The sequence below is a fragment of the Lutra lutra genome, chromosome 8 (assembly GCF_902655055.1).
Source record: "Lutra lutra chromosome 8, mLutLut1.2, whole genome shotgun sequence".
Lineage (NCBI taxonomy): Eukaryota > Metazoa > Chordata > Mammalia > Carnivora > Mustelidae > Lutra > Lutra lutra.
Genome location: NC_062285.1, coordinates 85,692,099 through 86,239,783, shown reverse-complemented (window position 1 = coordinate 86,239,783; position 547,685 = coordinate 85,692,099). Strand labels below are relative to the sequence as shown.

General features: G+C 38.4%; 2 protein-coding genes across 8 annotated transcripts; one reads left to right on the top strand and one right to left on the bottom strand.

Moving 5' to 3' along the window:
• Window positions 1-87,286: 87,286 nt before the first annotated feature.
• PTPRO (protein tyrosine phosphatase receptor type O) lies at window positions 87,287-332,971 on the top strand. 2 transcript variants are annotated; one of them, XM_047742813.1, is made up of 27 exons: window positions 87,287-87,742; window positions 217,332-217,605; window positions 228,216-228,374; window positions 230,189-230,341; window positions 232,545-232,988; window positions 234,482-234,643; window positions 245,790-245,986; window positions 258,982-259,102; window positions 259,448-259,641; window positions 260,745-260,856; window positions 265,331-265,482; window positions 267,454-267,574; window positions 283,445-283,584; window positions 286,657-286,789; window positions 288,712-288,832; window positions 293,784-293,852; window positions 296,215-296,298; window positions 302,816-302,851; window positions 307,734-307,815; window positions 316,125-316,215; window positions 317,290-317,366; window positions 317,961-318,095; window positions 318,325-318,447; window positions 322,053-322,207; window positions 323,262-323,397; window positions 330,549-330,669; window positions 331,654-332,971. In XM_047742813.1, the coding sequence occupies exons 1-26, from the start codon at window positions 87,668-87,670 to the stop codon at window positions 330,651-330,653; spliced, it is 3,651 nt and encodes a 1,216-aa protein (XP_047598769.1). In that variant the 5' UTR covers window positions 87,287-87,667; the 3' UTR covers window positions 330,654-330,669; window positions 331,654-332,971. The 2 variants fall into 2 exon arrangements, with proteins under 2 accessions (XP_047598769.1, XP_047598770.1); XM_047742814.1 differs by lacking the exon at window positions 296,215-296,298.
• Window positions 332,972-346,358: 13,387 nt separating this feature from the next.
• On the bottom strand, window positions 346,359-527,161 carry EPS8 (epidermal growth factor receptor pathway substrate 8). 6 transcript variants are annotated; one of them, XM_047741052.1, is made up of 22 exons: window positions 526,890-527,161; window positions 467,254-467,324; window positions 412,080-412,159; window positions 409,518-409,594; window positions 399,291-399,358; window positions 398,127-398,288; window positions 395,407-395,556; window positions 392,693-392,775; window positions 391,969-392,105; window positions 388,942-389,015; window positions 386,740-386,866; window positions 384,735-384,823; window positions 384,063-384,137; window positions 378,858-379,006; window positions 376,247-376,430; window positions 371,272-371,402; window positions 367,955-368,063; window positions 366,935-367,078; window positions 357,659-357,881; window positions 350,653-350,833; window positions 349,383-349,512; window positions 346,359-347,618 (listed from the first exon to the last, which is right to left on the bottom strand). In XM_047741052.1, exons 3-22 carry the CDS (start codon window positions 412,136-412,138, stop codon window positions 347,505-347,507), a joined length of 2,466 nt encoding a protein of 821 aa, XP_047597008.1. In that variant the 5' UTR covers window positions 412,139-412,159; window positions 467,254-467,324; window positions 526,890-527,161; the 3' UTR covers window positions 346,359-347,504. The 6 variants fall into 6 exon arrangements, with proteins under 6 accessions (XP_047597008.1, XP_047597007.1, XP_047597011.1 ...); XM_047741051.1 differs by lacking the exons at window positions 467,254-467,324; window positions 526,890-527,161 and adding exons at window positions 437,611-437,741; window positions 446,816-446,944; XM_047741055.1 differs by lacking the exons at window positions 467,254-467,324; window positions 526,890-527,161 and adding exons at window positions 414,619-414,621; window positions 417,180-417,188.
• Window positions 527,162-547,685: the final 20,524 nt, after the last annotated feature.

Genomic DNA, 547,685 nt, shown 5'->3' with positions numbered 1-547,685 from the left:
CCTGGGATCGAGCCCCACATTGGGCTCTCTGCTGGGCGGGAAGCCTGCTTCCTCCTCTCTCTGCCCGCCTCTCTGCTTGCTTGTGATCTCTGCCTGTCAAATAAATGAATAAAATCTTTAAAAAAAATCAAACATCATATTGGTTGTGATACATAATAAATGAATTCTAATTCTGTACCTACCTTATCGGAGACCTGTTTATTTTCTCTACAGAGCAATGGTTTGAGGGCTGAGTGTTCTACTTCATCTACCATCCTGAGATGGGAACATAAAGCCAAGAGGAGAGGTCATCTGAGTTTCTGTGCGGTTTCTGTTAAAGTTTACACACTCTGCTTTACTTCTGAGGTTTTACTGAAGACCCCATACCAAGATTCAGTGCAGGCTGTCAGAATCAGATATCATTCCACAGAAAAGATTTCCTCAGGCTTCAAAGAGCTCACCCCCTTCATTCTTAGAGCCCCCTCCTCTCTCTCTCTTAAGCCATTTCAATGACAACTGCTCACTCTCTCCCCTCCTCTTGTCAGAAAAGGAAAGGATAGTTGCTTAGTTCATCTCACTCCAAATTTAGAGGTGTTCATTCTTGGTGAAAAAGAATACCCAGGATTTGATGACTCACTAATACTGCTTCTGGAGAGAGGGCAGTCTACAACCATTATCTTTTATTTCCTGAGAGGATTTATTTTGAAGTTTTATGGAAAGAAATCATAACCTTCTTCTTGCTTTTTTTTTTTTTTTTTTTTTTTTGCTGCTAATGTTTTTGTTGTTGTTGTTGTTTTGTTTTGTTTTTTACTTAAAGGGTTATTTTATTATTGTTATTGTTTATTTAGCTTGATGTTAGGCAAGGGCAAGTCTGACTGTGGCCACAACTAGACTTCCCCTCTGACTGAGAATGCTGAAGGCTAACCAAAATGTACAAAATAGCTGTTTAGAGGCATTGGAAAACAACCAAGGCTGAGTGCCAATCCCTGACAGGAGGGAATACACTTGGGTTTAGCCCCACAGTCATCCAAGTTTTCTCCTTGGGGGTATTTGAAGGGCCGTGGTCCATGAAATTGGAGTCCAGACAACAATTGGAGCAGGGTTCAGGGCTACTAATGCCACTGGATTCAGAGGGTTAAAGTGCCACAGAGGATAGCCACAGAAGCCCCTGGGACCTTGGCCATTTCCTGGGCTGTGCATTGTCTGGCGAGTCTCTCAGAGACCTAGTAAAAGAACAGCCGCCTAGGGTCTGAAAGCTAGGTGGAGATTTCAGAGACCTCCAAGTCCTCAGAAGACATGAAAGTTGAGGCTAGCGAGAGTTTAGAGTACTTTCTGACATTCAACTACGGACTCAGAAAGATTATAAGACCACGCTTTAGAAATGAGGGCAATAGCCTAAGAGTAATGGCAAATCTGACCCTCCCCTGAACAGAAATTAAAATGAAGCCTGGACAGGGACAAGCTAACCCACCAGTAAATGCACTGCCTGCCAAAGCAAAAAGCAACACTGTTAAGAAAGATAACATAATCCAGAGCCTCTAGAACTATCATCTATAATGTCAAGTGCTCTATATTAGTCTGCTTAGGCTACCATAACAAAATACCATAGGCTGGATAGCTTAAACAACAGAAATTTATTTATTACAGTTCTGGAAGCTGGGAAATCCAAGATCAAGGTCCTGGCAAAATAAATTTCATTCTGAGGTCTTTCCTCTTGGCTTGTAGGCAATAGTCATTTTACTGTGTACTCACATGAGTACATTTGCACAGGTATAAGCATAGGTATAAGCATACCTTTGCACCTGAGGAAAGGTAATAAGAACACTCTGGTATCTCTTCTTATAAAGACACTAATCCTATCAGATTAGGGCCCCATCCTTATGACCTCATTTAACCTAAATTACTTCTGTAAAGGCCCTGTCTCCAAATACAGTCACATTGAGTGTTAGGGTTTCAACCTATCCGTTTTGGAGGGACAGAAACATTCAGCCCATAATACCTCCAATAACAATTACAAGGTAGGCAAGAAAAAAATTACCAATAATAAAGAGATAAAAGTCAATAGCAAAACAACACTAGATGACCTAAAGTGAATAGACAAGAATTTTAAAATTTCTAAGATTACTGTGCTAAAGCCTATAGAGGGAATTATGGACAAAAGTAGATGAAAACATAAAGTATTTTCATCCATTTGTGTGTTTCAACAAAAAACAAAAACTATAAAAATGATTAAAAAAAACTTTCAGAACTATGCAATTTAATACTTGGAATTAAGAACTCATTCAATGTGTTCAACAGTAGATGGAAAGATCAGAAGACAGGACTAATGAATTCAAAGATACATCATTAGAAAACATTCAAAAGGAGCCACAGAGAGAAAAATAAATGGGAAGACCATGACAGAACTTGAGAAATGTAGAACATGGTAAAAAGGTTCTAACACACATGTAATTAGAGTTCTACAAAGAGAGGAAAAAATGAGATGCAAACAATCGTAAAGAAATAATGCCTGAAAATTTTGCAAATCTGATGAAAAACAGTAATCCTCCAATTCAAGAGCTCCATGAACCCTAATCAAAATAAAAACAAAACTAGACATAACCACACCACGGCAACTTACTGAAAACCAGGTTACAGAGAAAATATTAAGAATAGCCAGGAAGACAAAAAAGACATAATTTTAAAGGAAAAAAACAGGTGCACTTGGGTGGCCCAGTCAGTTCAGCTTCTGCCTTTGGCTCAGGTCATGATCTCAGGGTCCTGGGATCCAGCCCTGCATTGGGCTGCCTGCTCAGCCGGAGTCTCTGCTTTACCCTCTGTCCCTCCCCACTGTTAGTGCACATTATTTCTCTCTCTCCTCTCTCTCTCTCTCAAATAGATAAAATATTTTTTAAAAAACAAAGGAAAAAGCAAGAATGAGCAGTAACCTCGACATAAAGAAACAAAGACATGAAAAGATAGAATGACATCTTTAAGGTGCCAAACTAGAATCCTATATTTTCTGAAATAAACAATTTTCAGACAAACAAAATTTGAAAAAGTTATTGCTAGCAAAACAATGGGAAAATAAAGATTCCAGATGGAAGTATAAAAATCAAGTAGTAATCACCAACTTCAGATAGGGTATATATAGAGATGAAAATAAATGAATATTGGCCATTAAAAGCTACAAGCATTAAGATGTCTTATGAGGATAAAATAATATCTAGAAGAAAAGTCTATGACAATAGATGGGAGAGTATAAATGAAGTTAGGCTGCTATAAAGTTCTTCCATAGTTTGAGATATGGCAAAATTACTAATTTAAGATAGACTACTAATTTAAGAATGCATTTTGCAATTCCTAGGAAAACACTAAAAGATTCCAAAAGTATTATAATAGAATAAAATACAATTAAAATACTGTAGTAAAGAAGGCAGGAAAAAAGGAATAAAGGAACACATAGATGGTACAAATTGATAGCAAATAATTAGTTGTAGAGTTAAATCCAGCTATCTCGTGATTATATTAAATGTAAGTGTATTATATACTCTAATTAAACGATAATATTGTCAGATTGAGTTAAAATGATGTGATCTTAAGTTTTTTACAGAAAAAATACATCTTAAAGACATAGGAGTACTGAGAGTTTAAAAAAAAAAAAGAAAAAAGAAAAAAAGAAAAGGAGTGCCATGAGAATACTAATCAGGGGGAAAGGGCAATTTTGCAACTGAGCTTCATTTTATACCATTACTTACATGAATGTCAACCAAAGCCCCTGTTCTTAAGCATTATGTTTTACCACTTTTTAATACTGCTGGGCTCATCTCTGTATGTAAGATTTCTCTGCCTTGGTCAAGATGGATTCCCTCCATTCTACTTTCCCACTCTTGGTTCTCCAGCGGTGCTAAGCTGAGCATGATGACAGTATTTGAAATGAACATGTTTAGAGAAATATAAGCTATGGCTAATATCCTGTATCTCTTTTGCACAGGAGTCTCACCGTAAATCCCCCCTCCCTGTCCTGGTGGACCAGGGTGTTATAACTACATACCCTTTTATTAGGAAAGAGAGCAGACTGTGAATGCCCATATGAGGCTACAAAAGCAAGTTTCTAATTCTGCAGAGTTTTGAACCATAACCCCTGAACTAAATTTAGCTTTCAGGAGTCCATCTCTGTTAACTATTTTTCCAGATCACTGGAGATTAAATTGTCTAGCAGAATTGGAATTCTTATTGCTTTTGCTTTTACTGATATCTCACTGGACAGTAGTGTGAGAGAAAGAGAGAGAGAGAGAGAAAGGTGTGTGGGGGGGGGGGATAGGTAAGGGGGAGACTATCCATTCATAGCAATTCATAATGCAATTCAATCATAATAATAATCATAATTCATAATGCAATTTAATCACCACTACAGGTATATAAGCTGGACTCAAAGAATTTGATACATTCAGATGGAATAGTAAAAGATTTTACTGGAAGTTAATACTGCTCAGATGATATCAGATGATCTCTACTTCATAAACTGGCAGGAAATTAGAAACATATTCATGGAGTTCTGACAATTTGTGGGACCTGAACTGACATATTAATAATAAAAATCGGCCAACTACAGAGTTAATATGAGATGTTAAACTTATTTACCTAGGTAAGTCCACGTGATTTTTCACTAACTTTGTTTGATGATACATGAAAACAATTCTGAGCTGGAATATTTTTTTAAACCTCACTAACTAGGATGGAATAATCAGACATATGATCTGTGATTAAAAATAATGTTAAAAAACCCATATGCACCAGAGGCATTTCCCTAGCTGCTCTGCCTCCTATACAAGACAAGACACTATACTTAAATGAAATGGTAATTTTATGAATCCAGTTGATAAGGCGGTTGTGAATGGGAATGGGAAAATAGCAAAATAAGAAAGTGCATGAATAGGGCTTGAAGACCTAAGAATATTTCACCAGCTACTAAAAATTCTGAAGTTTGAGAACAGTCACCAACAGATTCAGATAAGCAGCAAACGCAGAGAAAACTTTAGAAGGTGAGAAAAATAGTAAAATTTTTTCCCACCATTTCTCCATGGCTATTCGCATAGTTCCTGGCACAGATAAAATTCAACTCATTTTTGTTATTGTTGAACAAAATAGATGGAATAAAAGAGAGTATATAGTCTGCAAATAATTAAGCTTAAAATAAATGCATAGTAATTTCTGGTTTAATATTTCATCTGGGTATTTGTCCCTGGCTAAATAGCTCTGAAAGTTTAACTAAAATATGCAACATAAGAATTAAGGAGGATGAAAACTCCCACCAACACCAAAACCTAAAGCAACACTTAAATAAAACCAACCACTTTAACAGTTTAAGACATATTCTTCCACCTTATCAGACAGAAACACAGACACCCCAAAACATATATTTTTAAAAAATAAATTTACATTTTGGACTGTAATTTATAAATTATTCTTTTTCTCACTATATTTTAGAGATCTTTTCTTGTCACCGCCCATGTACATGCCTCATTGATTTTAACCGTGTCATGGTATTAAGGTACTATTGTACGGAATATAACTTATGTATTTAACCACCAAAAGAATACATTTTAAAATAAGAAATATTATCTTAAAAATGCAATACATCTGTATATATTGATACAGAGATATTTCCAACAAAAAAAAAGGTGTAATATATAAAATGTGATATCATTTACATAGAAAAGCCAACTGATATAATTTCTATGTGGACACACACATATACACATGACTTTGTAGTAAATGTATGAAGGATGCAAAGCAAACAGATGAAAGTGGGTAAGGGACAGGCGGGCCAAGAGTGGGAGAGATAAGTAGGGGACTGTGGGATCAGGCTCATAAAAAATCCCATAAATGTGGAGGTGTAAAGAAATCAGAGATAAGGGAACCCAGACCATCCTGTCCTAGGTGTCAGCAGTGGGTCCTTGTTATAACAGGTACTTGTGGGCAAGAAAGAATTATTGGACTCTAAAAAGGAAGTAAGCCATTGAAGGAATTATCACTAGTCCCTACTCAATGCTGCCATTACTAGAGATATTAATAGGATTTAAGTTCCTTGGGTAACCTTCAATAAAAGACCAACCCTAAAGGCCTTCAATAGCCACCCTGTGGGACCCCTCTCACTCCTGAGAGCTTTTTCTGGATCCTCACTGAATAAAACTCAATCACTTTACTCACCCTCTTTTGTCCTCAAAATTGATTCTTCAACGACTGCCTGAGACAAGAACCTAGCTCTCCCACTTCAAAAGCGGGTAACCTCTGGGAGGCATCTAGGATTGCTATAGGTAAAGGTGGTAGGCTTGCCTATAAGGTTTTAATTTGTTTTATTTAGTTTATCTTTTTTTTTTAATTTTAAATTCAATTAGCCAACATTTTGTACATTAGTTCTTGATGCAGTTTTCAACAATTCATTCTTTAGTTAACTTTATAATGAAGATATAATGTTGTATCAGTTAGAAAATGAAAAAACTCTATTTTTGCTTAAAAAAATAAAGAAAATATTAACTAAAATTTCATACCTGAATTCTGGACATTGTTGGAAAAGCCTGTCAAGGAAAATTGGTTCATCTACAGTGAAATCCTCAATGCAAACATGAATAAACAGGTTTATTCTGTAGAGCTCTATCTCTCACAAGAGTGTTGCCAAGATTCCTCAGACACTTTTCTCCAGGGATTGTGAATAATATTTTAGCCAGCTTGCTCATGAATGGTGATAATGGGAAAGCATTAAAGTCAACTGGAAGATGCCGCCATTCATGTTAAATGCTAGTCTGCAGGCAAGCTATGCTGCTGTTGGTCCAGCCAGGCTGGGGTAGGAGTGTCAAGGCCACCGCAGGGCTGACGTCGTGCACAAAGGGCTCACTTTTATCAAAGTCTGCTTCTAGCGAAGTCACCTTTAGGTTGCCTCACTAATGGCATCCTCTTGTAACTGTCACACATAGTTAGCCTTTACTCTTTTTTTCCCCTTTAGTTAGATGGTAACATTGGGAGATAATAATGCTGGAGCTTATTGAAAAGCAAACACCAAAATTCACAACTGACACTTTGATAGACACAGAGCTCAGAATATAAAACACACAACTCAAAATCTATTTCTAGGTGTTTGCAAAACGTTAGAAGAAAGCAATTTCCTTTACATTTTAGTAACTTTAAAGATTGGTAATTAAACTGGGCTTTTAACTAATACAAGAACTGAGAATTCTTTCATTCTGATACAAAGAAGCGATTGTCCCAGCTTTGAATGGGACAAGAATAACCTAAGATTGGCAGAAGAGCATCAATAGAGTCTGGGTTACGTAATGAAACAAATCTGGAACCACCGAGCAGGGAGCTTGTCCTCCCAGCTGCCACCAAGGCTTTTCCTGGTTCTCTGACAGGGACATATTGTAATGCCAAAAGAGTATTGTGTAGTATGTACAAATGTATGTAGTTATTCCTGAGTTCACAACACAAAACAATCATTCTCAGATTATATATTCTTGTCCTTCTCATAAAGTCTTAAGTTAAAGTTAACCTCCTCAGGTTAGATTGGGTAGACCCCACCTAGCCATTTCATCAAGACTCTGCAAATCGAGGGGTGTCTGGGGGGCTCAGTCAGTTAAGCATCTGCCTTTGGCTCAGGTCACGATCCCAGGGCTAGAACGAGCCCCCCATGGGGCTCCCTGTTCAGCAGAGGAGTCTGCTTCTCCCTCTGTCTGCTACTCCCCCTGCTTGTGTTCTCTTTCTCTCTTCTCTCTCTTTTTAACACTTAAAAAAAAGATTCTGCAAATCGAGTAAGCAGACTTCTTATCAAAACTATGTTATTTATTTTATTTAAAAAATCGTTGTATTTTGTGTCATACAGTCCGAGAACTGCCCAGCAAGAGAGGACAAATTGGGTATTTCGAGGCTTTCAAGTGTGCTGATCCTGGCTGGTACAAGAGGAGAGAACAACTATCGGAAAGAAGTTCTTCCATTAGAGTGTGAATCCGTTCTTATAGGATCCTGCAAAAAGCTCCAGAAACGTCCGCCTAACATCAACTGACGTGCCACCGCAGCCAAAGGACCGTGGCAAGGGTTGGGGTTCCAAAGAGCTGGTGGCACAAGCCTGGGTGGAAACATGCGAATGTTAAAGCCTCGGGAGTTGTCATATGAAAGTGACATAGAGAGGCCAGTTTCATTCAAGTCAAAACACAGAAGCAAGAATCTGGGGTCGGGAGAGAACCAGAACCAAAAGCTGGTAGGAAGTAAATAAGTAATAAATACATCTGTTTTGATAACTGGTTAGTTAGGCATTCCATCCTGTTTCCCATCATCTCCCAGATGCCTGAGCCCCCCATGTCCCCCATGCTCTCCCCCGCCATGATGCCCTGAGCCTGCTGCCTTCTCCAAGTGGAAAACAGGCATCGCTCAGCTCCATCTGTCCTCCTTCCCTCACTGTCTATACCTCCACCAAGGGTACTGGCCCCTGTTCCTTTCTCTTAGGTTCTGTCAGGGTGACAGAAGCAGTTTGGGAAATTAATTCCCGCTAAGTGTTCACTGGCGGCAATAGCACCATGGAAAAGATCAGGAGCAGCAGAGGCTGGAATGTACGCTTTGCCACTTGCTAATTAATCGCTGTGTGCCTGGGCGGTAGGTGGTTATGCCTGGAACACGAGGATAAGAATGCTTGCTTTATAAGGTTCTTGCGAGGACTGCATCAGATCCGTGATGACACGGGGTTCTAGATGGTGACAGTATTCAGTCACTTTTTGGAGGAGTAGAAACCAGAGCTCACACTTAAGGTTGTTAACAGTTTTCTGTTTCTGGAGGCGGAGAATCCAGTGGGGGCAGTTCCTTCTGTTCTAGGACGAACTGACATTAGATCCTTTTGGATTATGTAGACTGAAGGCAAGGCATTGTTGCGGGGAAAGAATATAAGGAGGGGAGTTCCTTTATTTGCTGTGAGTTTGTTTTTGCTAATCAAGAGCCTGGGGTTTAGCTACTGTCCTCAGGGAACATAAAGAATCATCCCCCTACAGGTCTATTTGCCTCCATGGATTTAAAATACAGGCAAATGGGCCCTTTAGAGAAGAATGGCAAAAGGAACTAGACCTCATTCTCTTTGAAGTTGAAAGTTATTGACTGATGGATTGGAGTGACTTCACAGAGGTTATCAGCTCCCAAAGCAAATATCAGGCTTCTTTTTTTTTTAGAGAGACAGACAGACAGACAGACAGATAGTGACAGAGATAGCCAGAGAGAGCACAAGCAGGGAGGAGAGGGAGAAGCAGGCTCCCGCTGAACAGGGAGCCTGACACGGGGCTTGATCTCAGGACCCCAGGATCATGACCTGAGCCAAAAGTATATGCTTAATCAGCCTGAGCCACCCAGGTGTCCCAAATATCAGGCTTTTCAGGAAAAACATCATATAGAATGAGAAAGTCTGGACTAACTCCCTGAATTCAAAACCAGCTTCTCACTTAAGAGATGGGGCAGCTGCCTCAAGATACAGCATATGCTGATGCTAATAGACTGGAAACTGAGAAGTAAAATCTCAAATGAAGAGATCAGGGTTCCCAACTTGGGAAAGCTGTTAAGAGGTGGGCGAGATGGTGGAATTTGGCAGGGATTGTCAGAGGTGGCTTTACATTATCCAATATTCCACGCAGATTTTGAATATACAGTGGAAGCCATTTCTCGGTCATTTACTTCTTAATGGGCCTAGGGAAATTGGGAATATTTCCCAAACCAGGCTTCTCTAGGAGAAGAATCGAGCAGGGGTCTCAGTTCAGTTTGGTGATTTATATATGACTTTGAATATTTGTGTCAGCTAGTCGGTGCCAGTAATAGAAACTGATCAACACTCGTTGTGTTTATAAAGGTAAAAGCGGGGCAGTGAAGTTGAGGTGTTATCAAAAGAACTCTAGTTATCGGCTTAGGAAGAGGCTTTTTGATTTATAATAAACCATGGTTCAGCTTTCGGATATTGGTTCTCAGAACTGACTGAGCCCATCTGACTTGAGTTCCTTAAACTTAATAAGAGATTAAAGTGTATACATCAGGTGGCTAAATTTTAACAACATACATCAATTTCTTGTGACTGGAAAGTCTGTGTTCCCTCTTTCTTGGTCACCCTCTTTCTTGAATATCAAGAAAGCATAATAATATTCACTAGGGCTCAAAATAATACAAAATGGGCACAGAAGAACATGTCATCTGGTGTAGACTGTGGCAAATTGTATTCATTCTTTCTAATTTATAGTCATTTTTAATATATTTTATTATTAAGTTGCAAAATAGGTACCAGTGATGTATATGCAAATGGGAGGAATTTCTCTGCATATCGGAAATACACTATATACCAAGAAAAAAAGGACCTGTCCTCTCTTTTTTTTCTCCTTGCCTCTTTTGTTCTCTTTTCCTGGAGAGGATGAAATTACTTTGATTAGGTAGTTTGGTACTAAATTATAATCCAATTCCACACCCAGTTTGAAGTTGAAATACTTTTAAAAATCTCTCCATCATCCAGTTATAGAAAATCTGTTGGTTTCTTCTATTAGTCATTAATTTACAAATACAGATTTCACTAGTTTAACTCCTGGAGGGCAAAACTATTTCCCTTATTCCTAAATGTTCCAGGACACCTTGGTGGTGCTTGCATACATAGGAGGCTTTTTGTGATCACTCCATGATGTAAAGGCTGGATACCAACTTTAGAATTGCCCCTTTTCTATGGCATATTTCACTAAGCATCCCTTTATTATGGGGAGGCACTATTAACTCAAGATTAATGACTTTTTAAAGAAAATTCCTGCACATATTGAATAATCACTGAATCTATAGATGGTATATAGTTGTTTATTCTACAAATAAGCTCAGAATTAGAATGGCCATCCTTCTCCTCTGTGTTAAAGTCAGGGATGCTGGTGCCCCTGGCCTCCATCCAGAGCCCAGCTTGCTGCTTTCAGCTATCACATAACTATGTTTCTGGATCTTCAGCATTCAAGAAACACTTCGAGAATGTGCCTTTCATCATTCTCCATTACCTAGAAGCATTCCCTATGGAATGACTTCTAGTCTTAGGTGACTAGGGTGTTCCTTTTCTACGAAGTTTTCATCTGTTCTGGGGAGGGAGGCTGTCCCTTCTGCTGTCCCTTCCACAGCTATGGTGAAGAGAGGCTTTCACTGATGTGAAATTCCCTAGCAACCTTGGGGAGATAAGAAGAGTTGAATTTGGGTGCCTCCCAGAAGATATGGTCCATTACTTATCCAAGCCTTCACTTGATAGTGAAATGACCTTCACTTTGGAGTTACTTATTAAGTTATGGAAGACTCCTCAAGCCCATCCTGTATAGAAAAAAACTATCCTTTGGTGCTTTGCAAGATTTTGCTTTTAATGTTTTATGACAATGTATTTATGTTACCTTTGGTTCAGAGAATAGTTTGTGAGTTAATTGCAAGGATTTGTTAACAGCAAGAACGGAATATGGAACTCTTTAAATTTGAATTTTCATCCCTGCATTAAATAAACATCACAAAGTTTTTAACAGTTGTTTGCTTCTACATTTTGATGTTTAACAGCAGGCTTAAAATCTGAAATACTGTTAACAATTGGATTAAAATAACAGTTTCTTTAAACCATGGATACTTGCTTACTCCATGAGCAAGAAATATCTTAGGATAGATCAACTGATACACAGTAAATTAGAAACCTTTAAATTAATACATGCAACCCAATGAAGAGGCAGATATGCATTGTTCTCATTTTTAAGATAAAGGAAAAAAATAACTGATTTGTCTCTCATGCCCAAAAAGTCAGGGCAGCAAGCCAGGAGATGAGCTCCTATAAAGTCACTGAGACACATTACTTTTATTATAATGCAATAGGTTTCCAGGTGGTTAATATTCTCAGACGATAACAACTAGATTATCAACTTCATATTACCCATATGAGTAAAAACAATAACCTCTAACATTCAGATAGCACTTCTATGACATTTTCAGTTCTTTCATACTATAAATAGCTTCATTGTAGAGATAAATTGGGTAAGACCCCAAGAGTACCTTGTCTAACTATACTAAGTTAGCGATTATTAGACACTACTTAGTGTCATATATATATTAGAATATGAATTTTGTCTTATAAAATATGTGACTGATATTTGACTATTTAATCTCTCACTTCTAGGTTATCTGTATCATTTCTTCACATTAACAAACATTATTGAGTCCCTAATATCCCCAAGTTATGATGTTGTATTCTGAGGATATTTTAGGGAATAATACAGACCTGGTTCATTTCCTACAGATTTACATAATCTGTAGAATTTATGTTGGGGGTAGGCAGTTATTAAATAAGTTTTTATTTTTATGGAATACTTTTGAGGAGTTTTATTCACACTTGCACCCTCATTCTGGTATATGGTACCATATGATATGGTATACATCTCTCCACTTGCCTGTTGTGCTCTATAAGGTACTGGCAGACCCAGATATGCTGGGAACTGATTGGGTGGTAACTTCTCTGGAAAAAAAAAAAAAAAAAAAAACAACCCAGACTCATGAATTACATAGCAAATGTGGGGACAGTTCTGTAATTTATCTTCAATAGAAGGGGGTCAGGGAGGGGTGGCCAAGACAGACTCAGAAGTAAAGATCATAATGAATCTCCAAAGGATAGTTGTGGCCCAGAAGGTGAGCTGCCTGGCAGATACTACCTTCACTGAGGTACCTCAAGGCTTCCCTAGAACTCTCTGAGACAACCTACACCAGTCCAAGAGAGAAGAGTATTCCTTAATAGTGTCCATCTCCCGAATGCAACTAGGCACCAAATGAGAAATTCTTTTATAATTTCAACACAATTAGGAGATTGAGGCAAATCTTATTTTTCCTGACAGAAAAATCCTCTCCTAGGTAAATATCCATTTTTGTTGAGAAAATATCTCACTAATATGATTGGAGAAAAGCCAAGACTCTCAAAAGACAAACTTGGTAACACTGGATTGTTGATAAATTGCCTTTTATGGAGAATTTTATGGGAGAGAGGGTATGAGAAAAATGGGTGAAAGTGGTCAAAGGATGTAAAATTTCAGTTATAAAATAAGTCCTGGGGATGTAATACATGGCATGGTGACTATATTTAATAATACATGCATTGTATATTTGAAATTGCTAGGAAAGTAGATCTTGAAAGTTCTCGTCACAAGAAATGCGATGGTGATGAGTGTTAACTTATCTTGGTGGTCATTTTACAATATATACAAAGATCAAATCATCATGTTGTATGCCTGAAACTAATATGATGTTATGTGTCAATTATATTTCAATTCAAAAAAAGGAGGATGGGTCCATTTACTCTGAGTAGTTCTTTAAGTGAGGTCATTTAAGTTTGGTGTTAAATCTGAATATGTTAGGACAGTAGAAAATAATTTAGAAATGTACAGAGAAAACATCAAAAAGGAAAGACACCTATTGGCTAAAGAATCACTCTTAGAGAAAAAAGAAATCTAATGGTGATTATTAAGAAGTTTGCTATGAGGTATGGAAGTAAATTCACTCTTTTATTTCCCTCAATTAAAATTTTGATTGCTCCTAGTGCTTCTCTAAAGTGCATTTGACTTTGGAGCACATGACCGAGTACTGAGTCTTTATTAGAGTTGGTACAGAAAAAGCTATGGGTTTTTCCTCTGGAAAACCATATATGGGTGACAATATTAATAATGATAGATGCTACTTAGATACTACTATGCCTTAATCCTTTATGTTATATTACCTTACTGAATTTAATCTTGACCCTGACTATATGATTTAGTGTGTAGTTATGCTTTTAATTGCCTTGGCCTTTAATTGACACTTATTACTACCTCTCATCTTCCATTAGCGAAACAAAGTTCCAGGGTAACACCAGATGTACAGGGAGCTGGGAAATGCAGGCCCCGCCTACACAGCCTCTTCCCAGCAATAGCCCTGTGGTTTGAAAGAGCACACGTTTGATTGGCGGCCAGCCACATGGGCCATATCAACACGTAGATGACCTCACGTAGCAGAGACGGTTGAGAGATTTCCTCAATGCCACACAAATAGAAGTGGAAGATCCCACTCTATGTCAAATATTTTTGTAGATGCTTAATGCATCTGTTTTCCAGTTAAATTTAAGGCAAAGTTTCTGTAAGTGAAATGAGTTAGATGAAGTAAAGTTAAGCAGGCTGCCCAACTACCAGAATTAAAAGACAACAGAAAACCTTTAAAAGGAAATAACCTTTTTATGTATCAACAAGCAATGAACTCCAGGACACATTATTACATGAAAAAGAAACAGCAAATGAATTTGATCCAATTTGTATTTTTACAAAACAATTGTCGTTATACACATGCATGAGTTCTCATACATACATAGTCTACCCCTAGAAGGAGGATACTGGTACAGTGGTTTCCTCTGGCGAAGGGAACTGAAGGCTTGGAGAAATATTTACCTTTCCCTATGTACCCATTTATATCTTGAATATTTTATAATGCCCAAATAATTACCTGTAAAAATTTTAAATTTAAGTAAAACCACAAAAAATATCAGGAGATAACATAGCCTTTTGAGAACTGCTGCTCTTTTGCCAGATGGGAGAAAACTCAGAGCTGACCTTCTGCCCACACTCTTGGCAGCCATTAGTAGCCTTCCTGACTCCCTTCGACTTGGAACTGTAGTGACTCCTGGCAACCTTAAGGAACATTGCCCCCGGGGCCCATTGCCAATAAACGACTCTTTGACATGGTTCTGCTTTCCCATTTCCTGGAAATTGAGCCATCCAGACTGACTAAGACCAACCAAGCCCACCCCCCTCCCACGCCCCCACCTCAAATTTACCACTTGTGCCTGGATCTACTCTCCCAAGACTGAAAGTCTAGCCAGCCTTTCTGGATGACTGGTTCCAGTGCAGCACACATGTAGGAAATCAGCAGAAGTAAGCCATGATGTATGGTTGGCAAATGAGAGAGTTGAGAACAAATCATGAAATTCCAAGTGTGAATTTCTATGGTTGAGGATTTTAAAGGAAACAGGAATCACTTTTTTTCCAATTCATGTTTATTAAGCAAATTACTAGTGATTTTTATGCCAGCTTATGTAGTTAGGTCACACTTTCCCAGGGCTAGAATTGATTTTCACAAGCTTGAAAGCAGGTGCAAACAACTTAAAAATAACCTTGAATGGTAATGATCACTGCTTTATATGATCAAGGAGGCCTATCTTTGTGCCAGAAAGCCCCTTTCCTACTTGGTGAAGTCCTAATTATCACTGCTCACACAAAGAGTTGATGCATTAGTTGAATTTTCTAGATTTCAATGTTTAAAGTTGTTCACTAAAGTTTAGAAAATGCTAAAAATTATCTTTCAGAACAAGATGGTTTCACAGACAGTAAGTGTTGTTCCAGTGATACATAAAATATTGTTCAAATCCTTTTGCCTTACATTTGAGTCTCTTTCTCTCTCTCTTGTTTTAGGGAGAGAAAGCAACTAAACAAATTAGAAATTCATCCTTAATCCTAATGGCTAAACCTCCCTTTAAAATTATATAAGCAAGTGTTGTCTCCACTAGAAGTTAAAATAGTTTGAACTACAAAGGAAAAACAAAACTTGTAAGTGAAAAAACTTTAAAGCATAGGCTATATTAGGAAAAGTTATACCACATTCCTCAACTAGAACATGATGCCTTGCTTGAAACACAAATGGAGAACATATTATTTGGACTTTCTGTACATTCTCAAATTTTTCATACTGCTTGTATGGTGCGTATTACATACATTCTTTAATCCCATTATATATTCACTCATGTCAGACAAAAAGTTTTAAGACTATTGATTTTAAATGTATTTGGACAGTTAAAAAAATGTCAGTATATAATGTTTATTCTTCAGTCTAAAAGTGGGTATTTAAAAATGGATATCTCAGGTCAAAGACCAACTTTTTAAATCAAATAAAAGAGCCAGCAATTATGTTCTTGCATTTAGATATGAGTGTGAAGATGAATTCTAGCTGCTTTCCTAATAGTTTTTTGGTTGGTTAGTTGGTTGATTGTTTTTTTGTTTTGTTTTGTTTTGTTTTTGTTTTCATTTTTTTGTTTTTTTATTTAAAATCATTCTCTTCCATGCCCCACAAACCTTTAAAACTGAAATGTGCTCCCTGGTGCTTTCCATTTACTAGATTCTGCTACTGATCAAACAAACTGAGAACAATTTACTTCTATTGAAAAGGTCATTTCATGATATTTTGGTTCACCAATGCTTTTAATCTTATTATAAATTGCAGTACATCCCAACATTAGCTAATGGATTTATGTCTGTCAAAGAACCACAGCAAAAGCAAATTTCATCTCTGGTAGAGAAGGATCCACGTGGTAACATTTTGCCTTTAACTCTTCAAAATCCTGTCATAACAGCATCTATTTTCCCCCTCATCTCTGTCTTCATCCCTCCTTAAATTTCTTTGCAAGTTCCTTCTCTATCTTACCTCTGAATAGTGGAGCTCCTTGGAGTCATGAGGTGGACCCCTCTCTCTTTTCTCTTTCTTCCTAAATTTTCTCAGGCAGTCCTACAGTTTAAATGCTATCTGTGTGCAGATGATGCCTACATTTACAGAGCTCTCTAGTAACTGTAACTGTGAACTTTCTCATATCTGGGCAGAGACCCAAAGACTGAGAGCAGTGCAAGGACCTCCACATCCCAGAGAAGAGGCTGACCTCATATTGGGAGGCCATGCTGACTGGGAAACCAGCACCAGCAGCATTAGCCTGCTGCCTGCCTTCAGAATTTAAAGGGAAGGCAGCAGATCCACTAGAAGGTTGCAGAAGTCAATAGCACAGATTTCCTGACAGGAAATTGTCAATGTACTGTGCATGCCCCCCATGTTCTCCACCCAGCCTTGAAGGAGGGGAAAACACACCTCTCATCTTCCCCCCGCCCCCAATAAGTTTAGTTAACATCCATCATCTCATATAAACAGGAAGGTAGGAAGGAAGGGAAGTAGGAGACTGGTATGTATGTTGTAGAATGTTTTGTGCAGTTTAGGCCTCTACCCACAACATGATAGTTGCATCATTTCTCCTCCTTCCCTCTAATTGTGCCATTCAAACGTGTCTCCGGCCATTGGCCAATGTCCCTAGGGTCAAAATGTCCCCCACTTGAGACCCTGCCATACTTTATTTATATCAGTTATTCTGTCCTGTCTTCCAAGTCCTGCAGAGATTCAGAACAATCATAAGCCTCTAGAAACGTTGAGGGCACATACCACTGTGATCCTCAGAGAACAACTATAGGACAGCTTGGGGGAGAACAGAGATTTTAAATTGGATGAGTACCTGAAACTTTAATAGTTTGGGAGTCATACTAGATTTTTGGTTTTCTGATACTGAGATGAAAAAACATGAGTTTTCCTCATTCGAGGGGAAAGAAAGAACAAGTCAGCAGAAAGGAGTTAAAAAGACAGGCTAGGGAGAGTAAACAAAGCTGCTTTCTGCTTTCAACTTATTGGCTTCAGATTCTTCCAGTTTTATATTACATCCAGAGGTGAAAGCCTCCAAGGATTAAATACCTAGAATTAAATACCCAGCTGAACACATGACATCTGTATTTAGATGCTTTCTAAGCATCTATAATTTAGCAGATCCAAAACTTGATTGAAGCCCCTCGGAAGTGGAATTGGACTCTTCCTCCAGCATTTTCCATCTCTTTACAAGCCTTATCACCCATCCACTCGGCCAACCCAGAAAACCAGGAGGGATCCCCTTCCTTCTGCTAGATCATCTAAATTTTTGCAAGTCCTGTTGATTCTATCAGCAATTGCATAACAAATCCATTCTCATTGACCCATAGCTCTTGTTATAACTCTTGTCCATGGCATAGTCATCCTTCCCTGGACCACACAAAGATAACCCTCTATCCGATCTCCCCAGATCTATGGCGGTCCTCTCTCAGTCTATCAACGTAGGATTCACAGTGATTAACTTTGTAGCCATTTTATTAAAGTGCCTCAACTCCCATGGTATAAACCTAAAGCAGGCTTTTCTTTTTCTTTTTCTTTACTGGTTCCCTCTAGGTAGTGTCTTCCTGGGCAAGGTCTTACCCCAATTCCCTAACTTTCCACTCATTTGTTATCAGTTGGCCATTCAGTTTCTAAGACTCAGACCTGTTTACCTGAACACTTTATTTTTTTTAATTTTATTTTTTTAAAGATTTTATTTATTGATTTGACAGAGAGAGAATGAGAGAGCACTAGCAGGGGAACACCAGGTAACACAGAGCAGAGAGCCTGATGTGGGGCTCGATCCCAGTTCCCCGGGATCATGACCTGAGCCCAAGGCAGATGCTTAACCAACTGAGCCACTCAGGCATCCTACCTGAACACTTTAATCCCATACCCAGTTCAGCTGTTTTCCCCATACCAGCAGTCTGCACTCCCCTTGAAGTTCAATGGCTCCAAGTGGGGAAGCTGGGCTTTTCTCAGTTCTTTACCTCTCTGGATCTGGGGTAAGAAGTCACCACACTGACAGAGTGCTCTCCTTGTAACTACCTTTCAAAGTCATGGCCATCTTGTTGCTCGCTGGTAACTACTATTCCAGCTCATTGTTCGTGACCTGAGGTGGTCCCCAGACATTGACAGTCCCTCTTAGTGTGCCACCGTGTCTTCTGCCCGTCATCCTGCCCCAGGAGCCCCACATGCAATTTTTATGGCACTCACACCTCTTGTTCCACCTGAAAGCCCTGACAAGCCTACAATTCCATCCTTTCTCCAAAACCTCCATCAACTCCACAGGGAGATGTGGGATCTAAGTTCTTCCCATCTCAGAAATTGGGAACCTCGAATGGGTCAGGAGCTTGTTTAGGAAGGATGAGGGAAAGAAAATGGGGCTAGTCAATAACTACATTTCCAGGTTCCTAAAGGATCGGAAATAAGTTCTAACTCTTCTTCCTAGAACAAAGTTCCTGTATTAGTTTTTGTAAACAAATGCATTTCCGACTGAAGCCAATTTCGTTCAGTTTCTATCGATTACGAATCAGAACATGTTGAAGACTACACATTAGAGAGCACGGGGATTTATATATATGCAAACAAAGCCAAGGGCTAAGTGTTAGACCAGACTCAGCAGGAGAACTTTCTATTCTCATAGGTGGCTTTCCGTGTTGCGGGTTATTGTTTGCTTGTCTTGTTTTGTTTTGTTGCAATTTATGTGTGAATAGCACAGTGCTACAAAAAACATGTTGATGACAGAATAAATACAGAAATTGAGAGTAAGCACTTAGAATTGGGAGCAATTCGACTTCCAGACATGTGATCAGTGAACTCATCTTGCTGAAAAGGAAGAGGTCAGTTTGGATTTTTTTTTTTTTTATATTTCATTTTCCTAATGATTCAATCTTATGTTTTTCTTAAAAGTATCAATCTGTGATGGAGTGAAAAAGAAAGAAAGAGGAAAGTGAGCAAACGAGAGAGGAGGGAAAGGAGGAAGAGAACAGAGGGAGAAGGAAAGAAGGAAGAGAGAAATAGAGAGAGAAAGCTGGATCTTTAGCACAAGTAGTTTAAGAATTACGGCACCAGGGGCACCTGGATGGCTCAGTCAGTTAAGTGTTCCAAATCATGGGTTCAGCTCAGGTCATGATCTCAGGATTGTGAAATTGAGCCCCAAGTCAGGCTCTGCACTGGGGGAGGAGCCTGTTTGAGATTCTCTCTCTCTCCTTCTCCCTCTGCAACCCCCCCCCCAAAAAAACCAAAAACAACAAAATAAAACACCCAAATCCAAAAAACTAAAAATAATCCAAATGTCTAATGATAGTAAAATAAGTAATTGAATCAGGGTCTAGTCATAAAAAAATTAAAATATTTGAAAAAAATAAAAAAATTACTGCACCAGTGTGTATTATATGTTCTTGGAAAACTGCCTAAAATTCCTTACATAAAGGATAAGGATGGAGGATAAAATAAATACATATATAATCACTTAACTCCACAAGTTTGATTCTCTTCACTGATAATTCACCCTCCCTCCCACTGATGTTCTCTTTCCCACCCCAACCAACTCTATGCACCTACTCTCCTCCCCACCTACCTGGCCAATTTCCTCATCACCATACTGCCAAGCATCACAACTTTCTTCAATTATTTTCCTTGAGATGCTGTTTCAACTAAAATGAATATACATTATAGTTCCTAAGTGAAAATGCTCTCATGTCCCGTAATGGATCATGATCCTCAAGACATTTTTTTTTAAATATTTTATTTATTTATTAGACAGAGAGATCACAAGCAGGCAGAGAGGCAGGCAGAGAGAGAGGAGGAAGCAGGCTCCCCGCTGAGCAGAGAGCCCGATGCGGGGCTCGATCCCAGGACTCTGAGATCATGACCTGAGCCGAAGGCAGCGGCTTAACCCACTGAGACACCCAGGCGCCCCCTCAAGACATTTTTTATGCCCTATTGACTTGTGCCTAAATTTCCTTCCAGTTTATGGAACCGCATTCCCACCTTTTCATTTGGAACATTTCACAGGTTATGTAAGACCTCTTTCTTTAAAAAATTGTTTATCATGATTAGTGAATCAGTTTGCATTAGAAACCCAAGCACCGAGACACAAGGAGTAAGATGTTTACGCAGTAGAGCCGTTACACATTTTTCTGCATGCAATCTTTTGGAAACCCTCCTAATCAAGCAATAAAGATAAGCAGATTAAAATCAGCCAGGTTTATCTCAGTTTGATTATAACGGCTCAATATACACCAACAGGAAAATACTTCGTTAAGGATCCACTAAAGAGTTGACTTTTCTCCATCACATTTGGCTTTCCACCGATGTTAGTTTAGGGCTAGTTTTCTCTCCACCTGGAGAAAATAGGCCAGTTTATTTGTTTACAAGATAATAAAACAAAATCTAGAAATATATCGGTCCTTATATTTGGGTTTCCCATCCACTTGGTTAAAGATTTGGTTAAAACAAAAGCATAGAAAATAGAAAATGTGTTTGGAATTCTATAACTTAATTAAAAAAAATAGTTTAACGTTCAGAAATACATTACAGTGAAATTATGAGTACTTAATACACATGGAAGGTTCTAGAAATCAGAGAAGATACAGGCAAAAAGGAGTACAACAGGGAAGATAAGAGCAAAGAGAGATTGTGTGGGCCCCTGGGTGGCTCAGTTGGATAAGCAACTGCCTTTGGCTCAGGTCATGATCTCAGAGTCCTGGGATTGAGTCTGGCATCAGGATCCCAGCTCTATGGAGAGTCTGCTTTTCTATCTGACCTCTTCCCTTCTCATGCTCTCTCTCACTCTCTCTCTCTCTCTCTCTCAAATAAATGAATAAAATCTTTAAAAAATAATTTTAAAAAGAGAGATTAGGGATGCCTGAGTGGCTCAGTTGGTTGGGCCTTTGGCTCGGGTCATGATCCTGGGGTCCTGGGATCAAATCCCATATCGGGCTTCCCCTGCTTTACAGAGAGCCTGCTTCTCCCTCTCCCTCTGCCTCTCCCCCTGCTTGTGCCCTCTCTCTTTCTCTCTGTCAAGCAAATAAATACAATCTTTTAAAAAAGAGAGAGCGAGAGAGATCGTATGTGTGTATGTGTGCAGGAGGAGGAAGAGAAGAGAGGAGAAATCTAGAAGCGGGGGGAGGAGGAGGAAGGCTACAGAGAGACAGCTCACAGAAAGTTTCTTTCAAAAGATTTAAAGAGATTAAAACATTTATCATTTCCTCATCTTCCAATTTTGAAATATTTTTAATTTTCTCCACTCCCCCTTGCTCCTTAACATTTATCTCCTGAAAAGGCATTGTTAAAGGAAATGAAAGCAAGCTGTTCAGTCTCACTGTTCTAATAGCAACATTCTGGATTTCACTAGCAAATAACTGAATATATAAACTTTCTGAACCTTTCCATCCCCTCTGCTATGCTCACTTTCTATCTTCTTGGAATCCTTCCTCTCCTTCTCCTCCCCATGCCCTATAACCCCGGAAGAAAAGGAAGGAAGACAACCAAATTTGCAGTGTGAATTCCTACTGAATGTGCTTTCCCTAATATTTGTTTTGCTCTAAACCTCAGGACCTCTGCATAATCTTGGGGGACTGTTCAGAGTTTAGGAGGAGAGATTGGTGGCATAGGAGTTTAAAGTTGAATTTATTTAAATTAATTTCAGGAAAATAAATGTGACATTTCTTGTATGTGAAACTCATGCCTATTTTACAAGTATTATGGATATAAAGAGATTCACGTAATAAAAGAAATACATATTCATAAATAAGTATATGTTTATATAACAATCATAAACATTCCATGTGGATTGCGTGTGGAAATTAGGAACCCTTTCAAAGAAATGTCTGTCTTCCCTCTAAGTGTCATGAGAATCACTCATGTTTAGGAATTCTTCCTGAACTAGTATGCTTGCAGAATTCTTTTTTTTTTTTTTAAGATTTTATTTATTTATTTGACAGACTGAGATCACAAGTAGGCAGAGAGGCAGGCAGAGAGAGGAGGAAGCAGGCTCCCTGCTGAGCCAAAAGCCAGATGCAGGGCTCAATCCCAGGACCCTGGGATCATGACCTGAGCCGAAGGCAGAGGCTTTAACCCACTGAGCCACCCAGGCGCCCCTGTTTGCAGAATTCTAATACTTGTGCTCTTAATTGTCCACATAATTAGAAACTGAGAAAAATTCTTCGCTTTAAGCTCTCTGACCTGACACGTCATGCAATTCCATCTGAAATATTTGCTACCTTGATTCTCAGAGGTACACTACAAGCCTGTACCACATTGCAAGATCCAAGTTACTCGCATCCCAGCAACTGTGAACTTACAGGGTCACAGCTAGATTTCAACATGTGTTTTCTCAAATTCTTTATTCCCCTTATTTAGTAATGTGTGTGTGTGTGTGTGTGTGTGTGTGTGTGTGTGTGAAAGAGAGAGAGAGAGAGAGATTGAGGGATAATTCTATTTGTTTTTCTATAACATCATCATTTATCATTTTTAAACACTCTTTCCTGTGTTACTGACCCCTCCATTTCAGGAATGTATTGCTTCTCCTGTCCATGCTGGAGTAGAGCAATCCAGAAATTTAGCCAGCAGTTCACTTGGTAGTCTGATAGACTCTCATAAATGCCTTGTTTATAGCATAAGAATATAAACATGTATTTACATACATCTCTGGAAAAATATCCTTCCCAAATCTGATGGCTATTATTTTGGCCTTAACTCATAGTTATCTATAAAAATAAATTGTATGAGGCCAAGAAAGAATTTTATGTGTTTGAATCATTTCCTCTGCTGCTGTAAACATTAGATTAAATTTATATGCTAATTATGACAATAATGGCCCTATGGATGATTCTATATTACAAACATCAACTGAAATGAGGTCCCCAGTTGTCACTGAGAAAATCAAAAGGATCTTAGTTTGAGGAGTAAATATGTGATTATAGTGATTATGTGTGAATTGTGATTATATTCTTCAATAAAGAAAACATGCTGAGATTTACAGCTTTCCTCTGAGAATCAATCAATGAATTAACACATATTGAACACCCACAGGGTTCCTGGAGCTAAACAAACAAATTACTTCATCAACCTGCCAAACCTCAGCTTGTGGACTGAGCCACAATGAACCAGCTGAGCATGGCCCCAAGCAGAACCATTAGGCAGACAGCATTTATTTTCATCATGGATAGTATCTGCATTGTGCATTCTAGAGAAGTTTGAGCTAGAAGTATATGAAACGCATTCTGTTCCCAGCTCCAACACCTGCTAGTTCCATAATATCCAAGATGCTTTACTTCTCTGAGTTTTCATTTCCTAATTATAAATGGAAAATCACTGCCCTGTCTTAAGGAGAGTTTCAAGGAAACAAGAAGTGGGAAATTACTTTGAAAATTATTAAACGCTCACCAACCTTAAAATATTATTTCTCTACTACATTTTTTTTCTCAAGACTTCCCCAAGGGGTTGTTTTTTTATCATGATGTCTAATTCCTCTCTTCCTTTTTCTTCTAAATCCTCTCTCTAATGACCTCTATATTGCTAAATTGAAACAATGGCCAATTCTCAGTTTTCATCTTACTTAAGCTATCAACAGTATTTGAAACAACTCATAGATTAGTCAATCTTCCTAGAAACATTCTCTTCATTTGGCCCATTTGGCATCCAGGACATACATTCTTGCTTTTCTTCCTGAATCACTGGCTGTATTTTCTCTGGTGTTCTTCCTCTTCTCCCTAACTTTTATTCTTAGACTACTTAAAGGCTTAAGTTCTTAGACCTTTTTTCTTCTCTATCCTCTTTTTTTCTCTGCTTTCTACAATCATCTAGTACCATTCCTTGAAAATATCATCTCTATTCTGACAATTCCCATGGTAGTCCTGACCTCTGTCGCAAATTCTGGAGTTTTATATTCTACTTCTAGCTCCACTGGGATATCTCATTAAAAAAAAAATTTTTTTTTTTTTGATAGGGAGAGAGAGAGTCCAAGTGAAAGGAGGGGGTGCAAAGGAAGACAGAGAGAAAGAATCCTAAACAGACTCCGAACTCAGGACTGAGCCCTATGTGGGGCTGGGTCTCAGGTCCCTGAGATCATGACCTGAGCTGAAATCAAGAGTCAGATGCTTAGCAGACTGAGCCACCCAGGTGCCCTCTCATAAAATTTTTAATAAAAATGAGCTCAATGACTAACTGGCATATCTCCTTCCCCAAATCTATTCCACCCACAGTCTTTGCTATTTCAGTTAATGACAACTCCAACTTTCTATTTGCATTAAGGAAGATTCTAGCCTTGAATTCTCTTTTTCTTATGCTCCATCACCTATTACCCTGTTCTATACCCATAGCAAATCCTGTTGGTACTTACAATCTATCCACTGATCGTGTCCATTTTTTCTTTCTTTCTCTTTCTTTCTTTCTCTCTTTCTTTCCTTCAAGATTTTATTTCCTTATTTAGAGAGAGGGAGAGGAAGGGGGGCTGCTGAGGCAGAGACTGAATCCCAAGTAGAGATCATGACCTGAGCCGAAATTAAGTCCCTTAACCCACTCAGCCAGACCTTTAACCCACTCAGTCACCCAGACGCACCTCATCACCTCCATTTTCTGTTTAATCCCCATCACTCTGGTCTACACCACTGCCATCTCTCACCATAGATTATTGCCCTAGCCTCCTAAGCGTTCTCCTGGCCCACTGCAATTTGTTCTCAATAAAGCAGTCAAAGCAACTTGCTTAGAACTTACCTCGGATCATGTCACTCCTTTGTCAACACTCTCTAATGGTTCCTCATCTAATGAGGGTAAAATCCAAGACCCTTACAATGAACTACCAGGTCTTACAGAATCTTTTACACACACATACACACACACACACACACACACATACACCACCCTTGGGATACAGCAATACCCAAACATATAAACACCTCTTTCTTAAAGGAACAAACATTCTCAAGGAAAAGATAGGCAATAAAAAATTAGTAATTACTCAAGATATTAAGTGATTGGCAATATTGTTAAAAAAAAAAACATGGAAGAAGAAAAGGGAATCAGGAGTAGGGTAGTTGGCAGTTACAAAGAGCTAAGGACTATCTCAGTGAGAAAGTGAAATTTGAGTAAAAGACTTGAAATAGCTAAAGAAGCAAGCCATGTCCATATTGGAAATAGGATCCCAAGCAATGAGAGCAGTGCCTGATGCAAAAGAGGTAGAGAATGAATTTTTTTTTAGATTATTTATTTATTTATTTGACACTAGAGAGAGAAAGATCACAAGTAGGCAGAGAGTCAGGCAGAGAGGGAGTGGGGGGAGAAGGCTCTCTGCTGAGCAGAGAGCCTGATGAGGGCTCAATCCCAGGACCCTGAGATCAGGACCTGGGTTGAAGGCAGAGGCTTAACCTCCTGAGCCACCCAGGTGCCCAGAGAATGAATTTTTAAATAAATTTTAAATGAATGCATTTTTAAATAAATGAATAAATAAATGAGTATTGTTATTACTGAACCTGTATATAAAATCAGGACTAATAATTTCTCATTCTAGGAAAAAGACATTTTAAAAGAGGAGAACAAATTTTTTTATCATAGATGATTTTACCCTAATTGGAAAGTAGGTTTTGATTATTGGTGCCTCGATTTATTTATTATGCTGAATGCAGCTAGCATATCAATTTGGAACAACCTGAGGACTCAAACAAAACATAAATTTATACACACTTGCTAGCTCTTTTCCATGGCCCTCTACTAGTGCTCATGACAAAAGTTGGGGGAAGAGAAGAAACTGAAGAACCTCCCTGCTGCCCTCACTGCCCGCCCTCGTTCTCTCCCTCTTCCCTTAATGGTACAGTTACACAGGAAGTAAATGGTTGCTTCTGGGATCAATCACAGATCACCCGCTTCCCTGGAATCTTCTCTCCTATGAAAAAAAAGAGCTAAGTCTCTGGGGCAGGTAGAAAACTGTTTCATGCCTGACACAGGAAGATCCTTGCATTCTTATGTAATGGCTTTAATATTGTTATGTTTAAATAAAGAAAAAGTCATGTTTCTAGAAAGCTTACATGCTAATATCCTTTTCATAAAAATTACTTTGCTCTTTTGAAATGTATGGATTTTTTTTTTTTTTTGGTCTTTTCAAAGTAGCAAGATGTCAGACGATTTTGTTTCAACACTTCAGCAACTGCATCCAGACATTATCATGATGGCCACTTTTGAATATTGAGAGAGAGATGGAAGCTCTAAGCAAGAATCAGATAAAACTGCTAGAATCTTTTTAAAAAATAATAATGTCAGACGTGAAGAATTCCTTTTGTGTAACCAATCAATAGGGCTCAGTTTGTTAAGTGACCAACTCTTGTTTCAGGCTCAGACCATGATCTCAGGTTCTGAAGTGGAAAACTGCATGGGGCCCCACGTCCAGCTTAGATTCTCTCTCGCCCACTCCCTCTATCCCTCCCCCTTCTAAAATTAATTCATTAATTAACTAATTAATTAAAACTAAAACACAAAGAGAAAATAGAGTGAAAGGGAAGAAAACAACAGAAAGGAGATGCAAGAACTGTGAGGCAACATCAAAGAGTCAACATGTATAAAATGGGAGTTCTAGAATGAGAAGAGAGATAGGACAGAGAAGAAAAAAAGGTGAAGAGATAATTGCTTAGAATCTACCAAAAATTATGAAAGAGAACAGACTATAGACTCAAGCTCAGAAAATGTCAGTAATAATAATTTTTTTAAGCACACACACAGATACAAACTAGAATAAAGTATATAGCCAAACTGCTGAAAACCAGATTAAACAGGTTAATTCTAAACATAGCCAGAGAAGGGTAAAAATCACTTATAAGAACAAAGATAAAAATTACAGCAGGTCTCAGGGCTCCTGAGTGGCACAGTTGGTTAAGTGTCCAACTCTTTATTTTAGCAGAGGTCCTGATCTCAGTGTGATGAGATAGAGCCCGGCAACAGGCTCTGCACTTAGCATAAAGTCTGCTTGAGAGTCCCTCTCCCTCTCCCTTTGCTGTACCTGCTCATGCTCTCTCTCTTTCTAAAATAAATTAATTAATTTAAAAAAGAATTATAGCATGACTCTCACAAGAAGCTATCTTATAATATTAAAACTACACGATTCTATACTGTACTCATACTATACTATACGAAGAACACAGAGAAAGGACATATTTAAATATTGTCAACTCAGAAATCTATATCCAGCTAAAATATAAAATAAAATAAAATAAGACAAATGTCAAAAGGTGACATGAACATGTTCTTAGAAAAAGAAACCTGAGAAAATTCATTGCCAGAAGAACTGTGTTCAAAACAAAACAAAACAAAACAAAACAAAACAAAATGCTTATAGTAGATCTTTAAGGCATAAAGACTATGAGACCAGACCAAAACTTAAATCTACACAAAGAAATGAAGAATGCAGGAAATGGTAAACATGAGGACCACCAAAATAGATATTTTAATTGCTTTTTCAATTATCTTACTAAGTAACTGAATGTATAAAATAAAAACATGAACAATGTACTATGGGATTTAAAATGCATGTAAAAGGGGCGCCTGAGTGGCTCAGTGGATTAAAGCCTCTGCCTTCAGCTCAGGTCATGATCTCAGGGTCCTGGGATCGAGCCCCCACATCGGGCTCTCTGCTCAGCAAGGAGTCTACTTCCCCCTCTCTCTCTACCTGCCTCTCTGCCTACTTGTGATCTCTGTCAAATAAATAAATAAAATCTTAAAAAAAATAAAATAAAATAAAATAAAATGCATGTAAAACTAAATTGTTCAGCCAGTTATTCTGTTCACTGTAATTGGATGGACAGCAATAGCACAAAGGATGTAGGAAGAAACTGGAAGTACACTGCTATGCACTTCTTACACCATTTAAATGAAATGGTATAATATTATTTCAAGGTATATCATAGTAATTTAATGGTACCTTTTTAAATGTATAGATCAGACACACACACACACACACACACACACACACACACACACACACAATAAGCCAATAGTGAGGATAAAAATGAAACCAGTTTAAAAAGCATTCAGTTAATCCAAAAGAGAGCAAAAAAGAAGAAAAATGGAAAAGAACAGATGGTTCAAATAAAACGTAACTTGTAAGATTGTAAATATAAACACAATATATTAAAAAGCACATCAAATGCAAATGGTCTTAAAAAAAAACCCAAGTCAAATGACTATGATGGATAGATTAGTTAGAAGATTCCAACTGCTGGCTATCTATAAGAAATTTAACTTAATTATAAAGACATTCAGAGATGAGAAGGTAAAAAGGTAGGAAAGGATATAGTATGGAAATATTAATCAAAGAAAGCTGGAGTCCTTATCTTGTATCAGATGAAGTAGATTTCCAAACACAGAATAGTGCCAGAGTGAAAGAGGATATTATATAATAATAAAATAGTTAGTTCAACAGTTAGACTGAACAATTCTGTGTATATGAGTTAAACCATACAGTTTCAAAATGCATGAAGCAAAACCTGATAGAATTACAAAGAGAAATTGAAAAATTCATAACTGAAAATGTCAACACTCCTGTTTTAGTAACATTCTATATGAATAAGCAGACAATAATTCAGTAAGGACATAAAAACCAGAATAACACCCTCAACAACTTGACCTAATTAATATTTATAGACCACTCTACCCAACATCACCTCAATACATATTCTTTGCAAATACACATAAAACTCTTACCAAGAACAACCATGTTCTGAGGCATACAATAAACATGAACACAGTTAAGATAATTAAATGAGACTATTTTACCTGCCATATGTTATCTGACTAAATAGAATTAACATAGAAATCAGTAACAGAAAGAAACCTGAAAAAGCCCAAATATGTGGAACTAAATAATACACTTCTAACCAACCCACTGGTCAAAGAGAAAGAAGCAATGGAATTTTAAGAATATTTTTCAGTGAATGAAAATGAAAACACAATTTATGAGACTCTCCTAGAGCAGTGCTTAAGCGGAAATTTATATAATATTAAATGCCTATTTTTGAAAGAACAGTGTAACCTTTTAAGAGACAAGAAAGAAAGAAGAGAATATTAAACCCAAAGCAAAAAGACAGAAGGGTATAATAAAAATAAGAGTGAAACTCAATGGCATTTTTAAAAAAGATTTTATTTATTTATTTGACAGAGAGAAATCACAAGTAGGCAGAGAGGCAGGCAGAGAGAGGGAGGAGGAAACAGGCTCCCTGCCAAGCAGAGAGCCCAATGCGGGACTCGATCCCAGGACCCTGGGATCATGACCCAAGCCGAAGGCAGAGGCTTAACCCACTGAGCCACCCAGGCACCCTCAATGGCATTTTAAAAAGAAAAATAATAGAACTAAAACTTGGTTCTTGGAAGAAAAACAATTAAAAGTATATCAAGGTTTCCCAAGACCACCACCAGGTAGTAATAGTGAGTGGTACCACCCCCTACTACCTGTTGATTCCTGGACCCATGAATCCCAGCTATTTGAGAAGTAACACTATCTATGGAATGTTGATTTCAGAGCACAGACAACCCACAGCAGAGCTGTATCCCAGACCTACAAGGTATTGTCACATAGCTGACATAATAAATGAGTCTTCAAAAGATCATTCCACATTCTATCAAGATGGCTGCTTCAGGATGGTGAGGAATATGGTAAGACCAGTGAATTCTGTAAGCATGGGCCCATGGTAGCACTTCTTTCTCTCTGAAGTGAGTTACTGAGTCAGAAGCAATGCTGTGTGGAATACTATGATCATGAAGAAGGCATTCACTAAGTCCATGAATGGTAGTTTTGGTAAAAGCATCATGTGCAGGGAAGGCAAATACACATCTAGGGTAAATGACTATTCCAGTAAGAAAGGAATGCCATCCCTTCCATGATGGAAGCAGTCTAATGTAAGTAACCTGCCACCAGTAGCTGGCTTGCCACCCTGAGGAACTGTGTCATATTGGCAGTTGTGTTGGGCTCTGCCATGCAGACTGGGCACTCAGTGGTAGCTATGGCCAGGACTCACCCATGCATAGACTCTATCCCTGCTACTTTGTTCAAAAGCCCACTGGGTGATGGGGTGTAGGGTGGTGTTGGGAAAAGAAGCTGACTGGTATTCACAAAACAGATCAATCTGTCCCTTTCATTATTAAAATCCTTCTCCACCGAGGTCACCTTTTGGTGAACATTCACATGGAACACAAGTATCTTCACATTTCTTGCCCATTCAGAGAGGTCTAGCCACAAACCTCTTCTTCAAATTCCTTTGTTACCAGTTTTTCAGTCATATTGCTTCCAAGTCCCTCACCATCCAGCCAACTTATTGGCCACAACTTATAAATTAGCATATAACTGCGCATCTGGCCATTTTTCCTTCCAAGCAAAGTGAATAAGCAGGTGCACTGCTTAAAAATCTGCCCACTGGAGAGATTTCTCTTTGCTACTGTCTTTTGGGGATGTCCCAGAGAGGAAATTTAGAGCTGGCATGTCATGCAGGACCACCTGTAAGCCAGACTGAAGTCTTGTCTTCCTCTGTCATCTGGTAGTAAGGACTGCCCTGTGGAGCTGCAAGTGCAGGCTGGGAGAGAAAAGGCAGCATGGCAAGAGTAGTGACCATAGGCATTTGAGCTACTTCTCCATGTGACTTATGTGTGCCTTTAGAGCCTACTCAGCCCCAATCACATATTCACCACTTTCCTTTGATGATGGAGCGTAACTCTGCAGCCAACTTTATGGCTTGGTGGGTCAAATACTACCCAGTTCATGAAGGACAGTTCAGGTTACACTATAACTTGGTGGATCATAGTCAAGTGTGACTTGTTTGCTGAAAATTTAAAAAAATATATATGGATGGGAGAAGTTAGTGATCTACTCAAATAGAGAGGTATAAGGTGTTCAAGGAGTCAAGGACTCCATGCTGTTAATATGTTTATTCCTATGTTATAGGAATTCAGCGCAATCAAACCCAAATCAAAGCAGATTCAAAAATCTATTTGGGAAAGCAAAGAACTTAGAACACTTTAAATAACATTTGAAATGGAATGTATTTGAAGAACCTCTGCTAATTAATTTCAAGGCTTAATATAAAAATCTGTAGTAATCAAGACAAAATGGATTGTTCAAAGGACAGATGTATGGAAAAATGGATCAGAATTAGAAAGCCCAGAATATACCCACACATATGTGTTCAATTGATTTTCAGCAAGTGTCAAGATAATTGAACAAATGTCACTGAATCACCTGAAAATACAATGCAAAAAATCAACTATGATCCTCATATTGAATATAAAAACAATTTTGAAAAGGATCATGGATTGAAATGTAGAACTTGAAAATATAAAATTTCTAGAAATAAATACAGGAGAAAATGTTTATAACTGGGCTTTAAGCAATGTTTTCTTAGAACATGAAAGACCAAACCATTTAAAAATTTCATCAAAGCAAGAACTCCTCTGTGATAGACACTGCTAATACAATGAAAATACAAGCCACACCATGGGAGAAAGTATTTTCAAACACCTATCTGAAAGAGGACTTAAAGTTCAGTAATAAACAATCTCTCTGCCACCCCCATCCAAACAGGTAAAAGATTTGAACAAATCCTTCATCAAAAAATAGATATATCAAATGAGATGTGAAAAGATGGTCATTAGTCATTAGGAAAATAAAAGTTAAAACCTTGTGAGACATTTTTCATCGCCACAGGAAATGCTAAAATTAAATAATAGATAATACCATGTGTTAACAAAATTATGGAGCAACTGAAACTCTTATACATTCTGATGTTGAGTGCACATCTGCACAACCATGCCGGTAAACTCTTCAGTTTTTACTACTAACGCTAAGGTCACATGTATCTCCTGACACAACAATGGTATTCTTGGCTTACATACCTGAAAACAATAAATGGTTATATTGACCAAAACCATGAACAGAAATGTTCAGAGCAATATTTATTCGTAAAAGCCAAACTAGAATTATAAAGCATTAAATTAGGGATTTCCAGGGCAAGATGGTAGAGGAGTCAGGTCCCAGGAATTCAGCTAGATAGTTAACATACTATTCTGAACACCTAAAAACTCAACAGGATATTGAAGAGAAGAAGAGCAGCAATTGTAGGAACAGAAAAGCAACCACTTTCTGGAAGGTAGGATGTGTGGAAAAGTGAATCCAAGGTAATATATGGGAAGATAGACCACTGGGAGAGGGTTTGGCTCCTGGAAAGTGGTAAAGCAGTGGAGCACAAAATCAGAACTTTTAGAAATCTGCTCCACTGAGGGGTGTTGCTCCAGAGGCTAAGCAGGGGGATGGAGCCCTCATGGGGACAGTGTGGCTTCAGGACCCTCAGGGTTATAGAAAGACCAGGGGTGTGTGAGTGCAGCAGAGCTCCCAGATATTGGAGGGAGAAGCCAGCTGCAGAGACAGAGTCAAGGAGTGAGCTCTCAGCTTGGGGTTACCATAAACTGTGATCCAAGGCACAGTTAGACCACTGCCATTCCATCAGGGACCCTCAAGTGGCAGATCCAGGGAGACTCACCTTATTCTGGGAGGAGTGGCACAGGAGTGGTACAGGAATCTGCTGGGTTTGGAGACTCCAAACAGGGCCTTGTGCCAAAGATAGAAACCTCAGTCACAGGTCTGGTGAGCTCAGAGCATAGCTGGAGACCAGGGAGACAGGAGGGATTGACTGCTTTTCTCTGAGGGTGCACTGAGGAGTGCAGGCCCGAGCTCTCGGTTGCTATGGGCTGGAGATTGGGAGGCCACCATCTTTATTCTCTGCCTTCAAAGTGGTAAGGAAAACATTCAGGGAACAAAAGCTCCCGAGAGTGAACCAAAGCAGATTACTTAGCCTAGCCCCTGGCAAGGGCAGTGAAATTCTGCCTGGAGCAAAGATGTTTGAGAATCACTGCAATGGGCCCCTCCTGGAGAAGATCAGCAAGAACATCCAGCCAAGATCAAGCTTACAAACCAATGAGAACTGTGGAACTCCAGAGCTAGGGGAAAGCAACACACGGAGTTCATGGCATTTTCCCCATGATTCTTTAGTCTTTCAAAGTTAAATTATTTTTATTTTATTTTCGTCTTATTCTTTTTTAAAAAATTTTTCCTCTTTCCTGTTTTAACCATTTTTAACTCTTTTATCTTATCAATACATTTTTTAAAAAAATCTTTTTAAATTTTCATTGTCATAGTCATATTCTATCCCTTCATTGTATTTAACCTTATTTTTTGTGTACATATAGGTTTTTCTTTCTTTAAAATTTTGGAATACAGTTTCTTCTACCAGATCAAAATAAACCCTAAGTCTAGTGCATGGCTTTGTTTTAATCTCCAGCCTGATCACATTCTTTCCTTTTTTTTCTCTCTCTCTTTAAACCACCTTCTTATCATCAATTCCTTCTTTAGAATCTTTTAAAATTTTCATCTTTACAGCCATATTCCGTCCCTTCATTGTGTTTACCCTTATTTTTCTATATATATATAAGTTTTTCTTTCTTTAAAATTTTGGGAGGCATATTCTTCTAATAGACCGAAATACACCCAAAATCAAGTGTGTGGCTCTGTTCTGTTCACCAGTCTAATCGTTTTTTTCCCTGCTTTCTTCTCCTCCCAATTTCGGGTCTCTTCCGATTTGGTTAGTGTATGATTTTTCTGGGTCATTGCTACCCTTTTAGTATTTTGTTCTCTCACTCATCTATTCTTATTTGGATAAAATGACAAGGCAGAAAACTCACCTCAAAAAAAAAAAAAAAAAAGAACAAGAAGCAGTTGTTAGGTCCCTGACCGCTAGGGACCTAATCAATACTGACATTAGTAAGATGTCAGAACTAGAGTTCAGAAGGATGATTATCAAGGTGCTAGCTGGGCTCAAAAAAATCATGGAAGATACTAGAGTATCCCTTTTCTGAGAAATAAAAGAACTAAAATCTAACTAAATTGAAATTTAAAAAGCTATTAATGAAGTGCAATAAAAAATGGAGGCTCTTACTCCTAGGATAAATGAGGCAGAAGAGAGAATTAGTGATATAGATGACCAAATGATGGAGAATAAAGAAGCTGAGAAAAAGAAACATGAACTACTGGACCATGAGGGCTGAATTCGAGAGATAAGTGATACCATAAGATGAAACAATATTAGAATAACTGGGATCCCAAAAGAAGAACAAAGAGAGAGAAGGGCAAAAGGCATATTGAAGCAAATTATAGCAGAGAATTTCCCTAATTTGGGGAAGTAAACAAGCATCAAAATCCAAGAGGTACAGAGAACCCCCACTCAAAATCAATAAAAATGGGTCCACACCCCGTCATCTAATAGTAAAACTTACAAGTCTTAGTTACAAAGAGAAACTCCTGAAAACAGCTCAAGGCAAGAAGTCTGTAACATACAATGGTAGAAATATTAGATTGGCAGCAGACTTATCCACAGAGACCTGGCAGGCCAGAAAGAACAGACATGATATATTCAGAGCACTGAGAAAAATATGCAGCCAAGAATACTATATCCAGCTAGACTATCATTGAAAATAGAGGAAACATAAAAAGCTTCCAGGACAAACAAAAATTAAAAGAATTTGCAAACACCAAACCAGCCCTACAGGAAATATTGAAAGGGGTCCTCTAAGCAAAGAGAGAGCCTAAAAGTAGTAGACCAGAAAGGAACAGAGACAACATACAGTTAATAGTCACCTTACAGGAAATATAATGGCACTAAATTCATATCTTTCAATAATTACCCTGAATGCAAGTGAGCTAAATGCCCTAATCCAAAGACACAGGATATCAGAATGAATAAAAAAACAGGATCCATTGATATGCCTTCTACAAGAAACCACTTTAGACCCAAAGACACCTCCAGATTTAAAGTGAGGGGGTGTAAAACAATTTACCAGGCTAATGGACATCAAAAGAAAGCAGGGGTGGAAATCCTTATATTATAAAAATTAGATTTTTAGACAAAGACTATAATACGAGATGAGGAAGGACACTATATCACACTTAAAAGGTCTGTCCAGTAAGATCTAACAATTTTAAATATCTATGCCCCTAAGATGGGAGCAGCCAACTATATAAGCCAAAAGTATATAAACCAAAAGCAAAGAAACACATTGACAATAATACAATAATAATAGGGAAATTTAACACCCCCCCACCCCCCCACTGAAATGGACTGAAATAGATCATCTAAGCAAAAGATTAACAAAGAAACAAAGGCTTTAAATGACACACTGACCAGATGGACATCACAAATATATTCAGAACATTCCACCCCAAAACAACAGAATACACGTTCTTCTATAGTACACATGGAACATTCTCCAGAATAGATCACATCCTGGGTCACAAATCAGGTCTCAACTGGTGCCAAAAGATTGGGATCATTCCCTGCATATTTTCAGACCACAAAGCTTTGAAACTAGACCTCAACCATAAGAAGAAAGTTGGAAAGAACTCAAATACATGGCTGCTAAAGACCATCCTACTAAAGAATGAATGGGTCAACCAGGAAATTAAAGAAGAATTTTAAAAATTCATGGAAACAAATGAAAATGAAAACACAACTGTTCAAAATCTTTGAGACACAGCAAAGGTGTTCCTAATAAGAAAGTATATAGCAATACAAGCCTTTCTCAAGAATCAAGAAAGATCTCAAGTATATAACCTAACCTTACACCTAAAGGAGCTGGAGAAAGAACAACAAAGAATGCCTCAATGCAGGAGAAGAGAAATAATAAAGATGAGAGCAGAAATCAATGAAAAAGAAGCCAAAAGAACAGTAGAACAGATCAACGAAACTAGGAGCTGGTTCTTTGAAAGAATTAATAAGATTGATAAACCCCCGGCCAGACTTACCAAAAGAAAAGAGAAAAGACCCAAATTAATAAAATCGCAAGGGAAAGAGGAGAGATCACAACCAACACCAAAGAAATACAAACAATTTTAGGAACATATTATGAGCAACTATACACCAGCAAATTTGACAATCTGGAAGAAGTGTATGCATTTCTAGAGACATAAAAATTACCAAAACTGAGCCAGGAAGAAATAGGAAACCTTAACAGACCCATAACCAGTAAGGAGATTGAAGCAGTCATCCAAAATCTTCAAATCAACCAAGAACCCATGGCCAGACAGCTTCCCAGGGGGAATTCTACCAAACATTTAAAGAAGAATTAATACCTACTCTCCTGAAACTGTTCCAAAAAAATAGAAATTGAAGGAAAATTTCCAAACTCATTTTATGAGGCCAGCATTACCTTGATCCCAAAATCAAATAACCCATCAAAAAGGAGAATTACAGACCAATATCCCTGATGAACATTGATGCAAAAATTCTCACCAAAATACTAGCCAATAGGATCAAACAGTACATTAAAAGGATTATTCAACACAACCTAGTGGGATTTATTCTTGGGCTGCAAGGTTGATTCAACATCTGCAAGTCAATCAGTGTGATACAATACCTTAATGAAAGAAAGAACAAGAAATATATGATACTCTCAATAGAGAGTATTATATGCTGAAAAAGCATTTGACAAAGTACAGCATCTTTTCTTGATCAAAACTCTTCAGAGTTTAGGGTAGAGGGCACATACCTCAGTATCATCAAAGCATCTATGAAAGACCCACAGTGAATATGATTTTTAATGGGGAAAAACAGAGTTTTTCCCCAAGGTCAGGAACACAGCATGGCTGTCCACTATCACCACTGCTATTCAACATAGTACTAGAAGTCCTAGCCTCAGCAATCAGACAACAAAAAGAAATAAAAGGCATCTGAATCAGCAAAGAAGTCAAACTTTCACTCTTTATAGATGACATGACACTTTATGTGGAAAACCCAAAAGATTCCACTCCAAAACTGCTAGAACTCACACAGGAATTCAGTAAAGTGTCAGGATATAAAATCAATGCACTTAAATCAGTTGCATTTCTATACACCAACAACAAGACAGAAGAAAGAGAAATTAAGGAGTCAATCCCATTTACAATTGCACCCAAAACCATAAGATACCTAGGAATAAGCCTAACCAAAGAGTCAAAGAATCTGTACTCAGAAAACTATAAAGTACTCATGAAAGAAATTGAGGAAGACACAAAGAAATGGAAAAAAGTTCCATGCTCATGGATTAGAAGAACAAATATTGTGAAAATGTCTATGCTATCTAAAGCAATCTACACATTTAATGCCATTCCTATCAAAATACCATCAACTTTTTCAAATAACTAGAACAGATAATCCTAAAATTTATATGGAACCAGAAAAGACCCCGAATAGCCAATGTTAATAAAGAAAACCAAAGTCGGCAACATCACAATTCCAGACTTCAAGCTCTATTACAAAGCCATAATCATCAAGATAGTATAGTGCTGACACAAAAACAGACACACATATCAATGGAACAGAGGAGAAAGTCCAAAAATGGACCCTGAACTCTATAGTCAACTAATCTTCGACAAAGCAGGAAAGAATGTCCAATGGAAAAAAAAACAGTCTCTTCAATAAATGGTGCTGGGAAAATTGGACAGTCACATGCAGAAGAATGAAACTGGACCATTTTCTTACACCACATACAAAAATAGACTCAAAATGAATGAAAAAACTCAATGTGAGACAGGAATCCATCAAAATCCTTGAGAAGAACACAGGCAGCAACCCCTTCAACCTCAGGCACAGCAAATTCTTCCTAGAAACATCACCAAAGGCAAGGGAAGCAAGGGCAAAAATGAACTATTGGGACTTCATCAAGATAAAAAACTTTTGCACAGCAAAGGAAACAGTTAACAAAACCAAAAGACATCTGACAGAATGGGAGAAGATATTCTCAAATGACATATCAGATAAAGGGCTAGTATCCAAACTCTATAAAGAACTTATCAAACTCAACACCCAAAGAATAAATAATCCAATCAAGAAATGGGCAGAAGACATAAACAGACATTTCTGCAAAGAAGACCTCCAGATGGCCAAGAGACACATGAAAAAGTGCTCAGTCACTTGGCATCAGGAAATACAAATCAAAACCACAGTGAGATGCCACCTCACACCAGTCAGAATGGCTAAAATTAATAAATCAGGAAATGACAGATGTTGGGGAGGATGCAGAGAAAGGGGAACCCTCCTACACTGTTGGTGGGAATGCAAGCTGGTGCAGCCACTCTGGAAAACAGCATGGAGATTCCTCAAAAAGTTGAAAATAAAGCTATCCTATGACCCAGCAATCACACTACTAGGTATTTACCCTGAAGATATAAATGTAATCCTAAGGGGCACATGCACCCAAATGTTTATAGCAGCAATGTCCGCAATAGCCAAACTATGGTAAGAACCTAGATGTCCATCAACAGATGAATGGATAAAGAAATGTGGTATATATATATAGATCTATCTATCTATATATATATATATATATAGATATATATATATATGAAATGTGGTGTGTGTGTGTGTGTGTGTGTGTGTGTGTGTGTGTGTGTGTATGTATAATGCAGCCATCAAAATGAAGTCTTGCCATTTGCAATGATGGGGATGGAGCTAGGAGGTATTATGCTAAGAAAAATAAGTCAATAAGAGAATCAGAGAAAGACAATTATCATATGATCTCTCCGATATAAGGAATTTGAGAGACAGGGTGGAGGGTCGTGGGGGGAAGGGAGGGAAAAAAATGAAACAAGATAGGACCTGGGAGGGAAACAAACCATAAGAGACTCTTAGTCTCAGGAAACAAACTGAGGGTTGCTAGGGGTTTGTCGGGGGAAGGACAGAGTGGCTGGGTTATGGATGTTGGAGAGGGTACATGCTATGGTGAGTGCTGTGAATTGTGGAAGACTGATGATTCTCAGACCTGTACCCCTGAAGCAAATAATACATTATATTTAATAAAATAATAAAAAAGGGAATTATAAGAGCATTAAATTATATCAAACTCTTAGGAATAAATAAAAGATGTACAAAATCTCTATGGAGGAAATTATACTTTTACTGAGGGATATTTTGAAAGACCAAAATGAAAAGAGAGATATGCTAGATTTGTGGAGACAATATTTTACAGACATCAATTTTATCAAAATTGATCTATATATTCCTTATAATTCTATTCTTAAATCTGTATAAAAATATGAAGAACCCAGAATAGGCAAGACAGTCTGAAAAAAAGAAAATTACTAAGCAAGAAAAATCCTCTGTCAGAAACCATGATTTATTTGAAGCAATAGTAATTAATACCATGTTCCTTTAGCACAGAGACAAAAAACATAGACCCTTAAGAGATCAGGAGTTCAAAAACGGGCCCACACACATATGGATGTAATCCATGATGGGGATGGTATAGTATGTCAGTGCGGAATTGGTACATTTTCAACAAATGGAATGAGAACAAGTAGCTGGCCACATAATTTATTTTTAAAGGCATTTCTAGGTGGATAAAGAACCTAAAGGTAAAAGGAAAACCTATAAGTTTTTAGGAGATAATGTAAGAAAATATCTTCATTAAGTCAGGATAGGGAAATATTTCTTAAGCAATATACAATAGTTACTGAATGTAAACGAAAGATTTGTAAGTTCAACCACATTCAAATGAAACATATCTCATCCATTAAAATTTCTAGAGTTAAAGGATAGTCTACAGAAAAGGAAATCATGTGCCCAATACATTTTGAACAAAGCTCTTCTATATTCGCACAAATCCCACAAATTATTAATAAATATAAGGCCACCCGAAAGAAAAATGAGCAAAAGAGACTTAAACAGTTCTTTACAAAAGAGGAGATCCAAGTGGCTTCTTATGTGTTGAATCATGTCTCCCCCAAATTCATATGTTGAAAAGTAAACCTAGCTTACCTCAGAATGTGACTTTATTTGAAAATAAGGTTGTTGCATATGTAATCAGTGGAGAGGAGGTCCTACTGGAGCAGGGTGAGAAATTTGGAGACAGAGACACATAAGGAGAAAGCCATGTGAACATCGAGGCAGGTGGTTTGTGATTCATACTCACACTAAGGAATGCCAAAGATTCGCTAGCAAACCACCAGAAGAAGAGAGAGTCATGGAACAGATTATTCTTCACAACTGTCAGAAAGAACCACCCTGCTGGTCCTTGATCTCAGACTTCTAGCCTCTAGAACCATGAGACAAACAATTTCTCCTTAAGCCATTATGTTTGTGGAACTTTATTCGAGTAACCCTAGAAAACAACATGTGCTCAAAAAACCTAGACACTGGCAATTAAGAAAATTAAAATAATGCTGATCTATTTCTATGAACCAGCTAGATTGACAATCATATAACAGCACCAAATGATGGTGAGAATATAGAACAGTAAGACTATCATACAATACTGCCAACAACAACTTTCAAAACAGTTTGAGACAATGACTTGTTATTGTCAAATAAAGTTAAATGTACATAATTCCTTAACCTGGCAATTCTGCTGTCAGGTATATGCCAGAGTGGTTAATCAGTGCACATAGTGATTTCCATGTACCAGGATACATACCTAAAAATGAGAAATAAGCAAAATGAGAAACTAGATGTTGACAGAAACAGCAAAGATAAAGAAAACGATCAGAGTATATTCACCCCACAGAACAACCTGCGACAATGAAAAGAAACGAACTACATTTCTTTCCGCTATGTACAAGAACATGGATGACTATCCCAGATAAAATTCTAAAAATCAGATAGATATGGTCATTCCAGATGTCTGTTTCGTAATTATTTATTAAACTGAATTACATATAATGTGTTTTTTCTAATTACATCTCACATTTTAAAAATCTGGGGTTTTGTTCCACTTTGGGGAGAGTTCCACTGAATAGCTTCAGTATTTAGGTAGGAATGAGTCACTTGGCCACCCCTAATTGCGCAGCCTGAGAAGGCAAAAATGCAATGACAGCAACAGTGAGATTCTGCGTGAGGAGAAAGAAGAAAACTGGTATTTGGTAAGGAGTTTAAAGTGTCTGCTGCACATGTGCTCTTCATCATTTGAAATATTTGAGTGCAATTATAGTTTTAAAGGTATGTAATTTTTTGGTAAGACAATATGCAGAAAGAAGGCCTACTATTCTATGTGTGTGGGGGGCGGGGCGTCGGTGTGTCCATCAAAAAAAAAGGCGATCTATCCCAAAACTTGAAGTAGACATTTGCTGCCTTGAAGTTGCTGAGAATCAATGTGTCAGTCATTAATTCATTTCTAAAGGGTTTTCAAAAGAAAGTTTTCATAGCTTAGAACTAAACCCGATGTGAGATAGATGTAGACTGTCCTGCTTTATGGAGATAGCACTTCGCCCAAATTGGCCTACTGCTCTGAAGGATGGCAGCCCTGAAGTCTTTCCTGGCTCTGCCAAAATCCTGAGGATAGAAACATGCTTATATTTTTCAAGATTTGTTGTTGGATTTCCATCCCTTGCCACTCTTTCTCTAAATTACAGTGGTTTTTGGTAGTTCACTTTCAGCGGGTTGTCTGAGATGATACCGAGCCACACTCCTCTTCTCCCTAATATCATTCTGTTTAAGGATGGTCTCCTGTGAGTGGAGAGAGACACACATGCAAGTCTGCTGGATGGGGATCCTTCAGCGGGACCCTCTCCTTCTATGGAGGGTAGAAGATGCCGGCAGGTGTATCCTTCCTCTCTGAAGCATCAAGCATGAGGGCAAACACACACATACTACAGACTGCTACATTAGCCTGGGACCATCAACCTCTGGGCCCCTGACATGACACACTTGTCAATTGCACAGGCTGAATCCCTAAGATTAAGGATTTCCAGAAGTATTAGGACCACCAAATGATCTCTCTCTGCCTACAGGGAGATGAACACTAACCATTGTTGTAGGGTTCTATCTAGAACCCTATGTTCTGTAACTCACTGAGCAACAATCATTTGAAATTAGAGTTAAAATCAGGAATATACCTAGATAAAGGCAATTTTGAAATAAATTCTTAGTGAACTCTTAAATCCTAGTAAGTCAGACCTTTTTTAAAAAGTGGGTCAAAACTAAACCTAGACAAATGCTGGCAATGAAGAGTCCTTCCAGTACCAGAGAAGTAACAGTGGTTTGGGAACAGGCGTTTCTAAAATTCATTCATGATTTTTTAAATTTAACTCTGAAGACGTTACTTAACATCTTAGTCTTGCTGCCTCGTCTGTTATATTAGTTAATAATACCTTCCCTACAAGAGTGTTGTTATACATGAAAAAACAGCAATTCCAGTCCTCATACATTATACTTGTTCAATAAATAGCAGCTTTCACTGAAGTCTATGAAATAGTCATTTTCTAAGGTCACGAGTTTTGTGATCTTGGGGTCATCAATTCTTCTTCTATAAAGTGGATTGAACAAAATGACTCCATCTATTCTACAACTCATAAGATAAAGGTTACCCCTATCGTAAACCCACATCATGTACAGTAGGGAAAGAGGAAGATTCTTGGGTTCTCCTCTCAGCTCTGCCCTTGTCCAACTACTTGACCTTGGGCAAGTCAACCTCAGAAACTATGGAGCTGAGTGAATATGATCTCCAACAGTACCTGGTACTTTTGGTATCGGCTAAAATTCTCTGACACTTCTAGTTACAGTGGACCAACAGACAACTTCAAATTGAAAGAAGTGAGTTGTAACTTAAAGGAATCTATTTGGCTCTCACCATATTCCATGATCAACTATTGAGACTTGATGTCTGGCGCAAGTTTGACCAAAGGCTCAAGCTTACATATTTTGACTCCAGTGTCTAGGGTTGGGAACGCTACTAGAGATGGAGGTGTTTTATTTTGTCTTGGAGAAAGAGAGGCACCAGACTGGTGTCAATGGAAAGTGGGAAACTGAGGCACATAAATTATGAAAGCAAGAGGGATATAATCCCAGCCTAAGGAAGAGGTTCTCATTCCATCAGCACACACTAGACCTCCATGAGGATATCACATTATAATTACAGAAAAGGCTTGTAAATGTGAGGACGTGAAAATCCCATTTCAATTTAAGGGACCAGTTACTTAGGGCAAAGGCAAGGGGGGTGAGGGCGAGTCATATAATATTAAGTAACTAATTATTTTGGGAGGAAAAAAGAATTTTAGAAAGCTCCTGCTCACATGAAAGTCAGAACTGTGACCATGCAAAGGAGCCCATAGCAACATTACTTGGCTTAGTCCAGTTAGGAGGGAATCATTATGATGCTATATGTGTGGTCTGGGTCTCAAGCTGTTTGACATGCTTAGAATTTGATCTACGATGTTTGTAAGTCTGATTTATTTGATTTACAAGTTCTGTGATTAGCAAGATGTTGCTTAATCTGTATTTGGGTATTTAAAAGAAAATCTGTTTGTGTCTTAGAAGATTAAATATTTGAGCTAATCCAGATATAATCGTCATTGTAGTTTACCATGCCCAAGGCAATTTGATTAAATATGTAATGATGTTAGATGTTTAAAAAAGAATTGTATCAGATATGTCAATTCAAAAAAACATTTTCCCAAACTTCTGTATGTCAGAAAATAAAAGAAACCTATAAGGCAAACTTAAAGTCTTTTTTTTTTTTTTTTTTTTTTTTGAGAGACAGAGATACACAAGTAGGCAGAGAGGCAGGCAGAGAGAGAGGGGAAAGCAGGCTCCCCGCTGAGGAGAGAGCCCGATGCGGGGCTTGATCCCAGGACCCTGGGATCATGACCTGAGCCGAAGGCAGAGGCTTTAACCCACTGAGCCACCCAGGCGCCCCAAGGCAAACTTAAAGTCTTAAGAAAATTTAATTTTCAATGCTAACTTGGACCAAAGAAATATTGATTAAAACCCATGTATTAGTTAGAACTTATGTTCTTGCACAAATCCCCATCTGTGTTACTTCCTTCAGTATTTTTCTTCCTCTAGTTCAGGTTAACTGCGACAAAGTCCCACAGAAGAGACAAATTAACCCCATTCCAAGTGGGTAGGCACAATCTGTGAAATGTGTGCCAATACTTGCATTTGCAGTGCCACCTCGTGTTAAAGATGGGTAATAACATTTTGAGAAGTGAAGCGTGGGTGGAGGCTCCATTTAATGACGCTATTACCTATCTTAAGCGTTAAGGTGAGAAACATGGAAATCGTGGCGTCTAAAGCTTCCCTTTTTTCTACCCTTAAATTTTATGGAACTTTGTGTTCCTTTTGTATATTCCCATAGTACATTCTTTTCATATTACTGAGCATATTTCTTGGCTTTGGAGTTAGAAACTTCTGCCTTAACAGATCTTGTATTCTAGTGGAATTCTTTATTTCTTTCATAGCATTTATCACAGGTTGTTCATTTCAAAATGATTTATGTCTGTCCACCTCACGTCCTACCGGGGAGCTTTGTTTCCTCCAATGTGCTTTTTTCCTAAAAGACTTTGCATAGAATCAGAATTCAAATTGCTTGTAGAATTAAATAGATGTGCAAAAACAGAACGTTGAGCATAATTTACAAATCAACTAATTTCATAGTTTTAATTAGATTGTTTTCTCCTTGGATCTTTGATCAACAATGATTCTTTTTTTTTTAAGATTTTATTTATTTATTTGACAGAGATATCACAGGTAGGCAGAGAGAGAGAGGAAGAAGCAGGCTCCCTGCGGAGCAGAGAGCCAGATGCAGGGCTCCATCCCAGGACCCTGGGATCATGACCTGAGCCAAAGGCAGAGGCTTTAACCCACTGAGCCACCCAGACACCCCTCAACAATGATTCTTGTTTGGTTATGCTATGCTGGAAGTCAGCCTGCTGTATACTCTTTGACTAGAATAAGAGATAAGATCATGGAAGTTCTCTTCTTTTGCATGAGAATAATTATATACTTATAAAAATGAATTTTTAAAGTCTATGATTTTTTTTAATTGTTACTTAGTCAGCTTTCCTATTTTGTCCTATTCCTTAACTTGTCAAATGTTATATGTCGGATGAGAAAAAGTATTCAGGCACTATGGTTTTCAAACATCATCTTCCATGAACATTATATGTTGTTTTTTTTAGAGATGTCATTTAAGAATCTTGATCTTGGGTACAATTAACTAAAATAAATTAAAATTTTAAAGGATAATTAATATTGGATGAGCTGGGGTACAAATAGAGAAGCAGAAGAATCTTTTACTCGATTCCCCAGAGTCCAGATGCCATCGCTGCCATTTTAAGAAAATCTCACCTACTAATCTTAAAAATACCAAAACAAAAAACAACCCCCCCAAAAAAAAAACTCAACGAGATTCACATTGAAGAAGTTAGTCTGTATCATTTTCCTATATTTGAAGCTCATGCAAATATAAAATGTAAAAATACCTTATGGTGTTTTGGTCTCCAGAATAATGTCTGCATCCTACCCCTGAAATCTGTGAATATGGCATATTATGTGGCAAAGAGGAATTAAGGTGGCTCATCAACTGAACTTAAAATAGAGAGATTGTCCTGGATTATCCAGGTGGACCCAATGTAATCACAAGTGTCCTTAAAGATGGAAGAGAAAATTAGAAGAGAAAACCAGAAAGACGTTAGCATGAACCAGATTCAGACTGGCTTTGCCAGCTTTGAAGATGGAGGAAGAAAACAAGGAGTCCAGGAGCTTCTAAATACTGGAAAAGGCAAGAAAACAGATTCTCCCCCAAGAGGCCTCAGAAAGGAACACAGCCCTGCCAACACCTTGATTTTAGTCCAGTGAGACCTCTGTCAGCCTTCTAATCTAGAGAACTGCAAGATAATCAGTCTTACTGTTTTATGCCAGTGAGTTTGTGGTAATTTGTTACAGCAGCAATACAAAACTAATGTAGTTAATTCTAGCAAGAATGATACAATGTTATAAGAACATTCCATTAGGTGTCAATTTCATGTCTGCTTGTATTAGAATTAGACTTTAATAGTGGAGTAAGGAGTAAATAGTCCAGATATATATGTATATTCACTTTCCTACTACTACATGTATTGTTTCCCTCAAAGTGCCTCATTACTAGAAGGCTTTTCATGGAGTCAGTTTTCAAAAATTGTACATGGTTTTAATGATGATATGTTATAATAATGGCTATATTATATTGTAAATATATTAATGATATATATAGTGATGTTTTGAAAAAATAGTCTGTTCCCGATAAGTCAGAAACAAGTAAAAATATAAGGAGGCAGAGAGAAGATCTCAGTTACTCACTGATTTGACTTTTTTTTCCCCTCTGCTTTCTGAGGGATACTGAGTTTTCTTCAGTTTTCCTATGCTGTCTTCAGCTGGTCTGTGTTGTGATGCCATTTTCTTGTATCAGAACCTTTGTCACAATTTGTCAAAGGCTCTCAGTACATAAAGTGGGGAAAGCCAAGTTAAGTCCTTCAGTATAATGTTGGGTCAGGAGCACAGCTCTAACATCTGTTTCCATGTGACTTAGAACTCTTCAGTGTTACCCCAAGTGTTCAGGGTCTTATACCTTGATATATAAAACCTTTTCCTCTACTTCACAGTTGAAAGACTCTTCTAGGCTATGGTTCACAAATAAGAGTAGTTACATCCATCAGTATTACTGTGTGTGTTGGGGCTGATGAAGGAGGGGTTTTCAGACTTGTCAATAACCTTGTGCTTTCAGAGAAGAAGGATATTAGCCTCTTCATGCTGTTCACCAACTCATGAGTAAGAAAAGATATCGAGATCTGGATATCTTTTAGGAGGTCTCACTTCACTGGCAGGAAGAAGAATACTGATAGTCATAATGGTCTATGTCCCTTTAAAATTGTCCCATAGGCTTGCTTTAACTGAGCTTAATATAAATAACCACCCCACCTCTACATCTTTATTATCTTTTGGATAGCAGGCAGGTCCTTTGCTTTAGAAAAGTGACCCTAAAAGTAATAATTTTGAAAGAGTAGAGCATTTTGGTGTTACTCAAATCAGTATTTTAGATGTAAACATTTTTATTTAATATATGTTGAATTCCCAACGAGTAGAAAACACTACACGGGCTACTGGGAAATACAAAGATGAATTAGATTAGATTCTTGATGGGTTGCCAGTCTCTTAAGGGGAAAAACATGTACCTAGATAAAATTCCAATAAATTCAGTCAGTGCTACCATGGAAGTATGTGTTAGCCAGAAGTAATGTTACTGGGAAATATAAGGGAGTTTAGCTACTACATGGATGGAACCAAGTACTAATAAGATATTGTCAAGAGTTTCTTCATCTCTTATGCTTTTTCATCTCTTATGCTTTTTGTCTGTATTAATCTTATTTTCAGATCAACTTTCTCTTCACGGTAGCAGGATGACGACCAATAGAGTATATCAGGCAAAACCCCGCGATTCGTTCTGGTGGCCCTGGTTTAGGGTAGTTCATTATCCCTAAGCCAATCACTGTTCCAGGGAATATGAGCCCCTTACTGATTAGCCTGGTTCACATCTCCCTGGGGTGTTGAAGGGGTAGAGGGGTCAGGGGTAGAGTCAGCTCCGTCACAAATGCCACATGGACTTGGAGAAAAATCACTGCAATGATAAGCTGAGTGAGTGTTGTCGTTACTTCCCTATGAGAAGAGGATAGGGTCCCCCCCACCCCACACACACCATCACAAGTCAATGAGGAGAACTACTGCAGAGAGGTGGGGTGGGGTGATTAAAACAAGTCTCCAGCTGCAAAAAGTTCAGGTTTGTTTCTTTTTGACACCAGAGTGGACCTTAGTGAGAGAGCTCTTGGGATAAATTGGCATGTGGCCCCTCAATTATGGGTGAACAAAGAGCAGTGCCTGCATCTTGCTTAGAGAAGTCTGAAGGCAGGAGGCCAATGGACACTTTGTGGTGACGGGAAAGGTCTCTGCACTTCAATCATCAGTCAAGACAAGGAGGTCATATTTTCCCATGGACCAGTGAGATCTCTTGGAGGATAAAGAGAGGGCGTCCTGCTTTAAGGAGACAATAGTAGAGAGAGGCCGAGGGTGTCCTGCTGCAGGCGAGGGATCTACAGAGTGTGCATCACTTCAGTCAGAATCCTCAGAGACTAGTGCACTTGGAATTGTGCCTGAGGGGCCCAGAGTCTTCCAAATAGTCATCAAAGCACCATACCAAAAAGCAATATTTAGATGGCTGAGACACAGACGGCATCATCTGTTGAATACACTAGTTGTGTTTTTCTGCAAACACACCATCCACTTTCCCTTCTACTCCAGGGAGCCAGAAGCAAAAGAGAAAACCAAGGAGGCATGAAAGAGCCAGGATAAATAATGAGGAAAAAAAATGCATCAACACTACCTTATTCAACTTCATGGTCCACTATTGCGGATCCAATAGTGGCTGCAATCCAGCCAACACTCCTCTTAACCTACCTTGAGTGGGAGCTGCCTCAGCTTAAAAATTCACCCGATGGTACCTTTTGTGCTAGGCGTGGCCTCCATCACATCTGTTCCCCACTGCAGGTGTCCACACTGTGAGTCGGGGCTGAGTTGGGAGAAGGAAACCAGCTTTGGACTGAAGGTGAGATTAAAGGTTTTATTTAGACTTGCATGGGCATTTCATCCCTGAAAATAATAATATATACTTTTGAAGATTTTATTCATTTATTTGAGAGTTGGGGAGGGGCAGAGGGTGAGGAGAGCAAGAACCTTAAGCAAACTCCACACTGACCGGGGAGGCTGACACAGCCTTGACATGGGGCTGGATCACAAGACCCCGGAATCATGACCCTGAGATCACGACCTGAGCCGAAACCAAGGGTTAGACCCTTACCTGACTGAGTTGTTCAGGTGCCCCTGAAAATAATAATATTTTTATAATACCCAAAAGTGACTAGAAAACTGTGGAATCACCCATGATAGCATGAAGGGACAGCAAAGAAGAATAAGATGGGGCAAATCAGAAACCAGTGTTTGGAATAAAATGTGAATCTACATTGAAGGTGTGTTTTACAGTTCAGCTCATTCGTTAAGTGGGTTACCTGTAGGCATTACTCTCTTTCCACCGTTGCTGGGTATACAAATTTGTATAAATAATATATTCATCATTAGATACCCACCTGGGGGAAAAAGCTTCATTTCTCTGAAAAACTAAAGAAGAAGAAGGAGGAGGAGGAGGAGGAGGAGAAGGGGAAGAAAAGAGGTCCAAGAAGCTAGCTAATAATTATGGCTGTATACTAGGGATTGGGCAAATATCTTCTGTGTTCTTTTTAATGCTCACAGTAATCCCAAGGCATGTCATTGTTTGACAGTTGAGAAAACAGAAGTTTCAAGATGGCGAGCCAGTTGGCCCAAGTCTCAGCATTGCTAAGGGCAAAAGGATTCAAATGTAATCCGATTTTGACAACAAGGTCCTTTTGTTTCTATCCTCCACCCTGTGGAAGTCAGAGCAGTTGTAAGACAAGCCCCACCTAAATCTGAATAGACAGTTAGCTCTTAGGTTGGAGCTCACATGTTGGTTCTTCAAACCTTAGTCTGCCTGGAATCACCACACAGCCTTGACCTGGGTCAAAATAAACTAAAACTCAAAGGCGCGTTGTGTAGTCTGGTTTCTAATCCAAACAGTTGAAGAGCAGGGAATGTGCTTGCTTATGGAGCCATAAATCAATGAACTTCATAACAGTGACCCTTTAATGTGGAAGCAGTGAATTTCTATCATATTTGGTGGGAGGACCTTTCTTTTTTAAGTTAAATTAATGCATTCAAATTCCTTCCACATTTCTGGGGAATTTGTCATTTCACCCATATATACATTTTCCTCTTCTCTTTGACCCATTGGAACAGCTCTTTTCGGATATTTTAAAAAATGACTCCACCATCCTCTTTTATTTCCTTCCTGACAGTCAAGTACTATTTTCTAGGAGATTGGAATTACATTTCACCTTGTGTTCCAAACATGCTAATGTCCTCTGATCATTAGCCACTATAATATTTTTCTTAATTTCTAAAATAAATGATTTTTGGCTTTTACTTCAACTAGTTTAATTTTTTTCTTTTTTGGCTTATTTTCATCAAGTATTTATGCCACTCTTAGAATTAAAGAACATGGGAGCAGGAGGAGGGAAAGAGCTTAGAAATTTTCTAGACTTTCTCATTGGATAGATGAGAAAACAGGAATATTAATTGCTATGTCCCATATTATGCTGGCAATTGGTGATATTGTTGGGAATGTTGTGTTAAGAATCATTCTCAATAATCATGACTTATTAAAATATCTGCTATGGGTGGGGTATAGGGTGTGATGAATAGTTACCATATCCTCACTACACCATGCTGTTTTCTAAAGCAATGCTTACCAAACTTTAATGTGCATACAGATGATAAAATGTATAGTCCAATTCAGTGAGCCTCAGATGGGTCACGAGCATCTGCCAGAAGTGGACACGAGTGGTCAGCAAACTCCAGCCTACGGGCTAAATCCAGCCCACCCCTGTTATCGTAAATAACGTTTTACTGGGACACAGTCCACACTCATTTGTTTACATATGACCGATGACTGCTTTCAAGCTGCCACAGCAGAATGGAACAACTACAGCAGACGCCTTATGGCCTGCAAAGCCGAAAATACTTACTATCTGGCAGGAAATTGCCAATCTCTGTCCTGGAACGTGGATTGTCTATCTTGGTCGCATGTTACAATCATTGGGGAACTTTTAAAAATCGGGGTGCCCATGCCAGAATGCAGGCCAATTTTAATTCAGAATCTTCGGGGGTAGGACCAGGCATTATTAAAACAATAAATAAACTGTGTGTGTGTGTGTGTGTGTGTGTGTGTGTGTGTGTGTAATCTCTAAAAAGTTGAGATCTACTGTGTGTGTGTGTGTGTGATCTCTAAAAAGTTGAGATCTACTGTTCTAGAGTCTAGGTTCCCAAATTGTGGTGAGCAAAAGAATCACCTGACCTGATTGTAAAAAAAATGCAGAGTCCAGGGCCACATCCCCAAAATCTGGTCTCAGAGGGCTGGCACATGGGGCCCAAGAATCTATCGACACAAGCACCAGTCATCTTGACACAGGGGCCCTAGGGCCCCACTTCAGCAGTAAGGAAGTATACTCTTTTTTTTTTTAAGAGAAAAGAGAAAATGAGCGAGGGAAGGGGAAAGGGGAGATGGAAAAACTCCCGATGCAGGGCTCGATCCTGGGACTCCAGGATCGCAACCCGAGTCAAAGGCAAACACTTAACCCACTGAGCCATCCAGGTGCCCTGAAAGTATATTCTTTCTAATGTATGCTATAAACACTTACTTTCTTGAAACTCTTACTTTCTTTCTAATCAACTCAGGTGTTTACAGAATTATGATTCACAAGAGTGAGTCATTATTACAAAGTACATCCAGTACCAGCAATTAGAGTTCTTACCAAGAACAATGATCCTGCCCACAAAATATGTTTCACTGGGGTTCTGGTTTTGCCTAACCTCCGAATGTTTTTACTGCTATAAATTACAGAAGAAGAAGACAACAATTTCCCTCCAAACAAGTCACAATCTCTCTCATTGCATTTAAGAATTTGCTTTTAGGAGACAGCTGAGATATTGCTACTGGAGAACTTGAAATACCTAGAAAGATTTTGATTCTTCTGACCAAGTTTAAGGTTGTTTTAAAAATTAGCGGGATAGGGGCGCCTGGGTGGCTCAGTGGGTTAAGCCGCTGCCTTCGGCTCAGGTCATGATCCCAGGTCCTGGGTTCGAGCCCCACATCGGGCTTTCTGCTCAGCAGGGAGCCTGCTTCCTCCTCTCTCTCTGTCTGCCTCTCTGCCTACTTGTGATTTCTCTCTGTCAAATAAATAAATAAAATCTTAAAAAAAAAATTAGCGAGATAAACAGTTCACTTTTATTCCACTGTAATATTTAAAAAGTATTAATAACCCAATTTCTAGGGCACCCGTGCAAGTGACCCAAATCTCTAATTAGAGGATGATAAATGTATGCCAGTCCCACTGCTTTTGCCACCCTGCCTCCTGGCTGCCACGTTCAATCAGCAGGTCCCTCTTCACTTTCTCCGTTTGCAAGGTCTGTGTACTGCAGTGGCTTGCAGGGAAATTTCCCCCTATTTGGGGGCAGAACTAAAGCAAAGGAGATGAGAGCAGCAGGAAGATTCCCACTAAGCCTGGCTTTCCCACCTGCTGAGATCCAGGAGCTCATCCCATCTGGCTCTCTGCAACTCACCATCTCACCATTTAATCTTTTGTTTACCTTCAAGTCTGCTAGAGGTTGGTTAGGATCCTGCCTCATCTTTGTGTGTTTGGAAATACGTTCAACCAGAGTGCAGCCAGGCCCAGGGGAGGAAGAGTGAAGGAAAACACATGTGAGATAGTGATTGCCTGCTTTTGTTTCCTAAGAGTCAGAGAAACCAAATATCTCATGTGTTTCTGGGGTGGGGTGGGGGGAGCCTATCATGTACCTTCTGGCCACAAAATTCATCTGGGTACTCGCATTGAGGGTCTCGCCTTCCATGGGACAGATATGTATTTGGAAAGAGTAAAATCCAGAAGAGATGCTGAACATCAAAGGATAGAGCTGGAAGAAAACAGGCCAATTCACCCTGCGTGGTGGTGAAGAAGATTCCAAAGCCAACGTGTGGCCCCTTGCTGCTCCACAGTGCAGAGTTTTAGTTTAGAACAAATGAGGTGTCTCAGTTGGCCACAAGATGGCAGGATTTCAGCACATTCCTGCAGCCAGCCTGCATCCCCTCCCTAGCAGGGTTAATGGATGCTGGTAATTTTGGCTTGACTCTCTCCTCCCAAGAGATTTCACACTCTTATAAATGAAATGTACAAATACGGTTCAACGACTTATGTTTTATAGCTTTAAAATGTCAAGAGTCAGCTATTCACGTAATATAGTTGGCATCCACAAATGGAAAGCTAGGGAAAGGCTCTAATTTTACTTATTAATGGTCTCTCAACTCTCTCGTTGGCTGAGGTTTGGGAAGGACCTGGTTGGTGTTCTCCTTTGCTAAGTCTTCTCGGGAGTAAGCAATGTTGCCTTGCCGACACCCAGTGTTTGCAGCTCCCAGGGGATAACACAGGGAGAACGGGAGGGAGGCAAGCTTTGATGGTAGGAACAAAGGTTGTGAGAGAGGGGAGTGTTTGCCCTTGCAGTGTGGACAAAGAAGTGGATCCGGCTGAGCAGAAAAACATGAACCCACCAGAGATCTGCCGTATGAATCCATTCATTCACCTGTCCAATCCTATTTCAAAACATTTGATTATAAGACAGTATGAAGTTACCTAGGAATGGAGAGATTAACAAAGCACGGCACCAGCTTCAGAAAGCTAGTCTGTTGGACTCTGTCTAGAGATACCGAGAAAAGGAAAACCTCCCCATGGCAACTGGGCTCAAACAAAAAGAAAACGAGCTACAGAATAATCGGGAAAGAAGTAGGCCAAACTGTAAACAGGCAAAGAATAAGGAGGACACGGGCAGGGATTAACAAGAAGAAAAGGGGTCTAGGAGATAGACTAGGGGGCTAGAAAGCGAGTCATGCTGGAGGTGTTGGGGATTTAGTGTGCATAAGCTGACCGGGGTCCCAATGGAAGGAGAAGGACCCTGGGGCTGGCGCAAGAAATAGACAACATGACAAGAGTAACAACACAACACTTGGGTTTTCACAGTGGCCCAGGGCTGGCTGGTTGTGTGATCTTTAGCAATTAGTCAAATCCTTCTGGGCACCCTGTCCTCATCTGTGAAATGGAGCCTGCAATGACTAACATAGGAAGTAGGTAGGACCACCAAAGGTGAATTGTGAGTGTGCCTGGCAGAGAAGAGTGGATTTCAGGAAATCAGAGGCTTTCCTTCTCGGTCAGATCTTTTACAAAAGTCGGTAGGAGATATCAGGAAGGCGAGGGACGCCCATGATAGGCATCCAAAGCAGACGCACGCTGACCCCAAGCCCCCTGCTCCTGCTCAGCCCTCGTAACTGCGATGAGGGGGATGGTGATGTCCAGAGAGCCTGAGAAAGGCAGAGCATTTCACTAAGGGGACCTGGGAACAAACTGTGTACTTGTCTCGCTAACATCAACATGAATGCAGGCTCCTTGTGAAATATGGGCATGAAGAGAGGCAGAGAGGGTTGACTGTTAACCCTCCTTCCTCCACAATCTCATGGCCCTCTTCCAAGAGTAGCCACATGGAGGCTTGGGCTGTGTCCTTCCAACTGTGGGGATCTCATTTGGTGCATAAATCTCCTCATGCCTCTGAACCTGCAACCCAGATGCTGGGCGTCTCCAAGCAAAGACCCCACACTTCCCTCCTTTCTGAACTGGAAGCTGAACGTAGTTTTTGGCCATAGTGTAGACAAAGGAAATTCACTTCTAGGAGGCACTGGGGATTTACGGATGGTTTCTTCTCCAGGGGGCATTTAAAATTTCTTTCCACCACCACACAACCACCAGTTGGGGGTTTGCTTCTTTTTGGCTTTCGTCCACATGCACTGGGCCCAGAACCTGCCCACTTTCCTGTCTCTACTGCTTGGCTTCTCGCCTCCCGTCCCCATGAACTCTGACCCCCCAGGCTGACACACTTTCTTAAAGGTTCGGAGTCCTCTCAAAACTTCTTTTCACCAAAGATGGTCTCTTCCTATAAAATGATTCCTGTGCCAATAATTATAAAGATTAATCATTTTCACCATATTACAGTGTTTATATGAATGTAATCACGTACATAATTTTATATATATGAATGTTTTCCTTTTTTTCTTAAGATTTTATTTATTTATTTGACACAGACAGAGAGAGAGATCACAAGTAGGCAGAAAGGGAGGCAAACAGAGAGGCAGAAGCAGGCTCCCTGCTGAGCAGAGAACCCGATGTAGGCCTTGATCCCAGGACCCTGAGATCATGACGTGGGCCGGAGACAGAGGCTTAACCCACTGAGCCACCCAGGCATCCCTGAATGTGTTTTTCTAATATAAAGTGGGATCATAGAGTTATATATACTGCTTTGCGACTTCCACTTACTCCTTAATTTTGTCTTGTTTATCTTTCCAAATCATTAGAAATGAATCAGCCTCATTCTTAATTGCTGCATAAAATTAATACTTTCATTAGAAATAAATCAAACTCATTCTTTCTCATTGCTTCATTAAATTAATACTTCAGTATGAGATGAGGTAGATTTCTTTGTGTTCTACTTTCGTTAATGACAAGATACAACATAATTCAGGGTTATGGTGAAAATCCGTCAGCCAAGCTCTTGGAGGCCTCGGGGTGCTTAGAACAGCAAAGCTATGCAAACAGTATAAATTATATTAGCAATGTAAATAATGTTAATAGCAAAAATTGCTAATACTTTATCAGCATGCTTCTAGGTACCGGGAACTATTGCGAGCCATGTGTAGGCATAGTAGGAGTAATCTACCACCAAGCAGCTTATTCCCATTGCGTAGATGATCATTCTGAGGCATGGGAGAAAGTAAATACACTGTTCGAGGTAGCACAGCCCATAAATGACATTGTCAAAATGCCCCTGAGTCTGTCTCTAGCATCTGTGTTGTTAGTCACTAACCCATAGATCATTATGTCCAACAGGAAATACATTGCACAGGCTCATTGGCCGGGGACCCAAAGTGGCTGCCATTGACCCCATTCACTAAACATTCCCGCTCCGCATGAGCTCCAGCTGATCTGGGTACGGAGCTTTCTCTCCTGCTCTCAATTAGGCATCCAGCCCCAAGGAAGAGTGGCATCCAAGAACAGAGAGGGGCAAGGTGTGCCCCGCAAGGCATGGCGTGGAGGGTAAAGGCAGGAAGAAAAGAAGAAGCTAAGTGGAAAAGAATGAAAGAATGCCGTGGAATCCGGCCAGGCACCTGGCCTCAGCCAAGAGCGCCTCTTGGGGGGCACGTGCCAAACTTCAGCAGCTCCAAGCCCCGAGCCCAGAATAGCTACAGGGAGGCCCGCTGCCAGGGAGCCACTGATTCCAGCCAGAGCTGGGAGCACTTAGTCAGATGCATCCGGTTTATGTTCATGGGATATTAGGTGGAAATCTACGGTCAACTGCGAATGAATTGGCATGCCCCGAAGTGGGCCAGCCATCGCCGGAAGGCAGGCCTCTTGCAAGTTGAAACCTCATTTTTCTCTCCTCTGAGAGCCTGCCACACATCTAATTGATTCTGCACATTTTATCCCTATATAATAGACTCTCTAACAAAGAGGAGCTATTTCTTTCTTGTGATAACTGAACAGAAATTCCGAGGAGAAGCTCGCAGGACCACGTGCATGGAACATGCTAGCTGGGTACCCGTCAGCCAAGGCCAGTCCCCAACGGATGGCAGTTACAGCACTGCTAATGGCTTCCATGGCCATTGGGCCGAAGGGGGCTGGGATACAAAACAGGATGCCAGTATGGAGAAGGTCACAATGACTCTGAGAATTGATGAGCTTCCTTTTCTGTGAGAACTTCCCACAAATGATGTATAATCATCCTTTCCAGGTACTTCAAGATCTCCCCAGATGGTCATCAGTGAGCGATCTCAGTGTACTTCAGGTGTTTATTATTGTTTCGAGTCTTTTTTCTTTCCTCCTGAGATTTTGAGGCTGACGCTCTTGGTGTCCCCTCCAGATTCCCCTCACCAGGTCAGAGCACCTGTCCTTCAGTTTCTATGACTACCACTTTCTTCTCCAGAAGATTGCTATTGCTACCTTGCCAGCTGATGCCTTGGAAATTGTACTGTTCCCCCAAACTGAAATACGGTTATAACAGCTCAATCTCCTTGCTTCTGTGAAGGGCAACTCTTCCGTTGCATTTATACATCAAAATACCCCCGGTGGTCAGACTGAGGCTCAGATTCTCCTAAAAAGGCAACTGGCAAAAAAAAAAAAAAAAAAAAAAAAGGCAACTGGCCTAGCTTCCCCTCCTGCCCTATCCTGTTTGCTTTCCTCCCACACAGGTTTTTCCTGAAAGCATCCCCCTCAGTAAATCACCTGTATAAAAATCCTTGCTTCAGGCTCTGCTTGGAGGAACACAGGCTAAAACAGCATGGAAGATCTTTCATCAACAAAAACCCTATGGTTATGCCCTATAAGCAACACGATGCAATGTTTCTCAAACCCTCAGGGTTTCACATATGGCAGGGACTATTTTACCATATTTGCATATTATTTATGCAATTATTTACCTAATGGTTGTTTTTAAATAGTTTTCAAACCTACTCCTAAAAAAAAGAAAAACTAACCTTATCCTTAAAAATAATATTTCTGAAACCCTGAGTTTGAAGTGCTAATTAAATTTTTTTAAAGATTTATTTATTTATTTAGAGCACAAGCCTAAGAGGAGGGGCAGAGGGAGAAGCAGACTTCCCACTGAGCAGGGAACCCAACTTGGAACTCCATCCCAGGACCCTGGGATCATGACCTGAGCCAAAGGCAGACACTTAACCAACTAAGCCATGCAGGCATCCCCTATTTAAATTTTTAATTCATGGAAAAATACATACATTTATCTAAATCTCGTTTCATCAGTCACTATGTAAATGGATTTGTATCATTTGTAAATGGACCACATCTTTAAAAACACGATAAAATGAAAAGTGTTTCTCTTTGATTTGTAACTGTTACTTGTCTATAGTGCTACTGCACAGCTGTGCTTATATTGGCTATGGAATAATTTATTGCTGATTTTTAAAAATTCAATAAATACTTTTTAATCTCCTCCTAACCCCCGATGTTACCAGTCATCCTAAGAGAGATGTTCATGATGTGGAACAAAAGAAAGAAAAAGTATCCCTTTTTAAGAAACAGAAGTAATTTAAAAATCCTTTGGTTTCACTTACTTGTGGAGCATAAGGAATAACACAGAGGACATTGGGTGGAGGAGAGGAGAAGTGAGTTGGGGGAAATCGGAGGGGTAGACAAACCATGAGAGACTGTGGACTCTGAGAAACAAACTGAGGGTTTTAGAGGGGAGAGGGGTTGGGGGTTGGGAGGGCCTGGTGGTGGATATTAAGGAGGGCACATATTGCATGGAGCACTGGTGTGGAGAATAGACAATGAGTCTTGGAACACTGAAAAAATCAAATAAAATTTTAAAAAATCCTTTGGTGTCTGCATTCTATCAACAGTGTTGGAATTTTTCTGTGATCGTCTGACATGTTAGTCACATAGAAACATCTCACTTAATGATGGAATTGAAGCTGACTTACAAGGAAAGGAGAGCTTCCGGAAACTGGGAACACTTGTTGCTAGGAAGATAATATGACATCATGAAGCTCAGATGCTTTTCTCGGAGGAGGAAGTGGTATCTACAACCACCTGCTCATGTTGCTGGTGGCAGAGCACATGCCTCTTGACATCATATGCCTTTTTCTCTGAGCAGCAGCGATGCCATGAGAATGAGCACTCAGAGCCATGCTCCTTGAAATGGAAACTGATGTCAAGGATACCATCTTCAGAGACATGCGGTATGGACACTTTTACCACAGGTGTGGGTAAATGAAGGCATGCAGATAACATAGGGCCTCAGATGATGGCTTTTCCTCCTGACTTCTCCCATCTTGACTGTATTGACTTTGGGTTCGTGAATGGCTCCTCTGAGAAAGAGAGTATTTCAATATGGAAGGTGATAAACCAATGATTAACAAACTACCTTGGTGGTCAGGATTTTGCCTCTCATCTCCAGCCTAATGGTCTTTCTCCACTACGCATTATTCACACATCCCTTCTGGAATGATCTAGTACTGAGGGGATAGAAGCCAGAGGTCTGCAACATCTTGAAAACAAGCTCTGCACACTTGCAAGGATTACCAAAATCATACACATTGAACCTGATGGGATAAATTAAAAATTACAGCCTGAGAAAAAGTAGCACCTATAGACCAGGGGAACGATTACAGGCTGGATAAAAGAGTTCCTACTCCATGGAATCTTAAAATTCTTTCTAAAATAAAAACCTATCTTAAAAAAAAAAAAGTAGTGTTTGATGTTTTTATCCATCAGTGCAGGCCCCATTGAATGACAAGTTCCCCTGACAGGTGAACTTCAGCTCCATTGATCTATCTATTTTTGGCTATGGGTTTTCCTGGTGCAAGAAAACATATAATCTCGGTTTTATCCTGATTTTTAATCTTGAAGTGGCAAGGAGTTTTCTTTTACAAAGGATCTGTTTTTTACTTTCCAGTGGGCACATAAGCTTAATTTTTTTTAGTATGATCCCTGTGTATCTGATCACTCCCAGAAATGCCCTCAGTATTAAGACTTCAACCCTGGGTAGATTTTTGTCTTTCCTGCAGCCTTTTAATTGTGGCAATAGTTGTCTTGAGTGTTTTCTTTGCTCCCATCACTCAATAGTTATGGCCTTCCCTGGAGCTTTCTAATTTAGCTGAGTAAGCACCATTCCCTAAAGACAACCCACTCCTCCCTGGGCTGAGGGATGTAAATTAAAATATCAGAACTTTTAGGTATATATTTTAAATTAAAACAATAAGAAATTAAGCTTTACTAACATGTCATATATGGGTAGATATGGGTGCCCTAATTCAGTCTGTAGGTAAGATAGGCCTGTGTCACATTGGTAACTGAGGTAAACTGGGGAAAGGGTATTAGGTCTAACTGCAGAGGAAGTAATAGTGATGGTTTCATGCCAGAGGCATGGGCCATCTTGTTAAAAAACAGAAACAAAAACAAAAAAACCAACTTGGTCTAAACCTAATACCAATAATTCATAAGCAAACAACAAAAATTGGCAGTCATTTCTATTCCTAATTTGAGCTTTTTATCAAGCACATCAAGGGGTAAAAACAATGAAGGTGTAATCAGATATGACAAGAGGGAAGCCAAAAATAATTCAAAATTATCCAGGCCATTTGAGTCTCACATGAGGTGTGTTCTTTGCCTTGAGATGTTAGCTAATGAGAATGTGGAACCATCAGCATTGGTAGGATATCTACAATCTAAGTATCCAGGAAATGCAGATACACCTTTCCATTTTTTCCCACTGATGTTTCAAGTGACATGAAAACCAATTTCGTGACCTTTTCAGGGAGAACAAGTGACTATTAGTAATAGGTTACGCAGAAGATGTGTTGCCCTAAATAAACAGATCTCATCTGTTCCTTTCTAGGTAAAGGTGAGATATTAACAGAGTGAAAACCTACCTGTGAGGCAGCCGGGCTAGGTCCGAGGGCTAGGTCCGAGGACCCGGTGTGTGCGTTGGGGAGGCGGGTGGGGGGGCTCTCCATGGGACCAGCCAAGAGGGTCCTTGGCTTCACGCAGGATGAAAATCAAAGGCAAGCCAGCAGGAGGTGAAAACCAAGTTTACTGAAGATGTATATAGAGGGAGATAGGGGGAGAATCCAGAGATTTGGAAAGGAAAGGAGAGAATCTCATCTTTGTTCAGGGTCTGGGAGTTTTTAACTGAGTAGGGTGGTCTGGTGGACGCGTTCCCTCAGGCTTTAGGAACCGGGCTTTGGGATTGAGCAGTCTAGCGCTGGTGGTCTGATACATGGTCTGATACACAGAGGATGGCTTCTTCAGGTCATTCTTACCTGGTCCTTCCTCAAATGTTATTTATGCTAGAGAAATCACTAACTCCTTGCTCCTTACAAGGAGGATGTATACTATTTGCATTACAAGGCAAGTGCAACATGGGGCCGGGGTGCAGGTTCCTGCAAGAACAGAAGCAGGAAAAGGAACAAAAAGCAGATTTTTACAGAGTCCTTCAGTTTCCCTACCTCATCTGCTCACAAAAAGAGCTCCTGGTCATACAGGGCACTTGACAACTGCTATCTGCTAATGCTGGCATCGCTATGTGATTTTGTTGCTGAAAATGATGTGCGTGTGTCATCCATGAAATCACTCATATCTGCGCACTTAAGAATATGATCAGGGATTTATTTAAGCTCTTCCAAAATATTTTCAAATAAATAGGGCTGATGGATTTTGAGCCATTTTTTAAAAATATAAAAATGCAACGTATTTCCACTTATTTTCAAGACCAGTATTTGGGTTGATGGAAATAAAATAGCTGCATTTTAACAAAAAACTTCTGTGTAATTGATGGATGAAATGGAAGAAGCCGTATCATGATACAATAAATGCAGACAACCTTGTTACTTCATCTGTTGGGATCTATATATATTTGAAGGTGTGTTTTTCTGAGGTGACAGCCATTCAAATCAAACTTTAAAATAAACAGAATTTAAGAATTTCCACTCCTGCCAAAAATTGAGTAATAGTAAATAGATTTACCTTCCAGTCTAATTTTTTTTAAATAGACATAATAAATTAAACAACGGTTTTTATAACACTGGAATTCAGACATAAAGAACAGCGTTCTTTGAGGTACCTGGTGGCTCAGTCAGTTAAACGTCTGCTTTCAGCTCAGATCATGATCCCCTGAGCTCAGGATGGAGCCCCATGTTGTGCTCCCTGCTCTACAGGGAGTCTGCCTCTCCATTTTCCTCTGCCTCTCCCTGCTGCTTGTGCACTAGCTCTCTCAAATAAATAAAATCTTTTTTTAAAAAGTGGGGAGCACGTGGGTGGCTCAGTCGTTGGGCATCTGCCTTCTGCTCTGGTCATGATCCCAGGGTCCTGGGATCAAGCCCTGTATCAGGCTCCCTGCTTGGTGGGAAGCCTGCTTCTCCCTCTCCCATTCCCCATGCTTGTGTTACCTCTCTCACTGTGTCTTTCTCTGTCAAATAAATAAGTAAAATCTTAAAAAAAAAAAAAAAGAAGAGTGATTCATGACAAATGGGAAACAGAAAGATAATCTTGTGGTTGTCTCAGCTTGCTGCCTTAAGAGAGTTTCCTGGCAGCAACTCAAGAAGGGGAAACCTAAGTGGGACCAAGTGAACTCACTGATTGGAGGAAGAGAGCAGAGGCTGGATGACCCAAGTGGCTAGTTTGCTGGACTGAGTACCAGAGAAGAGAGAGCTGCAGAGCGAGAGAGTCCCAGAGATCTGGAAAGATACATACTTAAGCGATCAGAACACTTATCAGAGCATGTGTGTGAGGTCACTGCCTACTGCCAGGAAAGAACCACTGAAAATATTAAAAGGAACAAGAGTTAATGCTCACAGGGTTGGAGAGAGTACACAATGTTCCTAAAACCCTTGTTTATTCCTAAGTGCTAAGAGCACCAGGAGCATCTGTGTTCTAACATAGCTTCTAGGGGGCAGTAATTCTAATTGTTTAAATTGTTTGTCTGGCTAGTGTAGAAGACAGATTCTGGGAGAATGACAGTGAATTATAGCACACTTAATCAGGAAGTGATGCCAATCACAGCTGTGCTTAGAATGGGCTATCTTTATTAGAGACTTTGGCTCCTGGAATGTAGTTGTTCTGGATATGGAAATGCCTTTCCTGTCTGCAGGCTTCTACCCAATACCCATTTGCAGACTTAAAGAAACTGTTATTCACTGCTCTGATACTATTCACTGCTCTGACATCCTATCCAATATCACATCCAACCAGGATACCTTTATTGCCTAAGAAATGCACCAATGGACCGTAATTCACTGATATTTTGTGTATCTCATCACCCAGAACCAAGCAGCTAAGGACTCATTATGGCACCAGCTGGCATACAGCTCCTTAGTTGTTGGGATATTGTCCTATTGGAATATGGTCTATGTCTTCAACCAACCAATGAACAATACAAGGAACTCTTTTTATAATACCCATCAGGGATGCAACATATGTATGGCCCGAACAACCCCGCAGTCCCTTCACCAAGGCTGACTTCGCTCCTGCCCCACTGCTGAGCACCCAGCCTGCCCACCATGTGAGCTCAGCACTCAGTCACATGGCACCATTATCCACACTTTGAACTTGCCACCTGGTGGCAAGTTGATGGCTCCTAACGTGAGAGTCAGCCTCCATACCTTGTCCTCTAGGACTGGTTTCTTTTCCTCTGATCCAAATGTCCTCAGTCATATATGTATATATATGTGGGGAAATTATATATATATATATATATATATATATATACACACACACACACACACACACACACACACACACACACATATATTTATATATATATATACTTTTTCTCTTTATATCATTGTCAACATATTCTCTATTCTCTGCAGGTTGAGACTTTTCTATTAGGCTAAGGTAAAGCAGAAATACCGTTCATTTTCTCTGGTGGAAAGGGTGACCTCTTCATTGGAGAGCTAGCTAAAAATGGATGGTGTGTGGTTTCATGTCTTGTCTTGTGCATTCACCTTATCCAGCTTTCTAATAGCCATATCTCAGGCTTTCTTTGACTTCACATTCATTACACGGTAGCCATAAAAGAGTAGCAGGCAGAAATATTTTAAGAAAAAAATAATGTATAAAAATCTAAAGTTAAGACTACTCCTGGCATTGATTAAAGTTGTAGTGATCATTATTATTCAGCTTAATTAAGGAATGCCCTCACTACGGCTCAGTGCCACTCAGCCTTTCCTTGCAATAAATAACCATTTGCAGTGTATTCACAGAACAGGTTATGAGAATATAAGCAACATACAAGCACACGTAGGAGGAGACGATTGGTTGCAGTAGTGAAGGTGATGTGCTCTGTGTAGCTCTGATGAATGCCATCTAGATTTTTAAATGATGGTTGGGAACAGTCCTGGAGAAAAAAAAAATCACCTATGATCCTGCCCCCATTGTGCCCTTGCTTGCAAACCACTCCTAACCCTACCAACATTTCTTCTAGAAAACTGAAGTGGGGAGGGTCTATAGACAAAGAGTACCTTAGGGGGCTAGAGGAAGGCTTTGCTGTAGGTTGGCAGCCTGCTCCCATCCATGGGGAAGGAAGGGAAGGTCCTGGGCTGACCACAGGCATGGCGTCTCTGGCAGAGACTACAGAGCTAAGGAAGCTTGAGATCCAAGGCCACTTCCAAAACTCTGGGATGGGCCCTGGTGACCTGTTATGCTCACATGTTTTCATAAAATTTGTAAAAGTAAGATTTTAAAACATGTTTACTTATAACATCTGTCTCTTCATGCTCTGGTTCCCTGTGACACTCCTTCCATCATACATATTGGCTCCCTCTGGGAAGGCTGGAAGCCTCAGGCATTTTTGAGATCCGGCTAAAGGAGAAGTTGAGGTGGAAAGATGTTTCGTTTGGGTTTAGAAACATCTTCACGTAGGTCAAAGTCGCTTCCGTGAAATATAAAGTTATTGTCATTGGCCTCCAGGAATACCCCTTAATGTCCACTGTCCTGACAATCTGGCATCATGACACAAAGACACGGCACCAGAAAGAAATATTACACATAGTGGTCGGTACTCGATACATGAGCACATGTGGAATCTGGAAAGTTCTTTCAATCATCAGACATTAAAATTGCAAGGAGAGGATTTTATCTTCAATGTCTTGTTAATATGGATGCTCTCTCCTGTCAGAGATATTCTTAAAATATAGCGGGTACAATTGTAAGGATCATAGCTTTTTCCCTTTTGACAGGACTTAAGCAAATTGGAATCAGGATTTCTGTGTTTTTAGGATCCAAATAAAACCACACACACACATAAAGTGAATATGTGGGGAATAAAAGTTTTATGCATGCCAAATAATAATAAAATCTAAATTTTGATCAACCATGTTCGAGGGAAAGCTGAACTGGATTTCTACTCTTTTGTCAAAAACAGCATCGCAATAGTATTTTCAGACAAGGAGACAACTGGAATAAGCACCAAAACCACAGGAAAAATTATAATAAAGATACGGCTGATGAAAGTATAGGTTAGTGTTCTGGATTTTGATGATGTTTGTGACAATTATTAGCTTGAAATTTTGTCATTTGTTGGTTTCTTCCCATCCTAAGTATTTATTTTAATACCGAATTTTGTATTTTCAGTTTTTTTTTCTTTTTCCTTAAAAAGACTCCTCAAATTGTTTCAACTTGGAAGCCATGGCTCTACTCTTGGACTCTGACATTGCTTCATGTCTGATGTCATTTCTTATACACACACACACACACACACTGCTGGCCTGTCACAGAGAAAAGGCCAACTATGGCAATTCTACTGAATTCTATTTTTAAGGTCACTTGGGAGTTTGACTGTAGTTACTTCTAGAAAACCAGAAATGTCATTGTTCAGCTCCAAGCTTCCAGGACCCACGCTATAAACTGGGCACTGGCGTATGAGACTTCATCTGCTAGGAAAACGGAGTCAGCTTCAGCATCGTGACTCACACAGCACATAAGAATTTTTAAAAATTTATTTCTCTTTAAAGATATACTTGTCTCCATGTCACTTGTTACCACACAGGCTTTCAGTCTTTGACACTGATTTCTCAGAACCTTTTATTAATTATTTAGAAACATTTCACATAAAATATGGAGATACCAAAGTGCTTTGAATTCTCTCTGATATAATTTGAGAGTACATATAAATGAATACCTTTTTCTCTTTGTGACGGAATAAATTATCATGTTCTGAGATTTAGAATATCAGAAAGGATAAGTGACAAAAAAAAAAATGCCCTGGAGTAAAAATTTGTGCTTGCTTGAGTCAGAAATATAAAAGATGTTTTATTCCTTTATATTTTGGAATCAAATCATGTAAAAGATTTGAATGTGTGTGTGTGTGTGTGTGTGTGAAGGGAAGTGACCAAGATAGATTTCTTGTTTTCCTATCATCCTTATCTCTGCAACTAAGGTAGGATAATGGAGACATCTTCTGGCTCCAGTATTTCGATACAGATATCACTAACTCCTCTCCAATATATTTTAATTGCTGTTAGTTTCTAATGAAATTCATAATCCTGAGGGAAAGTTAAACCCATTGAAGGATCTTCCCGTCTCACTGCAGAATACTAAGCAGCACAAATGTCTGATATTGACAGAATTAATAATATTGTATGGAAAGAAATTTATTCTGAAGGGCTGGTGAGGCATTAAATGTATTAGATGCTATGTAGAATAACACATATTCTCTGACCTCTCACCACTCCAGTGTAATATGCTACAGTAATATTGATTTTGTTTTCAAAACATGGACTGAGAATAGCTTATTTGTAACTTAAAAATTTGGTCATTGTTACACTTGCACTTTGTCCTAGTTGCTGAACTGGAATTTGGCCAGTGAATTTCATGGGTTTGAGGGACTTTTTTCGACAGACATTTATTCTGATAAAATAGTATATGATTACTCCCGCTACTTCTGTTTCAAATACAATCATTGTGTTCCCACTTATAGCCCGGGTATTTCCTATCCTTAGTTATTCGTTGATCCATTTTTAAGTTAATCTGTTTTGGTCCACATCTTTCTTTTAATTGGTGGCCTTTCTGTGTATTATGATTTTGTGTAAATTTTTCATGTACTATGAAGTCAATGGCTCATCAAACATAGACTCAATGTAAAAGTTTTCAGAATTATTAAGCCATGTAGAATAAAATTTCATTTCTGTATCTACCTGTACACAGAACTGCCCTCTTCAGAAATCAATACCTCTGGCAGGCTTTCCTACCCACTTATACATATTTTTGTTGATGAGTAGGTTCACATCATATATATTGTCCTCCAAATAGCATCTTATCCTTAACATTATCTTGGATATCTTTACGTTTCAGAACATTTAAGAGCACCTGGTCCTTTTCAAGAGATGATCATAGTATGTCATATAATGTGAGCTATTCCCCTAAGTATTTGATCATTTCCCTAAGGCAGAAGTTGAGCTGCTTTCCCTAATTTACTCTTACAGGCAACACTGCTGGGATCATTCCTTTCTATCCTTCTTGTGTACATGTAAAGGATCTTGAAGATAGATTCATAGATATGGATTAACTGAGGTAGAGTACGGACACTTCACATTTTGATTCATTCTTCCAAATTTATACTACAACCAATATTTTATGACATTTTTACACCCTTAGAAACACTGTATAATATTTATATCTCTAAGATATATACTGCATACCCAACACACACATTATAATTAACATTTTCCCTAGGTCAAATTTCTTATCATTTTCCACTCCTTTTATGAGTTTCCTGTGTATATCCATTCTTATTTTTTCTTATTTGATTGCCTGTTCTCTTATTTTATTTGAAAAACTATGTATTTTCATAATGTAATGTGCCGTTAAATCTATTGCAAATATATTCTCTCAGATTGCAGTTTTCTCTTAAATATTTCTAAGTGTGGGTGAGAAATAGATAATAACAATACATAAAAAATCCACATATATGACCCAACATTTTAATATTATTATTACCTCTGAAATCCCTCGTATGCCCCTCTTCAATGTCAATCACCTGCTCCTTTCCCAGGGAAAGACTATTCTGAATGTATGTCTACCACTCCCTTGATTATGTTTATCATTTTACCAAATATATTCATATTTTTACATAATATTTTTAGTTTTGCTTATTTTAACTTCATATGAGATCATACTAATGTACTTTTCAGCCACATGCATTTTTTATTTAACATTTTCTTGCTGAGATTCAGTAATGTTGCTATCATTCATTCATTTTCACCACAGCACAACAGAATTAACTTTTGGCATGTATGTACATAATTATATCATAACTTATTTACCTATGATGTTGTTGGTGGACATTTGGTTTGTTGACAGTTTTTTAACTGTTACAATAGGGGTGTGATGAGCGTTTTTGTGCAATGACATTTATATGGATATTTTCCTAGGATAGTGGTTCTCAAACTTTTTGATCTCAGGACTTCTTAATATTCTGAAAATAATTGGAGAACTCAAAGAATTTTGGTTTCTGTGGGTAATATCCTTCAGCATTTATCAAATTAGAAACTTAAACAGAGGGAAATTTAAAATATTCATTTGTTAATTTATTTAAATGTAGCAAATATATTACATGTTAGTGTCAATAACATGTTTAGAGAAAAATAACTGAATTTTTCAAAACAAAGAAGTTAGTGAGAAGTGTGGTATTATTTTATATTTTTGTATATCTTTTTAATGTTTGGCTTAACAGAAATCACCTGAATTAATCATTAGTCTTTCTGCATTTGCTTTTTTGAAATAAGTTGTTTTGGTTAAAATATGTGAAAAAAATCCAGTCCCATACAGATGTATACTTAGAAAAGGGAGGGATATTTAATACAATTTTCAGGTAATTGTAAAATCTTTCTTTGCTTCTATACCAAAACTTGACAAGTCTCTTTTTTTTTTTTAATTTTAAAAGTTAGTTGTGAATAGATGTGCAGTCGGTTAAGCATCCAACTCCTGGTTTCTTAGCTTAGGTCATGATCTGAGGGTCTTGAGATCAGACCCTATACCCAGCTCCAAGTTTAGCAGGAACTTGCTGAGGTTCATCTCTTCCTCTCCTTCTGCCCCTCCCTATACCCTCTCTAAAATAAATGAATAAATACATTTTTTAAAAACGTTAGCTGTAATATGGAACATGAAGCTATAACTGTACTTTCATACTCTACTACACTAAAATATATTGGTCCCTCATGTGTTTTTTCATCAATCCTGATCCAGGTATGATTTTGTATCATTGCTCTTGATCATTTAGAACCTACTGGCTAATCGAGAGATATAGATCTTCCAGATATTGAATATATATTTATATAACATCAAAAGATTAATACTTAATATCGTCACTGATCTTACCAAAGACCTTTAAGTATTGAAAAGCTCTTTAGCTCACAGTGGCAAAAGTAAATTTCCACTATTTTGGGTAGGGGTAGGACCTGAAAAGCTTATTCTAGTATACCCTTATTTATATTTGTAATGGCTATAGGATCTATAGTGACACCCCTGGTTCATTCCTAATATTGGTGATTTGTGTCTTCCAAGTACCCATTTTTATGAGAGCCTGATTCTTGGCTCTCTATTATGTTCCACTAGTCTATTTGTCTATACCTCTTTCAATAACATATTTTCTTAATTCTTATAGCTTCACATTTTATAATATCTAATAAGAATTTTTCTTCTTTTTCTTCTTCCTCTCTTTTCTCTTACTTTTCTACTCCTTTGCCTCCTTTCTTTATTCTTCTTCTTCTCCCTCCTCTTCTTTTTCTTTTTCCTCCTCTTCCTCCTCTTCTTCTCCCCCTCTCTTCCCCCTCCTCCTCCTCCTTCTTCTTTTTCTTTTTCTTCTTCTTCATCTTCGTCTTCATCCTCATCTTCATCGTCTTCTTCCTTTCCTCCTCCTCCTCTTCCTCCTTTTTCTTCTCCTTCCTCCTTTCTTAATCTTAAGTATTTTGTCTATTCTCAGTCCTATAATTCTCCATAAAAACGTAGAACAAACTTTTCAAGTTCTACAACAAAAACAACCAAATAAAAGGCAAGAGCAGAGAAGGCCCAAGAGAAATGAATATTCACGTCCACAAAAAGATTTGTACAAGAATATTCAAACCGTTTTTTCATAAATTGTCAAAGCAACCAAAAGTTCATTGACAAGAAAATGAATAAACAAACCAAGATTCATTCATAAAATGGAATTTACTACTAACCACTGTAAAAGGATGAACTACTGATGCACAAACGAAATAGGTGAAACTCAAAAAATTATTTGGAACAAAATTAGTCCGATACAAAAGCCATATACTTGATAATCCATTTATATTTTGGCAGAAAGCAAAACAGTGGTTGTCACTAGGAGAAAGGTGAGATATTAAACTGCAAAGGAGGATAGAAGAAATTAGTGGGGTGTTGGAGATGCTTTGTATAATGAACAGAATAGTGGTTCATGAGTGTCAAAACTTATTACATCATATCCTTAAAATCTGAGCATTTTGTTTGTAAATTACTCAGTAATCAAAAACACAGTCCTCCTCTACATAAATTTATGAGTCCAAATATCATAATGAAAACTGCAAATTATTTTGAACTTAGTGATAATACCATAACTTGTGAGGCACATTTAAATTATAGGGAAAGTCATGACATAGAAAAATATACTAGAAAATTAAAAGGCATATAACTGACAAACAGGTTATTTCTTCATAATATCCCTTTCTAAAACAAACTTTGGGCATCAAGAACCATGCTTCATTTTTTATTTTCAATACTTCCACCTTTATTTACTTTAGCCATAGTCCAATTTACAAAAGGTTGGGTCTTTTATTAGTCCTCTCAAAAAAAAAAAAAAAACCAAATTAACTTGCATCTTGTTAAGCTGTGTTGTTTTTGTATGGGTTTTATACATCATTTGAATAACCTTTTAGTTTGTATTTGCTTGTTTATCTGTTACAGTCTTGTTAAACTTTCTTTGGTATCATTTTATTTTACGTTTGCTAACTTTTAAAGCTGCACATGTTACCCGTTGAGGTTTATTTTTTAATTTAATTTCTTTTTTTTCGGTGTTCTAAAATTCATTGTTTTAATATTTGTATAACACTAAAATTCAGAGCAGCAAATTTTAAGACATTTGTTACTTTCTACAGTTCAGTGAATAGATGCAATTTTCATGAATGTTTCGGGGAAAGTCTGGCATTTAGTTATTGATCTCTTGGCATTTCTAAATATGTCTTTTTCATTGAGTGCAAGTAATGACATTTAGAATTTTTTTTTCTGGGTTGATTTGTATTCTCTGTAGCAGAAATTTCCTATATTAGGGCTTTCTAAACTCCATTGCCTAGAAGCATGAGGCTTCTGACTATATTCTTCACAGTTTGGGGGCTTTCTCAGGGCCTGGCATGTGCTGAAGATTTTCTTTGCACATCTGTAAGGAGACACCTGTTCTTCACGGTCACACGGCTATTCACCTTTATTTTATGTTCCAGGACCATTTCGTGACTCAGTAACAGGGGGTAATTTCATGCTTTATGAAGAACTTTGAGTGGTTTGGGATCATCATTTTTAAGAAATGGAAATGTAGGTTGTTTAGTCACTGCTCCTGCAGGTATTTTGTAAGACAGTAATCCAATATCAATCCAGTTCTGCTACCATTTTAAAGTTCAAAGGGACATGTTACCAGTGTGAATGAGTCACTTTTCACTGAATATGTTCATGGAATTTGTGAGACCCTGGAAGTCTAGAAATTATCTGGAATATAATTGTAAAATCTAGAATTTATCTAGAATAAATCTTTTGCAGCTTTTTTTTAAAGTTGACCTTACCTTACAGTTATCACACACACAAAAAAAACCCAAAACTATAAAGAACATTGAGGTTTTTATTAAAATAAATGAAAATGACCAGGATTCTTGACATCAAGAAGAGGCTGGCTTGCTTATTTATTTATTTAACAGAAAGCATAGAAGGAGGGGCCAAGGAGTAGGGGAAGAGAGAGAGAGAGAGAGAAGCAGACTCCCCGCTGAGCTCAGAGACCCATGCGGAGCTCAGTCCCAGGACCCTGAGATCATGACCTGAGCCAAAATCAAGAACCACCCTGGTGCCCCAAAGAGAGGCCTATATATTTAGTTTAGGACCAGGAGCCCAACAGTAGTTGATACGGGTCAGTGGAGACCTACAAGAAGGAGTAGGCAGTGAGTTTCCCAGGACATTTTTCAGTTCTTCAAGGTCATTGCCAAAGGACCCATGACTGCAATATTTAACTGGCTTCTCCAACTCAAAGCAATTTTATGCAGTAGACTTTATAAAATCTTTGAATGTACCAGTAGTGGGATTTTTCTACATCGTTTTTTATAACAGTTTCTGAACATGAAATTCTGCTGATATTGCTGTGATTGTAAAACAGAGGGGATGCATATATATTCGATTTTTGCATATCTATTTTCAACTCCCTAAAAATAACAATATTCACACTTGCTTTCTGCTAGAAAATCCAAATGCGAGTTTTTCAAAATGTAAGGAGTAGAAAAATAATTAAAAGTAACAATGTTTATAGTCACGACATCTAGCCAAAACTACTTCATACATAGCAGACCCTTAGTAAATACCTATTGAATAAAAGAATAGATGAGTGAAGTATTTTGTTTAATTAAGAATTAGGTATTCAAGGGGCGCCTGGGTGGCTCAGTGGGTTAAAGCCTCTGCCTTTGGCTCAGGTCATGATCCCAGGGTCCTGGGATCGAGCCCCGCATCGGGCTCTCTGCTCAGTGCAGAGCCTGCTTCTCTCTCTCTCTCTCTCTCTCTCTCTCTGCCTGCCTCTCTGCCTACTTGCGTTCTCTGTCAAATAAATAAATAAAATCTTTAAAAAAAAAAAGAATTAGGTATTCAAAGAAGAATGAAAACAATATTGAAAAATGTTTAATAAAACATATACGCACTTAAAAATTTTTATTTTGGTGCTTATCTCTATGTATATGTTCAGATTGCTCCCCATTAAGTTAGATTATGATATTTCCTTTATCAACTGCTTATACTGTCACATAGCTATTGAAGAGAAGCTCTCCACAGACGTATGCACTTGAGGACCATTTGTCCTCATCTTGATGGAGGGGGAGAAGGAAGACTTCCTCTTCATCTGTTTCTAAGACAGATACTGCTGCATCCTGCCAAACAGAAGACAAAAACCCAACATTCTCAGTCCTTAGATTTCTTCTCTTCTGTATATGCCCTCTTCCTTGGTGATCTCAGTTGCTTTCAGAGTTTTAAATACCATTTTATATAGAGAAGAGGCTTAAATGTGTTACTGCAGTCCAGACCTAACCCTTCACTTGTGGAATGATTTGTTTAATTCTTATTCAAGATCTCTAATTAGATATCTAATAACTATTCAAAGTTAGCAAGTCTAAAACTGAACTCCTAATCTTCCCTCAAAACCCACACCACTTCAGTCTTCTTTCTTCCAAACATTGGCAAAGTATGTTTTTTTCCTGTACCAGCCAAAAACCTGGGTGTCATCCTAGATTCCTCTCTCTTTCTCCTTCTATTTAATTCATACCTAATTCCTGAGCACCTCCAACTATCCCTGCTTACAGTAACCTATGTACCCTCAGATTTCTTAGCATCTTTACTATACATTATTCCTTACCAGCATTCTAATAAGCCTTCCAACTGGTCTTCTAATCCTGCTTCCATGAGCATATTTTCAACACAAAGACTAAGTGTGCATGGAAGTTAGATAACACCACTCCTCTGCACAAGCCTCTGAACTGTTTTCCTATCTCTCAGGTTAAAAGCTGAAGTCCTTAGAATGATCTTTGCAGTACTATGCAATCTTCTTCCAACATCCCCACACTCCTCTACCACCAATGTTACCCCACACGCTCCACGTCAAGCACCCCGGCCTCCTTGCTACTCCTTGAGCACATCAAAAATTACACTACTTCAGGGCCTTTCTAACTTTTGTTCCTATTCTGAGCACTAAACCAGAGCTTGACACATAGTAAGTGCACAATAAATATTTGTCAAATAATTTAATGAATTATAATTAAAGACCCATGTTAATTCTTTGTTTTATCAAAAGGACATATTTTTTAAATGCTCGTATAGTACAGAAAGTAAGAATGTGCTCAAAGATCAGTGGGTCTTTAAAATGACCCAGAAAGGGCACCTGGGTGGCTCAGTTGGTTGAGCGACTGCCTTCAGCTCAGGTCATGATCCTGGAGTCCTGGGATCGAGTCCCGCAGCAGGCTCCCAGCTCCGCGGGGAGTCTGCTTCTCCCTCTCCTTCCCTCCCTCTCCTCTCCCGACCTTCTCCTCGCTCATGCTTTCTCTCACTGTCTCTCTCTCTCTCAAATAAATAAATAAAATTTTAAAAAAATTAAAAAAAAATAAAAAATAAAAGGACCCAGAAATAATGTTGAAAGGGGTCAGATAATTTAAATTACAACAATTGGAACTTTAAAAAAAGTAACTATCATAATTAATAATAACATATTAAGTGGAATAATCTAAAAGATCTTTAGATGATGAGATTTAGATATAACACGAAAACCACGGCCCATGAAAGAAAAAAAAAAACTTACCAGTTAGACTTTCTTAAAATTAAAAACTGCTCTGTGAGACACACTATTAAGAGAAAGAAAAGACAAGCCACAGACCAGGAGAGAGTAATTGCAAAACACATGTTTTATGAAGGACTTGTTTCCAAAATATACAAAGAATTCTTAAAACTCAACTGTAAGAAGGCAAATAACCCAGTTAAAAAGGGGGCCAAAGAGTTTAACAGATACTTCACTAAAGATATACAGATGGCAAATAAGCATATGGAAGGATGATCAACAATATTAGAAAATTGTAAATTAAAACAACAATAATACCACTACACACCTATTACAAAGGTCAAAATCCAAAACACTGATGACACCAAATGCTGGCAAGGATATGGAGCAACAGGAATGCTCATTCATTGCTGGTGGGAAAGTAAAACATACAATCCAGCTATCATGCTCAGAGGTATTTATCCAATTAGGCTGGAAACTCATGTCTACACAAAGCCCTTCACATGAACGTTTAGAGCAGCTTTATTTGTAATTGATAAAGTCTAGAATCAACCAAGATGTTTTTCAATAGTGAATGGGTAAATAAACTGTGGTGCATCTACAGAATGGAATATTGTTCAGTGATGAAAAGAAAAGAGTTATCAAACCACAGAATGACATGGAGGAAATTTAGATGCATGTTACTCAGTGAAAGAAGCCCATCTGAAAGGGCACATGCAGTATGATTCCAACTATATTCCATTCTGGAAAGGGCAAAACTAGGGGATTGGGTAAAATGGAGGCAATGAAGAGGTGAAGTACGGGGGAATTTTAGGACAGTGAAACTATTCTGTATAATTCTATACTAGTGGATACATGATGCACATTTGTGAAAACCCATAGAACTTTACAGCACCAACAGTGAATCTTCATGAAAGCTATAGATTTTAGTTAATAAGGGTGTATTGGTGTTGGTTTATTAATTGTAACAAATGTACTACACAAACGCTAGATGTTAACAATAGGGGAGAAGGGATGGGTAAGGTATCTGGGATCTTTCTGCATCACCTGCTCAAGTTTTCTGGCAATCTAAAACTGATCTTAAAAAATAAGTCTGTTGATTAAAAATAGTCATTTGCCCATATGATATGACTGAGGAAACCTCAAGAGACTATCAGGTGTTGACCAAGAACTCATGGTTGGTTAGTGAGAAACCTGGACCTAAGAACTTGATATTTTGGTTTTACAGCCAAACATCCTGGCAACAATACCCATGTTAGTTGGGAAGGCATATTTATCTATTTGTTTGTTTGTTTATTGATTGATTGATTGATTGATTGCCTATCTGCCAGCCAATTCCCTATCCCTACCTTTCCTTCTTCACTCTTGTTAAATTTTGTTCAGGAGTTCAGGGAGAGGGTATGGGATTGGACTGTGGGCATCAAGTTCAAGGTGACATGAACTATGCATAGAAGTGAAGTAGCAAAGGAGAGAGAGGAAGTGGACAAACAAAATGAGGGATGGTGTGAAGGTAATGGGCAGATATAAGACAACTTGAAACCTTAACAAGCAAGTGGTTTCTAGAGCGGTGAGGTGGAAACTGGGAAGTTTCTCTTTGTGCCAACAGGTGGCCAGAGCATTGTCTATGGCACAGCTTTATGTGAGTAGCAAGGTAAGAGTTCAGAGAAATTTTGAGCTTGTCCTATCTTCACATTCTCTTTTTTTTCCTGTATTTGCTTGTGTCCTTTTTCACTTTAGATTTCAACAACTACCACTTTAATCATACTTTTCCTAGAATATTTATTCCCTTGATCTCCTTCTCCCAATCCACCTCACTAAAAACTGTAGTCAGACCAGTTTTCCTAAAGGATCCACTTCTGATCATGTCACTCCTCCATTCAAACACTTCAATAGACCCAGATTCCTTCACCTGACCTGTGATGATCTCCTGGCCTAAATATACCTTTCCAGTTTTTAGATCATGGTCCAGGGTGGAATTTTATCACAATCCTACTATCCTAGAAGTATTTGGAAATTGGTGTTCTCACTCTCATTCTCTCTCTCTCTTTGCAGATGCCCAGGGATCAAGACTCCTTCCATCTTAGGTTCCTCTATTGTTTGGGTCCTTAGGCTACTCTGAGGATGAGAAAAAGAGAGTGGAGTTTGTACATGAAGGTTTTTACAGACCAGGCCTGAAGGTATACATGCTTGTGCCACATTTCATGGGTCATAACTCAGACTTAGCTCAACCCTTAACCATAAGTGAAACTGGGAAATGGAGTGTAGCCCTGTGTTCCCAGGAATAAAAGAAAGATGTTGGAACAGGTGAGCAAAGGACTTGCTGCCTGCCAATCTTAACACCTCATTTCCTTTAACTGTGCTCATATTTCAGGGCACACCCTGGGCTCTCCAGCTTCCTGGATTGTTACCTATGTAAATTATCTCTCCCTTCCTTAAGTGCTTTTGGCATTTGTCTCTATCTTTGCTTCTACTTAATACATTTGATCTTTTTACAAAAAATATCTTGTTTATTTATTTGTCAGAGAAAGGGAGAGCACAAGCAGGGAGAGTGGCAGGCAGCAAAGAACCCAATGTGGGACTCGATCTGGGATCATGATCTGAGCCAAAGGCAGATGTTTAACTGACTGAGCCCCCCAGGTGTCCCTATCTACTAAATTTATCTTCTTTATCTTGTTTGTGGTTCTTTTAGAGAACCGCCTTTCCTACCAGGTTGCAAGCTCCCAGAAGCCAAGAGCTGTGCCCAAAATGGGAGGAGCTGAAAACTATATATTTGCTGAATGATTTAATGAATAATCCGTTTAAACCTCTCAGCTGAAAGGAGATAAAAGGGAGAAGAATTAAGTAACTTAAAAAACTTGATTCTGAGAATTTATCATGAGATAATTGGGGAAAGCCAATCACACAATCACATAATCGCCAAACAGAATTACTGTTATTGTTAAACACTTGGAACTGCTCTTAAAAATGTTGCTGCTTACATATACAAACACAAAGCAATATTGTCTCTTAAAAAACTATTTTGTGTGGAACAGAATGCCTTGATAATACTTAATTCTTGCCTGGAATATTTTTTATTTGCTTTATTAAAATAAAAAGATACAGTAAAATTTGTCCTTTTTAGGGTACATTTTAAGGGTTTTGACAAATGCCTAAGTCATGTGACTGCCAATAAGATCAAGTTTTAGAACATTTTCATCCCTTCAAAGTTCCTTTGTGTCCCTTGTCAGTCAACCCTACCATCCCCTCTGGCTCTTGGAAACCATTAATCATTTTTCCCCCTATACTCGTGCCACTCCTAAAATGACAAATAAAGGACAGCATACAGTGTGTGGTTTTTTGAGGCTTTCTTTTCACTTAGCATAATGCATTTGTGATTCATTCATGTTGCTGTACCTATCAATAGTTCATCCGTTTCTATTCCTGAGTAATACTTTATTGGGTATATAATGCCTTGTTTCTCCAGTCAGACATTGAGGGATTGCCTGAATTTTGAGTACAATTCTTATCCTAATGAAAATTATTTTCTCTTTTATGTTTCTCTCTTTGATAACTCACCAATCACAGGTACTGCACAAGGTTCTCCAGGGAAATTCATGTGCAAATAATGTCATTACCTTGCTGTCCCCTATTTGTCATTTCTTTAAAGAAGCGGGAGTGATCTGGAATAGAGTTTCCCATCTTGAACAATGAAACCAAAATGGTAACATAAATATTTCATGTTTTTTGATAGTCTAATTATCATTGGCAATTATGCTACTTTATTCATTCAACCAATAGTTCCTGATAACCTACTTTATTCCTGGAACTGACTTCAGTACTCTGGAGAGAATGGCAAGAAAATACTTGACATAATTCCTGGGCTCACAGAGTTTGCAGTCTAATGAAAGAGATGCTCATTAAGTATAGGGTGATAAAAATTAAAATAGAATATCAACAATAAAAAATACTAGATGGGCTATGACACATTAAACAATGGGATTAGTCTGAGGAAGTGAAGTTTGAGCAGAGATCAGATTAAAGAGAGGAGAACATTCCAGAAACAGAGAATAGACACATGTTTCCATGTCAGGAGGGAACACGCTATGTGTGAATTTTAGAAGTTTGGAGAGCAAAGAAATGAAGGTATGACAAGAGATGAGATGCTGATAAGGGATAGATGGTTTTATGGGCCAGACTGAGGAATTTATCACTATCCTAGAAGTCTTTGGAAGTCACTGGTTGGATTTATGTAAGGAAGTCAGAGTGATCAGTTTTATGTTTCAAAAACTGGTTCCAACTGGCTATGGATAGACGTATTTTTCTTTTTTCTTTTTTTTTTTTTTTGCTTCCCTTACTTCTTTATTTTTAATTTTTTTTTTCTTTTTAATTTTTTTTTATTTTTTTCAGCATAACAGTATTCATTATTTTTGCACCACACCCAGTGCTCCATGCAATCCGTGCCCCTCTACAATACCCACCACCTGGTGCCCCCAACCTCCCACCCCCCACCCCTTCAAAATTCTCAGAAATTTTCAGAGTCCATAGTCTCTCATGGTTCACCTCCCCTTCCAATTTCCCTCAACTCCCTTCTCCTCTCCATCTCCCCTTGTCCTCCATGCTATTTGTTATGCTCCACAAATAAGTGAAACCATATGATAATTGACTCTCTCTGCTTGACTTATTTCACTCAGCATAATCTCTTCCAGTCCCGTCCATGTTGCTACAAAACTTGGGTATTCATCCTTTCTTTTTTCTGTTTCTTTTTTTTTTTACAGCTTTATAAACATATATTTTTATCCCCAGGGGTACAGGTCTGCGAATCGCCAGGTTTACACACTTCACAGCACTCACCATAGCACATACCCTCCCCAATATCCATAACCCCGCCCCCCTCTCCCAACCCTCTCCCCCCATCAACCCTCAGTTTGTTTTGTGAGATTAAGAGTCACTTATGGTTTGTCTCCCTCCCAATCCCATCTTGTTTTATTTACTCTTCTCCTACCCCCTCAACCCCCCATGTTGCATCTCCTCTCCCTCATCATCAAGACAGCATGGTACTGGCACAAAAACAGACACATAGATCAATGGAACAGAATTGAGAGCCCAGAAATGGACCCTCAACTCTATGGTCAACTCATCTTCGACAAAGCAGGAAAGAGTGTCTAATGGAAAAAAGACAGCCTCTTCAATAAATGGTGTTGGGAAAATTGGACAGCCACATGCAGAAAAATGAAATTGGATCATTTCCTTACACCACATACGAAAATAGACTCAAAATGGATGAAGGATCTCAATGTGAGAAAGGAATCCATCAAATCCTCGAGGAGAACACAGGCAGCAACCTCTTCGACCTCAGCCGCAGCAACATCTTCCTAGGAACATCACCAAAGGCAAGGGAAGCAAGGGCAAAAATGAACTTTTGGGATTTTATCAAGATCAAAAGCTTTTGCACAGCAAAGGAAACAGTGAACAAAACCAAAAGACAACTGACAGAATGGGAGAAGATATTTGCAAATGACATATCAGATAAAGGGCTAGTGTCCAAAATCTATAAAGAACTTAGCAAACTCAACACCCAAAGAACAAATAATCCAATCAAGAAATGGGCAGAGGACATGAACAGACATTTCTGCAAAGAAGACATCCAGATGGCCAACAGACACATGAAAAAGTGCTCCATATCACTCGGCATCAGGGAAATACAAATCAAAACCACCATGAGATATCACCTCACACCAGTCAGAATGGCTAAAATTAACAAGTCAGGAAATGACAGATGCTGGCGAGGATGCGGAGAAAGGGGAACCCTCCTACACTGTTGGTGGGAATGCAAGCTGGTGCAACCACTCTGAAAAACAGCATGGAGGTTCCTCAAAATGTTGAAAATAGAACTACCCTATGACCCTGCAATTGCACTGCTGGGTATTTACCCTAAAGATACAAACGTAGTGATCCGAAGGGGCACATGCACCCGAATGTTTATAGCAGCAATGTCTACAATAGCCAAACTATGGAAAGAACCTAGATGTCCATCTACAGACGAATGGATAAAGAAGATGTGGTATATATACACAATGGAATACTATGCAGCCATCAAAAGAAATGAAATCTTGCCATTTGCGACGACGTGGATGGAACTAGAGGGTATCATGCTTAGCGAAATAAGTCAATCGGAGAAAGACAACTATCATATGATAGACGTATTTTTCTATTAGGTTTCAAAGTAAAGTAGAAGGAGCTAGAGAGGTGGAAGGTGGACTCTTGCAATTAACAAAATATTGCAATAATTCAGACAAGAAATAATAGCAGTTTGAATTAGGATGAAGATGGATGGACAGAGAGAAGTGAACTGACATGAGAAATATTTCTGAAATAGAATGATAAGACACTGAATCAAACTGGATATGGTGCTTTTGGAGAAGGGAGGGAAACATCAAGGGTGACTCCTTGGTCTCTGGCCCTTGTGGATGGTTTGGTGTGGATATCATCTATGGAAATAGAAAATTCTGAGGTAATTTTGTGAGTTCGGTTTCAGACTTTTAAAGTTTGGGGTGTTTTAAACATTCAAAAGGAGTTTGAAATATGAAGTGAGCCTTATGTGTCTGCATGGGTCAAAAGAGGTTCTACATGACCTCATGGCTCATCCACATGGGTGAGGATTGAAAACATAACCATAGATTTGATTAGGAAGCACAAGAACAGAGGAAACTAGAAGAGTTTAGGAGTAAGCTTTGAAAATTGCAATGTTAAAGGACAAGCGGAGAATGATCCAGAAAGGGAGATTTCAAAAGAACACCCATTGATATTGAGAAAAACCCAGGGTTATGCAGGGTTATGGAAAGTCAGAGTTGAGAATGTTTCAGGAAGTGAAGAGAAACCAACAGAACATATGTTCCCAAGAGATTCCTAGTGACCTTGGTGAGACCAGTGCTGGTGAAATGATGGGAGCAGAAGCTGGACCAAAGTGGTTTAAGATACATAGGTATTGAAAATAAGTGGAGGCAGAAAACATGCACGGCACTTGTTAAGATATTCTTGTGAAGGGGCAGTGGTGGGAGGTGAAAAGTGAGGAGAAAGAAAAGGTAGCAACTGACAGCACGAATATTTTGGTGAAGGTTTTCTTTCCTTCAATTGTAAAGATGTGAACATCGTTAAAAAGCCAAGGAATAGCGTTGGTGGTATAGTGGTGAGCATAGCTGCCTTCCAAAGCCAAGGAATAGAATATATTAACAGAAAGAGGTTAAAAATAGAGGCAAGGAAGACTGGAAGAAATGGGCTCTAGAAAATAGGTAGTAGAATGATCCTTAAATGGTTGCTGAGAGACAGAGAGAGCTCCTTGTTTTTAACAAGAAAGCTCTGGGATTCTGTTTACTGTTAGAGAAAACAAAAAAGTGGTCATCTGAAGGCCAGTATTTCCTCTGTACAGCAGAAGGTGATGTCAAAGCACTGAAAGGGTCTGTAGCGCAGAGGGTGCGATAACTGAGCTGAGTAGAAAAGGTTGGAAATTATTATTGCTTAAGACAGTGAGTTAACAGAGAACCACCATAGGCTTGACATATACTGATCCCTGTTTGGATTTCATTAAAATCATCCTTTGTCCTTCTCTATATGTTCAATGCTTACCCTTATAATTTCTCAACATTATTAGATTGCCAAACAAAACAGCTGGAATTTGTACATTCAACTCCCTTTCCCAAATTGCTCCTCTTGTAGTACTCAAGCAGGCTTACCTAGAAATACACAGCTTCACAATTATACCTTTTCTTCCTGTCCCTTTATGAGGAGGATATCCTTCCCTTGGATACTGGAATTTTCCCCGCAACATTTAGGCCTTCCTCAGAATTTTTCTTCTAGATCCTTCTGCCAAGACAGATAATGACACTGATCCATCAGTGGCATCCCCTACTCTTCTTTGAATGACAGTCACCTTTACCCCTTCTCTCACAGTTAGATTTGACAATATTATTAAAGTTGTGTAAAGACTGATTTGGTGTGATTGATTTAAAGTAAAATTGTCAAGGCAATATTATTGTGCCTTTTGGTAAAATCCTTAGCAGTTAAGGCAGCACCTTTTCAAAATGTGTGATTAATGTTCTCATAGTCTCTACACAGCACCTGAAGTCATTATGACCAAATGACCAAATAATAATATATTTGCAGCCACTTTTCAAATGACACATACGTACACATTATGTATGAGGCATACATACCTGTAGACTACAACACAGTAAATGTTGCATTGCATCTTTAATTTGAAGGGAAGCAAAGAATGAAAGGAAGCAAAGATCAGCAGATACCACTGTCACTTAACAAATAATGCGTCTTGCTTTATCTGTAAAGTAGATTCAAGTTTAAGCCCTGCTTTTCTGCCAAGCTAAAGTGAATCCTCCCATGTAGGATCTTAATGCTTTAAATTATAACTAGTTGAGAAATGCACTAATGAAAGAGAATTAAGTGAATAGATAATAACAATGTCTGGGGAAGCTCAGAAAACAAATATTATAAAAGCTTATTAGCTAATGCATCACCTGTAAACTAAATACAGGATAAAACTGCATAACTTAAGGCTGTTTAGTATCTTCTATTTTTTTTTCTAATTTCCAGGCAACTAAGGAAATGTTAACAACACACAGTAATCCTAGAATATAATTGAAAGAAGGGAGGGTTTCTAAAAGTGACAACCTTCTTCATTTAGGACGCTTCATTCTATAGCCTGCAGTTTGTGTCCAATGTTAAATATCTGCTCTTGTTTCTCTGTAAGTTTTCTTTTCTTTTTTTCTCTGTAAGTTTTCTTAATTCCTTGGAGCAGCTGATCTTGTGTCATAAAACCTGTACCTTGTAATACACTATTCTGATTTGTTTTTTCTTAAAAACATGCAAGAGTCAAGTAAAAGAAAAAGCCCCGAGTAGGAACTACTTAAGAAGGAAAAAAGGCCATGGGGAAAAAATTCTCCATGGAGAAGCAAAAATGACCTTCCATGGTGAGTTTCACTGTTTTTCCAGTGTGGCAAGAGTAATACGTCTCAGCAGTTGGAACACGCTATCCACATGAGGGCTGTCAATCATTCTCACTTTGAAAGACAGAATTTATGAGTTGTCAACATGTCTTGGAGGTGAGAAACTAGTGTTCGTGAAGAGAAAAACTAAAAGAAATGCTCAAACAAATTGAAAAGCAGAATGTTGCTTGGCCACCGGATCTTAAGCACATATTACACATAGGCTCCAGTTTGCATGTTATAACAATTGTCATATGTGTGATACGGATGACAAACTGCATGGTTAGGACTGTGCTTTTCAATGTCGATGTCTTGAGTTTTGTTTTGTTTTGTTTTGTTTTGTTTAGTTTTTGTTTTTTTGTCTTGAGATCAATGTCTTCAGGTTTTTGTTTTTTTTCTGCATTCTATCTAAAGTAAACTATTTGTCATTGAGCGACTCCCATAAATACGACTTTAATACCAAAACTGATGACAACCTTATAGGCGATTTCAGTCGTGGAAGCCAGGGCTGAACACACTGAACTGCATTAGAGTTGGTCCCTGGAGAACAGAATTGAACTTCATTGGCAAGAGCACTGTAAGGGTTCCATTTGACTCCTCATTAAACCTCTCCGAGGGATTACAGCTCTTTCTCTGTGGCGGCTACCGCTACTCTTTCCATAGACGAGAGAGATGTGAACGCACAGGCATTGGCACATTTTCACATGTTTGGGAAAAGATGGATTTGCTTAACAAAAACAAAGCCTCTTACAGATTTTTAGAGAGATCTTCCAGTCTCTTGTTCATTAGCAACGTTATTATTACTTGCGAAGGCTGTAGAGACCTTTATTTCAATTTGTGCAAATTCATTTTTTAAACACCTGCCTGAGAGCACATAACAGATTGTTTTGTCCATATATCTTTTCTCCAAGAAAAGCGGCCATAGGGATAAAATAGTTGGTGATAATGATCTGTGTCTTCTTTACCCAATAAGTATTGTCGGGATGATGAAATCAGAACAAACATTTTGAAAGGATCGGTGAAACACACATTACTGCTTGTACTATACGCGCCCATGACAGTTCCCGCCGCTTTGGAGCCTGAAAACTAGCATAAGATTTACCATACTTTGGAAGTATTCCACTGGAAAACTAGTTGATAGTTAAAAGAGGCACAGAGCGTGCCCTATAGATTGAAAACCCCAAACTGCTGATGATCTAGTTTTCACATTCTTCTTGGGAGCTCCTTCTAGGAAGATTCCCAAGACTGTTACTGTTTTAAGTGCAATAAAAACAAATGAAACTCTTTTTTTTTCCTTTATCATCAGCAACTAAGTAAAACACTCTTCTCTGGAGAGAAAATCTTCTGTGATTATGAAATGATACTGTCAGTCTTCAGGCCATCTAATCATGGTGGTACTTAATGGAATATTAATAATGCTAATTATAAATACTTTAATGGGGAAAGTTTTGCTGGTTACCATTTACTGTTATTGTTCCCCAGAAGTGGTCCATATGTACCCATGTATGAGGGCATTAAAGGCTAAACAAATTGTGGTGTAAGTGAGGAAGAAAAAATAGAAAGACAACATAGCAAGTATGATTCTGTAAAAATATACATCACTATGAAATTTCTTTTTGCATTTACAGGATGATTGTATGATCAATAGAATTGCTTTCTACTGCCCTATATATATCAGCTAAGCCTATACCTGTGTATCTACACACATACACTCACATACATGTACACACACATATAAAGATTATATATATATATATATATATATATATATATATATGCAAACCATAACACTTTAAAATCAAACTCGATTCAAAGGAGGAATTATTCACAACTTCTGAGTAAGCTTTTGCCACTGGTCTAAACATATCTTTAGTTCTAGACATTAAATCACTTTAGTGCCACTTTTGAGAGAGTGTGGGAATAGAATGTTGCTTTCAGGAGCTTAAAACTAAAAGGAAAACATATCAAAACAAAGCCTCTATAGCTCCAGTCCCAAGAACAAAATTTTCAGGTAGCCCATGAGTCTGATCCAGAGGGAGGGAAAAGCAGCTAATCTTTTCCCAAGAGAAAGAAAAGGTCCAGGCCAACAAAGAGAGGGTATAAAGGCACTAAAAGTGAGCATATGAGGGGGAAGAACATGACAACAAAAGATGCTTTTAAAGGAAGACACAAAAGGCAGTATTTTCACATAAATTCAGACCATTATTCTTTACGTCTTTGAGCATTTAGTACACATACATACACATGTAAATATATTCAATCTAAATCTTTCTTAGGCACACATATACGTACCAACCAAGTGATTTGTGTTTGGTCATTAAGTTATCTAGCAAAAGTTGAGTAAACATAGCCCCGGGTCATTTTTCATGCCACTACTCCCTAACTGTGGGTCTGAGGCAAACTCCTACATTCATCACCAAGGTCACCTTGTCTGTCTCCTGGTGCTGAAGCATGTCTCAAAGACAAATAGGAAGTTCCATTATTGGCAAGGCACAGCAAAGGTCATTTACATGACAATAAAGAGTGATAAATATATATACATATTTTTTGAAGATTTTATTTATTTATTTGACAGAGGAGAGAGAGAGAGCACAAGTAGAGGGAGCTGTAGGCAGAGGGAGAGGAAGAAGCAGGCTCCCCACTGAGCAGAGTCCCATGTGGGGATCAATCCCACCACCTTGGGATCATGACCTGAGCAGAAGGCAGATGCTTGACTCCCCACTGAGTCATCTAGCACCCCGGAGTGATTTGTATTTGAATAGAGTACACGCAGTTTATTTTAACAGACATCTTCCAAAAACTACACATAACAGCTAGGAAGTAGTTGCCTGAGCTTCTAAAAAGTCACAGATCAGTTATTCAGGAGTAATTCACACTTGTTAAAAAATATATGGGTGAAGGGGGTCAAAAGTTCGAAGTTTTCAGTTACAAACTAAATAAGTCAAGGGGATGTAATTTACAGGATGGTAACGGTAGTTAATATTGTATATTTGAATGTTGCTGAAAAAGTAGATCTTAGTTCCCATCACAAGATAAAACACTGTAACTATGTGTGATGACCATGTTAACTAGACTTGTTTTGGTGATCATTTCACAATACATACAAACATTGAATCATTATGTTGTACACCTAAAACTAATATAATGCTATATGTCAATTATATCTCAATAAAAAGATAGTTCAGGACTGTCCTATTTATCCTTCACCTAGCTTTCTCCAAAGGTAACATTTTATTTAACTACAGTATGTATCAAAACCAGGAAACACATTGGTACAGTTCACAGATCTTATTCAAATTTCATCAATTTTTTTTAGATGTCATTTATTGATTTGAGTTAGAGAGAGTGGGAGCCAGAGAGCATGAGTGGGAGAAGAGGTAGCACCAGCGGGAGAAGCAGGCTCCCCACTGAGCCTGACTAGGGGCTCCATCCCAGACCCCAGGAACATGTCCGGAGCGCAAAGCAGGCACTTAGCTGACTGAGTCACCCAGGCGCCCCCAAATTTCACCAGTTTTACAGACATTTGTATGTGTGTGCTCTGGGCCACATGAAGTTTCTATGCATTTGATCATCTAGGCAGATTTGTGTAGCCACCACCACAATCAAGATCCTGGAACTGTATCATCACCACAAAGATTCCTCGTATTACCTCTCTTTAACTACCAACCTCGTCCCCGCCCCACAACTGTTGCTAGTGAGAATGTAGAATAGTATACCACTCTGGAAAGGCTCAACAGTTTCTTTAATAATTACACATTTTTCAAGTATATGTTTATAAATATATGCAGTATATTGTGATCCCCCCCTCCTTGGCTTTTACATTCCACTTCAGGCAACCTGACCGATTTTGGTATCAAAAGACAGCCCCTGAAATTTGTAAGAGCTGATTTCAAATGGAAAGAGTATGTAATTATACTCTTTCCTCCCGGGTTAGGAGTGGGTTGGAGAGAATGGAATCCCCCCATCAAACACACAAGCGGGCACCACGCACTCCATCACTCCCATCCCAACCACCAGCTCCCTCCAAGTGTTTCTGTACTTATGTACAGCAACTGAGAGCCAATGCAGGAAGATTGAGAGGAGACTGGGATCGGGTCCCCAAGTTGCTCAAGAGGAGTCAGGGAAACCCCGCACTACTCCTCAGTCCCCAAGACTGTGGAAAGGGCTGGGGCGGAGCCTACAGAGGGGGCTGTCCAGCGATAAGAGGCAGCAGGCGGACCCCTGTGGGGGGCTGGGAGGCTGCTGTCACTTTACGAGTCCGAGGCGCAGAGTGAGAGTATCCGGCTGCCAGACCACGGGTTGGGTGCAGGGCACCCGCCTCTCGCTCGCCACGCGGACCCGCGTCTCCACCCGCAGCCTTGGTGGCGGCGGCTGCAGAGCCTCGCCCACTCCGATCCCCACCCTCTCCATCCTTAGCTGTTAAAGAACGGCAGCGCCTGGCACCTTCCGGGAGGACCCCCGGCGCAGAAGAGGAAAGGGAGCAGGCGCAAGGGGACTGGAACGGCAGCATGCGCCAGCCGGGAGCAGCCTCGGCGCCCACGGTCTGAGGCGGCAGCCTCAGTTCGCCATTGTGAGCTGCCGCCGGGGAGCTCGCACGCGCCGCGGTCTCCCCGGGTCCCCTTCGGCACCGTGATGGGGCACCTGCCCACGAGACCGCGCGGCGGCCGCAGCCTCCTGTCTCTGCTGTGGCTCTTTGTGCTGCTCAAGGTAGGGGAGCATACCCCCGGCCCCCGACTCGTGCCCGGGCGGTCCTGTCCGCGCTTGGACGCCCGGGCTCTGCCGCGGGGGAGCGGCGCGCCCCGGGGTGCGATGATGGCCCCGCCGCGGGCAGCGCCGGCTGTACAGCCTGGACGCAAGCTTTGTTGTTCTTCCGTGTGCCTGCTCCCGGCGGTTTTGAGGGCTGGGAGCGGGGAAGAACCGGGAAGTTTGCTCTCTCCAGCTTTCACCCTTTGTGCTCTTTTACCACCGCTGGTATCCACATCAAACGTGGGCTTGTTAATTAGTGTTTCGCGGGGCAAAATGAGGTCACTTTTCCCTCTGGTCACTACCGCACCCCGATGCTGTTTAAGCTTACCGCTCTTTCCCCAATGGTATGTGCGGTGCTTTGTCTTAATTTACTTTCTCCTGGAATTATACACCTGGGGCTGAGCTGCCTGTCCTCAAAAAGACTGCCGGGGTGGGTCGTGAGCATGGTTTTCTTTGAATAAGGAGTGTCAGTTTGAGCCTGGAGAAGACTCTTCTCCCCCGAGTCTTCATCTTCAACCTGATAATTCCCTTTACAAAATCTTTACACTCCCCACTTCCCCACCTTATTTACAAAAGCTGGCACCTCTCAATTTAAAAGACAGAAAAATCTGTAAAATTCACTTTTTTGAGTTTTCTTTGGATTGTGCTGCTTTAGGCTGTTATTTTGAGAAAAGTGAAAGGGAGGGGTCTGCTTTTTTTTGTTTTAATCCTAGTTTGACAGCTATACTGCACATAAAATCTTTAAAACAAATTTCAGCTTGATGTTTGCTTGGAAAGTAGTGTGAAGTTGTGAGGTAATTGTCTACCACTTGTGTCCTCAGTGTGTCTACTTTAGTTTTGTCAAGGTCCTTCCTTTCCTTTCCTGGCAAAGTAGTGTGTCCACAGGTGACCCGGAGCTGTCCTTTCAGCACCACCGTGATACTTACCTTAGAGATGGACGGAACACTAATGGATGCAAATGTTTCCTTACCAAAGAGTCACTTTTTGCTTACATGCACCATTAATTATGAATGCTTGACAAGGAGATAGTGGAACAGGACCAGTGGATTGAAAACAGCCATCAATCTGAAATATTCTATGTTTTTATTTATCTTAATGAAAAACAGGAAAAATAGTTTCAAGGAGAATGAGCACCAGAGTGAATAAATAAAATTCGCAATTATATTTAATATGTTTTTACATTTTTCTTAAGTTGGTAATAATAATTTTATTTAAAATCTGGTAAACAACAAGCCTGGTCATGTGTTTTCACTATAGGAGGTTGTTCTTTTAGCACATACCACTAATTATATTAGACTTACTTAAGTTTCCTGTTAATTTTTCTATTAGCTAAATTCTGTCATCATGATTACGTCTATGCAACACTTGTGATGAATCCAAAGTGGGAAATTGGATCATCACACATTTTTCTAAGTAACAACTAAGACTTACATGTATGACATCCGATCCAAACCTAACCTTTGACACAACTGCAGGGTTTTATTTGAATTCTTCATAAGGAGGGAGAATTTCAGAAATGCTCAAATAATGGATTTGAGAGTGGGGGTAGAGTGCTGCAATTAAAATGTAAAAACTGTGGCAAAACTTCTAATGAAAACTTGATATAGATGTGAGAAAATGCAGTCAATGTTGGTATAATGGTATTCTCAGTGACTGTAAGAGAGTTTCACCATGTGCCTCACAACAGGTGTATTTTTGTACGTTTGCAGATTGGTGTCAATTATGGTTAACTGCATCACATAATAAATACATTGACAAGGCTTGACATGGGGCGCCTGGGTGGCTCAGTGGGTTAAGCCTCTGCCTTTGGCTCGGGTCATGATCCCAGGGTCCTGGGATCGAGCCCCGCGTTGGGCTCTCTGCTCCACAGGGAGCCTGCTTCCTCCTCTCTCTCTCTCTGCCTGCCTCTCTGCCTACTTGTGATATCTCTCTCTCTGTCAAAAAAAAAAATTTTTTAAATAAACATTGTAATGGGACAACTAATTTTGTAGAACCAGTCATTACCCTTCATTTTATGTAAGTACAGTGTTTGTGTGACCAGGATATAAAATGTATCAGATGAAAAAAGTATATATGTATATATACTGAATATCTACCATGTGATAGTCTGTCTTCCAGATATTTCCCATATGCTATTTCATTAATCTTATTTTGTTACAGTTGACAAGTAATATCCAAAGTGTTAAACTGGGCACAAAGGATAATGTATTTACATTTGGGAATAGTATATTGCATGATAAATTTGGTACATCATATAATCTCTCCATAATTTAGAAATATATTTGCCTGTACATTTGCATTTCCTGAATAAGTGTCGGTAAAGTAGACCTGAAAACGATTCCATTATTAAATAGCACATTGTTGGTTGAATCTCAGTGATAAGATCTATGTGCTGAGTCAGAAACAAACCATTTATCCAACCTCCCAAAAACTCTGTGGCTCTCATTATGTCAACAAATCTTTCACTACTCCATATGAAATACCTTCTATATAAGAATGAAAATTCCTAAGAGCCATAAAGTTAGAGAAACCAAAATGGGAGGCTTGATTTATAGTTTTATCTCTTCCAGTAATTAGGAGTTAGCAGCTAGGTATAAGTGATGGGAAAGTCCGAAAATTTGAATCTGTGTGATTCGTTTTAAGCAGTTTCATTGAGATAGCCTAAATGTGCCTGGCCATGGAAGTCTTTGTGCATCATTCCTTATCCATTACTAAGTGACAGAAGCATTTAATCAAGCATCTCAGATTGTCTAAATCATCCACTGTATGTTATGAGGCTAATATCTGCGTATGCACAATGTTCACTATGAAATTTTAAAATTTCCTATCAACATTGATGGTACATATAAAAATAGAAAATAAAAGTGGAACTCTATTATCAGGTATATTGGGAGCCTACCAATCGGGAAATCTTCTACCCACATATGAATGTAAATGGAGTATTTATCTGATGAGTCTCCCTCTTGTGCATCTTCCCAGCATTCCCAGTGAAAAAAATGTAATTTCTTTCACCTATCCTATCTTTACTAAACCTCTTCCTGAAAATTGCTTCCTGTATCAGTTCACTCGGTATCAGTATTTTGTCAACTAAGAAGCAAATTGTAGAATATGACATCATAGGAATTTTAATTCTTCCTTCCCTGAAATGGTGCTCATTAGTAGTCAAGTGGAATATTTCCCTAAACTCATAGTCTTGGCATGAATCCTTCTTTCTTTCCATCACCTCCTCTATATTTTCTTCTTGGTCTGCTCTTACCTGATATGTAATCAAAGAACATTAAATTTGAAAGAGGCCCTAATTATATTACCTGAAAAGAGGTTTAGGTTTAATTTTATAAAGCATGAGTGTTATGATGTAGGCCATGGTACTTCTATTCAAGAGAAATATCCACTCACCAAGGTCTGTCTGCCTTTCTGCACTTCACTATCTCTCCCTCTCTCCTCTCCCACCCTTCTTTCACATGTGTGCACGCACACACACACACACACACACACACACACACAGAAGTTTCACTTCCACCTGGGAGTGTCATTCACATTCTGTATTCTACAATATTGGCCAATGAGCCATAATCTTTTCATCTTTCTGTAGCAGCCTAACCCATCCTCCTCACAATGAAGTTTGCATTATTAACTCCTCTGTCAACTGATTCCTTTGATAAATGTTGTTTCCAACCTTTTATTTTTATCATATCTTATTTGGTTTTTTTTTTGTTGTTGTTGCTAACCTTTTAAAGAAACCCTTCCACATAGGATATCCCCAGTAAGCTGAAGAGTGTTCACTGGGCTGGGCTTCTACTGGGGATTGAGAAATAATCCTCCATTACTGCGTATTTACCCTTGTTCTTTGTTGTGTGAAAGATTATTGTTATAGTAAAGAATAAAAAATTCACACCTTACCTCTGCCACATTTTGGTCCATGAGAAAATACACATCTATATGGATAAGTAATTAAAAATGACATAAGAGTTGTACTTTGTTTTTAAATGTAGCACTATTTCTAACATCTGAATAACTAGCTTAAAGGTATTTAAACTTATAAGCACTTTGACTCCTGAACTTTATCAATATAATTCCACCTGGGGTCCTGTGAGTTTGCAAAGTCCATTTGAGGTTAGATACAGTTGGTGCGCTCACTTAGACCATTGTGATAGGTAGCAGTGTGGCACACTAAAGGGCTAAGAGGAATGACTACAGATATTTATTTCTCATTTTCTTCCTAATTTAATACTTTCAGGTGCACAGTTCCAGTGCTGTTACATTCCCACAAGTATAGCCCCCCTGCAATGATGAGCTTTACTAGAAAGCACCTATATGCTCATTTTATTACTCCAAATACATTTATTTCTGAAATAAAGGAAAGTATATTGTAATTTTTTGGTCTTCCACTGTGCTTAGGATCTGGAATTAGGCAAAGAATAGAAGCTTCATAAACAGAATTAAAATTTGCAACATTATACAGTTTCTGCCTCAGAAGTGTTAAATACCATAATACTAACTTGTGAACACACCTTAAAGGAAAACATGAGAAAATTATCATTATCATTATTATCATTATTAAATTATTATAATTTCAATGCAATCATTACACTAAAAAATAATAAAATGTTACCAGTTCTCCATATTAAGAACTTATTAAAAATTATAAATCAAAATACCAATGTGTTATTTTTCCATAAATATAGCACTCTTGGTTGCTCATTTATGCACCAGTGTTGTCTCAGCTGCTATGTGCTATCATCAGTGAAAAAACAGAGTTGAAATAATAGGGGAAATACCTTTCATTACCTCTATATGTGACCTGTAGCTTCAGCCAACGCCCAGCAATGCAGGTCATGTTCTTGCTTCCTCTTCCATATCATCATTGTTCTGTGACCACTACCAACTACAACTGACAAAGATTTCTGCATGCTTCCAACAGAAATCTCTCTAATTTTTGCCATAACTTGGCCCTTGAGAGATGAAGCCTTTTCTACACCCTAGTCTTGGTTCTGTCTATGGTAGTGTTTAATCCAAGAGTGCAACTCAAAGCCTTAAAGAACTCTTCTATGATGGCCTCAAAGGCCCATTGGTATCAGCTCTTTCTGCTTAAATAAATATGTGAGAGACTGCTTTGTGCACTTTGCCCTTAATCTGAAGAGCCAAAACAAAGTTAATATGGCACAGGTAGAATGAGCAAGAGGGTGAATGGTGTGGGATGAAGCGAAAGGCGGAATACATAGCCTCTCATCCTCTTTTCTCCTGGTGTTATTGGCTCCAACAGGTTCCATATTGTTTCTACCAGTTATTCAGAACAATATGTAAATAACCTTATTAAGCACCTCTCATGTAATCTACAACCACTAATTACTCCTAATTAGTAAGTTTTTCCTTTCACAAGCTTGTCCTGGATCTCCAAAGTACTGATCCTTAGTTGTTGGCTTTTTTTTTTCCAATCTCCACATGGCACTTTCAATTTATTTCTGTAAGTATGACCATATCTTAATCCTGTGTCAGAAAATCATTCTCAACTCTTTCATTTAGAATCTCATTCTCCAGTAAAAGATGTCTGCTTTCTTAGACATTCCAGTTACCTAAAAGGCCAACTCCATTTATTTCTGAAAATATTAAAACCACCAAACAAACAGAATGTTTGAAGCAAGGTTGTAGTGGTTTCTTGATAAGAAAGGTTTGTCCTTTTCTTTTTGCCAGGAAATTGAGATGAAAGAAGGGAAAATGATAAAAGCTTGGGAAAATGCTTCAGAAACCAGAATTAGAACTAGGACTCTGGTTTGAGAATTGAATTACAAATTATAAATATGCATAATAATTCTGTAAGAAAATGAACATAGGGAAAACTGCAGTCCAATTCCATTCAGTTAATCAAACATTGATTGGATATTTATTATGTGCCAGGAATTGTACCAAATGTTGTAGGTACAGGAATGGATAACCTTCAGTTGAATCCTCACAAATGACATAGTGGAAATAGACATAGAAAAGGTCATTAAGGGGCACCTGGGTGGCTCAGTGGGTTAAGCCTCTGCCTTCGGCTCAGGTCATGATCTCAGGCTCTCTGCTCAGCGGGGAGCCTGCTTCTCTCCCTCTAGCTGCCTACTTGTGATCTCTCTCTCTCTCTGTCAAATAAATAAATAAAATCTTTTTTTAAAAAAAAGTCATTAAAATGTAGTATGAAGTGACGTTTTGTGTTTGTTTGTTTAGAGGAAACCATGGTAAAATGCTAGAGGAAACTATATCTCATGGGTTAGGAGATGATTTCTTAAAAGATAACTGAGCTTGGCCTGAGTTAGGTTAAGAAATATGGACACAGGGGTGCCTGGGTGGCTCAGTGGGTTGAGCCTCTGCCTTCGGCTCAGGTCATGATCTCAGGGTCCTGGGATCGAGCCCCGCATTGGGCTCTCTGCTCGGCGGGGAGCCTGCTTCCTCCTCTCTCTCTGCCTGTCTCTCTGCCTACTTGTGATCTCTGTCAAGTAAATAAATAAAATCTTTAAAAAAAAAAAAAGAAAGAAATATGGACACAAAGAGAAAACTGCATGAGCAAAGGCCCAATGTTGTAAAAAGCAGGGCAGTGTTTAGGAAAATACAAGTGTGTACAAAAGGAAAGGGAATGGTACATGCCAGATCAGGAGACTCCTATATGCTGTACCAAAAAGTAGGGTCTTTATTTTCTAGGTGAAGAGGATCATTGAAGGGTTAGCCAAGGCTTAGCAGGGTAAGATTTGCATTTCAAAGAGAGCTTTTGGCTGTAAGTAAAAGGTTATCCAGGAGGTGGAGCAGACCTGGAGGCAGGTCAACTGCTAGGAGCATATCATAGATATCATAATGGTCCAATTAAGAGACAGCAAATGTTGACCCTAGGGTGTTGGGGAAAGACACTAAAAGAAGATAGACAATGTTAAAAATAGCAAAACTGACAAGATTGGTTTGGGACTGGGGAGAAGGTAATATTCATGCTAATTTCTAGGTAACTGACACCTTTGCCTGAAATGTTGCAGTTTTTTTTTTTTTTCAGTGTTCCAAGATTCATTGTTCATGCACCACACTCAGTGCTCCATGCAATACATGCCCTCCTTAATACCCACCACCAGGCTCATCCATGCCCCCACCCAAAATGTTGCAATTTTAATGATGTGTCTTGGACAGTGTCCATTTTCCTCCAGCTCAGCTACCCCCTTTGCCCTCATGCTTGGTACTATTGTTCCTGCTCCACACTTTATTAACAGTCCCTTGATTAAACTAGCTAGGATTTCCCCTGAGTATTCTACTGGGACCTTGACTGATAAAGGACATGATGAATTTAGCAGAAAACATCTTGAGTTTGAAGCCCCAAAAGCCACACAAGTACTTTTTCAATATAAGTCTGATGTCCAGGGGTGATGGTAGACCGGGAGATGCGAATGGGGATGTCCCAGCAGAGAGCAAGGTGGAGAAGGGCAGTGGGCCACAATGGGCCTTGAGGAGCACTAACATTTAATAAGGAACCAGGACAAGAGGAAAGCAGAATCAAGGAAATCCCAGGTCTAGGAAATTCCAAGTTGGAAGGATTGGCCAACAGCGTCAAATGCAAGAGGAAGATCCTATAAGCTTGTAAGGGCCTATTTAGCCAGAGGGGCCCCACCTCGGTTGAACAGCCATTTTGTTGTTTATGCAAGTAAAACTTAAATTGACCCTGCCCCACCCAGGGGAACTTACTTAAAAGCAAGTCTGGGAAACCAGTCCCAGGTAACAAAGCCCAAATACAAGGGTGGGTCAGGTCAGGTGGAAATAACAGCCCGAATGCAGGGCTGAGTCGGGTCAGGTGGAGACATCCAATCAGTAGAGCGCGCATACTGTCTCCCTAGCTACCAAGGAGTGTAGGCCCCGCCTTTTGGGCACCAATTCTGACCAAGGTAATAGGCTAGTTCCAATGTCTACTATAGGGTAAATTGTAATTCAGTTGGCCACCCGTGTGTGACCTAGCATGACTGTGCAGCTTTCTCTGTGTGTTGCAATCTCATTCGCCACCTGTGTGTGGCCAGGCCCAACCACATGGCCTTTGCTCTATAAAAGTTAGTCTGTGAGGCAGGGAGGGGTCGCCCTCTCTGTAAGGGGTGGCCCTGACTGGTCTGTTTGACGGTTGGTTTGATTCTTGATGCTTGGCGTGAAATAAAGCTTTGCTTGACCTTTGCTTTGTATCAGTCTCGCTCCTTTGACCATGGACCCATTATTGGGGGACCCAACATTGGGGACCCAACAAGCTAATATCTGGAAAACATCTTTGGATGGGAAAATCAGAAGGCTATTGGTCTCTGTGGAGCTTGGGAGATGCTGAGGAGTAGAGGACCAGCCACTGATTTGTCAAGCACATAGGCGTCAGATCAGAGAGACCAGATTTCAGTCTTACCAACAAGCAGGATGTGGAGAAAGTTCTTTCACTTGTGTGGGGGCCCCTTCTGCAATCTGTTGTATTTACCTCAGAGGATAATTGAAAGGACTCTAAACAGTGCCTAGAATACAGTAAACACTCAGTAAGTGTTATGTAGAAAAAAAAAAAGAAAGAAAGAAAGCAAGAAATAGGATGGTGAAAATAGCTAAAGCAAAGGCAGAGAGGTAGAACAATAAAAATGTGTCTAGAGCAGCATCTTCCAAAATGTGTTCCATGGGACATGAGAGACTCTTAGTGTCAACAAATGTTATTCTGTGATAGCATGAATTTGGGAAATAATCTAACTTTATTTAAAGTACTCTTAATTCAATGATTATTATTTTTTTTTTGTATCAGAACTTCTCAGAACCCCTATTATGTTAATATGCTTCATGTTTTCCAGAAGGGAGAGCTAGCATGTAGCATTTCTCAAGTTTGACTGTAGAAATCATTTTCTAATGAATTTCCTTCATGCAGAGGAATTTGCATGAAGGAAAGCAACGATTCCCAACTTTTTTATCAGGGCTGATATTTAGGAAACTGTTAGAAGAAAAAAAATGTGCATATTCTTCTTATTTTATGATTATGCTAACTCTAGTTTTGGTAACTTTACGTACAAAAGGATTCTTTGGCTTTTGGCTATTAAAAATGGAAAATTCATTTTAACCTTATTCTTCAGTGTAATTATCTTAAATTACAACTTGAGAGAACAATATGTTTCGTTCAGTATTATTTGTCTTTAGTATTACTGCCAGTTGGGTATAAATGGTGAAATCACTATCAGCTGAGAGGCGGCTGTTCCACTTTTAGACATCCGTTTCGTCGTTTGGTTGGTTTGGCTTTGAGATGAACTATTTCTGGTTGTAGCTTTCACACATTACTACTATCTCTGTTTCACGTTAGTAGAGCACTATGTTGTGACTGCTCCTGCTTTCTTGCTTGTTCTGAATAACTACTTGCCAACAGACCTGACAGGTGATAAAGATAAAATGTGAGAAACTTGTCATCTCTCTGTCCTGTCCTCAGCTGTCCATCATACCACGTTAAGCGGCTTATAGCAGTCCACATTTTCTGCCTGTTACACTGTCTTCTTTTTCGTGGCTTCAATAGCCATTTGGGTGGAAGGAACTCTCATTCTTCCCAGTAGAATCTCATGAAGAACCATGATAAGGGTTTGAGAGTGCTCATGTAAGAAAAATGCGTGGTCCATAATAAGCATTTTATAAATGCAGATTTTTATTTTATTCCAATTTCCTTTCAAAAGAAATTTCCTCAACATGGCTTTCATGAACGACCAATCCAGGACCTCCTCATCAGGGGTCCCTGAGTGGCTCAGTTGGTTAAGCGTCAGACTCTTGATCTCAGGGTCATAAGTTCAAGCCCTGTGTTGGGCTCCATGCTTGATATGGAGCCTACTTTAAAAAAAAAAAAAAGTCTCCTGAAAATTTTACCACTTTTACCCAGGTTTATTTTCTTCAGAGAATGTATCCCTCACCACGTGATGTTGTACTAGATCTTTATTATGACTTACTCCTCCATTGGAAGGCTTGTAGCTTTCATGATGTAGCAAGGACTTGATCCACTGTGTTCATGCTGTACCCCCAGCTGCTAGAAGAGATCCTGGACCACAGTAGATGTGCAATAAATACTTGTTGAATAAATGAATGAATGTCAAAGAGTAAATGGGTGAGGAAGGTCAAGAAGAAGTTATGGGACAGACTCAAGAGGAAGAGCAGTGTGCAAGCTTGCCCGGGCAGAAGGTAGCTGTTGGACAGCAAGATGAAGTCAGAGGGAGGGTCTGTCAGGCAGTAGTGCTGAGTGGGCTTTGGGAGGGAGGGGAATCAGAATGAAAAATGGTTTGAAAATGTTGCTTTGTTTATCTTGTGGAGGAAGCAAAGGCTTTGTAATAAGTGAAAATGAACTCTTTTAGACACCCAAATAAGGTTCCTCAGGTATTTTTTTTCTGGGATTTTATTAGGTGAGAATAAACCACCAAGGACAAAGGATGTGTATGGCTAAGCAACAGACAGGTTCCCTGGTGTGATGAATTCTCATCTGTAGTAAAGTAAAAACTTGAATTTTTTTGACCACTTATTTCTATCTTATTCAGTATGTGTATAATTTACTTTAACTTCTAAAACAAGTAGCTTCTGAGTTCTTAAAATATGAAAGTATGTTCTCTTTTGGCTTTAAAAATGGAAAACATAGAACTGAAAATAATTTTATAAACAATGTTTTTCCTCATTTTCCTCTCGCCATGCATGAATAAATATTTCATTATCTGGGGGACCTAGGTGGCTCAGTTGGTTAAGCATCTGACTTAGGCTCAGATCATGATCTCAGTATGCTGAGGTTGAGCCTGCTGCCCTGGCTTCACACTCATTTGTGAGTCTGCTTCTCCCTCTCCTGCCCCTACCCCCACTCATGCTCCCACTCTCTCTCTCCCTCAAATAAATAATAAATAAGTAAATAAAATCTTTAATAAAAATAAATAAATAAATAAATATTTCATTATCCAAATATGGACAGTTAAATGGGTTGATCAAATTAGTGTTGCATTCATTAAAAAAAAAAAAATATATATATATATATATATATTTATATATATATATACCAAAGCCTGAACTGTCATGTTTTCAAATGACAAAAATACAAAAGTATGATTAAAACAAATGCTCTTAGTTATGTAAATCAGTATTTCACTAGAGAACCAAAAGCTATTACATCAGTTTGTTATATACCAATCTATATCTATAGCCTATTACTGTGCTGGTAAAGTGTGGAAGTTTGGGTTAGTTGTAATTTTTTTCTATTAATTCAATTTTGGTTTTGTTTGTCAATTAATTAATATTCTTTATAACTGAAAATAGGAGAAAATTGTGATCACACATTGATATACTCTCATACATGGCTATTAATTACAATTCTGTGATTAATAAATTATTTTCCTTAAATGTAATACTCTGCTTTTTTTTGAAATATCAAACCAAGGTTTCTGGAAATCTTCAAGAACACATTTATAGGAGTCTCTTTCTGTCTCTGAGTGGCTGCATCAGAATTAGACTAATTAGACTACATCATCCTCTCCCTCAGATAAACCAGAAATTTCTTATTTAAGTCAAGTTGATGGCCGGTAAAATAGACATCCTAGGGATACTGCGGTGGCATTTCTATTTACTTTGACATTGTGTTGAAAACTAAAGTGTAGCCATAAAAGGGGAGTGTTCTTGCCAAATACCGCAAAGTAAAAGCATCATATTTACAATAAGTGCCAATGCCATTACCATAAGAAATGCCTTATTACTTGGATGTACTTAAAATTCCTAGATTTTATCTAGGAAGAGAAATTGGCTTCTTAAGTTTCTGAATAAGTTGATTAATAAGGTGAATAATAAAAAGCCAAGGGAATTGCATATTGTCTGGAATGTATTATTAAACATGAGTCATGTGATCCTCCCTTAAAGGATTATAGAAAAATCCTTTATATACACATGAAATGTATCAGTACAATAGGGTTATTTACATATAGATACAGTGATGGGATGTAGCCAGGTTCATTTTTTTCATCATCACTGAGAAATTCCTCTACAGTCTTCCCTAGCTAATTCATACTTTTTAATTAGTCTCTCGGAAATGACTAAAGGCCTCACTCAAAGTGGTCGGATACTTGGGATTTATAATATGGAAATTCTGGTGTTGTCAAAACTGTGTTAAAATGATTGCAAGGGCTTAGAATGAAGTATTATGGACTTAATCCTAAAAACAGCTTATCAGTTGCTTCTTTTTAATTAGCTGAAACTGTTAAATCTGCTAAAAATCAGCCGTTCTTCAGAGGTGCTCCACATTGCTTCCTTGAGTTCATTTTTTGCATTTTTGCAACTAACAAAAGACAACTGTGTCTTCGAGTCCTTTTTCATCTGATTGATGCACCATCTTCTTATTTATTTATTTTTTGAAGGCTAATTGGGAACCTAATGAGACTCCTTCTATTGAAATTCTTGTTTCTGTGCCGAGGCCTTCAATTAGCCTTTTACTCCATGCCTTCTGGAGGCTCTAAAGAAGGGAGTTCTTAATTTGGAATCTCTAAGTCAGTATGAATCAGGTGTGCATCACCATACACAAGAATTTTATAATAATGGATTAAGATTTTGAAAACGAATACGTGTTCACTGAGGAAACTGTGTCAAATACAGCATGCAGAAAAAGAGGAAAGCAGTCATTCCTACACACCCTATTCCAAAATAACCACCATCTGGGGCTATAGCATTCCAAATTTTTTCTAATGTCTGTGTATCTGAGTTTGTAAAAAGAAAAAAGTATCAAACTATCCTATTTTTAACATACTCTTTTTACTTAAATGTACTATGATAATTTTTTTTTTCAAGCATTTTCAGTCCTCTGCAATTTAGGACCTTGGGCTGTAGGCCTTTGGGTCAATTGTACTCAACTCCCAATTGTATTTGCAACAGTTAAGGATGTGGATGATTATACATATCGATTATGACCACAAAATGTTGAGGATCATTCCTTATATGTATGTTTCTCGATAGTGTGACTACTTCAGAATTAATCACATAGAGGGGTGCCAGGGTGGTGCAGTCCATTAAGGGTCTTGACTCTCGGTTTCAGCTCAGGTCATGATCTCGGGGTCTTGAGATCAGTCCTGCCATGGGGCTCCATGCTCAGCGCAGAGTCGGCTTGAGAGTCTCTCTTGCCCTCTTCTCTGCCCCTCCCCACTACTCTCTCTCTCTCTCTCTCAAATAAATAAATAAATCTTATAACAAATTAATTACGTAGAAAAATGTCAGATGCTGTATTTGTTACCCATTTCTCCATAGCTAAATACTATGTATAAAAAATTTAAGAATACAGGCTTTCTAGTTAAAAAGATGTAGAATTTCTGATCTTTTCGCAGAAGACACACATTACAGTGGTTGTCTGGATCACCATTCCTTCCGTGGCCACGTCTGCCATCTTCCCCCCGACCTGTCCTCCTCAAAGGAAACCTCGTTCTGATTCGAGTATTCTGAAAGGTGATACCATCATCCTACTTGGCCCCTGGACAGAGTGATCAGTTAAGGGGGTGAACACCTGACCCCAGGCCCATCTGGGGATTGTGCCTCACTGATCGTCACCTTTGAGACTGGCATTCATCTAAGCCAAACCTATCAGAAGCTATCCCTGCAAGTATTTTCAAACTGGGAATGGTGGGGAAGAGTCCTCTCCTCTTGGTTATAGAGTTATGACAGGAGCTAAGACATACAGAGCTAAGACAGGAGCTTGGAAACTGTCCCCAATCATAAAACTGACTCACAAAAAGACCCCCCCCCCCCTTTTTTTTTAACAGTGTAGTTTCTTCTTAAGTTTTTATTTAAATTGCAATTAACGGGGCCCCTGGGTGGCTCAGTGGGTTGAAGCCTCTGCCTTCGGCTCAGGTTATGATCCCAGGGTCCTGAGATCAAGCCCCACTTTGGGCTCTCTCTCTGCTCAGCAGGGAGCCTGCTTCCTCCTCTCTCTCTGCCAGCCTCCCTGCATACTTGTGATCTCTGTCTGTCAAATAAATACATAAAAATAAAAAAATCTTTTAAACTGCAATTAGCATACACTGCACGGTCAGTTTTCAGGTGCACAGTATAGTGATTGAGCACTTCCATACATCATCCTGTGCTCATCACAAATGCCTTTCTTAATCCCCTTCACCTATCTCACTCACCCCCGCAACCATCAGTTTGTTCTCTATAATTATCTGATTCTTGCTCTGTCTCTCTCTCTCTTATTTTTCCCCCTTTGCTTGTTTCTTTTTTTCTTTTTTAAATGTCTTTTGAGATTTTATTTGTTTATTTGGGAGAGAGAGAGCACGAGAGGAGGAGAGAGGGAGAGGGAGAAGCAGACTCCCCGATGAGCAGGGATCCCAGGACCTGGGAATCATGACCTGAGCCAAAGGCATATGCTTAACCATCTGAGCCACCAGGCGCCCCTGTTTGTTTCGTTTCTTAAATTCCACATATAAGTGATTTTTTTTTTTGACTGAAAAGGAGAGAGGAATAGTAGAGACTTCAGCAAGACTATCTTTCTTTCTTTTTTTTTAAATTTTATTTTGTTAATTAATTAATTAATTAATTTGACAGAAATCACAAATAGGCAAAGAGACAGGCAGAGAGAGAGGAGGAAGCAGGCTCCCTGCTAAGCAGAGAGCCTGACGAGGGGCTCAATCCCAGGACCCTGGGATCACGACCCGAGCTGAAGTCAGAGGCCCTAACACACTGTGCCACCCAAACGCCCCAAGACTATCTTTCTTTGGGACACCTGGGTGACTCAGTCAGTTAAGCATCTGCCTTTGGCTCAGGTCATGATACCAGGGTCGTGGGATTGAGACCGGCATCAGGATCCTTGCTCAGCAAGGCGTCTACTTCTCCCTCTGCCTGCTGCTCCCCCTGCTAATGCTGTCTCCTTCTCTCTGTCTCTCAGACAAGTAAATAAATAAAAAATCTTAAAAAAAAAAAGACTATCTGTCTTTGCAAGACTACCTCATCTCTGAGACTCTAGTCACTCCACACATACTCAGAAAGATTACAAAACAGCAGTCTACTACAGTGCAATACCATTGTAGCCAAGCAGGCATAATGACAATGCTTGGAATCTTTAAGTAATCTGAAACAGAGTGATTATACAATTTATCATACTAACCGGGGCACTTGCGAGAGTGAAGGGATCATTATGCCAGGATAGCAGATATAAGTCGGCCTGTTCTAGGAAAATCAGGACAGGTGGTTACTCCTTCCTGAACATACTAACAAAAATGTCTGATGCAGAATGTACTCACCAGCTCCTCACCTGTCTCACCCATTTCTGAAAAACCAATGGTCGACCTGACCACATTGAATTAGCTGTATACAAGGAACTAGAATCATCTTCATCAAAACCTACTGTGTGTGCAGGAATGTTTATAGCAGCTTTGTTTGTACTGGCCTAACACTGAAAATGACCACAATGGCTTTCAGTAAGTGCATAGTTAAACGAACAGTGATGTATCGATACCAGGCAATACTCTTTAGCAACTACCCACACGCACATTTCTTGAATGAACCCCAAGAAAATGATGCTGAGTGAAAAAAGCCAATCTCCAAAGGTTGCACACCGTAAGATTTCACTTATAGGATATCCTTGAAATAATAAAATTATAGAGATGAGAACACCCTCACGGTTGCCAAAGGTCAAAGATTAGGTGACGAGGGGAGAGGTAAAAGGAGCCCTGTGACAGTGGAGGAGCTGTTTCTCTTGATCCTGATGGTAGTTACATAAAGTTTTCCCTATGATAAAGGTGTATAGGTCCATTCAGATTCATCCACATCTGAATAAATTCTATGGATTGTACCAATGTCAATTTCATAGTTTGGATATTTTATTCTTTGGGTATACAAGATGTCCACTTTGGAGGAGGCAGGGTGAAGGGTACATGAGAATTTCCTGTACATTTTTTTTTTGCCACATTCTATAAATCTATAATTTTCTCAAAGAAAAAGTTTAAAAAACATTATTAAGTCCTTCTTTCCTTCCTTCCCTCCTTCCCTCTTTCCTCCTTCCCTCCCTCCCTCCCTTTGTTCCTTCTTTCCTTTCCTTTCTTCTTTTGTGCCTGGCACTCTGTTAAATATTTTAACGGGCTAGTTGACAGAACCTCTTTCTTATGAGGACTGTTTCAGAAAGACAATAGCTATATTTGTAGGGAATGTAAAGATATCTAAGCAAATGTGAAAAATATCAGGAAAATACACAAGGACTTCAGTAAAGCACCATTAGCGCAGACTGAAATGCATTATGAGGAAGGTTGGGTATTGAACAACAATCTTTTTTTTTTTTTTTAAGATTTTATTTATTTATTTGACAGACAGAGATCACATGTAGGCAGAGAGGCAGGCAGAGAGAGGAGAAAGCAAGATCCCCGCTGAGCAGAGAGCCTGATGTGGGGCTCAATCCCAAGACCCTGGGATCACGACCTGAGCTGAAGGCAGAGGCTTTAACCCACTGAGCCACTTAGGTGCCCCTTGAACTACATTCTTACAAGATTTATCTACTGAGTTCTGGAAAGGACCATAAGTTATTGGTCCTTTATAATTCCCATAACACCAACGTGAGAGACAACATTTTAATGACTCTTCACAAAATAGTTAAAGACGGAGTGATAGAAATTACATTGTGAGGAGGACAAAAGACTGTATTGATTAAGTTATAGCATTCTTCCTTTCTTTTAGCAGTTATTAAGTAACATATCTGGGAATAAGATAAATAAATTAAGATGAAATAGAAAGTGTAAAACAAGCTTAGGAGGTTTGAGTAAAACAGGGAAGGTGAATGGAGGATATATGAAGGTGAATAGGTTTTTCACCATTTCAACCAATCAATCGTCAAGTGTATATTAAACATCTAAGAGAGGTGCTGTGCTCATCATTTTTAAGAGTCTAAGACACTATTATGCCCCCCCAAAATCCGTAATATAAGGGGAAATAATATAAACATGTAGCAAGTTAAAAAGCAGTATGTGACTTACTACTCTAAGAGACTCCTGAAATTATAATACATTTATTTGCAAATGAATGCGACAGAGGACTGTAGGCAGCAAAGTGCCCTTGCCTTCAGATAAGGGACAAAGCACTTAGGCTTGAAGGAGCAATATGTTCATGAAGGAAGACGGAGTTTAATCTGAATCTGGTTCAATACTGCCCAATAGATAGATGAGATTAAGGAAAGCATCCCAGGTTGGAGAAACAGAGGAACAAAAGTAGGAATGTGAGAAAATGTAGGCTCTGTTTAGGAGGCTTGAGTAAAACAGGGTGGATGGGGATTCAGGTCCTAAGGAGGCTGAGTGGCTGGAAGCTAGGTGGGAAAGGGGTTCTGCCCAGCTGTGAGCTTCTTATTCACAACCTTCTGTACAATAGTGCTACAAAGGCAAATATTAAAATGAGCTTTAGCTCAGCAGTGGTGTGCAGGAAAAAAAATTATCATACCTCATTTTAGCTTTAATTGCTTTTATAATTCTGAATTTGCTGGTAAATGAAAATGCTTAATTCTAAATACGTGCGCTCTGTCTTAATTAGATAAAATAATCCTCTGTTGGTTGGGTAGTTCAGTAAATTAGTCCCTAGACTTAAACTCCCCTGGATCATGTTGTTTATGCATTAATCTGTATGCACTCTTAGAGATAAATAGAAAATAAGTGGATTTTTTCAGAGGCAAGTTGTAACTGTCAGCATACTTTTGTTAACCTTAAAAATAAAATAGCTGGTTAGTTTACCCAAAAAACAAGTTTATTCAGGAATAGCAGAGGAATTGCAATTTGGGATATGCAAACTCTACCAAACCACAGGCAAGAACAGAGAACAGAGAAGTATTCTTTTATAGAGGAAAAAAGAAATTTGGGAAAGGCTATTTGTCTACAGGAGGTGAGTGAGAGTTTGGGGTTGTGGCAACTTCTCATTGGCTGAATTGTGGTGGTTCTCATTGGCTGGGTTGTTGCTGGGCCAGGAGAAAATCTGCCCTCCTCCTGCTGGGGTAGTGAAGTAAGCTACTTCTTATCAAGTTATGTAAAGTAAGCTGCAAGGAGTGGTACATGCATCAGAGCTCCCCCTTCAGGACCTCTTTTTTATTTTTATTTTTTAGATTTTATTTATTTATTTGAGAAAGAAAGAGCAAGAAAGAGAGAGGGCGTGCATGAGCAGGGAGGAGGGGCAGAGGGAAAGGAAGAAGCAGATGCAGGGGAGGGAGGCCGATGTGGGGCTCGATCCCAGGACCGTAGGATCATGACCCGAGCCGCCACTTACCCACCTGAGCCACCCAGGCAGCCCAAGACCTCCATTTTGAATGAGATTTTCTTTTACTTAGTTTCATACTTTCAAATTTATATCCTCTGCATGTGACTAAAAATTGCCATGTTTATTATAAAAATTATAATTAACATACATATTCTGTCATACTTGTAGAATTTCTCCTACAGTTTTAAAACTACAAGTAAAAATTACATTCTGCCAGACAAAACTGAATAGAGGATCTAAATCTCTCTGTTATATATATAAACATCCTTCCAATGCAGCAATCAAGGTCCTACCCATAGTGCCACATTTATTTATAAGGTATATACAAAAGGAAGCAACCAGTACAAGTATCTCTGGCAGAAATGAGAGATACGTTCTTGTAAAACTCATTGGCTTACTAGAAAGGATGGTGGTCGCTTATTGAGGGGCTGCTGGTTATTGGGGACTGCCTCAGGGACTTTCTGTACATGACCTCACTCTATCGTTCTATAATCCTGTAATCATCATCACCATTTTAATAATGAGTCAGCTGAGTTTCAGGGAGGTATTGAAGGCATCAGGAGTGAAACCATAGAACTTGCACACTCCATCATAACCATTCATGCGAAAGCTCAGACGTGGCTTCTGTTTTCTCATTCACTAACTTCTATTTTCTGTCTCTTCCTCTTAAGAGAGAAATATCCTGCGACACAGGAGAACTGAATCAGTTTTTAAGTCATTGGTAAGGACCGCCATTTGGAAAGAAGTGGGGTATGGGTTACTGCTGGGGACAGTTGGTTCCTGCTCACCCAAAAATCTTTCTTGCGATTCTCCTTGCTATCGATCAGTCTGTCAGTCCCCTGTTCCACCTTCAATTTAATGAATCGGGGACTTCTTCCCTTGGCTAGATAATTGCACAGAGCTGAATATAACCCGGGAGTTGATGAGAAAAGCTCATACTTTAATTTTTGTACAGAGCATTTAGAATCGATGATATAAGCACCCAGGAAGATTGATGCCCTGGCTTTGGAAGCCTACCCAAGCTTCTGTGCCTTGCTGTCTTTGTGTACCGTTTACACCTTAGACAGGCCTTTCCCTCCATGAAAGATACCACCTGGACAAAAACAATTTTAACACTAATGTCTTCCTTTTGATTGCATTAGATTTGCAAATTAAACAGATTAATGGTAGTGTTCTGTATTCCTCTCAGCTCTTCTGTTTAATACTCTTATCTGACAAAGTGTAAATAGAAGACATAATTAATTACTCATGACTTGCATGTCAAGTCGCATAAAAAATTACATCCCCAAGACACTCATTATTACATATCTGACTGTTCTGTGAAATTGCTTTTGGAAAGAAAAAGCCTACCTGAAGATAAGAGTTTTGTTTGTCTTTTCTCTTTTTATTTAATTTACTAGAGTATTTGAAAAAGGATGTGGGAGAAAAACATTAACTGCTAACATGATTTTAAGGAGCTTTCTTCATTTGCCCAAGGATGTGTTATTTTTGCTTTTTTACATTTTTCTGTCTGGTTATGAGATGCTAAGCTCTGTATATGAAAGTTTAAAAAAAGATGATGCTTAGGGTGCCCGTGTGACTCATTTGGTTAAGTATCTGCCTTCAGTTCAGATCAGGATCCCAGCGTCCTGGGATGGAGCCCTAGGTATTGGTCTTTGTGCTCACCAGGGAGCCTGCTTTTCTGTTTCCCTCTGCTCCTCCCCCACCCCATCATGCTCACTCTCTCTCAAATAAATAAATAAAATCTTTTAAAAAATGATGATGCTTGCAGAGAGGGAAGGTCCCAGAACATGGCTATTAACACTTTGGAATGGGGCCCGCCAAGAAATTATTAGCCAAGCACACTGTGCCATACTACCCGCTCCCTGAATTACTGGAACCTTGAGCTGGGAAGTGTACTACCAGGGCTGAAAATAAAATAGAATAACTGTTCAGCCATTTCTTCTGTCTCATCTGTTTGAGTTGATCTGAATGAAATGAGGTCTGTGCTTTAACTGGAGAGCTCAGCATTTCATATTTAGCTCTCAATCTGTTTTATGATAATTTTTGAGGGAACAGACTGCTCATGACAAAATGTGCTGTACTATTATTAAAGGTGTCCTGCCTTTATAGATTTCTATCAAGTTGAAGCAAAATGATGGGAAGATTTTTGAATGAGCACTTTTTCTAAGTTTTTAATATTTAATACGATGTAATACGGTTTTCAAGTTGAAGAAAACCAAATATCTGATGAAAAAGAAAAAAGTTAGGGTTTATCAATGGAACAAGGCAGCCTAAAGGAAAGATTACTTGCCCACAATCACTTACTCACTTCACCCCTCTGTAAAAATGAAAATTGTAATCACTTATACCTCATGGGATTACGGTGCAACATAAATGAGATAATCTCTGAAAGGACTTCATAAATTGTAAGACACAATTTAAATATATGATATTATATTATTAAAAACAATTGTATCCCATTTCATTTGCTCTGACACACACAGGTTTTCTTTTTTCATTTATGTGTATCCATCCATGTGTGGAGTGCGTGTCTTGCTGGGCTATACTTAATACTATAGTACATGCTTTTGCTTTTTAAAAAATAAAGTTTAACCCTACCCAAGTTAATTTTGGTTTGCCAATAATCACAGCTTGATTATATGACTGGTAAGATTGAATATACAAAATTGATTACATATACATGTCTCATAGCAAAATATTTTCATGTCAGCTTTACCTCTCATCTACAGATCAGATCATTGAAGAAAGAAGAATTTTTAACCAGACTTTGTACATGTAATACTGTCAAGTATTCTATTCGTATAGCATTTATGTATATAATCATTACTCATCTTTCATATGGCACATTGAACCTTCATTTGTTCATTCTTTCCATGAACATTCATTGAGCAGCAATTATATGCCAGATCCCATGCTAATCATTCAGTTTCTTCAGTTCTCACTCATCTGTGGGTATAAATTGATACATATTTACAGTAACTCCTAGTATAAAGCAGTTGGCCCCATCAGTACACATGAGGCCACAGTCTTCTTCCTATAAAGGGCCCACTTGGGTATTTCTCAGACTATCCAGTGGGATATTTGCTATGGAACCGTAGTTCCTCTTGGTACCCCCTCCACCCTTACAGGCCCTACATTTGCCTATTAGACGTCTCCCTGAGTCCACTGGGTACCTCTTACTCCCACAATCCCAACACCTTCACTGCCTCACTCAGCATTTTCTACCCCCTTGATAACTGAGGATTTCTTACTTGGTCAAGCTTGTGTTTGGCTTTTGTTTTTCCTCTCAGAGCCTGTCAGCTGTGAGCCCATGGATTTCTGGAATTCCTGTCCCACTAATCCTTCAAGCATGTGTGAATTCCATTGAGACAGGAGCTGAGATCTGACTCCCCATCCCCATCCTATAACATTAACAGTAGCAAAAATTACTTCTCTAATGTGATCTGTCTCACATTTACTGTGTCTACTTTCTAGTCAAGTCAAATAAACTGGTAGACAGTGAGATAATCAAATGCTTAATAGCATGCAGAAAGATAAACAGACAAACATGAAGACAACCTAACTACAAAGAATGTGGAAAGATTATGTTAAATACATTCTCTTTTATGGTCTTTAAAAAAATTTGGCATCTTAATTGAATGTGAAAATAGATACAAAGTCAAACTTTAATTTCTATTGGATACTCTGCCCCAGGTATTTATTTCTCAATTCCTCCATGGTTGGGATATTGCAAATTGTTAAAAGCCCTATTTATCTCAAAAGTATTTGCGTTTTATTAAACGTCCAGGTAGCCACTTTACATGAATTCAAAAATAAATTAAAAAAATATGCTTTATTGTTCACATGAACATATCTTAAATTGAAGGAGAATTTTATGTGGGTCTATATAATCATTATCATGTTCTAATTAAAATAGAATAAAATAAATAAAATGTGAAAACCAGGCTTATTTCTTGGAAAAAAAATAAATTTACACCATTTTGAAGTTCCGACTTCTGGTTATTATTAATATTTTAAAAATCCCAGAGTTATGGAAATATGGGAAATGTGTTATACTTTAAGTGTAATGCTTGCCGATTACATCATTTTAAGAGTTATTAGTGGGCATGACCCAAGTGGTTCTAAAATACACTTATTTTGAAATTTAAGTTCAAAGAGCAGATCATCTTCAAGTATTTCACAAACATGGCACAGATTTTTCTAGAGCGTACTTATCCAAAGGAATAATTCAGGAGAGCCAAATCCTACTAGACCTCCTTCTACATAAGTCTTACAAAACTTGGATATGTGCAAATCAGTCAATGAAAAAATATCAATTTCGTCCTTTTAACTAAGTAACTTAAGATTAACAAAACACCTATTAAAAGAGATGAAAGCAAATGTAGCAAATGTTATTGAAATGGTTTTATATTATAAATTAAAACTTCTATATATGAGCTTTCGGAACGTATAAAATTCATGTAAAATTTCCTTAATGAAGTTTTCAAAAATACTATGTGAAAAAAAAAATGGGTTTTAAGTTTGTGATTTCATGGCTCTTTTCATATGCTGATTTCAGTTCAATATCAAGTCTTTCTCTTTTCACAAACCATCTGGGAGATTGACAAGTCGCTTCTCACCAGATGGCCTAGCAGACCAACCTCTCACTTCCATGGCACCATACCTCCATGATAAATCCTGGAATGTTCTGATAAAACGTTTCTGCTCAGGAAGAATTCCACAGCTCGTGGCGTTAAGGGCCCATTCACCAGTGTCCTCATTTCTCCAGGTGGAGACTGGATATGATTTCCACCAGTGCTGAAGTGTTCTAAGACGCAGAAAAATTCATTCCAACTGTGTATACTCACCAGCCTCCCATTTTCCTATCTTTCTACAATTTCTCTTTCTGCCCCATCTTTCCCTCTCTACTCCCTAGTCTAAACTTCTATTATTTACACTTTATATAGAGAATCTTCCTTTGTCCTCTTCTCTTCTCATATATAAACCACTGGAAAATATACATTAAAGCATCAGAAAATAACTACACAGTTTTAGGTTCTGAGAGTGGGGAGCAGGTAATATCGTCTTGAATCTACAGTGCAGCTTGTTTGTATATGGTAACAAGAAATTTAATTGCCTGTGTCATTTTATAAAATAACTTCATGTTTTAAAGTTACTGCCTGTGGCTCTCAAGGCCTTTCTACTTTCCTTTTGTCTTTATAAATATCAGGGAGGCACTAGACAAGTTATGAAGAGCAAGGACATGGAAAGGGCTCTTTTCTTTCTTTTTTTTTTCCCCCAATTTAGAGATCAAATCTGACTTCAATTTCTTCTCCCATCCCTCTCCACTTCTGTCTTCTGAATGCCCTCTCATAAATTTTATGAATTCTTCTAGCCCTTTGGTATTCAAGAATAAGTGTGACTCAGAAATGTCCACAAATATGATAGATCTTATTTCTCTGGTGCCTTGAACACCTTTCTTTTAACATGTTCAATTTTAGCTTCCCCTTTTTTTACTCTCTTTCCTCTTTCTTGACTTTCAGGCTTTAGCGCCTCTGTATTCTCTGACAGACATAGAAACTGCCCATATCCCCAGGTCCATGTTTTGAATAATGAGCCTAAGTGCCTGCCATGTTACTCTTCTCACTTAGCAGTGGCTGAATGCCACGGATGTGCCACCAGTGTGAGCACAAACCATATCACATAAGAACTTTGTCTCCAGGAGCCTTATTTCAAATCTCCTTTTGACTTAAGTTTTCAAAATGATATCTTAGGTGTTACTTTATTTCTCTCATTTTGTCCCCAGCATGGCTATGACAACAGCATACCCCCATATTTTGTATCTGTGGAGGTTTGTTTCTCTTTTTCTCAGACATAGAGCCATAGGAAATTGTCCACACCCTCCCAGAGACGAGAATAGCTTGAGGGAACAGCCTTTGCTCAACCCAATGTGATACAGATCCCAGGCAAGAAGCTTAACGGCCCCTCCAGGTGTGATTTTTCAGTCTAGAAGAGCATCAGCCAATCTTTCCCAGGAATCATCCATGTTCTATTTGTTGTGGAGAAAAAAAGAAATAAGATAATCAATGAAAGAGGAAACTCTTGATACAGAGAAAAGAGATTAGTTTCAGCAGGTGGTGGGAGAACTACCAACTACCAATGGAACTGGGCAAGATGAAAATCTATCATCTCACTTTTCTGTTTAAAACACATAAATGGCTTTCCATAGGTCTTTGGATACAATCCACACTCCTTCATGGGCTCAAATTCTTGATGTAATTTGGGACCACTTCTACTATCATTTCTTCAATTTCTTCACTCTTTATGCTGTGGTTATTCTGAATTTTTCTCAGTTTCTCACACTTGACACTCATTCTCACCATCCTCCAGTCCTTTGAACGTGCATTCTCTCTGCCTAGTAAATTCCTTTATCCCATACTCTCCCCTGAATGCAACAAGCATATGCTCATCCTCCAGGTCCCAGCTAAGATGACTCTTTATCCACAAATCCATTCCTTTCTCTCTCTCCTCCAGACTGGGAGAAGAGCCTAAGTTTCTCCCTTCTCCCTAGAATTCCCCCCTACTCCATTCCTCTATGTCTGTCTGGAAAAGTCTTGTTTTTTTTCCCTCAAGACACAACTTAAAATCTTTACTTCTTTGAAACCATTCCAGCCACATTCCAACTGTGGTGGACTCCTTCCTCCTTAATACACCCCTGTAACATGAAGATATGTCTGCCATTGGCTTAGTTGTACTGTAGTGGCAATATTTGTCCATGTATTTGTATTCCTGGCAAGGCTGTTATTAGCTTCTTGAGGAGACTGTCGTAGAGCATATTAGGTCTTTTTTGAAATTTTAATTCCAGAGTAGTTACCGTGTCTTTATTATCTTTGTATTCCGAAATTGGTCTTTCCTTGTCTGTTCACCCTAGACATGTAATTACTTTTTAATTATCTGTCTCCCAATTACTCAGTAAGCCCTGTAAGGGAGGAACTGTATTTTGCTCACCCTTCTTTACCATTCACAAAGGCTGGCACATACAGACATTCAAATACTTTCAAAATAAATGTGTGCATTCATATTAACTTCATACAAATGATAAATCTTTCTGTAAGTAGTCACAAAAAAGACAAGAAAGAGACTGTTGATGGCCCTTGATTAGCCTTTACTAATAATGTTTATGATTTATGATAAATCTGAGATTATAGAAAAATTCCTTTGGTCTGTTTGGGTATAATTTGTTTGCCATGGTCCCATGAAAGGTGAAGATCTAGAAAACATAGTATCTAGGATTCTTATAAAAAGTTATAGCAAGTAAATCAGATAAGAATATCAAATTGTCTAATTAATCTATGGCCCTATAAAATCAGCTAATATAATCAAAAGATCTACATACCTATTGTCATCTACATACATTTATTTTGTCATTCAACACGCACTACCGATCACCTAAAATATGTGAGGCTCCTTTGATGGGAAGAATAATGGTCTCCAGAGTTGCCTGAATCTTGGAACCTATAAATATGTTACCTTGTGTGATAAAGGAAGCTTTGTAGATGTGATTAAAATTGAAGGCATTACCAAGACTGAAATTATCCTGGAATTTCCAGTTGGGCTCAATATAATCACAGGAGTCCTTAAAACAAGTACAAAGTAGAATAGATCAGGATACACTCAGAGACACTCAGTCCTTGCTGGCTTGGACCACAAGCCAGGGTGTGCGGGCAGTTTCTAGAATCTGGGGACAGTCCTTAGTTGACAACCAGCCTGGAAATGGAACCTCAGTCCTACAAATGTGAAGAACTGAATCTTGTCAACAACCTGAATGAGCACAAAGATTCTCTCTTAGAGCCTCCAGAAAGGAAGCCCTGCCAACCACTTTGATTTTAGGCCAGTGAGATGCATACAAGATTTCTTACCTTTAGAACTGTACAATAATAAAGTTGTGTTGTCTTAAGTGGCTCTATATGTAGATATCTGCTGTGGCAGCAGTAGAAAACTAGCACAGTACTGGATCGAACTCTCAAGAGAGAACAATAATCAAGATATTTTCTCAATTATAGTTTCTTCTTCAAGGCTTTCTTGAGGACCGCACAACAATTGGCCAGGAAAACAGATGTATGGACAAATAGTACCATTACAGTGTAATTAAACCTATGATAGAAATATATGAGTTTTATACTTTAAAAATAGTGATGGAGTTAAAGAAGAGCCAACTCTATTTGGAGTAGGGTCAGGGACATTTTCAGAGAAGAGGAAATTTTAATATGGATTTTTAAGTGATAACTAGTTTTCTAATTGAATGGATAGAGAAAAGACACAGCACCTGTTGGTAAAATGTTGGACTAAGAAGGGTTACGGTTTGAGATGGGGTAGATAGATGAGCTATTGCAGGGACTTCTTTATCATACAGACTGGTTTTGGATAAATAAGATGGAAGCAGTTATGCTGTTAGATAGTATGATCTAGCCTCAGTGTACAGAATAAAGAGGCAAGATTGTATGCAGGGAGTTTGCTATGATATTCTTAGCAAGAAAGGATGAAGTGTCTGCCATTTCCCAGAATTTTATTATGTGTCAGCAACTATATTGACACTTTGCGTATATAATCTAATTTAATCTTTATTAATCAGTCCTGTGAAGTAGATGTTATCTCCATCTCACTGATGAAGAAAACAAGGCTCCTTCCAAAATGATGCATCCCTGGGATCCTGGGTGGCTCACTTGGTTAAGCATCTGCCTTCCGCTCAGGTCATGACCCCAGGGTCCTAGGATCGAGCCCCGCTCAGCAAAAGGCCTGCTTCTCCCTCTCACACTCCCTCTGCTTGTATTCCCTCTCTTGCTCTCTCTCTCCATGTCAAGTAAATAAATAAAATCTTTTTTAAAAAATGATGCATCCCCCCAAAGAGGTAACAAAAATGGGATTCAAACCCTGGCATTAGTGGAATTAAAACTTGCACTCTAATCATCCAGTTTTCATGGCAGGAGCAGGGGACTGAAATAAGAAGATGGGGAGAAATTTAATAGGTAAGATCAACTGGGCTTGGACTGATGAGATATGTGACAAGGAAGAGAGAAAGTAGGGCAACTACAAGTTTTCTGGCGTGTATGATTGAAGATGGCACTGTTAACTAGGGCAAAGGCCATAGTAGAAATGTTCTGGGACAGAGGTGGGCTGAGATAAAAGTTAAGTTTTGGATTAATTTTTTTTTAAATATTTTATTTATTTGACCGAGAGAGATCACAAGCAGGCAGAGAGGCAAGCAGAAAGAGAGAGAAAGGAGGAAGCAGGCTCCCCACTGACGGGAAAGCCCGATGCGGGACTCGATCCCAGGACCCTGAGATCATGTCCTGAGCTGAAGGCAGAGGCTCAACCACTGAGCCACCCAGGTGCCCCTGGATTAATTTTAATTTAAGGTGTGAACAGGATATCCAAATAGAGATTTCCAGAAGCCAGGTAGACACAAGCTTGGAGTTTAGAACTAAGACAGGGACCTGAGGTGACATTTGGAAATTATCTACCTGTAGGTAAATTTCATAAGCTAGAACATTTCATATAAAAGTCTTGGAGAAATCTCCTATTTCTAAGGGACAGGATACGAGCCTATCTTTAACTCTTTGAGAGTGGCATGCTCTGCTGACTGACCCAGCGGGCTCTAATGGACAGAGAACAAGTCTATCTTTAACTCTTTTCCGAAAGAAATTTTCACCCAGGGTAGGAGATGGCTCAGCCTCACATCAGTGTGCTCCATGTCAGACCGGGGCCCATAGCAGAATGGCAGAGGACAAATGGTCCAGGGATCCTACCCATGTGTCCTGCCTGATGGGGTCAGAGCCCCGTTCCCATGAAAGACCCTCTATGCCATAGGGCTCTGACCCTCTGTGCCTTGGCAGCCAGTGTGAATGTAAGCACTTTGCTTTAGAAAATATTTTAACCCCTTAAAGAACATTTTGACTTCCACCTGCCCCCCCCCCGACCCCGCCAGTTAGCTGGTTATCAGTCCATTAATAGACTGACAGCTCAGCCAAAGGAATAGTGAAGGCTGGTTTTGCAAAGAATCGTTAAATCTGGCTTGAGATCATTAGTGGAAAATGAGAGAAATTTAAGACAAACACTGCTCCCTGTTCTCTGAGAAGAATCTTTTTAAATGAAATAATTACCGTCAAATATTCTGGTATGGAATTTCTTGAAACTGCCGGGTTACTTTATTAGAGGGGGAAGCAGGCACTAACTGCAAAAGACTACCTCTGTTGTACCAGACACACAAGAAGAGATTTTCACCATTGCTGAGCTATTTATACACAGCCAGCTTCTGTGCTCAGTTCACACACACACACAACTCCCATTGATATCCGTGGAAGCTACAGACATGTGGCTGGAAGAGAACTTGGCCTACGGAGCTGCGAGGCTTGGCATTCTTGTGCTCACTATGACAACTTCAGAACTGGATCTCTTCGCACATGAGCTCTCTGAGAAGAGTTCTTGATTTCTTTTTTCATTCTTCCTCATTTTCTTAGCCTGGAAATACAAAATGGAGACCAGAGACACTACTCGCCTCACGGATCCCCTCATTGTAGGAGGGACTTGGAGAGACTGAGACCTTCCGGGTTTTGGATCAAAAACTTGACAAAATCTTTCTGTGGAAGTGCTATAGTCCCCAGGGTACAGACTAACAGTTAAGCTTTCCAGTCACCCTGGAAATAAAGGCAAAATATGTCTTGAAACAACTTTTGAACCCAGAAAATTTCCAAGTCTAAAATTTAATTTGCAAGTCACCTGTTCCAAGAAATATTTGAAATCTGTCACTAATATGTCCCTTATCTTCTTTCGTATAGAAATGGTTGCTTTTCTAGTCCAAGTGATTCTGGTGGGGAGTAGCAAGACTCCTCCCCGCCCCCACCATATGGTTACATGTCAGACAAGGGAATCAGGGTATCCAATTCCCTTGGACAGAAACATTGGTCCAGAGGTAGGCATAGGAACCAAAGGAAGATAATCAGTGTAAGTGACTTCAAAGATGAAGGGAGCACAGGGAAGTGGAGACTCCTGAGATCAGGAATTGAAAGGAAACAAAACTTTTAGCTCTTTGGGGACAGTTCTCTACCACTTAGAGGAAATTGACAAATGATACAGCCAACAGAGAGGAAAGCAAAGATATTAAAGAAAAAATACTTTTGATCATATCATTTAAACACCTGGATCCAGTCATGCCTGACTGGATTTCGCCAATATGAAAGAAAATAAATCCCTTTTATTCTTAAACTGGATTGAGTCCAGTCTCTATAATTTGTAGCCTATGAAGATTTAATTAAAAAAAAAAAAACCTGTTCATGTTAAAGATTATCTCCCCTAAAATGTACTTCTTCCATCCCATTCACACACTTGTAACATCAGCTCTATACATACCGAAACTTTCCTAAATAACCACAAGGGAAATATGTCTTTTGCAAATTACTGTGGCTACTCTGTGCACTAAAAATGATTGTAAAGCACAGCATCTCCACGTCTCTTCTCTATAGGGAAAGAGGAAGCCTTGTGGATGCCCTTTGAGGAAGCATTTCACTGTCTTGGCTCTTGCCCAGTGCAGCACCTGACAGAGGCTGAGCCCAGCACGGAGCCCCGGTGATGGATCTGGCAAAAGGGAGAGCGTGTTACAGGGCTCATTCCACTTGACCAGCTACCATCACTGAATCCTTTCTCCCCAAACTGTTTGAGTGCAATTTTTTAGAGAAAGGAACAGTTCATGGTTTGTAGTAGCTACAGAAGTCACTATTTGCGGAGAAGTGAACAACAAGGACAGAGGCGTCGAGGATGGGATTTTCAGAAGTGGGAAAGCCCAGAAGAGATCAAGCATCTTCTGCCATTGTGAAGTTGTGCTGTTGCCATCATCCCAAAGACGGAGGAAATGAAACTCAGCCTGGATATACATGAACTGGAGAAAGAGCTTACACAAACAGATTTAGTTACCTTCATTTAACATCCCAGTGAGTCCGCACAGAAGCTTAATCATCTCTCTGTGCACTAGATTGCCATCAGTCATCCAGAAATATGTGTCAGGAATAAATATCTACGATCTACTTCCTGAGGAATTTGATTTTTGAAGAAATTGTTTGCTTTCAGCATGGTCTGATTCTTGGCATCACTATCAATGTGTGTTTTCTCACATATAATGACTAATTTTCCAGACACTCACCTTAATACTCCCATTCATATGCAGGTTACAAAATCCATCAGACACAGAAGTTTCTCACGACAAACACCCAGCATAAAGCTAACATATGTTAAAGTTTAAGTAGTTTCACTCATCTAAGGGAATTATAAGCATTTACTGAACTGTAGGGGTAACTATCAGGCAACGCTCTGGTTAGCCACAACTTACACGTGTCATTTGTTGTAATTAAATCACATTTATGCATTGTTTCTCTTCCATTTTAAAGTATGCATTTATTTCTTACTGAGTAATAATAGGAGAGACCATTTGAAGAGGGCTTGTTATATGCCATAGTAAGCACCTTATATACATTGTCTTACTGAATATTCACAGCAGCATGAGACAAGTAAAGTGACCCTATATTTGGAGGAGAAAAACAGTCCTCAGAGATGTGAAATGACCAAGCAAATAGGATTGACTCCAAAGCCCATTCTCGCATCCGCTAAGTAAATTTCAGTTACACTGCTGTGTATTTTCATGGAACTTTATATAAAAGGATCTCAAAAGACCAAAATCCTCTATGCATGTAGTTACAAGGCACAATCATCCCACTGTTCTGCATATTTTTCCTCAATACATTGCCCCTGAGTCTATATGGATCCACTCAATTGTATTATTTTTGAAATTCTTAGCAGAAAAGGAATGTAAGAAAGGGAGGATGAAGGGGAAGAGAAAGGAAGAGAGAAGCACACAGATTACAATGAATGTAGAAATCCAGGTAACTGCAACTCGTGTTGGGTGACATTTCCTTCTGCCTCCTTCCAGTGCTGCCACAGGAGATGGGCCTCTTGCTGGTTGGGTTCCCCAGTCTCACTACTTCACCTCCAGCACTCTTTTCCTACAAAGGGCTGAAGGTAACAACCAGAAATGATCTTTCTCATCCTTGCTCACAGTTCAGTTTGGGTTTCGTGGAATCACGGTAACTCTGCTCTCCCTCTCCCACTGATATCCATGTTTACTTCCCCATCTTTGGCTGATGACTCATCAGCAAACTCCCTTTCTCTGCCCAGGAATAGCCCATTTCTTGCCTGGGAATTTTAGTTCCCACTGTTAAGAACACACCACCAGTAAGGACCTGTATTGCCCAGTGAAGCTTCCAAAGAAGCAAAATGGTTCTCATGAACAGGTTAAAGGATGTAGAAATTTTTTTTTAAGAGTTTGTTTATTTACTTGATAGAGAGATCACAAGTAGGCAGAGAAGCAAGCAGAGAGAGAGGGGGAAGGAGGCTCCCTGCTGAGCAGAGAGCTCGATGTAGGGCTGATCCCAGAACCCTGGGATCATGACCTGAGCTGAAGGCAGAGGCTTAACCCACTGAGCCACCCAGGCGCCCCTAGAAATTTATTTCTGATCTCCAACAGGTTTGCAAAGGTGAAACCAAATCCTTTTCTCATCTTTCTCCTCATCTGAGGTTAAAAAATCAGATGCTTGCAATCTTGCAATCTTGCTTGACAAAAGAACATTTGAGTCAGATCTGTTTAGTCTGATAATCATATATCCTCGTTGAAAGTTATCAGATAGGGCACCTGGGTGGCTCAGTTGTTAGGTATCTGCCTTCGGCTTGGGTCATGATCCCAGGGTCCTGGGATCGAGCCCCACATTGGACTCCCTGCTCAGCAGGAAGACAGCTTCTCCCTTTCTCACTCCCCCTGCTTGTGTTCCCTCTCTGGCTGTTTCTTTCTGTCAAAAAAAAAAAAAGAAAGTTACCAGATAGTTTAATGTGTGTTAGACTGAAGTGTTGGGATTAAAACTCCTTGTAAGTATAAACCAAAGTTTTCTGTGGCTATTCATATTATTATATAAAAGAAAAATAACAAAAAAGTGCTTTTATTCATTTGAGAAGGTAACTGGTATTTGCTAGCAAAGGAGAGCGGCAATATAATTAACTGTGTCAAAATGTTTTCTTTGTTCAGGGTTAATCTAACTGCAGCTGCTAGGAGGCAGAATGCATAAATAGGACTGTGTACTTTTAATTACAGAAAATGACAGGCGTAAGTTGTGACTGGAGCCTTGCCTGATACTGTTACAGGCGAAAACATTGCTCAGAGACTCATTGAATTAATAAGTAACCTTTTGTTTTTCTGGCGTCAAAATTTTATAGATGCTAATGGCCACCAAAATAAAACAAAAATTCAGAGTTTTAATCACCCCAAGGAAATGTAAATAAAATCCGTGTAACGTATACAGAGACATCATGGCACACAATAACCAACTTTTTGCCAAATAGTATTTCACGCATGGGACTTTGTCTTGGAGAAAGAAGTGTGCCATATATGTATGGCACATATAAGTTTCTAAAGATACCTTTAAGAATTAAATTATTTTTTCCCAATTTTCCACTCCATTCCATGCAAAGAAGTCAGTCCCAATTTAAGTGCTTATCCTGAGTGCTCTATTAATAATGAAGAAAAAAATAGTTTCAATTTGATGATTTTTGGTTTCAAGGTATAGAGCAATGCCCATCCATGGAAAGATCATATCCCTGGGCCCTGGGGTTCATTCCCCTCTGAATGTTTATGCCTGCAAGACAGTACTGACTAGAAGTGAAGTCACACTTTGTTCTTTGGAACATTGTTCCACTTGTCTACCTTTCCCAGCTGAGTAGTACAACAGAATGTTCACTAGGCTTTACATCAAACAACACATTTTATCTTCTTTGTAACCCTGAGCGAATACTTAAAACGTCTCTGAAAATCAGTTCGCTCTTCTACAAGGATGAGATGGGCTAATTCATGTTTAAATCTTAAATGTAGTAGTTATTCAAACTGTTATTTTTAAAAATTTCTTTTCCTGTGATGATTTTCTAAATCATCCTTTTCTTTTAGATACTTTTCCTCTTTTTCTGTACAGTGTTAGGCAGACAAGGGATGTGGTTTTGGAGTCATGGTCGAGGCTGCGGATAAGTGCTGTTTTCCAGCTTTCTTGTTGTCTCCATTCCCCTGTTTATCCCTCCACTCAGGCAGTGTGGGGGCGGCTGTCACCTTGGTGACAACAGTTTTGTGCAGCACATGTGGTGTGAACATCGGCCAAGGGCAGGGTATAAACAGGTTCTGCTGTCGCAAGTAATTCACTATAAGCAGATAAGCTATTGCCTTTGTTCTCTTGGAGCTCTGCTGTTGAAATACACTAATAATAGAACATGTTCGTTGAAATTGTGCCTCTCCATGTCTAATTACTGCATGCCAACGTATTCTGACTGCTACTGTCAACAACTGATGGCTGTGGGTGATGGTTTCAGACTGTGCTCAAGGGGGTTCTTCCCCCCCCATCCTGCCTTCACCCCCCTGCGTTGTATGTGCGGTTCCTGGGCTGATTCATTTCAATGTGCCAATGGCCTCAACGAAATAAAAATGAGCATTAAGAAAATATTTTCAAACCAGCAGATGTTCATGGTAGATCGACTCTGTTTATGGGAAAATGGAACAGTCACAGACCTTGATTAGTTAAGACAATCTATTCATTTGTGAGTTCAACTTACCTGATGTTGGTGAAGACAACTGTCTAACACCATTCTTATTCCTGCCTCCTCCCCAAGGTCTCCACACATTTCAGACCAGGCCAGAAACCACGATCTGGCTTCCTTCCTACTGCAGGCAGTCAACTCTGCTCAGTTAAGCTTGAGGTCTTAGAGAATCTCTGATCTGGTTTCCAAGTTGCATCAATGAAAGAAACTCCACACTAAATGAATGATCCAAGTTCTCAAAGTAGCCAAAGCAAAGGCAGGACAAAAATCCAGGTTTCCCATCTGTCGATCTAATATGCTTTCTGCCTCGCTTCATTGTCTGTATCTTTTGCTGGTTAGCTTACGTCCCTGATGTTGCTGATAAAATGTGAACAGAAGTTGTCGGTGGAGGTACAAATCCCAGGCCAATGCGGAAAGCTCATCATTGCCAGAACTTCTTTTCAGTTTTTGTTACATCTGCTTGGGATTTTACGCTCAGTTTACATGAATTTTCTCAAAGACCCGTGCTATTTTTGGACCACTTTCATTTACTCCCTCCTGATACATTCTATGGAATGAGATCAAAATGATCAAATACATTGCATGTACTCGCACACTGAATTTTAGGTGTCTCCGGAATTTGTTCAAGTTCTGTAATCTAAAACCTCGGCTGAAAATGGGCTGTCGTCCAAAGCAAGTTTGCTGTCAGCAAGGTGATCCTGAGTCTAGCATCATAGCAGGACTCTTTTTGGCTCAAAGAGTTTGTCTTTCAATTTCCAGGCCTCATCTTCTCCCCCCAGCTTTGCTTTAACCACACTGACCTTAAATAGTTCCTAGAATTCTCCAACCATTTTCCTTACTCAGAGAGCCTTTGTTTTTCCTGTTTCCTGTGCCTCAAGCGTCTTCAGCTCTTGGAGGGATTAGCTCATTTGTCTTTATCTTTCCAGACTCCATTTAAAAATCAACATATTCAGGGCACTAAATGAGAAGTACATGCAGCCAAAAATACTTTATCCAGCAAGACTGACATTCAAAATGGATGGAGAGATAAAGAGTTTCCAAGACCGGCAAGGCTTAAAAGACTATGCAACCACCAAGCCGACACTGCAGGAAATATTAAGGGGGGTTCTATAAAAGAGGAAAAATCCTAAGAATAGCATTGAACAGAAATATAGAGACAGAGGCACCTGGGTGGCTCGGTGGGTTAAGCCGCTGCCTTCGGCTCAGGTCATGATCCCAGGTCCTGGGTTCGAGCCCCGCATTGGACTTTCTGCTCAGCGGGGAGCCTGCTTCCTCCTCTCTCTCTCTGCCTGCTTCTCTGCCTACTTGTGATTTCTCTCTGTCAAATAAATAAATAAAAAATCTTTTAAAAAAAATGAAATATAGAGACAATCTACAGAAAGAAAGACTTCAAGGGTAACACGATGTCAATAAAAACCTATCTATCAATAATCACTCTCAATGTGAATGGCCTAAATGCGCCCATAAAACGGCAAAGGGTTGCAGATTGGATAAAACAACAGGACCCATCCATATGTTGTCTACAAGAGACCCATTTTGAACCTAAAGGTAGACCCAGACTGAAAGTGAAGGGATGGAGAAGCACCTTTCATTCCAATGGGTCTCAAAAGAAGGCCAGGGTAGCAATTCTCACATCAGACAAATTAGATTTTAAACTAAAGACTGTAGTCAGAGATACAGAAGGACACTACATCATTCTTAAAGGGACCATCCACCAATATGATCTAACTATTGTAAATATCTATGCCCCCAATATGGGAGCAGCCAATTACATAAGAAAACTGTTAATCAAGATAAAGAGTCATATTGATATGAATACGTTAATAGTAGGAGATCTTAACACACCTCTCTCAGAAATAGATCATCGAAGCAGAAAATCAAAAAAGAAACAAGAGCATTGAATGACACATTGGACCAGATGGACCTCATAGATATATACAGAACATTCCACCCTAAAACAACAGAATACTCATTCTTCTCAAGTGCACATGGAACCTTCTCAGGGAGATTGTTTCTGACCAAAAGTGGGCTCTCCCTCTATTTCACTTTTCTGAAATCACCAGCATCATGTTTTACATTCTTTGAAAAGTGTATCACAAGCTGGAAGTATTTTTATTTACTTATGTATTTACATCAAAATACGAGTTTCAGCAGGGAAAGAATTTACCAGTGTGGTTCACTGTTGTCTTCTCTGCCCCCAGAATCAATTCTGTCTGACAATCGTAGCTACTCAGAAAAATAAGAATACAGAAAGAGAGAGCTAAGGTTAATGATAGAAGATCTCAAGTTATAGCATAGAAGATATGTTTCTAAACATATAATAATATAGTTTGTATCCATTGTCAAAAAAATAATATAAAATCATAATGAATATTCATGCCAAAGAAAAATTACAAATTTTCTGTTCTACCTGCTGTCTCAAGGTAGTATGCAGGAACAATAAAAAAAAAAAAATTAACATGCTATTAGCACCCAGGATTTAAAAAGTTTGTCCTATTTTCAGACATACGTGTGTGTGTGTGTGTGTGTGTGTGTGTGTGTGTGTGTGTGTGTAATGACCCTTGAATTTGCCATAGGGAAAAAAGTTATTCTGGTGTGTTAAATAAATAGATCAAGTATCAGCAGCATGTCTGGTTTTATTGAAGAGCCCAAATGATCAAATGAGTGAATGAATTAAAAAAATAAAGTTAGTTGTGTGGAGGTTTGGCAAATGTAGAAAAAACAAAATTCTTGAGGTTTGTCAGGATGTGGATGCCGTGCTGTGTTAGAGTATATGATATAGCCCTTAATGTTCAACATTAAGTCAAACTTTTATGTGGAGAATAATTTTCCCTTTATTATCCCTATTCTCATACCAAGCTCCTTTGGAACAGCATAACTTATAAGCACAAACTATCCTGTGGAACCCGTTTATGGGGATGATTCCATGTGTGTTGCTATTACTAGAATATGCATTCCCATGGTATCCCATTCTCCAAGCTTCTGAGCAACCCTGAAAGTCACTGAGGACTACAGATTCACCAGGAATGGTGAAAGATACCAGAGGCTATTGAGAGAAAACAATGCAAAATGAAGTGTAACCCTGGTTGGACAATATATAAGGAATTGGGTTTTGAGTCCAGAAGCATTGTTTCTTGGTCAGGCATCAGAGATGAAGGTTAAGCTTTGTACAGTAGCGTCATATTTACTTTTATTTTATTTTATAAATGCAAAGCAATTCCAGTATTAAAAGTTCAGCTTTTCTTAAATGTTTCTAAATATATTTTATCTAAATATTTTATGTGAGATTTACTCTGAATATATCAGACTTTTAGAGAGAAAACAGCAAATAGGAAATAGCTGATGTTTACAAAGTGTTTCCTCAGATTACTGTATCTTATTATCATATGCCCTTTTCTCTATGATATAGTTGATAAAGCTTTAAGAGATCACTAGAAAATGAATTAGGAACTACAAGTGTGGTCTTGTAAATTAGAAACCAAGGCACCAAAAGGAGTAACCTCTTAATCTAGATGTATCTAGATGTAGCTTTAACTATAATATAAATTCTAGTTCCAAAAAAATGAAATTATGACATGCATGTTCAACAGATGTTAACAAATTACATAAAAATGAAAACTTTTTAAAAATGTAAATCTGGGTTAAGTATTCTCATTATTATGGTCTTATACATACAGAACTTTCTAATACCAACTCAGAAAAGCTAAACTTATTTACCAAAAATATTTTCAATTAAAATATTTTAAAACATTATATGTGGGTGTTTATTATTACTTGAGCTTTTCACCTGTTATTATTTAAACTAATCTTGGAACACTTTGCAATATGGGATTGGAATGAAACTTACAAGAAGGAATAGCTATAAATTCAAGATGGTGGAAATTTAATTTCTCTGCTGACCTTGAGTATATCTGGGAGGAAAACTGGCATTCTCTTAACAAAATAAACCAGAATTTAGTTTCTGTATGGCGTGAAGTTTGAAAGGAATATGGAATGAAAGTAAATATTTAGATTAATTCCTTGAGCTTCCTCAATATCTTGGTTTTGCAAGACTTTGAAACTATCTTCTCCAGGGACAAAAGAAAGTAATTACCTCTCCTCCACATGGTGTTTAATCATGCTCTATTTTTCAAAGAACAGCTGTGCAACTCTGGCCAGGCTACAAATTAAACACACCTCCTTCAACTTGCCTAGATTTAAAAGATAATGAGTATGTTGGGTGACAGAATCTGAATTCCAAAAGATTTTAATAGGCTGGAGTTATAGGCTGAAAATAAGATGAAAGTTATTAAGGATAAGTGCAAGATCTTCTACTTGGGTCCAAGAATCCAAGCGAGCAAACCCAGAGTGGGGAAGATACGGCTTAAAAGCAAAGGAAGAGCTGAGTGGATTCGGAAACACATTAATTTAGAAGCTTTACTTAACAAGAAGCTAAATATGAATTAGTGGTTTGAACTGATTAACCAAAAAAATTAATGTGACTCATGCAACATAAGTAAAAGGATTCATAATTTAAGACCTAACTTAGGCCGACAGACAAAGAGTAATTGTGATGAACTTAAGGCTTGTTGCAAACAAGCAAAAAAACAAATCTGGCTATTTAAAGTTTCTTCACACGGAGACTGAAAGATTTGCACTGACATAATGTTCATTTTGCTAGTTTTACTAAAACTAGAAGAGTTCCCCTTCTGACATCATTCATAAACTTGTAGATGCTTGGTGGCACCAGAATCTTATGTATCTGAAGATATTAGCATATACACTGCACATAAATCAGTGAAACCAGGTGTAGCAAAAATGAGATTACACTATCCCTTTAACTCACATCACACTTTTTAAGTCTACTTTACTTTCATAATTCTGGAAAACACCAACAATTGACCATTGTACAACACAGAAGGAAAAATACGATCTACATGAAAATCACAAAAAAATCTGGGAATCTGACATATGATACATTTTTGAGGCTTCCCTCCAGAACATAGAGAGTGTACCATGATGCGTGTGCCAGGAGATAAAATAAACCTCTAAGCATATGTAAAAGAGCAAGGTTATTAGAATCTATGTAAATATTCATTATTATAGAATTGGTGCATTTCCCAGGTGGGAAAAAAGTGTTTTCTTGGCTTCTTTCACTACAAATAAATCACTACAGTAAAATCTCTCAGAAGAGTGTCAGGTGAACTTTCTGGAAATATTTACCATAATTGATTTCTGTGGGTTCCTAAATGCTTTAGTCCAAAACCTCATTTACCAACTTTCTGTCTATTTCATTGTAATTGCTGAGTTTCCTATTACTCTATCCTGACAGGTCAAGGCAGTGCTGACACAGGAGGGTTCATGTTAGATGGAGAAGAGCACATTCCAACATGCCAGCCCAGCAATCCACATTCTTGACAATAATTAAATTTATAGGGGAGTTATCGTTGTTTGACAGGGAAGGAGTGCGATGATTTGCAGGACTCATTAAGTCTTAGCAACAACACTGCATACCTGCACCAAAACTTGCTGTGAATTTTTTTGAAGTGTATGTGTTTGGCGGAACAAGAAAACATTGAATAATTTTGTTCTGCAATGGTGGTATAGGTGATATTGCTGAACCTTACACTGGAATTCTGGAATCACTGGTCCCATTAATTGAACAATATGGACATGTGCTTTGAAAAGACTAATATACCACATTTCACTATTCTAATACCAATTCATTGCAGTTAGAGATGCCTGGCCTGGGATCTAGAGATAGTAACATTGTCAATGTGTTGATTACCAAATCTCTTGACTTCTACATTTGACCTGTCCATTACATTTATCCTTTTCTGGACTTGACTTCTTTTCCTTTCTAAAATTAAACTTTGTCCGTGCTCCAAATCACTTCCCCGGCTTAGACCATTTGCCTCTGTCTTTGCAAAGAATTCTGAACCTAATTTTATCTCCACTGCTTTTTCTACACTGGCCACATCTCTTATCCCCTTATCACCAGTGGTGGTCTTAAGGAACCCTAGACTCTGGATACCCTTGTCTCTTACCCTCCATCTATGCACCTGGCCCTCCCTCCAAAGCTGGCCGATTTACATGATCATTTAATTTAGGTATCGAACAAAAGTATAGAAAGCTTTGCTATTGTTTCCTACTGTTTGAAATGTATCGGATCCTTGGGAATTCAAAACTCTGCTCCTTGCCACATGGTTTCCCCTTTGCGTGATGAGAGAATCTGATTTGAAAATAACTGATTTTCTAAAAAAAAGAAAAAGTCAGACTTGACTTTAAGTAAATGGGAGCAGATGGAATTTGTATCTTATCTAAATAATACATTTACATTAAAGAAAAAGACTGTTTAAGGAAAATTTATTAAGCAAGACACTGCCCCAAATAGCTTCAAACCCTTGGATGGTTGAGATTCACTTGATGCTCATTCTCTGGGTCCAAGTTCCACCAGATTCCTAACTGTACTCCCCATTTCTCAAGGTTTTGAAAGTAGCTGCTGCCCAGAGTGAAAAGCCCTCTCAGTGGAAAATGGCAAGTGCCAAAATTTTGGCCCCTTGGGTGTGTCATGTGGTGACTACTGATTTTGTCCTTTCACTAAAGGGAATGGGAAGATTTCAGCACAGAGTCTGAGCTTGAGACAAAGTCAAGAGAAAGGCAGGAAAAGTAACAGCGTCCTCAGAGTAAGATTCAGGGGGAATTAGACATTTGCTACCTTTCCTATCTCTACTTGTCCTTGATCTCTGTGCTGCTTACAATAATGGGACTTCCCGTCCCTTCTCACATTACAATAATTGGACTTCCTGTCCCTTCTCACATCTTCCCTACTATTTCTTGTGGTTTATTTACTCTAACTCAAAAAACATTTTTTAAACTCCCAAATTTGACCTTTATTATTATCCTTATTTTATAGAGGAAGAAGTTGAGGAACCGGGAGTTAAGGTCACACAGTTGATAAGTTGCAGAGTGGACCATTAGGCTATAAATTTCCAAAGAAATTTAAAGACAGTAACCTGAACTGGAGTTCACAGTGGAGGAAAATGAAATTAGTAAAGTGTATTAGTTTTTGTGACTTTTTTTTTATTGCGGGCTATGTAAGACTACCAATAAATTAATGCTATTTAAACCCACAACACAAAGGATGTTGAAATACTTGTCCCGTTTAGACCCAGCCTCTGTTTTCTGGATTTTTCCATGGCTATAGAAACTTTACTGTGGAGTATTCTTTGATTGTATAAAATAGTTTATTTATCTGAAATATTTTATCAAAAATTAATAAAATGGGACAGTTATTTTTTCTCCATTCCATCAACAAAAAACATCCTTTTCAACCTAATTAGCTTGCTTTTTGAAAAAAAAAAAGATTTTATTTATGTATTTGAGAAAGAGAGAGCACAAGTGGAGGGGGAGCAGAGGGAGAGAGAGAGAAGAAGGCTCCCTGCTGAGCAGGGAGTCTGACTTGGTGCTCAATCCCAGGATTCTGGGATCATGCCTTGAGCCCAAAGCAGACACTAACCGACTGAGACACCCACATGCCCCTTAGCCTGCTTACAAATACATGTCGTCAGCATAAGAAAGGCAGAACCAGAACTGGGGGATGGATCAGTGTGTACCCAGCCATGCCACCAAAGGGCTATGAAGGGCAGCGCCTGTTACTGGATAAATGGCAATATTTCAGTATGTTAAGGATAGTGTAAATCCTGCATCCTCACCCATCAGATGCGGGGACAAGAGCTGCTTATAAACATAGCTCCTGCCTTCAACTAACTCACAGCTACTTGACAGAGTGTGTACAGAGGTACAATCAGTCCAACTGTCAATCATAATGAGCAGGCCTCAGTTAACAGTGACTGTGTCTTATGGTTTTCAGTCCTGTCTATAAATTGAAGACCCCTAGGTTAATCACCCCAGGTCTCTCCCAGAACTCCAGACTCATGTATAAAACTGTGTGCTTAGTATCTCCACTTGGATGTCTAACCTGTTTGCTTGCATTCTTCCCCATCTCAGTCAGTGGCAATTCCATCCTCCTAGTTGGCTAGGTAAAACATTTCGAATCTTCCTTGACACCTTTCATGCTCTCCAACCCCCACAGTACCCAACCCCACCTCGAATGCAATGAAGCACACAGAACGTATGTTTGCTTGGTGGACTGCTCTAGTTATAACTACATGCTCTGAGCCAAGCCAGCAGTGGATAGAGCCATAACTCTACTCTGCCCCAGGCAACACTGCCTGTCCTTCCTCCCTTTCTGGGTCCAAGGGTGATGGAGGAGCCAATAAAGACTGTTTGCTTTACTCCGTAGTCGATCAACCAATGCAACAATCATCTGAACACGTCTCAGTAAAACACATTAGAGGCAAAGTGCTTATAATCAGCTATGAGGCCTTTCATGACACCTTTCATGAGCCCTTTCATGGACACCTCTTACCTTTCTGACCTAAATGCCCTTCTCTACACCTGGCTCTGTTGCACTCATGGTCTCTTGCTGTTCCGCCAATGTGCCAAGTATGCCCCCACTCAGAGCTTTACACCAGCTCTACCCTCTACCTTGAATGTCCCCCTGCACCTCCTCTCAGCCCAGAGTGGATCCCTAAACCATATTTAGCTATTTATTCAAATTCAAATTTTCTCAGTGGGCCTCACCTGCCCACTTTATATAAGGGTTTAGTTCAACATCTCCCCATCACTTGCTACCCCATTCTTTCCTTGTTTTACTTTCCTCCTTAGCACTTTTGCTGTGTTTCAACATTTAATATGTTTTGTCTATTTCCACAATGTAAGTATTTTTGTGCACTTTAAAAATTGCTGCTACATCATCAACACCTAGAACAGTACAAAAGCCCAGAGTAGAACTCAAAAAAAAAAAAAATACTGTTGAGTGAATATGTTGTCGGAAATGAAGGAATAAATGCCAGGAAGCATAGATGAATATGCATTTTATTAATGAGCCTGGATTTAGCCTCAAGGTAAATTTCTCCATCATATTTGTTTCTCTGAACATGTGTCTTCCAAGATTAATCACCGAGGATGTTGTAAGTCCTATAATTCTGGCTTATCCTTACACCTTTAATTCTTACAAGTAGTTAAGTAGACTTATATTTCTGAGATGACAAAGAGGGTTATCCCTTGGTTGAAAATAAAGTAAATGTGTTGTGGGGGCTTGGAGGGGTGGGAGGGGAGAGGACAGAGATAACAACCTCACATTCTCCTCTATGGGCAACCCTCTTGGGGACCATGAAATCCTGGGGAGGAGAAGCACTGAGGAGGTAAATTCTGTCTCACTAAAGAAGCCTGTCAGATAGATGAGGCTTAGTTTGCCAATGTACTGCTTCATTAATTCTCTAACCACCCCATGGGTGTGAAGGGGACTGCCGTACGTCTGGAAAGGAGTTTTAATTGCACTTTCAGTCAATATGGTTTTATAAAACGAAAATTAAGAGGAGAAATCCCTCGTTGGAAGGGTTCAGTGAACACGTAATCTTCAATGAGAAGGAAGATTTCTTTGAGTTAGTGTGTATTAAGGAGACCCACCCTATAATTAAAAACATCTCACAACTGAAAAAGTGTGACAGGAAGAGAGTAGTCTTTTTTTCTCTTTGAAGTTTTCAACTTCAACTCTGATTTTCCCATTTACCTGCTTGTGTAGATATGCCAACACTCAAAGTTTCAAAGCTTAGTGTAAACCTACCACGAAAGATGTGAAATCTCAGTACATTCTTGTGGCTTATTTAAACAATTCATCCAATGTTATCTCCTTTGAAAGACTTCCTAAATTGGAAAAACTTGATGGGTTAGTTAAATATTCCATTGGAATTACTGCATTATTAATCTGAAACCTAACATAGACTATAAGATTTTCATTATATTAGCTCATGTCTCTTTCCTCATTAGCTTACTGGATACACCAAAGCTATTTATTCAATGAAAGGTGACTTTCAAGCTTTAACGTTTCCTTCGTTATGTATTGATAATATTGCCCAGAATAACTCCACAGAATTTGGGAAATTCTGACAAGTAAAAACTGAGGCATGCAAATCAACAATAAAAAAATTAAGTTTATTTCCTCTTTAAAGATGAATATATGTATATATGTTATTTCAATTATGTGACATATTTTAACAGAAGTTCTTCAAAAATTCTTGTGGACAGAGCCTTTGTATAAACTGAGATCTTCACAAAAACTAGTATAAGCATTTAAAATATTTTAAAGAAAAATGGGAATGTTTCTCACATGGCTGCCCCTCGTTCCTAAAATCCCAGCTTCCTTTATGTTTGAACCCATCAGTGACTAAAAAAAAAAAAAAAACAGTAAGTAGGAAACAGCTCTATGAACAGCAACTTCAGGTCTGTTATAAGAAATTCGGTGAAAAAAATCTGTAATAACAAAATAAATCCCGAAGTAGTTGAAGGCTTACATGAAATCAAAACTGTTAAATAATTTTTTAAAATAATATTGAATATGAATTTAATTATATCACGTAGGGGACTTCTCAAAGCATAATTCTAAAGGCATAATTTTTTTAACTTTCTGTTTTTCTGATTTCATTATAAATAAATAAATTTCATTATAAATAAATTTAAAAAGCTATGCTATACACGAATGACAGGAGTCTTCATTTTTTTATATCCTTGGTACTTTTAATACATAAGCATTTTTGTAAATCATTAAAAAGAGGAATACTTCAATAGAAAAATAGGCAAAGGAATTAATAAGTGATTCCAAAATAGAAAGTACAAATGGGAAAAAAACATGAAAAAATATTAGGGAATATTATAGAAATTTATGAAGAAACTCATGAGTTCTTTATAAGAAAATGTGTATTCTATTTTTTGGATGAACTATTTTATATATATCTTTTAAAGCCATGTATTCTTAAGTATACTTTAATAATAATACTTTAAATAAAAAATGTTCTTGTTAAAAAAAAACTTTAACTGAGGGTACTCTGTTAAAATAAAGGCTATCAGAGGGGAGGAGGGTGGGGGAATGGGTGAAATAGATGAAGGGGGTTAAGAGTATACTTAAAATGATGAGCACGAAGTAATGTGTAGAATTGTTGAATCACTATTATTGAACACCTGAAAATAATATAACACTGTATGTTAACTATACTGGAGTTAAAATTAAAAACCTGATTTTAAAAGTCCGGCACAAATTGAAAAAAAAAGAAAACCCCATTCTTTTGCCTTTCAGAGTCACAAAAAGATGAAAATAAATCATAATTCTCTATTGGCAGTGATACAGGCAAAAATTCTATAAACTTCTTAAGAACAAGTGGCATTAAAAATCAAAAGCCAAATATACACACACACACACACACACACACACACACCTATATACATACATTTAATCTAGTAATTCCATTTAGGAGTCTAACCTATGGGATTAATCAAAGATGACACAAAACCTTTGTCAAAGGTGAGTGCAATGATACATATGAAGAATGTTCATTGAAACACTACTTAGAATATTGAAAAACTGGGGCGCCAGGGTGGCTCAGTGGGTTAAAGCCTCTGCCTTCGGCTCGGGTCGTGGTCTCGGGGTCCTGGGGTCGAGCCCCGCATCGGGCTCTCTGCTCAGTGGGGAGGAGCCTGCTTCTCCCTCTTTCTCTCTGCCTACCTCTCTGCCTACTTGTGAACTCGTCAAGTGAATGGATAAAATCTTTAAAAAAAAAAAAAGAATATTGAAAAACTCAAGAAGCCTACATTTTCAACAACCAGAGATTGTAAATTGTGACATATTCATGCTTGGCAAGCATAAACAAGAATGTTGCACAAGATACCATCAACCTGGAAAATGTTGATGCTTATTATATTGCAGATTATTATGATGCAGATTACAGATACATCTTCACTAATGTATTCATATTAGCTTTTTCAAGTTGGTGCAATAGTGATTTTCCAAGTTTTACACAAGGAGTATTATATTTATAATTAGAAAGAAAGGGTATTTTGTAAAAGTTGTAATACTTTACAACCAGCAAGGAGTCTCTTAATGTAAAATAAGTAGCAAAACCTATAAGCTTACATTTTTTTAAACACTGAAGATAGGAAAATAATAATCCTCAGGCATTACATTATATGTATGTGTGCTTGTGATTTTATAATAAATTAATATATAATAAATAAAATCATTTAATTATTGGTTGTTATTAATTATATTATTAATTCAACTAATAACAAATGTTATTGGTTAATTTTATTAACAGACTGTATTATTAGTATTAATTAATGAATGGTGAGTAAATAATAAATTTATTAATTTGCAATACATTTAAATACTCTTTTAAGGGACTTTCACTTTGCAAAATTCTTTAAATTGTGAGCTCCCCTAAAAGACATTCTGTTCACTAAATGTTCTTTAAGAATTCTGTGGGCCAAATACCTGTGATATATTAACATTGGTATATATTCCTAATGAACCACTCAATCACGTGTGCTGAGAATGGTTTCTGCCTTCTTAGCACGTTGGGATGCAATTTAAAAATTGAAATCCCTGATTAACATGAATCTTGGGGCCCAAGGAGAACAAGCTAGACAAAACTTCACTTTTTTCTGTCTATAGCAGTACCCATTCGTACAGTAAAACTCCATTCTCTTTCCATAATGCCTTTCATGGAAGAGACTCTAAAGTCCATTATGGAACTGATTAGGAGATTCCTTGCTATTGTGAAACCCAGCCCCTCTGGTGTGACCACGACTGCTATATAGCTGTGGAGATACGATTTGATAGCTCCTCGTCTGTCTTAAAAGAGGAAGTAACAAATAACTTCTCTAATTAAAACCACTATGATTTGGTGGTATTTTATTTTTCTTTGAGAGGGAGGACAGTATAATTACACAGATTGGAATGCAGCCAAAACAGTGCAGCTAACTACTTGAAAGTGGGATAACGCTGCAAGGACTTAGCTCTGGGAATCAGTTGTTGGGTGTGGGGGATGGGCATGAGAAGCACATGCAGGACTCTCCCTCGTGACTTGTGACTTGAACCCACCCCTGAAGATAAGCTAGACACTGATTTCAAAATACGAAAATAGTCAGTTTTCCTCAGTAATTTAGCCTGAGGGGGAAAAAAAATAGACTGTCTTATCAGTGCCCAGGATTTTCACGGGCAGTGTTGCCAAGGATATTATTTTGTGCTGGATTCAGATGCAGACTGGTACAGGCAGGTGGACCATCTATATTTGTCAGTTGATTAATTAGAGTTGGTTCTGAACGGTTAATGACATGACTGTCACAGGGGCAAATCGGAGTGTAAATTTATAGGACAGGCAATAATTACTGACTCCAGATGTTTTACATGGAATCTAGTTAAAACACATGGAAAAAAACTGAAACAGAAGTAATTACAGTACCTATGAGAAGCAGTTAGCACATTTGGATCCATATCTAAAATGCTAAGTGGACACAGGGGCTTCATAGAAACAAACGTAATTATGGAGCATGAAGTTGAACCTAGGCTTTGCTGCCTTGGACGGTGACTACCAGCACGGTGATGGCGAATCGTCCTGTGAGAAATACATAGTGGGATAAGAGAAGGAGGGCATTTGGGTGCTAGGAATGCTGTCACAATTGAGGCCCACAGGACAAATCTTCATCAGTTGTTTTATATTGTTTCACACCAAAGGTTATTTTGGAGAGGAAGAGAGTAGGAATGTAGAAATTGAGAGATTTCTAAAGTTTCCCAAAGTCTATTTTGAACTTAGTCTCAAATTCAGCAGCACCTTTTCATCTTTTTTTCCTACCCACTCTATTTTATGAGTATAATATATTATCAAATTCTTCTAGTTCCCTATTGAGAGCAATGTGTATCTGTCAAAAATTGAGGAAACAGTTAAGGAGGCTAAAATAAGAATAGATGAAGTAGTACTTATTCAAAGTGTAATTATTAAACACCTATTGTGTGCAAATACTTTTATGTAACTTAGTAACTGATGTATTTCTTTTTTAAGAAAAGATTTTATTTATTTTACAGAGAGAGAGAGTGACAGAGAGAGAGTGCAACAGAGTGCAAGCAGGGGAAGTTGCAGAGAGAGAAGGAGAAGCAGACTTTCTGCTGAACAGGGAGCCTGATGCGGGGCTTGATCCCAAGACCCTGGGATCATGACCTGAGCCAAAGGCAGATGCTCAACTGACTGAGCCACCCAGACACCCCAGTAACTGATATATTTAATCAGCACTCAATAAATGCTAATTTCATCTTTGTTGTTTACTAGCAAGGATAAATTCAGATGCAAAGATGTTAGAAAATATAGGAACAATAATTATAACCAAATGTATGAAATTCTAAGACGGGAATTTTTTTTAATCTGTGTTCCAGAGAGATCTTAGGGATTCAGGCCTGTGAATAAATTAGAAAAAAATGTCTATTTTTGTACTCACATGTGCATACATTTTAGGGAGTGAGAATCCACACTATACATCATTTTTCCCAAAGATTCTATCACTACAAAAATGTAAAGAACGATGGGTTGAAGAAAAAGAATGAGGATCGCAAATAAGTTAAGGAATATGCTGATTGGTACAGACATTTGTCCATAATTACATTTTGTAAATGTTTTAAAGCACTGTATTTTTATTTCCTAGTTTTAGAATGCCACAGAACAATTCCAAGACAAGATTAATAACCATTGGGAGGACTTTCTTTTCCCAAATAGAAACTGGAACATTAAAATATTGGGAAGAGAGTAGGTGAAATAAGAGTTAATGAAGGGAGGGGGAGGAGTCAAGATGGCGGAGAAGTAGCAGGCTGAGACTACTTCGGGTAGCGGGAGATCAGCTAAATAGCTTATCTAAAGATTGCAAACACCTACAAATCCAACGGGAGATTGAAGAGAAGAAGAACAGCAATTCCAGAAACAGAAAATCAACCACTTTCTGCAAGTTTCTTTTTTTTTTCTTTCTTTCTTTCTGAACCTCTTTTTATCCCCTTTCTCCCCCCTCACAATTCGGGATCTCTTCTGATTTGGCTAAACCATATTTTCCTGGGGTTGTTGTCACCCTTTTAGTATTTTACTTGCTCCTTCATAAACTCTTATCTGGACAAAATGACAAGGCGGAAAAATTCACAACAAAAAAAAAGAACAAGAGGCAGTACCAAAGGCTAGGGACCTAATCAATACAGACATTGGTAATATGTCAGATCTAGAGTTCAGAATGACGATTCTCAAGGTTCTACCCGGGCTTGAAAAAGGCATGGAAGATATTAAAGCAACCCTCTCGGGAGACATAAAAGCCCTTTCTGGAGAAATAAAAGAACTAAAATCTAACGAAGTTGAAATCAAAAAAGCTATTAATGAGGTGCAATCAAAAATGGAGGCTCTCACTGCTAGGATAAATGAGGCAGAAGAAAGAATTAGCGATATAGAAGACCAAATGACAGAGAATAAAGAAGCTGAGCAAAAGAGGGACAAACAGCTACTGGACCACGAGGGGAGAATTCGAGAGATAAGTGACACCATAAGACGAAACAACATTAGAATAATTGGGATTCCAGAAGAAGAGGAAACAGAGAGGGGAACAGAAGGTATATTGGAGAGAATTATTAGAGAGAATTTCCCCAATATGGCAAAGGGAACAAGCATCAAAATTCAGGAGGATCAGAGAACCCCCCTCAAAATCAATAAGAATAGGTCCACACCCCGTCACCTAATAGTAAAATTGACAAGTCTTAGTGACAAAGAAAAGATCCTGAAAGCAGCCCGGGAAAAGAAGTCTGTAACGTACAATGGTAAAAATATTAGATTGGCAGCAGACTTATCCACAGAGACCTGGCAGGCCAGAAAGAGCTGGCATGATATATTCAGAGTACTAAATGAGAAAAACATGCAGCCAAGAATACTATATCCAGCTAGGCTATCATTGAAAATAGACGGAGAGATTAAAAGCTTCCAGGACAAACAAAAACTGAAAGAATTTGCAAATACCAAACCAGCTCTATAGGAAATATTGAAAGGGGTCCTCTAAGCAAAGAGAGACCCTCAAAGTAGTAGATCAGAAAGAAACAGAGACAATATACAATAACAGTCACCTTACAGGCAATACAATGGCACTAAATTCATATCTCTCAATACTTACCCTGAATGTTAATGGGCTAAATGCCCCAATCAAAAGACACAGGGTATCAGAATGGATAAAAAAACAAAACCCATCTATATGTTGCCTACAAGAAACTCATCTTAAACCCGAAGACACCTCCAGGTTTAAAGTGAGGGGGTGGAAAAGAATTTACCATGCTAATGGACATCAGAAGAAAGCAGGAGTGGCAATCCTTATAGCAGATCAATTAGATTTTAAGCCAAAGACTATAATAAGAGATGAGGAAGGACACTATATCATACTCAAAGGAACTGTCCAACAAGAAGATCTAACAATTTTAAATATCTATGCCCCTAACGTGGGAGCAGCCAACTATATAAACCAATTAATAACAAAATCAAAGAAACACATCGACAATCATACAATCATAGTAGGGGATTTTAACACTCCCCTCACTGAAATGGACAGATCATCCAAGCAAAAGATCAACAAGGAAATCAAGGCCTTAAATGACACACTGGACCAGATGGACATCACAGATATATTCAGAACATTTCATCCCAAAGCAACAGAATACACATTCTTCTCTAGTGCACATGGAACAGTTTCCAGAATAGATCACATTCTTGGTCCTAAATCAAGTCTTAACCGGTATCAAAAGATTGGGATCATTCCCTGCATATTTTCAGACCACAATGCTCTAAAGCTAGAATTCAATAACAAGAGGAAATTTGGAAAGAACCCAAATACATGGAGACTAAACAGCATCCTTCTAAAGAATGAATGGGTCAACCAGGAAATTAAAGAAGAATTGAAAAAATTTATGGAAACAAATGATAATGAAAACACAGCAGTTCAGAATCTGTGGGACACAACAAAGGCAGTCCTGAGAGGAAAATATATAGCGGTACAAGCCTTTCTCAAGAAACAAGAAAGGTCTCAGGTACACAACCTAACCCTACACCTAAAGGAGCTGGAGAAAGAACAAGAAAGAAACCCTAAACCCAGCAGGAGAAGAGAAATCATAAAGATCAGAGCAGAAATCAATGAAATAGAAACCAAAAAAACAATAGAACAAATCAACGAAACTAGGAGCTGGTTCTTTGAAAGAATTAATAAGATTGATAAACCCCTGGCCAGACTTATCAAAAAGAAAAGAGAGAGGACCCAAATAAATAAAATCATGAATGAAAGAGGAGAGATCACAACGAACACCAAAGAAATACAAACAATTATAAAAACATACTATGAGCAACTCTACGCCAACAAATTTGACAATCTGGAAGAAATGGATGCATTCCTAGAGACATATAAACTACCACAACTGAACCAGGAAGAAATAGAAAGCCTGAACAGACCCACAACCAGTAAGGAGATTGAAACAGTCATCAAAAATCTCCAAACAAACAAAAGCCCAGGGCCAGACGGCTTCCCGGGGGAATTCTACCAAACATTTAAAGAAGAACTAATTCCTATTCTCCTGAAACTGTTCCAAAAATAGAAACAGAAGGAAAACTTCCAAACTCATTTTATGAGGCCAGCATCACCTTGATCCCAAAACCAGACAAGGATCCCAACAAAAAAGAGAACTACAGACCAATATCCTTGATGAACACAGATGCAAAAATTCTCGCCAAAATACTAGCCAATAGGATTCAACAGTACGTTAAAAGGATTATTCACCACGACCAAGTGGGATTTATTCCAGGGCTGCAAGGTTGGTTCAACATCCGCAAATCAATCAATGGGATACAACACATTAATAAAAGAAAGAACAAGAACCATATGATACTCTCCATAGATGCTGAAAAAGCATTTGACAAAGTACAGCATCCCTTCCTGATCAAAACTCTTCAAAGTGTAGGGATAGACGGCACATACCTCAATATTATCAAAGCCATCTATGAAAAACCCACCACAAATATCATTCTCAATGGAGAAAAACTGAAAGCTTTTCCGCTAAGGTCAGGAACACGGCAGGGATGTCCGTTATCACCACTGCTATTCAACATAGTACTAGAGGTCCTAGCCTCAGCAATCAGACAACAAAAGGAAATTCAAGGCATCCAAATCGGCAAAGAAGAAGTCAAACTATCACTCTTTGCAGATGATATGATACTATATGTGGAAAACCCAAAAGACTCCACTCCAAAACTGCTAGAACTTGTACAGGAATTCAGTCAAGTGTCAGGATATAAAATCAATGCACAGAAATCAGTTGCATTTCTCTACACCAACAACAAGACAGAAGAAAGAGAAATTAAGGAGTCCATCCCATTTACAATTGCACCCAAAACTATAAGATACCTAGGAATAAACCTAACCAAAGAGACTAAGAATCTATACTCAGAAAACTATAAAGTACTCATGAAAGAAATTGAGGAAGACACAAAGAAATGGAAAAATGTTCCATGCTCCTGGATTGGAAGAATAAATATTGTGAAAATGTCTATGCTACCTAAAGCAATCTACACATTTAATGCAATTCCTATCAAAGTAACATCCATTTTTTTCAAAGAAATGGAACAAATAATCCTAAAGTTTATATGGAACCAGAAAAGACCTCGAATAGCCAAAGGAATATTGAAAAAGAAAGCCAAAGTTGGTGGCATCACAATTCCGGACTTCAAGCTCTATTACAAAGCTGTCATCATCAAGACAGCATGGTACTGGCACAAAAACAGACACATAGATCAATGGAACAGAATAGAGAGCCCAGAAATGGACCCTCAACTCTATGGTCAACTCATCTTCGACAAAGCAGGAAAGAATGTCCACTGGAAAAAAGACAGCCTCTTCAATAAATGGTGTTGGGAAAATTGGACAGCCACATGCAGAAAAATGAAATTGGATCATTTCCTTACACCACACACGAAAATAGACTCAAAATGGATGAAGGATCTCAATGTGAGAAAGGAATCCATCAAAATCCTCGAGGAGAACTCAGGCAGCAACCTCTTCGACCTCAGCCGCAGCAACATCTTCCTAGGAACATCACCAAAGGCAAGGGAAGCAAGGGCAAAAATGAACTTTTGGGATTTTATCAAGATCAAAAGCTTTTGCACAGCAAAGGAAACAGTGAACAAAACCAAAAGACAACTGACAGAATGGGAGAAGATATTTGCAAATGACATATCAGATAAAGGGCTAGTGTCCAAAATCTATAAAGAACTTAGCAAACTCTACACCCAAAGAACAAATAATCCAATCAAGAAATGGGCAGAGGACATGAACAGACATTTCTGCAAAGAAGACATCCAGATGGCCAACAGACACATGAAAAAGTGCTCCATATCACTCGGCATCAGGGAAATACAAATCAAAACCACCATGAGATATCACCTCACACCAGTCAGAATGGCTAAAATTAACAAGTCAGGAAATGACAGATGCTGGCGAGGATGCGGAGAAAGGGGAACCCTCCTACACTGTTGGTGGGAATGCAAGCTGGTGCAACCGCTCTGGAAAACAGCATGGAGGTTCCTCAAAATGTTGAAAATAGAACTACCCTATGACCCTGCAATTGCACTGCTGGGTATTTACCCTAAAGATACAAACGTAGTGATCCGAAGGGGCACGTGCACCTGAATGTTTATAGCAGCAATGTCTACAATAGCCAAACTATGGAAAGAACCTAGATGTCCATCTACAGACGAATGGATAAAGAAGATGTGGTATATATACACAATGGAATACTATGCAGCCATCAAAAGAAATGAAATCTTGCCATTTGCGACGATGTGGATGGAACTAGAGGGTATCATGCTTAGCGAAATAAGTCAATCAGAGAAAGACAACTATCATATGATCTCCCTGATATGAGGGAGAGGAGATGCAACATGGGGGGTTGAGGGGGTAGGAGAAGAGTAAATGAAACAAGATGGGATTGGGAGGGAGACAAACCATAAGTGACTCTTAATCTCACAAAACAAACTGAGGGTTGATGCGGGGAAGGGGTTGGGAGAGGGGGTGGGGTTATGGATATTGGGGAGGGTATGTGCTATGGTGAGTGTTGTGAAGTGTGTAAACCTGGCGATTCGCAGACCTGTACCCCTGGGGATAAAAATATATGTTTATAAAGCTGTAAAAAAAAAAAAAAAAGAAGAAAAAGAAAAAAGAAAGGATGAATACCCAAGTTTTGTAGCAACATGGACGGGACTGGAAGAGATTATGCTGAGTGAAATAAGTCAAGCAGAGAGAGTCAATTATCATATGGTTTCACTTATTTGTGTTGCATAACAAATAGCATGGAGGACAAGGGGAGATGGAGAGGAGAAGGGAGTTGAGGGAAATTGGAAGGGGAGGTGTACCATGAGAGACTATGGACTCTGAAAAACGATCTGAGAATTTTGAAGGGGTGGGGGGTGGGAGGTTGGGGGCACCAGGTGGTGGGTATTGTAGAGGGCACGGATTGCATGGAGCACTGGGTGTAGTGCAAAAATAATGAATATTGTTATGCTGAAAAAATAAAAAAATTAATAAAAAAAAAAGAGTTAATGAAGGGAGTTTGAATGTCCAGGATATTAGAGTAAAAACTTCCACCAATCCACTCCTTCATAAAAGCAATGAAAACAAGGGGGGAGGGTGGTGGGGAATTATTCAAGTCAACTTCTTCCGAACTCAAAATTAACAACTTGCAACAATCTGAAGAGTGTTTATTCCCCCCGACCCCATAAAAGAAAGAAATTATTGCACCCCAGTAAGAATAACAAGATTTATGGCTTTTGTACTTGACCTACCCCCATGCCCTTCTCCTAGTTCTTCAGTAGCCTTGTGAAAGAACAGCCATGGAGCATGGGAGTAAGCCAAATTTGGAGTTCCTCAAGATCCCTAGGGCATCATCACCATTTGATCTATCTCAAAGCTTTTTAGAATACCCCCATTCAAAAGGCTTTGTCATTATTTAATCTGATCAGAGCTCAAAGCCCTACCTCCAGAGTATGTGTGGAAAACAACCAACAGAAATTGTTTAATATCACAGCTACTTACAGCATCAGTTGGGACAAACAAGAATGTGGACAGAAAAATAAAAGGAAGGCCTGGCAGTGAGAGGTTTATAGGTCTTTGAAAAGGCCTGACATATTGCCAGGGATTTGGAAGGCCACATATATAAGCAGGGTTGTGTACATGTGAGAAAAGACGAGAAAGCTCCAATCTCTCATCTCTGGTTGGTCTTGAGGTCCTGTACAAGCAGGAGGTAAAGGCAAAGGCAGAATTATACATTCCCTGAGCATTCATGGAATTCCTCAAAAAGGGTTTCTTGACAAAGGGTTGAAGACGTACTGGTTCAAGGCATTTAAGAAAATATATGACCAATCATTTTCTGACCACTTAACTAATAAAAGACTTCAGTGGCTGACCACCACAGACTTCAGAATTAGTTCCAGAAAGTCACTAAACAATTCTCCCCTAATTAATTAATTAATTAACAAACCCAGCATCAAGAACAACAAAAAAAACAACAATAACAAATCATGGAGAAAGGATCTGAATTCCAGATTTACCATATTATATGATCTCAAATATCCACTTTCCAACATGAAAATTACGCTTGAACATGGGAAAAAAGTTATCAATAGAATCTGTCCCTGATCAGAGCCAGATTTTAAACTTAACTAGGCAAAGACTTTAAATCAGCAATTGTTAATATAGTCAAAGAACTAAAGGAAATCATATCTAAAGAATTAAAGGAAAGTATGACAGTAATGCCTCACCAAATAAAGAATATCAATAAGGAGACAGAATTTTTTTAAGAGCCAATAGAAATTTTAGAATTGAGGGGTGCCAGTTGGTGGAGCAGGCAACTCTTGATCTTGGGGTTGTGAGTTCAAGCCCCATGTTGGGTGTGAAGTCTACTTTAAAAAATAAATAAAATTTAAAATAAAAGAAATTCTAGAATTGAAAGTATAATGATTGAAATGAAAAATTTACTAGAGGAGTTCACAACAGATTCAAGCTTGCAGAAGAAAAAATTGGCAAACTTCAAGGTAGGTCAATTGAGATTGCCCAGTTTAAGGAACAGAAAGAAAAATGAAGACAAAGGAATAGGATCTCAAGGAGCTGTGGGACATCAACCACCATACCAACATATGCATAATGGGAGTCGCAGAGCAGAAGAGAGAAAAGGAGGTGCAGAAACAATATTGGAAGAAATCCATTTCAAACTTAATAAAGGTTTTCTTTCAATGCCCTGCCCTCTCAGTGCACTGCTCAGAACTTAGTCTAAGTAACATTCCTACCAGAAACTGGACTTTGTGACTGTTTTCTATATCCTCTATATAACACAACAGTATAAAGCCATTAATGTTCACCATGTTGTGTATTTTCAATCAGCAGTGGTCAAGTGACCTTTCTAAGACTGTGTATTGGTTTGTTCTCACCATTAATCCCCTGACAGTTGCAAGCCCCAGTTGTTGCTTTACAGATGACTGAGAAGGTGAGAAGACAACAACCTCCCATGGTATTCTGCTGCTACTTCATGATAGAATTTGGTCATATTTATTGGAACAGTTTTTCTCCCTGCTTTGATTGGCACATAGTTCCTCTTTCTCTGAATTCCCATGGAATATATGATAAAAGACTTGCTTGACTTGTTAATGGCAAAAATATACTTAATAGGCTTAACTTCCTTCTACCTTTCCTTCCCCTAAATTGAAAAGAACTCTCAAATGGGGTTTATGTTTAAGCTTCAAGGTCTAAGTTGGAAAAACATTTGTCCACATTTAATGAGAGTTCCATGGCTTTCTAACTTTATATGATTTTTAAGCTGTGAATTTAAAATTCCCTCATCTCTAAAATAGACAATAGCTTTTTGTGGAAGGTAAACTGAGAAAAATAATTTAGAAACATCTAAAAATATTCTTATCATTTCTACAACCATCTTTCTGAGCCCGGATTCTCAAGCAAACAGACCAGATGACCGAAGCTCATAGGCAATTATTTTATCAGAGAACGCAATCTGGAGGCAAGAAAAGAGGGGCCAAGAAAAAGAGAGATAGTGTAGCATTGACAACAATATAGGTGTGATCACAAAGCCTGTCACCACTTGGGACCAAGCAAACTGCACAGATTTTTGACAGTCTTTCAAGGGACTGGATAAATCACTGACTCTCAGGACAGCCCATTTGGGAAGAGGAACAGAGAAGAATTTAACAGCTAGCTCCCATCTCCCAAAGCTCCAAGACTCATTCTCAGGGACAGTAAGTTGTGCTTGGGCTCTCTGCAAACCCTGATATCACATGCTTCGGCACCAACAGGGAAGCTCGAGGGCAAGAGGGAAGAATCCCACGGCACAGATTGGAGAGAGAGAACAGGACAACCCAAAGCCCTTCGGAGCCCCTGTGGAGCTGGTGGCTGCAGCGACAGAGGCCTCAGCGGCAAGTGATGCTAACAGGTCAGGAGATGAGGCATGGAAGCCTTGGATTTGCCAGCCCTCAAACCAGAGCCTCTGTATAGAAATGCAGCACTGACTCCATGTTCAAGGGACAGGCAGGAACAAATATGCTATTGCTCTGGTCTTGGGGAAAAGCATACAAAGGTTTGATTATGCCCACTTCAAAAGGACCATAAAAATTAAAAAATTTTAGGACATCGCAACTAAGCACAACTTTTGGCTTTCATTATAAACCTTTGTATGTGTTTTAATTTTTCTTTGTCAGCTCACTGTAGTAGTCACCTCAGGCTGACAAAACAAAAATACCACAGATGGGGTGGCTTAAACAACAAAAATCTACTTTGTTATGGTTCTAGAGTCTGGTAAGTCCAAGATTAAAGTTCTGGCCAATTCCTGGTTCCTGGGGAAAATTTTCTTCCTGGCTTATAGGCAGCTGCCTTCTTAGAATTTACAATAAGAAGAGATGATGTGTTTAAATAAATTAAAGCAGGAATAAAAAAAATAAAGAGCAAGAGGTTATTAAAACTGGTCATTCATTCTTTGTAAAAGAACCAAAAGAATTTCTACATATCAGAAAATTTAATGAATAATATTAAAAATTAAACGGAGGACTTAACTGGCAGAATACATTCAACTGACAAAAAGATGATAAAATGGATCTGAACAAAGTACAAAGAATGTAGCACAGAGAACACAGCTATGGGAAGCACAAAAGGACAGAGGGAGACAGTTCAATAAATATTTAATTAAATTCCCATAAGGAGTCAATTCTGAAATAGAATATTTGTCATAATATAAACAAACTTTTATTCCACTATTCTGAAAATATAAGAATCATTTTGTTAGGAGTTGGAAAAATCTAATAATTATATCTGAATTTATTATTATAAAACACATTTGATTTTTTTGAATAAAAATACTCTCACAATAGAGACTCAAGCCAATTTTTAGTGCCTTTCTCTGTTTCTCTGCCTCTATTGTATCCCTGTCTTTCTCTGTCTGTCTGTCTATATAAAGACTAGATAGATAGAAATCTGATCATACAACTTGATATGCAGGTATAAGTTGATATATATAACTTTATGTGTGTGTGCATATTTATTATTTTGAACAATATAAAATTGCCATTTTAAGTGTCAAAAACAGCTGCATACAGGCAATTTTATAACGGTTAAACTTACATATTCATGTTTGGCTGAAGATGCCCTCTATGTTACAGTCTTTCCATGTGAGGGCAGAAAAGATTCTGTTTCCCTAAGGATTCTCAGAATTCTGTCTCACACCCAGGAGCCTATATGATAGTAACATTTCTTCAGGATTGCAGAACCCCCACGCGAGGTTACAGAGCTTGGCAATGCTCATGTAGTGATGCACAATACTGACCTGACTTGGCCAGACCTTCACCTCTGTTTCCCCATTTTCCCCCCAACAGGCAAGTTTCTAGATCTAAGGCTCTTATTTCTCCAAAATCTGCTTGCAGAAATAGCAGTGGCCTCTTGGCTATTTATTTTCGCTGCCAAGTATTAGTGATGCCTGATATTAGATTGCTCTAAGATGAAGATTGGAGAGGGCTTGAAATAATCAGTTAGGAAACTCTTCAAATCACATACTCCATGAAACTCTCGCAAGCCAAATCTATCTCAGAATGAAAAGAACGTGAGCAACCTAGAGGAAAATTACTCCATGTGTACACTGCTTTCATCATGCCAACACCCCTCAAACACTTGCAAAGGTCTTCATGGCTTACGTGGTGCATTCTACATTCCTTTCTTCAATGTTCAGATTCTTCTGAAACATGCCTCCAGCCTTCATTTCCAATCTTACACCCCAGTAACCTAAGCATCTAGCACAAGGCCATCATTATCATCTCCAAAGTAAGTTGGAGATTTAGCCTACTCCAGTAAAAAATGTTACTGCCCCCAGGAAAAACCCCAAACTCTTTAGCATGTTGTTAGCAAAAAGTAGGGAGGGGGGCTGTCCTTACCCCACAGAACTCTTAATTTCCCACACATGGTTACTTGCTCTAGAACCCCATGACTTTCATCATGTCGTGCCTTGACCTACATGGCGATACCTACTCCTTCCTTTCAAATGTTGGTTACTCAGTGAAGACCTCCCTGACATCCTCGGCGGAATCTGATGCTTTTTGCTTTATACTTTCCTAGTACTTTATTTATATCTCTCCCTGCCTCTCTCCTAGGCTACAGATTCACTTTTTTGGGGGGGAGGGTGTTGCTATCTGAGTATATCAGTGTCTACAACATAACTGGTACTGTGTATTTCTGCTGAATGAATGAGTGAACTGACAAAGGAATAAAGGGCCAATAATGCAAGTTACTTAGATAAGGGAAAATAATGTTGGAACACTAATATTTTACTGCATAACAAACTAGAAGAATCCTTAACAGTGGTTTTCAAACTCAAAAGTATATCTCCCTGATGATACCTGTCTTCAGAGAATACTTTCTATGTTGCTACTCTTCCAGAATTCAAAGATTTTTTTTCTGGTTCTTCCAGAGACTATAGTTGTACATATACCGGGGCTGATTAGTTCCCTGATCTCACAGTTTGATTTATGTGAATCATGGCACTACATAAGGAAAGCCAAAGGAGATCCACTTAGCTATAAAGAGTGCTCATTATATAACAACCTCCAGCTAGGCCAATGCGGAAGTGCTCAGGGAATGCTAAAGGAAATCATGGATTTTTCTTGCAAGCACAAATGATTTTTTAACGATAAAAAGCAATATGCATGCTTGTCTTCTTAGTGGAAGTATGATTAATTTCTATCACGTGAGAAAATAATATGTGGATTACCCAAGAAAGTTTTAAATCTTAAAACAAATTCCAGAAGAAAATATATAAGTACAAGAATAAATATTATATATAATTTTTATACTTCTTTTGGATAACATAGAAGAGATATCCACCAACCCATCCCATAGTTTTATCATAAAAATCTGGTTTTTAATTAAAAACACATTGAGCTTCTTTTTCTTCCCATTTTTTAAAACTGCTCAGAAATTATAAGATTTGAAAGGCCTTTGGTAATAGCCAGAAAGTTCTGCCATTAACAAATGCCAAAAGAATAATGAAACACCTAAGATGATAAGGTACTAATGTCTGAGTTGAATAGCCCTCTAATTAGAAAAAGTTCATATATTAGGATTCAACATTAAACAATGATTGATAGATATACCATGTGCTTTTTTCAGTAGGGTAGATAACAACATGTCCAATTTTAATGTAAATTTAGTGGTAATATTAGTGTGTTTCTCTAAAATGCTCTGTTTGATTAGTTTCAGAGAACTAAAAAAAAGTCTTGATCAGTCAACACATCCATAAAGTATTAATAATAAAACTCCTTAAATGATTGTATTCTCTGAAATTGTTGCCATGGCTGGCTGGAAGGCTTTCATGCTTAATAAGCACATATATCCTTTAAAAAAGTGAAACCCAAATGAGATGCTCATTCATTTTTCCATCCTAGAAAAACATCTATACTTTTTGACCTCATCCCTTGTTCTCAGTGACTGATTGAAGAAAAAAAAAAAATCCTATTTTTTTTTCTGTCTTCTTAAAGAAAGCTCTATTTTGACAGTATTTTTTTTTCCTCCAGGGAATCTTTAAATAGCCAGGTAACAAGAATTCTCAGAGTGAAAGTTACAGTGAATGTGAAAGCAAAAAATGACATTCGGGACAATTTTTTCTCAAGTTTCACATTCAGGGAGCTCCATTTATTAAGGAAGATACTGTGTTTCCCAAATATTACTGTCACATTTAGGAAATTGCTTTTATCTATACTTATCCTTTCTCACAGCTTTATCTATCATCCAATTCCTTCCATTCACCTTCGATCCATGTTTCAATGCCAAGTGCTTTCTGGGTGAATTCCATATTCAATTCCACAATCTAAAATTAAATTTTTCATCTCCCCAACCCCCAAAGTAGCTCTCCTCCCAGTGTTGCCTGTTTCCCGTTGATACCACCAGTTGGTTATCTGGGTTCAAGAAATTGAAAAGAGTTAGCTATCCATTTACTTCATGTTTCTAGAGTCTCCAAATAAAAATTCCCTTCAAAATACTTTTCTCAAAATTTTTTTCATGTTCTGTTTTAATCTAGGTTTCCCCTAAAGGCAGAGCCATAGACCAAAGCTTATGTCAATGTCATTTATTTTATTTGGGAATATAATCTTAGAGAACAAGCATAGATGCAGTGGTTTTAAACAGGAAAAGAGGAAATTTGAAAATGTGCTTTTGTGAGCTGCCTCCAGAGCAACCATTATTCAGTCTCACAGGACCTTCTAAGGAGCCTTATGAAATATGTTTGAGAAATAATGACCTAGGCAAGAGGGGGAAGCAATTCATTCATTGGTCCCCATCCCCATTATTAAGGTTGCAACTTAACTAATGCATCTCTGGTTGTGCAAGCATGAGGGCCAAGTAGGGTTCCATGGATATCTCACACCAATTTGCCAAGAAGTCCCATTCAGGAAGGGTCCCATTGTCTCGGCCCAAAATGAGGTACTATAAGGTTGAACCAAGGTGAAGCTGATTAATTATTTAATGGAACTGGTCATATTCTGCTAGGGTTGGGATTGCCAAAGAAAGATGTTTGCTAACATCTACAGGACAAGTTTTCTATCTGGTTATTGAGTTCCTCTTCTGAGGTAGATGCTCTCTAGTGGGCATTAGTATGAGACAGACCAATGCACATTTTGTACCCACCTCTAGAGATCCAATTGTGTCCATTTTCCTAAGATTTCATTATCTCTCATCCTCAAGTTTTCTTTCTTCTGAGTCCTGGAACCACAGCCCAGGTGCCCCAAACTCCATGGAAAGGGAACTTCCAAATGCTATCTTTGAAGGTCTATCCCATTCTCCTGTCCTTTAGAGTTAGCCCTATGTAAACCTCAAGTGTAACAATTAATTATCCAGTAAAGCAAACATGAACAATTTGTACCAGCTTATCTGTGAATCAGGCCTCAGTTTTTCCTTTGCCATTTAGTCATAAGGAAACCTAAGAGGCCATGCTTAATAAGCCATAAGAGTTGTGTCATAAGAACTAATACCACACAGTTGGCTTAGGTGTCTGGCCACCTATTTATTGTAATTTATTTGTATCTTCTGGAACTTTGCCTGCCCAATCTTGAAGGCTGCATTCATAGTAAACCTCTACTCTTCCTGTCCAACCTTATGATTCAATGGATTAGAGAATACACAGCTCTAAGGATCTAGAATCATGGCACAAATTATTTTTTCCAAATGAAATGTAACTCTTTCTTGCAGGAGGAATGGCTTGCTGTAATAGCCTAGGGGTTTTTGTTGTGAGTCTTCTCTTGAGGTTTTCCCTCTTGCACATAAGCAGTTTAAGATGACTAGAATACTGGCCACTTTTTACTAATCATGCCAAATTACCATTTATGTCACCAATATAGCAAACCCACATGATATGCTGTAAGATATAAAAACCATCAAGGTCCCTGCCAACGATATAGTGACAGAGAGGAGATTTAATGTCCTGCTGTGAAGCAAGACAGTGAATGTATATTGTTGTCCTTCCCCCGTAAAAGTCATCTGGTTTTGATTTCTCTTACCATAGGGAGGTGAGTAGAGCACATTCACCAAATCTGTTGTAGCCAAGTATCAAGTACAAGAGGCTCTAACTGAAAAGGTACCACCTCCAACATGTGGTGACTAGGACTCCACTTGGTTCATTTTTGGTAGTTCACTGTCATGTGCTCTGAGCCTCATTTATTCAAGGGCCAGTCAAATTAATTAAATGGCATTATTAGGTGAATCTCCATGATGGCAACTTAAGTTTTTCAGCTATGCAGTGGTGTTAATGACTGAGATTCTGTTGGGCACGATGTAAAATTTCTGATTGCTGTCTCTGCTGGAGGTGGTGAGGGGGGATGCAGTTCACTTTACCTTCCCTACCGTACTGACTGGAACCCACTAATCAGGTTGCCAGTGTGAAAACTCTTCCAAGTGCAAAGTAGAGCCATCCAAATTATACCTTCAGGAGCCTGGGGAAATAATCACAGGGTTTGTTCACGTTCCCACTAGATTCATTTGAGATGCCCTTGAACCCAAAGTCTATCACCTAGAGAACACACCCACAGGAGTGAAAGAAACTGTACATAATAGAACAGATGAGAATTCTCGTAACACTAATATTTAGGAGGGAGGCAGAGGAAAACCTGAAGCAAAAGAGATAGAGACAGAGGGTCAGAGAGAAGAATGAAGTGACAGCCATATGCAACAAACCTAGGGCAGAAAATATTTTAAGGAACAAGCAGTGGTCATCAATGTAAAATATTGCCAAGCATCACAAAGGAATTAAGAATGAAATAGGGCCAATAGACATAGAATATAAGACAACATTGTTTACCTTTGCTTGAGCAATTTAGGCAGAAAACAGAAGCAGGTGTCAGATGGTGGGGACTTGAGAACTACAGGGAAACTAAGGACTCTGAGGCATTGAGTTTAAACTATTTCAGTAAGTTAACCCCTGAAAAGAGCAAAAGTGATAGAATGCTGACTTGGAGGAGAGGAAGAAGGAGAACAAAGTGGTGACTGTTGTCACTGTTATTTAAGATTGGGACAGCATGAAGAAGTTTTAGTCAAGATGACAAAGAGAAAGCAAAGATACAAGAGAGTAAAAAAAGAGTCTTCTTGGAATGCCTGGGTGGCTCAGTTGTTAAGTATCTGCCTTTGGCTCAGGTCATGATCCCGAGATCCTGGGATCTAGCCCCGCATTGGGCTGCCTGCTTGGCGGGGGGCCTGGTTCTCCCTCTCCCCATCCCCCTGCTCATGTTCCTTCCCTTACTGTGTCTCTCTCTGTTAAATAAATAAATAAAATCTTTAAAAAAAAAAAAAAAAGAATCTTCTTTCCCCTGAAAGCCTTAATTCTTTCAGTCCCATGGGTAATAACAAATCTCATAGCCAGCCCCTTCTTGGAATAGAATCTTTAGTCTCTTATATTGGCTAATTTAGTGACCAACATCTTAATTTTATTTCCTTATTGCTTGTAGCTTAGTACAGTAAGATTTGCTAAACCATTAAGTGTCAGACTGCAGCATAGAGAAGGAAGGGAATATTTCCACAATTACCTTGCCCAAATTGAAGTTGTCCAAATTTAAATTACTAGTGCTTTTTAAGAGATAACAGCCTATTTAATTTTATTGTCTCTTAATATATGACAGCACTGCAGAATTAAAGATCACACAAGCTGATGATGAAAGCCCTTGTATCGGAAAATGGGATATTCTGGTGTGCCTGAAAAGATTGATTAAGCAATGAACCAGGACAAGTGTATGGTTGTTTCAAAGTAATCAGGCCTTTGGGACTACTTAAGGTTGTAAACAGAAGCAGGTGTCTAATTCCTCATGAGTCCTTTTACCATTGAGAACACAGATCACGCATGGGTGTGTGTAGTATACCATTTTTAGAGGGTGTTGTAGTCTATAAAAGTTCACTTCTTTAATTTCTCTTTATAAGTTGGGTGCCTTTTGGGATGCATTCCCATAGAAATGCATCTGAATATACGTGATGTCAGAGATAAAAATGTATGTGTGAATTTGCACATAAATATACAGGTTCATATATGTAAATGTGTATATTTGGGTGTGTATATTTCTATGTTTGCATGTGCAATTAAGTCTTCACCATACGTGCTGGACTCATTTGAATCACACTTGTGTTTTCAATTGTGACTTTAAAATTAAAATGTGCGAAAATAATTCGATTAGGTGTTTATGATTAATTTTGAGAAAAACACATGTATCCTAAATAATTCTGTTGCTTTAAACATTATTGAATTACTCTGTATTTTAATTGAAGTTACTGGAAAGATTGGTTTGAGTCAGCACTCTTTTTATAGTTAAGAGCTAACCCTAAAATTCTAGATCCAAGATATGATTCTTAACATGATGTGATAATAATGTCTAATTAGTGGGGAAAAAAACACAAACAAAAGGAAACTCTATCAAACAAAGAATCCCGAAACAGAAATTCATGAGACTGGTCAGTTATCTACAGGCTCAAGCTCTAGCTACTTAATTTTTCATCTAACACAGGCTCACTTTATAACATTGTGTGAATTTTATGATTCTTTTGAGGAAGAAAATAAAATGGAAGTCAAGGAAGCATTTTTATTAAGTCATTTACTCCTCTTAACATAGTCTTTCCCCTCAAACATTTACAATAAAGCAGACTTAATCCTTTGCCTTCCCATGGGAAGTCGAACACAAGCAAATGGAATTATAGAAGGATCACACACAATGTAAGACAAAGTATCTTTAGAGAGTACTCTCCCAGGAAGTGGCTGAGTTACATGATGTAATTAAGGCAATCTCTGGGAGTGGTGCCATTTTGAGACGTCCAAGAACTTGGCATTCACCTGAGTTATTGGATATTCTTCCTTTGTTTCTAATGCATCGCTAAATTCTAAGACCATTCAGCGTTTGTCCTCAATAGAGAGGTACTGTGATATACTGAAATAATATAATATTTTAGTCACTGACCTACCATCCAACTTTGTAACTCAAAGATTACATTTCTTTCTAATTAGATTTGCTTTCCTTAGCCATTAAGATCCAAGCAACTGATAATGTTTATATCTCCAACAACTGTGTTTTATTTATACAAAGGAATAACAGAACTAAACTTTCATTAAGCAACAACTATGTGCCAATTACTGTGAAATATGTTTTCCCATGTGTTGTTTACTCCTTATAATAACCCTAAGAGATTAATATCATTATTTCCATTCAGCCGACAATACAAGCCAGATCTCCCTGACTGAAAAGCTTCTGCCTCAAGCTGACAGAGGAAATGCAGACTTCCTTCAGTTAGAGTGTTTTGAATTGTCCTCAATTGCCCAGTGTTCAAAACATCCACACTTCTGAACTTGGATTTTATAAGCTCACGTCACCTCTAAGTGAGAACACACATATGTACTCCTTGAGGACAGTACCTTCAGAAGATCAAATGGCCCAGAGGAGATAGAATTTATGTCTTTGTTCTTGTGTATTCATCCATCAACCAAACTTTATAGAACACCTATGTGCAATCTACTATTTTAGGAGCTGGAGACAAAGCAGAAAAAAATTCCAAGGCTCAAGGATCTTATATTCCATTGCATTCTATGGGGGAAAAAATGCACATAATATACCAGAAAGCTCTGAATACCAATTGACTCATATAACCAAAACCATACCTATTTGACAACTTAAATTCTCACAAGGTAGGCCTTGCAGAAGTTGGGAACATGCAGTATTATGGCAATGGACTACCATACCTCCTCCCTCTATTTCTAAATAATGGTTCTTTAGTACCCTGAAATAACGTTCTTTTTGCCATGTGCATTTTTGCCTTCTCTTATTACTTTTAGTCTTTGACACTCTGGGTGGAGTGGGGGTAAAAATGGACAGGGATGGCTTCTAGTTCCAGATCCGGTAATTTATGTACTAGCTAGAGCTATATTTCTTCAGAAAAAATAACTCTCTGAATCTTGGCTTTTTATTTACTTCATCTTTACCATAAAACTAGTAACATGTACTATATAGGGTTTTGGGAAATAAATAACATTTGAATTGTCTGCTCTATAAGTAGGCATTTACTAAATTTAGTTGATTCCTAGAATATGTGATCCTTTGTAGAAACTTTATTTTTTAATCATGTGCCTGACTCAAAGTGGGGTCTCAATAAATTCTTATGGATTGAATGTTCACATTTTGTATTTCAAGTATTTTCAGGATAACACACTTAATGAATGTCAGTATATATAACATAATAGTTATCATGTATTAGGCATAGCAAATTAGTGTATAAAATTATTGCAAATTATTATTAGGCATATCAAATTAGTGTATTAATTAGGGATGGAAACCCAGTTTTCTTAGTGTCTTCTTTTTTCCTTAAGAATAGGTTTCAACCCTCCAAAGGCTTTCTAACCATTAGAGCTGACCCACAATAAAATGGATTGGATTGTTCAGGGATAAGAGCTAGATTTCCACAAATGCCAACAAAGTGGCTGAATGGGCACCCATCAAGAAAGTAGAAAATGGCAGGGATTTCTAAATTAGTTGGAAATTGTCCAAGATGACTTCAAAAGTCTCTTTCTTGATGATCTCATAATTCGAAACAATATACGATGCTTTATTTAGAAACAAGTCAGAAAAAGGAACTTTCTGTTTCCCATTACATGTTTCACAGGGACACTTCAAGCTTTATTTCATCCCAAATTCTCTTTATAGATAATAAAACCATCTAACAATAATATAACTCTGCCAGGCACTGTTCTGAGTTCTTGACACACACTAGCTCATTTAATCCTTACAGCAATCCTCTGAAGTATAGGTACTATTCCTGTCACTGTCTTATACATGAAGAAACTAAGGCATAGAAAAGTTAAATAACTTGCCCAGAGTCAAGTAAAGAAGTGACAGAACTAGAACTCAAACCCAGGGAGTCCAGCCCAAATCCAACCAGCATGCAGTATAAAGACTGCACACAGGACAATACCATTTCTCACAGATTCAGAGTTTGTCCCACTAACCCAGAAGCTCCATGAAGGCACGGACCATGTATGCTTATACTCATCCTTGAATCTACAGTAACTGACACATAATAGGCTTTTTATTTACTTCATCTTTGAATGAATGATTTTTTTTTAATATATGGAGGTTAATCTGGCTCCTATTTTTCATGTCTTTTAAAAGGTATATCACAGAGGGATGCCTGGGTGGCTCAGATGGCTAAGCATCTGCCTTCAGCTCAGGTCATGGTCTCAGGGTCCTGGGATTGAGACCTGCATCGGGCTCCTTGCTCAGTGGGAAGCTTGCTTCTCCCTCTCCTTCTGTACCCTGTCCTGGTGCTGTGTGCGTGCTCTCTCTCTCTCTCTCAAATAAATAAATGAATTTTCTTTTTTTTAAAAGAGTCAAGGAGCGCCTGGGTGGCTTAGTCATTAAGCGTCTGCCTTCGGCTAAGGTCATGATCCCAGGGTCCTGGGATTGAGCCCAATGGGGAGCTTGCTTCTCCTTCTCCCCCTGATTCCCATGCCTCTCTCTCTCTCTCAAATAAATAAATAAAATCCTTTAAAAAAAAAAAAGGTATACCACAGAAAAGTGGGCTGCTAACTTTTATATCCAGATTATTACTTATCTGATTAGAGGTAGTGGTTGCTAAATGCTTATTTATACTATAATTAGTACCAAAAAACCTTTAAGATGACATAACATGAATATGTAAGTATTCATGGTAGGATGACCTAAATTAGAAGTCAGTAAAATCAAAAAGCAAAACCAAGGGCAGAGACATACCATGGAGATAGGTTCATATAAATACACATAAAATTTTGTAGTTACTTCAAGTGGGTCACACATTTGACCTAAGCTTTTCCACAGGCACAGGGGAGAGGGAAACTGATCAATGTAAAATTTTACCTGTCTTTAAGATATAAAAGGAGTATTTCTAAGGAGAAGCAAATCTATTCTTAGTATTAAACCAGGAAGAAAGCTCTTCCAAGGAACTTCAAAAGAGACCCTGCTAAGGAAATGAACAATGTCATCCAGAACTTTCTGTGTGCATTCTTTCTACATAGCCTCTTAACAGGAGACCAAGGCATCACAGGAGCCTTATTACTGAGGAAGGAGCTGTGCAGACAGCAGGCTCTCCTGTAACCAGCTAGTGCTTAGTTTTAGTGAGAAGCTTGGGGTACGATTGCTAAACGCCAAATCCTTGCATGTAGCTCTGAGTTAAAGGTAACAATGAGTTGAAACAATACCCCCCATAAACTCTTCTCAGGCTATTTTCCTCACAGTCACCTGAGTGTCACTTTGAATCTCTTTAAACACCATCTCCCTGTTTTTTAGGCCGGAGCCTACAATCTTTCATAAGACCTACAAGGCCCTGTGTAATCTGCTCTTCCTCCGCCTCCCAGTGGTCTCACCCACCACACCTTGTACCCCTGTACCTATTCTTCTCTTCCTTAGGCTAAATCACCCTCATTTGTTCTTCATGCCAGTGGCTCTCCATATGCCATTCCATTTGCCTGGAATGTGCTCTTCCCCTCCCCATCCTTTATCTCATTAATTGCTGCTTCTCAAAAGCCATTCTCTGTGGTTGTCATCTCTCCTCCACCTCCGTAGCCTGGACACCTTGCATCATTACAGACTGTCATCACACTATATATTTCCTTTGTGGAAAGTATCGATATTGTAATGAGCTCATTCCACTTCTTCTCCAGCTGATTATCATATATACGTAGATGAGCATCTACTTTGCACTGCGTACTTTTCTAGCCCTAAAAACAGCCAGAAACAAAATATACAAAACCCCCTGCCCTCCTATAGTTTGCATTCTAGTGTGCAAGGCTAAGTTCCTCCAATAAGATGATAGTGCTATGTGGTCGGTGATTATTCTGCCTCGTTTACTGATGCATCCCCAGTACCAACCACAACATGTTGCATGGAGTTTGTATTAGTTGGAGTAGCCTAAATAATGGCAGGGAGACAAAGGGCCTAAGGTTTTAGTGGCTTAAAGCATTGCAGGTTTTTAATCATTCTGTGTGACTGGGGTCTCATAATAATATTGCCAGCCATTATGCAAGAAAAAGAAAAAAAAAAAAAACTCTCCGGAGTTCTAACCAGCAGTTCAACCAAGAGTTAAATACTCTAGCCCAGAAGCATACAAAACACTTCCACTACAGCTCATGGTCCAAAATAGTCACCTGGCCGTATCTTCCTTCAAAGGGCCGAAGGATAGAACCAAAACTATTTGGCAGATATCTCTACTGACTATCACAGAGAGAATTTCATAAATATTTGAGGAAAATATGAGTTAATAACAATGGAGAATAGTTATGATACAGATAAAAGGCTTGTGTGAATTTCTCTATAAAATACATGTATTCATACAATGGGCACAGTAGGTATAGATTAAGCTAATGATAAAATGAGTTTGCTTTACTTCCTCATATATTATCTACCTATCGTTTGATTTAAGTCAATAAGGAATGACAAAAGTGCTCTGCCCAAAATATAAAGTAGGTATCCTATAGGCAAACAGCTGAGAATTCACTATGTATTAAAAATAGATTCTTCAGAGGCACCTGGGTAGCTCAGATGTTTAAGCAGCTGCCCGCGGCTCAGGTCATGATCCCAGGGTCCTAGGATCGAGACCCGAATCAGGCTCCCTGCTCAGCGGAGAGCCTGCTTCTCCCTCTCCCTCTGCCTGCTGCTCTGCCTACTTGTGCTCTTTATCTCTCTGTTGAATAAATAATAAAATCTTTTAAAAAATAGATTCTTCAAAGGAACTATAAAATACCTCATAGGTCGGATTTCATTGGACTGGCTCACATGGCTGTTTTCTTTGCACTGCTTTGTAAATTAGACTTCAACACATCCTGCAGATTGACTGAGAAGAAAGATCTATCGCAGATTTTGTTCTCCTTGCCAACTCTAATTTTGTATTTTGCCTGAACATTCAATTTCCTATATTTAATTAAAAATTAATTAAAATTCATTAGAGTATAAATTGTATCTCATAATTTCATTGAATTCTAACTGTGGGTCATGCTTCTTAAACACAGAAATGGTCTAGCATTTTATTTCAATATGAAGTGGGAGAACTGGCAGGATTATTTTGATGCCCAGATAGGGATTTGGTATTTGTTTGACTGAATTCAGTCTTAAATTTAGAGTAAGAAAGGAGCTTTGGGAACTTAAATTAGAAAGATTAGCCAGAGCAATAAGAAAATCCATTAGGAATTCTTTCTTTTGAGATACAAGATTTCTGTGTAATTTGTTTGCCTCTGCTTAGTAGGATTTTCAGCTGCTAAATTCTGAGACTTATGAGCCCTTCTCTGAAAGTCCACGGTCCTGTTTTAGAGCAGTACTTCCTACCTCGAGTCTCTGGACATACTTTTGGAAGACTGAGAGTTTCCTATGTAAACAGTTAAATGTTACTTTCTGATTTAATAATTGATATGCATAAAAATGAATATATGTACATATAACAAAGTTCTAGAAAATAAGAATGATACATGCTGACATTTCTTTGAGGTCTGACTTTTATCTATTTCTTTTTAAAATTTTATTGCGGTGAGAACTCAACATGCGATCCATCCTCTTACTACACGTCATTGTTGACTGGAGGTGTGAATCTGCACAACACACCATGAGAGCTTCTTCAGCTCACTCAGCTGAAACTTTACGCCTTGATTAATAATGTCCCATTTCACCCTTTCCCTGGGTCCTGGTAACCACCCATCACCACTTTGTCAGTCTTTGATTTTATGAAACTGACCATTCCAGATGCCTCATCTGAGTGGAATTATGCAGTACTTGTCTTTCTGGATCTGGTTTATTTCACTTAGCTTAGTATCCTCAGAGTTCACCCTTGTTGTCACATAGGGCAGGATTGGGTTCTTTTGAAAGGCTGAAGAGTATTCCATTGTGCGTATATACTGGACATTCTGTATCAGTTCACGTGTGCGTGGGCACTCAGGCTGTTTCCGCATCTTGGCCATCGTGAGTAACTGCAGTGACCATCAGAGTGTTTAATCTCCCCTAGAGGTCTCCATGTCTGTTATGTCACTGATACCAAGCGGTGCCTGTCTAGTTATTCTAAGGATTGATATATGGAATAAAGAAAATAGTTAGGGATGAGAAAGAGAATGGAGTCAAGCCAAGTGGAACATAAACAGTAAGCAAAGTGAAGGATAGTTGCAAAATCACCAAAGTTAGATTGGTGTTAATATGTGTTACTAAAAAGAACCGACATGTCACACTTGGTATTAAACACATGTTTAATGCAATGCAACCTGGGGTCAGCAAACATCATCTGCCACATTAAATCAATGTTGACAGTTTAAAACTTACAGGTTTTGCCATAGGAGACTCTTAATCTCAGGAAATAAACTGAAGGTTGCTGGGTGTTGGCGGGGATGGGGTGGCTGGGTGATGGACCTTGGGGAGGGTATGTGCTATGGTGAGTGCTGTGAATTGTGTAAGACTGGTGAATCACAGACCCAGACCCCTGAAACAAATAATACATTATATGTTAATTTAAAAAAAAAGTTAGAGGTTTTGTAGTTTTATTTCTAGTGGATTGGTGAGATTTTATTTTATATTCTATGTGCACAGGAAACATTTAGTTTCTTACTCATTTGAGAGTTTATATCTGTTTGGACTTTACAAACTAAGAATAAAATTCAGACCCTTCACTATGACCTGTAAGGCCCAGAATGATCTGACCTCTTCCCACCTGGTCCCTTCCCATCTTGTCACATTATGTTTGGACACACCGTGCTTGACCACACCACGCTTGACCGCTGTACCCTAACTCCACCGGCATTTCTGACAATTCTTAAAACACACTCAGCCCTCTCTTACCTCATCACTTTGAACACTTGGCATTTCTTTTGCCTGGATGCTTGTTAAGGCTTGTAACAAAGCTAGTTACTTCTTTTTTTTTTTTTAAGATTTTATTTATTTATTTGACAGACAGAGATCACAAGTAGGCCCAGCAGCAGGCAGAGAGAAGGGGAAGCAATCTCCCCGCTGAGCAGAGAGCTGGATCCTGAGATCATGACCCGAGCCTAAGGTAGAGGCTTAACCCACTGAGCCACCCAGGCACTTCCAAAGCTAGTTACTTCTAATCGTTCCAATTTTAACTTAATATACCCTTCCCTCATCTCCCTATCTTCTCTACCATAATTTTCTATCAGAGTCCCCCATTCATTCCCTTCATTGTAGTCAGCTCAGTTTATGACTTTTTTGACCTGATTATTGCTTAACTCCCCTAAAAACCAAACACATACACACATACACACTCTGCAGAATGTGAGGTCCATAAGCACCGTGACCTCATCATCTTATTCTCCATTTTATCCCCATATCTTAAGAGTGCTTGGTACATACACTAAATAGTATTTGACTGAATAACAAAATTCATCCCTCACTAGTCTCCAGTTCTATCTGTCTAAAAATCTTTGCTAATTTAATCAGTTAAAACAAAACAAAATAAAACATGCTGTTGTTTTTTAATTTGCCTCTGATTACCCATGGCATTGGACATTTTTACATGCATATTGGCCATATGTGTTCTCTGTTAGTGAAATCTGTATATTTTGCCCACTTTTCTTTTAGGGAAGCTTTTAATATATCTGTAAGTGTTATTTATACAATCAGGACATTGATCTCAACTGTTTTGTGTATTACAGAAATGTGGCTTTTGTTATTTTATCATGTTTTTTGTGCCTAATACTTTATAACATGAAGGTTGTCAGTGTTTTCAGGTGGATGCTATTAATCATTTCATAAGTGAATAATCTGAAACTAAGGAAAAATTTACAAATGTTTTAATAAGATCAGTACCATATGATCTCACTCATATGTGAAATTTAAGAAACAAAATAAATGAACATGGGGAGGACAGAAAAACCAAGAAAGAGAGCTCTAGGGAACAAAGTGATGGTTACCAGAGTGGGGGATGCATTAGGTAGGTGATGGAGTTGGAGGAGGGCACTTGTGATGGGCACTGGGTGTTGTATGGAAGTGTTCAGTCACTCCATTCTACACCTGAAACTAATACTACACTGTACATTAACTAACTGGAATCTAAATAAAAATTGGGGAGAAAAAAAATGATCTATTGAACTCAAAATTCACATTTTTTGTACTCTACATGAAGCTGACTTGTGTACAGAGAGTCTTCATAGAGAGTCAATATGTCTCAATGCTTGGCAGAAGATAGTTACTCAATCTATATTTCAGTGCATGCGTTTAAGGGAAGAAATAAGTCTGATTGTTTTTTTGTCACATTCACATGAATATATCATGAATGTGATTTAGTGAAAGATCTAAAGATCCAAGGATTCCCAATTTCAGAAAGACTGTCTTGGTGTTTCTAATGGAAATTGCTCACTTGCCTGCATTAAGACTGTGTGGGCCAACTGAACCGTTATGTTTCTGAGCATTGGGCCAAATTTTTTTGCCACCGAACAGTGCTATTTCATATTAATTAGAAATTAATTGAGGGTCCTATATGCCTGGTTAATACAAATGGGAAAATGCTTTAGTTTCTAATTAACTATTAGGTAGATAAAAATGTTTAATAATACAAAATTTATGAAGAGAGAAAAAAAATCAATGGTATTCTTTTTGGTGAAAAAGTTTGTAAGCCATTACCCAAGATCATCTTTATTTTCATATGACGACACAGAGTATTACACTTGAAGACCAAGGATTTTAAAGTAACTATTTCTCATTTTTAATTTATTGTAAGACAATTAATTATTACTCTTCTAAATAATATATCCTGAGTGACACGCTTTCTTCATACTAGAAGATGAGTTGGTGATAAACAGTTCTCTTTTATTAAGAATGATGGATGTATACTGTCTTAACAATGGAGCAGAAAGAAAGGAGTAAGACACGAGGTACAGTGAAAAAAAAGTAGAAAAGGAAGTGAACATGATGCTTACAATTGTGGTATCAAGTAAAAATTCCAAATATTTTTGTGTTGTTGCTAAAGGAAACTTTATTTCAGATTAAGATATTAAAGTCATTTCATTTAAATTTTCATTATACAATTTAGTATTAGCCTTTTGCTTACTGTGCCCTAAGAAGTTAGTGGCAGTGTTGGGACCAGAATTCAAGGGTCACCTGAGTCTACTATAATATTCTTGTAACCATAACTCGCTATTTTTAACTCCGATGTGGTTGGATTTGTAATTACCACAAATGATGACACACACCATCCATCTTCTACTGGTCACTGTGAGCACAGTCATCGTACATGGTTACTATTAAAATAAATTGCATGACACATGTAGGGGTACGTGCAGGGAAATGGTTTCTGTAAGCCCAGCAAAGACACAAAGAGCCGTGAAATTTCAAATGAAATTCTTGTTTCTGGAACAGCAAAATCAATCATGAACCCTGCAACTTCAATCCGAGAACATGTTTTAATCAACATCAATTTTTCTTGTAGTCTTATGTGCAATGTCCACCTTGAAATACTGTCATTTTTGAAAGCGATATAGATACAGATTTTAATCTTCTTCCTTTGGTATTATAAGCCCTTCTGTTTGCTCACTTTCTCATTAGGCTGTTTTATATGCATTTTTTTCTCCAGTGAGCCTTCTTGGTTAAACAAAGGTAATAATGACATGGTCTTAGATTAAATTTAGTTTTGAATGTCTTCTCAAGGGTTTGAAATCAGGTCACAGTAAAAAATAAGTGCTGTAAATTCAAAGTGTCCTGATATAATTGTGTTTAGAGAGTGCCTAAAATGCCACATAAAAATGATGAGGCTCAGAAAGGATCATATAATATTTTGTTAACTTTCTGACTTTTGGTTACACTTGACACAATAAGAATTAAAAAAAAATCATAGAAAGAGCAAATTTTGCACTAATAGAAAGTGAAACCACACAGTATTTTCCTTTTCCTGATTTTTCTCTAGTCACGAAAATAGTATGGAACTTAAACATCAAATAGTATAGAATAAATAGTAAATAGACTGTCTTGATTAGAAACAGAAATTAAGGGATGCCTGGGTGGCTCAGTCAGTAAAGCCTCTGCCTTCGGCTCAGGTCATGATCCCAGTTTTACGGTATCAAGCCCCCAAGTCAGGCTCCTAGCTTATCAGGGAATCTACTTCTCCCTCTCCTTCTGCCCCTCCCTTACTCGTGCACACACACTCTCTCTCTCAAATAAATAAATAAAATCTTAAAAAAAAAAGAAATAGAAATTAAAATGAAGAGGTAGAAATAATAGTTTGGGTACATAAAGTATTTTGCAGTCATTTTTTATTTCTACTATTTAATTCTGTCACAGTCTGAGTGATTTCCCTGAGTTTTGGATTATATGCCACAATTCCTCAACCTACCTCAGACCCCAGGTCCCCTCATCATTTGCCTTAAGATGAGATTCATCTCTCAGTTAGTGTTGAAATTATATTCTGACTTCCACTCTGGTGTTTTGTTTTGTTTTGTTTTGTTTTGTTTTGTTTTGACTCAGCATTGTTTAGAGAAATCTAAGAACAAATGTCAGTCTAGTCCTTCATATAACCTGTAGTCATAATCCAGTTTGTTCAAAGGTTCATGGAAATTCATTTTGTTCATAAACACAAAATTACCAGTTTCTTTTCCTAATTCAATTGATCGCCAAACCTGAAAGTATTGATTGAATCCCTGGAATGTAGTACTAGGGTGTCTCATCCAAAAGGAACTTCAAGATATCATTCTTTGAGCTCTTCTGGGTCTTGTGAGAGAAACAGAAAGAGCATCCAATACATTCCTTCCCTTCAGGTAGCTTACCATCTCCTTGGAGCACCAAAGAAGAACGATTAATGATCACAGGCTCTATGTACATAATTTATAGCTCATAACTCTACTACTTATTACTATAACCCATGATGAACTTCCTACCCTGCAGTTACAGCTGGGGTTCCTAACTTTTCTCTTTTAATAATCCAACACCTTTTTACTTTCTCTTCCTTTTTTTCATTTGATTATGTTCATCAGATATGAAAATTATATCTTATAGGATTTCAAAAAAAAAAAAAGGAGGGGAAAATGAAAACTACAAAGAATAAGCATAGAGATGACCATTCCTTCAAATTTGTCTTTGATCTTTGTGTAAGAGACTTGCAACCATCTATTTATTTATCAGGCTTATTCTCTTTGCCTTCCTGGCAATTTCAAAGTTGACTGCTCCTACAAGATGAGGAAATTAAATGAGGAGCGAAAACAGGCGCTGCTGGGACAGGATGGGGAATTTGATGGAAAGGACTCACTTGATTTCCTTAAAATCCCAGACTCTACCTCAAGATTATTCTCTTAAGTACCCTCTTTTCTTAAGTAGTATTTTTTTAAGTACCCTCTTTTACCATTATTTAATTTTGGTCTCGAGAATTGAGATTCTATTGTTCCAAGAGAGAATACAGATTTTATATTAACCTTTCGAATACTTCCATCCTTTGGATATGCCTGGAAGCTTCCCTGTGCAAGACCCGGGGCAGGATGTGTGGGCAGGATTTGCAATGGTGTTTGTAATTACTCGTTTGTTCTAGAATCATCACTGTTCTTTTTTCATTATCTCACATTAGAAAAAGACAGATACATATAGTCATTTTAACTTTAATACTGTATAGAAGGCTGTGTTGTCAGGTATCTCTCCCCAAATAAAAATCAGAGACATCCTCAGACCCTGATCTCAGGGTTCTGGGATCGAGTCCCACATCAGCCTCCCTGCTCAGCGGGGAGCATGCTTCTCCTTCTCTCCGTCCCTCTCCCTTGGCCTGTCTCCCCCACTTGTGCTCTCTCTCTGAAACAAATAAATAAAATCTTAAAAAGAAAAAAATCAGAGACATCCTATGTTTGACAAAACAGCCACAGTATTGGAGAATGGATCTGTCATGAGAGGTTCTATTTTTTTTTTAAGATTTCTTTTATTTGTTTGAGAGAGAGAGAGAGAGAGAGCAAAAGAGAGAGAGAGAGAGAGAGAGCATGAGCAGAGGAAGGAGCAGAGGGAGAGGGAGAAACAGATTCCCTGCTGAGCAGGAAGTCCAAAGTAGGACTCCATCACTGGACCCTGGGATCATGACCGGAGCTGAAGGTAGACACTTAACCAAGTGAGCACCTGGGCACCCTAAAACAATCCTATTTTCAATGAAGGTGATTGGACCCCTGAATCAATTTTTAATTTATCAAGCACTTTGACTCAGAGTTGGGCTCCCACTTAGCAAGGAATCTGATTGTCCTTCTCCCTCTGCCCCCCCCCACCCCGTTCATGCTCTCTCTCCCTCAAGACTGAGAGAGAGGGAGAGAGAGTGCAAGCAGGCAGAGCACCAGGCAGAGGGAGAGCAAGAAGCAGAGTCCCTGCTGAGCAAGGAATCCTGTGACTAAATTCCATGAACCTGGGATCAGGACCTGAGCTGAAGGCAGAAGCTTAACCCACTGAGCCACCCAGGTGCCTGAGAGGTTCCCTTTTTAATTTATGTCATTTGAAAAAAAAATTTTTTTAACCTGATGGTAGTCAGACTTGCTATATAGGTTTTTTTTCACATACATTATCTTTGAGGTGTGAAATTTTTAAAAAATGCACCTGATTTTCCACTCTAAAAAGTCATATAATACAGTGTAATTTCTCTTAGCTCCAGTTTCTTTATGTGAAAATGGTGATACTGATATCAACCTCCTTGGGCTGTTAAAAGTGGTGGATTCTTAGAAAGCATCAGGTTTGACACAAAAGGGTCTAATGTATGGTACTGCTATTAATATTAATATTTAGTCTCATTTTCTTCAAAGTTGAGTTCAAGTCCTAGTTCCCTCTAGAAAACTTTACCTGAAAATGCGAACTTTTGTAATCATTACTTACTCTAAACACTTGTCTGTATTTTGTCTTTTGACATAAGCTTCTTCGTACTTATGCTAGTTTTTTAAATGTTTGTCCAGTCTCCCCAGATAGATTGTAAACCTCAAGAGATAAGGAATGACAACACCGCTGTGTATTTCTAGGACCTATTTATCAGAGTGCTTTGTGGTTAGGAGACTCTCAAGAAAAGTTGGGGATAATTCAATTATATTTTCACTTCCTTGTTTTCTTGAATAAATAGGATTTCTAGATTAACCTCCTAGAGGTATGACTTTAAAAATAATATTTTATAATGATAACTAGCTTGATCGATGTCATCCGCTTACCAGATTCTAGAAACAAATGAGAGTCAGCCAATGAATATCACAACTGTGTCAAAACACTGTAGCTAATTTCAAAACCTGGTTTTGTCTCTCACTGTGCCAATTTAATTTCCCTAGGATGTTCCAAATTTTAGAGGCCTGACAACAAAGGACTCAGAGGTCTTGCCAGCTTCATAGACCCAGTGTTGGTTGCCTCTCTGAGAAACGTGAATTTACAAAGGAATTTTTCCCCTGCCACTTACAGTTAATTAGAAGGAGCACAAGCCAAGGCAGTGTTTTGCTTTCGTTTGTGAAAGCAGCATTAACACTTCTGATAAGCAGCAGACAAGAGTGTAAAAGTAATGTTTTAGTGACAACCCATGAAAAGTGTCCTTTCATCAGCTTCTTAGAATCTGTTCCTCTCCCCTTTACTCCCAGAGTAGGGACCACTGGATTCGACGAGCTTAATATAACCTCCTGGTAATCACACCTGCCTGATTAAGGTCTAATAAAGAGTTACTAGCTAAAGGATAATGGAGGGAAAAAGAGACAGATAGGTAGAAAGAAGGAGGGAAATTTACCAATGTAGAGAAAAGCAATAAAAGTTTGCATGAAAAGGACACCACAAGTCTGACATCAATAGACACAGCTTGTGAAACACATAAGAAAAATAATTCCCTAATGCAACATGATCTCTGGCCTTTTTCAATAGGAGGGCAAATGTTAATCAGATTTGGCACAAACTAGTTAAACTCCATGACCATTTTTTCCTCACTGGTGCCTAATTCTAACAATAGAATTTTTGTTGAATAAATCACCATCGAAAATCACTGTGGCAAAGAAAAAGAACCAAGTATGTGAGCAAAGATGGTCCTGAAATTGAATCAAGTTTCTCCCACTCCTTTTCTTAGTGTGTAGTCAGAGGCAAATTACTGCGCCTCAATATCCTAAACTAATAATGGAGATTTTTATTTTATTTTATTTTTTTTAAAGATTTTATTTATTTATTTGACAGAGAGAGATCACAAGTAGACGGAGAGGCAGGCAGAGAGAGAGAGAGAGGGAAGCAGGCACCCTGCTGAGCAGAGAGCCCGATGCGGGACTCGATCCCAGGACCCTGAGATCATGACCTGAGCCGAAGGCAGCGGCTTAATCCACTGAGCCACCCAGGCGCCCCAAATAATGGAGATTTTTAAATGTTTAATCAAGGCCAAGAACATTTCTAAGGAAAAGTGCAGTGTTTGGCATTCAAGATGGTGTCTTGTGTTGTGTTTGTATAGAAGTTTTGGACTTAAAGGCTGATAATCACATTAAGCATTTTGATTATTTGCTTATTATTTGAGAGGTACCAAATCATATTGGATGGGGTGGTGAGCTGGGCTAGTGCTTTGAAGGACAGCTCCAGAGTTGGAAGAGCTATGAAGGAAGCCTACTCTGGGAGGGTGTCAGAAAGGTGAATCCTGAAAAGGGAAGGAAGGAAGAAGGCCCGATGTTGGGAAGAGAAGTGGAGGACCTTGCAGATGGGATGTCCCTGGAGCCCCTCAAAAGATTACTGGTGTCCACAGCATGCTGAGGCTGGGTGGGTGGTGTTTTTTGTGTGGTTAAGGTAGGAACCAGAGGATCATCTTCTGGAGGACATTTGATACCAAGCAAAACAGCACTGAAAACCTTCATATTTAGAACCATCTCTTTTATGGGAATCTGACAGCCTCTGAAATGTAAGGACTGCCTTCCTTGAGTGTGAAGCCATGGCGGGGGCACCCTGAGCCCCAGGTACAGACCTGTCACTCTTTGCCTTCCAGATTGGAGTATGAGTGATGTCCCCAAAAAACAAAGGCTCGTGGATCCCGAAAAGGGTGGATTAGGAAAAAAATTTATTTATCCATCTAAATTACAGGGAAAAAAATAGCTATGGTCGACATTAGAGACAAAATATAGTACATAAAGCCTTTCTTTGAACAAGCAACCAAGTTAGGTCTTAAGCAGGGCAGTGGGGGAGGGGGCATGGTAATGTTTTTGAAATAATTAATAAGAAAGGTTCATAAATAACATTTCACTATTAAAGATTCCTTAAGGCAATCATATTTGCTTAGTTTCATCTCCAATGTAAGCATCAGGTATCAGTATCCATTAATTAAACTGAGGCATTATCAAAATAATAATTATATGTATTGTTTCTTATGTATCATTTACATCATATGGGTTTATGGACTCTCCATACATAATATATCTTCATGACCCAAATATACAAAAGCGATTCTGTGTAAATCATTTATTTGTAGTTCGTGGGGATAGGTGTTTTTAGATCCTTTTTACCAATAGAAAAAGACTGAGAATGAAAAAAGCAAAAAATGTGCTAGAAACCAAGTGGAAGTTTAAAATGATCCAGTATATTCTATATACATTACTGGTACTTCTGATGAAATGGATTTGTATGAATAATTTCCAGGTATAATTACGAAGATTAACTTGTTCACATAAATAATTGTACTTTGTAAATCAGATTCAAATCTGTTTTTCTTTATCAGTTGGTGGAAAAGTCCTGCCAATAGTAAAAATATTATTGTGTCTAATAGAAATGTAAGCAGTACTACAGAGAACACTGTAGGTGGGATTGAAATGCAAGGTAAGGGTGCCTGGGTGGCTCAGTGGGTTAAAGCCTCTGCCTTCAGCTCGGGTCATGATCCCAGGATTCTGGGATGGAGCCCTGAGTCGGGCTCTCTGCTCAGCGGGGAGCCTGCTTCCTCCTCTCTCTCTGCCTGCCTCTCTGCCTACTTGTGATCTCTGTCTGTCAAATGAATAAATAAAATCTTTAAAAAAAAAAAAAGAAATGCAAGGTAATTCATGTTGGGGACACCATAGGTTTCTTATTGAAGGAGCGATTTATTACTGACTCCTACATCCAATAGAGCTCATGATATTTGACGATAACATCAGAAGGATAGTGGCTTAAATCTTGGCACACAGAAATTTTCTGTGCCTGACAGCTAATTTTCCAAACTGAGATCTGGATGCTACCCAATTATCTTCCTAAAGAAATTACATGGATAATTATGCAGTATTTTTGGTAATGAGGAAATGTTTGCTCACTAAATTAAAGTCTGAAGAAGTAAACTGTTATGAGAAAAGAAGTTATTATAAAAACTGGTATCTGAACTGTATCTTAAAGAGAATCGTCATTCAGTAATTTTTAAAATTACCTATTTTAAGAAGAAGGATGTTTGTTAATTCAGAAGGTACATTTATTTCCAGAGTCAATCAAAGCAATTATTCAGAATTTTTTAAAATTATTTAGTTATTTATTTGACAGACAGAGATCACAAGCAGACAGAAAGGCAGGCGGAGGCGGGGGTGGGGGGAGCTGGTTCCTCGCTGAGCAGGGAGCCCGATGCAGGGCTCCATCCCAGGACCCTGGGATCATGACCTGAGCCGAAGGCAGAGGCTTTAACCCACTGAGCCACTGAGGCGCCCCAGTTATTCAGATTTTTAATCCCACTGTCTCCTAATTTGTTTTATTCAGAGATTAGCTATGGTCTCAATGTTTCTGGAAATTTGCTTCCATTGGCTATACACAAAATGTAGGCTGTTATTTCATGTGACAATGAAGTCAAGAATTATATGCAAGTCTTTTTCCTGGTGACCGAAGTAAGTTTTCTTCGAAGGAAGCAGTCCTATTTTTAACTTCTTTAATTTTAACATATTTTTTAGTTTTTAAATTTTTTAAAAACTCGAGTATAATTAACTTACAGTGTTATGTCAGTTTCAGGTGTATGATATAGGGATTCTACCATTCTCCACATTACTCAGAGCTCATCATGATAAGCACATTCCTAATCCCCTTCACCTCTTTCACCCACGCCCTGCCCACCTCCCCTCTGGTAACCATCTCTTTGTTCTCTATAGTTAAGACTCTGTTTTTTTAAACTTCTTTAAATAATCTCCTTTGTTTCCGCCTCCTGCATACATGTCACCCTTGGAAAAGGAACAGAAAAGATGACTGTGCCTACGGAGAAGCTAAAAGCAAAAAACAGTAGGTCTTTAAGATCTCAACATAATCAACAGTGGTCCATATTCAAAACAGAATGTTCCAGTGCATCCTCAGTACTAGCCTGAAGTCTGAACAGAGCAGTTGAGCACATTCAACCTTGACCTTAGAACTTGGCGGCCACATTTGATTTTTAACGTGGAGAGTCTAAAAGACAATACTAAATTCTACCTTGATGCTTAACTTAGACAATAGTCTACTTGGAAAGTGATTTCATGTTATTCCACTTTTGAAAAAGAGCTTAATCCTCAAATAGTCTGTGATTTACCACAAAGACTCAGAGCATTCTTCGGGGTCATTTTACTGTATTTAGCCTAGCCCTGTTACAATTTGTGGGAAAATAAATTATCTTGGCTAGGCAACAAGGTTCAAGCAGTCTAAAAGCAATCTAAATAATTATCACTGAATAAGGAAAGAGAGAGCCATCAAGACTCCTTGAGAGAAGCATGCTGGAAATTCTGCCAGAATCATTTACTACCATGTTTATTGTTTTCACTCACTAGGCTCAGATTCATATGTCAGCAAAATTATGAAATGTTTTTGGGGTCACTCACACATGGTTGAAACTATGAATTCTTAACCTGGAAATGCCAGATTTTCTGGTGGGACTAGCATCTGAAAAATGCCTTATGATATTTTCAAACACAGTGTTATTATTTCCTGCCCGACAGGATACTGTTCTTTTTGAAAACCAATTCTTGCAAATTAGATTTTTTCCAATATGTTGTACATTCTGAAATCAATGTGCAATGTCAGCTACCACATTTTATATATATTTCAAAGAAGTAAGACTTTTTTATTAACAGTTCTATACTCTGGCTGTTAAAATAAAATGTTTCATTGTGAGAGACGTTTTCATGGCTTCTTTGGATAAGGAACCAAAAATTCCTTATTTTTTCTGTTTGTTAAGACACGAGTTTAGCTGCTCCTGTTTTGGAACAAAGAAAACCCTTAATTAACATTCCTGTAACTTCTTTTTTTTTTTTTTTAACTCCAGTTTGTAACTAGTTGAGTCATTATCAGAAAATGACTTAGCGCACCTGGGTGGCTCAGTTGGTTAAGCATCTGCCTTCCGCTTATGAACCCAGGGCCCTGGGATTGAGCCCCCTGTTGGCCTCTCTTCTCAGCGGGGAGCCTGCTTCTCCCTCCCCCTCTGTTTACCACTCTGCCTATTTGTGCTCTTTCTCTCTCTCTCTGTCAAAGAAATAAGTAACATCTTTGAAAAAAAGAGAGAGATTGACTTAATAAACAAACCCAAGTAATTGTCTTGGATAATGTTGTATTTTGTAATTCTTTTATAAATGAATATTTGACAAATCTTTACATTCTCCTCAAAGATTTATACTACCAAGTGCTAGCTATTACTTACTGGAAACAGTATTACATTTCACAAAATACCTTAAGTGGAGGTTCTTGATGATGCATGCGTGGAGATTTGGGGAAAGTGTCATTCTTGGATAGACCTTGAAGCTCCAAGCCCCTTTCCCCATACTTTACTCTATGTGTCTCTTCCATCTGGCTGTTCCTGAGTTCTAGCCTTTTACAGTAAGCTAGTGAGTTACTGTCCTTATGAGAAAGAGACAAAAATTTGACCACAGAACAAAGGAGGACAACATAACAACTGGGGCCAATGCTGTGTTGCTGACTTTGAAGATGGAGGAAGGGGCTTAGAGCCAAGGAATGCACCTAATCAAGCTCCAGAAGCTGGAAAAGGCAAAGAAACTGATTGCTCCCTGGAGCCTCCAGAAGGAGCATAGCCCTGGGACATCTTGATGTTGGCTCAGTGAAATTGATTTCAAATTCTGACCTCCAGAACTCTAAGACAAGAAATGGGTGTTGTTATAAGCCAAAAACAAAAACAAAACAACACACACTCACACACAGGCATACAAACCCACCTTTTTGTCCTTGAAGAAAAATACAACCCAAATGAATAGATGTCCTTGATACAGTTAATGACTGGTGTGATTTTTTACACTGGGTGACTATATGCTTTGAATAAAACTGCACTAATATGTTTTAGAATCACACTTTTTTGGGGATTTGAAAAAAGATTTTAGAAGATTTTAAATGATTAAACAAATTTTTTTGAAGTGGGAAACAGATTTCATTTGAGCAAAGAGTTCCATAACTGAAAGAAACAGGGTTTAAAACTACCAACTTGGGATCAAGTAACGTTGAAAATTAAAGTTTAAGGGTCTGTATACTGAATAACTATTTCCATGTATCTAAAAACTACAAAACATGAATTGCAAAGTAATGAGAAGGGGAACAATTGATCTTTCTGTTCATTTGCCTTTGTGTGGTTTAGATTCATTTATCACAGAATCCCTAATAATGCTAATGCCATGGTTCTGTAGGCCATACACAAAATGTTCCAAAAGCCTGAAAATCCTAACACGGGGCCTTGCGTCTGACAGGTTGTCAATAAATGCTTATTTCTCAGTCAGAAGCTAGCGAGGCATATTGGCATAAAACCTCTCCTTTTCTTCCCTCCTTTATTCTATCTTGCCCTAACTCAGTCCTCAGCATGGAAGCTGTTTTATTTTTTCCTGGTAAATTGGGGACTTAAGCTTGTTTCGCTAGAGATGTGCCCTTTCTGTTGAGTATCTTTCTAAGAGTCATAAAGTTCTGGTTCATGCTTTTGACAGTCTTTATTTCAAATTTTTAGTTCCTTTAGCTGCTTCAATTATAATCATAAATTATCTTTTAGGATGGCTTCTCTTTCTCACAGTTACCTTGGCCAGAAACTCAATTATCTGAACCCCTATAAAAGAAACAAGAAAGTGTTGACCAACATTTTATTCCTAAAAATGCCAGAAAAGGGGGGGAAACGGCTGTGATTATTTTTATTCTTGAAAAAAGAAATTCAATCATCTAATATAGCCACTTAGGAAAATACCATTTCCAAATCTGTACTTGATTTTGCATGGAAAATTGGTCTAAATCTACCAATTATTTTTTTAAGCCTACAATGTTACCATAGAGAGTGCAAGGCCAAAACTTCCATTAATTTCTTCAAGAGTAATTTCGAAAGCTAACTCCACCAAGATGGTGTGAAATCTAGAAGGCATTTGTGCATGAGAAGTTCTAAGAAGAAAAATTGTGCAGAGCTGATGTAGCAAAGATGGAGAGGCTAAGAAAGAACACAGAGACAAATACAGAAACAGCTGCCATGCAAGCTTCATAGAAAAATACTCACATTTTGGAAAATCCGTAAATAACCTAAATTGCTTCCCTTGCCGACCCACCCAGCTGCCCAAGGGCAAAATACCCTACAGGGTTTCTTTGCAATCTCCCAGCTAATCAGCAACTTGCTCAAGAAAAGGTGAGCAAAACTTGCTGTTCCAAGTTGTCCCCAGCTTTTCCTTCTTTCTGTCCACTTTTTCTTATAAAAATCAGTGCTTTGGTTGGTTCAAATCAATTTATTATACACTCAATTGATTATGGAAATAAAATAATGTGCTGAGAATGAACTATATGTCTTTTTATTACTTTTTTTCTGTTAATCTTTCAACAGGAAACAAGTGTTTAGTTTGAAGAAGTATCTACATATAATTATGATAGCCAGCTTCAAATATTAAAAGGCTATCATGAAAAAGAGAGTAAAAGTTTCCTTTTTGCTGTAGAAAAATTATGCCAACAGGAACTAATCACATGATAAAGAGCTTTATTAAACCAGTAAATTCTCCTATCTAACTTCAGAGATCGTATAACAGACATGGGATAATAGGTCTCACGTATTTTAGTCTATAATTATTTCTCTGTGAGTCCCATAACAGTGGACCACTTGAAGACAGGGACTATATCTTATTCAACTTTGTATCTCCTATACTTAGCGCAGTGTCTAGTTCACATTCATTGAACAAGTTTTCTTGAGAAGTACTAAAAGTCACACACTTGAGATTTTGACTTTTGGGACGCCTGGGTGGCTCAATCAGTCAAGCATCTGCCTTTGGCTCAGGTTATAATCACGGGATCAAGTCCTGCTGGGAGTTCCTTGCTCAGTGGGGAGCCTGCTTCTCCCTCTGCCTGCCGCTGCCCCTGCTTGTGATCTTTCACTCTCTTTCACTCTTTCACTCTCTCTCTCTCTGGCAAATCAATCAATCAATCAATCTTTGGGAGAAAAAATAATTTCAGAATTTTTTGCAATGCCCTGTCTTTGTCAGGTTGAATGAATAATTGGATTGTGAGTCTCAAGCTTACTTAACATTTCCCACACACCATGATTAATGGTCAAGCCAAATCCCAGCTCTTTGCTGTTAATCCAATTTCCCAGATCCTTATTGACAGCCCTCTGTTAGGAAATTAGAGGGTTTTTTTTTTTTTTTTTTATCTCCTGGCAGGGGTTTCACCACTTCCTCTTCTCTTGGCAACTGAAATAATCTTCTCCGTGACTAAGTGGGGTTGTGCAGATTTCTCCAGGTTGGGAACGACAACACGCGAGTTCCCTGGTTTTCTCTTCATTACCTTTATGAATTTGACCTTGTGTCAGTGGTTGGCCAGAGACAAATAGTAATAGAAAATCAATAACACTGTATGAGAAGAAGTGGGAAAGTGGCTTGGATACAAATTTTACATTAATTCCCTGTCTCTACAGGAACTTATTGAAAGATTCTCTAATTTTTATTTACCCAAGCCCTATTTGTAACTTCCTGAGAGCTGCGGAACTCTAGATTCCCATGCTTTGTGGAGCCATCTGAACAACTTTCTGGAAATGGTCAGATCCTTTGTTCCTACACAGTCCAACTTTATGCAAAAGTACCGAGTATAGGTTAAAAAATTAATTATTAATACCTATGCAAATATAGATGTTAAGAGAAAGCAATGAGTGAATCTATGCATATTTGTTACAAGTTTTCAATAACACTAGAATATGACATAAGATAGAGGATCTTTAATTCTTGTCTGTATTAAAACAGCAAAAGAATATATTGAGAATGACTAAGTCTGGTTTTCTGCAGTGGTTGTGCAATGAACTGGAAATACTTCAAACCCCAATCCTCCCTACTCAGTGTGGCCCACTGTCCCAACAGCATTAGAATTGTCTGGACACTTGTCCAAACTGTAGAAATTTAGTCCTGCCCCAGACTTATTAAATAAGAATTGTATTCTTCACAAGGTCTCCAGGAAATGGTATGCACATTACGTTTGAGAAGCTACTTCAATGAGTACATAGTAAGTACTGATTGTACTCCAATTTCTTCTTCCAAAGGAACTGATGGTAGAATCTTAACCTGAGTGATGAAGGGAATGCAGTTGAAGGACAGGAACATGGGTCTGTTCTACATTCTCAATTGTGTCTGTGTTGCACCCAAAATCTCCTTCTGAACTAAAATTCTTCAGGACCTTTAACTCTAAGAGTTAGTCTTTCCTGGAACATGCATTCAAATTATAGGTTTTGTGAATCAAGTCTACACTTGGTAATTCAAGAAAGCAGAAATATAGTCAAGAGCAATGCAATCCCAAGTGAGATGAGAATACTACCTGCCCACCTATAAGTTGTTTCTTACTAGTCTGTAGCAAGACTAGGACCTTGGTAGAATGTGCATGATGAGATAAGCAGACTGTACCAGAATGTAAATTATCTAATCACTAGGCATTCTGTTCATTTCAGCTATTTTTCTTTTCCTAGAAAGACTTTTTCATGAAGGCAGCCATGTGCTGACTTCCATTCAGGTCAGGCTCATGGTCCTCCTTGTGGGTAAGAACTTGGAGCAGCATAAGCAAAGAAATTCAGTGCAGAGGGCCTCTACTTGCTAAATGTGAACATGCTTAAACACTCCAAGTTCTTCATATTATAGCATAAATTAATTGCTAATATAGATTAATTTTACCATAACTCCCTAAGGTCTATTGTGTTCAATACCTGGCCCAGACATGGTCTTCAATAAAGATCTGTTGAATGAATGAACTACCCAGCTCAACTTCTGTCATTCTTATTATTGTTTTCTTTGTCTTGTGAGCTTCCTGAGTTACCGATGTTTGGTATAGATATGGTTAGTCTTGCATAAAGGGTCTTCAACAGAAGTGATTGTAGGGACCAGTCACACTAGACACACATACAAAAGTATTATATATTACAATAAAACTAGAAAAATTGTGATAGTTTTGGAAGCTTCAAGAGTAAAATCTTGCATGGCAGATGGTACATTTTCTACGATGTAAAATTTAGAGCATTCCTAATGCATATTAAATCAGACTTTTGAGCTAGAGTACCCCAAAGATCAAAATAGATGCAATTTTGAAAGAAGAAGGGTGAGTTCAAGGCATAAACTAAATAGGCACAGATTAGCTATGATTTTTTTTTAGCAGATATTCCTTTGCTCCTTGAGAAAAGCTTCCTTTCCCTTCTTTCGTGCCAACAAGTCATTTATCATTTTAAGATGCTCCAGGGAGACTAATTGATGAGATATAATTTTTTCAGACCCAGGAGTTTTGGAGAAAGGTCAATGTGGTAGTAAAGCTGCCTATTAAAAATAGCATCTATAAACTGTGAGAAAAGAGTACATGCCAGAGGATGAAGCAATTTAGATTTCCTCCTCTTTCAGAATCCCTGGAAATAAATATTTTTATTACACATGAGAGATGTAACCACATACTTAATGAAGCTAAAGCAAAATCATTTTCTTAATAGTTAAGATGAACTTCAAGCCATCTAAGCCACAGAATAAAGAGTGGTGACCTCAAAGATTGACCTATGGGAATTCATTTTTCTTTTAATTAAAAAATGGACTACGGTAAGAAAATGACTTGGTGCACCACATTTATTTAATGCCCTTTGAGAGCTTATCATTTAAGTAGGCATTGTGTGCATGAGAGAGAAAAGGCACAGAAAAAGTGAAAGCTAGTGTGGTTTATTTCTTTTGTTTTGTTTTTGTCTTCGGGGACTAGAGAAGTAACCCAACATTGCATAGACTTCATCAGCATGACCAAATGTGCATTCAAAGCATCCATTAAACAAACCAATGGAATCGGTCACGTATTGCACGTTGCCCCATCTGATTCACACCTGTCAGGGCCCCTTAGTTTACTTTTACAAAACTAAATCTGGTATTGTCACTTTCTTGCTTATAACTTGATAGTGTTTCTTTCATAACTTCAGAATGGTGCCCCAGTTGCTTACCAAGTCATGAGAACCTCCAGATCCCACTTCTTCCTAGTTATCCAACCTTGCCAAACTCTTATACCTCACTTCACACCTAATTCTCCTCCTCAGCAGGCATCAGTGTGAACCACCACATCTTTGTGGGGTTAGGATTCTCCCACTGCCTAGAATGGGATCACATCCTTTCCATCCTGGAAGATAGTCTTTCAGCTATAGCAACTCAACTCAGGCATCATTTCTTGCCCATCCTACCACATTTCCTGGCCAATCCATGCCACCATAAAAGGGATCCTTGAGCGTCCTTATATTTTTGCAGGGATTAAATATAATACTATATGTAAGGAATTTAGCATAGTTCCTATAAATACTAAATAGCTATCATTATGTATTACAATAGTTACTCTATGCTGAGAAATGATGTGATATGGAGAGACCACCCAGCTCCCCTACTCACTAGTTCTGTGGAACTAGATAACTTACTGAACCTCTCTGTGTGAGTTTTCTTACTCGTGAAACAGGTACAATAATAGCTCTTACCTCACAGGTAATTGTGAGAGTTGAATAAGTTTGTACAGGAAAAGCATTTAGTACCTGCCACTTAGTAAGTATTCTGTAAATGTTAATTATGCTGGTGATGTATTTTTAAAACATTTTTACCATAAATTTCAAATATATAGAAAATTGGAGACAATAATATAATGATTGCCCATGTGATGAGCTCCCAGTTCTAACAGTGATCAAGTTTGCCATTATTATTTCATTTATCTACCCCTCTTTTGTCTAGATATTGTCCCTAGAGTAAGTTAAAGCAAATTCCAGACATCATATAAGTTCACCTTCAAATGCTTCCCTAAAAAATGACTACTTCTTAAATAGAATCATAATACATTTCACCCTCCCCACACCTTCCATATACATCTTTGTAGTTCCTACAGTCTTTCATTGAACTTAATTGTTTTCTTGTATTTCCATCTGGGCTCTGAATCTTTGTGAACAGTGGTTCTGCTTGAGTCACTTTAGATTCTAGCTCTCTGACTAGAACATAGGAGGAGCTCAATAAATACACTTTTTAAAAAGGGAGAGAGAGGGAGGGAGGAGGGGAAAAAAGGAAGGAAGGAAGGAAAATGGCTCACATAACAATGTAAGATGGTTGATGTTAAAAGATACAAGACAGTACAGGTAATGCCTAATCAATAGTAAGAACCAAACACTGTGGTCCAAAAGAAAAGATTCAAAAAAAACCTATGTATAAGAAGGTTTGATTTGCAGGTAAGTTGTTAGTTCATTGCCTGGGCCAGGTAGGGAGGAAGAAAACAAAAATAAAAGAGTGTGTTATTCTTTATCACCATGGTGCCAAAGTATTTATTCTGGAATCTGTGTCTGTTTCCCACTTCCAATAATTTATATTACTTATCATTACTGAAGGACTACTATATTCAGTGCTTTTTGATATCTAGTGTGAAGAAAAGAGTGTGCAAATTTCAAATATCAGATCATCTCGAATCGAATTCTAGCTTGAATTCAGTGATCTTGGCAAGTCACTTTCTGTCAGAAGTTGGAGGAGGGGTTGTAAAGTATCCCCCAAACTGAGAAGGCACTTGGAGAGCAGAAAATGAAGCAGGACAACCCATAGAGTCTACAGTTTTCTTCAAGGTAACTTATGGATTGGGGATTGGGCAGTTAATATGCTGCGTAACTGTTCTCCACAGAGTCCAGCCCTCAGTCCACAGATTTTATAGAGCGAAGCATGTGCAGAGAGCGCTGTGGTGAGATCCAAGGGTCTACCACTTAACAGACCTGTGGGGCCACCTGTGAGCCAGGAAGGTGAGCGAGGAAACTATGTTACCTCTACTAACTATCTAAAGAAGTTGAAGGAGGACCAGAGTGAGCCTTCCTGCATTCTGGTCAGGGCGTACATGAACCTCCGAGGGGCCTGGAACACGTAACCCTGAGGCAAGTCATCACACAGACATGAACAAGATGGAGGGTCAAAGACGGAGTCAGTACTATCAGCATTCTTATACCCTCCGTGCCTCAGTTCATTTTTGAAGTGGTCAAGTATCAGCACCTACCTCATGGGATTGTTGAGAATACATACATGGTAGACTTAGTACCATACTTGATTCGTGATTTTTTTTTTAATTTTGACTGATATTATTACTACCAAGCTATAAGAAAACAATGAAAGAAATGTGAAGATTTCCATTTAAGAATGATTCAATTTAAGATACTTTTTGTGCCACAGAAGTTGTTAAACAAATCTTGCAGCAATTCTAAAATAACTTACCCCAGGGAGTCAGATTTGGATATTGCCAAACCAGGGAATTAAAATACTTGTTGGTTGTCATTCACTCTTACTTCTGTCTAATGTGATTGCAAAGAGGAAAGAGAAGAAATCACCACCACATGAAATGGATTTTCATTTTTCTAAAAAACTTTTTTTTAACTATTTTTCAAGGCATTTGAGGCAATCAACACCTTACCCATGGACCCACTGCATAGTTATTAAGGTGGTGGGTTGGTACAAATGTGACTTTATAATGAATGTAATAGCAAAAAGTACCCTGAAAAAGAATTATACTAATTGTATTATCTATAGTTAGGTGTATACTATGTGCCAACTATTTTATATATTAGATTGAACCAAGTAACACTGCCAATATTTGACATTTTTAATCTAAGAAAATGGCCATGGAATAAGGCTCAGCTTAAATACATCTTTCCATTCTTCCAAATCACAGCATTCTCTCCCCACCCCCCACAAAGGACATCGGGGCTTAGAAAGATTAGGTGACTTGCCAAAACCACAAGGTTATAAAGAGACAGCATGGGGATATAAGCCCAGGCTTTGGGGATCATCTCATTAGTGGCTAATTTCAACATCCTTTGCATATTTCCTGGTCATGTGAATAATACAACATGTAAGAAATATTTCTTATAGTAAATGAGAAGCTAGGCAAAATTAAATATTTAAAAGAAGGTAAATATTTAGTGATTAATCAAAGGTAATACAAAGCCTGCCACTGTGTTAGCAGAACGTGTGGATTAAAGATATGAATCCCGTGTTACATAAAACCAAAGAATATTTCTCTTCCATGTAATAATGAGATAATTACCATCCATTGATTTGTGTACCCTATGGTACATCCTCTTTATAAATTCTAAAAGGTTATGCTCATAGTGAAAAGCAAAGGGAATTTATTATTTGTTTGCTTGACAACAAAAAGGGGCAGCAAGAAAGAGAAAATATTACACATTCAAGGAGAGGATCATTTTAGAGAATTTGAAGCAAAGATTCGGTGGAAGACAGGGTCACCTGGTGGAAAGTGCCCCTGGCTGGGACACAGGAGAGCACAGCTCCTGACCCACTTCCCTCTAATTGCTGTGAACCTCAGGTAAATCCCTCTCCTTTCAGAGGCCTCTGATTCTACTTATCTGAAATAAGATGGCTAGACTAGATGCTCTCCAAGTTTCCTAGAGTTTTAAAATTTATTGATCTTGTAAAATTAGACCATTAATTATCTTTTAAGTTTGTGCTTTGCAAAGTGTTAAGATGGAAGAAATAAAATGGTAGAACACAAACATTAGTTTGTGATCGGAAAAATTTTCTCTATTTAATTATAGTTTATTTCTTGTAAAAGTGGACACAGAGATGGGTTATAGTAAAACCAGTATTGGACTAGAGCATGACAAAAACTGGAAATTACTAAATACTTAAACATTTTTGTAAAATCAAATATTATTCAATATTCTCTATATACACCCAATTTTACTACTTGCTGAAGCGCTAAGATGAGTGCAAACATTTTGATTCATTCAGATCTATAACAAAATTTGGGGGAGCTAGAAGTTTTGTTCTTTGTTTGTAAGAACAAACTCTTTTTGTTTTGTTTGTAAGAACAAACTTTTGTTGTAAGAACAAACTTTTTTTGTTTGTTTGTAAGAACAAACTTTTGTTGTTTTGTTGTTGTAAAAACTTTGTTTTTACAAGCGTGCAAGGACATCTCAGCTTTATTTGGTCTTAGAGTTGCTTCTTTGCTTTCGACATCATGCCAGTAAAGGAAAGTAATGGGATAATCATAGGTTCACTCATATCCATTGCTTCTGCCTGTCAATATCCTAATTACTTCTCTAACCCACTTAGATGACTCAGAGCCAATGCCATGAATACTGATGCTAAGAGATGATACCAGGGAGACAACTCATTGTAGTTCCATCCTGTCTTTCTGCTTTTACCCTTCCTCCAGCTGAGACTTTAAGGGCACAGTTAGAGCAGTCTGGTCATCAAAAGGGAATTCATTAGCCTTTTAAAATATGACAGCCTCATAGAACAGAAAACCTACAAAAAGAAGCACCTCGGACTTGCTGGACAGCATCTCCGATTATCAGCATTTTTTTCTGACGCTTTAAGTTGTAACTGAATATTCTTAAATAAATATTGTAGGAATATAGGGTAGAACATATGTATTAACTTTTCAGTGAAATGTATTCTTATTTATTTATATACATCATGCTCTATTTTAAATTTTATATTTATAGAAGATCATCATTCAGATATTTGACAGGATAGGTTTTTTTTTCTGAAAAAGCTTTTCCAAACCAGAGTATAAAGACAGAAATATTAAAAAGTGACATTGATTGATGGTGAAAATATCCTATTTTCTTTTAATATTCAACAGCTTTTACATTCTATGATTATTGCTGCAGTAGGAATGGATTTGTTAAAGACCGTGGAATCAAATTATAATTATCCATGAAAATAGAAAGGAAGTCTTTTAAAATAAGTATTCAGTCATCACTAGCAAAGATATCATTAAGTCTCTACAATGCTCTGGCCTCTACCACATGTAGAAAAATAAACTAGGAAGAGCCTTGTTCCTTAAGGAGCTTACAGTCTTTTGGGAGATCCGTACACAGAAAGATAAAACAACAGGAAGATGGTGAGCAACCCATCATTGATATATGAACACCACCACGACAAAATAATGGGTGCATGGAAGAGGGGACTCTCTTCTGAGAGCTAAGGAAGGTACTCCAGAAGAGAAAACATCTGAGCTGAGTGTTGAAAGATAACAGAGACTATTGCCAGGTGAAGAAACAGAAAGAGGGCATTTCCACCGGAGGAGACATCCACAGATGTGAAGGAAGTATGTGGAGTGTTTAGGGAATGGTGGCTAGGCCAGGGCAGCTTGGGTGTGAAGGTGAACACGCGCCCAACTGGGCAGACCATTCCATGCGAATGATTGTCACAGGTTCTGGTCTCATCCGGGAGACTAGATAGGTGTCCCTCCTCCCCTACTCAGCAAGGGATTCCTTCTGAAGCTGCAGTCATTTCACTCATGTTTAAGTTTGCATTTTCCCAATCACTAGAGATTATAATAAGGTCGGACCACTTGGCTTTCATTTTTCTTTGATATATCTATTTCATCCATTTTCCCCAAATTGCTGTTTGCTTTTTGACACCTAGAAGCTCTTTACAAGTCGTGTTCATCACCATTTGCCATTTTTATGTTTGGCTTGTGCTTCTCCAGCATTTTGCTTGTTTGTTAGTCTGTCCATGATTTTATCCTGTGCACGTGCTTTATTTTTCTCAGTGTGGTGAACACACACTTACTACGACAGGTCCCTCCTGTGGGCCATGCCTCACCAGCCCCACGAGCTGCGCAGCTCCTGCCCTCTTTAGCCCTCGTTCCTCTCCTGCCACCCATCTAGAGCCCAGACGAGTCTAAAAGCAGACTTGTGCCTTCAACGCACCTCTTCTTTCTGACTCCTCTCCTTCAACCACAATTTTATCTTGAAATATTCAATAAAGAAGGAAAAACCAGGTGTGCTGGGGGAAAAAATGTTAACACATTTACTCTTCATAACAACTCTAGGCGGAAGGTACGAATATCCCCAGATCACAACTAAGGAGGCTGAGCCACATCATGAGAGGTTAGTAACTTGTTGGTGTGCGTGAGTCCAGGAAATGTTCCAGAACACAGCCTTTGAGCCTATGCTATCCTGCTTTCTTTAAAATTTGATCGATTTGCAATTCATTTGGTGCACAGTCTGAATTAGAGGTCTTTTCCCTCGAATGTGACATCATTTATTGTACTGGCCACTCTTTCCCGGACTGATTTGAAATAATAAACTTATTCTAAAATAGATGTTGTATCTACATAATTTCTTTGTAGCTCCTTGATTCTGTTTCTTCCTTCACTGCTACCGCATTGTTCCAATTGTGACTTTACAGCACCGGCGCTGTTAAATATTAGAGTAAGTGTCCCTTTTTTTGAAATATTTGTCACTCTTCCCATGCATTTACCCTTCCAAAGAAATGTAGAGAATCAGCTTCTTCAATTCTAGAAATTTTTTTTTTGGAGGGGGGTGGATCGTAACTTGTGATGTAATGTACTTTTAAATTAATTTGAAGACAACGGGCATCATCAAAATTATTATCCCTTTCATATGACAATACGTTGGTTTTCCATTTATTGAGGTCTTTCTTATACATCACAGCATTTTTATACTTTTCTTCTGAAAGGTCTTACACAATATTTGCCAAGCTTATTGCTGAGTTTTTTTCACTGTTTTCCACTTTTTTTTTTTTTAAGATTTTATTTATTTTTCAGAGTGAGCACAGGCAGACAGAGTGGCAGGCAGAGGCAGATGGAGAAGCAGGCTCCCGCTGAGCAAGGAGCCCGATGTGGGACTCGATCCCAGGACGCTGGGATCATGACCTGAGCCGAAGGCAGCTGCTTAACCAACTGAGCCACCCAGGCGTCCCTGTTTTCCACTTTTAATGAAATCTTAAATTCCATTAAAATTTCTAATTGGATGCTGCTGATGTGTTGAAAAACTATTAATATTTGCATGTTTTATATATAATCACTGTATTAAATTCTTATCTTAGCTCTAGTAGTTTCTTAATTAGAATTTTTCTTAGTCATACCTATGAAAATTGTTACATTTATCCTTCCTCTACCATATTTTTATTTTTTAATTATATTGTCTCCTTTTTTATGTATATAATGAGAACTCTTGGTGATAATATTCTTAATTTTCTAGTTCCTGGTTTTAACTGGAATGCTTCCAATGTTTCATCATTAAGATGTTCTTACACAGAAGTTTCATTTTTATTCCTGGAGTACTTTATCCACTCTCACGTTTAAATGCCACTTTATCCAGTCCAGGACTTCAGGTTCCCAGTCCTTTGTCTCAACTTTTTAGATCTTTCCAAATGTAGCATCCTGTGTTTCAGAGGAGAAATCTGATACCATGTGAGACTCATTCCACTGTGGTTCACCACAGCTTTCTGTGCTAGCTTCTAGAATTGTTTTATCCTTGGAGTTCGAATATTTTACCTTTCATCTAAACCTATGTAGATTGGGAGTTAAGGTGGCTAGACAAAGGATCAGACACCCAGGGTAATTTAATTTCAGATAAACAGGTGTGCCTGGGTGGCTCAGTCATTAACCATCTGCCTTCGGCTCAGGTCATGAGAGCCACCCATAGGCTCCCTGTTCAGTGGGAGGCCTGCTTCTCCCTCTCCCGTTGCCCCTGCTTGTGTTCCCTCTCTCACTGTGTTTCTGTCAAATAAATAAATTTTAAAATCTTTTAAAAAATAACAATTTCAGATAAACAATGAATTAAAACTCTGTCTCTCTGTCTCAAATGTATTTTTATTTGCTAAATCTAACGGTCCTTGCAGAATATTTATTGTCATTATTATTATTTTTACTTTATTATTCTTTGGCACTTTGCGAGTCTTTTTGAACTAAAGTCTTTTTCAGCTCAGAGAAATGTATTTTTTATTATATCTTTGACACTTTGTACTGTGTCAGAAAATTGGTTCTTGAAATCCTTGGGTATATTGAATATAGTGTTACCTTTATCCCCCAGACAAGCTGTTCTTAATTTGGTTGTGTATCTCAGGTTCTTAGATGTTCACATGATAGAACAGAACCAGAATGGTGGGTGGGTGGTTGGAGGTTTTTCCTTTAATCTCTCTGTTCTTGTTTTTGGGGAAAAAAAATGGATACTGAATACCCTGAATTAATTCTCTATTTCCCATAATTTTTCTATTAAATTTATATTTTTGTCTTTTATGTCTTATTTTGGGAGATGTTGTCAGCAAAATTAATTTTATCATTTAGACCCTCCATTAAAATGCTAAATTTTAGTTTCATGGTTTTAATTTCTAAGAATGTTTTCTTCATCTCAGATTATTCCTTTGTCATAGTAATTTGTTCTTCTACTGTGACTTTATAAATTCTCTTTTGTTACATTATTTTGGATTCCCCCAGGATTAATTCTGTTTAATCAGCTTTATCCTTATACATGAAGGCGTTGGTTTCCCTCAAATTCTGGTAGCCCTTGGTTATCCATTCTTATTTATACACACTCATGTTTGTAAATGAAGGATTGGGTTTATCAATATAGGTAACAAGAGTGGTTCTCACAATAGCTGTAAAAACCTGCTTTGCAATAAATCTCTCCCCTGAATAGGAGAGGGAAATTTAGGGTTTCTGGAAATGAGGTTTGGGGATGGTGGATTTCTTTCCTTATATAAGCAGGAGGAGGCAGAAAAGTTGGACCCTTTGATTACTGTCAAAGCAAGTGTTCCTCTGGGGTAGCACTTTTAAGATCAAGAGCTTTAACAAAGGACCATTTGAAATTTAAGAAAACAACAACACTGTTTTTAGAACAAGTTGATTTGGAGCCATTACTACAAATGATTGCATTGCCAGGGTGCATGATTCTTAAAATAACATAGTGATCCTTAGCCACACTCATTGTGTGCCCAGCATTGTCTGCAAAAGACAGGGGAAGGCAGAATGGATCATGCATGGTGCTATTTTCCATCTGTAGGAGTAGAATCTCTTCTCTTATTTCGATATTCAACAGAAAATAATGAGTGGTCAAATTGAAAATACAGAAACCTACTATAATACCATTCAGTTTCTTATAAAAGGATTACATATGGAAGTAGAGCCAAAGTTCTGAAAAAACTGTGTTTGCACTTTCAAATATTTTGCTATCAAAGTGTTGGATTATGCCACACTTTTAAACTATATGGTGCAGATTACCTGCCTTGAGGATTAAAACACACACAAAATATTTTAAGTTTAAATTTTCTTTATCTCAAGCAACTACTTTCCTTCCTCGTTTTTGTCTTTTTTTTAAACAACATTTTCAAATTCAAAATACATTCTGAGTATGTATCTGAAGCAGAGATGGTTCTTTGCAATGTCAAAGAGGAGAAACTTTGCATCTTTCTATTTGCTATCCGTAGGGTAGGACTGTCCCACCTATATATGGTTCAAAATGAAGCTCTATCCATCACTCTACATTCTAAGCACCAAAGGGGAGGAGAAGGATAGAAAAAGATGAAGGCCACATGCTGCCTGTTTTTTAAGGAAATTTCTCAATATCTACCTTGAACTTACTGCCACTGAAAGGAATTTAGTCACATGGCACACCTTGCTGGAAGGAGGGCTGGGAAATGTAGTCCTTATTCCAGGTGTCTATGTCCCCAGTTCAAAATCAATGACCTGTGTTCCAGAATCAAGGAAACTAAAGAGACATGAGGACTAAATGCATGTGTGATTCTGAATAAGATTCTAGACTTGAAAAATAATTTACTATAGAAAAAAATATTGGGACCATGGGTAAAACTGAAATATGGGCTGAGTTTTACATAATAGTATAGTGTCAATATTAAATGTCCTAAACTTGATAACTATGTTGTGGTTATATAAGAGAATATCTTTCTTATTGAGTAAATATGCACATGTTAAGAAGTGAAAGAGGTTGTGATTTATGGAATTTACTCTCAAATGGCTAAAGTTTTTTAAAAATGCATTTTGTAATAAAATTATACATATATGGATGGATAATAAATATATATAATAAGATTATATAAGTGGATGGATAGATTGATAGATAAAGATAATAATGATAGATAAAGATAGATAAAGATGGACAGACAGAACAAATAAACAAGACAATAAACAGACAGAACAAATAAAGCAAAATGCAAAATGTTAACGACAGGTATATATGAGTAAACAGTCTCTGGGATTCCTTTATACTATGCTTGTAACCTTTATATGAGTGAAAATTATGTCATAATAAAAAAATTTTATATCAAAGGCTCTAAGAAAAACTTAATTAGGTTTAGGTTTGACTTAATGCCACAGAAAACACAAAGTGCTAATGCTTCAAATAAGCAGGAAGTTCACATCTTACTCACAGAGGTGTGCCCATCTGAGCCTGGAATGGCGCCTCCTGTTGCCAAGAATGCAGACTCCTCCGTCTTGTTTCTCCATTCATGGCTCCTATTTTCCCAGTCACCTCATGAGCCAAGATAAATGCTGGAATTCTGGCATCTCAGCCAAAAGGAAGGAGATAACTGGAAGAAAAAAAAAAAAAAAGCAATTCCTTTCCTTTCAGAACACTTTCAAATAGTTGCACTTTCCTCTTACATCCCAGTAACGAGGAATTGGTCCTATAACCATATATGGCTGCACCATATACACAACCTTACTTCTCCACATTCATACACTCACTAAAAATCAGGGGTTATTGTAGAAATTGGATATTGAGGATAATGAGGTATAGCTGACACCCCATCTGAATGGGTTTTCTTTTTTTTAATCTCTTGAAACTTCCATTCATTTATCCATTCATCCATTCCAAAGATATCTCTTGAGTGCTTAACATGTACCAGGCACTGCACTAGGATTTGAGATAAGACGATGAGAACGGACACATATTCTAAAGTCTAAAGGATGGGTGAGGATAAATTATTCAAAGAAGGGCTGAAGCAGAAAGACCAATTAGAGAAAAGAGCATATGTACAAGTCTCAAGGTGGGAGGGAGAATATCCCTGTTAAGAAACCAAAAGATCTGTCTGGTTGGAATGCAGAAAGCCAGATGGTAAGTGGGAGGAGAAGAAGCTGGAAAGATTATCAAGGTTAAAATAATGTGGGAACTAAGGCAGCCCCATAAAGTTACTTGTATAATAGGAATCCCACAAAGGGTTTGAGGCAGAGAGCAACACGATCAGTTTAATAATTAGAAGGACTTTCTGAATACAGTGTACACAACATTTTTGGAAGAGTGCAAGAAGATAATAAACTTTAGAAATCCATGCAAAATAAGAGAGAAGGAAATCTGGGCAGAACCAAGACATGTTCAGGAGATAAAAACCTCAGGACATGATAATTTAGATTCGGTAAGAGAGGGAGAGTGAGGAGAGAAAAGAAGTTGAAGGTGACCCCACATTTCCAGATTGTACATTTCTAGATGGATGGTGAGACATTTCCTGACACAGGGAAATACCAAATAAAGATTACATTTGGGGCAAGGTGTTGATTTCCAGTTTGTTTTAAGAGCCTTGAGTTCGAAATATCTTTCAGACATCTGAACAGATATTTCAGGGAGGCAGTTAAATATACAGGTCTGGTGCTCAGAGGAAATGTCAGGACTAGAGAAACAGATTCTAGAGTGTTTGGCACACGGATAGTTGGTAACAAAACCACAATCCCAGATGAGATCACCTGCAGAGATAACAGGAGAATTTAGAGCTTGAATATTAAAAAAAAAAAAACACAAACAACAGGCAAAAGGAGTGTGGCAAAGGAGACAGAGGAGTAGCTGGGCAGGTGGAAGCTGAGTCAGAAGTTTGTAGTGTGGTAGAAACCAATGGAGGAGCACTTGGGAACACTAAATGGAATCCCATTCTGCGGAGGGGTCAAGGAAGACAAGGCCAGAAAGTCAAATTTCAGACAAGGGGGTTCTGAAATGTTACTGCAAGGATAAGGGGTGACAAATACCTCTTCAACTCATTGGAGTGGGGGGTGGGTGTTTTGTGTTAATTTGGGGACCACTCTGAAGATGATTCTCCAATGATCCTAGTAAAGACTTAGCTTTGTTGAGGATTGCATTCCACAGAATAAATGGAAATAGTAAAGTCATTAGTTTTTTTTAAACCACTCAGTATTTTGATGTTGGTTTCAATAACACAATGTTTAATCAATTTATGAATTTCCTGTCACTCAGGGGGACAAATGGCTACTGTTTCCAGTCCTAGGGCCAGATGACTTAGGTGTTTGGCCTCAGAGCTACTAGTTGGATCTTGACTAAAAAAGTGTTTTTTTTTCCCTCAGGGACACTGGATAACACATGAGACTCTAAAAACCAAAATTAGGACCCACTAAAACTGCCTTCAGTCTCCCAAAGAGTGGAACTGGGTTTGAGAGAGGGGATTGTACGGTCATCCCTCATCATCTCAGAAGGGATTAATTAGTTATTTCACTTACATTGGAAGAATTTGGCTTCAAAAACTGTACCTTTTTACAATAAGGAGCCATGTTAAGTGATCCCTTCTTATAATTAAAATATTTTAGTGAGTGAGCAACATAACTGCTAAACTAAGACCTATAGTTATTTTAACAAGCAATTACAATTGTAATGGTTCTAATAATTGTTATCATTCAACAAGATAGGTCTTTTTTTCTTTTTTTTAAAGGATTTTATTTATTTTGGGGTGCTTGGGTGGCACTAGTTATGCACCCAACTCTTGGTCTTGGCTCAGGTCCCTGTGTGCCTGGACTATGGGTCCTTCTTCTCACCAGTTTGCACAAAAATTGTTTATTTGCAAATGAGTCCTTTGGTAAAAATGTCCTTCACAGAATTATTCCCTTTATTTCTACTACAAATCCTATGAAATTTTAGCATAACTGCTAGAGACTGCAAACAATTGAAAAATTATTGCCTTATCAGGTGAAAACAGATGCAGCCCCAGATTAAATACCTTATATTCAAATGCATGAATTGCCCATTTCAAATCCAATTTCAAAATACATGTTGGCCTCTATTCTGCATTTGGGTTTTGATTCATAAGCAACAAAGTAGCTGAATGTAAATTGATTTTGGTGGCATATCTTTCAAGTAATGGTAAAGCAACTGAGGGCAAGGAAGTGCTTTATGTTCTCTCAAGTAAATAGTAAAGTCACAAAGATCAATATTTCCGGGAAAAGGGGGAAACCTTTCGCAAGGGGTCTGCAAATCCACTGAGCATCAAGCATTGTTCATAGAAACATAAAAGCTATTACTGGTATCGCCTGCTTTTCAAAAGTTCGCGCATTGCCCCTTTGCTTTTACAAAAGACCTACATTAGTACCTGTTTTCACCAACCAAAAGAAATTTGAAGAGAATTTTCACTCTTACGGGGAAAGGTAGAAAGCAAAAATAGCATTCGGTGTTTGTTGGTAGAGACAGCAGGGGCCCCCCAACTTTCTTCCCCAGGAGTCACCCTGAGCATCTCAGCATCAAGCCAACAGAGCTTTAACTGTGTCTGTGAGCATTTCCCTTTATTTTGTGCATCCATTAGCAAGATGTGTCCTGAGGTTGCAGAAAAGCCTAAGAGAGGTTATTTTGGTCCGGGAATGCTGAAAAAACTTTTTTCCCTATAAATGAATGCTAATTGCTTCTCCACTCTATATGATTTCAGGTTGCAAAAGGTTTCAAAGGCATGCTGTGCTTTTGGATAGCAAGGAAACCAGACTTCCTCAGCTCTCTCCAACTTGCCTGCCCTAAGATGAGAAGCTCTGATTAGTTTGTTCAATCACTACATACACAGAGCATCCCCCATCTTCGTAACTTGTAGATGTGAAGCTGAAATGAGGTTATTGATCTTCTCAACTATGAGAGGACAAGAGTAACTGTAACCATCAAAAATATAACAGACCTTTCAGAAGTCTGTGAACTTAGCCATTCAAATAATGGCTCATAAGGCATGATTTGCTATGATTTGGGATAATTTTACAAAACACAGCTTTCTGCTCTCTTAAAAACTAATGCAAAGAAAAACAAAAAATTTGTGTGTCTCCCAACTGACATGACACATTCATTCTCTGCTTGGTTAGTGTTTTGTCATTCTCTCAAAAAGAATTTATTTATTAACGTCAACACCAATGCAGCTTTGCCCTGCATGGGGCATATATCTGTTGTTCTTTTGAAATTTCAGCTGAGGTTGACTATAGTTGCTTGGGGAATGAATAGCAAAGCATCTCTTTTTCTTCTTGGCAATCTCTTGACATAATTCTATTTTACCTCCATCAACTTTTCTCTTTTTCTTATATTCCTTACGTTTATATCACCACTCTTTGTTCTCTCCTGATTCAGAATTTCTGAGAAAGCCTGGTCTGGAGTAACCAGCATTCCAACGTTAGAAGAAATAACCAGGCCCTAGTGAGAAATGATGGCTCAGTCACACGAGTAGCCATATACCTGTTTCCCAAATACTAACCCATATAACCCCTTATCTTCATTGATATATCATGGAAAATATTCTCATCAGCCAGCCATTGGCTCAGACTATGATTTCTGGCCCAGGAAGTTCTAGTCAGACTACCTACATTGGGCTCAGTTTTTTGAGTTATCGATTGTAAAAGACCAAGGTTACCCCCTTCCCTGACCCCAATCTACATGAACCACTATTTCACCAGAAATAAGCATGTGAAGAATTACATTAAAGCAGACATATAAAATCAAGCCCCGATTTGGTTTTTATTATTACATGTCAGCAGACATACACCATCCTTGGGCCAAAAACAACTTCAGTGTTTACCCTCAACTAATGTGCTTTCTTTGTCCCAGATTATTAATACACAATTTCAGACTGGCCCAGTCTACAGACCACTCTGGGTGGTAATGACCAAGATGCCTGAGACAGCTAGTTTCACTCTGGACTCTGTAATTGGCAAACACTCTAAAGTTTCAATCACCTGAAAGCGGAATACGATCGTGACTTAAAACTAATGCAGACAGAGAATATGTATTGATGGACAGAGATTTTCCCATGTATTGATTCAGAAAGGCATGTCATAAAGCAGAATGAGCTCATTTTTATTAAAGAACAACTCCACAGTGAAAAGAGTCAGCAAGTGTAGAGTGGCTACCTCTGGGTGATAGACGTATGACTGATTTTTTTCCTTTGTTTAAGTTTTCTTATTTATTTGACCTCATTTTGGTATCGGGATCATGTATGTCTTTTACTAACATATTAAGACTCATGGAACTGATGCTTTTTTTTTGTTTTTTTGTTTTGTTTTGTTTTTACCGTTTGTCCATTTGTTCAGTATTTTTGAATTTCAATTCAGGTCTATTACTGTGTCTCAATATGCCATCGAAAGTGGCTGGCTTGAGGCCCCTGTAAATACGGGACACAGTCATAGAGGTGACAAAATATAGGTGCCCAAATGGAAGGGCTGAAGTTAATTGGAGTTTTTATTTTCATAGCATCTAGTTTCAAAGATGTATTTGGTTAAAGAGTAGCGATTTCATAGGGCTTCACCTAACACTAAATGGAATTATATCTAAGCAGGTTTTCCTCTCACCCTCTTCTGACTTACCATTGATCACATGGCCATAACAAATAGATAATTGTTACTTTTCTCTATTTCACAAAATATACTTTGGTACCGCCATTTAGGGGGAAAAAGAAGTTTCACTAAAATGAACCAACTTGGACTGACATCAACAATAGGTTTTGCAAATTTCTTGGTTTCTGCATTGTAAGGTTTCTTCAATAAATTAATCCTTATCTCCCTAGGGCAGGCTTTTGACATGTCTGGAACAAAACTCAGCCAAATGTCAAAATAGGAGGGACAGAAACAGCTCAACTGAAACGTATCAGCCAAATCCAACTTAGAATTTATTTATCTGGGACAGAGAGCACTTAAGAAATTGACATTGGCAAAGTGGAACTTGTGGCATATTAATAAAAGGCACTAAATGCATAAGTTTTTAAAATAGTGAATCCTCTAGCCCTCTAATGCCTTATTAATATGGCGTCAGGCTCTCCAGAACAATGCATAAAAGCAGTGCGCCTCCTCAGTAGAATATTCTAGTGTTCTTCGGCTTGAAAAGGAATAAATTATCCTGAACTTTTCCCTTAAACTTTGGGATTTTGTATTTTAAATTATAGAAGATTATGTTACTTGAGGCTTCAATATTATGAAGATGCCCCCATATCTGTAATTAAAGGCTTCCACTCAGGGTAAAGGGCATTATTAGAAGAAGCAGAATCAAATATAGTATTTGCTTTTTGAAACATTCTTTTCTCCTCCCCTGCTCACTAAAGAAATGAGGGGCAAAGAGGGCCCACAAGGTCCCCAAGGCTGCCAGCTCTCCACAAGTACCGAACTAGCTAAAATAGTGGGAGAATCATGCAGCCCTCTCTTATTTAACTGGGGCTCAAAAGCAAAGTAAGAAAAGATCCCCTCAGGTGCCCCCAAGATGTCTGAGGAAGGGACTCCCCTTTGGAAAGAGCAGGCTAAGTTGCACTTCCCTTTTTTTCTTTTTCTAACCATAAGAAGACAAAAATAACACCACCACCCCAGAGAGGAACCCCTGCAAGGATCGTGCATTACTCGTGCTTGGCACAATGACCATGCGTCACTTGGTCCCGACTTGCCCAGGTGTTGACACCAAGGCCCAATCTCTATTGACTCCTTTGATATTTGCTTCTTGCAGCCTGTGTTCAGTGTGTGATTCATCAAGTCCACCACAGAGAGCTGCCAACAAAGCCCAAGATGTTAGTGAGAGAACCAGCCTTATGGACTGACGCGGCTTCTTACCCCACAACTCTCAATGGCAATGAAATGGAATAACATCAAGTGCCCGTGCTTTTCTCTGTGTTAATAGATTTCAGGGAAGAAAGGCAGTGGAAAATATAAATGTCAGAAAAGAATGAACGTTCAGGTCCAAAATGGTGCTTAGGTAAATATAATAATAAAAAAAAAAAAAAAACCACAGCGGGTTCTTATTGTTCAATTCCAGCCCATTTGCCGAGAATAAAAAGACAAAGCAAGGTGAGTGAAAGGCAGGATAGCAGGCTGAGCTGGAATTTGCCACCTTAGCTTTAAATGCTACTGAATTTATGAGTCTCGCTGTTTTATCATTGGCCTTCCCGGACCTCACTTAACCTCCATCCAGAAAGATGGGGACAGTTTGGATGAACAAGACAGCACTGATGTGGAATTAACCCTAGGAAGAAAATAACACACCCCACCATGAAGGAATTACTAAACTTAAAAACAGCTAATGAATTAATTCCTAGTGGAATTCCTGAGGGATGCATTCAGAAATTCAATTTATGAATTTGCCACAAACCTATGCCTCATAACAATTATATCTCCACAAATGAAGGAAACCCAATTTTTGAGAGTTGAACTGGCTAGCTACCTGAGTGAGTTGCATCTTAATGTCTTCAAACATAAAAAGACCATTATAGATATATTGGATTTCTGTTTCTTTTGAAACTCATGATTCAATATCTTATGTCAGGTTCATTTCAAAAGGATTGTGATTTATAAGGGAGAATTTGTGGATTTCGTGAAGGTCTTCTTGGGAAATACTTATTTTGTATTGAAGTATAATTCCAATTGAGCTGCCTCGCAGAAATGAGTGAAAATTGCTTCTGTCGTCATCGAGATAAAGGGTGGTTTCAGTTTTCAGAAATTCCAAATTATGTTCACCTGTGGCAAGAGTAACAGTAGAGTCACAGATCTATAGCCATGCCATAGAAATATAGAACTTCTCTGAAACATGATGATTATCTCATCTCTTTACCTGTAAGATAGTGGAATGCAAAGCATTACATGCATCTACACTTCCCCTGCTCATCCATCCCAATATAATTTGGTTACTGTATATGTTAAAAAGGATGTTTTCTTATACTAGTAATGCTCCTCATGGGAGCATATGTAAAAGGATCCATCCAGGGTCATAGTTTTGTGTATTCTATCTTCCCCCTCTGATTATGCAGGAACCGTGGAAAGGAATAGAGAACTGGCCCATCTGCTTGCACATACAGGTAGTTCTTGAACAGTAGGTTCTCATCAAACACTTCTTTGAATGGTTTCCTGGCAACAATGTTCACGTTCTTAGCCTGGCACTCAAGGCTTGTCTTCATTTGCTCTAATCTAGCCCTTTGCCTTGACTCTCATTCTCACATAACGAGTGCTATCACTGCATAAAACCTTGGACTCTACCTGAAAATGTCCTATTCTTCACACTGTCTCGAACAAACTCTCCTCACCATTTTCACCAGCCCAAAGGATTCGATTAAATTACTTTTAAGATCCCTTCTAATTTTAAATGTAATGATTTATGATTCTAGGAAGTACTACTTCCTGCTTGAAACATTCTTCGATTCCCCAGGCTGAATATAATCTCTCTGGCTTTGTTCCCTGCTCTTATTGCTCATTCATGGTCTTTATATTACCTATTTGTATCCTTGTCTGTATCCCCTGCTGCATTTGCAAGTTCTCTTAGCAATGCCTCCTTTGGTTCACCTTGTGTCTCCTACAGCCCCAAGGCAGTACCTGGCTTTCAGGATATTGTCTCTAATTACTGAACTGCAGTGAGTACTAAGCAAAATTCCCACCAATATGGGAGTTTTATATGATGGCTTATTTACCAGCTTTTCCTCTCCTGTGTGTTAGAAGCCCTCTGCCCAAAGTAGCTCAGGGAGATGGCTGTTTTCTGGTCCTAATTCACTTCCTCTCTTGCCTTGGCCACTCAGCCCTTCTGCCTATGTTGACCATGATGATGTGACTGCCTTACAGAAATTTTGCTGTTGCACCAAATACACCAATTATAAGCCTTTCTGTCTGTTTAATTGCTTATTGAGTTTAATAACTCAATTGCTTAATTGAGTTCTTAAAGTTTTCTGCCTCTGTTACATGGAGTTCATCAGATTTACCTGCTGCTCTTTCTAGATCTAAATCTGATTCATAATCCATATATCCCTGGAAACATACAGGTGCACCCCTGTTTTCTGACTCTTTGATAGGCCATTGCCATACGTAAAGAATTATATTTAACTATCTGATACAGAATGACTGATGAATTTTCCAGAACTGGAATGGGGAAAAGGCTATTTAGTTCCAAGGCTTAAAGTTTTACTCCCATGATTTCCAAACCCACATTCCTCTAATGCTTTGAACACCTACTGTTTAACAGTTTCCATGCATGTTTTCTTATTAGCTTCTTGGAATAATTCTAAACATAAAGTTGACAAAAACAGAAGGGTAAGATACAAAATCAAGTAAAACTAAGGCTCAAACTCTTTAATGGGCTAATGTAGGTCATAAAGCCAGTAACAGGCACCTAAGGCAGAGCCTAGTGCTCCAAGGGTGACACCCAGGGTGTCAATTTGTCAGCTGTGGTGGCCCATGACTAGTTAGTTCTTCCCCTGGTTCACTGCGAGCCTCTGAGCCCCATCTCTGTGTTGCTCCAGGGGTGGGAATTACTCTTTCCTGAAGATGGCTTCAGAATGGAATATCAGCAAATTGCCTTGTCTGCTCAGGGAGCTGTTTCACACAGCAAATGCCTCCCAGTCAGATGTTCTGCTTAACCTAGGTGCTCTTGGCTTTGCTGATTAACTATTCATGCCTGTTACCAGTGAATAAAAACTAAAACTAAGACTTACTCTGCAGTGTGTACTGTGGACCAGCAACGTTAGCACTGCCTAGGAGCTTCTTGGAAACACAGACTCTTGGGTCTCATCCCAGACCATCTGAACTCTTACGACTTTTAAGTACTCTAGGGCACCATATGCATTTAAGATACTTCCTTTATGGTATAGAAATATCTTTAGTATGTTTGTGATTGAAGGCAATCAAAAAACTCTCAATTGCTTGGTTTTTATTCTTTAATTTATTCATCATTATAAAAAATTATAAACTCTGGAGACAGCCTTCATTGCCTCTTGGAAAGCACTCCCTTGTTTACAATAGCCTCACCACCTGAGTGACAGATTTGACTTAGACCTCTGCAGCATGCAAAGAAAGCCCATCTAAGTCAGCTTTCTTATGGCAGAAAGAGAAAAGAAAAATCAATTGATTTTTGTATCTATTGATCTGACTCTGTTTTTTGTTCATTTAGTCATTTTTTTTTTTAAGATTCCACTTGTGAGTGGAATCATATGGTATGTGTCTTTTGCAGGCTGACTTATTTCACTTAGGGTAATACCTCTAGGTCCATCCATGTCATCTCAAATGGCATGATTGCATCCATTTTTATGGCTGTATAATAATCCACTGCATGTATGTGTGTGCACATATGCATTTATACACACCATATTTTCCTTATTTACTTGTCTACTGGTGGATGTGTAGACTGGTACCATATCTTGGCTGTTGTCAATGATGCTGCAGCCTTTTGAATTAGTGTTTTCACTTTCCTCGGGTAAAGACCCAATATGGTTTTGGAGGGCAAAATATTCTAATGGAAATATCACCAGCGAGGGTTCAAGAAGTTGTGCATGTGAGGAGTCTTTCTCTGGCCATAGCAAAATTTTTCTGGACAAGTCTCCTGGGGCAAGAGAAACAGAAAGAAAATAAACTATTGGCACTACCTCAATATAAAATAAAAAGCTTCTGCATAGCAAAAGAAACCATCAACAAAACTAAAAGACAAGCTCCTGAATGGGAGAAGATACTTGCTAATGATATATCCGATAAGGGGTTAATATCCAAAATATATAAAGAACTTACACAACTCAACACTGAAAAAAAAACTAACAACCTGATTAAAAAATGGGCAGAGGACCTGAGTAGACATTTTTTCAAAGAAGACATGTAGATGGCCAGCAGACACATGAAAAGATGCTAACATCACTGATCATCAGGGAAATGCAAATCAAAACCATAATGAGATATCACCTAATACCTGTAAGGATGGCTAAAATTAAAATGACAGGAAATAACAAGTGTTGGTAAGGATGTAGAGAATAAGGAACCTTCTGTTTACTGTTGGTGGAAATGTCAATTGGTGCAGCCATTGAGGAAAACAGGAGGGAGAATCTTCAAAAAAATTAAAAACAAATACCATATGATCCAATAGTTCCACTCTTGGGTCTTTACCCAAGGAAAGTGAAAACACTAATTCAAAAGGCTATCTGCACCCCTATGTTTACTGCAGCATCATTGACAACAGCCAAGATATGGTACCAGTCTACACATCCACCAATAGACAAGTAAATAAGGAAAATATGGTGTGTATAAATGCATATGTGCACACACATACATGCAATGGATTATTATACAGCCATAAAAAAGGATGCGATCATGCCATTTGAGATGACATGGATGGACCTAGAGGATATTACCCTAAGTGAAATAAGTCAGCCTGCAAAAGACACATACCATATGATTCCACTCACAAGTGGAATCTTAAAAAAAAAAATGACTAAATGAACAAAAAACAGAGTCAGAGCAATAGATACAGAGATCTGTTTGTTGCCAGATGGGAAGAGAGAGAAGAGTTGGGCAAAATGGGTGAAGGCGTGTGGGAGATACAGGCTCCTGCTAGTTATGGACTGAAGAAGTTACAGGAATAAAAGGCCCAGCATGAGGAAACATAGTCACTGATGTCGTAATAGCTGGGGATGTGCTGGGGACAGGTGGTAAGTACACTTGTGAACTTAGCATCATGTATAAACTTGTCAAAGCACTAAGTTGTACACCTGAAATGAACGAGCATTGTGTTTCAACTATACCGCAGAAGAAATTGTCTTCCTCTAAACAGCCAGATAGCATTGGGCAGGCCCCTTCCCACCTCTGGGCCTTGGGTTTCCTCATTTTTATTAATTTTGGATCACAACTTAGCCTAAGGCTCTTTCCCATTCTAAACACTAGTAGGCACTCTACCACTACTTCCTTACTACATCTTTCCTTGTCCCCCTCATCTGCTTCACCACTGAGAAGCCCAGGTCAGTTTTGCTTCAGTTATTACTAGGACTTCTAATTGATCTCCTGCTTCATGCTGCCCTCTCCCAGTCCAGGTCCACACCACCACTAGCTCTGTTCTCAAAAGAAAATCTACTCATGGCCATCTCATGCTTACCAGATTTCAATGGCTCCAAAGTAGTGTCCAAACACCGGATGTGGCCTTCAAGGCCCTTCCTGTTCCTTGAAGGTGCTGTGCTGTCCTCTACCCCAGTTTCCAGTCCCTCTTGCCTGAAATATCCCCTGCCCTCCAGCCTCGTTACCAGCTGAGTCCTGTTTATTGTCCAAGCGTCTACGTCACCATCACTGGGTAAGGTGTCCTTGTTACTGGAATACTTTGTCATAGTATTTGATGCTGCTTATTGTTACTGCTCATTAGAATGAATCCTCCTGAGGTCTGAAACCAGTCTTCCCTGCTCACAATCATGATCTTGTAGCTAACACCAAGCAAGTGCTGTGAATTATTGTTTGAATTATTCCTATTTGAATTCCTACTCTTATACTTCTTAGTTATTGATCAAATAATCATAATAATAATGAATTCTAAATGTTATTTTAAGGATGAGGCATAATTAATCTAAAGCACCTAGAATAAACCGTGGCATATATTAGGCACTTAAGATACACTATTACTATCGTTATTCTCTTCTTTATTTAATTATAGCACTTAGTATGGGCTTAATTATAATTACCTGATAACTAAAAATCTCTTTCTTACTTTGAATGCTAAAGGGAATAGACAAAGAAGTAGACATATTAATCAGCTACACAAATGGATCAAATTAATGGTATTTCTTTATTCCAATGAAATAGAGAACCATATTGTTAGGTACTAAATATATATAATTAATCAAATTTATTATAAATTATGCAGCAATATATTTAGAAAATATTGTATTGAATTATCATAACTGAATAATTATCATAAATGAATTATCATAAACTATGATTAAATTCTTCCAGTAAATGTTGTATGATTTGCTTCCTCAAAGCTTAAGCTAATGGAAAAGGCCTGGGAGAAATTGCCATTTTGAAGAAAACAGATCCTGGATACTTAAAACGTAAAAGGAAATCTGGCATGTGTCTCTTAATATTCTTAGAAATTACTCATTGGTTCAGCCTTTATTAATTTATAACTCTTCAAAGTTATGAATTGAAAGGGGTCCTAAAGTCCAATCTCCCATCCCATATTTGAATCTCCATGGCACCGTCCTTGCCAAGTGGATGGACGGCCTCTGCTTGAGCAATTAGACCATTAAATCTCTATTAGTTCCCATAGTAACATAGCATTTATTAATGGTTTATCTATGAGTATATAGAATATATTCTCTGCAAATCAGAAACAGATAGTAGTGTAGTCATAGGAGGGAACAGAAAGGTGAACAATGGATAAAGAAACAATAGAGTTATTAATAGAAATTTAGCTTAGATTTTCTTTCTCTGTCAATTATTAAATAATGACAGAGGTAGAAGTCACGACCAGCAAAAATCCAAATATGAGTGTTATTATGTGACTGGCTTATTGTTCACTCTTACACTCTTTCCCAATTTACAAATATTTTTCACTGTCTCCCACCCATTCTTCCCTTCTGTTTCTTTAATCGTTCCTCTTCATCTGACGCCTCCTTTCTTTCCACCTGCCCCCTTGACTATTTCCCTAATATCTCTCTTGGTTTGGCCAAATATTCTTTTATTTCTATAGTGCAAAGATATGATTTTGGTTTAATAATCCAGAAACTGGACTATCATTAAAAATATTCAGACATATTAAGAATAAGCTGGACAGACACATAAGAATATGTCATCAAAGTCTCCATTATTGTAGATTAGGTGGATGGATGATTTAGGTTTACAAATATCTGTTAAGTTCCAAATAGTAACACACTGCAATAAATAACAAGTGAAATCTGAATCTGAATGCCTGTCTTTTTTTTTTTAAGATTTTATTTATTTTTTGACAGAGACACACAGCAAGAGAGGGAACACAAGCAGGGGTAGAGGCAGAGGGAGAAGCAAGCACCCTGCTGAGCAGGGAGCCTGATGCAGGTCTTGATCCCAACACCCTGAGATCATGACCTGAACCAAAGGCAGGCACTGAGCCACCCAGGTGCCCCTGAATGCCTGTCTTTAGAAAGTTAAAATCTAGTGGAAATTTATAGACAGAACTAACTGAACACAGCACAAAGCAGACCATAAGAAGCCATACAAAGAGATGAAAATAAGGAATTTTTAAAAAAGTGATACAAAATAAGAGAGAAGGGGAATATTATTCAGGGAGGAGGAAATAGAAATAGAGTAATTGGTAAATGGAAAATTAATGTTGACCATAAGTATTATATTTCAAGGTATTTAAGATAAGAAAGGCATGTTTCAGAACTTAAAATACATTGATATTAATTTTAAAACTCAGGGGCACCTGTGTGGTTTAGTCAGTTGAATATCTGATTCTTGATTTCAGCTCAGGTCATGATCTCCAGGTCATGAGAACAAGCCCCACATTGGGCTCCTCACTGGGCATGGAGCTAGCTTAAGGTTCTCTCTCTCCCTCTCCCTCCACCCCTCCCCACTTGTGTGCTCTATAAATCATTTAGTTAATTAATTAATAAAATTAATAAAAATCATATAAACCCCACACTCAGCCATTTAATAAAAGTACTGCATGCTATGACTTTACTAAATCTTTACTATGAATTAAATAAACACTTTGCACATAAAGATATTTTATTAAGGCAATAATGAAGATTATTATAAATTGACCTAAGGTACATGTGTCAGGCGACAAAGAACAGCTTCTGCCTTTAAGAAGAGAAACCTTAAAATAATAGGTAAAGGTGTGGAAAGAAATCTAAACATTTCTGTAAAGATTCTTATTAAAAATTTTCACCATTGCCATTAGATTCTCTACCATTGAAGTTTTCTAATGGTAAAAACCACTTTTCAAGATTATCTCAATGATGCAAGTATTTCTATTTTTCACCTTTTAAGATACATATTATAGACAGCAACAAGAAAATATTTAATGATGAAAAACCAATTAGCAACAAGTGCAGTATGTCAAGTAAAAGCAATGCTATTTTCTTACCAAATAGCACAGCATCATTTATATAAATGCCATCTTTCCCAAAGAATAGAATCCTTTCACTTGATGCAGTAAATTGCATACTGTCTTTTTACAGCTGTTCTGAAAGACACAGATATTTTTGAGCTTCATTTATAAAACATAAATATCAGACTGTTGTTATAGCCTTCTTGTAATTCAAAATAGCTTTAGTGCTGGCTGAACATATCACTCACACTGTGGAAAGTAAGAAATGGTGACAATTTAAAGCTAACATCATGAAATGAAGATGAATATATGAAATGTTACTTCAAATGGTTTAAGTAGATGTTATTAATACTTAACATGAGGATAGCAGGATCTTGGTAAAAGAAGAGCCATTTGAAATTATTTCTACTTCTTGTAGGAACAATCCACCTGCTACTAGATGTGTCTGATCCTATGTACAAAGTGATGTGTCCTGGGAGAGATGTAGATATTGGACTGTGAGGTGACGGGAAGAGAGAGACCATTTTTCAGGGATGGTTATAAAGGTTTCTCAAAGAAGGTGGCATTTGGCCAACAGACGCATCCAAAAAAAAGCTCCACATCAATCATCGTCTGGGAAATACAAATAAAAACCACAATGAGATACCATGTCACACCGGTCAGAATGGCTAAAATTAACAACTCAGGAAACAATAGATGTTGGCGAGGATGCGGAGAAAGGGGAACCCTCCTGCACTGTTGGTGGGAATGCAAGCTGGTGCAGCCACTCTGGAAAACAGCATGGCGGTTCCTCAAAAAATTAAAAGTAGAGCTTCCATAAGACCCAGAAATTGCACTACCAGGTATTTATCCAAAGAATACAAACACAGTCATCCGAAGGGGGCACCTACATCCAATGTTTATATAGCAATGTCCACAATACTCAAAATATCCAAAGACCCCAGATGTCCATCAACAGAGGACATGGGGAATGGATAAAGAAGATGTATATATAAATATGTGTATATAACATATGTGTATATAACATATGATAAATATATAGGACTATTACTCTGCCATCAAAAAGAATGAAATCTTGCCATTTGCAATGATGTGGATGGAACCAGAGGGTATTATGCTTAGTGAAATAAGTCAGTCAGAGAAAGACTAATATCATATGATTTCACACATAGTTGGAATTTAAGAAACAAAACAGAGGAGCATAGGGGAAGGGAGGGAAAAATAAAATAAGACAAAATCAAAGAGGGAGACAAACCATAAGAGATTCTTTTTATTTTTTTTATTTTTTATTTTTTTTAATTTCTTATCAGTGTACCAGAATTCACTGTTTATGTACCATACCTAGTGCTCCATGCAATATGTGCCCTCCATAATATCCCCCACCAGGCTCACCCAATTCCCACCCCCCACCCCTTCAAAACCCTCAGATTGTTTTTCAGAGTCCATAGTCTCTCATGGTTCATCTCCCCCTCCAATTTCCCTCAACTCCCTTCTCCTCTCCATCTCCCCATGTCCTCTGTGTTATTTCTTATGCTCCACAAATAAGTGAAACCATATGATAATTGGCTCTCTCTGCTTGAATTATTTCACTCAGCATAATCTCTTCCAGTCCCGTCCATGTTGATACAAAAGTTGGGTATTCATCCTTTCTGAGGGAAGCATAATACTCCATAGTGTATATGGACCACATCTTCCTTATCTTTTCATCTGTTGAAGGGCATCTTGGTTCTTTCCACAGTTTGGTGACCGTGGCCATTTCTGCTATGAATATTGGGGTACAGATAGCCCTTCTTTTCACTACATCTGTATCTTTGGGGTAAATACCCAGTAGTGCAATTTCAGGGTCATAGGGAATCTCTATTTTTAATTTCTTAAGGAATCTCCACACTGTTTTCCAAAGTGGCTGCACCAACTTGCATTCCCACCAACAGTGTAAGAGGGTTCCCCTTTCTCCACATCCTCTCCAACACACGTTGCTTACTGTCTTCTTAATTTTGGCCATTCTAACTGGTGTAAGGTGGTATCTCAGTGTGGTTTTCATTTGAATCTCCCTGATGGCTAGTGATAATGAACATTTTTTCATGTGTCTGATAGCCATTTGTATGTCTTCATTGGAGAAGTGTCTGTTCATGTCTTCTGCCCATTTTTTGACATGATTATCTGTTTTGTGTGTGTTGAGTTTGAGAAGTTCTTTATAGATCCTGGATATCAGCCTTTTGTCTGTACTGTCATTTGCAAATATCTTCTCCCATTCTGTGGGTTGCCTCTTTGTTTTGTTGACTGTTTCCTTTGCTGTGCCATAAGAGATTCTTAACTATAGGAAACAAACTGAAGGTTGCTGGAGGGGCTGTGGGTGAGAGGATGGGGTAACAGGATGACGGGCATTAAGGAGGGCATTTGAGGTAATGAGCACTGGGTGGTGTATACAACTGGTGAATCACTAAACTCTACCCCTGAAACTATAAATAAATACATACATAAATTAACAAACAAACAAATAAAAGGTGGCATTTTATAGAGATGTCGGTGTCAAATAGAACTGGATATTTGAAGTAGGAGAAAGGATATTTTAGTCAGAAGGAATACAAAATAGAAACACAGAGGCAAGAAAGTGCCTGGGGCATATGGAGCAGGGAATTTGCCAAATGTGTGGGGCTCACAGAATTCCTGACAGAAAAGTGGTGGCAGGTAAGATGGGATAGTACATTTGAGACAGACTGTGGAGGGGGGAGAGTGTCACGCAAAGAAATCCGGTCCTAATTTGGTAGCAAATATTAAGCCCAGGGATTCTTCCCCGAAGTTTTTAACCCAGAACATTCACACGATCTGAACCCTGCTCTCATGGGGGTGCTCAGAAAGCACCCAGTTCCACTAGGTACTTTACACACATTACCCAATAGAGTCACCACAAAAGAATAGTTGCAAGAAGATGAGCAAGCCCATTTTACGGAGGAGAAGCTGTCTCAGAGAAGCTGCATAACTTGTCCATGCTCAACAGTCTGATAAGCAAAACATTTTTACACTGAATTTTATGTCCCTTACTCTTCATAATCCTATTTTCATGATTTTATTGTTTAACCAAGATCTTGTAACTTCACAATTCTGTTACTATTCATACTTTGGAATTTTGTTTTTAAATATTTTTATTTGACAGAGAGAGACACAGCGAGAGAGGGAACACAAGCAAGAGGAGTGGGAGAGGAGGAAACAGGCTTTCCACCAAGCAGGGAGCCGGATGCAGGGCTTGATCCCAGGTCCCTGGGATCATGATCTGAGCCAAAGACAGACTCTTAACAACAGAGCCACCCAAGAGCCTCATAATTTGGTATTTTGGAGAAGAGAGAAAATGGGAGAAAGTTAGACGAGTTTAGAAGTCATTTTAATAAAACAATAAGAAATAATATTTCTAATTGAAATCATTCAATTGATTCAATGAATGATTCAATTGAATCATTCAATTCTGTCCATATATCAAGTAAAATCAAATCTGAGCTACCATTGTTCCTGAAAAATGCACGCTGAGAAACTGCATGATTATTAATTTAGGATTTTATTATGATGTTGAGGGCTCTAACACAAGTGCGAAATTAAATCCCTTTCATGGTCTGTTAGGTTTCCTGTGATAATCAGAAACCTTTGCAATGTAGCTAGTAAGAGCTTCCTTAGCCAGATTCATTAGTTGTAATTTCCACATCTTTTAATCCACCAAAATAAAGCACTTAGTATGTGTAAGGCATAAAACATGGCAAGTATCTTAACTACATTTTTCTCAGTGTATTCTCATAACAAACTGTAAGGTGAGTATCCTTTTCCCATTTTATAGAAAAAGAAACTAAGGTTCGGAGAGCTCTGTGTGTAATGGCACAGAATTCAATGTTCAACTTTATTTGCCATTATGTCATTACTCTTCCTATTACTTAAAGTGACACTCATGATTCTTGGTTGCAAAGAAATTAAGTAAAAGATAGTCTGAAATGCAGATCATGGCAGTAACACAGACTTTGGAATCAAAGGAATGTGGATCGAATTCTCTTGTCTACCACTTAAAAGCTATGTGATCTTAGATGTGTTATTTAATCTTTCTGAGGCTCAATTACCAATCTGGAAAATGCAAATAATAATATCTATTTCAGAGGGTGGCTAAGAAGATTAAGTGAAGTAATGCCTAAAAAGTTCTTAGCACAAAGTACATTTTTAAATAAAAGTAAGCTCTAGTAATAGTAGCAGCTGTAGTGTGGTATTTTCTTGATTTCCAGATCCCAGGTGCCATCTGTGATATAATCTGTTCCAAGTATTTGGTGTAGACCTCTCTTCTAAATTCTGGATCCGTGTATCTTATCACCTACTTGACGTTTGCATTTGGGTGTCCCACAGGCACCTCATACTTATTAGGTACCAAAATGAACTAAATGAATGGTACACATCAGTCTTCTCCTGACCTTGGTAATACCTGTCGTCTTTCCTGGAGATGATGATGATGATGGTGATGATGATGGAGAGGATGATGATGATTTCATGGACACATGAATGAAATCATGGACCACATGAAATCAGCACCACAACCAGCTCACAGTGAACTCAAATCTCAGGTCGCTGAGTTCTGGGAAACGTACCCTCTGAATTGCTGCTGACATCACCCTGGTCTTAACCACCTTCATTTCTTCCCTATTCTAGTTCGATTACACCTGCTTCCACCTATCCTCACCAAGGAGCTCTCCGCACTATATCCAGAAGGACCTTCCTGCACCCTTGAGACCTAAATAAAATTGGCCTTAAATCCCTTACCATCTCCGATGGAAGTCCACATTTTTGCCAATTTGGAGGACGTTTGCCTTCTCACTCCCTCTTCCCCAGATGTCAAGATCCGCAAATAGCGCTTCTGTGCCCCAAAACTTGGACGTGAAACGCAGCCCATTTAGCAAGTTTCACAAATGACCCACTCACACAAAGCATTCGTGAGTCTAGCAAATATTATTAAAGGTTGGCATTTGGGAAGATGGATAAGTGTTTACTATTCAAAATGCTAACTTCAAATGGAAAATTAGGCATTTCCAGTTTTAAAATGCTCTTCGACCTCCTCCATCTGGGTATTTCCACTGGCTGATTGCCCTTCTCTCTCCCAGCATCACACCATCTTGCTGGCTCTTCTGTGTTTTTTTTCTAGCCCCTCTCTTATCTCTCCCTCTTCCTTTCTGGAATAAAGCCATTCTTTTCTTTGTAACTCGAATACTAGTTTGACTGGTTTTTTTGTTCCTGTTTTTGTTTGTTTCCCTAGATGATTCTTCTCACACCAGTTAGAGGATTCCCTTCTATCCCAAGTGGCTCATTATCAAGCACTTTTAGATTAAAAGTTCTGAGAGCCAGCAGTTAACATATCTTACTTCTATTACAGACGCAAATCTGATTATTTCATGCCCCTAATAACCTATAAGTGGCTTCCCATTGCCTTGAGCATAAAGTTCAACTCTTTTTTACAAGAACCTACAAAGTATCCCATGATCCAGTCTCTAGTATTGGCCATTCTGATACCATTCTGGTTTCTCAAATACACTGTGCTTTCTCTATTCTCCAGGTCTTCAAATACATTTTCTTCAGAAATCCGATTCTTCAGCTCCTCAACAGGCTAACCCTTACTGATGCCTATCCTTACATGTTTAGACTCTTACTTCCACCAGGTTAGATCCTCCTGCTGAGGTCTTCTCAACAATGCCTTTTCCACTTGTAATTATTTAATTATCTAAAATGGTATATTTCCTTTCTTTTGCTGTAGACCCAAAAACCATTGGGACAGCAACCAAATTTCTTTTCTCAACCATTTTATCCTTAGCACCAAGCATACAGTAAGCACTCAGTTTTTAAAAACTACATGAAGGTAAGCATTGAGCAAAGTCTGTATGTAAAGTATCACACTTCATCTCCCTAAACTTCTGGGCTTGAATTTATCTGGCATGATCTTCTAGGAAAACCATAAAGTCTCAGTGATGGCAGAGGGCATAAGAAACTATACGCATTGAAGATCTGGTGGTTTTGTTGCTGAGGATGTTAACAACTCAGGGGAGTTAAAGGTCAGTGCACACAGAAGGTCACGAGGGTCTCACCTAAATATGCTGTGAACTACATGTTTGGTAACTTGACTGCCCTCTTTGTTAACTATCATCAGGATTTAATTAACTGGTGTCACAGTTGGAGAGACACTTGATGCCTGTGGGGAAATTTGACTGAACTCGTCCATTCTAAAATAAATGATTAGCACCATCATCATTAGCTTTCAAGAAGTGGGACAGCTGCATTTTCCTACGCATGTTTCTGAGGTAAAACTGTTTTAAAACTAGAAATACTGGAAAGGATAGAGAAAAGTTTTGGGGGATACAACATTCAGGCAAAATTCTACTTGTGAGGGCCTGATTTTATGAAAATAACACTTACTTCACAGACAGAATTCACCTGCCAGGAACCCCTATTTTTCATAACACATTAAGCCAGAATGTTGCGTATTTTTAGAAGTGGCCTGATCATTGAACTGTTGAGAACAAATGCATTTTGTGGCTTCCTGGACTATGATCCCCCCTCCCCCCAAGTTAGTCATCATCCAGGCACAGCTTCCCAGGTCTCGAAGCTACTCAGCACAGTAGGTCCTGGAAACTGTTCCCATGGTAACCCTCAGTCAAATAGGGCAGCTCAGGCTGTCGTACGCAGGCATAATAGAACAAGAAATACTGGATGCTCTTGTTCGTGATGCCACAAAAACGGGTGATACTGATTACTGTATAAACAGACTGAAAGACAGAATAGCTATTGAACCATATATGAATCACAGTGTTAGTGTCCTAAAAAGATATGACTTCTACAACCTACATGTCCTAAAGAAAATCAATGTGAAAACATAGGTCATAAATTTTGCAGTAACAATCAGGTATTGCATTCAGAGAATCTACTAAATATTTTGTAGTGTGTTAAGTAATGCACACATAGATCTCATTTGTTTCCCCTCAAAAACCTAGTTATTTTAGTGTTTCCATGATTTACCTGGAGCAACTGAGGCTCTCAGACTCAAAATGAGAGAGTATCACTTAAGTGGGACTTGCACCAAGGTGTGCCTGTCTCCAGAATTAATTAGGTAATTAAGGAATTAAGATTTTTTACTTATTTGAGAGAAAGAGAAAGTGTGAGCAGGAAGCAGAGCAGAGGGAGAGAGAGAGAATCACGAGCAGACACCCTGCTGAGCGTGGAGCCCACTGAGGGCTCCCTTGATCCCAGGACCCTGAGATCCTGACCTGAGCTAAAACCAAGAGTTGGACACTCAACCTACCGAGCCACCCAGCTGTCCCAGAATTTCTTTTTATCTCTCAAAATTGTCTTTTTTTTTTTGTGATACCACCCTTTTGGAGCATCTATCAGTCATAACCTAGAGGAATAAGTCACGGTTTGTGCTGAGGGAGTTCACCACCAATTAAATACAGATATGAAAAGTAGCATTTGGGAAATCATTCTGGCTCCAGGATCTGATCATCTGGGAAGAGGAGCATAATAGAGTCATAAAATTTGTAGTTAAAGAATTGCCTTCAGTGCTAAGTCCTCCACATCATTGTAAAGTAGCCTTGAGAAACCCGTTTAATTTCTTCACACCTCAGTGTTTTCACCCGTGAAGTGAGATAATAACTTGATGGGATGTTTTGAGGATCAAATGAGAAAATGAATTCAAAAGTGCTTTAAAAAATATAAAATGTGATACATGACTATTATTATATTCCTAAATAGCACATTGAATTTTGGCACATCTCTCCAGCAGAGCGTTTCTCTCATTTAAAAATGCCACGTTAAATTCTTTCCTTAAGCATGTTTTGTTTAATCTCCAGAATTAAGAGTTCTACAGAGCTTGTAGTACAAGCCCATATTAAGAATCAGGAAATAATTACTGCATTAATATATATAATAAAATGCCACTTAATACACACATATATACACACCCAGTAACTGATAAGTAAATGCCTTCTGTATTTACTGTAAATGAATGCATTGGGAGTAACAGACTTTAGTTATCATTTCTGCATTCTGGCTGGGGAGAGCAAAGAGTATGGTCAGAAGCTGAAGGTCCAAAGATAAGATGTTTGATAAAGGAAATGACACTGCAACAAATTCAGGTGTTGTAATCTGACAGCCTCTGGACTGAGACTGGCCTGCAAAGGTGTTTTCTTCGGCCAGCATAGTTTTATTTTGTTATAATTTTGCTTTTTAATGATGCTTTTAGGCAGTGCATGCACCCTCCCATCGGCTAACTATTTCATCAATCAATCCTGTCACCCTAGATTGCTTCTCTCATTTATATGACCTGCCTGACAGGTGAGTTTGGACTTCTTTACCAAAAAGAGCCAAAAAAAGAGGATTCTCTATCATGAAGTCATAAAAACAGAAGTGAGTGTATTTAAGCATCTAAAACATGAAAGGTTGACCCGGCGTGGATGTGGACCAAGGCACAGAGAGAAACCCATAGGTTCTACCTGAAAAGATACATTTAGGACACTTATATTGAAGTCTTGTATTACACAGCCAATTGTAACTATATTCGCTCAGCAGGCATGCATCAACAGCTTGCTGAATGAGCTTCAGAGAAGTTTCTGGCAGCTCATTATAAGCTCTGTATAAGTTAGTGTCCTTTACAATGATAGTGTCCTCCTTATCATCATCATCATTATCATCATCGTTATTATTGGTTAGACAGGACATTAGGAAGGACAAAGGCACATAATACCGATCTTCCTCTTTACTCCTAAATAGAGTGAATCCCCAGCCTCTGGCACAATTTCTGATATGTGCTGGCTGCTCAGTATCTGAAGATTGCAGATGTCATGGAAAATGAGGGGGAGGCCACCATCCCTAGCCTTTGACAGCAACATCCAAATTCTGTCCTGACAATTTCTGAAAGAGAGCTGTGAATAATTCTGAGAAAGTGTCAGGGGGAGCTCTGCCCTCTCAGGACAGCCCTGGTCACTTGATGTTCCTGAAGAAACTGAAAGGAAGGAAGATCTTGCTGGAAAACTTTTCCCACAGCTGGACAGGAGGCGAAATGGATGAATTCCACAGCATCTGCAGAGAAGTATGACCGTAGTGCTATAGAAACACCGGACACCGTTGATATCACTATTGAAAAGAATCGAGCATCCCATTACTTCTTATGTGGCAACCTTAGCACAGCAGAATTTCCTAATTGTTCCCTCTAAAATGTCCTCTAATATGTCTAATCATTGATTGGATTGCAAGCTGACGCATTAATAATGTTCTAAGTGCACGTCACACAGGCAGATATGCTTTAACCAGCATTGGCTCAGACTTTCATCAGGTCTTACCTGAAAGGTTGCAACAGCCTCCTTATAGTCTACTGGCCTTAGGTGGGCCCACTCGGGCAATCCCTAACTATACTGGTCCATGTTCCTAACTGTATTGATCTTTGTAAGCTGTGACCTGATTATGTCACATTCCTGTATTAAAACAGACCATGATTTCTTTTGGCCTAAAAAACACCTAAATTCACATCTTGGACTAGCCTATCAACCCTCCTCTCTGAAAGTGCTACCATGATCTAACCACCCAGAGGCCTGTGGGGCCTTCTTCCCATTTCTTCAGATGATGCACTGACCTTTGTTCCCCTGGAAAACTCCTGAGAATTTTTCAAGCATCACTTTCAACTTGCAATCTTTCCTCATACCCATTGCAGAAGCAGAATTAATTGCGTTCTTCTCTACATGTCTAGAGCACTGAACAATTCTTTTGTGTTGACTGGGACTTTTGGCTGTCAATTTTGGAAATCCAGCTTAACTGACATAAGCCATCAACTGGGATTTATTCACTGGGATTTATTCACTATTCACTATGCCCCAAACTGCACGGGGGCATAGCCTTAGGGTGAGTGAACCAGAGCCTCAGACCACATCAGGGATGCTCCCTCAAGCAACTGTCTTTGTGGGACAGAATGATAGATACTGACTTCTCCAGTTTTGCATCCATACATACTTGGAGCCAGAGGAGAAAAAACTCTTCCCCACTAATTCCAGTTATAAAATTTCAGATAAAGCCTTCTATTTACTAGCTTGGTCCCCAGTAGCACCCCCGGCTCTCTCCATGAAGGGGGAACTGGGCACTAGGATTCACCCTGACTGAGTCAAAGTACCTCCTGCTCTCATCTGGGAGTAGTGCACTGCTATTCGGAACCGCCATCAGGATTCCTTCTTGGCCTTACGGTGGGAAAGAAGCAGTGCTCCAAAACAAGAAGATATAATCAAGGGATCCCATACAGACAGCAAAAACAGGCATCAAACAGTTTTTCTAAGTCTGCAAATAGTAACACTCAACATGCTGTTATAATTATGCATTTGGGTGAGCCTCTCTGACTCTAATCTGAGCTCTAGGAGGTCAAGTCCGCCATCTTACTCAAAGCCTGTCGCTAACCCCCAGCAAAATACCTGATGCCAAGTTTGCTCTCTGCTAATGTTTATTTGTTGTTGAAATGATAGAATGGATAGCTCTCCAATGTGAATATAACATCAAGTGAATATGATCACAGAATTCCATAGAGTTGTGAAGTTTAGTTAAATGAATGTTTATAGAACTTCTTTAGTTGACAGGTCATTGAGAGATTCACAACTTAACTAAAACACAAGAATCTTTGAGATACAGGTAATATTTACTGGGTTCATCCTATTAGTATTTTTCTAAAAAGCCATTTAATTCTTACCCAAATCCCATGAGTTTGTAGGAAACACCCCTATTTTAGAAATTAAGCAGTTGGGAATGCCTGGGTGGCTCAATCAGTTAAGCCTCTGCCTTTGACCCAGGTCATGATCCCAGGGTCCTGGGATCGATCCCTGCATTGGGCTCCCTGCTTAGCGGGCAGTCTGCTTCCCCCTCTCCCTCTGCTTGCCACTCCCTCTGCTTGTGCTCTCTCCTCTCTCTCTGATAAACAAATAAAGAAAATCTTAAAAAAAAAAAAAAAGAAAGTAAGCAGTTCCTTGCGTTTTCCCATGTTGTCAGATAATATGTTGCAGCAAAGGAGTAGAAACTCAGGTCCTCTGATTCCAAGCCTATAGCTGCGTTCTTAAGCAGATTATTTAACCTCTCTGAGTAAAATGGGGAGAAAGACACTTACTTCTAAAGATTGTTGTAAGGAAAAAAGGAAAAGATATAAAACGCCAAGTGCAAAGCATGGTCTAGATTAGGGGATAGATAGCTAACAGTTGCTATGTTTGTCAGAGATGGTGGAAGACGTCCTATGATGTCAGACTGGAGTATGTGAGACCAGTTCTATTCTTGTCCCACATTCCAGGTACTCATCGGGCATTTTTCTCCTCTTTAACGCTGCCCACTCTCTCTCTAGTAGCTTCTGTCCCGTGGGACTGGCCATAGAGAAGGTTACAGGTTCCTGGGCTCCCCCTTCCTTGATGAAGCCAAGCACCCTGCCTCCCTTTGCTGCCTCGAGCAGCCTACTTCTCCTTCGGGAAAGAGAACTACTGGGAGACAGAAGGATGTTTGGATCCTGACCTTGTTCCGACATCAATTAGCTGGGTGACATTTGCACCGTTGTTCTTTAAGTGTAAAATGAGAGTGTTGGAGCAGAGAAATTTCTATATTAAATTGTATTATGCAGAGGAAATCTCAGTAAAAATATTTTCATTGCAGAGTCAAGCAATACTTTTTTTTTTTTTTTCAAAAAAAAAATTTTTTTTAAATACTTCTCTATCCACCAAATAAATCCATGCTGGCCTTGCCTAAGTTGAAATCCATTTCTGTAACTTTTAACTCTTTCTTCTTGCTTTACATATCAGCAAGGGTTCTGTGCCTGCAGCAAGCATCCAGAATCTTCTCCTGAATATAGATTCCAGGAAAAGCTGAAGCACAGAGGACAGAGAAGAAATGCTGTAATGACATTTCTTTAGGCTCACTGCCTAGACTCACTTGGCGTGCTGCCTTATTCTCATTAGTCCCACCGACTGAATCTGATTAGCCTACCCTGATTTATTTTTGGCGACCTGGGAGCACATGGGCCAATGCTTATATTCATGGCTGATACGATCATCCCCAAAGCTGTCGTTAGATTTTGGAAGATTAGTCCCTTTCCCTGGAAGATTGCTGTGTCTATGAAGCATCATGACCCACTAGATACGTATCTCTTAAACACTTGGCAAAATGGAGTTTATGTACCCCTCTTTTCATTATCACAAATTTTTTTGTTATTGGCCATTAAAACATAGAGCATAAAATTCTTAATAATTCTGAACCTGATGTTTGTACAGTTAAGTGTTTTCTGAATTAGTGAATCCATTTCTGTAACCAATAATGAATAAAAGCCAGAGTTCAATGTTATTAGATATTGGATGCTTGGTTTAGCTTCTCAGTCTCACCTGGATCGCTGACAATAACAGTGGGTCACATTTTCTGTATGTTTGTTATGTTTTTCAAAAGTACAAAATTTTAGAAACCTACCCATGTGTGTGACGATGAAAGACAATGAGGAGAAAAGGACTTTTTTTTAAAAGATTTTATTTATTTATTTGACAGACTGAGATCACAAGTAGGCAGAGAATCAGGCAGAGAGAGAGAGAAGGAAGTAGGCTCCCTGCTGAGCAGAGAGCCCGATACGTGGCTTGATCCCAGGACCCTGGAATCATGACCTGAGCTGAAGGCAGAGGCTTCAACCCACTGAGCCACCCAGGTGCCCCAAAAAAGTACATTTTAAAAGTCAATCCAGGGGCACCTGGGTGGCTTGATTGTTAAGCGTCTGCCTTCGGCTCAGGTCATGATCCCAGGGTTCTTGGGATGGAGTCCCATATCAGGCTCCCTGCTTAGCAGGAAGCCTGCTTCTCCCTCTCCCACTCCCCCTGCTTGTATTTCCTTTTTCACCGTGTCTCTATCAAATAAATAAATGAAATCTTTAAATATATATATATATATATATATATATATATATACACACACACATATATATGAAGTCAATCCATACTGACTGATCCGTATTATAGAGTTCTGACTAGGACCATCCAGACCACAAAGTACCTGGCATATGCCAGACAGTGGTCCTGGAGCTAGAGGTGCAGCCAGAAATAAGATACAGCCCCTGCCCCTAAAGAACCCAAGGTCTCATATGGTTAGAATGTCATGAACACAATTAAGTCTATTAAATGTTAACATAGAAATAAATTTCTGTTAATGGTCGGTATTCTTTACAAATACTAGGACCTATAAGAATTAGTTTTCTAGAACGAGTAAATAATAGGAAAAAATCAGTACTTTTTTTTAGGTACACTTAGAGCCTCCTTTCTGATACTGATATGTACTGTAGGCTTGATTTGGCTACTGACTATATGGGCAGTACCATTAGGTTAATTCTAAGAGGCAAATGTCCACATATAATTTTAATGCAATCAGCAATTCCTTCATTCATTTAACAGAGACTTACCAGACTGAGTGTAAGGAAAACAAGTCAAGAGGGGAAGAGAAACAGACATGTGGACATAATGAAGCTCAGTTTCGGTACTAGTCCAGACTAGATGTGTCACCTTGAGCAGGCGACTCAATCCTTCTGACCTTCGGTTTCCTTAACTACAAACTGACATTGATAAAAGTACCTATCTCATCAGGTCATTTTGCGTATTAAATGAGATGACTGTGTTTATAGACCTACCTAGCTTCGTATCTGGATCCTGGTAAGTCCTAACCAAGTTTTAGCAATTGTTCTGTCCCCCTTTCACAGAAGAGAGATCTGAGGCTCAAAGCAGGGAAATAACTTCCCAGACACCATATACCCCGAAGATGAATTAAAAGCAAAGCAGCAATGATACAAAGTATGTGAGTCTTGTGGGAGACCAGAGAGCAGAAGGACTATTCTGCTGTACAGTATGGGAAAGAATCAGGAAGGGGTATTTAAGCCAACCACACCATGGCTTTTCAAATACTGTCCATAAACATTGATCTAGAACCCTTAGAGCGGTTGTCATTCCCCTGACCGCTGCCTTTTCCAGTTATCCTCAGTCTGGTTCCTTCTTCAAACACCCTGTTAGCTTCTCTGATTAAAGATTGGCTAACCTCCAGTGAGGAGGATTATCACAGGATTCTCAGTCCTGACTTTTTAAATTATTATTATTTTCAGAACTGACAGGTGAAAAGTGAGAGAGGAAATAACTGTTTTGCAACATTCTTCTAGAATTCTCCTAGGATACCACAGCATTACTCCTTCCAGAGTGCTCCATCTGTATAGTTTCTCCAGCAGAGCTGAAACCAAGAATTTCTCTGGAAGTTGAGTGCCAAGATGATTTTCATTCATTTCATTCTTTATTCATTTCCACTCATTTTGTGTTTATTACATGACACAATCCAGGAACTGGGAGCAGATTTTCAATGGAGAAGAATCAAAAATAAAATCCTGAGTAGATCCGTAGTCATAAGAGGGTTAAGCTCTCTCTTTCTGCTTTTCCTTGAACACTAAAATACCTGGGTGATGCTTCTCACAAACATTAGTTTTGGAAAAACAAGCTCAGCATAATTTTATTGCTCACGATCTCAATGTGACCTTCATTTCCTTTTGTTTTTCTCTTTTCTTAAACAGAATGCCACAACATTCCATGTAACTGTTCAAGATGATAATAGCATCGTTGTGTCTTTAGAAGCCCCAGATGTCACGAGCCCGTCATCTGTGTATGTTGTGAAGATAACTGGGGAATCAAAAAATTACTTCTTCGAATTTGAGGACTTCAACAGCACTTTGCCTCCTCCTGTTACCTTTAAGGCTAATTACCATGGTCTTTATTATATAATCACTCTGGTAGTGGTAAATGGAAATGTGGTTACCAAGCCATCCAGATCAATCACTGTGTTAACAAGTAAGCATCCTTTGTGGTATTGTCCTCTGTGTTTCTTCTTTGGGTGTATTCTCATGGGGCCCTCACTGAAAGAACGTCAGCCCAGGATGGCAAGTCCAATCACCTTGAAGTCGAGCGGCATAAATTCAAAGTTCTGCTTTTTGTTGAAAATACGTTTTTGTGCCAGCATTTGATAATATTAAACTGTTACCTTCTGTTAAAGAAAAAATCTGTTTCAAACCCAAAAAAGTAAACCGCAATAAGACAATATATTTTCAGGTTGAATATTAATTTTAGATTCATGATTAGACCATGTAATTTTTTGATATATAACTGAATAGTATGATTATAACTAAGCTATTTTTTTCCAGAACACATACTCTTATATTAAGCCATTTGGGTTTTGAGACAAGGAATTTATACTCATATTTAGCTTTCTCAAAATTAATTATACATTTTTAGCTGAGAGAGAGAAAAAGATGTTATTTATCGGTTTCTATTCTTGACCTCACCTTCCAAAAAGCCTTGGCTTCCATGCCCAAGAAAAATACCAAAATACCTCTCAAATCATTGGCATTTTAACCTTCAGTAGTTCATGTCTTAAACCATTAATGCTGACATTAAGAATTTTTAGGAGTAATTTTAACTATATGTGATTTTTACTTTTCTCTCTGGAACTTTATCTCAAATTGAGATATAATCTCAATTGAGATTATATTGATCTCAAATTGAGATATAACTTTATCATATCTGTTGATGAATATGTTAGAAGAAGAAATGTTATCTTCTAATAACATCTCAAGTCTCAAATTGAGATTAGAAGAAGAAATGTTATCTATAAGATGGCAGAGTTTACCACTAGAGCAATTTAATGGCTCAGTAAAGTTCTTTTTGCTTATTATCCTTCAGTGCTAATTTTCCAGTGGCTGTGATTTTCTTAAATGCCAGCTACTTGAAGTCATTTTCGCCACAAACAAGGAAAAGGACATAGTGATTTTTTTTCTCTTGGGATAAAAGGAAAAAGAAACATCAGGAAGCAAGAACTCAGAATCAAGCTAGAAGACATATTTTTAATATGTCTGTCAAAAATTAATTAATGTTTCCCTTCACAGAGTCCTAGAATCAGTATTGAATCCTAAAAAATTAGGAGTGGAATGACATAAACCCAAGACCTTCAAGGTTTATAAATACAATGAGTAAATCTAAGACCTAGTAGAATTAAAGGAAGAACCTACCTTTTCTAAAATACCGTTTTAAACATGTTGCAGAGAGAGGTAAACTGGGCGTTAATAGGTCCAGGTAGCAGATGTAGGTAAACAATGGAGATAATAAAATTCCTTGAAATCCAAAACTGTGCCTTACCAACTTCACAATCTCATAGGCACCTAGCATTAACTTTACACTTAATAAGTGTTCAATAAATATTAATTCAATTCAGTTGAGCAAGTAATAGAAGAAAGAACTGGTGCGGGGGTGGGGGGAGACTAAGGCATAAAGCAAAATAAAAGTGTAGTTATTGTTGTTGACCTAACATTCATTAGCATATGTTTAGCCACTCCAGACCAGAAAAAGCTCCAACAGTCAGACCCTTAGCTGATGATTCATAAAGTCATTTGACCAGTAAGCTAATGATAAGTAAATGGTAAGTAGGCACATGATAAGAGATTTCCACTATATCTCCTGGACATTTTAGTGTGTGCAATGAGTTGTATTCAAAATATTTGTTTATTTTCTTTTGTGATTTCTTTTTCAACATGTGGGCTTAGCAAGTGTGCTGCTGAATATCCATCTTGCCATTTTTCAGAGATCCTTTTATTCATTTCTAGGTAAACTCTGTTGTGATCAGAGAACATACTTTATGTGATTTCAGGTACTTTAAAATTGTTGCAGTTTGTTTTATGGCCCCAAATATGGTATGTCTTGGTGTGTATTCTGTGGGCAGCTGTTGGGTGAAATTTTGATGAATTTCAATTAGATCAAGTTGGTTGTTCAATCTTCTCTACCCTTACTGATTTTCTATTTTTTCTAAAAATGATGGTTAGTGGTATGTGAAAATCTCCAAATATATCTATTGTCTTTTTCTTTTACTTCTTTTAGTTTACTTCTTTTAGTTTGTACTTCTTCTTTTGTACTTCTTTTAGTTTATGCTTTACATATTTGAAATTTCCATGAAGTTTGAAGCTTTTCATCTTTACACTTTTGAGATTATTTTTATGATTTGTTAGTTTCACAAAACACAATGATTTGATATTTGTATATTCTACAAGACAATCACCACAGTAAGTCAAGTTACTGTTGTCACCATTCAGTCTCAATTTTTTTTTCTTGCAGTGAAAACACTTAAGATTTATTCTCTTGATGACTTTCAAATATGCAATACGACATTATTGACTACAGTCACCATACTGTACATTACATCCCTATGACTTATTTATTTTATAACTGAAGTTTGTACCCCTCAACTCCCTTCACCCCTTTTGCCCACCCCACCACCCCTCTCTCCTCTGGAAACCACCATTCTGTTCTTTGCTTCTATGAGTTTTTCTTTGCTTTGTTTGTTTTTTAGATTCCGCATATAAGTGGGATCATACAGTATCTGTCTACCTCTGTCTAATTTATTTCACTTCACAAAATACCCTTAAGTTCTGTCAAGTTGTTGCAAATGGCAGATTTGATTCTTTTTTATGGTTGAGTAGTATTCCATTCCTCATAGATATACCACTTCTTCTTTATCCAATCATTAACTGGTGGATGCTCAGGTTGTTTTCATTATCTTGGCTATTGTAAATAATGCTGCTATAAACATGTGTGTGTATATATATATACACACACACATACATATATATATCATATACATCTTTTCAAATTAATTTTTAATTTTTTGAGAAATCTCCATACTGTTTTCCATAGTGGCTATTCTAGTTTACATTCCTACCAAGAGTGCTTAAGAGTTCCTTTCCTCCACATTCTTACCAATACTTGTTATTTCTTGTCTTTTTGATAATAACCATTTGACAGGTGTGAGGCGATACCCCTTTTGATTTGCATTTCCCTGATGCTTAGTGATGTTGACTATCTTTTCATGTGTTTTTGGGCCATCTGCATGTCTTCTTTGGAAAAATGTCTAGTTAGATTCTCTGATGATAATATTAATAATTAGTAATATAATAGTGACATATCACTAATTAGTGTCCTTTCTTTTCAGCTTAGAGAGTCTCTTAACATTTCTTGTAAGGCCAGTTTAGTAGTGATGAATTCCTTTAGATTTTGCTTGTCTGCAAATTTTTTTCTCTTTCAAATCTTAATGATAACCGTGCCGATAGAATACCCTTGGTTAGAAATTTTTTTTCCTTTCAGCACTTTGAATGTATTTGCCATCCCCTTCTGGTCTGTAAAGTTTCTACTGAAAAATATGGTAATATTCTTTTTTTTTTTTTTTTTTTTTTTTGAGAGAGAGAGAGAGTGAACAAAAGCAGGGGAAGCAGCAGACAGAGGGAGAAGCAGGTTCCCTGCTGAGCAAGAATCCTGATGCGGGAGTAGATCCCAGGACCCTGGGATCATGACCAGAGTGGAAGTCAGACACTTGATTGACTGAGCCACCCAGGCTCCCAAATGCTAATATTCTTATGAGATTTCCCTTGTATGTACCTTCTCTTGCTCCTTTTAAGATTCTCTCTTTAACTTTTGACATTTTGATCATAATGTGTCTTGAGGGGATCTCTTTCAGTTTTTCTTATTTGGAACTCTCTGGGCTAAGTAGCCACTAATTTTTTTAAAAGGTTTTATTTATTTATCTGACAGAGATCACAAGTAGGCAGAGAGGCAGGCAGAGAGAGAGGAAGGGAAGCAGGCTCCCTGCTGAGCAGAGAACCTGACGTAGGGCTTGATCCCAGGACCCTGGGATCAGGACCTGAGCTGAAGGCAGAGGCTTTAACCCACTGAGCCACCCAGGTGCCCCAGTAGCCACTAATTTTTAATTTTATTTAATTTTGATTCATTCTACATTTAATTAAAATAACCACAGGTGGCTAACAGCTATTTTATTGGACAGACAGTTCTATGCTGTCATTGAAAACACATCCAGCCTTTATGAATTTATCAAAATCTATCTTCTTTCTTGCTTTAATTGAGCCTCCCTCCTCCTGCCATGCTCTGCCAGAGGTGAAGCAGTTAATGTCCCTTCTGTTTGCAGGGGGTTTGTCACTCTTGGGTATTTAGTTCATTTGGTTGCCTTGTAATCTCAGATCTCTGCTAGATTCAAGGAAAATCATGATCTCATGGATTATTTGGCTTTTTCTTCTTGTTGAGGGCTGAGAGAGTGACATTGACTTGTAAATTTCTACATCCTATGTGGAAGAGGAAATCTGCATTGATTTCTAAAAAGCAAAAACTAACTAATGATGGTTTCTTGTCTCTCCTACTGTATCTCATTTTTAAAGACTCAATTACATCATCCTCAATTTTAAAAAAGAAATTAGGTTCAGAATATAAGAATTGGCAATTAAGGCGCAAATATTTCTGTGACCTTATGCATAAGGTGACATTAGGTGACATTTAGTTTCAGCTTCCTCCTTTAAAAAAGAGGGAATTGAAGTACGTGATGACTAAGATTAGTTTTGAGCTCTAAAATCACCACTATTTGTCAGTGAATGATGCATTTTGCCATCTTTATTTTTATAATGGGAAGCTTTTTTTAAAGTTTAGGGAACATTAATAGTATCTGCTCAAAGAGATGACACATTACTCTTGAGGATAAAAGGGTATATTTGGTGCAGTCATTTCTTGTGTGGTAGACACTTGTCTCGATGAAACAAGCAGTGACAAAGTAATTGGCTCCAGGGCCATCCTTTGACAGTTCTCTATGGCTGTCCTGAGTCTGGTGCTCTTAGAGAATGCTGCAAAACATGGCAAAAAATAAATTCAGCACAAAGAAGACATTTGGCCAGCTCAAAAGAGTTTCATAACCCTTAAGCTCTGACATCTGATTAATATTTAATTGATTAAGAATTTCCAGTATATTGTCTGCACTTTAGAGAGAAGTCATTTCTTCATAGATAAAATAACACATGAAAACAATTGCTTGCAGATGGGAGAAATGTTATTACCCACTGCTGTCTTGTGTGTTAGTAAAATCTAATAAGAGGTACTAATTGTAAACATTGCAGAACACTTTAGAGACACTCTATGAATAGAATCTCATGTATTCTATAACATATTGTATAAATATAAACATGCATTAATACTTTATGCAAATGTAAATTCATGTATTATAAATAAAATAATCCACGAATTTTTATTTTATTTATTGTGCACATTCTGTATGTCATGTCCTTCATACCCACATTGAAAGATGATATATTATAGCATAAAAGACAAATAAAAAAACCACTACAAAAACATGATAAATGCTCTAAGAAAATTATGTGAAAGAGATTGCCCAGCCTTCCTTAGCGAACATTGGGAAGGCACCTCAGAAGATATAATCATTGACGGTGTAGTGAAAATGAATAAAGAATGGAAAGTGTTACAACGGAGTCAAAGGGAATCATATTTGCAAAGAGTGGACTTCCTTGTGAATTGCAAGGAGTTAACGTATCTAGCACATATCTTTCCAGAAAAGAATAAGAAAGGTAGCTAGAAAGATTGGGAGGAACATGACTACCTCACAAGAGTTTAGACTTTAATCCATAAGTGATGAGGAATGGTGACAGATACAAAGAAATGACATAATAAGATTTTATTGAGGAAAGCTCCTTCTCAGAGCTGTAAGTCATAGTATCCTGAAGTCTACATTGCAATTGGCAAATTATCAAGCATTTTTTTAAATTTTTTTATTAACATATAATGTATTATTAGCCCCAGGGGTACAGGTCTGTGAATCGACAGGTCTATGCACTTCACAGCACTCACCATAGCACATACGTTCCCCAATGTCCATAACACAACCACCCTCTCCCTCCCTCCTCCCCCCAGCAATCCTCAGTTTGTTTTGTGAGATTAAGAGTCTCTTATAGTTTGTCTCCCTCCCAATCCCATCTTGTTTCATTTTTTTCCTTCCCTACCCCCCAAACCCTACACTTTGTCTCTCAACTTCCTCATATCAGGGAGATCATATGATAATTGTCTTTCTCTGATTGACTTATTTCACTCAGCATAATACCCTCTAGTTCCACCCATGTCATCGCAAATGGCAAGATTTCATTTCTTTTGATGATTGCATAGTATTCCATCGTGTATATATACCACCTCTTCTTTATCCATTCATCTGTTGATGGACATTTAGGTTCTTTCCATAGTTAGGCTATTGTGGACATTGCTGCTATAAACATTTGGGTGCACGTGCCCCTTCAGATCACTACATTTGTATCTTTAGGGTAAATACCCAGTAGTGCAAATTGCTGGGTTGTAGGGTAGCTCTATTTTCAACTCTTTAAGGAACCTCAATGCTATTTTCCAGAGTGGCTGCACCAGCTTGCATTCCCACCAACGGTGTAGGAGGGTTCCCCTTTCTCCGCATCCTTGCCAGCATCTGTCATTTCCTGACTTGTTAATTTTAGCCATTCTGACTGGTGTGAGGTGATATCTCACTGTGGTTTTGATTTGTATTTCCCTGATGCCGAGTGATATGGAGCACTTTTTCATGTGTCTTTTGGCCATCTGGATGTCTTCTTTGCAAAAATGTCTGTTCATGTCCTCTGCCCATTTCTTGATTGGATTATTTGTTCTTTGGATGTTGAGTTTGATAAGTTCTTTATAGATTTTGGAGACTAGCCCTTTATCTGATATGTCGTTTGCAAATATCTTCTCCCATTCTGTCAGTTGTCTTTTGGTTCAAGCAGGTATTTTTGAGTAGTGGTTCAAAGTATGAACTTTAAAGCCAACAAGGTAATCTAGAAACCATTAGTGTAGCATAACTTTCTTTAAATCTCAGTTTTTAAATCTTTAATCTTAGCAAACTTTTCTGTAAAGACTTAGATGATAGAGTTTTAGCTTCTGGGGGCTGTACAGTCTGTTGGGATTATTCAACTCTAGTGTTGCAGCACAAAAGCCGCCATAGGCAGTACGTAAGTGACAAGCATGGCTGCATTCTAATAAAACTTTATTTAAAGATACTAAAATTTAGGGGCACCTGGGTGGCTCAGTGGGTTAAGCCTCTGTGTTCGGCCCAGGACATGATCTCAGGGTCCTGGGATCGAGCCCCACATCTGGCTCCCTGCTCAGTGGAGAGCCTGCTTCTCCTTTTCCCTCTGCTGCTCCCACCCAACTCATGCACTCTGTCTCTCAAATAAATAAAATCTTTTTTTAAAAAAGCAAAGAATAAAGACTAAAGATAAAGAACTTTTCCAGAATAAAAAGCCTAGGAGAATTTAACACCTAGACTTTAACTTAAATAACTAAGTGATATGTTTTAATAAGGAAGGTGAATCCAGAAGGAAGGCATAGGACACATACACACACAAAAATGACAGTGAGAATGCAATAGATGACAAAAATTGCATTACAAATTAGCAGGAGAATATGGAAAAAGAACCCATGAAACAGGCAAAAGAACCAAACAATTTTAAGAAAATGAAAGCTGAATAACCAATAAACCTAAGAAAAGATAATCAACCTCCTTTGTGAATAAGAAATTAAAACAGAGACAAAATTTCATATGTCTCAGAGTGGCAAAAACTAAAAAGGTTGATATGAGCAAGCTTTGAAAAAAGAATATGGAGAAAGACAACCTATCATACACTGCTGATGGAAATGTAAATTGACATAGGGTTAGAACACATTTTCACAATATCTCACAATGGAAGATGTGCATACCCTACTATCCAAGATCTGGATAGTCCAGAAACATGTCTCAAGACATTTATTGCAACATTACTTACAAAAAATGGATGACTGAAAACAATCTAACAAAATAACAGCTAAACTGTATAGTTTGTTTAATTCTAAAGTGAACACTGAAACAAATTTTCTAAAGATACTTGCGTCAAGATGGACAAATCTCAAAAGCAGTGATAGTTGATAAAAGTAAGCTGCAGAATGATTCATATAATATACCATTCATGTAATATATAAATGCAAAATAAGATTTCATATGGTAATGGGACACATAAATACAAAAGTAAAAAGCACATCAGAAGATAACCACCAAATTCAGACTACTAATTTACCTTAAGCCATCATGGGAGGCAAATGGGATCTGAGTGAATTATATGAGGGAGTTTCAAATATATTTTGTAACACTTAATTTCTTAAAAAATAAAAAGACCTGAGGACAAAAAAGGAATAAACAAACAAAAGTAATAAATGACACATTTTCTAACAACTCTGTTTCTCTCTCCAGTCCTGCCTGGTGCCTAAGACAAGAAATGGAAGAGTAAAGGGTAGCCGGCAGAGAAAGGAAAATTGAATTAGATCAAGATTTAACCTTGTCATCACTGAAAAACACTTGAGTAATAACAGCTCTGGTTTATAGCCCTTCACATAATTTCTAAAAAGAAAAATAATGAGGGAAGTCACTGGAGAGACAGTAAAATATTTTTAGAGAGTACATTTGAGTTCTATTGAAAATAGTAATTCTTGGATTGAATATGCCTCAGTAATGCCCAGGCTTAGACTTTAGAATTTGCTGCTGACCTGGGTTACTTATGTTGAAGCCAAGAGAACTGTAGGAAGCAAACAGGCATGTAGGCATTTCAAAAAAAATCTGTTTAAAGTGAAGTAGCTTGCAACAGCAAAAATAAATAAATAAATAAATCACAAAATAAAATAGCTATGCTGTAATCCTCATCTCTTGAATTTCAAAATTAGACTATGTCTTTGATGTGCAGATGCCATGCCTCAGGGAATGAAAGAATGGGTGGACCTCTCACTTCTCTTTTCAGTAGGACAGAACCCTGGTGAGACTGAGATACTGGATAGCAGGAGTAGAATAGCCCCTGCTCTGTGCCTGCCTTTTTTTGTTAGCTTTCATCTTGGTTCCCTTAGATACAGAGGCAGCAGGTGGATTTGGTAGACTCTGTGGGTTAGTAATTAGACAGGGTTGAAAGAAAGATCTTCAAAATTTGGGGTGGGGGGTGGGGAAGTTAATCAAAGAGAAATACAAGAGTCTTCCTGGATTGGTGGGTGGGTTGGTTGGGTGGTTGGTTTACATGACACAAGTGAGTTCACTCTGTAGATGTTACCTTTAAGCAAGAAGACCAAGGACAAATCAAAGATAAACTAGAAACATTTTAACCAGAGGATACAGCATGTAGTCTACCTGGACATGATCACAATATATACTGTAATCTGAAGGTTTCTTGATTTTTTTTTTTTTTTGCTAGATATTAGCTTGGTTTTTAAGAAAATTCCAGGAAAAAAATCAAAGCTTTAATATGTTGCTTTAGTCCTTCCTGGATCTCTTCAATCAAAAGCAAAAGCAAAAAATAGATTATGATCCTGGAGGGCAAAATGAAAAATATTTACCTACAGATTAAGACAAAGTAGGTCCTTGATATTTGTGGAATAAATTAAATCAGATTTTGGTGTCCTTGGGTATTGAAACTTGAAATTTTAAAAGTGTAAAATTTAAAGCAAAGATATTGATTTCATTTAGGCTGTAAATGATGTCTGAGAATACTCTAATGATAAGACTTTGAATCAAAATTATTTTTGTCTGTAATACAATAGTTGACTACAAACCAAAGTTTTAAATGATTTTCTCAAATCAAATGAATGTATATAAAACTGATCCAACAGCCCCTTCAGAAGGGTGAGGGAGCTCAGTCATTTTTACAAGAATTTTGCTGAAGAATGGGATACAGAGGAGATGCAGATGTGAATCGAGTTCCAGTTTTAAAAAATGATCCCAGGAGCCTGGGATCAAGTCCGGCTTCGGGCTCCCTGCTCAGTGGGGAGCCTGTTTCTCCCTCTCCCTCTCCCTCTGTCTCTCTGATGAACAAATAATAAAATCTTTTTTTTTAAAATGAGTGTTTAAAAAGTTTTGTAATGAGTTAACAGCTCAAGCAAAATAGAAATAAACTTTTTTTAAACTTCTGCAGGAAGAGTGGTTTGATAAACTCTAATTTATCTCAACACAGTGTGGCTTGCAGTTTTATAGTTAATAGAGAAAAATAAATGTTAAGTTTATACAAAGAAACAAATGATCACATAAACATTTATCCTTGGTCCAAGCCAAAATGTATTTTCTGTTACTGGTCTGTTATTAACATCAAGTTTTCTTGGCTTGGAAAAAAAGAAAAATGAACTAGGAATTTGGAGATATAGACTCTGCCACATACTTGTTAAGTTACCTTTGACAAATAATTTAAAGTCTCTGAGACATCATCATTATTTTTATCTTTTAATAGCAATATTCATATTTTCTCATCCCAGATCTCAGGGTTATTGCAAAAAGCATATGGAAAAAATTAATACGAAATTTCTTTGAAAGGTGCAACACCATATAAATGTACTTTGTTAATTACTTCTCTGGAGATCAGTCAACTCATGAGTGTGGGGTGTTTAGTGCTTATGGATAATAAAAGTGTGGAAAGTGCTCTGATAGATGTAATTTTTGGTACTTCCAAGTATTGATAATGGCCTTTCTCCCTTTTTCTCCACTTCCCCTTTGTCCATTTACTTCCATTCTGCAGAACCCCTACCTGTAACCAGTGTTTCAATATATGACTATAAACCTTCTCCTGAAACAGGAGTCCTGTTTGAAATTCATTATCCAGAAAAATACAATGTTTTCACAAGAGTAAACATAAGCTACTGGGAAGGGAAAGACTTCCGAACAATGCTATATAAAGGTAAGAAGCAAAAGGAAGGGTGATAAATATCACCTTTAAAATACCCTTTTTTATGTGATGTTTGACAAACGGTCTTCTGTCTTGCTCTAAAGAGGTCTTATGATTCGCTATCTGACCATGGAAGAGCCATTAAAAATAGTTATTAATTTATGAAAATCTTGCCATGAGGAATCTTAGAACATCTGGTTTGCTAGTCACGGGCAATGCATAAGCATAAGAAATACTCAAATTATTATCACTTGTATGTTAGTCTTGCCAAAGGCAGCATGTCTGATACAAGAAATAAATTCAAACATAAACTTAGAAACACCTCACCTAACGATTTCCTTCTGGGTGTGTTAGAAAGGCATTTCTAGAACAACGAAGCTAGAAAGGCACCTTCTACCAAGTTTTGCTTGGAGGTAATCCAAGATTATTCTCAAATGCAAATGATAATGCTTTTTTGTTCCTTTGGATATGTTTATCTGTATGGCCAGCTAAATGATTGCATTAATATACAAAAATTGGTTTCATTGGTACCCTGTGGGAAGATGAGAAAAAAAAGATCCTATGGGAATTTATCATTTCGAAAGAACCTGGTCACCTTCTCTGAGTAGACTGTAGGGGAGAAGGAAAGAGGAAAGGAGGGAGGGCATTCAGCTCCATTGGGAGTGAATTGGGAAGGAAAGAAACTTGGATATTCTCAGGATACAAAACTATAACATTTCTCTGTGAGGGCTTAGAAGATGGTTAGCAAAGTTCACTGGTTGTAACTGGAAATAGGTACTGGTGAGATGAAAAAGGGATACTGAGGCACACAGGTCATGGTATCCAGTTAAGTGTCATTTTGACTTTCTGCTTTCATAAACTCATCTCTTCCATGGATTTCATTTTTATGAGACATGGTTTAAAACAATGCAACGAATTTATATTTTTTGAAGCTTTAAAGCATCAAATAAATATAAACATAGACTCCACAAATTATGCATTTTTAAATTTTCAATGAAAAATTGCATTAATTTCAATGCAAATTAATAAATGGGCCTTATTTGCTTATGGATGACATGCAAATACAAATTCATGAATGATTGAAAAGCATCTGGAATTTTTGTGGAACTAAAAGCCAGGAGTTTTAAAATAAATCAATAAATATGCTCTCCTTTTTAAGTTCATTAATTTTTAAATTTATTTTCAGCTTTTAGTTCTATAAGTGGTACGTTTGGTTTCTTTTCCACATTTCCTTCTAATTTGGACTGGAATCTTAATTTTATTATTTTCTTTAATGTTTTTCAAATAAAATCCCAATCTTCCTTCCTTCCTTCCTTCCTTTTTCCTTCCTTTCTTCATTCCTTCCTTCCTTCCTTCCTTCCTTCTTAAATCAGGTGCTGCCAACTGGCAGATAAACCATTCTACTTCAAAAACAGTCCAGTTTTTACAAGTAAGCCTAGTGAAAACATGTCTTATGAAATCACTTTTTCCTAAGTCATAAGGTGGCAAAATATCTTTGATTTTTATCATAAAATAAATGGCTAGCATAAACCTAATCTCTGCAATTTCCACACGTTATCTTCTCCATTTAATACACAAAATGTTCCTATAATAAAGATTTAATTCCATTGTATCCAATTCCTGCAGAAAAAGCTTTTCAGGATTTTGGATATAAAGATCCAAATTTTCATCTTTAATCTTGATTAGGCCAATTTTGTATTACTGAGGGTGCCAGAAGTTGCAGGAAATAATACCTTACAGTTATTTAATCATAATTGTTTAGGACTTTCTAGAAGTATGTGGCATTTAGGAGATCAAAATGTTAATATAATTGTTTTTATTCTCAGATTTCTTTAAGGGAAAAACAGTATTTAATCACTGGCTGCCAGGAATATGTTATAGTAACATCACTTTTCAACTGGTATCTGAGGCAACTTTTAATAAAAGTACTCTTGTGGAGTACAGTGGTGTCAGTCATGAGCCCAAACAGCATAGAACTGGTAAGTTTTCTGAAGAATCAAATTTAGTTTAGAAACAATTAAACTATATGCTTATTGCATGTATACTTTCTATCATTGTGAAAAAAATTCTGTGCTAGAGCTAAGAAATAAAATAAATATATATTTGTAATAGTCTAAAACAAATTCTCTATCAATGGGAAAGGAACGGAGTAAAATTTTCAGAAGAAAAATCTAAAATATGTCAATGTAGGGGCACCTGGGTGGCTCAGTGGGTTAAAGCCTCTGCCTTTGGCTCAGGTTATGATCCCAGAATCCAGGGATCGAGCCCCACATCAGGCTCTCTGCTCAGCAGGGAGCCTGCTTCCTCCTCTCTCTTTTCCTGCTTCTGTGCCTACTTGTGATCTTCGTCTGTCAAATAAATAAATAAAATCTTTTAAAAAATAAAATAAAATACATCAATGTTATCATAGATTTATAATCTTTGAATGGAAAAAAAACTACGTGATACTACCAAAAGTTATAATTAACTTAACTTGACCAAGTAGACATTGGTTATTCTATAACCTGGCAAAATTCTCATATGACAATAAAAATGACAGGAGATGTTCTAGGACAGAATATCAGATTATTAAAAGAAAATATTGGAATTTAGATGTGTCTAAACTTGCAGTGTTTAATCTTAGTAGCATCACTAATAGGTAGCACTGTTACAGGATGGATGGATGGATGGGTAGATAAATGGAAGAATGGATAGAAATAATTATATACCTACTAAGTGCCTGTCACCAATACCAATGTAATTGACACTGCCCATGCCTAATGTACCCAAATTACTCTTTAGGAATGTTGGAGATGCCTTTCATATGAACATTGGGAATGGATTGTAATAGATCACCCCTGAGACCCTGCCAGTCTGAATTCTAAGATGTCATGATTTTCATTAAGTAAGACAAGACAAAGAAACTATTTCAGCTAAATAAGTTAGTCACATAATGGCAACATCTAAGACTCTATTTGTATTTTTCATCATTCAATTCAAGTAAGGAAACATTATCAATTGAGTGACTTCTACCAGGAAGTTGTTCTAAGTATGAGAGAGATGAAGACAGAGTCTGGTGGAATAGGTTCCCTGTCCTCAAAAATGGTAGGGGCATAACACAAATGGCAATCACACATTGCAGAACTGATTGTGTCCTAAGAGATACAAAGTTATGTAACTGCACAAAGGAGGGAAAGATTAATTTTTTTTCGAAGTTCATGGAAGATGTGATATTTCAGCTGCTATTTAAAGGATAGATAGAAACAGTTGCAGGTAGAGACCAGACAGTGTGCCTTCATAATTTTCTACCCATAGAAAGATATGCTTCCCTAATCCATACATTGATTTTGTGCTCAAATGTTTCATTCTGGAGAGGTGAGGAGTGAAACCGTATTTCCAACATCCGTGTTAATGTTTCTAAAGGCACATATGCGTCTCTGCCTACTTGTGATCTCTCTCTCTCATCCTCTGTCAAATAAATAAATAAATCTTAAAAAAAAAAAAGAAAGAAAGAAAGAAAAAAGAAAACTTGGGGCGCCTGTGTGGCTCAGTGGGTTAAGTCTCTGCATTCGGCTCAGGTCATGATCCCAGGGTCCTGGAATCAAGCCCCGCATCAGGCTCTCTGCTCAGCAGGGAGCCTGCTTCCTCTCTCTCTCTCTGCTGGTCTCTGCCTACTTGTGTTCTCTCTCTCTCTCTCTCTCTCTCTCTGTCAAATAGATAAATAAATCTTAAAAAATAAAAAAAAAATAAAGGCACATATGTAACTCTCTTAAGTGCAATTGTCAAAACAGGCAGTATTTTTATCTTGATAGCTAGAGTACACTGTAGTTGCTTTGTTGTAAAAAAGATCCAGTGGCAGAGACTCCGGTTTTTTAAAAAGGAGATTTTGATAAGCTAAAGAATATTTGTGAAACTCTACTTTGGACATGGTTAGATTACCACTTGGACAAGCATCATATCACTAGTTAATGTATTTGAAGTATGAGTGGTAATATACCCATGTGTACACAGCGCATACAAAATCTTAGACAAATGTGGAACTTGACACCACAATAGTTCTTGATGTAGATTATCTTTATATAGTAGAAGTAAAACTAACCTCTATTTTGTACATCTGCTTGTGTATTTGACTCACTAATAGATGAAGTATTCACTACAATAGAATTAAAAATTACTGGAAAATAAAAATTCTCTCTCTTACAGCCCCTTATCCACCTCGAAATATCTCGGTTCGTATTGTAAACTTGAACAAAAACAATTGGGAAGAACAGAGTGGCAGTTTCCCAGAGGAATCGTTCATTAGATCACAAGGGATGGTGGGAAAAGACAAACTCTTCCATTTCACGGACGAAGCCTCTGAAAGTCCCTCTGGCAACATTTCTTCCGGTTGGCCCGATTTCAACAGCAGCGACGACGAGACTACATCCCAGCCCTATTGGTGGGGCAGCGCCCCCGCCACCCCCGAGAGTGAAGATGACTTTGTCAGTGTCCTTCCCATGGAATATGAAAATAACAGTATGCTCAGTGAGACTGAGAAATCGACAGCAGGCTCGCTCTCATTTTTTCCTGTACAAATGATCCTGAATTGGTTACCACCCAAACCACCCACTGCCTTCGATGGGTTCCATATCCACATAGAAAGAGAAGGTAAAGTGATAGGAAATCAACGAAAATAAGAACTGATGCACAAAGGAAAGTTTGTTAAAACTATTGTTATTGTTAAATATGTTGACATATGTTAAAACTAAAATATTTAAGAAGAAAGACTGATGGGAGACAGTTACTCTTTAGAGAAAAAATGGTCAAGAAAGGGAAGAATTTGAGTAGCAATGCTCCCTAACACTAGAAAACACAATTAAATAGGTAGGATCAGAATCCAAGGTTTAGGTAGTTTCTAAGTTTCGCGTATTCACAACTCGCTTACCTTTCACTGCCCAACATGTCACGTACCCTAGGCCACTGAGGAAAACCTTCTGTTTGGAAAGAGTGTGAATTGAAGTTCTAACCATGCCAAATTACAAAATATGCTGGAGAAATTTTCTACTTCCTAGTATACTGTTTGTGAAACATGTAGCAAAACAATCTTTCTGACAAGAAGGCTGCCTTCCCAAGGGGGCCATCTCCAGGTCTGGCTCATCTAGCAACTCTCGTTTGCCTCAGGGTGGGCCCCTGGGAGACCAGCACCACTCTACATTTTCCTGAAGAGATGCTGGTCATAAAATAAAAAATGCACAGCAACTAGTATTTTCACCATAGCTGCCGTATCCTGGACCATGGTCATTGACCTAACATCCCAGAGCTCTTCTTCGTATTTTAGTCCACTAACTCATGAAAAACAGGGCCCTGGCCTGCAGTCAGCGTGGGTCATGAATCACATCTAAATGGTCATTTGGCAGGTTATTATAGTTATTTGTTATTTGTTTTGTTTTTTCAATAACATACTTCATTTTATACTTTCTAGTCTAGTAATTTGAGTGGCAAATGTCAAGTTGTCAAAATTTGAAGTTCATATGATAGTGTTATTTTCAGGGCAGGACACTAGTATCAGGTAACATCATAGAGTGCCTCTTGTTTGCCCTTATTTTATTTTATAGAATAAGACACCAAGGGGCGCCTGAGTGGCTCAGTGGGTTAAAGCCTCTGCCTTCGGCTCAAGCCATGATCCCAGGATCCCGGGATCAAGCGGCATTGGGCTCTCTGCTCAGCAGGGAGTCTGCTTCCTCCTCTCTCTCTGTCTGCCTCTCTGCCTACTTGTGATCTCTGTCTGTCAAATAAATAAATAAAATCTTTTTTAAAAAAAAGTATTTAAAAATAAGACAGCAAAATTTGTGGATTCCTCTACCCTGGATTATAGAACAATCTACCATACCCAAATAATATGTAAAATTGAAATCTTTTGCTATTTCCAATTATTTGAGTCAAAAGTCTTCACATTTACCTGGCATTACTTGTATAAAAGATATCTGTCTTCATCTGCCCTTAATCTGTCTTTTATTTTTTTCTGTTCCACAGTATATTCTGTGGAAAATAGGGTCTTGTAACTCACAATTTTTACGAATTTTTTTGTATTGACTTGTCTACATTCAAGACCCCTCCAGGTTTCAATTCATATGTATTCTCTTTTTTTATATATGATGCAGAAAACTTTACTGAATATTTGACAGTGGATGAAGAAGCACACGAATTTGTCGCAGAACTGAAGGAGCCTGGGAAATATAAGTTATCTGTGACGACCTTTAGCTCCTCAGGATCTTGTGAAACTCGAAAAAGCCAGTCAGCAAAATCACTCAGTTTTTATATCAGTAAGTACCAAAAGAGATTATTTTGCACTTATGGGGGAGCTAGGACAAGAGAGCTGGGGAGATTAATGATGTTCAGGCATCAATTATTCATCAAACCTCAGAGACCCTGAGAAATCATCAAGGTCAGAAGAGGCCCGGATCCAAGAGATTTTTTTTTTTAATTTATTTTAATTTTTTATTTTTTCAGCATAACAGTATTCATTATTTTTTTTCAGCATAACAGTATTCATTATTTTTGCACCACACCCAGTGCTCCATGCAATCCGTGCCCTGTACAATACCCACCACCTGGTGCCCCCAACCTCCCACCCCCGACCCCTTCAAAATTCTCAGATCGTTTTTCAGAGTCCATAGTCTCTCATGGTTCACCTCCCCTTCCAATTTCCCTCAACTCCCTTCTCCTCTCCATCTCCCCTTGTCCTCCATGCTATTTGTTATGCTCCACAAATAAGTGAAACCATATGATAATTGACTCTCTCTGCTTGACTTATTTCACTCAGCATAATCTCTTCCAGTCCCATCCATGTTGCTACAAAACTTGGGTATTCATCCTTTCTTTTTTCTTTTTTTTTTTTTTTAAAGCTTTATAAACATATATTTTTATCCCCAGGGGTACAGGTCTGCGAATCACCAGGTTTACACACTTCACAGCATACTACTACTACTACTACTACTACACTACTCACCATAGTACATACCCTCCCCAATATCCATAACCCCACCCCCCTCTCCCAACCCCCTCCCCCCATCAACCCTCAGTTTGTTTTGTGAGATTAAGAGTCACTTATGGTTTGTGTCCCTCCCAATCCCATCTTGTTTCATTTACTCTTCTCCTAACCCCTCAACCCCCCACGTTGCATCTCCTCTCCCTCATATCAGGGAGATCATATGATAGTTGTCTTTCTCCGACTGACTTATTTCGCTAAGCATGATACCCTCTAGTTCCATCCACGCCGTCGCAAATGGCAAGATTTCATTTCCTTTGATGGCTGCATAGTATTCCATTGTGTATATATACCACATCTTCTTTATCCATTCGTCTGTAGATGGACATCTAGGTTCTTTCCATAGTTTGGCTATTGTAGACATTGCTGCTATAAACATTCGGGTGCACGTGGCCCTTCGGATCACTGCGTTTGTATCTTTAGGGTAAATACCCAGCAGTGCAATTGCAGGGTCATAGGGTAGTTCTATTTTCAACATTTTGAGGAACCTCCATGCTGTTTTCCAGAGTGGTTGCACCAGCTTGCATTCCCACCAACAGTGTAGGAGGGTTCCCCTTTCTCCGCATCCTCGCCAGCATCTGTCATTTCCTGACTTGTTAATTTTAGCCATTCTGACTGGTGTGAGGTGATATCTCATGGTGGTTTTGATTTGTATTTCCCTGATGCCGAGTGATATGGAGCACTTTTTCATGTGTCTGTTGGCCATCTGGATGTCTTCTTTGCAGAAATGTCTGTTCATGTCCTCTGCCCATTTGTTGATTGGATTATTTGTTCTTTGGGTGTAGAGTTTGCTAAGTTCTTTATAGATTTTGGACACTAGCCCTTTATCTGATATGTCATTTGCAAATATCTTCTCCCATTCTGTCAGTTGTCTTTTGGTTTTGTTCACTGTTTCCTTTGCTGTGCAAAAGCTTTTGATCTTGATAAAATCCCAAAAGTTCATTTTTGCCCTTGCTTCCCTTGCCTTTGGTGATGTTCCTAGGAAGATGTTGCTGCGGCTGAGGTCGAAGAGGTTGCTGCCTGTGTTCTCCTCGAGGATTTTGATGGATTCCTTTCTCACATTGAAATCCTTCATCCATTTTGAGTCTATTTTCGTGTGTGGTGTAAGGAAATGATCCAATTTCATTTTTCTGCATGTGGCTGTCCAATTTTCCCAACACCATTTATTGAAGAGGCTGTCTTTGTTCCAGTGGACATTCTTTCCTGATTTGTCAAAGATGAGTTGACCATAGAGTTGAGGGTCCATTTCTGGGCTCTCTATTCTGTTCCATTGATCTATGTGTCTGTTTTTGTGCCAGTACCATGCTGTCTTGATGATGACAGCTTTGTAATAGAGCTTGAAGTCCGGAATTGTGATGCCACCAACTTTGGCTTTCTTTTTCAATATTCCTTTGGCTATTCGAGGTCTTTTCTGGTTCCATATAAATTTTAGGATTATTTGTTCCATTTCTTTGAAAAAAATGGATGGTACTTTGATAGGAATTGCATTAAATGTGTAGATTGCTTTAGGTAGCATAGACATTTTCACAATATTTATTCTTCCAATCCAGGAGCATGGAACATTTTTCCATTTCTTTGTGTCTTCCTCAATTTCTTTCATGAGTACTTTATAGTTTTCTGAGTATAGATTCTTAGTCTCTTTGGTTAGGTTTATTCCTAGGTATCTTATAGTTTTGGGTGCAATTGTAAATGGGATGGACTCCTTAATTTCTCTTTCTTCTGTCTTGTTGTTGGTGTAGAGAAATGCAACTGATTTCTGTGCATTGATTTTATATCCTGACACTTGACTGAATTCCTGTACAAGTTCTAGCAGTTTTGGAGTGGAGTCTTTTGGGTTTTCCACATATAGTATCATATCATCTGCAAAGAGTGATAGTTTGACTTCTTCTTTGCCGATTTGGATGCCTTTAATTTCCTTTTGTTGTCTGATTGCTGAGGCTAGGACTTCTAGTACTATGTTGAATAGCAGTGGTGATAACGGACATCCCTGCCGTGTTCCTGACCTTAGCGGAAAAGCTTTCAGTTTTTCTCCATTGAGAATGATATTTGCGGTGGGTTTTTCATAGATGGCTTTGATAATATTGAGGTATGTGCCGTCTATCCCTACACTTTGAAGAGTTTTGATCAGGAAGGGATGCTGTACTTTGTCAAATGCTTTTTCAGCATCTATGGAGAGTATCATATGGTTCTTGTTCTTTCTTTTATTAATGTGTTGTATCCCATTGATTGATTTGCGGATGTTGAACCAACCTTGCAGCCCTGGAATAAATCCCACTTGGTCGTGGTGAATAATCCTTTTAATGTACTGTTGAATCCTATTGGCTAGTATTTTGGCGAGAATTTTTGCATCTGTGTTCATCAAGGATATTGGTCTGTAGTTCTCTTTTTTGTTGGGATCCTTGTCTGGTTTTGGGATCAAGGTGATGCTGGCCTCATAAAATGAGTTTGGAAGTTTTCCTTCTGTTTCTATTTTTTGGAACAGTTTCAGGAGAATAGGAATTAGTTCTTCTTTAAATGTTTGGTAGAATTCCCCCAGGAAGCCGTCTGGCCCTGGGCTTTTGTTTGTTTGGAGATTTTTGATGACTGTTTCAATCTCCTTACTGGTTGTGGGTCTGTTCAGGCTTTCTATTTCTTCCTGGTTCAGTTGTGGTAGTTTATATGTCTCTAGGAATGCATCCATTTCTTCCAGATTGTCAAATTTGTTGGCGTAGAGTTGCTCATAGTATGTTCTTATAATTGTCTGTATTTCTTTGGTGTTCGTTGTGATCTCTCCTCTTTCATTCATGATTTTATTTATTTGGGTCCTCTCTCTTTTCTTTTTGATAAGTCTGGCCAGGGGTTTATCAATCTTATTAATTCTTTCAAAGAACCAGCTCCTAGTTTCGTTGATTTGTTCTATTGTTTTTTTGGTTTCTATTTCATTGATTTCTGCTCTGATCTTTATGATATCTCTTCTCCTGCTGGGTTTAGGGTTTCTTTCTTGTTCTTTCTCCAGCTCCCTTAGGTGTAGGGTTAGGTTGTGTACCTGAGCCCTTTCTTGCTTCTTGAGAAAGGCTTGTACCGCTATATATTTTCCTCTCAGGACTGCCTTTGTTGTGTCCCACAGATTCTGAACCGTTGTGTTTTCATTATCATTTGTTTCCATGAATTTTTTCAATTCTTCTTTAATTTCCTGGTTGACCCATTCATTCTTTAGAAGGATGCTGTTTAGTCTCCATGTATTTGGGTTCTTTCCAAATTTCCTCTTGTTATTGAGTTCTAGCTTTAGAGCATTGTGGTCTGAAAATATGCAGGGAATGATCCCAATCTTTTGATATCGGTTGAGACTTGATTTAGGACCAAGAATGTGATCTATTCTGGAAACTGTTCCATGTGCACTAGAGAAGAATGTGTATTCTGTTGCTTTGGGATGAAATGTTCTGAATATATCTGTGATGTCCATCTGGTCCAGTGTGTCATTTAAGGCCTTGATTTCCTTGTTGATCTTTTGCTTGGATGATCTGTCCATTTCAGTGAGGGGAGTGTTAAAATCCCCTACTATGATTGTATGATTGTCGATGTGTTTCTTTGATTTTGTTATTAATTGGTTTATATAGTTGGCTGCTCCCACGTTAGGGGCATAGATATTTAAAATTGTTAGATCTTCTTGTTGGACAGTTCCTTTGAGTATGATATAGTGTCCTTCCTCATCTCTTATTATAGTCTTTGGCTTAAAATCTAATTGACCTGCTATAAGGATTGCCACTCCTGCTTTCTTCTGATGTCCATTAGCATGGTAAATTCTTTTCCACCCCCTCACTTTAAACCTGGAGGTGTCTTCGGGTTTAAGATGAGTTTCTTGTAGGCAACATATAGATGGGTTTTGTTTTTTTATCCATTCTGATACCCTGTGTCTTTTGATTGGGGCATTTAGCCCATTAACATTCAGGGTAAGTATTGAGAGATATGAATTTAGTGCCATTGTATTGCCTGTAAGGTGACTGTTATTGTATATTGTCTCTGTTTCTTTCTGATCTACTACTTTGAGGGTCTCTCTTTGCTTAGAGGACCCCTTTCAATATTTCCTGTAGAGCTGGTTTGGTGTTTGCAAATTCTTTCAGTTTTTGTTTGTCCTGGAAGCTTTTAATCTCTCCTTCTATTTTCAATGATAGCCTAGCTGGATATAGTATTCTTGGCTGCATGTTTTTCTCATTTAGTACTCTGAATATATCATGCCAGCTCTTTCTGGCCTGCCAGGTCTCTGTGGATAAGTCTGCTGCCAATCTAATATTTTTACCATTGTACGTTACAGACTTCTTTTCCCGGGCTGCTTTCAGGATCTTTTCTTTGTCACTAAGACTTGTAAATTTTACTATTAGGTGACGGGGTGTGGACCTATTCTTATTGATTTTGAGGGGGGTTCTCTGATCCTCCTGAATTTTGATGCTTGTTCCCTTTGCCATATTGGGGAAATTCTCTCCAATAATTCTCTCCAATATACCTTCTGCTCCCCTCTCTGTTTCCTCTTCTTCTGGAATCCCAATTATTCTAATGTTGTTTCGTCTTATGGTGTCACTTATCTCTCGAATTCTCCCCTCGTGGTCCAGTAGCTGTTTGTCCCTCTTTTGCTCAGCTTCTTTATTCTCTGTCATTTGGTCTTCTATATCGCTAATTCTTTCTTCTGCCTCATTTATCCTAGCAGTGAGAGCCTCCATTTTTGATTGCACCTCATTAATAGCTTTTTTGATTTCAACTTGGTTAGATTTTAGTTCTTTTATTTCTCCAGAAAGGGCTTTTATATCTCCCGAGAGGGTTGCTTTAATATCTTCCATGCCTTTTTCAAGCCCGGCTAGAACCTTGAGAATCATCATTCTGAACTCTATATCTGACATATTACCAATGTCTGTATTGATTAGGTCCCTAGCCTTTGGTATTGCCTCTTGTTCTTTTTTTTGTTGTGAATTTTTCCGCCTTGTCATTTTGTCCAGATAAGAGTTTATGAAGGAGCAAGTAAAATACTAAAAGGGTGGCAACAACCCCAGGAAAATATGCTTTAGCCAAATCAGAAGAGATCCCGAATTGTGAGGGGGGAGAAAGGGGATAAAAAAGGGTTCAAAAAGAAAAAAAAAAAAAGAAACTATTTAAAAAAAGAAAGCCGATAAAGAAAAAATATAAAAAGAGGAAAAATATATATATATATATTAGATAAACTATTTAAAAAACGTTAAAAAAGGAAACGGTAAAAGTTAAAAAAATTTAGCAGAAGAAGAGAAAAAGAAAAAAAATTGAAAAAGAAAAAAAAAATTAAATTAACTGCAAGGCTAAAAAATCATGGGGAGAAAGCCATGAGTTCCATGCTTTGCTTTCTTCTCCTCTGGAATTCCGCTGCTCTCCTTGGTATTGAAACTGTACTCCTGGGTAGGTGAACTTGGTCCTGGCTGGGTTTCCCGTTGATCTTCTGGGGGAGGGGCCTGTTGTAGTGATTCTCAAGCGTCTTTGCCCCAGGCAGAGTTGCACCGCCCTTACCCGGGGCCGCGCTGAGTCATCCGCTTGGGTTTGCTTTCGGGAGCTTTTGTTCCCTGAGCGCTTTCCGTAGAGTCCGGAGGACAGGAATGAAGATGGCGGCCTCCCGGTCTCCTGCCCAGAGGAGCCGAGAGCCCGGGGCCCCACTCCTCAATGCGCCCTCAGAGAACAGCGCCCAATGACTCCCGTCACCCTGGCCTCGGCCGTGCTCCGAGCTGACCGAGCCTGCGACCGGTTCAAGGCAATCCCGAGCTGAGAGTCACTCCTCGGCTCTGTCTCTGCAGCCGGCTTCCCTGTTCTAATACCGGTAAGCTCTGCGACACTCAGACACCCCCGATCCTTCTGCGACCCTGCGGGACCTGAGGCCGTGCTGACCCCGCCTGGGCTTCACCCCAGTTAAGCCTCTGGAGTGATGTCCCTCAGCGGAACAGACTTTTAAAAGTCCTGATTTTGCTCCGTTGCTCCGCCGCTCGCCGGGAGCCGACCCCTCCCCCCGCAGTCTATCTTCCCATCGCTTTGGATTCACTTTTCCGCCAGTCCTACCTTTCAGAAAGTGGTTGATTTTCTGTTTCTAGAGTTGCTGTTCTTCTTCTCTTTGATCTCCCGTTGGATTTGTAGGTGTTTGCAATCTTTAGATAAGCTATTTAGCTGATCTCCCGCTACCCGAAGTAGTCTCAGCCTGCTACTTCTCCGCCATCTTGACTCCTCCGATCCATGAGATTTTGACAGCAGAAGAAATATATGCATGTTTCATAGTGATAAACCTACCCAGAGATTTAACTTACGGATTTTTTTATTATGGTGATAATTGAACATTTATTAAGCTGACATCCCACACTAGCTGTAACAGACCCTCCAAACCCTCCAAGGACACAGACACCCTGTTTAGGACCTGTGACTTCCGTTTGAGGCCGTATAGAAAATTGATATTGTTGGACTGAGGGAAAAGTCTGAGTAGAATATTGAGCTGAGAGAGCTCAGAAGAAAACCAGAGATGTAAGTGTTGTGGGACCTAGGTGGTCACCATAAATTTGGCCCAAGAAGACAAAGCTAGAGCATTCTAAAAGCCCCAATTCAAGTCTTCGAGTGGCTTCCCCTGATTCCATGAGGGGCAATAATGGAGCAAATAACTAGCCTCCAGAAGCTGCACCAATTGTGCAAGTCTGTAATGTTCTTAGCTAACCGGAATATGCTCACCAGAGGTTTCAAGGCCAAAAATCAGTTACCTCGTTTATCAGCAGTTAAATGTGCCTTCCATCTGCCAAAAGAAAAAACCAGAAGGCAATGGATAAAAATGACTCTTCAGGGATGCCTGGGTGGCTCAGTTGGTTAAGCAGCTGCCTTCGGCTCAGGTCATGATCCCAGCGTCCTGGGATCGAGTCCCACATCGGGCTCCTTGCTCGTCAGGGAGCCTGGTTCTCCCTCTGCCTCTGCCTGCCATTCTGTCTGTGCTCGCTCTCTCTCCCTCTCTCTCTGACAAATAAATAAATAAAAAATCTTTAAAAAAAAAAATGACTCTTCAAAAAAGATGACCACCACATACTTTGTCAACTTCTCCAAAGGCAAATATCACCTTTCAGAAAATAATCTTCAAAAGGGTGGATGGGAGAATGAGGAGGACAGAGGGAAGACATCCATTTATTTAACAGCTGAAAAATGTTGAAAAGGTCCCTTGTAGCATTTCTATTTAAGAAGCCAAAAATGTTGGGATGCCCAGGTGTCTCAGTGGGTTAAACCTCTGCTTTCAGCTCAGGTCTGATCTCAGGGTCCTGGGATCGAGTTTAGCATCGGGCTCTCTGCTCAGCAGGGGGCCTGCTTCCTGCTCCCCCCACCACCACTGCCTGCCTCTCTGCCTACTTGTGATCTCTGTCAAATAAATAAATAAAATCTCAAAAAAAAAAAAAAATGTTGCCATTGGTAAGAGGCCTAAAGACCCATGAGGTATACAGAAAGAATAGTCATGATTTTGCCTGCATGGCATTCAGTTAGTCACTCAAGAATGAGAATGAAATTTACTATTTAGTTCTTCCTGTGAAGCTAAAATGTTTCATTCACCAGAAGGTTTCGTGTCCCTCAGTAGAGATGCACCCCAAGTGTCAAGGCTTCTAGAGAATTCCCCCTCAGCTATTCTGCATATGCTAGTCCTTTCCTTCCCTGAATTTCTATTGTGTTTCATAGTGCACACACAAAATACAGAGCTTATTTGTGTATAATATTTTTCTAGATTTGTTTTATTCGTGTACATCTTATTTTGCATGCCAAATTATAAACTCCTACTCTGGGGTTATACTACTAATTTATTAATTCTGTTGTACCTTCAACAAATGAACAACTTTCATGTGTCAGGCACTCTGCTTTAGAGTATCCAAATTGAGACTGTGTCAGAATTGCTCAAAAATATGATTATTTCAAAGAGATGTATCTTAATATTCATCTGGAAGAATATAAGACACTGAAAATTCTGGTTTTTTTCTCTCGCATTAAAAGAATAATATTTTTAGTGTTTAGGCTATTCTGATCTGCAGTAATGAGTTATTCAGGGGTACTGCATATGCGTCTTTAGTTTAAAACTGGAAACTATAGATACAAATAACATCCTGGTACTCACTAAGCCGCCTCAACATAGTACAGGCTCATATCAGCCGAACGATATTCACGGCCCATTTTCCTGACCAAATTGTTCTGGTGTTAATCTATGACATTTAATATTTATTAAATTCCATTAAGATTTATGTTTCTCTTGTTGCATTATGATTTGTATTTCTGTGGTTTTGAAGGCTTTCCTCAAAATGATGAGATGAGAAGAAAGGTACAGATTTACATTCGTCCCCCAACAGCTTTACATTTCAGTGATTCCATGTTTCAGGTGGAAAAAAATCCCAAGGCACAGAAAGGTTAGTGACTTTCCCAAGTGTTCAAATGAGGTCTAGAACCCAGGAATATTTGATAGCAAAGTCCATTTCCATGTAGCATGCAGTGACCCATGACCTTGGCTTGATTATCAGAGTTAGTCCTAATGTAAAATCACTGAACAAGTGAATTTGTTTTGCTTTTGCTTCCTCCCACTTCAGCTCTCTGTGCCCCAGCTACCCCAGTAATCTTCCTAACAGCAATGAACACACTTCACAATTACAGAGTTCTCTAACACTTGTGATCTCATTTGATCTCAGCGATTGATGGCATCATGATAAATTGTCACAAAGCACTGATCCAGGAGACCAGAGGTCTAGGTTGGCCCCCAGACACTTACTAGCTGTGTGAGAGTCATACACATCTCTGGACCTCAGTTTTCTCATCACTTAAGTGAGGTATTGGATCTCTCAAGTTTTCAATTCTAACATTTCATTGGTTTAATCCATTTAGCCCGTGCATTGACAGAGATTCAGAGAAGTTATACATTTGTCCAAGGTCAAAGTCAAAGCCGAGTTTTGGTCAACTTTCCCATCTCTAAACCAGTGCTTTTTTTTTTTAAGATTTTATTTATTTATTTGACAGAGAGAGATCACAAGTATACAGAGAGGCAGGCAGAGAGAGAGAGAGAGAGAGAGAGAGAGAGGGAAGCAGGCTCCCTGCTGAGCAGAGAGCCCGATGCGGGACTCGATCCCAGGACCCTGAGACCATGACCTGAGCCGAAGGCAGCAGCTTAAACCACTGAGCCACCCAGGCGCCCCTAAACCAGTGCTTTTGACAGTTCCAAGTGCCCCCAGAGGTTTCATGCAGGGGTTAAGAGCATGGATTCTATAACCAGCCTTCCTGTGGGTGAATCTACTTACCCTCCCTCTGCCTCAGCACTCTCATCTGAAAGTGGAATTAATACTTGTACTTATCAGGGGCACCTGGGTGGCTCAGTGGGTTAAAGCCTCTGCCTTCGGCTCAGGTCATGATCCCAGGGTCCTGGAATTGAGCCCTGCATCAGGCTTTCTGCTCAGCAGGGAGCCTGCTTCCTCGAACTCTCTCTCTGCCTGCCTCTCTGCCTACTTGTGATCTCTGTCTGTCAAATAAATTTAAAAAAAAAATACTTGTACATATCTCATAGGTCTGTTATGAAAAGTAAAGGGTTAACATATGTAACATATGTAAGCACATACTAAAGCAGAGCCTAGAACATGCTGAGTGTTCTGTCTCTTTGCCATCATTATTATTGTCATTTTTTTTATGGTCATTCTCTCCCTGACCGCATTGGCTATGAGCCCAAGATGGCTCTTCCAGGGAGAGCCACTTGTTCCTTTCCCTCTCCGGGATCCCAGCCAAGGAATACAGCTCCCTATTAAGACACTGAGACCTGTATCCTAAGCAAATAAAGGAAAATTGCACATGTGCATTTCAACAAGGAACTTCCATAGAAAATAACCGCCTCAACAATTCTTGAGTCCTTACCGCGGGTCAGGCACGGTGCTAATAACCGCTTGAGAAACTTAAGAGAACAAAGCTAATGGTGGGCACTTCTGACGAGATACTTTATAATGAGGAATGCACCGCGTCCCTCAAATGATCACTCAGCTCTCAGGCAGCTTCTGTAACTGAGCCCGCCTGTTGCCTATTTCTTCTCTCAATATAGTCGCACACCATCTCTTTGATCCCGCTGCTACCAAATTTGAAATCTTTTCCCATGATGGCAATTGAGGGTAATTTAAATCTCAAAGTCATTATTTCTAGTGACCGAAGATCCTAACAGCAGAGGAATTCTAAACACTGATGAAATGCCCCCACTACCACACCTACTCTGCGTTGAAAGAGAAGTCGATTCTCTCTGGAAGAACCTCAGAGGCAGGGGACAGAGGGCCGTGCCCATCCAGCCGCCAGTCTTACCTTGACTCTGTGTGTAAGGGTGAAAGGAAAAAACAAGTTTTTAAAACTCAACTCGTATCTCCACCAGCTCAGCATGAAACCTCCCTTGTGCTTTTATTTGAAATGTTCAGGCCCTTCAGGAGAGTGGATCGAAGAACTGACTGAGAAGCCCCAGCACGTGAGTGTCCACGTCCTAAGCTCAACGACTGCGCTGATGTCCTGGACATCTTCCCAGGAGAACTACAATGGCACCATCGTGTCCGTGGTGTCGCTTACCTGCCAGAAACAGAAGGAGAGCCAGAGGCTAGAAAAGCAGTACTGTACTCAGGTAAAGGAACTGGGGGAGACGCTGAAGGGCTTGCTCACTCACATCCTGCATCCCAGACAGCAGGCAGAGCCAGGAGGTCATTGCAAGCAGATGGCAGGTGGGGGGGGGGGTCCTCCTAGGGGGTTGGTGTTGTGAGCAGGAAACGAGTGTGCATGGTTCTTCAGTTATAGTCTTCCTCCCCCTGCTCTGAGCACTAGCATCTCTTTTATTTTCAGTCCTCATTCAAGACACTTAACAATGTGCCAGGTACTTGGATAGGATAGATGCTGGGATTCTAGATAATTGCTATGTATCTGCCTCTGGCCGAGTTTATAATCTAGTGAGAACAATGCATAAGAGAGCATACAGTTACTGCAGAGTATGAAATAAGGCCTAGGCTACAAGTAACTGATCAAGAAACCCTGTGAATTCACAGAAAGAAAGAACTGTGCATGAGGAGATATGGACTGGAGTAAGAGGATTTAGAAACTGGCCAGAAAATTGTTACCCAGGGGAGGAGACGACCAAGCAGAAGGTTCAGGGAGTTTATTTGTTTAAGTTAATTAATTTACTTATTTTTCTCACCATAACACATAACTTCCCCAATGTCCATCACTCAGCCACCCCATCCCTCCCACCCCTTCCCTTCCAGGAACCCTCAGTTTGTTTCCTGAGATTAAGAGTCAGTTTGTCTCCATCTCTGGTTTCATCTTGTTTCATTTTTCTCTCCCTTCCCCCATGCTCCTCAGTCTTGTTTCTCAGATTCCTCATATCAATGAGATCATACGATAATTGTCTTTCTCTGATTGACTTATTTCACTCAGCATAATACACTCTAGTTCCATTCATGTCAATGCAAATGGCAAGATTTCATTTTTGATGGCTGCATAGTATTCCATTCTAGATATACACCACTCTTTTTTATCCATTCATCTGTTGATGGACATCTAGGCTCTTTCCATAGTTTGGCTATTGTAGACATTGCTGCTATAAACATTCAGGTGCACGGGCCCCTTTGGATCACTACATTTGTATCTTTAGCGTAAAAACACAATAGTGCAGTTGCTGGGTCATAGCGTAGCTCTCTTTTCAACTCTTTGAGGAACCTCCATACTGTTTTCCAGAATGGCTGCACCAGCTTGCATTCCCACCAACAGTGAGGATTTCTCCACATCCTCGCCAACACCTGTTGTTTCCTGACTGGTTAATATTTTAGCCATTCTGACTGGTGTGAGGTGGTATTTCACTGTGGTTTTGATTTGTATTTCCCTGATGCCAAGTGATGTTGAGCACTTTTTCATGTATCTGTTGGCCATTTGGATATCTTCTTTGCAGAAATGTCTGTTCGTGTCTTCTGCCCATTTCTTGATTGGATTATTTGTTCTTTGGGTATTAAGTTTGATAAGTTCTTTTTTTTTTTTTTTTTAGATTTTATCCATTTATTTGACAGACAAAGATCACAAGTAGGCAGAGAGGCAGGCATGGGGGGAGGGGAAGCAGGCTTCTCACTGAGCAGAGAGCCCAATGTGGGGCTCAATCCCAGGACCCTGGGATAATGAACTGAGCTGAAAGCAGAGGTTTAAACTGCTGAGCCACCCAGGTGCCCCTGATAAGTTCTTATAAATTCGGATACTAGCCCTTTATCTGATGTGTCATTTGCAAATATCTTCTCCCATTCTGTTAGTTGTCTTTTGGTTTTATTGACTGTTTCCTTTGTTGTGCAAAATTTTTTTTTTATAAAGTTCTTGATAAAGTTCCAATACTTCATTTTTATCCTTGCTTCCCTTGTCTTTGGTGATTTTTCTAGGAAGAATTTGCTGCAGCTAATGTCAAAGAGGTTGCTGCCTGTTCTTCTCAAAGATTTTGATGGATTCTTGTCTCACATTGAAGTCTTTCATCCATTTTGAGTTTATTTTTGTGTGTGGTTTAAGGAAATGATCCAGTTTCATTCTTCTGCATGTGGCTGTCCAATTTTCCTAATGCCATTGTTGAAGAGACTGTCTTTTTTCCATTGGACATTCTTTCCTGCTTTATCGAAGATTAGTTGGCCATAGAGTTGAGGGTCCATTTCTGGGCTTTCTCTTCAGTTCCATTGACCTGTGTGCCTGTTTTTGTGTCAGTACTATACTATCTTGATGATTACAGCTTTGTAATAGAGCTTGAAGTCTAGAATTGTAATGCCACCAACTTTGGTTTTCTTTTTCAACATTCCTCCAACTATTCGGGGTCTTTTCTGGTTCCATATAAATTTTTGGATTATTTGTTCCAGTTCTTCGAGAACAGTTGATGGTATTTTGATAGTGATGGCATTAAATGTGTAGATTACTCTGGGTAGCATAGACATTTTCACAATATTTTTCTTTCAGTCCATGAGCATGGAACATTTTTCCATTTCTTTGTGTCTTCCTCAATTTCTTTCATGAGTACTCTATAGTTTTCTGAGTACAGGTTCTTTGCATCTTTGGTTAGGTTTATTCCTAGGTATCATATGGATTTGGGTGCAATTGTAAATGGGATCGACTCCTTAATTTATCTTTCTTCTGTCTTGTTGGTATATAGAAATGCAACTGATTTCTGTATATTGATTTTATATCCTGACAATTTACTGAATTCTTGTATGAGTTCTAGCATTTTTAGAGCAGAGTATATTTTGGGTTTTCCACAAAAAATATCATATCAACTGCGAAGAGTGAGAGTTTGACTTCTTCTTTGCCAATTCAGATGCCTTTTATTTCTTTTTGTTTTCTGATTACTGAAGCTAGGACTTCTAGTACTATGTTGAATAGCAGTGGTGATAGTGGGCAGCTCTGCTGTGTTCCTGACCTTAGGGGAAAAGCTCTCAGTTTTTCCCTATTGACAATGATATTTGCTATGGGCTTTTCATAGATGGCTTTTATGATTTTGAGGTATGTACCCTCTATCCCTACACTTTGAAGAATTTTGATAAAGAAAGACTACTGTACTTTGTCAAATGCTTTCTCAGAATCTATTGAGAGCATCATGTTTTTGGTTCGTTCTTTTATTAATGTATTGTATCACATTGATTGATTTGCAGTTGTTGAACCAACCTTGCAGTCCAGGAATAAATCCCACTTGTTTGCGGTGAATAATCCTTTTAATGTACTGTTGGATCCTATTGGGTAGTATTTTGGTGAGAATTTTTACATCCATGTTCATCAGGGATTTTGGTCCGTAATTCTCCTTTTTGATGGGGTCTTTGGTTTTGGAATCAAGGTCGTGCTGGCCTCATAAAATGAGTTTGGAAGTTTTCCTTCTATTTCTATTTTTTGAAACAGTTTCAGGAGAGTAGGTATTAATTCTTCTTTAAATGCTTGGTAGAATTCTTCTGGGAAGTTGTCTGGCCATGGGCTCTTGTTAAAATTGGGATATTTTTGATGACTGCTTCAATCTCCGTACTGGTTATGGGTCTGTTCAGGTTTTCCTTTTTTTCCTGGTTAAGTTTTGATAGTTTATATGTCTCTAGGAATGCATCCATTTCTTCAGATTGTCATATTTGCTGACATACAGTTGCTCATAATATGTTCTTATAATTATTTGTATTTCTTTGGAGTTGATTGAGATCTCTCCTCTTTCATTCATGATTTTATTAATTTGGGTCTTTCTCTTTTCTTTTTGATAAGTCTGGTCAGGGGTTTATCAACCTTATTAATTCAAAGAACAAGCTCCTAGTTTCGTTGATCTGTTCTTCTGTTCTTTTGGTTTCTATTTCATTGATTTCTGCTCTCATCTTTATTATTTCTCTTCTCCTGCTGGGTTGAGACTTTCTTTGCTGTTTTTTCATTAGTTCCTGTAGGTGTAGGGTTAAGTTGTTACTTGAGAACTTCCTTGTTTCTTGAGAAAGGCTTGTATTGCTATACAATTTCCTCTCAGGACCACCTTTGCTGCATCCCCAAGATTTTGACAGTTGTGTTTTCATTTTTATTTGTTTCCATGAATTTTTTAAATTCTTCTTTAATTCCCTGGTTGACCCATTCATTCTTTAGTAGGATGCTCTTTAGCCTCTATGTATTGAGTTCTTTCCAACTTTCTTGTGGTTGAGGTCTAGTTAAAGTATTGTGCTCTGAAAATATGCAGGGAATGATCCCAATCTTTTGGTACCAGCTGAGACTTAATTTGTGATCCAGGATGTGATCTATTCTGGAGAATGTTCCATGTGCACTAGAGAAGAATGTGTATTCTGTTGCTTTGGGATGGAATATTCTGAGTATATCTGTGATGCCCATCTGTTCCAGTGTGTCACTTAAAACCTTCATTTCCTTGTTGATCTTTTGCTTAGATGCTCTGTCATTTCAGTGAGGGGGGTGTTAAAGTCCCCTACTATTATTGTATTATTGTCAATGTGTTTCTTTGATTTTGTTATTAATTGGTTTATATAGTTGGCTGCTCCCATGTTAGGAGCATAGATAGTTACAATTGTTAGCTCTTCTTGTTGGACAGACCCTTTAAGTATGATATAGTGTCCTTTCTCATCTCTTATTATAGTTTTGGCTTAAAATCTAATGTGTCTGATATAAGGATTGCCACCCCTGCTTTCTTTTGCTGTCCATTAGCATGGTAAATTGTTTTCCACCCCCTCACTTTAATGAAGGGATAGAATATGACTATGACAATGAAAATTTAAAAGATTTTTTGAAAAGGTATTGATAAGATTAAAGAGTTTAAAAAGGTTAAAATAGGAAAGAGGAATTTTTTTTAAAATAGAATAAGAAGAAAATAAAATTTAAAATATGTTAACTTTGAAAGACTAAAGAATCACTGGGAAAAAGCCATGAATTCTATGTGCAGCATTCTCTTAACTCTGGAGTTCCACAGTTCTCATTGATTGGTGAACCTGGTCTTGACTGGATGTTCTTGAGATTTTCTCTGGGAGGGGCCTGTTGCAGTGATTCTCAAATGTCTTTGCCCACAGCAGGAACTGCAACACCCTTGCTAGAAACCAGGCTAAGCAATCTGCTCAGGTTCACTCTCTGTAGCTTTTCTTCCCTGAACGCTTTCCATACAGCTTTGGAGGACAGGAATGAAAATGGCGTCCTCCGGGCGCCTGGGTGGCTCAGTGGGTTAAGCCGCTGACTTCGGCTCAGGTCATGATCTCAGAGTCCTGGGATCGAGCCCCGCATCGGGCTCTCTGCTCAGCAGGGAGCCTGCTTCCTCTTCTCTCTCTGCCTGCTTGTGATCTCTTTGTCAAATAAATAAATAAAATCTTTAAAAAAAAAAAAAGAAAAGAAAAAGAAAATGGCGTCCTCCCAATCTCTGGCCCAAGAGGAGCCAAGAGCTAGGGGCCCCACTCCTCAGTGAGCCCTCAGAGAAAAGCCATCAATCACTCTCATCTCTGGCTGCTCTCTGAGCTCACCCAACCTGTGACCAGGCGTTTCTGTCTCTGGCACACAGCCCCGTTTGGAGTCTCCAAATCCAGCAGATTCCTGCCTCACACCCCACGTGGGGGTCTCCCCAGATCTTCCACTTGTGGGACCCCTGCTAGAAGAGCAGTGGCCTAACAGTGCCTCAGATTATAGTTTAAGGTAACTGCAAGCTGAGAACCCTCCCCGCCTTCCATCCCCCAGCTCCATCTCTGCAGCGGCTTCCCCACTGATACCTGGGAGCTCTGTGGCACTCATGCAGCCCCTGTTTTCCATGACCCCAAGGCTCCTGAGACCACACTGTCCCTGCGAGGGCTCCACCCCCACTTAGCCTCTGTAATGACATCTCTCAGTGGAGCAGACTTCTAAAAGCTCTGATTTTGTGCTCTGATTTTCTGCTGCTTTCTGGGAGCCGACTCCTATCCCCTATGCTCTCTCTTCCCGTATATCCCCTCGGATTCACTTTTCCGCAAGTCCTACCTTCCAGAAAGTGGTCGCTTTTCTGTTCCTAAAATTGCTGCTCTTCTTCTCTTCAATCTCCTATTGAGTTTATAGGTGTTCAGAGTGTTTTGATAACTATTTAGCTGAATTCCTGGGACAGGTGAAATTTAGTTCTACTCCACCACCATCTTGCTCCTCCCCCTAGTTCTAAGGAGTTTTTGTTTGTTTGTTTGTTTGTTTTACTTTTTCTGTTCTTTTTCTTGTTACTCAAACTATAAAAGTAATTCATGCTCACTGAAAAAATTATTCCCCCAAAATTAAAAGAACTGGGGTGCCTGGGTGGCTCAGTGGGTTAAGCCTCTGCTTTCCACTCAGGTCATGATCTCAGAGTCCTGGAATCGAGACCCGAATCGGGCTCTCTGCTTGGCGGGGAGCCTGCTTCCCCCTCTCTCTCTGTCTACTTGTGATCTCTCTCTCTCTCTCTGTCAAACAAATAAATAAAATCTTTAAAAAAAATTTAAAAGAACTAAAGTAAAAAATTCCTTTTTCACTAATCACAACTGAGAAGAGCTTTGAAGGATAAATAGGAGTTAGCTGAATGCAAGGGGGCATAAGGAGCATGCAGAAATGGGGTGGAAATGAGTAGTTCTGGGAATAGCTACCAGAATGAGCTCATGCACACACCCATCGAATCCCAAGTGAAAGCTTATCACATGGGCCCCAGGAAAGACCTTGCTTTCCATCACCCTGAGTATCCACATGGAGACTGGAGCCCAGAACTATTTTCCTAACACCTGGTTTTATTTTTTCATAAGATCAAATTTACTGATTCCTGGTGTCTTGCAAACACAATATTTACTTCTCTAAAAGCAAAGAAAATTAATTTATCAACTCTTGTGTCATATACCGGAAATATAATACTGAAAACAACGTTTGCTATATGAAAGTTTTGTGGAATGTTTTCATTTATCCCATGAAAATAAGGCATTTAATGGAGTTCAAAGAGTGAGAAACTTTAAGTTGATAAGATGAATTCAGGAATCACGGCCTTTGGAGGACTAGAGAAGCTTAAGAGTATTGAGATAAACCTTTACTTGCTGATAAGGCTACCCCTTGACTTGAATTAAAGTAAGGAGTAAATATGCTAAACCAATTAAGTTGTAATCACAACTCACCATGAAGCTTGGTAGCTTCCCTTCTTGAGCATAGGAAAGACAGTTCACTCATTACATTGGTAGAAAAATGTGTTTCTCTTACAGAACATGACACAGAACTTGACTGCCCCCAGGTACATTTCTTCACCCCTCATCTAAAGTACGAATTACATATCTTTTGCATAGAAGCCAAAGGCTAACAGGATAGATAGAAATTGTAAATTATAAATGAGCCAGAGAAGGCTGGTTTCAGTGCACTTGGAAAATGCCTTCTTGAGATGCAAACATGAAACTCTTAAGGACTGTAGGCACAGAGACCAATATTTAAAGTGGAGGGCAAGATCTAGACCACTGTGTGAGGTGTTATCTCAATTATAAGAACATTTTGAAGATTTGTTATTACACCAACATTATCCATAGCCCCACTACACACACACACACACACACACACACACACACACACACACATTTAGATAAGGAAACTCATCAGTTGAAAAGATCTGGAAAACAGAGGTGCCTGGGTGCCTGCTTAAGCATCTAACTCTTGGTCTCTGCTCAGATCATGATCTCAGGGTTGTGAGATGGGGCCTCCTCATCAGGCTCCTCGCTCAGCATGGAGTCAGCTTATGATTCTCTTTATCCCTCTTCTTCTGCTCCTCTCCCCCAAATAAACAAATAGATCTTAAAAAAAAAATCTTAAAAACTGGCCTGCAGTCATATGGCCATTAATCAAAAGAATCCAGAAGATTATTATCACCAGTATTGGTCTGATTTGGGTTTATTTCCCAAAGTAACCATTATCCAAAAAGAAAAAATAATATTATTTCTTTAATTCTATATTCAGTGGTACTGTGATTGCATTAAAATTCAAGATGCATCAGCTTGCATTCCCACCAAGAGTGTAGGAGGGTTCCCCTTTCTCCGCATCCTCGCCAGCATCTGTCATTTCCTGACTTGTTAATTTTAGCCATTCTAACTGGTGTGAGGTGGTATCTCATTGTGGTTTTGATTTGTATTTCCCTGATGCCAAGTGATGTTGAGCACTTTTTCATGTGTATGTTGGCCGTTTGGATGTCTTCTTTGCAGAAATGTCTGTTCATGTCTTCTACCCATTTCTTGATTGGATTATTTGTTCTTTGGGTGTTGAGTTGAAAATAGAGCTACCCTATGACCCAGCAATTGCACTACTGGGTACTATTTGCAGCCATCTAAAGAAATAAATCTTGCCATTTGCAATGACATGGATGGAACTAGAGGGCATTATGCTGAGTGAAATAAGTCAATCAGAGAAAGACATTTATCATATGATCTCTCTGATATGAGGAATTCTAGAGGCAGGGCAGGGGATTGTCAGGAGTAGGGAAGGGAGAAATGAAACAAGATGGGATTGGGAGGGAGACAAACCATAAGAGACTCTTAATCTCACAAAATCAACTGAAGGTTGCTGTGGGTGGGGGGTAGGGATAGGATGGCTGGGTTATGGACATTGGGGAGGGTACGTGCTATGGTGAGTGCTGTGAAATGTGTAAGCCTGACGATTCACAGACCTGTACCCCTGGGGCAAATAATGCATTATATGTTAATAAAAATAATTTTTTAAAAATTCAAGATGTAGCTCAAAACTAAGAGTGGTTCTAAAGCCAAACACATACAGTAGTGCCCCCTCCCCCCCATTCATGGTTTCACTTTCCATGGATTCAGTTTCCCAGGGTTACCGTGGCCAGAAACTGATGATCCTCCTCCAACATATAGTCAGAAGGTTGACAGTAGCCTAACAACAAGTCACAATGCCTACATCATTCACCTCACTTCCTCTCATCATGTGGGCATTTTATCATCTCGCAGCATCATACGAAGGATAAGTGTAGTACAATAAAATCTTTGGAGAGAGGCCTCATTCACATAACTTTTATTACAATATATGGTCATAATTGTTTTTATTACTGGTTATTGTTAATCTCTTACTCCGCTAATTTGTAAATTAAACTTGACAATAGGCATGTTTGTACGGGAAAAAAAACACAGTCCACATAGGGCTCAGTACTACCTAGGGTTTCAGGCATCCACTGGGGGGGGGGGTCTTAGAATAAATCCCTTGCAGATAAGGGGGGACTACTGTATTAACAGTTAATATAAGGTTTTACTATTTTATACTTTCACGCTCCCTATTTTGCTTCTATGACTGACTATACCAAAGGACCCTTGTTTTATGTATCACCTAGATCATCTGTGAGACCCAATGTTAGTACCATTAGTCTTCCTGACACCAGTCCTGATGTCTGGGTGCTGGGCTAGTCCTGTGTCACGTCCTAGAAATCAAATAAATTTGACTTGAACTTTGAGTTCACGATGCTTAGGGTCTGGCCTTCCCTGTAGGTACATTGTACCCATGAATTTGAGTTTGTCCTCATTATGTATATGCTCTCCACGTCCGGTTCTTGTTTTGTGTATAGTTTGCTTGCAGATGTTTGTAGAAAAGGGTATTTTGTGATGTATGCCTCCTAAGAACCATCTCAGTGCTATTCATTAATAAATATATGTTGAACATCAAGTCTGGGCTCCATCGATGTTAAACATAAAGGACCTGGTCAATTCTTCAAAGCAAATGTGCTTTCAATACTGTCTCCAAAGACTCACACACAATCATAAATTTCAGGATTAAAAAAGCCATCTAATACATGTATATTTATTTTTATATGTGATCTGCTTTGGCCCCTGTGTGTTCTCTGACAATGTACATAACCTGCAATTTAATAGTCTGTCAGGTATTTCTTATGCTAAGACATCTTTCCTCCTATTTCTTTAACTGGGGAGGAACAGGACTGGTGCCTCATCAGAAGAGCATTGGGCAGAACTGAATTCTCTGGAATGGAGACGAAGCCCATTGGAAATGGGAGAGAGGAAATAGTGGAATGCAAAGATGGGATGAAAATTGGGGGAGGAGATGTGAAATGATCCTCTGGGGAATAAAATACATATTACTTAATAAGTAGTATTTAGGAGGATTTCTCCTGCCTGCCTTTAATCTATTTATCCCAAGGTGATCTGGGATATATACAAGGGCATGGAGGGGTAGACATAGATGCAGGCTGGTGGCTCAGCAAATATTCAAAAACGAGGTGGCAGGAAGGAGTTGGTGTTTATTATTTATTACCAAGGTCATTTTTTAAAAATAGTCTGATGTATATACATGTAGTTTCTTCTTTATTAAAAAAAAAAAAAAGTAGGGACGCCTGGGTGTCTCAGTCAGTTAAGCGTCTGACTTCGTCTCGGGTCTTAATCTTGGGGTCCTGTGGTGGAACCCCATATGGAGCTCTGTGACGAGCCCCACCTTTAGCCCTGCCTTGAGCTCCAGGTAGGAGGTGATGGCTCTGTTCTCAGTGGGGTGTCTACTTTCCCTCTCTCTCTGCCCCACCCCACCCATGTTCTCTCTCTCTCTCAAATAAATTAATAAAACCTTTTAAAAAACAAGTATAATGTCCCTGGGGTGTATTTGTTACAATTGCATATTTTTTGTATGGAGGGATAATTGATGTAGAACATATTTTCAGGGGTACAACATAATGATTCAATCATTGTGTACATTGTGAAATGATCATCACAATAAGCCTAGTTGCCATCCTTCACCACACAAAGTTACGATTTTTTTCTTGTGATGAGAAATTTTAAAGATTTATTCTCCTAGCAATTTCTAAATATACAACACAATATTGCTGACTATAGTCACCGAGCTGTACATTACATCCCCGTGACCTGTTTATTTTATAACCGGAAGTTTGTACCTCTTGACCCCCTTCACCCATATCATCCATCAACCAAAACCCTTGTCCTCTGGCAACCACCATCCTGTTCCCCATACTTATGAGTTTTGTTTCATTTTGTTTGCTCATTTGTTTTGCTTTTTATTTTCCACAGAGTGAAATCATACAGTATCTATCTTTCTCCAACTTATTTCACTAGCATGGTACTCTCAGGGTATTAAATATGATGGCATATTTAAGTGGCTCTGATTTCACATAATCATTTGCATAATCAGAATCAACAACTTGCTTAAAATATTATCCAATCAAAGAAACTAACACCACCCTAAAGCAGCCTACACTTTTTCTGTCCAGTTACTCTAAATATCCTAAATGAGCTAAGTTAGCATTGGCAGGAATGCTTAGCTGTCTGATGTGTTGTTAAGTTTTAAAGAAAAGTTCGGAGCGATATTAATAATGTAACATGTATATGAGTCAATATCATATTATTTATGTATATCTGTGTGGAGGAGGGCCTGGAAATGGCCCACTAAAATGTTGGAAATGAGGGGAGGAGGACAGAAAAATTGCCAATTTACTTCATTTGCTCTTCTACTGTGTGAGTAATCTCCACAATGAACATTATTAGTTTATAACGTAGGAACTGATTTTAAAGAAATAAGACAGCATTACTTAGTTTTGCACAATATACATGTCTTGTTCGTAGTTTGTCTCTTCAGGAAATGCTCTGTCTGATGAGGAGAGTTGGCCAACTTTGCCTAGACGGTTCCAGCAGAATTCACCTTCAAAAACATGGGCAAAAAGTTCTCATATGAATGTAAATAGGAAAGATAGGAGGGAAATGCTGATGTATTCATCCAACTTAATTTTATTTTGCCTAAGTTATTGGTAAAGAAATTATGGTATGCCAATTCCCCCCCTCCACACACACTTAACATTTAGAGCAAGTTCTACCAATTCAAATTGTACAATTTCTATTGTGTACAATCAGTTTCTGGTATTGGAAAGACTTAAAATTCATATTATATCACCAATTCTGTTTCTTCTTAAAATCATAATGAAGCTTAATAATATTTTTTAAAAGCCTTATAGCGTAGGTAAGCTGTCAATGGTACTATTCTCCATTGATTTATGCTTCTTTCCATAGCAATTACATGTTATGCACCCTAGAGGACAAAAAATTGCTGAGTAATGAGTTGACTTTATTGATACTCTAGTTTAAGCATCCTCGCCACTCTGTGAGGTATAGAATAGTATTATCTATAGTTTACCAATCAAGAAGCCAAGGTAAGCATTAAAAATAAATTATAGATAAATTCCCATTCTTACAAGGAAGTAGACTCAGGGTTTTACTTCAGGCAGTCTGAATAGAAAGCCTGTGTTCTTTCTACTAAGCAAGACTGTCTTCAACATTAGAGGTTCTAAAGGTCAAAGTCACACATTCCTTGACATGTAAGCTAAAGCATCAATCCTCGGGAACACCAACATTTAACCTTAGCAAGAATATTTCATTCATCTACCTGTTCTGTTCTCTATATTACATTTGTTGTCAAACCAAGAGTTTTCTTTCTTTCTTTTTTTTAAGAACAGCAAGGAGAGCTCATCTAAATGAGAAATATTTCCTACCTCATTCTTTTATGGGGTCACAATAGCCTGGAGAAGTACTTACTGCCGTCCCTCCATGCTTAGTCCCATGACTTGCCTGTAGCAGCCTTCAGAGGTCACAGCACTAGGCTTCCAGTCCCAGCACTGAATCTAACTATGTGACCTTGGCCATATCCTGGCTTTACTTTCTTGATCTACTAAATGAGAGATTTGGAGCAGATAATCTCTGAGGTTATTTCCATCTCTATAATTAGATATTATATGCTTCTAAGTGAAGAGAGACTGAAGACATTGCTGCACTGATCTTTGTATGTTTTTAGCTGACATTACAGTTTAGGATGTCAGACTCCCCTTATGGTATTGCTGATTTGATTATGGTTAGAGGCTGATGTGTCTCCAGTGTACATAGTTAAAACTGACATTGATGGGTATAAAGCAGTTCACGGGGCTTATTAAATCGAGCCATAGAATTTGAATGTTCTGGGTTCCCTTCAGTGTTCACATAAACTATAAATCATCCTAATTCTGAAATCTGACCTTCCCCAGAACGAGCAAAGGCTTCTGGATTTCAAAGGCATCTGTGGCTCCACAAGGAGTCCCTGAATGTGATATCAGCTTTTGTGTCACATTATAAAAGCCCAGCTCTAAATAAATCATATCGGGTGTTTGGTTTAAAGGTGAACTCAAGCAAATCTATTATTGAAAATCTGGTTCCTGGTGCCCAGTACCAGGTCGTGATGTACCTAAGAAAAGGCCCTTTGATTGGACCACCTTCAGATCCTGTCACATTTGCTATCGGTAAGCTGCCAGACCCGAGAATAACTTTATCAGGGTACTTTTTGGGCGGTGGGGGTCCAATGCCCAGGTCCAAGTCATTACCATCATATATGGGGGACCATACTTATTCACCCAATATTTTACATCCAGAGGAATAAATGACTATCATTGTATACCACAAGGATATGGTTAGCATATACGATTCAGAAAAAATAACATCAGAGGCAAATACAGTTTATTCAATGATCGTATCAAAAGCGTGAAAACCCTAGTTATTAAGAAGAAGTTTGAAGCCATTGCTAAGATATTAAACATTCCTTCTCGGCTCTTTTTTTTTTTTTTTCATCCCTCCCCACTTCTTCCTAGTTCCAACAGGGATAAAGGATTTGATGCTCTACCCCTTGGGTCCTACAGCCGTGGTTCTGAGCTGGAGCAGACCTTACTTAGGTGTGTTCAGAAAATACGTTGTTGAAATGTTTTATTTCAACCCCGCAACAATGACATCAGAGTGGACAACGTACTATGAAATTGCAGCGACTGTCTCCTTGACTGCGTCCGTGGTAAGTAGCTGTCACACTTCCCTGTAAACAGACGTGCCTTCCCATGCCAGATGCGTCAGATACAGTTACCTATAGATACACACGGGGGGCTTGCTACTTTCAAGAGTTTTCTAGTTGTTTTTGCTTTCTGGACTATTTTTGTTTTGGGGAGAGATTGAGAGAGAGAAAGAAAGAAAAAGAAAGGGGGAGAGAAGTAATTATGTGAAACAAGCTTTCACCCCTAATTGAGCGTATCCACATTTTAGTAGAGCTATCAAGTGCTTGTTGTTTCTCTCTGCTCCTGAGGAGGAAAACACACAAAAAAAATTGCTTTAGTCATTCAATAATGCGTTGACACCATTCAACACTAATGATGACTATTCTTAACATCCACACATCCATTAAACACCTCTCATGTCAAGCCATTAGAGGATGCTTTTCTAGAGAGCAGGTAAAGATTACTCTTTCTGAGACTGGAATATTTTCTAAAGTGCAGGATCTACAGGTCCCGCATGAAGTACTTATTTGCCTCCCAACAAGGACGAACATTTATAGTCCAAATAGGGAGAATATGGAGTTGTGAGAGGCCAATTTTCTTAGAAATAGGGGGATGCGTATGTACAATCACTTACAAATTAGTACTATTTCACATGTGTAAGACAACTTAGGAAACTGCAAAACAAAACCAATATTGAAAATATTTGACTCTATACCTATGTATCCCTTTTTTAAAATTATGTTTGCAGAGCACCTGGGTGGCTCAGTCAGTTAAGCATCTGCCTTCGGCTCAGGCCATGATCTCAGGGTCCTGGGATGGGTCCGGCTGCCAGCTCAGCAAGGAGCCTGCTTCTCCCTCTACCCTTCCCCTCTGCTTGTACTCTCTCTTTCTCTTTCTCTCAAAAATAAATAAATAAAATCTTTTAAAAATTATGTTTGCATATCATTCTATTTACACCTTACCTCAGTCCAGACAGAATTTTTAATGGAAAGTTAGGGAACTAAAAAAGGCACAGAAATAAAATTAAAGACTACTTACTGATTATTTTCATGACCTAATAAAAGTAACTTAATTCCAAAAACATGATTTTCTTCCCCTTAGTCTTTTGTCTCCTTGCTCTTTTTAGAGGATAGCCAATCTGTTGCCAGCATGGTACTACAACTTCCGAGTTACCATGGTAACATGGGGAGACCCGGAATTGAGCTGTTGTGACAGCTCCACCATCAGCTTCATAACAGGTGAGTGGTGTGTGGGAACTGCTTCTGGGGGTAGAGAAGACTGTTTTGAGGAGTTTCTGAAGAGATGCACCTCCAGAAATTTCAAGTTGTTCACCGGGCACTGATTGAGCATCCGTTTCACCAACGGCAGTACGCTCAATTCTAAAAATTCATTATTTGTTCAAATGATGGTTTTTAAAAATTTAAATATGTTTTTATCCTGACTTACTGTCCTTTATTTATGTGCCCCATTCAGAATTGATGAGAATCAAATTGTAGCAGAGAGAGCTTTCAGCTTCCCACTGAGATGAATTGATTGTACCCATTCGATGATTATATTTGCTAGAGTGCCTCCATCTCCTTATTACATAAGCCATTTTTAAGGTCACAGGCTGATGGCAGTGTTGTCCATTGCAGCAGTGAAAATGGGCTTTGGTGGCAGGTGGACCTGGGTTTGAATCCGGATCTGCCACCTACCCTGAGCAACCTGTGTGTGTTAACTTTCCTAAGCCTTAGTTTTTTAAGTGTAAAATGGATATGATAATGGTATCTATTATTCTTTTCCATTTAAATACATCACTTAGGGGACACCTGAGTGGCTCAGTCAGTTAGGGGTCCCACTCTTGATTTTGGGTCAGGTCATGATCTCAGAGTTGTGAGATCAAGCCCTGGGTTGGGTTCCACTCTGGGCATGGGGCAAGCTTGGGATTCCCTCTCTCCCTCTGCCTTTCCCCTCACCACCCCCTCCCACTCTCTCTTCCTCTCTAAAAGAAAAAAAAAAAAAGCAAAATATGTGGCAGAAAGTTTTAGTATGTAAACAACTGTTAGCTCATTATCGTATAACAGAGATAGCAGAGGTGGTCAGAGATGGCAATGGAAGGGGGAAATTAATCAAAAAAACACTAACCCTTTTGAATCCTATTTGAACAAAGGTTTTTCAGGAACTTCTGGTTGGACTACAAGGTTATTATTAGTGTTATGTTAAGAGGAGAAATGAGAAAAACATGTCTAGATGAAAAATAATGTTAGCAAAATGCTTTCTTATCTGGACATTTAGTTTTACTCTATCAAACTTTATCAAAATGAAAGAAAATGGAAAGAAATTAATCATGTGGCGGCACTTAGCTGGCTCAGTTGGTAGAGCATGTGACTTTTGATCTTGGAGTTGTGAGTTCAAGCCCCATATTGGGTATTGAGATTACTTAAAAATAAAATCTTAAAAAAAGAAATTAGTCATGTGAACTCTTACACTATCAATGTATACAGTACGTCTCCTTCCTTTACCAGCAATAGTAATACAATAGAATAGTAATACAATAGAATACAAGAGCTCCTTATATTCTAGATGCTAACAGTAAACTAGAGTAGAAAAATGAAAAAATACCAAAAAGTTAGAAAATACCAGCTATGTGACAAGTACTGTGTTAGTTTCTTGACTATATTAATAATTGTGTACTTGGGACACCTGGGTGGCTCAGTGGGTTAAAAGCCTCTGCCTCCGGTTCAGGTCATGATCTTAGGGTCCTGGGATCGAGCCCCGCATCGGGCTCTCTGCTCAGTGGGAAACCTGCTTCTCTTCCTCTCTCTCTCTCTGCCTGCCTCTGCCTACTTGTGATCTCTGCCTGTTAAATAAATAAATAAATAAATAAATAAATAAATAAATAAATAACTCGTTTAAAAAAATGATTGTGTACCTAATTTTAATGAAATTTTACTGTATAAATAATTCATTAGGCTTAACTTTATTGACATTGCCTCTCTGAGAATACTCTTTCCTTCTCAGACAGAGCAGATGTCTGGAAAAAGCCCAGACTTTGCATCTGAACACTTGGTTGAGCAGACTGAGCTTTGCAAAATTCTCTAGCTGTTGAACCCAGAGCAAATTATCTTAGTGATCCTGGACTTCTCTCTTCTCATTGGCAGAATTCAAAATGCTACCTAACAACTGGCTAATAGAGCAAAACCAGTTGTATTAGAACTCACTGCAATAAGGCAGGAAACTGCCTTGGTAGGTTCTTTGCAGTGTCTTTGAAGGAGCACAACAGAAATAAAAAGTAACAGGATTTGGAGTTCTGGACTCAAGTGGTTGTGTTGTGCCTTTCAAAGCTGGGAACCAGGATCTGGCAAAGGTTATGTGCCTAGCAAATCTAGATAGTTATAAGGTTAATAGGTGAGCTACTTGCCTAGGTGAGCTATTATCTCCAATAAATTGGGTCTCTGGGAATTTCTTATCCTTTCCTGGGACAATCTACTAAGTCATTCTGACCCTGGTAGTTCACGGTCTCATCTAAGCATATAAATACACAGTCTCAATTCTCACATCTCTAAAATGGGCATAAGAATTTCACAGGTAGTGTCAGAATGAAATTATGTCATATAAATCACTATTAAAATATATCTGGTGGCTGACTTTTATTTTTATACTTATTTTTAAAAAACAGTTGAAAATTTAGCCTTGTCTCATTTTGGTTTTCTTCCTTCATTTCAAGTTGAAAGCAAACGAAACATGCTTCTCTTACCTCTGCTTTAGTTGTGAGCCAAAATGCCAAATTGTGTGATATAAAAGGATGTAGGAATAAAATATCTGAGTAAGATGTGATTTATTAGAATCTCAGGTCCCCTGTCTTTGTTAGGCAACTTTGTCTGCAAGTCAAATGCATAGTAATTATGCTAGTGTACCAAATAGTGTCTAATAAACAAAGAGTGACATCTTGTGGCCTTTCAGCAATATGCTGCATTTTAAAGCAACAATACAGATAAAAATTTAAAGACTTGGTTAATACCCATGAGGGGGAGCTTTCCACTTCTGGATTCACAATTTTATATACATCTCTTGTCCTTACTAGAATTAAAACATGAGAAAATATCCTTCAAAGAAATACAAGTATACATACATACATATAATGAACTACATAGAAATAAATTAAGAGAAAAGAAGCCAAAAATATTATTTTCTTTATTAGACTATTCTGAAATAAGATGCAGATTTGTGTTACTTGTTAGATACATTATTGGTATTTCAAGATTTTATTGTCAAACCTATAGAAATACTATTCTAATTTCACATGAAACAGAATTTTTTTAAGATTTTATTTATTTATTTGGGAGAGAGAGCACAAGTAGGGGGAAGAGCACAGGGAATGGGAGAAGCAGGCTCCCCGCTGAACAGATAGCCTGACGCGGGGTTCCATTCCACGTTCCTGGGATCATGACCTGAGCCTGAGGCAGACGCTTAACCAACTGAGCCACCCAGGCACCCCTGAAACAGAAATGGTTTTTACTCTATATATTACAAATCTCTTTAAATTTTTTAAAAGATTTTATTTATTCATTTGACACAGAGAGAGAGTGATCACAAGTAGGCAGAGGCAGGCGGGGAGAGGGGGTGCAGCGGGAAGCAAGCTCCCTGCTGAGCAGAGAGCCCGATGTGAGGCTCCATCCCAGGACCCTGAGATCATGACCTGAGCCGAAGGCAGATGCTTAACCACTGAGCCACCCAGGTGCACTACAAATCTCTTTAGTGAAGAATTGTTCTTGAAAGCATAGTTATGAATGCTTATTATGAATACTAATAGCATCTTGAGGAAGATGAATCTTCATGGTTTATGGAAATTCTCCTCCAAGTCTTTCAACTGGTTTTGTGCTGTCTCTCAGAATGGAATACCTGCTTGTCTTCAAACCAACACACACATACATGGACTTTACATTCAACTCTGTACGTGTTTCCTAAAATCCTCAGAATTATCAGGTAGTTTTAAAAATAATTCAAATATGCTTTCAGAGCTCATATATCATAAAGCTTTTAATGAACTCTCCTCCCCTCTAGAAATAATTTAAACTTAAATGTGTAAGAAAATTTTAAGAATTAATAAGCTCAGTGTTAGAATTTAGCGAAGAGCCCTTTTTCCTTCCCGTACTACTTGCTCTGGCAACATTTATTAAGAGCCTGCTTTTTGCAAAGCACTGGTTAGACACGATCAGTGATATTGCCTTGTTATTTTATAGAAACAGTAATTATTTTCTGTCCCTCTAAGTATTGACCCTGCGGTCCTTTATTTCCATACACACTTTGCTGCACCACAATGAAAAAATTTGCTTTTATAGGATCCCCAATTTTTTAGTACTCTTGGAAAATAAGTTCAGCCATGTCTTACACTATTAATTTATTGATGCAGCAAGTATACTCAAAGAAGTGAGTATTTCTGGAATCTTGTAGCTGTGAAATTGGTATAAAAGACTTGATATCCTCAGGTACAGATGGGTCTGGCTGCATTGTGTCTGAGCCATACAAGGTAGGGTCCCAGAAAACAAGTATCTGCCTTTTACAGCCAACCTGCGCCATACTACTGAGCGGCTCAGGGATCCCCGGGACCATCGTATGGTGTGAACTTTAATGCTCTAAACTAACTCTACATGAGATTTCATGCTCTGTTGAGAAGTACTTTAATTATTATTAGTCTTTTAAACTAAAGCGCACCTCTTTTTTTCCTCGTAGCCCCAGTTGCTCCAGAAATCACATCTGTGGAGTATTACAACAGTCTGTTATACATCAGTTGGACGTACGGTGATGACACAACTGACCTCTCCCATTCTAGAATGTTACACTGGATGGTTGTTGCAGAAGGAAAGAAGAAAATTAAAAAGAGTGTATGTTTCTTTGAATCCCAACATGGGGCATCTGAATATTCTTTAATGTAAACTATTGAAAACCATTAAGCAAACATTTATTGAAACATTAAACAGATGTCTTATGATTCTTGGCACTATTTTAGGCTCCCATGAGAGAACAATTTTTTTTTTATGTTATATTAGTCACCATACCATACATTGTTAGTTTGTGATATAATGTTACAGGATTCGTTGTTTATATATAACACCCAGTACTCCATGCAATATGTGCCCTCCTTAATACTCATTGCCAGGGTAACCCATCCCTCCACTCCCCTCCACTCTAAAACCCTCGGTTTGTTTCTCAGAGTCCACAGTATCTCATGGTTCATCTCCCCCTCTGGTTTCTCTCCTTCATTTTTCCCATCCTTCTCCTAATATCCTCCATGTTATTCCTTATGCTCCACAAGTAAGTGAAACCATATGATAATTGACTTTCTCTGCTTGACTTATTTCACTCAGCATAATTTCCACTCCCTTCCATGTTGATGGAGAACTTGGGTATTCATCCTTTCTGATTGCTGAGTAATAATACTCCATTGGATGTATGGACCACAGCTTCTTTACCCATTTGTCTGCTAAAGGGCATCTCCACTCTTTCCACAGTTTGGCTATATTGTACAGTGCTTCTATGAACATTGGGGTACATGTGGCCCTTCTTTTCACTACATCTCTTATCTTTGGGGTAAATGCCAGTAGTGCAATTGTAGGGTCATAGGGTAGCTCTATTTTTAATTTTTTGATGAATCTCCACACTGTTTTCCAAAGTGGCTGCACCAACTTGCATTCCCACCAGCAGTGTAAGAGGGTTCCCCTTTCTCCACATCCTCTCCAAGATTTGTTGTTTCTTGCCTTGTTAATTTTTGCCATTCTAACAGGTGTGAGGTGGTACCATGAGAGAACAATGGAGAAAGGACAATCAAGAAAAATTGCATTCTTCCTTTCATAGAATTCACTTTTAATCTTTAATACTGAGCTGTAATAGTTATAACTAGTAATTCATTCACATTTACAGTTAACAATTTGAGCTTTTCCTTCAGGATGGCAAACATTTTCAAGAAAACCACATTTAATATGTTTTGATATTTTCTCTATATATCAAAAATGCCTAAATATTTGGGTATATTGGAAAGACTGATTTCTTTTCTTCTGTTTTATTAAACTTTTTGAAATTGCATTAGTTAGGGTAGAGACTACATTACTGTAAAAAAAAAAAAAGAACAACAAAGATTGTGGCTCAAAGAAAATAGAAGTTTGTTTCTCTCATGCTAGCACAGGATGATCAGGGCACCTCTGCTGTAAGGGATCAATCATCCAGGGCTCCAGATTCTTTCTATCTTGTTGTTCCATCTACCATGGTGTAGTCTTCATTTGCATAGGTGAACCTTCCTAGTCATTAGATCCATATTCTAGCCTGCGGGGAGAGGAAAAGAGAAAATGTGGAAGCCCAGCATGAACAGAATTATAAGCTGCCCATGTGACTTCCACTGACAATTGATTGGTCAGAGGTGGGTCACATAGTCTCCTCTACCTATAGGGAGACTGGGAAATAAGAAGCCAAGCAGCTATAGACATGACTAGGTTTCTTCTGAGCTTCCCAGCTAAGGCTGAGTAATGTACACATCAGTACCAACCTAGCAAATGCCTTTTCTAAAATTTGCTGTGAAGATGAGGAAATATATCAAAGGAATACATATTCCAGATAGAAAATTAATTGCAGAAAATATTCTGATACGTACTATGCATGTTTAGAGCTACCTTGCATTTGGCTCAGTTGAGGAATTTATATCATTTTCAAAGGAAATAAAGTATCCATTAGCTTGTAATCAACTGTAGATTGATTACACAGAACAGAGAGGGAATGCCTGCTATAGCCCCGTAGTTGTCTGGAGCCGTATTCTAGTTCAAGTTCATTAGAAGTTTAAACCCCGATTTTGATGGGTCTTGCAGGTCACACGCAATGTCATGACTGCAATTCTCAGCCTGCCTCCAGGAGATATCTACAACCTCTCAGTAACCGCTTGCACAGAACGAGGAAGTAATACCTCCATGCTCCACCTGGTCAAGTTAGGTAAGAAGAATGCACACGAGTATGTGTGTGTGTGCGTGTGTGTGTGTGTGCATGTGTGAAAATCGTCATGTCCAGAGAACTGGTGTTTGCATCCGTTGATTTGTCATGGTCTTCTCAATTCAGTGAAATAATGGAAATATGGCTCACTCTCTTTTATAAGTGCAAAATAAACATGTATATGACTAAAAGAGTTAGGTTCAACTTAATATGAGTTTCTGTGAATGGAATGTTTACTCTGCTGAGAGGCAAGAGTATTCACCATCCTTAGTGAGATTAGAGAAACCAAGGAGTCTGAGAATTTAGAGGAGACAAGACTGCAGAGGTTATCTAGTGTGGTGCCAGACACCAATCCCTTCTCATAGGAGCATTATGGGATGTCCTCCTTAATACCTCAAATTGAAACTCATACACAAATCATCCACATATTGATTTTCTTTTTTTTTTTAATTTATTTATTTGAGAGACAGAGAGAGAGCATGAGAGGGGAAGTCAGAGGGAGAAGCAGACTCCCCATGGAGCTGGGAGCCCGATGTGGGACTCGATCCGAGGACTCCAGGATCATGACCTGAGCCGAAGGCAGTTGCTTAACCAACTGAGCCACCCAGGCGCCCCCCACATATTGATTTTCTAAGTTGACATAATTTCCTAACTCTAATCTAAAACCAAGATAAAAGAAAAAAATGTAAAACAAAATTGTATGGATCTCCTGCGTATTTGTTCAGATACAGTTTTTCTGTAAGTCATAATGAAATTGCCTAATGACTACACTTAATCAAAATGAAAAAGTTTGAGTTTACAAGATGCAAAGGAAATCAGTAGTCCTTCCAGACAAGTAAAAAAGTAAATGGGGGAGTGAATAAAATGACTGAGCAAGCATAACTACAGGTGGACCCTTGACTAAAACCTAGCGTTATTTTAATAAGAGACTAGATGTATTTGCATATGATGAGAGAAAGAGGAAAATAACCTTAATTAAAGTAAAGAGAACATGCCAAGAAAAATAATGGGCTGTAGATGAGGGAAAATGAGGAAAGTATAATATTCTTGCAAATGAGCTAGAAATTATTGTGTAGCATAGTGTCAAAATAATTATTTATCTTATGAAATACAACTAGGAAGTGACACTATTTAACACAGAACGCATCTTCTACATTCAACAATCTTCCATGTAGTGAAGTATACATTTAGTTTCTGATACATAAAGGGACCTCAAAGATAATATTCCATAATCAGCAGCAGGCAAAAAAGGATAGATTGGCAGACAGTTGTGGGGTAGTCTCCGTATCCAAGGGACAAGCTGGAAATGTACGTCAATGTGTCATTCTCATGGCAGAGATCTCCTTTTCCTTTTTCAAAACGCTTAATGCAACTTACATCACTGTTTCAGACGTCTGCTTATTTAGACTCTGTATCTAAGTCTAGTCATAAGAATGTCAAATTTTCACCATTATTACACATGTTCAGATGTGCAGCTTTAAGTAAAATGGATCCAGGTAGAGGGGCACCTGGGTGGCCCAGTCGGTTAAGCATCTGACTCTTGGTTTTGGCTCAGACCATGATCTCGGGGTCATGAGATCGAACCCCACATTGGGCTCTGCACTCAGCATGGAGTCTGGTTCAGATTCTCTCCCACTTTCTCTGCCCCTCTCCCTACATATGTGCTCTCTCTCCTTCTCTGTCTCTCAAATCAATCAATAAATAAAATCTTTTTTAAAAAAGAAAAATAGGGACGCCTGGGTGGCTCAGTTGGTTAAGCAGCTGCCTTCGGCTCAGGTCATGATCCCAGCGTCCTGGGATCGAGTCCCGAATCGGGCTCCTTGCTCAGCAGGGAGCCTGCTTCTCCCTCTGCCTCTGCCTGCCATTCTGTCTGCCTGTGCTCGCTCTCTCTCCCTCTCTCTCTGACAAATAAATAAAATCTTTTAAAAAAAAATAAATAAATAAAAATAAAAAAAATTAAAAAAGAAAAAAGAAAAATAGACTGATCCAGGGTGTCTTATAAGCAGCTTATACGCCCTGAGTAGCATTGCTGGCAGTGATGTACCTTTAGAAAACTCTTAGAAAATCCCGAAAAGGGGCACCTGAGTGGCTCAGTGAGTCAAGCCTCTGCCTTCGGCTCACATCATGATCTCAGGGTCCTAGGATCATATCAGGCTCTCTGCTCAGTGGAGAGCCTGCTTCCCCCTCTCTCTCTGCCTACCTCTCTGCCTACTTGTGATCTCTCTCTCTGTCACATAAATAAATAAAATCTTTAAAAAAATAAAAAAGAAAATCCCAAACAGAACAAAGCACAGTCTTTTCTAGTTTCCCCAATAGTTGTATATCTCTGTAATTCAACACATAAGACACTAAGTCTTAAATCTTTTTGTGTGTGTCTCATATTTGCCATGGCAAAAATTAAATTCTTGCACTGGAACCCTTTAAAATTAAATAGGTAGTTGGAAATACATAACACATTAAATAGATACTATGGGCAGAAAAATTAAATTATTGAATAATTTCTAAATAACACCTTAATTCTTCTTCATGACAACTTTCTTCTAAATTATTTTACCTAACTTCTTGAAAAACTTTTCCAATATTATCATGTGGTAAAGTACTTTACAGTGGATCTATAGTGGTGTGACATTACAAAGGTATGTGGGATGCGGGACGTGGGACAGTTTTTCTGTTTGGACCTTTCTTGATCATTTCAGGACATCTAGCACTTCTGCTTCCTGTCCACAGAAGGGCAGTTAGCAAACTTCCTTGTGACTATTAAAAATATTCCTACAAATTTGCAAACACCCTCTCACTGTGAACCACAACTTCAGTTTCATTCATTGCAGGCAATCTGATCTTCTTCCTCAGCTATCTTTACTTCTGTTCCAGGAAGGCAGAGATCACCAGCTTCCAAGCTTGTATGATCTTTCTAAAATTGCCTGCCAATTCATTCCAACTGTTATGTCTGATTTTGTCCTCTGTGGATATAAAAATCAGTTCAAAACTTGTTTCCAGGTAACTAGAATTTACTTAAAGATTATGCTAACCCTTTCCATGCCTTTCTTTTCCCCACCTTCATGATCACAGGAAGCTGTAAGTGTTTCTGGGGTCCTAGCTGCTTTCTCTAACTCATTTTGGGTTTTTTAAGTCTCCCTTGAAGTTCAAAGGTAGGTCTTACCAAAGGGCCATTCAGTGAACCTATTGCAAGTTTCAGTGTTATTTTTATTTGACATTATGGCTGATATCTTGATCAGGAATATGAGTTAAAATCATGAGCTGGTACAATTACACTCATACTACGTAGAAGTAGGAGTAAAAACCATTATAGTTTCCAAATTTTTCATGAGCTTTGAGCCTCCATGTCTCCCTATTAACAGACTGAACTACCTAAACCAGTTTAGAAATACCCTTTAAACTTTTCAAGAAGAGAATGCAAGTTTCCACAGAAATTCTTTCTTGGAGTCAGTAAGGTTTTCCCTTTTGTGAACTAAATAGCAGATGAAATATTGCCTCTATATTGTTCCCTTCTGAAAATAAGACAATGTGTATATAATGGGCCTCAACTCAGCCTTTTTCCCCCTGAAAACTAAATAATTTCACTTTTTATCCATTTGTCTAAAAATCTATTTTCTATTCTACTAATCACATTATTGTGTTTTTTCAGTTCTTCCAATTTTCCATAACACACAAGGCCGTGCCTACGTTAGATGCTCAATAGATACTTATAAAACCACACTGCAACCACAGACCTCAGAACTGAAAATAATATTGTAAGTTTTACCATTCAGAGAAGTAAAATAACATTTCACCTTCGTAATAACTGATTGCAGGTGTTTTTTTATTTCACAGAACTTTCATTCTAGTCACTTTATGTTTCTTTATAGCACTCACTTGGCATACAGAGAAGTGATATTAATTCTACTTTACAGAAACATACAACTTCGGTACACAGATTATTCGGGCTTGTTTGAATCCAAATGATGTTGTTAGACCTGGGACCAAAACTGGCTGGGCTGGGGCATCTGGATGGCTCAGTCAGTTAAGTGTCATGCTCCCGATTTTAGCTCAGGTCATGATCTCCGGGTGGGGATATCAAGCCCTGTGTCTGGGTTCCATGCTGGGCGTGGAGCCTGCTTAACATTCTTTCTCTCCCTCTCCCTGGCACTCTGCCCTCCCCCTCCCTCTCTAAACAAACAAACAAACAAACAAACTGGCTGGCTTACCTTGAGTTCAATTTCTCTGTGATAAAACCCTCTTCTCAGTGGCTCTAATTGCCATTATGGAGGGCAGATTTAACATCTGTGGGAAGAAACCAGGCTACTGATGAATCCAGTATAATATAAATTAATCCAAGAGGGCATTTGCAAGAGTAGAGAACCCTCAAAACAATTGGCAAGGATTTTCTTTTCTTTCTTTTTCTTTTTTTTTTAATTTATTTGACACAGAGAGAGAGCGAGAGATCACAAGCAGGCAGAGAGGCAGGCAGAGAGAGACGGGTAAGCAGGTCCCCTGCTGAGCAGAGAGCCCAATGCTGGGCTCAATCCCAGGACCCTGAGATCATGACCCAAGCCAAAGGCAGAGACTTAACTCACTGAGCCACCCAGGTGCCCCAAGGATTTTCAACTATTATGTCATCAATAGCATCCACGAGAAAACATCTACCAACAGTGGTTCTGTTGGCAGGGCAATTAAGAATTTTAAGTTGCCAGCAGTCTCACGGTACCATGGTAGTGTGTGATGAGAGCTGCTTTGGCAGTCCATACAAATGTCAATCAAATCTCCACTAAGACATGTCATTTTAAAAGAACTTATTGGTTGATATGCAACTGTGGCTTCAACCAGCCACCAGTCATAACTTCTGGTCTTGGTGAACCCACATAAAACTCTGGCCAACTTTAAGAGGATTTGGTTAAGTTAACATCTGATGATCAACCATTTAAGAAAAAAAGGAAGAAAGGGAAAGAAATAGAGATGGGAAGTGTTGGGCATATCACAAAATAGCTCTATGGTTGTGGAGTATCCATTCATTCATTCATTCATTTAACAAATACATACTGAGAACCTTCTAAGAATTGCCCAGATGCAAACAATCTGAGGGGTGAGGGGTGGGAGGTTGGGTGAGCCTGGTGGTGGGTATTATGGAGGGCACATATTGTATGGAACACTGGGTGTGGTACATAAACAATGAATTCTGTAACACTGAAAAGAAATTTAAAAAATAAATAAAAATATAAAAATAAAAATAACTGTAAAACAAAAACAAACAAACAAACAAACAAAAAAGAATTGCCCAGATGCCAGACTACTTACAGTAATGAATTCAAAGTGCTACTTTCAGTTTCTGTTCACAAGGAGCTTATGATCTACTAAAGGGGAGATGGTAAGAAATTTTGTATAGCGCATTAAAACAGGATAATGTGGGACAGATTGCATATGCAGCAAGACCTTTCTCTGAGGAAGCAGTGGTGAGAGATAGGAATAACAAGAAAGGATCTGCCATGTAAAGTTTGGGAAGGGGCATGCTAAGCAGAGGGAAGAAGCAGAGATCAGATTATGTAAGATTTTTATAAGGTGGAATTGAGATTTTATTTTGAGTACAATAAGAAGACATGGAAAGAACTAAAAATAAACAATCTAACCTACTTAAAATAATCCCTCTTTTTGCTCAAGGGAGGAACAATTGTTAGGTCAGCAGTGAAGACAGGGAGATCAATTAAGGAATCATGGGAACTAAGCTTAAAAATAATGTTCTAGGGACACCTGGGTGTTCAGTCAGTTGGGCAGCCAACTCTTGATTTTAGCTTAGGACATGGTCTTGGAGTCGTGGGATCAAGCCCCATGTTGGGCTCTATGCTCAGCGTGGAGTCTGCTTAAGATTCTCTCTCTCTTTCTGCCCCCCTCCATTTCTCTCTTTCAGATAAATAAACAAATCTTTAAAAATCTTTAAAAACGGCATTCTAGTTTGGTAATTTCCATGGGAAATGATGGCAAATTTGACAAAATTCAGGAGTTATTTTGGAGCTTCTGTCCACAGAGCTTTCTGGTGAAGTGAAAATAGGAAATAAAAGAAAGGGAAAATAAGAATGACTTCTAGGCTTTGCTCTTAAACAACTAGGGTGGATGGTGGTACAAATCACTAGAAAAACTAGAAGAGGAGTAAATTAGGGGTAGGGTGAGAAACATAGATTCTTCTTTGGACAGAAAAAAATTTAGAGGACACCCAAGTACAGCTGTCAAATAAAATGATTATTGTTATATGTCTAGAGACAAAATCAGGGAGAATTCTGGACTGGAGATATAAATTTCGCAGTTTCTAAATCAACAACTAGTAAGTAGATATAGAAAACAACCACTCTAGCATTTAGACACTGAGCAGAGGAGTCATCAGCAAGAGAGGCTGGGAAGGTACAGCCACTAAGGTCAGATAAAAACAGAAACAGAATGTATACAGCACCATTGTCAAACTTCTACAGTATCCTGACCACAGTTGTGTTCAGACAGGTTCAAGATAAGGAATCCCGATAACTTCAGTTCTTCGCAGTGCTAGGAGAGATTTGGAGATAATTGAGTACAATGCCTTCATTTGAGCAACTGGGGATCTAGAGAAATCCGACTTTACACGTTGAGTCTGGGTGGAGAAAGAGTGTTTCAGTCCTTTTTATTAATCTGCTGCTTATGTTTTCCTAGATTTGGAGTGTATTTTTTTTCTAACAACTTTTTTTTTTTTTTTTTTTTTTTGGTGAACACTTCTAACAGGGAAGGGAGGAGTTTCACACCCACTTGGGTGGCTTTCTCTGTTCCTCTTTTGGAATTTGGGTATTAATAACATTAACTTCATTATCTTAATCTCAATCATGAAAGGTTTTATATAGATTAGAAATCTTTAAAACATAGTTTTACTATAGATAAAAAGAATCAAAATACTTTCAGATGTTGGGTATTTGGGCATATTACAATCTCGCTTTCTCTCTCTCCCCCCCCCATAATATTTCAGTAGATTAAAAATAATTATTTACATTTTGATGAAAAATATTTTCTGACTTTATAAAAGCTATTGCGTAGTACTGTCCTTTATGATCTCACTCTCAGTTGAGAAATTTGTTTATTCTTATGTTGAAATCACTGAGTTCACAATTTTAGAAATAGTTGCTTGGATATATGCAATCCTTATTTTTCGCAGGAAGTGAGTGAAGTGTTGTGAGTCAAATCACACTGAAACCTAAAGTATTCCTCCCTATCCCCCCGGGCCCTTTTCTTGGATGCTCTCCTAGTAAGTGACTGCCTTGTTATCCCTCTCACCCCCCACCAAAAAGAGATGAGTTTAATAAGATAAGAATGTGAATAAATTGTATCAATGTAACATAGAGAAAAGGAAAGAAAGAAGGATGAATGAGTGCATGGAAGGGAAGGGAAGGAGAAAGTGAAAGAAGAAAGAAAATATGCTTATTCATTCTGTACATCCATCCATCTATCTATAATTATTTACTTACCTATTTATAGATGCCAGTCAAAAAAAAAAGGCTAATAAAAGAAGATACTATACTTTTAAAAAATTAATTCAGAATGAACAAAGTAAGTCTAAGGAGATGCCAAGATATGGGGCCTGAGCAGTTAGAAGGACAGAGCTGTTATATTTTGAGATGGGGAAGATAATGAGAGAGGCAGATTTGGATGAAAAACCAGAAGCTGAGGTTTGGATGCATCAACATTTGAAGGTGCCTGTTAAGCATTAAAGAACAGATGTTTAAATAAATAGATCTTTTTTAAAAAAGAAAAAGAACAGATGTTGAGTGGGCAGTGAGATAAAGGAGCTCAGAATCTGCAAGATTTCAGACCTGGGAAGTATATATTTGAGAGTAGTCAGGAAACAGACCTGATGAGGTTATCAGGGGATGAATGAAGGAAAAAGAATGCTATCCAAGGACTGAGCCCTGACACTCCAGCTTTAAGAAATGGAGGTGGTGTGAGGGAACCAGCCAAAGAGCCTGAGAAGGAGTTGCCAGTCAAGTAAAAAGGAACACAAAGAAGTGTGATGTCCAAAGAGCCAAGCAAAGAAAGTTCTTGATCGATAAACTCGTTGAGCCTGCTGGAAAGTCAAGGAAGTTATGGAATGAGAATTGACTGGGGATGTGAGCAACCCAGAAGTCAGTGGTGATTTGGGGAGGAGGCATTTGGGTGGAGTGTGGTGAAGACAAAATACGTTATTAAAAGTAATTCAAGAGAGAATAAAAAGAGAACAACTGAAGACAGCTGGAATAACAAAACTTTCTAGGGGTGTGATTACAAAGAGGAGAGAAAATGAGCAGGAGCTAAAGATAGAATCCAAGACTTTTTATATGTTTGGTTGGATTTGTTTTCTCTTTCTTTTTCTTTCTATTTTTTGAAGTGGGTGGAAACGGCTCTTCAGTGGGCTAATCAGAATGATTCAACAGACCAGGGAAAATTAATGGGGCTGGATGGTTAGAGGTGACACTCATTAATTGATGTCCTTGCTTGGGCCCAGAGTGGAAGGACTCTGGGTGCCACTGGAAGGGGGGCCTAAGACTGAGTGAATCTGTAGTTAGGAAGAGTGAGAGTATATGGGCACCAATGGGGTAATGAGCCAGGTGGGTGTGATGATGGAAGCTTGTGGAGGACTTCTACTGATTTCTTACAAACATGTATTCTTTAGGTTTTCAGAAGATCATGACTGTCATGCTACCCTTCTTGTAGAGTCCTTCAGGGCCAGCAGGCTCATGCCAACATTATCTTCTGGGTTGAACTATCAGACATGCCACTGTTCATGGCTCTGTCCCTCGTCCCAAGACTAACTGATGCCCCTTCTCAATCTCTTTCTCTCCCATGTCTCACTGTGGTCTTGTGAGTTTCACTGCCATTTGTCAGCTGCCCACAGCCAAGCCACACAACTTCAGTACTTCCCTAAAACCACTTCTCCTGTATACCATAAAGCGACTTGCAGAGTCTGTAAGTTTCTGTTCAAATCTGGATGATGGACGAATAGGGCCATGACTGTGATGTCTGGCACCGATCTCCATGTACAAGCAAGCACCCACCCTGAAAATGTTGGTCTTTTAGAAAGAGGAACTTTCCAGGAGGCTCCATCATCCTCAGTTACATGGAAATGAATGTCAAATACCCACATTTGGCAGGGGGGGATCTGGGTGTAGAAAGGACCCTTAACTAGGCATACGGAGATCTGGATCCCAGTTTTTGCTCTCACAGGCAAGCTGTGTTACCTTAGAAAGTGGGATAGGGCCTCTGGGTTTTAGTGGCCTCGTCTAAAATGAACAAAATGACCTTTAATATCCCTTCCAGTTTTAGAATGTAGTTCATACCTGAGTTCAGGGTAAAGGCAACAAGGCTAATGATACAATAAGAGTAGTGACCTTTTTCTAAGAATTTGGCAAAAATAAGTTGTAGTTAAATAAAAATGCTAGATAAAAAAACCATATTCTTGGAACCAAAAAAGGAGGAAGTCAGAAATGTTGTTTTGAAACTAAGTAAGGTTAAATGAAAGCTTTCTTTGAAAAATTCTAACCTTTAGAAGTTACTAGAGCTGGTAAAACCATAGAAACACCCCATGACTCACAGAATGGGTCATTACAATTGCTATCATAGAGCCATAAAGACTTTATTTAAAATGTAATAGAAATCACGGGCATTTTAAATTCCTGAGAAAATCCTATGTTTTGCATATGAAAAGGACCTGATTACACTATAATATTTGCCTGAATGTTTTTAATATTTTCCCATGTTGTTTTTAAATTTTCCCATTACTTGTTAAGAGAATCTCTCTGAATTTAAAGGAGAATAGGCTTAGTAAACTTTAAATTTAACCCAGGTTTCTGTTATTTAATATAAATTTTCATTTTCTTAATTTCACTGCCTACCAATCTCATCTCACCATGAATGATTTCTCTAACACTTTTTTTCCTCTTCAAATTATGCTGTCTTTTGCTGATGTTGTTTTTGAACAAGCTGGACATAATTTATGTGGCTTGCACTGTGTAAGTCACAAATATTTTCTTTGACCAAGTTGAATATGTTAGGCTTACACTCCTTAAGGTAGAACTGCTTGCCTTGAGGAAAATAAAAAATAGATTTATTTATAAAAGATGGACAATAATATAAATGTTAAAGGCCATCCTTTGTGTATGGAGAGTACACTAGCCTATTCCTGTCAGTGATGCTAAGAATTGAAAATGGATTTTATCATATCGATCATTTTTTATAGTGTTTTTTCTATTTAATTCCCCTTATCACCAATATCACACATTTGTAAAAGGACTCACCAGGTTTAGAGGTATAAACTACAAACAGATTGAAACTAGTGGGCCCTTGTGGATATAATCTTGGCCTCATTAACATCATTCCATCAGCAGCTAAACTAATGGATCCCATTAAAATAAGAAACAAGGTAATAATTGTCAGCAAAAGATGGATTTGAGACAATAAACACGTTCTCTTCTGTTCCAACGCAAAAAATTACAACCTGACTCCCTTTGGGATTTCCTAGGAAAGGAAGGAATTTGCTGCCAGAGCAAAGAATAAGAGTCAGGTCCCAGCTCATCCTTTACCCAAGGTCACCTTCACTACCTCTCCTCCCCGCACCGAGATCCTAGGGAACATCTTGAGCCTCTCATAATCCAATCTAAATTAAATGTAGAGAAAGCCTTACAGCTTTCCTTTCTTCCCATGTTCTGTGCCTTGTACTTAATTTCTTTATAAAATTAAGTTGGATTCCCCACTCAAATAGGAGAGGAATTGAAAAGGAAAGAGAAGGAAAGAAGAGGGCCGAACAGTTGAGTATGTTAGAAAGCAAAGTGAGAAAACCCTTAGAGAATATTTTAAAGCCAACAACCCCATATCTGTACCTTGTTTTGAAAAGAGTCCATCTGTCTCCTTTTTTTTTGATGGTTCTCGCATCAAATATCATGGACTCCCGAGTGATTTTAAACAAAAGGAAATCGGACATTACGAAGCCTGGGAATTTTGAAGTAGTTAATGTTAAGATGTCATTTTGAGAAGTAGAAAGTGCTAGCCAGAGGATGTTCTGTAAGTCATATCTTCCTGGCTCTCTATGTTCTCAAAAGTGACTTTGGGTGTGTTATCTTAAAGCTCATTTACTCTTCATAACATCATTGAGGCCTTCCTCTCCCTCCCTTTTATGAGCTGGGCTGGATTTGATATTTTGAAGAGTAAGAGAACTGTGTCCATTTGCTAGAGCTGCCCTGACAAAATGTCACAGGTTGGGTGGCTCAATGGACAGCAACTTATTTTCTCACAGTTCCGGAGGCGAAAAGTCCAAGATGCAGGTATCAGCAGATTTGTTTCTCTGAGACCTTTCTGCTGGGCTTGCAGGTGAACTTACCTTCCAGCTGTGTCCTCACATGGTTTTTCTCTGTTCCCATTTGTCTTTGGTTTCTCCTTGTCTATCCAAATTCCCTGTTCTTATAAGCACGATGGTGAGATTGGATTGAGGTCCACCTAAGGGCCTCACTTTAACTTACCTCCTGAAAGGCCCTATCTCCAACCACATTCACATTCTTGAGGTACTGGGGCTTAAGACTTCTACCTAGGAATTTGGATGAACACAATTCATCCCATAACAGAGACACAGACCAACAAAAAGGCTTTTGCAATATTTAGACACTGCTGGGGTGCCTGGTGGTTCAGTCAGGTAAGTGTCTGTCATGTCAGCTCATAATCAGGGTCCTGGGATCGAGCCCCGCCATCAAGCTCCCTGCTCAGCAGAGAGTCCGCTTCACCCTCTCCCTCTGCTGCTTCCCCTCTTTCTGTGCCCGTTCTCTCTTGCTCTCTCGCTCTCTGTCAAATAAATAAGTAACATCTTTTAAAAAAATGATATTTAGCCACGACTCCCCTCTGGTCTTGTGCCCGAGGATGGGAAAGAGGAATCATCTAAGTCATGTTTGGCTACAGAGTTTAGCTGACTTTGCCTTCTTAGGAGAGGAGCTAGACAACAGAAGGGAGGAACCTCCAACCAGCTTCTGCCAAGAATTTCCACACTTCTGCTCTACCAAACAGGAAGGAATGCTCTAACCCTGTACTGTATAATTGAAATACAATGAGAGCCGAAGATGTAATTTTAAATTTTCTAGTAGCCACATTAAAAAATACTAAGAAGAGCTGGGTGTCATTGAGTTTAATATACCTTATTTAACCAAATACATCAACACAGTATCATCCTAACATGGAATTGATATAAAGAATTATATGTGAAATATCTTTACTCTTATTTTATACTAAATCTTCAATATTAAATCTGTATTTCCCTCTTGCAGCTCCTATCAGTGTAGACTAGCCACATTTCAAGTACTCCATAGCTACATGTGGTAATAGCTACTGTGTTGCACAGTACAGTTCTAAGATTTTAATACATTTCCTGGGGCAGATGTTGTCTTGAGTAGTGAAACTTAATTAGAAGCCCTTCCCAATCCAGTTACACCTCCACTTATGAAATATTGCAATGACTTTCTTTGTTTCCTTTGGAATAGTTGGTGCAATTTCTCCCCAGTACATGTAAGGAAATATACCTGTCACAGAGATCCTAAATTGCCCTTAAGCAGACCATTTGTGCATGTTACTCGTTGACCTAAGGAGCTAAAATGCATATGTCTTTCAGAAAAGGATACAGTGATAATGGGTACAGTGACCTTGGAATAATCCATTGCCCCTATATACCACTTGAAAAGAAAACTTTGTTACATGGCTGGTAAAGGTCCCAGACCCTTTGGAGATTTTCCCGAGGATCCTACTTATCACCTAGATCCACATTTTTTTAGCCAGACCCAGAGAAACCGCTACTCCAGTATCCAAGTCATATTCTTTGCACCACTGGGAACACTTGTAATTCATGACACTGACAGCTGATAATTTTACCAATATGATCACTGTAAAAAGACAGAGAACATCAAACTATAGCCCCAGTGTGCCTGGTCTTGCCTGATGCTTAAATCCTAATAACTCTGATAAATGAATCTTGACTTATGGTTTAAATAAGCCAATAGAGAAGATTTATTGAACAATTGCAGGTGACTAGTTCAAGGTGAAAACAAAATAACTTATAACACATGGCCCCTGTTCTTAAAGCATCTAGTAGGACCTAGGAGACTTAGGCCTTTCCTCACATAGATCTATAGGGTAATTGAAGGTCAGAGAAGGTATAGATCATCAAGAGACAGAGTCAACAGATAAGACTTCAAGGAGAAGAAGTCTTTTTCCTGATTTTAGGATGATCCAAGCAGAAGAAAAGGTATACTGAGTTGAGAAAGAGTACTGCTTGTATGATAGTCAGCGAGAAAACTGGCTGTACCAGGTGGGCAGGGGACAGTGGTGAAGCTGAATGGGTAACATGTGGCCTGTGGCCCATGTAAGTAGGATCTTTAAAACTTGGCATATTTGGGACGCCTGGGTCGCTCAGTTGGTTAAGCGGCTGCCTTCGGCTCAGGTCATGATCCCAGCGTCCTGGGATCAAGTCCCACATCGGGCTTCTTGCTCAGCGGGGAGCCTGCTTCTCCCTCTGCCTCTGCCTACCACTCTGTCTGCCTGTGCTCATGCTCTCTCTCTCTAACAAATAAATAAATAAAATCTTTAAAAAAAAAAAAAAAACTTGGCATATTTGAATTTGATGCAATAGACGTCAATCACAATAGATGATTACCCGGATAGGACTTAACATGAGCAAAGTGGTATTTCAAGTTGATTTAAGCCCTTGTTGACAAATGAAGAAAGAACTGATTAAAAGCAGGAAAAAAGAATGAAGAGGCTGTTGTAATGATTGATCAAGTGTGATGACAAAAGCCTGAACATGCAATATAATAAAAAGAATAGACACAAGGAAGAGATGACAAGAATTTAACAATATGTTCTCTGAACTTGAGAAGCCAGAGGAGAGCCTCAAGATTGTTGGCCCCAACAAGGGAATGAATGGGGTTGCTCATGGAGGAAACACAGATGGTAGGTGATTGGAAGTACATGGGTAAAAGGTGGGAGCTGGAGATCAGGACTTGGGCATTGTTCACATTGGATAGCTAACCTGAGTTTATCTACCCATCAGGAAAAAAAAAATACATAGATGTCCTAGGGAATATAATCATTGCAGGATACTCACTGTGAGGGTGTGTTTTGGAAAGAGAAACAACCAAGGTTCAGCCTAAAAATCATCCATCTCTGCCCCAGACAACCTCACACTTGCTTCCAAAGATTCAAGTTCTGTGTGAGTCAGAATCACTGGAGGACCTACCCTCTGACTCATCCCTTTTCACAGTGACAGCTATAAAGGATGTGGGCAGTGGAAGCTGACCCCACATTTCATCAACAGTTTTCATCAAAGGGGAAGTGAAATGATACACAGTACAATGTTTGGGGAGTGGACGACTCATTGCAAACGAGAAAGGGGTCCTGACATCTGTTGTGAATTACGCCTTCACAAGACAACCCCCGCACCCTCTCCTCCTTCAACTCTTCAGCCAAACCTCATCGAGTTGTCTCTGGAAAGAAAATTGCTTCTTTTTAGTAGGACACAAATTTAAGTTGCCTGCGATAAATCACAGGAAGGATGGTTTGACATACTACAGGCTTCTGATAGGGCCACGATGATCATATTGTAGAAAGAAGGTCCAGACCTTCCCACGCAGAGATCATGGACATACATTTCAAAGGAGTGGAGTGGCCTCCAAGGGCTTCTTCAAGCACTGCTGATATCCAGGAGCTAAGGAACCGACTTGGAAGCATGGGACAAATAATTAAAAGGAATCCAAGTAACAGACACGCAGCGTGTGTAGTTGTCTGACAGGGCACGCACATGGGCAGAGTATGATGTTCTCTGAACCCAACAGCTAGCCATAGTATGTCCAAACAAGGACATACTGACAGAGGGTAGCAAGGACTCTGGCTGAAGCACCTGGGTTCAAGTGTAGTGCTTTGAGCACTAGAGGAATTCAAGAGAAAGACAACACCCAAATGACAGGGCACAGGGAGGAGAGTAGGAGAGATTCAGGTATGGGGGAACAAGACACAAGACCACTTCCTAAAACTGGAGAACAGGCAGGGGTTTGGTCTCAAGCCAACAAATCCCGTGACTCACTTACTGGAAATGAGTACGAAGGGGTACAGTTTGCTTGACTAATGGATTAATTTATAGATCAAGATTAAATGTCTAAAAGAAAAAGATAAAGAAACCAGTCCTCTAACATTTTATTAACTATCCAGTCCCCTTCCATTAACCCTCTTCTTTAAAAAAAAAAAAAAAAAAACCCTATCTACTTAGCTTTACCCCCTCTTACTTTCAACTAAATTTTCAAGAAGCCATTCCTTGGGTTGAATTATTCCAAATAGTCTCCAGAAAAGGAAGACAGGCTTTTGGCTAAGTACCAGACTGAATGTCTCCATTAGATGGGAGCAAACCACTTTCATTCATTTTTTTCAGCCATTCAAGTATAGATTTTTGTTTCTCCTGCAGAAAGTTCTTTACTACCAAGGCAGTGCTTACCTCCAGTGCAGATGACACCAAAACTATTAATAGGTTATGGATATAATAAAGCTGAAGTAGAAAACAGAAGTGTTCTAAAAAGGGAAGTATAAAATGGAAGGGGGGGAAAAAGGCAAATTATTCTGCCTTCCAAGTTAGATGACAACTGTGTTGGGACATATTTCAAAAAGAATAATGTAACATTTCGATGTTACAATAACTCAAAATAAAATTTCGATATTACAATAAATCATGTTATTGTTACAATAACAATAACATAACATTTCTTAACTACCTGTATTTGGGACTTTTTTTTTTTTGCCTGTTTTATCCTGCCAATTGGTGAAAGAAGAATGTATTAAATTAAATGAATTTTTTTTTTAAACTCTGCCTTTGCTCAGAACCAGCTCCTCCGAAATCACTGTTTGCTGTGAATAAAACCCAGACTTCAGTGACTTTGCTGTGGGTGGAAGAAGGAGTAGCTGATTTCTTTGAAGTCTTCTGTCAACAAGTTGGCTCAAGTCAAGAAACAAAACTCCAGGTACTGTGCTTTTTGATTGTCCTTGTCTGAGTTCATTTTGATTAAGGCTAATTATCTGAGTAAATTAAAGTCTTGTATTTGTTGAAACTATAGAAAATAAAAACAAAAGTTCATCTGCATTTTTGTGTTTCAGTGATAGAAATTAACAGTCAGCTTAGGGCAAGCCTTAAAAATTAGAACCAATTTGCCAAATTGCAGTGTTGATTTTCATCTCTGCATGTATCTTTTGTCCCTCATCCTTAGTTGCCCTGGGTCATACTGTAAACTGAAAGGAGTTCATTTTTCCTATTGTCAATAAATTGATCAAGGGGATAGACACTGCCATATAAAATATAATTTAACAAATATGAACTGATTGCCAGTTATGTGAAAGGCACTATGTGCAATACAAATGGTAGAGTTAATACTTTAAAATTGTTTTCATGTAGTTATGGATATTGCATCAGTCTAGAAATAATTAAGTTAAAATGCAGGTGCCATAGAGAGGTCCATTCTACTAAGAGAGTTTAAAGAAGGGACTGTTTCTAGTTACTAAGGAGGACAATTTTGCTTGGGAAAATGAAGGCTGAGAGAGGTGATTGTTAAAGATTTAGAATCGCAAATAGCAGAGAGAATGACTGCTGAGTTATTCACCAGGTCAAACCGAAGGGAAGGAGAGAGAAGAACCAGTAGCTCCAAGGGTAATAAAGCCACAGGGGAAAAAAAAAAAAAAGCATTTTATAGCCAGACATGGAAGGGAAAAGTCAAGTTTGTGAGGGATGTCACAGAACGCAGTGTACAGACTAATTCTGTGAACATGAATAATTGATGCTTTTTAAATAATGCAGTTCATGAGATTGAAAAGAAGAAAGGATTTCTGGGAGTAGAAATCTTTTCATGTGAGTGTTAAGATAATTTGCTTTGATTTCTTTCTCCTTTTGATATTCTCTTGTACAAACTTATCTCTTTTTTGATCTATATTGAAGTGCTCATCTTTTTTTTTTTTCCCCTATTCTAAGAATCCTTTTTGCAAATAACTACTTTGCCATTAGCGGATTTTCTTCTCTGCACCTACAGTAATGCCTCCCCTTAAGAAAACAATGGTTATCGGGTGCCTGGATGGCTCAGTGGGTTAAGCCTCTGCCTTCGGCTCAGGTCATGATCTCAGGGTCCTGGGATCGAGTCCCGCATTGGGCTCTGTGCTCAACAGGGAGCCTGCTTCCTCCTCTCTCTCTGCCTGCCTCTTTGCCAGCTTGTGATCTCTGTCTGTCAAATAAATAAAATCTTAAAAAAAAAAAAAAAGAGGGGCGCCTGGGTGGCTCAGCGCGTTAAGCGTCAGCCTTCGGCTCAGGTCATGATCTCAGGGTCCTGGGATCGAGCCCCGCATCAGGCTCTCTGCACAGCGGGTAGCCTGCTTCCTCCTCTCTCTCTGCCTGCCTCTCTGCCTGCTTGTGATCTCTCTCTCTCTCTCTGTGTTGAATAAATAAATAAAGATCTTTAAAAAAAAAAAAGAAAAAGAAAACAATGGTTATGCAGCTACTTACTATAACAGTCTTGTTAGCAAAAGTCTTTCCTTAGAATCATTCTTTTATAGATGAGTAAAAGAGGTGGAATTGGAAATAAGTGCTGATGGCTCTCATCTCTTTAGGCAGGAGTGTTTCAGATCCCTGTTTGGGAAAAGAATATTATGCTGGCTCAAATTTTCATATTGTACTGCGGTAGTTGTCACTGGTCTAACCGTTGGCCCATCAAATTAACAATTTGTTCTACTCAAGAATACGTTAATATTAAATGTTTTTGAGAACACAAAGTTGCCGTGACTTTGGCCGATGCTGTTTAAAAGCTGGGAATGCAGACAAAGGGGATAGTGTCCTTAATATACAAAGAGCAACTAAAAATAGAAAAAAATACAGATGAATAACCCAAAACAAATATTTCATAGGAAATAAACACTAAAGACACTTAAACACATGGAAAGATGATCAAGTTCACTCACAATAAAAGAAATGCAAAATGAATCTACAATGAGGTGCAATTTCCTCTAATTAGGTTGGAAAAACTCAAAGAGTTTACAGATAGATTGGAAGGAGTTTAGGAGAAGAGATGTTGTCACACAGCATCACATGCAGCAGGATAACTTGGAAAATGCCTATAGAAGAGAATTTGTTGGGACACCTGGGTGGCTCAGTCAGTTAAGTGTCTGCCTTGGGCTCAGTTCATACCCCAGGGTCCTGGGATCGAGTCCTGCATCAGGCTCCCTGCTCAGCAGTGAGTCTGCTTCTCCCTTTTCCTCTGCTTCTCCCCACACCAGTCATGCTCTCTCTCTTTCCCTCTCTCAAATAAATAAATAAAATCTTCAAAAAATGAAAAATTTAAAAGAAGACAATCTATCAATAGATTTCAAAATTTTGAAAAATATTCAACTTATGGGCCCATCATTCAGCTGGGGGCAAAATGAATACCCACATCTGTATGTACATCCACGCATTTGCACACACACACACACACACACACACACACACAGGTTTTGTGTATGAATCTCTACGTGTGTACATGCATATACACATATGTGTATTAAGCGTGTGTGTGTCCATATATGTTTGTTCTCATAATTTAAAATTTGTCTGCTGTAGCATGGTTCGTAATAGTAACAAAATCAGAGACAACTGAGACATTCCTCAAGAGGGGACTGGTTAAATAAAGTAGGTCATTTCAGTGAATTTCTGCACAGCCCTTAAGAAGAATGAATCAGCTATATCTGTGCTGATGTGGGAAGGGCACCAAAATATACCTATAACCAAGGTAAAATATGCAAACCATGTTATCACTTAGGTTTTGCTTAGCTGTACCTTATGTTTTCACATCCATAAAATATATATGGGAAGGAAAAAAAAACCTGACAACAATGGCACCTTCCGTGGAGGAGAACTGGGTAGATAGAAAGTAGGGAAAGAAGGAAACTTACTTTTCACTGCTGTCCTTTTGCATCTTTTAAACGCTTTACTCTGTTTATGTATTACCCACTCAACTCTGAAGAACAGACTAAAACAGATGAAGATAATATGACACTCATCTTATGTTCTGCATCTCCAGGAACCAATTGCTGTTTCCTCCCACGTTGTGACCATCTCCAGCCTCCTTCCCGCCACTGCCTACAACTGTAGTGTCACCAGCTTCAGTCACAACAGCCCCAGTGTCCCCACATTCATAGCCGTCTCAACAATGGGTAATTACTTGCGTTTGTGGAATCTGGTGTCTTTGGAAGTTCTATCTTTCTAGATTTTCCTTCCATTATCTTTTCAAATATAGGTAGTCTATCCTTTTACTAGAACCACCTTCTGTTGAAACATTCAGGCTCTGAGGACAGGGAGCCCATCACTGCACTCACTCCCTGTATGATTGAGGGAAAGATATTGACCATCTAGGAACCTCTGCTTTCCCATCTGCAAAACTGCAATCATAATATACGTCCCTTGTTGAGCTGTACTGACACATAGAAATGAAGCACTGAAAGCCCTAATATCCACCGTGTGGCTGAGAGCTGCTCCCGTCCACTCCACGGGCCTCATCCTCCTCCCCAGCGGTGGCCACAGTACCCTGATCCACTCGGGCTCTCCTGTGGCCTCCTGGGCCCTCAGTCATTCCTGGTCAAGCGATGATGTTACTAAATTCCTGGAACAAAGCGGGCAAGTTCCCAATCAAGCCAAACTATCGGCGGGGGAGGTGAGGGGGTTGTTGGTATTGTGGAATTAGAAATAATGAAAACTCTAGAAAAATGGTGCTTCCTTTTTTTTTTTCCTTCTGAGTTATGGGTGTCACTGCCTTGTTGTTGGAGGCTGACTCAGCAGTCCAAGATCACCCACAAAGACACCTGTGTAATAGTACCGCTCTCAGTGTCACGTGATCCCTTCACTGGCTGCATTTCCATTTCTGTCGCATTCATTGTATGTGTTTCTACTCAGAGATGACGAGAGTCACCTTCTGTTTGTCTTCTGTTTTAAATTTTTATTTTTCCAGAAAAGGGGACCAAAAATGGACCCACAAAGGATATTAATAGTCTCTCACCTCTGTGTGCTTGGACACCATTCCAAGTAGCCTTTCCTGTTCACTATTCCTTGTCATGGCTACAGCAACCCGGTAAAATAGGTGTATTATTCAACTTATTTATGAGTGAGGAAAGTGAAGCCCGGAGAGACAGATAAAATAGCTTCTCCGAATGGCAGCTAGTAGTCAAATGAACTTGAAAAAGGTCTCCTGATCATGAGTCTAATATTCCTTCTGTGCAATTGCTCTGCCCCGGAGCGGGAGTCCTGCTGGCCCAAATGGGAAGTGGCAAACACACAGAGATATAGGAACTGAATGCGCCCCCAGTTCTGTGATTTTATGGTCAATGCAGAGGATGGTGTCATTCTCCCCTGCTCTGGTCCTTCTCTGGTTAAGTTTTATGAAAACATTTGAAATATATTCCCACTTCAGATGTGCATGTGCCATAACAGCCTCCATATAAGTAGAGGGAAGGGACATAGCCCTGTTCTTAAGGACCCTATGCCTTATTAATAGGTTTAATCTCTTGAGTTGTGCAGATGGAAAACCTCTCAACATATGGTTACAGATCATCAGAATGCCTGCTTCTAGCGATGTGTTAAGTGCTGCGGCAGATGGTAGCTTGCTAATGCCTTTTTCATATACATTCTTAGTTGTGAGCATAATATACAGTTGTGCTTTCTGACTTTAAAGTCATAGGCATAAAATGAAAATCTGCCACTCTCTAAACTTCTGAAAATCCTAAACAGTCATAATACATGGTGATGATATCTAGATTTTTTTTTTTTTTTTGGTTTCAAAGGAATTTAAACTATGGTCCAGGCACCATTCACATTGTACAGTTCTCCTGGATAAGAACATTCGGGATGTAATGCTTTGAGATGGACACATCCTGCCACGCACCTGAATGCCATTTGTCAACCTACTTTACGAGGTTGTATTTGACCACGAGGAGGTCATTGTAGGCTTGGGGAAATATCACCGTTGCTGTTGTTGTCATCATTCTATGTTCAGTGGTGTTAAAAATCAATGGAAAATGATGAGTGGTTGGGTTAGTTTCATGTAATGGAAGTTATAATGAAAACGCATGGCTTTTCTCTTTAGTTACAGAGATGAACCCTAATGTGGTAGTCATCTCGGTGTTGGCCATCCTCAGCACTCTGTTAATTGGACTGCTGCTCGTGACCCTTATCATTCTGAGGAAAAAGCATCTCCAGATGGCAAGGTAAGGTCAGTTTGGTTGATTTTTTTACACAAGGGCTTTAAAATATTTTAATTTATCTTACAGATCTGCTTTTGCAGACCAAAATTGTACAGCAGGGCTTTCAAGTATTTTAACTCATAATTTAATTTATAAATGTCATTTAAAATTATTTTAATAATATCAAAATATTTTAATGTGTAATTTAAAATACTTTAGTACTTAATTGCACAGCGGTAAGTTTGATTTTGGTTTTCAGTGTCTGTTTTGTGTTTTTGAAGTAGACTTTTTTTTTTTAAAGATTTTATTTATTTAATTATTAGAGAGAGAGAGAGAGAGAGTGAGCATGAGCACAGGCAGACAGAGTGGTAGGCAGAGGCAGAGGGAGAAGCAGGCTCCCCGCTGAGCAAGGAGCCGGATGTGGGACTCGATCCCAGGATGCTGGGATCATGACCTGAGCCGAAGGCAGCCGCCTAACCAACTGAGCCACCCAGGCGTCCCTTGAAGTAGACTTTTAAAAGTTATTTTAGAAAACATAATCATGGAAATGACAAAACAAAGGATTGTTTACACAAATCCAGACCTCTCACTATCAGTCTTGTGATTTTAAGAGACCCATGCAAAGAGATCTACTAATGACATTGGATACTTTCAAATATACTTTGGAGAAAAATAAAGATCTCTGGCTACTCAGTATGATTCATGAGAAGAGTGAATATATGAAGAGACCACAAGAAAGGAAAAAAAGTCCCTCTCTTCATCAGTTCTGCCAAAGCTGTTTTATCAGAAAACATTTGTAGAGTTTATGATTAGGTCCATTGGAGGTCCCCTATTAGTTTTGTTCCTACTACTCAGAGTTCAGGCAGTTTTCATTTTTCTTGCAGCTAGAAAAGACTTTTGATTTATGATTTTAGTGATTCCCTATTCCTTTGACCACTGATGCATATCTTATCAAAGCACATTCTCAAGTATTTTCAGTGGTCCCCTGTATTATCAGAAAAATCCATCAATTCTCTTAAAAATTGTTGCCTCGAATACTGCTGGGTTTGGGAAATTTGGTTCAAATTTATATTTACCCAGTGTTAGCCTGCTGAATTGTCTATCAACATACTTCTTTCTCAGAGTTCTATCAGTTGCCTAGTCATAAATAAACTTATCAATCCAATAATGATCTAATCAGTGTCTTATCTGGCATAACTAAATAAAAATCAGACATCCAAGCTGTCTACTAGGAAATTGAGAACATGGCTGCAGATATGTACATAAAGAAATATATTTAAAGGTATAAACTGACCTACCCCGAAAGGAGATAAAAAAGGGATTCCTTGGGGCATCAGCGTGGCTCAGTCAGTTAAGCGTCTGCCTTCGGCTCAGGTCATGATCCCAGGGTCTTGGAATAGAGTCCTACATCGGGGTCCCTGCTCAGGGGGAACCTGCTTCTCCCTCTCCCACTTCCCCTGCTTGTGTTCCCTCTCTTGCTGTGTCTCTCTCTGTCAAATAAGTAAATAAAATCTTTTTAAAAAATGGAATTCCGGGACGCCTGGGTGACTCAGTTGGTTAAGCCGCTGCCTTCGGCTCAGGTCATGATCCCAGCGTCCCGGGATCGAGTCCCGCATCGGGCTGTTCTGTGGGGAGCCTGCTTCTCCCTCTGCCTCTGTCTGCCACTCTGTCTGCCTGTGCTCACTCGTGCGCTCTCTCTCTCTCTCTGACAAATAAATAAATAAAAAATCTTTTAAAAAAATGGAATTCCCTGAACATATAGAAAAGAGATTGGTTCTGAATATAAAAATCAAGCTTTATGACTGATGGCATTTAAACTAATCTTAGAAGGATAAGCAGGAAGGTGGTACCACACTGGGGCTCATATAGAGAGCTCTGAAATTACACTCCTTGGGAATAGATCCTAATTTACAATCTATATGACCTTGTGCAGTTCACTGAAACTTCATCCATTAATATGAACAAATATTAATGGCTATTTTGATAAATATTAATGGACACCCGCTATGTGTCAGCCTCTTCCAGACGCTTGCGATATGACAGTATATAAAATGGACAAGAATTTCTGCCTTCATGGAGCTCCTATTCTAGCACAGGAGGTAGACAATAAATACACTGATATAAGTAAAAAGTTTGTGTGGTTTGTGAGCCGACAGTAAGAGAAAAACAATAGAACAGATAAGGGAAATTAGGAGTACAGATGTCTGGAGTATACAGACAGGAGCTCAGGGAGCTGGATAGGTCTCACTGAAAAGATTGTACTTGAGGAAACATGTGAAGGACATAAGAGAGTTAGCCATGTGTTTTCTGGCAGAACAGTATGCCCAGTAGAGGGAAGGGCCGGTGGAAAAGCCCTGAGGCAGGAACATGTTCACAAAGTAGTGGGAAGGTTAGCGCAGCTAACGTAGAGGAAATGAAGGGGGGAGCAGCAGAAGATAATGTCAAATCACACAGAGCCTTGTAAGCCGTTGTAAAGACTCTCGCTGTTATTCTGAGTCAAGCTACTGCAGGACTCGGGGCAGAAAAGCCAGCTTACATGAGAAAACAGTCTGTATAGAGGCGAAGCAGGCATATTAACGGGGGCAGCCATTATAGTAACCCAGACGAGAGATGGTAGTGCTTTAGTCCAGGGTCACAGCAATGAATGTGGGGAGAAATGATCAGATACTGGATATGTTTTGAAAATAGAGGCATTTGGTAAGGGGATTTGCTCACAGATCGCACGTGAAATGGAAATGAATAAGGGTCAAAGATGACTGAAAGGATGGAGTTGCCATCATCGGAAATAGGATTCCAGAGGAGGATTCCAGAGTTGTGGGAGCGACAAGACTTCTGTCTGGGAAATGTTAAGTTTGAGACGACTGCAAGTGCAGGTGTGGAGTCAGCATCTGAACATAAAAGTCTGGTGTTCAGGAGCGAAGTCTGCCCTGAAGATACAAGTTTGGGAGTTGTTAGCATGTAAGTGGTATTAAAGCGATAGACCGGATGAAATTCTTTACCGAGGGCAAGTGCATAGATGAAAGAAGAAGGCCTTGAAGTAAGCCCCAGAACAATGTAATACTAAGATTTCGGGGGAGGAAAAAAAAAAAAAAAGATAAGAGCACAGGAGACTGACTGGCCAGAGGCATCTAGTGGAGTTCAAGGAAAAGTAACGAAGTGTATAAAGTAACAAAGTTTATAGCAAAGTGTATAGAGCCTGGGAACAGGGGGAAGAATGTTTATGGAGAAGAGATGGGGATAGCCCTTATGTTAGTGGTGGTGAGGAGCAAGAACGCTGTAATTGGAAAGCACGCAGCAAATGTGAGCTCATAATAGAAACTGTGGCAGGGCTGGTACTAAGTGTGGTGACAGGTACCATTCCAGGAGCCCTCTTGGTGCATGCAGCAAGATGATTAGAAGTGGTTCTACTTCGGCCTGCCGACCATTAGAGCAGAGATTCCTCACATTTTTTGTGTCATGATCCTTTCCGGCAATCTGATTAAGCCTGTGGCGCTCTTCCAAGAATAATGTTTTCTTTTTAAGTGCAAAAAATAAAATACATAGAATTAAAAAGAAATTAATTCTATGAAAATGCATGTAATGCATTTAAAAAACAAATGCATTGCATGTTACTTTATTAATATATTAGATAATATTTAGTAGGATGTCTAATAACTCTCATAATTTCATCAGAGTGATGATTGTGAACAATACTGCAACATCTGCCGCAGGTTCATTATAGAAAAACATCTGTAGTTTCTGTGGTTAGCAATTTCACCAGTACTGATGATACTATTGTGGCCTGTTGCCTATTTTAGTAATTAAAAGAATTGCTAAATCTCAGTTAGAGGTTGTGAAAACAAGAGTACTTTTCCCCTGCTCTGTTCATGGAGCTCTAAATTCCATCCTTGAAACCCAGATAAGAACCTTTGGATTACAGGGTAAAATAATTCCTATATATGGAAAATTGACAAAGGAAAATGAATTGATGTGTAATTTTTAACAGTATGATATAACAATATAGTGCATTTTTCAAAGAAGAAAACGGTTCTCAGAACATGGTAATAAGAACAGGGAGATTGTTAAAGTGATTAGCAGATGTGTCAATAGTGTCAAAATCTCTGCTTCAATTCTGAGTAAGTCCATCAATTTCATCGGGGGTCGGCGGGGGGGGGGGGAATGAGATGCGTGAGTGCTGGTGAGCTGTGTTGTTTATCCTTGACATTAGCCAAAGGTGAAAAAAGCATGAGAATATGTATTACTTTGCCTTCCACTTCTGGAAAAAAACAAATTTTAACAATATTTTCTGCTGACAGATTAAAAGCAACCTTTTGGATCAGAGGCTCCGTGTGAGCCAATCTGATTCAGTATGTCTCACTCTTTCTCCTCTCACCTCAAGTGATGAATCTCATGGGCATCCTGACATGAGGGGAACATTTTGGAGGAAAAAAAAAAACCAATTTGATCTACCACCATTTTAGAGAAGAAATCAAAATGGGGCGGGGGGTGGGAGGTTGGGGGATCCAGGTGGTGGGTATTGGAGAGGGCACGGATTGTATGGAGCTCTGGGCGTGGTGCAAAAAATAATGAATACTGTTACACTGAAAAAATAAGAAATTAATTAAAAAAAAAACAACCCCACAAAGAATATGTGCTAAAAACAGAAAACCCTCAAGCTAGAGGCTTTGTGAAAAATATTATACCCCAAATAGTTCCAAGATTTATGTTAGGATCATGAGTGCCCTTTGGAAAGGATTGTAAACCAAATCCTCTTGGCTTCAAATAACGTGATTAGGGCATGTGCAACCTTATGAAAAACTTTTTTATCTTTCTATTTTACATTGCATGCAAAAGAGGAACACATGGAATTTATATTAGCTTATATTTTTCATAATTTAATGCTGTGATGATAAGCCAGAAGAGGCTTTCTTTTATGTCAAGGTAAAAGAGTGCTCTGTCAAGCAGTAACCTTGATTTTGTGGTTCCTTTCAAACAGGGAATGCGGAGCAGGAACCTTTGTCAATTTTGCGTCTTTGGAGCGGGATGGAAAGCTTCCATACAATTGGTGAGCACCACTTTGGAACAAGCCTCTAGATAGCTTATTTATGCTGTGTGTGTGCTCCAGACTTTATTTTACTCTTTTGGAGGGTTACATGGCTTTGTCTGATTGTGCTTTCACAACTTTGGAAAGAGTGGACCTTCCAAGGTTAGATTTTCGTCACTGAATATATTAGTTTGTATGGGTTTACTATGTTATGAGGTAAAGAAAATGTCTTAGTCTGCTGAGTATTCATTATATTAAACAAAGGACTAACACAGGCATGGATGTAGCCCCAAACCTTGCTGAAGAAGGGCTTCAATGCAGGAGTCACACTGAAGGAGTAAGTGGTGACAAAGGCATAGGACAGACCCCAGCGAGGCAGCAGGAGACAGGGTAGCATCTCTATTTCCAAGTGACATTTCAGTGCCTGAGAATATGAGCCCCCACTTCTGTTCAGAATTGAGGAGACATATTCAGTCCAGGGCTCTCGACTCTTACACTTACAGGTAAATAAATAGCAAAGGCAGTAAAGTCCCATGGGAAAACCTGGCCTTATTTTATCTTTTTCCCCATGCGTGAGTATTAAGGACCTAAAAGGAGGAGGTATTTGGAGAATTAAGAAAGCATTACCAGAAGACTAAATTGCTTGATATTATACCTTAACACTGATATGTGAGAATTAACCATCCTATCCGTTGTGCACTGCAATGGGTACCCAACAAAACTATTAATGATGTCATCATTAAATATAAAGCCAGCACTGCTTACATGATCAGGTTGGTTTCTTCTGCAAGCCACAATGCAAAGCATATTAATTTAAATGGATACATTTCATGTTAATCCTTGGTAAATGGTCTTTGTTTTTTCTTGTTTTCCTAATCCCCCAAAATGGTGATCTTCAAGAAATAGATAGGTGAGACTAGAAACTTTACAGAATCCATGAAGAAGGGAGGGCTTTAATGGTAATATAACTTCTGCTTCCCTGAATGGGCATCTAGCAGTGGAAAGTCTACTTGAAATAGGATTCTTTTTAATAAGACAATATATTGTACTATTTTTAAATTTTAGCCTGAATGGAATTTTGCTATTTAACTACAACTAATCCAACTGTGAAGAAGGAAAACTCATAACCCCTCAATGGTGAAAAGTTAGTAAACAGTTCTTTCTAGGTTTCTTCAAATATATTAACAGTCTTGCCAAGTTTAAGAAACTTAATTCACTGATCCTTGTCTGGTTCGCCCTTTAAAAAGGCCCAGTCACAAAGCAAGGAAGAACAGCCCATCTAGAAATTTACCCAATCATACCTGTGACTCAGGACAGCTGTCTATGTATTGACTAACTGAACACTCAGTCCCAATTGATAGAATATGGGACACCAGTTATGGGAGAGCTAAGGCAAAATTCACTTCAGGACCTTTCTAGAAAATCTACAAAACTCTCCCCCTGCTCTTGGCAAACACAGTTTTGCCAGCACCAGCCTGTTCCGGCTGACAGAATAGATTTCTCAGTGAAACTTGTAGTGACTAAAGTGACAAAGTGACAGCATTTCTCCTCCTACTTCCCAGGGTAGCTATAGACTCAGACAGAAGCTATTTTAAAATCAACATTAATGAATGCTCTATTTTGCACATGGTTTAAATACCTGAAGTTTCATTCACACCCCACTTTTTAGACCAGTAGACTGAATTAGAAACAAAGTACGACGAAATACTCTTTTTCTCACTCAGCTCAATATTAGTCATATTACGGACCAGGCAGGTTCATGAGCTACTTGTCTTGAATCAATGATACCTGAGCATCCTCCCATAGCTCTGTTTTAAGAGTTATTTTTCAGCGATGGTGAATTTACTTAAACTAAAAGTAATATAGAAAGTCAACCTGAGAGTGCAACTTTATAAGAATGTACCCCAGAAGCTTGAGGTCTTTCCTAGAATCAGCATAGGCGGAAATTGAGCTTTGGTAGATATTTCCTCACACAAGCCTCTGTTAGTGATCAAATGATGCTATAATGGTTCCTTAAAATAGGTTCAAGCATGGCAGAGATAACAATATCCAAGAATAAGACGAGATAATTAATGAGGCATTTAAGAGTCTCTTTAAACTGAATGTAAAATGTAATCACTTAATAGCAGACTAATCGACACAAAATAAGTTGAAAGGAATATATCTGATTACTGTATGGTTGTGTGTGAATAAAACTGGTGTTGGCAATATGAGAGCACGTAAACCCTCATGTTTCAGATGGAATAATATTTAATTGTAATTAAGATGCTTGTCATTTTAATTGATCCCGGTAGGTGATTTACTGATATCTGTTCACAGTTTATGTTACTAACTCTTGCCACTTTTTCATCTTTACATCTGTTATATCTATTAATGCTCACAGGCGTAGGAGTATATTTGCTTTCTTAACCCTGCTACCTTCATGTCTTTGGACTGATTATCTTTTGGCATTTTATATTAATCCTTGGTAAGTGATTTTTTTTTTTTTTACTGTTTACGTAACACAAAGTCTATAAAGTTAGCTCTCCAGAAGTAAAACTGAAAGGAAAAATTCTCTTTAATTATCTGATGTGTTTGGGCTGCATCTAAAATTATTAATCATGTGTTGAAATGGATTAAAAGAGTTTATGGTACCAACATGCTAACTAACTATAATGTTTTTCCAATTAAAATTTTCTTCTTGGGATGTTCTTGGCAAACTTTTCTTCCATTTATTGCTAGTCATTTGTTTCTTCATTCAGTCAATGCATTGGCTTCTCATCTTTGTAAATGATGCTTTCCATTTTCCTTACCATCTCAATCCATTAGAGAGCCTCATATTTCCAAAACAGAAGAAATGCATTTAGGTAGAGAAGTGCAGAATACTATTTGTTTGCGGTGTAAATGTTTTCATAGTAATGTTAACTCAATGGATATTGAGCAACTAAGTGCAAAGCTTCATTATTTAATTATCTTATTTAATTGTTCCCACAACTCTGCACAGCCCCATCCTAGACACATGGAAATAGAGGCTTAAGGAGATTATCTTACATCATACCACTATATAGAGAATCCAGGTTCCAATCCCCAGTGTCTGCAAAATCTATTCTTTTCTCCATAAAAAGCAGCTTCTTTAAATTCTCCTTTTCTTGGGGCACCTGGGTGGCTCAGTGGGTTAAGCCACTGCCTTCGGCTCTCGGCTCAGGTCATGATCCCAGGTCCTGGGTTCGAGCCCCGCGTCGGGCTTTCTGCTCAGCAGGGAGCCTGCTTCCTCCTCTCTCTCTGCCTGCCTCTCTGCTTACTTGTGATTTCTCTCTGTCAAATAAATAAATAAAATCTTTAAATAAAAAAAAATAAAAATAAATTCTCCTTTTCTTAACTTTTAAATCATTTTAGTAATCAAATCTCAAATAGTATCCTTTTCAGTTTGCATAAAATCTAATAACAATAATTTCGAAATCTGGGACTAACATATCTAGAAGGACAGTTTCCTTTACTGAGCTGCAGGAGAAAAGGTAGTAGTTTCCTGACCAAAAACAAAGATCATTGTCCTGAAGTATCCAAGGTGTTTAGATACTAAATTATGTACAGATAGATCCAGATATATGGACAAGTCCAGAAGGACTTAGAAAAAAGCAATAAAAATAGCTCATGAGGGGCTCCTGGGTGGTTCAGTGGGTTAAAGCCTCTGCCTTTGGCTCAGGTCATGATCTCAGGTCCTGGGATCGAGCCCCACATCGGGATCTCTGCTCAGCAGGGGAGCCTACTTCCTCCTCTCTCTCTGCCTGCCTCTCTGCCTACTTGTGATCTCTGTCTGTCAAATAAATAAATAAAATCTTTAAAAAAAAATAGCTCATGAACTGGAAAAAATGGCGCCTGAGTGGGGAGAGTGGGGGGGAGAGTGAAAGATGAAAAGCAATCTATAGAGTTATTTATTCCAAAAGGCAGTTGATCAAATGTTCCTCAGCTCCTCCAAAGACAGAATAAACACAGTCGGCAAGGTTAGGATTTCAAGTTGCAATGGAAGAAATACCAAAAAGGACTTCCTCACAAAAGAGATTAATACCAGCATGGGGGGGATTGTTTTGTTTTGATTTTTTTTTTTTTTTTTTGAGAAGAGAACAGAGGAAAGGTGTTGAAACATGGTAGACACTGATGTGCTAAGTAATGGAATCAGAAGAATGTCCTAGATGATGAGGACTCATTCGCTGTTACTCCAAGTTGGTTTTAATAACAGTTTTGAGTATAGGGCTTTACAATAGCCAACACGGTATTTTAAGTATTTGACATCAGATAGTATTCAGGTACGAATAGTGCTGAAATTCCATTTTGACCTTCAAAATATGCATCACTGGGATGCCTGGGTGGCTCAGTTGGTTGGGCGGCTGCCTTCGGCTCGGGTCATGATCCCAGGGTCCTGGGATTGAGTCCCACATCGGGCTCCTTGCTCGGCAGGGAGCCTGCTTCTCCCTCTACCTCTGCCTGCCTCTCTGTCTGCCTGTGCTCGCTCGCTCTCTCTCCCTCTGTCTCTGACAAATAAATGAATAAAATCTTTAAAAAAAAAATATGCATCACTTTTCACTTGACACCTACTAATCATTCTCAGGTATTCTACCTATCATCAGAATACTTGTACCCAATACCTTAAAGTACCCTCCACGATTCCAGTTCAAACACAAACAAGAAAGATGCATATACTATTGTATTAATTTTTCTGCTTAATTCTCTGACTTTCCCACAGTGTAGCTTCTACCCTTTTATCAGGCCTATGCTTTTTTTGCATGTCTTTCTTAATAGGTCCCCCTGATGCACACATCTTCAAATTTTAACAACCCCTTCAAGGTCTATTTATAGTACTGATCAACTAGCATGAGACCCAACTTAGTGGGGGGAACCCTTCACTAGTTGTGTTTGTTTTTTGTTTAGAGTCTTTTTGTTTGTTTGTTTAAAAAAAAAAAAAACCTTCAGTCATTTTTAGAAGAAGGGTCTTGAGACTGTAAATTGTTATCTCCAGGTGAGAAGAGAGAGCAAAACATGGAGCCCCAGGCTTTCTGTCACTTTCAGTAAGGCATACACATAGAAACCAATGAGAATATACTAAACATCAACTCTGTTTTCAGCCCTAGGCTTGTGCTAGGTCAGATATAACAAAAGGAAAATACACGATCCTTGTTTTTTTTTTTTTTTCAGGTACAGCTAGCTTAGCACTCCCAAAGCCACCTGAGGTCCCTACTGTTGGCGACTTTTCTCTTCCTCTAGTAGCACGTGGATGTTTCCCCCTGCTTTCATTTCCTAGACAGTCATTTTTAAACCTCCTCCAGATGCGTCTACTTCATATTTCACCTCGTCTGTTAACAACCATTAGAAACAGAGCCACCCACCCACCTCCTTCCTCACACACAGCCTGATTTCTTCTCTAAACTGCCAACTTTGTAGGAATAGATGTTCCCATTAATTTTTTTAAATCCTCCTGATGAGTGGTCCGTGTGGATATCAGGAGACGCTTTCTCTCTCATCATGTTGCTCGAATCTTCTCCCAGGGTAATAGCAAAACCGGAGCTGGTCACCAGTGCCCGAGGTGGCTTAGTCTTAAGATGGTGTTCTGCCAGGATTTCTGGCTACCCTCATCTCAGTTCGGGTTTCCTAGTCAGAGAAAACCATTTCTTTTGGACCAGCTCTATCTGGATTCATTGTTACTACTCTTTTTATTAATGCCATAGTCACCTCCTGCTCTGCTGAAGTATCCATCTGCCTGCTTTGAAACCCGCCACAGTTGTCATTTTAACTGTGAAGCAACATTTAGTTTAAACTGCTCAGCTTTCCTTCTGGTTATTGCATAGTTTATTCAGAGAATGATATAACTCTAAACGCCTTTTTAAGAGTTGGGGATGATGTCCAGTTAGCTCATGAAAAAGTAAGTAGCACTTGGGAAGTTGGAGACAGTTAGAGTTGTTTCAGGGTGGTTTTGTTTGTTTGTTTTTAGTCGTTGCAAATCCCACCCTTCTTCCATTGCCTCTTTTCGTATTCCCCTTCGCAATGAATTCCTGTCTGTCCTGCTTTCCAATATCTCATAACCATGAAGGACTTACGCATCTTAACTTCTTGCAGTCATTAAGATTTTGAACCTTCCCTAGCTGATAAAACTAAAAGAGAAAATTAACAGATGTGCATGACCGTGTATGCCTGTATGCTGTTTGTCTATGCGTGTTATCAATGACTCAAAAAATCTTTTGCAATGACAAGATGACACCCTAAACATCACCTCAAATGTTCACGATAACAGGCACACACACTAGCTCTTTCCATAAAGTCCTGATGTCCAAATGGCTGGCAAAACCTTCATTTACATGTTTAAAAGTGAATCGTCCCCTAATTTAAGTCTTAGAATTAGCACAACAATTGAAAAGGTAGGAAAATTCCATCCCCATGGTTGTGGAGTCTCATAATTCAGTCCTGTCCTTGTCCCATAGCCTAAGGATATGAGAATTTGGAATCTTTGGGAATTCTGCAAAATCTAAGCAGAACATAAAGGTTGTACTCAAATCATGAAGACATACACTTAAACATACACTTTTGGCATTAAGTTATTGAAAACATGTGGTAGAATTTTACATTCTATGTAAAATTCAATCAATGAATGAGTTTTAAAGAAAAAAAGTGACTGTCTTCCAGGAATCAGGTTTCTACACAGCTGTTGAATAGTAGCAGTTTAATATTTCAGCACCGAATTTATTCAGTGTCACTCTCCTACATACATTTGTTTCTTCCTAGTTTCCCTTAAAGTCTGTTTGGATAGGAAAAGTTTGGTTTGGGGTTTGTTTTTTTCTTTCCCACTCCCAATCACCAAACATGTTGGTTTGACTTCACCAAACTGTTAGTTATCTCAGCATACATTCCTCTGTCATAAAGCACCAAAGTCTTTATCTCCCATGATACAAAGTAGTGAATATGGGATTCCTAAAGTTAACCACATTGCCCTCACAAGAGCTGAGTAGACATTATTCAAAAGCTGTTCTTTTAGGTTCCCAAATGCCTAGATGATACAACTCTGTCCAACATCACAGTGGCGTTTTGAGGGGATGAGGGAGAGCCAAAATAAAAAATGGAATGTCTGTTCCCTCTATATCCCAAACGTGAAAGACAGAAGATGAGGGAGAACAAATAGCTATGGAATGGATTGTTGTCACTCAGAAGTAGGAAGAAATAAAAACGGCCTGCAACCAGGAAATGAGAACCAGAAACACCACTTGCCTAAATGGGTATTTCCCCTAAATTCCCTGCCCTTTGTAACTTCCTATCCATCCACCAGTTCCACTTCCCGAGACTAGTATCAAACTCCTCATTGAATCATTAAGTAAAATTGTGGGGGCAACACAGCAAAGGTATTTTGTTTCAACCCAATTCACGAAACACTTATTGAGCACCACAGTGTGTCCTATTACCTGTGCTCAGCTCTTGTAGGGGGGCAGGGGAAGTACTGTGTAGCAAGGAGCACAGAAGCAACTGACAGACCCTGGAAGAATCAGTCCATGAACAACACGCTACAAGAGCACAGAGGAAGCAGTGTTCCATTGTGCTACAGACTTTCTAGAAATGAAGATACTCGGATATTCACAATTCTAATTTTTATTTTTTTAAAGATTTTGTTTATTTATTTAGAGAGAATGAGCATGAGCAGGGGGAGGGGGAGATGGAGAGAGATTCTCAAGCAGACTGAGCTGAGCAGGGAGCCGGACTCGGGGCTTAATCTTGCAAGCCTGAAATCATGAACTGAGCTGAAATCAAGAGTCAGGTTCCTTAACCAACTGAACCACCTAACCACCCCCACAATTTTTAATATAATAAATATTCTGGCACATGAGAGTCTTCAGATCACACTGGTTATTTACTACAGATGGCTTATTTTCGGCAAGTTTGAGTGCTTCTATCAATACTTAAAGACCTTGGGAAACTATTTGTAAAAACTGTTACTCATAATCATATCAATATTTGTCATTTATATAAAACAATAAAAATATAGTAATGGAGTGTTTCAGCAGAGACCATAGTCGCATTCACTAACTTAGGTCAGTTATCTCTTATTGGTTGAAAATGATTACCCTAAATACCCTCTAAAAATGTAATTAACCGAAGCATGCATTGACATTGCCCATGTTTGATCTTACAGAATAACAATGAATTAAGAACTAGTAAGTAATAGGTACAATTCTTCAGATAGCTTAAAAAAATACCTCAAAATTGAGTAAGAACAATGCCATAGTAGAATTCTATGATACGTGCCAGGGTGCCTGGGTGGTGCTGTTAGTCAAGCATCCAGCTCTTGGTTTCCACTCAGATCATGATCTCAGAGTCATGAGATCGAGCTCCGCATAAGGCTCTGTGCTCAGCACAGATTCTGCTTGAGATTTTCTCTGCCTCTCCCTCTGCCCCTCCTGCTTGTGCACACACACACACCCTCTCTCTCTCTCAAATAAATAAATAAATCTTAAAATTTTTTTTTTTAAAAAGATACATTCCAACATGGAGAGTGCAAAGTCACATTCCCAGGGAAGATACTGAAAAGGTTCTTTGAGTCTTTTGACAACCAACATGTCCACCTTCCCAGACATGTGGGTCTCCCTTTTATTCCCCAATTCTTTCCTTCTCACCTATAGATCTTTGAGTTTTTAGGCAACATATATTTCTATTTATTTATAAAATACTTCAGCCACTTAACCCCTAGTAGCAAGAGATTTTATTTCTAGAATTTAGTATTTGGCCAACCCAAAATGTAAAGTACAAGTATGTTCCTGTAATCTAATAGACTCTTTAAGAAGTGAATCTAAAATTATTATCATCTTCTCATTTAAGGAAAAGTAATTAAACAAACTGGAGGTATGTTTAGTGAAAATTAAATAAAAGTGAGGTGTCTGATGTAATTATTTAAAGCTCTTGAAGTTTCATCATTATGTCAATTGATTCTTTTGCCCAAATAAAGCTGTCTTATTTTTTTTTTTAATTCTCAGGAGTAAAAATGGTTTAAAGAAGAGGAAACTGACTAAGTAAGTTGCTTTTTTATTATTGAGATATAACTGACCTAGAACAGTGTGTAAGTTTCAGGTGTGCCATGTGTTGATTTAATACACCGATATAAGGCAGTATGAGTCCCACCGTAGCATTCAGCCAACACCTCCATCCTGTCACATAATTACTGTTTCTTTTTGTGGTGAAAACATTAAAGTTTAGTCTTAGAAACTTTGAAGTATATAATATGGTAAGTTTTTCTTACTGTTTCTTTTTAAAAAAATTTTTAAAGTTCTTCCCAGTGATCTTCATTTCGCAAATCAAAATGATTGCTTGTCTTCCAATAGGAGGGATGCTAAAGAAAGAGGCAAATGTAGGGGCCCCTGCCTGGCTCAGTTGGAGAAGCATGCGACTTTGATCTCAGGGTTGTGAGTTCAAGCCCCACATTGCGTATAGAGATTACTTAAAGAAAGAAAACATTAAAAAGAAGCAAGTGTATATTTCAACAGCTAAACCATTACATGTGGGGTGTTTACTTGTATGGGTGGCAGAGGCCACTAAGAAAGTATATCACAGAAAACAGGTCAAGAATAAGGAAAATTGTCATCATATGAAAACTGAGAAAGAATGCACTGTTGGGAATTATAAAAGTCTTGTAGGAGGAGGTCTGCCATTCTAAATCGAGAAAACCTCTAATAGTTCGCTAAATCAAAGTTGTACCAAAATCTTTGCCATTTTATACTTGAAATGCTGTGCTTAGTGCAGGGAAAGGCTTTTACTCTATTTGATATTATAATCAGTACTTTGAGAAATGCTGTCTCAGGAAGTCTTTGTAATAAATAGAAAAGAATAATTATTGTAGCTAGCCTTGGTTTCACTTATCTACTGAATTGCTGAATCATAAGAATTAAGATTCTGGAGCAAAAAATTACCCATCAGTTGATTTCAAAGGTCTAATTAAATTGTCACCTCCAGGCCATTAGTTAAAACTCTGCATATAAAGAGTGAAACATTTCCATACCTAGAGTTTATCCTTGATATTTGCCTAGGATAAAATATTGATGAATTAATAGGAGGCAATTAGGGATTCCAGTCAAATCTGTGGTATTCATGGCAAAATTTAACAAGGCAGGAAACAACAAATATTGGCAAGTATGTGGAGAAAGAGGAACTCTCTTATACTGTTGGTGGAATGGCAAGCTGATATAGCCACTTTTGAAAACAGTATGGCGTTTCCTCAAAAAGTTAAAAATAGAGCTATCCTATGACCCAGCAAATGCACTAGGGGGTATTTACCCCAAAGATATAGATGTAGTGAAAAGAAGGGGCACATGCACCCCAATGTTCATAGCAGCAATGTCCACAATAGCCAAACTGTAGAGGAAGCCAAGATGACCTTCAGCACATGAATGGATAAAGAAGATGTGGTCCATATATACACTAGAATATTTCTCAGCTGTCAGAAAGGATGAATACTCACCATTGGCATCAACATGACTGGAACTGGAGGGAATTATGCTGAGTGAAATAAGTCAAGCAGAGAAAGACAATTACCATATGGTTTCACTCATATGTGGAACATAAGGACTATCATGTAGGACATTCAGGGAAGGAAGGGAAAACTGAAGTGGGGGGAATCAGGGGGGTAGAAGAACCATGAGAGACTATGGACTCTGGAAAACAATCTGAGGATTTCAGAGGGGAGGAGGTGAAGGGACAGATAGGGTAGCTGGGTGATGGGTATTAAGGAGGGCATGTGTTATAATCAGCACTGGGTATTATATGCAAATAATGAATCATGGAACACTACATCAAAAACCAATGATGTACCGTATGGTGACTAACTAAACATTAAAAAAAATGATTTTTAAATTAAAAAAATCTGTGGCATTCACGCTAGTGGAGTACATAAGAAAAAAAAAGTTGCAAAATATTTCTATTTAGCCTTGAGTGACATACAGATTTTTTCAGGTACAGATAGATAACAGAATAATTTTTTCCTAAATCTATTTCAAATCAGTGTGTGTTCCATTGGCATATATCAACTGATGCAGGAGAGACAACATCAACCAAGATAGAAGAGAGCTAGCGTCACCTAGCTGTCACCTAGAATGTTTTGACAGGAACAGAAAGACTTTGTTGCCCAAAATTTTTGGTTGGGTTGTTAAGTGAGATGGAGAGGCATGTTAGAAGACAGGGTCTCTGGACCAAAATGGGAGACTCTGTCAGGCTTGCTCCTCCCAAGACCTGGAAGGAAGGACAGAAAGCAAGACATGGACCAAAGTCTGGGTAAAGTACAGTTGTGGTTGACCCTGCCCACAAGCCACATCACGTCACATCACGTCATGTCAAATCAGCTTCCTCCTTCCTTTTTCTCATTTTCTTTCTGGTCCTCCCTCCTTCTCCAAAAGCCTTCTCTAAAAACCCCTTTAAAAGAGGGGAACCCCCGGGCACCTGGGTGGCTCAGTGGGTTAAGCCTCTGCCTTCAGCTCAGGTCATGGTCTCAGGGTCCTGGGATCAAGCCCCGGCATCGGCATCGGGCTCTCTGCTCAGCGGGGGGCCTGCTTCCCTCTCTCTCTGCCTGCCTCTCTGCCTGCTTGTGATTTCTCTCTCTGTCGAATAAATAAATAAAATCTTAAAAAAACACACACACAAAATAAAAGGGGGAGCCCCTGCCCCACATTTTTATTTGTTTTCTCTTTACCCTTTCTCTTCCCTTCCCAGAGCCATCCCTACCCCACCATGTCCCTGTGGCTCCCCTTTCCAGTTTCTACCTATTCTCACTTTACCAGTCCTCTGTTCTACCTTCTCTTCTCCCTTTTCTCCTTAAACCTTTATCCTCCTGATCTCTCCTCACTCCTAGCTTGTTTTGCTCCTCTTTACCATACTTCCCACTTCCCCTCTCCCTGATGTTCATTCTATTGTTTCCTGGCCCTTCCTCTGTCTCTCTTTTCCTTTTGCTTTTTCTAACCCATAAATATTTTCTCAGATTGCCTTCCCTATTTGTGCTTCCATTCTCCTGGTAACGGGATGAAAGCTAGAATCGTTAAACCCAACCTTAAGGTCAATGCACTGCTCAAAGACAACAGCCAGAGAAGGCAGGTCTAAGGGAATTCATTCTAGGACTGGAGCTCCACCTGTAGTCATTCTCTTGGAAGGTGGCAAATTTGACGTGGGGATGTCCTTTAACCAGAAACATTCTCCTGCGGAGCCGGTCAGCATTCCACTGCTGAGGAGCCATGTGATCTTGAACTACTCACTTTACTCACTTAGCCTTGGCTGTCCCACTTGAAGCATGGGGCTGATGTTGCTTCAGGGATCACTTGTCTTCAGTTGTCTACTTCAGGGATCAACCAAGCAATAAAACATATGCGAGTATGTATGCTCTGGGGTGTGTTTTATGGAACCAAGTCATTAATGCTATTAAGTGAAACAGTTAAAATTCAAGTGTAATCTGGGAGGTGTAATGCCCTTTAAAATCTACTAAAATCTTGGGCGCCTAGGTGGCTCAGTGGGTTAAAGCCTCTGCCTTCAGCTCAGGTCATGATCCCAGGGTCCTGGGATCGAGCCTCGCATCAGCTCCCTGCTCAGCAGGGAGTCTGCTTCCTCCTTTCTCTCTCTGCGTGCCTCTCTGCCTACTTGTGATCTCTGTCTGTCAAATAAATAAATAAATAAAAATCTTTAAAATCTACTAAAATCTTAACATAATCTGTCATATTGGTTAATCAACAACTTTAAACAAACAGCTATTCATAATACTATGCATTTGCTAATAGTACATAAGGCCACAGGTAGAGGATACAGTGGAGAAATTTGCAGTAAGACTAAGGGAAAGGTCTCTCTGTGGATCCTGCCAAAGTGGAAAGGCTTGGACTAGTTGCCAGAGCTCAGCATCGTGTGATGCTTAGAGAGCAGGTTGGTGTAGGTAAAATCCGGGAAAGATAAGCAGCTACGGAAAACTGCAGGAAATAAAATATAATTCTTATTCACAAAAAAAAGAAGGAAAGAGGTGAGAACTTCGGCTGGAGATACAGACACATAAGCTCAGATGCATTACTTGATTATACCTTTGACCCTTTTTGATACTTTTATAGACACACAAGCCTCTAAACATGGCTCTCAAAGAATGAGGCTCTAGAAGCTTTCTGGATATGTGCTTCATTGCATTGACCCTGCTCTGCCCTGAGAAGACAGTGTAGCTAGCAGTACAGAGCCTATACTTGTAAAGCTGTTTAAATTTCTAAGGTTCTTTAATATACTGTGTGTCAATGTTGGAAGGTAAGTATGACCATAGTATTTTATAGAGGAGAACGTTGAATCTCACAAGATTCAATTTTCCATGATTACACAGTAAGTAAAATAAAACCATATCTCAAACAGTTCTCCAGACTCTAATCCTTTGTGATTTCCCATCAATCAGAATTTTCTAGAAACAACATATATACATGTATGTATGTAAGCATGCATATATATATAATTTTTTAAAGATTTTATTTATTTATTTGTCAGAGAGAGAAAGAATACAGCAGCAGGAGTGGCAGGCAGAGCAGGCAGAGGGAGAAGCAGGCTCCCTGCTGAGCAAGGAAGAACTTGATCCCAGGGCTCCCAGATCATGGCCTGAGCCAAAGGCAGACGCTGAACCAACTGAGCCACCAAGGCATCCCATATATATAATATTTTATTGCTGGAGTTAGAGCCGATTGAAATTCTAGAGCTCTTTCCCATCTCAAGGGAGTATAATATATATGTCCTCTTTTTAATCACAACATACTAGGAACTGATTACTTTAACAACAAAAGAGCAAGTAAAAATGCTTTTTTCTCTAAGAAAATCATTCATGTTTGAAAAGTATGACATTAAACAGTATAGATAACTGCCAACCAGATTTTTAAAACATATATTTCTTTGTGTTTGGTAAAGCCCAGTTCAACTGGATGACTTTGACGCCTACATCAAGGATATGGCCAAAGACTCTGACTATAAATTTTCTCTTCAATTCGAGGTGAGTAGATCAAGTAATTCCTACCTTCTGTGGTAGATGAGGCATGGGTCTTGGCATATGGGGACTGGTGTCATTTCCCAGTTCGCTGGGCTTGCAATATGATTCATCATGGGCAGCATGGTGGTGTCTCATTGGCTGGTGCAGAGTGAGGACGTGCACCCTTTGCACGTCAGGCTAGGGTGGCACCACTGGAGGAGAAGAGAGAACAAATGTGGGTAGTAGGGTGAACAAACAATCAATCAGTCAATCTGCCAAGTCCCTCATCAGCTGGGGATATCTTAGGTCTGCAAGAAGCAGCAGGAGTCCTTGTGTGGATATCCTAAGAGGGAATATAAGGATGAGAAGAACTTCACCCATGATCAAATACAAAACCCCCTAATACTACCCACCTGTGTGATCAGAAATTCCACACAGAGCCCAGCTCAGTCACCTGTTGCATGTCAAGTATGCAAGAAGTTGTAGTTGTCACACCAAATGCTGTATCTCAAAGAATACAAAGAACTTTGGTGTGAACTGGACATCTATGGCAAGGATGGGATTTCAGAAAGAAAGGAAACTTTCTATAAGGACACATATGCTAAACTCAGGAAAAAAAATAGAGGTCTGGATGATTCTGATAATGGTGATGAAAATTGTGATGGATGTACACTTTCAAATTCATTGAAGCCTCCAACTCTCTTCCCTACACAATGATGTCACCTTGGTGACATAACTAACATCACTGCCCTCACTGGGAGGATTAGGAGTCCCTCCCAGGTTATGCCATCAAGCCCCAGTGTGATTATTGCTGGGCTTCTCTAGTGCATCATCATAAAGAAAATTCAGTGAGTCATTTTCTGGTAAAAAGAAAAGATGATTTTAGTTGTGAATGACACACCATTCAGACTCCAGGGAGGAAAGGGAGCAGCTCAGTCTTAGAAATGATTGGAACCAAGGGCCCCACCCCTGCAGAGACCATCCCCCCTTTCTCATTTCTGCTTCTTTCTCTGTCTTGACCTCTCGTACTTTTACTGCAAACCAACCTCTTTCTCACAGTGGAAAACAACCACCCACAACCCCTGGGCATCACATCCAAGAGTTTCCAAAGGAACTGTTGACTCTCCTTATTCAGAGTTTAAAAATTAACAGGAGAGAATAACTGATGGGCTGGCCTTGGTTGTGACGTCCACTCAAGCCAGTTGCAGCCTGAGAGGGTAGAGTCACGTAGGAACGGGACAGCTCTTACTGGAACCACTTAGCTAAACCAGTGGGGAACACTATTCCCCCAAAAAGAAAGGACACTGGAGAATCAAGCAATTAATGATTACATCCTAGCTTCAGATGTTTCAAAAATGTGAAAAGTAGAATAATAAATTCTATGTGCTAAATGCTTAATTTATACCGTGCTGAGAGTTTTTATACATTCAATATATAAATGAACACATTCAGGCTTATTCTGTAAGAATTATAAAGGAGGTAAGAATGTACTAAAGCGGGAATCCAAACCCCTTAGTTCTCATGACTGTTTAGCTATTAATATTGAAAAAAAAGTCACAATTTCTCAGCTCCTCAATTTGTTCATCCATTCAATGAGAAGTTTGAACTAAATCAGTGATTCTCAACTGGGCCAGTACCAGGCAGCCCCTTAGGGAGAGTTTGGAGTGTGTGCGAGCATTTTTGGTTTTCATAATGCCTTGGGAAGAAGCTACTAGTGGTATTCAATGGAGAAAGGGACAAGGATGAAAAATGCTCTGCGATGAGTGGGACAGTCCTGCACGATAAAGAATTGTCCTAGGCAAGTAGTATTCCATTCACAGACACTGGGCTAAGTGTGGGAGGAGGGCACATCCAAGCTTTTTAACTCAAGCATATTAGAGTTCTCGAGAGAAACAGACCAATAGGAAATATATACATTTATACATATATAAACACTAATACAATACAATAAGTTAATTCATCCATAAGTTCATTACATTATATACTTCTTATACAATTGAGAATCCTTATATATTATAGTATGTATATCCTATATACAATAATATAATAGAAGAAATATAGATAAAGAGACAGTCTTATTTTAAGGAACAGGCTCACAACAGTGTGGAAGCTCACAAGTCTGAAAACCACAGGGCAGGGTGTGGACCCAGGGAAGCACTGATGTTGCCGCTCAATCCAGAAGCAAGCAGGAGGCAGAATTTCCTCCTCCTCAAGGCACCTCAGTCATTTCTCTTAGGGTCTTCACCTGATGGATGAGGCCCACCCATGTTATGGAGAGTAATCTGCTTTCTCAAAGCCTACAGATTTAAATGTTAATTACATCTTAAAAACAAACAAACAAACAAAACAAACAAACAAACAAAAACCCTTCCCACAACATCTAGACTGATGTCTGACCAAGCACTGTCTAGCCTGGCCAAGCTGACACCTGAAGTTACCGATCACACCATGATTTGAAGGACTGTTTGGTATCTTTATTTTCTCCGAAGCTTTTCTCCATATATCGTTGTTCTCAATACATTGTTGATCCTATATGTAACTTGATTGGTGCCAAGTCCTGATAGTGTGTCCCTGTTCTGGTGAGGAAATACAAATTATTCTCCAGAAGTCGGCTTTAAGTCACAGGCTCAGGCAGTGATATTTGAGCTAATATTTGCCCAAGCAGTGACCCATGGGCCTGACTCACTTCCTTTTTCATTCACCAGCTCTCAGGCACCGCCAGCCTCCACCCCACCCTGCTGCTGACCCCTCAGGTTCCATGTCTGGGTACCCTCATCTGTTTTCAAAGACTCATACCCATACCTGATTTTATGATGTATGTCAGACCTTTCACACGGCAGCCGTCAAATTTTCCTGAAATTGGTAATTAATCAAAACTTAAGAAGGAAAAAAAAAAAGGTTTCCTGCTCTAATAAGAACCCAGGAGGGTATGAAAATGGCCCAATCAGCTGGTTTAGCTAAATTCAGTAGCTGAACAGTTATTTGTTCTGTTTGTATGAATGTTTAATAGTTGTATTCATTTGGATACTGACGTTGAAAGATCACACTCATACTGAGAAATTACATCATTTATAAGCATTATACTAATTGAAATGAATGTCTGGGTTTGCATATATAACCAATACAGCTATAAGTCATACATGAAGCTATATGACTTGCTAAGGTGCACTCACTAAATGCATTTCTTTTTCACTCTGCATCTGATTTTAGAACTGCTGGGAAGATTGATTATCCTTCTGATGAAAATGTGCATCATTTCTTAAGGAGGCTTGGGACTCAGGGATTAGGTTCCATTCCTCCTTCCGTATATCTCATACGGAAGGGTTTTGAAGAGCCAGAATTTAGAGCTTGAAGTTGGAGAGCCCATGAGACCTACCATATATTGCTCATTCTGCCATTAATTTCTGTGTTTTGTATTTGTTTAATCAGGATGCTAGCAAAAGCCCTCGCCATCTTTGTTCAGAAACGTGGTTCCAAAGGCCAAAACAAACTGCACTCCTTGCCACATTGTTCATGATAGATGAGCCAGGATTTCTGCTGGTAGCTCCCAGTGGCAGCTCTTCTTACTTGTGTTCTGGGCCAATTCACTGGAGACCTACATGCAGCCATTATTAAAATAAGTCACCTTGAACTCTCTTACTCCAGGGGTCTTTGCTTGGTTCCCAGACCTGAGTCTTCCCTCCTCTTGTTTCTAATCTTCTAATCTTTCAATCTTTCTAATCTTCCCTCCTCTTGTTTCTAATCTTCTATTTCCAGGTGCCTATACTAGCAATCTGTCCGGCAGCTGGAGCATGACCCCTAAATCCCATCCTAGTGCCCAGGGCTCTGCCAGACTTCCCTGAACTTGGCGTCCTTCTCCTCCAGTCTTCCATCACCTCCCCAACACATCCATTTCTACTGTACCCCATTCTTCCTTTAGAGTATCAGTCCTGGGTTGAATTGTGTCCCCCAAAGATATGTTGAAGCACTAAGCACTCAGTACCTCCGAATATGACCTTATTTGGAAACAGGGTCATTACAGATGTAATTAGTTAAGATGAAGTCATTCTGGAGCAGTGTGGGCTCCAAGTCAGACTGGTGTCCCTATGGAAACAGAGCTGTGTGAAGACACAGAGACAAATAGGGAGAACACCATGTGGTGACAAAGGCAGCGACTGGAGTTATAGGGTGGCAAGTGAAGGAATATCAAAGGTTACCAGCAAACCATCAGACACTAAGAAGAGACGGGAAGGATGCCCTAATATTCCTCCATAAATGACAGACGTCAGAAGTCCCTGCTAACACCTCGACTGCAGACATACAGCTTCCAGAACTATAAGACAATTTCTGTTGCTCTGAGCCACTCAGCTTGTGGTACTTTCTTAAGGCAGCCCTCAGAAATGAATACAGAGCCTCACTAAACACCTCATTCTAAATCCTGGCTCCTTTTGCATTTATCTGAAAACCAGCCAGAACTTGCCCAGTTCCACCAAGCCCTGCATCTGCCACAGATGGCTCCACCACTGTCAATACCACCAGTGACGTTGTGTCTCCCCACTTGTTCCATAGTCCAGTAATCAAACTCACCTGACTCTGTGGTCCAAACGGTCCCAAATACTTAGACCCTGCTGACACTCTTACAGACTCTACAGCCGGAATAGAGTTTGCAGTCCTCTTGGAAGGTGACTGCGCAGGTTACGAGCTGCCTGTGTCCTCCCAAAATTGATATGTGGACAAGATGGAAGCTTGGGAAGGTAAGTAGGGTTAGGCAAGAAAGGTCACACGAGTGCACAGTGAGACGGTAGTCACATGCAAGTCATGAAAAGCCCCAGAATGAAAACTACCTTGTCAGCACCTTGATATTAGCCTGCTCAGCCTCCAGAACTGTGAGGAATACATGTCCATTATTTAAACCACCCAGTCTATGGTACTTTGCGGGCAGCTGGACCGGACTAACACAGTGAATATGTTTGTGCTTTGCTGTCCCCAACCTACCCCGGGGTCATAGACTGTCACTGGGCTTTGGGGACTGTAGTAGTTTCTCAGGGCTGCCATAGCAAATTACCACAGTCTTGGTCACTTAAAACAACAGAATTTGTTCTCTCAGAATTCTAGAGGCTGGAAGTCCAAAATCAAAGTAGACTGCCAACCCAACGTAGATTGCCATTGGGCTTTGGGGACTGTAGTAGTTTCTCAGGGCTGCCATAACAAATTACCACAGTCTTGGTCACTTAAAGCGACAGAGTTTGTTCTCTCAGAGTTCTAGAGGCCGGAAGTCCAAAATCAAAGTGTTATCAGGGCCATGTGTCCTTTGAAGGCTCTAGGGGAAAATCCTTCTTTGCTTTCTCCGGCTTCTGGGAGGCTCCAGGTGCTCCTTGGCTTACAGCTGCATGACTCCAACCTATGTCTCTGCCTTTGTATGGCCTTCTCTCTGGGATACGGGGCCCACCCAGATAATGCAGAATAATCTTGTCTTATGATCCCTAACTTAACTGCACCTGCAAAGCCTCTTCTTTAATAAGACCACATTCACAGGTTCTGGGGGTTGGCGTGTGGATGCATCTTTTGGGGAGCCACCACTCTACCCACTGTGGATGACTCTGTGGCCCCCGGGAAGAAACACACCGTCATAAATCATAACAGAAACCAAACTGGCAAATGAAAATTCAAAAATGATTTATGTTGGTTTCAGGCCATCACGTCGTCCTTTGCCTTTATGAAGATTAAAGCCTCCGGAGCTTCCATATGGTTGGAAAGAGAATAACTGCAAAGCTACTGAACCGGGAAACTTAGTATTTGATTTTCCACTTAGTGACAGGCTAAATTACAAAAGATCGGGAAGCATTTTGTGCACCCCTGCCGTTCCTGCTCTGCCTCGATTCAGAGGCAATTTACATTTACAGTGTTGAGCCAATTAAACCTCTCTTACCAGCTTAGGGCACTTACAGCAGGGAGGCAACACACAATTAAAGTTCTATCAGTTAGTCGGCTTCCATATGTGCTCCCGCTCCCAGCTCCAATCTGTTTCCACACTTTTCTTTCGTCACCGAGGCCTCTTCCTGTGGCTCATCAGTCTGTCTTCAAAGCAGGGGACTTGAGGAGAAGGTTGTGGGTCTGTTAGTGCAAATGGCAGAGGAGGGAGAAGTTACACGTCCAGGCAAAGCAAAACAAAGAATCTGAACAGAAGCATCTCCCCTCCGTTATCAGGAGTGCTGTATTCACATGTGTTGCGTTTCATTGTTCCCCTGGAGAGTCACTCTACAGGACTGAGGGATGGAAAGTTGTTAGCCTTATCTTACAGATAACTAAACTGATGTTACCAAGTGTTGAGCTACTTTTCCAAGACCCTACGTTTTATGAGTGGTACACCAAAAGAAGCCAGATGTTTTGACCAACTATCTCTAAAGATACTCTCTAAAGGAGGTAGACTTCCAAAAGATTTTAAGCAATGGAAGCATCATTTAAATTAGCTTCTAGCTGCCAAAGAACCAACCTAAACATAACACTGATTCAGTTGGAGTTTGCTAAAAATAAATTTTGTTACTTAAAAGAATATAGTCAGTCTTTGAAAACCCTTTAAAATGGAAAGACCACTTATAAAGTAACAGTGACATGCTTCTGGTTAAAGGCCTTTAGCAAGCAAGGATTTTGCCTGAGACAGAAAAACTCCCTTTGTGAATTGAGGATCAAAGTCAACAGAGCCTCTCTTTAAAGTTGACTTCAACTTGGACCCCAGAGCTCGGGATTTCATGATCTTAAAAGGCCCAAAGTGTTGCAGAATGAAGGGAGGAGAGAGAGCTGAGTGATTCAGGTTGGTCCATCTATGTGGACTGCAGTTTGCATCCCAGTAAGTTGACAAGGAACTTCTATGTGGATGCAGCAAAGACCCAAGAACTTGGTCTCTTTAAAGTATATGCTTTTCAAAGAACATTCAAATCAAGACAGAAGAGCCATGAAAGGGATATGCCTCTTCAGTCTCTCAGAACATCACCAAAGTCCCCAACCCCCTTCAGAAGTCTTTCAAAGATGCTCCCAAACTCTTCCCCCAGATATGTATTCTCACTCCTGATTCACTGGAGTAAAAATTGGAAGGAATTGTGAAGAGTAAACTGTGTGTGCAACATTAACATCCTATCTGAGTGAAAAAAAAAATTACAGCAAATGGTTTCTCTACTGCCTCCATTAGTAGGCTCACAGAGAGGTGCATACTATCTACATCATTCCATTTCTAGATGGTTGTATATGCCTTTCACTAATAGCTCCCTGAACTTTGTACAGAAACATAACCAGATCTGCTGCACTGGTTGTGCACTGCCCAACTCCAGGGAGCTATTCACACCAACCACAGTATGAACAACTCCTGGGAAATCCAGGTGGCCTGACCATAACTGCTTGTTTCCAATAAGACACATGAGATGAATGCTTAGAGGCCCCCCTAGCCTGTAACATAATCTTGTTGAAGTGTGATGGTTGTCTGTTTATACAAAAGTTGCCCTACCAATGCACATTTTGATTATAGGATTTATAGGAGTGTAGATATGTACTTAAAGGCACGCACTTGGTTGTTCCTATTTTCACTGAAAGCTTTGCCTATCCACTACTGATTCATTCTTACTGTCCGATTTATTTCCAGATACTTAGTGCCTGTAGGTCTTACTTCTTATAACATGAGGAATACTCCCTACTTGTTACTCATTCTTTTACTACTTTCTCTAAGGCTATTGCCTGTAGGAGAAATACCTACATTTCCCCATAGAACAGAAAGGTTTACACATAGTGTGTACATTTCAGTAAATATATACCTCCAAAGCTCTGAAATATGTCTCGGTTTTCAAGTTTTTGAAACAATTCTTACCTTCTCCATGTGATCACTGAGCGATTCAGAATATTTACGTATTTTATTAACCCTATTCCTGCAATAAATATGGAAGCATCCTATAGGGTAAATCTCAAAATCTCAGGGATCCACAACAACATTTCTTTCGTCCCTCAAGGGTCTGTAGGACAGAACCAGGTCTGCTGTAAGCCTCTCCTCATTCTGGGGCCACCAGCTTCCCTGGGCATGTCCTTTTCACGACAGATGGTAGTCGCACAGGAGGGAAAACCCAGCTGAGCAAGTACACTTAAAGCTTCTGATCAGAATGATCCCTACCCAGGTTTATTGGCCAAAACAAGCTGAGAACAGTGGAGTGGAGAAGTGCGCTCTGTCCCAAGAGGGAGTAACTGGAACCTCGCGTGGAAGAGGGGGTGTGATGATTCTATTACAGATGGGGAGTGAGGAATAATCCAGTGTGAACGATAATCCAATCCACACCAAATACCGAAATCTCAACTCTGTTCTCTGTCATTTGCAGGAGTTGAAATTGATTGGACTGGACATTCCGCACTTTGCAGCAGACCTTCCACTGAACCGATGTAAAAATCGTTACACAAACATCCTACCGTGTAAGATTGTCACTAGAGCCTCTCCTATTCATGTCTCTCAAAGGCTGACCGACTGTTACTGCAGATTCATCACTTTCAGCAATCTCTGGCTAAGCCCAGCTGCCCTCGAGATCCTCTAGGCCATCTCTGTGACTGCATTGGTCCCATTTGTGCTTTGATGTTGCTAGATCCCATCCTATGTAGGAATATTGAATTTCTTTGCTTTCAACTGAATTGTGTCTGATGGTCAGGAAAGACTGACCATTTGGTTCTTTGGAGATCAGAAATCTTAGCCAAATTAGGATAAGATAATCTGAGCTATCATAAACTATTTTCAATCAACTCCCTGACAAGGGAAGGAGACCGATCTACTAAAATGCCTCCTCTTTCTTCCTTCCGGCAGGTTTTCTTGTTGCTTAACATTTTGTAATAAAAGCAACATTAGAGAAAAAAAAGTAATACGAAGCACTTACTGGACAAATAAAATACTTCACTATGTAGATTTAACTTTCTTCTCTGCCACACTGGCTAGAGGTGGGGGGAGGGGGTAGTGCTGGGAAAAATGGAGACCGGGGAGGAGGATAGCTGAAAAAGCTCTAGAAGGAGAACTCTCTCCTTAATCAGTCTTCTTGATGAAATTGCACAGTGTCACATTATAACACTTTACATCTGTACATATTCCAGAATGTACTTTTCTCATCTGAAGTCTGTTTACACAAAGTCCGAGCAACGCCTAGGTTTCCGAAAGGTAGTAGATTTTCTGGATGTGCTGGGTGACATGGGAATCATGGATTCAGGTTACATCCTCTAGCCTTCTATACAACCTCCCTGATATTTTAGTTCCTCTAACGATCCTGCATAATGTCCCCACAGCCCAGAGACAAGGACAGGGGAGCTGATGGAGAGGAAACACTGATTGAGGTGTGTTTCTATACTTAAACAAGAAACTAAGACTGAGGTGTGGTTGAAATATCAGGGTGAATTAAACTCGACCTACCCTGTCACGGGCTGATCGGACTTGCTATTTGGATAGAGAAGGTCAAGACAATTCTTTCTGCTCCCATTTTTAATCTCTCTTCTTGTTGTTCTTTACAGATGACTTTAGCCGTGTGAGATTAGTCTCCATGAATGAAGAGGAAGGCACAGACTATATCAATGCCAACTACATTCCTGTAAGTAAAAGACCATAAATAAAATAAAATACAAAAATGTTTTAAAATCAGGCATCCCAATTCTAACTCAGCAAGAAGGGGACTATTCAGGGAAGCATCCAATTGTTGTAAAGAGAGCCGTTCTCCACCTGGAACCCCAGCTCTCAGGAACAGTTCCCATTATTCCTCTTCAGAATAATGAATGGGGGGGGGAGCCTATAGATGAGTAATGTTTGGCTTTCTCAGTAAAGATCTGGTGAAAGTGAAAGTAAATAATCACCCTAAATCACCTTTCTCATGTATAAACTTCGATTTCGGCAACTCAACTCCAAGGGCTCCCACCCCACCCCACCCCCACCGAGCCCCTGTGCTTTAAAAACAGTGACTGTTCCCGTAAAAGAGGTGTGAGAACAAGGCTTCCAATCACACAGACCTGAGCAGGTCCGTTACTCTAATCACCTCTTTGATGAAAAAGGGAGAGAACACTATCCAGGCTGTGTGATCCTTTGCCAGACTGATCCCCAGTAAATTCTTAGGTTTTCCTCCTTTGTGGGGAGCAGGGTTTGGTGTTGAGAGTGGTCCCTTAGGTGACAAATTTTTCACTTCATCCTTCAGGGATACAACTCGTCCCAGGAATATATTGCCACACAGGGGCCACTGCCTGAGACCAGAAATGACTTTTGGAAGATGGTTCTACAACAGAAGTCCCAGATCATTGTCATGCTCACGCAGTGTAATGAGAAAAGAAGGGTAAGTGCCTGGGTGGGGGTGTCCCCACTGGGACAGCACAACCCATACCAGCTGTGGCCATGGCTTGAGTGCTTACTGTGTACCAGAGACTTCCACTTGCTCCATTTTCATCCTCACAATAGTACGACACAGTTCTTCAGAGACAAGGACTTCTGTTTTTCCTAAGTGAGCACTGGCTCTTTCTTCTATCACCTGTTTGTTTTGAAAGGTTGTGCCATTGTCTCCTCAGGTGAAATGCGACCATTACTGGCCGTTCACGGAAGAGCCCATAGCTTACGGAGACATCACCGTGGAGATGATCTCGGAGGAAGAGCGGGAGGACTGGGCCCGCAGACACTTCCGGATTAACTATGTAAGTCATGAAGCACACGTTCAGGTGCTGTCCCCATGCTGAGGGGACGCCCACATGTCAGAGGCCAACCCACCATCATGTCAGACTGTGAGCTCTTCACACTTTGCAACACTGCTTTCTTCAAAAGATAAATCCTGGGGCGCCTGGGTGGCTCAGTGGGTTAAGCCGCTGCCTTCGGCTCGGGTCATGATCTCAGGGTCCTGGGATCGAGTCCCGCATCGGGCTCTCTGCTCAGCAGGGAGCCTGCTTCCTCCTCTCTCTCTCTGCTTGCCTCTCTGTCTACTTGTGATCTCTCTCTGTCAAATAAATAAATAAAATCTTTAAAAAAAAAAAAGATAAATCCTACTTTGAACATATTCATTTCCCATTTCATCCATAATGGTGTGGGAAGCAAGTACCCTGTTTTAATAAGCTTTGTAATCCCAACCCTTAGCCACTTATAAAAATCTTTGTGGGATGAATAAATGAGGGGCTGAATGAATGATTTCAAAAATAGTGAAACGCTTGGAAAGCTCACAGACGTTCCTCAGAGAAAAATATTTGACAACCTGAGTGCCCTTTAAATCCTGCTTTGTTTCTTGCCTATTTCAGCCAGAAAGACAGGGTAAACATCTGGGTAAAGGTAGAACAAATAATTCCCCAGGTTTGCATCCAGGAGAAAAGAGAGTGCCAAGCGCAAAATAGGGTCTGTTCCATGCCTGTTTCCTTGACAGAGAAAAGTCACATAGATCAGTGTCTGGTCAGTACTATGTTTCTTGTCCTTGGTCTTAAATGGTCACCTAGCTTTCAACGATAATCGTGTCACGGTCTTAAAACACTAAAATAAAACATGGAATAATAGTGTTTTCTGGTAAGATGTGTAGACTGTAGTTACAAACGTTTGGTCCAAGAGTGCCCCCTTTTGGCCATAAACACAGAATCTAAATTTTACGCTTCCTGGATGAAAGGTGTATTGCAAAAGAACATTGTGCTGTGCTAATGGATGTTTTTCTATTTGTTTCAATTTTTGTTCACATTCTTCCTTACTCCCTTCATACCGACACATGGGAGCTTTCAACGTACAACCAGATAAAAGCACATGATTGAGGAAATCGGAGTAAGAGAAATTTTGTAATGGCTAAGATGTAACAAGGATGGTTTTCTCATTTAATAAGAAAGGAGGAAAATGACCATAACATGAAATTTGAAAACTTGGCCTGAACTGAGTAGGAACTGGGGACTAAAACCAGCAAACATGTGTTCATTCCCATTGATGCGTGCCTTGCTATTCAGCTGACAGGGATCACCCTTGCATGAAGAATTCTGTCTTGTAGCTATAGAGAGACTAGTGACAATTTAAGTGTTTCCTAGTTTTGAACCACTTTGCATATTTTAGCTGGATATATTTTCAGATCAATTATATATATATATGTAAAAATTTCTGAAAAAAATATGTATAATAATACACACACACACACACACACACATACGTATATATTGCCTACCACGTGCAGGTCTTTGCACGAAGCCTGTAATCAGCCTTTGAAAAGAGCTAACATTTTGGGGGAGTTTCTCTGGGCAACCAAGGTTATCTAGTGATTGCGTGTGCTTCAGTCCTCATGGTGCTGGGTAATGGAGTCGTTCTGCACAATTTATTATGCTTGGGTTACTTCCTGGCCATACCTCCTGGAAACAGCAGTGAGAGTCGCCAGCATCTTTGCAGACCTGCACATGCATGTTCCTTGTGTCTGAGAAGGAGCCCTTGAAGGCAGTGAGGGAGGGACTGCATGTGGCTGGGGATGGAGAGTCTTACTACAGAGGGGATGGGGGGAGGTGCAGGTGGGGCACTGGTTTATTTATTTGCACAGATCTTACATGTATATGCTTTATTTATGTATTTACTTACATTATACACATTTTACTACACCCAAGACTACTGATTCTTAGGAATTCATTTCTCCTGAATACCTAAACCTAACTTTAGTTTCATAGCCAGGCCAAATTCTGCCAAATTATGGCACATTGTTGTGGTTATAAAACAATTAGCAAAACAGCTTACATTTGTATTTATTTTCTATTCCATACCTCTGCCCCATGTTTTTTCTCCTCAAAATCCATTCCTTTAATAAATCTGTTGGAGAAGTGAAAAAAAAAAAAAAGTATTCCATTCACCCAGTGGATTCTAGGCTTTTAGAATGTTTGAGGGAAGGGGGAAGAATTAGATCTTTGTGAGGCCTGGATTTGGAATATTTGTGACAATTGATAGTAAGAACAGAATAAATCTTTATGCCTACAAATTAGTAGAGACTAAAAGGAGTGAGTCTTGGGGCACCTGGGTTGCTCAGTCTTTTAAGCATCAGACTCTTGGTTTGGGCTCAAGTTGTGACCTCAGGGCTGTGAGATCGGGCTCTGAATGGGGCTCTGTTCTCAGTGCAGTGTCTGCTTGAGACTCTCTCCCTCTCCCTACCCCTTCCCCTACTCTTTCTCTCTCTCAAATAAATAAATCTAAAAAAGAAGAAGAAGAAGAAGAAAGAAAAGAAGAGCGAATCTTGAAGGCCCATACCCTCACTGACAATTACTCAGTTCTGAGGGGACAAGAATGTATTTGACATATGGGTTAATATGAATGAGATAAATATACAAAACATACCAACCCATTGGGATTCCCAGAACCAACCGTATACCTACGCTGAGCTGGATGGGAGAGGGTGGTGGTAATTAGGTAGTAGTGATGACCATATCTACCAGGTCCCATCCTTCACAGACATGAGCACACTTAATTCTCACAACCATCCTTGTGATGGGGTATTTTATCTTATAACATCTAAAAGGGCTCATTTTAGGTATGAGAAAACATGTTCAGCAAGTTTTTCTTGGGTCAGAGCACAAGACAGGGATTGTCCCCTTGGTGAGGTTCTGAAAGTGTAATCTTGGGTAAAATCTCTAAGGGAGCCAGGTAAGCAGGATAGGACAGGGCAGGTAAGGAGATACACACAGCAGTGGGTTACTCTGAATTCTGGCCTCAGCAGGATCCCATGGAGATGGCTAGGGCAGTGAATGGCACCGTGCTGTTAGCTTACCCCCTGACATGAGGGAGCAGGTGCTTTGTACCCCAGTATCCGTCATTCCTCAGCTGTGGGCTACCCTCCTCAGAAAAACACATCTCCCTGGGCATACCCCAGCAAGGCGCGTCCCTTTGTAGAAGTTAGCCATGAGGAGGATGCAGCCATATGCTGTTAGCAGCAGCTAGAAAAGGGATTCATCAGCCTGATGAAGGGGATCCGGGGGCAGGAAGGAACCAATAGCACCTTCCATGGGATTCATGGACCAACGCTGATGCAGTTGCCAAAAGGCCGAGCTGGGAAGCAAACCCCAATCCATTGGAGCTCTTATCTCTATAAAGCCATGGATTCACCTCTTTACCCTACTCTTTGAAGTGTTATACAATTAGTTTTTTTTTTTTTTTTTTTTTTTTCAGGGCACGCTTTGTGCCAGATACAGGGCTGGGAAGGGAAGAGGGACCGGCCAGGGTGGGAACGGGCTTTAACTTCTGAAGCCAGGGAAGCCCAGGCTACCTGGCGGGCACACTGTGACACTCACGCTTGTGTTGGCTTTTCCTCCTAAAGGCGGATGAGACACAGGATGTGATGCATTTCAACTACATGGCGTGGCCCGATCACGGGGTACCCACAGCAAATGCGGCCGAGAGCATCCTGCAGTTCGTACACGTGGTTCGACAGCAAGCTACGAAGAGCAAAGGCCCCATGATCGTGCACTGCAGGTAACCTCATCAGCCGTGTCTTCCCTGGTGGTACCACAGGCTCTGCTTTACAAAGCCAAGAGCCCAGCCCCCCATATACCTCGGTCCCACTGAATTCGCCATGACATGAACTCTGACTTTCTAAAATTTACAGTTAACGGATATCTTACTAGATACGTGATTTGCTTATAATATGGCTTTTCTTTTTCCCCATAGTCTATGAGGTAGATCCTATTAGTCTCACTTTCAGATTAAAAAAAGAAAAAAAAAAAAGACCCGAGAAGTGGGGAGGTGAAGGGATTCATGTAAATTCATGCAGCTGGAATGGGGAGGGATTAGGGCTCAAATCCATGCCTTCAGTGATTCTGAGTGGTTTATAACATGGCCAAACACAATGTGGGACTAAAAATCACTAATCACAGCATTAAATAACATAAATATTCTTGACCTCCTGCAAATGGCTGTCACCCCAGAGCTAGAGCTAGTGTGTGGTCTCTCAAGACGACTTTCCAGCAGGGGGTGTGACTGAACTCCAAGGATACAAGGAAGACTGGAATTGTTTTTTGTGTATCAGCTCCCTGAGACCAGGAAGCAAGTCACCAGCAGGCTCCCTCTGGACTCCTTATCTTCCTCAGGAAACAGGGGGCCCCACACCTCTTTGAGGGAGGCAACAGGGCAATTCAAAAATGTGACAGAAATGTGACACTGAAAGACACACTAATGGATGCCTGGGTGGCTCAGTCAGTTAAGTCTGCCTTCAGCTCAGGTTATGATCTCAGGGTCCTGGAATCAAGTCCTGCATCCTGCGTGCATTTCCCTGCTCAGTGGGGAGTCTGCTTCTCCCTCTCCCAGCCATCCCCCCAACCCCGCCATTGAGTTCTCTCTCTCAAATCAAAACAAAACAAAACCACCAACCACAATCGTGTATTTCAAATTAGGGAAATTTTCTCAGGAATATTTCTTCCTTTTTCTCAGTGGTGCTACCTGTAGTTTGGGGGATTTTCTAGTGGCCAATTGTTTGCAACCGTATAAAATCACTGTCTGAGGAACATGCTGTCTGGACACTCTCTTGCAGTGCGGGAGTCGGCCGGACGGGAACATTCATTGCCCTGGACAGGCTCCTGCAGCACATTCGGGATCATGAGTTTGTCGACATCTTAGGGCTGGTGTCGGAAATGCGATCATACCGGATGTCTATGGTGCAGACAGAGGTAGGAGCGGAATCAAAAATGTATTTTCAAATATGCCCTGGACTGAGAAACTTCTCGTGATTCAGTCTCATGTTTCAAAACAATTGTCTCAGTTTTTTTCCTGCCTCTGCTCTTCCCAGTTTCTTAGTGTGCATGTTCAAACTGTTTAAGGTACAAAAAAAATAGATATTAGCCTCTAGGAATCCATTCAGTGTATAGTGCTAGCTCTGCAGTTGGTGTCCTATGCCCTTTAGTAATCCAAGGCACATGGATGCATCTACAATATGTGTAATAGAATAAAACCTCTTTGGACAGACCGAGTTCAGTGAAGATGACAGCCGATCTGGGTAAATGCCACCAAGAGGAGACCGTGGAACTGACGTGATTTTTTATATTTGAAATGCTAGATGTGATTCAATAAGTTTGGCATTAGTTCGTCCTCTATGTGACTATCTGTCCCAATGCACTTTGGATGATGATCAGGGGCTGGATTTATGCTTTCTGTCCCTCTTATGATGTTAAGGATTTCCAGCTCCCAACGGAGCAGTGCTGCCAGTGTCCTTAATCTAAAGGAATACCCATTGTAACGACATGGGAGCATCCCCAGAAATACCCACCAGTGTTGTGTGCTCCCTCTTCCTCCTCTTCCATCCCATCCTCTCCTGCCTGGAAGCCTCTGAAAGCACTTCGGCCCGAGTGGTTAGCCCTGGGCTGCTGCCGGCGCACAGCATCACACAGCCTCCCAGCAGCAGCGTGTGGGCTCCTGGGTGCCACCGAAACCCACGCACAGTAGCTGGTTCAGAACCCTCGTTACCGTGCGGTACTTGCGACCTCTCAGCTTGGAGCATACAATAATCCTTTTTGCTCAGGGATTTTGGGGGCGGAAGGCTTGTAGAGTAGAAAACAACCTGACCTGACCTACTCAAGTTCCAAGAGATGAAATGCTGCCTTCGTCTTCCCCATGCTTTTCCTACTAAGCACCACTAGGTGTCAGTATAACTCAAAGAGCCTGTAGTAATGGCAGCTCTCGGTTCACGCTTCCGGTTTCTGTCTTTTTCCTTTCTTTTTTTTTTTCTATGTTATGTTATTCACCATACAGTACATCATCAGTTTTTGATGTAGTGTTCCAAGATTAATTATTGACATATAACACCCAGTGCTCCATGAAATCCGTGCCCTCCTTAATATCCACCACCAGGCTCACCCATTCCCTCTGCCCCCTCCCCTTCTGAAACCCTCAGTTTGATTCCCAGAGGCCACAGGCTCTCATGGTTCATACCCCGCCCCCACCGCGCCCCACCCCGCCCCGATTTCCTCGCCTTCATTTTTCCCTTCCTTCTCTTAATGTCCTCCATGCTATTCCTTACGTTCCACAAATAAAGGCAACCATATGATAATTGACATTCTCCGCTTGACTTGTTTCCCTCAGCATGATCTCCTACAGTCCCGTCCATGTTGCTACAAGAGTTGGGTATTCATCCTTTCTGATGGCTTAATAATATTCCACTTTATATATGGATGACATCTTCTTTATCAATTTTTCTGCTGAAGGCCATCTCAGTTCTCCCCACGCTTCTGGTTTCTCCTCTCCAACTCTTTACTTTTATTTCCTGCTTCCTCACTCCCATCTGACAAAGGCTCAGTACAGCCGACCCAAGGGATTTATTTCTGCACTTTACCAAGATCATACCACTTTGGAAAGAGTGACCCATTCGCATGCAGGTCTCATTGATGATGTGTTTGTTTGCTCACTTCCTTGAGCCCACTCACATCCCAGCCCAGCTGCCTTCTAATTTACAGCAGTGGGACACGAACATTACCTCGTTGGTGTAAGCTCAAAATGTTCTGCTTCCCCAGAGAAGCCCACTACCTAGTGATTAAACAGTGCTTTATCAATCGGTCCATATTTTTGGTTTTCACTCCCATAAATTTACATCCTAATATGTGGTGAAAACTCCCCATTATGTATTTTAATCCCCAAACTTCAAAGGGCCACTCCTTATTTTAAGTATTTTGGATGTGATGAAGTGTCTGCCCCGTTGACTTAATTTTATAGACTTTGATTATAGCCTTTTTGCCTTTGGCTTTCCCAATTACAGAATCCTAATGCCTTTTTAAAAACTACCTTCACATGGCAGACCCTCCATCCAATTTGCAACACCATTTATCTCTTCTCAAGTGTGGTAATGGCACGGAACTAGAGCAGTCAGCCCGTGTGTCTTGGCAGAGCTGAGGAAGTGTTTTGCGTTCTCCCTAACTTTCTGGTCCCAAATCTTGGTTGTTTGGCTTTGTTGTTTCCAGCAGCATTTTTAGGCTGACATCTCCAGGGAAACTGTCTTTTTAAAGGGCAATAGCCCTTCCCTGAACTCTGGTGGGAAAACTCAAAGTCAGCAAAAGAGGCAGAGGTCACCATAAGTTACTGATTTTTTCCAACTGTTCCAGCTTCACTCTTGAGTTCCCTCGGGATTCTGCAGCGAAGGCTCTCTAGCTTGAGCTATTTATTTATGTCTGTTTTGTTAGTTATATCTGGAACATCTTGTTCATTTACCTTTATTTTTCCTGGTTCCCGTGCTCTTCATGGTTCAACCTGGATTCTGAATGTTAGGGTTTTCCTAACATCCTCCTTGAGCCCATTCATAATACCCCAGTCCTGCTGCCTTTGACTTTACTGATGTTAACAAATAAGGAGCAAAGTAACAAATTATTTTCTTTGGTTTTATCATCCCACCCCAGTGATTTTTAAGAGACGGGAGTGATTCTCCAGCTGATTTCCAATTATATAAACCACCTGTGTGCTATGAACCAGGTTCCTTCTCATGGCTGGTTTTGTAATTTTCCTGCCTCCTCTAGACGCCCGTCATCTCGATTCTACCTGCCCCACTCCAGAAATAGCAGAACTAACTGATTGAAACAGTTTGTCATGAGACGCACGTTTCCGGTCATGGCAACATGCTGCGTGGGCTGCACTTTGACGTGTTCCCTTCTCTTTTCTCAACTGACAGGGCACAGGCTATGAGCTTCTCCCCAGGAGCAGCAAGGGGTAGTTAGGAAGTGGGGGTCCACAGGCCAGACTCTGTGAGTCGGCCTGGGCCACTTACGGCCGCCATACACCCCCCTTCCCCTCTCATAGCTCCCTGTCCCCATGTGTAAAATGTAAGCATTGCCTTCATGAACAGCTGTCGTGTATCCATTAAATGAATAGTAGAATCTAGACAAGCATTTTGAAACCATAAAGTGCTCTATATGGAGTGGCATTCACCTCTCTTAGCTTCTCTTCTATTTTTATCAAAGGTTTTGTTTGATTTTCCTCTAATAGGCTTTCCCTGGAGGTCAGTGAGGGCTTTGTCCTGAGCAGCCGTCATTCCGATCAGCGGCTTAGACTTCTCAGGGGCTCTCAGGGATGCGTCTGTAAATAGTCTCGCATTTACTTTTCCTGGGGTCCAGCTCTTTTTTTTTTTTTCTTCGTGACACAAAGTTTGGCCACTGTCTAGTGCTGAATTGAAAAACAAGGCACGCTCTAAAAAAAAGAAAAAAAAGATATACCTACAATGGAATATTATTCAGCCACAAATAGGGATGAGATCTTGCCATTTACAACAACATGGATGGAGCTAGAGAGTATAATGCTAAGTGAAGTAAGTCAGAGAAAGACAAATACCAAATGATTTCACTCATATATGGAATTTAAGAAACAAATGAGCAAGGGGAAAAACAGAGATTAAGAAACGACTCCTTATTATAAAGAACAAACTTTATAATGATGGTTACCAGAGAGGGGGACTATGGGAAGCTAGGGGAAACAGGTGATGGGGATTAAGGAGGACACCTGTGACGAGTACCTCATAATGTATAGAAGTGTTGAATCACATTATACACCCAAAACAAATATAACACTGTATGTTAACTAACTGGAATTAAAATAAAAGCCTTCAAACATAAAAAAAAAGAAGAAAGAAAGAAAGAAAGAAAGAAAGAAAGAAAGAAAGAAAGAAAGAAAGAAAGAAAGAAAGGAGAAAGAAAGGAAGAAAGAAAGAAAAACAAGGCACAGTCTGGTCTGGCGGTGCCCAGTGCTTGACACACGCCCAGAACCAACGGGGTGATGTGTGATAATGAGAAGAGGTGGTCAGTTCTGGATGGGATACTATCACAAAATAAGGTAATATACTTATTCCAAAGCTTGTTGAAAAATACAGATTAGGCTGAGGTATCAACCTTGAAGTATTAACCTAACCTTTATAAAGTTGTCATACAAAAGACCCTTAACTCCTGTGAATATCGTGACTGACTTTCTTGTCAAGGTTATTTCTGATGGTATTACTTACAGAGAAGCTCTAGGAAATAAAGAAAAAAGGTAAAGGGTCATGAGGTTACTTTGATTTCATGGCACCAAGACAGCTACGCTCAATATTTTGATGTATTTCACCTCTATCTTCATTCAAGTATGATTTTTATACAATTACACCTTATATGCTATGTGTACATCTACTAACTTTACACTGTAATTTTCCACTTAACATTTTGCTATCATATCATCCCAAATTGTCCAAAACTCTATAAATCTCATTTTAAAGACTGAATAATTTTTCATATAAATCTGCTGTGTCTTATTTAAGCCATTCTCCTTTTTATAGGACATGAAATTGAATCCTTTCCCACTTGTTTACTATCTGTGTCCACAAGACCATTTACTAGCACGTTAGTAACCTCCACCAATAACCTCCACCAACAATAGATAAAAATGACAGCTTCAACAAACTCAAGCCACCAGGGAGCGTTACCATTTTCCTTTAGCTTTGCTCATGTCATGGACAAGACACAATTGTTTCAACTTACATTTTTTTATTATGTCCCCATCTTTTGCATATGTTTTAATATTTCCTCAGTTTACTTCAGAAAACTCTTCATAAACGCACTGAGTATTAGGCATGAGGAATAAAAAGATATAGTCCCTCCCTTCCAGGAGTATTTGGTCTCATTGCCGATACATTTTATCAGTCAGTTTAAGTGTGTGTGTCACTGAGTCAAGGAATTTTAAACAAAAATAAAGCTATCGAGATACGTTTGTTAGATTATCCCTTTCTGCCTGTGGATGTCCACCAAGTAAGCATCATTAAAGTCTCCCTTCCCACCACCACTGTGTCTAAGTCAGTTTCCTAAGAGCTTAAACAGCGGCGAAAGCTCTTCACCAGAGATCTGAGCTATCAAACAACTGATAAGAGGCTGAGGAGCCATTTTTGAGCAATGGGGAATGCTCACAACTGTGTGGTCATGAGAGATCCAAACACCAAGTGCTCCAGAGGCTCTGGGTTTGTGAAGTATGGCCCCGTGGAGGCAGTGGAGGCAGCCACGAAGCAAGGCCACACAAGGGGGTTGGAAGAGATGTGCAACCAAAGAGGGCTTTCAAGAGAAGATTCTCAAAGACCTGGTGCCCACTTAATTGTGAAAAAGATTTTTGTTGGTGGCATTAAAGAAGACACTGAAGAACGTCATCTAAGGGACGCCTGGGTGGCTCAGTTGGTTAAGCAGCTGCCTTCGGCTCAGGTCATGATCCCAGTGTCCTGGGATCGAGTCCCACATCGGGCTCCTTGCTTGGCAGGGAGCCTGCTTCTCTCTCTCTCTCTGCCTGCCACTCTGTCTGCCTGTGCTTGCTCGCTCTCTCTCTCTGACAAATAAATAAATAAAATTTAAAAAAAAAAAACCTCCCTTAAAAAAAAAAAAAAGAACGTCATCTAAGATATTATTTTGAACAGTATGGAAAATCAAAGTGATTGAAATCATGACCAACCAAAGCAGTGGCAAAAACAGGCTTTGCTTTTGTAACACTTGATGACCATGATCCTGTAGACAAGACTGTCATTCAAAAATCCCACACCGTCAATGTCCACAACTGTGAAGCAAGGAAAGTCCAAGCTATGCAAGAGATGGTTAGTGCTTCATGCATCCAAACAGGTCGAAGTGGTTCTGGAAACTTTGGTGGTGATCACGGAGGTGGTTTTTGTGGGAATGACAACTGTGGTCATGAAGAAACCGGGGAGCTGGCTTCGGTGGTAGTCGAGGAGGTGGTGGATACGTGGTGGTGGTGAGGATGGCTATCATGGATTTGATAATGATGGAAGCAATTTTGGAGGAAGGAGAAGCTGTCATGATTTTGGCACTACAACAATCAATCTTCAAAGTTGGGACCCATGGAAGGACTAAATTTTGGAGGCAGCAGCTCTGGCCCCTGTGGTGGTGGAAGCTAATACTTTACCAAACCACGAAACCAGGTGGCTATGGCGGTTCCAGCAGTAGTGATGGCAGTGTCATAAGGTTTTCACTACTTCCAGGAAACAAGGCTTAGCCGGAGAGGAGAGCCAGAGAAGCTACAGGTTACAACCCATTTGTGACCTCAGCCAAGCACAGTGGTGGCAGGGCTTCGCTGCTACAAAGAAGACGTGTTTTAGACAATACTCATGTGCATGAGCAAAAAATTCGAGGACTGTTTCTATGACAAATTGTATAACAGGTCATTTTAGTTTCTGTTCTGTAGAAAGTGTAAATCATTCCAACAACGTGTTTTAATTGGACTTTTTTTGCACCCATGCTATTGATTGCTAAATGTCTGATCTTTATACTGAATAAATGTGTTTTTTTTTAAAGATATCAACATTTTGTCACAATTTTAGAAAATAATTTTCCTTCCCAGCTTCCAATTTACCCTTTATATTATTCATTTTACTTTGTTTTATATACAGTAGTTTGAAATTTTTATTTGTAATTTACTACTTTGTTTTGAAGTTTAGAAAGTCCTTCCTAAAAGTAATCAAAGAAAAACTAACCTGTATTCAGCAACCCCCAACCTTTTTTAAGGCTTAATTTATTAAACCTTTCCAGAATTCATTTTGGTGTACTATAAGATGATACACAATTTTTTTTTCAAAATAGGCCGATGATTTATTGATTGGATAGTCATTGCCTTTAGCATAAGCTGTGATGACCTAAGTTCTATTATTAATCAGAATATTTTTACAGTTGATTCTCTTGGATTTTCTAGTTATAAAGTTATCTACTAAATAATGAACATTTGACATCAGATCAGAGTATCTAACCCCACTGAAATAGGAAAGCAGTATATCTTTGCATGTGTTCGCACAATACCTCGCTCTGAGCCCTGCTTTGGTCTTTTGCTCCAGGAGCAGTACATTTTCATCCATCAGTGTGTGCAACTGATGTGGATGAAGAAGAAGCAGCAGTTCTGCATCAGCGATGTCATCTATGAGAACGTTAGCAAGTCCTAGTTCAGAATCCAGAGCGGTAAGTAGAGATGAGGCCATCATCCACTCTCTGTCTTCACACCATGGGAGGGGACATGATGGGATATAACAGAAGACAGCAGTCACCAGCTGTATTGATTCTGACCCCCAAATGTATAGGGAGATGGTACTACCGTGCAGATCTTAGCGCTTCTGCGCAACTTGGCTGGGGGATATGACAGGCTGGAGCTTTGGCAACCCATTAGGATTCGACCTTTCTTCCCTCCATCCCGAACCTTCAGCTGTCCTGAAATTGGATCTGTGTCTGAGATATCAGGATGCTGCCGTCCCACTCTATTTATCTAAAATCCAAATATTTTATTGATAATGAGGGTCATACAAGGGGTTACAAAGGACATATGAGCTGGAGTACACATCCTAAAGGGAAAAAAAAAATTGACACTTGTCTCGGAATAGTGGAGTGGAGGAATGCCTTGCTTCCATCCATTATGTGAACACTTACTTGAGAACTTCCTGAAAACATTAGTAACATATTCAATGCCTTGTGCTCAACTTTAAGTAGGAGATCGTATTTTGGAGCTGTTATACTCTTCGCTGAAGGAACAATATGCCAGTTCAAGTCAGTAAACAGTGTGAAATGTATCTGAGTACAATGAGGTGGGGGGACCATTCCCAGGGTTGGGAGAGGACAGGCGTGCATTGTAGGATTCATATGGAAGGATAAAGAGCATATGGATCAGTGGATAACAGGATAGGATTAGTATTCTATCTTCATAATGGGTAAAGACTGAGAGACAAATTTGCCAAAAAGGGAAAGATATTTAGATCCACAAAAAGGACTTAAAGGAGGAAAGATGCACAGATAAGCCTGTGTCCACATGGGTGATGGGGCTGAGTGTAAAGAGAGCAAACAGGGGATTCAGGAGGAAAATGCTCTACTTCTAGCCCCAGACCTGTCAGTATGTGGCTTGTCCCTGCCAGGCTGCTCACTGTCTCTCTTTCTCTCTCTCTCTCTCATGTGCAGGACAGGACATGGTGTGCACCCATCCTCCCTTGCTTCCAGAGTTTTTTAGGGGCCCTCCTGGCCATTTTGCTAAGAAGAGCCCCTACTTTGTCATATGAGGCCAAGGAGATAATCGGTCTCCCTGAAGCACCGGGAAGACTTAGCCTTAAAGAGCCTACAGTGTCTTTTGGACTCCTTCACTTCTGGACATTTAATAATGGACCAAATTCAACGGAACACCACAGAGGTCCAGGCGCTCTGCAAAGGGCAGGGAGCACAGCACTTCCAGAGAGTTTCCTTGGCCCTTGGCTGGTTGGGCTGAGTTTTTTTGTTGTTGTTGTTTTTAAGTGCAATAATTTTTGTATGTGTGATTTTATCAGGAAGTTGAATCGTTTTCTACCCACATGACCATCCAAGCCCGTAGCCCAAGAGGGAACAGGAATTGTTAGTATCAAATTGTACCTCATTGTTAAAAAGCGGCCTGGCCACACATGAGGAAATGTTAATTCTACTTCAAGGAAATTGAACCAGCGATATCTGTCCTCTGGCATTAAGCTGCTGGACCAGGAGCGGGGCGGGTGGAGGGGTGGAGAGAGAGAACGGTTCTACCCACAGATCAACTGCGTATCTTTTCCAAATATGAAAAGCTGTAATTCAGCTTCAAAGTAGAGTAGAAAAAATATTTAAGTCTTAATTGTTCTAGTTCTTGATGGTTTTCTTCCTTATTAACAGTTAAGTGTTGTTTTCCCCTGGGCCTTCTTGAACTAATGTCACTGTTCAGATTCTTTTTTCACCAAACCAGATCTGTTTTGGAGCAGTTTGAAGAAGGACTCTTAAGACTCCACTGCTGTCTGAGCAACCTTGGTGCCTAGAGTTTGCATTCCTTTTTCTGTGGACCTGCATACATGTGAAAGCTATTTCTCTTGAGTACTACATAGGCTGTGAAAACGCACTTTCCTTCCCTTCCCCGCCTCCGAAGAGCTGGGGGTTTATGATGTTAGGGCAACGAACTGCAAGCATGCTAGGACGATAATTTGGCTACTGTCAAAAACGTTGGCTGTTGTCTCTATGGACTCCAACGGAAGTTTCTTTTGGTTTTGTTTTCGTTTGGGTTGTCAGTTTCATTTTAACCCGTGTAACTAGTAACATTTTCTTCTTCTGGATTTTGTATAATTACAGTACATGGTTGTGTATTGTGATCTACAGGCTGTCAAGAGGGACACTGACAGCACTGTGAAGCCTGTTACTTTGTGTCACTTCCTTAAAAATAAGAGCTGGTGGTATGAATACACCAAGGAAAGCTTTCGTGGCTGAGAGTAAACAGAAGCTGATGGCTTCACTGTGGCTGTCCTGCCTTCCCGCGTGCGCTTCCGGAGGCTTTGTTCTCTGCGTATCTGATCACTACCCCTTGCCCTGGCTTCCCTTCACTCCCGATCATCTTCACGGAGCCATGTACCTAGGAGCAGCTTAATAATTTATCAGTGACCTTAGTGGCCGTGAAGGATGCCAAGAGAGCAGCTCCGCACCCCACCGGCTCTTGTCACTGAGAAGGCCTGGCCACGGCAGACCTTGGCACGGTGCTTTGCAAGAGCGGGCCAGTGAGCCACAGGTTCACCTTGCAGGGGGAGTGGCAGAGGACGCCCAGACCCCATGGCTTAACAGCTTGGGCTCCTCAGGCGGGCCTTGTCAGTTCTCCACTCGCCTCCCTTCCTCCCCTTCTCGCCTCCCTGCTCCCACCTCCTCTTCTCACCCCTCCTGTTCCTTTCCCTTCTTGGACATGTGAATAATGTATCACTCCATTCTCAGGGGCTAAAGAAAGGTGGCAAATGGATGTGTGACATTCTCAGATTTTCACACAAGGACAGGTCCGGAGCGACGTTGGCCACCTCAGATGGAGCCGATAAGATGCGTGGGTAAGCTGGAATTCATTTCGGTTTTGCAGACCGGAATATTACTCCCCCTGAAACTTAAAGCACTTCGTGAATATTTCATGTTTTTCTTGAGCACCCCTTCTGTGTTGGGATCAAATGGTACCAGATCAAATTTCCCAAAAGAGATGTTGAAGTATCCAGGGTTTAGACTGAAGACTCAGAGCTGAGAGCACAGAAAGTTCCCACAAAAGCACTTTACCAGTCTTTCCTTCAGGGCTCTCCATGGCTGTCCCATTGTTCACAGGGACACGGTTGTTCCTGCGGCTGCAGAATTTATAGCGAGGAAAGCATCCATCTGTCAGAAGGCGTGGATTTTCATCCCAACAGATGCCTTGGGACTTCTCCCTCCTGAGTCTCTGTTCACGAACTGTAGAATGCCCTACCATAGCTCCAGATTTTTCATAGATAAAGAGTAAGAGCATGAGTAGGAATACTCTGTGCTTTGTAACTTGTCTCTCACGTACCCTAAAACCGCTTTAATCAGCTTTATTTCCCCTCCGGGACGCAATGTGAGCATTCAGAGTGGAGGCTCCCAGGGCCTCTGTATTATTAATAAGGGTTTTGTTGCTGTTGTTGTTGTTGTTGTTGTTGTTGTTGTTGTAATCATCTGAGAAGTGCTACAAGGTTCTGAACATGGGTGCTAGCACATAGAGGTCATGAGAGCCTACATGGTGCATGGAAAGAGAGAAGACTTTGGAATCACAAAATATTTGACTTTCAGTGTGTGGAGATCCAATTTCTTCACTGTGAAAGTCAATTTCTAAAGTTAATTGAGAAACTACCACGAGGGCCTAATTTATAAGGTTAATATTTAATACCAATCTATCCTTCACTACACATTATTATATGATTTTATTTAACTTGAAAAGGGAAAAAAGTGATGGATGAAAACATTTTTTTGGACAGCATTTTAATTCAAGGCTTATCATTTTCCATTACAAAGTCAACGTGACCCCTCAAATTGAGAGAAGTTAGTAAGATTATTTTAATCTCTTATAAAATCCTTGATCAGATTTTCTAAAGTCTTTTTCTAAAAGCTGTCCCTCCTACCCCGACTCTCTGCTCCCTTCACTGCCCCAAAAGGTGATACATCTCTCAAAGAAGGCTGTGGTGTCAACACAGAAGGCAGGGTCTGGAGACGTTGGATCTGAATTTTTTGCAGACCATATGATAGCTGCTTGCTAGAGGATTGGCCCTTAGCCAAGGAGTTAAAGTTACTGAATCCAATCTGTAAGAGCCAAAATCCTCCCTGCTTTCTAGCAAGGAGGCCTTCCTTTCCACCTCAGGAAATGTCTGATGTAATGTGCTTCAAATACGCTGGCTTGCTTCCTGGCCCACAGCTTTCTAGCCGGGTGCTTGGCACAGGCTCAGAGTCCAGAGGCCATGCCCAGGACTAAATGTAACATTTCCATTGGCCAAAGGGGTTATAAAGCAACAAAAACACAACACATGCAAACTTCTACCCCTCGTTTTTCACAGCCCCATTTGGATGCATTTGGAAAAACAAAACAAAACTTGAGCTATGACATCTCTTGATGCCTGGCCTTTCAGAAAACTGAAGTTTTGTTTTTGGTTTTAGCCAATGCTGATGGCCAGGCCTGATCCTGGTGGGTCACTCGATGAAAGATGGAGTGTGATGTGCGGCTCTAGGAGCTGGATCATGACATGACATTTAGAAACTGAAGGCCATCCAGAACCATTAGTGATGTGGAAAACAGCAGGTCAAAGTTCCAAGACTAGAGAGAAGGGGGCCATGAAGCCTGGAGTAAAGGAAGAATCCTTTGTTTATTCAAACATTAATTCAACAAATATTTGTTGATCGAATCCTGTTGAACAAATCAACCACTGACCAGTGAAAGATTTCTTGACGACTTGGGATATACTGGGCACCATGAGAAACACAAGCGGGGCCATATGGTTACTTTCAAAAATGTGCCATGAAATCTGTTTGGTTGTTATTGGAAGGACTGAGAAAACAGTAGTCAAGTCTTTTTCACCATGTTTCACTTATAAATCTCAAAATGTTGACAGTGTATTTTCCACAGTGCCTACCAATCAAGATAATGGTATTGGCCTTCCTTTCCCCTATGGCTTGTAGAACAGCCACACTAGCTTTCTCATTGTTCTTGGGGCTCCTCCGTCACCACAGATGCTGACAAGGTCCCTGTCCCCTGAGGAGAATCACCAAACCAGCCTCCTCTCCTCCTCAAAACAGGATTCTCCTCAACCATATATAGCCCTGGTAGGTGGCGAGTTCTTTTGTACTGAGCCCTTCCAGCATGCAGAATTGCCCCCTCACCAGGCAGCCCGTCCCTTCGTTGGTCAGAAAGCATTTCCTTCTCTGTTTACACATCTAACCATCCTATTGCTAACATTAAGAATGTCTGAGTCTATACCGCTCATGGTTACAGGCTTGAAGCCCAAATCATGTCCTCATTTTGGTAAAGGGGCAGGTGCTGTGTAGGCACGCTCGCGCTCAGAGCTGCTCTAAACAGAGGCCTAATTTCAAAATTTCAAAAGAGGCCAAATTTGAGAAACAGTCAACTTCTAACCCTCTCAAAAAAATCATTTATTTACTCAGCATCCCCTATGAGACACTGGGGCTATGAAGATGGATGAGACAAGGTTCCTGCTTCAAGGAATCTCTGTTCTATTAGGGGAAGTTAGAAGAGAAACTAAAGGCAACGAAGTGTTACAGGCGCTGTGATAGGAAAACATAAAGCACCCAACCTGGGCCCAAGAGCGGGACAGGTGATTTTTTTCTACAAGGGTCAAAAAAGGCTACTCTGCCAAATAAAAGAGTTAAAGACTGCAGAGCCCCATTAAGAAAGACTCATGACGTACACTCATTCCTATACTCAGCAAGCGTTCGTAAAACCCACTGTATCTATCACCAGGGCCCATACGGGCAACTTAACCCCCAACTTGGATGGAGGTTAGCACTTAACTGACTTTTCTTTCTAGCTGACTCCAAAGTGACCATTTCTTTCCAAACCTGCACAGACACCTCTAGCTCAGGTGTTTATTCAGCAGAATCCAGTGGATTTACTGTTATGGCTGATGAAGCAGAGAGCATCAGGCCTGCATTTTCCAGCTGTTTACAGTTCCTGATGTCCAAGGGAACATTGGCAGAAATGGTCAGCTCTACCCCCTGGCCTGTGACCCCTGAAAATCACCCAGGAGCAACCTTCCATCTCTGCCTCTCTGTCTGCCTGTGTGTCTCTCTCTCGGAATCACTACCCAGAGCAGGAGTACCTGCCTGCAGGCCCATGATGGGACTGAGGAACACATTTCCATTATGCGCTCACAGTGATGCTGGTATGGCCAGCCTGGGCAGTCAAGCTGCTCTGCACAAATACAGCAGCACAAGGATATACTTTATGACCGTGTGTGGCCTCTGTTACCATGGGAGATTTCCAGAGCAGTGCTGTGTACTTCCCAATAAAATTCCCAGAAGGCAGGTGAGAAACGAAACAGAACAGAGCAAGGTTACCCCACAATGCAAACAAGTGCTCAGGAAAAGGCCACAGGAGCAATGATGGTTCTTTTCATAAACTTCTCTATGGACATATATGCATTCTTCTCCAGAAGTGGTTTTCCCTTGTGTTAGAGCTCTCCTTCTCTTTGTTATCCCTTCTTAAACTCTATCATAAGAAGACCATTACTTGGGAAACCCACTTGAATTCTTTAGCCCTATGTGGGGCTGTTGGCTCTGAATCAAAGTCCTGGATTCCTACGAACAATAGGGCCAACTGTGGCTTCACCTCAATAAAAGCCCAAATGTACAGGAGGCCGTGAGGCTTGGCAAGTCTGTTGATATTCAGTAATCCTTCGCTATGTGTCTGTTATAGTAAGTTTCAGAGCAGTGGCTAGGAGTGGCTAGGAGTTCAAAGCCAGCGGACACAAAATATTTGTGTTCACTTCTAAGAACATCAAAAAGTCCAAGGGCTTTAAACTAGGAGAAGTTCACTGGAAACACTACTGCTTTTACAGTTACAAAACAGAATGGTCTTAGAAGGGTTCCTTTATGTCCAAAGCCGAACTAGATCACATCCTCCCTTCAACCGTGAGGGAGCTTGGGAAGCAGGTCAGCCGAGGGACCAGCAGTATAGCAGAGCAGGGCTGTTCAGAACAAGAGACAATGGATGGAGAGAGACTTGAGCAGAGACTCTGGCTGTCTGTAACTCAATTGTCTCATCTGTGAAATGGGCATGGTGATGGTGGCTTTATGGTGGCACAGGGCTTCAAGAAGATACAATAACATGTAGTGGGACGAAAAGCAATACCTGGACAAACACGGCATACTGCTTGGCTCCCTGGGACGAGCCAACAGCCCACTGTCCCCAAGGGCCATTCCCCCAACGGGAACTCTTGAATAAATTTGATAAGAGAAGTTGGTCCCTGAATTGGGCTGGGTCAGTTTCCCCAGGGTGACAAGTGAACCCCCACCCCCACTACACCTAGTCACTCAGCTCAGCATGCAAGGGAGGTGCAGCCTGTGACGCAGTGTGGGCTCTTGTGTCACAGGGATGGGGTCTCCAAGCAGGGGCCTACCCTCCAGATCAGAGTCCTGGACTGTCCGCGCCTGCCTTTCTGCTCTGATTCTCTATTGCCAAGTGCTTGTGCCTAAGTGGGAGTAAGAAGAGCTCCCTCTATAGTGTTGTGTTGAAGATTCAATGCAAAGCCTTTGCTTTGGTGCCTGGTAGGTTAAGGAGGCAGAGGGACATCGCTGAACAAGGAGGGACTTGGGAGTTAGGGCAGCCTGTGCTCGGATATGCTGTAGCAGGGAGCCCTTGGAGATGTGACTACCCATCTCTAAGCTGAAGTGCCCCCACAAAAGCAAAGTAATACCAACCATGTGGAGTTGTGTTTGCGTAAAGGACCAGCCGGGGCCTAACAGAGCTGGCACGGAACAAAGGCTGTCCAATTCCCCAAGTCCCTCGGCACGTCCAGATGGCCAAACCTGCCACTAGTTCCAGCCCCGCGACTTCTCCCCAGTGCACATGTGTAGGTGATTCCGCGATGCCCTGTGGGCGCACTTCCCACATGATGCCCTCCCCGAGGCCTGCTCCCTAGACTCACCGGAACAACCCTCTGGGTTCAGTGTTGCTCAACTTGGAGCCAGCAAGTCTGTAAGACAGGCTTCTGCCTCATCTGCACACTCGCCTCTGCGTCCCACTGGGCTGTGGGAGACTCAGTTTGACAACTGCTACAAGAGGCAGGTGAGAAGCAACCAAGCCATTCCAGATAGCTGTTTTAATTTGCATTTTGTAAATCCATTGTGCTGTCCCCAAGGCATAGACTAACAATAGTCCCTTCCTCCTTTTTTTTTTCCTATTGCTGCAAGACAAATAAATGAATTACCTAAATGTCTAAATTCTGCCCTATGATTAGATTGGTTGTAGAGAGGAGGTAATAAACTAACTTCCCTGTGCTGTTTTCCTAATGTAAAAAGTCTCTTCCCTCACTAGCTGCAGGATCGTGGGTTGCTACAAGTTACTCATGCTGTAGACCTCCTCGCCTTGCAAAGGGCTGTATTTTGTAAGCAACAGATCACGGCAGTCGTCTTAGCCTGTGGGCAATGACTCTGCCACTTTCATCTCTTCCCTGGTGCAAATCACACTGTTTTACCACATGACTCCCAGGAGCTGAAGAAGACCCTGCCGTTGTTCTGTTTACTGCATAAAGCACACCACAGATTAACTTGCAGCAAGTGTGTATCTCTCTTTTTTTTTTTTTTTTTTTTAAGATTTTATCCATTTGATAGAGGCAAGTGTGAATCTCTTTCTGGCTCTGCTCAGGCTATCACAGGGAAAAACTGGGACCAAAATCAGATAATATTTGTCAATTTATTGGCATCTTTTATAATTTCTACTTCAAAGCATAAGTATGAACCTAAGAGGGGGCGCCTGAGTGGTTCAGTCGGTTAAGCGGCGGCCTTCAGCTCAGGTCAGAATCCCAGGACATCGGGGTCCCGGCTCAGCAGGATGTCTGCTTCTCACACACTCTCTCTCTGTCTCTCTCTCCCCCTCTCCATCACTCATTCTCTCTCAAATAAACAAATAAAATCTTAAAAAAAACAAACTAAGAAAGGATGTCCAAAGGCAATTTTCCTGTCTAAATAAAGTGCTGTTTTGGAGGGGCAGTCAGCCACCTGAAATTTCTCAAAGACGTAAATGACTGCTGAGACCAAGCCTAGTTGTGGCCATGGGATGATCAGCTTCCAATCCCCCTTCAAGTTCACCTGCAAGGGTCTTTGTAGAGGAGGGAATCTATGGGATCTGGGCCAGTGATTTCCAAAGGAGGCTGCAAATCTCCTCTCTGCAGCTTCGGTGAGAGAAACTCTGATTTTACCTATTTGACACGGTGGTATACTACATAAAATTTCAGGTCTTGAAAAGCTTCGTAAGCTTAAATTTTTTTGTATACTGACCTCTGGTATCTGAGTAAAGATTTGCAGGCTCTACAGAAGTCTAAGAGAGTTGAATCCAAATTTAGTTTTTCTACATATTGTGTGACTTTGTACATGCTACTTAACTCATGTATGAGTCTCAATTTTCCCATCTGTAAAGTGGGGTTATGTGCGAAAGATCTTAGAATACTGAGTTCAGTTCTTTCAGTTCTTTTTCCCCTTCCTTCAGACTAGATGGGAGGCAGAAAAGAAAGCCTTAGCATATGATATCAGCTTAAAGTAAGAAACTTTAAAGCAGGACCAGGTACAGGTATTAATTTCTCATCGTGTGAGTATATTATTCCTTGTTTTCCCATTAACTGAAAGAGACTGTGTTCATTTGGGGGGGATAATAGGACTAACTAAAGTAGGACAAATTATGTTTTACTCCACAGCCAGGCTTCAGGGATAAGAAAAGAAGCAGGAATTTGGGCCAAGAGCCTGGGATTACACTCAGGAAGGAAAGAGCCCGTGAGACCAGCCTGGACCAGGACCATCTGGGCCCTGCAGGAGCCCTGACTCATTGCCTACCCTGTCCCCACACCAAAGCAAAGGCGGTATGCCTAAGGCTCTTCAGGAAACACCTCAGCTATTAAAATATCCCCTTTGATACAGAAATCCAGATTTAGGACTTTAGTCCTCTCAGAGCAATTGATGGCCGTATCTTTCCCCAGTTCAGATTAGACACTACCCAATGTAGTTCTTAGTAATTCCTTTTAGCTTATCAGATTTTTACTAGCTGTTTATTTTATCACCTTTCTTTTTCAAATTTGATGAGGTAAACCCAAATATTTGGATACTGGAAGATACTCTTTGCCTGGTAACTATGCTCCTTCCCCACCAAAACCCTGAGAGCTTCCCATAACACTGAGTTCCGAACACCAGCTACTTCAGTCTCTTTCCTGTCCTCTACTCTGAGGACAGAAAGGAACAAAGGGGCCAGGAAAGGAGGTTTTGGGAGTAGATCTTGTAGAGGCCTGTAGCCAAGAGGACACCGAGGAAACAAGATGGTGGAGAGAGAATGGGTGAAGAGGGGAAAGATATGAGTCCAGACTGCCATTTCTGTCTGGGACCCAGGACTGCTGGAAATACCACCTTTCTCTGGGTGTTGCCTATAACAACTGCAGCTTTTTGTTTTTTAAATTTTGTTTTGTTTTAAATAAGGAAAAGAAGCCCCCAGAGAAGCAGGGTAGAATGGTATCTGCCTGCCCCTCCCACATTATTCCTAGGGGCCCCTTACATAACTCTACCAAGATCTCTGACTAGACTAACTCGGAAGCATGCCCTTTGGGAAAAACTTAATGTCACAGCAGAAAATCACAGCCTCTAGACCCCCCGCACTGCTGGTTTTAGGGTGTACATTAGCCCCCAGGAGATCAGTAAGACTAGCTCCTGGGATCAATAATGCAAGCTGCACAGTCCTTTTGATTTTACGTTTCCTGAGGCCAGAGTCTGTATCTAGGGTTCTCCTCCATATCTAATTTTTCAAGTAGACAATACATGTTTATTGAATGAACAGTGTCTTCTCCTGCTTAGAAACAATCAGTCTCTATAGAAACACCTTTGTTGAGTCTGGACTTTCTAATCCTATTCCAGTCTTCAGTGTAGGCACTGAGCTGAAAATGAGCACACCCAGCCCCAGAGAGATCTCTACATAACCCCTAGGGCAGCCTCCATAAATCTATTTTTAGAAAACAAACGAATCTCAATTTCCTATATATTTTCTTAGAGAAAAATACGAAAGAAAGAGTTTTAAGTAACTAGGATATCTCTCTCATTTATTTCCTGTGACTCAGTGCCTATTAAGTAGAGGAGAGATAAAGAGAAAATTTACGGCTCACCTTTATAAGCAGTACAAGTACAATCATTGTATAAGTACAATCACTGGGAAAAGGAAACTCACTGGCTCTTCAGGGATAATTCCCCAACTGCAGTACAGCAAGGTAGCTCCAAGTAGAGCTCGTTAGTCCTACCAAAATGAGGAGGCAAAGACCAGAGTCAGGGCACTGGAAGTGGCTAGAATTTCTAAAGAAGAGCACCAGAGAGGAGGCACCGGTTTGCACAGGGCAACGTCACCCAGTGTGTAGCCGAGAGTGGCCGCTACAAGGTTGGGAGTCCAGGAAAGCGACCAGAAGTAGCAATGTTGGAGGACATGAGCGGTCCAGCCCAGCAAAAGTGAAGGGACCTGTTTAACACCTTCTAATACTTTGGGAATCCATCTGAGATAAAAAATAACCTGGAAATTCAACCCCAAAAGAAAATCCCTTAGAAGTAAGGACTCCACAGTAAAAACTACTCTTGACAGGTGCAGACAAAGCCGAAAATTAAGCACTGGCCAGATATGCAGAAGAGAGAGTTTGTAGATAAAGTCTCATCAAGTCAGAAGACACTGTGTAACAACTTGAGCCATCATGACCATCCTAGCAAAGTATAAAGCCAAAGCCATACAAGTTCAAAGTGAGCAGCCAGTGCAGAATTGCTTGGTAGGAACAAGAATAAATATTCTTCAAAGACAGAAAACATATTCTAGAGTATCAGAGACATCTCTACAATGCCAAGTATATCATAAAAAATTACTACACATGCAAAGAAAGAGCAAACTAGAACTCACAGGGTGGGGAGGGAGAAAAAAAGCAATCAACAGAAACTGAGCTTGAGATGGCCCCAATGTTGGATTTAGTAGATAAGGATTATAAAGCAAGTTTTACACATTATGATAATAAAACAAATGAGTGAATAGTCTTGGCAGAGAAATGAAAGCTAAATAAAAGCATGAAATGTAAATCCTAGAATAAAATACAATAACTGAAAAAATTTTTTTTGTATTAACAGCATATTGCAAAAAAGATCACAAGGGTAGGGGTAGGAGAGCCAGTGACCTGAATACATAATAACAAATTTTCCAATCTAAAGATGGGAAAATTTTGTTTAAAATTAAGAGATTCTGAGATCTTTGGGATGATATCAAGTGGTCTACCCTACATGTAATAGGAGGCCAAGGAGAAGAAGAGAAAGGAGAAAAAAGTATTAGAAGGAAACGAGCTTCAATAATGGGAAAACAGGACTCAGTCATTAAATCCCACACAGGATAAATACCAAGAAAACTACATCCCTCAGCTTTATAATCAAGCTGCTGAAAATGAAAGACACTGGAAAAAAAACTCTTGAAAACAGTCAGAAGGAAAAGCAAGAATGATGACTGACTGATCAGAAGCCAAAAGTCAGTGGAATAACACTTTTAAAGTTCTAGAATAAAAACTGGCAACCTATTTTTCTGTATTCCGTGAAATGTGTACTTTAAAAAGCAAGGTAATGCCAAGTCTGGGCCCAGATGGACTCAGAGAACCTGGATTTAAACCTGAAACAATTAAAAAACAAATGTATGAAATTCATGAAAGAACAGTTTCAAAATATTAGACACTGGGCACTGAATGACCATGATCATTTAAAGAGGAAAATCAAATGAAAAATTCCTCTAATTGTTCAGCTTTCTGCCTAGAGATTGCGTCCAACCTGCAGTGCAGGGAGGGAGAGCCCACGTGGAGTTAAGCAGACCCTCTGAGTTGAAAACACAAAGCTTACAGTATAGCAAGGACAAAGGGGCTAAAGTTCACAGCACAGAGGAATGACAGCAGAAAGCTGCGGGGAGAGCTCTGGAGATCTTCGTAGGATCTTCATAGTCTTATGCTGAGTGTGTATCTGTACAAGTGTATGAGAAAATGGCCCAAGGCTGAGGAAAGAAAGCCCTGAAATGCTTGGAGGAACAACTGTCAGAGATCACACAGAACCAGGAATAGTTCTTCTTACCATCAGCTAGAGCAGAAAACATCCTAATTCATAGAACAGTATCTTGGGTACTCAAAATGGTTGTGTCTCAATAGTGAGGTGAAATTAGGTGAAACCTTATATAAAACCTAATTTTCTAATTTGAATTGCAAATACTATTCAAGTTCCACTAATAGAGACAAGGTCAGAAAGAACCAGACTCCTTGCAAGTAACTTAACAGCATCCCAAAACAGAGCACGAGATATTTATAAGAATACAAAAGTATTCAACAAGGTAAAACTTACAATGCCTTTCATCCAATTAAAAACCACTGGACATACAAAGAAGCAAAAAAACAAGACCCATAATACAGAAAAAATAAAAATAAAAAATAACCTACTCATTATCAAGATGATAAAATTTTTAAACAAGAATATTAAGACATTATTTTAACTGTTTTCTCTGATCGATAAAGTCAAAGAATTATTGAACAAATTGAGACATGGAAGGTTTTTAAGTTATCAAATCAAACTTTTAGAGATGGAAACTCTAATGTCTGAGATGAAAAATACAATGAAAGAGACTAAAAGCAGACTAGAAATTCTAGAAGACAAGAGTAGTGGACCTGAAGACAGCAAAAGAAACCACCCAGAATGAAACAGAGAAAGAGGACTGGGCGAAGAATTAACAGAGCATTAATGAACTTGGGGAAACTTCAGATGGCCTAATACATATGCAATTGGACCCTTTCAATGCTAGAAAGGCAGGGAAGACCAAAAGAGGTAATAATTGCTCAACACTTTGCCTAATTTAATAAAAACTGTAATCCTACAATCCCAAGAAACAAGAAGAAAATTACACAAAGGTCATGTCATCATCCAAATGACTTCACACCAGTGAAGAGCTCTCCACTTTGGCAGCAGCAATTATTCGAGAAGCAAGTGATTCTACCCCCCCTACATTTTCAGAACCAGCAACAGGACACCCTCTCAGAGATACCAGCATCAACGGTCCAGAATCCTCTCCTCAAAGTTTTCTGTCCCCGCTCCTCAGGGCATCTTTCCTTTGTGCTCCTGAGAGACCAGCACCAACACCAGCACTTCCCCCAGCGTTCTGGGTCCAAGCTTTCTAGGGCCCTTCCCCCAGGCTTCTAACACGCTGATAAAACCAAACCATCCCTTTGCTCCCCTAGCCCAAGGAGGGGAGGCTGCTTCCTATCCTGACTACCTCTCTGATATTTCAGCTTTTTGTTTTGTTTTGTTTTGCCTTTTTAACGAAGTCTAAATTAAATGCCATTTAATAACAGAGAAGGATGATTACCTCTCGTTAGGCCAAAGTATGAAGTTTTAAAGAGGACTGTATGGAATCTCAAATACGCATAGAAAAGTTAAAGCATCAGACTAAGTAGCCAGAATTAGAATGGGTTGGTTACTGAACTTTTTCAAATCCATCCTTCTATTCTCAGCTTTGTGATCTGGAGCTTTGTCAGGTGTGTTCTCAATAGATTCTGCTCAAAGAGTATGCTGTGGGGAGATGGGAAGCTAGAGAGGAACAAGGCACCTGCTCCCTTCGGTCTTACTTCCGGCTCATATTATCATCACCCAAATCACAATTCTTCACTCCATAAGTAGCAACTGACCCCCAGTAGGCTCCAGTTACCAGTTCGTGTTTTCCGGCACTCCCCAGAGCAGCCTCATCACGCCCTCACAGAAGTGTGAGTATCAGCTGGCTGGCATGGTCTCCCGAGGTCTGTATCCTTCTCTGAATTCCTGAGGTCACAGCACTAGAAAGGCCATGCTTCCTCAGAGGTTTTTTTACCAGCTCTGGGGTCTTTCTTCTAAACTTCTCAGGTACCAGGGACCGAACTCCCCAGATGTCTGGATCTGAACTCTGCAGTACCTCTCCCTCGAGATTCTAAATTCTGAGAATCCCATCTCTTCCCTTTGTCCCCACAGCCCTGAATGAAGCAACTGCTTTCTGTAATCGCCACCACTGTGCTATTTTCCATTGGAATTTCATAGCGTAATGGCATCTTTATAAATTACATCAATTCTTTTAATATCATATGTGTCACATTTCACTCAGGCTATTTTAACTCTTCTATTTTCTGTCTTATCCTTACATTTTCAGAGACTTTCAGTAAGGGCTAAGTTATAAATGCGGGTCAGTGCTTAGGACATGGAAAAGATCTAGCGACCTTCATCATTCTCATGTTTGTTTCACTTTGTCCGAGGGGCATCGTTTTAGGGAAGATTAGCAACTCCCGTATCTCTCATAATTTGGGGGGAAATGAGACCCTAGGAAGTCGTTTCCGTGTCTATAAAATATAGCTCACAGTTACTATAGATACCTAAGGAAGCATTTCTGTGGAAGCACTTAGTAATCCTAAGTGCTGTCATACATTTGTTTTTACCCTGAGACCAGCTCTTACTAGATGCTGAACTGTACTAGAAATCAGTTAAAAAAATAAATAAAAAATAAAAAAAGAGTGGGCCTCTGTTTTTCCCCATTCCGCACAACCCTAGTCCATAGTCTACATACCAAAGATCCCTTTTGCCAATAAGACAGAAGCCATTTATTACCATACAGCAAATACTGTTTATTGCAGACTTTCCAGCTGACTCATGTGAAAAAGGCACTATGAAAATTAATGAATCTAGATAATCTCTCTAAATGGATTTATGTTAAAATATACAACATTCTTACATAACATCTGTTTTATATATGTGAAATAATATAACATTTAATGACAAAAATTGTGTTTCCAAAAATAACATTTGTTGAAGGTTAAGTATCTTTCTTTTCTCTATCTAGAATCTTTCACAGGATTAAAATATGTGTAAATTAAGTGTTTCTTATTACCAGAAAAACTTGACACAGATAAACACATGAAGTGGCCCCAATATCCATTTAACTACTCTTATCAATATTCAGAACTGAGGCCTTCATTAAGCAAAATACTGTAACACACACCAATGCGGGCTACTTTCTGGGACACATTTTGACTGCATCTGACCTCTCTTCCACTTGTGCTTTCTCATATATAAGAACACAGTATAGATAATAAGCAGAACATAAACTAAATCAAAATACAGGCCATACAAGGAATTGTGATCAACAGAGCCATGACAAGTGACTTGTCTTGGGAATGCTCCATAAATCTGTATTTGCATGTCCAAGGCCTTGTTGTATTCTACAGTTCATTAAACATTTTGATTTTTTTTTTTTAAAAACGGTTGGCATAAAGAACTTTAAATAAATCTAAATATTCTATCATTGAGTATGTCAAAGAAGAGACCTCAGTAAGCAGAGGCTACTCTAAAGTAAGCTGTGCTCTGAATGATACACCAGGGTCATGGGCAAAACTCAAATTATTTAGATTTTTAAATCACAGGAAATATCTTTGTTTTGCTGCAGTAAATAAATTCACCACTGTCAGAAGGTGCCTGCTTACACACTGAGATAGGGGTGAAATAATTAATCCAATAAAAGAACCCTCACCTTGGTAAAGCAGGCAAAAATATTCCCCGAGGGCAAAATATCTATTTAAAATTATTCAGTTTTAATAAAAATAATGGGCCTCTGCTTACTTATGTTTGCATTGTTTCTTTATGACCATAACTTAGGGATTCCAAGAAGTAAGAATCTGATATTCCCTTCATGGCTTCTTAAAACAAAGCACATTGGAATAATGCCACAGATTTAAATGGAGTTTAAAGACAAATTAGTGACTGCTTCCCTCATCAAAAGACTCCACTCCTGAATCACTGGCCGCGGCACTGATTTTCTCCTGCCGTCTTCGCATGATCTCTTGCAACTCGGAGCTGCCACTATTATCCTGAAAAATAGACATGGTTCAGACAAGACAGTTATGGGATTGTGCAGGCTGAGGGTCATGTAATGAAATGGGTCAGGGTAAGAGTCCTTTGTTTTTCTCCAACTATCTCTTGGGGAGAAGAAGGCTGTCCTTCCTATAAAGTGATGCTTCTGGACTTCACTAATACATCACAGTAATCGTTTTTCATTTACGAATTGTGTCTTAAGGCAATTCATTCACCATGCCTTTCACTTGGCCATGATAAAAATAAATCAATAATGTATGTGGAATGCTCCAGATTCCCTGGGAGAAATAAGATATGTGTACAGTAAGCATAATATGAAGGCGAATTATCAAAGAACCTTCTGAAGTCGAGCAAGATACTCATCTGCCCTTAGGAGATTCTAAATTAGGCTCAAAGACTGGGCTCAGGGTACAGCAAGCTCCCTCCAGAATACAGGAAGGCTCTGACCCTCTGACCTCATGTCAGCTTTTCTCCTTGCCACACTCTACCTACTAACTCTGTGCACCCTGATTATTCTGCTCTCATCAGTGGAAGTTTCTGGAAAGCCAGGTGAGTCATCTAAAAGATGGACTAGATGCAAGAGAAGGGTGTGGTGGGAGGGCAGTTGAGGAAGATAAAGAACCCTGGTTCATATCCAGAGGAACTGAAGGAAGAGACCAAGAGGAAGTGGACGGTGAGGGCAAATTATATGTAATCTGACACAAAGGAATTCAGGAGTTTTGGAACTTACTCTCATACCCTTGAGAAGGAAATTTATATACTCTCAATAAAGTTAAAATGTATAATGGTAAAAAAAAAAAAAAACTGTCTCAGAAAAGATACAATCCTTATTCATATTCAATATATGGAAAGCCTGATCCAGGACATGCCCAAGATCCACCTAATATAGAACTCCCAAGATCAATGTTATAGGACAAATTTCCAAGGAAATAAACTTTCTCCTGAGAGTGGTTACAAGGTTGCATGCATGAAGCTATTTCACTGTGAGTTATTTCACTGTTGAATTTAGAGGATATACTGGCTAGGGGAAATTATGTATCAATTTTACACCAAAGCCAATATTCTTTCAGTTGAGTGGAAGTATAATTTCATGAAAGCGATTAAGAGCTATGAGATATAACAGTGAAACTACTACCCTTACAGAGCCCATTTTAAGAAGAGTAGGAGGAAGAAGCTTAAGGATATTCCATCTAGAAAACATTTCCTCTCGTCCTTTCCCACCGACAACTATGACTAAATAATTATTCTTCAGCACTCTCTCTTTTCAATGAATATTACCTAATATTTTCCCTTTGATTATTTAGATATATAACAAGACCTAAGACCCACAGCCAGGGTTTTAAGACCTTGTAGCCACTGGCCTACTAGGATCTCCAAACTAAATATTAAGAACAGGCAAAAATTCTGACCTCTTAAGGCATTTACTCATTCAGAAGTGAATGTCCATTACTGTGTCAAAATTTAAATTCCTACAGAAGTAGTTAATGCATATAAAATGAGAACATTAGGCTTTTCATTAAATGTCCAAAAGCATATGCTCCAAGCTTCATGTTACAGGAACATTTATGATAAATTAATCTACTGCAAATGGTCATGGATGGTCTCCAGTGATCAATTACAAAAGTGGAGTCAAATTTAATTCAGCTCTGTATGAAAGGGAAATTGACAACTATGGACATAAACAGCTGATTTCAGAGCTTTCAATTTGCAGTCCACACTCTTGATTAATGCAAACACCAACTTAGGTTGACAAGTCATACCTCTAATGCAGCTTTTTGTACAGTGATTTGGCTAAAGACTCTGGACCCTTCAGGGCACACTGTCCTCAATTCCTCTTTGTTGAGAGAGAAAAGTTGTGCACCGTTTAATACTCCAAGACTATTGACAGTCCTGAAAAGCACAGGAGAAAGAAAGAGAAATACAACATTAAAAATATTATCTAGATAGGGGTGCCTGGGTGGCTCAGTCAGTTAAGTGTCCTGCTCTTGATTTCGGGTCGGGTCATGATCTCGGGATAAGGGGACTGAGTCCAGCATCGGGCTCTGCACTGGGCTACTGAGCCTGCCTCTGCCCCTCCCCGTCCCCAGCTCATGCTCTCTCTCTCAAAATAAAAGTTAAATATATATATATATATATATATATATATATATGTACATATATATAACAAAAGAAGAAAGTTTCTGGTCCTGCCATAACCTCTCTTTTCTAAGTGTTCCAAATAACAAAACTCTTACAAATTGGTACCACAGTGCTTATTCAGAGCAGTGACAAAGGACTTTCATGATGATGACCCTGAGGCTATAAAGATGATTATGAAGTATCAAAAAGGAGCCAATTGTATTTAGTATCATTATTGTGGAGTACCAATTCCCTGAAATATGGTGTTGCATAGGGGGAACACATAACTTTCTAGTAACCAGGCAACTGACTAATCAATATATCTCATTTTTCAGTCATGTGGGTATATGAGTTTATAAAATTCTCTTAAATATGTATGATTGAAATAGTTCCTTGTATCAAATACACGTAAAGTATTTTCAGATTTTTAGATTATAGATAAATTGAATTATTGCCATGGGCTTACTAAGGGAAAAGCTCTATTACATTATAATATGTAATAGGTAATTTATCTGTTTTTTATTTGGTTGAGAATCTATATCCTGCAGCAGAACATTCTGCTATATGCCCTCTAATATCTGGGGAGTTCAGCTAACACCTTAGTTCTACCCTGAGTGACCAAATGAGGGGGAAAGAACGCTACTGCCTCAAAGCTCCTGATGGTTTGCTTAAGGGACCACCAGTATGTAGTCATTATTAACTAGAAAACAGGGTAACACCAAATTATAGCTACAACTGCTTCTTCCATTTTTTTTTAAGCTACAAATACATATAGTTTTTTCCTGAGCATGGAACAAATGCAGTCTGGGTTCCCCACATTTTTAAAGAGTCATGTGTGACATCTTAGCCACCAAACTGAAAGTAAGGCATATGTTACATACAGAAATGCAAAGTCTTTCCAGAGAGACTTACACAGGGCTGAACCCCTTCGACTGTAACCACGTCTTCACATCTTCTGGTGTGGAGTCATACGTGATATTGACAACTGGCACATTCTGCCGTGGCACGTGAAACTTCTTCTGGGCAGCGCTCCGACCGATGGTCAGTCTGTGGATGAGCTCGTCCTGCACTTCCTCCATCTGAGATTTCCTTCCTGCACATCAGCACAGGGTAGGTTATTTTCGAAAACCCATAGCATGTGTCACACTTGGTAGAACCCCAATGCCCCAAATCCTCTGACCCCAGAAGAGCTTATAATCTAGTGTTCCTGCCATCTTTCCTCACTGTCCTCCTCACCCAGAACAAATTCCATGATCAATTATTAAAATCACTCCTTGGCTCTTCTCTTCTCTCTTCATTGTACTCACCTGGCAAAATGCCAACCCTTGTTAAATCAAACTTTCTACTTATTCTGTGCCTGCACCTGCACAGTGAGTATAACACAACAATGCTGAATGATCTCATGTTAAATTCATGAATATGAACCTCAACCAGGCTGCTGTTTCCTGACAATCAGACTGCATTTCCTTAGGTCCATGGTAACAAGTGGGGGTAATTTTGACCCCAGGGACATCTGCCAATGGCTGGACACACTTTTGGATGGTACAAGTAGAGGGGAGGAGGAGAAAGGACGCAACCATCATGTCGTGGGTAGAGGCTGGGGCTGCATAAAACATTCTCTGAGGTACACGCGTCTCCTACTACAGAGAATTATACCGCCCCGTGTCCACAAGACTCAGGTCGAGAATCAGCCCTAGACCACATAGCTGCCCCTGTTAGATGTGCATGTACTCTCTTCTTTGTCTGCAAACCTCCAACACTCATTCCCCAATTCCCACCCGGAACTGATGATCTCACTTTCCTAATGTTGAACAAAATAAAGAAGTTAGAAGAGAACCTCCATTAAGTTCCCTTAGCGGTTTTCCTCGACCACCCACACTTTCCCCATGCGCTCTGCCTCCCTCCTCTTCCTTCCTTCCCTCCCTTCCTACTACATTATGGATCAACTGTTTCTATACTCCTAAGGCCCACCCCTCTACATGTGCATATTTCCCATCTCCTCTGCCTATTTAAATACTTCAACAGTAATTTCTCTACTTATCTGGGTTATCCATCTTCCTCTTTTACTGAATCATTTCATCAGCATGCAAATATATTTTGTATTATTTTGATATCTTTCCTCTCCCCTGTAAGCCCTTTCTTGACCCCATGTCCCTCTCAGCTACTGCCCATTTCTCTGCTCCCTTTCTTGTTAAACTCCATGAAAAGTTGTTTATACTCACTAACTCCCATTCTTGTTCTCCAATTTTCTCTTGAATTCGTGGCTAAAAAAATGGGCTTTGGGCCCCATCCCTCCACCACATTTTGCTAAATTCCTATGGTCAGTTCCTAGTCACCATCTCATTTAACCTACTGGCAACATATGACGAAGGTGATCGTTCCTTAAAATCCCTTCTTCCTGTGGCCTCTAGGACACCACACTCACCTGATTTTCTTCCTGTCTCACTGGCCTCTCCTTCTCAGTATCCTTCTCTGATTCTTCTCTTCTGCCCAGTAAGGGCACAATCCTGGGACCTCTCCTCTGCCAGCACTCACTCCATTAATGATCGCTCTGCTGTTTAAAAGCTGATGAGTCCCCAAATTATTTCTCCAGTCCAGACCGTTCCTCAGGACTCTAGACCCATATATGCCAACCATCTACTTGATATATTCATTCGGATGTCTATTAGATAGCTCAAACAGAATGTGTCCAAATCTGAACTACTTCCTGAAGCTTGCTTTTACGCCGTATTTCCCAGCTCGGTTGATGGTAATTCCATTTCTTCAGTTCCTCTGGCAAAATGCCACGGAGCTCTACTAGACTCCTCTTTGGCCTCTGTTACACCCAATCATCAGCAAACTCTATTAGGCCTATCATCAAAACATACCAAAAACCTAGCCACTTTACTCCATTTTTTTTTGTGACTAGCTCAGTCTGAGCCACCAACCTAGTCACAGGTGGCCTTCCTTCTACTCTCGACCACAGCAGCCCTTGCTCTTCTGTTTTCAATAGAAAAGCTAACATGATCTTTTTGAAATGTATGTCAGATATTGCAACTCTCCAGCTCTAAGCCTTTCCAAGTAATACAAAGTACTCCCAGTAAAAGACCTTAGATGACCATTTTCTGAGGTAACTCTACTGCTCTTGAAGACCTCTGCTCTAGCTAACGGCTTCCTTGGTGCTCTTCAAAATTAAGGGCCTGTACCTAGAATGCTTTTCCCTTATGAATCCACTTGACTCACTCTTTCCCTCCTTTAGACTTTTCACATTTAAAATTGCAACTCCCTCCCGATCAGCACTTCCTATCCACATGGCTTTATTTTTCTCCAAAACCACTTATAATATTCCCTATCAACTCAATCATGTACCTCTCTCCTTTCATCAAAATCTATACCTGAAGAGAAAACAGATTTGTGGCTGCTTTGTTTGCTTTACCTGAAATACCCAGAACAGGGTAGGGACTCAATAAATACTCGCTGAATAAATGAATGACTAAGGCATTCTGCTGAGGTTTTCAGTGAGAGAGACTTTGAAAAGCATCATATACAAACCCCTAAAAGAAAGAGCAAAGAGAATGGAGGCCACAAGAGATCTGTTGAAATCACAGTATTAGCAGAATTTAGTTAGAACTCAATTTCCGGTCTTTCAGTTCACGGCTGCTTTACGATCAAAGTCACTGAAACTACCTTCGATCAACTTATACATTATTGCTCTCCCCAACCCATTTTATGCTTATGGGAAAGATGTGTATATGCAAATATCTTTATGAGAAAAATGGGGAAGAAATTAATGTAGGGGAAAGAGAATAATGTACTTGTATATTTAAAAACATATATATACACATACACATTATATATAATTACATACATAATATTATATATATGCACACACACATTATTTGTATATAATCTTTAAGGATTAAGTAGAGAACTGATACAGTAATTCAGTTAACTAATTAACTCGGCAAGTGGCAATGACCAGGCCACTAAGGGAGCTTTTTGTGACTACTCTTTCATGATCTTTTTTGTCTTTTTTCTTTTCATTCCTTCCTTCTTTTCTTTTCTTTTTTTTTTTTTTTAAAGATTTCATTTATTTATTTGACAGAGAGAAATCACAAGTAGGCAGAGAGGCAGGCAGAGAGAGAGGAGGAAGCAGGCTCCCTGCTGGGCAGAAAGCTCGATGTGGGGCTCGAACCCAGAACCTGGGATCATGACCTGAGCCGAAGGCAGCGGCTTAACCCACTGAGCCACCCAGGCGCCCCAACCTTCCTTCTTTTCTTTTTCAGGGAGAATATTTCAGAGTGATTGGTGTCCTTGAGAAATAAATAAAAATGTGAAATAACCAAATAGTTCTTTCAGTCTAATTTTTTAAGGCCTTAGATAATCAGGAAACCTGGAGAAGTCAAATGACAGCAAGAGGAGATATGAAGGGTGAGAGGGAGGACGAGCAAAGGGGCGAGAGACCGTGAGAGGGAACGTTGCCAATTGGTTCATTTAAGTAATACACAGCATGCATTCCACTAGTTCGCTTTTTTAATTCACTTCAAACTACGAGGATGTCTCAAAGGTGTAAAATGGACAGAGTATCACCACACTAAAAGATTTATTTTCTTATCTATTAACGTAGACACTGCATGATCACCTCTAGTTCACAGCATAACTTTCCAAAGAGTAAAAAACCCTCCTCCGCTGTGCTCTGGGCTTCTAGTTTCCATTTGCAATGTTCTAGCACACAATAACAAACCAGAGTGACTTTACACCTCTTTCTGAAATAACACTTCTGATTACAAAAGATTAAACCCAAATCAAAGGACTAACATTTCAAAGGAAGTGGAAGAAATGCAAAATACCTGAAGCATTGGTATCTTCAAAAGTGATAAGAGAACCTTTTTGAATCCTGTGAGAAACCAATTTGAATAGCTTATATGACTCATGGCTCCAAGCAGCCAGTTTGAATAGACCTGTCTCTCTCTGTTTCTCTCTCTCTCTCTCCCTCTCCCCCACCACACTCCCCGCCTCTCTCCCTACCTGCTAAATTTTAAAAAACAGGCATGTTGCCTTTTTTCCCTTTTTAAGGTATTTGGTAACTCTTTGGAGTATCACTTTTTTTTTTTTTGAGTAAGTATCACTTTCTAGTTCCTTCCATTTTATTTTTACCAGAAGTCTACGTAGTAAGCAGAGAATGTAGGAAGTCTAAAAGGCTTATTTTGAGAGAAATCTGGCAATTGACAAATGTACATTTAAATATGTCTGTTTGGTTCTAAAAGACTGTTGAGAAGCCCCTATGTTCATTTAGAAAAACCGTTCTCCAAAAACGTGCTTGCTCAGGAAAAAGTGATCATGAAAATAAGCATTTTATAAAAAGAAATACATTTAGTTAATATGAAACTATGCTTCTGAGTTATCTTTAAAAGGGAACTTTGTGTAGGGAAATGTAAACTTTTATTGTTACAAAGAAACAAGTACAGATTTAATTCAGGGAGAGATATATATGTTTTATATACCAATGCTACCCTTTTACTTATGAAAAACAGATTCAAAAACGATGAGTCACAATTATCAGGAGAATTCTCTATCTTTGAAGTGTTCAAACTATGCCCCTTTCCCATTAGGTTATTCTTAGTTTCTTAGACTGGGACAAAGAACAAACTGTCCCAACCCACAGACTGTTCCAAACGGGGACTAGATGCCTATGAACTCTGATCTAGGCCTGGAAAGAGTACCGCAGTGTCAAAGATTACTGTGCTGACGTATCAAGGAAGGGAGATGTTATAAACTTGTGGTAAAAATGAAAAAAAGAACAGTCATTTCTGAGAGGGAAATTTTCCTTAGGGAAATCAATAAAAATATTTACAGAACTTTCTCATCTCAAAACTATGTCTTTAAGTGTCTTTGAAAAAAATAAAAACATCTTTAAAAAAATACACAAACATTTAAGAAAATTTAGTAGCACAGCTTACTTCTACACACTTACACATTCTCACACACACAGTTGCTTTTGCTGCACAATTAATCATTTCTCTAAAGCTTCACTTTTCCATTACTTTCTGGCAAGGTTGGAATAGGATAAGAAGATGATAAATCAGCTCTATTTCGGAGAAGAATATAAGGTATAAAAGTAGACTAATGCTTACTGCATTTAGCCAGAATTTCTAGAACAACTAAACAGTAATACACATATCTTCTTTTAAAATTTAAACATTTATCAAAAAATGACCACAACTGAATAGATGCAGTTATGACTTACTGAGATGAGAAAAATGTCAGATGAAAATGGAAGTAAAAGATTCGGTATTTACTTTTGAATCTAACCATCCAATGTCAGCTTTAAAGTTAATAGTTCAGGGGTGCCTGGGTAGCTAAGTGGGTTGAGCAGCTGACTCGGTTTCAGCTCAGGTCATGACCTCTGAGTCAGGAGATTGACCCCCACCTCAGGCTCTGCACTCAGGGGGAGTCTGCTGGAGATTTTCTCTCCCTCTTCCTCTACCCCTCCCCCCACTAAAATAATAAATAAACCTTTAAAAAAATAATAGTTCAATACTTGTATTTGAATGGCAGAGATGAGATTTGATAAGAAGGCAAATTTGGGAGTCATTCCTTCTCTATCAATATGGACAATATTAAAAGAGGTGGAAATAGATTGATCACTGACAGTAAAAGTAAGTTTATATGGAGGGAAGAACCCAGAACTGAAGATCCAGAACTGGCCCTAGGAGACGCCACATTGAAAGACCGAAAGACATGCTTTATACATATGCATACCCGCACGTTCACGTGCATACACACGTATTGAAGAAGTTATCTTCCTGGCTCTAATTTTCCAAGAATGTTTACATGTCCGGGGTAGGTAAAGCAAGGTAATTTTATAATATATATACAAACATAATTTGAAGATAAAATAAGAAAAATTGTCTTAGAATTCCCTTCAAATTTCTAATTTCCTACACTGCTGTTCAACAGTATAAACAAGGATAATCCAAAGTTTGCCACAGCGTCCTTTCAGCTTTCTAAAATCTGGTTTTCACAGAAATCATTTATATAACACATCACACTTAATGTTACGAACATATGAGTTGAAGTCTAAATCGAATAAAACCTGAATTTGGAGGGAAAATTTGAAACTGGTATTGGCAGGCTGATTGTGTTAAGTGAGTGTGAGTGTGTGTGTGTGTGTGTCGCAAATATGAGGAAGAGGAGCAGGAAAACCATGATGATGATTCCAATGATGATAGAAGCAAATATTTGAACTGCTCATTATTGGTCATATTGGTCAAAAATCAAAGTTTTTCAATCTCAGCATCACTGACATTTTGGAGCAGATAATTCTGTTGTGGGGGGCTGATCTGTTCTTTGTAGGATGTTGCTAAACAGCCCTGGCTTCTACCTGTTAGATGCCAGCAGCATCCACCCGGCTGTGAACAAAACATTCCTCCAGACAATGCCGGATGTTCCCTCCAGGAAGGCGGTATGACCATCTCTGGGTGAGAACGACTGATCTAAATGATTTATATGTACTATAACTCGCTAAATCCTCACAATCATCCTATGAAGAAGATGCCATCATTTGCCCTCACTGTTCGAACATGGAAGTGGAGAGAGGGTTATTAAATTGTTGAAGGTCAGTGGCCCTAAGTGGTGTTTCACTCTACAACTCAAGTATGTTTGGCTCCAGAATCCATATTCAACCACCACAATAGATTGGAATATGTGTAGGAATATACACAATTAAACAGTGGAGAGAAGTTCCTGCTTCTTAGAATTACCTGAAGGACAAGAAACTAGATGAAAGTGTTTGCAATCTATGAAGTAGAGGGCAGGTATAAAGGACCAGTATTTATATTTAATAATGTTTAGTACCGTAGAACCAACAATATTTTACTTAGCGGTGCTTTTCATTCACGGGAGAAACTGCACATTGTTGCCTCCCTTGGAAACTTACGGTCCACGGGAAGTTGTTTGTGTCTCTGGTTATCTCGCACGATGCTGCCGCCGCTGTCGCTGGAACTGCTGTTCTGACGGGTGACATTTGCCGGGATCTTTGGCACAGAAACAGGTGCTGGAGTGGAAGGAGGAAGCGGGACAGGAACAGGAGCCGGTGTTGGAGGAGGTGATGGAGCAGAGGGAGTGTCAGTTGGTCTGGGACCATACTCCATCCTCTGTTTCTATAAAGACAAATCATTAATTTGAAATTGCAAAATTATAAAGCCTAGGCTAGGAAACAGTATATACTTGACAGGACATTGCTGGCTATTTATTTGTAAACTCACCTGCAAATCCATAATAATTTGTGTGTGCGCACACCCTCCGACCTTTTATGATACAATGATCATTAAAAATAATCTTTTAAATATTCTACATATTTGTTTAAATTCAAAATGCAAATTAATAAGTCAAAAGATATATCAATAGCAAATAGTAGTATTAGTAATAGTGATAAATGTAAAAAAAAAATAAAATCTGAACTTGGAATCACATAAGACCAGGGTAGGTCAAAGATTATGATTATTTTATAATTTCTATCAATATTAACCTCTAATTGCACTGGAAGTTTAAATGTCAATAACATAAAGCATTACTTACTCCTTAAAGTATGCTAGATTAAGTAATGTTTAATTATGCTGTTTCCGTGTAGTTTGTTAAGAAAAAGGATAATATCTCAGTAGATAAAAGGACTATGTTTTAATATAAATAAGTAATTTTTAAATGCTATTAATTTTTTCAAGTCATAATACTTTCTGAAAGGTGAATGTGTCAAAATACACAATAACTTTCAGTAATTTTTAAATCACAATTGTTAGGGTATTAGAAAACTGTAATCTTTGTATATTCCCTATTAAACTCCACAGAAGAGTTAAAACTTTAAACAAAATAATTTTAACTGACATAATTGCATTGTAACAAGTTCCAAATTCCCAAAAGGCAGCTTTTGGTTATTTTTTGCTTTTGTTGTTTTTTAGTAGAATCAAATATACAGGTGAAATTTAGATACAGCACTAGCACAATTTTAGTTATGCTAATATTCAAAATTAACAGGCCTTTTGGTAATCTGGTCCTTTGGTTAGAACAGTATTTACTTCTAATTCCTAAATTGGCCCAAATATAAGGTAACACTGATTTTAGAAGATGCCTCCCCAATTTCCACAGAGATGAAAAATATAAAAATACACAGCACACACACCATTTTAAAATCAAATCATTACTCAAAAACAGAACAAACAAACAAAAACAACCAAAAATCACACCATCATTGTAGCTGTCTTCACAGCAAATGAGTAACACCTGTGGAAACCGGTATGGGACGAAATCCTGGTTCTTCTCTGCTGTTTCTTTAAAAGCTACCACTTGCCAGCCAGTGGGTGAAGAAAGTCGGAAAGGTATGAAACAGGCACGAGGAGAAGTGAAAGAAGGGTTTCCTAAGATGTTAGATATTGAAGAGAGGAGGACAGGAGGGGTAAGGGAAGAGGCAGGGAAGTAATAGAGGGTAAGATTCCTAAGCGCTCTCCATGAAGTTAGATGGGATAGAAACAGAGACTACTGACCCACTCAGCACTGAAGGCCTACAAACACTCCTAATATATTCAATAATAGACTTTAATTATTATTACTTCCCATAAAACAACTTTCCTATATTTGGGCCAATAAGATATTTAAGAACAACCAAAGTACAGCAAAGATCACCAAAATATCATACTTAGCACACACCAAAGTCATCTGATTAATGTATATGCAATGTTCCCTTGACAAGAATATCCTTTGCATATGTAATTTCATAAAAGGTTAGTGAATTCTCACATTAGGATCTCAAAAGTATCCATTTAAGTTACTGTTTTTAGAGCTTAAACAAACAAACAATGCCAGCAGCTCCGCACTCCATGATAGGATTCCATTTTTCCTGCATTCGTAAAAACAAGAGCCACTAGTGTTCTGCCATCCATCAATAAAACTGTGAAAAACGGGGTATGCTGTGTGTGACTGTCACCACTGAGCCTCGAGACAGGCTCACCAAATCTTGTGCCTCATTCCTCTGGCATTGCTGTATCATGCAATTTTAGCTGTGTAACCTAAGAGAACAAGAGGCTTAAAACATACATATTTGATTAAAGAGAAACCATATGAAAACTTGTCACGAATTTACTTGCATATTTTCCCCTTTTCTTGGTCCTTTCTTCCTGCCTCATGTTTCCAACCCATGGAATGAAAGGGGGAGGCAAGTGTTTCCTCAGATCATTAGATCCTGCCCTGAAACAGCAACCAAGGCTTTTCTGTGGAATTCCTCATTCTTGGCACGGAGGAAGTAGAAGGTCAGTGTGGACTCTTGAAATCACTTTTCTGTGTCCCTCCAAATCCTTCACTCCCCTTTGCCTACCACCCAGTTACTGCTCCCCCCTTCATTATTTGTCTCTTGGTTATTTTTGGTTGGAGGTAGATCCAAATCAATGGCTCCTCAATATATGGGAAGTCTTGGAGAGCAGAACTACACCCTGAACTTTCTTCTCCTGAACCGAGTGCTGAAGCTCTACATCCTGACCCCCAAAAATCTTGACCAAACTCTTCCTGGTTTGCCCAGGACTTTCCAAGTATTACACTGAAAATCCCCCATCCTTAAAAGCCCTCAGCTGGAAGCAAACCGGCATGACTGGTCACCTTGATGGGGACCAACTTCTGTACAGGGACTGTCACCCTCTGAACTCTTTCCTATCATTTCCCAGAAATATATTTAAAGTTCTGTTTAAAACAAAATCTCTTTGTCTTCTGTTTCTCTGAAAGGAGTCAGAATTACTAGACCCCATGGCAAATGTACTTTCTTATTGATAATTAAGGTAGAATGAGTCACTTTTCTTTAGCCACTAAAGCTGAAATTTTCTAGGATTAAAGAAAGTTATTCAGAGATAAGCTCTTGATTCATGCAAGATACTGCTTCAGAGGGGAAGTTATGCAAGCAAGCCCAACAAAGCCATTGAAATGGAACTGTTCTTAAAAATTTAACCTAACATTTTTCCTCTAAATTTGGTTTCTTTGGAACTCTGCAGTGGGGAAAAAAAAAAAAAAGGCACAGCTGGAACATTTGGAGGGTGTTAAGTCCACAAATTGAATCCAAACTATGATATTAAAAAGAAGTGCCATGAGGGAACAAATGTGGGTTACCTCTGACAGCTCGCCAAGTAATTGCTATTAGGAAAATGGAGCAAATCACATCAAATGAGAAAATTAACACAGGAGATGGAACTAAAATAATATCAATTACAGTTCACATCAGATATCACAGTATATGAGCCAAGTAGTTTTTGACAGTAAAATTATCTGCCCGCAAATCAACCAATGAAGATGCTTGTAAATATATAATTAATTTCCATCATTCTTATCTAGCCGTGGAAACTAATTACATAGAATCATGCTACAGTATAAACACTATAGAGTATTTCAGTAACTATTTATATATTAGAGTATTTTTAAAATATTAAGATAGGTTCATCTTACTCTTACAACTTATAAAGAATACAATTAAAGCCGATTAAATATAAGGCTAATTCCTCTTTAAAAGCTGACTTTACAAAAGGAAATATACATCATGGTGTGTTTTAGTGAGCTTTAGGTTTAAGCTTGTAAGCGGTATAAATAAAATTTTATAATTCTGTACATGTGCATGTTGGTCAGGCATTACTATATACAAATAGTAACCATATAGGATCATCTGTACCTACATAACACGTACAGAGCTATAGAGAGACAGCACGCAACAGACAGAGGGAGAAGACTATTCAAACTGTTACAAGAAATACTTGAGAAAATGTCAACACGTAAGGCAGAGGAAGAGTAAGCATCCTTATCTAAAAACCGTGCCTCTAATTAATAGATGAATAGAATGTTCTGACATTAATTTTTAAAAACACATTTTTGGGGGTAAAAAAAAACCTTTTTTACTATGAAAAATTTTAAAAATATACTAATATAAAATATATAGTACATCATATAGTATAGTACACCATATACTGTGATGAATATTCATTGCCAACATTTTGTCAATCTGTTTTTATCCATTCCCCTCCTTTTCTTTTATTGCTAGGCTATTTTAAAGAAAATCTTTGATGGGTGCCTGGGTGGCTCAGTCACTAAGCGTCTGCCTTCGGCTTAGGTCCTGATCCCAGGGTCCAGAGACCGAGCCTCACAACAGGCTCCCAGCTTGGCGGGAAGCCTGCTTCTCCTCTTCCACTCCCCCTGCTCGAATTCCCTCTCTCACTGTGTCTCTGTCAAATTAAAAACAAAATCTTTGACATCAATTAATTTCAGTTGTATGTATTTTGGTATGGATCCCTGAGAAGAAGGTAATTTTTTTTTACATGACCTAATTTTTAAAAACACATTTTAAAGAACTGAATGAATATTATCATGAAATTGGTCTGCTGGAATGAACATGGAAACATCTTTAGTAAAATGGTCCCTGTCTGTCCAGCAGTATCTGAATTTCCGGACTGAGATTGAAAAACAGAGCAATCATAACATGGGGTGAAGTTAGTGCTGCTAGTGGTTTAAAAGTCGCCCACAGAAAATATTTCCATTTCTAATTTAGGGCTACTTAAACATGCATAGAGAAAAATACCAAAGGTTTATATCTAGACTGGATTGTGGAGATCATGAAAGTTGTCGACCCCCTCCACGTCACAGCTGAGCACACCGGAGCACAGAAAAATAAAATGTTTTCTTTAAGGCCACACAGCTCGCCAGTGAGAGAACCCAGGACCAGAATCCTGGACTATCAATACCTAGATTGGGGCTTTTTCCATATTATCACAGTATCTCTTGCTAGGAAACAGAGAAGACAAGAAGCTTTCTGTTCAATTAAGGACCATAATGACCAGATAATCATAATTCTTTGCCCCTTCATAGAGTAAGAGCATCTACAATAATAATAAGCATGTAGACTTAATAATAATAATAATAATAATAATAATAATAAATGAAAGACTTCTTTAGTCCAGGCGTTGAGTACACCAGCAATAATAGCAGGGAGGGGTTAGTTTCTGCTTCCATACAGCTGAGAACCTACATGGGCAAAAGGTAACTCTAGCAGCTCAACAGTCACAGTGCCAGAGGTCTGGGAATCAAGTCAAAAGAATTATCAGGAAACTTTACGTGGCAACTAGACTCCAGATGGGGAGAAAGCACCCTGGATATCGATCTGTTGACCAGCTAAAATACAACAAAGTCCTAGAATGCTCTACAACAAAAATGTTATCAAGAGGTATGTCATTTATCTCTATTTCTCCATAATCTCTCATAAGCACCTACTTCCTTTTCCCTGTGGTTTCACTAAATCTTTTTAATGTACCATATCTTTCATAAATTCTTCATTACCTCCCACCTTTTGATTTTTAAAATTTTGTGGAACCCATGGGGGAAACACATTTGGTGGGAATGGCAGTCTTTACAGAGCTGTTAAAAATCACTCCAAATGTGAGGATATTAAATAACCTAGACGCTCGGGGACCTCAGGTGGCAATTCAACACCTATTGGCTTCTGTTGCCAGGTACTAGCATCCCTGCTATCAGAAGAGAATCTCCAACCCAAAGTGTGTGAACAAAGGCAAGTGCTGCTCTTGTGCCCCCCACCCCCACCCCGGGGACAGCCATGAGTCTTCATAGGACACACGGGGTTATGAAAAAGGAGGAGTCACAACTGTGCATTTCCACCAAGTTGGTGACTTGTCAATGCTACATGGAACAATTTACAGCTAATTCCCTTATTCCCACCACTCACAAAATGTCTAGTTTCTAAGTAAACTGTGTAACTTGGATTATTTTCCTAAATGATGAAAAAAAAAAGGAAGAATTGATGAAATCCAAGGAATTGATGGATAAGGGAGAAATCCCATTCTGAGGATGGTAACTATCAGATTAACTTTTAAAACAGTACAATGTATGGTAAAACTATTCTGAGAAAATGTCCCTGAAGCATTCATGTAGTGAGAACCATATGTATATTAAAAATGAGAAAATAATCTTTCCTAAGCCTGATTCCCCACAGGCTCTGAATCCAGAGTTCTGGGTCCCAGTCCTGGCTTCACGCAGCTGTGTAATCGTGAGTGACTTACTTTTCCATACCTTGGTTTCTTCATCCATAAAATGTACCTAACTCCATTAGATTTGTGGTGGGAATTCAATGAATGAGTATTTGTGAAGTCCTTAAACAATGCCTGGCCCACGGCATGAGCACTGGCCCCTGGCATGCTCTACTTTGGAGGTAATACTATTACCTCCAGTAATGAAGCAATTAACCACTACATATCTTTCTGCAGCCCTGTCCAGGGATCTAAAATGTTTTTGCAAGAAGTAGTTTCTTTAAATTCCTTCCAAATTTTGAAGATACCAGGGGAAAAGTATGTCATCCATTTCTAAGGAGAGGGTCACTGCTCATCATACTCCAAGCACAAAGGAGCAAAGCTGTGACAGACGGGTTGGAGGTTCTGATTCCAGACAGTAAGCTTTTATGGAAGATCTGCTCAGTGCTAGGTTTTCTGTCTTCCTTTTCATCAAATACAAGATCCTGGTGCTCAATAAATATTTGGGAGGTGAATGAACGAAAAGATGAGTAAGACACAGAATTGCTTTTCGTTTGTTTGTAATCCAGTGGAGTTCTCAAAGGCTAGGGAGTTAGATCACTGGAATCAGCATAGATATTGTGGGACCTTTATTATCATTTCGAAATAAGCCACAGAGTTTTTCTTTAGATATTGTAGATAAAGGTAACAGATTGGCATGCATTTCCAAGGATGTCCTTCTTTTCCAGCTTACTTTATCTAGTCATTGTGTGCTTGTTAAAAATGCTTTGAAAAACAGGAATTCTTTTAGAGTAGGATTTATGCCAGATAGCAGACTGTCAAACCTACTTATTAAAATTTTACAAGATTTTGGTGGTTTTGTTGGGCTCAGCCCAAAGTTTTCAGGAGCTGTTAAAAAATAAACTGTTTTTAATAAAACCTTTAAAAGTAGGGCTCTTAACCTAAACACACATACACACACAGCTTCTATAATGTTTCCACATGCATTCCACTGTATTCAAAGTTGCATCCAGAAATTTTTAGAAGACAGTCAAATCGTGTTGAAAAGTTTAAAAGGAAAACAGCCCAAACAGGCAATATCCACACATTTCTATTTACATAAAGTAGCAAAACAAACTCCTGAAACTTGTGAGCACTTAAAAAATGTCTTGGTTGTGCCAAGGTTGACGAAAATATAAGATGAGGCTCTGTTCAAGGAAAGAAGGATAGAGTTCATGTTCTCAGAAAGTACTCTCCTTACCTTGGATGTGTATTAATAGTTTTGCTTCAGTTTTAAACAGAAGCAATCATTAAACAGAAATGTCAACTGATGGCTCAGGCCAAGGGTCAGAATTGAAGATAAAGATAAGACTGTACATAAATAGATGAAGGAGAAGAGGTTAAATTCATTAGGAAATCTCAGGTGGGAGAAAATACTTAGAATTGATATTATTTGTAAGTTTTAGGTCTGTATTGGATTTGCTTATTCTTAGCAACTGTGCGCACCCACACACATATACACCAAACTTGAATAACTGTTTTTAACTCTAAAATATAAATCTTGGCTCCTGCTCATAGAGAGGCATCTAGCGATAGCCTCTCTGAACAGTGTTTCTTATTGCTTCTCACAAGTTAATTGCTAAAAATATTCCATAAGTTCAAAGAATATATACTCTATACCATTTTAGGCATATATTTCAAGCATATACTCTTTAATATTGTTGAAGGTATTTGGTCTAAATCTCTACAGGAAAGAATGTAAACAACAGCATTTATAAACCAGGCAGGAGCCTACGTTGTGTCAGGTAACCACATCTCAAAATCAGAAAAGAAGTTAGGAAACAAAAAGGTATTCAGACCGAGTTAGAAAATTCACTTCAAAAATCCACAGGGAATGGAGTAGACCATACCTTGAATAACTCAAACTCCTTCTTTGGCATCAACAGCTAATGACAAATGATGAACATAAATTAAGTACATGATACATCCGCACATCAGACCAGCTAAAACAAGCAAACAGAATTCCCACTGCCATCACTGTAAGTTATCAAGATACATAAATTGTACAGGAATTCTTTATTTTAAAATTTGCTTGACTCTTGGATTCTAATAAGGCTGAGGGTCACTCCAGGTAAATAGAGGACTGGTACTCCACTCGAATGCTATGAGGAGCCAAAAGTAACTTAATGAATGGTCATGGCAGTAGGAGTATGATCACCATTCTAGGTTTGGTCAATCTGTATCTTACTAAGCCTAGACCTGGCATGAAAATGAACTATTTCACTGCATATTTATTCTATGTCGCTTCTACTCATACTTGTGACATTATTATGGGGTCATTCGTGGTCTTTTGCTCAAGATTCTGAAAATTAAAATTTTCCTGGGGGCACAGTATAGAAGCCACCACAGATTTAAGGCTATACATGAGATGTTCCCTCCGTTCTCCCTCTGCTAGCAGACCCGACTCTAGAGATCCTGTCATAGGTCAAAAATCCCAAAGTTTTAATAATGAGTGAGTTCAGATATCAGGGTGAATGGGATAACCAGGGTCACCAAAGTTCTGAAAATGTGGCATATCACTCAAAACTTATTTATGATCAAGGAGAGACAACCTACTACCCTATATCTTAAGTATATTTTAATCATAAAACCAAGACAGGAGAAATATTGTAGTTCAAAGGAATACTCATGTGCTAGTGTAAGGTGAGAAGAGTGCAAGTTCAAGGTTAGTCAGGGATGGAACATTTAAGAGAATGAGGGCAAAGGACAGTGACGATGAGTTGCTGGACACTCCAGCCACTGTCACAGTGCCACCCTCTATCAAGAGGAAGCCACTGGATAGGAAGGCTCTGGGCAAGAGTGAAGAGGCAGAAATACTACTTCCCCACATGTAAGAAGCATTGTAGGATGGGGGAAAAATAGCATTCAGAGAAAGAACACTTACTGGCAAACAGTTTGAGCAACTTTCTGAAGAAATACATTAGAAAAACATCTATATAATTCTTCCCTATATCTGTAACCATTGCCCCTCAATTACCCTAGGAAAAAAATCTATACAAATTGTACAACAAATTAAATCTCAAAATAACTAATACACAAAATAAATAATTAAACCCCATGGAAAAGTGATGAATTTGAAAGTTTAAAAAAATTAAATTTTGCCAAAATGCCATAAATACCTGTATGGTATGTGTGTAAGGTGGATCAGCACGCCCTAATCCTGATTCTGGAGGTCTCACAATATCCAAAATGTTATTTGGCACAAATCCAGAGTCTCCACTTGCATTTCGAACTTTCCACCACTGCTTTCTATCATCAAGGATCTGTCATCATGCAAAAAGATAGAGACATCATTCCATACCAAAACCAATCTATGAAAAGAAATTCAATTTTTATTCCTTAGACCAAGAAGCTCTTTTCACTTATAATAAACTGGCTTACTATCAACATATTGTGGGTTGAATGATTCCCAGGAGTTACACTAATAATCATAATCACTGGTATAGGACAGGCATGGAACCACCACTATCATGAATATACCTGAGGTTCTCATTACCTGCCAAGAATTTTTAACTATTGGCATTATCAAAAGTACTTACAGATGACTAAGATGACTTGCTTGGAGAGGCCTATATCCTTTGAATAGGAAGGAACAGTATAAAAACCATTATTTTTCACAAAAACTATGTGACTATCTGACATTATTTACCACAGAAGAGGAACTCTCCATTATGGCCTAAGAAAGAGATTTGGGAGTCATAGTAAATTACTCCCAGGATCATTAGCTTACTCACTGATGGGTATATTTTTGCAAGGGTACTAGGACAGGAAGAAAAAAAATGTGTTCTTATTAAAATATTATGATGCATCTACATAACTAGCATCGGTTACAAAATGCATAAAGCCCAGAAGAAGAAAGAGGACAAAGTAAGCCAAGAAATCCAACCTCTGTCCTCCACATCCCCATCTCTGTCCTCCACCCCCTCCCCCAGAAAAACCCAACGAGCAGAAAAAGAGAAAAAGCAGCTCCCCCTCCTAGTTAGATATAGGCATCTATAATAAACCTATATCCTTGATAAAATAACACTGTTTTAAGAATAATTTCTTGATCTCCTCATTTCTTTGAGGAAGGTTTAGATATATACCAAATACAATAAATCCATTTTATTAAGAGTATTAAAAAAGTAAAATTATATTACCTCTAAAATATCATCCTTTAGAACAGAGAGCTCACTGTTGTTCCTTGCCACAAAGTCATACTTGGATTTGGCATATTTCTTGGGTTGTGCTTTGAGTGGTTCATAATTTCTATAAAAAGAAAGAGAAAATATCATTCAGCTAGCTCTTCCTATAGGCTGAAAACAGAAGTAAAACATCAAGGTAAGCTAATTCCTATAAGAAAACATCCTGACAAATTATTTCAATAGCAGTTTAGTTGATCACATTACACAGAATACGAGAACTAAGAAAAAAAAAACAAAAAACTTTGGAGTCCTTCTATTAAAATGAGCAAACTATGCCTAGGGCAAAAATAAATAATGCAAAATCACAAGGTTAATGGGTACTAAGGAGAATCTAGAATGCAAATCTATGAATTCTTTGTCCATTAAATATACTGGGGTATTGCTTTGTTAATTAGCATCTCTACCAAGGAAGAACTAGGTCAAAGATCAATGTTAGCATTTTTTTATAAAATTAAAGGAGACGGAACATAATTTCCATAGCAGTAATTTAAATTATATGTTGATTTCACTAATTCAAGCAATGTCTTCAATTCATATTAAAAATTATGACTAAGTGTCAATTTTTAGGAAAGCTTTGTCCAGTTTCTAAATTGCAAGGGAAGGTATAGATTAAGTACAAGACTAATAACACATCCTAGTTAATTAATTCCTTATAAACTTATTTTAATAGTAAGAACAGGCCCAAGAGTCGTATGTTTTTTTAAAAAAGAAAACTTCCTTAAAGAACCAAATAGTTCCTTCAATCATTAAATGACCATAAATAGATTTAACATAATTTAAAAAATACTTCTATACATAATACAATAAAACTTGGCTATTATAATAGTTTATTCATTTCAATAATCAAATAACTGTTTTTTTAATTAATTTTATTCCCTCTTCTCCTTCACTTATCTTTCCACATTTCCTTACTCATTTCTACAAGAGAAAAAGCAGAAAGGAACTAAAGATGTTTGTTCATCGTCCCGTCAAGTGGCCTACCAGGGTCCTCTGGAATCACCTTATGGTCAGCATTACAATTGTGGACACAATGTATCCTGTGGTCACAGATAATCTGCAACCTTTTAGCAACTCCAGAAGAGTTAAGGGACAATGAAAAAGATGGCTCCTATGCTATGCTACCAATTGGCCATTTTTGATATATTAAAAAAAAATAGGAAAAAGGGAGAAAAGTAACATTATAGCCAAATAATTATTGTATAATAATAATAACTTAAAAACTGTTCCATGGGCTTTCCACCCCTATTCCCTAGTTTATATGTTTACATTCTACTTAGATTTCATTTGGGGAAAAAAAAATTCAACTACTTCAAAAGTCAGAAAAGCAGTAATTTCAGTTTCCTATCTCTCTTCCCTCAAGTTCTGCCCTTCCATGATCTAGAAAACAATCACTGTTAATAATAGAGTTGAATAATCTAGAAAACAATCACTGTTAATAATAGAGTTGAATACACTGTAACAAAGGGTAGAGTAACTCGCTGCCACTGTGTATCTGAACCAGCCAGTTAAAAAGAAGAGTTTGCTGTAGTTCTTGAAGTCTTGGTGATCCCGAGTGTCTCAGAGGTGACTGCACTTTGTAAATTGCTTTAGAATGTACAGATCTTCATGGTTCAGTTTCTCATCCTCTACAGATTAAATGTAGCTATGATATGGACCACAGTAATCAATCTGAAAATCATATTTTGGAATTTTTCAGATATATGAAATTTCTTAAGAGATCTATACTGTATCAAAACGTATGGTTTTGAAGTAATAAATATGCACTTGAACCTGGTGGTGGATCTTAAGGAGCATAGATTGCATGGAGCACCAGGTGTGGTGCATAAACAATGAATTTTGGAACACTGAAAAAAAATAAAATATTTAAAAAATGAAATTGATAGAGAGCAGACGTGGAGTTGGCAATGATCAGAGACATCTCTAAAACGGAAACTGCTTTTGGATAGCAGTAAACTATAATCCCACAGTGGTGAGGGCTCTATATTCAATAGGCAGTTTACCTAATGGCATGGTAAGTTTCACAGAAGAGTGACTATACTTCACGTGGCATTTACTGTATTCCAGGCATGTAACAGAATTTAGGGTAATAAAAATAATTATAAAAGCAAATTCCAAAAAAAGGAAAAAGAAAATATTAGGATGAGTAATAGGTTAGTCAAAAAGAATTTCAATGAAATAATTTTCAAACTTCTGAAAATAACGTTCATGTATTATTTACTAAAAATTGAATCTACAATTAAAACTTATTTTGTACGTTGGCATTTTCAAAATGTATTATTCATCACTGATACTCATTGCTGACTTTATACTCAATATAATATGTTACAGGTGTCTTTAGAGTAATATCTGAAATTTCCACACCAGTTACTTAATATTACCTGTTATCATTCCTAACAAAAATCACACATTTTAGATCCCATCTTCTTTGGATTCTATTAAGAAAAAGGTATAGTGAGAAGAAGGAAAGGGACTGCAACACTAATGGTGAGTGAGGCTTTGAGATAGGAAGGTAGCCGGGCAAGTTCTCTATCCTACTTCATCTGAATGATCATTCTCCCACATGTTTTTCACTTCCTTTTCTTTCCTTTTTGTAGAGGGGTTGGTCCTTATTTGCACAGGTTGGAAAACAAGACTGAAGAGGTAAACCTACTCCAAAGTGCCTTTATTTCTCCCCCATCTCCAATCTCCCTCTCTGCCCACACTGAATTTTTTCAAGAGTGAAATTATGGGAAAATAAATGAAATATAAAACTGGAATGTGAAAATACAATATAATAAGATGAAATAACAAGAATGGCAAATAAGGCACTGAGTCCTTCTAAATATTTAGTTTATACTTAGAAACAGCTCTATCTACAGGAAGGTTTGTTTTTGTTGGGGGAAGAGAAAGATGGAAATCATTTCCTTTAAAAGTTACAGAGCTAGAAGGATCCTTAGAGACCATCTGGTATAAACTAAAGGAGAGTTTCAAAACAATTCTTCTCTCTTCTTAATTCACAGATTTTGTCATAGCATCTTTTTAAAAAGGGGAAGTCATCCAAAGGCACTGCACTAAATTAGAGTTATAGGCTGGAGGTTTTCCAGTAAGAATTATAGACTAGAGGCTGTGTTTATCAAAACCGATTCTATAAAGGAACAACTGAAACTTCATTAAACAATTAACAGACAGAAAGTTTAAAGAAGTAGTGAACAATGCAGACGCTGGGACCTCTATTTGCACTAAATGAGAGACAGGTATCGGCCGCTCTTCAAGTGGTGACCATGAAATGTTACCTATCTATGTGGCGATTAGGAGTTGGCTTAAAAGCCACAGCTGCTTCCCCTTGGTCCAGATGGGGCCCTCTTGTGTACATGTTATTGAATGCATACCCATCTGCTGGAGGATACTCTGACACACCGGACTGCTGAAAGATGAAGGAAGAGAGATTAAAGAGTCGCTAAGACTATTGGAATGACAACTAATATTAGTCAACAAAATCCTCCACCATATTGTGATGTTTCTCATTTTCAAGTATTTGACCATTATTAACAAGTTATGAAATGGGGGTGATACACTCTTGTCAAAGACCTATTTATAATAGGAAAAGTCATTGGTACAAAAGCTAAATTATCTGAAAATAAGTGGGTATACAAATGATAAATTCTCTCCTCGGGAACTTCAGTAATAGGTGGTTTTGGTAGTAGGTAGACTTTAACAGTTTACATAAAACTGGTTTAAAAATAACAATAAAACTCTGCCCACTCGCTCTCTATGTTTAAGAAACAGACCCTTACCACTCTAGCAAAGTAAATAATATCACATGAAAATCATTTAAACTCTGTGCATTAAAATCATACTACAATCTCATTTTTTTAAAGGTACAGAGATCCTTTTTTTTTACTTTTAAAAAAATGGCAGCCACTATTATCAGATTTACTATTGAGGGAAATACAGAAAGAAGAAAATACAGAAAGACAGAAACACATTGACCTTAACAGTCAATACAGGGTCAGACAACGATGAAGTAATTCCTTTTTGTAGTTAACCTAATTTCAACATGAGCCCACTGGGAGCTACCAGGAGGGGGAACTGAGGTCTATGGGCCTCAGTGAGCACCATGGTTTCAAAGCTATGGGGAAAAAACAAAGAAACAAAGATTAAAAAAAAAAATCATGTAAAGACTGTAGCTGTTTCTTTATGTGAAATGAAGTATGGAGAAGGCACAACAGACCATGAAGTACTGGAAGTCCTTGGCTATTTAAATTGCTTATGAACTCACTGGGGCAAAATATCTGAAACTGGAAATGTTTTAGAAAAGTCTTAGATACATGTTTACCATAGTTCATCCTAATGACAGAGTTGGCAGGGGTATGGATGTGTTTAAACACAGATGAGTAAATAGGTAAGGTTTCTCCAATGGGCTAGTGTGGATGTCAAAATACCCACACTATATTACTCCTTTAGAATAGGCTTAACACATAAATACAAAGAAACAATTTTCACCATTTAAATACCTTGGTTTAAACCATCAACAAAATGAAAAAGCAACTACGGAATGGGAGAAAATATTCGCAAATCATGTATCTGATAAGGACTAAAAATCCAAAATATATACAGAACTCATATAGCTCAAGAGAAAACAAACAAATAAACAAAAAACCCAATCCAGTCAAAAAATGGGCAGAGCAACAGAACAGCCATCTTTCCAGAGAAGACATACAAATGGACAATGGGTTCATGAAAAGGTGCTCAACATCACGATCATCAAGGAACTGTAAATCAAAGTCACAATGAGATGTCACCTCACACCTGTTGGGATGGCTACCATCTAAAAGACAAGATAAAACAAGTGTGGGTGAGGATGTAGGGGGAAAAGGAAACGCATGTACACTGTTGGTAGGAATGTAAACTGGAGTAGGGCTATGGAAATCAATCTGGAGGGGGGTGCCTGGGGGACTCAGTCAGTTAAAGCAACCAACTCTTGATTTCAGCTCAGGTCATGATCTCCTCGTTGTGAGACCAAGCCTGTGTTTGACTCTGTGCTCAGCAGGGAGTCTGCTTGGGATTCTCTGTTATTAAAAAAATAATAAATTTTAAAAAGAAACGAAAACAGTATGGAGGTTCCTCAAAAAATCAGAACTAGAACTACCATACTATTCCACAGACTCGCTAGTGGGTGTAATACTAAAGGAAATGAATTTAGGATCTTGAGGAGGTATCTCCATCTCCGTGTTCACTGCAGCTTTGTTCACAATATGGAAACAACCTAAGTGCCCATCAACAGATGAATGGGTAAAGATATGGTATTAATATATAATGGAATATTATTCAGCTATGAGAAAGAACCAAATCATATTATTTCCAACAACACAGATGAACTTTGAAAGCATTCTGCTAGATGAAATAAGCCAACCAGGAAAAGAAAAATACTGCATGGTATCACTTATATGTGAAATTAAAAAAAAAATGTTAAAAAGCTGAACTCATAGAAACAGAGTAGAAAAGCAGTTGCCAAGGGCTGGGGGAAATTGGGAGCAGTTGGTAAAAAGGTACAAACTATTAGCTATAAATGAATAAGGTCTGAGGATCTAATGTGAAATGGTGAAGATGGCTGATAACACTATATTGTGCAATTACAATTTGCTAGCAGAACTTCAATGTGCTCACCAAAAGAAAAACAGATAAATATGTGAGGCGACAGATGTGTCCGTGCGCTAACTGACTAGATGGGCGGGGGGGGGGGGTTCTTTCACAATGCCTTACAAATCACCAGATGAACACCTTAAATATCTCATGATTTTGTCAATTACACCTCAATAAAGCTGAAATTAAAAATGACAAGTACGTAGCTTAATTAATTCAGTTTCTCACTTCCCTAGTTGAGAGGAGAGGCCCTAGATGGTTACCAATGTTTTATAGACGGGAACAGTGTAAGAACCTGTCAAGAATCACCCTCACCTTTGGCTAACTCCGAACAGAAGAGAATGTGGTCAGTCAGCATGAGATCACCGGGTCCTGAGAGTGCCCGAAATTATTGCAAGGGAGGAGAGGAATGATGCCGAGTGATTAACTGTGATGACTACACAAGCTTGTTTAGGTCTGCTGCTCGTTCAGAGGAAGGAAAGAAGTTGAGTATTGCCACTAATGTTTGACACACCATGTCACCTATGTCTTTCGATTCTACACAAAACCACCAGATCCTGAATCATCCAGGTCTTATCCTGAGTGTATTTATTTTAGTAGCAATCAAGTATAATAAAGCTCCTCTTCTGGGGATGATTGCATTTTTTTTATGCGTTTTAAATCACCATTAGTTGGTCTCTCTTCCAACAAATTCTTAAGGCATAAAAATCCCCTAAAACAGCTAGCAGGCACTTTTCATTTCATTTTTTTAAACCTCTGAATAAGTACTTAGGCAATAAAATGGAAAATAGTTTACAACAGGAAAGTGATAACTCATTTCTAGGAAAGATTCTCAATAATTCTTCCTTTAATATTACTTCTTCAGTGAGGGTAGACAACTTATACACTGGAAGCCCAGAACACGTTACTCACTCTTTAAATACGTAAGTTTTTGAAAAGAATGTACGAAAGTGAATTTCTGAGGCAATACATTATTAAGTGAATGTATTTTCCCATTTAAGATATAGGACTGTAAGCTAGAAATTTCTGTGATTTCAAAATAGTTGGCTGTAACTATAGCAACAAGTGTGTCATAATTTCATGTCCAATTACACCTTTTTTTTCCTCTAGAAAAGCTGCCCTCTATGAGGAAAGGAAATCCACAGTGATGAGGTCTGAACTATAAAATCCACAGTGCTAAGGTCCAGAGAGGGACTGCCAACCAGTGCAAAGGCTGTGAGGTCATCTACTTAATCACTTGGAAGAAAGAGCAGAGACTCTACCCTTCAATGAGCCAGAGGAAAAAGCAATTATGTTAGAAAAAATATATATCTTCAAATCAGTACATTTGTTTTATCTCTACAGTTTCAAAATCTAACCAATCTTCTATAATATTATGGTTACTGTCCAAGGGACTGATTTTTAAAAATTTAACTTATGTGCTTTTCCTTAGAAGTGAAGATTTAGGGGCGCCTGGGTGGCTCCATGGGTTAAGCTGCTGCCTTCGGCTCGGGTCATGGTCTCAGGGTCCTGGGATCGAGCCCTGCATTGGGCTCTCTGCTCAGCAGGGAGCCTGCTTCCCTTCCTCTCTCTCTCTCTGCCTGCCTCTCTGCCTACTTGTGATCTCTGTCTGTCAAATAACTAAATAAAATCTTAAAAAAAAAAATGAAGATTTACTCTGGTTTGTTAATCATTCCTTCATATCATGTTTGCCTTATTACAAATACCCACAGCATGCTGAGAAAATTAATCTATGGAATTAAATAAAGGAAATGAACCGGACTTCAAGGAGGATCTAGTCATCATTTACTGTTTTTTTCTCCAAACTAGACCTCATTCATCTAATTCCTTGGGTTCTGATCCTTCTATTTGGTTTCATTCAGCTTTAAGCAATGTTTGATTTTCTTTTCTGACAGGACAAGAAGAGTCACAGGAAAATCGTTTTTAAGAAATGTGCAGAGAAAACTTACCTAATTTCAATGCCTCAATTTGCTCCCCACGTAGGTTATACTCTAAAGCTTACTAAAATACTTAAAAGGCACAATAAATTTTGTGATCTCCTCAGGGTATGTTAGTGTTATAAATGATCATTTGAGCCTAGGGACTGAGTCCAGAAGAAACTCTGGCCTTCTAGAGCCAGGCAGAGGTTTCGGAATTTAGAACTAGGGGGAAGGAAGGAGGGAAAAAAGGAAGTCAGGAAGGAAGGAGGAAGGAGGGAAGAAATGGGACATTTGGGAAAGAGCTGCTTGGGACAGGCTTCAGGGACCTAGGTTCAAGGAACTGTCTTAAGGGTGTGATGATGGAGAGAAAAAACAGAACAAGCTGAGCAGCAGTCGGGCAATTCTCTACAAGGGGAGAAAGCAGGCACTCAAAAATTGAGACAGGATCACCGGGCTCAGGGAACACCAGCAGGTGGGTAGGGGTGAGAGCTAACAGGATTCTAAGGCTGGCATTAGGCTTCACAGGGAAACAAAACAACGGTCATGGCAATGACAGAGAAGTGAGAGGTAACCAATGGCAGCAAGACAGATTATTCATTAGTTCTAGAACAATCTTCAGATCAATAAAATGAGAACTCACAATCAGAATTACAAGAGAATGCACATGTTATTGCACGCTCTACAAAAAGTGGTGCTAAAAAACTACCTCTGTGGATAATCTTTTTGTCTCCTGTTTGCGCTGATGTTCTGCTACATTTGCCACAGACTCAGCCAGCTGATAAAGATCTTGTTCCATTGGGGCTCCCATGAAGTTCAGCATGGGGGGCTCCCAACCATTGCGGAACCGTGGGACATATGGTGGGATGAACTGCTCTTTTGGCCACTCTGCTCTGTAGAGGGACATTAAGACACAAAATTAAGAAATGTATCCATGTTCAAAATTACTTTCAACAAGGTTAGCAAAACAAAACATGGCAACAAACAAAAACAAAGCATACCTAATCTGCCCTCTCTCCACTCAAAAAGGGAAAATGGACATGCTTATAATAGTCTGTAATGCCAACAAAAGGAAAGAGAGATTGAATTCTGCTTCATGATCTGTTTTCAGTACACTGCCTCAATTCTCCATTAACTCAATTTTGTAACATGGATACAGGTTTTGAAAATTTGGAAAGGGAGCATGAGGCTAGAAGTGTTAAAAGTATTTAGAACATGAACTTCTCTTGTATCTAAAGTAGTTTGAGATTCTCATCTTTCTCTTCCCTCCCTCCCAACGGTATGAACGCTCCTGGTATCAGATACATCTTTCGAAAGAGAAAACAACAGAGAATGTTCTTAACATTTATGATTTTTTAAGTTATAAAGTCCCCTAAATGAAACATTACCAATTTTATAAATTAAATTTATCAGCGAGCCATTAATCAGTAAAATAAAGTTAGGACTAATCTGAAATCGCAATCATTACCCATTCATTATTTAATGACTCTAAGTGAGGCTTATTTCTACAAGCTCCTAATCACTCATGAACCACAAAAATAACTGGGACAGAAATTATAGCTTCATTTCTGCTATATTGTGTTGTTTTATCTTTCACAAGTGAAAGATTAATTTTTCAGGTTATATTTCTACTACGATGAAATGAGCCATTTTATTCAGATTATTATGTACCTTTATGATCTTTTTATCTTTACGAATTTTTAAATCAGTATATCCATTTCCTAATACTCTCAACAATTAGGATTTTAAAATTACTTTTTCTCTTGTCAAGAGCTAACAATATATTTCCTTTTGATGTAGTTTTTCCAATAATCATTTATTTTCTCATTTTGAGGTATGACCCAAAATTAAGAAATTAGAAAGTCTGAGCTTTTTTTATACTAGGAGATCTGATTAATTTAGTAAGTTTCATGGGAAAATACTAAAAGATCCTACCTAGGCTTATCATTAGATTATAAACTATGAAAGTCCAATAGATTTAAGAAATCTATTTAGCCAAGTACAATATACAAATAGCATGATACAGTAGGTTATATTAATATGTAAATAAATTTAAATCTTATTTTCAATATAAAATCAACTTTGATGCTTTTAAATAATTTTTTGCTTGGTAAATCATTCAATATGTAAATTGTATTCCAACACAAGCTGTTGCCTAAGTCCAAAATATAAGTTTTATATTTTGTATATAAACACAGTTTATATGTGTTTCAACCAAAGAAAAGGAGGAGAAAAAAAAATTATGAACTGATCCATTACTTTCAGGCTAGCCCATTCAAAAGCATTAGGAAGAAAAGCTTGTAAGTGACCACACTGAATGACCCACTCTAAATAGAGAAATAAAATGATCGGAGTAAGTTAGGAAGGCAAAATTATTTATTTGCATATCATAAAATGAGAATTTTTTTTTTTTTGCCTTGCTCAGGAAACTTTAACACTGCAATGTTAAATGAGGCAATCAATGTAAATGATTTGTCTTCCACAATCTCTTTACTGACAAAATACAATTTTTAAAATGATCCCCTCATCACAAAGCTACTGGTTCTCCACAGCCCACCTGCTTATTTCCATGTACCTCATTTAACACCATCCCTCCTCGCCCTGTTCCCCACCAGCGCCTGCTACCCAAAGTTGATATACCAGCCAAACCCATTTTTCATTCTCCATTCTCTTGACTTCCCGCCTCATGCTCTCATTCATGCTTCTCTTTCTATTAGGAAGGCCCCTTCCCAACTATGTATTTGTGGAAATCCTACTCATCCTGCTGAAAGGCAGTACAGCGAAATAATTGAGAACATCAACTCCAGAGCCAGACTGCCAGGTAAAAATCACAGATCTGCCACTAAAGATTTACATGGCTTTGAGTAAATTACTTAACCACTCTAGGCCTCAGTTTTGTTATCTGTAAAATAGGGATAACAATAGTACTTATGTAAAGCATGGAAGAGTGCCTGGCAAACACTATCTGTATAGTCTGTACATATATATTACATAATAGACTAGTATTATTATCTATTGATTTTTAAATGCCAGCTCTTCTTTGAAAGGTAACTACCCCCCTCACCGAACCCCCCCATCAACTCTTCTCCCTCATGGCTCCCCATTGCCAAACATTAGCAGTTTATGAGTCACTCCTGGTACTTAATATCTCTTATACTTTGTATCTTCTCCACCAGACTAGCTTTTTAAGGGTTCAGGCTTTTTCATCTGTAATGCCTAGAGTTTTATAAGTAGAAGGCTAAATAAATGTCTCGTTAGAGTCAAGTAATAAAAAGAACAATACTTGGAGTATTACAGGTATTAAACTCCTACACGTTTACCTGGCTTTCATCCAAGTTTCTCCCAGTGACATCCACAGCTGTCTTTCATCATTGTTGACAGTATAATTTAAGAAATCAATTGTGTCTTTAGTCAGTAGGGGGCTGAGTACCGAACTGGCTAGTTCAGGACCTCCTGTTGCCTGCACCACCTAAAATGACAATAAATCATTTTTTAGCAAGAAGATAATGATTAATGTATATTTTCCAAATATGTAAAAGCCATGCCAAAAGCAAGCACTGTTTTTATAGACTCAAATTTTGATGTGGTACGGTGTACTCCTGATGAAAACAGCTTATTAAGTCAACCTGCCCAGCCCAATCATGACTAAAAATCTAGAATGAAAAGTCAGTAGTTTAACAACTTTCACAGGATCTGTCTATTGGCTGCACAGGACTGTATTTTTCCCTGGAAAATACTAATGGCTATCCAGAGAATTCTCAGTCAGGTGGTTTAACTATCTCTGCTTTTTGCTTAAAAAATTACATGTATTTTTCCTGGCAAATCTATTATTCCAAGCTTGAAAAATATGGTTCTATAAATGAATACTACAGAGAGAAATAAGGCTCAACTTAATGGTCTATGGCTATGCCTATAAAGACATACAAAAATAAAAGGATCCAGAGAGAAAAGTGAGCGACGAATGAGAACTGGTACTCTGAATCTATTAATATTTTTCTCCAGAATTTAATTCTAGGAAATTGTCCTGATTTAAAATGGGTAATTTAATGATTAGCAGAAACAAATAAGCAGGTGCAACTCTCTGATAAACAAAATGATGATAAGTGCATGTCTGGAAACTGCTCCAAATTGCCTTCTCAGAGGCTCTTTCCTGGCTAAAGAACGTAGTTATCTCCTAGAGCAGAAACCAGAGCCCTTTTATAAAAATCTCACCTTCCCAGAGATATGGCACAAGAAAAAAGGGATTTTTTTTTTAATGGCTCCAGACCAAGGATCAGTTTCTCAGTTTCTCCCCAGTCATCCAAGTGTTCTGAGCACACTGTGATGTTGTATGCCTCTGTGGATCTGCATGTGCTGCTTCCCAGTTCCCCAGAAGGCCCTTCCTTTATCACTCACAACTCTACTCCATTACCACCTCTTTCAAGAAGCCCTCCTTCATCCCAAACCATAGCTCTAAGGCACCTCAGTGTCCTCGGAACAATTTATGCATATAAGTAACATGTTACATTTTAACTTATGGCTTATTTTTCATACTTTTCCCTCCAATGAGGACTTGGACCAAGTCAATTGCAGAAGACATAAGCCTTAGGGGGATAACTGAGAATCAGTGAAAGAAAAGATGAGAAATAAGGAGGGAGGCTGAGTCTTACTTGAGAACAAAATTTACCCTGACAGCCTGGTACAGTAATTTTCTTACATCCAAGTCCCATAAGCACTTCTGGTGAATATGCTGGGATGATTAAGAGGGAAAAGTACAGGAGTAAAATCTAGGAGTAGAGGAACTTTAAAATCTTTGGCTTCACAGTGGGAAGAGGGAATGAAATAGAAATGTAAAGAAAAGAAAGCTTTTAAGATGTAGTTCCCCCTAGAGAATGGATGCTAAGCCCATATGCATATATAGACACTGTGGGTGGGTTTGTGTGTGGAGATGCTGAGGGCAGAGGGCGGGTCTTGCAAGGTTTAAAACCACAGATTTGGTGTGGCTGGTCGTAGGCCCTAAATAAATATTCCTTTCCATGTCTCTTGTCCAAGTAATATGTCTGGGGTTCTATAGGCAGAACATTAAAAGAAGCAACAGATATATTCTGATTGGAGAGACCATGAATAAGGAGTCATTTCTGATGAAAAAAAAAATCCTATTTTCAGATACACAGCTTGATCATTAAGGCTAATTTCTACATTTTAAGGAAACCAAACCAGTCCCATTATTTTATAGCTCTCCTTTATGTAATGACTACATATCTACTTATGATGTGTGAAAGCGTGTGCCGAGAATGAGGAGGTGGCAAAAACAGCTTTAGAGTCAAAACTTCCTAATATTCAAACTAAGACAGTATCAAATGTGTTAAAGAATAAGGAATATAAATTTTGTTAATTAGCTACTATGGGCTTCTTTGCATCTGAATGTCCTTGATCTAATTTTTAAAAGAGCTTATAAAGCAAGAATTATTCAACAGTAACTAGACAAGTAAAAATCTGATGTTCTATACGTAGCAACAACATATGGAAGCATTCATAAATTATTGATGTAGTCTTGGACTTTCATATTCTAATCTCTTATTGCCCAGTTCTGACATTTAGCTGATGTTTCATTCCTATGCTGGTAAGGCAATATTCATTTTATATTCTACTTCAGGTCTTGTCTAGTTGCCCTTGGGAAAAGAAGGAGATTTATTATCCCTTTCGTTACTTGGACTTTCTCTCTCTCTCTCTCTCTCTTTTTTTTTTTTTTTTTTTTTTGATAATCAAGTAAAACCTATGGGAAATGCATTTGAATTTGCTCCATTTTCAATAAATATCAGAGTACTTCAACCATAGCGTTCCTATGCCCTAAACCAAAATTAATGAAATTTATATATTTCATACAGCTCTTACTCTTTAAAAAAACAAACACAGAAATTATACACTGGATAATCACACATTACTAACAATTATCATTGCTGCTATTGTCATCCTACAAAGGAATCATTTGCTCTTCTGACAGGGAGAGCCATTCACAACCACTCCACCCATGCCTGCTTTAGCCCAGAAAGTAGGAAACTCTGTCCTCCTCGAAGTTTTTAAAAGAGATTCCACTCTCTTTCCACTCCTCATTCACTTGTCCTCCCACAAAAACCGGAATGACCTATCTAATTGGTGGAATTATAGAAAAGGGTGATTTGTCACCTACTCTCTTCTCAGATCTGTCTGTATGTGAGGGCAACAATTGTTCCATCTACCTTCTGCCGCACACTTTTCCCAAATCCCTGTACTCTTTTGTTCTGTTCTCTTAAATATTCCAGTAAATTCTCCCAACTGCCCTGTAGGACAAGACAGTGTGTTCATAATGTCAGCCTAGAAAAGTTGCTATTACACCATTTGCAGATATAAGAAATATATAATGGGAAGAAGGGAAGTATATTACCATACTATATAAGGAAAGAACATAGCTGCATATTGAAAATCTAGAAAATGAAGATGTGTATCTTGGATCCTGGCCTATGGTACAAGAGGTACAACCTTGGGCTGGATAAATTCATAGGAACCTCCAACTCCTTCACAAAGGGAATTGTTCTCAACACACCCTTTTGTTAGTTTCAAAAATTATACCTTAGGTAAAAATACACATGTATGAGAAGGGAGTTTTCTGGGGAAAAAATGTATTATATGTATATCACTTGACCTGGCACAGAGTGAGCATGCTAAAGACTACGAATTGTTCCCTAGTGTCCACTCTCTTCTTCTTCCTTCTAGAAAGAGAAGACCCTACATTATAGATGAACCTACAGCCAAACAGTTGAAGACTATATTCCTCTGGTGTTCAGCATGGCCCCATGAAAACATTCAGGCCAAATGGGCAAAGGTAGAAATTATCTAAATTCAGAGTCACCTCCTGAAAGATAAATCATCTTTCTTTGCCCTTGTACAGCTATGACAAGGGCACAGAGGTAAATCAGCTTCCACCACAGAAATAGCTGACACAGTTGCTCAATTCTTCTCTTGGATACATTTTCTTCATTTGGTTTCCAGAATACTATAGTATTCTTATGTTTCCTCTCCTGACTTAACTGCTTCTTCTCAATTTTCTTTGTTGGTTCTTTCTGTTCTCCTAACACTGAAATTGCCCAGAGCTCAACCAGTCCTTGTTCCTCTTCTTAATTATAATTACTATTTTGGTGATAATGTCATGGCTTTAAATGCTTTCTATATACAGATGATCCTCAAATATGTATCTCTAGCCTTGATTTCTCCACTGAACTGAATTAATCTACTCAACTACCAAATCAAATTTTTCCATCTAGATGTAACAAAATTTTGACATGTCTTAAACTGAATCCTTATCTTCCTCCAAAAAAATCTGTTTTATCTATTGTCTTCCCCATCTCAATTAGTAATTAGTCCGTCCCTCCACTCTTAGGCCAAAACCTTTGGAGATACCCTTGGCTCTTGCATAGCACATCTAATCAACCAGCAAATGTTGCTCTGTGTTTTATAATCAAAATCCGACTTCTTTGTACAATTTCTAATGCCACCAGGTCCAAACACCATCATCTCCAATCTGGATTATTTTAATAACCACCCCAATCCCTTCTTCCCCCAGATTTCTAAGTATTCTAGCCAGAGCAATCCTTCCCTGCTGAAAATATTCCAAAAGTTTAAAAGATTTCATTATCACTTATAAAGACCAACAAATATATGATGCTTTTGCTTTGCTGACTTCATCTCCTAATTAAGATCTCCCTCATTCTGTTCAAATCACAATACTTATTTATTCCAAGAACACAATTTGCAGTTACCATCCCAGAGCACTCACAATAGCTGTTCTCTGTCTGGAATGGTCTTCTTTCAGAAATCTGCATGACTCATTCCTCACTTCATTTGCTGAAATGACACCTTCTCACCTTAACCAACCCTATTCACAAAGGCTAATACTCCATCTCACACACGTGTTTATGCTTGCATGAGCATACACTGGAAACCTTCCCTCTTCTGTGTCCCTGCTGTATTTTGTCAAATAACACTTCTTTTTAGCAAAAGGTACTATTTATGCGTATATTCAGGTTACTGACTGCCCCGCCATACTGCAAGAGGTTCCAAGGGGGTAAAAACTTACGTCTGTTTTATTCCTGATAAGATACTAATAATGCTAAGCACATAATAATAGTCTCTAAATGAGTATTTCTGAATGAATAAATAAATGATCAAAGCCCTCCATACAGTACCAGTATCCCCTCATGCCTAGCCTATTTTGGGAGAAAGAGAAAAACTTCTATATTATTATAGCCATTTGTATTATATCCTAGTATATTTTGAAACATGAGCATCGGATAAATGTTTCTTTTCATCTTCATTGCTCTGTCACAGCTATCGGTTTCCTCAGCTATAAAGTAAGGCACTTGAACAGGATGATTTCTAAGGTTCTTTCAAACTCTCAAACTGGACATTCTCGATGCTGACATAGATGCCAAGGGAAATCATAACCATGCAAGGTAATGAAGGAAAACTGTCGAGATACGTCAGACAGACACTTAAATTAACAGTCTTACCATATTTAATGGAGTAAATAAAAAATGAACCAAATCTGCAGCACTCGGATTCTGGATGTGAGACTTCAGTTTGGACTGTAGCATTAAGAAAACAGATGAACAGATTACTATGATGTCATCAAGCAAAAAACAGATGCTCATAAAGGTCCAACACAGACTCAAAGCAAGAGTTCTTTACTACTAGTTTCACTTGTGAGATATGAATCAGCCTAGGTAAATCAGATTAAAAGAATTTAGTTTAAAAAAAGTTAGGAGTTGCTCTTTTTTTAAAAAATTTTTTTAAAGATTTTATTTATTTATTTGACAGACAAAGATCACAAGTAGGCAGAGAGGCAGGCAGAGGGAGAGGGAGAAGCAAGCTCCCTGCTGAGCAGAGAGCCCGATGCGGGGCTTGTGGGGCTCCATCCCAGGACCCTGAGATCATGATCTGAGCCCAAGGCAGAGGCTTAAAACCCACTGACCCACCCAGGACCCCAGGAGTTGTTCTTTTTTGATAATTCACTTGGATACACAGGTTTTATTATCTGTTGTTCTAACTAAAAGCAAATCGAGACACACATACCGAAAAAATCTCCAACAACTTTATCTCTTCATTTAATCAGGAATATCCTGGCTAGAATTTGATCTCTTTCATTTGTTTCTTTTAATTATATACAAACAAATTTCACTTACCAGAAGGTTAAATCCATGTTTAAACTTTTGTAAACAGTCAATGAACTCATCAGGAGGGGGAGGTTTTGCTCGTAGAGTTAAAACACCCTCTAAAAGAAATAAATGAGAAGCGGGACAGATGAAAGCAAAGTTGTCAGAAAATCTATTAAATGAAAAAGTAAAAAGCCACATTTGTGTCTGTAAAATTCTATCATTCCAGATACTGCGCTTCTTAGCTACTCTACTGCATCTCATAGACTCACTGTAACAAACTAAGACAATTCAACATTTCAAAAGGACCCTTCTCCCCTTAGGCACTACTAATTCTTCATCAATTCCATAGATGTATGCTGTATCCTTTTTATGTTCCAATGACTATGCTTATCATCGCAAAGACTATAAAAATGTGTGAGTTATAAACCCTGCTCTGAAGGGCCTTAAAAACTTTAGAAGACATGAATTGGTACATAAAAAGATACACCAAGGAAGTGCTGTAGAAAGAAATTGCACCGGATTGGGAAATGGAAAAATGGATACCTAAAAGATGTTTCAAGGGGAAAGTAGCTTTTAAAATAGGATCTGAAAGGTCTGTTACATGGCAATTTGATAAGGAAATGTCATAGTTGGATATAACAGCATCAGTTAAAAAAAAAAAAAAAACACATGGGGAAAGAAAACTGCATGTATGTGAGATGAAAAACCAAAGCACAGAAACCTGAGAATGGGAAAGTAGACCAAGGCTGGATTGTGGGGTGACCATGACAATCAGGGGGTTGGAGTAGACTTAAATCAATAGAACATGGAATTAACATGCTGTTCAGAAGAATGAAGTGACTACATTAGAGCCCGAAGACAACTGTCCTCCCAGAATAAAAGACTGAAGGCTTGAAGACTCTTAGAGAGCTGGGTAAAAAATGATGACAGCTTGAAGCAGACGTTAGCTATGAAAATGAAAAGGGAAACAACTGGATATAAAACACACTGAAGGGGCGCCTGGGTGGCTCAGTGGGTTAAAGCCTCTGCCTTTGGCTCAGGTCATGATCTCAGGGTCCTGGGATCGAGCCCTGCATCGGGCTCTCTGCTCTGCGGGGAGCCTGCTTCCCCCTCTCTCTCTCTGCCTGCCTCTCTGCCTACTTGTGATTTCTGTCAAATAAAAGAAAAAAAAATCTTAAAAAAAACACACTGAGAAACTAAAATCGATGTTGGCTGCACGCTGGAGAATGAAGTCATGCAAGAATCTGTGGTCTTAAATGTGTATGACCAAGAGGATGGTACACTGAATACAGTATACATATAGTACACAGAATACAGCAGGAATAAGTGTTTGAGACATAAGGAAGCAATAATACTTAATTTCAGACTATAGGGAGGTGAGGTATATCCAGATGTACACATCTGGAAGAAAAGTTTACAGGTCACATGCTTAGGAATGTAGACATGAGCTAGAGAAAGACTGGGAGGTCATGTGTCATAAAAGGGATATTTACTTACTATTCTTTGATGTACTTCATTTGCTCCACAATTATAAGTTTATACATTTGGAGGAATTTTAAATAACTACCTACAGCATACCCCAAAACTGCTTGCACATGACCTGGATATATTGTTTGGGAGTTATGTGATTAAAAAATTCAAATCTATTGATATTTGTTAACTATTTTAATGAGAAAAATCAATCCTTTTAACAAAATAATGAGGTTCTCTATAATAAAATAAATCAAAATATGGTAGGAACAGAGCTATGATTTTAACAGACATTAACGAAAGGGCTGAATCTCAGAGTCTCTGTGATTTAGGTTAAGTATCCCAGAGTCTTTTCTTACCGTAGCCAACTTGGAACCAAAACCGACCATTCCCTGGGCTCTGCTTAGTCTTTGCCTGAATCCCAGGTGCAATCCCAACACTAGAAACGGGACTTTTTGGCCCACTGTCAATGGAGTTTTGCTAAGCAGTTCCCAAGGGCAGAAACTCTGCCTAACACTGGAATTCTGAATGGTTTTCAGAAGATCAAGAAAATCCAACTCACCTCCTGGTCCTTTCTTTTTACCTTTCTTACTTTTCTTCCTTTTAGAAAGCTCAGAAAATGCTTCAGCTGCTTTTTGGAGTTTTGTGATAAAAAATTCAATGTCATCCAAAATATGGTTTAATATTTGCTGGAATTAGAAATCAGAGAACAAAATATAAGCCAAAATAAAACCATTTTTGCCTTGACTGTATACTGTTAGTCAGTAAAGGAAAATCAGAAAGCTTTAAAAAAAAAAAAAAAACCTCCCACATGCAAATCTCAAGTTTATCACTAATTCTAAGAAAAAGAATTGAACTAAATATACCTATATGTGCAGCTAAAGTCTGACATTTTTCTTTAGCTTAATTTTGTTCTATTTTCAATACCATAAAGAAAGCATTCACAATATCTATTTAGATTATTATTTTCAACTACTTTAATTCTCTCATGGTGTTCTCCCACATAAAGTTAGGGGGAAAAAATCTGAAGAAACACCTTGTTAGAAGAGCAATGAGAAATTTTGTTTTTCTAATAAATGTGCCAACAATATTATTTCATGGAATTAAAAGTTTATAGAATGTTGTGATAACCAAATAAACACACAGATAATCTAGAATCATTATTAATTAGAGTTTCCATGTGGTAAAATAGAATTCATGGTGAACTGTTTTCAGGGATTATTGGATCAGTTATTTTTCTCCTTAAACGGTTTTATTTTTTATTTTTATTTATTTTTTAAATTTCTTTTCAGTGTTCCAGAATTCAGTGTTTATGCACCACATCCAGTGCTCCATGTAATACGTGCCCTCCATAATACCCACCACTAGGCTCACCCAACCTCCCACTCCCTTCCCCTCCCAAACCCTCAGTTAGTTCCTCAGAGTCCACAGTGTCTCATGGTTTGTCTCCCCCTCCAATTTCCCCCAACTCCCTTCTCCTCTTCATCTCCCCATGTCCTCCGTGTTATTCCTTGTGTTCCACAAATAAGCAAAACCATATGATAATTGACTCTCTGCTTCACTTATTTCACTCAGCATAATCTCTTCCAGTCCTGTCCATGTTGATACAAAAGTTGGGTATTCATTCTTTCTGATGGAGGCATAATACTCCATACTGTATATGGACCACATCTTCTTTATCCATTCGTCTGTTGAAGGGCATCTTGGTTCTTTCCACAGTTTGGTAACTGTGGCCATTGCTGCTATGAACATTGGGGTACAGATGGCCCTTCTTTTCACTACATCTGTATCTTTGGGATAAATACCTAGTAATGCAATTGCAGGGTCATAGGGAAGCTCTATTTTTAATTTCTTAAGGAATCCACACTGTTTTCCAAAGTGGCTACACCAACATGCATTCCCACCAACAGTGTAAGAGGGTTCCCCTTTCTCCACAACCTATCCAACACATGTTGTTTACTACTGTCTTGTTAATTTTGGCCATTCTGACTGGTGTAAGGGGTATCTCAATGTGGTTTTGATTTGAATCTTGGATCAGTATTGATTATCTGACATACTATAGTCTTAGGTGACTTTCTCAAGTACGTGTGAAACCTGACATTCTTCTAATTCAAAAGACTAGAAACTGGGATTAAATAAACTTTTAAGTATAATAAATAACGGTGTAATAGAAAAATTAAATCCCAAACTTCAAATTCCTGTATTTGTTTCCAAACAAGCTAGGAAGGTGTATAACATAAATGGGAATTATATTGAGATCATATTTTATTATTACATCACAGGGCACTGTCATTCTGTTAAGTAAATTACTATTTTATTGCTAATAAAAATAAATACAGCTTTATTTTTAATAAAGAGTTAAAATCTGCATATCTACTTTTTAAAAATTCCACTTAACTTTTATGTTTCAGGCATTATAAACATTTTTTAATAAATGTCATGAAGAGATATTTAGCAGACGTTTCAATTATGAATTACAAACTATGAAAAAAGTTAAAGTTCCCCAAATCTGATAATTTAGCTTAAATTCCTTTATAAACTAGTTAATATGCTAGTTCTTCTACCAGAGCCCTATCCTACTAAATATTGGCCTAAAGGTAAAAATGGTTAAGAAAAAATAGTTCAAAGGGCATAACCACCAATGGAAAGAGAAAATACAGTATCCACAAAACATCTTTATTTAAATCAACTTTGTTTTCTCTGCTGATATTTTTTTCCTCTTCAAAAAAAAAGGCAATGGCCTAAAGAGGAATGTTGGACCTACCACGTCTCTGTCAATTCGGGCCGCCATCATCTCAGGTGGTTCCTCCTGCTCGTGGTACTGCCTTGGTTTCTCAACTGAAGAAAGAAGAATCACAAGTCTTTCAACCTGTTACCTAAGCAAGATCAATCTAGGTAATGAAACATGAAAACTAGCTAGAAAAGAGTGCCATTTGCAAAAGGGAACACCTTCACTGGACACAAAATCAAAACTGCTCATCATCTATGAATGACATGAATTCTTGACCTCACTAAGAAGCACTTGGCCAGGCTGATGTGCTTGCCTTCAACCTTTATGATGTCTATTTACCCTGTAACTTCCCTCCCTATTCTCCCTCTTCTCAATGACAGCTGCCTGTAGAACCAACCCTAATTTCTCACCCTATAATGCCTACACAAGAAAGAAATATAAACTCACATTTAAGCACCTGCTCCTCAAAAAGTGGTCAACTAACTTCTAATGCAACCTCCCAAGTTTATACATTCCACCACTGTGAATACAACAAAGCTTGGGGGGTTCTGACATTAAAGTACTTTTTAAAAATTCTAGTTGTCATTAAGCTTAAAACCCACAATGTTGGGCTCACTGATTTATACTTTCTAAGTATAAATACCTACAGGATTTGCAAATTAAGTAATACATATCTTAAGAGCATTCAAGTTGTTAAGTTAGCTCAGTTAGCTAAAGCATGATGTTAATCATAAGGTTATTATAATGAACTCCCTTCTGGTTAATACTACCATTAAACAGATACTTCTAGAAATATTTCACAGTAGATTAAATAAAAGAAAAATTGTACAGATGAAACAGGAAAAATGTAAGATCAATAATGGAAAAACTCATACTACATCATTACTCATGATGTTCAATATAGAAAACTACAAAAAATACTGAGAATTCTGTATTGCTATACCTCTTCTATGCCTTTCCCTACAAATGGAATACTGGCTCCCAAAAGAAGAAATTATGGAGTCTTATGAAACTTAATTAGTGGTTCTTAAGTACTTTAAGATAATTAGAATTTATATTTATGAAATCTTGCCAGTTAAATGCTGTTTTACATGGAGTTAGAGGATTCCTTGGGTATAGTATACTACAGAAAGCAATATGTTGAACTTGAAATATAGCTAGTAAGAATTCCAGATTAGCCCCGAAATATCATTTGGAGGGTGAGGTAAGGGAAGACCTTCTCACAGTCTGTGGCACCACTAGGAATCCACTGCCACTACTCTACAGAGTTCACTGTTGGAAGTCAGGGGAAGTGTATGTCAAGGATTCAAAGGAAATGTTAAGTCTGAGTTAGCCAGAGCCTTCAAAGGGACCAGAAAGATACTCCTTTTGGGGGGGATTTCCAACCAAAAACCGGCTTGGATCCAGACAGAGCCTCACATGATAAGTGTTACGTTCTATTTGGCCTAGTAGAAAATAAGAATTTCTGAAAATTCTTATTCTCATTTAAGTAGGTAAGCTTGCACAGCATTTTTTAGACAAAATCTAATTAGAGCCCAGAAACATCCCAGAAACAAAATTTTCTCTTTCTTGTAAATTTTATTAGGTTTTACAGATGTTTTCACAAATTTACTCAGAATATTTATAAACTCCTCTTAAAATATTTCCTCAGCTTCAAGGAAGACTATTTTGATCCCTCTCAAAACCCACATCTCTTCTACCAAAACAGTAGTAACAACAAAAGTACCATATGAACACAAAAAGTAGGAAACATTATAAACTCCAATCAGTTTTCTTAAACACAAAATTTCACAGAAAAAAAATGGATCAACAGAAATTTGTATGATTTCTAAAAATAAATTGTTATAAAGTTAAGTATTCTGCTACTTCATTTTTGATAAACGGATGTTTCAGAGATTTCTTTCTTTCATCTGATTGGCTGGATTTAAGTGCAAATCTCTAAAAATAACTTCAAGGATACAAAAAATATAAGTAAAATGGAAAGCAATTCAGAAATAAAAAACTCGATTTGACAAAAATGAGATGAACCACATGTTGTGTGTATTACACTGCAGTAGAGACTGCTGTAGACATTATTTGCTTTCAGATTCACAACAACCCATGAATTATTATTCCTACTTTACAAGTGAGGTTGAAACACACAGAAATACTGTCCAAGGTTATTACACAGCAGATCCTGGTCTTACTCCAGGGTCCAGCCTTTGACTCAGCAGACGTAATGTCCAGAGTCACTCACTGATGGCCACCAAGTTCTATTTTTTAACTACATTTTCAGTTATCTGCATGAATAATGCCTTATTAGATAAAGGATAAGTGACTTAAGTCCATTGAACAATAGGGCAAAAGAGTGATGCTCTAGTCTTCATCAAACTCAAACTCACTGGATCACAGTTTATTTACTCATAATGAAGAGACTGGACCAAATATATTTGAAGGCATTTTCAGTCATAAAAATTTCAGATTATAAAAAAAATTAATAAAACCAACATTCTTACATATAAAAAGTTATGCTAAGTTCTATGCTAGGATTATTTTTCTTTGAAAAAAAGTGTCAAGGTAAAATGATGATGCACACAGAGGGCCCCTTTGACAAGTTTAGCAAGAAGGAGATGCTTTTACTCTTGTCCTAATACTGCCCTGATAGCCTTTATCATGTAAGCACAACAATTTTCCAAACAGGAGAGTGGTAAGATAATAATGATGGAAAGAATTTTGAAGGACAGTCTTTGCAAAAAAAAATTTTTTTGTATATAAAAAATGCATAAAATGTATTACCATCTTTTTGTTAGCTGAGTCAAACTTCCTATTTTTGATCACATTAAAAAAAAAAAGACTGTAATCCTAATGCCATATTTATTTAAATGACTGATCTGAACCCTCATATATAATAGTCTTATAGTGTCCAACACTTAAATTTCCTTCATCTAAGTGTGGTATTTTTTTATTAAAAAAAGCTAACCTCAAGCTTCAGCTCAGAAATCAGTATCCAAATTTGAGAGCAAGAATTATGTCACAACCCAAAGTCAATGTTAAATAACAACAGTCCCTAGAGATACTCACAGTCCCCTTGGTCAGCGGCCCATGCAGACCAGGCTGCCACCCGACTTCGAACATCCACCTGGGTAACGGTCCCAGGGGGCACCGGGGCAGGAGCTCTTGGTGGAGGCGGTATACCAGGGTCTGCTTTGGAAATCATCCTAAAAAAGATGAAAAAAATAGAATTTTTACCATCTCCATGTCTATCAATTCTCATTTTATGGTATTAGTTCTTCAACCTTAAGAACAATGTCAAGGGGGAGGACAAAAAGGATTTCCTAACCATTTCATATTATGTATATTTACAAGTGTATGTGAAATACAAAAACACAGAAAATTTTTAATTCAACTGAACATTAGGTTTAATTTTTTTCTGGGTCTCCCGTGACTGGGAGAGGTCTCCTTATACCTATTTGTACTCCCCCAGGCTACCTTCCCTTAAACTGCCACTCATCTGTCCTGACTCTGACTACACATATGAGAGAAGGCTTCTCAGAGAAAGACCAGAAAACACAGAGAGAAAGGTGCACATGTGTACTGGACAAACTCGGGAAGAGCGAATGAGCTGAAATCACAGGCTGTATTCTGTAAAACAGACCTCCACTGAAGATGATTTTTCTAAGTCCTTGGAGCAACAAGAAAAACAAACCCCCCAAAAAAACAAACAAACAAACAAAAACAAAAAGAAAAACACAAATAAAAAAACCTTAAAACAATTCTACCCCTTAACTTCTTTTAATGTTTTTACCTCAGGGCTTCTGGCCGCCTCTTCTGTTTCCCTCCTTTACTGTCACTGATTGCACTCTCAATGTCTTCACTAATGAGGTTTGCCTGCAATGGAAGACAAGTTACCCGGGAGGTCATAGATTTTTCTTGTCTTGATGTATCGGTTCAAACAGCAACAACAAAAGGGATTATGTTCCCTGTCTGAATCAGTAAGTGTCTTGACGCAAAAGAAAAGTGTTCTTTTTTGAAAATGTGCTTTCAAAACATGACTCTTGGCAGTTTTTTGGTGGTGACTCTTATAATGACAAATTTCAAACACTGAAGAAATGCTCAAAGATTATTTAATCCAGATCCCATTAGTTTAGACAAAAGCTATCTCTGCATACAGCCAAAGAGAAAAGGATTTGCATATGCTGGAAATGTAAGTATATGTGGAAAATGTAACTGTGAGAAAATGTCTGCCTAAAAAGAAACGAAGGGGTTAGAAGTGCACACCTGTAGAGCAGAGCTCCTTCCCCTTTCTCATCCTCAGGCTCCAGGAGGGGGCACCCATTAACCTATTGGAACAAATCACTCAGTCCCAGCAGACACTCCCAGTTTGGGACAGATACAATATAATCATGGGATGAACCCTAACCCTATGTTGTACCCTCTTTGATATGTACTTTATTTTGTCATTTCAGGTAAAAGCTAACATTCTCCAAACAATAAACTTCTCTAATACTTTTCCAACAAGAATATGTGATTTGGTCTTCTTGGGAAACAAAGCGAAGTTAGCAGCTTCTTAAGTTTATTTTGTTTGGTATGAAGTTTATTTATGGCCAGTGATTATTACTGCATATTAAATTCCTGCTGGGATGTACTTACCTTCTATTTTCATTCCTGCCTGTTCTCTGTCATTATGTATGTTTTTCTCAAATATGTATACTGCATATTCTTTCACCATAAGCACAGATAATCATAACATTTTAGAGCTGAAAGGAGATGTCAAGATTATCTAATCTGTCCTCTTTGCTTTATAATTAATGAAACTAAAGAATACTCATATAATGGCTTCGCCAAGGTCACATTCCTAATTAAATGTGAGGGTAATGCACCCTAGTTCAGAGTTACTTCTGTAAAACTATCTTAGTTTCAGGAAGACATCATAAACATCATGTCAAAGACTCTGTTATGTGCAATATTAAATAAAACTGAAGACGCTTAGGAACCCTGAACTTGCTGGGCTCATATTTCTAAGGAAAATTTTACTACAGAGGTGGGCAGGAGCGTTGTGTAAAACCCCGTAATAAAGAAACTTCAAAACTCAAAAGTGATATTGCAACATGACCCATATAAAAGAAACTACATCATATTTCATTGTGTTTATATTCTCAATGTGTCAAGGGTAAAAAAAAAAAAAAAAGGTCTCATGTGGAATATAGCACTCATGAGCAAAAACACAGAGCTGCATAGTGTTATTTGAGTTTTTAGACAAAACAGTAATTCAGTAAATCTGTTTCAGACCCATCAATACCACCATCCCCGATCAGATAAAACAAGCCCTTTATTCTCAACATTGAAATCCAGAAACTTTACTCAGCATAGTAACTCTTAGTTTCATGCTAAGTTTTAGAGCACTGAAGCAAACACCAGATTTAAAATGTCTTTTAGTTTAGTCCTCTGTTTTAAAAATATTTTAATTAAATTTCAATATATCTTCAGAAAAAAATATTCACATTAATACTTATTTAATACTTAACAAATCTAACCTTGCAAAATTCTTAATACCTTTCCTGACTTTCAAAATGTACTACATAAAATTCTGATGAACATCACTATGTAAACTATGTAAATACCACAGTTATTTTCAAGTAAAATTTTTATAAAGTCATCTATACATAAAGCAAGAAAAAGAAAATTATGAAATAGACTGTTGACAGTCAATCTTAATTAATCTATCATATTTTAATGTCAAAGAAATACAGAAAAGATCAAATGACATTTCATGCTAATCTCCCAGCATTTCTTTATAAAATAAAAACTACCTGTATGTTTTATAATATAGTCACAGTGATAAGTCACTGCTTTGGCAAAGCACCAATCAACTCAACCCAAAATGATTTCCCTTTTGGAGAAATCAACTCATCACCTAAAAATATTCAAGGTTGATGATAATTTCTAATGTCCAACAAAGCACCACAAGTGATAAGCATTTGAAAATCACGGTGTACTCTGAATACCAATCTTCAGGATATAGCATGTTTTTACTGGTAACTGTGCTTAACTCCTTTCACATTATTACTTAGGGATTACCTATCCTGAGCAATTATTCAAGTCACGTAATTAAACGGTGAGCTTTAAATCTGTATCATGGAAAATGTCTAAGGGTTTCATTGCAATAATCCATGTTATGTGATTAGTGCAGAATAAAATAGGATGGCATGATTACTTATTGTCCATAAAGCATGATTTTAGAAGAATCAATTTTTAATTATACAAGTCCAAGTAACTCAATGAAGAATTTAATATATTACCTATGCCTTTTGTTTAATTAATAGAATGCATCTTTCTTTTTTAAAATACCATTCTATTTCCTCTTTATTTACTGGAACTGCCGGAAAGATATTAAGGTATTTGTTTTCCTTACAAAATCCTAAGAATCTAGAAATCCACTGGTCATGTGACTAAAGTGGATAATCCAATAGCTGTCAGAACATCTAACTGAAAGGGGAAAAAAATTTGCCATTCTTTTACCTTAATCTCATCACACTGGAAAAGATGAAGATCTGGCTTGTTCTGAGTTGGCTCTTTGCACACCAGAGCAAGAACTGAATCATAGTTACAGGAATGCATCACAGCTTGGCAGTGCTGGATTGTGCTTAAAGGAAAATTCTCTAGTTCATTCTGTAAACAAGGTAAAAATATAACTTGTCATAATTTTTATTGTATATCTAAAATCTACTGAACAAAGAGCTCTAGACACTGTACAAATAATTTTTGAAGTCTGAAGCCCACACTGACCGTGAATACTAGTAAAACCTGCAGATGTGGAAGAGGAGTAGATATAAGGTGGCAACAGAGAAACGAGATGGGGCTAGAAGGTGAGTGGGAGAAAGAGCAACAAAAAGGAAATATTTAGCAGAGGAATGAAGTTATGTTCTTAATAAACAGAAGAAATACTGAATTTAGCATTACTGACTTCCTCAGGTTGTGGAGTAGAGATGATATTTTTAAGAGAAAAGTAAAGTGAGGCCTCTTTCCAAAATGATTCACCATTTTAAATGGCATTTTTCCCCCCTCTGGCTATATAGTGTCAGAATTTCCTTTTACTTGAACATTGAACAGTCATACTCTTTTCATTTCTACCTTCAGTAATCCCAAATGTTAGGCTAAAAATAATACATCATTTATACTTTTTTTTTTTTTTAAGATTTTATTTATCTGACAGACAGAGATCACAAGCAGACAGAGAGGCAGGCAGAGAGAGAGAGGGAAGCAGGCTCCCTGCTGAGCAGAGAGCCCGATGCGGGATTCGATCCCAGGACCCTGAGATCATGACCCGAGCCGAAGGCAGCGGCCCAACCCACTGAGCCACCCAGGCGCCCCCATCATTTATACTTTTTAAAAAGATTTTATTTATTTATTTGACAAGAGAGTAAGAGCGCAAGTAGGCAGAATGGCAGGCAGAAGGAAAGGGAGAAGCAGGCTTCCCACTGAGCAGGGAGCCTCATGTGGGGCTTGATCCCAGGACCCCAGGATCATGACCTGAGCTGAAGGCAGATGCTTAAGGACTGAGCCAACCAGGCGCCCCACACTTTTTTTTTTATTTCAATGACTCTCTCAAATGAAAAAATTCATTATATATATATATTCATTCATTCTAGCCAAAAATGTTAAACAGCTGGGCCAGAAGGATCTCACTAAAAAATACATTCTTCAAAGTAATTAACATGTTTGTTAGTATAAAAGTGAATATTCTCTAACCTATAAACAGCTACCTAAATAAAATACTGACAGATACTTATGAGCTTTCTGAATTCTATACTTAATGAGATATATTTAAAATGCTTATTGTTATACTAATGCCTTTATACAAATTGTGAGTGGATCATAATGAATTAATGAGAGAAACTGATTTTTTTAATAAAGAAAATACAATATCTGCGGAGCACCTGGGGGGCTCAGTGGGTTAAAGCCTCTGCCTTCGGCTCGGGTCATGATCCTGGGGTCCTGGGATCGAGCCCCACATCGGGCTCTCTGCTCCGCAAGGAGCCTGCTTCCCCCTTTCTCTCTGCCTGCCTCTCTGCCTACTTGTGATCTCTGTCAAATAAATAAATAAAATCTTTAAAAAAAGAAAATACAATATCTCCAGTAAATGAAAATAGTTAAATAAAGAACAAATAAAAGGAAAAAAGCAGCAACTTTGATTACAGATAGCATATACACACATACAGCATACCATGAATTTATTCTAACTTTTTTTTTTTTAAAGATTTTATTTATTTATTTGACAGAGAGAAATCACAAGTAAGCAGAGAGGCAGGCAGAGAGAGAGGAGGAAGCAGGCTCCCTGCTGAGCAGAAAGCCCGATGCGGGGCTCGAACCCAGGACCCGGGATCATGACCTGAGCCGAAGGCAGCGGCCCAACCCACCGAGCCACCCAGGCGCCCCAATTTATTCTAACTTTTGATCCCCTGAGGTCCAGCAAAGGCAAATTTGGGTTCCATCAAAATAAAATGCAATTTATCAGAGGACCAGAAATAACAAATTTTCTTTCTTTGAAAAAGTAAATTAAGTACTATCCTTCCTTTATATATAATAACTTAAAACAATGAGGATGAGAGAAGCACTCAGTTGTTGTTCTCTCACTGTCTAGATGGACTTGAGAAAACAAAGGGCAGATCTTACTCTGAGTCCTATCAGAACAGTCTAAGATGATAAGGACCGTTGTTTTCTTTATCTTAGCAACTCAAATGCTTATCAGATGATGGGGCTCAGAAAAGTCCTGTATTTAGAGCTCCAGCATCGTACCTACCAGTGGTTGTGCAAAATAAAGGTGCCTGCTATAGAGCTGGTGAAAAGTTAATACACACACACACACACACCCTTCATCCCAGGTTACTCAGTGACTGGGATACGGTTTGTCTAGTATATAATTAATATATGTCATAACGAATAAGGCTCCACTGGGGCCTTATTTCAGTGTTATGAATTTTTTTTTTCTCACTTCCTCCATCTCATCATTTGTGGTTTAAAAAAAAAAACAAAAACATGTATCCCTCTATCTCTAGTTTCAGGGACTGATTTTTGTGGGCATAATTTCTATGCAGTAGTGTATTTCTTCTTTAAATTCACTGACAAATACTTTATTTTGTCAGACTTGCATCCCCTTTTAAACAATATGACCTGTGTGCCAACATAAATACCTGTGGAACTTTCCTGGAAGTGAAATCATCTAAATTTTACAGACTTACCTTTGATTCCAAATCAATTAGGCTCACAGCTCTGTCGTCCACTTGAAGAATCATATCCTGGGTCCACACTTTGCCCTTGGCATCAAGCAATTTCAGCTTCCTTATTCCATCATCAACAGTTATCATAGCATCTTTCCGATCCAGAACAAAGGTAGTCAAGTGCTTACGATTGACAAGAAGGAAAAAAGTATTTATAACACACACATTCTCTTAGTGCACGTTTTCTGAAAGAAAGCCACAGCGACCTAATCAAAGTCAGCGAGCAGAGCAGGGAGGAGCCAACACAAGGTCTCCTCCAACTTTGTGGCTCTCTTATTAAGATAAGAAAGTCAAGCAGGTTTTTATTGAATTGAGGAAAGGGTACCTTGAGTCATAAAATAGCTAAATCTGTATAATACTGAGCCATGCTGAGCTACATAAATAGAACATAAATTCTGAACAGCTTAAAAGCATTCTCTTAAGACTGATCCCTCCCACATCATTCCATGCTGGTTACTTAGGTGCTGAGCCACAACAGGCCCTTTGCACTGCGGCTAGAAACAGACACGGGTAGACAGGACTGGGTAGTCAGCTACCACTGTAGTAACTGTCAAACTCGCCACAGTACTGAAACAAAACCTCACATTTCATGAAGCATGCTTGCTATGGGTAGAAAACAGAAAATAAGAGCAATTTAAAAATTACTTCCTACTTAAATATGTTCTATAGGAAGCAAAAGTCACCTATGTAGATTCCAATCAAGAGCAAATATATCTTAAAAGATAACTACACAGGAAAAATCAAACAAGAAAACCGTTGTTTAAATAGGTCTAATCATGACTTTAGGTAAAACTAAAACTAAAACTAAACCACTCGGTGAAAGCAAAGGTGTAATTTCAAAAAAAGATTCTAAAATATAAAACAGAAGCACCTCTCCTGTTTTTAACCAAAATAAGGCTGCCAATGATAAATAAGTGGTTAATTTATTCTCTGTGAAAACGGACCCCAGACGAACAAGATACTTCGTTATTTTACATCTCAGTTTTACAAAAATCGGAAATAAAAGGTCGACACAACTCACAGCACATCACAAGAATAAAATAAAACATAATTCTGATTTTACTACCCAATTTTTATGTCCCTCAGGGTTCATTCTAAATTTTAGCAAACAACAAAACATCTTACTTCGACACGATATTGGGATATATCGGACACACTGCTGACACTGTCCCGAGCATAATTCTTCCTTTGTTCTGAAAGAGAGGTTGAAGAAGTCATTATTTAGCCACTAACAGGCTGAAGTTCATGTATCAGTGTCTTGTGGCCATCTCTAAAATGAGTCTATCTCACATATAAATACAGTAGCTGACAAGTCACCATTGTATGGTGTATCTGAAAACACTCATTATTCACATTAAATGAAAAAGCCTACAGAAAGCTTAAATGATATGCAAGAACAATTTGACCCAATACAAATTTTCAGAATCCCAAAAGTAAATCTAGATTATCAATGTTGTCAGAAAAAGAGTTATTTAGTGTACGGGTTTTATTCATCAGATACGTATTCTTTGGTTAAACACATAAAAACTGGCTTATAACTCTCTTCTCTTAGTGTACAGAGAACAAAACAGAATTGCCCAATACCGTCATAGATACTGTATTCTAGGAGTTAGACTACGTTATCAAGAGAATGGCCACTACAAGGAACATCTCCTTTCACAACATCCAAACTACAGAGAGTGTCAGAGGAGATTCAAAACATGATTTAATCATACCGATTGCCATTAAATTTTAACAGTTTCCACACAGCTACAGAATAAACAAATGTGATACTCAGAATTGTAGACATTGGCTTTTAGAAAATATGAGAGTCAGGTAGAAAGTTACTGCACCACACTTCAGAAAAAGCAAAAATAAACCGTTATTTTCTTTCGTAAAATGCTGCAAAACCAAAATATAAAATATGTGGAGGCAATATTTTGTATTTGTTGTTCTCTAGTCAGGTAACTTGCTTATTTGTTGATTCAGAGCTGCCTATTCTTTCTAAAACAGAATGGTATGATGAAAAAGAACCCTGAGTGAGAACCAGAAGATTACTGACTCTAGCTTTGGCTCTATCACTAAGTAGGATGCTCAATTAAGTCAAGACGCTTAGCTCCGGACCTCAGCACTCCTTGTAAAATGAAACACTGAAATAAGATCAGACCTCAAGACTCCCACAGCACTAACATTCAGCCACACAGACACAAACACACATGCACATGTGTGCACACACAGGCACACACACACGCTCCTCAGCTTTCCTAATATCTAACTGCTTTCAAATATAAACATGTTTCTTTCAGTTAATATAGAAACTTTTAGATCTCCTTACAACTTCAGAAGTTGAAAAGTTCTCCGGAGCATGAAAGCAAACCAAGTATAAAAATATAAAGTATGGGGCGCCTTGGTGGCTCAGTGGGTTAAAGGCTCTGCCTTTGGCTCAGGTCATGATCCCAGAGTACTGGGATCGAGCCTCGAGTCAGGCTCTCTGCTCGGCAGGGAGCCTGCTTCCCTTCCTCTCTCTGTGCCTGCCTCTCTGCCTACTTGTGATCTCTGTCTGTCAAACAAATAAGTAAATCTTAAATATATATATATATATATATATATATATATGTATATAAAGTACATATACAGATTCGGAATGTTAACAGAATTTTTGAAAACTCCAATATAGTATTGTTTCACAATATATACAGTAGTAATCATCTTTTATAGTTTCCTTAAAACTTAGATGAAAAATATCCATAGCCCTCATATTATATCAGTCTGATATTATTCCGATATATTCTATTTTGCTTTTGCAGCATTAAGTTATGTAACTGAAACAGACACACTACAAAATTCAGTATCTTCTACCTTTCTTCTTTTGTTTGGATGATGACCTGAAGAAGTATGATCCATCTGTTCCTACCAAAATAATGTGATCAAAAAGAAAGATCTGGTTTCGCCTTAAATTTTTCTATTTCAATATAACAAAATGTACGTAAGCTTCACTTACATGACTGTATTCTACATACCAAAAAAAAATAAATAAACAACCATGACTTTTTCTGATTATTAGCTGAGCATTAATCAACGTGAGATAGTAACAAATGGAAAACTGTTCTCAGGAGAACTGGTGACAAGCAATATAAAACTGAGGAACATATCTGACAAAAGCACTTTGAGAAATAATCACTATTTCAGGATCATGGGTCTACCGCTTTCCAGCACGACTCTCTATGGCAGACACAGGATATGGAGGTGGCTCTGTTTCCTGTGGTCTGACCAGCACAGCAAGAGAAATGGCCGTGGTTGCCATGGTAGCCAGTTGTGATATGGGAACCCCAGGACACTCAAATGCTTCACCGAGTCTTTCAGATAAGTGGCCAGTAAACACAACTGAAGCTCAACTGTATGTTTTGTAATTAAAGATTCTCATTATGAAGTAGTAAGAATGTGTTTTCCCACATTTTCTAATATAGTTTCTTAATATCATAGAAACGTATTGTACAAGTACAAGAGAAAAACACTGCCTGTTTGATAGTCTTTGTAAAGAACATGACATTCACTGATCACTGAATGCCTAGAAGATACGTGTTATTTCTAATATTCCAAATGCAGAATCCATTTTAGAAACTGTTAACCTGCTTTCTCTCCAATGTAGCCCAATAAATAAGAGGCATGTGTTATAAGAAATTACCTTTTAAAGATCCTAGCAGTATATAAATGCCGTAAAATGGATTTATAAATAAGCTAGTAGTCCTAGTGATTTAAGCCAATGAATAAACAAAGGTTAATATTAACATCTTAATACGAAAATTTTGAAAGAAAGTTCCTAAGAGGCAATTATGGTACGTTTCTTTTTTATGAGAATCATATGTACTCTCAAGCACAGTTGTAAATAGTAATTACACTCTTAAGCTGAAAATCTCACCAAAAGCCTTAAAAAAGCATGAGAAATCTAAATGAAGTCTCAGTGATACTCAAGATAAAGCCTCTAATGATGTTCCCTGCTTTCACAATGGTCATCAGCCTGGGCCACACACCAGAGTGAACTTGGAAAAATGGTGCCTGGCTCCCCCCTGCTAGGGACTCTACTGTAACTGGTTCAGGATGAGGTCTGGGGACTGGAATTTATAAACGCCAATTCTATCGTGCAGTCGGGACTGAAAACCACTGGTCCAAAAGTTGTACAAATGCCAACTCATCTACTACATGTTACTCCTTGAAGTCGAAAATCTTTCTTTCCGGGGCACCTGGGTGGCTCAGTGGGTTAAAGTCTCTGCCTTCAGCTCAGGTCATGATCTCAGGGTCCTGGGATGGAGCCCCACATCGGACTCTCTGCTCAGCAGGGAGCCTGCTTCCCTTCCTCTCTCTGCCTGCCTCTCTGCCTACTTGTGATGTCTGTCAAATAAATTAAAAAGAAAAAAAAAGAAAATCTTTCTTTCCAAATCAAGAGTATAAATCATGGTCAAATAGTGTATTCAATCATCACTGAAGAAATCTGGCAGCAGAGTTCTGGGTTTCTCACTTTATAGGATGCTCAACTGCTCACACAAAAGCCTCAGTTTCTATCTTCTTTTCTCTCTCAATCTGAATTGATTTTTCCTACTCACTTTTATACCACAGACCAGAATATACAAACCCAAAGAAATGGAATAAGGTGAATTCAGTAACCAATGATGAAAATCCTTTACAGATTATTTTCGCATTATCGGATTGATGCTGCAGAATTTGATAATTCCCTTCTAGACTGGGAGCATTAAATTCAGGTTTCAGAAGACTTCGGGTGACTGTGATGTATCGATGTAGGTTCATCGACTGTAACAGCAAACATACCACTCTGGTGTGGGCTGTTGATAGTGAAGGCTATATGTGTGCAAGGTGGTACATGGGAAATCCCTGTAGCTTCCCCTCAATTTTGCTACGAACCTAAATCTACAAGTCTTAATTTTTTAAAAATGTATGTTTTGGGGTGCCTAGGTGGCTCAATTGGGTAAGTGTGTGACTCTTGGTTTCAGCTCAGCTCAGGTCATGACCTCAGGGTCCTGAGACAGAGCCCCACATCGGGCTCCGTGCTCGGCGGGGAGTCTGTTTAAAGATTCTCCCTCTCCCTCTCCCCCACACTCTGTCTCTCTCTCAAATAAATGAACAAATCATTAAAAAAAGAAAAGAGCTAACATTAAGATAATTTTATTTTCTCTTTCTCTGAAAATAAAGCATAGCTTCAAAATAAGGATTTGGCAATTAAAAAGAAAAAAAGTAACATAAAAGTAGCTGCTGAGTATTTATTTCTCTCTCTAAATAAAACAATGGGCTACTGCTCCAATTACTTTAGACTTTCAAGCACAGTAAAAGAGGATTCCTTTCCCACTATTTTAGTGTATAATTTCCACAGAGGTGAGGTGCTTAATGGGACTCAGGGGAGCACTGCGGGGTAAGAACAGCCTCTCATTATCTAGGCCGCCACAATCACAGTTTGACAAATCAGTATCAAAACTAAGATACTGTTTTTAAAGACAAACAAGGTCATTTTTACAAAACTAAATTATTTAAGAGTTAATTTTACTTGCTTGTTCAACAAATTGTTAAGACAGCTTATCCCATGAGGAGAAAAGCAGCTTTAAAATTCTCAGGTAAGGTGTGAACACTGCCAGTCTTCTTGAGTCATAAAACACCAGCACATTCTATGAAGCTGAACTGTGACTCTAACATGGCCTAACTGCCTGATAATATATAATCACGGGCCATTTATTTCTTAAGAATTAAAAAAAATGTTCTTAAAAAAGAAGATTTGGGGTGCCTGGATGGCTCAGTTGGTTAAGCAACTGCCTTCGGCTCAGTCATGATCCTGGAGTCCTGGGACCGAGTCCCACATTAGGACCCCTGCTTGGCAGGGAGTCTGCTTCTCCCGCTGACCTCTTTCCTCTCATGGTCTCTCTCTCTCTCCCTCTCTCTCTCAAATAAATAAAATCTTAAAAAAAAAAAGATGTACATATTTTCTCCAGTAAAATATTCACTGTAAATGAAGATAGAGAAAAGAGAAATGGATTTTAATTCCTGAATGCCACCTGAATGTGTAAGAGATTGCTTGGGCTCCAAATCTGACAATACACAAAGAGATTAATTCCCAACCAAGTTCAGAAGATAAAAAGGGACAGGAAGAGAAGTAAGATAGGTACAAAAAATAAATAAATAAAATAAGTAAATAAAATGTGGGGTACATATCTACTAAGAAAAGTGCTATATTCAGGAATATTCCTATGAGATAAGTCAAGCATTGTGTAAAAATAAAGAAAACTTTATTGTAAAGTCAATTATATAGAAATGAATTGTATGGTTTACAGAATAGTTATACTCAATTCTTACTAGTCCCTCCTTAAGAAGAAAAAAGAAAAACAGGAAAAACACAAATATATTTTTCTCCTTCCTGGCTTCACAAAAAAGTTCAAACTTGAGGCGCCTGGGTGGCTCCATGGGTTAAAGCCTCTGCCTTCAGCTCAGGTCATGATCCAGGGAGCCTGCTTCCCTTCCTTTCTCTCTGCCTGCCTCTCTGCCTACTTGTGATCTCTGTCAAATAAATTAAAAAATCTTTTAAAAAAAGTTCCAACTTAAGGCTGAATGAAGAGAGAACTTGTCTATCACATTTAACCAATAAAACAAAACAAATCTCATAGTTACTATAAATGTCAGTAATGACAAAATATATATATATACAGCTAACTGGTAAGTCTGTGAAACCTGATTTTTTCTGGATAGAGGATGACTTTAAACAGCTGATTAGTATAAACGGTTGTATTACAAATTCAGCAATATTGAATTTACAGAAAAGTTACTCTTCTAGGAAATTCAGCTATTCAGAACATAGCAGAGCCCACACTAAAGTCCTTTGAATGGCAGACCGATGTCACAAGTTTATACACTGAAACTTGCACATTTTAATATGCAGACTTTAATGGGACTCTTGATTCCCCACTTACAGCTTACTCTACTAAAGATCTTCCTTCTAGTTTTTCAGCCTGTACATATCAGAAGCAATGGTAGAAGGAGGCACATTGACAACAGGCAAAAGAAACAGGCTTGGGACGTAGCCATATGGAAAAAGTAGCCACAAATGTTCAAAAGGGAAAAGATTTTGAACGATTTGGTATAAATGTAGAGAATACAGCCTCTGAGCATATCACAGCACACGAGCTCCTGTGCACTGATGACCATCTGAGTCATCGACGGGAGACTACAGGCACCACGCCCTGGTGGAAGGGAAGGTTTAATATATTTTACAAGTACTTCCTTAAAAATGATATTAAATTTTAGTGCTTAAAGACTTTGACAAGCAGGCTCACTGGAGAAAAATACAAAATTTTCAACTCCTCAATAACAGTAGCCAAATGAAATGTTACTGTCATGAGGTATGTGGAGGAAAATGAAATTAATATTTATTCCCTATTTATTTATGTTATCAGGGACTTTGGTGATGTAGAGCCTCTCACATCCTGGCTTTGAAATTTCGTGTATCATAATGAAGAAATGACAAAACAGGGTTATTAAACTGCAGTATATTTTAACTACTTTCCTTGAATAAATGAACACATATCCAAAAGAAGCAAATATATCATCATAATTGTATAGTTCACAGTACAAAAAAATATTTCCGGTAATATCTGGAATATAAGCTTAAAAATATGATGAAGATTACCCTTGAACCTGTCCAAGCACACTGAGATTACACATATAACATCATTTGGAGGTAACATCAAAATATTAAATTTGAGGGGCTTGATTAATCTGAGGACCAAGGACAAAAAGTGACTCTCCTATGTTCTTCCTCAATGCCATGACAGACTCATTACTTCTATTTTCTCATATAAACTTACCACAATATTATTATCACTTCTATTTTTTAGATGAGGAAACTGGGGCCAAGAGGTAAAATCACTTGCCCAAAATGGCAGTCCTCTGGTAGAAGGGCCATAATTGAACCCGAAATTGCTTGGCCCCCAGAACCCATGTTGCCTCTCCGAGACTGAAGTTACTGAGTTCCTGAAGGAATGTGGGGGGGACATGATGGTGTCAGACCTGAAAAGCATTCTCATGAAAAAGACAAGCTGCGTGAAACTCTAGAGGCAGTCAGTATCGAACCTATGGCCAGTGTATAAAAACAATGATCATTACCATAAAACTCATGTTCCAGTGCACTAAATAGTATCTTCACATGCCAAAGAAGTTCATGTACCATCCAGGAAAGAAACTAATTCTTGAAAGATTTATTCAACTGGTTTAATCATTGTGAAAGGAGAAATTTTAAAGAAAATGGATACACTGTGATAAACTACACTAAAAATCTTTACCAATTCCTTAGTAAAAAAAAAAAAAAAAGAAAACTTGGGAGGCTAAACACTCAAAGCTAACTAAGTACAGTTGGAACTTCAACTACAACTTGCTTACTGCAAAGGTTCATTCAAAATCTGAATGTATTTCTTCCCTATCTTTCACACCATTCATTCCATGGGCACTGACTGAGAGTTTGGGAGGGAAGGGGGAGGATTAGATACAAAAAGGAATGAAATATTATCTGCAACTTCAAGGAACTTAAAACCTGCTTGCTTCTCAGCCAAATACATTTGCTAAGTCTTCTTTCTTCTTAATAAATGTCTCTTGGATTTGCCCCTCTCTTTCCCTCTCTTTGTATCCTCTGTTTTACCAATACACCATTCATTTTTGTGACTATACAAAATTGTCACATTTTCTTATAATGAAGATTTGTAAAGTTATGTGACTCGGACAAATCATCTCACCTTAGAAAGGAACCTCAGCTTGTTCTATATGTAAAAAGGGGAAAACAGAAATTTCCTGCTTATAGGCTGCTGATTTTCAATCCTCAGATCTATGATTTTTTGAAGATGCTCTTAACACAAAGTAAACATTAAAATTTGCAAATGACTTCTACTTTTTATCCCTTACCCCTTTTCTTAGCTCTCTGAAAACAGATTTTTGGATCTATGATATTTGTGAGATGATAGACACTCTTTCGTCTTAACAAAAGTCTTAAGGCTATTACTTAGATGTCTGACTGACTTATTTCCATTCGTACTAATCATAACCATCCTCAATACTGCTATGAGTGACCCAAGACAAAAAAACTGACTAAAAAACCTCAATGGTTAGGCATTTCCTGCAAACAACGTCCAAACTCCCTAGTATGATTCTTCCCACTGTGATCCATGTTTAGATTTCTAATCTTACTTCCCAACGCACCACCTTGCACCCTCGAGTTAAGACCAAACTGTGTGCAGTTCATTCATTCATTATATATTCATTCTGCAAGTATTGACTAAGCGTATGTCGTATGTTAGCCACTGTGCTGTGCTATGCTTGGGGGATCCTGAAGTAATCAAGGCAGACATGGCCCAACTTCACAGAGCTCACAGTCTCGTTTATAAAGGGTTCATACTGCTCTTTACAGCACCCACCAACCTCCTAAATGCCTGCCGCAGAGTTCAGCTCGATGCTCAGCTCCTCTATGAAATCCCTTCTGACTCCCAGCCCCACCACACAGAACTGACTGTCCCCACTGCCCCTCAGACACTGCCATCCAAGTTTACATAGCTCTTTATTTTTTTCTTTTTTAAATATTTTATTTATTTGACAGACAGAGATCACAAGTAGGCAGAGAGACAGGCAGAGAGAGAGGGGGAAGCAGGCCCCCCGGCTGAGCAGAGAGCCCAATGCGGGGCTCGATCCCAGGACCCTGGGATCGTGACCCGAGCCGAAGGCAGAGGCTTTAACCCACTGAGCCACCCAGGCGCCCCATACATAGCTATTTATTATAACAACGCATTTACTAGTCTACCTCACCAAACCAGTGCATAAGCAAGGACCATGTCTTGTTCATCTTTGGAATGACTAGATTGTCATGGAAACAGAGGCTATGAAGACTTTGGCCTGGCACACAGAAGTACTTAATAACTATCTGCCTAGAAATGAAAGACTGAAGGAATTAATCATTTTGTTTTTTTTTTAAACCAAACCAAACCAAACAACTTTCATCTTTTTCAGCTTCTTCAAGTCATTCTCTAGACTGCAAGTCCCTTACAGTCAAGAACCACATATTACTAGCTCTATTCTGTGCACATATTAATCTACAAAATAAGCATCTGTTGGATATATTCTCTAGATCTACAACTCACAACTACTAGGACATGGTAAGGATGTCTTAATATAGTACTGGAGAAATGTGAAACTAACACTAATCAGACGGACAAAGCCATATGAAAATCTATCCGTTACGGTATAAAATCCATTTTATAAATGTATGATTTGAGTCCTAAGGCCTTGTCACTCACTATACAGGCAGAAAGAGTCACAAAACCCTAGAATTGTTCCATCTTACCACAGCCAAGACACTGTGGATCCAGATAATGAAAAAAAAAAGGGGGGGGGGATTCCACATTTATAAAAGGATGTTAGTTCCTATGACAGATAATAATAAGGATACTCCCAACAATAACAACAAATGTATACACTACTTCCTGATTATCAGGCACTACTAGGCACTACATGAAGCATTTTACATGTACTAACTCATTTAATTGTCATATCAACTCTGTGAGATATCCCACATTATAGAGATAAGCAAAATTAGGTACAAGTATCTTCTCCAAGATCATTCAGCCAGTAAATGATAGAACTGAATTTGAACCCAGGATGTCTGGGTCCAGAGTCTTTGTTCTTAACCACAATACTGTTCTGAGTCTTTTAACCATAATATTATTATTATTCTTCATTATTATACAATAATCAAAGCCCATGCAGACCCCATGAAAAAAATACATTTCCAGACATATGGGGTATATTTCAGGAGTCCTTAACTTCTTTTTAGTAATGACTTCTATTTTATATTAAAGTTTAAAAATACATTATTTAGACATGAGACAATCTAGAAAGAACAAGGGAAATTAAAGAAGAATCAAGGAGAAATCCTGCTACTTTTGCAGTACAGAAAGAAATGATACTATTACACTACTAAAGTTCAAGAGCTATAAGGAAGAAATCCTGTGAACTGTCAGCCCACAATGAAACGGATCATTCATGAAGATCAACAATTATATCACAAATAATTAGCTGGGAAAATCCACCTAAGGGATTGACTCCATTTAAAAGACTCCTTAGAAAACACTGCAATACATCCGTGGTTCCAAATCATACGACGGTAAGCAGAAGTCATAGCTTAGTAGATTTTTATAAAAACTTTTTTAAACAATCCTTATCTCTCACTATGTCACTCCAAATAATATAAACAAGGCATGGGTTCAAATGACGACTCTGAATACATAATTTGTAATATGTGGTTAGAAACAGAATTACACTTTGTCAAATAAACACACATACCATAAAGGGCCTTTGCACTTGTTTTTGAACTGTGTTCTCTGTCCATTTGGGAAAAGGTGGGTGATGTTCCATAGCCACTGTAATTTAAAAAAATAAATAAATAAAGGTCATTGTGCTCGGTTAAAGTCCAAAGTAAGCAATAAAAATTCAAAACTACAAATAAAAATTCCAATGTACCACAATCACCATGTGTTTTTAAAAAACATAACTTAGGTTTGTCAAAATGAGACAGACCCTGCTCTAGTCAAGAAACAGAATATAAACCACAGCACCCCAGTCTGGACTGAGGTAGGTGCAAATCACAGCCTCCTCTCAAACTCCAGTGAGAACCTTCATAAGAAGGAAGTCCATAAGGCTCAAAATATCTCAGAAGAGTTTAAGTGTGCCATACTAAATTGAGTTGAGAGCAGTGATCCAGTCATAAAAAGTACTTGGGGCGCCTGGGTGGCTCAGTGGGTTAAGCCGCTGCCTTCGGCTCAGGTCATGATCCCAGGTCCTGGGTTTGAGCCCCACATCGGGCTTTCTGCTCATCAGGGAGCCTGCTTCCTCCTCTCTCTCTGCCTGCCTCTCTGCTTACTTGTGATTTCTCTCTGTCAAATAAATAAATAAAATCTTTAAAAAAAAAAAAAAGTACTTGATGACTGAACCTATCATGGAATAGACATATTTTCACAAAAACTTAAAAGGTAAAATAACACTTTATCATTAATTGGACCCACTTTGCCCTATTTCTAACCTCCTGCTACTAATAATGGGAGGTGGAGTAAACATATCACGTGAATTTAAAAAAAAAATATTCAGTAAACATTAAACCCAAAAACCTATTAGAATAAGGAATATGGCAGGGGAGATGATCCTTTTAATATAACAAGTAAGTAAAATTGTTACAATAGAATGTGACATCTGGATAAAACTAATAGATATAACAGGTGAGATCAAAGAAGGATCAATTTTTATCAGGATGTGCAGAAAGTCTTCATTGCCACGTTGGCATTTCCGCAGAATAGAAAAGACTGGGAAGAAGTACAGACAGGTGGAGAATTAAGTGAGGAAAAGGCGTGAGGAACTGGCTCAGTGACTAGCATGGTGTCCAGGGGAATGATGCATCTAATGGGGAATGCCTAGAAGAGAGGAATGGCTTCAGACATAGGGAAGGCAAATAGAGGGCATAAGAATTTTGAATTTTTATTCTCTAGATGCAGCAAATATTTTTATACAAAGACATGCCATGATCAAAAACATTTTTAAAGAAAATAATCCAAATGGCAAGGTAGCCAGGTAGAGGGTACTGCAAAAATTATGGTAGAAAAAAGGCCCTACGTAGAACTAGAACAGAAAGAAGGAAGAGACAGGGTGCCTGGGTGGCTCAGTGGGTTAAGCCTCTGCCTTCGGCTCGGGTCATGATCTCAGTGTCCTGGGATTGAGCCCTGCATCAGGCTCTCTGCTCAGCCTGGAGCCTGCTTCCCCTCTCTCTCTGCCTGCCTCTCTGCCTACTTGTGATCTCTCTCTGTCAAATAAATAGAGAAAGAAAGAAAGAAAGAAAGAAAGAAAGAAAGAAAGAAAGAAAGAAAGAAAGAAAGAAGAGACAGAATCAAGAGTTCCTTTATAGGAGAAAATGTCACACATTCATGACTAAATGGATATTTATTGTAAGAAAAGGGAGGAAGACTGAGGGTGTGGTCAAACTTTCTGGCTTGAATAACTAATGGACAAGATACAATTTACATCGTGAATAACCTATGAATTCTGAAAAATGATGAGCAAACTCCAGACCACAATGGCCAACATAAAGTAACTACAATATTATCTACAACGAATAAGGGGACAGCCACTTATGTCAGGGACCTGAGTTCAAGTTCTACCTGGAGCCACAGGGATTGCTTTGTTTGCTCGCCTGACTTTTTATTTGATTTACACAGTGAAAAGTATCTTGACAGATTGGACTGAAAGACATTTAACTCTCCTCAAATGCCAGTGTTTTATAAATAAAAGTAATAGCATATTCCAGAGAAATGGAAATCTCGGAAGTATACATTCCACCATGGAAAGCAGTAATACATAAAATAACAGAAGAAACTGCCTTCTAGTAGGTCGTTGTCCTTGAGGCGGATATTACTTAACCATCTTTTTCTTTCCAGACACAGTAAACTTTTTAATACAATCATAGCTTAGAATTAGAAAGAAATTTTATATTAATGAAGAATAAACTACATAAAGAACTGGCAGTTAATCTTTTCAGTTAAAATATAAAACAAAGCCACCAAATCAAATCCAAAAAGAACCCCAACAGGGGTGCCTGGGTGGCTCAGTCAGTTAGGCTTCCAACTCTTGATTTTGGCTTAGGTCATGATCTCAGGGTTGTGGGATGGAGCCCCACGCCGAGCTCTGTACTCAGAGCAGAGTCTGCTTAAGGTTCTCTCCCTCACCCTCTACCACCCCCACCCCCGACCAAGAGTCCCGGCTCATGCACTCTCTGTCTGTCTCTCCCTCTCTCTCTAAAAAAATACATATAAATCATAAAAAAAGAACCCCAACAAATTAAATATAAACCTTCCAACTTACTTCATTTGAGCTGGATACATTCCAAAACCACTGGGATGATTAGAAATATGACCATTCATTGTGGTTTTCAATCCTGGGTTCTGGAAAAAGAAAGGCACATAGATTAAAGGTAATAAAAAGGTCAAGACATTTCAGTTTCAAGTTATGCATTCAACATACACATGTCACTGCTGGGACAGAAACACAAAGATAAAGATCTCCATCCTTAAAGAGCTCTGGCGCCAGAAGTGCAGACGGACATATAAACAAAGATTCAACTGGCCTTTAACATTAATTATTAGAGCAGTAAGCAAATTGAGGCAAGTTAAAGAAAAATCTAAAATATAGTTTTGAGTCCTCTACATATAGAAGGCATAACTGTATATTCTGCTCAAATCTTTAAATGATTCTTGGTTTTATGAAATGTTACTTTGTTTACTGTTTCATTATGGAAGTACTATAGGTTTATTAACTTTAAAAACTTGAGAAAATGCAAAATACAGAACAAAGGGGAAAAGCAGTACCCAGAGCACTCTCATTTAACAATCCTGTTATTTCCCTCCAGTCTTTTTCTTGCATCTACTTTTCTTCTTTCTCCCTCCTTCAAAGCACATTTGACAACATTGTGTATACACACACTTGGATATACCTTTTTTCCAAGAAGGTATCCATTTACACATTCTTTTCACCTTTTGTGAGAAAGCAATTTCAAAAGTTATCACCAGATATTTCACTTCAGAAAACATTTTTAATATGTTTCACAAAACTGAACAAATTCTTTCAAACAAGATGAATAAACAAAACTTCTTTCTTGTTAAATCCAATGGCCTTTTCTTTCCTTGTTCTCTGAGACAACACCTGATTTCTTTCTTTTTTTTTTTTAAGATTTTATTTATTTATTTGACAAAGAGAATCATCAGGCTCACATGCTAGCACAAGCAGGGGGAGTGGCAGGCAGAGCTAGAGGGAGAAGCAGGCTCCCCACTGAGCACGGAGTCAGACAGGACTTGATCCCAGGATTCTGAGATCCTGACCTGAGCTGAAGGCAGATCCTTAACTGACTGAACCGCCCAGGAGCCCCACACCTGATTTATTTCTATTTACCCCTCGACACTTCCTCCTTCTTGTGTTCTGTGACACAATTCTGGATCTTATCTTACTTCTCTTTGTACACATTACATTACTGTGTCTTTTCAGTAAAGAAGAGGTTGGTAGGGCGCATGCCAGCACTATTAGAAAACAAAGGCAGAGGGAGCAGGAAATTTAACAACTACTGAGTGACTATTATATGTCAGTAATACGATGGATACTTCCAAGGTGAACAAAACACAGTCCCAGCTTTGGGCCAATAATCTACTGGGAAAAACAGTCACTCAGTGAATAAATATGAAATTAAAAATTGTTGTTTCTATTACAAAGGGTGATATGGGGGTCCATTTTGAAAGGGAACTTCATTCAGATTAGAAGGCCACAGAAAGCCTACAGAAAGAAATTATATTCAAAACCAGTAACTTCAAGTTAATTCTCTCTCCTTTGTCAGCTTTCAATTCAATCACAATGTCCTCTGGGAAGCTTTAACTGACCTCCCTGAATAGGGAAAAGCCCACTATCAGACATTCTCAGACTATAAACTTTTTTAGTTTGTCGAAGTACTTTCCCCAACTACAAACAATTTTTCAAAGTATTTATCACAGTTACAATTTTTCATTTGTTTAATTCCTGACTCTTCACTGGACTAGAATTTCTAGAAGGGCAGAGACTTTTGTTTAATGCTGTTTCTCAAGCAGTAAGAACAGTACCAGGCATGGAATAGGTATTAATTAAATATTTATTCAAAGAAAGGGGGGAAAAAAAAGAAGGAAGTCCAGGTCCCACCTTTGAAAAACTTTACTGCATTCTTAACAATGCAAAATCAATTCAAATGGAACACATACTAGATAAGTCCCAGTGTGTGTGGCTCAATTTTAAATCAACTAGAGATTCAAAGGGAAAAGCCAGGCTGACTGCCATAATTTTTGGAAGGAGTGAGACCTGACCTAGTTTTAAAGAATAGTTAAGGATTTATAAAGGTCCTCAAAACACTCAAGTTTAATTCAAGATTTCCCAATAGTCCTGCCCATATTTATTCACAGCTTAGAAGCAAATTTCTAAATTAAGGAACAAAGAAATGCCTCTCCCCTTGATTTACAAAATTACAGTATTACATTAATTCACAAATTACTACATTTACAAAATAACATTACACTTATATTACCTTGTTATATTCTGTTTTTACTGTTTTTTTTTTTTTTGTTCTCCTTCAGTTTATACTTGGATATGATCAGTTATAGGCAGGTAAACCAGTTCCCTGGGGAAAAATTAAACCTGATTTGTAGTGCTTACTGACTTCCATAGTATAAATAATTCCACTATGGCCCATCTCAAGCTAGTGATACTTCTATAGCAGCTTACAAAATTCCTAAATATCTCACAATTGGTTCTCATTCGCCTGTTAAGATCTAAACAGAATACATCATTGTTCTATTCTAGAATTTGGGCCAGGACAGAGGCCTGGAATCACCTTCTGGATCTAGAGCCCACGGCTAGACACAGTCATTCACAGAAGCCTGGAACTCTGCTTCTGGCACTAACTAGCTACACAAGTCAATTAAGCCTCTGTCTCAATTTTCTCACAGTAAAACAGAGATAATTCTTGGGTCTTTCTAACTCACAGGGCTAGTGAAAAATCAAATGATGGATGTATAAGTTTCTTCTCAAGTTTTTTTTAAAGCACTCTTTCAAAACAAGCTGGTTCGTTCAGTATATAAATTAAACCCCCAGGGTTTGTACTGGTTTTGATCTGGTTTGCGTTTTAAAACCCCAGCAGCTGGTTTTAATGAAAAGTGATAGCCACAGCATCTCATCCTTTTCATGTTTAATTCTTCATGACAGTCAAATAAATGCATGGTTTGTGTTTTGTTTTAAAACAGTGATCTGTCAGAATAAGAGAATATTAGAAAAGGGAATAGAAAATGTCAATTTGCTAAATTGAATTTTAAATATAGAAACTTTTCCTATTTGGCAATCATAGTGTCACTTGTCACAGATGCTCATGTAGCAATATGGAGTTTTCAAATATTTAAATATAGAAATTAGAGTGCACACCTTGCAAAGAAAACAATTACAAATGCCTGGTTTTTCCTCAGGCTTTTAAAAGACATATCCAAATTATAGCTATGTAGATCATATATATAGTTTAGAGGAACCTTCAAGTCTTACTAAAATAGAAGTACAGTATTTTCTCAATATCAATCAAGAGTAATTCTGTACCTTTAAACCAATACATCGTAATCACTTAAAATAATTATTTTGATTTCTTTTTTTTCTTTAATAGTGCAGAGAAAATTCTTAGGCTGTTTACTAATTAGGACGATTTGGCAGCCAGTCTATATTCAATCCAGAAAGTTGTTGGCTTAACAACTAGCTGAAGAAAAATACCTGTTGCAGAAATTTAATAAGCAACTAAAAAGCATCTTAGTACTAACTGTATGTAGGCTATTGTGATAGATTTCATAAGAAAACCTAATACAGAGACAAGCCATATATATATACCTTATCACTGCTATCTGAGTATTTCCCTCCAACTCTAGCTGCTGTGACGGCATCATCAGAGCACACGTACTGCTTGATCTTATACATGGGAAATAACTAATATCTCAGTTTAAGAACACTGTCGATACTTTACTGATCTGGGAAAATATGCTGATTTTAAAAACAACTACTGTTATTTATTGACACTTTAACCTGTACCAAGTATTGTGCTAAATGTTTTCTAGCCCTTATCCTGTTTAATAGTCACATTAATTTTTGATGAAGTACTATTTTCCATTCTCATTTTATAGATGAAGACATTGAGCTCAAGAGAGTACATGCCATTTGCATGTGCCTTTGAAATTTTAAAAATCATCTAGATCCATGAATGACTACAGAGAAACGTGCTATCTGGGTGCCTGGGTGGCTCAGTCAGTTAAGCATCTGTCTTTGGCTCAGGCCATCATCCCAGGGTCCTGGGATTACCCAGAATGGGCCCCCCCCCTCTGGGTTTCCGCAGGGTGGGGGTTTCTGCTTCTCCCTTTGCCTCATAGTGCCAGCTCCACCCCAATGCTCTCACTCTTGCTCACTCACTCACTCTGCTCTCTCAAATAAATAAAATCATTACAAAAAAAAAAAGAGTAATGTGCTGTTTCTTTATCAGATATAATCATAAGCAGAGAACAAAAAGAGGGAAAGAAAATGACATTTGATGAGCCCCACTTCATAGGACATTTTAGAAACCTCATTTCATTGCATCCTTAGAACAGCCTTTTGAGGGGCACCTGGGTGGCTCAGTGGGTTAAAGCCTCTGCCTTCGCTCAGGTCATGATCCCAGGGTCCTGGGATCCCCGCATCGGGCTCTCTGCTTGGCAGGGAGCCTGCTTCTTCCTCTCTCTCTGCCTGCTTCTCTGCCTACTTCTGATCTCTCTCTTAAAAAAAAAAAAAAAAAAAAAAAAAAAAAAAAGAACAGCCTTTTGAGGTAGTTATTAGCTCCATTTTGTAGGTGAGATGTCGGTCTAAAATAAGTTAAGACACCTGCCAAGGGGGTAACACAAGAAGCTAGAACCGGAAATGCATGGGTTCACTTAGATGCAGATTTATCTCGGTAACTCCAGTACAGTACTGTAAATGGATTTTCTCTCCTTATGATGTTCTTAGTAGCATTTTTTTCTAGCTTACTCTATTGTACTGCATAGAGTATATAATACATATATAAAATATGTATTTATCAACTGTTTATGTTATCGCTGACACTTCCGGTCAACAATCAGCTATTAATAGGTAAGTCAAAGCTACAATCAGCTATTAAGAGGAAGTCAAAAGTGCTATGTGATAGTTTTTGACTGCGAGGGGTCTGGTGCCCCTAACTACCTCATGTTGTTCATGGATCAAGTGTATAAAAGTAGGTCTTCCAAGTGCATTATTCACATGTAAATAGCACGTGATACCCATTTATTTACCTGGATCATTTGCATTTCTTCCATTATAATTAAATACATATTAAGGGAAGGGAGAAATAAGTCTCCAATTTAGCTGGAATCCTCCAACAAAAATAAAAATACGGTAGGACAGGGAACAAAATTCAGAGAGAGAAGAAACTGTCTTAACCCTTCTTTATTACCAGGCTCCCTATCCCCTATCCCACTGAAGCATACCTTGGGGTTGAGTTCTGGGAGAAATGGTGGTAGGGTTGGCTGTTGAACTATTTCTCAGCAAAGTGTCCATTAAATTTTATGTGACATGAGGAATTTTAACTGAAATTTCCACATACTTATTTATGTATGAGTTTTCCTTTTTTCTATATACCTTGTCTACATAGGCTTGAAAAAAATCTTTTATCAAAATGTTTATCTCCCTGATTGTGTTATTTCCACAATTCATAATGGACTTACACTTAGCCTTAAATAATGACTGCCGCAATAAACTGACGTTTAAAGAAATATATACTTTATCAGTGGAAGTTCCTGATTTAATCACTCTGTGACATAATTAATCAGCAAACACAGCCCTCAGTGCCTGGTCATCATGGCCACACCCCTAAACAGACTGTCATCTACTCCATCACATGTCATGGAGGGCTCATTAAAACTACAGCTAGGGCGCCTGGGTGGCTCAGGGGGTTAAAGCCTCTGCCTTCAGCTCAGGTCATGATCCCAGGGTCCTGGCATCGAGGCCCGCATCAGGCTCTCTGCTAAGCAGGGAGCCTGCTTCCTCCTCTCTCTCTCTCTGTCTGCCTCTCTGCCTACTTGTGATGTCTGTCAAATAAATAAATAAAATCTTAAAAAAAAAACTGAAGCTAAATTTGGGGTTTTTACATTTTCTTGTAATCAACTTTTCTATTTTTGAGGCACTTCATATTTACAGAAAAGTTGTGAAAACAGAACACAAAGTTCTTGCATAATCTGCACACTATCTCCTTATTGTTAACATCTCGCGTTAGCATGATGTATTTCTGACAATTAATGAAGAATATCAATATTTTATTATTAACTAAAATCAATACTTTATCCAGACTTCCTTCACTTTTTTATGTAATGCTTTTTTTCTGCTCCAGGATCCTGTCCATAATACCACATTGCATTTACTCCTCATGTCTCATTAGGCTCCTCCCCACTGTGACCATTTCTCATACGCCCCTTGCTTTTGAAGACTATATTAGTTTTCTAGGGCTTCCATAACAAAGTATCACAAACTGGGTGGCTTCGAACAACAGAAACTTATTCTCTCATAGTTGCGGAGGCTAGAAGTCCTAAATCAAGCTAAGCTCTCTCTGAAGGCTGTAGGGAAGAAATCCTCCTTTGTCTCTTCTAACTTCTGATGGTTGCTGGTAATCTCTGGCTTTCCGTGGCTTGTAGATGGATCACTCAAATCTCTGCTCTGTCTTCATATGGCCTCCCTTGGGAGTCTATCTATCTCCAAATTTCCTTCTTCTCGTAAGGACACCGCATTATGATTCACTGGCAAAGACCGTGTCCAAATGCGGTCACATTATTAAGTACAGAGTGGGAGGACTTGAGCATATCTTTCTGGGGGACACAATTCAACCTGCAGTAATGAACCTGCCTGCCTTTTGAGGAGTACTGTATTTTGATATTCTCTAGGATGTCTCGCAACTGGGATTTGTTTGATGATTAAGCTGGAGTTAAAGGTTTGGAGGAGGAAGACCATAAAGATATGTGCCACTCTAGCCACATCATATCCAAAGTCCATGTTGTTAGCTATGACAACACTGCTTATGCTAACCTTGCTCACTGACTAAAGCAGCATGTGTCATGTCTCCCCATTATTAAGTGACCTACCTCCCCACCACTCTACAGACCTGTTTGGAAGAAGTCACTATATGTAGTCCACGCTTACATGGTGGAGAGTTAAGCTCCATCTCTTAGAGAGGGAATGTCTGCGTGAATTATTTAGAATTCTTCTGTATGGGAGATTTGTGTATTTTCCACTACCTGCCTATTTATTCTATTTTTTAATTAACAGAAATGATAGAAAACTGTACAAGAAAGGATCTTATTCATCAAATAGAAACTCTTGATCGTTCATCCCCTGCTAAACTCCTATCTCGGGTGGTTCAGATGAGATCTGAGTTAGGCTTCCATTGTGCACTGGGTATAGCACAGTGTTGAGTGACAGAGGAAAAGAGAGAAATTGAGGCATGAGAGAGATCATAGCCTTTAACACAAAACCTTGGCTAACACCACCAAAAGACAAAGGGAATTTTAAAAAGTAAACATTATCTAAGAATCAGATCTTCCCAGAAGCAAAAAGCTGTTGAGTGCAGATTCTCAGAAGAGGTAGAAGAATATTCCCTGTGGGCATTTTCTTCCAAAATAAGAATAAAAGTACAGAATAAGAACAAAAAAAGAATAAAAGTATTTTCCTGCCAGATCAGTTCTCAACCAAACACATATCATGGAACAACATTTGGGAATAAGAAGTAAAGAAAACCATCTCACCTAACTCGTCTCTTCCCTGCACCCCCAGTAATTTTTTTTTTTCAAATCTCTATTTTTTGAAAATTACCCTTAAGGGTTAGTATTCATTGACATTCTATGAACCTTTTGGAAAGGTTCCAAAATGAAAGTTTGTGTCACTGACTAGTGCAAAACAAAAGCTACTGAGGAAATACTCATAGGAGTATTTTTATTGTGAGACAGTGTTTTTCCATCGTAGTGCCACAAGCTAAATTTTTACATTTCAACATATTTTACAAAGGCAAACAGATAGAGTATGTGGGCCAGACATGACCCAACCTGGTAGAAGGAAAGTTATGTTCTGAAATCATCTTTAATGAAATGGAAACTCTTGAATTCAAATTTTATTATGACGTATTAAATGGCCTCTAAAAATAGTAAATCATAAAACCTTACAGGTACAGTGAGAAGAGTTTTAACCCACGGATGAGATATAACATTTTAATATTTAACTACCCTGTTGCCACATGATTACCTTTCTCTGTCTTACCTCGAGCAAAGGACATGAAGAGGTAAACAAAACACTGCTGGTGCTTTACTCTGCATTTTTAGTACAGCTCCTCAAGTCGATCTATGGTTTTACAAACTGTACGACATATTGTTACAGTAAATGGTTACAACCTACAGAGTGGCGAATGTCACCTTAAAGAAATGATTATACTCAAGTCATCCTGCGTTTCTAAATCATAAATACATCCACTCATGGTTATAAGAAATGTTTAATTTCTAAACTATACAGGACATTAAGCAATGCAATTCTGTTTAAATGAAGGTTAAATAAAGCTTTCTACTGTATTATAATATATATCACCCTCAAATCGTTTCCCAGATATTTTTATTAAAAGATGCTACTTTTCATCTCAAGCTCATTTCTTTTTGTCTGACATACTACTCAAACATTGGTTATTCTGGTAAGAGGACACAGAGGTATCATATCAATAATTACTCATTATTTCAATTTGTTCTATTTGTCTCAAGATATGGTTTTAGAGATACAAATGTGAGCATAATGGTTATATGGGGGCAGGTGTATCACGTTTAACATCCATAACTTTGTAAGTCAACAGGAAGTTGATGACTTGGGCTAATAAGGTAAAATTCTTCAATCATTCTTAACTAACCCTTTTTCCTATTATTCCACACTGCTTAACATTTTGTTGACAAAGATAAAAATGGACTCCTTTCAAAATACTACTCTTCACTTATCTTCAAAAACAGAGGCAGTCCCAATATGCTGTTAGAAAGTGATTTGACAAAGAACAGTCAAAACAAAGATCAATTCCAGTAATTATCTATATTTGGCTGAATATAAAAATAACTGATCATCAGTCAGTACTGCTCCTAAGAAAACAAACCCTAACAAAATCTTCCTTGAAAACTTTCCCATCTTATTTGGAAATTTTAGGTTAAAAAAGAAAGAAAGAAAAGCTGTATTTAGGAAAAGAAGACATTACAGGCAGTGTTAGGACAGCATAGTATCAAGTTTAAGGGAAGTTAGATTAGGAGTGGATCTAGAAAAGAAAATCTCCCCCAAAGAAGGGTTGAATCAAAGAAGGCAACATAAAGATCTTTAGAAATGTATAGAAGAGGAGGGGAGGCAGCCATCATCAGGATCATTTAGTTCTATGTGGCAAGGAGAAAGAGAGAAATGCAAAGTGGGCACCTTATGCTTGGGGGCGGGGCATGGGAGGGCATTCAGTTAATAAAAGCCTTCCTTCAGGCTGTGATGCATGGGCTGAGTAAGCTGAGAAGAGCAAAGACAAGAGTCAGCATGGTACATTTAGGAAACCACCAGCAGTTCAGAGTCACTGAAGAATAATTTAAGAGGTAGAAAGTAATGAGGGAGCTAAAACAGCACTGCCTTTCACAGGGGGCAAACTTAATTTACATCAAATTTTGTTAGACCAAAAATCCATGTTTACTAACCATTGTCTGTGTAATTGCTATTCACAATAAATATTAAGATTACATTTCTTTCTTTGTATAATCTCTTATCTTTAGAATAAAGATATTGCTTCAAACCTTAGTTTTTTTTCCTTCCTTTCCATTAATGTCATCCCTTCCCTCTGCACCAGGAGTGAAGTTTCCTTTCAATGCATTTAAACATAATCTATTCCACTTTCATTTCTGTCTTTCTGCAGGCATCTCTCCCTGATCTCTATGCATTGCCTCATGTACAGTGTTCACTGTGGTATCAAAATCAACACTAACCTATCCATTACTTTCATTTCCTCCTGTCTCAGATCCTTGTTTCCTGGATCCCATAACTCCCTCTTCTTTACTTTTACTCTTTTCTTTTGGGAGGGCACATACTTCAGAGTGTAAGAAAGCTAATTTCTAAAGCTTTACATGACTGAAACATGTTTAATTCAACCTTCACAGAAGACCAGTAGTTTGTCTTGGTTTCCGGGTCTATATTACAAATTATTTTTGCCCCAGAATTTTGAAGCCATTGATCCGTCTTCAGTGTCGCTGCTGAGATGTTAGGTGCCATTCTGTTTCTCAGTGACCTATTTTTTTTTCTTTCTGCAATTCTGGAGTTTGGGAACCTTCACTTTTCTCCCCCTGATTTTTCTGAAATCTCATGAATATACCGCTATAGCTGTTTTTTAAAAATTCAATATATTAGAAACTCAAGAGGTCTTTTCAAATTTGAAAATCACTGTCCTTAAATTCTAAGAAATTTTCTTGAGTTCTTTCTTTGAGCATTTCTTCACGACGCTTTCTAAAACTCTGCCTTTCTAAAGAATTCTACTGTTCTATTCTGAGGACTGAGTCTCTAATGTTATTGCCTTTTCGCATTTGTTTGTCATTTCCTGGTATTTCTGTTATACTTTCTGAGTGGCTTCCTTAACTTCATCTCCAAAAAAATCATTTTAAATTTTGCAAATCTTCTATCAATTTTCAATTTCCAGGAGCACATTTTTATGCTTTTCTTAAAAAATAATACTTGTTCTTACTCCCAGATTGCAGTGTATTCTTTGATCTTCCTGAAAATATTGAAGATAATATTCTCCTTCTTCCTTTATGTCTATTGCTGTCAATTTCTTTTTTTTTCTCCAGGCTTGTTTTGGTCTCCAAATTTCTTCAAATGTCTAGCGATCATTGGTTACCATTCACACTGAACACGAAATACTAAAAGGCCAATTAGAAAGTCTGTGTAGGTGAGTGGGGCTTGCAGAAAGGTAGGCTTCACTGTGGAACGGTCTCCTTGGGCTATTCCACTGGGAGACCACCAACCATTGGTATCCACAGGTCTTTTGCACAGAAGCATCAGATTCTTCAAAGAAGCATCTTCCAACTGAGTATCTGGAGAATATAAAACTGACTGCCAAATTTTTGGAGATAAATAGGAGAATGTGCACTGGGGGCATCTCACTACTTAGTGTTTCATTTAATTTCCTACCCTCCCTCTGTACCTTGGTATCCCCCACTCAAGAGTTCTCTAGCTCACATTCTCCAGAGAATTGACTTCCAGTGTTGCTCGAGTATGGGGAGGCATCTGAGGTCTAAGTTCACTTTAAACACACTTACCACTGTTTTCATGTCACTCTCGTTGTCAAGCCTTTCTAAGATTCTGAAGTGTCTCTCCCTAGCAGCTCAGGTTCCAGCTTCTTAGTACTTGTAGGTCAGTTACCATCACCCATGGGCTTTTCAGAGTCACTTTATCTCACCGGGTTTCTACCGGTTTTGAATCCCCTTACTGTCACTGTTTTGGAAGGAATGGAATAAATCTGTGTTTGATCTGCCTTTTCCTGTAACATATTTTCATTGTCAAAACTGGCAAATATTTATTAATGAAAACCTTAGGAGAAAAATTCAAGTCACCTCCACTATGAACTTGAGAGGTTAAGATGGACTATGAAATAGGAGCACAAGTTTATACTAAAAACAAAAAGACTAGGACAGCCAGAGGGAAAGCAACACAAAAATGAAGAAAATTTACCTAACATAAAGTCAGCTGATATTTTGGTAGTGTATGTTTAACTACCTGTTGTTATATATAACAACAAATGCTATTTTCAAATCCCAGGAAAGAAACAACAATTATAGTGTTTAAAAGTGAGGCAATATACCCAACTAAATCAGGGATTATTGTTAATTTTAAAAATGCCTTGTTTTTCTAGAAATTAAGTCATACCTTTAAATGCACAATAGAGTTAGATGACTAAGTGAAACTTAGATAAATAATCAGTGACTTATTCAGATTTTTTTTCCAAAGAGAAGTCCTATTTACTTATTTTTTTTAAAGATTTGTTTATCTATGAGAAAGAGAGAGAGGGTGTGTGGGAGAAGGAGCAGAGGGAGAGAATCTCAAGTAGACTCCTTGCTGACCACAGAGCCAGACATGGGGCTCAAGCCCATGACCCTGAGTTTACGACCTCAGAAAAAATCAAGAGCAACAGCCAGATGCCCAACCAACTGAGCTACCCAGGCACCCCAAGAAGCCTTATTTAGTGAATACAGGTGGGAATGAATTCTTTGTCAGCTCCCCAAAAGAGAAATCAGAGATATCTGTGCATTAGTTTTAAAATCAAGTTGCCCATAAATGTAGTGTGAAACTCTTTTATTAGGAGGTTAGATATTTACATAGTCATAAAAATTAAAGAAGAGGGGCCCCTGGGTGGCTCAGTGGGTTAAGCCTTTGCCTTCGGTTCAGGTCATGATCTCAGGGTCCTGGGATTGAGCCCCATGTCAGGTTCTCTGCTCAGCAGGGAGCCTGCTTCCTCCCCTCTCTCTCTGCCTGCCTCTCTGCCTACCTGTGATCTCTCTCTGTCAGATAAATAAATAAAATCTTTAAAAAAAATAATAATAAATAAATAAATACATAAAAATTAAAGAAGATAAAACTTTAAGTCCAATGGGAAAAAAATAATTGACACTACTAAATTTCATACGTAAAGGCAGTAAATACAAGCTTTGGCTATGTATAATACTAACCTTGAAAAATGTCTACTATATTCTAACAACAGAAGCACTCAAAAATAGGAGCACAGTTCTTCATAAGCCTCAAATTACCCAGGAACTGGGATAAATCTAGACATATTTCTGTTTGCTACTGTAAAAAAAAAAAGATAATTTATTAAGCATTTAGTGTGTGAGTTACTGTGTAAGCACTTTATATACATTATCTTACTTAATTCTTATCCACCTTATGAGGTTGTAAGAGCTTACTTATACCAGACAGGCCAAGACCCCTCACCAAGAGGGTTCCTGGCCTTGTAGGAGGAAGAATTCAAGAGGATGTATTTTAGAGAAAAAGGACAAAGATTTATTAAGTACAGAAGAATAGAGCTACCTCACAAAGAAGCGGTCTCTCCTCCCACATAAGAAAGAGGACCCCTGCTTCACTTCTAAAGAAGGATTTTATTAGGTTTTTTGGTTTTTTGTTTATTTTTTTTTTAATTAGCTAACCTATAGGGAGGGGGCTTACTCTAACTTTGGATTTATCACTTACGTTAGGTGGTTAGTTATTCCACTGTCTTAGGGTTATGGAATTACCCACAGTGAGCATTTTTAAGAATGTCCACCTTTTGTAGCTTTTATTCCTGGAGGGAATGGGGTCTCATAATTTTCCATGAGTTGAATCTTGTGATTCTGTTTATGATACTCACTTTTAGGTTAAGGGTCAGCCTAAAACCAAAATGGCTTTACTTTGGTCAGCTTGTCTCTTTAGTCTCCCTTCCCTCCTGCCTCATCATTATCCTGTGTTAATGAGGAATCTGGGACTTACAAAAGCTCTAAGTAAAGATAACTTGGCCATGACATCTACGTATCATGGCTAAGGTTTACCAAGTCATGTTTTTAACTATCGCATACTTCCCTTTAACTATTGATAAATCCAGTATTTTTAAATTGGTCAGGGATATGTCAACACTGATTAATTAAAAGCCAAAATGACCTTTGTAAGTTCAAATAAGATCCATTCAATAGTAATCGTCACCAGCCAATACAGGTACTAATTTATTCAATCATTCACTCATTCAACAAACATTTACTACGTAACCATTATGTGCCCATCAGTGATCTAGATGAGCACTGTTAAATAAAACTTCCTGTGATGCTGAACATGTGTGATATCATCACTATCCAATACAGTAGCTGAGCACAAGTGTTGAACTCTTGAAGTGTGGCTAGTACCATTGAAAAACTGTAATTTTAATTTTAGTAAGTTTAAATTAGCTTAGGGGTACCTGGGTGGCTCAGTTGGTTAAGCACCCAACTCGATCTCAGCTCATGTCTTGATTTCAGGGTCATGAGTTCTCACCCCATGTTGGGCTCCACACTGGGCATGGAGTTGCTGTTGTTTTTTTTTAAATTAAAATTAAATTAGTTTATATTTAAATATAAATAGCCACATTTAGCCAATGGCTATCATACTAGACAGGAGAGCTCTAGATACTGAGAGCCCAGTTGGCAGACATGGTTCCCAATTTCATGGAGCTCACAGTCTAGTGAGAAAGCCAACATGAATGATAATAAATATTACAGTTTCTGTTACTGGCTTAGAAGGAAAAGAATAGAAAAGGTGTATTTATAAGGATATAAAGTCAGACTCAGTCACATCTAGCAATGAACAGCTAAAAACTATAGGATTAAAAGATTCATGCTGAAAATGTTATTTCAGGGTTTCCTCATTTAAAATCCTGGATAGGGGCGCCTGGGTGGCTCAGTGGATTTGCCTTCCGCTCAGGTCATGATCCCAGGGTCCTGGGATCGAGCCCCACATCGGGCTCTCTGCTTAGCGGCGAGCCTGCTTCCCTTCCTCTCTCTCTGCCTGCCTCTCTGCCTACTTGTGATCTCTGTCTGATAATAAATAAATAAAATCTTTTAAAAAAAATAAAATAAAATAAAATCCAGCATAATTAGTGAACCACTGAAACAAAGAGCTGATGCATTTTTTGAAAGTGCCTTCAATGTTTTAAGACTGATGCACAGAAACAGTGTTCTGTGAGCAAAGAAATCTATGTACAAATAATTCTGAATAAAGATAATTTCTTTTTATCCTATTAACAACCTGAATTAGGGACGCCTGGGTGGCTCAGTGGGTTAAAGCCTCTGCCTTTGGCTTAGGTCGTGATCTCAGGGTCCTGGGATCGAGCCCCGCATCGGGCTCCCAGCTCCATGGGGAGTCTGCTTCCTCCTCTCTCTCTCTCTCTCTGCCTGCTTCTCTGCCTACTTGTGATATGTCTGTCAAATAAATAAATAAAATCTTTAAAAAAAAAAAAGAAAAACAACTTGAATTTAAACAAAATAAACTGAAAGAAAGTAGGAAAGAGAAATCAAAAAATAAAACAGTAAAACCTATAAAATGCAAACTTTAGATACTCCAAGTTTAAGAATCTGAATTTGAGGGATCAGGAAGTGAGAGAAAAACAAGTGACGTACTATCCACTTGGAAAGAAATGCAACTTTTTTACGGCAACAAGTCCTTTTGGGCCAGTGTCAATAAGAAAGAAAAGAAAGAAAAGAAAAAAGAAAAGAAAAGAAAAGAAAGAAAAAAAGTTTTTCCGGAAATTACATTCCTAGATTTGAACACCTAGAAATGTAATAGAGCAAACAGAACTCTATATATTAAATTAATAAGATAAAAAGAGGTGCTTAAAATAAAAAAATTAAAAAAAAAAAAAAAAGAGGTGCTTGGATCAGCAGAGGAAGGGAGAATCACCAAATACCTTCATATTCCTGGATCATATTGTATGGATTTTTGTTTGGGAAGTTAAGATAGATTTGTTTGGGTAAGTAGGCTATTTCAAGTCAAAGGGAAGAGGAAATTTGAAGAGGGAATTAGCACAAGCGCTAGTAATGCCACATTTGCATTTTCTACCTTTCCCATCTTTCCCATCTCTAAGCTACTAGAATAGTCCATAGACTGAGATAAGTAAAACTGGGGGAGAAGCATGACCTGATTTCGTTGAAATGTGTTGTTCATAAGAAGAATAAGTTTAGCAATTCTAAATAGTTCCCCAATTAATTCCAGCTCTGTATTAAATAAACTAGGTGTAATTCAGCTGGCATAATTGCTGTCTACCATTTTAAACCAACTGTTTTATAAAATCAATGCACTAAGAGAACTGAACTACCAAGTGTAAGTGCTAACAGCAATGGAGGAGGAGGAGCAGGAGCTGCCATTCAGATAGCGCTATACGCCAGGCACGATTCTAAGTGCTCTAAATATATTTGTCACAACCACCTCATGAGGTAAAGACCATTACTAGCCTCACTTTACAGATGAACTAAGCTAGGGACTGACTTTAATCAAATTCCCAATGTCCAAGAGCTAATAGGGAGTACATATGGAAAAGAATCTAACCACTTTGCCATACAGAAGAAAACAATGTTCAGAGAGTTGGTTTTTGCCCAAAATCACATGATCACATAGCATCTAAACAGAACTAAAAGAATTTTTTGTGTTGCTATAAATTTATTATAATAAGAGTACACGCATTTGTACAGAAAAGAACTAACAGTGTAACTTTACTTATAAAGAAGAGAGAAAAGGAATGGCTTTGAATGCTTATGAAGTAAAGGCAAGACAAAATCAGGAATGCAACCTAGAGTTTCAAATGCCTACAAAATTCCAAAAGGTCATGGCATCACCTTGACTTTTGATCAGCAAAATCCCTGCCTATAACAGAGTATTTCTCTATGGGAATACATTTCCAATTGTATAATAGCAATCAATAAAACTAGAATTGACTTTTATATTCAACCCTAAGTTAGCATATGTTTTTACAAACATGGCAACATATGAATTATTGTAACAGAAATAAAGCAATAAGGTAATAAAAAAGCCTCTATGAAAATGCAGGAATAATCCATTTTATCACTATTAAGCAGAAGTATATACAGTGGGTGATTTTCCTCCGACTTCTTTGGAAAATATATTTTCTCAGAAATTTCAACAAATCAACTTAAAAACATTTGCTGATTTTCCTAACATAATTTTACATATTTTTACTGAATTTGATGAGGAAAGGAGTTAAGTTTTCCTTAAGCTACTAAACTAAGTGTCAGCATAGCTTAAACTCAGCAAACTCATTTCAATATATTACACTATAAGAGAATACATGATTATTTCTGATAAAACTTTTTTTTATATTTGGTACTATTTCTTAAAGTAGTTTTCAAACTCCATATATTTGTGTCATGTAAGCAGTAAAAATCTATTAATAAGAGGACTGCCAGGATATTAAGTGATTTTTTTTTTTTTTTTTAGTGGGGCTGGGGGTGGAGGGTCAGAGGGAGGTAGAGAATCTTAAGCAGGCTCCACGTCTAGCACAGAGCCCAATGATGGGCTCAGCCTGATTTCACAACCTCACAATCCTGAGCCAAAATCAAGAGCTAGATGCTTAACTGACAGCCACCCAGGTGCCCCTTAAGTGATCATTTGATGAGCTAAACTGGAATCATTTCAGAAGCTTCTGTGATAAAATTTGAATCAATCTAATATTATTGCCTCCTAAAATTTAAATTTATTATTCTTTTTTTCTTAAGATTTTATTTATTTATTTGACAGAGAGAGATCACAAGTAGACAGAGAGGCAGGCAGAGAGAGAGAGAGGGAAGCAGGCTCCCTGCTGAGCAGAGAGCCTGATGTGGGGCTCGATCCCAGGACCCTGAGATCATGACCTGAGCCGAAGGCAGCGGCTTAACCCACTGAGCCACCCAGGCGCCCCTTAAATTTATTATTCTTATACTTAAATCCAATTAATGTTTCCCCACTGCTCTCCAGAAAGCATCCAATTCAATTAGCTAGCATAGTACTCTTTTCTGATCTGGATTTTTTTTTTTACTGGATTTTTACATTTAAAGCTTCCTTTCGGGGCACCTGGGTGGCTCAGTGGGTTAAGCCTCTGCCTTCAGCTCGGGTCATGATCCCAGGGTCCTGGGATCAAGCCCCACATCAGGATCTCTGCTCAGCAGGGAGACTGTTTCCTCCTCTCTCGCTCTCTCTCTCTCTCTCTCTCTCTCTCGCTGCCTGCCTCTCTGCCTACTTGTGATCTCTGTCAAATAAATAAATAAAGTCTTTAAAAATAAATAAATAAATAAATAAAGCTTCCTTTCCGCCATTTCTGCCTTCCTGCCACCTCCCCTGTTCCATCCCAGACCACTCCTCCACCCTGAACCCTCCCTATATTTGCACAGGCAGACTATACATCATTTTGAAGATTCTTGCCATCAAGTAACATCTTCTATCTGGAATATTCTCTCACCCAAAAATCTCCCTGCCACCTTCATCTGGCCAGTCAAACTTCAGATCTAGAGAGGTCCTCCCTGATTTCTGTAAAGTAGGATGGAGAGATGTCTCTTTCATGTGTTCCCATTATATTTGAGACTAACATGAAGATGCACTTAGCATCCTACAGTAACTTCCTACTTTTGTTGTTTGTATATAGGACTGTAAGTTTCTTGAGGGCAGGGACTAAATAATTTTATTAAACACAAAGTGTGAAGCAGAGTTCCTAATACATAGTAAGTTCTCAGTAAAAATGTATTCAATGAATGAAAAACATTACGCCAACAATTATTTTTTTACTTGGCCAAATTAAGACGTTTATCTCAAATCTTATTAAGAAAAAACAGAATGAAACTATGTTCTAAAAGCAAGAAAAACTGACAGGAACTATTTTAGTTAGAGTTAAAAGCAGACAATATTTAGCACCAACAGCCTCTAACAGAAGCCACTCAAGGAAAACAGCAAGCATGGTCCACTACTATGCCCAAATCCCTCTACGTTACCCTGTCCACACTGTAAAATACACATCTCCCTCCTCTTGCCTTTCCATCTTGACTTCACTTACCACCAGCCACCTTCCTTATTTTTCCCAAATGGAAAGGAAAAAAAAATCCTCATCTAACCATATCCTCTCACCTTTGCAATTCTGCCCCTTGTCTGATGGTATCAGTCCTACCGGAATCTAACCACTTTCTGCGAGGTGAGGAAATTCTGTTCCTAGACTTGCCATTGGGACATCCTGGATGCCAACTTGATTTAGGTTTGTTGTGAGATTAGAAAACACTGAACACCAAAGTTAATACTATTCCTTGCTTTGTCAATACTATTCCTAACTCTGGGCCCTTGGACATGTTAAACTCATGGGATGTTCATTAGTACTGATTAAGCTGGAAATTAGGGTATTTCCAGGAGTTCTCTGAAGCTCTAAAGTCTAGTACATTAGTTCGGTGACATCAGTCACAGAGGCTAGCACACTGGCTCAGTGTACTTCTTGTCAACTAAATTCACTCTAAGGATCACCTGACAAAACAGAAATGGAAGAAAGTATCGTATCTTCTCATGGTTCTGGGGAGAGGTCAGGGGGAGTTAACATAGGTAACTTTGAGGACTTGATATACGTTACCCTCACAACCTCTAAAGCTTACCTACACTGCCTATAAAGAAAGCTTGTGATATATATAGATGTAGATATATCTATATACCTGTAGATAAAAAGATCTATTTTTTTACAGTTTAGCTGGTAAGAAGCCCTGGGAACAGCACATAGCCGCACAGAGTAGCACACTCCTCCAACTTCAGTTAGCTAGGAAGAATAAGATTTAAGATGAATGTCCCTGTTCTCCCAAGAACCGAAGCTGCTCTATTCTGGGATGCTAAAAAAGGAAATGTTTCTAGGAAACAAGTGTTTGAATTTTATGAGATCTGATATGTTTACAAGAGTAGTACTTAATCTTAACTGCCACTGTTGTCACCTTGGGGAAGGCAAGTTTTGCCAAGAGCCATGTGGCTGCTTCCCTGCCATGAAAGAAGTAGGATGAAGCAAAGTGGCCCTACTGCAGAAGCAGTGGTAGGTGCCAAGATAGAAAATCAAAGAATCCACCTGATCTAGGCCCAGACGCTTAAGAAAGAAGAAGTGAAAAGTGACCGACTAATAATCTACTGATGTAAGTGGGCAAAGGACAGGTGATCCACAGCATGGATTTGGCTGCCCTTGCCAAGCTTACAAAGCCTCAAATGGCAATGCTTGAATCAGAAAACAAAGCCCTTCTGCTTCCCTGCACCCGCTGGAGGGCATGAGCAAGCTTGCACATAAGGCAATTCCCCAGCATCCAAAGACCACTTTCCAATTCCTAAAAAATAATAATAGTATTTCTGCCAAGAAAAAAAAAAATGGTTTTGGGGCGCTATTTCAGAGCTACTGGAAACAATCAAAACTTACTCCAATGTTTGTGCTGTGGTACCGTGGGACAGTGAAAAGAGCATACCATGAAGACAAAAGAGACAAAAAAGCACACGTGGGTCACTTAAGATTTATTACGTAAAGCTACATCTCTTAGTTCTTTATTTTCCTGAAGAAATGTATATTGGAGGGAAATAGAAATGGAGAGGTTCTCTTTAAATACGGATTTTTAAAAATGAGATTCACTGAAGTAAAAACCAATTCCAATCAATCAGATACAACTCAAGAGAAATACAAGATCCTCAGAGCAAAAACATGTTACCAAACATTCTTTCTCTCTCTCTCTCTCTCTCTCTCTCACACACACACACACACACACACACACAGAGAGAGAGAGAGACATAGAAATTTCCTTTGCTTACCATTCCAGGCCTAACACATTCTGTCCTCAATAATTTCTCCAGTCCTCCATATTCTCTCTAGCACTCCCACCTATAAACCTTCACTTCGTCTCACTCTCTTCTGAGCATATCTTGCACTGATTCACCTTCAAGCCTCTGCTCTTACCTTAAATGCTCTTCCTGCCACTTCATACCTCCCTTCTAGCAACTGCTCAATTCCACTCTTAGTACCTACCTACATTTTAGTCTTCCCAGACCAGACATTAACAGTATCTAGTCCTTTGACAACTATTTATCATGTTTAGTATTTTTTAATGTAGTTACGAAGAAGAACTTTATTTGTTCCTTTGTATCTCTGACACAATTCTGGGGTGTGGCGAATTAGTAAAATCTTCTGCAAAGTGAATGCTCTACTAAAGTCAAACCTATGCTAAAAGAAGAGACCTGGAATTGTAGTGATCAAAGACATTTACACATTTACACATGACTACCTGATACAAAAGAGCTTGAGGTAAAACTGATGCAAAATAAAAACTAGTTTAGAAGTACAGAAAAAACTAAACTTTTTTTTAAAAACATTATTTAACAGAATTTCAATAATCACAATTAGGTAAGAATGGAAATACCAATAAAAGTACTATTGTCGGTGTGGTCATGTATCAATGATTTTAACACATGATCTAAAAAGCAGAACTTTGGGTAAAAGTAAGCCTATTTATATCAAGGAGGCTCAGAACTGACTCAGAGGAAAAAGTATTATCCTCTGACTCATCAAGACCACTTCCTGAAACACCCAATGTTTTTCTTGGAAGGAAGTCTATACAAGTGCCGTTTCATTCAAACACTGATTAGACAAAATTGAAGTCTAACACAAAATGGACAAAAAGACATATATTTTCCAAAGCCAAACAAGTTTCAAAGTAGACCATTCCATAAACATATATTATCTGGTCATAAAGGGAAGCTTTTAAACACAGTGAAAAAGGAATAATCCCAGGTATATTACAATGAATAAATCACTGACTACGTACACATATCCCTCTTTATACCATAATCTCTTAATGATAAAGAAACAACCTTATGATTTTAATCCACAAAATTAACTAATGTCTTTGGCTTCAAAACAATCATTTTTTTTTTCAAGGTAATTCTTTTCCCTCTCCGAATCAACTCTGTAGCCAATATTTAATAATAATTTACAAAAAGAATAAATGATACTTACTAAAGGCTTACTAAATATGGCACACTAAATATGTGCCAAACACTGTTATAGGTTCTTAGCATATATTAATTCAACTGATAATCACAACCCCTCTAAGAGGTAGGTACAATTATTATCTCAATTTTACAGATGAGGAAACTGAGACACAGAACAATGAAGTACTTTGCCCCATGACACCTAGTACATAGGAAAGTCTCAAATAGGCTTTAGACCAACTCAAGAGCCCAAATTCTTTCTCTGCTGTGTGACCACATGCCTTCCATTAGGATGCCTGGTAAGCATTCTAGCACACACACACAACACACACATATAAGCAAACATATACATACCTGTATAAACAGCTCATTTACATAATTTGTGCCAAAATTTCCTACGTCCTCTCACATTGGTTTTTAACTCCTAATGTAACTATTACATCGATGATATAGTCTTTTACCTAGAAGAATAATTACCTAGATAAGCTTTGAAACACTGCACTTTCCAGATACATTTATGTCCTTCTCACTTGTTTTTTATTTCTAAAACACTGGAAACATCTCACAGAATTACAAAAACACCAAAATGATACTGTCCTGGACACAGCCCTTGGGGAAGAAAAATACACATAACATTTCCTATTTCAAAATAACAAGCAATTAAACTGAATCTTGCTGTTTGTTTCCTCTTGAGTAATCTAGACTGGAAAGAGTTCAAATATCTGATTCTCGCAATATTTTGCTTTCAGTAGAAAGACCATCTTTTAAGATGCCAATTCAGCTAGTAAGTATTCACTCATATCCATACCTGGTTCACAGAACATAGTTTAAATACCAAATGGCTGCATATTTCTAGTTCTAAACATTTGAAAAAAAGTTCCTACTTAATGAGGCAGAATACACACTTTGAAAAAAGCCCCTCCATTCTGCCCTTCAGATTATTAAGAAGCAATATAAGAAGGGCCAATTTTCCCAGAGTGTGAAGTCCTTACAGCAGCAGCCTATGGATATACAATATTCCCAGGGTCAACACCACTCTGGAGGTGCTGAAGATGGAGAGGTGCTGTTGGAAGCTGGCCTGCCCAGGGTGATTTTAGGGCCAAGATAGAGTCATCCTGCTTTATTAAAGTGTATCATTTACCCAAGTGACACAGTAATTGAAATTCTACCACTGGAAATTAATTTATTAGTTTGAATTAAGTGTTTTCACCCCTAAGAACCACTTTTAAACTTCAAGCACTTCTAGAAGTAAAAATATATTGTATTATTGAGACATAAGTATGAATTACCAGATACTTTCTACTAGGATAGGAGGAATTTAAAGTAATGTGACAATAGCTATGAAGTCAGTGTGCCCATTAATGTAAGAAATCTGTATAGAAATAGAGCAGTAGTAAGTTACCAAGAGAACATGACTAAGAAAGGATGACTAAGAAAGTCATCTAGTTTTTTTTTTTTTGCCTACACCTACCAGGTGGTGGGCTTCACAGCAAGGACGTATAAACAACACGGCTGCTCTCTCCTAGGAGCATTCAGTTTGGCAAAGATGTAATTACAACGCAACTTAGTAAATGCTATGGTCAGGGTATGAACAATGTGCTATGGAAGCATCCACCTAGGGTAGATTGTTGGAAGGTTTCATATAAGAGGTAACAGTAGAACGAGATGAAAGACACAGTGTGTCAAACAGTAGGTGTAAGGGGGCAGTGAGAGAACATTCTAGGCATATGCAAAGAGTAGTACATGGAAGGACATGAGTTTCAGGGCATAGTGAGATACTCAGTGTGGCCACAATCTAGCGTATACAAAAAGATAATGTGGTTGAGAAAAACTTGATGCCAGAATATGAGTGGTTTTATAGAACATGTACAGAAATTTGGGTTTAATTTTTATGCAAACAGTAAACCAACCGTGGGATTAATAGTCATATTGCCAATTTTTAATAAAATAATTATGGGGGCATGCTGGAGGCAGACTGAATAAGGAATCAAAGTTAAGTAATTTTAAGAAAATTGTATTGGTTTCTTCCATTCTTATGGGAAGTATCCCAATTGTATTTTGCTCTACCTATTTTTTGGAAAAACTAAGACTCACCTATGTCATAATTTCTGAGTTCTCCAAAGAGAAACAGGAGGATAGTTTAACTAAAATGTGTCTACCAATAATTTACAAGGACACAGCCCACATTTTCTAGAGTTACAGGTTCCATAAGGAATCCATTGAAGTGATATTCATCCTATTTTAGAAAAGTTCATTTTAAAAATCCAGAAAGTAAGAGAATTGAAGGTAGTTTTTTGTTTGTCAGTGAAAAAACATTCCTTTAATGATGCAGTTGCTGTGGAGAACTATGGCAGAGTTCCTCAAAAACTTAAACACAGAATTACAATATATATTCCCATAGTTCCACTCCTGGGTATATACCCAAAAGAACTGAAAGCAGGGACCTAAACAGATACTTAGACTCCATGTTCACAGCAGCATCATTCACAACAGAAAAAGCTGGAAGCAATCCAAGTGTCCACTGACAGGTAAATAGATAAGCAAAATGCATATACACACAATGGAATATTACTTGGCCTTCAAAAGGAAGGAAATTCAGATGCATGCATCAACATGGAAGGAGCTTAAAGCCATTATGTTAAGTCAAACAGGCCAATCACAAAATGACAAATACTGTATGATTCCACTTATATGAAGACCTAGAGTAGTCTAACTCCTAAGAATAGAAAGTAGAACGGTGGTTGCCAGAAGCTGATAGGGAGGGAAGAATGGGCAGTTACTATTGAGTGGATTCAGTTTCAGCTCATGAAGATGTACACTTAAAGACAATGAAAATGGTAAATTTTATATCATCTATATTTTACCATGATAATAAAAGAAAAAAAAAAAAAACTAAGGAATGAATGGACTACTGAATGTGTGCAAGCCCATCAAGTATGACCACCCACCTGGTCCAGGGTGAAGGCTGTCAAGGACGAGTATCGGATGTGTAAAGAATTTCTGTGGCAAATACACATGTTAAAAAATTAAAGTTAAAACCATCCCTACAGTTTTATGTTTGTGTCTATGTACCTATCCATATGTACAAATGTGTGTGTATATATTTTTTAATTTGAAATAAACTAGATCATATACTCCAGTTTAGTATAAATCAAGACACAAAATCCCTAATCTATAAAAACAGTGAATTAAACTGTGGGGGGGAAACCAAGAGCCCTGATCAAGATTTTACCAATTCTCGATTTTAGGTTCATCTCTAACATTATTTAGCAGTCTCTCTTGCAAATGCCATTTCTCACTGATCCTTCATTTTCTCACCAGTCAAATAGAGTATCTATGTTTTATCCTACACACAATCTCAGAGTATACAGAGTGGATAAAATAAGACAATGTATACATACAATTACTTATAAAATTTAAAATAATTTGGAATAGACATGTTCCTTACAAAAGGATCACTTGACCTATATGAAACAGGTTAAAGAGATCTTTAAAATTTCTCTGCATTTTTCACTTTCTTTTTTTTTTAATATTTTATTTATTTATTTGACAGAGAGAGAGAGAGATCACAAGTAGGCAGAGAGGCAGGCAGAGAGAGAGGGGAAGCAGGCTCCCTGCTGAGCAGAGAGCCCCATGCAGGGCTCGATCCCAGGACCCCGAGATCATGACCCGAGCAGAAGGCAGAGGGTTAACCCACTGAGCCTCCCAGGCGCCCCCATTTTTCACTTTCTTATTGAGCTTTTAAACAATCTGAAGGGCATAGAAACTTTGAGGAAAACATGCATTGAACAAAATAAAATACATCAGTATTCCTAAGGGTGTAAATACATACAAATATCTAACTCACTAATTTCAATACTCAAGAAAGCATCTGTTTAAAATAAACACCTAAGAGGGGGCACTTGGGTGGCTCAGTTGGTTAAGTGTCTGCTTTCAGTTCAGGTCATGATCTCAGGGTCCTAGGACTGAGCCCTGCATCAGGCTCCCTGCTCAGTGGGGAATCTGCTGCTCCCTCTGCCCCTACCCTTGATTACACACACACACATATACACACACACACACTCTCTCTCTCTCAAATAAAATCTTAAAATAAATAAATACATAAATTAAAAAAAATAAAATAAACACGTAGAGTTTTTCACATGCCAGTACCACCAACCCCACCTCCAAACACACCCTTTGAAAACCATATATTACTTCAGGGGGGCAGTAATTGTTTTCTCAATGACAGAAACAAAACTTAGAGCTCTTGGTAAATACTTACCTCATCTGCTGGCCAGTATTACTCTTTTTGTAAGGAAATAGATTTATGACATCCAGTAAGGAATTCCTCAAATGTCACAGGAAACCTCCAACAATGTGATACCATTAGATGGAAGTCCTCTGAAGCGTAAGCTTAAGTAAAGCATATATAATTGTCACCATTAAATTCTTGTATAATCAATTCTATGTATGTTGTTTTTACCACTTAGAGGCTACTTTTTTTTTTTAACTCAAAGACCATCATTCATGAATAACCCTAAAATGTTTTCTTTGTTGTCCAATTCTCATTTACCTTCCCACCTAAAGTTATCCTCTCTTTCCTTGACTGTTACAAACCTCTACTTCACTCCCATTGTATAGTCAATACTTTGTAAAAATAGTCCTTCCATGGCTGCTATAACTTTATTTCACAGACCTGGCAAATATGCAATCCTCTCCTCATTCTTTCTACTTTATCAATTCCTCAATGGGCTCAAGCCAATAAGTGAAATTATCTAAAAGTCCAAATATGAGTTTGAAGAAATATTCTCCACAAATAATAAGTATTTGAGTACTTAACTTCTTAATTTAAACCTAAAAGCCTGATGCTCATGTGCTATTTGGGCACCAGTGATCACTCATGAACCAGGGATTGTATGTTCTAGTACAGGACACCCTTCCTGTACTATCCTGTATTTTAGAAGAGTGGCTATGTTCATTCCACCTCAGATTCATTCCTGACATTGTAATAACGCAAATTCACTTTCCTTCTCAGGATCACATCCAGCTTGAACAGTCCACGTTCTTTTTTCCTGCTTTTTCTGTGCGGACTGTCTCTAGGTCAAAGCTCCATTCAGATACTTTGACAGTGGTTACCAAGGTTTGGGACACCTCAGCTGCAAGTGATCCAGGGTAATCTGGATTACCAACAATCTGAGTAGTTTAATGTAATTAGGTAGGCTTCAGAGAGAGGGTAGTAGCCTTCATCTGGGCAATCCCTGTACTCACAATTATACCATGAATTTCCCAGTGAAGTGTCCATTCATTCTTTGTCCATTCAATAAACCCTGCCAAGGGCTTTCTATGTGCCAGCAGATACTATATGCAAGAAGCTGGATATACAAGGGTAAACAAAGCAGATATAATTCTCGTCCTCAGAGTTCTCAGGGGATACAATGACCTTCTTTGATATTCCTTTGAAGATTCCAAGCTCTTACCATCCTCAAGGCCTATCATTATCTGTCTGGAATAATTATCCTCTTTGTCTTTGCCTAACTCCTATATTTCAGCTTAAATGACCTCTCTTGGGAAGTCTTGTCCTGACCTTCCAATCTATACTATTAGATCCCTCATTATATGATTTCACAGAAACTTGAAATCTTCTTCTTCTTAAGGCTTTATAATTAACATATGGGCTAATATTTGTCTAACATGGGCTTTTCAAAAATAAATTGTTGCCTGGTGCACTTTCTACTGAAGCAGAATAAACTTTCCTATTTTTTATTTTCTATTCAAAACATTTTAAGTCTCCTCTTTCTTTTAGGTGAATATTATTTTTAGTTTTTAACAAGAGTCCTGAATTTTTTCTTTATCTTTGTAACTCCACAGTTTAACCAAAGATCTTCCTTCATATGAAAATTTTATAATTAGGGGCGCCTGGGTGGCTCAGTGGGTTAAAGCCTCTGCCTTCAGCTCAGGTCATGATCGCAGGGTCCTGGGATCGAGCCCTACATCGGGCTCTCTGCTCAGGAGGGAGCCTGCTTCCTCCTCTCTCTGCCTGCCTCTCTGTCTACTTGTCACCTCTGTCTGTCAAATAAATAAAAATTTTTAAAAAATTTTAAAAGAAAATTTTATAATTACAATTCTCCAACAAATTCTAATTTTTGTATGTAAAATTTAAATGTTTTGTTTATATTTTTAGATTCTAACTTAAGTTACTACAAATGTCTACATATGATACCTGTTTAGATATTTTCAAGCCAGAATTCTGAATGATATATACTCAACTTTCACCATTTTCTTATCTGGGAGACCCAGACAAATATATATGAATCCCACTATTTCTTAAGTGTGAAACTTGATTACTTAAGCCTCTATAAGCCTCATTTCTTCATTTTAAAGTAGTTGTAATATCTTTCAAGGGTACAAGAAATAAATATAAAGTATACAAAGCCCCTAGCAAAATATATAAAGTAAATATCAATTCCTTCCCACATGTGGAAGGAAAGAAAGGCACAAGTTCAAAAATGTAGCCCTTTATGAACTATAATACCAGTTTTCATCACCAAATCTGATTTCCTCAGAGAACAAGTCTAACTTTTTTTTGGACAGTATTTCAGGTCAGGTGTTGACAAAATTTCTGTAAAGGGTCAAGTGGTAAATATTTGAGGTTTGTGGGTCCCAATATGGTCTCTGCTGATATTCTTCATTTTTGTTTTTGTTTTTAATAACCTACTAAAAATGTAAAAATCATTCTTGGCTTGTAGAAAGAAAACAGCCCACTGGCCAGAATTTGCTAATCCCCTGCTCTAAATACATAAATACTCATTGGTTCCACCCTTATTTATCTTATTACCTGTATAATATTTAGCTTTTAATCAACACTCAACTGAAGAACTACTCTCTCTACTATTTATCAACGTTTCTGCTTAACAAATATCAATTAAACACTTGTTTAGTTGTTTTTATGTAAAGCCCCAGGAGGTGACTGGCCCCCTAAACAAAAAGTGATCGGACATGCAATAAAAGAAGTACAAATAAAGCCTCTCCTCCCACCCCCTCCAGAATAAAGCCTTTGGAATTCTTCCTCTAGTGTCACCTCTCTTCCCTCTGTTTGTTTTTTGTTTTGTTTTGTGAGCATACTACTAATCAGGATTTACAGTATAACCAGTTTATGCTCAAGACCTCAGGTTTCTCATACTATAACCCTATATTGAAATGGGTGCTAGTTTTAGCTCCTTTATGAGAATCTGATTGGGCTTCTTGTACCAGAGTCAGAGGTCTGTGTACCATAGAGCTAGAGGTCTCTATACCACAGAGCTAGAGGTCTCTGTACCACAGACAGTTACAGGTCTCTGTACCATAGAGTTAGAGGTCTCTGTACCACAGAATTAGAGGTCTCTGTACCACAGAGTCTCTGTACCTAAAGATTATGATGCCATACAAAAATCCCAAAAAAGGCTCCTTCCTTTCAATTCTGACATAATGTTATAAATTCATCCCCTTTTATTCCAGTTTCCAACACAATCATTTCTCCTACTCAGTTCAGTTCACCTTACTGTTAATTATCAAAATTTTCTTTTTATGTATAAGCTCCAGAAAAAAAAAAAAAAAACCCTGAACTAGGTATTAGAATTAATTTCTGTTATTATTCTGCCTCTGACAATCTGTGCATTTTTTAGCCTGGACACATTTGTTTCTTCATTTATTACAGGGGTTGAAATAGCGTGGGATGCCAATCAGACACAGTTAAGTGTCGAGGAAATAACACTTGTAGAGGTTATTAATTTATCATCTATAATGCACTCTGAAAGACCACTAAAACGTAAGTCTCAGAAGTCAGACTTGCCTGTAGAACTGGCTCTGCCATTTATATTTATGAGTTATCTACCTTGGGCGAGATAATTAACCCTTCTAAGTTTCATTTTCCTCATCTGTAAAATACAGTAATAACATACTTTATAGGGTTTTATGAGGATTACATGGCATAATCCATGGCAAGCACTTATCATAGTGCCCAGCACACAGTAAAGGCTCAAAACATGTTAAACATAATTATTATTATTATTTAAAGTAAAGATATATTTTCACTCCAGAGCCCACAGGCTTTTTATATTTACTTCTTGGTCTCTACATGCTTTTGAAGCTATCCATTTTTTCCACCAGTAAATTTATGTCCTTTTTTTTTTTTTAAGTCCTTTGGCATTTTGCTCTGTTGTGCTGTGTTTCTTCTTACAGGGACAGTTTAGTGTCTTCCACAATCAAAAAAGAGGGAAGAGAAAGAGTGGAAATGAAGGAAAGGGAGAGAGAGAGAGAGCACCATCAGTTCACACTCTGTATGTTAGCAATTAGTAAAGCCAGTTCTCTTTTAATGAACATACATATTCCTAAAGATTATGATGCTATACAAAAATCACATCATTAAAAATCACAGGACTTATGGACAAAATGGGGTTACAAGCACAATACTCAAAAACTCTTGTCAGTGACACTTCATAAAAAAGAAAAGAACCTAATAAATATCACAACACAGTTTTACATGTGTTAAGTAGTTAGAAAATCAATAAAAACTACAATAAACATGGCATCTGACCTTGAGAAAGATCTGAAGTTTGCCTGTGGAATTGGCTGTCCAAAGGATTAAAGCTTGTGAATTATTGTGAAAGGGTGGATAAAGGGTTATCTGAAAGTGGAGGGAAAATTATAAAACAAGATAGAGGTCTTTGTGGCTCACAATGTGAAATGAAGTTAGGTGGCTGGAGGATGTCTGAGGTCTGTGCACACGCATCTTATGTATTCCTATGAGGTTCAGTCCAACCAGGGGGCACTCTCTGTCACCTCCTGTTTCTCAAATAAAATCAAATATAACAAACGTGAAATTTACATTATCCTCAAATTGTTCTCCAGTACCCATAACATAGGAAGAAACTCCCATTTTCAAAACAAGCATTAGAGTTAAACTGACTGTATGTGTTCCCAAACTATGAACTCGTGACAGATGTTCTCTGACTCAGAACTATAGTCATGATCTACAAGGCCAGTGTTACTCTTCAATTTCCTATCAACCCAAAGTCTTTATCTACAAAAGATTGTTCTTTTCTTTATCAGTAGTGAGCCATTAAACATGATCTAAATTTTTTCTTAACTGCATCTTTGAGGTTTATCAGCTTTCGCTCTTGGGGACAGCTCAGATTCAGACAGCCATGCCATAATTGTTTAGTTCCCTAACTGCTCTCCCTGTTCCCCACATGTCCATACCAACAGAGCAATAAAATGTCTGGTGGTCAATAACTCACTGTCATGTCATTCTACTTATTCAGTCACCAAATATTTATGAGCATTACTGGATACAAGGAGAAATAGGAGAAATGTGACGAAACCAGCTACACCCATCTTAGTAACAGAGTAAGAGCCTTAACTCAGTGGAACATTTGAAATCAGGCAGTGTTATACAGGAGTTGTAAAATATTGTAACATGTGTTGGGGCATTTGGGTGACGCAGCTGGTTAAATGTCCAACACTTGGTTTCTGCTCAGGTCATGATCTCACTGTTGGGAGAGCAAGCCCCATATCAGGCTCTGAGCTCAGCCGGGAGTCTGCTTGAAATTCTCTCTCCCTCCCCCTCATGCTGTCTCTCTCTCATTCTTTCCCAAATAAATAAAATCTTTAAAAAACATATTATAACAGGGACACCTGGGTGGCTCAGTCGGTTAAGCCGCTGCCTTCGGCTCAGGTCATGATCCCAGGGTCCTGGGATCAAGTCCCGCATCGGGCTCTTTGCTCAATGGGGAGCCTGCTTCTCTCTCTGCCCTGCCTGATTGTGCTCTCAGTCTCTCTCTCTGACAAATAAATAAATAAAAATCTTATAAAAATATAAAATATATATCTGAATAAAACAACATATGTAAAAATAACTAACAAAAGATATAATACGAAGCACCTTAAGAAAATGTAGGAAAAACAAAAAACAGATTACTTTCAATATTGTTAGAAGGAACTGGGAGAAATTTAATGGGGGTGATTAGCAGACCTAAAGGATGATGTGAATTTTGATTATGAAGGAAAGACTTTCTAATTGCTGCATGAGTGAAGAAAAAGGCAGAAAATGTGAGATATATAAAAGCATGAAGATCAAGTAGCTCAGGGATTAAGATACACGACTACAAACTACAAATAATAAGTTATATAACACACTTTGGGGGTGCCTGGGTGGCTCAGTGGGTTAAGCCTCTGTCTTCAGCTCAGGTCATGATCTCAGGGTCCTGGGATAGAGCCCTGCATTGGGCTCTGCTCAGCAGGGAGCCTGCTTCTCCCTTTCCTTCTGCCTGCCTCTCTGCCTACTTGTAATCTCTCTCTCTCTCTCTCTCTCTGTGTCAAATAAATAAAATCTTTAAAAAAATTAAAATAAATATTAAAAAAATGTTATATAACACCCTTTGAATTTTATCTGATGGGAAATGGGAAAGCCACTGACAATTTTTAACCAGAAGAGTACAGCATCAGTTATGAATGGGCAAAAGGGAGCCCAACTGGCTTTCACAAATCCAGGCTTTGAATAAGTTAAGAGACTTCATTCAGAGTCTTTGGAATGCCAAGCAAGAGCAGCAGGAGGGCTTTCCCTAACAACAATCCCCAGCTTTGTGTCCAAGATTGATATTCACAGCTCTACTTAATGGATCCTAACTGTGTCATTTGGTCTGGCAAATTATATAAAATAGTGGAATAAAAAGAAATTACCTGCAAAATCAGAGGGAAGTATATTTTTAGAAACAATGAAGGAATAAAAGAATAGAAGGCAATCTAATAGTAATAATAATATTATCAGATATTTAAATCTGATCATTAGGATCATGTAATTAGGAAAGTTAAATAATTTGGTTATGAATTACATCTACATAGCTGATACAACATATTTTTAACCCTAAAGAAACTGTTAACCAACGCTCCCCAAAGCAAAGCCTTCTTGGATAAAACTTCATATAAGGTCTAAGGCAAGCTTAAATATACATTCCATTGCAGATCAGATTTTACCTTGCTAAATACAAAGAGATAGTATATCACATATTGCTTTAAAATTTTAGAAACTATATTAAGAATTAAAACTATCACAAGTTTCTTCTAATCATAGTCCTGAATCTACTTTTTTTGGGTTTTCCTTTTTTTTCTAAATCTAGTTAATAAAGTCTATACATAAGACAGAAATATCACAAATTTTAACTAAAATAAGAAATATACTGAGGGGTTTGGAGGGAAGGGGGAATGGGGGGTTGGATGAGGCTGGCGGTGGGTATTAAGAAGGGCATGTATTGCATAGAGCACTGGGTGTGGTACATAAACAATGAATTTTGGAATACACACACAGACACACAAAATTAAATTTAAAAAAACTAAAAAATATATATATTTTCATATAGTGGAAAAATCAAAAGAATGTTTCATGAAAAATTAAAAATACACAAACCTGAACTCTAAAATTTAAGAAAAAAAAATTTTTTTTAAGAGAAGGAGAGATTAAGATTCAAGGGAAATGGGGAGGGACAGAGGAGAGGAAGAGAGAAAATCTTAAGGAGGCTCTAAACCCATCACAAAGCCCAAAGTGGGGCTCAATCTCAGGACCCTGAGATCAGGCAGAACCTGAGCCAAAATCTGGAGTTGAATGCTTAAATGACTGAGCCACCCAGGCATGCTTAAAATAGTTAAGAATTTTTAAAGAATAATTGTTTAATTAAATTAGAATTATCCTACAGGGAAAATGATCAAAAGACTATATGAAAATCTACTTTGAAAAAAAAAAAAAAAAAGAAAGAAAAGAAAAAGAAAAAGAAAAAAATCTACTTTGTTATATCATCTGCACAAAAATTTTACACAATTCAAGTAAACTATTATTTAAAATCTAAAATATAATGAGCTAACTTTTGTCCACTTAAAATTCCAAGGCAGTAGCTTGATGAATTAAAGAAAGATGATTTCACTGAAAAAAAAAAAACTGAAAAGGAAACTTCTCTACACAATTTATTTCAGAATTATATAGAAAATGAGTATAAACATCTTATCCTCTCCAAAGTCATTTTCTCATATGCATAATTTACTTAAACAGAAGAAAGTGTTTCCAAGCTTATCTGTAGAAAAACAGAAACCACTTTTAAAACACCCCAGGTACAAGAGATGCAGGGATATCCTCCTTAAGGTGAGAACAGGTCAAAGAACAAAATGCGTAACATTCCCAGAGCACATACGAAATTTACACTAAACACAACACTGACACCTGATTTAGAATTTGGCCTATAAAGCTGACCAAGGCTTTGCAACAAGGTTAAGAATAACTCAAGCCATAAACATTCCAAGGAACCTCACCTATGTATGCTACCAAACAGCTACGTACATGATGCTTGCATGGGTAGTTTTTGGTATAAATTAATAATGTTCCTTATGGTGTAGTCCTAATACAAAAACAGACACATTAGAGGAAAATCAACATATCCAAGAAGGTACTTCAAAAAGGATCAATGCATGCATAACCATGGCATGTGAACTCAAGAATGCATTACATTCCCCAGCACCAAATCAGAATGTAACCAGTTATTTACTTTTGTTCTCCATCTAGTTTATTATGATACAATATTAACTCTTATTTTTAAATAGTATAAACCTTAACCTCTCATTTAATCACCAGTAACAGAACAAAACAGAAAAGACTCCTCCTGAATAAAATTAAATGTAACAAATCTATAAGAGCTACAAAAAATAGATCTCTATGTATGAATTATGTAAATTTCTCGCTAAGCTCAAATTTTATATTTAAAACAGCATAATTATATAATTGAATTTTTTAAAAGAGTTGTTCCTTAAAAATTTCCATTAATTGACTATTTAAATGTTTACAAGTTCCATTAATATACGTGGGTTTAGGGGAAGAAAAAAAAACCTTTAAATACACATATTCACCACATTTTAGGTCCCAAGCAAAATGTTTACACAGAAATTTGGCAATGTTAAGTCTGTGGACTCAAAGCCAATAACAACCTAAGAAAACTGAACTTGGTTAATAAGCAAATTCTCATAGTACAACTAACATTGTATAAATAATCCAAAGCAGTTAAGATTTATAGTATAATCACAGTATTTTGCATATCAGAGTAATTTAAAAGTAATTTTAAGAAAACTTGATATGTTCTGTCTGTGCTTCCCCAACTATTATTAGTCAACAGATTTCTTCATACCTTAATCTAGGGGGGAAAGGGGAGTTTTTCTCTTAAACACATGACCTAAGAGAAGGAAATCCTTTAAATCCCCAAGAGGCAGGAGGCAGGACTCTGAGCAAGCTGAGGTACCAATTTCAACAAGTTCAGAATCCACTTGGAGTACCAAAAGGGAATTTAAAATATTGTCAAAGGCTAACTGGGACTAAAAGTACTACTGCATGTTTCAAGGTCTACAAATATCCTCTGTAATAATTATGCCTTTGAGAGCCCTCCTTAGCAAAGTAAATATTCACAAACTCAACTTACCTACTCACACAATCCAGACAAGACTCCTCTAAGCGATCTTCCAGGCAATACTGAGAGGACATTCCTCTCAGTTCCCTCTTGGTGCCAAGTGACCTTCGGCATATCAACAGAAAGGGTGGGACTCTAAGCTTCAGTTTCAGCATTGTACTGCAGCGAACAAAGTTTCTCCTTTGGTTTCTCTAGGGCGTTAACTAAGATTTCCTCTTCTTGTTAACTAAGTAAAGGCAACCACTACTGCATGTCCAACTCTTCCCTAAGGTGATAAAATAAAGCTTTAAATGGTACAAATAATATGGCTAACACTAACTGAGAAATTATTATGTGCTCCAAACTAATACTATACACAAAGATACTATTATTATGCCCACTGTAAAGAGGAGGAATCTCAGGAATAGTGGTTAATAATTAACTTGTAGGAACTTCAAATATGGCAATATGGTGAAATGAACTAATGAAGAAGACCTCCCACGGGAGACACATAAAAAGACGAAATGAGTATAACAAAATTTTAAAATAAATACACAGCTTTACTTACAATAAACAAAATCTGCTGGTACTAAACCAAATCTAAAACCAATGGCCAAAGTGGTATGCACAAAAGCAAATATCGCCAGTTATGGCCTCCAGGAAGGATCATGGCTATCTCTTTAGTATGCAAGTCTAACAGAGATTGGTAAGAAGATGTCCCCTCAAGTAAGGAGCTCAGAAGAAAGTACTCTCTCAGGAGAAGAGTTAGGCTAGATTTCTGGCCCTACTTTTTCTCAACATGGGATACAACCTACCCAACTGTACTTGAGTGGCCATGTACGAACAGAAGAAGAGATCTCAGGCACACAAAGCATAAAGTCGATGGTGAGGTCCCTCTCATAAAACCAGAGCTATTTTCAAAAGGCTGCAATCACATTAAAAACTGATGAGGAGAACAGAACAAATCCACCCACTGTCTTAATAAGACTTCAAGGGAACTTGTCTCTGACAATCTGGATAGAAGTGCAGAGGAAATGCTACAACCAGAAATTAAAATCCCTATGCCTGTGTAACAACAGTTTTGAAGTCTGAATTCATATGAGAATCTTCAAGCTAAGAAATTAAGATAAAACTGGGTTCTGTGCTTATGATATCCCTGGAGTATCTGGAAGAAACAAACATGAAACCACTTTAGAGTAACACTCCATAAACAAGGCCACATGGGATCTCTACAAGCTAGAAAAACCAAACCAAACCAAAACCGAAAAACAATCCCCATTGAAGATGAGCCTATAATTGAGAAATTACAAAATATGTAAGAAAATGATTTCCTGTGACTGGGCATTAACAAGTATACCAAAAAGAAAATTTAGCACTCAACTAATTTTATAATAGGAAGACAAAACAAAGCGTTATTAGTAAGAAATGAAGGAAGGAAAAAAAGCCTTTAAGGAATAGGAAACTGAAAAACAAAGTAGGTTTTACAAAAACCATACAGAACTTATGTGTAAAGATATACACATTCTCTGCATGGAGCACCCAGAGTTCTCATTGAGTTTTATAACTTAAAAAGAGAATACTGGGGCGCCTGGGTGGCTCAGTGGGTTAAAGCCTCTGCCTTCGGCTCAGGTCATGATCCCAGGGTCCTGGGATCGAGCCCCACATCGGGCTCTCTGCTCAGGGGAGAGCCTGCTTCCTCCTCTCTCTCTCTGTCTGCCTCTCCGCTTACTTGTGATCTCTCTCTCTCTGTCAAATAAATAAAATAAAATCTTAAAAAAAAAAAAAAGTCTGTTTAAAAAAAAAAGAGAATAGTATTGGTATAGATACATAGAATTTTAGACTTACTTAGAAAAACAATAATCAATGCAGGAATTCAATTATATGGTAGCATTGATTCCATACCAACTTTCCCTGTCTGCTATTTCTGACCACTCTGCCCTTGCAACTTCTTATTGCTGGAAATTCTGACCCATTCCCAAGCCACTGTGAACCATCTCCAGCACCCTTGCAAAAAAGATGGGGTGGAAACTGTGATGTGCCACCCAGATCCCCTTTCAGGACTGAATGATTTATTCCCCTGCTGTACAGCTGCCAGCAGACAGCCCTCAGCGATCAGCTCTCTTGAGAACAGTCTTGGCTAAAGATTCTCCTCACAGAAACTCTTGCTCCCTTCCCATGGAGCCCACATCCAAAGACTGGTTGACATGGGGACTATAAAGACTTGGCTCTGTCTCCCCAACTGGAGACAGTGGTGAACAGCCACTGGGCTTCAGAACTCTCCGTTGGGTCAGATCTCCATGAAGACCAACACAAAAGGGGCACCCGGGTGGCTCAGTCCATTAAGCATCTGCCTTTGGTTCAAGTCATGATCCCGGAGTCCTCAGATTGAGCCCTGCATCAAGCTCCCTGATCAATGCAGAGCCTGCTTCTCCCTCTGCCTGCTGCTCCCCATGCTTGTGCACTCACTCTCTCTCTCTCTTTCCCCCTGACAAATAAATTTTAAAAACTAAAAGAAAAAAAAAAAAACACACAACAACAACAAAAAAACACTGCACAATAGCCTAACTTTCCTTCTGCCCAATACTGGTTTTTCCCTTCCCCTCCACAGGGGTTGATCCAAAGAGCACTTTCTAAGAAACTTCTGGCACACTAGTTTCCATCTCAGAGTTTGTATCCTGAGAACCCCAGACTGCAACAGAAGAGCATCATAAACAAAAAGGACAGGATATGGGGCAACACTATTAAAGGAGTGAGAAGAGAAAAATAATAAAGCTTTGAAACCAATGAGGAGAACACAGGAAAGTGCTAATATTTGTTTGGTGAGATCAGCAGCACAAGGGAAAGTCTTTTTCAAAATAAACAGTATAATCACAAAATTCCAACGCATTTCAATTGTCTCGCTGAACTTGAAAGCCAACAGGGATCCTACGGGGTATCCCGATTCTGACCCATCTTTTTTAAGGATATCATTTCTTAGGTCCATGGATTTGCTAAGTGCCAAATATGTTGCTGCTTAAACACAGGCCATTTATACTTCTAAGACAATCATTTTCCTAATAATAAGTTCAGTGGTACATTTAATTCCCAGCTGGAGAGCAAGGTTACCAGTAGAGATGTATGTATGCAATTTCCAGGTTCCTTCAATAGTCCTAGAAAAATGTGCAGCAACCAAATCTATATATAAGAAATATATAATATTTCTTATGGCTACTTCTGGTAAATTCCCTCTCTCAGAACAGTGAGGGAATCAACAAATATCCAAGAGCCTTGTTTGTATTTGTCCCATGGTCCAAGTAACAGAATTTTGATATACCTTTTGGTTCTAAACCATCAGTAAAGATGTTAATGACAGCTTTATAAAAGATCAATCTGGTTCAGGTTGGTATATAACTAATTATTATAAAGAATACTAATAAAAAACTGAATGGACTAAAACCACATTCACTCACAGGCACACCGAGGATGCCAAAGACGTGGGACCAATCTAAGCAAGGCTCACGAGTATTTGTTGATCGTCTCACCCTTCTATGATAGGGCAGTTTACCAGACGTAGCTATGAGAAATATATTTGGAACACAGTAGCTTTGGTTGCTGCCGGTTTCCCTGTAACTACTGAAGGAAGCTGGAAATTAGACACCCACACCTCGCTACTGGTAACCTTGTCCTACATTCCACACTTTGTAACCACAAATACAGAGGCAGACAAGATAAGCTGTAGCAAAACGTGTCAAGTAAGACCACTGGATCTGAAATGACAGGAAGTCATTAACATATGTTATTAGGGCAGGCAAGCAGAATGGATCAACAGCGTCACAATACATTCACCTTGGAAATATAGCAGAACTTCACTCTCAGTTCCTTCATTCTCAGTTCCTGTACATCTTCAGTTCAATCACAGTTCCTCAGCTGCCTTTCATTACTTCCTCTCCTAAGAACCACTATCTGCTTCGTCTTCTGTAAACCACTCCTTCTACTCTTTCCGGCTTTATAACTTTTTTAATGGAAAAAAGAAACTAGTATGTTACTAATATGAGAATCCAAAAGAAGTTTCTAAATTCTAAATTGCATATTGCCAAATCTCAATTACATACAAGTTAAGCTAGCTAAATTCATATGTTTAAACAATCAACCAAATACTTTAACAAATTACCTAGAGATGAAGTAGCAGTGCAATATAATTCGTATTTGGTGAGAATAATATAAAATTATTAATACATTATAGGCAATAGAACAAATATGCTTGACATGTGAATGAGATGAAGAACCAAGCTGTTCTTATGAAAAAAGACTGAATGAGTCATTATCATTTTGGAGCTACTGTTTGGACACAGAATCTGCATTAAAGGTGGAAAAAAAAAAAACAAAAAAAAATATAATGGACACTTCTTGGAATGAATAAATATACACAGTAGGACCAACAATATTCATTAACATAAGTTATTTAGAAGAGTGGTAGCATAATTAAATTTTCAAGCCTACAGATGGCTTGAGTCTCTTAAGTTAGGGAAATACTAATTTTGAGAAAAATGAACTGCAAAATTAGGTATAATAAGGGTAAATGGTAGTTTTACCTTAAACTGGCAAAATTTAGGTCTATACTCAGGGAAACACCACAGAAATTCATTTGTTTATGGATTTTAAATGTCATTTTCAACCCAGGATTTACCACACAGTTCCAGTAAGTCACACTCTTATTTGGCAATCACATTCAAAAAGAAAAAAAAAAAAATTAATGGTGGAAAAAAAAGTGATTTCTCATTTCTGTTCATGTCCTAAAACCAAAGACAAGTAGAAAAGTTAAAGACCTCAATACTAAGAAACTGAAGGCTGGTGTTTATGTACCAAGTCTGCCACTTAATAGCTCTGTAACCTTGGGCAAGTAATTTAACCTCTCTTAGCCTCCATTTCCTTACCTGTAAAAATGTGAGATCAATGAGACAAATTTGTAAGCTCTCATTCAGGTCTATTCTAGAACATTTACATAGTTCAAAGTTAAAAACAGAAAATCTACTTAATTAGATTTTGGCTAAAACATAGTAAGTGGCAGTTTTACACTTTTCAACATAAAGTGGTAAATTTTCAGAAAAACAAAATCACCGAATAGTCAGGAAATCTATGATAACTAAGGAAAAAGTATTAGTTGCTTATGAGAACATTGTCAATTCACATCACAAATTATGAAACAACACTTTTCATAGAAACTTCAATTTATGCTGAAAAATTCTGATTTAAACGAACTCTGCCAAAGCACAGTAAGTAAAAAGAATTTCTGGGAGGCAGGAAAAATAGAAACTTCCAGCATATTGTACCAGTATTTCCTATCATTATTAAGATTTCACTCAGAGCTTCCTCATTTCACCTGACTCGGAAGGTGCCAGCATTCCAATTGGCTCAATGAATGCACATCAAAAGAACGGACAGGGTGTTCCCTGTAAAACACCAATTTTTAAAATATCATCTCCCAAACCTGTGCTGTCCACAAAAAGTCAAACTCTACAAAAAGAGAAAAAAAATGAGAGGACTACTTAGTTTTATTAAAATCATGGGCTGCTTCTGATACTTAAGTGCCCTTTGGAAAGAAAAAGGCATTTCATTTAAGATTACTAATCCTTTCCAGAGTATTTTTTTTTTAATCATAACTCTGTAATACAGTCAAGAAATTATCACATCAGCTAGGTAATGAGACTTACCCACTCCTAAAAAGTTCAATCATGTGCTACAGCACTGGGAAGAAAGTCACGGAGGAAGGTGGGGGGCAAATCAGCAAATACAGAACATGAACTCCAAACACTCATGAGGTACTATCATAACAGAAAATCAGGAGAAATGCTCAAGTTTAATTTCAAAGCATCTACCTACTGAAATACTGCAAAGAATCATCATATATACACTGGAGCAAGCTAAGTGAGCAAGCCGCCTTGAAAAATTAAATCGGGAAGCATGACAATAGACAGAATGAAATACATGTTTTCAGAGCAGCAGTTTAGAAAAAGCTGTATAAATAGCTGTTAGAATGACATAGCTTATGTCATCCTTCAAAAATAAAACCTGCAATTAAATTTGCACATCCAGTGATCCTTGAAGCTCACATATTGTCAATAAGTGGGGGTGGGAGAGGACACTTACATTAGGCTGCACATAGAACTGCAGTCACAGAAAGACAAGACACTGCAGCAAACCTACAACAGGATCTGAAGCTGAATGTCGCAGTGATACACTGATAGGAAATTGCCAGACGTTATATCCATTTTAAAAGTGATTTAACTTGATAAATATCACTGGACTAGAGTTTGCACAGGCAAAAGAATATATAACGATATGGCACCTTTGGCTGAAGAGTTAATACAATGAAAGTTTACCCTGGTTGGGCAAAATATTAAGAATTACTTTCAAGTTTATTTTCAGTGAATGAAATATTGATCCTCCAAACCTATTCTCAATCTTTGATTAGTGTGGAGTTTCAAGACCTTGCAGTGACAACTCTAATACTAGTATCTAATTCCTTTGTATTCAGGACATGGAGCCACGGAAAACAGATCCAATAAACTTATGTCAAGAGGTTAAATGTGATGGTCAAAAGAGCCACGGATTGGAAACCTAAAAGCTTAACTTCTCTCCCCCTCTATAGTTTAGTCACATGACCTGAAGCAAATCATTAATGCAGGCCACAGAATATAGGTGTACACAACCCAGATTCATATGTAAAACTGGTACAAATACCAGTGCTGTTACTGACAGCCCAAATGACTTTGGCCAAGTGACTCTACGAAGTCTGTTCGCTTATCTACGAAATGAAAATAATAGTGTCTTCTTCAGAGACACTGAATGAAATAATGCATGTACAGGACACAGGATAGTATAAAAAAGCAGTTCAGTAATAAACAGTTAGCTTTAAAAAACACCATTATTTCTTGAGTTTTCTTTACCTTTTAAGTAATCTATCTCGTATGTTGTCTTATAATAATTCCCTGTGCTTCATGTTGTCTTTATCAGATCTTTGATTACTTAAGAAAACTGAGTTTTCTCCATTTTTTTTAAAGATTTTATTTATTTATTTGACAGACAGAGATCACAAATAGGCAGAGAGGCAGGCAGAGAGAGAGGAAGGGAAGCAGGCTCCCTGCTGAGCAGAGAGCCCGATGCAGGACTCGATCCCAGGACCCTGAGATCATGACCTGAGCCGAAGGCAGCGGCTTAACCCACTGAGCCACCCAGGCGCCCGAGTTTTCTCCATTTTAAAATGGAGAAACTTTTTATATTTGTTTTTAAAATCTTTTTTCACTTTTGTTAAATAGATAACTAAGTATTATTGTACAGTCATCTGTGATCCCATTTAGTCAAACCTTTCGGTATTTTTGACAAAATTCCCAAAGTCTTTGAGGTCAAATTGATGGTTAAGTTTCCCAGGGGGCCCTCAGAAAATCTCAGAGGATTTGTGTCTCCTCTTATAAAAGAGAGATGTTAATATAATTAGGTTTATTTGGTATGGTAAATTACATGGGAAAGACTGTCAAAAAAAGAAATGTGATAAACACTCACCAGTTATATGTTTATAGATACATCTTATTCTTATTTTCATGGCACTATAGTTATTTGCATAAGTTCAATAAGAGTCTTTCCTCCTTGTAACAGGAAACCATTGTAAACATTGGTTATATTAGAAAGACTTTGACTGGAATGCCATATTTGAGAATGACATGCGCAGAATCTGATACGACTGGACAGCTTTAAGGAAATAAGGTTGGCATTAAAGAACCAAAGCTTATAAAGCGTCCCTTCTAAAAACTGCCCAGTGGCTTACTTATAGGATTTCTACCTAATAGGAAAGTAAGGAAGGTCACTTCCTAGCAGAATCTAGGAACCTCAGGATATTTGGGGGACCTCAAGAAGAGAGGAATTCACCCACATCTCTAAGTGTTGCAGGCAAAATCTGACGAAGGGTCATTGACTTAGTCTCCTAGCCTCAAGAGGCTTTTATTTTTTTTTATTTTATTTTTTTACTTTTTTTTCCAGTGTTCCAAAATTCATTGTTTATGCACCACACCCAGTGCTCCATGCCATACATGCCTTAAAAGTAACATCTTGGATTCCTCATTAGAAGTTCCAGCAAATATGACTTTTAAAAAGCATATATGGTAAATCATTCTTCTTGAGCACTGACATAAATAACCAGGTCAAGTTAATGAAATGAGACTTATTTTGCAAATCGGTCTTACTTAAATTAACTTTGATTGAAATGGGGGTGATGGCAGACATGAAAATTAAGTTTCAATGGAAAACTAGGGTACATCCCCACAGGTATTAAATTCTAGTTCTCTTCACTGTCTTTAAGGTTTTGTTATCTATCTAAAAGGTGCCAGACCCTGATTTCTTCCATTTTCCTAGCCACAATTCTCCAAACTAATGCTTCCAATTTTTCTCCCACCCTTCTGACTTAGAATCACTAAAAATTAAAACTGCCTCTTTCCCAAAGCCCTGTAAGTTGAAGCTGGACAACCTGATATCGTACTCAAAGAAATCACAACCTTCCTGCCTGTTGCTCTATGGGCCACTCAGAAAGTTCACCAGAGCATCTGATAACATCACAGAGACATTCACACTACAAACCAGGAAAACCTGCCAGATTACTACTATCTGCCCTCATGCTATCTATATATGCTTTGAGTCAAATATCTATAAATATTCTTCATGACTAACTGCCCTCTGGACTCAACCATGTTTATAGTTTGTTCTAACCATTAACCATTAACCTTTTTTTTTTTCTTTTGTCTCCACAGAAATGGCCAGGATGGAGAAACTGGTTCAGTGGGCTACAGGATAATCCACTATATCATTTTCTAGATCGAAGTTGGCCAAGTTTCAGACCGAACAAATGACATGGTTCAGGACATACCACCCCCAAAATATGGCACCTCGGCAAACTGAATATTTTAAGGTAAAGGGGTTTGAGACAGGATGGTCATTCTGACCTTCCCTGGTGCTTCTCTCCTGAAACAAGTCACAAAATCCTCGTGTCAAAGATACCCTCCATTCACCAGAAAGATAGGAGTATCCTTCTCTCTGAAGACCAAGGGACACTGAGAAGAACCAGAACAAACAGGTCTTGCTAAGTTTCCCCCAGTTTACTATACTTACCCCCTACGGCTTTGTTTTAGCATATTCCTCCATGATTTGCCACTCTTCATCAAACATAGATAAAAATACTCAGGACTCCTTCGTTTCTTTATGAAGGCTCCTATCTCATGAAAAACTTTTTACATAAATCTATGTTCTTTTCTCCTATTAATCTCTATCAGTTTAATTTGCAGATCCAGCCAGAGACCTAAGTAGGTTCAGGTAAACTTTTTCCGCCCCTACACTCCACAGACGCTACACTTCACTCTCACAAAAGCTGCATGTATATCGCTTGTAAAAATCTATCTCAATTTCACAGAGAAATTTTTTTTACACAATTCTTAGTTTAGCAGGGATCCCTCATTAAAACCCTTTGCCCATAACTTCAAATTTTTCTTGCTGATTTTTCACCTTTTTCTTTTCTTCTAGATCAACAGGATTCATTCTGTTAGTTGTCGGAATAGATTTTTTTATTGTGTTTGTATAAGGCATAAACATACATTTTTCCTCTAGACCAAAATAAACAACACCTTGCATTTATGTTGTCAGTGTCAAGTTCTAACTTAGAAAACATAACGTAGACCTATTCTCAAGCTATATCTTAAAAGAAAAAAAAGTAGCAGGTTAGGTCTGTCAGTACTCTCAATAATGTCAGACATTATTCCTTAAATTAACAACCACATTTGTGTTTCTTTTTTAAATCTGATACATATGTCAATGCTTTCTATATACCTACCTAGATTATTCTAATTATACTTATTTCCTTAAGCTTTATTTATTTAAGAGAGAGAGAATGCATGGGTTGCGGGGGGGGGGGGGGGGCGGACAGAGGGAGAGAGAGAATCTCAAGCAGACTCCAGGACAAGTGAAGAGCCCGATTCCTCCATCTTAGGACCCTAAGATCACTTAAGCAACTGTACCACCCAAGCACCCCTATACTAGTTACATTTAATCCAAAACCAAAAGTGCCTGTTGGGTAACTCCCAAATTAAGATCATTTTACATATTAACCTAATGCCACCTTTTCCATCTTAAAGAGGGCACACCTTAATTTTTACTGCAAACACAGAATTTAGTTTTTAAGACAATCAATATGTTGACTATGCTAATATTAAAGCATCACTTCATTTATATAAGGATTCCTATTGTCATTCTTTCTTTATTTCCTATTGACTTTGAGTATTACAGTATTCATTCTCACAACAAAAAAGTTCTATGGCTTCTTAATAAGAAATCAAAATATAACCCATGAGTCAGTCAGTCCCTAAGGTTTATAAACTTTCAGAACTTGATGTCAACATCTAATCCACATCTCAGACCCCCAGGATCAACTGTGCACTTGACATATAAGATATATTTTAAATCCCACCAAAAAGTCTCCATTAATGGACTTCAACAGTAGGGAAGACTAAGATGCAGAAAGAACAAGACAGCTTCTTTTGTTAATAAATTTTGTCAGAAGTTTTCTATATCTTTAAATGCAAAAATTAATTCAAGTCAACTATAATTCTATTTTAAAATTTGGCTGCTGTGCTATAGTAAGTACATATTAAAAAGTCACTTACATGGATTTTCAGATTTTTATAGTTCTTTTAGAAAGACACATACATACACATAACTCCCACACAGATTCTGCTGGCATTGCTCCATTTTGTAAAAGGGCTTGTTTACAGACAACTCAGGATCTGCAAGTAATAGATATTGCTTTCTTGTTAAAACCTATTAATCTAATCCTCAAGGTCCCCCCCCAAAATTAAAATAGCATAAGATGCATTAAAATAATGAGTCTTTAGTTCCGTTTGTATCATTTTGATTCATTTAACAATGAAATAAAATTCAATATTGAAACAAAAGATCACTTAGGTATCCTGTTAGGGAACATGAAAAATACTTTGTTCGCTTCAAGAACAGACAGTATTCTGCACTCAGTTAGAATACCACCAGCCCAAGGATCCATGCCAATAAATTATGATAAGCCAGCAGATCTTCTACTTGCATGTTAGATCTCTAGACCAATTTGTATTCATTAATGGGAACTGTCAGTAATTATAGCAGCAACATGTTTCATCTCTACCACTAGCTTTGAAAGGACTGAAATCACTCCCATAGAGTGTGTGTACGCACACATGCTATAGTTTACATAGCACTTTCACTTGCATTATTCTTCCTAATTCTTATACTTTTGTTACCTTATCAAAAATTATTCAATGGGGTTACACTAGTGACTCTTAGTCATATGGTGCCTCAACCACTAATCAGTACTAACCTTGGACATCAGATTTGTAGAAATCTCACTGCAACAGCTCACTGACTCACCACCAAAGAACAGAGAGATGGATGAGGAGAAAAAATACAAATGAGGAGGGAAATATGAATTTTAAAAATTCATAAGCTCTGTCAACAGTGTCTTAAACTTTTGTTGGAAGTTCGTCTCACGTAGTAGTGAAGGGGAAAGGAAAACTTTTGCTTTGTCCCCATCCAGGTTCTTTGGCTGGTCTAATAATTAAACTGACATAAAACAGATGAACAGGAGAATAACAAAATTAATTCTTACGTAAGGAAGCTCACAGAAATAAGAGTTTCAGAGAAGTAACCAGAAACAGGCGGCTTTTATATCTTTTAGACAAAGAAAGAATGTATTTGTGAGGAAGTGATAAGACAAAGGGGTTTGGGCTTAGGATAGGAAATTAGTAAAGAAGTAGTAACAAGGTTTGTTTTTGGAGCCTTCTCAGACTTGAATTCCCTCTCTTTGGCAATAAGGATGCTTTTTACCCTCCAGGTGCAGGGAGGGTGCCCTTCTTCACATGGGGAATTTATTTCCTGCTTTCAGAGCAAGAGAAGAGAGTCAGTGTCCTTCTTGCATGGGCTATTTCTTAAGTCACTTTAATTCACAATAATCAATATGCCAAAGCAGCATATTTTGAGGCAGCCTGCCCTGAACCCTTCAATAGGCTGACTGGTTCATAAAAAATAGGGAATTTTCCCTTTAGGTTGTATTAGAGATATAGATACACATACTAAATAGAGTTTGCCCTTGAAATTAATCTGTATTACAGATCTACATACATATACTAAAAGCATACAAGTAACACAGGTATATGTATAGACATTGAACACAGCATAAATCTAATAAAATCATACTTACATATAAATAAAAGATCAGAAGCCTTTAATATGATAGCCAGTGAGGAGTCAGTCAGTCATAAAAACTGAATAAAAAGAAAGGTTTCAGGAAGCGAATTGCCACTTCTTTTCCAGTAAGGATAGAAAGGCTTTGTGGGAAGTTGATTATCTGAAGATAACGCCACAATAAAAATTAAAGAGCCTGATAAACCTAGAGGGATTGTTTCTGTCACACGAAAGACAAGTTGAAAAGAATACAAACAGAAAACAGCAAGAAACAAGAGGGATCCTCATTGCCGGGGATGACAGAATGATGGGTTTCGGGAGGGAACTGAGAATTTCATATTTACCTATGGGATATAAACTTCAGTCCCTGTGGTTGGCAGGAAAAAAAAATCTTAAAAACAAATCACCTGAAGAAGGCAGCACTGGCTCAGTAGAATTCAAATATGTGCCAAAGTCCAGGAAAAGAACTTGAACAAAAGTTCTACAGTGATACATGCCAGGAGGATTTATGAAAAACAGTCAAGAGGGAAGTGCCAGGTTTTGTCAAAAGCCTGTTTGTCTATGGAGTGACAGCAATGAGTGAAGAGAAATGCATATGTATGTACGTCAGTACACAAACACACACACAAGATGCTTTCTTGCTGGACACACATTAGTGATACAGTAGGCATTCCTCCCAACAGTGAAATGGCAGTAAGAGGCAGGTTTTGAAGTGACAATGTAAAGCTTTATCTTTCAATTTATTTAATATAAGTTGGTGATTAACCATCCTGCCACTCCTTGTCTCCTAAAAGAAAAAATAAATATTTACTGAGTGCCTATTATGTAATATGTACTACATTAGGTATAAATGAAATCACACAGTCCTCCTAGGAGCAGAAATTATTATAATTAGATCAATAATGTAGAAGTAAAAGAGAGAAAAGCTCTTCAATTCAAACTAATTAAATGGAAAATCTTTCCGATTACTGAGAGTTACAGGTTACAGAGGACATAGGGACATATAACCAGAACTAATTTAAACTTTGTTGCATCTATGACTTCTTAGATATAAATTATTAAATCGATAAGAAAGACTGTAATTCTGTAAGTGATATTTTCCTCAGGGTTTGAAATTTACTAAGTTCTCTTAAATCATCATTCCATTCAGGAAATCTTGCATTTTGTATAGTTAAATCTGAATTACACACAAGTAAGTAGTTTTACTGTTTAAATCTCACAAAGCCTGTGGCACCTGTGTTCTATTTTCTGGGCTGATTTAACTTCTAAACACCTAAAGCTGGGTTTGCTATAGGAGCACTGACTCCAAGTAGGAAATCCTCATTATATCCAGTTTGGACATTTGGCAAAACATGGTGAGAGTGTGTGTGTGTGTGTGTGTGTGTGTGTGTGTGTGTGTGTACATGTATCCATCTCCAATCAACAAATCACTACCCCCAATTTACTGTTCTGCTCTGTACTCACCCCTCCTCATTCTTGTGTTGTATTGTAAACCTACCTGAAACAACTTAACATTTCTTTTAATGTCTGTAGAAACCTACAGGTTTCCTGACAACTGATTCCTTGCTTATGTAAATAGAGTAAAGAAAACTATATGCAACACATGCAATGTTGCCTCAGTAAAATTAAGAATGGATAAGCCTAGTTTCCTTCATCATGGTGTTTCTGTTGGTTTTCTTCTCTCTCCCCCATAATGCTTCAACAAATGATGAAAAGTTAACAACTGCAGTACAGGATAATAACCCCCCACAGTTCTGATTGCAATGGAAAAGTTTAAAACTGTGAAATGAATAAACTCCTGCTAGTTAGCATAAAAGGAAATAATCAACAGATTAAAAGCACTGATGTAACTAATTCTACTAAATAACTACTTTTGCATTCTAACTACTTGCTTTTTAGTGGTGAAAATTTAACTGTCGCCGAAAGTGTGGGCAACGGGGTAGTAGGAAAACTCAGGTGACCCAACCTGGAAGAATTACACCAACCACAGAACTAATAAGCAGACTATTCATCCCCATGGTAATAACTCTTAAAAAAGACACAGAAGCCAATTCATAGATTCCATTTTCAAACCAGAGAGCTATTTGGGGGTGAACATACATATATACTTTATACAGTACCCTGTGCCAAACTCATAACAGTCCAAGAGATGAAGCTTAAAGAAATGACAGCAGTGGCCCTTTTAATAATATTGACTGCTAATGCATAGAAAGGTAATCTGTTCTCAGGCAAAGAACCATAGCGGATGTTAAAAAACAATAATAATCAGAGGCATTCTCCAGGGTGTGGAGTCATTAACTGAATTCAATAGGTCAGGCATTTCTCCTAACAGTACCATATCTACTTGAGGACAGCATATACCTTCTGCATGAAAATACAAGTCTGATATTTACACTTTGTGACTTGAATACAAAAGAACCTTAAAATCTAAGACTTTATATGTTTGTTTGGTTGGTTTTTTTTTGCCTGTTCCCCTGAGCTCTGCTTTCAAGCCCTTTGCTTTGCAGGTGGCTCTTGTAAGGGAAATCAGGTTTGTCCACATATGCAGATTCATTACAGCCCTCTGCCCCCCTATTTATGGGGCCTCTTACCACAAAATGGATCCCAGGCTTATAGATTTGAGGCGAATCTGGAGATGTGTCACCCAGATACCCCTTTCAAGGAGTGGTTTGTTGGGGCACCTCGGTGGCTCAGTCTATTAAGCATCTGACTTTGGTTAGGTTATTGTTCCTGGTCCTGGGATGGAGCCCTGAGTTGCACTGGGCTCCCTGCTTGGCGGGAAGTTTGCTTCTCACTCTGCCCCTCCCTCCACTAATGCTCTCTCTCCTCTCTCACTTCTGCTCCCTCTCTCTCTCTCCCTTGAATAAATAAATAAAATCTTTAAAAAAAAAAAAAAAAAAGAAAGAAAGGAATGATTTGTTGCCTGAGAGTCTGGCAGCACAGTCAACAACAGCCTTGAGCAATCAGCCTTTTGAGGGGCTGCCTCAGGGGCAGCAAGCCACCATGCTGAAGGTCACACCATTCCCAGGGAGCCCCACAACCAAGGAGTGATCAAGGTGGGGGTATAGATACTTGGTCATTTCAGTCCAGTGCAGGACAACTTTTATAGGCCATTTTTGCTCCAAAATTCAAGGTGGTTGCCTGCAGTCTGTGTCACTGATTTTTATAATGTAACCTGATTTCTCCCCCTGCCTATTCATGTCATATCTAAGATTTTAAATAAGCTTTACTGAAAATAGTCATTTCAAAGATAAGATTTCCAGAAATAGTTAAAGCACAATATATTTTGGAATCAAGTTTTGGGAGCAAAATATTTAAGCCAATAAAAATATGCTAAAAAACACAATTAAAAAAAAAGAGACAAGCCATGGACTGGAATATTTACAAATCATCTTTCTTTTAACATTTCTTTCAAGGCAAGTGTACGGGTGACAAATTCCCAGTGAGGTATCGTCCTTGTTTTTTTATTTTTAAAGATTTTTTGGTATTGTCCTTGTTTTATCTCAGAAAGTCTTTATGTCTCCTTCATTTTTGAAAGATAATTTGAGGATACAGAATTCTAGGTTGGTAGTTGGAGGTGTGGTTTTCTCATAACTTTAAGTATTTCACTTTCTATTCCCCTCGTGCCTACATGGTTTTTGAAGAGAAAACCAGTGTAATTCCTCTATAGGTAAGTTACTTCATGTGCTGTTAGCCACTCTTAAGAATAAAAGCACAGCCTTTCCCGCTAGCACTTGATTCCATATTGACAGTTTCACTTAACCAATATATATTCCAAACACTGGGCTCGGTACTTGGAAATGATCTGAGAAACACAGATTCGATAAGATAAATTAGAACTCAGCTGCTCGTGTCTACAAGGAGCTTAGAAACTCAGAGGCTTTAAAACAGAACATTGGTCAACGAAACTATGAAGTTTTTGAGGGCAGAGGCTTTACTGTGGCCTAACATTACTCAACCTTCTTTACATATGCTTCCTGGGTTACTAAGGAGAATTATAAACTTGACAATCAGACATTGTATAAATCTTTATCAGTCTTAGTTGGTCTCTGACTGTTGGCTATCAACACTTTATCATCTTGTTGATTCCACAATAAATTCTCCATAGTAACCATACTCTCAAGTCATAATATGGCATGGCTCTACTTTTCCATCACCCGTCCTCAGAAAATAATTACATTTCCCACGTAACTAAAAAATAGAAACCACATGAGCTCCTTATCTACATGTAAATAAGAAAATCTTTTTTTAAAGAAAACGTTTAATAGTACAGAAGACCTATTAGATAAGTATTTTTTTTTAAAATGGATTGACAAATGACAAGCTTCCATATGACGTCTCAATATTCCAGTTACTCATTTCAGAAATGTATCTGAAGCAGAAAGTTCAGTCAACAATATGCCTTATAGGACCTTAAAGTCACATCTTTACATCATCTATTAATCAATCCTCTTTGGATAGAAGAATCAAAATGTTTGTTATCCAAGTTTTTCACTGATTTAATCAAATTCCCTAAACAGAATCTTTGTGCTCTCGGAAATATTTATTCTCTTTGCAAAATATTTTAAGGGTTAAATTCAGAATATAAAACTTTTAAGATAATCTTTTCACCATTTTATATTTTTTCTTTTTAATTAAAGATTTTTCTTTATTTATTCGCAGACAGAGATCACAAGTAAGCAGAGAAGCAGACAGAAAGCGAGGGGGAAGCAGGCTCCCCGCTGCACAGAGAGCCCAATGCGGGGCTTGATCCCAGGACCCTGAGATCATGACCTGAACCGAAGGTAGAGGCTTAACTCACTGAGCCACCCAGGCGCCCCACTTTTCACCATTTTAAATATTTCACTCACTCAGGTCTTTTTCACCTCATGCAAACTTTACACTGAAGATCGAAAGAGCTAGGATATTTTCCAAATAGAAACATCTTTTTTCTTGCATAAAAAGATTTCATTGCATTCTATGTAAGCATCACTGTCTTCAATCATCCCCAAACGGACAGCAAGAAGTCACTGGGTGTGCCGTTTGTTTTCTACTCCCTATGGCCTATATGCTCACACTCTAAGATGAAAGACAGAAAGTAAAGTGTGCCACTGTGTAGGCAAAAGGAAAATGAATGATTAATCACTATATATCTCTGTTCTTTAAAATGTGATTTTGGGGGCACCTGGGTGGCTCAGTAGGTTGTGTCTGCCTTCAGCTCAGTTTGTGATCCCAGAGTCCTGGGATCAAATCCCGCATCAGGCTCCCTGCTCAGTGGGGAGTCTGCTTCTCCCTCTCCCTCTGTGCTCTCTAGTTTTCTCTCTCTCAAATAAATAAAATCTTTAAAAAATATAAAATAAAATCTGATTTTGTAGAATTTTTCATCATATCCATAAAACAGAAATACACACTGAAAAGGTAAATGTTTTAAGTGCTTAATACTTTTTTGTGTGTTGTTTCTGCAAAGATAGTTTAAATGACTGCCTACTCCTGAGAGTAATTAAATCCGAAGCTAAACTGTGCATTTCAAAAAAACTCTAACACTATTCTCCAAAACAGCTCAATAGTGACCAATTAACCATCTCAGTAACTTGAGTCAGACATGCTGACCTATCTCTAAGCTTGGACTTGTAATGATTCAAAGAATCCACAACTCCACACAACTTCAACAAGAGACCTGATCTGTCAACACTGCATTCCATTACAAGCTAACCTATCCATAAGTCCCTTCCGGCTTTATCTCACAACCATGACAATGATAAAAAATTGAGGGAAGAGGATAAATCACCAATGACAATAATTACCCATGCACATATTTGTGTCCATACCACACTGGGCACTTTTTTTTTTATCCTTTTTAAGATTTATTTACTTATTTATTTTAGAAAGAAAGGCAGAGAGAGATCACAGAGGGGGGTGAGGAGTAGATGGAGAGGGAGAGAGAGAATTTCAATCAGACTCCCCACTGAGCACAAAACCAGATGCAGGGCTCAATCTCACAACCCTGAGAGATCATGACCTGCGCCAAAATTAAGAGTCAGAGGCTTCCCCAACTGAGGCCCCAGGTGCGGCTGTCTGCATGCTATCTCCTTTAATCCTAACCATCCTATAATGTCAGTAACACGATACCCATTTTACAACCATGAAGTGTGAGGCTCAAGAGGACACTTCATAAAATTTTATTAATGTCAGATGGTGACAACTATGAACAGGCTTTCTCCTACAGCCTACAACAACCATCGAAAAAGAAAAGCAATTGGTAAAATCCCCCTACAATTATGCTTCTTTAGACTGGTCAATTACTTCTTCTGGGAAACCAAAGAAATGACTTATAAGTGGAACTAAATAAGCCACTTATTTACTAAGTAAGAAACAAAATACAAAAGAATATGCCTTGCAACTGTATTAAGAGAACACAGAAGTAGTTGCCAGATGACTTGCCAAACAATAAATTAGAGGTGAAAGTAGCAGCAGGAGAATTAAAACTGTTGAGCTGGCACTGGAGATTAAGAGACAGTCCCTGATCGCTGGGAAGGACCTTGAACACCGCCTCCTCAGTCACTCCACAAAGAAAGAATAAGTCCATTGTGTGAGAAAAACATCACATTTTCTTCTGGACTAAGACCCAGAGATAGCAGTGGCAACGTTCGACCAAATCATCTAGCTACAGTCATGACCATCACACCAGAATCCATGACACCCAAAGACAGAGTGCAGGAAGACAGGAAACTTACTACCATTTTCCCGATTTACTACTATCTTTCTCTCCCAAGACATAAGTAAATTACTCTCAAAACATAGTTACTAGAAAGAAATAACAGTAATCACATTTGCTAAATAGTATCCTGGCACCTTTGCAAAGCCTCGGAGTACAATCTAGGAGACCCAGAATACCAGGTTAGGTGCCAACACTGAAGCCCAGAAAAAGGTAAGACATGACATGGGCCGGGTGAGCTGAAGAAAAACAAGACAAATAGAGGACATTAAGAAGACAAACAAAACAAATGAACAAAAACCGATGGAGTGAGAACAAATACCTATTCCGTTTTATTCAGGCCTCAGACACTAAGGCATCCAGATGAATGGCTGAAACTCCAGGGAAGAGAAAAATCAGAATTAGATGTTTTTCCCACAGCAAGAAAGTAAAATAGTGAATATAAAAGTATTGAAAAGATGTAACAGGTCATCTTTTTTTTTTTAAGATTTTATTTGTTTGTCAGAAAGAAAGAGAGAAAAAGGACACAAGTAGGGGGAGCGGCAGGTAGAGGGAGAAGCAGACTCCCCGCTGAGCAAGGAGCCCATCTGGGACTCTGTCCCAGGACCCTGGGATCATGACCAGTGCCAAACACAGACACTTAACTGAGCCACCCAGGTGCCCCAATGTAACAGGTTTTCAAAAGAAAATGCATTTTTTGTAATCCATAGATTAATAATCTTTTCAAATACATCCTAATAAGCAAAGAAATTTTTAGTTCTAAAAATGCCAATATTTTCAGAGCCATCTAATAGGTTTGGCTTTCTTTCCTCTGCCACTTCTTCCTCCTCTTACTTCCCCTCTTCTTTTGTGCTTGCCAGTTCTCTCAGAAACAATAGATAAGACGGCACAGTCTTCCTACCGTTCCGGTGGCTGAGCGACAGTTACATCCAAAAATTTCATACTTACACAGATTCTCTGCACATAACTGTTAATTCCCATTTAATTCACTGACAGTTCACAGTACTAATATCTCCACCTTACATTTTTCTTAATAAGACACTTACATATCCATGATCTCAATTTATTCTCACAACATGTAATCTGGAAGGTAAGCAGAGTCCATAGGCCCATCATTCCCATTTTAAAAATAGGCAAACCAGGGTTCCTGGGTGGCTCAGTGAGTTAAAGCCTCTGCCTTCAGCTCGGGTCATGATCTTGGGGTCCTGGGATCGAGTCCCACATCGGGCTCTCTGCTCAGCGGGGAGCCTGCTTCCCTCTCTCTGCCTGCCTCTCTGCCTACTCTCTCTGTCAAATAAATAAAAAAAATCTTAAAAAAAAAAAATAGGCAAACTGGCACAGAGAAGTCAGGTAACCAGGACTGGGCATGAAGGTGGGGGGAGCTCCAGATTCAGCCTGGGGCTCTCCCAAAACTTCACACTAACGGCATGTCACAGATAACCATAGTATTTCTCAGAATACATGCAAATGTCAAAATTTCCTAAGAAACAGCAGATGGCTTTAAGTAGCTAAATTTTTCTACAAATGGACCCACCTTAAAAATGAAAATATGCTCCAATTCTTATGCTTCTACTTCAGTCCAATGAGAGCAGTGTTAAAAATGACCTGTGGATAAAAATAACTGAATAAAAATATAATCTCATTTTGAGGTATGACAGCAGTACCTGCTCTTGTTTAATATGTATATTTGTTCTCTTTCACTTAAATTTTTTGTTTTCTTTTTATGTAGATTAAAAATTTAATGGATGGAAAAGATAAAGAGGAAAGAAGTCATAAAGTACCAAATATTGCAATGAGCACACTAACATGCCATCTGATGAATCCTTGCAGTACTCTGAGAAGTACTTAACTTCCAAACAAACTAAACTTCTAAGACTTATACTAGGATCTGAACATACCCATACCTCAGAGTTACTTTATTTTGCATCTTTTCACATTTATCTAGCATTTCACAAACTATATTTATAGAATAGGAATATTCAATTTTTTCCTATATATAATTAGACTTGTATATTCAGCTCAAAGTGTACAAACACACATAGTAACCTAGGTATTTACAATGCAGACCCACACTATGAGAGCCTGTTTTTAAAGATTTTATTTATTTATTCGACAGAGAGAGAGATCACAAGTAGGCAGAGAGTCAGGCAGAGAGAGGAGGAAGCAGGCTCTCCGCTGAGCAGAGAGCCCGATGCGGGGCTCGATCCCAGGACACCGAGATCATGACCTGAGCCGAAGGCAGCGGCTTAATCCACTGAGCCACCCAGGCGCCCTGAGAGCCTGTTTTTAAATGACATATCTGTGTAACTTACAATATTGTAATATATTGTAAGTAGGCACCTATCCATTAGATAAAGAATCCATATGTGTGAAAATGTTTTTAAAGTTAAACAAGACAAAGAGTTTGTGCTTTAAATAAAAAAAGATCACTAAAAAGATTAATTAAATTAAAAAAAATCAAAACAATCACTAATACCGTATAATGCTTAAGAACTAATAATTGCAGTATGGACTTCTTTGTCACATGATTCTAAGAGCAATGAAAAGCGACTCTGGAATACAGGAGTTCGAATTTGAATCCCAACTCTGTAACAGCATGGAAATACTGAAGATCGGCAATTCATTCTTCTGTTCAGATCCTCATATAATCTTATCTCACTTGCCTAAAGGCCACACATCAGTGACAATCTCAGCAATGTCACAGAGTAAATTAAAAAGTTACACGGCTAGTTAAATAGATGCCACAAAGTCTATGTGTTAAACTTCTCCATTTTACTCAGAAAATGCCCTCAAGCTCAGTTTAGATCATTTAAAATCTCATTTTAGAAAAAGTTCAAATGAAGTTGGCAATCAAATCAATCCACAGCAGTTTAGAAGCACTGGTCAGATTCATTAAATCTGAATTTGGGGAGCTAGGGTTGCTGGAGGTACATAAAGAAAAGAGCAGAGAGAAACTGATAGATTATAATAACAAGAGAAATATGACATACAATGGGAAGAAAAAAATCATAAGGCATCCTGAAAATATTTGATATAGAACCACAGGACCATGCACTATATTACACCCATATTATAATCCAAATAAAGAGTATGCACAGTGATAAATTATATTCTATTTAAGAAGACAAGAAATTACTTGATACTGGGAAGAAAAATTACCATATTAATAATTTAAAAATAAATTTTAAAATTTCTAATATGTAAAGAATTATACTTGAGGGGTGGGAGGGATGGGGTGGCTGGGTGATGGACACTGGGGAGGGTACGTGCAATGGTGAGCACTGTGAATTGTGTAAGACTAATGAATCACAGACTTGTACCCCTGAAACAAATAATACATTATATGTTAATAAAAAATAAAATAAATTTAAAAATAAAGAATTATACTTTAACTCAAGAAGTAGATAGCTAGGAAATGCACTTGTTTGAGAATCTGAAAAGGATATTACTAGTAAAACCTAATAAATGAGATGCTAATGTAGTTAAATGAGCAAATACAGAGGACTTACGCCGTATAATTAAGACCAAGCACTATATTAGATACAATAGTGTGAAGTCTCTCCCCTCATAAAGTTCACAGTTCAACAGAAAATGCCACCATATATATAAATAAATTTTAACACTATTTAGTTGTATAATAGAGGTATAAGTAAGAGACATATAATATTTGGCTGTCTCTCAAATGTTGATGTGCAATGCTTAGACACTTTAATTTAGAAAGGGTTGTAAGTGTGACCTTAAAAAGGCTGGAACATATAAAGTATACAAGAAAAGATAAATCAAAAGTAAAACTCTGTGACACGTATTAAAAATGAGCCATCAAAAATTCCCTCCCTCCAGGGCACCTGAGTGGCTCAGTGGGTTAAGCCTCTGCTTTAGGCTCGGGTCTTTATCTCAGGGTCCTGGGATCGAGCCCCACCTTGGCCTCTCTGCTCAGTGGGGAGCCTGCTTCTCCCTCTCTCTCTGTCTGCCTCTCTGCCTACTTGTGATCTCTCTCTCTCTGTCAAATAATTAAATAAATAAAATCTTTAAAAAAAAAATTCCCTCCCTCCTTTTTTACTGTAGTAGCAAAGAAAGCTACTGACAACAGTTAACATTTATTGAGAATTTATTATGTTCTAAGCTCTGCTCTCGGAGCCTAACATGTTTGAACACATTCAACCCTCAGCAACAACCGTATGACGAAGGTTCTATTATTTTCCTGGTTTAAAAATAAGAAAATGGAGGCACACAGACAATAATTTGCCCAAAGTTATACTAGCTAAGAAACAAAATTTAAATACAGGAAGTCTGGCTTTCGAATCTATGCTTTTCACCACTAGATACCTAAGAGGGAATTAAATGTCTAGTGATGTCTTATAGTATACTTCTCGAGAATCTTAGCATCCATATTCATCAGGGATATTGATCTGAAATTCTCCTTTTTGGTGGGGTCTTTGCCTGGTTTGGGGATCAGGGTAATGCCAGCTTCATAAAAAGAGTCTGGAAGTTTTCTTTCTGCTTCAATTCTTAGAAACAGCTTCAGGAGAATAGGTATTTCCTCTTTGAAAGTTTGGTAGAATTCCCCAGGGAATCCATCAGGTTCTGGGTTCTTGTTTTTTGGGAGGTTTTTGTTTTGTTTTTTAAGATTTTTTATTTATTTATTTGACAGAGATCACAAGTAGGCAGAGAGGCAGGCAGAGAGAGGAGGAAGCAGGCTCCCTGTGGAGCAGAGAGCCTGGTGCGGGGCTTGATCGAAGGACCCTGGGATCATGACCTGAGCCAAAGGCAGAGGCTTTAACCCACTGAGCCACCCAGGTGCCCCTGGGAGGTTTTTGATCACTGCTTCAATCTCTTACTAGCTATGGTTCTATTCAGGTTGTCAGTTTCTTCTTGATTCAGTTTTGCTAAGATTCTCAACAAGATCCTAGCTAATAGGATCCAAGAGTACATTAAAAAGATTATCCACCATGACCAGGTGGGATTTATCCCTGGGTTACAAGGGTGGTTCAACATTTGCAAATCAATCAATGTGATAGAACAAATCAATAAGAGAAGAGAGAAGAACCACATGGTCCTCTCAACTGATGCAGAAAATGCATTTGACAAGATACAGCATCCGTTCCTGATTAAAATGCTTCAAAGTAAAGGGATAGAGGAAACATTCATCAACTTCATAAAATCTTTCTATGAAAAACACACAGCAAATATCATCCTCAATGGGAAAAAGCTGACAGCCTTCCCTCTGAGATCAGGAACACAACAAGGATGCCCACTTTCACCACTCTTGTTCGACATAGTATTAGAAGTCCTAGCAACAGCAATCAAACAACAAAGAGAAATAAAATGTCTTCAAATTGGCAATGAAGAAGTCAAACTATCTCTCTTTGCAGATGACATGATACTTTATATGGAAAACCCAAAAGATTCCAACTCCAAACAACTAGAACTCATTCAGCAATTCAGTAATGTGGCAGGATACAAAATCAGTGCACAGAAATCAGTTGCTTTCTAATACACTAACAATGAAAATACAGAAAGGGAAATTAGAGAATTGATTCCATTTACTACAGCACCAAGAACGATAAGATACCTGGGAATAAACGTAACCAAAGAAGTAAAGGATTTGTACTCAAGGAACTACAGAACACTCATGAAAGAAATTGAAGAAGACACCAAAAAATGGAAGACCATTCCACGCTCATGGATCGGAAGAATAAACATTGTTAAAATGTCTATACTGCCTAGAACAATCTATACTTTCAATGGCATTCCGATCAAAATTCCACTGGCATTTTTCAAAGAACTGGAGCAAACAAGCCTAAAATTTGGATGGAATCAGAAGAGACTCTGAATTGCTAAGGAAATGTTGAAAAAGAAAAACAAAACTGGGGGCATCACGTTGCCCGATTTCAAGCTTTACTACAAAGCTGTGATCACCAAGACAGCATGGTACTGGCATAAAAACAGACACATAGACCAGTGGAACAGAGTAGAGAGCCCAGATATGGACCCTCAACTCTATCGTCAAATAATCTTCGACAAAGCAGGAAAAAATACACAGTGGAAAAAAGTCTCTTCAATAAATGGTGCTGGGAAAATTGGACAGCTAGGTGTAGAGGAAGAAACTCGACCATTCTCTTACACCACATACAAAGATAAACTCGAAATGGATAAAAGACCACAAGTGAGGCAGGAGTCCATCAGAATCCTAGAGGAGAACATAGGCAGAACCTCTTTAACATCAGCCACAGCAACTTCTTTCAAGATATGTTTCCAAAGGCAAAGGAAACAAAAGCGAAAATGATTTTTTGGGACCTCATCAAAATCGAAAGCTTCTGCACAGCAAAGGAAATAGTCAACAAAACATAAAGGCAACCCTCGGAATGGGAGAAGATATTTGCAAATGACAATACAGACAAAAGGTTGATATCCAAGATCTATGAAAAACTCCTCAAACTCAACACACACAAAACAGATAATCATATAAAAAAAAATGGGCAGAAGATATGAACAGACACTTCTCCAATGAAGACATACAAATGGCTAACAGACACATGAAAAAATGTTCATCATCTCTAGCCATCAAGGAGATTCAAATCAAGACCACATTGAGATACCACCTTACACCAGTTAGAATGGCCAAAATTAACAAGACAGTAAACAACAAGTGTTGGAGAGGTTGTGGAGAAAGGGGAACCCTCTTACACTGTTGGTGGGAATGAAAGTTGGTGCAGCCACTTTGGAAAACACTGTGGAGATTCCTTAAGAAATTAAAAATAGAGCTTCCCTATGACCCTGCAATTGCACTGCTGGGTATTTACCCCAAAGATACAGACGGAGTGAAAAGAAGGGCCATCTGTACCCCAATGTTCATAGCAGCAATGGACAAAGTTGCCAAACTGTGGAAAGAATCAAGATGCCCTTCAACGGACGAATGGATAAGGAAGATGTGGTCCATATCTACAATGGAGTATTATGCCTCCATCAGAAAGGATGAATACCCAACTTTTGTATCAATGTGGACGGGACTGGAAGAAATTATGCTGAGTGAAATAAGTCAAGCAGAGAGAGTCAATTATTGTATGAGTTCGCTTATTTGTGGAGCATAAGGAATAACATGGAGGGCATGGGGAGATGAAGAGGAGAAGGGAGTTGGGGGAAATTGGAGGGGGAGACGAACCATGAGAGACTTTGGACTCTGAAAAACAATCTGAGGATTTTGGAGGGGCGGGGGGTGGGAGGCTGGGTGAGCCTGGTGGTGGGTATCATGGAGGGCACGTATTGCATGGAGCACTGGGTGTGGTGCATAAACAATGAATTCTGGAACACTGAAAAGAAATTTTAAAAATAGATAAAAATTAAAAAAAAAAAAAAAAGAATGTGTACTTCTCAAAGCATCACACATTGTTTTAAAAAGATCTACTATCAGGGGTGCCTGGGCAGCTCAGTTGGGTAAGCATCTGACTCTTGATCTCAGCTCATGTCTCCAGATGTTTTTCATAAAAATGTCAAAATTTCCCCCAATGACTCCTACTTATTATAAAAACTCAAGAAACTGATATAGAATCAAGCATTTACTCAAACTTTTTTTTAAATATTTTATTTATTTGTCAAAGAGAGCACAAGCAGGGAAAGCAGCAGGCAGAGCAAGCAGAGGGAGCAGACTCCCCGCTGAGCAAGGAACGGAATGTGGCACTCAATCCCAGGACCCTGGGATCATGACCCAAGCCAAAGGCAGACACTTATGGACTGAGCCACCCAGATGTCCCAACTCAAACTTCTTAATATAAACTGTACAATTAGCTAAACAAATAGGAGATGTAGTAGATGAGGGAGAGTTTTTCTTTACAGACAATTCCAGATAATAAATCAACATAAAGTAGAAATTAAAATACCATATTCTGCAACTCCTAATGAATTAAAGTATCTAGGCAAAATAGCTAATAGTTTGAAAAAAAGAAAAGCCACCATATATTTTATATCTCCGGAGGGAAGAAGAAATACCATTCATGTACAAAACATGGGAACAAAGGGAGGAAAAAAAAGAAGGGAAGAGAGAGCAGGAGGTGGGAGAAAGGGAAGAAGGAAGGAAGAAACAAAGAGAGGGAGGGAGGGAGGGAGTGATGGAGGGAGGGAGTGATAGAGAGAGGAAGGAAGGGAATCTGCATTTGATTAAGCCTCTAGATCCTTCTATCATTTTATAAAAAATACACAGGAGAGAAGTACATGTTAAACTATACCACAGAGACATCATCAGCAATATCTAGCAAAATACATATCAATAACCATAAAGAACATTATTTGGACCTTGAATCAAAATATAAAAAGAAGACTTATGAAACCACTGGCAAATCGACTATTAACTAAATATTTAATAATACTCAAATAACTTTTATTTTCAGGTATGATAATTCAATTATGGTTACAACATTTTAAAAGGGTTTTTATCTTTTAGAATGACATACTGAGGGGCTCCTGTGTGGCTCAGTCAGTTAAACATCTGCCTTTGGATCAGGTCAAAATCCCAGGGTCCTGAGATTGAGCCCCATATTGGGTTCCTTGCTCAGCGGGGAGTCTGCTTCTTCCTCTCCCTCTGCCCCTCCTTCCTGGGCTCATGCTCTCAATCTCTCTGTCTTTCCTCTCTCATTCACTCTCTCTCAAATGAATAAATAAAATCTTTTAAAAAAAACAAATAACATACTGAAATTATTACATACACAATGGTGGTATCTGAGATCTGCTTTGTTTCACAAGGGAGGGAAGAAGTGGGCAGATGGATGAACCAAGATTAGCCCAGAGTTAATAACTGCTAAAGCCTGATGGTGGTTACATAGGGGTTCATTCTGCTATTCTGTCTATCTTGTATATTTGAAGGTTTCCAAAATACAATTTAAAAAAATATGAAGTATAAAATAAATCAAAATAAATGGTACTTACATTTTGTAACAGAAGTACTTTTAAGAATTTAAAATGTAACTACATGTTCCTATGTTATAACAAAATAATAATTCTAACTAATGTCTGAACTAGTAGATATGTGTCTTAATTGTTTAACTAAAATGTAATGTTCTGAGACAATTATCATATGATCTCCCTCATATGAGGAAGTTGAGAGGCAACGTGGGGGTTTTGGGGGATAGGAAAGGAATAAATGAAACAAGATGGGATCAGGAGGGAGACGAACCACAAGAGACTCTTAACCTTCACAAAACAAACAGAGGCTTGCTGGGGGTGGGGGGTAGGGAGAGGGTGGTTGGTTATGGACACTGGGGAAGGTATGTGCTATGGTGAGTGCTGTGAAATGTAAACCTGGAGACTCACAGACATGTACTCCTGGGGCGAATAATACATTATATGTTAATTAAAAAATTAAAATTTTTTTTAAATGTTATATTCTGTATATAAGTAACGGTCGAAGTCTTTATTAAGTATAGCTAGTACACTGAAAACAGCAATTTCTCTGAAAATGGAAAAGTAGTGATTTTTAAAATATAAGCAAACTGCCAGACTTTAAATGTTTTACTTCCAAAGTTTTTTGTTCATGTCAGCTGGCACTAGGAAGACACATGGTGAACTACTGGGGTGCACAGTTTGGCTCAAATTCTTCATATATGGATAATACATATGTAATTTTTATTGTATGATGAATCCTGTTAAGTGAGAAACAGTTGAATTCATCACAAAAAGGTGAAAAGAACAAAGGCTTTGAAATACAATTTTTGATCCCTCACTTAAGTTTTACATCATGTCAAGCAAGTTCCAACTCCTTTATCTGTAAAATGAAAAAAATAATTTCTTCCATATAGTGTTGTGATATGTGGATTTGATATATTATAAAAGATGAAATATATTTTAATTTTTCATATAAACTACAAAAGTGCCAGTATAGACACACACATACACATTTCCTAGCACTGTTTTGTTAGTGTTTCACAGTAGCTAATATTCCAATTGTCAATATCTAATCATTATTCTGATAGCTAATAGTACTGTTATGTCACCTGATATTAAACTCACTTCTCGGGGTGCCTGGGTGGCTTGGTGGGTTAAGCCTCTGCCTTCGGCTCGGGTCACTGTCTCAGGGTCCTGGGATCGAGCCCTGCATCGGGCTCTCTGCTCAGCGGGGAGCCTGCTTCTCCCTCTCTCTCTGCCTGCCTCTCTGCCTACTTGTGATCTCTGTCTGTCAAATAAATAAATAAAATCTTAAAAATAAAATAAAATAAAATAAACTGACTTCTCTCCAAATGTCAACAATATTCTCCACTGGTATAAATAATAATTTGGAAAACATATCCACTCTGATGAACTAAGAAACCCCTTTATACACTGAAGCTATGAGTGTCGTTTATGTAATCAGCAGGACAAGAATTTGCCTATAACTTTTATTCACCTAAGTTGTAAAGATTTGGGATAAATAATGTTGTTACAAATGTTTCAAGATAGGCTGCTTTCAGTCACATAGCCAAATGTAAGTTATATCTGGAATTTATCTTTGGTGTTTGATGGTTAAGTCTACCCTAAAAATACCAAAGTAATTCATTGGACTAATGGTTCTGTAAGAAAATTCTTACCCTTGAAGATAAAGTAGCAATAAGAATGACCTTCCTTCCAACTCAACTGAGGCCCTAGGGCATATCTCCCATGTACCTTAAAGCTTTCTTTTGTCATAACTTGTTTTATCATTCACTGCTTTACATACTAGTCCCATAATTGGAATATAAGCCCCAAAAAGACAGAGGAAAACTTTTTTTTTGGGGGGGGGGGGGTTACCATCAGCATAGAGAGTGCCTGGCAACAGCAACTGCTTAACATGTGTTTGATGAATTCACATACGAGTGTATACACTTGCTTCCCTAAGGACTTCTGGATCAAATCATTAAGTACCCCCTTGTTAAACACTCCATGATGGGACTGAGCCTACCAATCCTGAGACCAGAACCTAGAAAGACTTCCATTGTGGTCTTATCCTACCCTTATTCTGCAGAGGGCACATCTACTTCAGATCATTCAAATTCAACACAGACCATATCCCTGGGTTCCTCTTCCAAGCATAGCCTCCAATCTGCCACACCAGCTAACATCCACTGACAACACTCTCTGCGAAAAGTACTCTACCAAAAGTTCATGTGATCTTTATGATATCCTAGGAGTAAGTATTAGTATTATTCCTCTCTTACAGGTGAAGGCTAAGGCTTAAAGAGGTTATGAAATACATCCAAAGTCCCAAGGTCATAGAGCAGACGAAGGATTTGAGCCAGGGCTGTCTGAATGTGGTCCACATTCTCAATCACTGATTTCCCTGACCAGAAGACTACTATTAAACAAAACTTTTCAAATAAAGACTCTGACAGTCCCTTGAGATTTAAATAAGCTTTAGAAAGCAACATTAGTTTCCTCTGGGGAGTCCTTCATTTTTTCCTCTTACATTTTCTGACACACAGGGACCCTAATCAACAGAAGCTACTCTAAGACAGCAGCAGACAGAGTTTAGGATAGAAATCATGCTTAAAGAAAAAAATCTGAGCAGTCTAGAAATCCTGTGAACAAGACTAGAAAAATAATGAAAAGGAGAGATGCAGAATCTAATTGTATAAAAGACTAGATCGCTATTAATGACTAACATCTATATAGAACTTAAAAGCTACAAAGCCCATAAAAATACACACACTAATCCACTAAACAGGGATTTCCTAAGGTACATGGAGTAATGTAGATTTGACCCTGAAACTTTCATTAGAGTAAAACAGTAAAGGCTAATGAGTAAGACAGTTCTTCCCAAGTTTACATCTCAGCTTTGAGAATGACTGCATGGCTTTAAGAAAGGTACTTATCAACTACACTGAGCCTCAGTTTCCAGGTATGTAAAATAGAAATAATACCTCCTGTACAGCAAAATCATGAGAAAAACCATTAATACATCATGTTGTCCAAAGCCATTAACCTAAGTACATCTGTTCAAAAGCAGCAGCAGCAAAGAAACTATTACTGAGCTGTCCTCAGGCTTAGATTCCCAGGTAGAACCAGACTGCCTACATGGGGCTCCCCACCCATATAGGTATATCTAAAAACACTGTTCTTCACCAGAGCAGGCTTCAAGGACAAGCAATAAGAATAATTAGCACAGGGACACCTGGGTGGCTCGGTGGGTTAAGCCTCTGCCTTCGGCTCAGGTCATGATCTCAGGGTCCTGGGATTGAGCCCCGAGCCCTACATCAGGCTCTCTGCTCAGCAGGGAACCAGCTTCCCCCTCTCTCTGCCTGCCTCTCTGCCTACTTGTGATCTCTGTCAAATAAATAAATAAATAGAATCTTAAAAAAAAAAAAAAAGTGGTTAGCATATACTTTTTTTTTTTTTTTTAACTGAGCTCTATGCCTAACGTGGGGTCTGAACTCATGACGCCAAGATCAAGAGTCTCATGCTGTATCCACTGAGCCTGCCAGGCACCCTGGTTTGCGCATACCTTCTAAAGGGTAAAAGCCCCTGGGAAACTATTAACCACTCCCAACTTAGATTAACCAAACTGCTTTCCTGATAACACCAAGTTGGGATCAGTACAGTCATTGTTGACAAGTAAGGAAACAATTCCACCTAGAGCAGAGGCGAGCAAGAATGGAAATAGCTCTTCTAACAAAAAGGCTGGCCTCTTCCTTCCTGTTTCATCCTATGAGAAACCCTGTGACACCTCCCTCTGCCTCCCTTCTTAGTCAATTACATGGCACACAAGGATGAACCATGAAGGTTCACAGGAGAGTTGAGGGCAACAGATCAGTACCAGTAACAATAGCCAGGATCTGAGAGTTTGCTGTGTTCCAGGCTCTTCAAGTGCTTGACATGTTTAATAATTTAATTCTCACAGCAAGGCCACAAGGTAGGCAGTAATACTGTTAGATCTTAAAAAAAAAAAAAAAAAAAAAAAAAAAAAGAAAGAAAAAAAGAAAGAAAAAAAGAAAGAAAAGAAAAAGAAAAAAAGCGTGGAGAACTGTAATAACTTGCAAATCCATTGAGCCACTAAGCAGTGAAGGTGGACTCAAACCCAGATAGATAACATAATGTGATAAATGCTGGAAGGCCAGTTATGAGAACATCGAGGCCCCAAAATTTAAGTAAATCAGTTAGGTATAGGTCCAGTTAATACATATATTTTAGGGGCACCTGGGTAGCTCAGTCGGGTAAGCGTCTATCTCTTAATTTTTGGCTCAAGTCTTGATCTCAGGGTTGGGAGATCGAGACCCACAGCAGACTCTGCCCTCTCCCTCTGTTCCTCCCCAACACGCTCATGCTCTAAAATAAATTTTTAAAAATCTTTAAAATAAACAAATAAATAAATATGGTTTAAAGTCTTAGAAATCCTTAGAAATACACAAAGAGAAGGTAAACAAAGACATGGGCCCCATCTTTAAAACCTTCAGGGGCCATATAGATAACAGCTCAGGTTCACTACCTCTTAGCAGAGACATCAACAGTTGTTACATTTGGTTTTGCTCATACAAAGAAGTTTAAAAACAATAAATGGTGAGTGATTAGGGCAATGCATTGCCCAAATGAAACCAGTTGGCATTATTAAACTGATTTACAATCAGGACAAAAAAAAGTGATCACATCTAAAATATCATGAACCACTCTGGCAATGAATGGCTAAAAGGTTAGGCCGTTTTCTGTAATACACAGGTTTTACATGGAGTTGCATAGCCACCTGATACCTTTATTAGAGAAGAAGAAGCATCACACAATCGAGCCAGTAAAGGTCTTTTTGAGGTGAGCCTGCCCACACCAGTTAATTAACCAGATGTTTCATTCAGTGACACATCTAACAGACCAAGTTACTCTTTCCTGAAGCAACAGCCTTAGGGAGATTTTCTGGAATTAAACTGCCCTCGGTTTTACCGTGTGAAGAGATTAGCCCTATAATACATGCTATCCCACTAGTCAATCCTCATTATCTGCAAAGTGTAATTTAACATTTATAATATTAGCCCCATACTTTTGTCCAATAAAACATTTCTCCCTGATTTCCTAATTTATTCAACATAGAACTTGATCTTCCCCACAAAACAAGTTTACTCTCCAAATTTACTCATTTATTTTAATGCAACTTTCTGATCACTCAACTTGAAGCTCTCGTTGTTACTGACTTCTCCATCTTTTCCACTCTGGATCTCCTCGTGCCAGGATTATTAAAATATACTTAACTGGTCTTCCTATTTCAACTAACCTCTCCTTCTAATCCTTTTTCTAAGACTGAAAATTCACTCTTGAAAAGCAATGCTTTTACTTTGCTTTCTTCTATCCCAGAACCAAAGATGGCAACATATAAGATCACCTAATAGAAGCAATATTCACTTTGGTAATCAAGAAGGCTGGGTTTTAGCCCCAATTTCTCCACTTACTTGAATGATCATTTTGGTTTCCTTAGCTAGAAAACATGAGTCCTAGGCTATAAGAACTCTGCGATCACTTACTTTGAGAGCAACAAATCTCTTGTCCTGAAATTCATGGTCCAACGTAACGGAGCTAATTGAACTCATCTACAACTATCCCCCAGCAAGTATTCTCCTACCCTTAGCTACTGTCTATATGCTCCTGAATATGTCAGTCCTGCTTGTGCCATACTTATTCCTTCTTCTAAAATGACCTCACCCTTCTCTTACCAAAAACATTCTCAAACAGAAGGGTTACAAGGAATTGTGTTCTTCTTTGTCCTTTTCTGACATTTGCAAATTTTTTACACTCTGTATTATGTATGCACTAAATGTTCGGGGGGTAGGGGGATTCCCAAACCAGAGCTATAAGGAAAAAATATCTCAACACACAAAGTCTAGTGATAATTACCTAGTAATTATCAATAATATGTCCTTTTTCTTCCTAGAGATTTTATTCCTTGTACGCATCTGGCCCCATTAACTCTAAAATTTAACCTTTAAGCTGTGGCCCCCATTAAAGGACTCAATAGTTAATGAACTGATTTTATTTTGGTTCTTTGAAGTGCACAGTCTAATTTATCAATGCTCAGATGAAGTGGATATCAACGTAGTTAGTGAAAGTACTTAATTTTAGCATCAACAAAATTCACTCCGTTTCCAAGGAACAACCAATATTTAAACACCAAACCATACTATTTTATGAGCAGCAAGTTAGTTCCAATCATATCAATTCAGTAATTTTGTAAGTTATTTTTTATGAGCTAATCTGAGAACCCCCAATTACCCTCTCCAAAACCGCACTAACAAGAAAATGCCAGTTGATGAAATAATAACTGGGAAGGAAGGCCAAACACGCTCTCAGTTCCCCCCAGGGATCATTCAGCTTACCGAAAGGAGAAAACAAGGACCCAGAGATACCACACAGACCTGATTTTTGACATACAACAGAACCAATACTCATTTACCAAAAAAAATCAGTGCCCCTTAACATACTAAAAAGAGCAAAGAATGTGCTCTCAGAAGGCCTGTGCCAAACCCACCATTTACTAACATATCACCACAGGAAAGTCTCACAAACTCATGTCCTCAGATATCTCAGCAGCAAAATGGGGATTGTCATAATACCAGCCTTGTCTACTACATAAGACCTTTGAGATTCAGGGGGGTGCCTGGGTGACTCAGTGGGTTAAGCCTCCGCCTTCAGCTCAGGTCATGCATGGTCTCAGGGTCCTGGGATTGAGTCCCGAATCGGGCTCTCTGCTCAGCAGGGAGCTTGCTTCCCGCCTCTCTCTGCCTGCCTCTCTGCCTCCTTGTGATCTCTCTCTCTGTCAAATAAATAAAGTAAAATCTTAAAAAAAAAAAAAAAGACCTTTGAGACTCAAATAACACAATTATGTAAAAGTGTTCCCATAACAGAAAAAATGCTTCACAATGCAAATTAAAACATTATGTAAGTAATATTCATAAATCAAATATTCACCAATTGTAAGTATTTATTATCAAATAAATTTACCTAACAGGAAAACTAAAATGATAAGAGAAGAATCATCCTTAATGATACCAATTTTCTAAGTCTGGGTTTTTATATGTCTTGCTTTTTAAAGTAGGACACACATAACTCCACATAAACAATTTCAGACAGTTAAGTGTCTGAACACCTTTTCTTAAAGATCTCTAGGGAGAGAAATTCCATAGCTCTCTTGGTGTTTTTCCCTCTGGAACTGAACAACTCAATGTATAAAAAAGTTCTGATTTCTTTTATCTGACATAAAGAAAATAAAACACACAAAGGTGGTGTAAAACAGTAATTGGCTAAGAAAAATTCTATTCTACAATGAGTTTTATGGCAGATAGAGACAAAATATCCAAGGTATGATGGACCTAAGCTTTCTCTCTTTCAACAAATCCCTCCTTGCAGAGGTGAAAACATACATTGCCTAAACAAAAGAAAAAAAAATACAGATCAGGTTTCTTAAATTTCATAATGGAATACTAACCTTGACACTCGCCAACCTAGCATATAAAACAAGGTCTTCTTTTTAATCCATACCACAGAACATCAGTACTTCACACACTTTCTCAGATGTTATCATTAAACTCCTGACAAAAGCAAATATTAACACAATTGATGCTAGAAAGAATTTAAAACCCATTTAACCAAATTTCACAAGATCCATGCCTGTGTTCCTTTGGAAGAGATGAATGTAATGTACCTTAACTATATCACTTTCATTGTTAGCAGAATGTTTTATTACTGGACTATTTAAGGTTATGCCTTGGCTCTTACTAAGGGGCAATGTAAGAAATAAAGACTTAAAAGAGGGTTTTTTTTAAGATTTTATTTATTGAGGGAGAGAGAGAGATTGAGAGAACAAGTGGGAGGAGAGGCACAGGGAGAAGGAGACTCCCTACCCAGCAGGGTGCCCCACCCTGGGGCTTGAGCCCAGGACCCTGGGATCATGACTTGAGCTGAAGGCAGACGTTTAACTGACTGAGCCACCCAGGCCAAAAAAATGTTTTTATTCTGGTTTCCAAACTGTTCAATATGCTATTTCATACATCTTTTAATATAATATCTTCCTATAGCAAGCACTCTCTGTGGCATTTCACTGACAATTCACATGTTACAATTTAATTGAAATTCTTACTTGCTTGTCCATCACCTCCCCTAGACATTAAATTTAAGGACAGAAACTCTATTTTATTCAACATTATTTAGCAAATACTCAGGGCAGTGCCTAGCATATAAGGGAGCTTAATGATCATTTACATAATGAGTAAATCATGTATCTTAATTTTACTTTCTTAGGACATATGTTCAGTCCAAAATATAAAAAATCATCTCCTTTTAAAAAAAGAAGTCACATCTTCCACTTATTTATCCTCTCCACCTCTTCCTAGAACTTTCCTTGCTTAATAAATATCTGATGAGGAGGACAAAGACAAGAACAATTATGCCAGTAGTAGTGGTGGAAAAAGAAATTATCCTCATCAAAATAACACGGAGCAAGCATTTGTTCATCATTAAAATCAAATACAGAAATAGTAAGCAATTGTCCTTGTATATTAAAATTATAGATCATTATTTTCCTATTTTCTAGGTTTTCCAACATTAGTTAGGAGATTTTACTTGTGATATCCTACAACAATAAGCCTAAAAAGAATCCATACTCAAGGATCTAGAGGGACTAGAATAATTCATCAAAGAAAAACTGATCACCTGCCAAAGAATATTTACATTTCAAAAACCTCAAGCTTCCTGCCTTTTGCCCCCTAAAGCCATGATTTCAGATAATAACTTTCCCTGGTTCCCTCCTGCTGAGGACAACTGCCTGGAGAGTTGGACTCTATCTTTCTGAGCCTGCCGGGTGCTTGGATGATGAAAGGAGAAAGCAGGGAGCCAAGAGTGACAGTGATCCCCTACCCTGTTGAGGACACACCTGCCATTCCGGTGCTCAGTGTGCGTTTGCCATAGCCCTGCCCTAATTCCAACTCCGGTTTTAGGTTTACCTGGCAGAAACAATTACTCTTCATTTAGCAAGCCTAGCTTTACACACTATCCTATGGCAGACACACATGCACAAAAAGAAAAAAAAAAGAGGGAAAAAATACTCCTATTTATACATAAGACTAATATTTATCATCCCCTAAGCAGTACAAGCACTCAATGAAGATAAGACAATTGAGAAGAAATTTCTTTAAGTGCATCTATCAAGATAAGCCCTCCTCTTGGATAAATAAAACCTTTAGTTTGTACGCTGGATAGGTTTCACTTTTCCAGAGTAATAGTATTGGGAAAGTATACAAACCTATGGCCTAAAATGGCTCATGAGAGTGTCCAGAGATAAAGGCAGATGAAGAGGTGTATTTTGACACCTAGAAACACTCACTCCAGCACCCGGATTCAAGGAGCCTGAAGCAGTGAATACTTGCTTAACACCACAGAATGCCAAAAGAGACCAGAAAGAATGAAAACAGTGGATGCCTTTCATCACCTTGTTGAGTCCCTGAAAGCACAGCTTTATTCACATGACATTAAAAAGAAAATATTTCTGGAACTAATGTATATAAAAGTGTTAACTATTCATACAAGCAATTTTTAAAAGCATGTTTTGGAAACATATCTACCTATTTAGATATTAGACTTAACTCAAAAATGAATATCCTATATAAAAATAACCCTTCTTTCCTCAGCATCAAAAGGATTTGCTTTCTGAACCCTTTGGCTCAAGAGTATACTTAGAGAGTAAAACTCTTACTACATTAGGCAGTAGATGTGGACAGTAAGATCCTGAATTCTGACCTTTTTCTTGTCATGAGAACCACCAGATCCTTGGCATGACATTCAAGATTTTGCATTATCAACTTGAGCATTCTAGCCTCTACTCCAGTAATCCTATTACTTATTCATTCAACAAAAATAGCTGGAGTTCTAGTGATAAACAAGGTTAAAATGATCCCAGTCCCTAAAAGTTCACATTAAAGTGCCCTCCGGGCAAACCAGTCAATTCAGTGAATCTCCCAGTCATTCAGCAAGTATTTACTGCACAGGTTAAATGCTGGGCAGTTTTAGATAGTTTTATAAAGATAGAGCAGTAAACAAGGAGACAAGATTTCTTCCCTCTGCAAAGTTCACAACCTTGTGAATGAAGAAATGTATCTGTCTTTTTGTACTTTTCTGCTATATTCATGTCACTTTCCCCTTCTTTGTACTTGTGGACACCTTCCCTTCTCCTTAGCACCAGTCCTACCAAATCCCATGTATACCATAGTTCAGACAACATGTGAACTGGATTGCTGGTGAAGAAACGGGAGACTCAAACAGGACTTAAATCTGTGTGTGGGTATGGGAAGGTTGGGAAGGGTGGTCAGCTAAATTTAGGAAATTAAAGAGAATTAAGGGATTCTGGGCAGGTTCTTAAGGCCGAGACAAAGAGTCAATATAGGAAAACTGTGACTAGGTCTGAGATAATTACCATACAAGCAAGACAGAAATCCAATTACCAACTGTAGCACAAAGTTAACACAGAATCAACAGCAACAATATTTGCTATCAAGTCAGAAGCTAATGAGTCAGGCTTCTTAAAAGTCTCCAAAGGACAGAACTTTGGCCCTTCAAGACTAGACAAAGCCTTAAAACAGAAACCAAATACTCTCGGGAATGAAATTAAAGGGAATGTGTCTTTGCAAACTGTATATCTGATAAGAGGTCAATGTCCAAAATATATAAGGAACACAATTTAATAGAAAAAAAATAATGGTTTTTAAATGAGCAAGGGACCTGAATAAACATTTTGCCCAATAAGACACACAAATGGCAAACAAATACATAAAAGATGCTTAACATCACTAATCATCAGGGAAATGTAAATCAAAACCACAGTGTGATATCACCTCACACCTGTTAGGATAGCTATCATCAACAAGAGATAACAAGTGTTGGCAAGTGGATAGAGAAAAGAGAGCCCTTATTCACTGTTGGTGGGAATGTAAATTGGTACAGCCATTATGGAAAACAGTACGGAGGTTCCTCAAAAAATTAAAAATGGAACTACCATGTGATCTAGCAATCTCATTCCCAGAAGCAATCTCTTCTGGGCATATATACAAAGGAAATAAAAACAGTATCTCAAAGAGATACAATCCCATTTTCACTGTATCATTATTTCCAATAGTCGACATATGGAAACAACCTAAGTGTCAGTCAAGGGATGAATGGATAAAGAAAATGTGCTACATATATATATGTATATATACACATATATACACACTGGAGTATTATTCAGCCAATGGAAAGAAGGAAATCTTGCCATTTATGACAACATAAATGAACTTGGAGGACATTATGCTAAGTGAAATGAGCCAGGCAAAACAAGACAAATATTGTATGATCTCACTTATATGTGAAATCTAAAAAAAGATAAACTCATAGAACCAGCAAATAGAATGGTGTTTGCCAGGGCTTGGGGAGTGAGGGGGAAAGGGGAGATGTTGATCAAAGGATATAAACTTCCAGTTGAAAGACAAATAAGTTCTGGGGATCTAATGTATAGCATGGAGACTAGACTCAGTAATAGTGTTTTCTTTTTTTTCCCTTTTTTATGTATTATATTATGTTAGTCACCATACAGTACATCGTTAGTTTTTGATGTAATGTTCCATGATTCATTGTTTGTGTATAACACCCAGTGCTCCAGCCAATACATGTCCTCCTTAATACCCGTCACCAGAGTAACCCTTCCCCCCCCCCTCCCCTCTGAAATCCTCAGTTTCTTTCCAGGAGTCCATAATCTCTCATGGTACGTCTTCCCCTCTGATTTCACTGTTTTCTATACTTGAAATTTGCTAAGAGAGTAGAGATCTTAATTGCTCTTGCCACATCAAAACAAAAACAAAAAACAAAAAAAAGTTAACTATGTGAGGTGATGGGTGTGTTAACTGATTATGGTAATAATTTCACAATGTAATCAAACCATCACATTGTATATTTTAAATACATACAATTTTTATTTATCAATTATACCTCAATTAAATTCAGCAGAGGGGGGGAAGAAATTTAGGGGTCCAGAGTCAAGATTACTATTACAGTGAGGCCTCAGATTCTCCAAGAAAAACAATTAAAAAGTCTCCAATTAGAAATTCCAGATTATCAATTGGCATGATGTGCCTTCTCTTTTCTGGTAAATTTAGTCAGTAAATAGAGAAGATGGGTCAGAGAAATTATACTCCAATGGTGAAGATGTTAACAGTGATGTTGGTTGTGATAAAAGTAATAGTAGAAAAGTTAAATTGTAATAATAATAATAATAATGTCTCTTTATAGTTATTGATCACCTAAAATCTTAAAAAAGACTTGAATCTACTACTGTATTTCATTTCATCAAATCCTACGAGGAAGGCAAGGCAATGATTACTTTTCTAATGACATCAACAATATTAGCTACATCATTTCAGTGATGTTATGTTAGAAAAAGCATTTGTAGGATAAGCATCATTCATTTGTAACATGTCTAACAGAAATGTGCTTCAGGCTGTAATTGGATCCTTATGAAATCAGGACATTTCCTAGAGCTACAAATCCAGTGGTGAACAAGAGACACCAGTGTAGGCCAACAGGAATAAGTGTTTTCCCCCTAAATCTACCAAATTACTTAGGTTTGTTTAGAAACATTTACATGTCTCAGAAACATCAATAAAATTCCTGGGTTTTCTCTGTTACTGTCAAAAAGATTTTTTTAATTAAATAAAATGTAATTTAAGAATGCTATTAGGAATGCATCATAATTTCAGGAAGCAAAGCTAGAGTTAAAATGGAAGATCCATGCAGATGCATCTCTATGAAATGACCAGGTCTTTGTTTCTTTTTCGGAATTCTCTCTTGATTTCTTCATATACCTCCAACTCCATTTGAAACTTTAAAACAAATCATAACAGATATGCATTCTATTACCACTACTCAAATGAGGCATACTTCATATTATACTGCAACTCAGGCACAAAAGCGTTAAGTACCATCTGATTCAGCAGATACACATCTACTTGAGGGAGACCTTGGATGCTCATTTCTGTCTTACATATGTCAGAGAGTGACAAAAAGATAAAAGGTACTAAAACTAATCCAAACCTTGCTACAAGTATTTCTAGTGATCAAAATAACTATATATAGCACATGAGCTACACTAGTTCCATAATTCCAGTCTTCACACTTCCTCTCCCACGCTCACTCCAGAAGCTCTTTCAATACTTAAACAGCCTGGTGTTAAATGGATTCCATTCTTGATTTCTGGCAAGCAATCTAATAAAGCCATACTGGTAGTACTATAGTTACAAATTTAAACCAAATTATGTAAATACCATGTAACAGTGAGAGCAATTACTGTTTCCACAGGGTAAAGGCTGCAAAGGAACAGCTGGGCATTTTATCTTAGACATGAGGGGGCTGGGGAAAGGCCAGAGCCCATGGTTCCCCCACCAGGTTGCCATCTGGCTTGGGACCAAGCAGAACAATCAAGCCTGGCAAAAGAAGTCACTGTGTTGTGTGTCCCAAATGGGCATTAGCTTTATCCCAATGGACACTGTTAGGAGGCACAGTTTCATGCCATTCTTCTACTGTATGAATTCTCCCCCTGTGCCAGGCAGATGAGGAGAAGATTCTGTCACAGTCACTGTTGGCCTGTATCAATTATCAAGTATCAATTAAGATACTTGTCCTATTTGGAAAAAAGGAGTTTAAATGGCTCCTGTTCTATCCCAAAGAGTCCAGAATCCGAAACAAAACTGCAGGCAAATGAGGGAAAGGATGGAGTTAGCAGGGCTCATGAGCTTGGCAGGAAAGGGAAAACAGTAATGGAAATCCTGAATCTCTCCACACCGTATCATTATAAATCTGGAAGACAGGGGAGAAAGAGAAGGATGAGGCACATAATAACAGATTCCTGTTTTATTCAGTAGCTCATCTGAGGATCTAGTGGTTGGTATGGCTTGGTAGTAAATGAGTGAACAGGTGTTCAGGTGTAGGCCCGGGTGAACAGAGTACCAGTCATGTGTGCTAACAGAGACAGAGACATCCCCGAATAACTCTCAAACTCTTTTCCACAACTGGAAATGATGACTCCTGTCCCTGAACACCCAACTCCCTATATTCCAAGCAAACTGTCAACAAGATTTAGCTAAAAATGTGCGTGAAACATGTGAAAGAACCACACACACACCCCCCAAAAAAATCTCAATGAGCAACAAAACTAGCTTTAATTTCTCCCCATGTGTTGGAGACAGGGGTGCAGGCTGGCTCAGCAATGTGTAATGGGATCCTGTGACGTGAAGAGGCCAGGGCAATCACTAGGCTCCCTGGGTGTTCCCTGCCACCCACTCTCCTTTCCACCTCTCCGCCTGAAGGGAAAGAGTGCTCCCTGCCGAAAGCCTAAGCCCATGAGGCCGAAGTTCCTCACTTCAATACCCTCTCCACCACAGTATCTCACTGGCCCTGCGTGCACCTACCCAGAAAGGGTGTTTCCTAGATCAGGTCTGCTTATTCCTACTGGTTAAAGCTGTCAGGAGAGTAACTGTTTATGGATGACATCTACCAAAGATTCATGGAGAGGCCATCACTCACATGTAGGCACACTTTCAGAGCCTTTTAAGTCTGTCGGCCAATGCTTTCTGTCTCGAGATTTGGGAAAACCAGCTCTTCCACCCAGACACTTAAAAGGATTCACCTTGTCACCACCTGAAGTGTCTTGTTCTATGGGTTTCCTGCTCAGCAAATCCTAAGGCTACTGTCTGTTTCCTAAGCACCCAAACCCACACCTCTACTTCAAAATTTAACAGGCTTACTCTCCCCTTTCCTCCCCTCCTGTCTGCCAACATCCACACTTAACCTAATGATCTCTCCCTGTCCCTCCACTGACTCTTTACATTGCAGTTTTCCTCCATTTCTTAAAAAATCCCATGTTCTTGCACATTTATCTCACTCTCCCAGAGTGAGGACTTCCTATCACCACATGCCTCTTAGAATTTTATACTTCCAGGCAATATTCTATTTGATTGCTCTTTCCCCAGCTAAATACCATTACTCGTATATTTTAGATGATTCTGAACTAGCTCCAATCACATTTCCCCTCTATTAAAGATATACCATTTTTACTTAGCAAGAGTTGTACTCGCATATCCTTCTCTAAATTGTTGATTGATCAGTTCACTCTCTCACAGAATTTTTCCTGTAACCAAAGTTACAAGGAAGAAAATGTTGCTAAATATTCAGTCCTAGAGCAAGTAACAAGTGAAACTATATAGTTCACAGAGGAATTAAATATTGTGAATCTCATAACATTAGCAACATAGTCTAACCAACAGAGTTTCACCAGGAAAAGACAACAATGAAATGCTCTATGTAAACCTATAATGATACATTAAAATGATGAAAACAATAAGTAGCTGAAATCAAAACTTATTGCAGGACTTCGAGAAGTGTTTTTAGACTCAGAAAATCCCAACATCTCAAATCCATGAGCTTTCATAATCTATACACAACAGAAGGATATATATTTAGTGTTCACAGTATATAGAGGGATGAAGTCATCCTTTGGGGAAAGTTTAACACAATTTCAATAAACACATGTAAAACTGATTACACAAGACATTATGTGGCACATTTCATACTTTTTTTATATTACTTACCTATCAAAAACCCAGTTAAGATCCCAGGATTCTAAAGTGTGGGATTTATTCCTTTTCATTTATATTAAATTATATATCCTACCAAGAACTTTAAATAGAACTCAAAACACATAGATCTGTAAATTTACCATTATCAAACCTAAACAAAAAGTGCTTCTATCATTCTTATGTCCCAGAACAAAATAAACAAACAACTATAAGAAAATTATGAGTTCTTATGGGCAGAACAAACTTCTAAATCCCCATAGAGCTAATTTATATGTATTCTAGTCAAAATCAAGTAACAGGGATTGTAAAGTATGGTTCCTCCGTACAGAATTCACTCAACAACTATAAGGGGCACTATATTAGATACTACCATGATTCCTTAATCCACTGTTCCCCATATTTTTTTAAATATCATACAACACTACCCTTACAGTCTTGAATTAATAATTATTATTTACTAATTATTTAATAAATAATTTTAGCTATGATGGATGTTCTAAAACACATACATTTCTATATTTAGAAAAAGACATATTCAAATCCCTAAAATACAGGACTCAGATATTCTAATATAAAAGTGCACTTAAAAAGTCTGTGGGGCACTTGTGTGGCTCAGTCAGTGGAGCAACCAACTCCTGATTTTGGCTCAGGTCATGATGCCAGGGTCATGAGAGGGAGCCCCCTTTGGTCTCCATGCTGGCAGGCAGCCTGCTTGATTCTCTCTCTGGGCACCTGGGTGGCTCAGTTGGTTAAGCTCTGCCTTCGGCTCAGATCATGACCCCAAGGTCCTGGGACAGAGCCCTACTCAAGGCTCCCTGCTCAGCCAGGGTCTGCTTCTCCCTCTCCCCCTGCTGCTCCCCCTACTTATGCTTTTTCTCTCTCTCAAATAAATTATATCTTAGAAGAAAAAAAATTCTCTCTCCCTCTCCTGCTGCCCCTCCCCCCACATGCTCTCTCTCAAAAAAAACAAAACAGAAGCCAAAAAAAAGCCTGTTTTTAATTTCAATTCTGTCTGATAAAAGTATAATTCAGACAGCACCACTGACCAGTCTTTTCTTTTTTTTTTTTTTAAGATTTATTTATTTGAGAGAGAGAGAGAGCATGAGCGGGAGGGACAGTGGGAGAGGGAGAGAGAATCCCAAGCAGACTCCGTGCTGAATCTCACAAGCCAGGGATCACGACCTGAGCCAAAATCAAGAATCAGAAGCTTAACAGACTGAACCATCCAGGTGCCCCTAGTCTTAAACTACAATATACAGTTACCATAATGACATCATTTTACTCTTTTAGAAAAGAAAATGTCTTCGTTAAATCATCTTGGAACACAAATGTAGTATCACCCAGTCAGACCCTTTTGAATTCCAGTCATGTTAGCTTTCCTCCACATGTTTCAAGGCAGTAAAATCAAATTTCCTATATTTCTATGTCCCTCGTTACAAGGCAGTATCTCCCATGGAAACTTAATTATGTTTATTAAATCAGGCTGCAAAATGACAAAAGTAAAATGATTTCTAAGATTGTTTCCATTTTTAGATCCACTCAAAACAGTAGCATAGCATGACATGTTGACAAGGAACTTGGTGGAAGCTTATATTATTTGCAAAGTTAAACCTTCTCTCAGGCTACTTGCTACTTACAAGAGGAAAAAAGGTATTTATGATGGAGAGACAGGACCACCTGATGAAATATCACCAGTCAGTCACACGGACATACCTCCTGATGTGACACAATGGGAAATTCACACCATCACTCATGGAGTACCTTACGAAATCATCTAACCTGTGAAGTTATCTACTGCTGTGTGAAAATTCTCCAACACTTAAAAAAAAAAATAGTAATTTATTAGCGCTCTCTGTTTCTGTGCACCAGTTATTCAGACAGACCCCACTGGGACTTATCTTTGCTACATGTAGGACCTAGCAGAATTAAATCAGAACTGTATCTTTACTACATGTAGGACCTAGCAGAATTAAATCATCAGAAGGCCCATTCACTCACACATCAGGCTGTCAGCTGAGACCTTAACTGTAACTGTCAGATGACCTAGGCTTCCTCACAATGTGCTGGCTGGGTTCCAAGGGTAAGCATCCCAGGTTGAGTGAGTGAGACTTAAGGGACAGAGCATGACTTCCACCTCACTTCAGTGGTCAGCTGTCACAAGTCCTTGCCCACACCCAAAGGGAGGGAACAAAGACTCCACCTCTCAGGTGAAGAATGTCAGTCACATTTTAAGAAAAGGATGTGAGGGGGAACCTGGGTGGCTCAGTGGGTTAAGCATCTGAATCTTGATTTCAGCTCAGGTCATGATCTAAGGGTTGTGAGATTGAGCCCCCTATTAGGCTCCACACTAGGCATGGAGTTTGCTTAAGATTCTCTCTCTCCCTCTGCCCATCCATCCCACCTGTGGGGACACACACAGTCTCACTCTCTCTAGAAGAAGGAGAAGGAAGGAAGGAAGGAAGAAAACAACGTGAAAAATAATCTGCTACAACCAAATCTAGTCACTAAGAAGCAAATAAGGCAAATTCATAGTGTGGAATATTCAACAAGACAACCAGCCTGAATGCTTCAAAAAATAAATTTCATGAAAGATAAATGATGTGTTGTCCTTGATATGTCCAACACAACTTTCTGTGATGATGGAAAAATTATTTGTGCTGTCCAAGGGAGTGGCCACTGGCCACACATGGCTACTCAGCACCTGAAATCAGCACAGTGTGACTAAGGAACTAAATTTTTTATTTATTAAATTGTAATCTATTTAGTCACATACAGCTAGTGGCTACCATACTGGACAGCACATGTATAGATCAGAGGAGGCCGGTCCTAAAGAGACAGGATAACCAACTATAATGCATTTGCCTTGATAGATCCTAGCTCAAACAAACAAGGAAAATCAAGAAAGGCAATTTTAGTACAACTGGAGAAGTCAGAAAACGGACTATACAATTGATGATAGTCCCCAATCACTGTTAAATTTTTTATAATAAAAGTGGTATAGGGGCACCTGGGTGGCTCAGTGGGTTAAGCCGCTGCCTTCAGCTCAGGTCATGATCCCAGGTCCTGGGTTCAATCCCCACATCGGGCTTTCTGCTCAGCAGGGAGCCTGCTTCCTCCTCTCTCTCTGCCTGCCTCTCTGCCTACTTGTGATTTCTCTCTGTCAAATAAATAAATAAAATCTTTAAAAAAAAAAAAAAGTGGTATAGTGGGTATGTAGGAGAATATCCTTGTTCTTCAAAGATAATATAATGTAGTCAGTGATCAAGCACCTTGACATCTACAGCTTACAATGCAATGACTGGGGGGGAGCATACATGTATATGTATCTATACACAGAAAGACACATATATCATATATATGGGGGGAGAAAGGAAAGAATGAATTCGAATGTTGGTAAAATGCTGACAATTGGGGGAATGTAAATGAAGCATATGGGTAGGTGCTTACTGTACTATTCATTCAACTTTTCCATTGGTTTAAAAAGTTTTTAACAGAAAGATGTAGGGGAATTAAGTTTTCTTTTTTCTCTAATACCTATTATACTTCTTATATAAATTGTATTATCAAAATTAGCTATGGTTTCATATTTTATGACTTGGTACTGTATAACTCCTACATTTTCAATGGATTTCAATAGTAACCAACAGAGTGCTATGACACACCAAAAATGTCCTAATAAATATGTTTTGACGGGTGTCTGGGTGGCTCAGTTGGTTAAGCATCCAACTCTTGGTTTCCACTCAGGTCATGGTCTCAGGGTCCTGGGATAGAGCCCCATGTCGAGCTCTGTGCTGAGCAGGGAGTCTGCTTGAGATTTTTCTCTCTCCCTTTCCCTCTGCCCCTCCCCAGCTCGTGCACACATGCACACTCTTTTTCTCTCTCTCTTAAATAAATAAGTACATTTTCTTTAAAAGTATATATATATTTTGATTGACTAAGTTTTAAAACGAACATTTGTAGGGGGGCCCTTGGCTGGCTCAGTAGGTAGAGTATGCAACTCTTGATCTCAGAGTTGTAAATTCAAGCCCCATATTGGGTGTAGAGATCACTTTAAAAATAAAAAAATGAAAAAGGAACATTTGTGAATTCAATTGAAAAGCAGAATTACTCCCTGCCAAATAAAGATACATCATGCTTTCTAAAAATTTTTTTTACTATTTCCAGATATTTTTTTTTTTTACTGAGGTACCATTGACATATAACATTATATTGGTCTCAGGTATACAACATTATGATTCAATATTTTATGTGTTGCAAAATGATCACCACGCTAAGTCTAATTAACATCCTAGTTATGTCATGTTTTTAATGTCACAATTAGTATATTTTCAGAATGTTGATCTGATTCAACACAGAAATGATTTTACACAATAAATAAAATGCTAAAGACCCAAAGTATTTAATACAAGTCAATTAAGATAATACAAAAAATTATATTGAAATGAAAAATATGTAAATAAAAAAAAGATATGAGCATCAGCAAATTAAGTCTCCATATACTAAAAAAGCTCTCAAGCTCTTTTAAATCTCATGTTGTGTTTTCACTATAAAATTATAATTAGATGTTTCTTATATAGACATATTTTAAAATAGTTTTCTTTTTTTTTTTTGAGTCATAATCATAGCTGGTTAATAAGAAGAATAGTTATGTATGCTAATGACATCTGGCCGGGTTCAAACACCCAACTTTCCAAGTTGGTTATAAAAACGAGGAAGGCAATGAAATGCGGAATTTAATATTTAACAACCCGGAAGGATGGCACATCTGGATCAGTTTCAAACTAAATGAGAGACTGAGCCAATAGAGAATACAGAAATAGCCCGACGGTTGCCTTAGTCTTCCAACAATGGATCTTTAGGGCATGAGAATAAGAGGCAGGAACAGACTTGACATGCAAGGCCACCTACCACCTTGCACCCCAGTGACGGCGCTGGATTTACAACAAGGGGCCTCTGTTCCTTAATGGAAAACACTCAAAGATTCTAAACTCTTAAGTGACTTTGTAAAGGTAATGATGCTCCTCTCAACTAGATGCTAAAACAAACAAACAAAAAAAGATAAATTCACAAAGCTACACAGGCACATGTTACACGGCACCCTCCTTCCTCTGTCCCATTTTAGCCTGGCATTAAATTTTAGTGAGGCTCTTCCAACACTTCCAAGTGGCTCTACCAATAAAGCCACTGATCTAGTTTAGACTTCAGAGTCACAAATTCCAGACACATTTCACACTTAGGACATACCTATCCCATGGCTCCTCTACTTATTTATGTCTCTACAGTTTTTTGTTGAAGTATACAAAATTATTTCTTTTCCAAGTAGCTTCCCTGTTACTGTGAAACAATGACTTATTCGTTTTTTTGTGCAGAACAATACAGTATTTGTACAATGCCAGAGTATAAAAGATATTTTGTCAGAAAAGTTAGCTGTAGCTAGACGAGAGGTCAAGAGACAATCTATTCAAATCAACATGGTTCTAGGCAAAAGCAAATTAAGAAATCAGTAGGAAAGAGGATGAATATCATATAAAAGCTATCAGGACCAAGGACTGACTGACTGTATGAAAACTTTAGGAAGGCCTTTGAAGACCTATTCTCTCTTAAGTCTATGACTCACTGTAAGTCATAAAAGTTGTATTTTGTGGATTTAGTAAAGCTTCGATGTGACAAAGCAGGAAAAAGTAGGAGATGCTGAAATTATCGGGGAGGGGAAAGGTTGAAATAAACAGGAGGCCAACAAAAATAAAAACTGAAGAAACAAATTTCTTCAGAAAAGAAGTATGATCTGGGTGCCTGAGTGGTTAAGCACTGACTCTTGATTTCGGCTCAAGTCCTGATCTCAGGACCACAACACCAAGCCCTGCATCAGGCTCCAAGCTCAGCATAGAATCTGCTTGGGAATCTCTCCCTCTCCAAATGCCCCTCCGTTCCCCCCCCCCCACATGCACGCTCTCTCTCTAAAAATAAATAAATTTTTAAAAAAAAGGAAGTGTGATCATTAGCATTACAAAGAAGTGCTTTTCAACCTGTCTAGAGGGAGTGAGAGAAATTACAAATATCTCATATAAATAAGATAAATCTCATAAAGTATTTTTGTTTTAAATAAATGCCTACACTTGGAGAAAAGTTTGGTTAACAGAGGAATGAATACTCTATAGTGATTTGTTCTGGTATTTAAAAAAGAAGTTTAAGAAAGAAAGAATGTGATACTGACCATGAGACCCTTGTCAAAGTTAAAAGCTAAGTGAGGGGCGCCTAGGTGGCTCAGTGGGTTAGAGCCTCTGCCTTCAGCTGCCTTAATCCCAGGGTCCTGGGATTAAGACCCATGTCAGGCTCTCTGCTCAGTGGGGAGCCTGCTTCTTCCTCTCTCTCTGTCTGCCTCTCTGCCTGCTTGTGATCTCTGTCTGTCAAATAAATAAATAAAACCTTAAAAAAAAAAAAAAAGCTAAGTGAAACTGATTTTCATCTAGGCTCAAACATGCAAAATAAGACCCCACAGGGTCATTCATATATACATCTGACTTGATTCTCTGAAATAGGGAAAATTATTCAATTATTATTACCAAAAGGAATTTGTCTTAAGTTGTAGCTATTCATAAAATTTCCTCTAACTTTAAAAGACCAGGTCACATTTTAAGATTCCCAGATTTATACTTTTCATTTTTTTTAAAGATTTTATTTATTTATTTGACAGAGAGATCACAAGTAGACAGAGAGGCAGGCAGAGAGAGGAGGAAGCAGGCTCCCTGCTGAGCAGAGAGCCCGATGCGGGGCTCGATCCCAGGACTCTGAGATCATGACCTGAGCCGAAGGCAGCGGCTTAACCCACTGAGCCACCCAGGCGCCCCCAGATTTATACTTTTCAAATCCTACAGACCAAACAGCAATCCCTGGTTTTTGACGAAGGGGACCATGCCAGTGGTGGTGATGGTGATGGAGAAATATAATGGCAGCAGCTAAGGTCTGGTGTTCGGCGAAGAACAAGAGACTGCATGATTACTTATTGTATTCCACTCAAAAAATAACAGTGTATTTATACAGTGAAGGACCACTTAAAGACTGTTATTTAAAATATATATTCATACTAATGAGCTTACAAAATGGAAAGAGGATGAGATATATATAGAACCAAGGGAGTTCATGCCACTTTTTTCACACAAATTAATTTTGTAGAAATAGACTAGTTCTATTTCTAGTTCACTGATATCTGGAGAATACTGCTTACCAGTTGTATTTTATGAAAAACAAAACAAAACAAAATTTGTTTCTGCTATAAAATTTACTTTGAAGATTTCTGTTCTAAAGCCACATGTTGTACACAGGACAAGGTCATCAAATGACAGAGAAGAGTGGTACAAACAAAACCCTTCTCGAGGAACATCTTAGTGAATGGAAAACACAAACGTTCACAATAACAATCGGGCTCGGTCCATAAAAAGGTACTTTGTACCAACACTGTGAGTTTCGTTAGTCTTCATAAGAGTACACTAAATGCTCTATTTTTCTAATACATTAAGAAAGTTTTATATTCACCCACCCCCCCCAACACCAAATACTTGTTTCAAACTGTGGTATGTCTTAGTCTCTACTAAACATAGTTGCTGTAATAAGGAAATTGAAAAGATTGGTGGCTATAGCTCTCCTTCCAGGAATGCTGGAAAATGTCCATTTGTCAGTTTCAAGCTGTTTGGAAATATATTTTTCCCATGGATCTCCCAAAGTAAAAACATATCAAGTAGAAAAATATATTACAGAATTACCTTTCCCCAGAGAATAAAAGTTACATATTTTGGGGTTGTTATTTTACAAACAAAGTTTTCCATTAGATTTAGAATAATGTTAAGAAATGATAAACATTATCCAAAAAATTAGAATAGTGCTACCCTTCTACTGTATTTGAGAAGTGACATAGATTAAAATGAAAGACTTGTAGAATATTAGGGCTGGGAAGAAATCTTGGAGATACCCAACTTTTTAAAGACTGTTCTGGGTTTTACAATTAATTACTGAATAATATCCTGGGGGAAAGATTGGGATCTGTGAATTTTAAAAGAGATTACAGCAGTTTCCCTGCAAAATACACCAAGTCAGGTATGTAGTAGTTACCAAATAGTAATTTAAAAAAAACACTTCAAAAGTTGGATTCTTGATACTTTAAGTCACAAAATTATCAGAAACCAATTTTCTAAAAGGGCAGAAAAAAAATTTAATGTTAATATCAATCAAATGTAATCTCTTTCTATCATAGTAGTGGTTTGTCTATCCACACACACCTATATAAGAAAAAACTTTTTTCCTATCTGTATAGGTGGATAGCTAACATTAAAGAATATTGACAGTTGTCTCATGAAGTCATCTTAACAATGATACCCAGGGAAATGTGATACAATAGTGAAAAAAGACAAGAGAGAAGGCCTGGCACTCTGCAGGTTTTCTAGGTTCACAGACCTCTTGATTAGCTCGAAAAAGAAAAAGGAAAAAGAAACTAAATGGACCAAAACCATTTCTTAGACACATACTATTTTAATCAGAGTATACTTCAAACATTTTAGATGAAATTAAAATCATCTGAGCATTTAAAGTAGAAAATAAAAATTAGACACAGCTACAACTGATCATAATTGCAGCAGCAAATAGTTCTCTGGAAGATTCTTAAATTCTTTGTGAAGAAATAGCCCATTTCCTTTACCATATGCCCTCAAGTTAAACCAAACATTTACTTTATGTTCCAAGAACCAAAAAGAGAAGGACAGGAGTGATCTTTCTATAGAATAATGTTGGTAAAATAAATTGGTGTGTACTTATCAAAAAGCACACAAAATAAGAGATATAATCAGGTACATGTTGTAAGTCATTCCTCCATCATTAAGACAAAATAGCAATTCTACTTCTGTAAATTTTATCCAGAGACTCTCATTAAAATACATACAACAAGAAATAAATGAAAAATGTATTTTTGTGGCACTATTTAAGGGAATCATTCAAAATTTCAGCTAAAAGGGTCAATGGGGGAGGCTCAGTTGGTTAAGTACTCAACTCTTGATTTCAGCTCAAGTCATGATCTCAGGGTTGTGAGACTGAGCCCTGCGTCCAGCTCCATGCTAGGTGTGAAGCCTGCTTAAGATTCTTTCTCTCGGGGCGCCTGGGTGGCTCAGTTGGTTGGACGACTGCCTTCGGCTCAGGTCATGATCCTGGAGTCCCGGGATCGAGTCCCGCATCGGGCTCCCAGCTCCACGGGGAGTCTGCTTCTCTCTCTGACCTTCTCCTCGCTCATGCTCTCTCTCACTGTCTCTCTCTCAAATAAATAAATAAAATCTTAAAAAAAAAAAAAAAAAAGATTCTTTCTCTCTCTGCCCCCTACCCACCTGGCTCATGCTCTCTCTCTCTTAAAAAAAAAAAAAAAAAAAAATCAGGTGAAATAAGCAAATTAACTTTATGGTTATCAGTCAACTTTCAAAAGTTCAAACAAATATGGTAGAAGACATTATTGTTGGCAAAAATTAAAACAAAACATTCCCACAGAAATATCTTAAGTATCATATCTTGAAAACAAGATACATTTTAAGACATTAATATATAAAAGGCACTTAGGATTTAAAATTGTCTCTATAAAATTATTCCATACATGTCATGAGAATATTCAAGATTCTGTTCCATTTCTCCTTAAACAATGAACATCTCTAAATAGTAACCATATTTTCTGTCCTTTGTCTAATGCTAGCATTCTCCAGAATCTGAGAACACAGCAAAATAAACTGAACACAGTACAAAAAAATTTCCTGAGCATGCTGACCAAAGCTATATTTCATTATTTTTCAAAGGTTTTTCCGGTTTTATTTGTTTTACTCCGAGCAGCTGAATAGTACCCAAAATAGTTCCACTGCCATAATTATTTATAATTTTCATATTTTTAATTGGATTTGATTCATTATGAAAACCTGGACTAAGAATCACTTAATAATACCCTAATAGACAACAGTGAATCTAATTCACTTTACCACAGAAAATGTACAAAAGGAATTAAAAAAGAGCAGGAAAAAAATGGATAGCATTATTCATACTATTAAAAAAATTCATAATTACTAGGGAGCTGATAAAAACAATGTGCTAAAGGATGGCTTTTGAGGACTTTTTCATGAGTGGTTTTGTTTGTTTGTTTTTTTTAAATGAAAATAGAAAGATCTCATTGTCTTACTCATAGGTTGTTACTTTACACAAACCTTGAAAACTACTCTAATGACAGGAATGGATAGGAAGAGAAGGTGTAAAATTGAAACACTCTCACCTTTGCTGGCCTTTTATTTCAGTTCCGTTTCCCCAGGGAGTAAGTTATAAACTACCTTAAGACAACAAATGGTTTAACTTATTAAATCTTTAAGATGTTTAAAGGGAATAATCATAGCCTACATTTAAAAGACCTTATAAGAACTTGAAAAACAGGCATGTTTGCCAGAGGTTTTATTCTAAATAACAGAGTACATTCTGATTGCCTCCATGATTAAACTTTTTCAGAGTATTTCAATTTAGGCTCACTAAAAATTATGGCCACTATTACATTTTTCCTTTTCAGACTGAGAGTTGATGTGTTACTGGTATAAAACTCACAATGGAATATACAAAATTCACAACGGAATATACAAGACAGGAAATCATTTATTTCATCATTTAACACAGGTATACTGAGTTACTATCACACACAAAATCACCACTCTGGGCCTTGGTTGTCTCAAAGTAGAAATTAGATACAGAACCTCTCTTGGAGAAGCTTAATATCTGCTAGAAGGTAAGACATATATATACAGTACATGTTAAAAAGAAATGACAAAGGATCCTGAGAAAACATATGAGGAGAACAATCAGAGAACATAAAGATTATCCCATCATGGCTCAGAATAAATTTGCCTACTGACAGATTCATTTGCATATGAAGATAAAGTCAAACATATTCCAGTTAAAAGAGGGAGGAAAGATACTAAACACAGAGAAACTGGAAAGACTGAGGTGGATGGGGAGAAGTGCTCAGTACTTCACCTTGGTTAATCAGCAATTCATAGGAAAGAAAGTAGCCGGGCTAAACTTAAAACGAAGGGAAGCCACCAGGTTATGGAGGGCCGAAATTGAACCCGCTTCTGTTGGCAGTGTTTGAAGTAATGGACCGACATGACCTAAACTCAGCTTTAGCAAAGCTGATTTAGAAGTAGTACTTAAGAATAAATTGAAGTAGGATGGCGGCAGATGTAGAGACCACTTAGAAGGTAATAGTTTAAGAAAATAGTCATGTGGCCCTAAAATAGTGAAAGTAGGGCAAATAAGGCAAAAACAAGGATAAACTTCAAGTGAAAATAGCAGTACTTGGCAACCAGCCGGATACGGCAAAGAAAGAAGTGGTCAAAGATATGTTCTTCTAACGGGCTAGAAATTCTCCCTAAAATTGAACTATTCCTGGAGCTAACTCACTGTAAGGATTATTTGTGCCAGTACTGAGAGCGAATTTCAAAATACAAAGAAAGGGAGGGGATTTATTTTGTACAATTTCATCATGAACTCTATTGAGATCATAATTACACTGTCCACATTTGCTTCACTCTGCCTTATATTTTTATACCTTTGGAAATGAGTTAGAGAAAACATACCCATCATACACAAGTCATTCAAGTGACAAGGAAACATAAAACACAAGTATTATCCAATCGTAACATTCTTTTCAAGCTGTAGGCAAGAAGCCACCGAATGGAAGAGTAAGCTTTGCCCAAATACCAAGTGGGGGTCAGAACAAGCATAGGGTTAGCACTTCAGAGTGGAAAAGCTTCATTTTCTAGAAAGTCGTGAAGTTGGATCCACTCCCTACCAAAACAAGGGAGCTTAACTTGTGGACATCAACCAAAGACAAGTCCTAGCCCAAGCAACCTAAAATAACACATTGTCACAAGAAGGAGTAAAATTACCCATGAAATATGGCTGAGTAAATTTTTGTCCCTCAAGCCTTTTACCTTTAATGCTTTAATTTTGGAATATCTTACCACCAGTCTCTAACAAAGTTTAATTTCAGCTATATCAGCCTAGTAGATGATCTAGGAGGAAAATATCAATTTATCAGGATGTTAGAGACTTTGGGGAGTAGTCTGGATGCTAAACAAAAGAAAGTTGACCCTTGAACAATGTGCAGGTTAGAAGCACCAACCCCTACAGAGTCAAAAATCCACAAATAACTTCTGACTCTCCAAAAACTTAACTACTAATAGCTTACTGTTGGCCCAAAGCCTTACCAATAACATAAAAAGTTGATCAACACATATTTTGCATTCACATATATATATATTACATACAGTTTTCTTACAATAAACAGTGCTACAGAAAATATTAAGAAAACCATAAGGAAGTGAAAATACATTTACGATACTATGCTGTATTTATAGAAGTAAGTCCACATATAAGTGGGGTACAGTTCAAATTCATACTGTTCAAGAGCCAACTGTATCCACAAAATGAGGATTTAAATAGCATAAACATAAATTAAGAGCAAAAGAGCTGAAATGAGATAAACCAACTTAATCATTTACCATTCAGAAAATAGTATCTTCTTTTGGCAAAAGAAGTTCTTCTACCCTGGCTTAGCAAAGGGGAAGAAGAGATGAAAACCTCTCTCATGAGGACAGGGGGTCAGGGGGTGCAGGGTGGAACAGACTGGTTAAACACATGAGAAAGGGGCGCCTGGGTGGCTCAGATGTTAAGCATCCGCCTTTGGCTCGGGTCATGATTCCATGGTCCTGGGATAGAGCCCCACATCGGGCTTCCTGATGGCACGCAGGAAGTCTGCTCCTCCCTCTCCCACTGCCCTGCTTCTGTTCCCTCTCTGACTGTATCTCTCTGTGTCAAATAAATAAATAAAATCTTTAAAAAAAAAATGAGAAAGGCTGGAAAGAATATTATTCAAGAGGTTTTGGCAACAATAAAGATAGAATATGTTTCTCAGTTTCCCAGATGGATTTTATGATTCTTGTTCCTATTAGGAAAACAGAAAATGTAGTCCCTATAAATCAGCTCTACTGGGGATTAAATAAACTTCTGCAATCTCACCTGAGAATATAACATTTTTCAGAATGTTTTGGGAAAATAATTTCAAGCTGGAGACTTTATTTCAGTACTCAGTCAACACATTTATAATCTATGCAAGAAACCCAACTCTAACTCTGGCACTAGGCAAGAAAGTTCTTTTTAAAGTTCCTACTCTTCAAAAGGTTATATGTATACCTCTAATGGGGTATAAATATAAGTGAACAAACATAGCCTCTCAATATCACAAATGATAAAATAGATCACTTTTCAACTCATTTCAATTATAACATACAGCTTTTCCATATACATGACTTTTCTAGATAAGAGTACCTCTTAAAGTAATTTTTAAATTATTTTACTTTTATTTCTATTTGTATAAAAGTTTAAAATATATTTTATTATAAGAATTTATATATTTTACAGCATTTTTTTCTTACTTAATCATTTAAACAATCTTCTTCATGCTTCCATTTGTCAATCTTTCCACAGAGAATTTTGAATATTACAACCATTTCTTTTTTTCAGCTTTACAGAGATATAATTAATATATAACATTATGTAAGTTTAAGGTGTGCAATGTGATAATCTAATACATTGTATACTGCAAAATGATTACCACATTAACCTTAGTTAATACCTCTAAAACCTCAAATAATTCCATTTTCGTCTGTGTCATGAGAACATTTAAGATCTATTCTCTTAGCAACATTCAGGGATATAACTCTGTACTATTACTAAAGTCACAAAGTGGTGTTTACATAAGATACTTACATAAGATACTTATTCACCTTATAACTGGAAGTTTGTACTCCTTGACTAACATCTATCTCTCCATTTGCTACCAACCAGCCAAGGCTGAACTATTTCTATAAGTTCAGCTTTTTCAGATTCCATATATAAGTGAAATCATAGAGTATTTGTCTCTCTCTGACTTACTTAGCATAATGCCCTCAATCTATACACATTGTCACAAATGGCAGGATTTTTTTCTTTCCACTGGCTGATAATACATAAGAATTATATTCATATATGTAGATTCATATATATGTGTGTGTATACACACACACACACACAAACACACAACACGTTTTCTTTACCAATTCATCTATGGAGGGACCCTTAAGGTGGTTTCCAAGTCTTTCCTATTGCACATAATGTTTCCTTCATTATATTCCCCACCTTCAAAATTCTTTCAGTTCTTTTTTTATAATTACTATCTCTGTTAAACTTCTCATTTGTTTGTGTATTGTTTTCCTGATTTCATTGAATTGTCCTTTCAGGGTTTTGTTGCTTGTTTGTAGTTCCCTGAGCTTCCTTAAAGTAACTATTTTGAATTCTCTTATCAGGAAAATTGAAAACACCCTCCGGAGGGGAAAGGGTATCGGTTACTTAAAAACTGTCTTCCTTAGGTGGTATCATTTTTCTTTGATTTTTTTTAGGTTCCTCTAAGTTCTGTGTTGCTGTCTTTGCATTTGAATAAAGAGTCACCTTCTCTAGTCTATACTGACTGGTTTCAGGAGAGAAAACCTCCCTTCAGCCCTGTTAAAGATTCTGAGGCTTTCCCAGATCTTTTCTATGGATATCCTTACTGCATACTTCTTATTCCCTTCTCTAGGGGAATTCATAAGATTGTACACCTTCTGTGGATCCTGCAAGTCAGGTCAAATGCTGATAACCTTCCTTTGCTTTCCCTAGGGCAGTACTGAATGCTCAAGCTTGTGTAGTTTCTCCCAATTCTCTAGAGTCAAGCCGGCTTTCTGCAAGTGCTCACTCTCTGCAAAAGTTCATTCTTACTACTTCAGGAACATACACGGAAGCTGGCCTGCTATGGGGTCCCTGTGGGGAAGAGCAGGGGTAAGGTACATGGAGTGTTGGGGGGGAGGGGAGCTGGGGCCAGTTGTAGAGATCCACAGGGGAGGCATCCCCCCACAGTTCATGGATGGGCTTCCTAATACAGTCTACAAAGCTGTCAGCAGGATCTGCAGCCCTTTGATACATTCTACCCTGAGCCCCAACTGCTGTTTTCCCAGTCATGCAAGTCACTACTTGGTATTGTGGATGGGGCAGAAAAGAAGTAGGTCTCTTTGGTGGCATCCCACATACTGGGGAAGCTGGACACTCATTCACATACTCTCCACATTCCCCCACAGGAAAAATCCCAGGCCAAGAAGTTCTATTTTGGCACTGAGCTATGCCTTGGGGGAGGGGCAACACAGGTAAAATAAAATCGCCCGTTACCCTCTCCACTGTGTTCAATCTCAGATTTTTTTTTTCCTCCAATGATATGTTTGTTGGCACCTCCGCTAGATTCCCAGGCTTTCACAAGGGTACTACTGTCCATGAGGGATTGTCAATGTCAAAACTGGTGTTCTTTGCAGGAGGGAGAGGGAAGAATGGAAAAACCTAAAAAAAAAAAACAAAAAACCTCTTATTCCACCATAATGATAACATCATTCTTCAGTAGCACAAGAGGAGTTCACCCACCAGCATTCTGCCATGGTTGGAGCCTAGAATCATTTCTTAATGGTCACTTTATGGTTGACATTTTTAATATCAAGTACCATAATGTGTTATAACATTCTTACAGTATACTGAGGTGTGAAACATAGTTTTTCCCCTTAATTAAAATGTACTTAATCTATAATGATTTGGGTTCTTTTACTTTATATATATGTATATATATACACACACATATATATATTATATAAAGTATATAGTACATAATATGAGCAGGCATTTTTTCCTCCCTCTCTTACCAGCCTCTCAGCTGTCTCTTCCCTTGCTATTTATATACTACTCTACAACCTCATCATAACCTTCTATTACTTTATTGCTCTGGGAGCTAGAAATAAGCTGAGCAAATTAGTTCTAAAATTTCAATAAATAAATTTTAAATAAAAGCCCAAGTACTGTACCTGTGGAGAAGATGAATGATCATTTATATTATTGTAATTATTTATGCCTCTCTCCATGATTTAGTCCCAGCTACGTAGGCTACCTTATACCTTACCATCCTTAGTGCCTAGCACTATACCTAATACAGAGAGATGGAAAAATAGAGCTGATAAACATTTTGAGTAAAAGAATTTTCAGGGCGCCTGGGTGGCTCAGTGGGTTAAGCCGCTGCCTTCGGCTCAGGTCATGATCTCAGGGTCCTGGGATCGAGGCCCGCATCGGGCTCTCTGCTCAGCAGGGAGCCTGCTTCCCTCTCTCTCTCTCTCTCTCTGCCTGCCTCTCTGTCTACTTGTGATCTCTCTCTGTCAAATAAATAAATAAAATCTTTAAAAAAAAAAAAAAAAGAATTTTCAAATTCCTGACCAAATTCAAGAGAGCATCAGTACAGTCACACAAAGGCTTAGAATGCTTAGATTTTAAAACTAACTCTTCAATGAACTAGTTGTATGACCTTGGACAAATCATTTGGTCTGCCTTGGTTTTACTTTCTTCATTAGCAACATAAGATAGCTACACCACACAGTCTTTACATATCTCATGTATCATACATTTTAAGATTCTTTATCATCTATTCTGGTAACTAATAATCTTTTCTCTTAAATAAGTAAGATTATAAAATAAGTCACCTCCAGAGAGGCATTTTGATTAAATCCTGATCTAGTGGCAAATACTGTAGGTCCACTTTTACTGGAAAGGAGGGTTATAAAGGGTGGTGGCAAGAAGCAAAGGTTCAATTTTAAAGTTTCCCATCCTAGCCCAATCCCCTCATTTTACCTATAAATCACAGGCTGAGCTGGATATAAACTGAATGTTAAATTTCATAAAGGTAGAGGGGTGGGAACAGTGATGTGTCTTGGGCAGCTGTTGGACAAACTTGTGACATCTATGGTAAAATATGGAAGAATGACAAGAGATAAAGAAATGGGATGATATTGCTGATAAACTCTGTCTACCTTTCAACTTCACCTCCAGAACACTCTGGTAGAGAGAAAACGTGAAACAGTCAGTGAACAAATGAACCCTGCTTGGTTTTTCTATCATACGTTGTTTACATGTCAAACAGATACTGAAATCTCACTAACATCAAAAAGCATTTTAAACATTTATTCCTTGAATATGTATTAAAACAAAAACTGAGGACACACTGTACACTTAGCATTGTGCTAAGGCACATGAAAGACCAAGATTACTCAGACACATTTTCTACCTCCAAGTGTTGAGACTAAACGGAAAAACAAGTAAATAAACCATAAAATGCAACTTAATTACTACTTTAAAGTGAGTATAAGATACCACTTGGGCACAAAGAAGGAACTGACTAATTTTTTCTAGGAAAGTAACCTTTAAGCCAAGTGGAAAATAATATAGACTAAATGATGAGGTTGACAGAGAGCAAACTCCAGGCCGAGGAACAGCTTGTGTGAAGTCATGGAAGCATGAAGCTAAGTGTATTCAATTACTTCAATTATTAAAGCATTTGTGGAGTAAAAGAGTCAAAGAATGAGACCTGAAAGTAAACTAGAGAGATTGTGTCATAGAGGGCTTTCATTTCGTGCCACTATAAAGAGGAAGTGGACTTCCTAACGAGCATATGGGGAACACTGAAGAATTCTAAGCAAGGTAATAATATGATCAAGAGAAGAAGAGAATGGCCTGTCAGCCATTCTGTAACAGGAATCAACAGGATTTGGTGACTGATCACTTAAAGGTGGGACAGAGTGGTGCATAAGGCAAAAAAAGAGTCCAGAAAGATGCACATACCATTAATGTTACCATTTCAGTAATAGTGGCTCCATTTAGAGGAACGGGAAAAGAAGAGAGGGGAACAGGTTTAGGGAAAATGCAATAAATATATTTTGGTAAATGTGAAGTCTTGGAGGCCTGTGCAAACTTCAGGTATAGTCAGAAACAAAGGATTAGAGTTTAGGGGACTGTTACCAGCAGGAGATAAAAAATTGAAAGTCATTGTTCTAATGAAAACAATGTGAAGTGCTGAAGTCATCTTGGAAAACAATGAAACATGAAATGAGATGAGAGCTGAGAAAAGAATTCTGGAAAACGATGAAACTTCTCAACTTGTAAGTGTTCCGATTATGAACAAAACCATGAACAGAGCCAAAAAAAAAAAAAAAAAAAGCACTGGCTTTCTCTGCTACCAACAGATGGAGTTACAATTTTCTTGAGATTACCACTTCGCAACTCTCCCAGTAACTTTTAGTTACATATTAAACTCCTAGAAGCAGAGATCCTGAAGGAACGTCTAAGTGCAAATAAGTAACAAAAGAGAGGTAGGATGTAAAGCAGAAAAGAACTGCAAAGCACCATGAGAGCCAAAAGAAGACAACATTCTTTAAAAGAAAAAAGTGATCATTACAAGCATACATTCATTCAGTAAATGGACAATCTACGAAGTAGTACAAATTCTAAGCAATAAAAAATTCAATAGTGAACAAAACACAGCCCATGTCCTCTAAGAGCTTGCAGCAAATGCTACAGCAAAATCAAGATAAAAACTAAACATTTGCCTTTTGGCATGGCTTTTTACAAGACTACAAATGACCTAGAGGTATGATGAGCTCAGGCACTAGACTACAGTGGGTAGACAACTGCAGGAAGAGTGAGGAAGAGGAAACAACAGGTAATAAGGTTCTCCTCAGGAATCTCACCTCGGAACAAGACAGAAATAAGGCAGCAGAAAGAGGGCATTAAGAAAATAACTTTCAAACATGTATAACATCACATCAAGAGAATTAAGAGACACATGGACTCTAGGAGCTTACAATATAAAGAGTCTGACAGAGACAAATACACGTAAGACAGAGAAGAATAACATTTTAAATTGATTCCATAATACATTCTACAAGAGACAGAGGTCTAAATTATTAAAATTACATTCCAATGTTATTAATTTTGATTAATAATGATTCTCTCTCTTATCACAATTTGGTTTAAGTCAAGTTGCAATCAGAAGACAATCCTGAGATCAAAGAAATTCAATCACCTCCCCCCATCAAAGAAAGAAGGAAAATGAAGGAGATACTTCAATGCAATTGGGTATTAAAGATATGTATGGGACCAGTTACCTGGTAAAGGGAGATGCATACACTATTTTAGTACTGGGTTTACTGGCCCCTTCAAGAGATGTTAGAGAGAAATCAGAAAGTGTTGGGGGTGGGGAGTGATGTCATAGAAGCAAATAAGTATTCTAAGTACTTACTAGAAAAAATAGTGTGATTTATGTAGGTCCAGTTGACATAAGTCTGTGTCAGTTTTATCATCCCAGCTGGTTCAACATATTTCAAAATAGCATATGACATGAACTATATCCATACCAGGAGAAAAAGAAAGATCTTATCCATGTCTAGCTAACATTATAGAGGCAAGATGGCAAGCAGAAAGCAGGTGTATGACCTAATAAAACTACCTCATACTGGTGTCTAAAATTCTCATCTTTGTAGTAGCAATTTGTAAAAGTTATAACAAAGGTTGCAAATCTTATGTAATTTTACTAAACATAATAACTACATGTACTCATAAATGTTTGCTTAATGAGAGAAAAACAGTCTTATCATCTTGGGACCATAAAGGAACTGCTACCAGAAATGCACATACTAATCTACTGCACAAGAAAAACAGAAACAATTCCATCTTTAACCAACACACTCTCATACTACATTTTTTTTTCTTTAAAAAAAAAAAAAGTGTTCAAAACAAACTTCAAAAATAACTGAGTATGCCATCAATCTTTAAAAAACAAACAAGATCCTCTATTAATTATTTGTTTGAGACCCACAGAAGAAGGAATAACCAAAATGAGGAAATAATGAATTAAGTTTTCTTTTTTAACAAAAGGGCTTCTATGTTATGGATCTGGCAAAACTAGAGAGAGAGATTTATATATCTATTCCTCCTTCCTTCTCTTCCCAACCCCCAAACTTGTATACAAGCCTAGTGTTATTCAAGATAACAGCATATAGCCATAACTCTACAGTTGCATGGACAGAGCTTGGAAAATTAGGTCACAAGCTTGCCACCGGGACTCCAATCATCTGTCTGGCAAGTTTGTATGACTTCCTCCTCCCTGGGATTCTCTTATAAACTGCCCAAAAGGCAAGATAAGGGAAAGGTTATCAGGCCTTTCTATAATAGCTACAAAAAGATTTGGTCCACATCACTAACAATGTGGGAAAACTCAGGCACTTTCATCCTTCTACAGTCAACATAGCAATCAGTGCTTCGATAAATATTTATTGAGAACCTTCTTTGCACAGAAATTCTGTCTTTTAAAGTTCAATGCCAATCATGGCCCAACCTATACATGCCAACTTACAACTTGAAAGCAATTCTTGATCCTGTTTCCAAACAATTAAGGTCTTTGCAATGGAAATAAATATGTTTTTTGAAATAGGTCGTTATGAATCTTTCATTCTTAGTAGCTAACTAGAACCACATGAGCCAAACACATTGTGGGGATCATTTCAATGGTGTGTAATTTGAGAGGTGTGTCAGAAAGTGCTTTGCTCCACTAAAGGAGTACACATTTTTCTCTTGTAAGTAAAATACAAAGGCAATGTTGCTTCATACAGCAGCCTTAAAGTTACCCACATTCCAAATTCAAGATAAGAAATATTTCCCCTTCTCCAAAGATTAACACTTTACAACCAGCGTTAAGTCTTCAGCATGACTTCATTTTACAAATAACAATTTCTTCATTCCTAAAAGTTTCCAAGAACAAAATATTGAATAGTGTCTATAAAAATAACACAAACCATGCTTGTCTAATCTGATCTTAAATTAACCTTAACTGCTGAGTATCTTTCAAAGGGAGTACTGTTGTATTATAATTTTTACCAAAGCTCTTCATAAATAAATCTTCCTGTAGTGGAATTATTGTAAAATGACTCATAATTTCAAAGTACTCATAAATCTACAATATCACTACATGTAAAAATTATAATACAAAATATGACTATCTTTACTGGTGACTATCTTTACTCTCTTAGAAGTTAGAGAGAAAGAAGGAGGGAGAGAAGGTGAGAAAAGTTATTCTTTATTTTCCAATTTTTGACCATTTACCTAGAATCTGATTGCTTAAGTTTTTATGGTTCTTTTAATTTAGGCTTCTGACATCTGTAAATTCAGTAAGGATATAAATCTTATCTGTCTCAATTGCAGCATCTTTATTATTAATACATCTAACACTTAATAGGCACTTACTTAGTATTTTTTTTACTTCTTTATTGACATATAAATTCCACTAACTGAAACAAGCTATTTTCTATTAAATAAAGCTGTATATGTCCAAGACTATTAGATCAAGAAATTAAAGTGAGTTGAATTAAACCAATGACTCTGCTAAGTTTAGCCAAATCCCTAATCTCATATAACTAACTCATATATACATACCACAAGAAGAATTACCAGAGAAAGTAGAAATGGATCAAACAAGCTCTATCACCAGTACAACAAACAAAACTCACCATCACATACAAAGGACAGTTCCATATGCATTTTGTTGTATTAAGTATTCATTTGTGTACACATTCCTCTTGCACAATTTTCTTTTAAAAGAAATTTCAAAAAAAAAGAAATTTCACCCCAGTATTATCCTTCCCAATGATTGCTAGGGTTGACAGCAAAACCTTGCTAAGAGTAATTAGAGAGGGAGGAATAGGAAGCTGAAAGATCATAGCTATAAGTTTTTAGAAGTTCTTTCCAGAAACAAAACCAAAAACACTCTGAGCTGAATTAGTTTCTTTGACCTTAAAAATTAAGCTGTGTTCTCAAATCAATCCCTTGCAAAAATCTACAGGCTCTTGTCCTCCATTGGAAAAAAAGAAAAACTCAGCAGGCTTGGATCAGCTACCTAATCTAAAAAGCTTTTACCCTCACATTCATGTCCTTCTCTCAAGATTATGTAACTACATCAGCCTCCACATATAGTAAGCATTTGTTACACCTAATGTCTAAGATCCAATTAATGTCCACATTAGCCTAACAGAATCAATGCTAGCTAGAAAGATCTAGCTGTCAAATCTTGCAATATTAAGAATGTCTGTCTTCTATTTTGTGTTTGAGTAAATATTTAATATACATTTCTATTACATAATACATTGTTACAATGTATTTAAACAGAGTTCCCCAGACGTAGCTCATCAACAGCACAGTGATGGTTAAAATGGTTTATATGTTCCTGTGAAATTTTAGTGTTTCTACTTTTGTCACACCAAACTATCTCTATGATCAGATACTACCATCACTAGTTTTCCCAATCATTTTACTACTTTATCCATTAGTATGGAATTTTTCTTTCAGTTTGAACATATAAGTACTTTTGAAAACCACAAATACAAAACAAAATATAACTGGTAACCATTAGGTTAAGTTATCCCCTATTGTCAGGTCTTCTATTCTATAATAAATATCTCCCAATAATATACAATTATTTCCATTAACTACATGGCAGAGTGAGAAAACGGAAATAACTACTGGTAACAGATATAGGTGAAGGGCAGGAAGTCTTGGAGGTAAGATAGAGACTTTTATTCCAGTTCCAAGACTCTTTAGAAAGCCATGGAGTATTCGATTGTAAAATTATTTTTTATATTATATGACTTTACTTGAGATATATTTGAACTCAAATTCTAAAATTCCCTACAGTGTTAAGGAGCTCCTACAAAACAAAATGTAAAAAAGGAAGAAAAAAAGAAAAAGAAAGAAAGAGAGAGAGAGAGGGAGGGAGCGGAAAGCCAGTAGCATATATTCTAATATAAAAACTACCATAGTGGGTCTTTCCTAATTACTATAAAAACTGGTGTTAAAATGTATTGCAGTTGAAGCTAATCACTGTTAATGTATTCAGTCTGGACAGGATTTCATTATCTTTATAATGAGACTTACTACTTCCAAAATAATCTATTTACTACCCAAATAAGATGAAGGTGATGAGGCCTTGAATCACTCCTTTGTTTCAAACTCTCTAGCAGCCTCAACTTAACCTTCACTGTCATAACCGCCATGAATGCCTCTTTTATTCAGACTTCAGTCTCCATGACTGAGATCTCACCAGGCAGTGAGAAAAAGTTACAAGAGTAACTGGAAAGATAGCAAAGTAATGAAAGATACATGTTTCAACTAAGTCATCTGAGGATTGAAAAAAAAAAAGCTATCAGACACTGGGGCTAGAGGATGGGGTAAAACAAGGATGAGAGAAGCAAGATGGAGAAGGCCTATCAAGGGAAAAACCCACATGGTCATTTATCTGCTTCAGAATTTTTATGACTATTTTCTTCATGAGACCATAGAAGGTAACGAGTCTTAAGATAGCTTTGAAATATGTGAAACATGGCAAAGCGCATAGATCTTATAGTAAATGATGCTAAAACTTTTTGTTTCAATTATATGGATAAGAAACAATAAAAAAAAATAAATAATATGAAAAGAAAAGTTGAAGCTTTAAACATTTTATTCTGTAATTCACAAAGATAGCAAATATACCAATATACAAACAACACAGAACTGATCATTCCTAAATTTAAATGAGGTTTTAATTTTTTACACAATTTTGTTTTATTATTCTTTACACATTATTATTCAAGCTTGGCTATCATGGATCAGTCATTTAAAAATCGAAGAGATGAGGGGTGCCTGGGTGGCTCAGCAGTTAAGCACCCAACTTCTGACTTCCATTCAGGTCAGGATCTCAGGGTCATTAGATCAAGCCCTACACAGGGCTCCTCAGCACAGAGTCTGCGTGTCCCTCTCTGACCCCGCCCTCCCTGCCCCACCCCCTGCCTGTGCTCTCTCATACAAAATAAATAAAGTCTTTAAAAATAAAAGAAGAGATGAGACATTAAACAAATCTGTGAATTAATGTAAATCTATTTAAAATCTTTAGAGGAAAAAAAATAAATAAAATCTTTAAAGGGCTCCTTTCCTCAATAATTAACCATACCTCTTTCATATAAATTCTTTAGACATACATATTAATTCCACACCTTTACATGCATGAGCATCACGTGAAAAACGCTACAGGATTTGTCCCAATGACTAGATTTTTATCACAGAAAGAATTCCGTTGCTTTTAAATTATTCAGAACCTAACAAGGCCCCAAAAAAGAATGAAATAAAAGTACTACCAATAAAATTAATGTCTTCTCTTGACTAAAATGATCCTGAGATGTAAAAATAAATAAATAAATAAATAACATGAGTTGTGGTATACAGTCCTAAAAATAAGATTATACATCACAAGTTTTAACAGTGAAGATAAACATGCTAAAATAAACAACTGAACCTAAAGGTAGAGTTTCTAATCAATATTTTTTCTATATTAAAAAGTAATATTTTAAAATCCCAATATATGGTTGGTCATAAAACAGTTAAAGTTTGGAAAATACACTGGAAAGGAAATTGGAAATTACCTACACACATATGTACAAACACAAGCTGAGCATACTATTGGAGGAAGGGGGGGGCAACTATACAGAGATATAGTAATGTTCTATTTTCCTCCATTTATCAAAGTTAATGTATATTCTCTAACATCACAAGTATATCTTTCTTCAAATTTAAAAGTCAAGATATTCAAGATCACCTTACTGTATGTTCATGTCTAAAGATAGCATTAACTTCAAATGTCAAAATTATTATAGAAGACTAAACATTGTATTCAAGGACTTCAATGACAAATTTCACATATACTTTTCTTTACAGATTTGTTTCACTACTTGCACTTTTAAAATATAAAATATTTTATTTTCTAGTGAAAAATAGAAACAATTACAATATTACAAAATATTACAAAAACTAGAATCAGCAAAAAAAAATTACAGTGTTTAATGATCACAAACTTTATATTTCAGACACTGGAAACATTCTATTGTTGCACTAAGCAAATAAATAATATACCAATAATACACATATATTTCTAGAATAAGGAATAATATTCTAATAGTAATATTCTAAAAGAAATATAACATCTTAGTGGTGCTAATCAAAGACTTTCTAAATAAAATGAAATTCATGTCAATAGCCTTTAAGAGGGATTTAAAAAATGTGTTTTCCCTTTTTTTTTTTAACTTTTTTGGTTATTGTCCAAGAATAGTTGATATACAATATTTTATTATTTTCAAGTATACAACATAGGATTCAATATTTACATACATTATGAAATAATCACCACAGTAAGCCTAGTTACCATCCATTACCATATCGTTATTACAATATTACTATTTCCTATGCTGTACCTTTTATCCTCATGACTTACTTCTTTTATAACTGGAAATTTATACCTCTTAATCCCCTTCATCTTTTTGCCCATACTCCCATTCCCTACGCCCCTCTGGCAACCACCAGTTTGTTTTCTGTATTTAAGAGACTGTTTCTGTTTTGTTTGTTCCTTTGTTCTCTAGATTCCACATTTAAGGGAAATCATACAGTATTTGTCTGTCTCTGCTTTATATCCCTTATAAAATACCCTTTAGGTCTATCCACAATGACACAAATGTCAAGATTTCATTCTTTTTTATGGCTGATTAATATTCCTGTGTGTGTGTATGCACACACTATATCATCTTTATTCATTCATCTATTCATTCATCATTCATCTATTGACAGCCAGTTAGGTTGCTTCCATATCTTGGCTACTGTAAGCAAAGCTGCAAAGAACATATGAGTACATACTCATGTTTTTATTTTCTTCAAATAAAATAGAATTCCTGGATCATAAGGTATTTCTATTTTTAATTATTTTAGGAAGCTCCATACTGTTTTTCCAAAGTTGCTGAACTAATTTAATTTCCTTCAACAGTGTTTGAGGATTGATTCCCTTTTCTCCACATCCTTGACAACATTTATTACTTCTCATCTTTTTGATAATAGCTATCTGACAGGTGTGAGGTGATACCTCAGTGGTTTTAATTTGCATTTCCCTGATGATGAGTGTATGAGTAATGATGTAGAGCATTGTTTCATGTGTCTGTTGGACACATGTCTTGTCTACTTCGGAAAAATGTCTATACAGGTCCTCTGCCCTTTATTTATTTGGATTTTTGGGGGTTTTCTGCTGTTGAGTTTTGTTTTTTTTTTTAATACTTTATTTACTTGAGAGACAGAGAGAGAGAACGTGCATGAGCCAGAGGCCAGGTATGGGGGGAGCAGAGGGAGAAGGAGACTTCCCATTGAGCAAGGAGCCTGATTTAGAGCTCAATCCCAGGACCCCTGATCATGACCTGAGCTGAAGGCAGATTTTTAACAGACTGACCCACCCAGGCACCCAGGGTTGAATTGTACTAAGTTCTTTATATTTTTGGATATTAATCCTTTATCGAACATAGCATTTGTAAATATCCCTTCGCATTCAGTAGGTTGCCTTTCCATTTTATTGGTTTCCTTTACTATGCAAAAGCTTTGTAGTTTGATGTGGTACCATCTGTTTATTTTTGCTTTTGTTGTCCTTCCTTGAGAAGAGACAAATCCAAAAAAAATGTTGCTATGACTGAAGTCCAAGAGCTTACTGCCTAGGTTCTCTTTTAAGAGTTTTATAGTTTCAGGTCTTACATTTAGCTCTTTAGTCCATTTTGAGTTTATTTTTGCATATGGTATAAAAAGATAGTCTAGTTCCATTCTTTTGCAGGTAGCTGTCCAATTTTTCCAACACCACCTACTGAAGAGACTGTCTTTTCCCAACTGTATATCCTTGCCTCCCTTGTTATAGATTGACAATATGAGTGTGGGTTGAATTCTGGGCTGTCTTTTCCGTTCCACTGGTCTCTTTTTGTGCTAATACCACACTACTTTGAGTATGACAGCTTTGCAGTACAGTTTGAAATCAGGGAGTGTGATACCTTCAGCTTTGTTCTTTCTCAAAGTTGCTTTGGTCACTAAGGATCTATTGTGGATCCATACAAATTTTAAGATTTATTTCTTCTAGTTCTGTGGAAAATGCTATTGGTGTTTTGATGAGAACTACAGTGAATCTTAAGATTGCTTTGAGTGGTATGGACATTTTAATGGACATTTAATGGGCATTAATCTTCTAATCCATGAATATGGGATGTCTTTCCATTTATTTGTTTCTTTCACTTCTTTTATCAGTGCTTTGTAGTTTTCATTATACAAGTCTTTCACCTCCTTGGTTCATTACTAAGTACTTTGTTCTTTTTGTTGCTATTGTAAATGGAATTGCTTTTCTCATTTCCTTTTCAGACAGCTTGATGTTAGTATATGGAAATGGAACTGATTTTTGTCTATTAATTTTGTATCCTGCAATCTTACTGAACTTGTTTATTAGTTCTAACAGTTGTTTTTTTTTTTTATGGAGTCTTGGGTTTTTCCATATATAGTATAGTAGCATGCTATCTACAAATAGTGAATTTTACTTCTTTTTTTCCAATTTTCTTGTCTGAATATTGTGGCCAGACTTCCAGTACTATGTTGAATGAAAGTGATGAAAATAGGCAACCTTGTCTTATTCCTGATCTTAGAAGAAATTGTTTCAGTTTTTCACAGTTCGATATCATGTTAGCTGTGGGTATGTCATATAGGGTCTTTATAAGGTTGAGGTATGTTCCCTCCTAATAAAGTGTTTTCATAAATGTACATTGAATTTTGTCAAATGCTTTTACTGCATCTAATGAGTTGATCACGTTCTTACTCTTCATTTTGTTAATGTGGTTTGTCACACTGACTAATTTGCAGATATTGAAATATCTTTGTATCCCCAGAATAAATCCCACTTTATCCTGGTATAGGATCCTTTCAGTGTATTATCAAATTCGGATTGCCAAGATTTTGTTGAGGATTTCTGCATTTATGTTCATCAGGGATACTAGTCTGTAATTTTTTTTTTTTGTAGTGTCTTTATCAGGTTTTCATATCGGACTAATGCTGAACTTAGAGAATGTATTTGGAAACATTTCTTCCTCTTAAAACTTTCTGGAATAGTTTGAGAAGTATAGGTATTAACTCCTCTTTAAATGTTTGGTAAAATGTAACTGTGAAATAGTCTGGTTCTGGACTTTCACCACTCTCTTTAAATATAAACTTCTCTTTCCTCTATTAATGTTCATTTATTTTCTATTTTGTCTTTCCTTTTTCTCTTCTCCCCTTATATTAAAAACATGATTTTTCAGCTGTAGAACTCTAACCCCCAACAAGCACATAATTCAAACAATTAATAAATTATTTTAGCATATTGCTAAGTATTATGTTCAGGTTCTATTCAGAAACCATTCATGGCTCTTAGAATTCTGGATTGGGTCAAACAGGACTAGATGGTGTCTTTACAGGATGTTACATTTCTAATGTTGCTATGCTACTAAATATAAGCATGGCTTGAGACAGAACCTCTGATTTTACCCCAAAAGACACAAGTCCTCTTTCTTAATAAAAATCACTTGAGTATCACAGGACTGGGGAAAAACAAAAAACAAAAAACAAGAATTTATCTACTATATAAAGGACTATATTTAGAAAGTCATAGGATTAGAAGAGGAGATTCATGCAATTAAAACAGGTTTGGGATCTGCATCCTCTCCTACTATGATGCAATGAATACTGTATTGTATTGTTACTACAAAAATGAAAAACAACTGATTATTCAGTTCTTTCTAATATCCCTATAGGCTCTGTGAGAATGTACAGAATTTCCCATTACTCCTGTCATGTCTACCATTCTTCACATCAAACATATTCATCTTTCTGCCTGGAATGCCCCAGAGTCCCTCCTCATACTCTTATTCTTGGCCTCAAAAATTCATTCTATAAAACTCAAATGTCACATTCTTCAGTAAAGATTTTTCTGATTCCTCAGCCACAGTGGGCCTCTCCCTTTGTCTATGTGATGAGATATAAATATAATTTTTGTTCATTTAACCTACCCCCAACAACTGTGTCAAATAGGTACTATTATCATTTCCACTTCCTAGATAAGAAAACTAAGGCAGGTAAAGTCTTTCTGATTTCAAAGTCCACTGCTTGCTTGCTTGTTCATTTAATGCATACATTCATGAGTTCTATACTCTATTAAAATAATTGTCCCATTCTCTGGGTTCCCTGAAGACAGAAAGCAGAGATCCTGTCTCATTCATCTTTGTATTCCCAGGGTCTGGCACAGAACAGATATTCAAGAAATGCTCAATAAATGACGAATAAATGAATAAATGAAAGGTAACAATGTTCAACTTACTCTGGGAGGAAAATTCCTCCCCTTCTAAATGTTCTTCCATAAAGAGTATGCTAGTAAGTGCTTATTTCATTCAGAAAACATTTTGTGTATATCATATATGACATATACGACACATTTAAGCTGTGCTTAAAGATAACTGAGTTTAGTTCCCTGCCCTCAAGAAACTTACAATTCAGTGGGGGAAAGGTATAAACAATTAGCTACTTTTACTATTATGTGTTTTATTTTTCCTAAGCCCCACAAGTTCTTCTCTTTTTTATTTTTTTAAAAGATTTTATTTATTTATTTATTTGAGAGAGAGAGAGAGCATGAGAGAGGGCAAACTCAGAGAGAGAAGCAGACTCCCCGCAGAGCTAAAGTCCTAAAGCAGGACTCCATCCCAGCACTCCAGGATCATGACCTGAGCCAAAAGCAGTTGCTCAACCAAGTGAGCCACCCAGGCACCCAAGTTCCTCTCTTTAAAGGAACTTCATTCTTTATAACCATTTTCCAATAATTCACACCTCAGAGCTACTAAGATGCAGATCTGTCAACAAGCAAAAAAGAAAAAGGTTAAAAGAACCTCCATGTATCTCAAAAACAAAATTTCTGAGCCATTCTCATTTAACCCAGTAGTCATTTAAGACATGTACAAATTTTAAAGAAAAGAATAAAATCAAGGACATCTGATACTAACAATCTTTGTCCTTTTTCTTTTATGAGAGATCACACAACCAACTGGAAAGTTTTGGAATCAAAAAGATCAAAGTTCCCATCTAAACTCTGTCCCTTTCTCCCCATATGGATCACCAACAAGTCACTTTATCTTTCTGAACACATTTCTTACCTGCAATATGGAAATAAGGAGAACTGCCTTAAAGAGCTTTTGTAAGAGTTTAAAAAGATAATGTATGTAACACCTGCCACACCAAAGCTGCTACTTTCACTATGTCAAATCTCACTAGATTCTTTTTGGAAGCTAATGGTTCTATCTGTAGCATAACAATATTAAAAATTCTGGTCCCAATGTCATTAACTGTGTTACTGACATATCAAAAGAAAGGTACTTTAAAAAAAAGCTACTTCTTTCTGGCAAGAAGAGTGGCATGGGATAAGAGTCAAGACCATAGAGTTACATATCAAGTTTCTAGATGGTAAATACATCATCTGCCTCTTCTCAGCATACACCTTGCAATACCCTTATTTCAAATCCTCTTTGTGAAAAAGAAAACCTTAATAATCATTTCTTATGGTTAGATCTGAAAGAATTGATAGATATCACTCTGTATTAACAATTCCATCTTCTGGGCACCTGGGTGGCTCAGTCGGTTAACTGTCTATCTGCCTTTGGCTCACGTCATGATCCCAGGGTCCTGGGATAGAGCCCAGCATCAGGCTCTCTGCTTAGTGGGGAGCCTGCTTCTCCCTCTCCCTCCTCCTTGTGCTATCAAATAAATAAATAAATACAATATTTTTTAAATAAAAACAAATAAAATCTTTTATTAAAAAAAAAAATTCCATCTTCCACAAATGCCCAGGAACTAATCTCAACACACAGTCTATATGTATTACTACATTTTAGGTTCCAAGTCATTTCTCAACTGTTTTCTTTAAGCAATTTTGCAGAAGGCTTTTAAAAATCAAATAAAAACACTTTCTTTTCAATTTATAATCTAGTTGACTTAAAAATCTCATTTATTTGGTACTGGTACAACTGAAAAAAGAGAATCTAGACACAGACTTTGCACTTTTCATAAAAATTAACTAAAAATGGATCAAAGACCTAATAGTAAAATTATAAAACTCCTAAAAAAAAATGATAAAATCTAGATGGTCTTGAATTTGGCAATGAGTTTTTAAAATGCAACACCAAAAGTTTATCCATGAAATTGACAAGTTGGATTTTATGAAAATTAAAAACATTTGCCCTTAGAAGACACTGCTAAGAGAATAAAAAGAAAAGCCAGACTAGAAGAAAATATCAGCAAAATACATATCTGATAAAATGATGGTATGAAAAAGACATAAAGAATTCTTAAAACAATAAGAAAACTGACAACCCTATTAACAAATGGGCAAAAGTTCAGAACAGATAACTCCCCAAGGAAAATATACAGAATACAACAGCATATGAAAAGATGTTTAACATTAAATGTCATTAGGGAATGGCAAATTAAAGAAACAATGAGATATTACTATATCTACTAGAATACATAAAATCCATAAAACTGACAATATCCAAAATTGACAAGGAGAAGAAACAGGAGCTTGCGTTAATTGCTGATGGGAATGAAAATGGCACAGGCACTCTGGAAAACAGTTTGGCAAAATCATATAAAGCAAACAATAACCTTATCATATGATCCAGCAATCATGTTCCTAGGTATTTACCCAAATAATGTGAAATCTTGTGTCTACACAAAAACTTGCTCATGAATATTTGTAGCAGCTTTGTCTATAGTTGCACAAAACTGGAAGTAACAAAGATGTCCATCGATAAATGAATAGATACACAAACTGTGATAACACCCATAAATTGCAAAATTACCAAGTAATAAAAAGAAATGAGCTATCAAATCACAATAAGACATAACAAACCTTAAATGCATATTCATAAGTGAAAGAAGCCAGTCTGACAAGGCTGTATGATTCCCATTATATGATGTCTGGAAAAGGCAAAACTATAGGGACAATTTAAAAAAAAATAATCAGTGGTTGTGGGGGAGGAGGAAAAAGGAGAGGGGGGATTAAGGGAGTGATATATGAAGCACAGGTTTCTTTTTTTTTTAATGTATGATACTTTGATACTATAATAAAGGATACATGAAATGATGCATTTTTCAAAACCCAGAGAACTTTACAGGACAAAGAGAGAACTTCAGTGTATGCAAACTTTTAAAAAATCATTTAGAAGGTCAGAAGGATCCCAGAATGGAACAAAAATTGTGACAAAAGGATCTGACACTATTATTAATGCATGCAACTATCTCACTAAGTGGGATGGGGAAAAAGGAATGGAATCTAAACTAAAACCAAAAGTAACTGTACATAAGAACTGTACTCTAGTTGATAAAGTTGTTTCCCACTCTCTGCAAAGAAAACACAAGTTAGCAATTTCAGTACTGGTATAAGTATATAAAAGGATTGACAATTAAGTAAATGGATGACAGGTGGTGGGAGCCAGGTTTCTTTTCATGATTGGGATGAGTTTACAGATAAACAAAAGAAGGCCAGAATGACACAAGTGGTAACAGGGTAGGTAAGGTTGTAGATATCCATATGAACTCATATTTCGCTTAACATGGATACATATGATTATGTACAGAAATATGTATAGATAGGTGTATATACAGGCTTTGCATACATACATATGTTTCCTGTTCTGTAGATAAGAGGATCTAGAGGCAATGACACCCCAGTAGCAACAAGAACCTAGCACCCAAATCTTGGCTTCTAATATTATTTCCCAAGAAGATGAAACAGATTCTTTCTGGCTGATTCTGGGACTGGGACAGGTAATGGAAATATAAAAAATGAGCCTGGAACATCTTTTAATGTCAGAAAGTAAGGAAATTATTAACAAAAAAAAACAAAAAAAACACCTCACATTGATGGAGACATGTCAAAGGGACACAAGAGCCAACTGAAGGAGCTCCCAAAGGCCAAAGCTGAAACAACTTGAGCAACAAAATAAAGTAGTACTGGATTAACCAAAAGTATATAATGTATATCCATGACTACAGACCAATATAAGTAAATGACTGAGTAAATACACAAATGGGGAGAAAAGAAAAATCTGCCATGCAGAAGAATTCTAAATAATTTATATAGATACCCCACCCTCAGGGAGGAAAAGTAAAACTATCCACTCCTTAAATGTGTGCTGTGCAAGATGACTTTCTTCTAAAAGTACAGCAAAAAAAGAAGAGTAACTTTTCAGGGTAGAAACCTACCAAACACTAACTCAGGCAGGCGATCAAGATCATTATCAACAGTGATAAGTCATGTTGATAGCTTGTACCTTTTATATAATGTAATAAAAACAGCATTTTACTTCTGTGATCTTCCTTTCAAAAAACTAAAAGCCCAGTCTGATCAAGGCAACAAAGTCACACTAATTCCAATAGAAGGTCATTCCACCCAATATCTCATCAATACTCCTCACAACCGTGAAGGTCATCAAAAACAAGGTCTACCAAGCTGTCACAGCCAAAAGGACCATAAGGAGACATGACAACTAAAGTGTAATATGGTATCTAAGATGGTAGAGTCCTGAAACAGAAAAAGGATATCCACTAAACACTGAGGAAACCTAAATAAAGTGTGAATCTCAGTTAGTAATGACATACCAATACTGCTTCATTAATTATCACAAATACTAACGTAAGATGTAATAAGAGAGGAAACTGGGTAACAGAGTATATAAGAAGTCACTGCCCTATCTTTGTAATTTTTCTGTAAATCTAGAACTGGTCTAAAAGGAAAATATATTTTTTTAAATATTATCTAAGAATATATCTAGAAAACACTGCAGAGGGGTGGCTGGGTGGCTAAGTGGGTTAAACCTCTGCTTTCGGCTCAGGTCATGATCTCAGGGTCCTGGGGATCAAGCCCCACATCGCATCGCATCCCATCCAGCTCTCGGCTCAGCAGGGAGCCTGCACCACACACCCTCCCTCCATCCAGGCCTCTCTGCCTACTTGTGATCCCTCTCTCTGTCAAATAAATACATAAAAATAAAATCTTTAGAAAACACTGCAGAGGCTGTACTGAAACACCGAACACCTTCCCTGCATACATTAAAGTTAAAATGTTGACAACTATGTTGTTACAGAATTTTCCTTAAGAAAATATTTTCAATCACTAACAGCTGCAAACAATTTCATGCAGTAATTCCCAGCAGGGATGTACTATAGCTAAAGCACTTTAACTAAAATTCCACTTTCCCCCTTACATACCATTGCAGATGTCTGAAAGTTCGTAACCTATCATTAACTTAGGTTGTTTTGTGATGATCCAAATCTGTTTAATACAACTCACCAAAGCTAACTTAAATTTTACATAAATGAAATCAGTGCTAAAATACTCACCCAGCAAAACTTTAAGCATTTAACGAGTGACCTTGAGAAAAACTATCATCTTTTATTGTGGATACCATATTCTCCTATACAAACCATGGTTTTAGTGAGCTCCTGCAGAATTTTAAAATAGGTAAATGAAGAAAAGAATAGAGTCAGCAGAAAAATAAAAAGCAGTGAGTGAACATGTATGCAGCATAGCTCAAGAAAAGGAAGGGTATAGCATTTGGGGTCTATCAAAAACTGAAAGCAAAGATACAAAGCCTATGTTATAGCATGGAAAAGGACTGATAACTGAAAAGTATCAGCGTAGGTAAAAAATTGAAAAGAGGAGGGGCGCCTGGGTGGCTCAGTGGGTTAAAGCCTCTGCCTTCGGCTCAGGTCATGATCTCAGGGTCCTGAGATCGAGCCCCGCGTCGGGCTCTCTGATCGGCGGAGAGCCTGCTTCCCTCTCTCTCTCTCTCTGCCTGCCTCTCTGCCTACTTGTGATCTCTGTCTGTCAAATAAATAAATTTTTTTAAAAATCTTAATAAAAAAAATTGAAAAGAGGAAAAAATCAGAAATGGAAACAAAATGAAATATTTTCATTTGACCTGAAACAAGCAAAGGGTTTAAAATTAGACATTAGACTCCTGATAGAAAACAATCCAGAATAAACCATGCTGAAGAATCACCCCAAATTCAACTTCAAGTATTCTCCCATCATTAATAAAAGGCTGAAAATTACTACTTACTGATATTCAATGGCATTGGAAAGTGGGAAGAAAAAAGACTTCAAAGAGAAGGTACCAAATATTGTGAACAGTGGTTATTTCAGAATAGTGGAATTTAAAGTTTTCTTTTTTTTTTTTCTGCTGTGGATTGAATGACTTGTGGAATTTTAAAAAGCTTTAATCTATGAATTCTGCACTAAAGGCTTTCTATAAAATGTTATTACATTTGTGATACCCTTTAGTGGCAATTGTATAAAGTGCATTATTTTTCTAATTATACGTCAAAGTGTGAACCCATGACCAAAATTTTTTCACACTAGCAACTTAAGAACTATAACAATCTATCTGAAGAACTCCGAATCCAAACTGGAAATCTATGAGACAGGATGACACAGACTTTAATTTCAATGTCCACACGATCTACATTTAGTGTACCGTTTGCAAAACCCAAGTCCCTTCAGAATGGTATCCTCTCGGTACAAATAAATTAGAAGCAACACACAACACAACTACTTTGCTGTTCCGTGTATTTCCATATGCATGTGTGTGTAAAGTCTCCTGGGAATCCTAATTCTCCTATCTCGCAAAAGAATAACAAAGCCAAAATCAAGTTGTTCATATGCATCTGAAACCAAGTTTTATCTGAACTCTTAAAATATTACTATTCCTCTTATGAGACAAAAAAAAATGAAATCTTCAAAAGAAATGCAGTAATGCATTTCATTAAAATACATTTTGTAAAGGAGAATTCCAATCCTTAATGCTCTACCGCCCTAGACGTCTATGGTCTTCAAATCCTAATACCACAGGCGTCCTACCCCCAAAGAGATTCCAGCAGTACTATGGGTCTACGGGAAAAGAAGGATTTGAGAAACAATGCAAAGGAAGAGAACGATCCGTGCAAAGATTTCTGCACACAGATAATCCTTGAAAAGAAAGAAGAGTGACCACAGGAGAAGCGAACCGGCTCTTCATACGCGGAGAAATCAACTCCAAAGGCATTAGTTGACAAAGACACCAGAAAGGCCATCTTCCAAAAGTAAAATGGGGATTAAAGTGGAACAAACTAAGAACGGAAAGTCAACAGGAATCAGGAGTGACAACTATTCAAAAACAACGAGCTATCTTAATTTGAGAGGGTACGCGATGGTGGGACCTTGCGCCAAACTATCCATCTGAAAAGACCCCCTCCATCTGAGCGTGGGGAGGGTAGCTCTCGAAACCCCGAGCCTAAAATACGCCGTGAGAACACCGCTTTCGTAGTCGCCCCACGGACCAGACAGGCGCAGGTGTATATGTGCGGAAGCTCAGGTTACCAGGAAATATTACAAGGACACTGAGGATCTTCTCTGCCCACCCCTCCCTCGGGCTCCGCGGGCGGCGCGGGGCGGCCGGCGGCCGAAGGTCGGCACCCGCTCGGCGGCGCTCCACCGCCGGGCGCACCGACGCGCTCCGGCAGCAGCGCCCTGGCACACCTGGCTCCCGACACCAGTTGAAAGCGGTCAAAGTGAATGGAAGCGGACGCGGCGCCTGGCACCGCTCCATCCGAGCACACAAAGGCGGATTTTTAAAATCCAGTCTGAGTTCAAACAGCTGGACCCCCGGCCGGCGCCTCTAGCCCGAGGGGCTCTTACCTCGGATCCGCCCTCGGGGCCGTGGCTTTCCCCGGAGGCCCCTCGAGGCGGGACGAGGCAGGCGGCGGCCGGGAGAAAGCCCCCGACCGGGACCACGCCCTTCCAATCCCCCGCGAGCCTCAAAGCGGCGGTCGGCGCCCGGCTGGAGAGCAGCGATCTCCCGGGCGAGCACAGCGCTGGTCTCGCGCTGGGCAAGACCGCCGCGCCCGCCGCCGCCTGTGAAGTCTGGAGCTGCCCGCCTGCTCACCCGCTCGCCGCCAAAGCCAGCCGCGCGCTGCGCATGCTCACTACCCCTGCTAGCAGGGAGCGAGAACGCGCGCGCGCCCCCGGCACGGCTGGAGCTGGCTCCACTCTCCGGGTCTTGGCGGCAGCCGAGCCGCGGAGTATCTGGTCGACCCCAGCGCTGCAGGCGAACCGGGCAGTGGGGCCGAATGGGTGGGAGTGAGACGGAGAAAAGAGGTCAGGGCGCCGGGCTAAGTTATCAAGGCCATCAAAGTCGGGCCAGGGTTCCTAGCTACGGACAGGTTTCGAGAAGTGCCCTAGCAGGACCGACTAGCAGCTGGGATACGCGGGAAGGGGAACAGAGCATGTGGAAAGGTTCACCCTGGGGCAAGGTTGATGCCCCTGGCCATAGGAGCGCCCAGATACAGCGCCCCGGGTCCTGGAGCACAACTCCTGGGCACAAAGCTCGCCGCGCCCAACGACCCGCTCGCCTTCGTCTTCCTTCTCTCGGTCCTGCAGCCTATTTTCCCCCTTTTGTCGCTCTGCGCTTTTTTGTTTCAATTCATGCCATCAACTGGTGGCACCCAAGGACCTCCATGCGGTCCTTAGCTCCAGCCAGCAAGCCCAGACCCGCTTCGCAAGCCTGCCTTAGATCCCATTCTTCACGTAGTTCTTGCCAAGAGCCTGATGTGGTTTGCAGTGGAGACTTACTTCACTTAATCCCTCTCCCAACTTAAACCTCCTAATCCTTGCCTCCTCCTTGAGTAGCTCACTGAGCCCCTAAATGAGAAGCCCTGTAGTAGTCTTCGTCTTAAAAACACTCATTTGTCATAGCTACGCCCCCTTCCTGTTCCAACTTCTTTAAAGGCAAGTGACTCTCAGAAATCAACAAAGATAAACTTGGTTAAAGCAGTGGACATGCTTGCTTTGTGAGACGAGGAAAAGGACAGCGCAGTCAGGGGAAAACAAGGTTTCACACCAAGGTGGAAATTAAAACCATTATGCTAAACGTTCAAATAGAACTTAAGTCCAGTCCCCTATCTTAAGTAGAAATCATCATTGCAGTATTTCCATCATACCATCATCCACTTAAACTTTTATTATGTTGGAAATCTTTATATTTATTATTATGTGTAATCATGATTATTCAATTTTTACCTACGCAATTTTTATATATTATTTCTAATATTTATATATTTATATATTATTTGTAATCCTAATTACTGATGTATTTCTAATGCTAATTACTGATGCCAGAATTAAAACCCAGCTCTGCTTAAAAGATCCATAATCATTTGCTTTGTAAACATCAATTCAACTTCCCTTAGCACCACTCTGCTGATTCTGACCGCTAGGAATTAATTAATCTCACTCTTTATAGGCGTTGCAAGCCTTGAAATATTTGAAACAAACTACTTAAATAACTATCAGAATTGGTAATATTTTTCAAAATTTTTAGATCCTTTTATTTGTCAAATGGAATGGTGAGCCCTCATAACCACAATTTTTACCCTGCTTTGCATTTCCTTCAGCTTTTCCTTTTCCTTCTTAAATCATGCACTCAAGGAGAACACAACACGCAAATACAGTGGGCCAAGAACTTTGTTACAGAGTGATCAGTAGCCCCTTGATCCAAGCATACCCTGTCAATAAGGCATCCCAAACTTCTGTTAGGTTTTTCTTTTAGCAAACATATTACTTAGAGTTGAATAAAATATCCAAGTCTATTTTACATGAACTATAATTAAACCATAGCTTCCACCTTACATAGTCTATGTTTCTATAATTCTACACGTTTAAACCCAATTTTTGCCTTTAATCCATACTAAATTTCATCTTGTTTGTTTTAAGACAGAATTTCAGATTTTAAAATCTTATTAGTGATAACTTTTAACTTACGGTATCTCTAAAGTTAATGAACATGGCTTCTTTGTCTCCACTGAAGTCTAATAAAGTTATATAAAACAGGATTAGAAAAGAGTCTTGTAGCCCACCACCAAAAATAATCTCCAAGTTAATAATAATTTATGAACAAACACTTTTCGAGATCAAGCACTTTAATTCATACAATTATACTATAACCAACAAGAATTTTATGAATGGGGGTGCCTGGGTGGCTCAGTGGTTAAAGCCTCTGCCTTCGGCTCAGGTCATGATCTCAGGGTCCTGGGATCGAGTCCCGCATCGGGCTCTCTGCTCAGCGGGGAGCCTGCCTCCTCCTCCTGTTTCTCTCTGCCTGCCTCTCTGCCTGCTTGTGATCTCTTTCTGTCAAAGAAAAATTAAAAAAAAAAAAATCTTAAAAAAAAAAAAGAATTTCATGAATGGTTTCCTAAATACTTTCCTGAAATGAAAATTCGCTGCCTCTAGCATCCCTAAATATACCAGTCCAAGTATGTATTAAAGAAAGAAAGAAAAAAATCCAAAGCTAGTTAAACAGGATCCATTTTCTTTTTTTTTTTTTTTTTAAGATTTTATTTATTTGACAGATCGATCACAAGTAGGCAGAGAGGCAGGCAGAGAGAGAGGGGTAAGCAGGCTCCCTGCTGAGCAGAGAGCCCGACATGGGGCTCGATCCCAGGACCCTGGGATCATTACCTGAGCTGAAGGCAGAGGCTTTAACCCACTGAGCCACCCAGGCGCCCCCAGGATCCATTTTCAAAATAACCCATTCTGGTATCAATGATCCCTATTACTTTTTCTAAGGGTTTAGAACCAGTGTTAATAATCTCTTTTATACTTTTGCTGAGAAATAGGCAAATTTGCCTACTTATAGTGCCACCATCTACAAGTTTCCCCTTTCTAAAAATCTCATGTGTTAATGTTGGAATAGGCTTTGAAAATAATGCAGGACAGAATGAAGAAGTATGGAATTAATAGGGTCTTTTAGATGTGGAGTGAAGTGACAAAACTTGAGGAACAGATTAAGTCTACAGCTGGGTATAAAAGTTAGACACAGAAAATGTGAAGAAATTTTAGCGGCTGAATGTATGTAATCTCAACACTAGGTGCTATATCTAAAGTACTGAAAAGTCAAATATATCCTTCAAATACCCTCCCCATTCCAGTCCCCCAATCTAGCCCCTGAATATCATTTAGGGACTGCTGTGTGCAGTCTTTATGGGCAGTCTTAAAAGCAAATAATGCAAAACATATCTGTGGATAAATGAAAAAAGGTATACAGGCATCACCTGCTTTACTGCATTTCGCTTTATTACACTTCAAAGATACTGGGTGGGTGTTTGCTTTTTTTGTTTTGTTTTGTTTTTTTACAAATTGAAGGTTTGTGGCAATCTTGCATCCAGCAAGTCTGTCAGTACCTCTTTCCAACAGCATTTGCTCATTTCATATCTCTGTGTGTCATTTTGGTAATCCTTGCAATACTTACAACTTTTTCATTGTTGTTATTATATTTGGCATGCTGATCTGTAACCAGTGATCTTTAATGTTTCTATTGTTATTGTTTTGATGCTCTAGGAACTAAAAACATACACTATATCAGGTATAAGACATTGAAAAGAAGATTGGTGTAGCTATATTGATATCACACACAGTGGACTTCAGATAAAAAAAAAATATTATTGGAGACGGACAGGGTTACCACTGAGTGATAAATCTATGAGGAGAAATTGATGAATCCATCATTATGGGGGGTTATTTCAACAGCCTCTTACTTATTGATAAATTATTCATAATTCCATGTATATAGATAGTTATAGATATACAGATGTAGATATATAGATATATAACATTTAGAGAATGGACATTCTCATCAAATCCATAAGAAATTTTTCCAAAAATTGGGGCACCTGGGTGGCTCAGTCAGTCAAGTTTCCAAATCTTGGTTTCTGCTGCGGTGGTCTCAGGGTCATGATATCCAGCCCCTTGTTGGGCTCTGTGCTCCACAGGGAGTCCACTTGGGATTCTCTTCTTCTCCCTCTGTCCCTCCCCCACTCCCCCCACATGCAGACACAAATAAATAAATAAATAAATAAATCTTAAAAAAAAGAAAGAAAAGAAATATTTACATAAATTAACCAGCATACTTAATACATTTCAAAGAATTTGTGTTATCTAGACGAGGGGTTGAAAACTTTTCCTGTAAAGGGCTAGACAGTAAGTACATTGACTTTGCAGGTCTCTGTTGCAACTACTCAACTCTGCTACTGTAGCATGAAAGCTGCCATAGAAAATATGCTTATGCAATTCACCTATCTTCCTGCAGGAGCAAGGATAGTCATTAATTAAGTGAATGACCATGACTGAGTTTTCCAATAAAACTTTATTTAGGTGCACTAAATCTGAATTTTTTAAAAGATATTTATTTATTTATTTGAGAGAAAGAGTGTAGAAGAGCAGGTGGGGGGACAGGAGCAGAGGGAGAGGGACAAATAGACTGTGCTGAGCACAGAGCCAGACTTGGTGCTCAATCTTACCACCCCAAGATAATGACCTGAGCCAAAATCAAATCAACAGCTTAACCAACTGAGCCATCCAGGTGCCCCCCGAGTTTGAATTTTATGTAATTTTCACCTGCCTCAAACTATTACCCTCTGTGTTTTTCAACCAATTAAAATATGCCAACCATTCTTAGTTCACTAGGGTAGAAAAACAGGTTGGAGACCGGGTTTGTTGATCACTGATTTAGATCCTGTAATCTCTACTAAAATCTCCCAATAGATTTAGAAATAGGCAATTTTTTTTAAAGATTTAAATTTAACTTGAAATTCAAGTAATAGTACATTTTAATTTCTAAAGATTAATTTAAATAAAGGGGATTTTAAAATAGACTTCTACATAACTCATGGATCAAAGAAGAAATCAAGGGGCACCTGGGTGACTCAGTTGGTTAAGTGACAGCCTTCAGATCAGGTCATGACCCCCAAGTCCAAGGATTGAGTCCCACATTGGGTTCCCAGCTCCATGGGGAGTCTGCTTCTCCCTTTGACCTTCTCCCCTCTCATGTTCTCTCTCACTCTCTCTCTCAAGTAAATAAATAAAATCTTAAAAAAAAAAAGAAGAAGAAGAAGAAATCAAGAATAAAAATTTAAGAGAATGAAAGAGAAATAAATTTTGATATATCCAGATCATGAAATACTCTATAATGGGGAACATGAGGAAACAGCAGGTATGTTCAACAGCCTAGATAACTCTTGGAGGCATAACACTGACTGGAGTTCACAGATTTTGTTCAAGCTGCCCTTTGACAAAGCTTACAAACAAGCAAAACTAAATGATATGTTATCTAGGAACACATATGCATTTGTTTAAAACTAGTGTGTAAACAAAGAAATGTTAATCGTAAGATTCAAGACAGTGGTTACCTCTGAGGGACAAGAAGGGAGATAGAACAGCAAGGCTAACATAGATAAATTGGCAACAGTGAGTCATCGGTGTTCACCTTACTTACTGTCCTTGCTCCTGCAAGAGGAAAAGATTGTTGAATTGCATACAGCAGGGAGGACATTAATGCACGAAGACAGCTATAGCTCCGGAAGGTCTGAGAGAGATGAGGCAGAACGACAGAAGGATAAGACAATTGTCTGATCTGCGATGCAAGTGATCCGGTTACTGTTCTTTTATTTACCTGAACACAGGTCCACAGAATCCCTCATTCCTTATTACCCCCGACCTTTCAATGACTCATTCAATGAAGAGCTCTGCAGATAGAGCTCTCCTTCTGAGCAGGATCACAGATACTCTGTTCCTAATTTTAAATGTGAAAGTTGATTTTTACAGTACAATTGATTTTGCCCAGCAATTCTGCTTCTACAATTGAGGGAAATTTAATTTTTGAATCTGAGAGAGATTGATCCATTTACTAGTAACACCTGAGTATTTCTTATTTTTGTTTATTTTTATTTATTTCTGAATCTTCTTTAAAATGCAAAGCAGACATCGTTTGTTTTATCTTTTTGAGATTATTGTATGCTTATCCCACAGAACTGGAAATTTGCCATTCAAAAATAGCACTTGTTTCACTATTTGCCACTTTTTCTGGTCAAACTAGGCTTTTTATTTTCCTATGCGTGTCTAAACAGAAGAGATTCCAAAGGGAAAAGTAAAATAACCAGGGGGGAAAAGTAAATAATTATCGATTTTATTTTTTTAAAAGATTTTATTTTTTTATCTGACAGAGACACAGGGGGAGGGGGGAACATAAGGTGGGGGGGAGTGTCAGATGGAGAAGCAGACTCCCTGCTGAGCAGGGACCCCCCCCCCAAACCCATGCAAGGCTGGATCCCAGGATCCTAGGATCATGACCTGAGCCGAAGGCAGACGTTTAACAAATGAGCCACCCACCCGCCCCAATCGTCAATTTTAAATTACAGTATAGCCTTTAAATGGAATTCTATCTTATAATCGAAAAGAGTGAGGTGGTAATTAACTACTTAATTGGGTGGATATCAAGATATATAGTTGTTGGGGCACCTGGGTGGCTCAGTGCATTGAGCATTCAAGTCTTGGTTTCCAATGGGGTCATGATCTCAGGATCCGGGGGTCAAGCCCTGAGTTGGGCTCTGTGCTCAGCACAGTCTGCTTGAGATTCTCTCTCCTTCTCCTTCTTCCCCTCCCCTTGCTTGTGTGCTAGCTCGTTCTCTCTCAAATAAAAAATTAAAAAGGAAAAAGATATATAGTTTTTTAGTGGGGATGGGGGAGGCAAGTTACAATGCCCTATACAGTATTAATTAATTCATATTTAAAAATGTAAGAGAAATACAAGTCAACATTTTAACAGCATTTTTATGGGGAGACAGGTGACACTATAGCTAGGAGTTAGTTCCACTCTTTCAGCTACCATATTTCTATAATATTTGAATTTCTAACTATAAACCTATATTATTTGGGAGCAGAGAAAATAGCATAATAATACTTTATTATCTATTGTGAACTTTGGGTATTTCTGAATTCTTTACTCCTTCTATAACTCATCTAGATTTTTCCAATTTTCAGCCCTAATGTCCAAAATTGTGTTTTTATGTCTTTAGGTCACTGAGCTATAATAACCCTCAAACTCTTTAATAATTCCCTTTGGGTATGCTCATTGGCATTGCAAACACAGTCTCTGTTTCCTTAAGTTGGCACCCAAAATTTGTTCTTCATTAGCAGTAGAATCTGGGAGTAGAGGGAATAAAACACAAATGAAAACACCTATTACAAATTTGGAAGGTTTTAAAAAGCAAATTCACATCTCTGAATAACTTTCTCACTCAGATATCCCTGGTGCTCAAGAAAACTCCAACAACCTTAAGGATAATTTCTCTGATAAGTGTATAAGTCCATGTTTCATCACTGCAAGTATATCCCCTAGATTCCATGTCTAATTTCTTCTTAAAAGACTTGGAAATACACACACACACACACAAAGGAAAACCTCTAAAATGTACTATTAAGACTTGTTGACTTTCCAAATACACTTGCAACTTTCCTTTCCTCTAATGAACACTTACAAAGCTTTCAAAGCATTTCCCACACTCTCTTACCACGCTAAGCACAGCATTTCTGATCTTATTAACCATAGGTATCATTGCACGCATTCATGAATTTACTACACAGGTGCACAACCCCTCCTTATGCAAAGCTCTTGCAACTAAGACGTTTAAATCATAGGAAGGCACTCTGAAGATACAGGTAACTTTTATAGGATCTTGCGTGGGGCTTATTTCTTATACTTCTAACAACCCCAGCAGGGTCTGTAATTAACACATTATTTCTGCAGAAAACATATTCACAGGAATTAAAGTTTGTAAGTAATCTTCTATCAGTTCATATCAGATTCGGGGGCAAACAAGTACAAGTCAAGGAAGGCTCTATCAGCAGATGAGATTTGAAAAGCAAATAAAAAAGTAATTATTTTTAAAAATTGGAATCTTTCAGGGCACCTGGGTGGCTCAGTCGTTAAGTGTCTGCCTTCGGCTCAGGTCATGATCCCAGGGTCCTGGGATCGAGCCCCACATCAGGCTGCCGGCTCAGCAAGGAGCCTGCTTATCCCTCTCCCACTCCCCCTGCTTGCATTCCCTCTCTCACTGTGTCTCTCTCTGTCAAATAAATAAATAAAATCTTTTTTTAAAAATTGGAATCTTTTAACTCAACATTGCAGATTAAGTCTTACGCATCTGTATGTGGGTGCCGCAAAGGATAACTGCATTGTTGTCCTCGATAGCTATAACTTTGAGTCCTTGAAGTCGGATTCTTTAAGTCTTTCTGTCTTTTCTGGGCAGTTGGGCATCCCTCCAACCACTTTGTGGCTGTGACTTCCTCTACCATCTTCTGCCCTGGTGACTTATTACGTTTAGTCCGCTGTTACTCCAGACAATGGGCAACCAAATTATTATAATTGTGTATGAAATTAGACTAAGTAGGTTTTACATAGGGAAATCAAAAGTTACTTTATGATAAGATGTATACATTTTGCTCATGTTCTTGATGACACGTATTTTGACAATTTGGAGGCTGTTTTATTTGCTGATGATTGTTATTTATATTCACAATCATCGAAATTCTTATCCTTTACAAATTAGCTCAAACTTCTTGCTCTAAAAAAAAAGTTTCATTTTATAGATGTCACCTGTTTACAGGGACTGATATCTTATGAAACCATGTTATTCTTTTCATTTATCATGTTATTCTATTCGTTTATCAGTGCCCTGGTGAGCCTTCCCACAGCTCCAATAATCAGTGCTCTTTGGCCACACATGCCACACTTATAACTGCAATATGTTGGAAACCTGGGGAGGAGTAGAAGGTCGTGACTAGAAATCAATAGAGGAATGTCCATGATGCAAGGTGTCAGGAGGGAAGTAGCCAAAGCTGGTAGTTTACTACCAGATGCTAAGAGAATGAGGTGATGAAAAGAAGAGTGTTGAAAACATAGGGAACCCAGAAACTCATTCATGTGACTCAGACATGAGAAAGCATCTTAAGGGCCTCTGATTCATCTTTTCAGCAAAGGTTCCAACACCTACCAAGCACAGGGGTAGGCCCTGGGGATAAAACAAGGAGTACAAAATGGTCCCCACCCTTGAGGGCTTACAGTTTTGGCAATTAAATAGACATAATGTAACCACCATATGCCTTGTCATAGCAGCACAATGTAACACCAAGTACTGTCTGAGCACAGAGAAATGGATGCCCAACAAAAACTGGAAAATCAGGCTGGCATCATAGAGACTTGCTCTATGGCCTTTCACTGACCACCTTCCATCTTCCTTGCTTGAGCACTCTGACACACTTCCACCACAGTGCCTTTGCACCTGCTGTTCCGATCCCCTGTAAAGCTCTCCTTCCAGATACCTACACGATTCACTCTTTCACCTCATTCAGGGCTCAGCTCAAATGTTACCTCATCAGAAAAGATCTCTCTGACCAGTTACCCTATCTAAATCCTAACTTGTCTCTACTCCCTATCTTCCATTCCACCAATCAATGCTCACATATTCTCTAAGAGGAAAACCTATCATTAATTCAGTCGTGCATTCGCTCACTCATTTATGGGCTCGCTCACTTATTTTTGCTTAATAACACGTAATGAAAACCCACTGTGTGCCAAGTACAGATCATTTTATTTTCCTCTAAATTCCTCAAAGTGCCTTGACTCCTTTCTATTATCCTTGTGCCTATCTATGTTCTGTGTCCGCTCTCCCAGCCTCCCACTCCAAGTTCCCTTGACAAACGGCTACATGTTTTTCATAACTCAGCTCAAATTTTCCTCATTAATTCATTCATTTCTGCTCAGGCACTGGGGAGGCAGTAATAAATACAACTTACAAATCCCTGCTCTCAAAGAATTTATATAAGATAAACAGACAATAAAGAATTGGACAAGATGATTTCAGATTGTGTTAAGTGCTATGAAAAAAAGGCCTTGCAAGGCAACTGTGGAGGGGGTTAAGAGAGAAACAATGTACATGTGTGTGCGTGTGTGTGTGTGTGTGTGTGTGTTCAGGCTCATGCACGAGCATGCATGTGTTATGGGGTGCAATGATCTGTACTCAGGGCAGGAGGGTTTTCATTAAACGTTATTATTAAGTAAATACGTAAGTGAGTAGTGAATGAGTGAGCAAATATGTGATTGAATTAATGATCTGGTTTTTATCTGAGGAAATATGTGAGCAGGGGTTGGCGGAATAGAAGGTAGGAAGTGGAGACAAGTTAGAAGGCTGGACTTCAGTAAAGAAAAAATAATGAAGGCCTGAACTAAGAAAGGAGAATAGAGAAGAGAGACCACACTTGGGACGCAAGTAAAATCATCATATGATTGAATGTAGAAGAAGCCAAGGAAGGAAGAGGATTCTGATGTGGGTAACCAGATTGGGGGGGAAGGGGTGCCATTGACTGTAAGATAAAACCGGGTCTGGTGAAAAGGGAGGTAATCCATTCTGTGTTGTACATCTTGGGACTGAAGTTATCTTTGTAACAGGTGGCAACAACTAATAAGTAGTCACAAGTGTAGAACTATGAGGGAAGTCAAGGCAGAGACATGTTTAGAATAACATGGGTGCCTTTCTCTAAATGTATTAGAGTAAGAAGACAAATTTTAAGGATAATTCAGGAGGTCAAGAGGCAGAGAGAAGCAAAGGAGACTCCAGTGAAAACAGAGAAGCAAGTAACAGAGTGAAAGAGGACAATTAGGAGATGAGCCTGTGGGAAGTAAGCAAAGAGGGAGGGATGGAAGGAAGCTTGGAAGGAGAGACTTGGTTAACAATAATACTCCAAAATATCGAGAAAGATAACGATAGCTAAGAATTCCGATTTATTTTCTTAAGGAACTGTAACATGCCAGGGACCATTTTTGGCAATTTGCATGGCTTGATACCTTCCACTCTCACAACACCCTTGTGCAGTAGAGATTATGATGATCATTCCCGCTTTATGGATGAGAAAATGAAGCCAAGAGAAGTGAACGTGCTGTCCAGGCTGACCCAGGAAGCAAGTGACAAAGGCAAGATTTAAAGTTCAGCCTTCCTGCTCCAGAGCCCACGTTTGCACAGACGGAGGAGGGGGCTTTATGAACACACTTTGTGAGGCCAGTTTCCAGACAGTAGCAGCTCTGTGGCCTGGGGAGGTGAAAGGAAGGTGAGGGAGGGGGGAGAGCAGATGCAGGCAGACTGCTGTTTACAAGAAGCTCAGCTCCGAAGAGGGATGGAGTAAGAGCTGGAAGGGAACACCGGAGTGGCAGAAGCTGTTTTGTGCTTAATGATCAAGTCTGGATCACGTGGTCTTGATCAATTCTGTTTACATCACACTTCAGAACTGCTAGAAGAAAAATGAGGGGGCTGGAGGAAAAGACAGGCAGATTACTTCCCGCTCTGAGTCTACGATTCCACAACTCTGAAATTCTCTCTCAGTGCGGCCAGATGGAAGATTTCACTCAATAAAATTAGTTGGAAAAATAATCTCATACACTTCGAAAGACAGATTGAAATAGAAACCTAACTGCCTCTTTATTTGAGTTTCCTTAGTTTTTTACCATCCTGGTCTGTGACACTTCTTATCCTGATGAGAGAGGCTTGAAGTTTTTTCTGCCCTTGGATTTGGCCGGATGACATACTTTTTTGCTTTCTTTTCGAAGCTCAAGAAATAAGGAGTCAAGGTCATCTGGGCTCATATTCTTTTCCTCCATTGCTTTTCACTTTTGTGATGTATACTTCCTTCTACAGGAAAAAAAAATGGAATGCAAGAAGTTATAGAAAAACCATATTGTTTCTTTCACAATTTGTCCTAATGGCATCATGAGTGTGGTTTCCTGTCATTCCCTCTCTACTGTATCCCTTGAAACACCTCAGCTCCGCTCCCAGCTCTTACGCTAAACTTCTCTTTTCCTTCTCCTGCCGTAACTGACTGCAGCAGACATATGCTGATTCTGGAAATTATACTAGCCCTTCTTTTTTTCTCTACCCTCATTTGCACAAAGCCCTTTCTCAGCACACACCCTTCAGTTTATACATATTTGTAATTTTTTTCCTATCTCTGTACAACCTTTCTATCTCTGATTGCTCCTTGTCCTAGCCACACAATGTCAGTTTTCCATTATCCACCAGAAGGTCTGTAAGATGGGGGAGAGATTGGCTATAAAAAAAAATATAGAACTCATTTCTTTTCTGGCTCTCCGATGTGTTTTCACACTTACCAAAATTGGTATATACCCACTTTTGGAAAAATCACAACACTTCAAACAAAGTAAAGCTATCCTTGGAAGGCATGTCTCAAAAGGAATTAGGAAGCTGTCCACTTAGCAAATCTTTGCTCCTTCCTCATTTCTATTCTGGGCACCCCTCCATACAATGGGTGAATAAGGTTATCTCCTAGACAAATGCAAATAATCTTCCTAGAGAGATCTTCATTTTCCTCTCTAAAACATGGCATCTTTCTAGCTCGCAATTCCCTAGAGCAAGGTGATAATTCAAGTGTTTCAGGTTCAAAGGCATTCTCTCAAAAATTCCTGATGAGCTAGCTTCAGACAGGACTGGGGGTAAACAGAAATGGCAATGATATCATAAGTGAATCAGGTTATAATGTTAATAAGAAATGGAAAATAAGAAGTGTCTGTCTAGTATCGGTGATTGACTATTCACATCTTCCTTGACACATGTGAATCCAAATCCCATCATTCGCAATAGTAGTTATTTTGGCAGACTTCTGCACCTGGCAAAGATGAATGGAACACAGATAAAGAATCTCTGTCAGTACTGTAGCCTGTCCCATGATAGCACCTCATTATAAAAAGACCTACAACATCTTGTGATAGCAGGCAATACTTTAGATATAGCAAAAATCTTCATAGCTCTGAATCCAAATAATGATTTGCACTCTTTATCTTTATAGACTATGTTTTGCAACTATAAAAGATTTTAGAATAGTCAGCAATAATCTGGGGTAACCCAAGTACTTTTTTATACAGTAAGCAACATTTTTGAATATTGACAACTCTGATGATTCTAAACCAATTTAATCAACTTGATTGGGCAAGTTTTCCTTCTTACAAGATCTTACAAAGATCTTATAAGAGCCTTCATTTTACTCTTGGTAAAAAAGATTTTTTTATATTATCTGATACAATAAAAAGTAATTCCTTCATTCTATTTTTCCTTATTTCTGATTTTTCTTCATGGGAGGGGGGAGCAGAAACCAAGTGTTAAACCAGGAAAATGTTACATCGGCTAGGAATATGGAACTTTTTAGGTTAAAACAATTAAACGGCAAATAAACAGGGCAGATGTTTTCTGTCTATTAAAATGTTATGTCTACTTTTAAGAGGCTAAAAAAACCAAACAAACCCTGGAATATGTGTTTCATGCCCTTCAATAATGTGGATTCATCCATATGTGAGATCCACCTGTGAAAAGAACAATTTCCCCTAAGTGCGTTTCTGCATGGATCCATTTCCTGTATTCCTGGGACAAAATAGTTTCTGACTTTTTGACAAGACCAAGCTCCTAGAGCTTCTGATACTCTGTCCTAGTGGTCAGTGGGAAGAACTTCTCTTTGCTTTCTCTGGGGGAAAAGGCCAGCGGAACTCCCCTCTGTTCTTTTCTAGTGACCTACTGTCCTTCCGCACTCTTAGCTCCCAGGGGTCCTGCCAATTGGTTTTAATCCAATTCCAACTTTTTAACTGCAGTCTTGGAAAAGCAACCTAGATTTTTATAACTTGTTCCTCTTGTTTTATAAAACATGAGATTAAAAGATTATCATAAGATACTGACCTTCGAACACCTAAATGTCCTCGGCCATGCTTTTATCAGCAGAGTCTAGGAGAGTACTGTGGTTCTAAGACCCTTTGAGAGACAGAATCTTATTTCTGAAGTGGATTTGGACCATATGCAGTACATACAACAAAGTTGTGTTTTCCCACTGCAGTGGAAAACATCTGTTTTGTTCATGGATTTGGCTCTAGTTGCTGGAATAACTTTCCAGATATTTTAAAAGCTTAAACATCTGCAGACTTTCTGGTCTTCTTTGGTCCAAAAATTGGTTTACTAAGAAAATGTGTGGGTCTGTGACATAAATGAAAACAAAAATGTTTCTCTTAACTACTTCATAAAACCCAGATATTTTAGATGTGGCCTCAGATCAATGGCATTCTATAGATTTTTTTCCTAAGACATGTACACAGGCATTTATCCATGTAATCTCTTTGAAAGGATTATAGTGTGAATAGAAAATCATTCCTATTTTTCTCAATGCAAGGAATTGTTACTGCTAGACTATGCGTCATTGTCATTTCCCCAGCTTTTTTGTCGACTTTGTGTAAATGATATCCTGGTAACATATGAGTATGTCCAGCACATATTTGATGTGCATTTCTTTAAGGGTTTCTAATGCATGAAAACTATTTTATGCACTAGGAAGCTTCTACCCTGGCCATTCTTTGTAGTTAGCTTCCAGCTATGTTTTGTTAGTGTGATTTGTTTGTTTAATATTTGCATAATTTAAATAGACTATTTTTATCCTATTCTTCTATGATCCACTGTCAAACAATACTCCTTTTTTCTGCCTCTTTATTACCTACTGACTTCACTCTGGGCTATTTTTCCTAATCCTTTTGAATCTAAATCCTCTATGTTTTAGTTTCATTTATGAGTTCTACTCAACTTTTCTCCTTCCTTCTTCACAAAATCCTCCAGGAGATGATACTCTCATGTCCACTATAATCCAGAAATGCAAATGTTTAAGAAGGAAATTCTAAATAAAACAGAACAAATCTATTGTGTATTAAAATTCAGTATGTATTTCCCTTTCTGAAGATTTGCTAACCTTTTATATGTCTCTTTATTTCATGTTATACGTAAGTTTCCAAACATCAAGAATCTGTTTTGGGTATCTTATTTTATTTTTTAAAAGATTTTATTTATTTATTTTTGAGAGGGGCGGAGATAGAGAGAGAGAGAGAGAGAGCGAGCCTGAGTTGGGGAGAGGGGCAGAGGGAGAAGCAGGCTCTCTACTGAGCAAGGACCCTGGGATCATGACCTGAGCCAAAGGCAGACACTTAACCCATGGAGCCACCCAGGCTCAGTATCTTTTAAACACTGAAGTTGGTCAGTCATTTCTAATTAATACTTTTTAAATTTATCCCCTAGATGTAGACTTCATCTTGTTCACCTTTGTATGACCAGTGCCTAGAGAAGAACAGCTGATAGGCATGAAATTACCATTGGTTAAATAAATCTGACATTTCTGGAGGGGAGATGGGATGGTATTATGTCCAGGTCACTATGTTAAGTAATTTTACATATATATATATGGGTGTGGGTGTGTGTGTATTTATATACACACACACCCACACACACACACGCACACCGTATGTATCTCATGTAATATTCTCAAAACTCTGTGGAGGAGGTATTATTACCCCCATTTTATAATCAAGGAAACAGAAACTCAGGAAGGGAAGGAAATACTTTACCCAAATGCACACAGATAGAAGGTTCCCAATTATTAAAGTCCAAAGGTAGTCTCTTTGGATAACATAAAAAATAAACACGACCCAGACAAACTCCTTTCTTTCCCATTTCTCTCTATTGTAGCTGATCCTAAGGAAAACTTTAAAAATAGAATCAATCTTCAATTTTTTTCTTTCCCCTCAAGACCTAGGTTTTGGTGCTCAAACTTTTTGATTTATCCATCCCAACCAACTCCAAAAAGCTTCTGCTGTGGACACTCCCTCCCTCACTGTGAGCCTATGTGCCTTGATCTGTTTCCTCAGCTATCCTCAGCTATCCTCATGCTAATGTCCAATTACCCTTCATCAAATCTGGTATCTCATTTCTTCTTGCCTAGTAGGTAACTATTCCTCCCTAACATTGAAAGCTAGAAGTGTCTAGAATTACCTCGTTATAATTTTTATGGCCAAAACATCACTGCAGTTATTGTAATCAAAAGAAGTGAACTTGGTGGTGGTAATGGTGGGGGTGGGATCGGGGACCTATGTGGCTCAGTGGGTTAGGCATCTGCCTTTGGCTCAGGTCATGAATGCAGAGTCCTGAAATCAAGTTCCTAGTTGGGATCCCTGTTCAGTGCGAGTTCAGAGTGCCCCTTCCTCTCCCTCTTTTCCTGATCTCTCTCTCTCTTTCTCTCATTCTTAGACAAATAAAATTTTTTAAAAAGAAAAAAAAGAAAGGAAGAAAGAAAGTGAACTTGGGGCCTGGGTGGCTCAGTCAGTTAAGTATCTGACTTCAGCTCCCGTCCTGGTCTCAGGGTCTTACAACTGAGCTAGCATTGCATAAACCTCCCTGCTCTGCAGGGACTCTGCTTCTCCCTCTCCCTCTGCCCCTCCCCTTGTTTGTGCTCAGGAGTGCATGTGCACTCTCTCTCTCTCTCTCTCTCATGTAAATAATTTTTTTTTTTTAAAGAAAAAAGAAATGAGCTTAAATTGAGCTGAATAAAAGTTTAGGGCAACACCTTGGCAGGAACCTGGTTTCTACCTCCAGTGAAACTTCGGGAGACTAGACTGACCTATCCTTTACTTCCTGAGAGGAATCCTACTTGAGACACACAAATGGCTTTAAATTTCCTTATGTAACTTCCATCTTGAAGTCAGGATTAAAATTATATTCAATGATAAGGTCCAAAAGTAAAAACAGAAATAAACCACCAGGAAGTTTAGTCATTATTGTGTTATTTTGTTGAATTACATATACACACACCTCAAAGGTACAGTTCTCCCTAGAAATTAAGATGCCTGCTTTTCTTCATACTTACATAATTTAAATACATTGCCTTAATTATTAATTCATTCCACACAAATAGCTTTACTTACAGGAGTAATAACCAAAATTTTTAAACACATGCTATTTTTCAGCTACTTTGTAGACGGTTTACAGCCTTAATGAATTAAGATTGCTTTGGGCTCTATGGAGTAAAATATCCTATTACAATCTGACAAAACAATAGTGAAGCATTTCATTATTTCACTCAAAAACAAAGTCTGGGTGTAGGCTCTTTGAAAATAGGACAAGAGTCTCAGTAGGACGAAACACACAGGTTCTCGCCATCTTTCCCCTCTGCCAATTATGTGATTGCACAATGACTGGAGGATCTTCTGCAGTATCGTGCAGTCCCCCAAACCTGCAAAAGCAGTAAGAAAGGAGGTATTATCCTTAAGGGACTTTCTGTTACAGGGAAGGAAATCTTTTCCAAGAGGTCCCGGATTACATCCCCCATTTCTCTTTGGCCTGACTTGGTTCACATGCTCTCCCCAGGAATCAATGGTGAAGGACAACAGGATTGCTATGACGCAGTAAACCGCACCCCCCAACCCCACCCGTGAACTTCCTCCTCATTATCTCCCAAGACCACAGTGGAAATAAGCAGTATGTTTGCACTGATAATAGAATTTATAATGACTGCTCTTAATAGAATTATTACACTAGTTTGCTATTTGTCAACCATGGCCACAGTCTAGTCCCACAAACGTATATCAGTTTTATTTTAGTAGCAAGAAACAATAAGTATTGTATAGATGGGAATAGTGATTTAGGTAAAGTTTTAATTAATTCTTCTGTCATTTGGTCCAAACTGGGACCTGAAAATTTTGCTGAGAGCGTTCCTACTAGCAACTAGGTAATAAAAACTGGTCCGTGTGCAGCTATTACAGGAATGTCAGAGAAAAGTGCATTGCTAACATATGTGAAAACATTGTATCTGTCAGTGTAGTACTCCGTTTGAATTTATTGTGCTAGTTTCTTATACTTCTTATATTTACCCAGAGTTCCAACTTCTTACTTCACTCAGTCCAAACATGGAAGGTGGTAACTCTGCTGTCATCTACGTGTAGAATGACAGAACATTTCAGCCATTAAAAAAAATAATAAAAATAAAAACACAGGGACGCCTGCGTAGCTCAGTTGTTAAACATCTGCCTTCTGCTCAGGGTCCTGGGATTGAGCCCGAATCAGGGTCCCTGCTTGGCAGGAAACCTGCTTCTCCCTCTCCCTCTCCCACTGCTTGTGTTCCCTCTCTCACTGTCTCTATCTGCCAAATAAATAAATAATCTTTAAAAATATATAAAACCGGGCGCCTGGGTGGCTCAGTGGGTTAAAGCCTCTGCCTTCGGCTCAGGTCATGATCCCAGGGTCCTGGGATGGAGCCCGGCAGGCATCGGGCTCTCTGCTCAGCAGAGGGCCTGCTTACTCCTCTCTCTCTGCCTGCCTCTCTGCCTACTTCTGATCTCTGTCTGTCAAATAACTAAATAAAATCTTTAAAAAAAAAAAAAAATATATATATATATATAACCTTTTTTAAACATCATGTAACTTTAAAGCTTCACTATAATGATTTTATTTAAGGATTCTTTTTCACTTACGTTGTGATATTTTCAAGACTATATTCCAGTAATCTATTACTGCATAACAAGCTACCCCAAACTTAGTAACTTAAAACAAAATAATCATTTATTTTGCTCATGAGTCTGCAATTTGGGCAGGTCTTAGTCAGAATGGCATGTTTTGTTCACGCCAGCATCCGCTGAGGTAGCTTCCTGGGGTAGAATGTACTTCCGTGATGGTTCACTTACACAGCTAGCAAGTTGTTCTTGCTTAGCACAGACTCATCTGGGGCTTTTGGCTGGGTGCAGTGGGTCCTCTAAAGATGAGCTTCTTTGTGTGAGCCTCTCCGCAAGACTGCTTGTGCTTCCTCATGACTTGGCAAACAGATTCCAGAAACTAATATTTCCAGAAGTTAATATTTCAAAAGGAAGTTGAACTATTGGTATCTTATGGCTTAGGTTTAGAAACTGTCACATTTTTACTTCTGCTGTATTCTATTAGTCACACAAACCCGACCCAGATTTAAAGCCAGCAAACATAAATTTCTCCTTCTAATGAGAGGAATGTCCTTCCCCCCACACCCCCCAAAATAAGAAAAAGAAAGAAAGAGAAGAAAAAAGTGGCCATTTTTAATTGCCATAGACTAGAAGGAGAATCTGGTTCTCTTTTCAAGGTTCATTCCTATGGAAATTCTCTATTCTTTATAATATAGTAAAGACAAACCTTAAAGATTCCCAGAGTTGTAAATAAAAAACACAATGAAAATAGAGCAGAGTTTAAGGATAGAAATACCATAATTTGGGGCATTAAAAATATTCTCTATTAAAGTTTTAACTGGAAACAGCAGTATTTTCTGATATCTAAAATTAAATTGTATACTTTATATTTTATAAATTATGCTAATGGTAGGTATTATTTTAGATAATTTCTTTGGGTTTTGAGTATTACAGAGTCATAGCTTGATTTTTTTTTTTTAGATATTTGGAAATATTTTCTCATGCAGAACTGAGATTAAGAAAAATTTCTAATTATAGAACTCCAATTTTTTTCAAAGTCTTTTTTGTTGATATCACCTTTACCCTTATAACATATGCTGGGAAAATTATGCTTATCACATAAGCATATCACATGTTTTTAGACAAAAAAAATCCTATTTATGTGAATTAATTTTTTCAAGATTATTAAAAATATTAGCAACAGAATCAGGACTCAACTTTAGTACCCAACCTTTTCTACTCTACTCAAAAAATTGGCCAAATTTTCACCATGAAGCAATATTTAATATGGTGCTCATGACTAAAAGTATATTCCTTGCTTATATGTCTTTGTTTTAATTAAATAATTCTTTTTTTTTTAAGATTTTATTTATTTATTTGACAGAGAGAAATCACAAGCAGGCAGAGAGGCAGGCAGAGAGAGAGGAGGAAGCAGGCTCCCTGCTGAGCAGAAAGCCCGATGTGGGGCTCGAACCCAAGACCTGGGATCATGACCTGAGCCGAAGGCAGCAGCTTAACCCACTGAGCCACCCAGGCGCCCCTTAATTAAATAATTCTTAATTGGATATTTTTTCCTTTTAAAAGGAAACATTATAATTATGGAATTATGGAATCTGTTAAATATTCTAAAACTTTATTTTGATATGTAATTATAAGTAAGTGAACTAGAATGGGAAGTTTATCTATATGGAGTTATGTAGAACATAGCAGATAACTTCTGATGATAAATAAATGAAAATTATTACTTTATAGTGAGAAAATAGTATTAACTCAATAGAAGGCACACTTAGGTAGTTTTCAATTAACTTCTTATTTTTATGAGGATGATAGAGTTGGAGTTTATAGAAATTGAAAGATTTCATGATACAGTAAATGACAAATCTTATAGGTTTTTCTTCTATTTATTATTTTGCTGCTGAAGAGAATGGTTTTTTTTTTTTATTTGTGGGAAAACTCTATTCCATAGTTTTATAGGCATCGTTAAAATTGCTTGTCAGTTATTCCTCAACAACAATGTGCCAGGTTAGGCATGAGCAGTCAAAGCAATAAAATGAGAAATAAACAAACAAAAAAAAATGGTGTGTATTTGAACTGGTAATGTCTTTCCTTCTTCGGATAAACTATTCAGAGTTTCTAGTACTGTTAGTCAGAAGACCACTTCCTTCTTGGACATTTTGACAATAGTTGCTCCCACCTCACCCCATCCCCCAGCTCTATTGCTTCTTCTCAGTCTCTGATAGTCCCTCTTTCTACCTGAAAAGTGTTGTTATCTGCAATGTTGCTCCTGGTCCTCTTCTATTATAATTCTGTATTTCCTG

What these genes read in the sequence shown, in the direction of transcription:
- PTPRO (XM_047742813.1), top strand. Translation starts at nt 87,668, where the DNA reads ATGGGGCACCTGCCCACGAGACCGCGCGGCGGCCGCAGCCTCCTGTCT. An exon ending in GTCAAGAAACAAAACTCCAG is followed by an intron (nt 283,585 to 286,656) that starts GTACTGTGCTTT and finishes CTGCATCTCCAG; the next exon opens with GAACCAATTGCTGTTTCCTC. An exon ending in CCCATGATCGTGCACTGCAG is followed by an intron (nt 322,208 to 323,261) that starts GTAACCTCATCA and finishes ACTCTCTTGCAG; the next exon opens with TGCGGGAGTCGGCCGGACGG.
- EPS8 (XM_047741052.1), bottom strand. Translation starts at nt 412,138, where the DNA reads ATGAATGGTCATATTTCTAATCATCCCAGTGGTTTTGGAATGTATCCA. An exon ending in AGGCGGCCAGAAGCCCTGAG is followed by an intron (nt 392,106 to 392,692) that starts GTAAAAACATTA and finishes CATCTTTTTTAG; the next exon opens with GATGATTTCCAAAGCAGACC. An exon ending in TAAAAAGAAAGGACCAGGAG is followed by an intron (nt 384,824 to 386,739) that starts GTGAGTTGGATT and finishes TATTTCTTTTAG; the next exon opens with AGGGTGTTTTAACTCTACGA.